The following is a 576716-nucleotide window of genomic DNA, read 5'->3' as shown; positions in this document are numbered from 1 at the left end:
GGGTAAGTGAAAGGGCAGAATGAATGGTAGGGTTAGGGGAGGGGAGGCAGTTGGTGGTTAGCCTTAGGTTATACGTTAGGTGTTAGTGATTATGCTTATGGTTATGGATTAGAGGTTAGGTGAGGTATAAGGGTAATGGTCAGTAGTTAAGAGTTTGGATGGGGGTTAGGGTAAGGGACAGGATTTAGTGTTAGGGTTAGGGTTTAGGCTCTAGGGATTAGGGCAGGAGGTTAGGAGTTGGGGTTAGGGTTATGGTTAGAGTTAGGGTTGGGCTTAGGTTTTCAGTTAGGATTAGGGGTTAGGGTGTAAGTTAGGGTTAGGGTTTAGGGTGAGGGGCTAGGGTTATAGTTAGGGCTAGGTTTAGAATTAGGGCGAGGGTTAGGGTTAGGATAGGGCTTAGGACAAGGGTTAGGGTTATTGTTTGGTTAGGGGTTAGGGTTAGGGATAGGTCAGGGTCAGGGTACGGTTTTCGAAGAGAGTAAGAGATACGTTAAGGGAGTGGGTTAGGGGTTAGTTTTAGGGTATGGGTTAGGGTACAATTTGGGGTATGAGATAGGATTAGTATTAGAGGGTTAGGGTTAGGGTACAGGTTAAGGTCAGGAATAGGGTTTGAGTACATTAAGTTCTATTTAGGTTTAGAGGTTAGGGTTAGGGTTAGAGTTAGATTTAAGGTAGCGGTCAGGGTTAAGGGTTTAGAATAGGTTTAGGAGTTAGGTTGAGGTTTGGCAGGAAGGTTCAGTGAATGTGTTTCGGTCTTGGGGTTTGTGTTTGGTTTTCGATTAGTGATAGGTCTTGTTTAAGGGTTAGGTCAACATTAGGCTTAAGTGTAGGGTTAGGGTTATATCTGTGTATGGTTAGAGTTTGGGTCCTGGCATGTGCCTGCAGTGGGACTCCTAGTATCTTGGGCAGTTTAGTTTTATGCACTCTATTTAGGTTTTGGGTTCAAAGATAGCCTGACTCCACCAAGTCAGTGGCTTCCCCAGAAAATCAAAATCCAGGCTTCTGCTGGGGTCAGAATAGACATGGCAGGCTTCTCCCGAGCTGAGCTAAGGAGGGAATTTGTGACTCTAAAGACTCTTTGTTTGGATTTTCATTTGCCTTTCTCATTTTATTTCTTGTGCGTACGTTTCATCAATACTACCAATTATTCTTTTAAAGTTTTAATTGAATTCCTCTTTGTAAACACAGTATGATATAGTTTCAGGTTTACCACATAGTGATTCAACCCTTGGATACAACGCCTGGTACTGGTCACAGGTGCTCTCCACTATCCCCATCGCCTGGTTCCCCATCCCCCCACCTTCCTCTGGTATTTATTAGTTTATTCTCTGTGGTCAAGGGTGTGTTTTTTTATTTGCTTCTCTCATCCCCCCCTTCGCCCCTTTGCCAGTTTGTTTGGTTTCTTAAAATTCACATGTGAATACAATTGTATGGTATTTGGTATATGTCTTCCTCTGACTGAGTTCATTTAGCATAAGTCCTTTCCACTTCTCCCACGTCATTGTAAATGGCTTCATTTCATCCCTTCTGATGAATGAGTGATGCTGCAGTGTGTATATTAACCACATCGTCTCTGCCCATTCATCTGTCGATGGACATCTGGGCTGTATCCACAGTTTGGCTCTTGTTGATAATGCTGTTACCAACACTGGGCTCGTGTTCCTCTTTGAATCTACTAAACAACTTCTGTATCCTTGGGGTAAATACCTAGCTGTGCAATTTTGGAATCGTAGTGTAGCTCTATTTTTAACTTTTTTTTAAAAATTGTTTTCATGATAGTCACAGAGAGAGGCAGAGACACAGGCAGAGGGAGAAGCAGGCTCCATGCACTGTGAGTCCGACGTGGGATTCGATCCCGGTTCTCCAGGATCGCGACATGGGCCAAAGGCAGGTGCCAAACGGCTGAGCCACCCAGGGATCCCCTATTTTCAACTTCTCGAGGACCCTTCACAATGTTTTCCACAGTGTCTGCACCTGTTCACCTGCCCAACAGGAGTATAAGAGGCCTCGCTCTTCTCCATAGCCTCAACGACACCTGTTGTTTCTTCTGTTCTTTTTTTTTTAAATATTTTTTTTTAAATATTTTATTTATTTATTTAGGATAGTCACAGAGAGAGAGAGAGAGAGAGGCAGAGACATAGGCAGAGGGAGAAGCAGGCTCCATGCACCGGGAGCCTGACGTGGGATTCGATCCTGGGTCTCCAGGATCGCGCCCTGGGCCAAAGGCAGACGCCAAACCGCTGCGCCACCCAGGGATCCCTGTTTCTTCTGTTCTTAACTTTAGCCATTATGATGGCTGTCAGGTGACATCTCATTGTGGTTTTGGTTTGCATTTCCCTGTTGATGGGTGACGCTGAGTGTTTTTCTGTGTGTCTCATGGCCATCTGGATGTCTTGTCAGAGACAAAGTCCATTCGTGTCTTCTGCCCATTGGCAGTTGGATAAGTTGTGTTTAGGAGGCGGAGATTTATATTTCCTTTATGTATTTTGGATACTAAATCTTTATTGGATGTGTTGTTTACAAATATCTCCTCTCATTTTGTATGTTGCCTTTTAGGTTTGGTTGTTTCCTTCACTTTGTGGAAGCTTTTCAATTTGATGAAGTCCCAATAGTATTTTTGCTTTTGTTTCCCTCACCTTAGAGGCATATCTAGAAAGAAGATCCAATGGCAAATGTCAAAGACGTTTGCTATCTTTTCTTCTTTGTATGGTTTCAGGTCTCACATTTAGGTCTTTTATCCATTTTGAATTTATTTTTTATATATATGGTGTAAGAAAGTGGTCCCGTTTCATTCTTCTGCATGTGGCTGCCTGGTTTTCCCAACACCATTTGTTCTTATCCTGGGGTCAGGGTTAGGGTTTGTTGAAGAGACTGTCTTTGTGCTTTGGATATTCTTTCCTGCCTTGTTGTCAATTATTGGGTCATAGAGTTACAGGTTTGTATCTTGTTTCGGCTTTCCATTCTGTTCTATTGATCTAAGCGTCTCCTGTTGGGAGGTCCTTGATTAGTGATTCAATTTCTTAGCTGGTTATCTGTCTGTTCAAGTCTTATTTCTTCCTTTTTCATTTTTACTGTTATATATTTCTAGGAATTGATCTATTTCTTCCAGGTTCTAGGTTGCTGGCATATAATTTTTCATAATGTTCTCTTATAATCGTTTGTATTTCTCTAGTGTTGGTTGTTATATCTCTTTTCTCATTTGTGATTTTATTTGGGTCCTTTCTCATCATTTTATCTTTTTTCATTTTTTAAAGATTTATTTATGGATTCATGAGAGACACAGAGAGGCAGAGGTTTAGACACATGGGAAATTGAAGTTCCATGCGGGGACCCCGATGTGGGACTTCATTCCCCAGGACCCCGGGATCATGACCTGAGCCAAAGCACATGCTCAACCACTGAGGCACCCAGGTGCCCGCTGATTCTATTCCTTTGCTAGTTAAGGGTCTGTTCACATTTTCTATTTCTTCCTATTTCAATTTTGCTCGTTTGCACATTTCTGGGGATTTGTCCATTTCTTCCAGGTCTCCCAGTATGTTAGCGTATAATCTTTCATAGTATTCCCTTATAATTGTCTAATTTTTCTGGTGTTGATTGTGATCTCTCTTCTCTCTTTTGTGATTTTATTTATCTAGGTCTTTTCTGTTTTCTTGTTGTTAAGGCTGGCTAGGGCTTGATCCATTTTCTTGATTATTTTGAAGAACCATCTCTTTGTTTCTTTATTCCATTCTACTGCTTTGTTGTTTCTGTATTGTTTATTGATCCTCTCATCTTTATTTTCCCCCTTTTCTATAGGCATTAGGCTTTGTTTGCCATTCCTTTTACAACTCCTTAAGGTGTAGGGTTAGGCTGTGTATTGGAGACTTCTTCTTTCTTGAGGTAGGCCTGTATTGCTATGTACGTCTCTCTCAGGACTGCCTTTGCTACATCCCAGAGGTTTGGAGAAACATGTTTTCATTTTCATTTGTTTTAAATTTCCTCTTTAATTTCCTGGTTGCTCCATTCATTCTCTAGTAGGATGTTCATAATCTCCACGTATTTTTGGTCTGTCCAAATTTTTTCTTAGTGTCGACTTCGAGTTTCATAACATCGTGGTCCAAAAATGTACAGGGTGTGATATCAACTTTCTTGTACCTGTTGTACCTGTTGAAGCCTGATTTGTGGCCCATGATATGATCTGTTCTGGAGAATGTCCCATGTACCACTGAAAGGAATGTGTATTCTGCTTTGGTTAAAATGTTCAGACTATATCTGTTGAGTCCCTGTGGTCCAGTGTGTCAAGGCTATTTTCCCCTTGTTGATTTTCTGTATAGACCATAGGTTCATTGCCATAAGTAGGTGTTAAAATCCCCTGTCATTGTATTATTATCAGTGACTTTCAATACGTTTGTTGTTAATTGGTTTCTATATTTAGGTACTCCCATGTTGGCAGCATAAATATTTAGTTGTTTGAACTTTAAAAAAAAATAAATTTATTATTTATGGTGTTCAATTTACCAACATACAGAATAACACCCAGTGCTCATACCTGCAAGGAACACCCTCAGTGCCCTTCAAACATTCAACACTAACCCCATCTCTCCTCCCCTTAAAGCATCCCTAGTTCCTTTCTCAGAGTGAGGAGTATTTATGTTCTGTCTCCCTTTCTGATATTTCCCACACATTTCTTCTCCATTCCCTTATATTCCCTTTCACTATTATTTATATTAACCAATTGAATGAGAACATATGTTTGTCCTTCTCCAATTGACTTACTTCACTCAGCATAATACCCTCCAGTTCCATCCATGTTGAAGCAAATGGTGGGTATTTGTCATTTCTACTAACTGAGTAATATTCCATTGTATACATAAACCACATCTTCTTTATCCATTCATCTTTCGATGGAAACCATGGCTCCATCCACAGTTTCGCTATTGTGGGCATTCCTGCTAAAAACTTCGGGGTGCAGGTGTCCAGGCATTTCATTGCATCTGAATATTTTGGGTAAATCCCTAACACTGCAATTGCTGGGTCATAGGGCAGGTCTATTTTTAACTCTTTGAGGAACCTCCACACAGTTTTCCAGATTGGCTGCAACAGTTCACATTACCAGAAACAGTGTAAGAGGGTTCCCTTTTCTCAGCATGCTCTCCAACATTTATGGTTTCCTGCCTTGTTCATTTTCCCCATGCTCACTGGTGTGAGGTGGTATCTCATTGTAGTTTTGATTTGTATTTCCCTGAGACAAGTAATGCAGAGCATTTTCTCATGTGCATGTTGGTCATGTCTATGTCTTCCTCTGTGAGATTTCTGTTCATGTCTTTTGCCCATTTCATGATTGGATTGTTTGTTCCTTTGGTGTTGAGTTTAAGAAGTTTTTTATAGATCTTGGAAACTAGCCCTTTATCTGATACGTCTTTTGCAAATATCTTCTCCCATTCTGTAGGTTGTCTTTTAGTTTTGTTGACTGTATCCTTTGCTGTGCAAAAGCTTCTTATCTTGATGAAGTCCCAATAGTTGATTTTTGCTTTTGTTTCTTTTGCCTTCATGAATGTACCTTGCAAGAATTTACTGTGGCCGAGTTCATAAAGGGTGTTGCCTGTGTTCTCCTCTTGGATTTTGAGGGATTCTTCTCTCACATTTAGATCTTTCATCCATTTTGAGTTTATCTTTGTGTATGGTGAAAGAGAGTGCTCTAGTTTCATTCTTCTGCATGTGGATGTCCAATTTTCCCTCCACCATCTATTGAAGAGACTGTCTTTCTTCCAATGGAGAGTGTTTCCTCCTTTATCGAATATTAGTTGACCATAAAGTTCAAGGTCCACTTCTGGGTTCTCTATTCTGTTCCATTGATCTATGTGTCTGTTTTTGTGCCGGTTTCACACAGTATTGATGACCACAACTTTTAATGCAGCCTGAAATCTGGCATTGTGATGCCCCCAGATATGTTTTTCTTTTTTAAAATTCCCCTGGCTATTCGGAGTCTTTCCTGATTCCATCACTAATCTTAAAATAGTTTGTTGTAACTCTCCGAAGAAAGTCCATAGTATTTTGGTAGGGATTGCATTAAACGTGTACATTGCCCTGGGTAACATTGACATTTTCACAATATTAATTCTGCCAATCCATGAGCATGGAATATTTTTCCATCTCTTTGTGTCTTCCTCAATTTCTTTCAGTAGCGTTCTATAGTGTTTATGGTTGAGATCCTTTACCTCTTTGATTAGGTTTATTCCTAGGTATCTTATGCTTTTGGGTGCAATTGTAAATGAGATTAACTCCTCAATTTCTCTTTCTTCAGTCTCTTTGTTAATGTATAGAAATGCCATTGATTTCTGGGCATTGATTTTGAATCCTACCACGCTACCAAATTGCTGTATGAGTTCTAGCAATCTTGAGGGGGGAGGGGTTTGTGTTTTCTAGGTAGAGTATCATGTCATCGGTGAAGAGGGAGAGTTTGACTTCTTTGCCAATTTGAATGCCTTTAATGTCTTTTTGTTGTCTGATTGCAGAGGCTAGGATTTCCAGTACTATGTTGAATAGCAGTTGTGAGAGTGGACATCCTATCTTGTTCCTGATCTTAGGGGAAAGGCTACCAATGATTCCCCATTGAGATTGACATTTGTTGTGGGCTTTTCCCGGATGGCTTTTAAGATGTCGAGGAATGTTCCCTCTATCCCTACGCTCTGAAGTGTTTTGATCAGCAATGGATGCTCTATCTTGTCAAATGCTTTCTCTGCATCTAATGAGAGGATAATATGGTTCTTGGTTTTTCTCTTGGTGATATGATGAATCACATTGATTATTTTCGAGTGTTGAACCAGCCTTGTGTCACGGGGATAAATCCTACTTGGTCATGGTGAATAATTATCTTAATGTACTGTTGGATCCTATTGGCTAGTATCTTGTTGAGAAGTTTTGCATCCATGTTCATCAGGGATATTGGTCTGTAATCCTCCTTTTTGGTGGGGTCTTTGTCTGGTTTTGGAAATAAGGTGATGCTGGCCTCATGGAACGAATTTGGAAGTACTCCTTCTCTTTCTATCTTTCCAAACAGCTTTAGTAGGATAGGTATGTTTTCTTCTTTAAACGTTTGATAGAAATCCCCTGGGAGGCCATCTGGCCTTGGACTTTTGTGTCTTGGGAGGTTTTTGATCACTGCTTCAATTTCCTCTCTGTTTATTGGCCTCTTCAGGTTTTCTATTTCTTTCTGTTCCAGTTTTTGTAGTTTCTGGCTTTCCAGGAATGCGTCCATATCTCTAGATTGCCTAATTGTTTGGCATATAGCTGTTCATAATATGTTTTTAAAATCGTTTGTATTTCCTTGGTGTTGGTAGTGATCTCTCCTTTCTCATTCATGATTTTATTAATTTGAATCTTCTCTCTCTTCTTTTAATAAGGCTTACTAATGGCTTATGTATGTTATTAATTCTTTCAAAAAACCAACTCCTGGTTTTTTGTTGTTGTTCTGTTCCACAGGTCTTATGGTCTCGATTTCATTGAGTTCTGCTAAAATCTTAAATAACTATCTTCTTCTCTTGGGTGTAGGATCTATCTGCTGTTTTTTCCCTAGCTCCTCTATGTGTAAGGTTAGCTTTTGTATTTGAGTTCTTTACAGTTTTTGAATGGAGGCTTCTATTGCGATGTATTTCCCCCTTAGGACTGCTTGTGCTGCATCCCAAAGATTTTGAACGGTTGTATCTTCATTCTCATTAGTTTCCATGAATCTTTTTTTTAATAAGTTAATTTTTTTATTTGTGTTCAATTTACCAATATACAGAATAACACCCAGTGCTCATCTCGTCAACTGCCCCCCTCAGTGCCCATCACCCAGTCACCCCCAACCCCGCCCACCTCCCCTTCCACCACCCCTAGTTCGATTCCCATAGTTATGAGTCTTTATTTTCTGTCTCCTATTCTGATATTTCCCTCACATTTCGTCTCCATTCCCTTATATTCCCTTTCACTATTATTTATATTCTCCAAATGAATGAGAACATACACTGTTTGTCCTTCTCCAATTGACTTACTTCACTCAGCATAATACCCTCCAGTTTCATCCATGTTGAAGAAAATGGTGGGTATTTGTCATTTCTAATGCCTAAATAATATTCCATTTTATACATAAACCTCATCTTCTTTACACATTCATCTTTCAATGGACACCAAGGCTCCTTCCCCAGTTTGGCTATTGTGGACATTCTGCTATAAACATCGGGGTGCAGGAGTACCGGCGTTTCTCTGCATCTGAGTCTTTGGGGTAAATAACCAAAGGTGCAGTTGCTGGGTCGTCGGGCAAGTCAATTTTTTATCTCTTTGAGGAACCTCCACTCAGTTTACCAGAGTGGCTGCACCAGATCACATTCCCACCAACAGTGTAAGAGTCTTCCCTTTTCTCCGCATCCTCTCCAACATTTGTGGTTTCCTGCCTTGTTAATTTCCCCCATGCTCACTGGTGTGAGGTGGTATCTCATTGTGGTTTTGATTTGTATTTCCCTGTATGCAAGTGATGCAGAGCATGTTTTCATGTGCTTGTTGGCCATGTCATTGTGTTCCTCTGTGAGATTTCTCTTCATGTCTTTTGTCCATTTCATGATTGGATTGTTTGTTTCCTTGGGTTTGAGTTTAAAACGTTCTTTATAGATCTTGGAAACTAGCCCTTTATCTGATACGTCTTTTGCATATATATTCTCCCATTCTTTAGGTTGTGTTTTAGTTCTGTTGACTATATCCTTTGCTGTGCAAAAGCTTCTTATCTGGATGAAGTCCCAATAGTTCATTTTTGCTTTTGTTTCTTTTGCCTTCATGGATTTATCTTGCAAGAATTTACTGTGGCCGAGTTCAAAAAGGGTGTTGCCTGTGCTCTCCTCTAGGATTTTGATGGACTCTTGTCTCACATTGAGATCGTTCATCCATTTTCAGTTTATCTTTGTGTATGGTGAAAGAGAGTGGTCTAGTTTCATTCTTCTGACTGTGGATGTCCATTTTCCCTGAACCATATATTGTAGAGACTGTCTTTCTTCCAATGGATAGTCTTTCCTACTTTATCGAATATCAGTTGACCATGAAGTTCAGGGTCCACTTCTGGGTTCTCTATTCTGTTCCATTGATCTATGAGTCTGTTTTTGTGGCAGTACCACACTGTCTTGGTGACCACAGCTTTGTGGTACACCCTGAAATCTGGCATTGTGATGCCCCCAGATATGGTTTTCTTTTTTAAAATTTCCCTGGCTATTTGGGGTCTTTCCTGATCCCACACAAATTTTAAAATAGTTTGTTCTAACTCTGTGAAGAAAGTCCATGGTATTTTAATTGGGATTGCATTAAACGTGTACATTGCCCTGGGTAACATTGACTTTTTCACAATATTAATTCTGCCAATCAATGAGCATGGAATATTTTTCCATCTCTTTGTGTCTTCCTCAATTTCTTTCAGTAGCACTCTATAGTGTTTATGGTTGAGATCCTTTACCTCCTTGGTTAGGTTTTTTCCTAGGTATCTTATGATTTTGGGTGCAATTGTAGATGAGATTGCCTCCTCAATTTCTCTTTCTTCAGCCTCATTGTTAGTGTATAGAAATGCCATTGATTTCTGGGCATTGATTTTGTAACCTGCCACGCTACGAAATTGTTGTATGAGTTGTAGCAATCTTTTGGGGGACGGTTTTGGGTTTTCTAGGTAGAGTATCATGTCATCGGTGAAGAGGGAGAGTTTGACTTCTTCTTGGCCAATTTGAATGCCTTTATTTCTTTTTGTTGTCTGATTGCTGAGGCTAGGACTTCCATTACTATGTTCAATAGCAGTGGTGCGAGTGGACATCCCTGTCTTGTTCCTGATCTTAGGGGAAATACTCCCAGTGCTTCCACATTGAGAATGATATTTGCTTTGGGCTTTTCGTGGATCGCTTTTAAGATGTCGAGGAATGTTCCCTCTATCCCTATGTTCTGAAGGGTTTTGATCAGGAATGGACGCTCTATTTTGTCATATGTTTTCTCTGCGTCTAATGAGAGGATCATATGGTTCTTGGTTTTTCTCTTGCTGATATGATGAATCACATTGATTGTTTTACGAGTGTTGAACCAGCCTTGTGTCCCGGGGATAAATCCTATTTGGTCATGATGAATAATATTCTTAATGTATTGTTGGATCCTATTGGCTAGTATCTTGTTGAGAATTTTTGCATCGATGTTCATCAGGGATACTGGTCTGTATTCTCCTTTTTGGTGGGGTCCTTGTCTGGTTTTGGAATTAAGGTGATGCTGGCTTCATAGAACGAATTTGGAAGTACTCCGTCTCTTTCTATCTCTCCAAACAGCTTTAATAGGATAGGTATGGTTTCTTCTTTAAAGTTTTTTAGAATTCCCCTGGGAAGCCATCTAGCCCTGGTCTTTTGTGTCTTGGGAATTTTTGGATGAGTGCTTCAATTTCCTCCCTGGTTATTGGTCTGTTCAGCTTTTCTATTTCTTCCTGTTCCAGTTTTGGTAGTTTCTGGCTTTCCAGGGAAGTGTCCATTTCTTCTAGATTGCCTAATTGTTTGGCATATAGCTGTTCATAATATGTTTTTAAAATCCTTTGTATTTCCTTGGTGTTGGTAGTGATCTCTTCTTTCTCATTCATGATTTAATTAATTTGAGTCTTCTCTCTCTTCTTTTTAATAAGGCTGGCTAATGCTTTAGGTATCTTATTAATTCTTTCAAAGAACCAATTCTCGGTTCTGTTGATCTGTTCCACATTTCTTCAGGTATCGATTTCCTTGAGTTCTGCTCGAATTTTAATTAACTCTCTTCTTCTGTTGGGTGTAGGATCTATCTGCTGTGTTTTCTCTAGCTCCTTTATGAGTAAGGTTAGCTTTTGTATTTGAGTTCTTTCAGTTTTTGAATGGATGCTTGTATTGCGATGTATTTCCCTCTTAGGACTGCTTTTGCTGCATTCCAAAGATTTTGAATGGTTGTATCTTCATGCTCATTAGTTTCCATGAATCTTTTTCATTCTTCCTTAATTTCCTATGACCCTTTCATCTTTAGCAGGATGGTCCTTCACCTCCACGTGTTTGAGGTCCTTCCAAACTTCTTGTTATGATTTAGTTCTAATTTCAAGGCATTATGGTCTGAGAATATGCAGGGGACAATCCCAATCTTTTGGTATTGGTTCAGACGTGATTTGTGACCCAGTATGTGGTCTCTTCTAGAGAAAGTTCCATGTGTACTTGAAATTGAAAAGAATGTGTATTCAGTTGAGTTTGGATGTAAAGTTTTGTAGATTTCTGTGAAATCCATCGGGTCCAGTGTATCATTTAAAGCTCTCATTTCTATGGAGATGTTGTGCTTAGAAGACCTATTGAGTATAGAAAAGGCTAGACTGAAGTCACCAAGTATAAGTGTATTATTATCTAAGCATTTCTTTACTTTGGTTATTAATTGATTTAAATGTTTGGGAGCTCCCACATTCGGGGCATATATGTAGAGGATTGTTATGTCCTCTTGTTGGATAGATCCTTTAAGTATGAGGTACTGTCCCTCTTCATCTCTCACTACAGTCTTCGGGGTATATTTTAGTTTATCTGATATAAGGATGGCTACCCCTGCTTTCTTTTGAGGACCATTTGAATGGTAAATGGTTCTCCAACCTTTCATTTTCAGGCTGTAGGTGTCCTTCTGTCCAAAATGAGTCTCTTGTAGACAGCAAATAGATGGGTCCTGCTTTTTTATCCAGTCTGAAACCCTACGCCTTTTGATGGGGTCATTAAGCCTGTTCACATTCAGAGTTACTAATCGACAGATATGAGTGTAGTGTCATCATGATATCTATTCAGTCCTTGTTTTGTGGATTGTTCCACTGAACTTCTTCTTAAAGGGGAATTTTAAGAGTCCCCCTTAAAATTTCTTGCAGAGCTGCTTTGGAGGTCACATATTCTTTCAGTTCCTTCCTGTCTTGGAAGCTCTTTATCTCTCCTTCCATTTTGAATGAGAGCCTTGCTGGATAAAGTATTCTTGGTTGCATGTTCTTCTCATTGAGGACCCTGAATATATCCTGCCAGCCCTTTCTGAACTGCCAGTTCTCTGTGGAGTGGTCTGCTGTTACCCTAATGCTCCTCCCCATAAAGGTCAGGGATTTCTTGTCTCTTGCTGCTTTAAGGATCTTCTCTTTATCTTTGGAATTTGTAAGCTTTACTATTAAATGTCGAGGTGTTGATGATTTTTATTGATTTTAGGGGGGGAGAATCTCTCTATTTCCTAGATCTGAATGCCTGTTTCCCTTCCCAGATTAGGAATGTTTTCAGCTAGGATTTGTTCAAATACATATTCTGGCTCTCTGTCCCTTTCGGCGCCCTCGGGACCCCCAATTACCATAGGTTTTTCTTCCTCAGGCTTCGTTTATTTCCCTTAATCTGTCTTCCTGGTCTCTTAATTGTCTGTCTCTTTCTTCCTCAGTTTCCTTCTTTGCCATCAACTTGGCTTCTATGTCACTCACTTGTTCTTCCACCTCATTAACCCTCGTCATTAGGACTTCTAGTTTGGATTGCATCTCATTCAATTGATTTTTAATTTCTGTCTGATTGGATCTAAATTCTGCAGTCATGAAGTCTCTTGAGTCCATTATGCTTTTTTCTAGAGCCACCAGTAGCTGTATAAGTGCTTCTGAATCGGCTTTCTGACATTGAATTGTAATCCGTATTTTGTAACTCTTAGGAGAGAGGACTGTTTCTTTCTTTTGAGGTGAGGTTTTCCTTCTAGTCATTTTGGTCAGTGCAGAGTGGCCAAAAACAAGTTGTATTGGGAAAAGGAGAAAAAGAGAGAGAAAGAAGGAAAGAAAAGAGAAAAAGAGAAAAGGAAGAAAAAAAAAGGAAAAAGAGAAGAAAAGGAGAAAGGAAAAGAAAGAAAGGAATAAAGGGTGGGGGATGCAAACAAATCAAAAAGAAATAAAAGAAAAGAAAAGAAAAGAAAAGAAAAGAAAAGAAAAAGCCACGGGGAGTATCTTCTGATTCTGTATACTTAATTCCCTTGACTTCCCCTGGAACTTGTCCGTCTAGCTGGTCTTCTGGAAGAGGGGCCTGTTGTGCTGATTTTCAGGTTTTAGCTCTTGGGGGAGCTGCTCTGCCCTCTGCCTGGTGCAGGGCTCATTTTTCCCGTGAGGCCCTAAGAGGAACCATCCCAGTGACGTCGGCAGCTCTCAGCCCTGGATTCAGCTCCCACAGTAACTATGGAGCTCTCCCTCTGCAGGGCCTGGAGGTGCCAAGGCGGGGACGCTGATCTGCTCAGCTCTGGGCCGAAGCATCCTAGCTGTCGTGGGCCTTCCCGGGGTCTGCCTGTCCCAGGGGGAGGCCGGATTCTGGGCTGTGTCCTGGCGCCCTGTGCTCCAGTGCCTGCGCTTTTGATTCCCCCTCCCGGCCACACAGCCGCCTCCGCGGCACCACCGCCCAAGCCCCACTGAGCTGGTCCCAGAGCCCTGCAACCCTCTCTGCAGGGATCCTCTTCCTCTGCCGGTGGCCCCTCCGAGCTGCTCCTGGCCTCGCAGTCCCCTCAATGTGGAGCCGCCACCCGAGCCCCTCCGAGCTGCTCCGGGTCCAGCCGTGGTCCCTGCAGTCTTTTAGGGAGCTCAGCCACGGGGTATGGTGCAGTCTCCTGGGTGTGCAGGTGTCTTGTAGTGTTTCAGGGAGCCCGAGGGCATCCCCACCATCCTGGCATCCTGCTCCAACTCCCTTCAGGAACCTTTCCACCCGGGAAGATTGGTGAAGCTCCTGCTTCTCCGGGACAGAGCTTTCCTGTCCTGGGGGCATTCGCCCTGGCCTTAGCCCAGCACCTCATGGGGCCCCTCCCCTTGGATGCCTTTTGTTTCTTTATTTTTTTCCCCCTCTTCCTACCTTGATAGAAGTGCGAACTCTTCTCACTGTTGCATTCCAGCTGGTCTCTCTTTAAATCTCAGGCCGAATTCATAGATTTTCAGGATGATGAAGATTATCTAGGTAATTTGGTGGTGACAGGTGATTTGGGGACCCTACTCTTCCGCCATCTTGCCCCTCCCTCCACTTTCCTATTTCAAACAATGTCACAGAGACACAGGATAAAGCAGTGTGGTTCTCGGGCCCCAGCTGGCTCCTTTGGTTAAGCATCCGACTCCTGACTTCACCCTTGGTCTTGATCTCCGGGTCATGAATTCCAGCCCTGTGCTGAACTGTGGACAAGGCATGGAGCCTACTTAAACAAACCAAACCCAGAGGGGTGTGGTTCTGGCATAAGCTGAAGGAGCAGAAAGAGAGCCTGGAAGAAAACGCACTCCGATACTGTCAACTGATTTTTTTTGGCTTTTTTATTTTATTTATTTATTTATGATAGTCACAGAGAGAGAGAGAGAGGCAGAGACACAGGCAGAGGGAGAAGCAGGCTCCATACACCGGGAGCCCAACGTGGGATTCGATCCCGGGTCTCCAGGATCACGCCCTGGGCCAAAGGCAGGCGCCAAACCGCTGCGCCACCCAGGGATCCCTGTCAACTGATTTTTTAAACTTAATTTAATTTAAACCCAATTAATTAAGAGTATAGTGTATTATACTTTCAGAGGTAGAATTCAGGGATTCACCAGTTGGAGATAACACCAGGGCTCATGACATCACGTGCCCTCCTTCATGCTCGTCTACCAGTTACCCTGTCTCTCCACTCCCCTCCCCTACAGCGACCCTCAGTTTGTTTCCTGTGATTGAGTCTTTTCTTCCTCCATCTCTGTTTTCATCTTATTTGTTTTTCCTTCCCTTCACAGATGCCCATCTGCTTTGCTTCTTTAATTTCATCTATGAATGCAACCATACGGTAATTTTATTTCCTGACTTATTTCACTTAACATGATCCCTCTAGTTCTATCCACGTCATTGCAAATGGCAATATTTTCTTCTCTTTGATAGCTAAGTACCATTCCTATCATCTAACTATCTATCATCTATGACCATCATCTATCTTCCATCCTCTTTATCCATCATCTGCCTGAGGGCACCGAGGCTCTTCCCACAGTGTGGCTACTGTGGACTCAGCTGCTGTGGACATTGGGGTGCAGGTGTCCCCGAGTCTCATGCATCTGTATTTGGGGTGAGCTAAGGCCGTGCACCTGCTGGTCCCAGGGCGGCTCTATTTGTAACTTCCTGTGGAGCCTCCACACGGTTTCCATGGCGTCTGAACCAGCCTGTGGTCCCGCCCACAGTGGAAGAGGGTTGAGTGAGTTTTACAGGACATGGTAAAAGTCTGGTCCACATTTCATTTCGCGTCCTTTGGGCTCCAATTCCTTCTCCTTAAGAATTTTTGGGGAAGCCGTGTGTTGGGCTTCTTTTCAGTCAGACGTTTCCGAAGCTAACAGGCCACAGCTGGAACCTGGAAGGAGGCAGAGGTCGGCCTGGGGATGGGCATGTGTCTCCTGCACAGCCTCCTGTAGTGCCTGAGGATCCCGCAGGGGGCGCCCGAGCCCAGGCACCGCCCAAGGGGCACGCATGTGCAGTAGTCCTCATCTGCCTGCACTAACAGGAGTCAGCCTGTGCTGGGGAGGCCTGAGGAAGACGTGGGGACATGTCCACGCTGATGAGCCACAGCCTCCTCAGAATCTGTGGGGAGTCTTCAGGGGGATATTGGGCAGCATTCACGCTGACAGGAGCCTTGGTCTCCTCAGGACACACAGTGAGGCTTCCGGAAGATATGGGCCCACATCTACCCTGATAGGAGACCTTGGGCCGCTTCAGAACCTGCAGGGAGGCTTCAGGAAATTGTGGGCCCGCACCCACCCTGACAGGAACCCCTGGGCTGCCTCAGGACCCGCAGGGAGGCTTCAGTAAGATGTGGGCCCCCATCCACGCTGACAGGAGCCCCTGGGCCGCCTCAGAACATGTGGGGAGGCTTCTGAAAGATGGGGCGCTGCTTCCACTCTGGCAGGAGCTAACTGGCCCCTCAGGACATAAGTTGAGACTTCTGGAAGCTGGGGGCTGCATCCACAGTGACAGGAGTCTCGACCACCTCAGAACCGGGGTGATGCTTTGGGAGGACGTGGGGCCACATCCACACAACCGGACGCTGATGTCCTTAGGACCCCCAGTGTAGACTTCGGGAAATATGGGGATGCGTCCATGCGGACAGAAGACCCCAGCCTTGTCAGAGCCTGTGGTGAGGCCCAAGAAAAATGTGGATGCCGATTCCACACTGACAGAGGTCTCCGGCCTCCTCAGGACACACTGTGAACGATTGGGATGCTTGGGGCCACGTCCATTCTGACAAGAGCCCCCAGCCTCCTCAGGTCTTATGGTGAGGCTGAGGAAAATGTGGGGCCACATCAAGACTGAGAGGACCCCCGTCCTCCTCAGGACCTGCACTTTGGCTTCGGGACACATGGGGCTGCATCTAGGCTGACAGCAACCCACAGCCTCCTCAGGACCTGCGGTGAGTTTTCAGGGGACATGAGGCCATGTCCAGGCTGACAGGAGCCCCCGGCCTCCTGAGAACCTGCTGTGAGGCTTCCAGAGGTTGTGAGACATCCAGAAGGATGTTCCTCCTCCTTCCAGAGTAGGCATACTCCACGTTGGCAGGAGACCTGGCATACTCAGGACCCACTGACTATGACTCTGGAACACGTGGGGCCACATCCGCATTCACAGGAGCCCGGCTTCCTCAGGACCCCCTGGAGCACTCTGGAGGCGCCGTTGGGAGCCACGTCCATGTCAGAAGGGACTCCTCAGAACCATAGGGTAAGTGAATGGGTAGAATGAATGGTAGGGTCAGGGGAGGGGAGGTGGTTGGTGGTTAGGCTTAGGTTAGATGTTAGGGGTTAGTGATTATGCTTATGGTTACAGATTAGAGGTTAGGGTGAGGGATAAAGGTAAGGGTCAGTGGTTAGGAGTTAGGATGGGGGTTTTGATTAGGGACAGGAGTTAGAGTTAGGGTTAGGGTTTAGACTTTAGGGATTAGGGTAGGAGGTTAGGAGTTGGGGTTTGGGTTTATGGTTAGAGTTAGGGTTCAGGTAGGTTTGCAGTTAGGGTTTAGGGTGTGAGTTAGGGTTAGAGGTTAGCGTTAGGGGTTAGAGTTAAAGTTAGGGCTAGGTTTAGGGTTAGGGCGAGGGTTAGGTTTAGGATACGGGTTAGGGCTAGGATTAGGGTTAGAGTTTGGTTAGGGGTTAGGGTTAGGGTCAGGTCAGGGTCAGGGTATGGTTTTGGAAAAGGGTAAGAGAGGGTTAGGCAGTGGGTTAGGGATTAGTTTTAGGGTCCGGGTTAGGGATATGAGATAGGTTTAGTATTAGAGGGTTAGGGTTAGGCTACACGTTAAGGTTAGGAATAGGATTTGAGTACATTAAGTTAAGGTTATGGTTAGAGGTTAGGGTTACGGTTAGATTTAAGGTAAGGGTCAGGGTTAAGGGTTTAGAATAGGTTTAGGAGTTAGGGTGAGGGTTGGCAGGAAGGTTCAGTGAATGTGTTTTGGTCTTGGGGTTTGTGTTTGGTTTTTGATTAGTGATAGTTCTTGTTGAGGGTTAGGTTAACATTAGGCTTAAGTGTAGGCTTAGGGTTATGTCTGTGTATGGTTAGAGTTTGTGTCTTGGCATGTGCTTGCACTGGGAATCCTAGCATCTTGGGCAGTTTAGTTTCATGCACTCTATTTAGGTTTCGGTTTCAATGATAGCCTGACTCCACCAAGTCAGCAGCCTCCCCAGAGATCGTTGTAAAATGATCAAAATCCAGGCTTCTCTGGGGTGAGAATAGGCATGGCAGGCTTCTCCTGAGCTGAGCTAAGGAGGGGATTTGTGGCTCTAAAAACTCTTTGTTTGGATTTTCAGTTGCCTTTCTGATTTTATCTCTTGTGCGCCCATGTTTCCTCTATACTACCAATTATTATTTTAAAGTTTTACTTGAATTCCTCTTTGTAAACACAGTGTGATATCGTTTCCAGTTTACCACATAGTGATTCAACCCTTGAATACAACGCCTGGTACTGGTCAGAGGTGACCTCTACTATTCCCATCCCCTGATACCCATCCCCCCCACCTTCCTCTGGTATTTATTAGTTTAATCTCTGTGGTTAAGAGTATGTTTCTTGGTTTGCATCTCTCATCCCCCCCTTCGCCCCTTTGTCAGTTTGTTTGGTTTCTTAAAATTCACATGTGAATGCAATTGTATGGTATTTGGTATCTGTCTTTCTCTGACTGAGTTGATTTAGCATAAGTCCCTCCCACTTCTCCCAGGTCATTGTAAATGGCTTCCTTTCATCCCTTCTGATGACCGAGTGATGTCGCAGTGTGTATATTTACCACATCGTCTCTGCCCATTCATCTGTCGATGGACATCTGGGCTCTATACACAGTTTCGCTGTTGTTGATAACGCTGCTACCAACACTGGGCTGCGTGTTCCTCTTCGAATCTACTAAACTACTTTTGTATCCTCGGGGTAAATACCTAGCTGTGCAATTTTGGAATCGTAGGGTAGTAGGTTTTCCCTACTCAGAAGCCCTGGGGGGCCCGAAGCTTCCTGGCCCAACAGCCTCACCCAACACCTAGCAGTCCTAAAACATGATGTGGCTGCCGAACGTCCTGTTTACGTCCAGGTTTACCTGCGTGATGTCCTAGGAGGAGACCAGGGCCTCCTCCTTCATTTCCTGTGGGAAAACCGGGGAGGGGGAGCAGGCTTTAGGGACACAGACCCCGAACTGTCACGAGCTGCCATGTTGGGCAGGGAGCCCTGTGGTCACCATGGGAGTGTGTCCTGCCGAAACCTCCTTCCTTCCTCTGGGAGGCCAGGGATGGCGGGAGTGCCCACCGTGCCCGTGGGACCTGTGTGACGGTCTGTGCCCAGTTGTTGTGGGCAGGGAGGTGACGGAGTGTCAGCCTGGGTGGGAGGGGATAGGGGTTCAGCCAAGGTGGGAGGGACATGGGGGTATTGTGCCCAAGATTGCAAATCCGAGAAACCACTAAGGAGGTGACACCGATGCAAACACACAAGGGTTGATTTCCAAACTTGAGCTTGTATCCAAGTACACCCAACACAGCGGAACAGGGACTTGGACTCTGAGGTGGGTTTTAGCTTAGTTTTAAGGGCTGGTCTCAGGGACCTCCAGAATGGCTGGAGGAATTCCTCAATTTCTGTTTACATTTTGATATGGGGCCTTCAAGGGCATTGAGCTCTGTTCTCATTCTAATAGGGGCTTCCTGCCCTTGGCCTGGGCTCTGTTTTGATTCTATTGTGGGTCTTTCTAGGACATTAAGCTGTAAACTTTTGTTTTTTTCCTGTAACTGAAGGCATGTAAATTTCAGCTCTTCTTCACAGGGGCCTGGGATTACTGGGCGTGTGCTAATGCTGAATTTAAATTGGAATGGCCTTAATTTTCTCGCCTCCATGCATCCTGTCCCATCCTATCTAGCTCCTTCCCCCTTCCCAAGAGCTCCTAAGAGAGCAATTGCAAATGACCTTAGCGTGGCATCCTGTGTTGGGGTCAGGCCCAGTGATTGGGATCAGGAAGACCTGGAGCCTGGGCGTCCCAGCTGTGCAGCTGGATTCTATGCTGCAGACTCTTATTCCCTAAGGCTATGTTGACAACTGACTTTGTACATAGAAAACCTCTCCTTTGTCTTTAAAAGATGAGGAGCGAGTCAAAGTGTTTTTTCTCTGCCCATCTGATTGCTCAGATTCCAATCTGAGACGTATTTCCTGTTAATAAGGATAATTTACTACTATCTGTAGTACTATGGTTAAAATATTCTGACACAAGAGTTCAGGGGGTGACGGTTTCTCATCTCTTTCTTCCCAGTTCAGTCACTCATCAGGAAATGCATCTTTATGGATTTGGAAAGAACTGAGAGACATTATTACCAATGGTCCGATTATTATGTGAAGGATTTTTTTCCTGAGATTCTTCCCCTGTTTCAACTGACACTGAAACACTGTGAACTCTTTGGAAGACAAATGTCAAGGAAATAAATGTTATCCATTGCAAATTTTAAATACACTTGCAATATGGTGTCTATTATACTAGAAGTATTTTTATCTGATTTTTGCTATTTATTATCCATTCCTGCTTTTCAGGGTGAGGAGGCATTATACGTGTTCAAAAGTGTTTTTCTTTCCTTCTGATCTAAAATTCTTACTTTGTTTCCATCAAAGGAACTCTTTAAGAATAAGGCAAAAGTTAATTCAACTATTCTTAAAATGGCTTCACACTTGGAGCCTGATTCATTTAAGTCAATTTTCAAAATAGATCGTATTAGGAAAAAAACAAAGATTTATAGGGAAATTGAGAAGATAGTACAGTGCATTCACATGCACTTGCACTCAATTTCTTCAATTATTGATATCTTATTTTAGTACGGTACAAATATGAGCTAATGAATCAATATTAAAATAGTCGCATTAACCAAAGACCATACTTTATTTAGATTTCCTTAGTTTTTGCTAAGTTATCATCCCTCATATCACATTCCATTTGTCCTCATGTTTCCTTAGGCTCCTCTGGATTGTGACAGTCTTTCAGCCTTTCCTTGTTGTTGTTGCCCTGGAACACTTTGAGAAGTAGAGTATTTTGTAAAATTTCCCTCAGGTGGGACATGTCTGTCATTTATCTCATGATTGAACAGTTTTTTGGATTATATACAGAGATATACTGCCATTTTCATTATATCATATAAAGGATATACTATCAACATGATTTATCAGTCTTGGTATCGATCTGATCACATTGCTGAGATAGTGTTTGTCAGCTTTCTACGCAGTAAACTGATCCTTTTTTATAATTATTAAACATTATTATTATATTATCAATATATTTTAAGTTTTTCATATTATATTTTGTAGAAGGAAGTTACAATGTGTATTCCTCACATAAGAGTGGGAAGCTATGCTCATGAACTTGACGGTGGAATGTCTGCACAAATTGTTTGAAATTCTTCTACATGGGAGATTTCTCTTCTTCTGGGTTTGTTTCTTTTTCAAAGATTTTTTTATTTACTTGAGAGAGAGAGGAGAGAAAATCCATGAGTGAGGGGGCAGAGGGAGAGGGAGAAGCAGGTTCCCTGCTAACAGGGAGCCTGCCTTGGGACCTGGATCATGATATGAGCCTAAGGCAGAAGCTTAACTAACTGAACCACATAGGTGCCACTCTTTCTTTCTTTCTTTCTTTCTTTCTTTCTTTCTTTCTTTCTTTCTTTCTTTCTTTCTTTTTGTTCTTTCTTTTTTTTATAATAATTTTATTTTTTATTGGTGTTCAATTTGCCAACATACAGAATAACACCCAGTGCTCATCCCGTCAAGTGCCCCCCTCAGTGCCCATCACACATTCACCCCCACTGCCCGCCATTCTCCCCTTCCATCACCCCTAGTTCGTTTCCCAGAGTTAGGAGTCTTTATGTTCTGTCTCCCTTTCGGATATTTCCCACACATTTCTTCTCCCTTCCCTTATATTCCCTTCACTATTATCTATATTCCCCAAATGAATGAGAACATACAATGTTTGTCCTTCTCCGATTGTCTTACTTCACTCAGCATAATACCTTCCAGTTCCATCCACGTTGAAGCAAACGGTGGGTATTTGTCGTATCTAATGGCTGAGCAAGGACCACCTTTTCTCTTTCTTCATCTTCTGAGTCTCCTATGGTATGAATGTTATTGTTTTAATAAGTGGCTGACTTCCCTACGTCTGTCTCTGTGGTCCATAAACTTTCTTCTTTTTAAGGCTTCCACTTGGTACTGTATCTCAGTTATAGCATTTTTAACATTGACCTGATTATATTTAAGTTCTTTTATTTCTACAGTAAAGGTTTCTCTAGTTTTCTTCTGTGCTCTTTTTCCAGCCCAGCTGCTATCTTTATAATCATTGTTTTAAACTGTAGTTAGATATCATATATGTGTATTGATGAACTTCCTGGCTGTGAGTAGACCTCATGTTATTTTATGGATGTGAATTTCTCCATCTCATTATATTTTCCAGAAAAGAAAGAAGGAAGAAAAAGGAAAACCAATAAAAACAATAACAACTGCCCTCTCCCCCCCAAAAAAACAGATTATTTTGGCCTGCTTGTTAAAAGATTCTAAATCCCAAAATAGAAACAATTAAAGTGATCCCTGGGTGGCGCAGGGTTTAGTGCCTGCCTTTGGCCCAGGGCAGGATCCTATAGACTCTGGATCGAATTTCACATTGGTCTCCCAGTGCATGGAGCCTGCTTCTCCCTCTGCCTGTGTCTCTGCCTCTCTCTCTCTCTCTCTCTCTCTCTCTCTCTCTTTCTCTTTCTCTCTGTGACTATCATATATAAATTGAAAAAAAAAATTAAAAAGAATAAACACAATTAAAGTACTATGAAAGTAAAAATAAGAAATATATAAGGTACATACATAAAAATTAAAATAAGGCAATTAATAAAAAAGAATAAAAAAAAATGAAAAAATAATACAAAGTACAAAGGAATCTAAACCCTACTTTCCAGGCAGAGCTAAGGATCTGCAGCCTCTGTGGTCTGACAACTTGGTGACAGCGAATGGTCTGTGTGGGGTCTGCGGATGGGCCGTGGCACTGATTATCAGGTGCACATCTTCCTGGGATATGCACCTGTGGGGGCCAGAGACGGGGTGGGCGTCAGCGCCTCTGGGCTCAGCGGGCGGTGCTGTGATGCTCCTGAGACTCGGCCCTGATAGGCGGGATGCAGGTGTGGTCTCTGGGTCCTCTGGCTCTGGGGCAGAGCATCCCACTCCCCAGTCTGCTGGGGTCTCCACAGAAGAGCTGCCAAGTCCCCGGGTCTCCGCCGTTTCTCTCAGAACCCTGCGTTCACTCTACCTACATCCGAGCTTCTTTTGGTTTTGTTTTTGTATCTCAGACTGTTGTGCCCAAGATTGCGAATCCGAGAAACCACTGAGAAGCCGACAGCAATGCAAACACACGAGGGTTTATTTACAAGCTCGAGTTTGTTTCCAAGTATACCCGACAGAGCGGAGCAGGGTCTTGGACCCAGAGGTGGGTTTTAGCTTAGTTTTAAGGGCTGGTCTCAGGGTACTCCCAAAGGGCTGGAGCAATTCCTCAAGTTCGGTTTACATTTTGATATGGGGCCTTCAAGTGCATTGAGATCTGTTCTAATAGGGGCTTCCTGCCCTTGGCCTGGGCTCAGTTTTTATTCTATTGTGGGGCTTGCTGTGTCCAGACAATGAGCAACCAGGAAGGAAATGACGGACGTGACTTACTTCTCAGGAGCATCACAGAGAATAAAAAATGAGACTGAACCAAAGGAGCACAAGACTTGTGCACTGAGCCATACCAGGTTCTGGGAGGACATCCTGGGCTCATGGTTTGGAGCCTCATCTTGTGAAAATGTCCGCAGTTCCTGAAGCCACCCTCAATTTCAATGTCATTCCTGTCAAGTCGTGGTGGCAGATCCTATAAATAGGGAAAAAAACCCATAACATCCATCCGCCCACACAAATGACCCGGGAGAGCAAATCAGTATTGGAGAAGCAGGACAGAGTGAGATGCAGCACTTTCCTATTTCAAACGATGTCACAGAGACAAAGGATAAAGCAATGTTGTCCTCAGGACCCCACCTGGCTCCGTCTCTTAAGCATCCGACTCGTGACCTCACCTCCAGTCCTGATGTAGGGGTCGTGAGTTCTCGCCCTGGGCTGGTCCATAGACGAGGCCTGACGCCTACTTAAACCAGACCCACGAGGGTTGGTCCCAGCATAAGCCGAAGGAGTAGAACAGAGAGTCCAGAAGGAAACGTGCTCTGATACAACTGATTTTTTAACTTAATTTAATTTAAACCCAATTAATTAACGTATAGTGTATTATACTTTCAGAGGAAGAATTCAGGGATTCACCAGTTGGAGATAACCGCAGTGCTCCTGACATCACGTGCCCTCCATCATGCTGGTCCCGTTATCCCCTCCCCCGTCCCCTCCCCTGCAGCGACATTCAGTTTGTTTCCTATATATAAGAGTCTGTATGCCCTGCATCTGTTTCCATCTTATTTGTTTTTCATTCCCTTCACAGATGTTCATCTGCTTTGCTTCTTTAATTCCACCTATGAATGACACCACACAGTCATTCTCTTTTCCGACTGACCTATTTCACTTAAGATGATCCCTCTAGTTCTTTCCACGTCATTGCAAATGGCAAGATTTCCTTCTCTTTGATAGCTGAGTATCATTCCCCTCTCTATGACCATCATCTAATCATCTATCTCCCATCCTCTTTATCCATCATCTGCCACAGGGCACCGAGGTTCCTCCCACAGTGTGGCTACTGTGGACCCGGCTGCTGTGGACATTGGGTGCAGTTGTCCCATGTCTCACTGCATCTGTATCCTCAGAGTGAGCTCCAGGCCGTACACCTGCTGGTCGCAGGGCGACTCTATTTGTAACTTCCTGGGGAGCCTCCACACTGTTTCCAAGGCGGCTGCACTAGCCCGAACTCCCGTCCACAGTGGAAGAGGGTTGAGTGAGTTTTACAGGACGTGGTTGAAGTCTGGTTCACATTTCATTTCGCGTCCTTTGGGCTACAATTCCTTCTCCTTAAGTATTTTTGAGGAAACCGGGTGTTGGGCTCCTTTTCAGTCAGACGGTTCCGAAGCTAACAGCTGGAGCCTGGAAGGAGGCAGAGGTGGGCCCCAGGAAGGGCATGCTGCCTCCTGCACAGGCTCCTGCAGTGTCTGAGCATCCCACAGGGGGCGCCCGAGCCCAGGCACCGCCCAGGAGGTACGCATGAGCAGTAGGCCTCGTCTGCCTGCACTAACAGGAGCCAGCCTGTGCTGGGGAGGCCTGAGGAAGACGTGGGGTTACATCCACGCTGATGAGCTGCAGCCTCCTCAGAACCTGCGGGGAGTCTTCAGGGGGATATTGGGCAGCGTTCACACTGACAGGAGCCCCGGTCTCCTCAGAACACACGGTGAGGGTTCAGGAAGATGTGGGTCCACATCCACCCTGACAGGAGCCCCTGGGTCACTTCAGGACCTGCAGGGAGGCTTCAGGAAATTGTGGGCCCGCACCCACCCTGACAGGAGCCCATGGGCTGCCTCAGGACACGTGAGGAGGCTTCTGAAAAATGTGGCACGGCATCCACTCTGGCGGGAGCTAAAGTGCCCCTCAGGACATAAGTTGAGTCTTCTGGAAGCTGGGGACCGCAACCACAGAGACAGGAGTCCCGGCCACCTCAGAACCAGTGGTGATGCTTCGGGAGGACGTGGGGCCACGTCCACACAACCGGACGCTGATGTCCTCAGGACACCCAGTGTAGACTTCGGGAAATATGGGGATGCGTCCATGCGGACAGAAGACCCCAGCCTTGTCAGAGCCTGTGGTGAGGCCTAAGAAAGATGTGGATGCCGAATCCACACTGACAGGAGTCTCCGGCCTCCTCAGGATGCACTGTGAAGGATTGGGATAATTTGGGGCCACATCCATGCTGGCAGGAGCCCCCAGCCTCCTCAGGTCTTATGGTGAGGCTGAAGAAAATGTGGGGCCACGTCAAGACTGAGAGGACCTGCGTCCTCCTCAGGACCTGCACTTTGGCATTGGGACACATGGGGCTGCGTCTAGGCTGACAGGAACCCACAGCCTCCTCAGGATGCGCGGTGAGTTTTCTGGGGGACGTGGGGCCATGTCCAGGCTGACAGGAGCCCCCGGCTTCCTGAGAACCTGCTGTGAGGCTTCCAGAGGATGTGAGGCATACCCACGGTGACAGGAGACCCGGCGTGCTCAGGACCCGCTGACTATGACTCTGGAACACGTGGGGCCACGTGCGCACTCACAGGAGCCCGGCTTCCTCAGGAACCCCTGGAGGACTCTGGAGGCACCATTGGGGTCCACGTCCATGTCAGAAGGGACTCCTTAGAACCATAGGGTAAGTGAATGGGTAGAATAAATGGTAGGGACATGGGAGGGGATGCATTTGGTGGTTAGGCTTAGGTTAGATGTTAGGTGTTAGTGATTATGCTTATGGTTACAGATTAGAGGTTAGGGTGAGGGATAAGGGTAAGGGTCAGTGGTTAGGATTTAGGATGGGGGTATGGGTTAGGGACAGGAGTTAGAGTTAGGGTTAGGGTTTAGACTTTAGGGATTATGGCAGGAGGTTAGGAGTTGGGGTTTAGGTTATGGTTAGAGTTAGGGTTGGGCTAGGTTTGCAGTTAGGGTTAGGGGTTAGGGTGTGAGTTAGGGTTAGTGGTTAGGATTAGGGGTTAGAGTAAAAGTTAGGGCTAGGTTTAGGGTTAGGGCGAGGGTTAGGTTTAGGATAGGATTAGGGCTAGGGTTAGGGTTAGTGTTGGGTAGGGGTTAGGGTTAGGGTCAGGTCAGGGTCAGGGTACAGTTTTGGAAAAGGGTAAGAGAGGGTTAGGCAGTGGCTAGGGATTAGTTTTAGGGTACAGGTTAGAGTACACTTTTGGGTATGAGATAGGATTAGTATTAGAGGGTTAGGGTTAGGGTACAGGTTAAGGTTAGGAATAGGATTTGAGTACATTAAGATAAGGTTAGGGTTAGAGGTTAGGGTTAGGGTTAGATTTAAGGTAAGGGTCAGGATTAAGGGTTTAGAATAGGTTTAGGAGTTAGGGTGAGGGTTGGCAGGAAGGTTCAGTGAATGTGTTTTGGTCGTGGGGTTTGTGTTTGGTTTTTGATTAGTGATAGTACTTGTTTAAGGGTTAGGTTAACATTAGGCTTAAGTGGAGGGTTAGGCTTATGTCTGTGTATGGTTAGAGTTTGGGTCTTAGCATATGCTTGCACTGGGACTCCTAGCATCTTGGGCAGTTTAGTTTTCTGCACTCTATTTATGTTTTGGATCAAAGATAGCCTGACTCCACCAAGTCAGCGGCCTCCACAGAGAATCAAAATCCAGGCTTCTGCTGGGGTGAGAATAGGCATGGCAGGCTTCTCCTGAGCTGAGCTAAGGAGGGGATTTGTGGCTCTAAAAACTCTTAGAATTTTCAGTTTCCTTTCTGATTTTATCTCTTGTGTGCCCATGTTTCCTCTATACTACCAATTATTATTTTCAAGTTATACTTGAATTCCTCTTTGTAAACATAGTATGATATAGTTTCAGGTTTACCACATAGTGATTCAACCACTGAATACAACACCTTGTACTGGTCAGAAGTGACCTCTACAATCCCCATCCCCTGATTCCCCATCCCCCCCAACTTCCCCTGTTATTTATTAGTTTATTCTCTGTGGTTAAGAGTGTGTTTTTTTGTTTGCTTCTTTCATCCCCCCCTCTGCCCCTTTACCAGTTTGTTTGGTTTCTTAAAATTCACATGTGAATGCAATTGTATGGTATTTGGTATCTGTCTTTCTCTGACTGACTGAGTTAATTTAGCATAAGTCCCTTCCACTTCTCCCACATTATTGTAAATGGCTTCCTTTCATCCCTTCTGATGACCGAGTGATGTCGCAGTGTGTATATTTACCACATTGTCTCTGCCCATTCATCAGTTGATGGACATCTGGGCTCTATACACAGTTTCGTTGTTTTGATAACGCTGCTACCAACACTGGGCTGCGTGTTCCTCTTCGAATCTACTCAACTACTTTTGTATCCTCGGGGTAAATACCTAGATGTGTAATGTTGGAATTGTAGGGTAGCTCTATTTTTAACTTCTTTTTTTTTAATTTCTTTTTAGAATAGTCACAGAGAGAGAGGCAGAGACACAGGCAGAGGGAGAAGCAGGCTACTTGCACCGGGAGCCCGACGTGGGATTCGATCCCGGGTCTCCAGGATCACGCCCTTGGCCAAAGGCAGGGGCCAAACCACCTCGCCACCCAGGGATCCCCTATTTTTAAATTCTCGAGGACCCTCCAGACTGTTTTCCACAGTGACTGCATCTTTACTTATGTATTCATGAGAGACACAGAGAGGCAGAGTTATAGGCAGAGGGAAAATGAGGCTCTATCCGGGGAGCCTGATGTGGGACATGATTCCCCAGGACCCTGGGATCATGACCTTAGCCAAAGCAGATGCTAAACCACTGAGGCACCCAGGTGCCTTGCTGATTCAATTTCTTTGCCAGTTATGGGTCTGTTCATATTTTCTATTTCTTCCTATTTAATTTCTGCTCGTTTGCACATTTCTGGGTATTCTAGTTCAAAAAGGTTGTTGCCTTGCCTGTGTTCCCCTCTAGGGATTTGTCCATTTCTTCCAGGTCTCCCAGTTTGTTAGCGTATAATCTTTGATAGTATTCCTGAAATTGTGTAATTTTTCTGGTGTTGATTGTGATCTCTCTTCTCTCATTTGTGATTTTATTTATTTAGGTTTTCTCTTTTCTCATTGATAAGGCTGGCTAGGGCTTGATCCATTTTAATTATTTTGAAGAACCAGCTCTTAGTTTCATTATTCCATTCTACTGTTTTCTTTTTTCTCCATTGTTTATTTCTTCTCTCATCTTTATTTTTTTTCCTTCTTCTGTAGGCTTTAGGCTGTGTTTGCTATTCCTTTTCCAGCCTCTTTGGGTGTAGGGTTAGGTTGTGTATTGGAGACTTCTTGTTTCCTGAGATAGGCCTGTATTGTTATGTACTTCCCTCTTAGGACTGCCTTTGCAACATCCCAGAGGTTTGGAGAAACATGTTTTCATTTTCATTCGTTTTAAATTTCCTCTTTAATTTCCTGGTTGCTCCATTCATTCTCTAGTAGGATGTTCATAATCTCCAAGTATTTTTGGTCTGTCCAATTTTTTTTCTTACTGTTGACTTCGAGTTTCATAGTGTCATGGTCCGAAAATGTACAGGGTGTGATATCAACTTTCTTGTACCTGTTGTACCTGTTGGGGGATGATTTGTGGGACATTATATGATCTGTTCTGGAGAATGTCCCATGTGCACTTGAAAGGAATGTGTATTCTGCTTTAGGAAGAAATGTTCAGACTATATCTGTTGAGTCCCTGTGGTCCAGTGTGTCAAGGCTATTGTTCCCCAGTTGATTTTCTGCATAGGCGATCGGTCCATTGCCATAAGTGGGTGTTAAAATCCCCTCTCATTGTATTATTATCAGTGAGTTCCTGTACATTTGTTGTTAATTGGTTTCTATATTTCGGTACTCCCATGTTGGCAGCATAAATATTTAGTTGTTTGAACTTTTTTTTTAAATAAATTTATTTTTTTTTGGTGTTCAATTTACCAACAAACAGAATAACACCCAGTGCTCATCCCGGCAAGGGAGCCCGTCAGTGCCCTTCACCCATTCCCCCACACCCCCTGCCCTCCTTCCCTTAAAGAATCCCTAGTTCCTTTCTCAGAGTTAAGAGTATTTATGTTCTGTCTCCCTTTCTGATATTTCCCACACATTTCTTCTACATTCCCTTATATTCCCTTTCACTATTATTTATATTAACCAATTGAATGAGAACATACGTTTGTCCTTCTCCAATTGACTTACTTCACTCAGCATAATACCCTCCAGTTCCATCGACATTGAAGCAAATGGTGGGTATTTGTCGTTTCTAATGGCTGAGTAATATTCCATTGTATACATAAACCACATCTTCTTTATCCATTCATCTTTCAATGGACACCATGGCTCCATCCACAGTTTCGCTATTGTGGACATTCCTCCTAAAATCATTGGGGTGCAGGTGTTCCGGCGTTTCATTGCATCTGAATATTGTGGGTAAATCCCCAAGAGTGCAATCGCTGGGTCTTAGGGCAAGTCTATTTTTAACTCTTTGAGGAACCTCCACACAGTTTTCCAGAATTTCTGTACCAGTTCAAATTTCCATCAACAGTGTAAGAGGGTTCCCTTTTCTCAGCATCCTCTCCAACATTTGTGCTTTCCTGCCTTGTTCATTTTCCCCATGATCACTGGAGTGAGGTGGTATCTCATTGTAGTTTTGATTTGTATTTCCTTGAGGCAAGTGATGCAGAGCATTTTCTCATGTGCATGTTGGCCATGTCTATGTCTTCGTCTGTGAGATTTCTATTCATGTCTTTTGCACATTTCATTATTGGATTGTTTGTTTCTTTGGTTTTGTGTTTAAGAAGTTCTTCATAGATCTTGGAAACTAGCCCTTTATCTGATACATCTTTTGCAAATGTCTTCTCCCATTCTGTAGGTTGCCTTTTAGTTTTGTTGACTATATTCTTTGCTGTGCAAAAGTTTCTTATCTTGATGAAGTCCCAATAGTTCATTTTTGCTTCTGTTTCTTTTGCCTTCGTGGATGTACCTTGCAAGAAGTTACTCTGGCCGAGTTCAAAAAGGGTGTTGCCTGTGTTCTCCTCTTGGATATTGATGCATTCTTGTCTCACATTTAGATCTTTCATCCCTTTTGAGTTTATCTTTGTGTATGGTGAAAGAGAGTGGTCTAGTTTCATTCTTCTGCATGTGGATGTCCAATTTTCCAACCACCATCTATTGAAGAGACTTTCTTCCAATGGATAGTCTTTCCTCCTTTATCGAATATTAGTTGACCATAAAGTTCAAGGTCCTGTTTGAACCTGTGTCTGTTTTTTTTTTTTTAATTCACGATTCTGGTTCTTTATTTTTTTAATTTATTTTATTTTATTTATGATAGGCACACAGTGAGAGAGAGAGAGGCAGAGACACAGGCAGAGGGAGAAGCAGGCTCCATGCACTGGGAGCCCGACGTGGGACTCGATCCCGGGTCTCCAGGATCGTCCCTGGGCCAAAGGCAGGCGCTAAACCGCTGCGCCACCCAGGGATCCCCTTGTGTCTGTTTTTGTGCCAGTTCCACACAGTATTGATGACCACAACTTTTAATGCAACCTGAAATCTGCCATTCTGATGCCCCCAGATATGGCTTTCTTTTTTAAAATTCCCCTGCCTATTCGGGGTCTTTTCTGATTCCACACAAATCTTAAAATAATTTGTTCTAACTCTCCGAAGAAAGTCCATAATATTTGATAGGGATTGCATTAAATGTGTACATTGCCCTGGGTAACATTGACATTTTCACAATATTAATTCTGTCAATCCATGAGCATGGAATATTTTTCCATCTCTTTGTGTCTTCCTCAATTTCTTTCTGTAGCATTCTATAGTGTTTATGGTTGAGATTCTTTACCTCCTTGGGTAGGATTATTCCTAGGTATCTTATGCTTTTGGGTGCAATTGTAAATGAGATTGCCTCCTTAATTTCTCTTTCTTCAGTGTCATTGTTAGTGTATAGAAATGCCATTGACTTCTGGGCATTGATTTTGAATCCTACCACACTACCAAATTGCTGTATGAGTTCTAGCAATCTTGGGGGGGCTTTTGGGTTTTCTAGGTAGAGTATCATGTCATCGGTGAAGAGGGAGAGTTTGACTTCTTCTTGGCCAATTTGAATGCCTTTAATGTCTTTTTGTTGTCTGACTGCTGAGGCTAGGACTTCCAGTACTATGTTGAATAGCTGTGGTGAGAGTGGACATCCCTGTCTTGTTCCTGATCTTAGGGAAAAAAATCTCAGTGCTTCCCCATTGAGAATGATATTTGTCGTGGGCTTTTTGTAGATGGCTTTTAAGATGTTGAGGATGTTCCCTCTATCCCTACACTCTGAAGTGTTTTGATCAGGAATGGATGCTCTATTTTGTCAAATGCTTTCTCTGCATCTAATGAGAAGATCATATGGTTCTTGGTTTTTCTCCTGTTGATATGATGAATCCCATTGATTGTTTTACGAGTGTTGAACCAGCCTTGTGTCCCGGGGATAAATCCTACTTGGTCATGGTGAATAATTTTCTTAATGTACTGTTGGATCCTATAAGCTAGGATCTTGTTGAGAATTTTTGCATCCCTGTTCATTAGGGATATTGGTCTGTAATCCTCCTTTTTGTGGGGTCTTTGTCTGGTTTTGGAATTAAGGTGATGCTGGCCTCATGGAACGAATTTGGAAGTACTCCTTCTCTTTCTATCTTTCCAAACAGCTTTCGTAGGATAGGTATGGATTCTTCTTTAAACATTTGATGGAATTCTCCTAGGAAGCCATCTGGCCTTGGACTTTTGTGTCTTGGGAGGTTTTTGATCACTGTTTCAATTTCCTCTCTGGTTATTGGCCTTTTCAGGTTTTCTATTTCTTCCTGCTCCAGTTTTTGTAGTTTCTGGCTTTCCAGGAATGCGTCCATATCTCTAGATTGCCTAATTTGTTGGCGTATAGCTGTTCATAATATGTTTTTAAAATCGTTTGTATTTCCTTGGTGTTGGTAGTGACCTCTCCCTTCTCTTTCATGATTTTATTAATTTGAATCTTCTCTCTCTTCTTTTTAATAAGGCTGGCTATTGGTTTATGTATCTTATTAATTCTTTCAAAGAACCAACTCCTGGTTTTGTTGATCTTTTCCACAGTTCTTCTGGTCTCGATTTCATTGAGTTCTGCTATAATTTTAATTAACTATCTTCTTCTCTTGGGTGTAGGATCTATCTGCTGTTTTTTCCCTAGCTCCTTTATGTGTAAGGTTAGCTTTTGTATTTGAGTTCTTTACAGTTGTTTTTGAATGGAGGCTTCTATTGCGATGTATTTCCCCCTTAGGACTGCTTGTGCTGCACCCCAAAGATTTTGAACAGTTGTATCTTCATTCTCATTAGTTTCCATGAATCTTTTTTTTATTAAATTAATTTTTTATTTGTGTTCAATTTACCAATATACAGAATAAAACTCAATGCTCATCCCGTCAAGTGCCCCCCTCAGTGCCCATCAACCAATCACCCCCAAACCCTGCACACCTCCCCTTCCACCACCCGTAGTTCATTTCCCAGTTAGGAGTCTTTATTTTCTGTCTCGTATTCTGATATATCCCTCACATTTCTTCTCCATTCCCTTATATTCCCTTTCACTATTATTTATATTCTCCAAATGAATGAGAACATACACTGTTTGTCCTTCTCCAATTGACTTACTTCACTCAGCATAATACCCTCCAGTTTCATCCACGTTGAAGCAAATGGTGCGTATTTGTCGTTTCTAATGCCTAAATAATATTCCATTTTATACATAAACCACATCTTCTTTACACATTCTTCTTTCAATATACACCAAAGCTCCTTCCACAGTTTGGCTATTGTGGACATTCTGCTATAAACATCAGGGTGCAGGAGTCCCGGCGTTTCCTTGCATCTGAATCTTTGGGGTAAATCTCCAAAGGTGTAATTGCTGGGTCTTAGGGCAAGTCTATTTTTAACTCTTTGAGGAACATCCACTCAGTTTACCAGAGTGGCTTCACCAGATCACATTCCCACCAACAGTGTAAGAGGGTTCCCTTTTCTCCGCATCCTCTCCAACATTTGTGGTTTCCTGCCTTGTTAATTTCCCCCATGCTCACTGGTGTGAGGTGGTATCTCATTGTGGTTTTGATTTGTATTTCCCTGATGGCAAGTGATTCAGAGCATGTTTTCATGTGCATGTTGGCAATGTCAATGTCTTCCTCTGTGAGATTTCTATTCATGTCTTTTGCCCATTTCGTGATTGGATTGTTTGTTTCCTTGGGTTTGAGTTTAAAACGTTCTTTATAGATCTTGGAAACTAGCCCTTTATCTGATACGACTTTTGCATATACCTTCTCCCATTCTTTAGGTTGTCTTTTAGTTATGTTGACTGTATCCTTTGCTGTGAAAAAGCTTCTTATCTGGATGAAGTCCCAATAGTTCATTTTTCCTTTTGTTTCTTTTGCCTTCGTGGATTTATCTTGCAGGAAGTTACTGTGGCCGAGTTCAAAAAGGGTGTTGCCTGTGCTCTCCTCTAGGATTTTGATGGACTCTTGTCTCACATTTAGATCTTTCATCCATTTTGAGTTTATCTTTGTGTATGGTGAAAGAGAGTGGTCTAGTTTCATTCTTCTGACTGTGAATGTCCATTTTCCCTGCACCATATATTGTAGAGACTGTCTTTCTTCCAATGCATAGTCTTTCCTACTTTATCGAATATCAGTTGACCATAAGTTGAGGGTCCACTTCTGGGTTCTCTACTCTGTTCCATTGATCTATGAGTCTGTTTTTGTGCCAGTACCACACTGTCCTGATGACCACAGCTTTGTAGTACAACCTGAAATCTGGCATTGTGATGCCCCCAGATATGGCTTTCTTTTTTAAAATTCCCCTGGCTATTCGGGGTCTTTCCTGATTCCACACAAATATTAAAATAGTTTGTTCTAACTCTCTGAAGAAAGTCCATGGTATTTTGATAGGGATTGCATTAAACGTGTACATTGCCCTGGGTAACATTGACTTTTTCACAATATTAATTCTGCCAATCCATGAGCATGGAATATTTTTCCATCTCTTTGTGTCTTCCTCAATTTCTTTCAGAAGCGTTCTATAGTGTTTATGGTTGAGTTCCTTACCTCCTTGGTTAGGTTTATTCCTAGGTATCTTATGCTTTTGGGTGCAATTGTAAATGAGATTGACTCATCAATTTCTATTTCTTCTGTCTTATTGTTAGTGTATAGAAATGCCATTGATTCCTGGGCATTGATTTTGTATCCTGCCAGGGTACCAAATTGCTGTATGAGTTCTAGCAATCTTGGGGGCAAGGGTTGTGGGTTTTCTAGGTAGAGTATCATGTCATCAGCGAAGAGGGAGAGTTTGACTTCTTCTTTGAAATTTGAATAGCTTTATTTCTTTTTGTTGTCTGATGCTGAGGCTAGGACTTCCAGACTATGTTGAATAGCAGTGGTGAGAGTGGACATCCCTGTCTTGTTCCTGATCTTAAGGGAAAAGCTCCCAGTGATTCCACATTGAGAATGATATTTGCTGTGGGTTTTTCATAGATGGCCTTTATGATGTCGAAGAATGTTCCCTCTATCCTTACGCTCTGAAGTGTTTTGATCAGCAGTGGATGCTGTATTTTGTCAAATGCTTTCTCTGCATCTAATGAGAGGATCATATGGTTCTTGGCTTTTCTCTTGCTGATACGATGAATAACATTGATTGTTTGACGAGTGTTGAACCAGCCTTGTGTCCCGGGGATAAATCCTACTTGGTCATGATGAATAATTTTCTTAATGTACTGTTGGATCCTAGTATCTTGTTGGCTAGTATCTTGTTGAGAATTTTTGCATCCATGTTCATCAGGGATATTGGTCTGTAATCCTCCTTTTTGGTGGGGTCTTTGTCTGGTTTTGGAATTAAGGTGATGCTGGCCTCATAGAACGAATTTGGAAGTACTCCATCTCTTTCTATCTTTCCAAATAGCTTTAGTAGTATAGGTATAGATTCTTCTTTAAACGTTTGATAGAATTCCCATGGGAAGCCATCTGACCCTGGACTTTTGTGTCTTGGGAGGTTTTGATGACTGCTTCAATTTCCTCCTTGGGTATTGGTCTGTTCAGGTTTTCTAATTCTTCCTGTTCCAGTTTTGGTAGTTTCTGGCTTTCTAGGAAAGCGTCCCTTTCTTCTAGATTGCCTAATTTTTTGGCGTATAACTGTTCATAATATGTTTTTAAAATCGTTTGTATTTCCTTGTGTTGGTAGTGATCTCTCCTTTCTCATTCATGATTTAATTAATTTGAGTCTTCTCTCTCTTCTTTTTAATAAGGCTGGCTTATGCTTTAGGTATCTTATTAATTCTTTCAAAGAACCAATTCCCGGTTCTGTTGATCTGTTCCACATTTCTTCAGGTCTCGATTTCCTTGAGTTCTGCTCGAGTTTTAATTAACTCTCTTCTTCTGTTGGGTGTAGGATCTATCTGCTGTGTTTTCTCTAGCTCTTTTATGAGTAAGGTTAGCTTTTGTATTTGAGTTCTTTCCAGTTTTTGAATGGATGTTTGTATTGCGATGTATTTCCCTCTTAGGACTGCTTTTGCTGCATTCCAATGATTTTGAACGGTTGTCTCTTCATGCTGATTAGTTTCCATGAGTCTTTTTAATTTTTCCTTAATTTCCTATGACCCTTTCATCTTTAGCAGGATGGTCCTTCACCTCCACGTGTTTGAGGTCCTTCCAAACTTCTTGTTATGATTTAGTTCTAATTTCAAGGCATTATGGTCTGAGAATATGCAGGGGACAATCCCAATCTTTTGGTATTGGTTCAGACGTGATTTGTGACCCAGTATGTGGTCTCTTCTAGAGAAAGTTCCATGTGTACTTGAAATTAAAAAGAATGTGTATTCAGTTGAGTTTGGATGTAAAGTTTTGTAGATTTCTGTGAAATCCACCGGGTCCAGTGTATCATTTAAAGCTCTCATTTCTATGGAGATGTTGTGCTTAGAAGACCTATTGAGTATAGAAAAGGTTAGACTGAAGTCACCAAGTATATGTGTATTATTATCTAAGTATTTCTTTACTTTGGTTATTAATTGATTTAAATGTTTGGGAGCTCCCACATTCGGGACATATATGTAGAGGATTGTTATGTCCTCTTGTTGGATAGATCCTTTAAGTATGATGTACTGTCCCTCTTCATCTCTCACTACAGTCTTCGGGGTAAATTTTAGTTTATCTGATATAAGGATGGCTACCCCTGCTTTCTTTTGAGGACCATTTGAATGGTAAATGGTTCTCCAACCTTTTATTTTCACGCTGTAGGTGTCCTTCTGTCCAAAATGAGTCTCTTGTAGACAGCAAATAGATGGGTCCTGCTTTTTTATCCAGTCTGAAACCCTACGCCTTTTGATGGGGTCATTAAGCCTGTTCACATTCAGAGTTACTAATCGACAGATATGAGTGTAGTGTCATCATGATATCTATTCAGTCCTTGTTTTGTGGATTGTTCCACTGAACTTCTTCTTAAAGGGGAATTTTAAGAGTCCCCCTTAAAATGTCTTGCAGAGCTGGTTTGGAGGTCACATATTCTTTCAGTTCCTGCCTGTCTTGGAAGCTCTTTATCTCTCCTTCCATTTTGAATGAGAGCCTTGCTGGATAAAGTATTCTTGGTTGCATATTCTTCTCATTGAGGACCCTGAATATATCCTGCCAGCCCTTTCTGAACTGCCAGTTCTCTGTGGAGTGGTCTGCTGTTACCCTAATTCTCCTCCCCATAAAGGTCAGGGATTTCTTGTCTCTTGCTGCTTTAAGGATCTTCTCTTTATCTTTGGAATTTGCAAGCTTCACTATTAAATGTCGAGCTTTGGACGCTTTTTATTGATTTCATGGGGGGATCTCTTTATTTCCTGGATCTGAATGCCTGTTTCCCTTCCCAGATTAGGAATGTTTTCAGCTAGGATTTGTTCAAATACGTATTCTGGCTCTCTGTCCCTTTCGGCGCCCTCGGGACCCCCAATTACACGTAGGTTTTTCTTCCTCAGGCTGTCATTTATTTCCCTTAATCTGTGCTCCTGGTCTTTTAATTGTCTGTCTCTTTTTTCCTCAGTTTCCCTCTTTGCCATCAACTTGTCTTCTATGTCACTCACTTGTTCTTCCACCTCGTTAACTCTCCTCGTTAGGACTTCTAGTTTGGATTGCATCTCATTCAATTGATTTTTAATTTCTGTCTGATTGGATCTAAATTCTGCAGTCATGAAGTCTCTTGAGTCCTTTATGCTTTTTTCTAGAGCCACCAATACCTGTATAAGTGCTTCTGAATCGGCTTTCTGACATTGAATTGTAATATGTATTTTGTAACTCTTAGGAGAGAGGACTGTTTCTTTCTTTTAAGGTGAGGTTTTCCTTGTAGACATTTTGCTTAGTGCAGAGTGGCCAAAAACAAGTTGTATTGGAAAAGGAGAAAAAGAGAGAGAAAGAAGGAAAGAAATGAGGAAAAGAGAAAAAGAGAAAAGGAAGAAAAAAAAGAAAAAAGAGAAGAAAAAGAGAAAGATAAAGAAAGAAAGGAATAAAGGGTGGGTGATGCAAACAAATCAAAAAGAAATCAAAGAAAAGGAAAGAAAAAAAGAAAAGAAAAAAAAACACGCGGAGTATCTTCTGATTCTGTATAATTAAGTCCCTTGACTTTCCCTGGAACTTGTCCGTCTAGCTGGTCTTCTGGGGGAGGGGCCTGTTTTTCTGACTTTCAGGTGTTAGCTCTTGGGGGAGCTGCTCTGCCCTCTGCCTGGTGCAGGGCTCGTTTAACCTGTGAGGCCCCAGGAGGAACCATCCCAGTGACGCCGGCAGCTCTGGAGCCCTGGATTCAGCTCTCGCAGTAACTATGGAGCTCTCCCTCTGCAGGGCCTGGAGGTGCCAAGGTGGGGACGCTGATCTGCTCAGCTCTGGGAAGAAGCGTCCTAGCTGTCGTGGGCCTTCCCAGGCTCTACCTGTCCCAGGGGGAGGCCGGATCCTGGGCTGTGTCCTGGCTCCCTGTGCTCCAGTGCCTGCGCTGTTGGAACCCCCTCCCAGCCACACAGCTGCCTCCACGGCTCCGCTGTCCGAGCCGCTCTGAGCTGGTCCCAGAGCCCCACCGCCCTCTCCGCAGGGATCCTCTTCCTCTGCTGGAGCCTACTCCGAGCTGCTCCTGGCCTCGCAGCCCCCTCCATGTGGAACCACCGCCCAAGCCCCTCAAACCTGCTCTGGGTACAGCTGTGGGCCCTGCAGTCTTTTAGGGAGCTCGGCCGTGGGATATGGTGCAGTCTCCTGGGCGCACAGGTGTCTGTTAGTGTTCCAGGGAGCCCGAGGGCATCCCCACCATCTTGGCGTCCTGCTCCAACTCCCTGCGGGTGCCTTTCCACCCGGGAAGATTGGTGAAGCTCCTGCTTCTCTGGGTCAGAGCTTTCTTATCCTGGAGGCACTCGCCCAGGCCTTAGCCCAGAACCTCGTGGGGCCCCTCCCCCTTGGATGCCTTTTGTTTCTTTTTTTTTTTAATTTTTATTTATTTATGATAGTCACTCAGAGAGAGAGAGAGAGGCAGAGACACAGGCAGATGGAGAAGCAGGCTCCATGCCCCGGGAGCCCAACGTGGGATTCGATCCCAGATCTCCAGGATCGCGCCCTGGGCTGAAGGAAGGCGCTAAACCACTGCGCCACCCAGGGATCCCCTTTTGTTTCTTTATTTCTCTCCCCCCTCTTCCTACCTTGATAGAAGTGTGAACTCTTCTCACTGTAGCATTCCAGCTGGTCTCTCTTAAATCTCAGGCCAAATTCATAGATTTTCAGGATGTTGAAAATTATCTAGGTAATTTGGTGGGGACAGGTGATTTGGGACCCTACTCTTCTGCCATCTTGCCCCTCCCTCCATTTTCCTATTTCAACCAATGTCACAGAGACACAGGATAAAGCAGTGTGGTTCTAGGACCCCAGCTGGCTCCGTTGGTTAAGCATCCGACTCCTGACTTCAACCTTGGTCTTGATCTCGGGTTCATGAATTCGAGCCCTGTGCCGAACTGTGGATGAGGCATGGAGCCTACTTAAACAAACCAAATCCACAGGGGTGTGGTTCTGGCATAAGCTGAAGGAGCAGAATAGAGAGCCTGGAAGAAAATGCACTCCGATACCGTCAACTGATTTTTTAAACTTAATTCAATTTAAACCTAATTAATTAACAGTATAGTGTATTATACTTTCAGAGGTAGAATTCAGGGATTCACCAGTTGGAGATAACACCAGGGCTCATGACATCACGTGCCCTCCTTTATGCCCATCTACCAGTTACCATGTCCCTCCACTCCCCTGCCCTCCAGCGACCCTCAGTTTGTTTCCTGTGATTGAGTCTTTTTTTCCTCCATCTCTGTTTTCATCTTATTTGTTTTTCCTTCCCTTCACAGATGCCCATCTGCTTTGCTTCTTTAATTTCACCTATGAATGCAACCATACGGTAATTTTCTTTCTGACTGACTTATTTCACTTAACATGATCCCTCTAGTTCTATCCACGTCATTGCAAATGGCAATATTTTCTTCTCAATGATAGCTGAGTTTGTAAACACAGTATGATATAGTTTCAGGTTTACCACATACTGATTCAACCCTTGGATGCAATGCCTGGTACTGGTCACAGATGCCCTCCACTATCCCCATAGCCTGATTCCCCATCCCCCCCACCTTCCTCTGGTATCTATTAGTTTATTCTCTGTGGTTAAGAGTGAGTTTTTTGGTTTGCTTCTCTCATCCCACCCCATCAATCCCCTTGCCAGTTTGTTTGGTTTCTTAAAATTCACTTGTGAATGCAATTGTATCGTATTTGATATCTGTCTTTCTCTGACTGAGTTCATTGAGCATAAGTCCTTTCCACTTCTCCCACATCATTGTAAATGGCTTCATTTCATCCCTTGTGATGACCAAGTGATGTCGCAGTGTGTATATTTACCACATCGTCTCTGCCCATTCATCTGTCGATGGACATCTGAGCTGTATCCACAGTTTGGCTATTGTTGATAACGCCGCTACAAACACTAGGCTGCGTGTCCCTCTTTGAATCTAACAGACTACTTTTATATCCTCGGGAAAAATACCTAGCTGTGCAATTTTGGAATCATAGGGTACTTCTACTTTTAACTTCTTGAGGACTCTCCACACTGTTTTCCACAGTAGCTGCACCTGTTCACAGGACCACGAGGAGTGTAAGGGGGCTCCGCCTTCTCCATAGCCTCACTGACACCTGTTGTTTCTTGTGTTGTTAATTTTAGCCATTCTGACGGCTGTCAGGTGACATCTTATCATGGTTTTGGTTTGCATTTCCCTGATGATGGGTCATGCTGGGTGTCTGTCCATGAGTCTGGTGGCCATCTGGATGTCTTGACAAAGACAAAGTCCATTCATGTCTTCTGCCCATCTGCAGTTGGATAATTTGTGTTTAGGATGCTGACATTTATATTTGCTTTACATATTTTGCATACTAACTCTTTATTGGATGTGTTGTTTACAAATATCTCCTCTCATTTTATATGTTGCATTTTAGCGTTGCTTGTTTCCTTCACTTTGCAGAAGCTTTGCAATTTGATGAACTCCCAATAGGTTTTTTGCTTTTGTTTTGCTTGCCTCAGATGCATATCTGGAAAGCAGATCCAATGGCCAATGTCAAAGATGTTGCTGCCTATCTTTTCTTCTTTGTATGATTTCAGGTCCCACATTTAGGTCTTTCATCCATTTTGAATTTATTTTTTATATATATGGTGTAAGAAAGTGGTCCAGTTTCCTTCTTCTGCGTGTGGCTGCCTGGTTTTCCCAACACTATTTGTACATATCCTGGTGTCAGGGTTAGGGTTTGTTGAAGAGACGGTCTTTGTGCTTTGGATATTCCTTCCTTCCTTGTTGTCGTTTAATGGACCATAGTGTTACATGTTTGTATTTTGTTTTGGCTTTCCATTCTATTCTATTGATCTAAGCGTCTCCTGTTGGGAGATTCTTGATTGCTGATTCAATTTCTCTGCCTGTTATCTGTGTGTTCAAGTTTCTTATTTCTTCCTTTTTCATTTTTGCCTTGTTATATATTTCTAGGAATTGATCTATTTCTTCCAGGTTCGGAGTTGCTGACATAAGATTTTTCATAATGTTCTCTTATAAACATTTGTATTTCTAGTGTTGGTGGTTATTTCTCTTTTCTCATTTGTGATTTTATTTGGGTCCTTTCACATCTTTATGTCTTTTTCATTTTTAAAGATTTTATTTATGTATTAATGCAAGACGCAGAGAAGCAGAGGTATAGGCAGAGTGAAAATGGGGCTCCATGTGGGGAGCCTGATGTGGGACTTGATGCCCCAGGAGTCTGGGTTCGTGACCTGAGCCAAAGCAGATGCTCAACCACTGAGGCACCCAGGTGCCTTGCTGATTCAATTCCTTTGCTATATGGGTCTGTTCACATTTTCTATTTCTTCCTATTTCAGTTTTGCTCGTTTGCACATTTCTAGGGACTTGTCCATTTCTTCCTGGTCTCCCAGATGTTAGCGTATAACCTTTCATAGAATTCCCTTATAATTGTCTTATTTTTCTGGTGTTGATTGTGATCTCTCTTCTCTCATTTTTGATTTTATTTATTAGGTCTTTTCTCTTTTCTCATTGATAAGGCTGGCTAGGGCTTTGTCTATTTTATTAATTATTTTGAAGAACCAGCTATTAGTTTCGTTATTCCATTCTACTGTTTTGTTGTTTCTGCATTGTTTATTTCTGCTCTCATCTTTATTTTTTCTCTTCTTCTGTAGGCTTCAGGCTATGTTTGCTATTCCTTTTCCAGCTCCTTTAAGTGTCGGGTTAGGTTGTGTATTGGAGACTTCTTGTTTCTTGAGGTAGGCCTGTATTGCTATGTTCTTCCCTCTTACGACTGCCTTTGCTACATCCCAGATGTTTTGAGAAACATGTTTTCATTTTCATTTGTTTTAAATTTCCTATTTAATTTCTTGGTTACTCCATTCATTCTCTAGTAGGATGTTCATAATCTCCACATATTTTTGGTCTGTCCAATTTTTTTTTCTTACTGTTGACTTCAAGTTTCATAGTGTCTGGTCCAAAACTGTACAGGGTGTGATATCAACCTTCTTGTAACTGTAGTACCTGTTGAGGGCTGATTTGTTGGCCATGATATGATCTGTTCTGTAGAATGTCCCATGTGCAGTTGAAAGGAATGTGTAGGGATCCCTGGGTGGTGCAGCGGTTTAGCACCTGCCTTTGGCTCAGGGCGCCATCCTGGAGACCTGGGATCAAATCCCATGTCGGCCTCCCAGTGAATGGAGCCTGCTTTTCCCTCTGCCAATGTCTCTGCCCCTCTCTCTCTCTCTCTCTCTCTCTCTGTGACTATCGTAAATAATAAAAAAAATGAAGGAAGGTGTTCTGCTTTAGGATGAAATGTTCAGACTATATCTGTTGAGTCCCTGTGGTCCAGTGTGTCAAGGCTATTGTTCCCCTGTTGATTTTCTGTATACATGATTGGTCCATTGCCATAAGTGGGTGTTAAAATCCCCTGTCATTGTAATATTATCAGTGAGTTCCTGTACGTTTGTTGTTAATTGGTTTCTATATTTAGGTACTCCCATGTTGGCAACATAGATATTTAGTTGTTTGATCTTGATAGAGAGTCTTTTTAATTATGAAATAAGGCCCTTCTTCATCTCTTCTTACAGTATTTGTTCTTTCTTTTTTGAAATTTAAATATTTTATTTATTTATTCATGAGAGATACACAAAGAAGCAGAGGCAGAAACATAGGCAGAGGGAAAGGCAGGCTCCACAAATGGAGGCCGATGTGGGACTTGATCCTGGGATCCCAGGATCACACCCTGAACCAAAGGCAGATGCTCAGCCACTGAGCCACCAGGTGTCCCCTAGGGTTTGGTTTCAAATCTCATTTGTCTGATATAAGTATGGGTCCTCCAGCTTTCTTTTGATATCCATTAGCATGATAGATGATTTTCCATCCCCTGACTTTCAATCTCCTGGTGTCTATAAGTCTAATGTGAGCATCTTGTAGGCAGCATACAGATGGATCTTGTTTTTCTAATAACGATTAAAATGAGAGTGAGGGAGAGAGAGAGAGAGAAAGAGAGAGAAAGAGAGGCAGAAAATTAGGCAGTGAGAGAAGTAGGCTCCCCACCAGGAGCAGAATATGGGACTTGATCCCAGACTCCATGATCACACCCTGAGTCAAAGGCAGAGGCTCAACCCCTGAGCCACCCAGGCATACCGGATCCTGTTTTTTAAGCCACTCTGATACCCTATACCTTTGATTGGAGCATTTAGTCTATCAGCATTCAGAGTGATTATTCAAAGATATGAACTTTGTGCCTTTGTGTTTCCGGAAGAGATGGTGTTTCCAGTGACTTTCTCCGGTCCTTTCTAGTCTATGTTGCTTTTGATCTCTTTTTTCCCCCACTAGAAGAGTCCCTCTTAAAATTCCTTACTGGACTGATTAAGTGGTCATGAACTCCTTTATATGTTGCCTGTCTAAGAAAATCTTTATCTCTCCTTCTCTCCTGAATGACACCCATGCTGAAAGAAGAATTCATACAATTGGACTCCGATAAAAAGAAATTTAAAAACCTAAAATAAATTCTTTCTAATATGATTGAGGAAAATGGCATGTAGGAGGAAAACCAGAAGCACAAAGAGAGAAGGAGAGATTTCACCCTCTGTAGCCTTCACAGGGACCTGGTGTCCTTTCCTAGCAGGGGCCCCCCGTCCGTAGGATGCTTCCTTCCCCTCTGTGCCCTTGTTGGAACCCAGCAGGCACATCTCCATGCCTTCAGCACGTCTGCAGTCGTGGTTTATAGCGTCTTCCATGTATCCTATTGGGGATCACAGCGTGGTTTATGTAACCATCCGGCTGCTGTTTGACAACATTGGGGGGATTCTGACTTTTGTTGGTTTTGGGGTGTGTGTGTCTATCACATGCAGCTGTCACGTGCAGCTATCATATCCTCTGGCTGGGTAACCCAAAACCCGGAAATGGTTGGCACATCATTTCTGGTGCTGGCGCTGGGTGGCTAGCTGGGCTCTCCTGTCCACCCCGGGGCTCGCTCATGCAGTGTCTTTCTGCTGAAGAGTCAGCTGAGCTGGAAGGTCCGGCTCGGCCACATTCCCATGTCTGGCAGTGGGTCCTGCCGAGCGCCGGCTGCTTCTCTTCTCCCCAATGCCTCTCCAGCAGGGAGCCAGACATTCAGGACACCCTTGCGGGGAGCTCCTGAGGAACCGGCTGCCCATGGAGGGAGCCATGAGGCTGCCTGTATGTGGGAGTCAGAGTGGGGATGGGGCTGGGGTTCCTTGTTCCCCTGTGCTAACTGGCCTTCAGGCCGAGCCCCATGCTCACCCACCCCCTACTCACTCGGGCAAGGAGGGTGCGCTCCACACGTTGGTGTGAGAGATCCAGCACCAAAAGGTGTTCACGCTGAGTCCACCTGGTGAGGGTGGTCCAGGTGCATGAGCTGCAAGTGTGGGACCCAGGAAATTTAACAAAAATCCCCTACCCCTGGACAAGCAGAGCAGGAGTGATTCCATTTTGTGCTACATCCGCCACCTCCCCTATGACCCCCAAATGACCTGCTTATGGCTTAAGGCGCTGCCCCACCCTAGTCATTCCACTGGGCACACCCTAATCGGAAATCTGCTCATAACAATGTAACAGTGCTTTGTGCCCGCCAAAACCCCGCAGCGATTCTGACCAAAGTAATAGACCAGCTCAAGTGGATACTATAGGGTAAGGTGTAATTCAATCGGCCACCTACATGTGGACCGACATGACTGTGCAGATTTCTGCGTATCCCATGGTCCACTGACCCCTATAAAGCTGCCTCGCCTCTTAGTCTCAGGGTCCAAGTCCCTGCTGCAATGTGTCTGGTGCACTTGGACCAACTTTTGGTTGGTCCCAGTGGGGGCTCCAGCTTGTAAAGAAATCCTCGGGAGTTTGCATCGGTGTCGGCTCCTTGGTGGTTTCTTGGATTCGCAATCTTGGGGACAACACAAGGGCCTGCTGTCCTGATATCACTTCCATGGCCACGCTGACCACCTCGCAGGCCCTCTGTGCCCCAGGCACCCAGGCACAGGGATGTGGGGAGGGAGAAAGTGCCCCAGAATCCGGCCAGCCCCGGCCCCCTGGACAGAGGGAGCAGTGACCTCTCAGGTCACTTTGCACAGACCCTGGTGACCTGAGGCTCCCTGGCTGTCACACTCTCCCGCCCATTCTGGCCCACGGGGCACAGGCTGAGTCCCAGTAAAGTCTGTGAGGCCTGACCCTGGCATCCGGCCGCCCCTGGATGGCACGTGGGGACGTTAGCTGTGTGTGCCTAGCGGCACCCCTGTATGGGCTGGTTGGAGCCTCAGTGGTGCCCCCTCCTCCTCACTGTGGGTCTCTCCACGCCCCATGCTCAGAGTTCTGGGAGACACAGAAATGGGCTGGTTGTGCATTTTTGCACCACAACACTTTATTGACTTTCTACAGCAAACAGGCTCAGAGCAGAGGGTGCGTGCCTTCCCCTGGGGAAGGAGACCCTTCTGTCTTTAGGGGAGAGCAAGAATCACACGGAGTGGGGGGGCGAGTGCTGGAGTCCCCCACCTGGGAGCATGTGTGGACTCTGGTTGGAGGTGTGTGTCCTGAGGTTTCAGCCTGAGTGATGGTTCTGAGGACAGCCGAGCTGACCTGGAACTGCAGCTCATGGGCTCCTGTGCTGGATCCCTGCAGGGCAGCTGGACCCTGGCCTCGGGACCCTTGGGGCCCCAGCACCTGTAGGAGCCTGCCTCCTGGTGTGGGTGTGGGTGGGGTCCACCGGCCTACCCCTCCTCTCCCCACCCTGGGGTGTACCGGGATCCCCCGGTCTGCCCTAGGTCAGCGACCTGGATCTGTGGGTGCACGCCCAGTGCCCAGGAGGCCACATCCAATTGTGAGAAGCCTCACTCAGACCGGGGCCAGAATCCAGGGCTGGCCAGGGCCATGGGGGGCTGAATCCCATTAGTCTTTGTGTTGAGCCTGGTGGGGGCTCAAATCAACCCAACCCCCCAGAGCCTGGCGCCCAGTCAGCTCAGGTTCCTCTAAGTTAGGGGCTGGTGTCCTGTGCAGGGTGTGCCACGCTCCAGGAGGGACAGTGGGCGTGGCAGGGCACAGTGGGTCCTCTGCACCACTCACCTGCACACACCCTGTTGGGGCTCCCTGTCTTCCCTCCTCTCTGCCACCCCTGGGTACTCTATGGGACACCTGGGGTTCTGATGGGAGCAGGGTATCCATAGAACCCTGGGGAGGCTGAGCATGTCCCACAGGGGGCAGCTGCATCGGGTCCTTGCTCAGGGACGATGGTGTGGGGGTGGATGGTGTGGGGGCATGGGTATGATGGTGGTAGAGTGTGGGGGATGGTGTAGGGGGGATTGTGTTGGGGTATAGTGTGGGTGGGGATTGTGTGAGGCTGTGTGTGTGTGAGGGGGATGGTGTAGGGGTTATGCCATGGGGGATGATGATGTTAGGGGATGGTGTGGGTCTGGGAAATGGGATGGGGTGGGGGGGCTGGCAGACACACGGCAAACCCTTTATCTAAGATCCACAGGGGAAATCTACAAAAAAAGGTGACCCCAGTCTGGGGTTTGCTGTGACACTTACCCCTGGGGCCCGGTGTGGTCAGTGCAGGGCCCTGGCTGGACCGGGGGCAATATCTCGGGTCATCATACTATGTATGTTTACAAATTGCAAATTGTCTAAAATTAAATGCATAGAATTTAGAAATATATAAAGCACCGAGAGGGGGTGTCACCCTGACCCGTCCGACCCTCATCAGATCGATGTGTGTCCTCCTCCAGTCACAGCCATGCACCCTGCCCCCTTGTCCCCTTACCCCCACGGCCCTCACCCCTTTGGTTTTCAGCTCACATGGCATCCCCTGGAGGCCCCATCCTAGTGGCCTCCTCATCCCCGAGAGTCCAGGGGAGGGGGCACGGGGGTCATCTCCAGCACCTTACCATGCAGCCGTGTGTTGTTGGCTTCTGTTCTTCCCCCGGCCTCAGAGGCCCCGTGTTCCCTACCCAGAAACCCCTGGTGGTCCCCCGGAGCCTGATCCCCCCTGGCCCCTCAGCCTCACCCTACCCTGTAGTAGTATCAAAACATGATGTGACTGCTGAACGTCCTGTTGACGTCCAAGTCTACCTCCGTGATGTCCTAGGAGGAGACCACTCCTCTTTCATTTACTGTGGGAAAACCATGGAGGAGATGCAGGCATCAGGGACACAGACCCCGACATGTCACAAGCTGCCGTGCTGAGCAGGGAGCCCTGGGGCAACCATGCGAGTGTGTCCTGCAGAACCTCCTTCCTTCCTGTGGGAGGCTGGGGATGGCAGGAGTGCCCACCGTGCCCGTGGGACCTGTGTGAGGACCTGTGCACAGCTGTTGTGGGCTGGGAGGTGACTGAGGGTCAGCCTGGGTGGGATGGCATAGGGGTTCAGCCCAGGTGGGAGGGGACATGGGGGTGTTGTGCCCAAGATTGCGAATCCGAGAAACCACTACAGAGCTGACACTGATGCAAACACACAAGGGTTGATTTCCAAACTCGAGCTTGCGTCCAAGTACACCCAACACAGCGGAGCAGGGACTTGGACCCCGAGGTGGTGTTTTGCTTTTAAGGGCTTGTCTCAGGGACCTCCAGAATGGCTGGAGCAATTCCTCAAGTTCTGTTTACATTTTGATATGGGGCCTTCAAGGGCATTGACCTCTGTTCTCATTCTAATAGACGCCTCCAGCCCTTGGCGTGGGCTCAGTTCTTATTCTAATGTGGGGCTTTCTAGGACATTAAGCTGTAAACTTTTGTTTTTTTCCTGTAACTGTAGGCATGTAAATTTCAGCTCTTCTTCACAGGGGCCTGGGATGGCTTGACATGTTCGAACACTGTACTTAAAGTGGAAAGGCCTTCATTTTCTCGGCCTACTTGAGTCCCATCCCATCCTATCTTGCTCCTTCCCCCTTCCCCAGAGCTCCTGAGAGAGCAATTGCAAATGACCACAGCGTGGCAGCCTGTGTTGGGGGCAGGCCCAGGGATTTGGGATCAGGAAGAGCTGGGGTGTGGTCATCCCAGCTGTGCAGTGGGATTCGATGCTGCAGACTCTTATTCCCTAAGGTTATCTTGACAACTGACTTTGTACATACAAAAGCTGTCCTTTATCTTTAAAAGTTGAAGAGCCAGTCAAAGCCTTTTTTCTCTGCCCATCTGATTGCTCAGTTTCCAATCTGAGATGTATTTCCTGTTAATAAGGATAATTTACTATCCGTGGTACTATGGTGAAAATATTCTGACACAAGTAATTCAGAGGGATGAGGGTTTCTCATCTCTTTCTTCACAGCTCAGTCACTCATCAGGAAATGCATCTTTATGGATTGATTTGGAAAGAACTGAGAGACATTATTACCAATGGTCCTATTATTATGTGAAGGATTCTTCCCTGAGATTCTTCCCCTGTTTCAACTGACACTGAAACACTGTGAACTCTTTGGAAGACAAATGTCAAGGAAATAAATGTTACGCATTACTAATTTTAAATGCCCTTGCAATATGGTGTCTATTATACTAGAAGTATTTTTATCTGATTTTTGCTATTTGTTATCCGTTCCTGCTTTTCAGGTTGAGGAGGAATTATACGTGTTCATAAGTGTTTTTCTTTCATTCTGATATAAACTTCTTACTTTGTTCCCATTGAAGGAAGTCTTTAAGAATAAGGCAAAAGTTAATTCAACTATTCTAAAAATGTCTTTACATTTGGAGCCTGATTCATTTAAGTCAATTTTCAAAATAAATCTTATTTATTAGGAAAAAAACAAAGATTTATAGGGAAATTGAGAAGATAGTACAGAGCATTCGCATGCACTTGCACTCAATTTCTCCAATTATTGATATCTTACATTAGTATGGTACAAATATTAGCTAATGAATCAATATTAAAATAGTCGCATTATCCAAAGACCATACTTTATTCAGATTTCCTTAGTTTTTGCTAAGTTTCCATCCCTCATATCACATTCCATTTGTCCTCCTATTTTCTTAGGCTCCTCTGGATTGTGACATTCTTTCAGCCTTTCCTAGTTGTTGTTGCCCTGGAACACTTTGAGAAGTAGACTATTTTGTAAAATTTCCTTCAGTTGGGACATGTCTGTTGTTTATCTCATGATTGAAGTGTTTTTGCGGATTATATACAGAGATATACTGCCATTTTCATTATATCATATAAAGGATAGATACTATCAACATGATTTATCAGACTTGGTATCGATCTGATCATCTTGCTGAGGTAGTGTTTGTCATCTTTTCCCGTAGTTAAGTGATGATGATGATGATGATGATGATGATGATTCTTCTTCTTCTTTATTATTATTATTATTATTATTATTATTATATTATCATTGTTATTTTAAGTTTTTCATAATATATTCTGTAGGAAGAAGTTACTATGTGTATTCCACACATAAGAATGGGAAGCTATGCTCATCAACTTGAAGGTGGAATGTCTGCACAAATTGTTTGAAATTCTTCTACATGGGAGATTTCTCTTCTTGTGGGTTTTTTTTCTTTTTCAAAGATGTTATTTATTTATTTATTTGAGAGAGAGAGGAGAGAAAAACCATGAGTGACAGGGGCAGAGGGAGAGGGAGAAGCAGGTTCCCTGCTGAACCGCGAGCCTTCCTTGGGACCTGGATCATGATCTGACTTAAGGCAGAAGCTTAACTGACTGAGTCACCCAGGTGCCACTATTTCTTTCTTTCCCTCTTTCTTTCTTTTTTTTTAAATAATATATTTACTTTTTATTGGTGTTCAATTTGACAACATATAGAATAACACTCAGTGCTCATCCCGTCAAGTGCTCCCCCTCAGTGCCCATCACCCATTCACACCGACCCCTGCCCTCCTCCCCTTCCATCACCCCTAGTTCGTTTCCCAGAGTAGGAGTCTTTATGTTCTGTCTCCCTTTCTGATATTTCCCACACATTTCTTCTCCCTTCCCCTATATTCCCTTTCACTATTATTTATATTCCCCAAGTGAATGAGAACATACAATGTTTGTCCTTCTCCGATTGACTTACTTCACTCAGCATAATACCTTCCAGTTACATCCACCTTGAAGCAAATGGTGGGTATCTGTCGTTTCTATTCGATGAGTAAGGCCCACCTTTTCTCTCCCTTGATCTTCTGAGTCTCCTATGATATGAATGTTATTGTTTTAATAAGTGGCTGAGTTCCCTAAATCTGCCTCTGTGGTCCCTAACTTTCCTTGTTTTTAAGGCTTCCACTTGGGATTGCATCTCAGTTATAGCATTTTTAACATTTGTCTGACTAAATTTTAGTTCTTCTATTTCTACTGTAAGGGATTCTCTAGTTTTCTTCTGTGCTTTTTCCAGCCCAGATGCTATCTTTATAATCATTGTTTTAAACTGTAGTTAGACATCATATATTTGTATTGATGGACTTCCTGGCTGTGAGTACTACCTCATGTTATTTTATGGAGGTGAATTTCTCGATCTCATTACTTTTTCCAGAAAAGAAAGAAGGAAGAAAAAGAAAAACCAAGAAAAACAATAACAACTGCCCTCCCCCCAAAAAGCCACTAGATTATTTTGGCCTCCTTGTTAAAAGATTCTAAATTCCAAAATAACAAACAAAATTAAAGTTCCATGAAAGTAAAAATAAGAAATATATAAGGCCTCCAGCGGGTGGCGCTGTGCTGCTCCCTGAGACTTGGCGCTGTTTGGTGTGATGCAGGTAGGGACGCTGGGTCCTCTGGTTCTGGGGCTAAGCATCCCACCCCCCAGTCTGCAGGCCCTCCACAGAAGAGCCCCCAAGCGCATCTCTCAGAACCCTGCTTTCACTTTGCCCACGTCCGAACTGCTTTTGGTTTTGTTTTCTTATCTCAGACTGTTGTGCCCAAGATTGCGAATCCGAGAAAGCACGGAGAAGCCCACAACGATGCAAACACATGAGGGTTTATTTACAAGCTCGAGCTTCTGTCCAAGTATGCCTGACACATAGGAGCAGAGACTTGGACCCCGAAGTGGGTTTTTGCTTAGTTTTAAGGGCTGGTCTCGGGAACCTCCAGAAGGGCTAGAGCAATTCCTCAAGTTCTCTTTACATTTTGATATGGGGCCTTCAAGGGCATTGAGCTCTGTTCTCATTCTAATAGGGGCTTCCTGCCATTGGCCTGGACTCAGTTTTGATTCTATTGTGGGGCTTTCTAGGACATTAAACTGTAAACCGCAAAGGTTCCACACCTGGAAGGGGGACGTCACACTGTCCCCATATGCTGAAGATGCGGTACTGGAAACATGAAACCTTGGAGCCTCCACCAAAACCTGTTAGAACTAAGGAGTGAGTTCAGTAAAGTCACGGGACACAAACTGACCCTACAGAGCAGAGTAGCCTTGCTGTGTCCCGACAATGAGCACTCAGGAAGGAAATGAAGGACGTGACTTCATTCTTCTCAGGAGAATCAAGGAGAATAAATAATGAGACTGAACCAAAGGAGCACAAGACTTGTGCACTGAGCCATACCAGTCTCTGGGAGGCCTTCCTGGGCTCGTGGGGTGGGAGCCTCATCTTGTGAAAATGTCCGCATTTCCTGAAGCCACCTCAGTTTCAATGTCATTCCTATCAAAATCATGGTGGCAGATGTTAGAAATAGGAAAAGAAAAACCCATAAAATCCATCCGCCCTCACAAATGACCCCGGACAGCAAATCAGTACTGGAGGAGCAGGAGAGAGCGGGACGCAGCACTTCCCTATTTCAAACAATGTCACAGAGACACAGGATAAAGCATTGTGGTTCTTGGGCCCCCAACTGGCTCCGTTGGTTAAGCATCTAACTCCTGACCTCACCTCCGGTCCTGATCTCAGGAGTCGTGAGTTCTAGCTCTGGGCTGGGCCATGGATGAGGCGTGGAGCCTACTTAGGCAAACCAGTCCCACGGGGGGTGGTCCCGGCATAAGCTGAAGGAGCAAAACAGAGAGTCCAGAAGGAAATGTGCTCTGATACAACTGATTTTTTTAACTTAATTTAATTTAAACCAAATTAATTATGGCTAGTGTATTATACTTTCAGAGGAAAAATTCAGGGATTCACCAGTTGGAGATAACAGCAGTGCTCATGACATCACGTGCCCTCCTTCATGCCGGTCCCCTGTTAATCCCCCCGCCTCCAACGACCATCAGTTTGTTTCCTATCATTAAGAGTCTGTATTTCCTGCATCGGTTTTCATCTTATTTGTTGTTCCTTCCCTTCACAGTTGTTATATGCTTTGCTTCTTTAATTCCATCTATGAATGACACCACACGGTCATTCTCTTTCCTGACTGACTTATTTCATTTAACATGATCCCTCTAGTTCTATCCACATCATTGCAAATGGCAAGATTTCATTCTCTTTGATAGCTGAGTGCCATTCCTCTGTCTGTGACCATCATCTATCTCCCATCCTTTTTATCCAATATCTGCCACAGGGCACCGAGGCTCCTCCCACAGTGTGGCCACTGTGGACCCAGCTGCTGTGGACATTGGGGTGCAGGTGTCCTGGTCTCACTGCATCTGTACCTTTGAAGTGAGTTCAGGCTGTTCACCTGCTGGTCGCAGGGTGGCTCTATTTGTAACATCCTGAGGAGCCTCCACACTGTTTCCAGGGTGTCTGCACCAGCACGCAGTCTCGCCCACAGTGGAAGAGGGTTGAGTGAGTTTTGCGGGACATGGTAAAAGTCTGGTCCACATTTCATTTCGCGTCCTGTGGGCTCCAATTCCTTGTCCTTAAGTATTTCTGAGGAAGCCGGGTGTAGGGCTCCGTTTCAGTGAGACGTTTCCGAAGCTAACAGGCCACAGCTGGAGCCTGGAAGAAGGCAGGTGCCGTCCCTTGGAGTGCCCGCTGCCTCCTGCACAGCCTCCTGCAGCGCCTGAGCGTCCTGCAGGGGGCACCTGAGCCCAGGCCCAACACAGCGGGCATGAATGTGCAGTAGGCCTCCTCTGCCTGCACTATCAGGAGCCAGCCTGTGCTGGGGAGGCCTGAGGAAGACGTGGGGACGTGTGCACCCTGATGAGCCACAGCCTCAGGAAATTGTGGGCTCGCATCCACACTGAAAGGAGCCCCTAGGCCTCCTCAGGACCCACGGGGAAGCTTCAGTAAGATGTGGGCCTGTATCCACGCTGACAGGAGCCCCTGGGCCACCTCAGGACATAAGTTGAGGCTTCTGGAAGATGGGGGCCGCATTCACGGTGACAGGAGCCCCGGCATCCTCAGAACCCTCGGTGACACTTCGGGAGGACGTTGTGTCACTTTGACACAACAGGATGCTGACTCCTTAGTACCCCCGGTGTTGACTTGGGGAAATATGGGATACGTCCATGCGGACAGAAGACCCCAGCCTTGTCAGGCCTGTGGTGAGGCCTAAGAAAAATGTGGGTGCTGCATCCACACTGACAGGAGTCTCCAGCCTTCTCAGAACCCACTGTGAAGGTTTGGGAAAATTATGGGCCACATCCATGCTGACAGGAACCCCAAGCCTCCTCAGGTCTTATGGTGAGGCTTGAGGAAATTGTGGGGCCACGTCAACCCTGACAGGAACCCCGTCCTCCTCAGGACCAGCACTTTGGCTTCAGGACATATGGGGCTGTGTCTATGCCGACAGGAGCCCACAGCCCCCTCAGGACCCACGGTGAGTTTTCTGGGTGACGTGGGGCCATGTCCATGCTGACAGGAGCCCCCAGCTTCCTAAGGACCTGCTGTGAGGCTTCCAGAAGATGTGAGACATAGTCCACAGTGACAGGAGACCTGGCGTCCTCAGGACCCGCTGACTATGACTCAGGAACACGTTGGGCCATGTCCACACTCAAAGGAGCCCGGCTCGCTTGGACCCCCTGGAGGACTCTGGAGGCGCCGTTGGGGGCCACGTCCACATCAGAAGGGACTCCTCAGAACCACAGGGTAAGTGAATGGGTAGAATGAATGGTAGGGTCAGGGGAGGGGAGGCAGTTGGTGGTTAGGCTTAGGTTAGATGTTAGGTGTTTGTGATTAAGCTTATGGTTACGGATTACAGGTTAGGGTGAGGGATAAGGGTAAGGGTCAGTGGTTAGGAGTTAGGATGGGGGTTAAGGATTAGGGAACGGGGTTAGGGTTAGCAACAGGATTTAGAGTTAGGTTTAGGGTTTGGGCTTTAGGGATTAGGACAGGAGGTTTAGAGATGGGGTTAAGGTTATGCTTACAGTTAGGGTTGGGCTTAGGTTTGCAGTTAGGGTTAGGGGTTAGGGTGTGAGTTAGGGTTAGGGGTAAGTGTTAGGGGTTAGAGTAAAAGTTAGGGCTAGGTTTAGGGATAGAGCGAGGGTTAGGTTTAGGATAGGGGTTAGGGCTAGGGTTAGGGTTAGTGTTAGGGATTAGTGTCAGGTCAGGGTCAGGTTACGGTTTTGGAAAAGGGTAAGAGACAGGTTTAGGGAGTGGTTTAGGAGTTAGTTTTAGGGTACAGGTTAGAGTGCTGTTTGGGGTATGAGGTAGGATTAGTATTAGAGGGTTAGGGTTAGGGTACAGGTTAAGGTTAGGAATAGGATTTGAGTACATTAAGTTAAGGTTAGGGTTAGAGGATAGGGTTAGATTTAAGATAGAGGTCAAGGATAAGGGTTTAGAATAGATTTAGGAGTTAGGGTGAGGGTTGGCAGGAAGGTTCAGTGAATGTGTTTTGGTCTTGGGGTTTGTGTTTGGTTGTCGATTAGTGATGGGTCTTGTTTAAGGTTTAGGTTAACATTAAGATTAAGTGTAGGGTTAGGGTTATGTCTGTGTATGGTTAGAGTTTGGGTCTTGGCATGTGCCTGCACTGGGACTCCTACTATCTTGGGCAGTTTAGTTTTATGTACTCTATTTAGGTTTTGGGTTCAAAGATAGCCTGACTCCACCAAGCCAGTGACCTCCCCATAGAATCAAAATCCAGGCTTCTGCTGAGGTGAGAAAAGACATGGCAGGCTTCTCCCGAGCTGAGCTAAGGAGGGGATTTGTGGCTCTAAAGACTCTTTCTTTGGATTTTTAGTTTCCTTTCGGATTTTATCTCTAGTGCGCACATGTTTTTTTAATTTTTTTATTTATTTATGATAGTCACAGAGAGAGAAAGAGAGAGAGGCAGAGACACAGGCAGAGGGAGAAGCAGGCTCCATGCACCGGCAGCCCGATGTGGGATTCGATACCGGGTCTCCAGGATCACACCCTGGGCCAAAGGCAGGCGCCAAACCGCTGTGCTACCCAGGGATCCCTTTATCTCTAGTGCGCACATGTTTTATCAATACTACCAATTATTATTTTAAAGTTTTACTTCAATTCCTGTTTGTAAACACAGTATGATATATTTTCAGGTTTGCCACTTAGTGATTCAACCCTTGGATACAACACCTGGTACTGGTCACAGGTGCCCTCCACTGTCCCTATCCCCTGATTCCCCATCCCCCCACCTTCCTCTGATATTTATTAGTTTATTCTCTGTGGTTAAGAGTGGGTATCTTGGTTTGCTTCTCTCAGCTCCCTGCGCCCCTTTGCCAGTTTGTTTGGTTTCTTAAAATTCACATGTGAATGCAATTGTATGGTATTTGGTATCTATCTTTCTCTGACTGAGTTCATTTAGCATAAATCCTTTCCACTCCTTCCACGTCATTGTAAATGGCTTCATTTCATCCCTTCTGATGACCGAGTGATGTCACAGTGTGTATATTTACCACATTATCTCTGCCCATTCATCTGCCGATGGACATAGGCCTGTATCCACAGTTTGGCTGTTGTTGATAATGTTGCTACAAACACTGGGCTGCGTGTCCCTCCTCGAATCTTCTAAAGTACTTTTGTATCCTAGGGGTAAATACCCAACTCTGCTATTTTGGAATCGTATGTTAGCTCTATTTTTAACTTCTTTTTTTAAAAATTTTTTTATGAATGTCACAGAGAGAGAGGCAGAGACACAGGTAGAGGGAGAAGCAGGCTCCATGCAACAGGAGCCTGATGTGGGATTCGATCCCAGGTCTCCAGGATCACGCCCTGGGCCAAAGACAGGCACCAAACCACTGCACCACCCAGGGATCCACTTTTTTTTAACTTATCGAGGACCCTCCACACTGTTTTCCACAGTGGCTATCTGTTCGCATGCCCACCAGGAGTGTAAGGGGGCTACCCCTTCTCCATAGCCTCACCAACACCTGTTTTTTCTTGAGTTGTTAATTTTAGCCATTATGACAGCTCTCAGGTGACATATCCCTGTGGGTTTGATTTGCATTTCCCTAATGATGGGTGACACTTATTGTCTTTCCGTGTGTCTGGTGGCCTTCTGGCTGTCTTGTCAGAGACAAAGTCCATTCATTTTTCTGCCCATTTCCAGTTGCATGATTTGTTTTTAGGATCTTAAGATTTATATTTCCTTTATGTGTTTTGCATACTAACTCTTCATTGGAAGTGTTGTTTACCAATGTCTCCTTTCATTTTATATGTTGCCTTTTAGCTTTGGTTGTTTCCTTCACTTTGCGGAAGCTTTTCAATTTGATGAGGTCCCAATAGTATTTTTGCTTTTGTTCCCTCACCTCAGAGGAATATATAGAAATAAAATCCAGTGGCCAATGTCAAAGACGTTGCTGCCTATCTTTTCTTCTTTGATTGGTTTCAGGTCTCACATTTAGGTCTTTCATCCATTTTGAATTTATTTTTTATATATATGGTGTAAGAAAGTGGTCCCGTTTCATTCTTCTGCATGTGGCTGCCTGGTTTTCCCAACACCATTTGTTCTTATCCTGGGGTCAAGGTTAGGGTTTGTTGAAGAGACTGTCTTTGTGCCATTGGATATTCCTTCCTGCCTTGTTGTCGATTAATGGATCAGAGTTACAGGTTTGTATCTTGTTTCGGCTTTCCATTCTATTCTATTGATCTAAGCGTCTCCTGTTGGGAGATTCTTGATTGCTGATTCAATTTCTCTGCCTGTTATCTGTGTGTTCAAGTTTCTTATTTCTTCCTTTATCATTTTTGCTATGTTATATATTTCCAGGAATTGATCTATTTCTTCCAGGTTCTAGGTTGCTGGCATATATTTTTTCTTAATGTTCTCTTATAATCATTTGTATTTCTCTAGTGTTGGATGTTATTTCTCTTTTCTCAGATGTGATTTTTTTGGGTCCTTTCTCATCTTTTCATCTTTTTTCTTGTTTAAAGATTTTATTTATGTATTCATGAGAGACACAGAGAGGCAGAGGTATAGGCAGAGGGAAAAAAAGGCTCCATGTGGGGAGCCTGATATGGGACCTTATCCCCCAGGACCCCGGGATCATGACCTGAGCCAAAGCAGATGCTCAACCATTGAGGCTCCCAGATGCCTTGCTGATTCAATTCCTTTGCTAGTTATGGGTCTGTTCACATTATCTATTTCTTCCTATTTCAGTTCAGCTCGTTTGCACATTTCTAGGGATTTGTCCATTTCTTCCAGGTCTCCCAGTTTGTTAGCGTATAATCTTTTGTAGTATTCCTTTATAATTGTCTTATTTTTCTGGTGTTGATTGTGATCTCTCTTCTCTCATTTGTGATTTTATTTATTTAGGTCTTTTCTCGTTGGTAAGGCTGGCTAGGGCTTGATCCATTTTAGTAATTATTTTAAAGAACCAGCACTTAGTTTTGTTATTCCATTCTACTGTTTTGTTGTTTCTGTATTGTATATTTCTGCTCTCATCTTTATTTTTTCCCTTCTTCTGTAGGCTTTAGACTTTGTTTGCTATTCCTTTTTCAGCTCCTTTAGGTGTAGGGTTAGGATGTATATTGGAGACTACTTTTTTCCTGAGGTAGGCCTGTATTGCTATGTACATCCCTCTTAGGACTGCTTTTGCTACATCCCAGAGGTTTGGAGAAACATGTTTTCATTTTCATTTGTTTTAAATTTCCTCTTTAATTTCCTGGTTGCTCCATTCATTCTCTAGTAGGATGATCTTAAACTCAACATATTTTTGGTCTGTCCAAATTTTTTCTTACTGTCGACTTCCAGTTTCATAGCGCCGTGGTCCGAAAAAGTACATGGTGTGATATCAACTTTCTTGTACCTGTTGTACCTGTTGAGGGCTGATTTGTGGGCCCTGATATGATCTGTTCTGGAGAATGTCCCATGTGCACTTGAAAGGAATGTGTATTCTGCTTTCGGATCTAATTTTGTGACTATATCTGTTGACTCCCTGTGGTCCAGTGTGTCAAGGCTATAGTTCCCTAGTTGATTTTCTGCTAGACAATCGGTACATTGCCATAAGTGGGTGTTGAAATCCCCTGTCAGTGTATTATTATCAGTGAGTCCCTGTAAGTATGTTGTTAATTGGTTTCTATGTTTAGGTACTCCCATGTTGGCAGCATAAATATTTAGTTCTTTGATCTTGATAGAGAGTCTTTTTAATTATGAAATAATGTTCTTCTTCATCTCTTCTTACAGTATTTGTTCTTTCTTTTTGGTTTTTCCTTTTCTTTTTGAGATTTAAATATTTTATTTATTTTTTTCATGAGAGATACACAGAGAAGCAGAGGCAGAAACATAGGCAGAGGGAGAGGCAGGCTCCCCTAAGGAAGGCCGATGTGGGACTCGATCCTGGGATCCTTGGATCACACCCTGAGCCGAAGGGAGATGCTCAACCACTGAGCCACCAGATATCCCCCAGGGTTTGGTTTCAAATCTCGTTTGTCTGATATAAGTATGGGTCCTCCAGCTTTCGTTTGATATCCATTAGTGTGGTAGATGATTTTCCCTCCCCTGATTATCAATCTGCTGGTGTGTATAGGTCTAATGTGAGCATCCTGTAGGCAGTATACAGATGGATCTTGATTTTTAATAATGGTTTTATTTATAAGAGAGAGAGAGAGAGGCAGAAATTTAGGGAGAGATAGAAGCAGACTCCCCACCAGGAGCCCAATATGGGACTCGATCCCAGACTCCAGGATCACACCCTGAGTCAAAGCCAGAGGCTCAACCCCTTGAGCCACCAGGCATCCCGGATCCTGTGTTTTAAGCCACTCTGATACCCTCTATCTTTTGATTGGAGCATTTAGTCTATCAGCATTCAGAGTGATTATTCAAAGATATGAACTTTGTGCCTTTGTGTTACTGGAAGTGTTGGTGTTTCTGGTGACATTTTCTGGGCCTTTCTAGTCTTTGTTGCTTTTGGTCTCTTTTTTTTTTCCCCACTGGAAGAGTCCCTCTTAAAATTCCTTACTGGACTAGTTAAGTGGTCATGAACTCCTTTATATTTTGCCTGTCTGGGAAAATCATGATCTCTCCTTCTCTCCTGAATGACACCCTTGCTGAAGCAAGAATTCATACAAATTGGACTCCAATAAAAAGAAATTTAAAGACATAAAATAAATTTTTGGTCTTATGATTGAGGTAAATGGCATTTAGGAGGAAAAGCAGAAGCTGAAAGAGAGGAGGACAGATTTCACCATCTGTTGCCTTCACCGGGACATGATGCCCTTTCCAAGGAGGGGCCTCTCCTCTGTAGGATGCATCCTGCCCCTCTGTGCTCCTTGTTGGAACCCAGGAGGCACATCTCTGTGCCTCTAGCACCTCTGCAGTCGTGGTTTATTGCATCTTTCATGTATCCTATTGGGGACCACAGCGTCGTGTGTGTAACCCTCCGGCTGCAGTTAGACAACATTGGGGGGATTCCGACTTTTTTTGGTTTTGGGGTGTGTGTGTCTATCACATGTAGCTATCACGTGCAGCTATCGGAACCTCTGGCTGGGTCACCCAAATGCCCAAATGGTTGGCACAACATCATTTCTGGTGCTGGCGCTGGGTAGTTAACAGGGCTCTCCTTGCAGACCCGGGGCTCGCTCTTGCAGTGACTTTCCACTGGAGGGTCAGCTGAGCTGGAAGGTCCGGCTGGCCATATTCCCATGTGCGGCAGTGGGTCCTGCCATGTGCTGGCTGCTTATCTTCTCCCTGATGCCTCTCCAGCAGTGAGCCAGACCTCGAGGCCATCCTGGTGGGAGCTCCTGAGGAGCCAGCTGCCCATGGGGGGGAGCGCTGGAGCTGCCTGTGTTTGGGAGTCTGGTTTGGGACGGGGCTGGGGTTCCTCGGTCCCCTGTGCTGCCTGGCCTTCAGGCCAAGCCCCATGCTCACCCAGCCCCTATTCACTAAGGCGAGGAGGGTGCCCTCCACATGCTGGTGTGAGAGATCTAGCACCACAAGGTGTGCACGCTGAGTACACCTTGTGAGGGTGGCCCACGTGCGTGAGCTGCAGTGTGGGACCCAGTAAATTTTACAAAAATCCCTTACCCCTGGACAAGCAGAGCAGGACTGATTCCATTTTGTGCTCCACCTGCCATCTCCCCTATGACCCCACATGACCTGCTTATGGCTTAAGGCGCTGCCCGACCCGACTCAAGCCGCTGGGCACACCCTAATCTGAAATCAGGTCATAACAATGTAACCCTGCTTTGTGCCCCACAAAGCTGTGCGCCAGTTCTGACCAAAGTAATAGGCCAGTTCAAGTCGATACTATGGGGTAACATGTAATTCAATCGGCCACCTGTGTATGGACGCATCTTTCAGCGTTCCCATGGGCCACTGGCTCCTATAAAGCTGCTATGCCTCTTAGTCTCGGTGTCCAAGTCCCTACTCCTCTGTGTCAGGTGCACTTGGACCCAAGATCCAGCTTGTAAAGAAACCCTCGAGAGTTTGCATCAGTATGGGCACCTTGGTGGTTTTCCTGATTTACAATCTTGGGCACAGCACCAGGGCCTGGTGTCCTGACATCCCTTCCAGGGCCACGCTGACTGCCCCACAGGGCCCATGGGCCCTGAAGCCCCCTGGCTCAGCAGCCTCACCCCACCCTCTAGCAGTCCCAAAACATGATTTGGCTGCCGAACAACTGTTGATGTCCAGGTCTATCTGCGTGATGTCCCTGGAGGAGACGAGGCCTCCTCCTTCATTTCCTGTGGGAAAACCAGGGAGGAGGAGCCGGCGTCAGGGACACAGACACCGGCCTGTCACCAGCTGCCATCCTAGGCAGGGAGCCCTGGGGCCACCATGGGAGTGTGTCCTGCCGAAAACTCCTTTCTTCTCCTGGGAGGCTGGGGATGGCCAGAGTGCCCACCGTGGCCGTGGGACCTCTGTGAGGGGCTGTGGCGAGCTGCTGTGGGCGGGAGGTGACTGAGGGTCAGCCTGAGTTGGATGGGACAGGGGATCAGCCCAGGTGGGGAGGGGACTTGGGGGTGTTGTGCCCAAGATTGCGAATCAGAGAAACAACCTAGGAGCCGACATGGATGCAAACACACGAGGGTTGATTTACAAACTCGAGATTGGGTCCAAGTATACCCCACACAGCGGAGCAGGGACTTGGACCGCGAGGTGGGTTTAGCTTAGTTTTAATGGCTGGTCTCAGGGTCCTCCAGAAGGGCTGGAGCAATTCCTCCAGTTCTGTTTACATTTTGATATGAGGCCTTCAAATGAACTAGGGGTGGTAGAAGGGGAGGAGGGCGGGGGGTGGGAGTGAATGGGAGACAGGCACTGGGGGGTTTTTCTGTATGTTAGTAAATTGAACACCAATAAAAAATAAATTAAAAAAAAGGGCATTGAGCTCTGTTCTCATTCTAATATGGGGCTTTCTGGGACCTTAAGCTGTAAGCTGTTTTTTTCTTTTTTTCCTGTAACTGAAGTAATGTAAATTTTAGCTCTTATTCACAGGGTCCTGGGATGGCAGTACTTGCGCTAACAGTGAAGTTAATGTGGAACGGCCTCAATTTTCTCAGCCTCCCCACAGACAAGTGACTGAATTTTAAAACTCCAAATTTTAGGGGCTGCCCTGGTGGAGACCTGTGCTCTTCCTGTCTGGGAGGGTGTCCTCGCACTCCTGGCCTTTGCTGGCCTGTCCCAGGAACTGGGCCCCATGACTGCACAGGAGTTTGCAGCTTATGGCCACACAGGGCAGACAGCTGGCCCGAGTCCTGCTGCTCTCAGCCGGGTTCCTGCTCCTGTGTCTGGGAACAGTTGGCGCCACCGTCCTTGGGACCCCTGGGATCCTGAACCCACCCTGTTGCTCCAGGGACTGCCCCCCACTTCTCCACCTGAACACCTTAAGGCTGGTGTGTTCCCCATGCTAGGAGACTTCTGAAAGTTCAGATTTTGTGCACTGCTGCTTATAATATTGTGCATAGATTCGTCAGTTGTCTCTCTGCCCTTGTGGGATCTGGGGCTCTGTTTCCCCAAGATCAACTGATTGATTTTTTTTTAAGATTTTATTTTTCTGTAATCTCTACAGCCAACATGGGGCTTGAACTTGCTACCCGAAGAACAAGAGTCCCATGTTCTTACGAACCACACAGAGCCGGTCAGGCTCTCTTTGATTCATTGATACATGTTAATTGAAACAGGGGTCTTGCATGTGTCAGGGCAGAAACTGAGCCCACGCTTTGAGGTGTGGTGGAGTCATTTGGACCTGATCAATGTGAAAGAAATCATAGCTTCCCTGGGAGCCCAGGGAGCAGGGCCCACACACGTGAAAAGTTGACAATTTCCTTTACGGTAGTAGTTATTTTACTATTTATTTAAAGTGCTATTCAATGGTAAATGTCAATCTAGGAATGGGATACAGTGAGAACGTTCTAGGATTCAGAGGTAACTAAAGCTTCCCATCCAGGACTTAATGTTCCAGTTCAATGCAGAGATAGACAAGGAAGCAAAGAGTTATGAAACATGGCATGTGCCTGGCTGGGTTGGTTGGGGGATCTTGATCTCAGGGTTGTGAGTTTGAACTCCATGTTGGGTATAGAGAGGACATGAAATGAAAATATTTAACAAATAATAAATGGATGAACAAATAAAGCATGACATCAAAGGTGTTTGCTTATGTCTCACCTGCGAACTATTCTTGATTGCCCCACTTGCACTACTTGGCCCAGATGCCGTCCACACAAGGGATAGTCTCGCCCGAGTGGAAGTGGGCGCCTTTCATTGTAAGACCTGTGGTTCCCCTCGTTCTGCAGGGAGAGAAGAGCCGTGAAGCCACGAGTTCGGGGGATCAGCATACACTTAGGCAATGACCATTTCTGAACCCGGTAGCAAGAGCTTGGCCTCCTTTTAGGACAGGGTGTCATACCGAAGCCTCTTTGGTCATTGTCTTGGATGCAGGGTGGAGGCTAAACTAGAATTAGGAAGAACAAAAGAGGAGGAAAACCAGAAGCTGAAAGAGAGGAGGACAGATTTCACAATCTGTAGCCTTCACAGGGACCTGGTGTCCTTTCCTAGGAGGGGCACCCCCTCCGTAGGATGCTTCCTGCCTCTCTGTGCTCCTTTTTGAACCCAGCAGGCACATCTCCGTGCCTCCAGTACCTCTGCAGTCATGATTTATAGCGTCTCCCATGTATCCTATTGGGGACCACAGCGTGGTGTATGTAACCATCCGGCTGCTGTTTGACAACATTGGGGGGATTCGGACTTTTGTTGGTTTTGGGTTGTGTGTGTGTCTATCACATGCAGATATCAAGTGCAGCTATCTGATCCTCTGGCTGGGTCACCCAAACGCCGAAATGGTTGGCACAACATCATTTTTGGTGCTGGCGCTGGGCAGATAGCTGGGTTCTCCTTGCCAACTCGGGGCTCGCTCCTGCAGTGACTTTCTGCTAGAGGGTCAGCTGAGCTGGAAGGTCCGACTGGGCCAAATTCCCATGTCCGGCAGGGGGTCCCGCTGAGCGCTGGCTGCTTCTCTTCTCCCCGATGCCTCCAGCAGGGAGCCAGACCTTGGCGTTGCCTGGGGGGATAATGAGGAGCTGCCCATGGTGGAGAGCCCTGTTGCTGCCTGTGTGTGGGAGTCGAGTTGGGGTCAGGGCTGGGGTTCTCGGTCCCCTGTGCTGCCTGGCCTTCTGGCGAGCCCCATGCTCACCCAGCCCCTACTCACTAGGGCGAGGAGGGTGCCTTCCACACGCTGGTTTCAGAGATCCAGCACCACAAAGTGTGCAGACTGAGTCCACCTGGTGAGGGTGGCCCAGGTTCGTGAGCTGCAAGTGTGGGACCCAGGAAATTTAACAAAAATCCCCTACCCCTGGACAAGCAGGGCAGAACTGATTCCATTTTGTGCTACACCCGCCACCTCCCCTATGACCCCTACATGACCTGCTTATTGCTTAAGGCTCTGCCCCACCCTAGTCAGGCCGCTGGGCACACCCTAATTGGAAATCGGCTCATAACAATGTAACCCTGCTTTGTGTCCCCCAAAACTGTGGGACGATTCTGACCAAAGTAATAGGCCAGCTCAAGTGGATACTATAAGGTAAGGTGTAATTTAATTGGCCACCAGCGTGTGGACCGGCATGATCGTGCAACTTTCTGTATATCCCATATGCCACTGGCCCCTATAAAGCTGCTATGCCTCTTAGTCTCAGGATCCATGTCCCTGCTCCGCTGTGTCCGGTGCAATTAGACCCAAGCACCAGCTTGTAAAGAAACCCTCGTGAGTTTCCATCGGTGTGGGCTCCTTGGTGGTTTCCCTGATTTACAATCTTGGACACACACCAGGGCCTGGTGTCCTGACATCCCTTCCAGGGCCACGCTGACCGCCCCACAGGCCCTCTGTGCCCCAGGCACACAGGCACAGGGATGCGGGGAGGGGAGGAAGTGCCCTGTAACTCAGCCATCTGCGGCCCTCTGGACAGAGGGAGCACAGACCTCCCACGTTGCTGTGCACAGACCCTGGTGACCTGAAGCTCCCTGGCTGTCACTCTGTCCCAGCCCCTCCTGCCCTGGGAGGCAGAGCCTGAGTCCCAGTAAAGTCTGTGGGTCCTGACCCTGGCATCTGGCCGCCCCTGGAAGGCAAGTGGGGACGTCAGCTGTGTGTACCTGGCGGCGCCCCTGCAGGATCTGTTTGGGGTCTGGATGGTGCCCCCTCCTCCTCTCTGGGTGTCTCTCCACGCCCCATGCAGAGTTCTGGGAGACACAGAAATGGCCTTGCTGTGCATTTTCGCACCACAACACTTTATTGACTTTCTACAGCAAACAGGCTCAGAGCCTATTGCGCGCCTTCCCCTGGGGAGGGAGACCTTTCTGTCCTTTAGGGGAGGGCAAGAATCACACCCGGTGGGGGGCGGGTGCTAGAGTCCACATCGTGGAAGCACGTGTGGACTCCGGGTGGGGGCGTGTGTCATGAGATTTCAGCCTGAGTGACTATTCTGAGGACAGCAGAGATGACCTGGACCTTCAACTCATGGGCTCCTGCATGGGGACCTGCAGGGCAGTTGGACCCTGGCCTTGCACCCTCTGGGGCCCCAATATCTGGAGGAGCCTACTGTCTGGTGTGGGGTCGGTTGGGGCCAACCAGCCTATCCATCCTCTCCCCACCCTGGGGTGTCCCGGGATCCCCCGGCCTGCCCTAGGTCAGCGACCTGGATCTGTGGGGCACACCCAGGGCCCAGGAGGCCACATCCAGCTGTGAGAGGGCTCACTCAGCCTGGGGCCTGAATCCAGGGCTAGCTAGGACCATGGGTGCCTGGATCCCATTAGTCTTTGTGTTGGGCCTTGGTGGGGCTCAAATCACCTCAGCCCCTACAGAGCACGGGGCCAGGTCAGCCCAGGTCCCTTTGGGTTAGGGGCTGGTGTCCTGTGCAGGGTGTGCTGCCTTCCAGGAGGGACAGTGGGCGGAGGCAGGGCCCAATGTGTCCTCTGCACCACTCAACTGCACCCCCCATTTTGGGTATCCTTGCCTTCCCTCCTCCCTGCAACCCCTGGGTTCTCTATGGGACAATCGGGCTTCTGATGGGAGCAGGGTATCCAGAGAACCCCGGGGAGGCTGAGCATGTCCCACAGGGGGCAGCTGCACGGGGCCCTTGCTGGGGGCCGATGGTGTGGGGGTGGATGGTGTGGGGCAGGGATATGATTGTGGTGGTATATTAGTCCAGTACAAATATTAGCTAATGAATCAATATTAAAATAGTCGCATTAACCAAAGACCATACTTTATTCAGAATTCATTAGTTTATGCTAAGTTACCATCCCTCATATCACATTCCATTTGTACTCATGTTTTCTTAGACTCCTCTGGATTGTGACAGTCTTTCAGCCTTTCCTTGTTGTCGTTGAACTGGAACACTTTGAGAAGTAGAGTATTTTTAAAATTTACCTTAGTTGGGAAATGTCTGTTGTTTATCTCATGATTGAACTGTTTTTGTGGATTATATACAGAGATATACTTCCATTTTTATTATATCATATAAAGGATAGATATTATCAACATGATTTATCAGTCTTGGTATTGATCTGATCGTCTTGCTGAGGTAGTGTTTGCCAGCTTTCTCCGTAGTAAAGTGATTCTTTTATTATTATTATTATTATTATTATTATTATCATTTTTATATTAAGATTTTCATATTATATTTTGTAGAAGGAAGTTACTATGCGTATTACACACATAGAGTGGGAGACTATGCTAATCAACTTGAGGGTGTAATGTCTGCACAACTTCTTTGAAATTCTTCTACATGGGAGATTTCTCGTCCTTCTGGGTTTGTTTGTTTCTTTTTCAGGATGTTATTTATTTATTTGAGAGAGAGAGAGGAGAGAAAAACCATGAGCGAGTGGGGCAGATGGAGAAGGACAAGCAGGTTCCCTGCTGAACAGGGAGCCTGCCTTGGGACCTGGATCATGATCTGAGACTAAGGCTGAAGCTTAACTGACTGAGCCAACCAGATGCCACTTTTTCTTTCTTTCTTTTTTTTAATAATACATTTACTTTTTATTGGTGTTCAATTTGCCCACATACAGAATAACACACAGTGCTCATCCCGTCAAGTGCCCCCCTCAGTACACGTCACCCATTCACCCAGACCCCCACCCTCCTCCCCTTCCATCACCCCTAGTTCATTTCCCAGAGTTAGGAGTCTTTATGTTCTGTCTCCATTTCTGATATTTCCCAAACATTTCTTCTCCGTTCCCTTATATTCCCTTTCACTCTTATTTATATTCACCAAGTGAATGAGAACATATAATGTTTGTCCTTCTCTGATTGACTTACTTCACTCAGCATAATACCTTCCTGTTCCATCCACGTTGAATCAAATGGTGGGTATTTGTCATTTCTAATGGCTGAGCAAGGCCCATCTTTTCTCTCTCTTCATCTTCTGAGTCTCCTATTATATGAATGTTATTGTTTTAATAAGAGGCTGAGTTCCCTATGTCTGCCTCTGTGGTCCATAACCTTTCTTGTTTTGAAGGCTTCCACTTGGGACTGCACCTCAGTTATAGCATTTTTAACATTGGCCTGACTAGATTTTAGCTCTTTTATTTCTACTGTAAGGGATTCTCTAGTTTTCTTCTGTGCTTTTTTCCAGCCCAGCTGCTATCTTTATAATCATTGTTTTAAACTGTATTTAGACATCATATATGTGTATTGATGAACTTCCTGGCTGTGAATACTACCTCATGTTATTTTATGGAGTTGAATTTCTCCATCTCATTATTTTTTCCAGAAAAGAAAGAAGGAAGAAAAAGGAAAACCATGAAAAACAATAACAACTACCCTCCCCCAAGAAACACTAGATTATTTTGGCCTGCTTGTTAAAGATTCTAAATCCCAAAATAAGAAACACAATTAAAGTACCATGATAGTAAAAACAAGAAATATATAAGGTACATACATAAAAATTAAAATAAGGCAATTAATAAAAAAGAATCAAAGAAAATAAATGAAAATAAAGCACAAAGTACAAAGGAAGCTACACCCTACTTTCCAGGCAGAGCTGAAGCTCTGCTGCCTCTGTGGTCTGACAACTTGGTGGCAGTGAGTGGTCTGTGCAGGGTCTCCGGATGGGCCTTGGCGCTGATTCTCAGGTGCACATCTGCCTGGGAGATGCACCTGCGGTGTCAGAGGCTGGGTGGGTGTCAGCGCCTCTGGCCTCCAGTGGGCGGCGCTGTGCTGCACCCTTAGACTCCGTGCTGATGGGCGGGATGCCGGTGGGGACGCTGGGTCCTCTGGCTCTGGGGCTGAGCATCCCGCCCCCCCATCTCCAGGGGCCTCGATAGAAGAGCCGCCAACCCCCCGGGTCTCCGCTGCTTATCTCAGAACCCTGCTTTTACTCTGCGTGAGTCCGAGCTTATTTTGGTTTTCATTTTTTATCTCAGACTGTTTGCCCAAGATTGGGAATCTCAGAAACCACCGAGAAGCCGACACCGATGCAAACACACGAGGGTTTATTTACAAGCTCGAGCTTGTGTCCCAGCACACCCGACATAGCGGAGCAGGGACTTGGAACGTGAGGTGGGTTTTAGCTTAGTTTTAAGTGCTGGTCTCAGGACCTCCAGGAGGGCTGGAGCAATTCCTCAAGTTCTCTTTACATTTTGATATGGGGCCTTCAAGGGCATTGAGCTCTGTTCTCATTCTAATAGGGGCTTCCTGCCCTTTGCCTGGACTCAGTTTTTCTTCTATTGTGGGGCTTTCTAGGACATTAAGCTGTAAACAGCAAAGGTTCCACAACTGGCAGGGGAACTCACACTGTCCCTATATGCTGAAGACGTGGTACTAGAAACACGAAACTCGAGAGCCTCCACCAAGCCTGTTAGAACTAAGGAGTGAGTTCAGTAAAGTCAGGGGACACAAACTGACCCTACATAGCAGAGTAGCCTTGCTGTGTCCCGGAAATGAGCACTCAGGAAGGAAATGAAGGACGTGACTCCCTTCTCAGGAGCATCCCAGAGAACAAATAATGAGACAGAACCAAAGGAGCACAAGACTTGTGCAGTGAGCCATACCAGTCTCTGGGAGGCCTTCCTGGGCTCGTGGGGTGGGAGCCTCATCTTGTGAAAATGTCCACAGTTCTAGAAGCCACCCTCAGTTTCAATGTCATTCATATCAAAATCATGGTGGCAGATCTTAGAAATAGGAAAAGAAAAACCCATAACATCCATCCGCCCCCACAAATGACCCTGGACAATAAATCAGTACTGGAGAAGCAGGACAGAGCGGGACACGGCACTTTCCTATTTCAAACGATGTCACAGAGACACAGGATATAGCAGTGATGTTCTCAGGCCCCGGCTGGCTCTGTCAGATAAGCATTCGACACCTGACCTCACCTCCAGTCCTGATCTCGGGGTTGTGAGTTCTACCCCTGGGCTGGGCAATGGACAAGGCGTGGAGCCTCCTTAAACAAACCAGACTCAAGGGTGGTGGTCCTGACATAAGCTGAAGGAGCAGAACAGAGAGTCCAGAAGGAATTGTGCTCTGATACAACTGATTTTTTTAACTTAATTTAATTTAAACCCAATTAATTAACATATAGTGTATTATACTTTCAGAGGAAGAATTTAGGGATTCACCAGTTGCAGATAACAGCAGTGCAGGTGACATCACGTGCCCTCCTTCATGCTGGTCCCCTGTGATCCCCTCACCTGTCTCCCCTACCCTCCAGCACCCTCAGTTTGTTTCCTATCATTGTCTGTATTTCCTGCATCTGTTTTCATGTTATTTGATTTCCTTCCTTCACAGATGTTCATCTGCTTTGCTTCTTTAATTCCACCTATGAATGACACCACACGGTCATTCTCTTTCCCGACTGACTTATTTCACTTAACTTGATTTCTCTAGTTCTATCCACGTCATTGCAAATGGCAAGATTTCCTTCTCTTTGATAGCTAGGTACCATTCCTCTCTCTATGACCATCATCTATCTCCCATCCTCTTTATCCATCATCTGCCTGAGGGCACCGAAATACTTCACACAGTGTGGCTACTGTGGACCCGGCTGTTGTGGACATTGGGGTTCAGGTGTCCCGAGTCTCACTGCATCTATATCTTCAGAGTCAGCTCCAGGCCATTCACCTACTGGTAACAGGACGGCTCTATTTGTAACTTCCTGAGGAGCCTCCACACTGTTTCCAGGGCGGCTGCACCAGCCCGCGGTCCCGCCTACAGTGGAAGAGGGTTGAGTGAGTTTTTCAGGACTTGCTAAGGTCCAGTCCACATTTCATTTTGCAGTCTGTGGGCTCCAATTCCTTGTCCTTAAGTATTTCTGGGGAAGCAGGGTGTTGGGCTCTGTTTCAATGAGACATTTCCAATGCTAACAGGCCCTAGTGCGCACATGTTTCATCAATACTACCAATTATTATTTTATTTTATTTTTTTCCAATTATTATTTTAAAGATTTACTTGAATTCCTGTTTGTAAACGCAGTATGATATAGTTTCAGGTTTACCACATAGTGATTCAACCCTTGGATACAACGCCTGGTACTGGTCAGAGGTGACCTCTACTATTCCCATCCCCTGATTCCCCATCCCCCCCACCTTCCTCTGGTATTTATTAGTTTATTCTCTGTGGTTAAGAGTGTGTTTTTTTGTTTGCTTCTCTCATCCCCCCATCTGCCCCTTTGCCAGTTTGTTTGGTTTCTTAAAATTCACATGTGAATGCAATTGTATGGTATGTAGTATCTGTCTTTCTCTGACTGACTGAGTTCATTTAGCATAAGTCCTTTCCACTTCTCCCACGTCATTGTAAATGGCTTCATTTCATCTCTTCTGTTGACCCCGTGATGTAGCAGTGGGTATATTTACCACATCGTCTCTGCCCATTCACCGTTGATGGACATGTGGCCTGTATCCACAGTTTGGCTCTTGTTGATAATGCTGCTACAAACACTGGGCTGCGTGTCCCTCATCGAAACTACTAAACGAGTTTTGTATCCTCGGGGTAAATACCTAGCTCTGCAATTTTGGAATCATAGGGTAGCTCTATTTTTAACTTCTTTTTTATTTTTTTTTATGATAGTCACAGAGAGAGAGGCAGAGACACAGGCAGAGGGAGAAGCAGGCTTCATGGACTGAGAGTCCAGCGTGGGATTCGGTCCCGGGTCTCCAGTATCACGACATGGTCCAAAGGCAAGTTCCAAACCACTGCACCACCCAGGGATCCCCTATTTTTAACTTCTCGAGGACCCTCCACAGTGTTTTCCACAGTGGTTGCACCTGTTCGCATGCCCACCAGGAGTGTAAGTGGCTCCCTCTTCTCCAAAGCCTCAACAACACCTGTTGTTTCTTCTGTTGTCAATTTTAGCCATTCTGATGGCTGTCAGGTGACATCTTATTGTGGTTTTCATTTGCATTTCCCTGATGATGGGTGACGCAGAGTGTCTTTCCGTGTGTCTGGTGGCCATTGGATGTCTTGACAGAGACAAAGTCCATTCATGTCTTCTGCCCATCTGCAGTTGGATAATTTGTGTTTAGGATGCTGAGATTTATATTTGCTTTACGTATTTTGCATACTAACTCTTTATTGGTTGTGTTGTTTACAAATATCTCCTTTCATTTTGTATGTTGCCTTTTAGTCTTGGTTGTTTCTATCACTTTGCAGAAGCTTTTGAATTTGATGAAGCCCCAATAGTATTTTTGCTCTTGTTTCCCTCAACTCAGAGGCATATCTAGAAAGAATATCCAATGGCCAATGTCAAAAACTTTGCTGCCTATCTTTTCTTCTTTGTATGGTTTCAGGTCTCACATTTAGGTCTTTCATCCATTTTGAATTCATTTTTTATATATATGGTGTAAGAAAGTGGTCCAGTTTCATTCTTCTGCATTTGGCTGCCTGGTTTCCCAACACCATTTGTTCTTATCCTGGGGTCAGGGTTAGGGTTTGTTGAAGAGACTGTCTTTGTGCCATTGTATATTCCTTCCTGTCTTGTTGTGGATTAATGGATCATAGAGTTACAGGTTTGTATCTTGTTTTGGAATTCCATTCTGTTCTATTGATCTAAGCGTCTCATGTTGGGAGATTCTTGAGGGTTGATTCAATTTCTTTGCTGGTTATCTGTCTGTTCAAGTTTCTTATTTCTTCCTTTTTCATTTTTGCTATGTTATATATTTCCAGGAATTGATCTATTTCTTCCAGGTTCGAGGTTGCTGGGATATAATTTTTCATAATGTTCTCTTATAAACGTTTGTATTTCTATAGTGTTGGTTGTTATTTCTCTTTTCTCATTTGTGATTTTATTTGGGTCCTTTCTCATCTTTTTATCTTTTTTCTTTTTTAAAGATTTTATTTATGGATTCATGTGAGACACAGAGAGGCAGAGGTATAGGCAGGGGAAAACTGAGGCTCCATGCAGGGAGCCTGATGTGGGATGTGCTCCATCAGGACCCCGGGATCATGACCTGAGCCAAAGCAGATGCTCAACCACTGAGGCACCCAGGTGCCTTGCTGATTAAATTCCTTTGCTACTTATGAGTCTGTTCCCATTTTCTTTTTCTTCCTATTTCAGTTTTGCTCGTCTGCGCATTTCTAGGGATTTATCCATTACTTGCAGGTCTTCCAGTTTGTTAACCTATAATATTTCATAGTATTCCCTTATAATTGTCTTATTTTTCTGGTGTTGTGATCTCTTCTCTCATTTGTGATTTTATTTATTTAGTTCTTTTCTCTTTTCTCGTTGATAAGGCTGACTAGGGCTTGATCCATTTTATTAATATTTTGAAGAATCACCTCTTAGTTTCTTTATTCCCTTCTGTTTTGTTGTTTCTGTATTGTTTATTTCTGCTCTCATCTTTATTTTTTCCCTTCTTCTGCAGGCTTTAGGCTTTGTATGCTTTTCCTTTTCCAGCCTCTTTAGTGTAGGGTTAGATTGTGTATTGGAGACATCTTGTTTCTTGAGGTAGGCCTGTATTGTTATGTACTTCCCTCGTAGGACTGCCTTTGCTACATCCTAGAGGTTTGGAGAAACATGTTTTCATTTTCATTTATTTTAAATTTCCTCTTTAATTTCCTGGTTGCTCCATTCATTCTCTAGTAGGATGTTCATAATCTCCATGTATTTTTGGTCTGTCCAATTTTTTTCTTACTGTTGACTTTGCATTTCTTAGCCTCGTGGTCCGAAAATGTACATGGTGTGATTTCAACCTTCTTGTACCTGTTATACCTGTTGAGGGCTGATTTGTGGGCCATGATATGATCTGTTCTGGAGAATGTCCCATGTGCACTTGAAAGGAATGTGTATTCTGCTTTATGAAGAAATTCAGACTATATCTGTTGAGTCCTTGTGGTCCAGTGTGTCAAGGCTATTGTTCCCCTGTTATTTTCTGCATAGATGATCCGTTCATTACCATAAGTGGGTGTTAAAATCCCCTGTCATTGTATTATTATCAGTGAGTTCCTGTACGTTTGTTGTTAATTGGTTTCTATATTTAGGTACTACCATGTTGGCATCATAAATATTTAGTTGTTGGAACTTTTTTTTAAATAAATTTTTTTTATTGGTGTTCAATTGTCCAACATACAGAATAACACCTACTGCTCATCCCGTCAAGTGTCCCCCTCAGTGCCCGTCAAACATTCACCCACACCCCCCGTCCTCCTCCCCTTCCACCACCCCTAGTTCCTTTCCCAGTGTTAGGAGTATTTCTGTTCTGTCTCCCTTTCTGACATTTCCCACACGTTTCTACTCCATTCCCTTATATTCCCTTTCACTATTATTTATATTCCCCAAATGAATTAGACCATATAATGTTTGTCCTTCTCCGATTGACTTACTTCACTCAGCATAATACCCTCCAGTACCATCCACGTTGAAGGAAATGGTGGGTATTTGTCGTTTCTAATGACTGAGTAATATTCCATTGTATACATAAACCACATCTTCTTTATCCATTCATCTTTCAATGGACACCAAGGCTCCTTCCACAGTTTGGCTATTGTGGACATTCCTGCTATAAACATCGGGGTTCAGGTGTCCCAGCGTTTCATTGCATCTGAATCTTTGAGGTAAATCCCCAACAGTACAATTGCTGGGTCGTAGGGCAGGTCTATTTTTATCTCCTTGAGGAACCTCCACACAGTTTTCCAGAGTGGCTTTATCAGTTCACATACCCACCAACAGTGTAAGATGGTTCCCTTTTCTCCGCATCCTCTCCAAAATTTGAGGTTTCCTGCCTTGTTAATTTTCCCCATTCTCACTGGTGTGAGGTGGTATCTCATTGTGGTTTTGATTTGTATTTCCCTGATGGCAAGTGATGCAGAGCATTTTCTGATGTGCATGTTGGCCATGCCTATGTCTTCATCTGTGAGATTTCTCTTCATGTGTTTTGCCCAATCAAACATGATTGGATTCTTTGTTTCTTTGGTGTTGAATTTAAGATGTTCTTTATAGATCTTGGAAACTAGCCCTTTATCTGATACGTCTTTTGCAAATATCTTCTCCCATGCTGTAGGTTGTCGTTTAGTTTTGTTGACTGTATCCTTTGCTGTGCAAAAGCTTCTTATCTTGATGAAGTCACAATAATTCATTTTTCCTTTTGTTTCTTTTCCATTCGTGGATGAATCTTGCAAAAAGTTACTGTGGCTGAGTTCAAATGGGTATTGCCTTTGTTCTCCTCTAGGATTTTGATGGACTCTTGTCTCACATTTAGATCTTTCATCCATTTTAAGTTTATCTTTGTGTATGGTGAAAGTGAGTGGTGTAGTTTCATTATTCTGCATGTGCATGTCCAATTTTCCCTGCACCATCTATTGAAGAGACTGTCTTTCTTCCAATGGATAGTCTTTACTCCTTTATCGAATATTGGTTGACCATAAAGTTAGGGTCCACTTCTGGGTTCTCTATTCTGTTCCATTGATCTATGTGTGTTTTTGTGCCAGTACCACACTGTCTTGATGACCACAGCTTTGTAGTACAACCTGAAATCTGGCATTGTGATGCCCCCAGATATGTTTGTCTTTTTTAAAATTCCCCTGGCATTCGGGGTCTTTTCTGATCCCAAACAAATCTTTCTTTTTAATGATAGTCACATTCAGAGAGAGAGAGAGAGAGAGGCAGAGACACAGGCAGAGGGAGAAGCAGGCTCCATGCACTGGGCGCCTGACATGGGATTCGATCCTGGGTCTCCAGGATTGCGCCCTGGGCCAAAGGCATGCACCAAACTGCTGTGCCACCCAGGGATCACGATTCCACACAAATCTTAAAATAATTTGTTCTAACTCTCTGAAGAAAGTCCATGTTATTTTGGTAGGGTTTGCATTAAAAGTGTACATTGCCTTGGTAAAATTGATATTTTCACAATGTTAATTCTGCCAATCCATGAGCATGGAATATTTTTCCATCTCTTTGTGTCTTCCTCAATTTCTTTCAGAAGTTTTCTATAGTTTTTAGGGTATAGATCCTTTACCACCTTGGTTAGGTTTACTCCTCGATATCTTATGCTTTTGGGTGCAATTGTAAATGAGATTGACTCCTTAATATCTCTTTCTTCAGTATCATTGTTAGTGTATAGAAATGCCATAGATTTCTGGGCATTGATTTTGTATCTGGCAATGCTACCAATTGCTGTATGTGTTCTAGCAATCTTGGGGTGTAGGATTTTGGGTTTTCTAGATAGAGTATCATGTCATCAGGGAAGAGGGAAAGTTTGACTTGTTCTTTGCCAATTTGAATGCCTTTAATGTCTTTTTGTTGTCTGATTGCTGAGGCTAGAACTTCCAGTACTATGTTGAACAGCAGTGGTGAGAGTGGACATCCCTGTCTTGTTCCTGATCTTAGGGGAAAGGCTCCCAGTGCTTCCCCATTGAGAATGATATTTGCTGTGGGCTTTTCCTAGATGGCTTTTAAGATGTCGAGGAATGTTCCCTCTATCCCTATGCTCTGAAGTGTTTTGATTAGGAATGGATGCTCTATTTTGTCAAATGCTTTCTCTGCATCTAATGAGAGGATCATATGGTTCTTGGTATTTCTCTTGCTGATATGATGAATCACATTGATTGTTTTACGAGGGTTGAACCAGCCTTGTGTCCCGGGGATAAATCCTACTTGGTCATGGTGATTAATTTTCTTAATGTATTGTTGGATCCTATTGGCCAGTATCTTGTTGAGAATTTTTGCATCCATGTTCATCAGGGATATTGGTCTGTAATTCTCCTTTTTGGTGGGGTCTTCGTCTGGTTTTGGAATTAAGGTGATGCTGGCCTCATGGAACGAAGTTGGAAGTACTCCATCTCTTTCTATCTTTCCAAACAGCTTTAGTAGGGAGGTATGTTTTCTTCTTTAAACGTTTGATAGAATTCCCCTGCGAAGCCATCTGGCCCTGGACTTTTGTGTCGTGGGAGGTTATGGATGACCGCTCAATTACCTCCCTGTTTATTGGCCTGTTTAGGTTTTCTATTTCTTCCTGTTCCAGTTGGTAGTTTGTGGCTTTCTAGGATTGCGTCCATTTCTTCTAGATTGCCTAATTTATTGGCGTATAGCTGTTCATAATATGTTTTTAAAATCGTTTGTATTTCCTTGGTGTTGGTAGTGATTTCTCCTTTATCATTCATGATTTTATTAATTTGAGTCTTCTCTATCTTCTTTTTAATCTGGTTGGCTAATGGTTTATCTATCTTATTAATTTGTTCAAAGAACCAACTCCTGGTTCTGTTGATCTGTTCCACATTTCTTCTGGTCTCGATTTCCTTGAGTTCTGCTCGAATTTTAATTAAGTCTTTTCTTCTGTTGGGTGTAGGATATATCTGCTGTTTTTTTCTGGCTCCTTTATGTGTAAGCTTAGCTTTTGTATTTGAGTTCTTTCCAGTTTTTGAATGGATGCTTGTATTGCGATGCATTTCACCCTTAGGACTGTTTTTGCTGCATCCCAAATATTTTGAACGGTTGTATGTTCATTCTCATTAGTTTCCATGAATCTTTTTAATTCTTCCTTAATATCCTGGTTGACCCTTTCATCTTTTAGCAGGATGATCCTTCACCTCTACGTGTTTGAGATCCTGCCAAACTCATTGTTGTGATTTAGTTCTATTTTCAAGGCATTATGCTCTGAGAGTATGCAGTGGATGATCCCAGGCTATTGGTATCGGTTCAAACCTGATTTGTGTCCCAGTATGTGGTCGATTCTGGAGAAAGTTCCAGGTGCACTTGAGAAGAATGTGTATTCAGTTGAGTGGATGTAAAGTTCTGTATATATCTGTGAAATCCATCTGGTCAGTGTATCATTTTAACATCTCGTTTCTTTGGAGATGTTATGCTTAGAATAACTATCAAGTATACAATGGGGTAGACTGAAGTCACCAAGTTTATGGTAAGTATTATCTAAATATTTCTTCACTTTGGTTATTAATTGGTTTAAATATTTGGCAGCTCCCAAATTTGGGGCATATATATTGAGGATCATTAAGTCCTCTTTTTGGATAGATCCTTTAAGTATGATGTGTCTCTCTTCATCTCTCATTACAGTCTTCGGGGTAAACTTTAGATTATCTGATATAAGGATGGCTACCCCTGCTTTCTTTTGAGGACCATTTGAATGGTAAATGGTTCTCCAAACTTTTATTATCAGACTGTAGGTGTCCTTCTGTCTAAAATGAGTCTCTTGTAGACAGCAAATAGATGGGTCCTGCTTTTTTATCCAGTCTGAAACCCTGTGCCTTTTGATGGGGTCATTAATCCCGTTCACGTTCAGAGTTACTATGGACAGATATGAGTTTAGTGTCATCATGATATCTATTCAGTCCTTGTTTTTGTGGATTGTTCCATTGAACTTCTTCTTAAAGGGGAATTTTAAGAGTCCCCCTTAAAATGTCTTGCAGAGCTGGTTTGGAGGTCACATATTCTTTCAGTTCCTGCCTGTCTTGGAAGCTCTTTATCTCTCTTTCTATTTTGAATGAGAGCCTTGCTGGATAAAGTATTCTTGGTTGCATGTTCTTCTCATTTAGGACCCTGAATATATCCTGCCAGCCCTTTCTGGCCTGTCAGGTCGCTGTGGAGAGGTCTGCTGTTACCGTAATGCTCCTCCCCATAAAGGTCAGGGATTTCTTGTCTCTTGCTGCTTTAAGGATCTTCTCTTTATCTTTGGAATTTGCAAGCTTCACTATTAAATGTCGAGGTGTTGTACATTTTTTATTGATTTGGGGGGGGGATCTCTCTATTTCCTGGATCTGAATGCCAGTTTCCCTTGCCAGATTAGGAAAGTTTTCAGCTAGGATTTGTTCAAATACCTATTATGGCCCTCTGTCCCTTTCGGCGCCCTCGGGACCCCCAATTACACATAGGTTTTTGTTCCTCAGGCTGCCATTTATTTCCCTTAATCTGTCTTCCTAGTCTTTTAATTGTCTGTCTCTTTTTTCCTCAGTTTCCCTCTTTGCCATCAACTTGTCTTCTATGTCACTCACTCGTTCTTCCACCTCGTTAACCCTCGTCATTAGGACTTCGAGTTTGGATTGCATCTCATTCACTTGAGTTTTAATTTCGGCCTGATTGGATCTAAATTCTGCAGTCATGAAGTCTCTTGAGTCCTTTATGCTTTTTTTCTAGAGCCACCAGTAGCTGTATAATAGTGCTTCTGAATTGGCTTTCTGACACTGAATTGTAATCTAGATTTTGTAACACTGTGGGACAGAGGATTGTTTCTGATTCTTTCTTTTGAGGTGAGGTTTCCTTCTAGTCATTTTGCTCAGGGTAGAGTGGCCAAAAAGAAGTTGAATTGGGAAAAGGAGAAAAAGAGATGAGAGAAAGAATGAAAGAAAGAGAAAAAGAAAAAAGGAAGGAAAAAAGAGAATAAATAGAGAAAGAAATATAAAGAAAGGGGGAAAAAGTCTGGGGGAAGCAATCAGAAATAAAAAAAAAAAGAACATGGGGATCCCTGGGTGGCGCAGCGGTTTGGCGCCTGCCTTTGGCCCAGGGCGCGATCCTGGAGACCCGGGATCGAATCCCACATCGGGCTCCCGGTGCATGGAGCCTGCTTCTCCCTCTGCCTATGTCTCTGCCTCTCTCTCTCTCTCTCTCTCTCTCTCTCTCTCTATCTCTCTGTGACTATCATAAATAAATAAAAAAAATTTAAAAAAATAAAAAAAAAAGAACATGGGTGAGTATATTCTGATTCTGTATACTTTAAGTCCCTTGACTTCCCCTGGAACATGTCCGTCTAGCTGGTCTTCTGGGGGAGGGGCCTGTTGTGCTGATTTTCAGGTGTTAGCACTTGGGGGAGCTGCTCTGCCCCCTGCCTGGTGCAGGGCTCAGTGGGGGTTGTTTACCCCGTGAGGCCCCAGGAGGAACAACCCCCGTGATAGTGGCCAGCTCTGGAAACCTGGATTCAGCCCCTGCTGTAACTCCTGAGCAGATAGTCTGCAGGGTCTGGAGACTCCGGGGCTGCTTTCTGATCTGCTCAGCTCTGGGCAGGAGCGTCTTTCCTGTCCTGGGCCTTCCCGGCCTCTGCCTGTCCCACGGAGGCTGAATCCTGGGCTGTGTCCCGGTGCCCTGTGCTCCAGGGCCTGCACTATTGGATTCGAGCTCCTGGCCATGAGGCCGTCTCTCCCTGGAGCTGCCGCCCAGCCCCTCGGACCTGCTCCCGGCCTCGCAGCCCCCTCAAGGAGCCACCGCCTGAGCACCTCCGAGTTGCTCCCAGAGCCGCACAGCCCCCTCCGCACGGAGCCTCTTCCTCTGCTGGAGGCACTGCTGCCAAGCTACTCCCGGGGCGTGCAGCACCCTCTGTGCAGAGTCGCTGCCCGAGCCCCTCTGAGCTGCTCCCAAGTCAGTGCATGTGCCCTGCAGCTCTTAGGGAGCTTGGTGCACTCTCCTGGGGAGTGCAGGTGTCTCTTAGTGTCCCAGGGTGCCCGAGGACATCCCCACCCTCCTGGGGTCCTGCTCTAACTCCCTGCGGGCACCATTCTGCCCAGAAAGATTGGTGCAGATCCTGCTTTTCCGGGACAGAGCTCTCCTCTCCTGGGGACACTCGCCCCGGCCTTAGCCCGGCTCCTCCCGGGGCCCCTCCCCCTTGGATGACTTTTGTTTCTTTATTTCTTTTTCCCATCTTCCTACCTTGATAGAAGCGTGAACTTTTCTTACTGTAGCATTCCAGCTGGTCTCTCTTTAAATCACAGGCAGAATTCGAAGATTATCAGGATGATTTGAAGGTTATCTAGGTAATTTGGAGGTGACAGGTGACTTGGGGACCCTACTCTTCTGCCATCTTGCCCCTCCCCCTGTATGTTGCCTTTTAGATTGGTTGTTTCCCTCACTTTGCGAAAGCTTTTCAATTTGATGAAGTCCCAATAGTATTTTTACTTTTGTTTCCCTCACCTCAGAGGCATATCTAGAAAGAAGATCCAATGGCCAATGTCAAAGACGTTGCTGCCTATCTTTTCTTCTTTGTATCGTTTCAGGTCTCACATTTAGGTGTTTCATCCATTTTGAATTTATTTTTTATATATATGGTATAAGAAAGTGGTCCAGTTTCATTCTTCTGCATGTGGCTGCCTGGTTTTCCCAACACCATTTGTTCTTATCCTGGGGTCAGGGTTAGGGTTTGTTGAAGAGACTGTCTTTGTGCCTATGGATATTCCTTCCTGCCATGTTGTCGATTAATGGATCATAGAGTTACAGGTTTGTATCTTGTTTCGGCTTTCCATTCTGTTCTATTGATCTTAGGGTCTCCTGTTGGGAGATTCTTGATTGCTGATTCAATTTCTTTGCTGGTTATCTGTCTGTTCAAGTTTCTTATTTCTTCCTTTTTCATTTTGCTATGTTATATATTTCCAGGAATTGATCTATTTCTTCTAGGTTCTAGGTTGCTGGCATATAATTTTTCATAAGGTTCTCTTATAATCATTTGTATTTCTCTAGTGTTGGTTGTTATTTCTCTTTTCTCATTTGTGATTTTATTTGGGTCCTTTCTCATTTTTTATCTTTTTTATTTTTTAAAGATTTTATTTATGGATTCATGTGAGACACAGAGAGGCAGAGGTATAGGCAGAGAGAAAATAAGGCTCCATGTGGGGAGCCTGAAGGGGGACTTGATCCCCCAAGACCCCGGGATCAAGACCTGAGCCAAAGCAGATGCTCAACCACTGAGGCACCCAGGTGCCTTGCTGATTCAATTCCTATGCTAGTTATGGGTCTATTCACATTTTCTATTTCTTCCTCTTTTAGTTTTGCTCATTTGCACATTTCTAGGGATTTTCCAATTCTTCCAGGTTCCCAGTTTGTTAGCGTATAATCTTTCATAGTATTACCTTATAATTGTCTTATTTTCTGGTGTTGTTTGTGATCTCTCTTCTCTCTTTTGTGATTTTATTTATTTAGTTGTTTTCTCTTTTCTCGTTGATAAGGCTGACTAGGGCTTGATCCATTTTCGTAGTTATTTTGAAGAACCAGTTCTTAGTTTCATTATTCCATTCTATTGTTTTGTTGTTTCTGTATTGTTTCTTTCTGCTCTCATCTTTATTTTTTCCCTTCTGTAGGCTTTAGGCTTTGTTTGCTATTCCTTTTCCAGCTCCTTTAGGTGTAGGGTTGTGTTGTGTATTGGAGACTTCTTGTTTCCTGAGGTAGGCCTGTATTGCTATCTACTTCCCTCTAAGGACTGCCTTTGCTACATCCCAGAGGTTTTGAGAAACATGTTTTCATTTTCATTTGTTTTAAATTTCCTCTTTAATTTCCTGGTTGCTCCATTCATTCTCTAGTAGGATGATCATAATCTTCAAGTATTTTTGGTCTGTCCAAATTTTTTCTTACTGTCGACTTCGTGTTTCATAGCCTCGTGGTCTGAAAATGTACATGGTGTGATACCAACCTTCTTGTACCTGTTGTACCTGTTGAGGGCTGATTTGTGGCCCATGATATGATCTATTCTGGAGGATGACCCATGTGCACTTGAAAGGAATGTGTATTCTGATTTAGGAATAAATGTTCAGACTATATCTCTTGTGTCCCTCTGGTCCAGTGTGTCAAGGCTATTGTTCCCATGTTGATTTTCTGCATAGACGATCGGTCCATGACATAAGTGGGTGTTAAAATCCCCTGTCATTGTATTATTATCAGTGAGTTCCTGTATGTTTGTTGTTAATTGGTTTCTATATTAGGTACACCCATGTTGGCAGCATAAATATTTAGTTGTTTGATCTTTTTTTAAAAATATATTTATTTTTATTTTTATTTTTTTATTTTTTTATGATAGGCACACAGTGAGAGAGAGAGAGAGAGAGAGGAAGAGACACAGAGGGAGAGGGAGAAGCCGGCTCCATGCACCAGGAGCCCAACGTGGGACTCGATCCAGTGTATCCAGGACCACGCCCTGGGCCAAAGGCAGGCGCCAAACCGCTGCGCCACCCAGGGATCCCAAATTTATTTTTTATTGGTGTTCAATTGACCAACATACAGAATAACACCCAGTGCTCATCCCGTCAAGTGTCCCCCTCTGTGCCCGTCACACATTCACCCCCACCCCCACCCTCCTCCCCTTCCAGCACCCCTAGTTCATTTCCCAGAGTTAGTAGTCTTTATGATCTGTCTCCCTTTCTGATATTTTCCACACGTTTCTTCTCCATTCCCTTATATTCCCTTTCACTATTATTTATATTCCCCAAAGGAATGAGAACATACACTGTTTGTCCTTCTCTGATTGACTTACTTCACTCAGCATAATACCCTCCAGTTCCATCCACTTTGAAGCAAATGTTGGGTATTTGTCATTTCTAATGGCTGAGTAATATTCCATTGTATACATAAACCACATCTTCTTTATCTATTCATCTTTCGATGGACTCCATGGCTCCGTCTGCAGTTTGGGTATTGTGGACCTTCTGCTATAAACATCGGGGTGCAGGTGTTCCAGCTTTGAATTGCATCTGAATATTTGGGGTAAATCCCCAACACTGCAATTGCTGGGTCATAGGGCAGGTCTATTTATAACTCTTTGAGGAACCTCCACACAGTTTTCCACAGTGGCTGCACCAGTTCACATTCCCACCAACAGTGTAAGAGGGTTCCCTTTTCTCCGCATCCTCTCCAACATTTGTGGTTTCCTGCCTTGTTAATTTTCTCCATTCTCACTGATGTGACGTGGTATCTCATTGTTGTTTTGACTTGTATTTCCCTAATGGCAAGTGATGCAGAGCATTTTTTCATGTGCATGTTGGCCATGTCAATGTCTTCCTCTGTGAGATTTCTCTTCATGTCTTTTGCCCATTTCATCATTGGATTGTTTGTCTCTTTGGTGTTGAATTTAAGAAGTTCTTTATAGATCTTGGAAACTAGCCCTTTATCTGATACGTCTTTTGCATATATCTTTTCCCATGCTGAAGGTTGTTTTTAGTTATGTTGACTGTATCCTTTGCTGTGCAAAATCTTCTTATCTTGATGAAGTCCCAATAGTTCATTTTTGCTTTTGTTTCTTTTGTCTTCATGGATGTACCTTGCAAAAACTTGCTGTGGCCATGTTCAAAACGGGTGTTGCCTGTGTTCTCCTCTAGGATTTTGATGGACTCTTGTTTCACATTTAGATCTTTCATCCATTTTGAGTTTATCTTTGTTTATGGTGAAAGAGAGTGGTCTAGTTTCATTCTTCTGCATGTGGATGTCCAATTTTCCCAGCACCATCTATTAAAGAGACTGTCTTTCTTCCAATGGATAGTCTTTCCTCCTTTATCAAATATTAGTTGACCATAAAGTTCAAGGTCCACTTCTGGGTTCTCTATTCTGTTCCATTGATCTATGTGTGTTTTTGTGCCAGTACCACACTGTCTTGATGACCACAGCTTTGTAGTACAACCTAAAATCTGGCATTGTGATGCTTCTAGATATGGTTTTGTTTTTTAAAATCCCCCTGGCTATTCGGGGTCTTTTCTGATTCCACACAAATCTTAAAATAATTTGTTCTAACTCTCAGAAGAAAGTCCATGGTATTTTGATAGGGATTGCATTAAACGTGTACATTGCCTGGGTAACATTGACATTTTCACAACATTAATTCTGCCACTCCATGAGCATGGAATATTTTTCCATCTCTTTGTGTCTTCCTCAATTTCTTTCAGAAGTTTTCTATAGTTTTTAGGGTATACATCATTTACCTCCTTTGTTAGGTTTATTCCTAGGTATCTTATGCTATGGGTGCAATTGTAAATGAGATTGACTTCTTAATTTCTCTTTCTTCAGTCTCATTGTTAGTGTATAGAAATGCCATTGATTTCTGGGCATTGATTTTGTATCCTGCCATGCTACCAAATTGCTGTATGAGTTCTAGCAATCTTGGGGTGGAGGCTTTTGGGTTTCCTAGGTAGAGTATCATGTCATTGGTGAAGAGGGAGAGTTTGATTTCTTCTTTGCCAATTTGAATGCCTTTAATGTCTTTTTGTTGTCTGATTGCTGAGGCTAGGACTTCCAATACTACATTGAATAGCAGTGGTGAGAGTCGACATCTCTGTCTTGTTGCTGATCTTAGGGGAAAGGCTCCCAGTGCTGCCCCATTGAGAATGATATTTGCTGTGGGCTTTTCCTAGATGGCTTTTAAGCTGTCGAGGAGTGTTCCCTCTGAATCCCTACACTCTGAAGTGTTTTGATCAGGAATGGATGCTCTATTTTGTCAAATACTTTCTCTGCATCTAATGAGAGGATCATATGGTTCTTGGTTTTTCTCTTGTTGATATGATGAATCACATTGATTGTTTTACGAGTGTTGAACCAGCCTTGTGTCCCGGGGATAAATCCTAGTTTTTCATGGTGAAAAATTTTCTTAATGTATTGTTGGATCCTATTGGCCATTATCTTGTTGAGAATTTTTGCAACCATGTTGATCACGGCTATTGGTCTGTAATTCTCCTTTTTGGTGGGGTCTTTGTCTGTTTTTGTAATTAAGGTGATGCTGGCTTCATAGAACTAATTTGGAAGTACTCCATCTCTTTCTTTCTTTCTTTCTTTCTTTCTTTCTTTCTTTCTTTCTTTCTTTCTTTCTTCCTTCCTTCCTTCCTTCCTTCCTTCCTTCCTTCCTTCCTTTCCTTTCCTTTCCTTTCCTTTCCTTTCCTTTCCTTTCCAAACAGCTTTCGTAGGAGAGTTATGGTTTCTTCTTTAAATGTTTGATAGAATTCTCCTGGGAAGCCATCTGGCCCTGGACTTTTCTGGCTTGGGAAGTTTTTGATGACTGCTTCAATTTCCTCCCTGGGTATTGGCCTGTTTAGGTTTTCTATGTCTTCCTGTTCCAGTTTTGGTAGTTTGTGGCTTTCCAGGAATGCATCCATTTCTTCTAGATTGCCTAATTTATTTCCGTATAGCTGTTCATAATGTTTTTAGAATCGATTGTATTTCCTTGGTGTTGGTAGTGATCTCTCCTTTCTCGTTCATGATTTTATTAATTTGAGTCTTCTCTCTATTCTTTTTAATAAGACTGGTTAATGGTTTATGTATGTTATTAATTCTTTCAAAGAACCAACTTCTGGTTTTGTTGATCTGTTCCACATTTCTTCTGGTCTCGATTTCCTTGAGGTCTGCTCGAATTTTAATTAACTCTCTTATACTGTTGGGTGTAGGATCTAGCTGCTTTTTTTTTTCTCTAGCTCCTTTATGAGTAAGGTTAGCTTTTGTATTTGAGTTCTTTCCAGTTTTTGAATGGATGCTTCTATTGTGATGTATTTCCCCCTTAGGACTGCTTTTGCTGCATGCCAAAGATTTTGAACATTTGTGTCTTCATTCTCATTAGGTTCCATGAATCTTTTGAATTCTTCCTCAATTTCCTGGTTGACCCTTTCATCTTTTAGCACGATGGTCCTTAACCTCCACGTGTTTGAATTCCTTCCTAACTTCTTGTTGTGATTTAGTTCTACTTTTAAGGCATTATGGTCTGAGAATATGCAGGGGACGATCTGAATCTTTTGATATCGGTTCAGATGTGATTTGTGACCCAGTATATGGTCTATTCTGGAGAAAGTTCCATGTGCACTTGAGAAGAATGTGTATTCAGTTCAGTTTGGATGTAAAGTTCTGTAGATATCTGTGAAATTTATTTGCTCCAGTGTATCATTTAAAGCTCTCGTTTCTTTGGTGATGTTGTGCTTAGAAGACCTATCGAGGGTAGAAAGACCTAGATTGAAGTCACCAAGTATAAGATAATAATTATCTAAGTATTTCTTCACTTTCATTATTAATTGGTTTAAATATTTGGCAGCTCCCACATTCGGGGCATATATATTGGGGATTGTTAAGTCCTCTTGTTGGATAGATCTTTTAAGTATGATTTAGTGTCCGTCTTCATCTCTCACTACAGTCTTCAGGATAAATTTTAGTTTACCTGATATAAGGATGGCTACCCCTGCTTTCTTTTGAGGACCTTTTAAATGGTAAATGGTTCTCCAACCCATTATTTTCAGATTGTAGGTGTCCTTCTGTCTAAAATGAGTCTCTTGTAGACAGCAAATAGATGGGTCCTGCTTTTTTATCCAGTCTGAAACCCTGCGCCTTTTGATGTGGTCATTAAGCCCGTTCATGTTCAGAGTTACTATGGACAGATATGAGTTTAGTGTCATCATAATATCTATTCAGCCCTTCTTTTTGTGGATTGTTCCACTGAACTTCTTCTTGAAGGGGAATTTTAAGAGTCCCCCTTAAAATTTCTTGCAGAGCTGGTTTGGAGGTCACATATTCTTTCAGTTCCTGCCTGTCTTGGAAGCTCTTTATCTCTCCTTCTATTTTGAATGAGAGCCTTGCTGGATAAAGTATTCTTGGTTGCATGTTCTTCTCATTTAGGACCCTGAATATATCCTGCCACCCCTATCTGGCCTGCCAGGTCGCTGTAGAGACGTCTGCTGTTACCCTAATGCTCCTCCCCATAAAGGTCAGGGATTTCTTGTTTCTTGTTGCTTTAAGGATCTTCTCTTTATCTTTGGAATTTGCAAGCTTCACTATTAAATGTCGAGGTGTTGATGGTTTTTATTGATTTTTGGGGGGGGAATCTCTCTATTTCCTGGATATGAATGCCTGTTTCCCTTCCCAGATTAGGAAAGTTTTCAGCTAGGATTTGTTCAAATACTTATTCTGGTCCTCTGTCCATTTTGGTGCCCTCGGGAACCCTAATTACACGTAGGTTTTTCTTCTTCAGGCTGTCGTTTATTTCCCTTAATCTGTCTTCCTTGTCTTTTAATTGTCTCTCTCTTTTTACCTCAGTTTCTCTCTTTGCCATAAACTTGTCTTCTATATCACTCACTCGTTCTTCCACCTCGTTAACCCTCATCATTAGGACTTCTAGTTTGGATTGCATCTCATTCAATTGATTTTTAATTTCGGCCTGATTGAATCTAAATTCTGCAGCCATGAAGTCTTTTGAGTCCTTTATGCTTTTTTCTAGAGCCACCAGTAGCTGTATAATCGTGCTTCTGAATTGGCTTCCTGACATTGAATTGTAAATCAGATTTTGAAACTCTGTGGGAGAGAGGACTGTTTCTGATTCTTTCTTTTGAGGTGAGGTTTTCCTTCTAGTCATTTTCCTCAGTGCAGAGTGGCCAAAAACAAATTGTATTGGGAAGAGAAGAAAAAGAGAGGAGAGAAAGAAGGAAAGAAAAGAGAAAAAGAAAAAAGAATAAAGGAAGAAAGAAGAAAAAAGGGAATAATAAGAGAAAGAAATAGAAAGAAAGGGGAGAAGAAGGGTGGGGGAAGCAATCAGAAACAAAAAAAACATGGGAGTATATTCTGATTCTGTATACTTAAAGTCCCTTGACTTCCCCTGGAACTTGTCCGTCTATCTGGTCTTCTAGGGGAGGAGCCTGTTGTGCTGATTTTCAGGTGTTAGCACTTGGGGGAGCTGCTCTGTCCCCTGCCTGGTGCAGGGCTCAGTGAGGGTAGTTTACCCTGTGAGGCCCTAGGAGGAACAACCCCAGTGGCAGTGGCCAGCTCTGGAAACCTGTATTCAGCACCCACAGTAACTCCAGAGGAGTCCATCTGCAGGGTCTCGAGGCTCTGGGGTGGGTCCGCTGATCTTCTCAGCTCTGGGCAGGAGCATCCTTGTTGTCCTGGGCCATCCGGGCCTTTGCCTGTCCCAGGGGAGGCCAAATCCAGGGCTGTGTCCTGGCGCCCTGTGCTCTGGGGCCTGTGCTGTTGAATTCGCGCTCCTGGCCGCCCAGCCATCTCTCCCCAGAGCTGCCGCCTAGCCCCTCTGAGCTGCTCCTGGTCATGCAGCCCCCTCAGGGAGCCGCTGCCTGAGCACCTCCGAGATGCTTCCGGAGCCGCGCAGCCCCCTCTGCACGGAGCCCCTTCTTCTGCCAGAGGCACCGCCGCCAAGCTGCTCCCGGGGCATGCAACCCCCTCCACGCAGAGCCCTGCCTGAGCCCCTCTGAGCTGCTCCCAAGTCAGTGCATGTGCCCTGCAGCTCTTAGGAAGCTTGGTGCACTCTCCTGGGAGTGCAGGTGTCTGTTAGTGTCCCAGGGAGCCCGTGGGTATCGCCGCCCTCCTGGGGTCCTGCTCTGAATCCCTGCAAACGCCATTCTACCCAGGAAGATTGGTTCAGATCCTGCTTCTCTGGGACAGAGCTCTCCTGACCAGGGGGCACTTGGCCTGGACTTAGCCTGGCTCCTCGTGGGGCCCCTCTCCCTTCGATGCCTTTTGTTTCTTTATTTCTTTTTCCCATCTTCCTACCTTGATAGAAGTGTGAACTTTTCTCACTGTAGCATTTGATCTGTTCTCTGTTTAAATCCCAGGCCGAATTCCTAGATTTTCAGGATGTTGTGAATGTTATCTAGGTAATTTGGTGGGGACAGGTGACTTGGGGACCCTACTCTTCCGCCATCTTGCCCCTCCTCCTGTATGTTGCCTTTTAGCTTTTGTTTCCTTCACTTTGCAGAAACTTTTCAATTTGATGAAGTCCCAATAGGATGTTTGCTTTTGTTTCCCTCACCTCAGAGGCATATCTAGAAAGAATATCCAATGGCCAATGTCAAAGACGTTGCTGCCTATCTTTTCTTCTTTTTATGCTTTCAGGTCTCACATTTAGGTCTTTCATTCATTTTGAATTTATTTTTTATATATATGGTGTAAGAAAGTGGTCCAGTTTCATTCTTCTGCATTTGGCTGCCTGGTTTTCCCAACACCATTTGTTCTTATCCTGGGGTCAGGGTTAGGGTTTGTTGAAGAGACTGTCTTTGTGCCATTGGATATTCCTTCCTGCCTTGTTGTCCATTATGGGTCATAGATACATGTTTGCATCTTGTTTTGGCTTTCCATTCTGTTCTATTGATCTAAGCGTCTCCTGTTGGGAGAACCCTGATTGCTGATTCAATCTCTTTGCTGGTTAACTGTCTGTTCAAATTTCTTATTTCTTCATTTTTCATTTTTGCTATGTTATATATTTCTAGGAATTTATCTATTTCTTCCAGGTTCTAGGTTGCTGGCATATAATTTTTCATCATATTCTCTTATAATTGTTTGTATTTCTCTAGTGTTGGTTGTTATTTCTCTTTTCTCATTTGTGATTTTATTTGGGTCCTTTCTCATCTTTTTATCTTTTTTCTTTTTTAAAGATTTTATTTATGTATTCATGAGAGACACAGAGATGCATAGCTCTATAGGCACAGGGAAAATGAGGCTCCATGCGGGGAGCCTGATGTGGGACTTGATTCCCGAGGACCCCGGGATCATGACCTGAGCCAAAGCATATGTTCAACCACTGAGGCACCCAGGTGCCTTTCTGATTCAATTCCTTTGCTAGTTATGGGTCTGTTCATATTTTCTATTTTTTCCTATATCAGTTTTGCTTGTTTGCACATTTCTAGGGATTTGTCCATTTCTTCCAGGTCTCCCAATTTGTTAGCATATAATCTTTCATATTATTCCCTTATGATTGTCTTATTTTTCTGCTGTTGATTGTGATCACTCTTCTCTCATTTGTGATTTTATTTATTTAGGTCTTTTCTCTTTTCTCGTCATAAGGCTGGCTGGGGCTTGATCCATTTTATTAATTATTTTGAAGAACCAGCTCTTAGTTTCATTATTCCATTCTACTGGTTTTTTTTTTATTTCTGTATTGTTTATTTCTGCTCTCATCTTTGTTTTTTCCCTTCTTCTGTAGGCTTTAGGCTTTGTTTCCAATTCCTTTTCCTGCTCATTTATGTGTAAGGTTAGGTTGTGTATTAGACACTTCTTGTTTCCTGAGATAGGCCTGTATTGCTATGTACTTCCCTCTTTGGACTGCCTTTGCTACATCCCAGGGGTTTGAAGAAACATGTTTTCATTTTCATTTGTTTTAAATTTCCTCTTTAATTTCCTGGTTGCTCCATTCATTCTCTAGTAGGATGTTCATAATCTCCATGTATTTTTGGTCTGTCCAAATTTTTTCTTACTGTCGACTTCATGTTTCATAGCGTCGTGTTAAAAAATGTACAGGGTGTGATATCAACCTTCTTGTACCTGTTGTACCTGTTGAGGGCTGATTTGTGGCCCATGATATGATCTGTTCTGGAGAATGTCCCATGTGCACTTGAAAGGAATGTGTATTTTGCTTTAGGAAGAAATGTTCAGACTATATCTGTTGAGTCCCTGTAGTCCAGTATGTCAAGGCTATTGTTCCCCTGTTGATTTTCTGCATAGATGATTGGACAATTGCCATAAGTGAGTAGGTGTTAAAATCCCCTATCATTGTATTATTATCAGTGAGTTCCTGTACGTTTATTGGTATTTGGTTTCCATATTTAGGTACTCCCATGTTGGCAGCATAAATATTTAGTTGTTTGATCCTGATAGTCTTTTTAACTATGAAATAATGCCCTTCTTCATCACTTCTTACAGTATTTGTTCTTTCTTTTTTGAGATTGAATATTTTATTTATTTATTCATGAGAGATACACAGAGAAGCAGAGGCAGAAACATAGGCAGAGGCAGAGAGGTTCCCCAAATGGATGCCGATGTGGGACTCAATCCTGGGATCCCAGGAACACACCTTGAGCTGAAGGCAGATGCTCAACCACTGAGCCTCCAGGGGAACCCCAGGGTTTGGTTTCAAATCTAGTTTGTCTAATATAAGTATTGGTCCTCCAGCTTTCTTTTCATAACCATTAGCGTGATAGATGATTTTCCATCCCCTGACTTTCAATCTGCTGTTGTCTTTAGGTCTAAGGTGAGCATCTAGTAGGCAGCATACCGATGGACCTTGTTTTTTTAATAACAATTTTATTTTTGAGAGCATGAGAGAGAGGGGGGGGCAGAAAATTAGGCCAAGAGAGAAGCAGGCTCCCTACCAGCAGGCCAATATGGGACTCGATCCCAGACTCTGGGATCACACACTGAGTCAAAGGCAGAGGCTCAGCCCCTGAGCCACCCAGGCATCGCGGATCCTGTTTTTTAAGGCACTCTGATACCCTATATCTTTTGATTGGAGCATTTAGTATCAGCATTCAGAGAGATTATTCAAAGATATGAACTTTGTGCCTTTGTGTTACCGGTAGAGTTGGTGTTTCTGGTGACGTTCTCTGGGCCTTTCTAGTCTTTGTTGCTTTTGGTCTCTTTTTCTCCCCCACTAGAAGAGTCCCTCTTAAAATTCCTTACTGGACTGGTTTAGCGGTTATGACCTCCTTTATACTTTGCCTTTCTGGGAAAACCTTTCTCTCTATCCTGAATGACACCCTTGCTGAAGAAAGAATTCATACAAATTGGACTCCAATAAAAAGAAATTTAAAAGCATAAAATAAATTTTTGTTATTATGATTGAAGAAAATGGCATTTAGTAGGAAAAGCAGAAGCTGAAAGAGAGGAGGAAAGATTTCACCATCCGTAGCCTTCACAGGGACCTGGTGTCATTTCCTAGGAGGGTCAACCCTCCGTAGGATGCTTCCTGCCCCTCTGTGCTCCTTTTTGGAACACAGCAGGCACATCTCCGTGCCTCCAGCACCTCTGCAGTCATGGTTTATAGCGTCTTCCAGGTATCCTTTTGGGAACTATGGCGTCATGTATGTAACCATCCAGCTGCTGTTTGACAACATTGGGGGGATTCTGACTTTTGTTGGTTGTGGGGTGTGTGTGTGTATCACATGAAGCTATCACGTGCAGCTATCGGATCCTCTGGCTGGGTAACCCAAATGCCGAAATGGTTGGTAAAACATCATTTGTGGTGCTGATGCTGGGTGGCTAGCTGGGCTCTCCTGGCTGACCCGGGGCTCGTTCCTGTAGTGAATTTCAGCCAGAGGGTCAGCTGAGTTGGAAGGTCTGCTCGGCCACATTCCCATGTCTGGCAATGGGTCTTGCCGAGCGCTGGCTGCTTCTCTTCTCCCCGATGCCTCTCCAGAAGGGAGTCAGACCTCGGGGCCGCCCTGGGGGGAGCTCCTGAGGAGCCGGTTGCCCATGGCGGGGGCCCTGAGGCTGCCTGTGTGTGGAGGTCGGGGTGGGGACGGGGCTGGGGTTCCTCAGTCCCCTGTGCTGCCTGGCTTTCAGGCCGAGCCCCATGCTCACCCAGCCCCTACTCACTAGGGCGAGGAGGGTGTCCTCCACACGCTGCTGTGATAGATCCAGCACCCAGGTGTGCGAGCTGCAAGTTGGGACACAGGAAATTTAACAAAACTGCCTACCCCTAGACAAGCAGAGCAGGACTGATTCCATTTTGTGCTACACCCGCCACCTTCCCTTGACCCCCACATGAGCAGCTTATGGCTTAAGGCGCTGCCCCACCCAAGTCAAGCTGCTGGGCACACCCTAATCGGAAATCGGCTCATAACAATGTAACCCTGCTTTGTGTCCCCCAAAACTGCACACCGATTCTGACCAAAGTAATAGGCCAGCTCAAGTGGATACTATAGGGTAAGTTGTAATTCAATCAGCCACCTGCGTGTGGACCGACATGACTGCAAATTTCTGCATATCCCACGGTCCACTGACCCAATAAAGCTGCTATGCCTCTTGGTCTCGGGGTCCAAGTCCCTGCTCCACTGTGTCAGGTGCACTTGTACCCAAGCTCCAGCTTGTAGAGAAACCCTCGGGAGTTTCCACCGGTCTCGGCTCCTTGGTGGTTTCTCAGATTCGCAGTCTTGGGCACAACACAAGGGCCTGCTTTCCTGACATCCCTTCCAGGGCCACGCTGAGTGCCCCACAGGCCCTCTGTGCCCCAGGCACACTGGCATGGGGATGCGGGGAGGGTAGTACGTGCCATAGAACCGGGCCAGCCCCGGCCTCCTGGACAGAGGGAGCACAGACCTCCCAGATCGCTTTGCACAGACCCTGGTGACATGAAGTTCCCTGGCTGTCACTCTGTCCTAGCCCATTCTGGCCCATGGGGCACAGGGTGAGTCCCAGTATAGTCTGTGGGGTCCCGACCCTGTCAACTGGCCACCCCTGGAAAGCACGTGGGGACGTCAGCTGTGTGTGCCTTGCAGTGCCCCTGCAGGGGCTGTTTGGGGCCTGGGTGATGCCCCCTCCTCCTCTCTGTGGGTCTCTTGACGCCCTGTGTACAGAGTTCTGGGAGACACAGAAAAGGGCTGGCTGTGCATTTTTACACCACAACACTTTATTGACTATCTACAGTAAATGGGCTCAGAGCTGTGGGTGCGCGCTTTCACCTGGGGAGGGAGACCTTTCTGTCCTTTACGGGAGGACAAGAATCACATGGGTTGAGGGTCAAGTGCTGGAGTCTCCCAGCTGGGAGCATGTGTGGACTCCATGTGGGGGCGTGTGTCCTGAGTTTTCAGCCTGAGAGGCGGTTCTTAGGACAGCAGAGCTGAACTGGACCTGCAGCTTATGGGCTCCTGTGCTGGGTTCCCACAGGGCAGCTGGACCCCGGTCTCAGGCCCCCTGGGGCCCCAGTATCTGGAGGAGCTTGCCTCCTGGTGTGGGTGCCGGTGGGGCCCACCGGTATACCTCTGCTCTCCCCACCCTGGGGTGTACCAGGATCCTCAGGGCTGCCCTAGGTCAGCGACCTGGAATTGTGGGTCACGCCCAGGGCCCAGGAGGCCACATCCAGCTGTGAGAGGGCTCGCTCAGCGTGGGGCCAGAATCCAGAGCTGCCCAGGGCCATGGGGAGCTGGAACCCATTAGTCTTTGTGTTGGGCCTGGGCGGGGCCCAAATCAACCCAGCCCCCACAGATCCTGGTGCCAGGGCAGCCCAGGTCCCACTGGGTTAGGGGTTGTTGTCCTGTGCAGGGTGTGTCACCCTCCAGGAGGGAGAGTGGGCAGAGGCAGAGCACAGTGGGTCCTTTGCACCACTCACCTGCACCCACTCTGTTGGGTACTCTGTGCCTTCCCTCCTCCCTGCAACCCCTGTGCGCTCTATTGGACACCCGGTCTTCTGATGGAGCAGGGTATCCAGAGAACCCCAGGGAGGCTGAGCATGTCCCACAGGGGGCACCTGCACCGGGTTTGCTGGGGGCCGATGGTGTGGGGTAGATGGTGTGGGGCCAGGGGCATGATGGTGGTGGAGTGTGTGGGATGGTTTAGGGGGGATGGTGTTGGGGTGTAGTGTGGGTTAGGATCGTGTGGGGCTGTGTGGCTGTGAGGGGGGTGGTGTTATGTGGAATGCCATTGGGGATGATGATGTAGGGGGATGATGTGGGGGTGGGGAATGAGCAGGATGGCGTGGGGGCCTGCGGACACAGGGCATCCCCTTCCTCTAAGATGCACAAGGAGACGTCTACAGTTAAAGGCGACCCCAGTCTGGGGTTTGCTGTGACACCTGCCCCTGTGGCGCCATGTGGTAAGTGTAGAGCCCTGGCTGAACCAGGGTCATTATCTGGGGGTCATCATACTATGTGTGTTTTCAAATTGCAAATTGTCTCAAATGAAATGCATAGAATTTAGAAATATATAAAGCACCAAGAGTGGGTGTCACTCTGACCCGTCCGACCCTCATGAGATTGATGTGTTTCCTGCTCCAGCCGCGGCCATGCCGCCTGGCCCCCAGGTCTGGTTCCTGCCCCCCACGTCCCCCACCCCATCCCCTGCTTCTCAGGGCGCCGTCCCTCTCCCCTTTGGGGTTCAGCTCCCATGGAAACCACTGGAGGTCCCATCCAATTGGCCTCCTCATCCCAGAGGCCCCGGGGTTGGGGGCATGTGGGTCATCCCCATCACCCTACCATGGAGCGGTGTGTTATTGCCTGCTGTTGCTCCCCCCGGCTTCAGAAGCCCCGTTTTCCCTATCCAGAAGCCCCCAGGCCTCCCCTGGGGACCCTAAGCCCCCTGGCCCAGCAGTCTCACCTGACCCCCTAGCAGGCCCAAAACATAGTGTGGCTGCCGAACGTCCTGTTGATGTCCAGGTCTATCTGTGTGATGTCCCTGGATGAGACCAGGGCCTCCTCCTTGATTTCCTGTGGGAAAACCGGGGAGCAGGAGCCCGCATCAGGGACACAGACCCCGACCTGTCACGAGCTGCCATGCTGGGCAGGGAGCCCTGGGGCCACCTTGGGAGTGGGTCTGCTGAAACCTCCTGCCTTGCCCTGGGAGGCCGGGGATGGCGGGAGTACCCAACGAGCCCATGGGACCTGTGTGAGGGCCTGTTCCAAGCTGTTGTGGGCGGGGAGGAGACTGAGGGTCAGCCTGGGGGGGAGGGGACAGGTGGTCAGCCCAGGTGGGGAGGGGACATGGAGGTATTGTGCCCAAGATTGCAAATCCGAGAAACCACTGAGGAGCCTACACCGATGCAAACACACGATGGTTGATTTCCAAATTTGAGCTTGCGTCCAAGTACACCTGACACAGCGGAGCATGGACTTGGACCCCGAAGTGGGTTTTAGCTTAGTTTTAAGGGCTGGTCTCGGGGACCTCCAGAAGGGCTGGAGCAATTCCTCAAGTTCTGTTTACATTTTGATATGGGGCCTTCAAGGGCATTGAGTTCTGTTCTCATTCTAATATGGGGCTTTCTGGGACCTTAAGCTGTAAGCTGTTTTTTTTTCTTTTCCTGTAACTGAAGTAATGTAAATTTTAGCTCTTATTCACAGGGGCCTGGGATGGCAGTACTTGTGCTAACAGTGAACTTAAAGTGGAACCGCCTCAATTTTGTCAGCCTCCACACAGACAAGTTACTGAAGTTTAAAACTCCAAATTTTAGGGGCTGCCCTGGTGGAGACCTGTGCTCTTCCTGCCCGGGAGGGTGTCCTCGCACTCCTGGCCTTTGCTGGCCTGTCCCAGGAACGTGGCCCCGTGACTGCACAGCGGTTTGCAGCTTATGGCCACACAGGGCAGAGAGCTGGCCCGAGTCCCACTGCTCCCAGCCGTATTCCCACTCCTGTGCCTGGGAACAGTTGGTGCCACCATCCTTGGGACCTGTGGGATCCTGAGCCCACCCTGTCGCTCCAGTGACTGCCCCTGACTTCTCCACCTGAACACCTTAGGGCTGGTGTGTCCCCCACTCTAGGAGACTTCTGAAAGTTCACATTTTGTGCTCTGCTGCATAATATTGTGCATAGAACCATCAGCTGGATCCCTGCCCTTATATGTCTCCCCAAGATAAACTTATTGATATTTTTAAGATTTTATTTTTCTGTAATCTCTACAGCCAACATTGGGCTTGAACATGCTACCCCAAGAACAAGAGTCCCATGTTCTTAGGAACCACACTGAGCTAGTTAGGCTCCCTTTGATTGATTGATACATGTTAATTGAAGGAGGGGTGTTGTATGTGTCATGGCAGAAACTGAGCCCACGCTTTGAGGTGTGGTGGAGTCATTTGGACCTTGATCAATGTTAAAGAAACCATAGCTTCCCTGGGTGCCCAGGGAGCAGGGACCACATACATGAAAATTTGATAATTTCCTTTTCTGTAGTAGTTATCTTACTGACTATTTATTTAAAGTGCTATTCAATGGTAAATGTCAATCTAGGATTGGGATACAGTGAGAACATTCTAGGATTCGGAGGTTACTAAAGCTCCCCGTCAAGGACTCAATGTTCCAGTTCGATGCAGAGATAGGCAAGGAAGCAAAGAGTTATGAAACATGGCACTGGGGTGCCTGGCTGGCCTGGTTGGGGTATCTTGAACTCAGGGTTATGAGTTTGAACACCGTATTGGGTATAGACAGGACATAAAATTAAAATATTTAACAAATAATAAATGGATGAACAAATAAAGCATGATATCAAAGGTAAGTGCTTTGTTATGTCTCACCTGCGACCTATTCTTGATCACCCCATTTGGACTACTTGGCCCAGATGACGTCCTCCACAAGGGACAGTCCCGCCCGAGTGGAAGTGGGCGTCTTTCATTGTAAGACCTGTGGTTCCCCTTGTTCTGTAGGGAGAGAAGAGCCATGAAGGCACAAGTTTGGGGGATCAGCATACACCTAGAAAATGATCGTTTCTGAACCCTGTAGCCAGAGCTCAGCATCCTTTTAGGACCGGACATCATAAAGAAGCCTCTTTGGTCATTGTTTTGGATGCAGGGTGGAGGGTAAACTAGAATTAGGAAGAACAAAGGAGGAGGAAATCCAGAAGCTGAAGGAGAGGAGGAAAGTTTTCACAATCCGTAGCCTTCACAGGGACATGGTGTCCTTTCCTAAGAGGGGCCCCCCCATTGAAGTATGCTTCCTGCCCCTCTGCTCTCCTTGTTGGAACCCAGCAGGCGCATCTCCGTGCCTCCAGCACCTCTGCAGTCATGATTTATAGCGTCTTCCATGTATCCTACTGGGGACCATAGCGTCGTGTATGTAACATTCGACGGCTGTTTGACAACACTGGGGGATTCCGACTTTTGTTGGTTTCGGGGAGTGTGTGTGTCTATCACATGCAGCTATCACGTGCAGCTGTTGGATCCTCTGGCTGGGTCACCCAAACACCGAAATGGTTGGCAGAACATCATTTCTGGTGCTGGCGCTGGGCAGCTAGCTGGACTCTCCTGGCCGACCCGGGGCTGGCTCGTGCAGTGACTTTCCGCTGGAAGGTCAGCTGAGCTGGAAGGTCTGGCTCGGCCACATTCCTATGTCAGGCAGTGGGTCCCGCTGAGCACCAGCTGCTTCTCTTCTCCCCGATGCCTCTCCAGCAGGGAGAGGGACCTTGGGGCCGCCCTGGGGGGATCTCCAGAGGTGCCAGGTGCCCATCACGGGGAGCCATGGGGCAGCCTGTGTGTGGGAGTAGGGGTGGTGATGGGGCTGGGGTTCCTCAGTCCCCTGTGCTGCCTGGCCTTCATGCCGAGCCCCATGCTCACCCAGCCCCTACTCACTAGGGCGAGGAGGGTGCCCTCTACACGCTGGTGTGAGAGATCCAGCACCACAAGGTGTGCACACTGAGTCCACCTGGTGAGGGTGGCCCAGGTGCATGAGCTGCAAGTGTGGGACCCAGGAAATTTAACAAAAATTCCCTACCCCTGGACAAACAGAGCAGGACTGATTCCATTTTGTGCTACACCCGCCACCTCCCCTATGACCCCCACATAACCTGTTTATGTCTTAAGGCGCTGCCCCAACCCAGTCATGCTGCTGGGCACACCCTAATCAGAAATCGGCTCATAACAATGTAACCCTGCTTTGTGCCCGCCAAAACTGCACGCCGATTCTCACCAAAGAAATAGGCCAGGTCAAGTGGATCCTATAGGGTAAGGTGTAATTCAATCGGCCACCTGCGTGTGGACCGACACGACTGTGCAAGTTTCTGTGTATCCCATGGGCGACTGGCCCCTTTAAAGCTGCTACGCCTCTTAGTCTCAGGGTCCAAATCCCTGCTCCGCTGTGTTGGGTGCACTTGGACTCAAGCTCCAGCTTGTAAAGAAATCCTCGGGAGTTTGCATCAGTAACGGCTCATCGGTGGTTTCTTGGATTTGCAATCTTGGGCACAACACAAGGGCCTGCTGTCCTGACATCCCATCCAGGGTCATGCTGACAGCCCCATAGGCCCGCTGTTCCCCAGGCACACAGGCACAGAGATACGGGGAGGGGAGAAGGTACCCCAGAACCCAGCCATCCCCGGCCCCCTTGACAGAGGGAGCAGAGACCTCCCAGGTCGCTTTACATAGACCCTGGTGACCTGAGGCTCCATGGCCGTCACTCTGTCCTAGGCCCTCCTGGCCTATGGGGCACAGGCTGAGTCACAGTATAGTTTGTGGGGCCCTGACCCTGGCATCTGGCCGCCCCTGGACGGCACGTGGGGACGTCAGCTGTGTGTGCCTTGCGGTGACCCTGCAGGGGCTGTTTGGGGTGGTGGTGCCCCCTCCTCCTCTCTGTGGGTCTGTCCACGCCCCGTGCACAGGGTTCTGCGAGACACAGAAACGGTCCGGCTGTCCATTTTCGCACCACAACACTTTATTGACATTCTACAGCAAACGGGCTCAGAGTGGAGGGTGTGCGCCTTCCCCTGTGGAGGGAATGTCTGTCCTTTAGGGGAGGGCAAGAATCACATGGGTGGGGTGCGAGTGCTGGAGTCCCCCACCTGGGAGCATGTGTGGACCTTGGGTGGGGGCGTGTGTCCTGAGGTTTCAGCCTGAGAGATGGTTCTGAGGACAGCAGAGCTGACCTTGACCTGCAGATCATGGGTTCCTAGCTGGGTCCCCGCAGGGCAGCTGGACCCCAGCCACGGGGCCCCTGGGGCCCCAGCACCTGCAGGAGCCTGCCTCCTAGTGTGGGTGTGGGTGGGTCCCACCGGCCCACCTCTGCCCTCCCCAACCTTGGGTGTCCTGGTATCCCCAGGGCTGCCGTAGGTCAGCAACCTGGATCTGTGGGGCACGCCCAGGGTCCAGGAGGCCACATCCAGCTGTGAGAGGGCTCGCTCAGCGTGGGGCCAGAATCCAGGGTTGGACAGGGCCAAGGGGGGCTGGATCCCATTAGTCTTTTTGTTGAGACTGGGGTGGGGGCTCAAATCACCCCCGCCCTCACAGAGCCCGGGGCCAGGCCAGCCCAAATCCCCCTGGGTTAGGGACTGGTGTCCTATGAAGTGTAAGCCGCCTTCCAGGAGGGACAGTGGGCGGAGACAGGGCACAGTGCGTCCTCTGCACCACTCACCTCCACACACCCTGTCGGGGGCTCCCTGTCTTCCCTCCTCCCTGCAACCCCTGGGTACTCTATGGGACACCCGGGCTTCTGATGGGAGCAGGGCATCCAGAGAGCCCCGGGGAGGCTGAGCATGTCCCACAGGGGGCACCTGTACCGGGTCCTTGCTGGGGGCCAATGTTGTGGGGGTGGAAGGTGTGGGGGCAGGGGTATGATGGTGGTGGAGTGTGGTGGATGCTGTAGGGCGGATGGTTTGGGGTATAGTGTGAGTGGGGATTGTGTGGGGCTGTGTGGTTTTGAGGGGGATGGTGTAGGTGGGATGCCATTGGGGATGATGATGTAGGGGGATGGAGTGGGAGTGGGGAATGAGGGGGATGTCGTGGGGGGCCTGCGGACACAGGGCATCCCCTCCTCGAAGATGCACAAGGAGACGTCTACACTTAAAGGCGACTCCAGTCTGGGGTTTGCTGTGACCCCTGCCCCTGGGGCCGGGTGTGGACATTGCAGGGCCCTGGCTGGACCGGGGGCATTATCTGGGGTTCATCATACTATGTGTGTTTTCAAATTGCAAATTGTCTCAAATCAAATGCATAGAATTTAGAAATATAGAAAGCACTGAGAGTGGGTGTCACTCTGACCCGTCCGACCCTCATGGAATCGATGTGTGTCCTGCTCCAGCCGCGGCCATGCCGCCTGGCCCCCAGGTCCAGTTCATGCCCCTCACATCTCCCACCCATCCCCTGCTTCTCAGGGGACAGTCCCTCTCCCCTTTGGGGTTCAGCTCCCATGGCAAGCCCTGGAGGCCCCATCCTAGTTGCCTCCTCATCCCCGAGGCCCCGGGGGTGTGGGCATAGAGGTCATCCCCAACACCCTAGTGTGTTGTTGGCTGCTGTTTTGCCCCCTGCCTCAGAAGCCACGATTTCCCTACCCAGAATCCCCTGGTCCTCCCCTGGGTCCTGATCCCCCCTGGCCCCTCAACCTCACCCTACCCCGTAGTAGTCCCAAAATATGATGTAACTGCTGAACATCCTGTTGACGTCCAGGTCCACCTGCGTGATGTCCCTGGAGGAGACCAGGGCCTCCTCCATCATTTCCTGCGTGAAAACCGGGGAGGAGGAGCACATTCACCCCCACCCCTGCCCTCCTCCCCTCCTCCCCTTACATCACCTCTAGTTCATTTCCCAGAGTTAGGAGTCTTTATGTTCTGTCTCCCTTTCTGATATTTCCCACACATTTCTTCTCCCTTCCCTTATATTCCATTTCACTATTATCTATATTCCCCAAGTGAATGAGAACATACAATATTTGTCTTTCTCTGATTGACTTACTTCACTCAGCATAATACCTTCCACTTCCATCCACGTTGAAGGAAATGGTAGTTATTTGTCATTTCTAACGGCTGAGCAAGCCCACCTTTCCTCTGCCTTCATCTTGGGAGTCTCCCATGATATGAATGTTATTGTTATAATACGTGGCTGAGTTCCGAAGTCTTCCTTTGTGGTCCATAACCTTCCTTGTTTTTAATGCTTCCACTTAGTACTACATCTCAGTTATAGCATTTTTAACGTTGGCCTGACTAGATTTTAATTCTTTCATTTCTACAGTAAAGGATTCTCTAGTTTTCTTCTGTGCTCTTTTTCCAGCCCAGATGCTATCTTTAAATCATTGTTTTAAACTGTAATTAGACATCATATATTTGTATTTATGGAATTCCTGGCTGTGAGTACTACCTCATATTATTTTATGGAGGTGAATTTCTCCATCTCATTATTTATTCCAGAAAAGAAAGAAGGAAGAAAAAGAAAAACCAAGAAAAACAATAACTGCCCTCCCCAAAAAAACTACCAGATTATTTTTGCCTGGTTGTTAAAAGATTCTAAATCCCAAAATAAGAAACACAATTAAAGTACCATGAATCTAAAAATGAGAAATATATAAGGTACATACATAAAAATTAAATAAGGCAATAAATAAAAAAGAATCAAAGAAAATAAATGAAAATAAAGCACAAAGTACAAATGAAGCTAGACCCTGCTTTCCAAGCAGAGCTGAAGCTCTGCAGCCTCTGTGGTCCGACACCTTGGTGGCAGCGAGTGGTCTGTGCAGGGTCTGGGGATTGGCCATGGCGCTGATTGTCAGATGCACATCTGCCTGGGAGATGCATCTGCGGGGTCAGAGGCGGGGTTGGCGTCAGCGCGTCTGGCCCCCAGCGGGTGGCGCTGTGCTGCTCCCTCAGACCTGGCCCAGATGGGCAGGATACGGGTGGGGTCTCTGGGTCCTCTGGCTCTGGGGCTGAGCATCCTACCCCCAATCTGCAGGGGCCTCCACAGAAGAGCCCCCAAGCCCCCGGGTCTCCGCTGCTTCTCTCAGAACCCTGCGATCACTACCTGCATCCGAGATTCTTTTGGTTTTCTTTTTTTATCTCAGACTGTTGTGCCCAAGAATGCGAATCCGAGAAACCTCCGAGAAGCTGACACTGATGCAAACACACGAGGGTTTATTTACCACCTCGAGCTTGTGTCCAAGTATACCCGACAGAGCGGAGCAGGGACTTGTACCCTGAGGTGGGTTTTAGCTTAGTTTTAAGGGCTGGTCTCAGGGACCTCCAGAAGGGCTGGAGCAATTCCTCAAGTTCTGTTTACATTTTGATATGGGGCCTTCAAGGGCATTGAGCTCTGTTCTCATTCTAATAGGGGCTTCCTGCCCTTGGCCTGGGCTCAGTTTTGATTCAATTGTGGGGCTTTCTAGGACATAAAGCTGTAAAAATTAAAGGTTCCACACCTGGAAGGGGGACGTCACACTGTCCCTATATGCTGAAGATGCGGAAGTAGAAACAGGCAACCCCAGAGCCTCCACCGAAACCTGTTAGAACTAAGGAGTGAGTTCAGTAAAGTCACGGACACAAACTGACCCTACAGAGCAGAGTAGCCTTGCTGTGTCCCGACAATGAGCACTCAGGAAGGAAAGGAAGGATGTGAAGGCCTTCTCAGGAGCATCAAGGAGAATAAATAATGAGACTGAACCAAAGGAGCACAAGACTTGTGCACTGAGCCATACCAGGCTCTGGGAGGCCGTCCTGGGCTCGTGGGGTGGGAGCCTCATCTTGTGAAAATGTCCGCAGTTCCTGAAGCCACCCTCAGTTTCAATGTCATTCCTATCAAAATCATGGTGGCAGACCTTAGAAATAGGAAAAAAAACCCATAACATCCATCCTCCTCAACAAATAACCCCTGAAAGCAAACCAGTATTGGAGAAGCAGGACGGAGTGAGATGCAGCACTTTCCTATTTCCCCTGTTATGCCCCCACCCCTCCAGTGACCCTCAGTTCATTTCCTATCGTTAAGAGTCTGTATTTCCTGCATCTGTTTTGATCTTATTTGTCTTTCCTTCCCTTCACAGTAGTTCATCTGCTTTGCTTCTTGAATTCCACCTATGAATGACACCACACAGTCATTCTCTTTCCCGAGTGACTTACTTCACTTAACATGATCCCTTTAGTTCTATCCACATCATTGCAAATGGCAAGATTTCCTTCTCTTTGATAGCTGAGTTCCATTCCTCTCTCTATGACCATCATCTATCTCCCATCCTCTTTATCCATCATCTGCCTGAGGGCACCGAGGCTCCTCCCACAGTGTGGCTACTGTGGACCCGGCTGCTGTGGACATTGGGTGCAGTTGTCCCACGTCTTACTGCATCTGTATCTTCGGAGTGAGCTCCAGGCCGTTCACCTGCTGGTCACAGGGTGGCTCTATTTTAACTTCCTGAGGGGCCTCCACACTGTTTCCAGGGTGGCTGCACCAACCTGCGGTCCCGCCCACAGTGGAAGAGAGTTGAGTGAGATTTGCAGGACGTGGTAAAAGTCTGGTCCACATTTCATTTCGCGTCCTGTGGGCTCCAATTCCTTGTCCTTAAGTATTTTTGGGGAAGCCGGGTGTTGGGCTCCTTTTCATTGAGATGTTTCCGAAGCTACCAGGCCCCAGGTGGAGCCTGAAAGGCAGGTGGGGCCCATGGAGCACCCGCTGCCTCCTGCACAGTCTCCTGCAGCGCCTGAGTGTTCCGCAGGGGGCGCCCGAGCCCAGACCCCTCCCATGGGGCAGGCATGTGCAGTAGGCCTCCTCTGCCTGCACTAACAGGAGCCAGCCTGTGCTGCGGAGGCCTGAGGGGGATGTGGGGACGCATCTACGAGATGAGCTGAAGCCTCCACAGGACCCTCGGGAAGTCTTCAGGGGGAAATTGGGTCGCGTTCATGCTGACAGGAGCCCCAGTCTCCTCAGGACCCGCGGGGAGTCTTCAGGAAGATGTGGGTCCACATCCACACTGACAGGAGCCCTGAGCCACCTCAGGACCCTCGGGGAGGTTTCAGTAAATTGTGGCCTGCATCCACACTGACAGGAACCCCCGAGCAGCCTCAGGACCTGCGGGGAGGCTTCAGGAAATGTGGTGCCACGTCCACTCTGGCAGGAGCTCCCAGGCCCCTCTGGACATAAGTTGAGGCTTCTGGAAGCTGGGGACCGCATTCATGGTTACAGGAGCCCCGGCCTCCTCAGAACCCTCGGTGATGCTTCGGGAGGACTTGGGGCTACATGGACAGAACAGGACCCTGACTTCCTCAGGACCCCCGGTGTAGACTTGGGGAAATATGGGGATGCGTCCATGCGGACAGAAGACCCCAGCCTTGTCAGGGCCTGTGGTGAGGCCTAAGAAAAATGTGGCTGCTGCATCCACACTGACAGGAGTCTCCAGCCTCCTCAGAACCCACTGTGAAGGTTTGGGAAGATTATGGGCCACATCCATGCTGACAGGAGGCCCCAGCCTCCTCAGGTCTTATGGTGAGGCTTGAAGAAAAGGAGGGGCCACGTCAACCCTGACAGGAACCCCGTCCTCCTCAGGAGCAGCACTTTGGCTTCAGGACATATGGGGCCGCGTCTATGCTGACAGGAGCCCACAGCCCCCTCAGGACCCGCGGTGTGTTTTCTGGGGGATGTGGGGCCATGTCCATGCTGACAGGAGCCCCCGGCCTCCTGAGGACCTGCTGTGAGGCTTCCAGAGGATGTGAGACATAGTCCACAGTGAAAGGAGACCCGGCGTCCTCTCGACCCGCTGACTATGACTCAGGAACACGTTGGGCCATGTCCACACTCACAGGAGCCCGGCTCGCTTGGACCCCCTGGAGGACTCCAGAGGAGCTGTTGGAGGCCACGTCTACATCAGAAGGGACTCCTCAACCACAGGGTAAGTGAAAGGGCAGAATGAATGGTAGGGTTAGGGGAGGGGAGGCAGTTGGTGGTTAGCCTTAGGTTATATGTTAGGTGTTAGTGATTATGCTTATGGTTACGGATTAGAGGTTAGGTGAGGCATAAGGTAATGGTCAGTAGTTAAGAGTTAGGATGGTGGTTAGGGTAAGGGACAGGATTTACTGTTAGGGTTAGGGTTTAGGCTCTAGGGATTAGGGCAAGAGGTTAGGAGTTGGGGTTAGGGTTATGGTTAGAGTTAGGGTTGGGCTTAGGTTTGCAGTTAGGGTTAGGGGTTAGGGTGTGAGTTAGGGTTAGGGTTTAGGGTAAGGGGTTAGGGTTATAGTTAGGGCTAGGTTTAGAATTAGGGCGAGGGTTAGGGTTAGGATAGGGGTTAGGACTAGGTTTAGGGTTATTGTTTGGTTAGGGGTTAGGGTTAGGGACAGGTCAGGGTCAGGGTCAGGGTACGGTTTTGGAAGAGGGTAAGAGATATATTTAGGGAGTGGGTTAGGGGTTAGTTTTAGGGTACGGGTTAGGGTACAGTTTGGGGTATGAGATAGGATTAGTATTAGAGAAAAAAAAAGGATTAGTATTAGAGGGTTAGGGTTAGGGTACAGGTTAAGGTCAGGAATAGGATTTGAGTACATTAAGTTAAGTTTAGGTGTAGAGGTTAGGGTTAGGGTTAGATTTAAGGTAGCGCTCAGGGTTAAGGGTTTAGAATAGGTTTAGGAGTTAGGGTGAGGTTTGGCAGGAAGGTTCAGTGAATGTGTTTCGGTCTTGGGGTTTGTGTTTGGTTTTCGATTAGTGATAGGTCTTGTTTAAGGTTTAGGTTAACATTAGGCTTAAGTGTAGTGTTAGGGTTATATCTGTGTATGGTTAGAGTTTGGGTCTTGGCATGTGCCTGCACTGGGACTCCTAGTATCTTGGGCAGTTTAGTTTTATGCACTCTATTTAGGTTTTCGGTTCAAAGATAGCTTGACTCCACCAAGTCAGTGGCCTCGCGAGAGAATCAAAATCCAGGCTTCTGCTGGGGTCAGAATAGACATGGCAGGCTTCTCCCGAGCTGAGCTAAGGAGGGGATTTGTGACTCTAAAGACTCTTTATTTGGATTTTCAGTTGCCTTTCTGATTTTATCTCTTCTGCGCACATGTTTCATCAATACTATCAATTATTATTTTAAAGTTTTACTTGAATTCCTCTTTGTAAACACAGTATTATATAGTTTCAGGTTTACCACATAGTGATTCAACCCTTGGATACAAAGCCTGGTACTGGTCACAGGTGCTCTCCACTATCCCAATCGCCTGATTCCCCATCCCCCCCACTTTCCTCTGGTTTTATTAGTTTATTCTCTGGGGTTAATAGTGTGTTTTTTTATTTGCTTCTCTCATCCCCCCCTCCGCCCCTTTGCCAGTTTGTTTGGTTTCTTAAAATTCACATGTGAATGCAATTGTATGGTATTTGGTATATGTCTTCCTCTGACTGAGTTCATTTAGCATAAGTCCTTCCACTTCTCCCACGTCATTGTAAATGGCTTCATTTCATCCCTTCTGATGACCGAGTGATGTCGCAGTGTGTATATTTACCACATCGTCTCTGCCCATTCATCTGTCGATGGACATCTGGGCTGTATCCACAGTTTGGCTCTTGTTGATAATGCTGCTACAAACACTGGGCTGCGTGTCCCTCTTCGAATCTACTAAACAAATTCTGTATCCTTGGGGTAAATACCTAGCTGTGCAATTTTGGAATCGTAGTGTAGCTCTATTTTAACCTCTTTAAAAAAATTTTTTTTTTATGATAGTCACAGAGAGAGAGAGCAGAGACACAGGCAGAGGGAGAAGCAGGCTCCATGCACTGTGAGTCCGACGTGTGATTCGATCCCGGTATCCAGGATCGCAACATGGGCCAAAGGCAGGTGCCAAACCACTGAGCCACCCAGGGATCTCCTATTTTCAACTTCTCGAGGACCCTCCACAGTGTTTTCCACAGTGGCTGCACCTGTTCACCTGCCCACCAGGAGTGTAAGGGACCTCCCTCTTCTCCATAGCCTCGATGACAACTGTTGTTTCTTCTGTTCTTAATTTTAGCCATTATGATGGCTGTCAGGTGACATCTCATTGTGGTTTTGGTTTGCATTTCCCTGCTGATGGGTGACGCTTAGTGTCTTTCCGTGTGTCTCATGGCCATCTGAATGTCTTGTCAGAGACAAAGTCCATTCATGTCTTCTTCCCATCTGCAGTTGGATAATTTGTGTTTAGGATGCTGAGATTTATATTTCCTTTATGTATTTTGGATGCTAAATCTTTATTGGATATTTTGTTTACAAATATCTCCTCTCATTTTGTATGTTACCTTTTAGGTTTGGTTGTTTCCTTCACTTTGCAGAAGCTTTTAAATTTGATGAAGTCCCAATAGTATTTTTGCTTTTGTTTCCCTCACATCAGAGGCATATCTAGAAAGAAGATCCCGTGGGAAATGTCAAAGACGTTGCTACCTATCTTTTCTTCTTTGTATGGTTTCAGGTCTCACATTTAGGTCTTTCATCCATTTTGAATTTGAATTTATTTTATATATATATGGTGTAAGAAAGTGGTCCAGTTTCATTCTTCTGCATTTGGCTGCCTGGTTTTCCCAACAACATTTGTTCTTATCCTGGGGTCAGGGTTAGGGTTTGTTGAAGAGACTGTCTTTGTGCTTTGGATATTCCTTCCTGCCTCGTTGTCGATTAATGGATCATAGAGTTACATGTTTGTATCTTGTTTCGGCTTTCCATTCTGTTCTATTGATCTAAGCGTCTCCTGTTGGGAGGTCCTTGATTACTGATTCAATTTCTTTGCTGGTTATCTGTCCAAGTTTCTTATTTCTTCCTTTTTCATTTTTACTGTTATATATTTCTAGGAATTGATCTATTTCTTCCAGGTTCTAGGTTGCTGGCATATAATTTTTCATAATGTTCTCTTATAATCGTTTGTATTTCTCTAGTGTTGGTTGTTATATTTCTTTTCTCATTTGTGATTTTATTTTGGTCCTTTCTCATCATTTTATCTTTTTTCATTTTTTAAAGATTTATTTATGGATTCATGAGAGACACAGAGAGGCAGAGGTATAGACACAGGGAAGTTGAGGCTCCATGTGGGGAGCCTGATGTGGGACTTGATTCCCCAGGACCCTGGGATCATGACCTGACCAAAGCACATGCTCAACCACTGAGGCACCCAGGTGCCTTGCTGATTCAATTCCTTTGCTAGTTATGGGTCTGTTCACATTTTCTATTTCTTCATATTTCAGTTTTGCTCATTTGCACATTTCTGGGGATTTGTCCATTTCTTCCAGGTCTCCCAGTATGTTTAGCGTATAATCTTTCATAGTATTCCCTTATAATTGTCTAATTTTTCTGGTGTTGATTGTTATCTCTCTTCTCTCATTTGTGATTTTATTTATTTAGGTCTTTTCTCTTTTCTCGTTGATAAGGCTGGCTAGGGCTTGATGCATTTTCTTAATTATTTTGAAGAACCATCTCTTTGTTTCGTTATTCCATTCTACTGCTTTGTTGTTTCTGTATTGTTTATTTCTCCTCTCATCTTTATTTTCCCCCTCTTCTATAGGCTTTAGGCTTTGTTTGTTATTCCTTTTCCAACTCCTTAAGGTGTAGGGTTAGGCTGTGTATTGGAGACTTCTTGTTTCTTGAGGTAGGCCTGTATTGCTATGTACTTCCCTTGTACGACTGCCATTACTACATCCCAGAGGTTTGGAGAAACATGTTTTCATTTTCATTTGTTTTAAATTTCCTCTTTAATTTTCTGGTTGCTCCATTCATTCTCTAGTAGGATGATCATAAACTCCAAGTACTTCTGGTCTGTCCAATTTTTTTCTTACTGTCGACTTCCAGTTTCATAGCGTCTTGGTCCGAATATGTACATGGTGTGATATCAAACTTCTTGTACCTGTTGTACCTGTTGAGGGCTGATTTGTGGGCCATGATATGATCTGTTCTGGAGAATGTCCCATGTGCACTTGAAAGGAATGTGTATTCTGCTTTAGGTTAAAATGTTCAGACTATATCTCTTGAGTCCCTGTGGTCCAGTGTGTCAAGGCTATTTTTCCCTTGTTGATTTTCTGCATAGGCGATCGGTCCATTGCCATAAGTTTGTTTTAAAATCCCCTGTCATTGTATTATTATCAGTGACTTTCAATACGTTTGTTGTTAATTGGTTTCTATATTTAGGTACTCCCATGTTGGCAGCATAAATATTTAGTTGTTTGAACTTTTTTTAAAATAAATTTATTTTTTATGGTGTTCAATTTACCAAGAAACAGAATAACACCCAGTGCTCATCCCAGCAAGGGCCCCCCTCAGTGCCGTTCACCCATTCACCCGCACTCCCCACCCTCCTCCCCTTAAAGTATCCCTAGTTCCTTTCTCAGAGTTAGGAGTATTTATTTTCTGTCTCCCTTTCTATTTCCCACACGTTTCTTCTCCATTCCCTTATATTCCCTTTCACTGTTATTTATATTCTCCAAATGAATGAGAACATACACTGTTTGTCCTTCTCTGATTGACTTACTTTACTCAGCATAATGCCCTCCAGTTTCATCCACATTGAAGCAAATGGTGGGTATTTGTCGTTTCTAATGCCTAAATAAAATTCCATTTTATACATAAACCTCATCTTCTTTACACATTCATCTTTTAATGGACACCAAGGCTCCTTCCACAGTTTAGCTATTGTGGACATTCTGCTATAAACATCAGGATGCCGGAGTCCTGTCGTTTCCTTGCTTCTGAGTCTTTGGGGTAAATACCCAAAGGTGCAATTGCTGGGTCGTCAGGCAAGTCAATTTTTATCTCTTTGAGGAACCTCCACTCAGTTTTCCAGAGTGACTGCACCAGATCACATTCCCACCAACAGTGTAAGAGTCTTCCCTTTTCTTCGCATCCTCTCCAACATTTGTGGTTTCCTGCCTTGTTAATTTTTCCCATGCTCACTGGTGTGAGGTGGTATCTCATTGTGGTTTTGATTTGTATTTCCCTGATGGCATGTGATGCAGAGCGTTTTTTCATGTGCATGTTGGCCATGTCAATGTCTTTGTCTGTGAGTTTTCTATTCATGTCTTTTGCCCATTTCATGATTGGATTGTTTGTTTCCTTGGTTTTGAATTTAAAACGTTCTTATAGATCTTGTAAAGTAGCCCTTTATCTGATACCTCTTTTGCATATATCTTCTCCATTCTTTAGGTTGTCTTTTAGTTCTGTTGACTGTATCCTTTGCTGTGCAAAAGCTTCTTATCTTGATGAAGTCCCAATAGTTCATTTTTGCTTTTGTTTCTTTTGCCTTTGTGGATTTATCTTGCAAGAAGTTACTGTGGCTGAGTTTAAAAAGGGTGTTGCCTGTGTTCTCCTCTAGGATTTTGATGGAATCTTGTCTCACATTTAGATCTTTCATCCATTTTGAGTTTATCTTTGTGTCTGGTGAAAGAGAGTGGTCTAGTTTCATTCTTCTGACTGTGGATGTCCATTTTCCCTGCATCATATATTGTAGAGACTGTCTTTCTTCCAATGGATAGTCTTTCCTACTTTATCGAATATCAGTTGACCATGAAGTTCAGGGTCCACTTCTGGGTTCTCTATTCTGTTCCATTGATCTATGAGTCTGTTTTTGTGCCAGGACCACACTGTCTTGATGACCACAGTTTGTAGTACAACCTGAAATCTGGCATTGTGATGCCCCCAGATATGGTTTTCTTTTTAAAAATTCCCCTGGCTATTTGGGGTCTTTCCTGATTCCACACAAATATTAAAATAGTTTGTTCTAACTTTCTGAATAAAGTCCATGGTATTTTGATAGGGATTGCATTAAACGTGTACATTGCCCTGGGTAACATTGACTTTTTCACAATATTAATTCTTCCAATCCATGAGCATGGAATATTTTTCCATCTCTTTGTGTCTTCCTCAATTAGTTTCAGAAGCGTTCTATAGTGTTTATGGTTGAGATCCTTTACCTCCTTGGTTAGGTTTATTCCTAACCTACTCTACCTAGAAAACCCAAAACCCTCCCCCAGAAGATTGCTACAACTCATACAGCAATTTGGTAGCGTGCAGGGTACAAAATCAATGCCCAGAAATCAATGGCATTTCTATACACTAAAAATGAGGCTGAAGAAAGAGAAATTGAGCAGGCAATCTCATTTACAATTGCACCCAAAAGCATAAGATACCTAGGAATAATACAGTCTTCGGGGTAAATTTTAGTTTATCTGATATAAGGATGGCTACCCCTGCTTTCTTTTGAGGACCATTTGAATGGTAAATGGTTCTCCAACCTTTTATTTTCAGGCTGTAGGTGTCCTTCTGTCTAAAATGAGTCTCTTGTAGACAGCAAATAGATGGGTCCTGCTTTTTTATCCAGTCTGAAACCCTTCGCCTTTTGATGGGTTCATTAAGCCCATTCACATTCAGAGTTACTAATCGACAAATATGAGTTTAGTGTCATCATGATATCTATTCAGTCCTTGTTTTGTGGATTGTTCCACTGAACTTCTTCTTGAAGGGGAATTTTAAGAGTCCCCCTTAAAATTCCTGCAGAGCTGGTTTGGAGGTCACATATTCTTTCAGTTCCTTCCTGTCTTGGAATCTCTTTATCTCTCCTTCCATTTTGAATGAGAGCCTTGCTGGGCAAAGTATTCTTGGTTGCATGTTCTTCTCATTGAGGACCCTGAATATATCCTGCCAGCCCTTTTTGGACTGCCAGTTCTCTGTGGAGTGGTCTGCTGTTACCCTAATGCTCCTCCCCATAAAGGTCAGGGATTTCTTGTCTCTTGCTGCTTTAAGGATCTTCTCTTTATCTTTGGAATTTGCAAATTTTACTATTAAATGTCGAGGTTTTGGATGGTTTTTGTTGATTTTAGGGGGGGGAATCTCTCTATTTCCTGGATCTGAATGCCTGTTTCCCTTCCCAGATTAGGAATGTTTTCAGCTAGGATTTGTTCAAATACATATTCTGGCCCTCTGGCCCTTTCGGTGCCCTTGGGAACCCCAATTACACGTAGGTTTTTCTTCCTCAGGGTGTCGTTTATTTCCCTTAATCTGTCTTTCTGGTCTTTTAATTGTCTGTCTCTTTTTTCCTCAGTTTCCCTCTTTGCCATCAACTTGTCTTCTATGTCACTCACTCGTTCTTCCACCTCCTTAACCCTCGTCATTAGGACTTCTAGTTTGGATTGCATCTCATTCAATTGATTTTTAATATCTGCCTTATTGGATCTAAATTCTGCAGTCATGAAGTCTCTTGAGTCCTTTATGCTTTTTTCTAGAGCCACCAGTAGCTGTATAAGTGCTTCTGAATTGGCTTTCTGACATTGAATTGTAATCCAGATTTTGTAACTCTTAGGAGAGAGGACTGTTTCTTTCTTTTGAGGTGAGGTTTTCCTTCTATTCATTTTGCTCAGTGCAGAGTGGCCAAAAAAAAATTGTATTGGGGAAAGGAGAAAAAGAGAGAAAGAAGGAAAGAAAAGAGAAAAAGAGAAAAGGAATAAAAAAAAAGAAAAAAGAGAAGAAAAAGAGAAAGAGAAAGAAAGAAAGGAATAAAGGGTGGGGGATGCAAACAAATGAAAAAGAAAGAAGAAAAGAAAAGAAAGAAGATAAGAGAAAAGAAAAGAAAAAAAAGAAAAAAAGAAAGAAAAGAAAAGAAAAGAAAAAGAAAAGAAAAGAAAAGAAAGAAAAAAGAAAAGAAAAGAAAAGAAAAAAGAAAAGAAAAGAAAAGAAAAGAAAAGAAAAGAAAAGAAAAGAAAAGAAAAGAAAAAACCACGGGGGAGTATCTTCTGAATCTGTGTACTTTACGTCTGTTGACTTCCCCTGGAACTTGTCCGTCTAGCTCGTCTTCTGGGGGAGAGGCCTGTTGTGCTGATATTCAGGTGTTAGCTCTTGGGGGAGCTGCTCTGCCCTCTGCCTGGTGCAGGGCTCGGTGAGGGTTGTTTAACCCGTGAGGCCCCAGGAGGAACCATCCCAGTGATGCCGGCAGATCTGGAGCCCTGGATTCAGCTCCCACAGTAACTATGGAGCTCTCCCTCTGCAGGGCCTGGAGGTGCCAAGGCGGGGACGCTGATCTGCTCAGCTCTGGGCAGAATCGTCCTAGCTGTCTTGGGCCTTCCCGGGCTCTGCCTGTCCCAGGGGGAGGCTGGATCCTGGGCTGTGTCCTGGAGCCCTGTGCTCCAGTGCCTGTGCTGTTGGATTCCTCCTCCTGGCCACACAGCCGCCTCCGCGGCATCACCGCCCGAGCCCCTCTGAGCTGGTCCCGGAGCCCCGCAGCCCTCTCCACAGGGATCCTCTTCCTCTGCCGGAGCCCCCTCCGAGCTGCTCCTGGCCTCGGAGCCCCCTCCATGCGGAGCCGCCGCCCAAGCCCCTCCAAGCTCCTCCGGGTCCAGCCGTGGGCCCTGCAGTCTTTTAGGGAGCTCGGCCGCGGGGTATGGTGCAGTCTCCTGGGTGCGCAGGTGTCTTGTAGTGTTCCAGGGAGCCCAAGGGCATCCCCACCATCCTGGCGTCCTGCTCCAACTCCCTGCGAGTGCCTTTCCACCCAGGAAGATTGGTGAAGCTCCTGCTTCTCCGGGACAGAGCTTTCCTGTCCTGGGGGCACTCGCCCCGGCCTTAGCTTGGCACCTCGTGGGGCCCCTCCTCCTTGGATGCCTTTTGTTTCTTTATTTCTTTTCCCCCCTCTTCCTACCTTGATAGAAGTGCGAACTCTTCTCACTGTAGCATTCCAGCTGGTCTCTCTTTAAATCTCAGGCCAAATTCATAGATTTTCAGGATGATGAAGATTATCTAGGTAATTTGGTGGGGACAGGTGATTTGGGGACCCTACTCTTCCGCCATCTTGCCCCTCCCTCCACTTTCCTATTTCAACCAATGTCACAGAGACACAGGATAAAGCAGTGTGGTTCTCGGGCTCTGGCTGGCTCCGTTGGTTAAGCATCCGACTCCTGACTTCACCCTTGGTCTTGATCTCGGGGTCATGAATTCTAGCCCTGTGCTGAACTGTGGACGAGGCATGGAGCCTACTTAAACAAACCAAACCCAGAGGGGTGTGGTTCTGGCATAAGCTGAAGGAGCAGAATAGAGAGCCTGGAAGAAAATGCACTCCGATACCGTCAACTGATTTTTTAAACTTAATTTAATTTAAACCCAATTAATTAACAGTATAGTGTATTATACTTTCAGAGGTAGAATTCATGGATTCACCAGTTGGAGATAACACCAGGGCTCATGACATCACGTGCCCTCCTTCATGCCCGTCTACCAGTTACCCTGTCCCACCACTCCACTCCCCTACCCTCCAGCGACCCTCAGTTTGTTTCCTGTGATTGAGTCTTTTTTTCCTCCATCTCTGTTTTCATCTTATTTGTTTTTCCTTCCCTTCACAGATGCCCATCTGCTTTGCTTCTTTAATTTCACCTATGAATGCAACCATACGGTAATTTTCTTTCCTGACTGACTTATTTCACTTAACATGATCCCTCTAGTTCTATCCACGTCATTGCAAATGGCAATATTTTCTTCTCAATGATAGCTGAGTACCATTCCTATCATCTAACTATCTATCATCTATGACCATCATCTATCTTCCATCCTCTTTATCCATCATCTGCCTGAGGGCACCGAGGCTCCTCCCACAGTGTGGCTACTGTGGACCCGGCTGCTGTGGACATTGGGGTGCAGGTGTCCCCGAGTCTCATGCATCTGTATTCGGGGTGAGCTAAGGCCGTGCACCTGCTGGTCCCAGGGCGGCTCTATTTGTAACTTCCTGAGGAGCCTCCACACTGTTTCCAGGGTGGCTGCGCCAGCCTGCGGTCCCGCCCACAGAGGAAGAGTGTTGAGTGAGTTTTGCAGGACGTGGTTGAAGTCTGGTTCACATTTCTTTTTGTGTCCTGTGGGCTCTAATCATTGTCCTTAAGTATTTCTGAGGAAGCCGGGTATTGGGCTCCCTTTCAGTGAGTCATTTCCGAAGCTCATAGGCCTCAGCTGTAGCCTGGAAGGAGGCAGGTGTGGCCCCGTGTACAGGGACGCTGCCTCTTGCATGGCCTCCTGCAGTCCCTGAGCGTCCTGCAGGAGGCGCCCGAGCCCAGGCCCTGCTCAAGGGCCGGGAAGGCTCAGTAGGCCTCGTCCACCTGCACTAACAGGAGCCCACCTGTGCTGGGGAGGCCTGAGGAGGACATGGGGACGCATCCACCCTGATGAGCCCCGGTCTCCTCAGGAACCGTGGTGAGGCTTCAGGAAGATGTGGGCCCGCATCCACCCTGACAGGAACACCTGGGCCGCTTCAGGACCTGCAGGGTGGCTTCAGGAAGCTGTGGTGCCACGTCCACTCTGGCAGGAGCTCCCGGGCTGCTCAGGACATAAGTTGAGGCTTCTGGAAGGTGGGGGCCGCATTCACCATGTTAGGAGCCCTGGCCTCCTCAGAACCCGCAGTGACGTTATGGGAGGACATGGGGCCATGCCCACACCACAACGCTGACGTCTTCAGAACCCCCGGTGTAGACTTCGGGAAATATGGGGATGCTTCCATGCGGACAGAAGACCCCAGCCTTGTCAGGGCCTGTGGGTGCCGAATCCACACTGACAGGAGTCTCTGGCCTCCTCAGGACCTGCCCTTTGGCTTCAGGATATATGGGGCTGTGTTTATGCTGACAGGAGCCCACAGCCCCCTCAGGACCCGCGGTGAGTTTTCTGGGGGCCATGGGGCCATGTCCAGGCTTACAGGAGCCCTCGGCCTCCTGAGGACCTGCTGTGAGGCTTCCAGAGGATGTGAGGCATAGTCTACAGTGACAGGAGACCCGGCGTCCTCAGGACCCACTGACTATGACTCAGGAACACGTGGGGCCACGTCTACACTCACAGTATCCTGGCTTCCGCAGGTCCCCCTGGAGGACTCTGGAGGCGCCATTGGGGGCCACGTCCACATCAGAAGGGACTCCTCAGAACCACAGGGTAAGTGAATGGGTAGAATGAGTGGTAGGGTCAGGGGAGGGGAGGCAGTTGGTGGTTAAGTTAGGTTAGATGTTAGGGTTTAGTGATTATGCTTATGGTTATGGATTAGAGGATAGCGTGAGGGATAAGGGTAAGGGTGAGTGGTTAGGAGTTGGATGGGGGTTAGGGATTAATGAAAGGGGTTAGGGTTAGTGTTAGGGACAGGATTTAGAGTTAGGGTTAGGGTTTAGGCTTAGGGATTAGGGCAGGATGTTAGGAGTTGGGGTTAGGGTTATGGTTAGTGTTAGGGTTGTGATTAGGTTTGCAGTTAGGGTTAGGTGTTAGGACGTGAGTTAGGGTTAGTTGTTAGGGTTAGGGTTTAGGGATAAAGTTAGGGCTAGGTTTAGACTTAGGGTGAGCGGGAGGGTTAGGATAGGTGTTAGGATTAGGGTTAGTGTTTCATTAGGGGTAATGGTCAGGTCAGGGTCAGGGTAGGGTAGTGTACGGTTTTGGAAAAGGGGAAGAGATAGGGTTAGGCAGTGTTAGGGGTTAGTTTTAGGGTAGGGGTTAGGGTACAGTTTGGGGTATGAGATAGGGTTAGTATTAGAGGGTTACGGTTAGGGTACAGGATAAGGTTAAGAATAGGATTTGAATACATTAAGTTAAGGTTAGGGTTAGAGTTTAGGGTTAGGGTTAGATTTAAGGTAGGGGTCAGGGTTAAGGAAACCTAAGAATAGGTTTAGGAGTTAAGGTGAGGCTTGGCAGGATGGTTCAGTGAATGTGTTTCGGTCTTGGGGTTTGTGTTTGGTTTTTGATTAGTGGTAGGTCTTGTTTAAGGTTTAGGTTAACATTAGGCTTAAGTGTAGGGTTAGGGATATGTCTGTGTATGGTTAGAGTTTGGGTCTTGGCCTGTGCGTGCACTGGGACTCCTAGTATCTTGGGCAGTTTAGTTTTATGCACTCTATTTAGGTTTTGGGTTCAAAGATAGCTTGACTCCAACAAGTCAGTGGCCTCCCCAGAGAATCAAAATCCAGGCTTCTGCTGGGGTCAGAAAAGACATGGCAGGCTTCTCCCGAGCTGAGCTAAGGAGGGGATTTGTGGCTCTAAATACTCTTTATTTGGATTTTCAGTTGCCTTTCTGATTTTATCTCTTGTGCGCACATGTTTCTTCGATACTAACAATTATTATTTTAAACTTTTATTGAATTCCTGTTTGTAAACACAGTATGATATATTTTCAGGTTTGCTACATACTGATTCAACCCTTGGATGCAACGCCTGGTAGTGGTCACAGGTGCCCTCCACTATCCCCATCGCCTGATTCCCCATCCCCCCCCCACCTTCCTCTGGTATCTATTAGTTTATTCTCTGTGGTTAAGAGTGAGTTTCTTGGTTTGCTTCTCTCATCCCTCCCCATCAATCCCCTTGCCAGTTTGTTTGGTTTCTTAAAATTGACATGTGAATGCAATTGTATGGTATTTGGCATCTGTCTTTCTCTGACTGACTGAGTTCATTGAGCATAAGTCCTTTACAATTCTCCCACGTCATTGTAAATGGCTTCATTTCATCCCTTGTAATGACCGAGTGATGTCGCAATGTGTATATTTACCACATAGTCTCTGCCCATTCATCTGTCGATGGACATCTGGGCTATATCCACAGTTTGGCTATTGTTGATAATGCCGCTACAAACTCTAGGCTGCGTGTCCCTCTTTGAATCTAAGAGACTACTTTTATATCCTCGGGAAAAATACCTAGCTGTGCAATTTTGGAATCATAGGGTACTTGTACTTTTAACTTCTTGAGGACCCTCCACACTGTTTTCCACAGTAGCTGCACCTGTTCACAGGACCACGAGGAGTGTAAGGGGGCTCCCCCTTCTCCATAGCCTCACCAACACCTGTTGTTTCTTGTGTTGTTAATTTTAGCCATTCTGTCGGCTGTCAGGTGACATCTCATTGTGGTTTTGGTTTGCATTTCCCTGATGATGGGTGACGCTGAGTGTCTGTCCGTGTGTCTGGTGGCCATCTGGATGTCTTGACAGAGACAAAGTCCATTCATGTCTTCTGCCCATCTGCAGTTGGATAATTTGTATTTAGGATGCTGAGATTTATATTTGCTTTACATATTTTGCATACTAACTCTTTATTGCATGTGTTGCTTACAAATATCTCCTCTCATTTTGTATGTTGCATTTTAGCGTTGCTTGTTTCCTTCACTTTGCAGAAGCTTTTCAATTTGATGAACTCCCAATAGGATTTTTGCTTTTGTTTCGCTTGCCTCAGACGCATATCTGGAAAGCAGATCCAATGGCCAATGGCAAAGATGTTGCTGCCTATCTTTTCTTCTTTGTATGGTTTCAGGTCACACATTTAAATCTTTCATCCATTTTGAATTTATTTTTTATATATATGGTGTAAGAAAGTGGTCCAGTTTCCTTCTTCTGCATTTGGCTGCCTGGTTTTCCCAACACCATTTGTTCTTATCCTGGGGTCAGGGTTAGGGTTTGTTGAAGAGACTGTCTTTGTGCTTTGGATATTCCTTCCTGCCTTGTTGTCGATTAATGGATCATAGAGTTACAGGTTTGTATCTTGTTTCGGCTTTCCATTCTATTCTATTGATATAAGCGTCTCCTGTTGGGAGATTCTTGATTGCTGATTCAATTTCTCTGCTGGTTATCTGTGTGTTCAAGTTTCTTATTTCTTCCTTTTTCATTTTTGCTATGTTATATATTTCTAGGAATTGATCTATTTCTTCCAGGTTCGGGGTTGCTGGCATATAATTTTTCATAATGTTCTCTTATAAACTTTTGTATTTCTAGTGTTGGTTGTTATTTCTCTTTTCTCATTTGTGATTTTATTTGGGTCCTTTCTCATCTTTATATCTTTTTCTTTTTTAAAGATTTTATTTATGTATTCATGGGAGATGCAGAGAGGCAGAGGTATAGGCAGAGGGAAAATGGGGCTCCATGTGGGCAGCCTGATGTGGGACTTGATGCCCCAGGATCCTGGGATTGTGACCTGAGCCAAAGCAGATGCTCAACCACTGAGGCACCCAGGTGCCTTGCTGATTCAATCCCTTGGATAGTTATGGGTCTGTTCACATTTCTATTTCTTCCTATTTCTGTTTTGATTGTTTGCACATTTCTAGGGATCTCTCCAATTCTTCCTGGTCTCCCAGTTTGTTAACGTATAATCTTTCATAGTATTCCCTTATAATTGTCTTATTTTTCTGGTGTTGATTGTGATCTCTCTTCTCTCATTTGTGACTTTATTTATATAGGTCTTTTCTCTTTTCTCGTTGATAAGGCTGGCTAGGGCTTTGTCTATTTTATTAATTATTTTGAAGAACCAGCTCTTAGTTTTGTTATTCCATTCTATTGTTTTGTTGTTTCTGCATTGTTTATTTCTTCTCTCATCTTTATTTTTTCCCTTCTTCTGTAGGCTTCAGGCTATGTTTGCTATTCCTTTTCCAGCTCCTTTAGGTGTCGGGTTAGGTTGTGTATTGGAGACTTCTTGTTTCTTGTGGTAGGCCTGTATTGCTATGTACTTCCCTCTTAGGACTGCCTTTGCTACATCCCAGAGGTTTTGAGAAACATGTTTTCATTTTCATTTGTTTTAAATTTCCTATTTAATTTCTTGGTTGCTCCATTCATTCTCTAGTAGGATGTTCATAATCTCCACGTATTTTTGGTCTGTCCAATTTTTTTTTTCTTACTGTTGACTTCAAGTTTCATAGCGTCGTGGTCCAAAACTGTACAGGGTGTGATATCAACCTTCTTGTACCTGTTGTACCTGTTGAGGGCTGATTTGTGGGCCATGATATGATCTGTTCTGTAGAATGTCCCATGTGCAGTTGAAAGGAATGTGTAGGGATCCCTGGGTGGCGCAGCAGTTTAGCGCCTGCCTTTGGCCCATGTTGCGATCCTGGAGACCCGGGATCCAATCCCCCGTTGGCCTCCCAGTGAATGGAGCCTGCTTCTCCTTCTGCCAATGTCTCTGCCCCTCTCTCACTCTCTCTCTCTCTGTGACTATCATAAATAATAAAAAAAGGAAGGAATGTGTATTCTGCTTTAGGATGAAATGTTCTGACTATATCTGTTGAGTCCCTGTGGTCCAGTGTGTCAAGGCTATTGTTCCCCTGTTGATTTTCTGTATAGACGATCGGTCCATTGCCATAAGTGGGTGTTAAAATCCCCTGTCACTGTATTATTATCAGTGAGTTCCTGTACGTTTGCTGTTAATTGGTTTCTATATTTAGGTACTCCCATGTTGGCAGCATAAATATTTAGTTGTTTGATCTTGATAGAGAGTCTTTTGAATTATGAAATAATGCCCTTCTTCATCTCTTCTTATACTATTTGTTCTTTCTTTTTTGAAATTTAAATATTTTATTTATTTATTCATGAAAGATACACAGAGAAGCAGAGGCAGAAACATAGGCAGAGGGAAAGGCAGCCTCCACAAAGGGAGGCCGATGTGGGACTTGATCCTGGGATCCCAGGATCACTCCTGAGCCGAAGGCAGATGCTCAACCACTGAGCCAACAGGTGTCCCCCAGGGTTAGGTTTCAAATCTCATTTGTCTGATATAAGTATGGGTCCTCCAGCTTTCTTTTGATATCCATTAGCGTGATAGATGACTTTCCATCCCCTGACTTTCAATCTCCTGGTGTCTATAAGACTAATGTGAGCATCTTGTAGGCAGCATACAGATGGATCTTGTTTTTTTAATAATGATTTTATTTATGAGAGAGAAAGAGACAGAGACAGAGAGAGAGAGAGGCAGGCAGAAAATTAGGCAGAGAGAGAAGCAGGCTCCCCACCAGGAGCAGAATATGCGACTCGATCCCAGACTCCAGGATCACACCCTGAGTCAAAGGTAGAGGCTCAACCCCTGAGCCACCGAGACATTCCGGACCCTGTTTTTTAAGCCACTCTGATACCCTATATCGTTTGATTGGAGCATTTAGTCTATCAGCATTCAGAGTGATTATTCAAAGATATGAACTTTGTGCCTTTGTGTTTCCGGAAGAGTTGGTGTTTCTGGTGACGTTCTCTGGTTCTTTCTAGTCTTTGTTTCTTTTGGTCTCTTTTTTCCCCCACTAGAAGAGTCCCTCTTAAAATTCCTTACTGGACTGGTTAAGTGGTCATGAACTCCTTTTTATGTTGCCTGTCTAGGAAAATCTTTATCTCTCCTTCTCTCCTGAATGACACCCTTGCTGAAGAAAGAATTCATACAAATTGGACTCCAATAAAAAGAAATTTAAAAACATAAAATAACTTCTTTCTAATATGATTGAGGAAAATGGCATGTAGGAGGAAAACCAGAAGCACAAAGAGAAGAGGAGAGATTTCACCCTCTGTAGCCTTCACAGGGACCTGGTGTCCTTTCCGAGGAGGTGCCCCCTGTCCGTAGGATGCTTCCTTCCCCTCTGTGCTCCTTGTTGGAACCCAGCAGGCACATCTCTGTGCCTCTAGCACATCTGCAGTCATGGTTTATAGCGTCTTCCATGTATCCTATTGGGGATCACAGCGACTTGTATGTAACCATCTGGCTGCTGTTTGACAACATTGGGGGCATTCCGACTTTTGTTGGTTTTGGGGTGAGTGTGTCTCTATCACATGCAGCTATCACGTGCAGCTATTGGATCCTATGGCTGGGTAACCCAAAACCCCGAAATGGTTGGCAAAACCTCATTTCTGTTGCTGGTGCTGGGTGGCTAGCTGGGCTCTCCTGTCCACCCCGGGGCTCGCTCATGCAGTGTCTTTCCGCTGGAGGGTCAGCTGAGCTGGAAGGTCCGGCTCGGCCACATTCCCATGTCTGGCAGTGGGTCCTGCCAAGCGCTTGCTGCTTCTCTTCTCCCCAATGCCTCTCCAGCAGGGAGCGAGACATTCGGGCCACCCTTGGGGGGAGCTCGTGAGGAGCCGGCTGCCCATGGTGGGGAGCCACGTGGCTGCCTGTATGTGGGAGTCAGGGTAGGGATGGGGCTGGGGTTGTCGGTCCCCTGTCCTGACTGGCCTTCAGGCCGAGCCCCATGCTCACCCACCCCCTACTCACTCGGGCAAGGAGGGTGCCCTCCACACATTGGTATGAGAGATCCAGCACCACAAGGTGCGCATGCTGGGTCCACCTGGTGAGGGTGGCCCAAGTGCATGAGCTGTAAGTGTGGGACCCAGGAAATTTAACAAAAATCCCTTACCCCTGGACAAACAGAGCAGGGCTCGTTCCATTTTGTGCTACCCCCGCCACCTCCCCTATGACCCCCAAATGGCCTACTTATGGCTTAAGGTGCTGCCCCACCGTAGTCAGGCCTCTGGGCACACCGTAATTGGAAATCGGCTCATAACAATGTAACCCTGCTTTGTCCCCGCCAAAATCATGCACCAATTATGACCAAAGTAATAGACCAGCTCAAGTGGATACTATAGGGTAAGGTGTAATTCAGTCGGCCAACCACATGTGGACCGACATGACTGTGCAACTTTCTGCGTATCCCCTGGTCCACTGGTCCATGAGCTGCCTCGCCTCTTAGTCTCAGGGTCCAAGTCCCTGCTCCAATGTGTCTGGTGCACTTGGACCCAAGCTCCAGCTTGTAAAGAGACCCTCAGGAGTTTGCATCGGTGTCGGCTCCTTGGTGGTTTCTCGGATTCGCAATCTTGGGCACAGCACAAGGGCCTGCTGTCCTGATATCACTTCCATGGCCACGCTGACCGCCCCGCAGGCCCTCTGTGCCCAAGGCACCTAGGCATGGAGATGCGGGGAGGGGAGTAAGTGCCCCGGAACACAGCCAGGCCCGGCTCCCTGGACAGAGGGAGCAGTGACCTCTCAGGTCACTTTGCACAGACCCTGGTGACCTGAGGCTCCCTGGCTATCACTCTGTCCCACCCATTCTGGCGCACAGGGCACAGGCTGAGTCCCAGTAAAGTCTGTGAGGCCTGACCCTGGCGTCCAGCCACCCCTGGATGGCACGTGGGACGTCAGCTGTGTGTGCCTAGTGACGCCCCTGCATGGGCTGGTTGGGGCCTCGGTGGTGCCCCCTCCTCCTCTCTGGGGGTCTTTCCACGCCCTATACTGAGTTCTGGGAAACACAGAAACAGGCTGGATGTGCATTTTCACACCACAACACTTTATTGAATTTGTACAGCAAATGGGCTCAGAGCAGAGGGTGCGTGTCTTCCCCTGGGGAAGGAGACCTTTTTGTCTTTAGGGGAGGGCAAGAATCACACGGGGTGGGGGGGTGAGTGCTAGAGTCCCCCACCTGGAAGCATGTGTGGACTCTGGTTGGGGGCGTGTGTCCTGAGGCTTCAGCCTGAGTGACAGTTCTGAGGACAGCAGAGCTGACCTGGAACTGCAGCTCATGGGCTCCTCTGCTGGGTCCCTGCAGGGCAGCTGGACCCCGGCCTTGGAACCCTTGGGGCCCCAACACCTGTAGGAGCCTGCCTCCTGGTGTGGGTATGGGGGAGGCCCACCGGCCTACCCCTTCTCTCCCCACCCTGGGGTGTCCCGGGATCCCCCGGTCTGCCCAGGTCAGCGACCTGGATCTGTGGGGCTCACCCAGTGCCCAGGAGGCCACATTCAACTGTGAGAAGGCTTGCTCAGCCCGGGGCCAGAATCCAGGGCTGGCGACGGCCATGGGGGGCTGGATCCCATTAGTCTTTGTGTTGGGCCTCGTGGGGGCTCAAATCAACCCAGCTCCCCAGAGCCTGGTGCCCAGTCAGCCCAGGTCCCTCTAGGTTAGGGGCTGGTGTCCTGTGCAGGGTGTGCCACGCTCCAGGAGGGACAGTGGGCGGAGGCAGGGCACAGTGGGTCCTCTGCACCACTCACCTGCACACACCGTGTCAGGGGCTCCCTGTCTTCCCTCCTCCCTGCAACCCCTGGGTACTTTATGGGACACCCAGGCTTCTGATGGGAGCAGGGTATCCAAAGAACCCCGGGGAGGCTGAGCATGTCCCACAGGGGGCAGCTGCACCGGGTCCTTGCTCAGGGCCGATGGTGTGGAGGTGGATGGTGTGGGGGCATGGGTGGATGCCATGGGTGGATGGTGTGTGTGCGTATGATGGTGGTGGAGTTGGGGGCTGGTGTAGGGGGGATAGTGTTGAGATATAGTGTGGGTGGGGATTGTGTGGGGCTTTGTGTGTGTGAGGGTGATGGTGTAGGGGCAAGGCCATGGGGGATGATGATGTAGGGGGATGATGTGTTTCTGGGAAATGGGGGGATGGGTGGGGCTGGCAGACACACGGCAAACCCTTTCTCTAAGATGCATGGGGAGACGTCTACAGATAAAGGCGACCCCAGTCTGGGGTTTGCTGTGACACCTGCTCCTGGGTCCCCGTGTGGTCAGTGCAGGGCCCTGGCTGGACCGGGGGCAATATCTCAGGTCATCATACTATGTATGTTTACAAATTGCAAATTGTCTCAAATTAAATGCATAAAGTTTAGAAATATATAAAGCACCGAGAGGGGGTATCACCCTGACCCGTCCGACCCTCATCGGATCGATGTGTGTCCTCCTCCGTCCTCCTCCAGTCACAGCCATACACCCAGCCCCCAGGTCCCCTTACTGTCCCCCAGGCCCACAACCCTGCCCCCTGCTTTTCAGAGGGCCGTCCCTCACACCTGTGGGGTTCAGCTCACATGGCAACCCCTGGAGGCCCCATCCTAGTGGTCTCCTCATCTCTGAGAACCCGGGGGAGAGGGCACGGGGTACATCCACAGCACCTTACCATGCAGCTGTGTGTTGCTGGTGCTGTTCTTCTCCCGGCCTCGGAAGCCCTGTGTTCCCGACCCAGAAGCCCCTGGTCCTCCCCCGGAGCCCGATCCCCCCTGGCCCCTCAGCCTCACCCTACCCTGTAGTAGTACCAAAACATGATTTGACTGCTGAATGTCCTGTTGACGTCCAGGTCTACCTGCGTGATGTCCTAGGAGGAGACGAGGGCCTCCTCCTTCATTTCCTGTGGGAAAACCGGGGAGGAGGAGCAGGCATCAGTGATACAGACCCTGACCTGTCACGAGCTGCTTTGCTGGTCAGGGAGCCCTGGGGCAACCACGGGAGTGTGTCCTGCAGAAACCTCCTTCCTTCCTCTGGGAGGCTGGGGATGGCAGGAGTGCCCACCGTGCCCATGGAACTGCGTGAGGGCCTGTGCCCAGCTGTAGTGGGCGGGGTGGTGACTGAGGGACAGCCTGGGTTAGAGGGCATAGGGGTTCAGCTCAGGTGGGAGGGGACATGGGATGTTGTGCCCAAGATTGCGAATCTGAGAAACCACTACGGAGTTGACACCAATGCAAACAAATGAGGGTTGATTTCCAAACTCGAGCTTGTGTTCAAGTACGCCCGAACCCAACACAGTGGAGCAGGGACCTGGACCCCGAGTTGGGTTTTAGCTTAGTTTTAAGGGCTTGTCTCATGGACCTCCAGAAGGGCTGGAAGATTTCCTCAAGTTCTGTTTACATTTTGATATGGGGCCTTCAAGGGCATTGAGCTCTGTTCTCATTCTAATAGGTGCTTCCAGCCCTTGGCATGGGCTCAGTTCTTATTCTGTTGTGGGGCTTTCCAGGACAATAAGCTGTAAACTTTTGTTTTTTTCCTGCAACTGAAGTAATGTAAATTTCAGCTCTTCTTCACAGGCTCTTGGGATGGCTTGACGTTTTCGAACGCTGAACTTAAATTGGAAAGGCCTTCATTTTCTTGGCCTCCTTGCATCCATTCCCATCCTAGCTAGCTCCTACCCCCTTCCCAGGAGCTCCTAAGAGAGCAATTGCAAATGACCTCAGCCTGGCAGCGTGTGTTGGGGGACAGGCCCTGGGATTTGGAATCAGGAAGACCTGGCTCCTGGGCGTCCCAGTTCTGCAGCGGGATTTGATGCTGCAGACTCTTACTCCCTGAGGCTATCTTAACAACTGACTTTGTACATAGAAAAGCTGTCCTTTGTCTTTATAAGATGAAGAGCGAGTCAAAGTGTTTTTTCTCTGCACTTCTGATTGCTCAGATTCCAATCTAAGATGTATTTCCTGTTAATAAGGATAATTTACTATCCGTAGTACTATGCTTAAAATATTCTGACACAAGTAAATCAGAGGGATGAGGGAATGTCTTCTCTTTCTTCACAGCTCAGTCACTCATCAGGAAATGCATCTTTATGGATTTGGAAAGAACTGAGAGACATTATTACCAATGGTCCTATTATTATGTGAAGGATTCTTCCCTGAGATTCTTCCCCTGTTTCAACTGACACTGAAACACTGTGAACTCTCTGGAAGACAAATGTCAGGGAAATAAATGTTATACATTGCTAATTTTATTTTTTTTTAAATTTTTATTTATTTATGATAGTCATAAAGAGAGAGAGAGGCAGAGACACAGGCAGAAGGAGAGGGAGAAGCAGGCTCCATGCACCAGGAGCCCGACGTGGGATTCGATCCCAGGTCTCCAGGATCGCACCCTGGGCCAAAGGCAGGCGCTAAACCACTGTGCTACCCAGGGTTCCCTACATTGCTAATTTTAAATGCACTTGCAATATGGTGTCTATTATACTAGAATTATTTTTATCTGATTTTTGCTATTTATTATCCTTTCCTGCTTTTCAGATTGAGGAGGCATTATACGTGTTCCTAAGTGTTTTTCTTTCCTTCTGATCTAAAATTCTTACTTTGTTCCCATGGAAGGAACTCTTTAAGAATAAGGCAAAATTAATTCAACGATTCTTAAAATGTCTTCACACTTGGAGCCTGATTCATTTTAGTCAATTTTCAAAATAAATCTTATTTATTAGGAAAAAAACAAAGATTTATAGGAAAATTGAGAAGATAGTAGAGAGCATTCGCATGTACTTGCACTCAATTTCTCCAATTATTGATATCTTATATTAGTATGGTACAAATATTAGCTAATGAATCAATATTAAAATAGTCACATTAACCAAAGACCATACTTTATTCAGATTTCCTTAGTTTTTGCTAAGTTACCACCCCTCATATGACATTCCATTTGTCCTCCTGTTTTTTAGGCTCCTCTGGATTGTGACAGTCTTTCAGCCTTTCCTTGATTTGTTGAACTGGAACACTTTGAGAAGTAGATTATTTTGTAAAATTTCCCTCAGTTGGGACATGTCTGTTGTTTATATCATGATTGAAATATTTCTGTAGATTATATACAGAGATATACTGTCATTTTCATTATATCATACAAAGAATAGATACTATCTACATGATTTATCAGTCTTGGCATCGTTCTAGTCATCTTGCTGAAGTAGGGTTTGTCAGCTTTCTCCGTAGTAAACTAGTTATTTATTATTATTATTATTATTATTATTATTATTATCATCATTATTATTTTAAGTTTTTCATAATATATTTTGTAGAAGGAAGTTACTATGTGTATTGCACACATAAGAGTGGGAAGCTATGCTCATGAACTTGACGGTGGAATGTCTGCACAAATTGTTTGAAATTCTTCTACATGGGAGATTTCTCTTCCCTCTAGGTTTGTTTGATTGTTTTTTTCAAAGATGTTATTTATTTATTTGAGAGAGTGAGGAGAGAAAAAGCATGAGCAAGCGGGACAGATGGAGAGAGGGAAGCAGGTTCCCAGCTGAACAGGGAGCCTACCTTGGGACCTGGATCATGATCCAAGCCTAAGACAGAAGCTTAACTGACTGAGCAATCCAGGTGCCACTCTTTGTTTCTTTCCTTTTTTTAATAATAAATTGACTTTTTATTAGTGTTCTATTTGCCAGCATACAGAATAACACCCAGTGCTCATCCCGTCAAGTGCCCCCCCAGTGTCCGTCACCCATTCACCCCCACCCACTGCCCACTTCCCCTTCAATCACCCCTAGTTCTTTTCCCAGAGTTAGGAGTCTTTATGTTCTGTCTCCCTTTCTGATATTTCCCACTCATTTCTTCTCCCTTCCCTTATATTCCCTTTCACTATTATCTATATTCCCCAAATGAATGAGAACATACAATGTTTGTCCTTCTCCGATTGACTTATGTCACTCAATATAATACCTTCCAGTTCCATCCACGTTGAAGCAAACGGTGGGTATTTGTCGTTTCTAATGGCTGAGCAAGGCCCACCTTTTCTCTCTCTTCATCTTCTGAGTCTCCTATTATATGAATGTTATTGTTTTAATAAGTGGCTGAGTTCCCCAAATCTGCCTCTATGGTCCATAACGTTTCTTGTTTTTAAGGCTTCCCCTTGGGACTGCATCTCAGTTATAGGATTTTTAACGTTGGCCTGACTAGATTTTAGTTCTTTTATTTCTACAGTAAGGGATTCTCTAGTTTTCTTCTGTGCTCTTTTTCCAGCCCAGCTGCTATCTTTATAATCATTGTTTTAAACTGTAGTTAGATATCATATATGTGTATTGATGAACTTCCTGCCTGTGAGTACTACCTCATGTTATTTTATGGAGTTGAATTTCTCCATCTCATTATTTATTCCAGAAAAGAAAGAAGGAAGAAAAAGAAAAACCAAGACAAACAATAACAACTGCCCTCCCCCCCAAAAAAAAACCCAGATTATTTTGGCCTGCTCATTAAAAGATTCTAAATCCCAAAATAAGAAACACAATTAAAGTACCATGAAAGTAAAAATAAGAAATATATAAGGTACATACATAAAAGTTAAAATAAGGCAATTAATAAAATAGAATCAAAGAAAATAAATGAAAAAAGAGCACAAACTACAAAGGAATCTAGACTCTACTTTCGAGGCAGAGCTGAAGCTCTGCAGCCTCTCTGGTCTGACAACTTGGTGGCATCAAATGGTCTGTGTGGGGTCTGGGCATGGGCCTTGGCGCTGATTGTCAGGTGCACATCTGCCTGGGAGTTGCACCTGTGGGGGTCAGAGGCGGGGTGGGCGTCAGCGCCTCTGGGCTCCAGCAGGTGGTGCTGTGCTGCTCCCTGAGACCAGGCCCTGATGGGCGGGATGCGGGTGGGGTCTCTAGGTCCTCTGGCTCTGGGGCTGAGCATCCTGCCCCCCAGTCTACTGGGGCCTCCACAGAAGAGCTCCCAAGCCCCCGGGTCTCCGCCGCTTCTCTCAGAACCCTACGTTCACTCTACCTGCGTCCGAGCTTCTTTTGGTTTTGTTTTTGTATCTCAGACTGTTGTGCCCAAGATTGCGAATCCGAGAAACCACCGAGAAGCTGACACTGATGCAAACACACGAGGGTTTATTTACAAGCTCGAGCTTGTGTCCATGTATACCCGACACAGTGGAGCAGGGACTTGGACCCCGAGGTGGGTTTTAGCTTAGTTTTAAGGGCTGGTCTCGGGGAACTCCAGAAGGGCTGGAGCAATTCCTCAAGTTCTGTTTACATTTTGATATGGGGCCTTCAAGGGCATTGAGATCTGTTCTAATAGGGGTTTCCTGCCCTTGGCCTGGGCTCAGTTTTTATTCTATTGTGGGGCTTGCTGTGTCCTGACAATGAGCACTCAAGAAGGAAATGACGGATGTGACTCCTTTCTCAGGAGCATCACAGGGAATAAATAATGAGACTGAACCAAAGGAGCAGAAGACTTGTGCACTGAGCCATACCAGGCTCTGGGAGGCCATCTTGGGCTCGTGGTTTGGGAGCCTCATCTTGTGAAAATGTCCGCAGTTCCTGAAGCCACCCTCTATTTCAATGTCATTCCTGTGAAATCATGGTGGCAGATCCTATAAATAGGAAAAAAAAAAAAACCCATAACATCCATCCGCCCCCACAAATGACCCCGGAGAGCAAATCAGTATTGGAGAAGCAGGACAGAGTGGGACGCAGCACTTTCCTATTTCAAACGATGTCACAGAGACACAGGATAAAGCAGTGTTGTCCTTGGGACCCCGCCTGGCTCCCTCGGTTAAGCATCCGACTCCTGACCTCACCTCTGGTCCTGATCTCGGGGTCGTTATTTCTAGCCCTGGGCTGGTCCATGGACGAGGTCTGACGCCTACTTAAACAAACCAGACCCACGAGGGTTGGTCCCAGCATAAGCTGAAGGAGCAGAACAGAGATTCCAGAAGGAAACGTGCTCTGATACAACTGATTTTTTAACTTAATTTAATTTAAACCCAATTAATTAACGTATAGTGTATTATACTTTCAGAGGAAGAATTCAGAGATTCACCAGTTGGAGAAAACTGCAGTGCTCGTGACACCACGTGCCCTCCTTCATGCCAGTCCCCTGTTATCCTCTCCCCTGTCCCCTCTCCTGCAGCAACACTTTGTTTGTTTCCTATAATTAAGAGTCTGTATTTCCTGCATCTGTTTTCATCTTATTTGTTTTTCCTTCCCTTCACAGATGTTCATCTGCTTTGCTTCTTTAATTCCACCTATGAATGACACCACACGGTCATTCTCTTTTCCGACTGACCTATTTCACTTAAGATGATCCCTCTACTTCTATCCACGTCATTGCAAATGGCAAGATTTCCTGCTCTTTGATAGGTGAGTACCATTCCGCTCTCTATGGCCATCATCTATCTCCCATCCTCTTTATCCATCATCTGCCAGAGGGCACCGAGGGTCCTCCCACAGTGTGGCTACTAGGCAAGCTCTCTTGTGAGAGGTGAGCTCAGGGCAGGACCCTCCCGCATCCTGCCTGCCCAGCCTCATAGTTGCTAACATCCTTACGTGAAGTGCTGGAAGAGATTGGAGAAATGCGAGTGGAAGTGTCAGGACTGTACTCACGTGTATCTCAGTTCAATACAGCGATTGCCAACGTCCTTGTTCAATTAGGGTGTAGCTCGGGTATACCTCGCCTCGATAAGTGTCTAGCAGACATCGGCCTGCAAAGCATAGACACTTCGGAGAGTTGAGCTTATGGCCTGTCCTCCCCCATCCTGACTGCCTGTACGTTCTGCTTCCACAGCATTTCGTTGTATGCGGGAGAGTAGCGGAGTGAGAACCAAGTGTCTGCCTTGTCAATTTCACGCCTAGCCAACAGTTGCCTCCAAGGCATGCACACTCCTTTGGATTGAGCTTAGGATTTGAACCTCCCACATGCTGACCGCCTGTATGCTACGCTTCCAAAGGATATCGTACGATATGGGACGGAAGTTTTGCGAGAGGCAAATGTGTCTTAGTTCAATCCAGCAACTTCTGAGGAATTCCTCCCTCAGATGGGAGCTACATACTAACTTCCAAAACTGAGTACCTAGCTGAAAGCTCTCTCTCTGGGGAACTTCCCCCTAAGAGATGAGCTGAAACGTGGTCCTTCCCAGTTCCACACTGCCTGCAGATACAGTTATGAACATCCTCACTAGACATGTTTTTCAGAAGCTCATGAAATGCAAGGGGCAAACTGCAGGCTTCAAGGTTGTGTGTCCGGGTGCAGTAAAGCGGTATTCATGGAACATCCTGAATTACAATGCTGCCACGTTCTCATGGCCATCAGAACGCAGTTAGTAGAAACCTGGCTTCGAGGCATGCTTCCATTTGAAAGCTGAGCTCAGGGCAGGATCCTCCTGCATCCTGCCTGTCCGTAGTCGTAGATGCTAACATCCTTATGTTAGGTGCTGGGAGAGGTTGGAGAAATGCAAGTGGAAGTGTCAGGACTGTACTCACGTGTAGCTGAGTTCAATACAGCGATTGCCAACGTCCTTGTTCAATTAGAGTGTAGCTCGGGTATACCTAGTGTCTAGTAGACATCGGCCTGCAAAGCATGCACACTTCTGAGAGGTGAGCTTGTGGCCTGTACCTCCGCCATCCTGACTGCCTGTACGTTACTGTTCCACACCATTTCATTGTATGCGGGACAGTACCGGAGTGAAAACCAAGTGTCTGCCTTGTCAATTTCGAGCCTGGCGGACAGCTGCCTCCAAGGCATGCACACTCCTTTGGATTGAACTTATGTCTTGTACCTCCCACACGCTGACCGCCTGTACACTTCACTTCCAAAGGATTTCGTTCGATACAGGACGCAAGTTTTGCAAGAGGCAAGTGTCTCTTAGTTCTATCCAGTGACTTCCTAGAATTCCTCCCTCAGATGGGAGCTACATACTAACTTCCAAACCTGAGTACCTAGCTGAAGGCTCTCTCTCTGGGGAATTTCCTTCTGCGAGATGAGCTGACACGCGGTCCTTCCCAGTTCCACACTGCCTGCAGATGCAGTTACAAACATCCTCACTAGACATGTTTGTCAGAAGCTCATGGGACGCAAGGGCCAGCTGCAGGCTTTAATGGTTGTGTCTCCAGGTGCAGTAGAGCGGTATTCATGGAACGTCCCGCCTTACAATGCTGCTACGTTCTCACGGCCATCAGAAGGAGCTAGTAGAATGCTGGCTTCTAGGCCTCCTTCCTTGTGAGAGCTGAGCTCAGGGCAGGACCCTCCAGCATCCTGCCTGCCCGTAGACGTAACTGCTAATATCCTTATGTTAGGTGCTGGGAGAGGGCGGTGAAATACATGTGGAAGTGTCAGGCCTATACTCCCGCTTATGTGAGTTGAATACAGCAATTTCAAACGGCCTTCCTCAAAGAGTGTATCTAGTTTCTAATTCCAATGTAGGAGTGGGTATCAGACATCTGCCTCCCCCGCGTACACACTTTTGAGAGTTGAGCTTATGGCCTGTACTTCCCACATCCTGCCTGCAGGTACACTTCGCTGCTAAGAGGCGTAGGCTTGATGCGTGACTGAAGTGTTGTGAGAGGTAAGTGGAATGTCCCGGCACACAAGACTAGTGCCTCCAAGCTTAATCCAGCGATTTCCTAGTAATTCCTGTCTTAGACAGGTGCTACATACTAAGTTCCATACGTGAGAAGGTAGCTGAACCCCAAGTCCAACAGCATCTCTCTTCCGAGAGTTGAGCTCACACCCAGTCCCTCACAGTTCCCACTGTCTGTAGAATGAGTTTTGAACATCTTCACCAGAGATGTTTGTCAGAAGCTTGTGAGACGCAAGTGGAATACTGCAGGCCTGGAAGGTGTCTCCAGGTGCAGTAGAGTGGTATTCTTCAAACCTCCTGAGTTAGAAGACTGCTATGGTCTCACAGCCATTAGAACACAGCTAGTTGAAAGCTGACTTCTAGGCATGCTCTCTTGTGAGAGGTGAGCTCAGGGCAGGACCCTCTCACATCCTGCCTACTCATAGTCATAGCTGCTAACATCCTTATGTGAGGTGCTGAGAGTGGTTGTAGAAATGCGAGTGGAAGTGTCAGGACTGTACTCACGTGTATCTGAGTTCAATAGAGCGATTGCCATCATCCTTGTTCAATTAGAGTTTAGCTCGGGTATACCTCGCCTCGATAAGTGTCTAGCAGACATCGGCCTGCAAAGCATACACATTTCTGAGAGTTGAGCTTATGACCTGTACCTCCCCCAAACTAACTGCCTGTATGTTCTGCTTCCACAGCATTTCGTTGTATGCGGGAGAGTAGCGGAGTGAGAACCATGTGTCTACCTTGTCAATTTCACGCCTAGCGGACAGCTGCCTCCAAGGCATGCACACTCCTTTGGTTGAGCTTATGGCTTGTAAAGCCCACATGCTGACCGCCTGTACGCTTCACTTACAAAGGACTTCGTTCGATACGGGATGCAAGTTTTGCGAGAGGCAAATGTGTCTTAGTTTAATCCAGCAACTTCTGAGGAATTCCTCCCTCAGATGGGAGCTACATACTAACTTCCAAAACTGAGTACCTAGCTGAAAGCTCTCTCTCTGGGGAACTTCCCCCTAAGAGATGAGCTGAAACGTGGTCCTTCCCAGTTCCACACTGCCTGCAGATACAGTTACGAACATCCTCACTAGACATGTTTGTCAGAAGCTCATGGGACGCAAAGGGCAAGCTTCAGACTTCAAGGTTGTGTCTCCAGGTGCAGTAAAGCGGTATTCATGGAACATCCTGAATTACAATGCTGCCACATTCTCATGGCCATCAGAACGCAGTTAAGAGAAAGCTGGCTTCAAGGCATGCTCCTTTTGAAAGCTGAGCTCAGGGCAGGACCCTCCCGCATCCTGCCTGCTCGTAGTCATAGCTGCTAACATCCTTATTTTAGGTGTTGGGAGAGGTTGGAGAAATGCAAGTGGAAGTGTCAGGACAGTACTTATGTGAATCTGAGTTCAATACAGCGATTGCCAACGTCCTTGTTTAATTAGAGTGTAGCTCGGGTATACCTCCCCTCGATGTCTTGCAGACATCGGCCTGCAAAGCATACACACTTCTGAGACTTGAATTTATGCCTTGTACCTCGCACATGCTGACTGCAGATACACTTCGCTCCTATCAGGCTTAGGCTCGATACGTGACAGAAGTTTTGTCAGAGGTTAGTGGAAGGTGCCGGCCCACATGACTAGTGTCTCCATGCCCAATCCAGAGATATGTGAGGAACTGCTCTCTTAGATTGGTGCTACATACTAAGTTCCATACATGAGAAGCTAGTTGAACACAGTGTCCAAAGGGTACTTGCCTCTGAGACTTGAGCTCACCTCCCTCCCTCACAGTTCCACTCAGCCTTCAGATGGAATTTCGAACATCCTCACTAGATATGTTTGTCAGAAGCTCATAGGACACAAGGAGCTAGCTGCTGGCTTCAATGCTTGTCTCTCCAGGTGCAGTAGCACGGTATACATGGAACGTCCTGACTTACAGTGGTGCTACGTTCTCAAGGCCATAACAACGCAGCTAGTAGAAAGCTGGCTTCGAGGCATGCTTCCTTTTGAGAGCTGTCTCAGGGCAGGACCCTCCCGCATCCTGCCTGACTGTAGACGTAGCTGCTAACATCCTTGTGTTAGGTGCTAGGAGAGGTTGTGAGAAAAGCATGTGGAAGCGTTGGGCTTGAACTCACATGTATCTGAGTTGAATACAGCGATATCCAACGGACTTCTTCAATCAGAGTGTAGCTATGTTCTAACTTCCATGTACGAGCGGTTAGCAGAAATCTGCCTCCCAGGCATACACACTACTGAGAGTTGAGCTTATGATCTCTACCTCAACATCCTGCCTTCAGTTACACTTCGCTTCTAAAAGGCCTAGACTCGATGCGTGACGGAAGTGTGGTGAGAGGTAAGTGGAATGTCCCGTCACACAAGACTAGTGCCTCCAAGTTCAATCCAGCGATTTCCTAGTAATTCCTGTTTTAGACTGGTGCTACATACTAAGTTCCATAGGTGAGAAGCTAGCTGAACGCCTTGTCCAAAAGCAACTTAGTTTTGAGAGTTGAGCTCGCACTCAGTCCCTCACGGTCTGATACAGCCTGCAGAATAAATATCAAACATATTCACCATAGACTTTTGTCAGAAGGTTATGAGACGCAAGTGGAACAATGCAGACCTGGAAGGTATCTCCAGGTGCAGTAGAGTGGTAGTCTTGGAACCTCCTGAATTAGAATACTGCTACATTCTCACTGCCATAAGAACGCAGCTAGTTGAAAGCTGACTTCTAGGCATGCTTCCTTGTAAGAGCTGAGGTCAGGGCAGGACCGTCCCGCATCCTGACTGCCTGTAGACTTAGGTCCTAGCATCCTTATGTTAGGTGCTGGAAGAGGTTGTGTGTCAAGCATGTGGAAGTGACAGGCCTGTACTCACGTGTATCTGAGTTCAATACAGCGATTGCCAATGTCCTTGTTCAATTAGAGTATACCTCGGTTCTAGCTCCCATCAATAACTGTCTAGCAGACATCTGCCCGTAAAGCATACACACTTCTGAGAGTTGAACTTATTCCCTGTACCTCCCACATGCTGACTGCAGGTACAGACTTTGCTCCTATCAGGCCTAGGCTTGAATCGTGACTGAAGGGTTGTGAGAGGCAGTGGAAGGCGCCGGCCCACACGACTAGTGTCTCCAAGCCCAATCCAGAGATATGTGAGGAACTGCTCTCTAGGATTGGTGCTACACACTAAGTTCCATACATGGGAAGCTAGTGGAACGCAGTGTCCAAAGGGTACTTTCTTCTGAGACTTGAGCTCACCCCCAGTCCCTCACAGTTCCACACGGCCTTCAGATGAAATTTCGAACATCCTCACTAGACGTGTTGGTCAGAAGCTCATAGGACAAAAGGAGCTAGCTGCAGGCTTCAATACTTGTGTCTCTAGGTGCAGTAGAGTGGTATACATTGAACCTCCTGACTTACAATGTAGCTACATTCTCACGGCCATAAGAACGCAGCTAATGGAAAGGTGCATTTGAGGCATGCTGCTGAGGATCAGAGTCACCCGTTCCAATTGAGGCCCAGTGGGGAATAGAGGAACCATGTCCTGATGATGCCCAGGTAGGGACCAGAGTCACCAGGTCCAGGTGAGGCCCAGTTGAGGACCAGAGTCACCAGGTCTGGTTGAGGCCTAGAGGGGTACCAGAATCACCTGGTCCAGGTGACATCCAGATGGGGACGAGAGTCACCAGGTCAGTGTGAGGCCCAGAGGGATTCCAGAGTCATCATGTCCAGGTGAGGCTCAGGTGTGGAACAGAGTAACCGGGTACCAATGATGCCGAGGTGAGGACCAGAGTCACCAGATCTGGGTGAGGCCCAGATAGGATCAGAGGCCAAGAAGGAGGCCACAGAATCAGGTCCAGGTGGGGAACAAAGTCACCAGGACAGGTTGAGGCCCAGTTGGGGACCACATTCACCAGGTCCAGGTGAGGCCCAGGTGGTGACCAGAGTCACCAGGTCCGGGTGAGGACCAGGTAAGGACCAGATTCAGCAGGTCCAAGAGGCCCACGTGGGGACCTGACTCACCAGGTATGGGTGAGGCCCAGGTGGCAACCCCACTCACCAGGTCCAGGTGAGGCCAACCTGCAGGCCAGAGTCACCAGATCCAGGTGAGGCCCTGGTGGGGACTGGAGTCACCAGGTAAATGTGAGGCTAGAAGGACACCACAGTCACCAAGTCCAGGTGTGGCTCATGTGGGAACGAGAGTCACCAGGTCCAGGTGAGCCCCAGGTGGGGACCACAGTCACCAGGTCCAGATTGAGGACGAAGTGGGGGGCCCAGAGTCATCAGTGCTAGGTGAGGCCAAAGTGTGGAGCAAAGTTATTGGGTCCAGGTGAATCCCTGGTGGGGAACAGAGTAACCATGTCCCATTGATGCCCAGGTGGGACCAGAGTCACAAGCTCCAGACGAGGCCTGAGTGAGGAGTAGATTCACCAGGTCCTGTTGAGGCCCAGTTGAGGATCAGAGTCCCCAGCTCTGGGTGAGGCCCAGAGGAGGACCAGAGTCACCCGGTCCAGGTGATATCCAGGTGGGGACCAGAGTACCACATCAGGGTGAGGCCAAGAGGGGGACGAGAGTCCCTAGGTCCAGATGAGGCCCCGATGTGGAACTGAGTAACCAGTTCCCATGATGCCCATGTGAGCAGCAGATTCACCAGGTCCAGGTGAGTTCCCTGTGGGAACCAGTCACCTCTTCCAGGTGAGGCCCAGGTGGGACCACAGTCACCAGGTCAGGGTGAGGTCCAGAGGGTGACCAGAGACACCAGGTCCAGGGGAGGCCCAGGTATAGAAGAGAGTAACCAGGTCCCAATGATGCCCAGGTAAGGACCAGAGTCACCAGGTCCAGGTGAGGCCCAAATATGGATCAGGGTCGTGTTGTTCCAGGTGAGGCCAAAGGAGACCACAGGAACGAGGTCCAGGAGAGCCCCATATGTGAACCAGAACCACCAGATCTAGGTGAGATCCAGGTGGGGACCACAGTCAAAAGGTCCAGGTGATGCCCAGGTGGCAATAAGACTCACCAAGTCCAGGTGAGACCCAGGTGGTGACCAGAGTCACCAGGTCCAGGTGAGGTCCAGGTAAGGACCAGATTCACCAGGTACAAGCGAAGCCCAGGGGGAGACCAGAGTCACCAAGAAAAGGTGAGGCCCAGAGGGGGAACCCAAGTAACCAGTTAAGTTTGAGGCCCAGAGTTGGACCAGAGGTCCCCAGTCAAAGTGAGGCCCAGGTATGGAATAGAGTATCCAGGTCCCAATAATGCCTAGGTGAGGACCAGAGTCATTAGGCCCATGCAGGGCCCAGATGGAGATCAGAATCACCAGGTCCTGGTGATGCATAGAAGAAGACCACAGTCACCAGTATCAGGTGGGCCCCATGTGGGAACCAGAGCCACTCTATCCAGCTGAGTCCCAGGTCCATGTGAGTCCCACGTGAGGACCAGATTCATCAGGTAGAATTGAGGCATAGCTGGGGACAAGGGTCACCAGGTCTGGGTGAGGCGTAGGTGGGGACAAGATTCACCAGGTCTGAGTTAGGTCACAGTGGGGACGAGAGTCACCAGGTCAGGTGAGGCCAAACTGAGGACCTGAGTCACCAGATCCAGGTGAGGTCCATGTTGGAAAGAGAATCACCAGGTCCAGGAGAGGTCCAGGTGGGGACCAGAGTCACCAGTTCCAGATGAGGCCCAGGTGAGTACCAGAGTTACCAGGTACACGTGAGGCCCAGGTGGGGATCAGAGGCAACAGGTCCATGTGAGACCGGCTGTGGAACATGGTCAACAGGTCTACGTGAGGCCCAGGTGTGGAACACAGTAACCAGGTCCAGGTGAGTCCCAGTTGGTGACAACAGTCACCACGTCCAGGTGAGGCCCAGGTGGGGACCAGGATCACCAGGTACAGGGGAGGCTCTTGAAAGAACCAGAGTCAACAGTTCAAGGTGAGGTGCAGGTGGCAACCAGAGTCAGCAGGTCCAAGTCAGGCCAAAGCGGAGTTCACAGTCACCAGGACAGGGTGAGACCCAGAGGGAGACCAGAGTCACCTGGCCCAGGTGAGGTCCAGTTGTGGAACACAGTAACCGGGTCTCAATTATGCCCAGTTGAGAACCATGGTCAATAGGGCCAAGTGTGTCCCAGATGGGGATCAGAGTCACCAGGTTCAAGTGATGCCCAGGGGTGACCAGGATCACCAGGTACAGGGGAGGCACTTGAAAGAACTAGAGTCAACTGTTCAAGGTGAGTCACAGGTGGCAACCAGAGTCAGCAGGTCCAAGTCAGGACAAAGTGGGGTTCACAGTCAACAGGTCAGGGTGAGACCCAGAGGGGGACCAGAGTCACCTGGTCCAGGTGAGGTCCAGTTGTGGAACACAGTAACCGGGTCCCAATTATGCCCAGTTGAGGACCATGGTCAACAGGGCCAGGTGAGTCCCAGATGGGGATCAGAGTCACCAGGTCCAAGTGAGGCCCAGGTGGGGACCACAGTCACCAGATCCAGGGTAGTCTCAGGTGCAGACCAGAATCACCAGGTCCAGGTGAGTTGCAGGTGGCAACCACACTCACCAGGTCCCGGTGAGGCCCTGGAGGAGACAAGAGTTACCAGGTACATGAAAAGCTAGAAACACTGCAGCCACCAGGTCCACATGAGGTCCATGTGGGAACAAGGGTCAACAGTTACAGGTGAGGCTCAGGTGGGGATCAGTCTCACCAGGTACATGTGAGACCCAGGTGGGAACCAGTGTCACCATCCAGCTGTGGCCCAGGTGAAGACAAGAGGTAACAGGTCGAGGTGGGTCCCTGTTAAGGAACAGTGTAACCCTGTCCTGATGCTACTCAGGTGGGTACCAGAGAAACCAGGTTCAGGTGAGGCCCAGGTGAGGACCAGAGACATGAGGTCCAGTTGAGGTCCCGGTGGGAACCACAGTCACCAGGTCAGGTGAGGCCATGCTGAGGATCAGAGTCACCAGTTCCAGGTGAGGCCCAAATGGGGCCAGAGTCACCTGGTACAGAAGAGGCCAAAGTGAGGACCAGAGTTACCGGTTCCAGGTGAGTCCCAGTGGGGAATAGAGTAACCATGTCCTGATGATGCTCAGGTAGGGACCAGAGTCACCAGGTCCAAATGAGGCCCAGGTGGGGAGCATATTTACTAAGTCCAGGTGAGGCGCAGTTGAGGACCAGAGTCACCAGGTCTGGTTGAGACCTAGAGGGGTACCAGAATCACCTGGTCCAGGTGACATCCAAATAGGGACCAGAGTCACCAGGTCAGGGTGAGGCCCAGAGGGGTTCCAGAGTCATCATGTCCAGGTGAGGCTCAGGTGTGGAACAGAGTAACGAGGTCCCAATGATGCCCAGGTGAGGACCAGAGTCACCAGATCTGGGTGAGGCGCAGATACGATCAGAGTCACCTGTTCCAGGTGAGGCCAGGAAGGAGTCTGCAGCAATCAGGTCCAGGTGGGGAACAAAGTCACAGGACTGGGTGAGGTCGAGATGGGGACCAGATTCACCAGGTCCAGGTGAGGCCCAGGTGGTGACCAGAGTCACCAGGTGTGGGCGAGGACCAGGAAAGGACCAGAATTACCAGGTCCAAGTGAGTCCCATGTGGGGACCTGAGTCACCAGGTATGGGTGAGGCCCAGGTGGCAACCCCACTCACCAGGTCCAGGTGCGGCCAACATGCAGGCCATAGTCACCAGATCCAGGTGAGGCCCTGGTGGGGACCTGAGTCACCAGGTAAATGTGAGCCTAGAAGGACACCACAGTCACCAGGTCCAGGTGTGGTTCATGTGGGAACGAGAGTCACCAGGTCCAAGTGAGCCCCAGGTGGGGACCACAGTCACCAGGTCCAGATTGAGGCCTAGGTGGGTGGCCCAGAGTCATCAGGGCCAGGTGCGGCCAAAGTGTGGAGCAAAGTTATCAGGTCCAGGTGAGTCCCAGGTGGGAACAGAGTAACTATATCCCATTGTTTCTGAGTTGGGACCAGAGTCACAAGGTCCAGATGAGGCCTAAGTGAGGAGTAGATTCACCAGATCCTGTTGAGGCCCAGTTGAGGATCAGAGTCCCCAGCTCTGGGTGAGGCCCAGAGGGGGACCAGAGTCACCCAGTCCAGGTGATATCCAGGTGGGGACCAGAGTCACCACGTCAGGGTGAGGCCCAGAGGGGGACGAGAATCACTAGGTCCAGGTGAGGCCCCAATGTGGAACTGAGTAACCAGGTCCCATGATGCCCATGTGAGGACCAGATTCACCAGGTCCAGGTGAGGTTTCTGTGGGAACCAGTCACCTCATCCAGGTGACGCCCATGTGGGACCACAGTCACCAGGTCAGGATGAGGTCCAGAGGGTGACCAGAGTCACCAGGTCCAGGGGAGGCCCTGGTATAGAAGAGAGTAACCAGGTCCCAGTGATGCCCATGTAAGGACCAGAGTCACCAGGTAGAGGCGAGGCCCAAATATGGATCAGAGTCGTGTTGTTCCAGGTGAGGCCAGAAGGAGACCACAGGAACCAGGTCCAGGAGAGCCCCATATGGGAACCAGAGCCACCAGATCCAGGTGAGGTCCAGGTGGGGACCACAGTCAAAAGGTCCAGGTGAGGCCCAGGTGGCAACAAGATTCACCAAGTCCAGTTGAGACCCAGGGGGTGAGCAGAGTCACCAGGTACAGGTGAGGACCTGGTAATGACCAGATTCACCAGGTCCAAGTGAAGCCCAGGGGGGGACCAGAGTCACCAGGTAAGGGTGAGTCCTAGAAAGGGAACCAGAGTAACCAGTTTAGTTTGAGACCCAGAGTGGGACCAGAGGTCCCCGATCAAAGTGAGGCCCAGGTGTCAAATAGAGTATCCAGGTCCCAATGATGCCTAGGTGAGGACCAGAGTCACTAGGGCCATGCAATTCCCAGATGAGGATCAGAATCACCAGGTCCTGGTGAGGCATAGAAGGAGACCACAGTCACCAGTATCAGGTGAGCCCCATGTCGGAACCAGAGCCACTCTATCCAGCTGAGTCCCAGGTCCATGTGAGGCCCACGTGAGGACAAGATACATCAGGTCGAATTGAGGCACAACTGGGGATAAGAGTCACCAGGTCTGGGTGAGGCCTAGGTGGGGACAAGATTCACCAGGTCTGAGTTAGGTCAAAGTGGGGACGAGAGTCACCAAGTCCAGGTGAGGCCAAACTGAGGACCACAGTCACCAGATCCAGGTGAGGTCCATGTTGGAAAGAGAGTCACCAGGTCCAGGAGAGGTCCAGGTGGGGACCAGAGTCACCAGATCCAGGTGAAGCCCAGGTGGGGACGAGAGTCACCAGGAACAGATGAGGCCCAGGTGAGTACCAGAGTTACCAGGTACACGTGAGGCCCAGGTGGGGACCAGAGGCAAAGGTCCATGTGAGGCCGGCTGGGGACCATGGACAATGGTCTACGTGAGGCCCAGGTGTGGAACACAGTAACCAGGTCCAGGTGAGTCCCAGGTTGGGACCAGGATCACCAGGTACAGGGGAGGCCCTTGAAAGAACCAGAGTTAACTGTTCAAGGTGAGGCGCAGGTGGCAACCAGAGTCAGCAGGTCCAAGTCAGGCCAAAGTGGAATTCACAGTCACCAGGTCAGAGTGAGACCCCAAGGGGGACCAGAGTCACCTGGTCCAGGTGAGGTCCAGTTGTGGAACACAGTAACCGGGTCCCAATTATGCCCAGTTGAGGATCATGGTCAACAGGGCTAGGTGAGGCCCAGATGGGGATCAGAGTCACCAGGTCCAAGTGAGGCCCATGTGGGGACCACAGTCACCATATCCAGGGTAGTCTCAGGTACAGACCAGATTCACCAGGTCCAGATGAGGTGCAGGTGGCAACCACACTCATCATGTCTCTGTGAGGCCCTAGTGGGGACCAGAGTCACCAGGTACATTAGAAGCTAGAAACACTGTAGCCACCTGGTCCACATGAGGTCCGTGTGGTAATGAGAGTCACCAGTTACAGGTGTGGTCGAGGTGGGGATCAGACTCACCTGGTCCAGTTGAGACCCAGGTGGGAACCATTGTCACCATCCAGGTGTGGCCCAGCTGAAGACCAGAGGTAACAGGTCCAGGTGGGTCCCTGTTAGGGAACAGTGTAACCATGTCCTGATGCTACCCAGGTGGGTAAGAGAGACACCAGGTCCAGGTGAGGCCCAGGTGGGCACCAGAGACATGAGGTCCAGTTGAGGTCCCGGTGGGAACCACAGTCACCAGGTCAGGTGACGCCATGCTGAGGATCAGAGTCAACAGTTCCAGGTGAGGCCCAGGTGGGGCCAGAGTCACCTGATACAGAAGAGGTCAAAGTGAGGACTGAGTTACCAGATCCAGGTGAGTCCCTGTGGGGAATATAGTAACCATGTCCCGATGATGCCCAGGTAGGGACCAGAGTCACCAGGTCCAGATGAGGCCCACGTGGGGAGCATATTCACTAGGTGCAGGTGAGCCCCAGTTGAGGACCAGTCATCAGGTCTGGTTGAGGCCTAGAGCGGTACTGGAATCTCCTGGTCCAGGTGACATCCAGATGGGGACCAGAGTCACCAGGTCAGGGTGAGGCCCAGAGGGGTTGCAGAGTCATCATGTCCAGGTGAGGCACAGGTGTGGAACAGAGTAACCAGGTCCCAATGATTCCCAGGTGAGGACCAGAGTCACCAGATCTGGGTGTGGCCCAGATAAGATAAGAGTCACCAGTTCCAGGTGAGGCCAAGAAGGAGGCCACAGCAATCAGGTCCAGGTGGGGAACAAAGTCACCAGGACTGGATGAGGCCCAGATGGGGACCAGATTCACCAGGTCCAGGTGAGGCCCAGGTGGTGACCTGAGTCACCAGGTGTGGGCAAGGACCAGGTAAGGACCAGATTCACCAGGTCCAAGTGAGGCCCACGTGGGGACCTGAGTCACCAGGTATGGGTGAGGCCCAGGTGGCAACCCCAGTCACCAGCTCCAGGTGAGGCCAACCTGCAGGCCAGAGTCACCAGATCCATGTGAGGCCCTGGTGAGGACCGGAGTCACCAGGTAAATGTGAGCCTAGAAGGACACCACAGTCACCAGGTCCAGGTGTGGTTCATGTGGGAACGAGAGTCACCAGGTCCAGGTGAGACCCAGGTGGGGACCACAGTCACCAGGTCCAGATTGAGGCCTCAGTGGGGCCCAGAGTCATCAGGGCCAGGTGAGGCCAAAGTGTGTAGCAAAGTTATCAGGTCCAGGGGAGTCCTACGTGGGAACCAGTCACCTCGTCCAGGTGAGGTCCACAAGAGTAGTGCCTCCAAGCTCAATCCTGCGATTTCCTAGTAATTCCTGTCTTAGACTGGTGCTACATACTAAGTTCCATACTAGCTAATTGAACCCTGCATCCAACGGCAGCTTACATCCGAGAGTTGGGCTCACACGCAGTCCCTCACAGTTCCACACTGCCTGCAGAATGTCTTTCCAACGTCTTCACCAGAGACGCTTGTCAGAAGCTTGTGAGACGCAAGTGGAATAATGCAGGCCTGGAAGCTGTCTCCAGGTGGAGTAGAGTGGTCTTCTTGGAACCTCCTGAGTTAGAATACAGCTGCGTTCTCAGGGCCAGAAGAATGCAGCTAGTTGAAAGGTGGCTTCTAGGCCTGCTTCCTTGTGAGAGCTGAGGTCAGGGCACGACCCACGCATCCTGACTGCCTGTAGACATAATTCGTAGCATCGTTATGTTAGGTGCTGGAAGAGGTTGTGTGACAAGCCTGTGGAAGTGACAGGCCTGTACTCTCATGCATCTGAGTTCAATACAGTGATTTCCAACAGCCTTGTTCAATTAAAGTGTAGCTGGGTTCTAACTCCCATAAAAGAGTGGCTAGCAGACATCTGCCTGCAAAGCATACACGCTTCTCAGAGTTCAGCTTATGGCCTGTACCTCCCACAATCTGACGGCCTGTACAGATCGCTTCCACAGCATTCCGTTCTATGCGGGACAGTAGCGGAGTGAGAACCAAGAGTCTGCATTGTCAATTGCGCGACTACCGGACACCTGCCTCCAAGTGATGCACACTCCTTTGGATGAGCTTATGGCTTGTTCCTCCCACATGCTGACCGCCTGTACCTTTCACTTCGAAAGGACGTCGTTCGATACGGGACACAAGTTTTGTGAGAAGCAAGTGTCTCCTAGCCCAATCCAATGACTTCTGAGTAATTCCTCCCTCAGAAGGGAGCTACATACTAACTTCCAAACCTGAGTACCTAGTTGAAAGCTGTCTCTCTGGGGAACTTCCTTCTGCGAGATGAGCTGACACGCGGTCCTTCCCAGTTCCACGCTGCCTGCAGATGCAGTTACAAACATCCTCACTAGACATGTTTGTCAGAAGCTCATGGGACGCAAGGGCCAGCTGCAGGCTTCAACGGTTGTGTCTCCAGGTGCAGTAGAGCTTTATTCATGGAACGACCTGACTTCCAATGCTGTAAAGTTTGGGTTAGGTTACGGGTTAGGGTTAGGGTTAGGGTCCTGTTTAAGCTTAGGGTTAGGGTTAGGGTTAGGGTTAGGGTTCAGGTTAGGGTTAGGGGTAGTTTCAGCGTTAGGGGTAGGCTACGGTTTAGGATTAGGGTTAGGGTTAGGTTACGGTTTAGGTTATGGGTTAAGGTACGGGTTAGGTTACAGTTTAGGGTACGGGTTAGTGTTAGGGTTAGGGTACGGGTTAGGGTTAAAGTTAGGGTACTGTTTAGGGTTAGGGTTAGGGTTAGGTTACGGGTTACGGTTAGGGATAGGGTAAGGGTTAAGGTTAGGATTAGGTTAGGGTTAGGTTTATGGTTAGGATTAGGGATTGGGTTTCGTTAGGTTTAGGGTTGGGGTAAGGTTAGGGTTAGGGTATGGGTTAGAGTTTGGGTTAGGGTACGGGTGAGGGTTAGGGTAAGCGTTAGGGTACGGGTTAGGATTAGGGTACGGGTTAAGGTTAGGTTTAGAGTTAGGTTTAGGGTTAGGTTTAGGGTTAGGGTATGGGATAGGTTTAGGTTTAGGGTACTGTTTAGCCTTAGGGTTAGGGTTAGGGTTAGGGTTAGGGTTAGGTTACAGGTTAGCATTACGGTTAGGGTTAGAGTACGGGTTAGGGTTAGAGTTAGAGTTCGGGTTATGTTTAGCGTTCGGGTTAGGGTTAGGCTACGGGTTAGGGTTAGTGTTAAAGTTATGATTAGGGTTCGGTTTAGGCTTAGGTTTAGGGTACAGATTAGGGTTAGGGTACGGGTTAGGGTTAGGGTTAAGGTATGGTTTAGAGATATGGTATGGATTACGGTACGGGTTAAGGTATGTGTTAGGGTACTGGTAACGGTTAGGGTTTGGGTTAGGTTTAGGGTACGGGTTAGGGTTAGATTTAGGGTTTGGGTTAGGGTACAGGATAGGGTTAGGTTTAGGGTTAGTGTTAGGGTTCGGGTTAGGGAACGGGATATGATTAGGGTTTGGGTACGGGTTAGGGTACAGGTTAGGTTATGGTTTAGGGTTAGGGTATGGGTTAGAGTTAGTGTTCAGGTTAGGGTTGGGGTTAGGGTTAGGTTTAGGGTACGGTTTAGGTTTAGGGTTACGGTATGGCTTAGGGTACGGATTAGGGTTAGGGTTAGGGTATGGGTTAGGGTTAGGGTACAGGAGAGTTAGAGTTAGGGTATGGGTTTGGGTTAGGGTTAGGGTTAGGGTTAGGGTATGGCTTAGGGTTAGGTTTAGGGTTAGTGTTAGGGTTAAGGTACTCATTAGGGTTAGGGTTAGGGTACTATTTAGGGATAGGGTTAGGGTTAGGTTTAGTTTACGGGTTAAGGTTAGGGTTAGAGTTAGTTTACGTGTTAGGGATAGGGTTAGGGTGAGGTTTAGGGTTAGGTTAGGGTTAGGGTTAGGGTTAGGTTTAGAGATAGGGTTAGGGTTGTGATTAGTGTTAGGGTTAGGTTAGGGGTAGTTTTAGTGTGAGGGTACTGGTTATGGTTAGGGTTAGGGTAGGGTACGGTTTTGGGTTAGGGTACGGGTTAGGGGTAGTGTTAGGGTTAGGATTTAGGGTTAGGGTTTGGGTTAGGGTTAGGGTTAGGGTTAGGTTTAAGGGTTAGGGTTGAGGATTAATGTTAGGGTTCGGGGTTAGGGGTTCGGGTTTGGGTTAGGGTTAGGGGTTAGTGTTAGGGTTAGGGGTTAGGGTTAGGGTACGCTTAGGGTTAGGTTTAGGGTTAGGGTTAGGGTTAAGATACACGTTAGGGTTAGGGTACTGTTTAGGGTTAGGGTTAGGGTTAGGTTTAGTTTATGGGCTAGGGTAGGGTATGGTTAGTTTACGTGTTAGGGATATGGTTAGGGTGAGGGTTTGCTTAGGGTTAGGGTTAGGGTTAGGTTTAGAGATAGGGTTATGGTTATGATTAGAGTTAGGGTTAGGTTTAGGGGTAGTTTTAGTGTTAGGGTACGGGTTATGGTTAGGGTTAGTGTAGGGTATGGTATAGGGTTAGGGTACGGGTTCGGGTTAGTTTTAGGGTTAGTATTAGGGTACAGGTTAGGGTTAGTGTTAGGGTACCATTTAAGGTTAGTGTACGGGTTAGCGTTAGAGTTGGGGTTAGCATAAGGTTTAGGGCACGGGTTAGGATTATCGTTACGGTATTGTTTGGGTTAGGGTCAGGGTTAGATTTAGGTTATGTGTTAGGGTTCGGGTACGGTTTAGGGTTAGGGTACGGGTTAGGGTACGGGTTAGTGTTAGGGTACATGTTAGGGTACGGGTTAGGGTTAGTGTTAGGGTTAGTGTTAGGGTTAGGGTACGGGTTAGGTTTAGGGTACAGGATAGGTTTAGGGTTAGGGTACAGGTATGGGTTAGGTTAGGGTTAGGGTACGGGTATGGGTTAGGGTTAGGGTACGGGTTAGGGTTAGGGTTTGGTTTAAGGTTAGGGTACGGGTTAGGGTATGGGTATGGGTTAGGGTTAGGGTACGGGTTAGGGTTAGTGTAAGGGTTAGGGTTAGGTTACTGTACAGGATAGGGTTAGGGTTAGGGTACGGGTTAGGGTACGGTTTAGGGTTAGGGTTAGGGTTAGGGTACGGGTTAGAGTTAGGGTACATGTTAGGGTTAGGTTTAGGTTACAGGTGAGTGTTAGGGTTAGGGTATGGGTTAGTGTATGGGTTAGGTTTCAGGTTAGGTTTAGGGTTAGGTTTAGAGTTAGTGGTTAGGGTTAGTGTTAGGGTGAGGGGTTAGGGTTAGGGGTTAGGGTTAGGGTTATGGTTAGGTACGTGTTAGGGTTAGGGTTAGGGGTTAGGGTTAGGGTTATGGTTAGGTACGTGTTAGGGTTAGGTTTAGGGTACGGGTTAGGGTATGGGTTAGTGTTAGAGTACTGGTTAGTGTTAGGTTTAGGGGACATGTTAGTGTACGGGTTAGGGTACGGGCTTAGGGTTAGGGTACGGGTTAGGGTACGGGTTAGGGTTGGGGTACAGGTTAGTGTTAGGGTACCTGTTAGGGTTAGGGTATGGGTTAAGTTTAGGCTTAGTGTTCGGGTTAGTGTTAGGGTTTCGGTTAGGGTTAGGGTTAGGGTTAAGGGTTAGGGTTAGGATAGGTTTAGTGTTAGGGTTTAGGGGTTAGGGGTTAGGGTTAGGGATTTGATTCGATTTGATTCTTTTCGATTCGATTCGATTCATTTCTTTTCGATTCAAATCGATTCGATTCAATTCTTTCAATTCGTTTCTTATCGGTTCGATTCTTTTCGATTCGATAGATTCTTTTCTATTCGATTAAATTTGATTCGATTCGATTCTTTTCGATTCAATTTGATTCGAGTCTTTTTGATTCGATTCGTTTCGATTTGATTTTTTTCAATTCGATTTGATTCAAATCTTTTCAATGCGATTCAATTTGATTCTTTACAATTCGATTCGATTCTTTTCAATTTGACTCCATTTTTTTCGATTCGATTCGATTCTTTTCCATTCGATTTGATTCAATTCTTTTCGATACGATTCGATTCTATTCTCTTCAATTCGATTCCCTTTGATTCAATTCGATTCTATTCTTTTCGATTCGATTCGATTTTTTCGATTCGAGTCGATTGTTTTCGATTCATTTTGATTCGATTATTTTCTATTTGATTCGATTTGATGCGAATCGATTATTTTCGATTCGATTCAATTATTTTCTATTCGATTCGATTATTTTCGATTCAGTTTGATTCAATTATTTTCGGTTCGATTCGATTAGATGTGAATCGATTATTTTTGATTCGATTCGATTCGATTTGATTATTTTCGATTCGAATCGATTCGATTCTTTTCAATTGGATTATTTTCGATTCGATTGGATTATTTTAGATTCGATTGGATTATTTTCGATTCAATTCGATTGGATTATTTTCGATTCGATTCGATGTGAATCAATTTCGATTCAATTCAATTCGATGCGATTATTTTCGACTCGATTTGATTATTTTCAATTCGATTCGATTTGATTCGATTCGATTAATTTTGATTCTATTCGATTATTTTCTATTCAATTCAATTCAATTTGATTATTTTCGATTCGATTTGATTGGATTCAATTCGATTATTTTTGATTCGATCCGATTATTTTTGATTTGATCGATTCTTTTCGATTCGATTCAATTATTTTCGATTTGATTCTATTCGATTATTTTTGATTCAATTTGATTCGATTCGATTCGATTATTTTCAATTCAATTCGATCAATTCAGTTCAATTATTTTCGATTTGATTCGATTCGATTATTTTGGATTCGATATGATCACTTTCAATTCGATTATTTTCGATTCGATTTCATTATTTTCAATTCAATTCAATTCGATTATTTTCAATTCGATTCAATGCGAATCGATTATTTTCGATTAGATTCGATTCAATTATTTTACATTTGATTTGATTCGATTATTTTCAATTCGATTCAATTTGATTATTTTCATTTCGATTCGGTTCGATTTGATTCTATTATTTTCGATTCGATTCGTTTCGTATCGATTTGAATCGTTTTGATTCAATTCGATTATTTTCGATTTGAATCAATTCTTTTCGATTCGATTTTCGATTCGGTTTGATATTTTCGATTCGAATCGACTTGATTCTTTTTGATTCGAGTATATAAAATTCGATTCGATTCTTTTCGATTCAATTCAATTCGATTCAATACGATTGTTTTCGATTGTATTCGAATCGATTCTTTTCGGTTCTATTCGATTCGATTCTTTTCGATTCAATTCGATATGATTCGATTCTTTTCGATTCCATTCGATACGATTCGATTCTTTTTGATTCTTTTCATTTTGACTCAATTCGTTTCGATGCTATTCAATTCGATTCTTTTCGATTCGATTCGATTCGTTTCGATGCTATTCGATTAGATTCTTTTTGATTCGATTCGATTCTTTTCGATTCGATTTGATTCGATACTTTTCGATTTGATTCGATTCTTTTCGATTCGTTTCGATTCTTTTCAATGTATTCGATTCGATTCTTTTCGATTCGATTCAGTACGATTTGATTTGATTCTTTTCAGTTCTATTAGATTTGATTCTTTTCAATTCAATTCGATATGATTCGATTCTTTTCGATTCAATGATACCATTCAATTCTTTTTGATTCGATTCCTTTTCGTTTTGATTTGATTCTTTTCGATTCAATTCTTTTCAATTCAATTGGATTATGTTCGATTGGATTCTTTTCGATTCAATTCGATTCGATTCTTTTCGATTCCATTCAATTAGTTTTGATTTGATTCGATTCTTTTCGATTCAATTAGATTCCATTCTTTTCGATTCAATTAAATACGATTCTATTCTTTTCAATTCGATTCGATTTGATTCTTTTTGTTCAATTTGATTCGATTCTTTTCTATTTGATTCGATTCAATTCGATTCCTTTCAATTCGATCTTTTCGATCGATTCAATTTGATTCTTGTTTCGATTCGATTCTTTTCGATTCAATTTGATTCTTTACATTTCTATTCGAATTGATTCTTTTCGATTCGATTCTTTTTGGTTCGATTTGATTCTACTCGATTCATTTCGAATCAATTCGATTCTTTTTGATTCGATCTATTCGATTCTTTTCGATTCAGTTCGATTTGATTCGATTCTTTTTGATTTGATTCACTTCTTTTCCACTTGATCTGATTCGATTCGTTTTGATTTTTTTCGATTCATTTCAATTCGAATCTATTCGATTCTTTTTCGATTCAAGTCGATTCGATTTGATTCTTTTTGATTCAATTCGATTCAATCCCATTCGATTCGATTCTTTTCGATTCAATACAATTCGATTCGATTCTTTTCGATGCGAATCTATTCGATTCGATTCTTTTTGATTTGATTCGATTCGATTCTTTTAGATTTGATTCGATGCAATTCTTTTCAATTCGATTCGATTCAATTCGTTTTGATTCATTTCGATTCTCTTTGATTTTTTTGATTCGATCTTTTCAATCGATTTGATTCGATTCGATTCTTTTCGATTCAATTCTTTTCGATTCGATTTGATTCTTTTCTATTCGATTCTTTTCTATTCGATTTGATTCTTTTCGATTCGATTCGATTCTTTTCGTTTAGATTTGATTCTTTTTGATTCAATTCAATTCGAATCTTTTCATTTCGATTATATTCTCTACAATTCGATTCTTTGGATTCGACTCTTTTCGATTTGATTCGATTTGATTCTTTTCAATTCGAATCGATTCAATACAATTCGATTCGATTACTTTTGGTTCGATGCAATTTTTTTAAAGATTTTATTTATTCATGAGAGACAGAGAGTCAGAGAAATAGGCAGAGAAGCAGGGAAAAGCAGGCTCCATGCAGGGAGCCCGATGTGGGACTCAATCCTGGGTCTCCAGGACCATGCCCTGGGCCGAAGGCAGGTGCTAGACCGCTGAGCCACTCAGGGATCCCCGGTTCCATGCAATTTGATTAGATTTTTTTCAAATTGATTTGATTCGATTCGATTATTTTCGATTCGACTCAATTTGATTCGATTTGATTATCGATTCCATTCAATTCCAATTATTCTCGATTCGATTCGATTCGATTATTTTTATTCAATTCGATTCAATTATTTTCGATTCGATGTGATTTGATTCGATTCTTTTCGATTCAATCAATTCGATTTGATTCTTTTCAAATCGATTCGATTAGATTCTTTTCGATATGATTGCATTCGATTCTATTCTTTTCGATTCTTTTCGATTCGATTTGATTCTTTTCAATACAATTCTATTCTTTTCTATTCTATTCGATTTGATTCCTTTCAATTCGATACGATTCGATTCTTTTTGATTCGATTTGATTCAATTCGATTCTTTTCAATTCGATCTTTTTGATTCGATTCGATTCTTTTCAATTCGATTCGATTCGTTTCGTTTCGATTTGATTCTTTTCTATTTTATTTGATTCGATTCATTTCAATTAGATTCGATACTGTTTGATTCGATTCTTTTCGATTCAATTCAATTGGAATCGATTCGATTCTTTTTGATTCAATTCCATTAGATTCAATACGATTCTTTTCGATTCGATTCTTTTCGGTTCTGTTCGATTCGATTCTTTTCGATTCAGTTCGATTCAATTCTTTTTGATTCGATTCGATTCTTTTCGATTCAATATGATTCGATTCGTTTTGATTTTTTTCGATTCGTTTCTATTTGAATCTATTAGATTCTTTTCGATTGAATTCGATTCCATTGATTCTTTTCGATTCAATTCGATTCGATTCTTTTCAATTCGATTCGATTCTTTTCGATTTATATGATTCGATTCGATTCTTTTCGATTCGACTCGATTTGATTTGATTCCATTCGATTATCAATTCAATTCTAATTATTTTCGATTCGATTCAATTATTTTTTATTCAATTCATTTCAATTATTTTTGATTCGATGCAATTCGATTCGATTCTTCTCGTTTCAATTCAATTCGATTTTTTCGAATTCGATTCGATTCGATTCTTTTCGTTTCGAATCGATTCTTTTCGATTTGATTCAATTCTTTTCAATTCGATTTGATAATGTTCGATTCAATTCTTTTCAATTCAATTCGATTTGATTCTTTTCAATTCAATTCGATTCCATTCGATTCCATTCTTTTTGATTCGATTCGATTCTTTTTGATTCAATACGATTCAATTGATTCTTTTGATGTGAATCAACTCAATTCCATTCTTTTTGATTCGATTCGATTCAATTCTTTTAGATTTGATTTGATACGATTTTTTTCCATTCGATTCGATTCGTTTCGATTCGTTTCGATTCTCTTTGATGTTTTTTGATTCGATCTTTTCAATCGATTTGAATCGATTCGATTCATTTCGATTCGATTCAATTCAAATTTTTCAATTCTATTCTTTTCAATTCGATTCTTTTTGATTCGATTTTATTCTTTTCGTTTCGATTAGATTCACTTCGATTCGATTCTTTTCGATTCAATTCTTTTTGATTCGATTCGATTTGATTCTTCTCCATTCGATTCGATTCGATTCACTTCGAATCGATTCGATAAGATTCTTTTCGTTCGATTCAATTCTGTTCGATTCTATTCTATTCGATTCGATTCTTTTCAATTCGATTCTATTCGATTCTTTCGTTTCGATTCGATTCTTTTCAATTTGATTCGATTCGATCATTTGGATTCGATTTGTTACATTTCGATTCGATTCTTTTCGATTCTGTTCGATTCGATTCTTTTCGATTCAGTTCAGTTCGATTCTTTTCGATTTGATTCGATTCTTTTCCATTCGATATGATTCGATTCGTTTCGATTTTTTTCGATTCGTTTCGATTCGAATCTATTCGATTCTTTTCGATTCAATTCGATTCGATTGATTCTTTTTGATTCAATTCGATTCGATTCGATTCTTTTCGATTCAATTTGATTTTTTTCGATTCGATACGATTCGATTCGATTCTTTTCTATTCGATTCAACTCAACTCGATTCTTTTCGATTCGATTTTTCGATTCGATTCTTTTCAATTCAGTTCAATTCTTTTCGATTTGATTCTTTTCGTTTCAATTCGATTCAATTCTTTTTAATTCGATTCGATTCTTTTCGTTTCAATTAGATTCTTTTCGATTTTATTTGATTCAATTCTTTTCAATTCGATTTGGTACTGTTCGATTCGATTCTTTTTTATTCAATTCGATTGGAATCAAGTCTTTTCGATTCAATTCTACTCGATTCGATACAATTCTTTTCTATTGTATTCGATTCGATTCTTTTCGGTTCTATTCGATTTGATTCTTTTCGATTCAACTCGATATGATTCAATTCTTTTTGATTCCATTTGATACGATTTGATTCTTTTCGATTCGATTCGATTCTTTTCATTTTGATTCGATTCGTTTCAATGCTATTCAATTCTATTCTTTTTGATTCGATTCGATTCGTTTCCATGCTATTCAATTCGATTCTTTTCGATTCGATTCGATTCTTTTCGATTCAATTCGATACTTTTCGATTTGATTCGATTCGATTCTTTTCGATTCGTTTTGATTCTTTTCGATGTATTCGATTCGATTCTTTTCGATTCGATTTGATACAATTCGATTCTTTTCGATTCGATTTGATTCGATTCTTTTCAGTTCAGTTCGATATGATTCGATTCTTTTCGATTCAATGATACCATTCGATTCTTATTGATTCGATTCCTTTTCGTTTCGATTTGATTCTTTTCTGTTCGATTCTTTTCAATTCAATTCGATTATGTTCGATTGGATTCTTTTCGATTCAATTCGATTCGATACGATTCTTTTTGATTCGATTTGATTCGTTTTGATTCGATTCGATTCTTTTCGATTCAATTCAATTCGATTCTTTTCGATTCAATTAAATACGATTCTATTCTTTTCAATTCGATTTTATTCTTTTTGATTCAATACGATTCAATTCGATTCTTTTCGATTTGATTCGATTCAACTCGATTCTTTTCAATTCGATCTTTTCGATCGATTCGATTCGATTCTTTTCGTTTAGATTCGATTCTTTTCGATTTGATTAGATTTTTTTCAATTCAATTCGATTCTACTCGATTCATTTCAAATCAATTCGATTCTTTTTGATTCGATCTATTCGATTCTTTTCGATTCAGTTCGATTCGATTTGATGCTTTTCGATTTGATTCAATTCTTTTCCACTCGATCTGATTCGATTCGTTTTGATTTTTTCGATTCGTTTCAATTAGAATCTATTCGATTCTTTTTGATTCGATTCGATTCTTTTTGATTCAATTCGATTCGATTCAATTCCATTTGATTTGATTCTTATCGCTTCAATTCGATTCTTTTCAATTCGATACGATTCAATTCGATTCTTTTCGATGTGAATCAATTCGATTCGATTCTTTTTGATTTGAATCGATTTCATTCTTTTAGATTTGATTCAATACGATTCTTTTCAATTCGATTCGATTCGATTCATTTTGATTCGTTTCGATTCTCTGAATTTTTTGATTCGATCTTTTCAATTGATTTGATTCGATTAGATTCCTTTCGATTCAATTCTTTTCGATTCGATTTGATTCTTTTTTTTTGTTTTTTTTTTTGATTTGATTCTTTTCTATTCGATTCTTTTCAATTCGATTCGATTCTTTTTGTTTAGATTCGATTCTTTTCTATTCGATTCAATTCGATTCGAATCTTTTCGTTTCGATTAGATTCTCTACAATTCGATTCTTTGGATTCGATTCTTTTTGATTCGATTCGATTTGATTATTTTCGATTCGATTCAATTCGATTCTTTTCAATTCGAATCGATTCAATACGATTCGATTTGATTACTTTGATTCGATGCAATTTGATTCGATTTTTTCGAATCGATTTGATTTGATTCGATTATTTTCGATTTGACTCGATTTGATTCAATTCGATTATCGATTCCATTCAATTCCAATTATTCTCGATTCAATTCGATTCGTTTTGATTATTTTTTATTCAATTCAATTCAATTATTTTCGATTCGATGCGATTCGATTCAATTCTTTTCGATTCAATCAACACGATTTGATTCTTTTCTATTCGATTCGATTCTTTTCGATTTTATTGCATTTGATTCAATTCTTTTCTATTCAATTTGATTCTTTTTGATTCGATTCGATTCTTTTCAATACAATTCAATTCTTTTCTATTCAATTCGATTTGATTCTTCGATTCGATACGATTCGATTCTTTTCGATTCTATTCGATTCAATTCGATTCTTTTCAATTTGATCTTTTCGATTTGATTCGATTCGTTGCTTTTCGATTCGATTCAATTCGATTCTTTTCAATTCAATTCAATTCGATTCCTTTCGTTTCGATTTGATTCTTTTCTATTTTATTTGATTCGATTCATTTCAATTAGATTCGATACTGTTTGATTCGATTCTTTACGATTCAATTCGATTGGAATCGATTCAATTCTTTTTGATCCAATTCGATTCTATTCGATACGATTCTTTTCGATTCGATTCTTTTCGGTTCTGTTCGATTCGATTCTTTTCGATTCAGTTAGATTCAATTCTTTTTGATTCGATTAGATTCTTTTCGATTCGATATGATTCGATTCGTTTTGATTTTTTTCGATTCATTTCTATTCGAATCCATTCGATTCTTTTCGATTCAATTCGATTCGATTCTTTTAGATTCGATTTGATTCTTTCTGATTCGATTCGATTCTTTTAGATTTGATTTGATGCAATTCTTTTCAATTTGATTCAATTCGACTCGTTTTGATTTGTTTCGATTCTCTGATTTTTTTGATTCGATCTTTTCAATCGATTTGATTCAATTCGATTCTTTTCGGTTCAATTCTTCTCGATTCGATTTGATTCTTTTCTTTTTTTTCGATTTGATTCTTTTCAATTCGATTCTTTTCGATTCAATTTGATTCTTTTCGATTCGATTCAATTTGATTCTTTTTGATTCGATTCGATTCGAATCGATTCAATATGATTCGATTCGATTACTTTTGATTTGATGCAATTTGATTTGATTTTTTCGAATCGATTTGATTCGATTCGATTATTTTTGATTCGACTCGATTTGATTCGATTCGATTATCGATTCAGTTCAATTCCAATTATTCTCGATTCGATTTAATTCGATTCGATTATTTTTTATTCAATTCAATTCAATTATTTTCGATTTGATGTGATTCGATTCCATTCGATTCTTTTCAATTCAATCAATTCGATTTGATTCTTTTCAATTCGATTCGATTCTTTTTGATTTGATTGCATTCAATTCAGTGCTTTTCGATTCAATTCGATTCTTTTCGATTCGATTCGATTCTTTTCATTACAATTCAATTCGATTCGATTCTTTTCGACTCGATTTGATTCTTTTCGATTCGATTTGATTCGATTCTTTTCTATTCTTTTCAATTCGATTCGATTTGATTATATTCGATTAGATTCGATTCAATTCGATTCATTTTTTTCTAATCGATTCGATTCTTTTCGATTCCACTCCTTTCGACTCGATTTATTTGGATTCGATTCTTTTCGATTCGATTAGATTCTATTCTTTTTGATTCAATTCAATTCGATTCTTTTTGATTCGTTTCTTTTCGATTCTATTCAAATCTTTTCGATTCGATTTGATTCTTTTCAATTCAATTCGAATCGATTCGAAACTCTTAGATTCAATTCTTTTTGATTCGATTAGATTCTATTTGATTTTTTTCGATTCGATTCGATTCTTTTTGATTCGAGTCTCTTCGATTCGAGTTTCTTTTCGAATCGATTTGATTCAATTCTTTTTGATTTGATTTGATTCGATTCGATTCTTTTCAATTCCATTCGATTTGATTCTTTTCATTTTGATTAGATTCTCTTCGATTCAATTCTTTTCGATTCTTTTGATTCTTTTCAATTCGATTCGATTTGATTCTTTTTGATTCGAGTCTCTTCGATTCAAATTTCTTTCTTTTTGAATCGATTTGATTCGATTCTTTTCGATTTGATTCGATTCAATTTGATTCTTTTTGAGTCAATTCGATTCTTTTTAGTCGATTCGATTCGAATCAATTTGGTTTTTTTCAAATCGATTCGATTCTTTTCGATTCGACTCTTCGATTCGATTCTTTTCAATTCGATTCAATTCTTTTCGATTCGATCCTTTTCAATTCGATTCGATTCTTTTCGATTCAATTCGACTCGATTCTTTTCGATTCGATTTGATTCTTTTCGTTTCGATTCGATTCGATTCTTTTCGATTCGATTCGATTCTTTTCTATTCTTTTCAATTCGATTCGATTATTTTCGATTCGATTCGATTCAATTCGATTCGATTTTTTCGATTCGATTCTTTTCAATTCGATTCGATTCTTTTCAATTTGATTCTTCTCGATTTGATTCGATTCGACTCTTGTCTTTTCGATTCTTTTTTATTTGATTTGATTCGATTCTTTTTGTTTCAATTAGATTCTCTTCGATTCGATTCTTTCCGATTCGATTCTTTTCGATTCGATTCTATTCGATTCGAGTCTTTATGATTTGGCTCGATTCGATTCTTTTGGATTCGATTCGATAATGTTCCATTAGATTCTTTGCTATTCATTTCGATTCGATCCAATTCTTTTGGATTCAGTTGGATTATTTCTGATAATTTTTTATTCGATTCGATTCCTGTCGAGTCGATTCGATTCGATTCTTTTCGATTCGATGCTTTTTGATTCGATTCAATTCGCTTCTTTTCAATTCAATTCGATTCGTTTCTTTTCGTTTTGATTCTTTTCAATCCGATTCGATTTGTTTCTTTTCGTTTCGATTAGATTCTCTTCGATTCAATTCTTTTCGATTCGATTTGATTCTTTTCGATTCAATTCGATTCTTTTCTACTCGATTCGATAAGATTATTTTCTTTTGATTCTTTTCTGTTCGATTCGATTCTATTCGATTCGACTCGATTGTTTTCAATTCGATTCTATTTGATTCTTTTTGTTTCGATTCAATTCTTTTCGATTTGATTCGATTCAATCATTTGGATTCGATTTGTTACATTTCAATTCGATTCTTTTCGATTCGATTCGATTAAATTCTTTTGGATTCTATTGGATTCGTTTAGATAATTTTTGATTCGATTCGATTCTTTTCACCTAGCTTCAATTTGATTCTACTCAATTCGATTCATTTCAATTCTTTTTGATTCGATTCTATTCGATTCTTTTTGATTCGGTTCGATTCTTTTCAATTCGATTCTTTTCGATTCGATATGATTTGATTCGATTATTTTTAATTCGATTCGATTTGATTCGATTGTTTCTGAATCTATTTGATTCGATTCGATTATTTTCGATTCGACTCGACTTGATTTGATTTGATTATCGATTCAATTCCAATGATTTTCAATTCGATTCAATTCGATTCGATTATTTTTTATTCAATTCGATTCAATTATTTTCGATTCGATGCAATTCGACTCAATTCTTTTCGTTTCAATTCAATTCGATTTGATTCTTTTCAATTCGAATCGATTCAAATCTTTTCAATTCGATTTCATTCTATTCGATTCTTTTTGAATCGATTCGTTTCGATTCTTTTCGATTCGATTCGATTCGATTCTTTTTGATTCGATTCGATTCTTTTTGATTCAATTCAAAAGGATTCGGTTCTTTTCAATTAGATTCTATACAATTCTATTCTTTTCGATTCGATTCTATTCTTTTCGATTTGATTTGATTAGATTCGATTCTTTTCGATTCGATTCAATTTGATTCTTTTTGATTCGATTCGATCCTTCCGATTCGATTTGATTCTTTTCGCTTCGATTCTATACTTTTTGATTCGATTCGATTCTTTCCAATTCGATTCGATTCGATTCTTTTTGTTTCGATTCTTTTCGATATTATTTGATTCGATTCATTTCAATTAGATTTGATACTGTTCGATTCGATTCTTTTTGATTCAATTCGATTGGAATCGATTCGATTCTTTTTGATTCAATTCGATTCGATTCAATATGATTCTTTTCGATTCAGTTCGATTCGATTCATTTCAGTTCGATTTGATTTTTTCCATTCGATATGATTCGATTCGTTTCGATTTTTTCGATTCGTTTCGATTCGAATCTATTCGATTCTTTTCGATTCAATTGGATTCAATTGATTCTTTTGATTCAATTCGATTTGATTCGATTCCATTCGATTCAATTCTTTTCGATTCGATTTGATTCTTTTCGATTCTATACGATTCGATTCGATTCTTTTTGATTCGATTAAATTCAATTCGATTATTTTCAATTCGATTAGATTCTTTTCAATTTGATTCTTTTCGATTCGATTCGATTCGAATCTTGTTTCGATTCAATTCTTTTTGATTCGATTCTTTTCGTTTCGATTAGATTCTCTTCGATTCGATTCTTTTCGATTCGATTCTTTTCGAATCGATTCGATAAGATTCTTTTCATTCGATTCGATTCTTTTTGATTTGATTCTATTCAATTCAAGTCTTTATGATTTGACTCGATTCCATTCTTTTGGATTCGATTCGATAATGTACCATTCGATTCTTTTCGATTCAATTTGATTCGATTCAATTCTTTTGGATTCAATTGGATTCTTTTCGATAATTTTTGATTCGATTCGATTCCTTTCGAGTCGATTCGATTTGACTCTTTTCGATTCGATTCGATTCAATTCGATTCTTTTCGATTCGATTCAATTCGATCTTTTCGATTCAATTCGATTCTTTTCATTTCTATTCGATTCTTTTCGATTCGATTCTTTTCTATTTTATTCGATTCTTTTCACTTCGATTCGATTCGATTCTTTTCAATTCGAATCGATTCAATACGATTCGATTCGATTATTTTTGATTCGATGTAATTTGATTCGATTTTTTTGAATCGATTTGACTCGATTCGATTATTTTCTATTCGACTTGATTTGATTCGATTCGATTATTGATTTAATTCAATTCCAACTATTTTTTATTCGATTCAATTCGATTATTTTTTATTCAATTCAATTCAATTATTTTCGATTCGATGCGATTCGATTCGATTCGATTCTTTTCGATTCAATAAATTCGATTTGATTCTTTTCAATTTGATTCGATTCTTTTTGATTTGATTGCATTCGATTCAATTCGATTCTTTTCAATTCGATTCGATTCTTTTCAATACAATTCTATTCTTTTCTTTTTTCTTTTTTTAAAATTTTTATTTATTTATGATAGTCACAGAGAGAGAGAGAGAGAGACATAGGCAGAGGGAGAAGCAGGCTCCATGCACCGGGAGCCCTACGTGGGATTCGATCCCGGGTCTCCAGGATCGCACCCTGGGCCAAAGGCAGGTGCCAAACCACTGCGCCACCTAGGGATCCCAATTCTATTCTTTTCGATTCGATTTGATTCTTTTCGATTCGATATGATTCGAGTCGATTGTTTTCGATTCGATTCGATTCAATTCGATTCTTTTCAATTCGATCTTTTCGATTCGATTCGATTCTTTTCGATTTGATTGGATTTGATTCTTTTCGTTTCGATTAGATTCTCTTTGATTCGATTCTTTTCGATTCGATTCGATTTGATTCTTTTCGATTCGATTCGATAAGATTCTTTTCGATTCGATTCGATAAGATTCTTTTCGTTCGAATCATTTCTGTTTGATTCTATTCTATTCAATTCGATTCAATTCTTTTCAATTCGATTCAGTTCGATTCTTTTGGATTCAATTGGATTCGTTTAGATAATTTTTGATTCGATTCGATTCTTTTCGCCTACCTTCGATTCGATTCTACTCGATTCGATTCTTTTTGATTCTTTTTGATTCGATTCTATTTGATTCTTTTCGATTCGGTTGGATTCTTTTCGTTTCAATTCAATTCGATTTGAATCTTTTCAATTCGAATCGATTCAATTCTTTTCGATTCAATTTCATTCAATTCGATTCCTTTCGAATTGATTCATTTCGATTCTTTTTGATTCGATTCAATTCGATTCTTTTTTATTCGATTCGATTCTTTTCGATTCTTTTCGATTCGATTTGATTTGATTCCTTTCGTTTCAACGCAATTCTTTTCGATTCCATTCTTTAGGATTTGATTCGTTTCGATTCTTTTCGTTTCAATTCGATTCGATTTTTTTCGATTCAATTCGATTCGATTCTTTTTGATTCAATTCAATACGATTCGGTTCTTTTCAATTAGATTCTATACTATTCTATTCTTTTCGATTCGATTCTTTTCAATTCGATTTGATTAGATTCGATTCTTTTCTATTCGATTCAATTCTTTTTTATTCGATTCGATTCAATCTTTCCGATTTGATTTGATTCTTTTTGTTTCGATTCGATACTTTTCAATTCGATTCTTTTTGATTCGATTCAATTCTTTTCGATTTTATTTGATTCGATTCTTTTCAATTATTTGATTCGATTCTTTTTGTTTCGATTTTATTCTTTTCTATTTTATTTGATTCGATTCATTTCAATTAGATTCGATACTATTCGATTCGATTCTTCTCGATTCAATTCAATTGGAATCGATTCGATTCTTTCTGATTCAATTCGATTCGATTCGATATGATTTTTTTCTATTCAATTCGATTCGATTCTTTTCGGATCTGTTCGATTCAATTCTTTTCGATTCAGTTCGATTCGATTCTTTTCCATTCGATACGATTCGATTCGTTTCGATTTTTTCAATTCGTTTTGATTCGAATCTATTTGATTCTTTTCGATTCAATTCGATTTGATTGATTCTTTTTGATTCCTTTCTATTCTATTCCATTCGATTCGATTCTTTTCTATTCGATTTGATTCTTTTCTATTCGATACGATTCTACTCGATTCTTTTCAATTCGATTCAACTCAACTCTATTCTTTTTGATTTGATTTTTTCGATTCAATTCTTTTCTATTCGATTCTATTCTCTTCGATTTGATTCTTTTCGTTTCGATTCGATTCAATTCTTTTCAATTAGATTCCATTCGATTCGATTCTTTTCGTTTCAATTAGATTCTTTTCGATTTTATTTTATTCGATTCTTTTCAATTCGATTAAAATCTTTTCGCTTCGTTCGATTAGATTCCACTCTATTCATTTCAAATCGATCGATTCTTTTTGATTCGATCTATTCGATTATTTTTGATTCGGTTCGATTTGATTCAATTCTTTTCGATTCGATTCGATTCTTTTCCATTTGATCTGATTAGATTCGTTTTGAATTTTTCAATTTGATTCGATTAGAATCTATTCGATTCTTTTCGATTCAATTCGATTCAATACTTTTCGATTCGGTTCGATTTGATTCTTTTCGATTCGATTCGATTCTTTTCGATGCTATTCGATTCGATTCGATACGATTCGATTCTTTTCAGTTCTATTCTATTTGAATCTTTTCAATTCAATTAGATATGATTCGATTCTTTTTGATTCAATTCGATACCATTCAATTCTTTTCGATTCGATTCAATTTGATTCTTTTTGATTCAATTCTATTTGATTGTTTACGATTTGATTCAATACAATTGGATTCTTTTCGTTTCGATTCGATTCTTTTCGATTCGATTCTTTTCAATTTGATTTGATTCTTTTCTATTCGATACGATTCAATTGATCCTTTTCGATTTGATTTGATTCTTTTCGATTTGATTCGATTCAATATTTTTCGTTTTGATTTGATAGTTTTTGATTCGTTTCTTTTTGATTCGATTCGATTCGAATCTTACGATTCGAGTCTTTTCGATTTGAATTCCTTTCTTTTCCAAACGATTCGATTCGATTCTTTTCGATTTGATTCGATTCAATTCTTTTCAATTCAATTCGATTGGATTTTTTTTTTCGATTGGATATTTTTCAATGCGATTCGATTCGATTCAATTTTTTTTATTTGATTCGATAGTTTTCAATCTGTTTCTTTTCAATTTGATTCGATTTGAATCTTTCGATTCGATTCGATTGAATTCTTTTCGATTCGATTCTTTTCGATTCTTTACACTTCCATTCGATTTGATTCTTTTATTCCGTGCGATTCGATTAGATTTTTTTTGAATCGCGTCGATTCGATTCTTTTCGATTCGAGTCTTTTCAATTCGAATTCCTTTCTTTTCGAATGGATTTGATTCGATTTGATTTGATTCTTTTCTATTCGATTCCATACGATCTTTTCAATTTGTTTCGATTCGATTCGATTCTTTTAGATTAGATTTGATTCGTTTTTTTCAATTCAATTCGATACTTTTTGATTCTATTCGATTCGATTCTTTTCTATTCAATTCAATTCTTTTCGATTCGATTCGATTTGAATCTATTCGATTAGATTCCTTTCAATTCGATTCTTTTCGATTTGATTCGATTCGGTTCTTTTCGATTCGATTCTTTTCTTTTCAGTTCAATTCGATTTTTGTGATTTGATTGGATTCTTTTTCATTTTATTTGTTTCGATACTTTTGATTGGATTTGATTCAATTCTTTTCGATTTGATTCCTTTTGATTCTTTTTGATTCGAATCGATTCAATTCAATTCTTTTCAATTCGATTCGATTCTTTTTGATTTGATTCGATTCGAATCTATTAGATTCGATACTTTTCGATTCGATTCGATTTGATTTCGATTCGATTCGATTCTTTTCGATTTGATTCGATTCATCCTTTTCGATTCAATTCAATTATTACGATTCGATTCAATTCAATTTGAATCTATTCGATTCGATTCTTTTCAATTCGATTCTTTTCGATTTGATGCGATTCAGTTCTTTTCGATTCAATTCGATTCGATTCTTTTCTATCAATTTGATTTGATTCGATTCTTTTCAAATCGATTCTCTTCTATTCGATACTTTTCAATTCCATTCGATTTGATTCTTTTGATTTGGTGTTATTTGATTCGATTTTTTTCGATTCAATTCGATTCTTTTCGATTCGAGTTTGTTCGATTCGAATTGCTTTCTGTTTGAATCGATTTGATTCGATTCTATTGTTTTTGATTCCATTCGAATCGATTTTTTTCTATTCAATTTTTTTGGTTCGATTCAATTCAATTCTTTTCGATTCGAGTCTTTTCTATTCAAATGTCTTTCTTTTCAAATTGATTTGAATCGATTCTTTTCGATTCGATTCTTTTTTATTCGATTCGATTCTTTTTGTTTCGATTCTTTTCGAGTTTCTTCGATTTGGTTTTTTTGAATCGATTTGATTTTATTTGATTCGACTCTTCGATTCGATTATTTTGGATTTGATTCTTTTCGATTCGATTCGATTCTTTTCAATTCGATTCGATTCTTTTCGATTTAATTCGATTCGATTCTTTATGATTCGATATGATTCTTTTCGATTTGATTCGGTTCTTTCCTATTCTTTTCAATTCGATTCGATTCTTTTCTATTCGATTCGATTCAATTCGATTCGTTTTTTTCTAAACGATTCGATTCTTTTCAATTCCACTCCTTTCGACTCGATTCATTTGGATTCGATTCTTTTCGAATCGAATAGATTCCATTCTATTTGATTTGATTTGATTTGATTCTTTTTAATTCGTTTCCTTTTTATTTCATTCGAATCTTTTCGGTTCGATTAGATTCTTTTTTATTCAATTCGATTCGATTCTAAACTTTTCGATTCAATTCTTTTCGATTCGATTCCTTTCGATTCGATTAGATTCTATTCGATATGATTCGATTCATTTTTTTATTCGATTTTTTTCTATTCGATTCTTTTTTATTTGATTTGTTTCAATTTATTTCAATTCGATTCGATTCGATTCTTCTCAATTCGATGCGATTCGAAACTTTTCGATTCGATTGGATTCGATTCAATTTTTTTCATTTCGATACGATAGTTTCCGATTTGTTCTCTTCGATTCTATTCGATGGGATTCTTTTTCTTTCGATTCGATTTGCATGTGGAAGTGTCAGGCCAGTACTCACGATTATCTGAGTTGAATATACCGATTTCAAATGGCCTTCTTCAAAGAGTGTAGCTAGTTTCTAACTCCCATGTACTAGTGGGTAGCAGACATCCACCTCCCAGGCATACACACCCTTGAAAGTTGAGCTTATGGCCTGTACTTCCCACATCCTCCTCCAGGTACACTTCGCTGCTAACAGGCCTAGGCTCGAGGCGTGACTGAAGTGTTGTGAGAGGTAAGTGGAAAGTCCCAGCACGCAAGACTAGTTCCTCCAAGCTCAATCCAGCGATTTCCTAGTAATTCCTGTCTTAGGTGCTACATACTAAGTTCCATACGTGAGAGCTAGCTGAACACCGAGTCCAAAAGCATCACTCTTCTGAGAGTTGAACTCACACCCAATTTCTCACGTTTCCACATTGCCTGCAGAATGAGTTTTGAACATCTTCACCAGAGACGTTTGTCAGAAGCTTGTGAGATGCAAGTGGAATAATGCAGGCCTGGAAGGTGCCTCCCAGTGCAGTGCAGTGGTATTCTTCGAACCTCCTGAGTTAGAAGACTGCTATGGTCTCATGGCCATTAGAACGCAACTAGTTGAAAGCTGGCTTCTAGGAATGGTCTCTTGTGAGAGCTGAGCTCAGGGCAGGACCCTCCAGCATCCTGCCTGTCCATAGTCATAGCTGCTAACATCCTTACGTGAGGTGCTGGGAGAGGATGGAGAAATGCAAGTGGAAGTGTTAGGACTATACTCACGTGTATCTGAGTTCAATACAGCGATTGCCAACGTCCTTGTTTAATTATAGTGTAGCTCGGGTATACCTCACCTCGATAAGTGTCTAGCAGACATCGGCCTGCAAAGCATACATTCTTCTGAGAGGTGAGCTTATGGCCTGAACCTCCCCCATCCTGACTCCCTGTATGTTCCACTTCCACAGCATTTCAGTGTATATGTGAGAGTAGCGGAGTGAGAACCAAGTGTCTGCCTTGTCAATTTCGCGCCTACCGGACAGCTGCCTCCAAGACATGCACACTCCTTTGGATTGAGTGTAGGACTTGAACCTCCCACAAGCTTACTGCCTGTACACTTTGCTTCTAAAGGATTTCGTTCGATATGGGATGCAAGTTTTTTGAGAGGCAAATGTGTCTTAGTTCAATCCAGCAACTTCTGAGGAATTCCTCCCTCAGATGCGAGCTACATACTAACTTCCAAACCTGAGTACCTAGCTGAAAGCTCTCTCTCTGGGGAACTTCCCTCTCAGAGATGAGCTGAAACGTGGTCCTTCCCAGTTCCACACTGCCTGCAGATAAGGTTACAAATATCCTCTCTAGACATGTTTGTCAGAAGCTCATGGGACACAAGGGGGCAAACTGCAGGCTTCAAGGTTGTGTGTCCGGGTGCATTAAAGCAGTATTCATGGAACATCCTGAATAACAATGCTGCCACGTTCTCATGGCCATCAGAACGCAGTTAAGAGAAAACTGGCTTCGAGGCATGCCTCCTTTTGAAAGCTGAGCTCAGGGCAGGACCCTCCCGCATCCTGCGTGGCCCAAGTCATAGCTGCTAACATCCTTATGTTAGGTGCTGGGAGAGGTTGGGAAATGCGAGTGGAAGGGTCAGGACTGTACTCACGTGTATCTGAGTTCAATACAGCGATTGCCAACGTCCTTATTCAATTAGAGTGTAGCTCGGGTATACCTCGCCTCGATAAGTGTCTAGCAGACATCGGCCTGCAAAGCATAGACACTTCGGAGAGTTGAGCTTATGGCCTGTACCTCCCCCATCCTGACTGCCTGTACGTTCCACTTCCATAGCATTTCTTTGTATGCAGGTCAGTAGCGGAGTGTAAACCAATGTCTCCCTTGTCACTATCGTGCCTAGCGGACATCTGCCTACAAAGCATGCACACTCCTTTTCTTGAGCTTATGGTTGTACCTCCTACATGCTGACCGCCTGTACGTTTCACTTCCAAAGGATTTCATACGATACAGGACACAATTTTTGCGAGAGGGAAGTGTCTCTTACTTCAAGCCAGCGACTTCCGAGGAATTCCTCCCTCAGATGAAAGCTACATACTAACTTCCAAAACTGAGTACCTAGCTGAAAGTTCTCTCTCTGGGGAATTTCCTTCTGCGAGATGAGCTGACACGCGGTCCCTCCCAGTTCACACTGCCCGCAGATGTAGTTACGAACATCCTCACTAGGCATGTTTGTCAGAAGCTCATGGGATGCAAGGACCAGCTGCAGGCTTCAATGGTTGTGTCTCCAGGTGCAGTAGAGCGGTATTCATGGAACGTCCTGCCTCCAATGCTGCTACGTTCTCACAGCCATCAGAAGGAGCTGGTAGAAAGCTGGCTTCTAGGCATGCTTCCTTCTGAGAGCTGAGCTCAGGGCAGGACCCTCCCGCATCCTGCCTGCCCGTCGACGTAACTGCTAATATCCTTATGTTAGGTGCTGGGAGAGGTTGGAGAAATGCAGGGGGAAGTGTCAGGACTGTACTCACGTGTATCTGAGTTCAATACAGCGATTACCAATGTCCTTGTTCAATTAGAGTGTAGCTCGGGTATACCTAGTGTCTAGTAGACATCGGCCTGCAAAGCATGCACACTTCTGAGAGGTGAGCTTGTGGGTTGTACCTCCCCCACCTTGACTGCCTGTACGTTCCTCTTCCACATCATTTCGTTGTATGCGGGAAAGTAGCGGAGTGAAAACCAAGTGTCTGCCTTGTCAATTTCGCGCCTAGCCAACAGCTGCCTCCAAGGCATGCACACTCCTTTGGATTGACCTTAGGACTTGAACCTCCCACATGCTGACCACCTGTAAGCTTCGCTTCAAAAGGATTTCTTTTGATACGGGACGCAAGTTTTGCGAGAGGCAAAAGTGTCTTAGTTCAATCCAGCAACTTCTGAGGAATTCCTCCCTCAGATGGGAGCTACCTACTAACTTCCAAACCTGAGTAGCTAGCTGAAAGGTCTCTCTCTGTGGAACATCCCTCTCGGAGATGAGCTGAAACGTGGTCCTTCCCAGTTCCACACTGCCTGCAGATGCAGTTATGAACATCCTCACTAGACATGTCTGTCAGAAGCTCATGGGATGCCAGGGGCAAGCTGCAGGCTTCAAGGTTGTGTCCAGGTGCAATAAAGCGGTATTCATGGAACATCCTGAATTACAAAGCTGCCACGTTCTCATGGCCATCAGAACGCAGTTAGTAGAAAGGTGGCTTCGAGGCATGCCTTCTTTTAAAAGCTGAGCTCAGGGCAGGACCCTCCCGCATCCTGCCTGCTCGTAGTCATAGCTGCTAACATCCTTATGTTAGGTGCTGGGAGAGGTTGGAGAAATGCAGGTGGAAGTGTCAGGACTGTACTCACGTGTAGCTGAGTTCAATACAGCGATTGCCAACGCCCTTGTTCCATTAGAGTGTAGCTCGGGTATACCTCGCCTCGATAAGTGTCTAGCAGACATCGGCCTGCAAAGCATAGACACTTCGGAGAGTTGAGCTTATGGCCTGTACCTCCCCCATCCTGACTGCCTGTACGTTCCTCTTCCACAGAATTTCGTTGTATGCGGGACAGTAGCCGAGTGAAAACCAAGTGTCTGCCTTCTCAATTTCGTGCCTAGTGGACACCTGAATGCAAGGCATGCACACGCCTTTGTCTTGAGCTAATGGCTTGAACCTCCCTCTTGCTGACCGCCTGTATGCTTCACTTTGAAAGGATTTCGTTCGATACGGGACGCAAGTTTTGCGAGAGGCAAGTGTCCCTTAGTTCAATCCAGCGACTTCCGAGGAATTCCTCCCTCAGATGGGATCTACATAAAACTTCCCAATCTGAGTACCTAGCTGAAAGCTCTCTCTCTGGGGAATTTCCTTCTGCGAGATGAGCTGACACGCGGTCCTTCCCAGTTCCACACTGCCTGCAGATGCAGTTACGAACATCTTCACTAGGCATGTTTGTCAGAAGCTCATGGGACGCAAGGGCCAGCTGCAGGCTTCAACGGTTGTGTCTCCAGGTGCAGTAGAGCGGTATTCATGGAACGTCCCGCCTTACAATGCTGCTACGTTCTCACGGCCATCAGAAGGAGCTAGTAGAAAGCTGGCTTCTAGGCATGCTTTTTTCTGAGAGCTGAGCTCAGGGCAGGACCCTCCCACATCCTGCCTGCCCATAGACGTAACTGCTAATATCCTTATGTTAGGTGCTGGGAGAGGGAGGTGAAATGCATGTGGAAGTGTCAGGCCTGTACTCCCGATTATCTGAGTTGAATACAGCGATTTCAAACGGCCTTCTTCAAAGAGTGTAGCTAGTTTCTAACTCCCATGTCCCAGTGGGCAGCAGACATCTGCCTCCCAGGCGTACACACTTTTGAGAGTTGAGCTTACGGCCTGTACTTCCCACATCCTGCCTGCAGGTGCACTTCGCTGCTAACAGGCCTAGGCTCGATGCGTGGCAGAAGTACTGTGAGAGGTAAGTGGAAAGTCCCGGCACGCAAGACTAGTGCCTCCAAGCTCAAACCAGCGATTTCCTAGTAATTCCTGTCTTAGACAGGTGCTACATACTAAGTTCCATACGTGAGAAGCTACCTGAACCCCGAGTCCAAAGGCAATTTACTTCTGAGAGTTGAGCTCACACTCAGTCCGTCACAGTTCCACACTGCCTGCAGAATGAGTTTCCAACATCTTCACCATAGACGTTTGTTAGAGGCTTCTGAGATGCAAGTGGAACAATGCAGACCTGGAAGGTATGTCCAGGTGCAGGAGAGGGGTCATCTTGGAACCTCCTGACTCAAATACTGCTGCGTTCTCACTGCCAGGAGAATGCAGCTGGTTGAAAGCTGGCTTCTAGGCATGCTTCCTTGTGAGAGCTGAGGTCAGGGCAGAACCGTCCCGCATCCTGACTGCCTGTAGACATAGGTCCTAGCATCTTTATGTTAGGTGCTGGAAGTGGTTGTGGGACAAGCCTGTGGAAGTGACAGGCCTGTCCTCTCGTGCATCTGAGTTCAATACAGCGATTGCCAACGTCCTTGTTCAATTCGAGTGTAGCTCGGTTCTAGCTCCCCTCTATAAGTGTCTAGCCAACATCGGCCTGCAAAGCATACACACTCCTGAGACTTGAGCTTATGGCCCGCACCTCCCCCATCCTGACTGCCTGTATGGTCTGCTTCCACAGCATTTCGTTGTATGCGGGACAGTAGCGAAGTGAGAACCAAGTGTCTGCCTTGTCACTTTTGCGCCTAGCAGACGGCTGCCTCCAAAGCATGCACACTCCTTTGGATTGAGCTTGTGGCTTGTACCTCCCACATGCTGATCGCATGTACGCTCCACTTCCAAAGGATTTCGTTCGATATGTGACGCAAGTTTTGTGAGCGGCAAGTGTCTCTTACTCCATCCAGCGACTTCTGAGGATTTCCTCCCACAGAAGAGAGCTGCATACTAACTTCCAAACCTGAGTACCTAGTTGAATGCTGTCTCTCTGGGGAACTTCCTTCTGTGGGGTGAGGTGACCCGCCGTCCTTCCCAGTTCCACACTGCCTGCCCATGGAGTTACGAACATCCTCACTGAACATGTTTGTCAGAAGCTCATGGGACACAAGGAGCTAGCTGCAGGCTGCAATGCTTGTGTCTCCAGGTACAGGAGCGCGGTAGACATAGAACCTCCTGACTTACAATGTAGCTTCGTTCTCACGGCCAGGAGAAGGCAGCTAGTGGAACGGTGCCTTCGAGGCATGCTTCCTTTTGAGAGGTGAGCTCAAGACAGGACTCTCCGGCATCCTGACTGCCTGTAGGCATAGCTGCTAACATCCTTCTGTGAGGTGCTGGGAGAGTTTGGGGGAAATGCATGTGGAAACGTGAGGCCTGTACCCACGTGGATCTGAGTTGAAAACAACGATATCCAACTGCCTCTTCAATTAGAGTGTAGCTAGGTCCAAACTCCCATAGACAGTGGGTACCAGACATCTGCCTCCCAGGCATAGACACTTCTGAGAGTTGAGCTAATGGCCTGTACCTCCCACATCCTGCTTGCAGGTACTCGTCGCTCCTTACCAGCCTAGGCTCGATGCGTGACTGAAGTGTTGTGAGTTGTTCGGGGAAACCCCTGGCACACAAGAGTACTGCCTGTACGCTCAATCCAGCGATTTCCTAGTAATTCCCGTGTTATACTGCTGGTACATACTAAGTTCAATACGTGAGAGTGTAGCTGAACGCCTTGTCCAAAAGCATCTTCCTTCTGAGAGTTGAGCTCAGCCCCAGTCCCTCACAGTTCCACACAGCCTGCAGCGTGAGTTTCCAACGTCTTCACCAGAGACGTTTGCCAGAGGCTACTGAGACGCAAGTGGAACAGTGCAGACCTGGAAGGTATGTCCAGGTGTAGTAGAGTGGTAATCTTGGACCTCCTGACTCAGAATACTGCTACGTTCTCAATGCCAGGAGAATGCAGCTAGTTGAAAGGTGGCTTCTAGGCCTGCTTCCTTGTGAGAGCTGAGGTCAGGGCACGACCCACGCATCCTGACTGCCTGTAGACATAATTCGTAGCATCGTTATGTTAGGTGCTGGAAGAGGTTGTGTGACAAGCCTGTGGAAGTGACAGGCCTGTACTCTCATGCATCTGAGTTCAATACAGCGATTGCCAACGTCCTTGTTCAATTCGAGTGTAGCTCGGTTCTAGCTCCCCTCTATAAGTGTCTAGCCAACATCGGCCTGCAAAGCATACACACTCCTAAGACTTGAGCTTATGGCCCGCACCTCCCCCATCCTGACTGCCTGTATGGTCTGCTTCCACAGCATTTCATTGTATGCAGGACAGTAGCGAAGTGAGAACCAAGTGTCTGCCTTGTCACTTTCGTGCCTAGCAGACGGCTGCCTCCAAAGCATGCACACTCCTTTGGATTGAGCTTGTGGCTGGTACCTCCCACATGCTGATCGCATGTACGCTCCGCTTCCAAAGGATTTCGTTCGATACAGGACGCAAGGTTTGTGAGCGGCAGGTGTCTGTTAGCTCCATCCAGCGACTTCTGAGGAATTCCTCCCTCAGAAGGGAGCTGCATACTAACTTCCAAACCTGAGTACCTAGTTGAATGCTGTCTCTCTGGGGAACTTCCTTCTGTGGGGTGAGGTGACCCGCCGTCCTTCCCAGTTCCACACTGCCTGCCCATGGAGTTACGAACATCCTCACTGAACATGTTTGTCAGAAGCTCATGGGACACAAGGAGCTAACTGCAGGCTGCAATGCTTGTGTCTCCAGGTACAGGAGCGCGGTAGACATAGAACCTCCTGACTTACAATGTAGCTTCGTTCTCACGGCCAGGAGAAGGCAGCTAGTGGAAAGGTGCCTTCGAGGCATGCTTCCTTTTGAGAGGTGAGCTCAAGACAGGACCCTCCGGCATCTTGACTGCCTGTAGGCGTAGCAGCTAACATCCTTCTGTGAGGTGCTGGGAGAGTTTGGGGGAAATGCATGTGGAAGCGTGAGGCCTGTACCCATGTGGATCCGAATTGAATACAACGATATCCAACTGCCTCTTCAATTAGAGTGTAGCTAGGTCCTAACTCCCATGGACAAGTGGGTACCAGACATCTGCCTCCCAGGCATACACACTTCTGAGTGTTGAGATAATGGACTGTACCTCCCACATCCTGCCTGAAGGTACTCATCACTCCTGACCGGCCTACGCTGGATGCGTGACTGAAGTGTTGTGAGTCGTACGGGGAAACCCCTGGCACACAAGAGTAGTGCCTGTATGCTCAATCCAGCGATTTCCTAGTAATTCCCGTGTTAGACTGCTGGTACATACTAAGTTCAATATGTGAGAGTGTAGCTGAACGCCTTGTCCAAAAGCATCTTCCTTCTGAGAGTTGAGCTCAGCCCCAGGCCCTCACAGTTCCACACTGTTTGCAGCATGAGTTTCCAACGTCTTCACCAGAGACGTTTGCCAGAGGCTACTGAGACGCAAGTGGAACAGTGCAGACCTGGACGGTATCTCCAGGTGCAGTAGAGTGGTAATCTTGGAACCTCCTGACTCAGAATACTGCTACATTCTCACTACCAGGAGAACGCAGCTAGTTGAAAGCTGGCTTCAAGTCCTGCTTCCTTTTGAGAGCTGAGGTCAGGGCAGGACTCTCCAGCATCCTGACTGCCTGTAGACATAGGTCCTAGCATCGTTATGTTAGGTGCTGGAAGAGGTTGTGTGACAAGCCTGTGGAAGTGACAGGCCTGTACTCTCATGCATCTGAGTTCAATACAGCGATTGCCAACGACCTTGTTCAATTCATGTGTAGCTCGGTTCTAGCTCCCCTGGATAAGTGCCTTGCCGACATCGGCCTGCAAAGCATACACACTCCTGAGACTTGAGCTTATGGCCCACACCTCCCCCATCCTCACTGCCTGTACAGTCTCCTTCCACAGCATTTCGTTGTATGCGGGACAGTAGCGAAATGAGAACCAATGTCTGCCTTGTCACTTTCGCGCCTAGCAGACGGCTGCCTCCAAGGCATGCACACTCCTTTGGATTGAGCTTGTGGCTTCTAACTCCCACACGCTGACTGCCTGTACGCTTCGCTTCCAAAGTATTTCGTTTGATGCGGGACGCAATCTTTGTGAGCGGCAAGTGTCTCTTAGCTCAATCCAGCGACTTCTGAGGAATTCCTCCCTCAGAAGGGAGCTACATACTGACTTCCAAACCTGAGTACCTCGTTGAAAGCTGTCTCTGGGGAACTTCCTTCTGCGAGGTGGTCTGACACGCGCGGTCCTTCCCAGTTCCACACTGCCTGCACATGGATTTACGAACATCCTCACTAGACATGTTTGTCAGAATCTCATGGGTCGCAAGGGGCAATCTGCAAGCTTCAATGGTTGCGTCTCCAGGTGCGGTAGAGCTGTATTGACGGAACTCCTGACTTCCAATGCTGCTACCTTCTCACGGCCATATCAACTCAGCTAGTGGAAATCTGGCCTGCAGGCATGCTTCCATTTGAGAGCAGAGCTCAGGGCAGGACCCTCCCGCATCCTGCCTGACTGTAGACGTAGCTGTTAACATCCTTATGTTAGGTGCTGGGGAGTTTGTGAGAAAAGCATGTGGAAGCGTTGGGCCTGAACTCACGTGTATCTGAGTTGAATACAGCAATTGCCAACGTCCTTGTTCTATTAGAGTGTAGCTCGGTTCTAGCTCCCAACATAAGTGTCTAGCAGACATCTGCCTGCAATGCATACACACTTCTGAGAGTTGACCTTATGCCTTGTACCTCCCACATGCTGACTGCAGGTACACTTGGCTCCTATCAGGCCTAGGCTCGATGCATGACAGAAGGGTTGTGAGAGATTAGTGGAAGGTGCCGGCCCACACTACTAGTGTCTCTAAGCCCAATCCAGAGATATGCTAGGAACTGCTCTCTTAGATTGGTGCTACATACTACGTTCCCGAACATGAGAAGCTATTTGAACGCAGTGTCCAAAGGGTACTTGCTTCTGAGACTTGAGCTCACCCCCAGTCCCTCACAGTTCCACACGGCCTCCAGATGGAATTTCGAACATCTTCACTAGACATGTTTGTCAGACGCTCATTGGACACAAGGGCCTAGCTGCAGGCTTCAATGCTGTGTCTCCAGGTACAGTAGAGCAGTGTACATAGAACCTCCTGACTTACATTGTAGCAACATTCTCACGGCTATAAGAACGCTGCTAGTGGAAAGGTGCCTTCGAGGCATGCTTCCTTTTGAGAGTGAGCTCAAGACAGGACCCGCCGGCATCCTGACTGCCTGTAGAGGTAGCCGCTAACATCCTTTTGTTAGGTGATGGGAGAAGTTGTGAGAAAAGCATGCGGAAACGTCGGGCCTGCACTCACGTTATCAGAGTTGAATACAGCAATTTCCAACAGCCTTCTTCAATCAGTGTCGCTGGGTTCTAACTCCCATGTACGAGTGGGTAGCAGACATCTGCCTCCCGAGACTGATAAATCATGTTGATAGTATCTATCCTTTATATGATATAATAAAAATGGCAGTATATCTCTGTATATGATCCACAATCACAGTTCAATCATGATATAAACAACAGACATGTCCCACCTGAGGGAAATTTTACAAACTACTCTGCTTCTCAAAGTGTTCCAGTTCCACAACTAAAAGAAAAGGCTGAAAAACTGTCAAAATCCAGAGGAGCCTAAGAAAACATGATGTCAAGTGTAATGTGATATGAGGGATGGAAACTTAGCAAAAACTAAGGAAATCTGAATAAAGTATGGTCTTTGGTTAATGCGAATATTTTAATATTGATTCGTTAGGTAATATTTGTACCGTACTAACATAAGATATCGATAATTGGAGAAATTGACTGCGAGTGCATGAGAATTCTCTGTACTATCTTCTCAATTTCCCTATAAATCTTTGTTTTTTTTCTAATCAATAAGATTTATTTTGAAAATTGACATAAATGAATCCGGCTCCAAGTGTGGAGATATTTTAAGAATAGATTAATTAATTTTTGCCTTATTCTTAAAGAGTTCCTTTGATGCGAACAAAGTAAATATTTTATATCAGAAGGAAAGAAAAACACTTATGAGCACGTATAATGCCTCCTCAACCTTAAAGCAGGAAAGGATGATAAATAGCAAAAATCAGATAAAAATACTTCTATTATAATAGACACCATATTGCAAGTGCATTTAAAATTAGCAATGCATATAACATTTCTTTCCTGGACATTTGTCTTCCAAAGAGTTCACAGTGTTTCAGTGTCAGTTAAAACAGGGGAAGAATCTCAGGGAAGAATCCTTCACATAATAATAGGGCCATTGGTGATAATGTGTCTCAGTTCTTTCCAAATCCATAAAGATGCATTTCTTGATGAGTGACTGAGCTGTGAAGAAAGAGATGAGAAACCCTCATCCCTCTGAATTACTTGTGTCAGAATATTTTAACCAAAGTACTACGGATAGTAAATTATCCTTATTAACAGGAAATATGTCTCACATTGGAATCTGAGCAATCAGATGGACAGAGAAAAAATGCTTTGACTCGCTCTTCATCTTTTTTTTTATTTTTTTTTTATTTTTATTTATTTGTGATAGTCACAGAGAGAGAGAGAGAATGAGGCAGAGACACAGGCAGAGGGAGAAGCAGGCTCCATGCACCGGGAGCCCGACGTGGGATTCTATCCCGGGTCTCCAGGATCGCGCCCTGGGCCAAAGGCAGGCGCCAAACCGCTGCGCCACCCAGGGATCCTGCTCTTCATCTTTTAAACACAAAGCAGAGCTTTTCTATGTACAAAGTCAGTTGTCACGATAGCCTTAGGGAATAAGAGTCTGCAGCATCGAATCCCACTGCACACCTAGCCAGGACGCCCGCGCTCCAGGTCTTCTTGATCCCAAATCCCTGGGCCTGTCCCCCAACACAGGCTACCACCAGAGGTCATTTGCAATTGCTCTCTTAGGACCTCAGGGGAAGGGGGAAGGAGCTAGATAGGATGAGACATGTGGAGGCCAAGAAAATTAAGGCCATTCCACTTTAAGTTCAGCGTTAGCACACGTCCAGCCATCCCAGGCCCCTGTGAATAAGAGCTGAAATTTACATTACTTCAGTTACAGGAAAAAAAAACAAAAGTTTACAGCTTAATGTCCTAGAAAGCCCCACATTAGAATAAAAACTGAGCCCAAGCCAAGAGCAGAAAGCCCCTATTAGAATAAGAACAGAGCTCAATGCCCTTGAAGGCCTCATATCAAAATGTAAACAGAACTTGAGGAATTGCTCCAGCCCATCTGGAGGTCCCTGAGACCAGCCCTTAAAACTAAAAAAAAAAAAAAAAAAAAAAAACTAAGCTAAAACCCACCTCAGGGTCTAAGTCCCTGCTCCTCTGTGTCAGGTATACTTGGATGCAAGCTCGAGGTTGTAAATCAACCCTCGTGTGTTTGCATCGGTGTCGGCTCCTTAGTGGTTTCTCGGATTCCCAATCTTGAGCACAACACCCCCATGTCCCCTCCCCACCTGGGCTGACCCCCTGTCCCCTCCCACCCAGGCTGATCCTCAGTCACTTCCCCGCCCACAACAGCTGGGCACAGGCCCTCACACAGGTCCCAGGGGCATGGTGGGCACTGCCGCCGTCCCCGGCCTCCCAGGGAAGGCAGGAGGTTTTGGCAGGACACACTCCCATGGTGGCCCCAGGGCTCCCTGCCCAGGATGGCAGCTGGTGACAGGTCGGGGTCTGTGTCCCTGATGCCGGCTCCTCCTCCCCGGTTTTCCCGCAGGAAATGAAGGAGGAGGCCCTGGTCTCCTCCAGGGACATCACGCACATAGGCCTGGACGTCAACAGCACGTTCGGCAGCCACACCATGTTTTGGGACTGCTACGGGGTCGGGTGAGGCTGCTGGGCCAGGGGGTTCAGGGCCCCAGGGGAGGCCCGGGGGCTTCTGGGTAGGAAACACAGGGCTTCTGAGGCCGGGGGAAGCAACAGCAGCCAACAACACAGTGCTGCATGGTAGGGTGCTGGGGATGACCCCTGTGCCCCCACCCCCGAGGTTCGGGGATGAGGAGGCCACTAGGATGGGGCCTCCAGGGGTTGCCATGTGAGCTGAACCCCAAAGGGGTGAGGGATGTCCCTCTGAAAAGCAGGGGGCTGGGGTGGGGGCCGTGGGGGGCAGTAAGGGGACCTGGGGGCCAGGCAGCATGGCTGTGGCTGGAGCAGGACACACATCGATCCGATGAGGGCCAGACGGCTCAGGGTGACACCCACCCTCGATGCTTTATATATTTCTAAAGTCTATGCATTTTATTTGAGACAATTTGCAATTTGTAAACATACATAGTATGATGACCCCCAGATAATGCCCCCGGTCCAGCCAGGGCCCTGCACTGACCACGCGGGGCCCGAGGGGCAGGTGTCACAGCAAACCCCAGACTGGGGTCGCCTTTATCTGTACACGTCTCCGTGTGCATCTTAGAGAAAGGGGATGCCCTGTGTCTGCAGGCCCCCACGCCATCCCCCTCATTCCCCACCTCCACACTATCCCCCTACATCATCATCTCCCATGGAATCGCCCCCATACCATCCCCCCACACCATCCCCCTCACACCCCCACACAATCCCCACCCACACTATACCCCCACACCATCCCCCCTACACCATCCCCCACACTCCACCACCATCATACCTCTGCCCCCACACCATCGGCTCCCAGCAAGGACCTGGTGCAGCTGCCCCCTGTGGGACATGCTCAGCCTCCCCGGGGTTCTCTGGACAGCCTGCTCCCATCAGAAGCCCTGGTGTCCCATAGGGTACCCAGGGGTTGCAAGGAGGAGGGAATGCCCAGAGCCCCCGACAGGATGGGTGCAGGTGGGTGGAGCACAGGATGCACTGTGCCCTGCCTCCTCCCACTGTCCCTCCTGGAGGGCGGCACACCCTGCACAGGACACCAGCCCCTAACCCAGAGGGACCTGGGCTGGCCTGGCCCCGGGCTCTGTGGGGGCTGGGGTGATTTGATCCCATTAGGGATCCAGCCCCCCATGGCCCTGGCCAGGCCTGGATTCTGGCCCTGGGCTGAGCGAGCCCTCTCACAGCTGGATGTGGCCTCCTGGGCCCTGGGTGTGCCTCACAGATCCAGGTCGCTGACCTAGGGCAGCCCTGGGGATCCCGGGACACCCCAGAGTGGGGAGAGTAGGGGTAGGCCGGTGGGCCCCACCAACACCCACAGCAGAATGCAGGCTCCTCCAGGTGCTGGGGCCCCAGGGGGCCCGAGGCCGGGGTCCAGCTGCCCTGTGGGGACCCAGCGCAGGAGCCCATGAGCTGCAGGTCCAGGTCAGGTCTGGTGTCCTCAGAACTGTCTCTCAGGCTGAAACCTCAGGACACACGCCCCCACACGGAGTCCACACATGCTCCCAGGTGGGGGACTCCAGCCCCACTCCCACACCCCTTGTGATTCTTACCCTCCCCTAAAGGACAGAAAGGTCTCCCTCCCCAGGGGAAGGCGCACACTCGGCTCTAGCCCGTTTGCTGTAGAAGGTCAATAAAGTGTTGTGGTGTGAAAATGCACAGCCAGCCCATTTCTGTGTCTCCAGGAACTTTGTGCACGGGGTGTGGAGAGACCCCCAGAGAGGAGGAGGGGGCACCACCCAGGCCCCAACCAGCCCCTGCAGGGGCGCCGCCAGCACACACACAGCTGATGTCCCCACGTGCCTTCCAGGGGCGGCCAGACACCAGGGTCAGGACCCCACGGACTTTACTGGGACTCAGCCTGTGCCCCACGGGCCAGGAGGGGCTGGGACAGAGTGACAGTCAGGGAGCCTCAGGTCACCAGGGTCTGTGCAAAGCAACCTAGGAGGTCTGTGCTCCCTCTGTCCTGGGGGCCTGGGCTGGCCGGCTTCCGGGGCACTTCCTCCCCTCCCCGCATCCCCGTGCCTGTGTGCTTCAGGCACAGAGGGCCTGTGGGGCAGTCAGTGTGGCCCTGGAAGGGAGGTCAGGGCAGCAGGCCCTGGTCTTGTGCCCAAGCTTGCAAATCCGAGAAACCACCAAGGAGCCGACACTGATGCAAACGCATGAGGGTGTATTTACAAGCTCGAGCTTGGGTCCAAATATACCCGACACTGCGGAGCAGGGACTTGGACCCCGAGACCAAGAGGCAGTGTAGCAGCTTTATAGAGGCCAGTGGCCCATGGGATACACAGAAAGGTGCACAGTCATGTCGGTCCACACGCAGGTGGCCGATTGAATTTCATTTTACCCTGTAGTATCCATTTGAGCTGGCCTATTACTTTGGTCAGAATTGGCGCGCAGTTTTGGGGGGCACAAAGCAGGGTTACATTGTTACCAGCCGATTTCCGATTAGGGTGTGCCCAGCGGCTCGACTAGGGTGGGGCAACGCCTTAAGCAATAAGCAGGTTATGTGGGGGTCAAACAGGAGGTGGCAGGTGTAGCACAAAATGGAATCAGTCCTGCTCTGCTTGTCCAGGGGTAGGGGATTTTTGATAAATTGCTGGGTCCCACATTCCCCTCTTTTTCAGAGGATCCTATGCAGAATCCAATCAAGGGTCCAGGTTGCTCTTAGAGTGAGCCAGGTGGAATGATTAAACCAGGATTTTAATCCACCTTGTTGCTGTTCTCGCTCCCATTTATATTCCAGCTAAGAAGCAGCATTCTACGTTTAAGGCAGCACATAACCCCCCCCACACACACACACACACCCTTTGTTGTAAGAAGACTAAGTCTAATCCCTTTCTATTTTGAAGGACAACCTCAGACTAGGGAGACTTGGAGGTGTGAAATTAGTGAGAACGGCGCAGTCTTAGCTTTAGGGGATTTTCCTTGTCCGGTTGGCTTTTCCATTCTGGAACAAAGTTCTTGAGAACGGTGTTTGGGTCAGCTGGCTGGACGTGGGTGTAGTGGACCCAGGGAGTAATCCCGTCGACCTTGAGAGTGGTGGGAGTGGTCAGGATCATGGTGTAAGGTCCCTTCCAGTGAGGTTGAAGTGTCCGGTGTTGGTATCTCCACACGTACACACGTAGACCCAGTCACCTGGCCGATATCGATGGGGATCCGGGGGTGGCCCAGTCTCATAGAGGGCCCTCAGCTTAGGCCACACCTGCTTATGGATTCAAGACATTTGGAGGGAGAAAAGAAGTTGGTGATCATCAAATTCAGCAAGCACCTCAAGTTTTAAAATGGGGAGAACAGGTGGAGGAAGACCGAACATGATCTCGTAGGGAGTCAGTCCCATCTTATATGGGGAGTTCCTCACCCTATATAGGACAAAGGGGAGGAGAGTCACCCAGTCCCCGCCAGTCTCCAGGGCTAAATAAGTTAAGGTCTCCTTTAATGTTCTGTTCATCCTCTCTACCTGTCCTGAGCTCTGGGGCCTATATACACAGTGCAATTTCCAATTACTTCTGACAGTTGAGCTCTCACTCAGTCCCTCACAGTTCCACACTGCCTGCAGAGTGAGTTTCCAACGTCTTCACCAGAAACGTTTGCCAGAGGCTACTGAGACGCAAGTGGAACAGTGCAGACCTGGACGGTATCTCCAGGTGCATAGGCTCGATGCGTGACTGAAGTGTTGTGAGTGGTATGTGGATACTCCTGGCACAGAAGACTAGTGCCTCCAAGCTCAATCCAGCGATTTCCTAGTAATTCCTGTCTCAGACTGGTGCTACATACTAAGTGCCATAGGTGAGAAGTAGAAAATGCAATGTCCAAAAGCATCGTACTTCTGAGAGTTGAGCTCACACTCAGTCCCTCACAGTTCCACACTGCCTGCAGAATGAGTTTTCCACATCTTCAGCATAGACGTTTGTCAGAGGCTTCTAAGACGCAAGTGGAACAATGCAGACCTGGAAGGTATGTCCAGGTGCAAGAGAGTGGTAATCTTGGAACCTCCTGACTCAGAATACTGCTGCGTTCACACTGCCATAAGAACGCAGCTGGTTGAAAGCTGGCTTCTAAGCATGCTTCCTTGTGAGAGCTGAGGTCAGGGCAGAACCCTCCCGCATCCTGACTGCCTGTAGACATAGGTCCTAGCATCCTTATGTTAGGTGCTGGAAGGGGTTGTGTGAAAAGCTTGTGGAAGTGACAGGCCTGCACTCTCGTGTATCTGAGTTCAGTACAGCGATTGCCAACGTCCTTGTTCAATTCGAGTTTAGCTCGGTTCTAGCTCCCCTGAATAAGTGTCTAGCAGACAACGGCCTGCAAAGCATACACACTTCTGAGAGTTGAGCTCATGGCCTTGACCTCGGCCATCCTGACTGCCGGTACGGTCTGCTTCCACAGCATTTTGTTCTATGCGGGACAGTAGCAAAGTGAGAACCAAGTGTCTGCCTTGTCAGTGTCGCGCCTAGCAGACGGCTGCCTCCAAGGCATGCACACTCCTTTGGATTGAGCTTATGGTTTGTACCTCCCACTCGCTGACCGCCTGTACGCTTCGCTTCCAAGGGATTTCGTTCGATACGGGACACAAGCTTTGTGAGCGGCAAGTGTCTCTTAGCTCAATCCAGTGACTTCTGAGCAATTCCTCCCTCAGAAGGGAGCTGCATACTAACTTCCAAACCCAAGTACCTCGTTGAAAGCTGTCTCTCTAGGGAACTTCCTTCTGCGGGGTGAGCTGACACGCGGTCCTTCCCAGTTCCACGCTGCCTGCACATAGAGTTACGAACATCCTCACTAGACATGTTTGTCAGAAGCTCGTGGGACGCAAGGGGCAAGCTGCAGGCTGCAACGCTTGTGACTCCAGATGCGGTAGAGCGGTATTGACGGAACTTCCTGACTTACAATGCTGCTACGTTCTCATGGCCATAGCAACTCAGCTAGTGGAAAGCTGGCTTGCAGGCATGCTTCCTTTGAGAGCAGAGCTCAGGGCAGGACCCTCCCGCATCCTGCCTGACTGTAGTCGTAGCTGCTAACATCCTTATGTTAGGTGCTGGAGGGGGTTTTGAGAAAAGCATGTGGAAGCGTTGGGCCTGAACTCACGCGTATCTGAGTTGAATACAGCGATTTCCAACGGCCTTCTTCAATCAGAGTGTAGCTAGTTTCCAACTCCCATGTACGATTGGATAGCAGACATCTGCCTCCCAGGTGTACACACTTTTGAGAGCTGAGCTTATAGCCTGTACTTCCCACATCCTGCCTGCATGTACACTTCGCTGCAAACAGGCCTAGGCTCGATGTGTGACTGAAGAGTTGTGAGAGGTAAGCGGAATGTCCCGGCACACAAGACTAGTGCCTCCAAGCTCAATCCAGTGATTTCCTAGTAAATCCTGTCTCAGACTGGTGATACATTCTATGTTCCATAGGTGAGAAGCTAGCTGAACGCCTTGTCCAAAAGCATCTTACTTCTGAGAGTTGAGCTCACACTCAGTCCCTCCCAGTTCCACACTGCCTGCAGAATAGGTTTTCCACATCTTCAGCATAGACGTTTGTCAGAGGCTTCTGAGACGCAAGGGGAACAATGCAGACCTGGAAGGTATGTCCAGGTGCAGGAGAGGGGTCATCTTGGAACCTCCTGACACAGAATACTGCTGCGTTCTCACTGCCATAAGAATGCAGCTGGTTGAAAGCTGGCTTCTAGGCATGCTTCCTTGTGAGAGCTGAGGTCAGGGCAGAACCCTCCCGCATCCTGACTGCCTGTAGACATAGGTCCTAGCATCCTTATGTTAGGTGCTTGAAGAGGTTGTGTGAAAAGCTTGTGGAAGTGACATGCCTGCACCCCCGTGTATCTGAGTTCAATACAGCGATTTCCAATGGCCTTCTTCAATCAGAGTGTAGCTAGTTTCCAACTCCCATGTATGAGTGGATAGCAGACATCTGCCTCCCAGGCGTACACACTTTCGAGAGTTCAGCTTATGGCCTGTACTTCCCACATCCTGCCTGCAGGTACACTTCGCTCCAAACAGGCCTAGGCTCGATGCGTGACTGAAGTGTTGTGAGAGGTAAGCGGAATGTCCCGGCATACCAGACTAGTGTCTCCAAACTCAATCCAGCGATTTCCTAGCAATACCTGTCTCAGACTGGTGCTACATTCTAAGTTCCATATGTGAGAAGGTAGCTGAACGCCTTGTTCAAAAGCATCTTACCTCTGAGAGTTGAGCTCACACTAGGTCCCTCCCAGTTCCACACTGCCTGCAGAATGAGTTTCCAACATCTTCATTATAGACGTTTGTCAGAGGTTTCTGAGACGCAAGTGGAACAATGCAGACCTGGAAGGTATGTCCAGGTGCAGGAGAGTGGTAAACTTGGAACCTCCTGACTCAGAATACTGCTGCGTTCACACTGCCATAAGAACGCAGCTGGTTGAAAGCTGGCTTCTAGGCATACTTCCTTGTGAGAGCTGAGGTCCCACATCCTGACTGCCTGTAGACGTAGGTCCTAGCATCCTTATGTTAGGTGCTGGAAGAGGTTGTGTGAAAAGCTTGTGGAAGTGACAGGCCTGCACTCTCGTGTATCTGAGTTCAATACAGCGATTGCCAACGTCCTTGTTCAATTCGAGTGTAGCTCGGTTCTAGCTCCCCTGAATGAGTGTCTAGCAGACATCGGCCTGCAAAGCATACACACTTCTGAGAGTTGAGCTCAAGGCCTTTACCTCGGCCATCCTGACTGCCTGTACGGTCTGCTTCCACAGCATTTCATTGTATGTGGAACAGTAGCGAAGTGAGAACCAAGTGTCTGCCTTGTCAGTTTCGGGCCTAGCAGACGGCTGCCTCCAAGGCATGCACACTCCTCTGCATTGAGCTTGTGGCTTGTACCTCCCACATGCTGATCGCATGTACACTCCGCTTCCAAAGGATTTCGTTCGATACAGGACACAAGCTTTGTGAGCGGCAAGTGTCTCTTAGCTCCATCCAGCGACTTCGGAAGATTTACTCCCTCAGAAAGGAGCTACATACTAACATCCAAACCTGAGTACCTCTTTGAAAGCTGACGCTCTGGGGAAGTTCCTTCTGCGAGGTGAGCTGACACGCGGTCCTTCCCAGCTCCACACTGCCTGCACATGGAGTTACGAACATCCTCACTAGACATGTTTGTCAGAAGCTCACGGGACGCAAGGGGCAAGCTGCAGGCTTCAATGGTTGCGTCTCCAGGTGCGGAAGAGCCGTATTGACGGAACGTCCTGACTTACAATGCTGCTACGTTCTCACGGCCATAACAACTCAGCTAGTGGAAAGCTGGCTTGCAGGCATGCTTCCTTTTGAGAGCAGAGCTAAGGGCAGGACCCTCCCGCATCCTGCCTGACTGTAGACGTAGCTGCTAACATCCTTATGTTAGGTGCTGGGAGAGGTTGTGAGAAAAGCATGTGGAAGCGTTGGGCCTGAACTCACGTGTATCTGAGTTGAATACAGCGGTTTCCAACGGCCTCCTTCAATCAGGGTGTAGCTAGTTTCTAACTCCCATGTACCAGTGACTAGCAGACATCTGCCACCCAGGTGTACACACTTTTGAGAGTTCAGCTTATGGCCTGTACTTCCCACATCCTGCCTGCAGGTCCACTTCGCTGCTAACAGGCCTAGGCTCGATGCGTGACTGAAGTGTTGTGAGAGGTAAGCGGAATGTCCCGGCACACAAGACTAGTGCCTCCAAGCTCAATCCAGCGATTTCCTAGTAATTCCTATCTCAGACTAGTGCTACATACTAAGTTCCATAGGTGAGAAGCTAGCTGAACGCCTTGTCCAAAAGCAACTTACTTCTGAGAGTTGAGCACACACTCAGCCCTTCACTGTTCCACACTGCCTGCAGAGTGAGTTTCCAACATCTTCACCATATGCTAAGTGAAAAAAGCCAGTCACAGGACAAATGCTATCTAAGATAGTCTCACAGAAACAGAAAATAGACTGGTTGTTTCCAGGGCTAGCGGGAGGAGGAAATGGGGAATTGTTTTTCAATGGGTACAGTGTCTGCTATGCAAGATGAATACGTTCTAGAAATTTGTTATACAACAAAGTGCATATGAGTTAACAGTCTGGTATTGTACTCTTTGAAATGCATTGAGAGGACAGGTCTCATGTTAAGTGTTCTTAGCAAAAAAATTAAAATGAAAATGAAAAAAAAAAAACAACACTAGAGAAATGTCTTGGAAGTGATGCATATTTCTAGTGCCTTGGTGACTTGGTTGTGGCTATGCTATCACAGGTGCCTGCCTCTGTCCAGACTAATCAAGATACTTAAATTAAATGTGTGCATGATTTATCAGTTATATCTCAATGGAGCTAAAAGAAATTAAGAGGAAGCTCTAAGACAGAGAAATGGAAAGAGGTCAGGAAGGAATCAGGAAGGTGGGGGATCCAGAATCCATCAGGAAAAGTTTGTTCTGAAAAGAGGAAGAATATTTCTCTCTCTCTTCTTTTTTAAAAGATTTTATTTATTTATTCATGAGAGACACACAGAGAGAGAGGCAGAGACATAGGCAGAGGGAGAAGCAGGCTCCATGCAGGGAGCACGATGTGGGACTCAATCTTGGGACCCTGGGATCAAGACCTGAGCCAAAGGCAGAGGCTCAACCACTGAGCCACCCAGGTGCTGCAGAATATTTCTCAATAAAGGTCCACTGGGAGAAGACAGAGAAACTCTGAGGAAAGAGGGAGAGAAGGTGAGATCGTCGTTATTGGATGAAATTCTCAATAAATTATGAAGTGCATTCATCTGGTATGCGTTCAGGAAATGGGGGCGAGTCTGTGGACTTGGGGATAGGAGGAAGATTGCGAACAGCTGCTGGGGGAAATCTGGTGGAACACCAGCAAGGGATGGAGAACTAGATTGTGGAGCAGCCTGGAGGGGTGGGTGGAGGTTAGCAAGGACTGGCTGGTTGAGGAGCCAAGGCACACAGCTACACAGCTTCCCTTCTCTGCTGCAAGGGCATGCGGGGGAGAGAGGGAGGCCGGGTGGTGGCTTATCACCATGCTAGTGCCTGGTTGGAATGGAAAAAGGTAAGAGGGGCAGGGATTTAGAACTGGGAGCCACCCAGGTGTCCCTGAACATAGGTGCTCTTAGATTGAATTCTGCTGCATTCCTCCCAAGTAATGTACGTGAGTTAATGTGTCAATGTGTCCCTCTATGGCAATATATTTAAATGAGAACGGGAGCCTCTGGGAAAGTCAGTGTTTCTCGTAATATGCTCCAGAGAACACAAGCTTGCCAGGACCAACAGGCATGATGCACAAGTAAGTGTGACTCTGGGTTAAGCAGAGGCACAGTTTTGCTGAACTGCGTGACACTTCTCACTGCTTTAGATATGAAGGAGCCTTTAATAAAAGCAATCCTCCCAAGGGGAGGAAAGGGGAGTTTGCAACTTTTATTTTTCCTCAACTTACTTGGCTTTTTCTCTCAGGTTCCTGGGACTGGTGGTTTTGCAAAACACCACTTTAGTCTAAGAGAAATGCTCTCAAGAGGCAGTGGGGCAGTGTGCTTGCACGCAGGTGGGTCCTGTGGCAGGTCACATCAGCTGGACTGTCACCTATTTCACTGGTGTGCAATCATCCCCATGCTCCAGTTAAAGTGAACTTTGTCAAGAAAAGCTAATATGTCCCATCGGCTCCTTCTCTTTGGTCACCCGCAGGGGCAGAAGCTAAGCCAGCTCGTTGCACTTACCTTGGTTCCAGTCAAGTAAATTAGCTTGTGTTTTCCTGACTGTACCACACGGCTTGTGGCCTTTGCACCTGTTCACACACCACTTATTTCAGCTGAAAATCATATACAACTGTATCTCCTAGTACATATAAAACCTCACATGTATAACCCTAGATATACATATAAACATAAACCATATATCCATGGGTTTGAAATGCATTTATATTAGGTTATATATGTGTATGGATATATTCCTAAGAGGGAGAAGGAGCCAAAGTGGACAAGGTGAATACAACAGGTCACATGGATTTGATCCATTTTTCAACATCTCACATGTCTTAACTGTCAAACCTACCGTGTTTTTCCTCGCAGCTTGCTTTCCTGCCTCCAAAATGACCACTTCTAATTTTTGTCCTGAAATCTCCTGTTGCCTGCAACTCCTAGCCTTAGGCAATGACCCTGCGCCACTTGCGGGGAAATTCTGCTGGGCCTCCTTCCGTCCCTTGGGCCTGCTCTGTGCCCAGGCTGCCTGAAGGTGGTGCTGCCTCTCCTATTGGGTGCCTGCTTGCTCTCTGCAAAGGAGCCCTCACCCATCCTGAAGCCCAACCCAGACCGCAGAGCCAGCCACCACACCTGCCCTGAACCCCGCAGCACAGGCAGGTTCCTCTGCCCTGGGTCATGACGACACCATCCCTTTCGTGCTTCTCCTGTCTTCAATAGTCCCCGTGAGATTTTGCAAACATGTACATTTTAATCTTCCAGAAGAGTTTAGAAGCTCCACGTGAACAGCATTATATCTACTTCTGGTTATAAGGTTGTCCCTGACCCTTAGGAAATGTTCAACGGTCATTTGGTAAGTACCGTTGGACAGAAAGGCAAAAAGAGAGTAAGTGAATGGATAAATGAATGTCTGAGTGAAAGGAAAATTTATAATACCAATATTGAAGAATCTTGATCTGGTGAGAAGTTGTGGCTTGCAAAGACCTTCGCTGAGCAGACTTCATTGTACTGGGCCCAGTTTATTGAGACTCTCCCCATCCCAACTCTTGGCATTTAATCAATCTCTCTCAGTAATTTTCCATCCACTGACCTCTCATGACTTCTTACTCTGCTCTGTGGTGATAGAAAAAAAATCTATATAGCCTTCTGTGTTCTATTTGGAGGTGGGTTCGGGTCTGCAATGAAATCTCTCTTCCCTACTACAGATATTCGAATACAATCTGCCTTGTTTGTTGTTGTTGTTTTGCTTTTTAAATATTTTATTTATTTAAGACAGAGAGAGAGAGCACGAGTAGGGGAGAGAGGCAGAGCGAGAAGCAGATTCCCCATCAAGCAAGGAGCATGACATGGGGCTTGATTCCAGGACCCTGAAATCATGACCTGAGAAAGCAAATACTTAACGGACTGAGTCCAAGCATCCCAGATCTGTGTTGTTTTTAACAAAAGTCCAGTGAAATTTCTCTTAGACCCCAGCCGGGGTTTCACTTAGCTGCCTCAGGCATGTTTTAATCAAGCATTCCAGGTCATCATCTTGGGCATGTTGACCACTCGGGATATCCAAGGAAGGGACTTTGTTAAAGAGTCAGAAGGTGATTATCATAATGTTCTGTGTGCACATCAAGTCCACCTGGATTGGAGTGGTTTTATTTGCACTTCTGTCTGAAGAGCCAACACTGTGTTGTTCATCATGCCAGCAACAAAGTGTTATTGATCCATATTTATCTTCTTGGCACCCAGGCCACCAGAATCAAAGATGGCACCTCTAGAATCAGATGGGCAAGGGAACTGGCAAGCAGAGTAGGGGCATGAACACTGGTCTGCTATGTGCCTGGCACTATGTTAAGCTCTCTATCCATGCGAACTCACCCCATCTTGACATCATCCTCTTTAACTAAATGTTTTCACTGGGTTTGCCAGCTCTGGGTGCTCATCTGTGTGGCTCCTCTCTACACATGGCCTGTTAGTAACTAGTCTAACCTGAGCTTCTTTATAGCATGGCACAGACCTCCCCCGAAGCAGCAGAAGCCACCAGTCTTCTTAAGTACCAGACTCAGAACTAGCTTAAAATGATCACTTTTTCTGCATCTTGTTGGTCAAGGTAAGTGAAAGATCTGACCCCAAGTAAAAGCACCAGGGATCAATACTACTCTGATAACAGAGCGCTTGATAGGGAGTGGAGGATTGAAAGTGACTGTCTTTGGAGACTACTTACTGTCAGTTTTCTCACATTAAGGCTAGGGAGCAGGTATCATCTTGTCCATGTCTCATGGGGTCATGGACAAGATGTGAATTAGAAATACCTGGCCCAGATGCCAAGGCTGACAGACTCAAAAAGGAATGAGAAGAGTCAGTGCTGAATTATAAGACAAATTGACACTTGGTCACTCTAAGCCCATATGCCACAAATCCAAGATGGTCCCTGGAGAGGGAACCATGGCCTTTTCTAACGCGGGTCTGATGAGGTCCAGCTATCCCTGGGCCACAGCCACCGGGTCACCAGTCCAGAATAGGCTCGAGGACCTGAGGAAATGGCCATGCTCAGTGCTTAGTGGTGCTTGCTGGTGCTTGCTGGTGTGGCTGGTCTGATATGGTAGAGACATATCAGACTCCTCACCTCACCTTCCAAGCTTTTCCAGAACACAGCCTCAGAGATGAAAATGCTTCCCTGTTCTCATTCCCTGAATGGCTGTGTTTTATGATGCGTTAAGTTTTTGGGGAAAAAAGAAAATTCTTCCAGGTGTAGAGTTATCCTAGCTGAAGGCACTGGCGGATGGTGATTTATAATCTGCTGAGTGCCAGCAGTGTGCTCGGCTCCACTAGGGGGCCTGGGGTGGGACACCCTCCCAGGCCTTAATTTTCTTGGCCCACAGGCACTGCACCACCAACTGTAGGCTCATCTCTATCAAGACCCTCTAGGTTCAGGGGCCTCCCTTGTGGGTTCAGGACTCCTGAACTGCTGGAACTTTCTCTAAGCCCTCTGAGCTATTGGCCTGTTGTTGCAGTCTCAGTGAGAGGTTAATGATCCATTAGGGTAGCTCAGAGTAGTAGCCTTGGTTACTGGAGATTCTTTGGCTTGAGTGATGCCCTCCTAAGCTGGTGTGGAGGCCAAGAAAATTAAGGCCATTCCACCTTAAGTTCAACGTTAGCACAAGTACAGCCATCTCAGGCCCCTGTGAATAAGAGCTGAACTTTACCTTACTTCAGTTAAGCCTCATATTAGAATGAGAACAGAGCTCAACACCTGTGGCAGAAAGTCCCATATCAGAATGAGAACAGAGCTTAATGCCCTTGAAAGCCCCTTATCAGAATGTAAACAGAACTTGAGAAATTCCTCCACCCTTTCTGGAGGTCCCCTAGACCAGCCCATAAAACTAAGCTGGAGCCCACCTCGGGGTCCAAGTCCCTGCTCCGCTGTGTCGGGTATACTTGAACCCAAGCTCGAGTTTGTAAATAAACCCTTGTGTGTTTGCATCAGTGTTGGCTCCTCAGTGGTTTCTCAGATATGTAATCTTGGGCACAACACTGGAAGACCTGTGGGCAGCTGTTCCTGGCCTGAGATTCTGCAGGCCTCACCCCGACTCAGTGCCTGGGCCCAGGGAGAGCAGGTCCTGCCTGTCCTGGAGGCCAACCCAGTGCCCTCCAAGGAGACTTTGTTTGCCAGGTCCCCTCCCTCCTAAACCTAGATGTGAGGGCTGCCCTCCACTCGTTTCCTTCCTCAGGAGGTAGAAGACTGGGCCAGTGGAGAAGACTTCTCAGCTTACTGGTTTTGGCTTACTGGTTACCTAGTGGGGAGCCAGGCCTAACTTGTGAGCCAAATAATCTTATTAGAGGACAGGCTCTCCAGGAGGTGCAGGCAAAACGACTGTTGTATGTGGACATGTGGGAAGATATGCTGGGGCATGACAGAAGTAGGACAGGGCTTAGTGGCAGGAAGACCATTTAGAAGCAGTTATAAAGGATCTCACAAGGCCTGACTCCATGGCCTCCCTCCTTTCCTCTTTGATAGTGGGTAGTCATAGTCTGCTCTCTCAGAGTTCCCCTGCAGGCTCCCCTTTCCTTGGCAGCTGCCTGTAGCAATGGGTCAGTGCTGACTACAGATAGGGGTGTGAGGCCTGCAGGGTGAGGACTGGAGTTTCCAGTTTCCCTGCTGTGTCACGGCTGTAGAAGCCCCCTGAACCAAAGGACAGGTGCTGGGCTCTGGGCTATCTGGGCTAGTGTTACTGGCAGGTAAAGACCAGTGTGTGGAAAGTGTTAGAGGCCAGTGTTTCTGCTCAATGCGAGGCTCACTTTCAGCTCCAAAGCCAAGCAGGAAATAGCCCCAGTAAGAGAATTTTAATTCTCATATACACATACCCATGTTGCCTTCACCCTCTCTCACCCCCATCCACAGGGGAGCCCTCAGCCCCACCAGAGGAGCCAGCGCTGAGCACCAGGTGGAGGAAAGGAGCAGCCAGCTGAGCATGAGTCCTTGCCTCCAAACAAGAATCAATGAACCTCCCTGTCTGTCTCCCTCTATCTTTCTCACTCCTTCTCTATCCTCCTCCTCTGTCTCTCTCTCCCCCCTCCTCTCCATCTGTCTCTCCCTCTCTATGTCTTTCTGTCTCTGTAACTCTCGTTCCCCCTCCTCTCTGTCTCTGTCTCTCCTCCTCTCACTCTCTCTGTCTCTCTCAGGGGTCACTGTGAGCTGAGCCTCAGACACGGTGTGGGGTGCAATGTCTGCTGCTGCGATCTTGCTCTGCAGGGAAGCACTGACTAGCCTTCTGCCCAAGGAGTGTGGCACCACCCTCCGGAAGGGTCACACAAAGAATTAGCGTTCAACTAACACTTAGCATTGGGAGGAACTCACTCCACCACCCATTGTTCTAACATTGATTTACTTTGTGTGTTCATTTCACTAATGTTTCTGGGAGGCAGAAAATAGACCAAGCACTGACAATACCAAATGAATATGGCAAAATTAGAAATGCATTAGACCAAGGTTAATTTAGAGCTCAGTAGTGAAATTATCACCCCAACCATAAATTTTCAAAACCGAGGTCTGATTTTCTTTTTCTTTCTTCAGAGGGAGGGTAGATTTGGGGAAGGTGAAATTCACCTGGATAATCAGGAAGGTGTGGGGGTCCCACGCGCAGCCCAGGGCTGGGCTCCCCACCTGAAGAAGTGTGGGTGAGAAGGAAGTTAGCACCACCCACAGAAATACATGACAGCTGAGCTCAACACAGGTCCTCCACAGCCTGGGGCTCACAGCTTCCTTCTCAGCAGCCTGAACACAAAGGTGGCTGGGTTCTCCGTGGATCCAAATGCTTCTGTCTGGTGGCAAGTTATTACCCTGAAGGGACCTCCAACTCTTATTGTCAGTGAGAGGATGAGCAGCCTCCGCTATATAAGGGACCATGGTGATCCCACCTCCTCCCACACACCAACTCTACCCACGAAAGAGGGCTCCTGTACAAGGCCAGGGCAAGGCCAAAGTACCTAAAAGCCAAGCCACCTGTGGAAAGTGTGCCACCCCTACAGCAGTCTCTTGCCAAGGGGGCCAGCTTGTGCTGGTGAGCTCCTACTGTGACTCCAGGACTCTCACTTTCTCTCTGTTCTCCCTTGTCCCTTTGGTTTGTCTTCAGATTATGTTCTCAGTGAGTGGGTTGTCACGGGTCAGGTTCTGGGATGAACAGGGCTCTGAATCATATGCCCGCCTTTTCTCACGGGCCAGAGACATGCACGACAAGGAAGTGTAAATATTTGTGCAGCTCTGCACGCAGCGGCAAGATCCTGGTGTGTACAACCACCATGGCTTACTTTTAACCAGTAATCTTGGTTTATCTGTCATCAGCAGAAGCTCCTAAGCAAAATCGCAATGCCAACATTCAGGATTCGCTTAACAGAGATTTCCCCACATGCCTTATACAAACAACAGGAGTCCAAATGGTGACTGTATTTTCATTATTACTGGCTTGCCTCTCTGGAGAAATGGCCTGGGAGGGAACGAGGCTGGAGGTGCCATTTGGTGTGTCAGATGTTATCTACTCGGCAACTCCAGTGGACACTGCAAGACACTCCAATGTGTTGCTTTCATTACCCAAAAAAGGAGGAGTCCTGAAGGCTCTGTGATAAGACTTAAACTGTTTATTCCTGGTTCTGCAGTGGCACTTGGTTTCTCTAAAAGCAAAAGGGCATTTGTGGCAGCCTGCCTCACCAAAATGGAAGGAAAATGCAATGTGAAAATAAGGTATCTGCATTCATTCATGCATGCAAAACTGCCAACAGCTTGGAGCTGAGCAGCCAGGACACACGCAGAGCACAGCGCTGCTCAGAACACATTTTAGAGGTTTTAGAGAGGACAGAGCAAAGTCCCAGCTGCCAGAGGACCCAGCCCTCAGCCTTGACTCAACACCAGCACCATCGTTAGCTGGTCCGGAAAAGGGCTCCTTTTCCAAGGGGGGAGGAATGACCAGCTGTTCAAAGACTAGAAGGCCAGAAACCAAGAGCATGAAGCTAATGCTCACTAGATGACAATTATTGCGCCCAAAGCAGGACCTGAAGGAGAGAGAGGCACTCAACAGAAGGGTAATGGCACAAGAAAAGTTTAAAAGTGAGTTGGCCATGCTAGGGGAGAAGATTCTAGTACTGATCTTCCCGCTGGTTCGGCCATTAATGAGTTCAGTGAAGCAATGTGATGTGCTCAGTCCTTGTATAGGAATTACTTTTTCAACACAATACATTCCTCCATAACAAAATCCTTTGATAAGTAAGGGAAGCAGTGTCTACGAAACCCTCTGAGTGAGAGAAGAGTGGCACATGGATTTCATACAAAATGTCATGCATGCTTAAAAACATTTTCAAATATGCCAGAAATCCTGGAACTCATGAGCACATCTTGAAAAAACTATTGGAGGATGAACTCTAATTACTCTAATGGAATTTCTGCAGATCCATTAAAGAGACAAAACCAGGTTTAGTATTGCATTTGAATATTTAATTCACTCATCCTTTGTCCTCCAGCCATAATCTCACACCAGAGGCTGAGAGAGAGATGACATGTTTGCATCTTTACTCCCCTCCAGATCCATCAGATGCGAGCACGCTAATGTGCTCTATGGAATCAGGAGGAGCCTGTGGAATGCAGTGTTTCCCAAACTTCTTTTATTATTTTTTTAAAGTTTTATTTATCTGAGAGAGAATAAGAGAGGGAGAGAGTGCAAGGGAGGAAAAGTGCAGACGGAGAGGGAGAAGCAGACAGACTCCCCACTGAGCAGGGAGCCTGACATGGGGCTTGATCCCAGGACCACAAGATCATGACCTGAGCCAACTGAGCTACCCAGGTGCCCTTCCCAAACTTTTTTGATCAAAGAACCTTTCTCTTAATGACTCTTTTGGGAGGTTTCTGTGGAACAGCCTTAGCATTTCAGGCCCAGATTCTCATATCATAAACCAATATTTATGGTGTGAACTCCAAAATACTGACATCATTACATATGAGTAAGTAATCACAACTTCCCTGCTCACTCATTCTCCATTCATCTCCCTTTTACTGAGGATCTACTCTATTTAGGCATCATGCTAGGTAATTGTGTCCCAAAACAGAATAAAGCACAAGAGATCTTGGAAAAGCTGGGAAAGCCCTCAGGCAGTAATTGCATAATGTGACATTAGTTGCATAAACTCTCACCGTGAGCATCTGGGGCCTAGGTGACAAAGCATGTAATGACACTGCACACATCTACATCTTTATCTTGTAACTGTAACTGTCCTCACATTTGGCAGGAGAAGGCTGTGACTGAATAGGACGCCATTACTTCCTGCCCTGCTGAGTCCGGTTTGAAGCAGGGAAAGTGCAGAAGAGCCAGGAGATGCACATCTGCATGATTATCCCAGTATCTGGGTGTGGGCACCCAGGGAACATGTGAGTAGAGAGAAAAGAGAGCACTGGAAATCTGCTTTTATGCAGTACTAGGAGAAGAGTCCTATGCAAAAGCAGCCTCCCCAGCCAGGATCCTTCTGCTTACAGAGTGTTTTAGTGTGTCCCGACCTGCCTCTCTGCAGCATCCAGGTGTTCTGGAGTTTCTCTTTGGCTGTCTCCTACCCCACCTTACCCCAGCCCTGCCCTGCCCAGGGCCCTGGCTCCCCACACCCTGGTTTCTAGGCAGGATACCCAGCTGGCTACAGGTCCTCATCATTATAGTGAACCTCAACAATAGTGTAGTTCCAGACTGTTCTTACTCTCAATTTTCTTTTTTTTAATAAATTTATTTTATATTGGTGTTCAATTTGCCAACATACAGAATAACACCCAGTGCTCATCCTGTCAAATGCCCACCTCAGTGCCCGCCATCCAGTCACCCCCATCCCCCACCCACATCCCCTTCCCCCACCCCTAGTATAGAGTGCACCATTCTGCCACCTGCTCTCAACTTGATGTACTGTCCCTGAATGTCTAGAGCCACAGGGAAGAGTAGCCCCCTCCCCTGCTCAGAACCAGACCTCCCTAACAAATCCCTTTTCATGGTCCTTGGCTCTGTAAAGAGCCTTGGCAGTGTCTTTACCTCCTGGACAGAACCTGATCTGAGAAGTTAGGGCTTGGCCATTGTGCCCAAATCCCTGGCTTTGCTCTAGAGGCAGCAGTCAGTGCCAGCAGGCACAAACATAATCTCCCCCAAAAGGTCATCGGAACACTCATAAAAATGATCGGCTCCCACCACTGTGGCAGCCCAGGCATCCAAGGCAGTCCCACCATGCCCATTCTCACTGGCAATCCAGCTTGGGCAGTCACTAAGAGAGCCACACACCATTTTGTTTTGTAGGGCTGGGAACACTCAGACTCTGGAATGCTGTGCCTCTTGGATTTGGCCCTTTGTTGCAAGTGACTTTCCTGTTCCACTTTGAATTCCGTTTCATGCAGACAGAATTCCACGTGAATAAGCACTTTCACATGAGAATACGATACTCCTCAGAAGATGTATTTTCCTGGAGAATAAAATAGTCCTCGCATAGGCACTTCTTTTTGGCCTGTGAAGTACCTTTTATATGCTGGGTTTTTAAGAGGATTGGTTCTGGGTTGCTGACCCCTTAGTGGTGATCCTGAGCAGAAAGGGCACTGGCAAAGATTCTAAAGGTGTGCCATGGGGTATAATTAACCAAATTCACTCTTTCCATATCTGAGAAAGAACTTAAGAATCATCACCAGTGAGGAAGGCATGATCTTTTGCATAAGAAGACACCGTCATTTCCTTGGGGTTACAATCCCAAGCCTGGTTGTGTGGTGGAATCAGTTTCCCCAGTTCTACTGCCTGCTCCCTATACTTTTCAGATGAGTCCAAAACAATACTTGATTTATGGGAGAGGAATAGTATTTACTATTAAATGAATGTCCACTCTAAGTTTGCTGTAGCCCATTGCTCCCAGAAAAGGGAGATTCTTCTATATTCCTAATTTGCTAAGATTTTCTTTCTCAAAATCAAGAATAGATGTTGGAATTACTTGTGCATCTACTGAGCTATCCATAGGATTGTCTTTGATCTATTAGTGTGATGAATGATATTCATTGGTTTTACAATGTTAAATCAACATGGCATTCCTAGAATAAGACCAACTTGATTATGATATATTGCCCTTTTTTATTGCATGGCAAAATTGCGGAAAGCCCTGAAATGAATCAATGGGATTACTTGATGTTCTTAAAGTAAAACTGGAGATTTCCCAATTTTAACTTTTCTGATTTTATGGGAACTATACTTTTTATAGACTTTGAGTTGTGAAAACAACTCTGTAAAATATATATAACTAACAGCAATGCAAGTGGTTCTTACTTATAGACATCAAAGTTAATTCTGTCCAGTGGAGGTTCAATTTTTTTCACTCTTGTATATTTTTTATTGGGGTTCGATTTGCCAACATATTGCATAACACCCAGTGCTAATCCTGTCAAGTGCCCCCCTCAGTGTCCATCACTGTCACCGTGTTCCCCCCACCCACCTCCCTCTCCACCACCCCTTGCTCCTTACCCAGAGTTAGGAGTCTTTCATGTTCTGTCACCCTCACTGATATTTCCCACTCATTTTCTCTCCTTTCCCCTCTATTCCCTTTCACTATTTTTTATATTCCCCAAATGAATGAGAACATATAATGTTTATCCTTCTCTGACTGACTTACTTCACTCAGCATAATACCCTCCAGTTCCATCCACATCGAAGCAAATGGTGGGTATTTGTTATTTCTAATGGCTGAGTAATATTCCATTGTATACATAGAACACAGCTTCTTTATCCATTCATCATTCGATGGACACCGAGGCTCCTTTCACAGTCTGGCTATTGTGGACATTCCTGCTGTGAACATCGGGGTGCAGGTGTCCCGGCGTTTCATTGCATCTGTACCTTTGGGGTAAATCCCCAGCAGTGCAATTGCTGGGTCATAGGGCAGATCTATTTTTAACTCTTTGAGGAACCTCCACGCAGTTTTCCAGAGTGGCTGCACCAGTTCACATTCCCACCAACAGTGCAAGAGGGTTCCCCTTTCTCCACATCCTCTCCAACATTTGTTGTTTCCTGTCTTGTTAATTTTCCCCATTCTCACTGGTGTGAGGTGGTATCTCATTGTGGTTTTGATTTGTATTTCCCTGGTTGCCAGTGATGTGGAGCATTTTCTCATGTGCTTGTTGGCCATGTTTATGTCTTCCTCTGTGGAATATCTGTTCATGTCTTTTGCCCATTTCATGATCGGATTGTTTGTTTCTTTGCTGTTGAGTTTCATAAGTTCTTTATAGATCTTGGAAACTAGCCCTTTATCTGAAACGTCATTTGCAAATATCTTCTCCCATTCTGTAGGTTGTCTTTTAGTTTCGTTGACTGTTTCTTTTGCTGTGCAGAAGCTTTTGTCATGATGAAGTCCCAATAATTCATTTTTGCTTTTGTTTCCCTTGCCTTCATGGATGTATCTTGCAAGAAGTTGCTGTGGCCAAGTTCAAAAAGGGTGTTGCCTGTGTTTTCCTCTAGGATTTTGATGGACTCTTGTCTCACATTTATATCTTTCATCCATTTTGAGTTTATCTTTGTGTATGGTGTAAGAGAATGGTCTAGTTTCATTCTTCTGCATGTAGATGTCCAATTTTCCCAGCACCATGTATTGCAGAGACAGCCCTTTTTCCAGTGGATAGTCTTTCCTGCATTGTTGAATATTCATTGATGATATAGTTGAGTGCCCATTTCTGAGCCATTGATCTATGTGTCTGTTTTTGTGCCAGTACCATACTGTCTTGATGATCACAGCTTTGTAGTAAGACTTGAAATCGAGCACTGTAATGCCCAGCTCTAGTTTTCTTATTCAATATTCCCATAGCTATTCAAGGTCTTTTCTGATTCCACACAAATCTTGAGATGATTTGTTCCAACTCTCTGAAGAAAGTACGTAATATTTTAATAGGGGTTGCATTGAATGTGTAAATTGCCCTGGGTAGCATTGACATTTTCTCAATATTAATTCTTTCAATTCATGAGCATGGAATATTTTTCCATCTCTTTGTGTCCTCCTCAATTTCCTTCCAAAGCATTCTATAGTTTTTAGGGTATAGATCCTTTACCTCTTTGGTTATGTTTATTCCTACGTATCTTATGCTTTTGGATGCAATTGTAAATGGGATTGACTCCTTAATTTCTCTTTCTTCAGTCTCATTGTTAGTGGATAGAAATGCCACTGATTTCTGGGCATTGATTTTGTATCCTGCGACACTGCTGAATTGCTGTATGAGTTCTAGCAATCTTGGGGTGGCATCTTTTGGGTTTTCTATGTACACTATCATGTCATCGGTGAAGAGGGAGAGTTTGACTTCTTCTTTGCCAATTTGAATGCCTTTTATGTATTTTTTTTGTGTGGCCTGATTGCTGAGGCTCAGATTTCTAGTACTATCCTGAATAGCAGTGGTGAGATGGATCCCTGTCATGTTCCTGATCTTAGGGGAAAGGCTCCCAGTGTTTCCCCATTGAGAATGATATTTGCTCTGGGCTTTTCATAGATGGCTTTTAGGATACTGAGGAGTATTCCCTCTATCTCTACACTCTGATGCATTTTGATCAGGAATGGATGCTGTATTCTGTCAAATGCTTTCTCTGCATCTATTGAGAGTATCATATGGTCCTTGTTTTTTTTCTGTTGATATGATCTATCACATTGATTGCTTACGAGTGTTGAACCAGCCTTGCATCCTGGGGATAAATCCCACTTGGTCATGGCGAATATTCTTCTTAATGTACTGTTGGATCTTATTGGCTAGTATCTTCTTGAGAATTTTTGCATCTGTGTTCCTCAGGGATATTAGTCTATAATTCTCCTTTTTTGGTGGGGTTGTTGTCTGATTTTGGAATTAAGGTGATGCTGGCCTCATAAAAATAAGTTTGGAAGAATTCTGTCCCTTTCTATCTTTTGAAACAGGTTTAGTAGAAAAGGTATTGTTTCTTCTTTAAATGTTTGATAGGATTCCCCTGGGAAGCCATCTGGCCCTGGGCTTTTGTGTCTTGGGAGGTTTTTGATGACTCCTTCAATTCCCTCCCTGGTTATTGGCCTGTTCAGCTTTTCTATTTCTTCCTGTTCTAGTTTTGGCAGTTCGTGATTTTCCAGGAATGTGTCTATTTCTTCTAGATTGCCTAATTTATTGATGTATAGCTGCTCATAATATGTTTTTAAAATCGTTTGTATTTCTTTGGTATTGGTTGTGATCTCTTTTTTTTCATTCATGATTTATTAAATTGAGTCTTTTCTCTTTGTTATTAATAATGCTGGCTAATGATTTATCTATCTTATTAATTCTTTCAAAAAACCAACTCCTGGTTTTGTTGATCTGTCCTACAGTTCTTCTGGTCTCTAGTTCATTGAGTTCTGCTCGAATCTTTACTAACTCTCTTCTTCTGCTTGGGATAGGTTTTATTTGCTGTTCTTTCTCAGTTCCTTTAGGTGTGAGGTTAGCTTGTGTATTTGAGTTTTTTCCAATGTTTGGAGGGATGCTTGTGTTACTATGTATTTCCCTCTTAGGACTGCTTTTGTTGTGTCCCAAAGATTTTGAATGGTTCTAGCTTCATTTCATTAGTTTCCATGAATCTTTTGAATTCTCTAATTCCCTGGTTGACCCTTTCAACTTTTAGCAGGATGGTCTTTAACCTCCATGTGTTTGAATTTCTTCCAAAATTCTTCTTGTGATTGTATTCAAGTTTCAAAGCATTATGGTCTGAAAATATGCAGGGGACAATCCCAATCTTTTGGTCCCAATTGAGACGTGATTTTTGACCCAGTATGTGGTCTATTCTGGATAGAGTTCCATGTGCAGTTGAGAAGAATGTGTATTCAGTTGTGTTCAGATGTAAAGTTCTGTGTATGTCTGTGAAATCCATCTGGTCCAGTGTATCTTTTAAAGCTCTTGTTTCTTTGGAGATGTTGTGCTTAGAACATCTGTCATTTGATGAAAGTGCCATATTGAAGTCTCCTACTATTAGTGTATTATGTTAAGTATGTCTTACTTTGGTTATTAATTGATTGATGTACTTGGCATCTCCCACATTAGGGGTATAAATATTCATGATTGTTAGGTCCTCTTGTTGGATAGATCCTTTAAGTATGATATAGTGTCCCTCTTCATCTCTTACTACAGACTTTGGGATAAACTTCAATTTATCTGATATGAGGATTGCTATCCCTGCTTTCTTTTGGGGATCATTTGAATGGTAAATTGTTCTCCATCCTCTTATTTTCAGGTTGTAGGTGTTCCTAGATCTAAGATGAGTCTCTTGTAGACAGCAAATAGATGGATCTTGCTCTTTTATCCAGTCTGAAACCCTGTGTCTTTTGATGGAGTCATTTAGCCCATTCACGTTCAGTTACTATTGAAAGATATGAATTTAGTGTCATCATAATACCTATTCAGTCTCTGTTCTTCTGTGTTGTTTCTTTGGGCTTCCTCTTTCTTTTACAGAGTCCCCCTTAATATTTCTTGCAGAGCTGGTTTGGTGGTCACATATTCTTTCAGTGTCTTAGGTAGACACTTGGAAGCTCTTTATCTCTCCTTCTATTCTGAATGGGAGCCTTTTGGATAAAGTATTCTTGGCTGCATGGTCTTCTCATTTAGGACCCTGAATATATCCTGCCAGCCTTTTCTGGCCTGCCAAGTCTCTTTAGAGAGGTTTGCTGTTAATCTACTATTTCTTCCCGTATAAGTTAGGGATCTCTTGTCTCTTGCTGCTTTAAGGATTTTTTCTTTATCTTTGGAATCTGCAAGTTTCACTCTTAAATGTTGAGGTGTTGAACAGTTTTTATTGATTTTAGGGTGGACCTCTCTATCTCCTGTATATGAATGCCTGTTTCCCTCCCTAAATTAGGGATGTTCTCAGCTATAATTCGTTCTAATTTGCTTTCTGGTCCTCTGTCCCTCTCAGCACCCTCTGGAACCCCCATTATACATAGATTTTTCATTCTGAGGCTGTCATTTATTTCCCTTAACCTTTCCTTCTTAAACTTCCTTCTTAACCTTTCCTAACCTTCCATTAACCTTTCCCTTAACCTTTCTTTTTATTGTTTTTCTCTTTTTTTCCTCAGCTCCCTTCCATTCCATTAACTTGTCTTCTATGTCACTCCCTCTTTCTTTTACCTCATTAACCCTCATTTTTAGGACCTCCAGTTTGATTGCATCTCATTTAAATGATTTTTAATTTCGGCCTGATTAGATCTAAATTCTGCAGTCGTGAAGAGTCTTGGATCCTTTATGCTTTTTTTCCAGCGCCATCAGTAGCTTTATAATCATGCTTCTGAATTGGCTTTCTGACATTGAAATGTAATCCAAATTCTGTGTCTCTGTGGCAGAGAGTACTGTTTCTGATTCTTTCCTTTGTGGTGAGTTCTTCTTTCTAGTCATTTTGCTCAGTGCAGAGTGGCTAAAATCGAGTTGTACTTGAAAAAGGAAGAAAAAAAGAAAAAAAATGAGGGGTATCCTCTGGTTTGTAAATCTCTCAACTTTCCCTGGAGCTTTCCAGTGCTGCTCATTCAAGAACTTGCTCTTCCCCATTTGGTCTTCTGCGGGGAGGTGCCTGCTGTACTGATTCTTAGGTATGTGCACCTGGGGGAGCTGCTCTGCCCCCTGCCAGGTGCATGGCTCAGTGGGAGCTGTTTATCCTGTGTGGCCCCTGTTCCCTGGTGGCCCTGCTCCGTCCCAGGCACATGGTGACACAAGGAGGAACAACCATACTGGTAGCGGCCAGCTCTCCAGCCCTGGAGTCAGCTCCCACAGTAACTACTACAGTCTCCCAGTCCACACTGGCCTGGATGATCCCGGGGCAGGGGTGCTGATCTGCACAGTTTGGGGGTGTCCAGCAGCAGGGGTATCCTCACTCTCCTGTGCCCCCCTCACCTCTGCCTGTCCCAGGGGGAAGCGCAGGATCCTGGGCTGTGTTCCCCTGGTGCCCTGGGATCAAGGGCCTGCGCTGCTGGAATTGTGCTCCCAGAGTGCGGCTCCCAAAGCAGCAGGATGCAGCCCCCTCCATTCGGAGCCACCATCTGAGCTGCTTCCGAGGCCCTGCCAATGGCGCTCTAGCCCTTTACCGAGCTGGACCCCACGCTGTGTGGCGTGCTCTCCCCCGGTGCACCCCTCCTCTGTTAGTGACCCCGGGAGACTGGAGGCTCCACTGCCCCTCCTGCAGTTCTGCCTGAGTTCCTTGCAAAGTGCCTTTCTGTCTGGGAAGAATCCGGTTGCAATTTGTAAAGTTCCTGCTTCTCCTGGGCTGGGCTTTCCTGTCCTGGAGGCTTTTGCCCCTCCCCCACTGAATTCTTTTTTTTTTTTTTTTCACCTTCCTACCATGTTAGAAGCGCAAACTCTTCTCTCTATAGGGTTCCAGCTGTTCTCTCTTTAAATCTCAGGTCGAATTCATATGTTTTCAGGATGCTTTTGAAAGTTATCTAGGTAAGTTTGTGGGGACAGGCGTCTTGGGGACCCTACTCCTCCACCATGTTGCCCCGCCTCCCAGTGGAGGTTCAATTGATCCTTCTTCCTACCCCCCCGCCGCCCTCCCAAAAAAAGCCAGTTTATCATTTATTTGTAAATTTCAGCATTGATGTGTAGTTCTTTGACTTTTCCTGTGATACAGCAATGGGTTCCTCATTAATTGATGAGTTAAAATCTTTGGCTTGTTTATATTTAATACTGCGAGGGTAGTAATTACACTTTCTTTAAAAATTATCTTGTAACAGTTTGTTTCTGGATTCAATTTGCTGCTGTTTGAAGATGCATGCAGAGATACTCATAAGTGAAATTAATCTGTCATATTCTCACAGTTCCCTTTTGGGATTTTGGAATGGATGCTATGCCAATCTAATTCTTTTTCTCTCCTGCTTGCTTCGGCAGCACATATACTAATTCTTTTTCTCTCATATAATTTTTTTTTTGCGATGCAACTGAGATAAACCCTTTTATTTATTTATGCTTCTCCATTTTGTTTAAAACAACAACAACAACCACCTTAATATAACTGACAGCCCTTCCTCCTCACCTTTCCTAGGTGAGGTCTAGGGGGTGGTTAGTGGGGAAATGGCCCCCAGGGGTGGGCGGATCATAAGAGCCCCGCAGGGAGGTAATGGAGCCCAAATCCCCTGCCCAGGGGATGGAGCATCTGTAGTGTATGAACTAGAGAGTTAAAGGGCTCTTGAACCTCTTTTTGTACCAACGTATATGTTCTTGGCCATCAAAGGTCAGGAAGCACGTGGGGGAGGGTTTCCTACTGCTTCTCTACCTCCCGGCCCAGCCACAATTTCATGCACTAGGGGCTGGGGAGCAACAAGACCCTCGGTGTCCATCGAAAGATGAATGGATAAAGAAGACGTGGTTTATGTATATAATGGAATACTCTCAGCCATCAGAAACGACAAATACCCACCATTTGCTTCAACGTGGATGGAACTGGAGGGTATTATGCTGAGTGAAGTAAGTCAATCGGAGAAGGACAAACATTATATGGTCTAATTCATTTGGGGAATATAAACAACAGTGAAAGGGAATAAAGGGAAAGGAGAGAAAATGAGAGGAAATATCAGTGAGGGAGACAGAACATGAGAGACTCGTAACTCTGGGAAATGAACTAGAGGTGGTGGAAGGGGCGGAGGGCAGGGTTTGGGGGTGACTGGGTGACAGGCACTGAAGGGGGCACTTGACGGGATGAGCACTGGGTGTTATTCTGTATGTTGGCAAATTGAACACCAATAAAAAATAAATTTATATTAAAAAAAAGAAGAGTGGAGAAAGAGCGGGGTAGGGTGTCTCACACGAAGGAGTACTGATATTAATGGCAATGGGATGGCTCCCGTCTCCATCGCCCCCTAGTGGTAACTACTGGAGCTGCACCATTGGGGTGACTCACTGGGTCCCACCAGATCCAGTGCCTCCCTGGGCCTACGGGTCAGGTGCGACCACCTCTTGCAATTCAACCACGGGGACCAGTATAAGACTGAAATAATTTCCATTTCATTACGTCAGAGAAGTTGCCAGTAAAGCCACCTAGGCTTGAAGTTTTTATTTTGAAATGTTTTTAATTATGAATTTGTTTCCCTGAAATATTGCACCTATTACAAGTTTTCTATTTTTTAAATAAATTTATTTTTTATTGGTGTTCAATTTGTCAACATACAGAATAATACCCAGTGCTCATCCTGTCAAGTGCCCACCTCAGTGCCCATCACCCAGTCACCCCCACCCCCTGCCCACCCCCCTTTCCACCACCCCTAGGTCGTTTCCCAGAGTTAGGAGTCTTTATGTTCTGTCTCCCTTTCTGATATTTCCCACTCATTTTTTCTCCTTTCCCCTTTTTTCCCTTTCACTATTTTTTATATTCCCCAAATGTGGCTTTTTAATTCTTTGAGGAATCTCCATGCTGTACTTTATGACGCCTGCCTGGTCTACATACCAGCAACAGTGTACAAGGGCTCCAATTCCTCTATCGCCTTGCAAACACTTATTTTTTGTGTGTGTGTCTTTTCTTTTGTTTCTTTTATAACAGCCATCCTAACAGTGGATAGTCTTTCCTCCTTTATTGAATATTAGTTGACCATAAAGTTGAGAGTCCACTTCTGGATTCTCTATTCTGTTCCACTGATCTGTAGGTCAGTTTTTGTGCCAGTACCACACTGTCTTGATGACCACAGCTGTGTAGTACAACCTGAAATCTGGCATTGTGATGCCCCCAGATATGGTTTTCTTTTTTAAAATTCCCCTGGCTATTCGGGGTCTTTTCTGATTCCACACAAATCTTAAAATAATTTGTTCTAACTCTCTGAAGAAAGTCCATGGTATTTTGATAGGGATTGCATTAAACATGTACATTGCCCTGGGTAGCATTGACATTTCACAATATTAATTCTGCCAATACATGAGCATGGAATATTTTTCCATCTCTTTGTGTCTTCCTCAATTTCTTTCAGAAGAGTTCTGCACATTTTAGGGTATAGATCCTTTACCTCTTTGGTTATGTTTATTCCTAGGTATCTTATGCTTTTGGGTGCAATTGTAAATGGGATTGACTCCTTAATTTCTCTTTCTTCAGTCTCATTGTTAGTGTATAGAAATGCCACTGACTTCTGGGCATTGATTTTGTATCCTGCCATGCTGCCAAATTGCTGTATGAGTTCTAGCAATCTTGGGGTGGAGGCTTTCGGGTTTTCAATGTACAGTATCTATGTCATCTGCAAAGAGGGAGAGTTTGACTTCTTCTTTGCCAATTTGAATGCCTTTTATTTCTTTTTGTTGTCTGATTGCTGAGTCTAGGACTTCCAGTACTATGTTGAATAACAATGGTGAGAGTGGACATCCCTGTCTTGCTCCTGATCTTAGGGGAAAGGCTCCCAGTGCTTCCCCATTGAGAATGATATTTGCTGTGGGCTTTTCGTAGATGGCTTTGAAGATGCTGAGGAATGTTCCCTCTATCCCTACACTCTGAAGAGTTTTGATGAGGAATGGGTGCTGTATTTTGTGAAATGCTTTCTCTGCATCTATTGAAAGGATCATATGGTTCTTGGTTTTTCTCTTGCTGATATGATGAATCACATTGATTGTTTTACGAGTGTTGAACAAGCCTTGCATCCTGGGGATAAATCCTACTTGGTCATGGTGAATAATTTTCTTAATGTACTGTTGGATCCTATTGGCTAGTATCTTGTTGAGAATTTTTGCATCCATGTTCATCAGGGATATTGGTCTGTAATTCTCCTTTTTGGTGGGGTCTTTGTCTGGTTCTGGAATTAAGGTGATGCTGGCCTCATAGAATGAATTTGGAAGTACTCCATCTCTTTCTATCTTTCCAAACAGCTTTAGTAGGATAGGTATGGTTTTTTTCTTTAAACGTTTGGTAGAATTCCCCAGGGAAGCCATCTGGCCCTGGACTTTTGTGTCTTGGGAGGTTTTTGATGACTCCTTCAATTTCCTCCCTGGTTATTGGCTTGTTCAGGTTTTCTATTTCTTCCAGTTCCAGTTTTGGTAGTTTGTGGTTTTCCTGAAATGTGTCCATTTCTTCTAGATTGCCTAATTTATTGGCATATAGCTGTTCATAATATGTTTATAAAATCATTTGTATTTCCTTGGTGTTGGTAGTGATCTCTCCTTTCTCATTCATGATCTTATTAGAGTCTTCTTTCTCTTTTTTTAAATAAGGTTGGCTAATGGTTTATCTAAATATTTTTTTTTATTTATTTATGTTAGACATAGAGAGAGAGAGAGAGAGAGAGAGAGAGAGAGGCAGAGACACAGGCAGAGGGAGAAGCAGGCTCCATGCCAGGAGCCCACCGCGGGACTCAATCCCGGGACCCCAGGATCACGCCCTGGGCCAAAGGCAGGCATAAAACCACTGAGCCACCCAGGGATCCCCTGGTTTATCTATCTTATTAATTCTTTCAAGGAACCAACTCCTGATTTTGTTGATCTGTTCCACAGTTCTTCTGATCTCGATTTCATTGAGTTCTGCTCGAATCTTTATTAACTCTTTTCTTCTGCTGGGTGTAGGATCTGTTTGCTGTTTTTTCTCTAGCTCCTTTAGGTGTAAGGTTAGCTTTTGTATTTGAGTTCTTTCCAGTTTTTGGATGGATGCTTGTATTGCCCTGTATTTCCCCCTCAGGACTGCTTTTGCTGTATCCCAAAGATTTTGAATGGTTGTATCTTCATTCTCATTAGTTTCCATGAATCTTTTTAATTCTTCCTTAATTTCCTGGTTGACCCTTTCATCTTTTAGCAGGATGGTCCTTCACCTCCACGTGTTTGAGGTCCTTCCAAACTTCTTGTTGTGATTTAGTTCTAATTTCAAGGCATTATGGTCTGAGAATATGCTGGGGATGATCCCAGTCTTTTGGTATCGGTTCAGACCTGATTTGTGACCCAGTATGTGGTCTATTCTGGAGAAAGTTCCATGTGCACTTGAGAAGAATGTGTATTCAGTTGTGTTTGGACGTAAAGTTCTGTAGATATCTGTGAAATCCATCTGGTCCAGTGTAACATTTAAAGCTCTCATTTCTTTGGAGATGTTGTGCTTAGAAGACCTATCGAGTGTAGAAAGCACTAGATTGAAGTCACCAAGTATAAGTGTATTATTATCTAAGTATGTCTTAACTTTGGTTATTAACTGATTGATATATTTGGCAGCTCCCACATTCGGGGCATATATATTGAGGATTGTTAAGTCCTCTTGTTGGATAGATCCTTTAAGTATGATATAGTGTCCCTCTTCATCTCTCACTACAGTCTTCAGGATAAATTTTAGTTTATCTGTTATAAGGATGGCTACCCCTGCTTTCTTTTGAGGACCATATGAATGGTAAATGGTTCTCCAACCTTTCATTTTCAGATTGTAGGTGTCCTTCTGTCTAAAATGAGTCTCTTGTAGACAGCAAATAGATGGGTCCTGCTTTTTTTATCCAGCCTGAAACCCTGTGCCTTTTGATGGGGTCATTAAGCCCATTCACATTCAGAGTTACTATTGAAAGATATGTGTTTAGTGTCATCATGATACCTATTCAGTCCTTGTTTTTGTGGATTGTTCCACTGAACTTCTTCTTAAAAGGGAATTTTAAGAGTCCTCTTTAAAATTTCTTGCAGAGCTGGTTTGGAGGTCACATATTTTTTCAGTTCCTGCCTGTCTTGGAAGCTCTCCTTCTATTCTGAATGAGAGCCTTGCTGGATAAAGTATTCTTGGCTGCATGTTTTTCTCATTTAGGACCCTGAATATATCCTGCCAGCCCTTTCTGGCCTGCCAGGTCTCTGTGGAGAGGTCTGCTGTTAATCTGATATTTCACCCCATATAAGTTAGGGATCTCTTATCTCTTGCTGCTTTAAGGATCTTCTCTTTATGTTTGGGATTTGCAAGCTTCACTATTAAATGTCGAAGTGTTGAAAGTTTTTTATTGATTTTAGGGGGGGATCTCTCTATTTCCTGGATCCAAATGCCTGTTTCCCTTCCCAGATTAGGAAAGTTTTCAGCTAGGATTTGTTCAAATACATGTTCTGGCCCTCTGTCCCTTTGGGCGCCCTCGGGAACCCCAATTAAAAGTAGCTTTTTCTTCCTCAGGCTGTCACTTATTTCCCTTAATCTATCCTCATGGCCTTTTAATTGTTTGTCTCTTTTTCCCTCAGTTTCCATCTTTGCCATCAACTTGTCTTCTATGTCACTCGTTCTTCTACCTCGTTAACCCTCATCGTTAGGACCTCTAGTTTGGATTTCATCTCATTTAATTGATTTTTAATTTCTGCCTGATTAGATCTAAATTCTGCAGTCATGAAGTCTCTTGAGTACTTTATGCTTTTTTCTAGAGCCACCAGTAGCTTTATAATTGTTGTGCCCTAGATTGCGAATCTGAGAAACCACCAAGGAGCTGACACTGATGCAAACACAGGAGGGTTTATTCAGAAGCTTGAGCTTGGGTCCAAGTATACCCGACACAGTGGAGCAGGGACTTGGACTCCGAGACTAAGAGGCGTAGCAGCTTTATAGGGTCCAGTGGCCAATGGGATATGCAGATAGTTGCACAGTCATATCGGTCCACAGGCAGGTGGCCGATTGAATTACATTTTACCCTAAAGTATCCATTTGAACTGGCCTATCTCTGAGCCGATTTCTGATTAGGGTGTGTCCTGGGCTTGACTAGGGTGGGGCAGTGCCCTAAGCAATAAGCAGGTCAGCACAAGGCAGGTGCAGCACGAAATGAAGTCAGTCCTGCTCTGCTTGTCCAGGGGTAGGGGAATTTTGTTAAATTTCCTGGGTCCCACATTCCCCCCTTTTTCAGAGGATCCTATGAAGGACCCAATCATGGGTCCAGGTTGCTCTCAGAGTGAGCCAGGGGGAATAATTAAGCCAGGATTCTCACCAACCGTGTTGCTGTTCTCGCTCTTATTTACATTTAAGGCAGCAAATACCCCCCCCCCACCCTTTGTTGTAAGAAGACTAAGTCTAGGGAACCCTGGGTGGCGCAGCAGTTTAGCGCCTGCTTTTGGCCCAGGTTGCGATCCTGGAGACCCAGGATCAAATCCCACATCAGGCTCCTGGTGCTTCTCCCTCTGCCTATGTCTCTGCCTCTCTCTCTCTCTCTCTGTGACTATCATAAATAAATAAAAAAAATTAAAAAAAAAGAAGACTAAGTCTAATCCCCTTCTGTTTTAAAGGACAACCTCAGACTAGGGAGTCTTGGATGTGGGAAATAAGTGCGAATGGCACAGTCTTAGCTTTAGGGGATTGTCCTTGTCCGGTTGGCTTTTCCATTCTGGAACAAAGTCCTTGAGAACAGTGTGTGGGTCAGCTGGCTGGACGTGGGTGTAGTGGACCCAGGGAGTAATCCCGTCAACCTTGAGAGCAGTGGGAGTGGTCAGGATCACGATGTAGGGTCCCTTCCAGTGAGGTTGAAGTGTCTGGTGTTGGTATCTCCGCACATAAACCCAGTCACCTGGCCGATATCGATGGGGGTCTGGGGGTGGCCCAGTCTCATAGAGGGCCCTCAGCTTAGGCCACACCTGCTCATGGGTTATGGAGAGTCTGTTCTTAAATCTTAGGGTTTCTTCAATGTTGGTAACTAAAAATCCCCTGGTCCAAATTTACCATGTCTCTGAAGGCCTTAACTGAAGAAATGAAATGCACACTCGAAAAAATTGGGCCTTTGTTGTGACTAAATAGTTTCAGCTCAACAATATCAATGGAGTTAGTTTTTCAAACAGAAGAAAACAAAGGACTCTGGAGCACCAAAGCCAAGGAGACCATGCGAGCTTTCCCAATACCTTGGTTTTATCGGCCTCAGCGAACCTGGGGATAAGAAGACATGCCCTGAACGTAGGTACACTCATCTTCTTACATTATCCTTGGTGGGATGGCTGGTCAGCAGGACCCACGGGAATCCGCAGGGGCACTAGAATGGATCACAGATCAGGCTGGGGCCAGGAAAAAGCCTGAGTACAAGGAGGGCAGGGAGTGGGCTCATGAGAGAGATTTCAACAATATCAATGGAATTAGGATTCCACACACAGGAAAGCCAAAGAGTCTGAAGCGCCAAATCTAAGGACAGCATGCAAGCTTTCCTAGATGTCTGTTTTCATCGGCCAAAGTGAACTCGGGGACGGGGCAAATTGCCCTGACTGTACCAACAAGTTTATTTTCACATCAACCTCGGGAGAACAAGTGACTCCATGGGACTCCCCTGGAAGCACAGCCATGTCCACAGGTCCGGTCAGGAGCAAGGAATCCACCCTCGGGATGCTGTGACCAAAGAAGAGCACCCTCTTTGGCCATGCAAATGCACGAGCCTCTGGAGTGGCCAAGAAGGTGCAGGAAGGACAAAGCCCCACAGCTCTGAGTTCCTACGGCTTTCTCCGGAAGGGGGATGGGGTGCTGGTGGTGGTAGTGGTGAGCGCCTCGTCATCGTCAGAGAAGGCGTCAATAACAGATCCTCTCTGCAGTGCCTTCCTGGCAGCAGGCGTCTGAACACAACCATCTTGGGACACCAGGCTGGCCTTCCCAGAGAGCCTCTCCTCTTGCAGAGGTTTGAAGACCACTCACGCACTGTGTCTGCAATGAGTTTACTGCTGGGCTGGCCCTGAGGGCCGGCAGAGGCCCTGAAGCTCCTGGCAAGCGGCCCAAGGCAAAGGGAAACGTTGTCTGTCCCCTTGACTCCTGAGCTTGGCGAAAACCCCTGGGAGGCCGGCAACGGCTGGCACAGGCTCTCTGCCCCATCTTGCTGCGCCTCAGCCCGTTGACATCGCCTCGTAGAGTGAAGGGCCAATGGCTGCAGTACCGCTTGTGGCCAGAACCTCTGGCAAGAAGTGAAGACACTCCACTTCACAGGAGGGGAGTGTGCAAGTCCCCAACTTCTGCTTTCGGCCATGGCAATCTCAGGCCAGATGCCAACGTGGAGGAGCTGCCGCTTTCAACATCCACTCGTATGCAGGCTTCTGGGCATACGACGGACCCATGAGACCTTCACTCACGAGGCCTCTACCTGCATGCACGCCCCAAGGCCATCACATCCTTTCTGAGAGGAGACCACAAAGCAGTGCACTGCTGTGGCCTCAGGGTGACCTCGGACAAGACACTGCTCCACCCAGGAGGACATGGACCAGGCAGCATCTCTGCGTGCCGGGAAACCTCCACTCTATCCCACCCAGGAGCACGGGTTCTGGGTCCCGGCTCTCCAGGTCCCACTTGGACGTCTGACACTTCTTTGTTCTGTGGCCTACACAAAGTCCTTTCAGACCCTCAGTTGCCAGCACTGCGGCATGGGGACTAGTTGTATACCTGGCCCCTGAAGAGAAATGTGCCACGGGCAATCCACTGGGCCTTCGGCCATCCTGTAGTTGGAGGCACCACAGTAGGCGACGTGAGTCTTTCCATCATTTTAGGAGACCTCGGGGAGCATGACGTATCTCTGCCGAGCCCTGCCCAGCCCTGCTGCCAACTGGCGGTGTGGCTTGAAGAAAATCAGGTGTTTGCGATCCTCGGTTCCCTTCTTGCAAGATGGTCACACGCTCATACCTTGCCCAGGCTCTGAAGCTAATCAGAAGCATGGAGGGATGGCTGGAGGCAACATGGTTCTGCGAGAAGCCCTCCCAGGAGGCCTCGAGAGCCAAAGTTGGAGAAAACTACTCTCTGCATTGCTTCCTATTGGGAATCTCAACATTCAAACCGCATGAGATTCGGCTTTCCACTTTTTGAAGAAGGGCATCAGAAATGCCTTGATCAGGCCAGCACAAAGGGAGCAGGCTGCTAAAGAGGCCACGACACCAAATTCAGAAGAGGCATGTCATGTACATGAATGGAATGGGGATACCAGATACATGAAAGAAGGGTCATTTGCATCAGTAAAGCCAGCAAGCGCAACTGCTCTTCCTGAAGCCTGTGGGTTCTGCTGCCACAGGGAACATGGGGATGGGGCAAAGGGACTGCCAAGTGCGCACGTGCTCACATATGCCCAGTGGACACACCGCGTGAGGCAGGACCCACGGGACTGCCCCAGGAGCCCTGCACTCTACAGATCAGTCTGCAGGGGGCAATCAGCCTGCGGAAAGGGGGCTAGGCCATAGCTCTCATAGCTTCACGTCAGATAGTTCAACAATATGGATGGGCATAGGATTCCAAGTATGGGAAACAAGGGATTACGGCATAGCAAAGCCAAGGAGAAAGGCATGGTTTCCAAACAATTTGCTTTCATTGGACACTGTTGCCTCTCAGACATTTGTATGGAATAGCAAAACAGATAAACTCCTAACCAGACAAAATACACTTACATGTGTTTATGTTCACTTGCTTAGAGCTGTACCATTGGTAAGCATCACCCCACAAAATGAAAATGTTTGAAATCCAACTGTTCAAACATTTCTATAGTGTTTGCTGGACAATGGTCTGGAATTTGATAAAAGCAGCTGACAACAAAGAAGCATTTTGGTCATCTTAGTAAAAGAATCATAGTTCTTAACTCTTCTGGGTCACAGCCCCCTTTGAAAACTTGCTGGCGATGGATCTTCATTCCCCAAAAATGCACACTCTCACTATTTCTGCATACAATTTCAAGGAGTTTAGGGGGATCTCCAACTTCAATCCAAGGTTCCCAGGTTCAAAATCCAAGAACTGGGCAATTGCTAACTTTTCTTACAACAACAACAACAACAACAACAACAAAAAACCCGTTTACAAACAATAATCATTCCTTATGTACATACCGACGCTTTATACTTCACAAAGTGCTTTCAACTCCACAAACATTGATAGGCAGAGAAGGAAACTGAGGTGCCGACAAATTACAGAGTGATTTGCTTAAGGTCACTCGGCCAGCTGGTGGCTAGGCCCGGAAGCAAACCCAGCTCTTCCGACTCCGGGGCTTGTCTCCTCACCCTGGAGCTGCCGCCAGAGCTCCCGCCCCTCACTAAGGGGGCATAAGGAGAAAAAGGCAAAGTAGAAAGCCTACCACCAACCATCCCCCCGCCCTCTTGCCACCCCCAAATGGGTCTGGGCTCCAGTGGCCAGGAGTGCATTGAGGTACTGCAGCCACGTGACCTTGATGAGCTGCAGGTTGGAGAGGGTCCTCACAGTGTAGTCAGGACAGTATGCAGACAAGCGAGCGCCATTGGCTGGCTCTGGCTGCAGGTCGTGGTGGACGGACTGGAGCGAGGACACTGGGGACTGGTGAACCGAGGATGGCGCTGTCAGGGCAGACACTCCGTAGTAAGAAGGCTCCATTCTCGAACTTAGGCCCTCTATCCCAATCTCCACCTCAACCCCGCCCTGCAGGATGAGAATGAAATAATCCACTGGCTGGCTGCACTGGTACAGGTAATGGTGTGCAGCCAGACGGTTGCTCTCGTCAAACCTCACTTCCTGGTTGACGCTGGGATGCTTCAGCAGGTGCAGCAGGACCTTCTCGGAGATTTGCAGGGGGCTGAATACATCCACCTTTCCAGAGGGGAAGCGCTGGGTGGCCAAGAGCAGCTGAGGCGAGATTTTCACTTTATATTCATTGTCAGACACCTTGAACAAGGAGAATTCCTCTTTTTGCCAGAGAGGGGTACTCAGAGGAGCAGGCTTCTTCCTGACGGTGGCATCTCGGTAGTCCTCAGACTCATCCAGGATCTCAGACTTGATGATCTCCTCAATGACGTTCTCCAGGGTGACGAGGACCAGCACCTCGTAGAAGGGGTCACCTTCACCCTCGTTGTTCACCTTTTGCACGATGGCCAGGTGAGACTTCCCTCATTTGAACTCCTCCAGGACGGCGTCCAGCTTGGTGTCGTTGAAGACAAAGTGGAGCGGATGGTTGTAAAAGCGGGTGATGGTGCTGAGAGGCGTGCAGTCTTCGGGATCCACGAAGGCCAAGTCCTTGAGGTACAGCATGTCCACAATGTTGGAGCGCTCCTCCTCGTACAGCAGGATGCGCGTGTGGCCGCCTGTCCTGTGGCCAGGACGCCGAAGTCCAGCATGAAGCAGTCCTCGAGCGGCGTGAGCACATCCTCCACGGTCCGACAGCGCAGCACGCCTTGCTGAGGTCGCTGTAGGAGTCGCCGCCGCCCCGGGCCAGCTCCAGTATGCGCTCGCGCAGCCGCCCAGGCCGCGCCGCCAGCTCCAGCAGCTGGCCCACGGGCAGCGCCACCCGCAGGTCAGCGGCACCGCCAGGCGGCTGAGCAGCAGCGCGCGCGGCCCTAGCGCCAGCGCCCGCTCACGGCGGCCGGCACCACCTCGCCCACGAGGAACACCAGCCCCGCGCTGCCCAGCACGGCGGGCAGGGCGCGCTGGTCGGCCGCGCGGTACAGCAGCACCGCCAGCGCCGCCTGCGCCAGGCTGGTCAGCAGCAACAGAGCGCCCAGGGCCCGCGCGGGCTCCAGGCGCTGCGCCGCCGCCCGCTCGGCCTCCGTGCCGCTCTCGCGCAGCACCTGCACCTGGGGGGCGCCAGCGCCAGTGTGCTCAGCTGCAGGCCCCGCGCCGGCGCTGCCAGCGCCAGCAGCCCCGCCGCCCCCTGGCCCAGCGCCCGGGGCGAGCCGCCTCCTCCGCGGCCGCGCCGCCCGGCTCCACGCGCACGGCCAGCAGCGCCGAATGCGGGCGCACAGCCTCGGCGGGAAGGCGCAGCAGCGCGCGCCACTTGCCAGCGGGGGCCGCCGCCGCCGCCGCCGCAAGCAGCCCTCCCCGGCATCGCGGCCGGCCCGCCCTCGGGGCAGCCCGCCCCCTCGGGGGCCACCCAGGCCCAGGAGCTGTTGGCCAAGCCCAAGCCGAAGAGGCGCAGGTGGAAGGCGGCCTCCGGGGCGGCCCGCGCCTCTCCTCCACACGCCCACCCCGCGTCCGCGTCTCCCTCTTCCTCCAGACAGACGCCAGCGCTCGCGGCCCGACGCGGCCTCCCCAGCGGCGATGCCCAGGCACAGCGGGCGAGCAACCAGCCTAGATGAGCCGCCGCCATCGCCCGCTGCCCCCTCTCCTTATGTAGACAGTTATGACAGTTAAAGACACAGTAATACAGACAAGCGCACAAAACAGCTAACAAGAACACAGTAACACCGACAAACATTCCAGGGCGGCCACGGAGACGAAACACAAGGTAACCCGAAGAGCTGGCAGCCCGCCCTCCTTACAGACAGGACCTCCACCCTCCTTACAGATGACGACCCTGCCCTCTAGGCAGGGGCAAGGGACGTCTCCTCAAGACCCCGGGTTCACCGCCCGCCAGCGCGGCCGCTTAAGCCAATGCCGACCCAGTACAGATTGGAATTCCTACAGGTAAAGTATAGTTTAGAGCTCTCAGAGAATATGCACGCAAAAGGTGGAAAAGTTGAGAGCATTCACCACGCGTGAAACCCTCCGGATGGGGTCCTGGAGGTCTCTCGGATCCCGGACGAACCCTCAAATGTTGTGCCCAAGATTTCGAAACCGAGAAACCACCGAGGAGCCGACACGGATGCAAACACGCAAGGGTTTATTTACAAGCTCGAGCCTGGGTCCAAGTCCCTGCTCCGCTGTGTCGGATATACTTGGACCCAGGCTCGAGTTGTTAATAAACCCTCGTGTGTTTCCATCGGTGTCGGTTCCTCGGTGGTTTTTCAGATTCGCAATCTTGGGCACAACAATAGTGCTTCTGAATTGGCTTTCTGACATTGAATTGTAATCCAAATTTTGTAACTCTGTGGGAGAGAGGACTGTTTCTATTCTTTCTTTTGAGGTGAGGTTTTCCTTCTAGTAACTTACTCAGTGCAGAGTGGCCAAAAACAAGTTGTATTGGGAAAAGGAGAAAAAGACAGAAGAAAAAGAAGGAAAGAAAAAGAAAATCAGAAAAAAAGAGGAAAAAAAGAAAGAAAGAGAAGAAAAGAAAAAAGAAAAAAAAAGGGAGGGAAGCAAAGAAATCAAAAGAAGAAATCAAAAACCGAAAAAACAAGGGGGAGTATCCTCTGATTCTGTATACTGTAAGACCCTTGACTTCCCCTGGAACTTTCCAGTGCTGCTTGGTCAATAATTTGTTTTTCCCCTGTCCATCTAGCTGGTCTTCTGGGGGAGGGGCCTGTTGTGCTGGTTTTCAGGTGTTAGCACTTGGGGGAGCTGCTCAGCCCCCTGCCTGGTGCAGGGGTCAGTGAAAGATGTTTAAGCTGTTTATCCTGTGAGGCCACTGTGAGGCTCAGTGGGGGTTGTTTACCCTGTGATGCCCCAGGAGGAACAATCACAGTGGCTGCGGCCAGCTCTGGAGGCCTGGAGTCAGCTCCCGCAGTAACTACAGAGCTCTCAGTCTCCAGGGGCATGGAGGCTTTGGGGGAGGGGCTGCTGATCTGCTCAGCTTGAGGCAGGACTGTCCCTGCTGTCCTGTGCCCTCTTGGCTGCTGCCTGTCCCGGGGGCAGCACTGGATCTTGGGCTGTGTCCCCGGCATTCTGTGGTCCTGGGCCTGCGCTGTTGGGATTCGCGCTCCCGGCTGCGCAGGCCCTCTCCGTGCTGAGCCTCCAGCTGAGCCCCTCTGAGCTGCTCCTGGGTCCAGCCGGCGCATGCTGCAGCCCTTTAGGGAGCTCGGCGCGGGGTGTGGTGCTCTCCCCGGAGCACAGGTGCTCTGTTAGTGTCCCAGGGAGCCTGAGGGCATCCCGGCCCCTCCTGGGGTCCCGCTCCAACTCCCTGCAAACACCTTTCTGTCCGGGAAGATTGGTGCAGCTCCTGCTTCTCCGGGAGGGGGCTTTCCTGTCCTGGGGATGCTCGCCCCAGCCTTAGCCCAGCTCCTCGCAGGGGCCCTCCCCCTTGGATCCCTTTTGTTTCCTTATTTCTTTTTCCCCCGTCTTCCTACCTTGATAGAAGCGTGAACTCTTCTCATAGTAGCATTCCAGCTGTTCTCTCTTTTAATCTCAGGCCGAATTCATAGATTTTCAGGATTATTTGAAGGTTGTCTAGGTAATTTGGTGGGGACAGGTGACGGGGACCCTACTCTTCTGCCATCTTGCCCCTCCCTCCACATCTTCTTTATTTATTCATCTTTTGATGGACACCGAGGCTCCTTCCACAGCTTGGCTATTGTGACCATTGCTGCTATAAACATCAGGGTGCAGGTGTCCCGGCGTTTCATTGCATCTGCATCTTTGGGGTAAATCCCCAACAGTGCAATTGCTGTGTTGTAGGGCAGGTCTATTTTTAACTCTGAGGAACCTCCACACTGTTTTCCAGAGTAAAAAACTACAAAAAGAAAATGAAAGAATACTATAAGTCTATGCCAATAAATTTGAAATGGACATATTCCTGGAATAGTACTAAAATTAACACAATCAAAATGGAAAACTTGGGGGGCAGGGCAAGATGGCGGAAGAGTAGGGTCCCCAAGTCACCTGTCCCCACCAAATTACCTAGATAACCTTCAAATCAACCTGAAAATCTACGAATTTGGCCTGAGATTTAAAGAGAGAACAGCTGGAATGCTACTATGAGAAGAGTTCACGCTTCTATCAAGGTAGGAAGACGGGGGGGGGGGGGGGGGGAATAAGGAAACAAAAGGGATCCAAGGGGGAGGGCCCCTGCGAGGAGCTGGGCTAAGGCCGGGGCGAGTGTCCCCAGGACAGGAAAGCCCTGACCCGGAGAAGCAGGAGCTACACCAATCTTCCCGGACAGAAAGGTGCTTGCAGGGAGTTGGAGCGGGACCCCAGGAGGGGCGGGGATGCCCTCAGGCTCCCTGGGACACTAACAGACACCTGTGCTGGGGATCCCTGGGTGGCGCAGCGGTTTGGCGCCTGCCTTTGGCCCAGGGCGCGATCCTGGAGACCCGGAGCCTGCTTCTCCCTCTGCCTGTGTCTCTGCCTCTCTCTATCTTTCTCTCTCTGTGACTATCATAAGTAAATAAAAATTTAAAAAAAACCTTTAAGAAAATTATTCACCATGACCAAGTAGGATTTATCCCCAGGATGCAAGGCTGGTTCAACACTTGTAAAACAATCAATGTGATTCATCATATCGGCAAGAGAAAAACCAAGAAGCATATGATCCTCTCATTAGATGCAGAGAAAGCATTTGACAGAATACAGCATCCATTCCTGATCAAAACTCTTCAGAGTGTAGGGATAGAGGGAACATTCCTCAACATCTTAAAAGCCATCTATGAAAAGCCCACAGCAAATATCATTCTCAATGGGGAAGCACTGGGAGCCTTTCCCCTAAGATCAGGAGCAAGACAGGGATGTTCACTCTCACCACTGCTATTCAACATAGTACTGGAAATCCTAGGCTCAGCAATCAGACAACAAAAAGAAATAAAAGGCATTCAAATTGGTAAAGAAGAAGTCAAACTCTCCCTCTTTGCCGATGACATGATACTCTACATAGAAAACCCAAAAGCCTCCACCCCAAGATTGCTAGAACTCATACAGCAATTTGGCAGCATGGAAGGATACAAAATCAATGCCCAGGAGTCAGTGGCATTTTATACACTAACAGTGAGACTGAAGAAAGAGAAATTAAGGAGTCAATCCCATTTACCCGAAAGCATAAGATACCTAGGAATAAACCTCACCAAAGAGGTAAAGGATCTATACCCTAAAAACTATAGAACACTTCTGAAAGAAATTGAGGAGGACACAAAGAGATGGAAAAATATTCCATGCTCATGGATTGAAAGAATTAATATTGTGAAAATGTCAATGCTACCCAGGGCAATTTACACATTTAATGCAATCCCTATCAAAATACCATGGACTTTCTTCAGAGAGTTAGAACACATCATTTTAAGATTTGTGTGGAATCAGAAAAGACCCCGAATAGCCAGGGGAATTTTAAAAAATAAAACCATGGCTGGGGGCATCACAATGACAGATTTCAGGTTGTACTACAAAGCTGTGGTCATCAAGACAGGGTGGTACTGGCACAAAAACAGACACATAGATCAATGGAACAGAATAGAGAACCCAGAAGTGGACCCTCAATTTTATGGTCAACTAATATTCGACAAAGGAGGAAACACTGTCTACTGGAAGAAAGACAGTCTCTTCAATAAATGGTGCTGGGAAAATTGGACATCCACATGCAGAAGAATGAAACTAGACCACTCTCTTGCACCATACACAAAGATAAACTCAAAATGGAAGAAAGATCTAAATGTGAGACAAGATTCCATCAATATCCTAGAGGAGAACACAGGCAACACCCTTTTTGAACTCGGCCACAGTAACTTCTTGCAAGATACATCCACGAAGGCAAAAGAAACAAAAGCAAAAATGAACTATTGGGAATTCATCAAGATAAGAAGCTTTTGCACAGCAAAGGATACAGTCAACAAAACTAAAAGACAACCTGCAGAATGGGAGAAGATATTTGCAAATGACATATCAGATAAAGGGCTAGTATCCAAGATCTATAAAGAACTTCTTAAACTCAATGGCAATGAAACAAACAATCCAATCATGAAATGGGCAAAAGACATGAACAGAAATCTCACAGAGGAAGACAGAGACATGGCCAACACACACATGAGAAAATGGCCATCAGGGAAATGCACATCAAAACCACAATGAGATACCACCTCACACCAGTGAGAATGGGGAAAACTAACAAGGCAGGAAACAACAAATGTTGGAGAGGATGTGGAGAAAAGGGAACCCTCTTACACTGTTGGTGGGAATGTGAACTGGTGCAGCCACTCTGGAAAACTGTGTGGAGGTTCCTCAAATAGTTAAAAATAGATCTGCCCTACGACCCAGCAATTGCAGTGCTGGGGATTTACCCCAAAGATTCAGATGCAATGAAACGCCGGGACACCTGCACCCCGATGTTTCTAGCAGCAATGTCCACAATAGCCAAACTGTGGAAGGAGCCTCAGTGTCCATTGAAAGATGAATGGATAAAGAAGATGTGGTTTATGTATACAATGGAATATTACTCAGCCATTAGAAATGACAAATACCCACCATTTGCTTCGACGTGGATGGAACTGGAGGGTATTATGCTGAGTGAAGTAAGTCAATTGGAGAAGGACAAACATTATATGGTTTCATTCATTTAGGGAATATAAAAAATAGTGAAAGGGAATAAAGGGGAAAGGAGAAAAAATGAGTGGGAGACATCAGAAAGGAAGACAGAACATGAAAGACTCCTAACTCTGGGAAATGAACTAGGGGTGGTGGAAGGGGAGGTGGGCGGGGGGTGGGGGTGACAGGGTGACAGGCACTGAGGGGGGCACTTCATAGGATGAGCACCGGGTGTTATTCTTTACGTTGGCAAATTGAACACCAATAAAAAATAAATTTATAAAAATTTGAGATATATGTGACATAAAACAGCATAATAGTTTCAGATATACATAATGATTCAGTATTTGTATATCCTGCAGAACAATCCTCACAGTAAGTTCCATTAAGGTCCATCACCACACATAGTTAAATTTTTTTTTCTTGGATTAGGACTTTTAAGATCTACTCTTTTAATGATTTTCAAATGTGGAACACAGTATTATTAACTCCAGTCACTCTGCTGTACATTAAATCGCCTAGACTTCTTTTATAATGGAAAGTTTGTACCTTATTTGATCCCCTTTACCTATATTGCCTACCTCTAACCCTCCCTAGAACAGCCACCAATCTGTTTTCTATGAGTTTGGTTTTGTTTAAATTCCACGTATAGATGAGTCCATGTCGTATTAATCTTTCTGACTTATTCCACTTAGCATAATGCCCTGAAGGTCCATCCATGTTGTCACAAATAGGAAAATTTCATTTTTTGTGTCTGTATTGTATTCGTGTGTGTGTGTGTGTGTGTGTGTGTGTATCACATCTTTATTCATTCATCTATTGATAATCACTTGGGTTGTTTTCATATCTTGGATATTACAAATAATGGGGTCTTTTCTATATATGTATTTAAGATTCTAAATTCTCTTCTAAATACTGCTTTAGCTGTCTCATAAGTTTCTCAATGTAATATTTTCATTACTAGTTTAAGAGTGATTTGATTATGATTATTCTTTTGTTCTATTATTTGAAAATACATTTCTTAAATTTCAATTATATGTTATCAGTACTAATGTCGAGCATAATTGCATTTCGTTTAGAAAATGCCTATGATTTCAATATGAGTTTTGGAATAAATTGGAACTTACATTATGTTCCAAGGTATGGTCATTTTTGTGGGAGCATACTATATGGGTCACAAGGGTTTGAAAACATTTACATTCTGCAGTAGTTGTGTGCAGCTACTATATATGTTCTTTGGTTGGCTAAAGGTCCAAGAACAACGTGCTGGTAAAATTGATTTCTTCTGAGGCTTCTCTCTGGTGTGTAGAGGTCTATCTTCTCTCTGTAGTTTCAATATATTTTTTAAAGATTTTATTTATTTATTCATGAGAGACATAGAGAGGCATAGGTAGAGGGAAAATCAGGCTCCCAATAAGGAGCAGGATATTGAACTAGATCTCTGTACCCCAGGATCACACCCTGAGCCAAAGGCAGATGCTCAACCAGTGAGCCACCCCAGGCATCCCTGTAGTTTCAATAATTTTTGTTCACTTGTTCTATTATCTACTAAGAGAGACTGGTGAAAATCTCCAACCATTATTTGTACTTGTCTATCTCTTTAGAATTTTCTAGTTTTAGAGAGAGGAGTTAAGATGGGAGACACACACACACACATGCACACACACATGCACACACACAGACCCTATGCTTGTCTCATACCTCCAACACAGCTAGTTATCAAATAATTCTGAAGCCCCCAAGAAATCAGAGATATGAAAGAACAAAAACTGTAAGTCTACATGTAGAATTTTCTTTTTTAAAATTTTATTTATTTATGAGAGAGAGAGAGAGAGATAGGCAGAGAGAGAAGCAGGCTCTATGTAGGAGCCCGAGGTGAGACTTGATCCCGGACCCTGGGATCACACCCTGAGTCAAAAGCAGATGTTCAACCACTGAGCCACCCTGACATCCTTACCTGTGGAATTTTGTATATATGCTTTATGTATTTTAAGGTCCTGTTATTAGGCATATGCAAATTTCGAATGGTCATATACTTCCAGTGAACTTCTCTAATAATGCCTTTTGCCTGAATTCCATGCTGTCTAAAAGTAGCATACTACACCAACTTTCTTTTGGCTGGTGTTTGCATCATTTTTTTTTTACTTTTATTTTCAGTCTTTTCATGTCTTTGTGTTTTAGATTTGTTTCTTGATGTTTTTCATAATTTACCTTAAGCACTTGACCCACATATCACTTATTGTAATAACTGATGTCTTTGGGCTTCAAGCTATTCTCTTACATGCTTTTTATTTGCACCACCCTCTACGTTTCTTTTCTTTTTTTTTTCTGTCCTGCCCATTGTTACTCTTCTTAGTTTGTAGATTACATGCTCTTTTTCTATTCTTTTAGCAGCTATAATAGATATCATAAAAAGCTTTTTAAAGTTATCAAAATATAACACTAACTGGTAAATTTACCCTTCTCTTGAATAATGCAAGGACCTTAGAATGTTTTATTTTTATTTATTTTTCTTTTTTTAATTTATTGTTAATAATAAATTTATTTTTTATTGGTGTTCAATTTGCCAACATATAGAATAACATCCAGTGCTCATCCTGTCAAGTGCGCCCCTCAGTGCCCGTCACCCAGTCACCCCCACCCCCCGCCCACCTCCCCTTCCACCACCCCTAGTTCGTTTCCCAGAGTTAGGAGTCTTTCATGTTCTGTCTCCCTTCCTGATATCTCCCACTCATTTTTTCTCCTTTGCCCTTTATTCCCTTTCACTATTTTTTTATATTCCCCAAATGAATGAGACCATATAATGTTTGTCCTTCTCTGATTGACTTATTTCACTCAGCATAATACCCTCCAGTTCCATCCACGTCGAAGCAAATGGTGGGTATTTGTCGTTTCTAATGGCTGAGGAATATTCCATTGTATACATAGACCACATCTTCTTTATCCATTCATCTTTCGATGGACACTGAGGCTCCTTCCACAGTTTGGCTATTGTGGACATTGTTGCTAGAAACATCGGGGTGCAGGTGTCCTGGTATTTCATTGCATCTGTATCTTTGGGGTAAATCCCCAGCAGTGCAATTGCTGGGTCGTAGGGAAGGTCTATTTTTAACTCTTTGAGGAACCTCCACACAGTTTTCCAGAGTGGCTGCACCAGTTCACATTCCCACCAACAGTGTAAGAGGGTTCCCTTTTCTCCACATCCTCTCCAACATTTGTCATTCCTTGCCTTGTTAATTTCCCCCATTCTCACTGGTGTCAGGTGGTATCTCATTGTGGTTTTGATTTGTATTTCCCTGATGGCAAGTGATGCGGAGCATTTTCTCATGTGCCTGTTGGCCATGTCTCTGTCTTCCTCTGTGAGATTTCTGTTCATGTCTTTTGCCCATTTCATGATTGGATTGTTTGTTTCTTTTGTGTTGAGTTTAAGAAGTTCTTTATAGATCTTGGATACTAGCCCTTTATCTGATATGTCATTTGCAAATATCTTCTCCCATTCTGCAGGTTGTCTTTTAGTTTTGTTGACTGTATCCTTTGCTGTGCAAAAGCTTCTTATCTTGATGAGGTCCCAATAGTTCATGTTTGCTTTTGTTTTTTTTTTTTGCCTTCGTGGATGTATCTTGCAAGAAGTTACTATGGCTGAGTTCAAAAAGGGTATTGCCTGTGTTCTCTTCTAGGATTTTGATGGAATCTTGTCTCACATTTAGATCTTTCATCCATTTTGAGTTTATCTTTGTGTATGGTGCAAGAGAGTGGTCCAGTTTAATTCCTCTGCATGTGGATGTCCAATTTTCCCCACACCATTTATTGAAGAGGCTTTTTTCCAGTGGATAGTCTTTCCTCCTTTGTCGAATATTAGTTGACCATAAAGTTGAGAGTCCACTTCTGGATTGTTTTTTAAAAGATTTTATTTATTCATTCATGAGAGACACACAGAGAGAGGATACACAGGCAGAGGGAGAAGCTCCCCTGAGGGGAGCCTGACGCAGGACTGGATTCCAGGACCTGGGGATCTCCACCTGAGCCAAAGGCAGATGCTCAACCAGTGAGCCAGGCAGAAGCCCCTATGTTATAATTTTAATCTGCTTTTTGGTCATGTCTTTCTGGTGTACCTTCATTACCTATAGGGATGCTATTTTAGTAATTTGTATGGAATTTAATCATGATACTTTTCTAGTGCTATTTTTATGTGAATTTAATTCTCCTAAAATTTTAGGTGGTTTGTCCGTATAGCTCTGGTAACTTCATTGAGCTTAACTTCTGAGGTTTTTTGCCTCTGTTCCCCTTGTTCACTTTTATATGGACCTTCTCTTCATTTCACCAATATTACCCCTGTTTTGCTCAATCTTGATTCCAGTTTCTCCTCAGTGTGGGACTTGGTTATGGAAGGGAGTATTAGCTGATGAGCTTTTAGAATAGATAAAAGCTAGATTATCTCAATCCCTGTAGGCGTTATCAAGTGCTCCTTACACTTACTCACTTTTGAAATAGACAACCATCTAGCTTCAGCTGCTATCCTCAAATTAGCCCACCACATTTCCCAGTAAATATCTGATGGGTATATTGGCTGTTGGGGGTCCATCTGTTTGTAAATAAAGTGAGTTCTTTACGACAGAGTTTGAGAAACACTGATGAAGGAATCAGAGGAAGGGGAGATGAGTATTAGGAGGCTTCATGGAAGAGGTGGCTTTTAGGCTGGGCCATGAAGGGCAGTTAAGGAATGAATGTTGACATGCTCCAGGACTCTGCCCTTGGTCTCCATCTCACTTGCTTCGGGGAGCTCATCTATTCCCATACTTTCAAGTATTGCCTTCAAGGCAAACATTCTTCAGGATCTAGGTCTTCAGGCCAGTCTTGTAGAGCCATTTGGAGGTCCCCCCATATGCATAACAAATTCAGCATGGCCTAAGTTAAGCAAATGACTCTCTCCAAAATAAATGAAAATATGTCACTGCACTTCACATGTTCTGTTTTTATTTTCATTTATTTCAAAATATTTTCTAACTTCTCTTGTGATTTTTTTTCCTTGACTCATAAGTTATTTAGCAGTATACTGTCTAACTTCCAAATATTTTGGAATTTTTGAAATATCTTTATGTTATTGATTTCTAGTTAAGTCCATAAGCATACTTCTATAGTTCTTTTCCTGTGAATTATATTGAGGTTTATTTTATGACCCAAATATATAATCACTCTTGGTGAATGTCCCACGTGCGCTTGAAAAAATGTGTATTCTGCTGTACTTTGGTGCAGTGCTCTAGAAATGTCAATTAGTTCAAACTGGTTTAGAGTGTTATTCAAATCTTTTATATATTTACTGAGGCTTTTGTTTATTTAGTCTATCAATTACTAAGAAAGGAATGGTGAAATCTCCAAATACAATTGTGGTCTTGTCTATCTTTCTAGTTTTATCAGTTCTATCAGTTTTTGCTTCATAAATTTTGAAGCTCTGGATTTGAAATGCTACCTTTAACATACAGTAGATTCACAAATATATATGAGTCTGTTGAGTCTCCTTCTTGACTATTTCATTCCATTGATCCATTTGTATATCCCTGAGCCAGAATCACATGGTTTGAATTAACTGTGCCTTTAGATAATACTTTGATTATTGCTCTCTCCCACAATTACCTTCGCTTTTTCTTTTCTTAAAAAAAATTAAAATTTAAATTCAATCTAGTTAACCTCTTCTTTTTTTTTTTTTTTTTGGTTAACCTCTTCTTTTTCAAAAATATCTTATATCTTTTCATGGATTTCCTATTCATTTAGAATGCGAGCACCAAGGGGTCAAGTTCTTGGAAAGTTAAGTCTTAAATCTTAAGTATTTTATATATTTTACATCTTCCTGTTGCTCAGAGGCATTTTCCCTATTGAAGATATAGAACAGAGGGTGGCTGACTTTTCCTTTAAAGGGCCAGATGGTAAAGAGTTCTGGGCTTTATGGGCCATATGATCTCTGCCACTGTTAACTGGCCATTGCCACTATAGCACAAAAGCAGCCATAGACAATATATAAACAAATGGGCATAAAACTTTATTTACAAAACAGACAAAAAGTCATTGTCAGATTTTACATGTAAGCCATAATCTGATGACTCCTGATATAGAAAAAGATTAATTTTTACAGTCATCTTGTCTCCAGACATCAGAATGATATTTCCAATACCACATTTTAGTTGAGTCTATTATTTCTATGTGGGCAAATATACAAACAAAAGATCATTCTGTTCTAACTTTCCAATATTTATACCAGTTATTACTTTTTGTAGTTCTTCTGCAGTGGCTATCCAACTCTAGAGCAATCCTATAGTGCTAACAGGTGTTACTGTTTTGCTAATGAGAAGGCTCTATTTTTTTCACCTCCCAATATGATGTTGCTATTAGTTTATGAAAAAAATGTTCTTTATCACTTTCAAGTTTCAGATACAGTAGTTACATTAGGTATGTTTTAAGATCCCTTGTAATTCAAATTGTTTCATGATGAGGTTACTCACTGCTTTTTGATTATTATAGTTGTAGACAAAGGGGGTACTCCACTGAGTGCCACTGACCTGTTTCTACTTAATGAATACTTTCCGAATTTTCTGGTTCCATTACTTAATCCTCAAGACAACATATAAGAAAAGTAATTCTTCCCAGGGATTATGAAAAAATAAGTCAGAAATGAAACCGTTATGTTTTAGAGTTACTTGAGGCATTTTCATTTAAGATTTTTCAGTAAGAATAAATCACTAAAATGACCTTTGAGTAGTAAATGTAAAGTTAATTGAAAATTCAATAATATTCTAGATAGATTAGGGGTGAAAAGCCCAGGTAAAAATAAATTACCAAGACTTATATGAGAATAAAACCTACAATGTTTATTTCTGAAAAGCTTTGGCCCAACATGTAAGTCCATCAAGCATATGCAACTTTAAAGATATATATTTAAAGCTGAAAGTTAATAAATGCATATATGCTTTTATTTAAATAGTTTAAAAGTTCATCTAAATAAGCTTTCATATACTCACAAAGGTGTCAGTGAGAGTTTCATATTCATATCCTAGGCTAACATTGATTTATTATTGGTAGGAAACTTAGTATTTCAATTAGTCAAAAGTTTTCAATTTGGAGTTCACTTTCCAAAAATTAAATAAAACAAGTGCAATCAGTATTTCCACATTATCTTATTTAATTTCCCTGAAAAGCTAAAAATTAGCCCAGCTATAAAAATATGAGGCACACACATTAAAGAAGAAACATGTTTACCATCAAAATTGTGGCATTTTTCTTTATAAGAACATTTCAAGACCTAGATAATAAAAATACTTCAGGCAATACATAGTAAGTCTTTTCATTTAAATAACAGCATAGAACCTTCTCAGGAATGTTGCTGTACATTATAACTATTATTTTACAGTAACAGAGAGAAAATAAAATTTTGTATACAAATATTAAGGGCCAATAATCAAAATGAAACTAATGTTTAGCATAGACTATTATTTAAATGAACAACATAAATAGGTAGAATTATCAATTTGATTTAATATAAAATACATTTCTGAGATATATTTCTAAAACGAAAATTATCAAGTTTAATTCCACAAATTCAAATATCCATTCAGCCAAGTGAATAAAATAAGCCTCTTAAAAATTCAAGATTTACATTAATATTAGAAATTTTCTCAATATAATACAGAATATTCTGATCTCCACTGAATTACATTGTACAAAGACATGTAGCAAATGTTTTATAGCTTATAATCAGGTATAACTGATCACTAAAATTCCTTGACCAAAATATCACTGTAATTATATGAGGCAAAGTTCTATAATAATATGGATGTAATAATGGCCACATATTTTCAATAAGAGAATATGGAAGTTTTCATTTTCACAACTATGACTTTGGTTTTCCAAAACCTGCCTCCCAAAGCCAACTTCTAAATGTTACAGCAGAGGTGGGGCAGTAATGGAAAGGAATGACTTCATGGAAATCTGAAAAAAAAAACTATTATAGATCTTAGTTTGAGAAATATATCTGGTGTAAGAGATACACAGAATTATGTAATAATGCTTATATCAAAGTTTATTGGTTAGATAAAGGGCAAAGAGTAAGAAGCAAGTAAAATGTAATATGTGCTTTTAACAAAGCAGACTGAGTAATATGTCAAGTGTTAGGGTGGGATAGGAAAGAACTCAAGCTGGGCAAAAATCTCCTCTTGGACTTTTCTATATAAACATCTATTTTAGTTTTGGAATGTTCATCAGTGAGCTCATGTGATGGAGCAGAGGAACTCTGCCCACCCATGAAATACTTCCCAGACCAACAGGTCCTTGTGCAGCTGCTCTAGCAAGGCAGCTTGTCCTCTGAGGTCCCTGGAACCCCCGCTCCCCGCCCCGCCCCACCCCAAGAGCATGAAACTATAGGAAAATGGAATTCAATGTGTGTAGAAAGTCAATCCATCCTAATTATGGAACTGAGTTATTCAAATACCAGCTAAAAGCAGAGACTCTAGCTAAAAAACATGGAGAAGTATCCATCTTGAAAAGGCCTGTAAGACCTCATGATGTGATCCTGCATTTATTGGCCCTGTATTTCCCCAGATTACGGGCTTTATAAGGTCCTGGAAACTCTCAGCTCCCTTTAGCTGCCTGTCCAAATAACATATTAATGAATATAGTTTAAGTCCTTTATTGGGTTCCATAATCCCTGCAGCCAAATAGGCTGCAGTTGTTTTATGCAACTTTTGTTTCACTGGAAAATGTGGGAGGGTATTTTGATATTATCTAAGTAAGATTAATGGATAAACACTGTTCACCCCAAACCAAATGATGCTGCCTTCAGGAAGTTGTCAGAAAGAAAGTCAAATGATACACCAAGAAAGCACATTGTGTGCATCAGCAAAGCCCTTCAGCACAGCTGGAACATTTATGAGGCAGCTCCAAGCCCAGTGGTGATTTCAAGAGTGAGGCAACAGAAGTCTTTCTTAATCGAAAGTCAGAAGCTTCTGAAGAACTTCAAGCACAACTTTATAACAAAAGAAATACTGCTCCTAAATACATATATATGAAAAACAACAGAATGTTAAGTAGTTGAATACTAATATCCATTTTCAGAAGACATAGCTATAATTTTCAACCATAAAGGAAAGCTCCTAAAAAGAGCAAATGTTTAACCAAGAGCTTATTCATGAAAAAATATATTTTACATGTGTTTATTTAAATTCAATTTGCCAACATATAGTATAACACCCAGTGCTCATCCCATTAAGTGCCATCTTCAGTGCCCATCACCCAGTTACCCCATCCCTCCACCCACCTCCCCTTCCACAACCCCCTGTTGTTTGTTTCCTCGAGTTAGGAGTCTCTCATGGTTTGTCTCCTTCTCTAATTTTTCCCACTCAGTTCCCCTCCTTTCCCTTATAATCCCTTTCACTATTTCATATACTCCCCATATGAGTGAAACCATACGATTGTCCTCCAATTGACTTATTTCACTCAGCATAATACCCTCCAGTTCCATTATGAAAAAAAATTTTTTTTCTAAATATCAGGAAGAAACTGATTATAATATAGTGCTTGGTCAATGAGTTAACTCAAGGCTTAACTGAACAGAGGGGAAACACCCTCAATCTCAACCTCCTTATATTTCCCTGGATAAATTACATTTAAACCTTTTTTTTTTTTTTTTAGGTGTAGCCTCAGGTCTCTCAGGTGACCCAAGTTCAAATAAAATATCATTTTATTTTAGCAAATATCATTTAACATTGGCCTAAAAAGAGGTCAACCTAAAGATTTAGGAGTTCTTGTTTGTTTTCATTATCCATACTCTCTTGATTCCCCCTCCCAATGATTAATTAATAACTAATCTGTAACATAAATGCTATCTTTTTTATGACATGCCTATGACTTCTATAATTTAGAGGCTATCAGAAACCTATGAATAGGGATCCCTGGGTGGCGCAGCGGTTTAGCGCCTGCCTTTGGCCCAGGGCGCGATCCTGGAGACCCAGGATCGAATCCCACGTCGGGCTCCCGCTGCATGGAGCCTGCTTCTCCCTCTGCCTGTGTCTCTGCCTCTCTCTCTCTCTGTGACTATCATAAGTAAATAAAAAAAAAAAAAGAAACCTATGAATAACTTTAGATATATTACTTAAATAACATGGCATTATGGACAAAGCATTTGGGCATCAGGAAACCTGTTTCCCTCCTGACTCCTCTACATGCTATATGAATAATCCCTCAGAACAGGCTTAATTATTCAGAACATGAAGGTAATATTAGAAAAAATTAATGTCTACCCCAAACAGTGAGAATTCAATGACATCCTGTAGGTAAAAGAGATTTACAAATTGTAACATGCTATACATGTTAATCTTTATATTCATTATTCTTTTTATTAGAATTTATGTAGTGAGAGCTTACCTTTGTTTGAATCATGCCATAACGCTGTTCTCTCATTTGGGCCACTATATTCCTGATGTTGAACTGCAACAGGATGACAGTGATTTTGTATTATTCACATAGGTGGAAAACACAAACCCACAGACTGCCAAATGAGTACTCCATTAATTCTTTCCAGTAAAAGAGATGTCAAGATTTAACCAGAAAGCTCTCATTTTCAGCTATAAGAAAATGTACTATTTTTAACCTCATCTAATGGATAAGGAAGATTTTAGTTTAAAATGGTTCCCAGGAAAAAGCAGGAAGCAATAATTTATGATGAGAAATGCTCTCCAAAAGAAATAACAACAAATTTGCCTGTGTCTACTTTTCTGTTCTCCAAAGGGAAAACCTAAAGCAGCACTATAATTCTGGAAAAGGGGCAGCCTGGGTGGCTCAGTGGTTTAGCACCACCTTTGGCCCAGGGCATGATCCTGGAGACCCAGGATCGAGTCCCAAGTCAGGCTCCCTGCATGGAGTCTGCTTCTTCCTCTGCCTGTGTCTCTGCCTCTCTCTGCCTCTCTCTCTCTCTCTCTCTCTCTTTCTCTCCCCTCTCTTTCTCTGTGTGTGTCTCTTATGAATAAATAGATTTTTAAAAATCTTTAAAAAAAATCTCGAAAAGTCTGAAGCATAGAATACTTTTTTTCTGGCCACAATAGTAATACAGCTATTTCTCATTTGAAGAGCCCTCTCAACTCGAGAGAGACTCCGAGCACTGTTACCCTAATACCAGACTCTGCAGCTGTGCATGGAGACCAGCTTACCCAGTGAGGTTGCTAAACTGGTGCAGGTGTGCACCAGTTACTATTCCACAGTAATATGAGTCCAGAAACTGGTAGTAAGTGTTTAGAAACTCTCTGGTAATGTGACAGTGGTGCAGCATCAAGGAGCATCACCAGTGGAACAGGATAATAGACCAGCTCAGGTGTTGCTGAACTTGCCTGGAGAGTCACAAGTGGTGCAAGCTGAGGACCAGTCATGTTCAGCAAGACCACATCTCTCTTTCCCTGTGCCCCTACCCCTACCTTGCACTTGTGCACTCTTTCTCTCTAAAAAAAGAAAAGAAATCATAAAAATATTTTCTAGAATGAGTACATACCATTTTATATTCCCATAAGCAACAAATGATTAATTCAGTTTCTTCATCTCTTACTCAGTGTTTGGTGGTATCATTATTTTTTATATTAGTCTTTCTGACAGATGTCTAGTGATATTTCATCATAGTTTTACATAGTTTTAATTTCATTTTCCCAAAAGCTAATGAAGCTGAACATCTTTTCATATGGCAATTTGTCATCTTTTAATCCTCTTTGATGAAATGTCTGTTCGTATCTTTTACCCATTTTCTTCTTCTTTTTTTTTTAAGGTGATAGCTGGTCTGGAGTAGAGAGAAGCAAAGGCCTTTAACAATACTTTTTGGGTACCACTGTAGGCAGAATTTTCCTGGGCTGCCTTGGGTCACTCTACATGTGGCAAATGAGGAAAATGCATCCTTGCTAATACTCATTTATGGCATGTATGTTCCCACCCATCCCTCTGGTGACTACAGATGAGGGGGAATAGGATGTTGCAGCTTCCATATAAGGCATTTGGGAGGAAAATACTGCAGGTGATTTTTTTTTCTTTTACCCATTTTCTAACTGGGCTGCCTTTTTGTTTTTTGTTCTTTACTACAGAGTTTTGAGGATGCTTTCTATTTCTAAATGTAAGACCTTTGTTGGATATGTGATTTTGCAGTTTCTCCAAATCTGCAGTTTGTCTTTTCATTCTCTTCAAAGGTCTTTCACAAAATGAATTATTTTAATTTGCTTTCCCCCTAATATTAGTGATGGCAAGAATGTTTGCTTTCACCACCTGTATTTAAACTAATACTTAAAGTTCTAGGTAGCTTAATAAGGCCAGAAAAAGAAATAAGAGGCATACATGTTGGAAAGGAAGAGATAAATCTGTCCCTATTTGTAACTAGATTATCTACATAGAAAATAGCAAGGAATCTAGAAACAGAACAAAATAGAAACACCCTCCCCCCAAAAAATCCTCTTAGAACTAGTGAGTTCAATAAAATCACAGCATACAAGATTAACACATTTCTATATATAGTTTATATATATTATATATAAATATATAATATAATATATTATATAATATAATAATAATTATATAATAATATAATATATATTTCTATATATATTTCTATATATACTATATATATATATATAGTAATATTTCTATATACTAACAATGAATATGTGGAAGCTGATAGTAAAAACACAATACCATTTACAATTGCTCCAAGAAAATGAAATATGATAAATATAACAAAACACATATAGAATCTATATGCTAAAAATGACAAAATGCTGATGAAAGAAATCAAAGAAGATGTAAATAAATTGAGAGACATACCATGTCCATGGATTGGAAGATTCAACATAGCAAAATGTCAATTCTCCCCAAACTGATCTAAAGATTTGAAGCAATTCCTATCAAAATCCCTGTAAGCTTTTTTGTAGCTGTAGACAAGCTAATTCTAAAATTTTTATGGGAAAACACAGAAACTATAAGAGTTAAAACAATTTTGAAAAACAAGAATAAAGGAATTACTCTACCTGATGTTAAGACTGTATACAGGAATCTATGGAGTGGTATTGGCAGGAAACCAAGATCAATGGAACAAAATACAGAACCAGAAAATGGCCCATACAAACATACCCAGTGATTTTTGACAAAGTGCAAAAGCAATTTGGTGGAGGAAGAACAGCTTTTTCAACAAATGGTGCTAGAAAATTAGACATCTGTAGGCAAAAAATAAAGTAAACCTTGACTTAAACTTCACATCTTATACAAAAATTAACTCAAAATGGATTATGGACTTGAATGTAAAACATAAAACACAGAAAAAAATACAGTTAAAACACCATTTTTTCTCCCACACTGTGCTCACAGCCCACTGGTGGAGAGGCTGGGCAATGGTTCAGGGCTGCATGCTCCACTGGCCTGGATAAACTGGGAGAGGCCACAGAAAGTATCATTTCCTAATGATATGGCAGCTTGACAAATTCAGGGACTGGCTAATGATACTAGCTTATGAAGCAAATAAAAGTATCGAAGTATTTACCACTGCAACTTAATGAATACAGAGATATTGCCAACATTGATTCTTTCTGTATATGTGTTATTTGAACATGATTACTGACTAACTAGCTCCTAACTGTGTAGAAATGCAAAGTATTACATTATTAACAAATGTGATTTGGAGCTTGTGTTTTGTGTAGGGATTATGTTCTGGTAGCAGAGCTGCAGTGACAAGAAAGCAGTCTGAGGTATTACACAGATCAAGGAATTTTTGCCAGAAGATAAATCATATGGCTTCATCAAGAGAATCTTGCTACAAAAAAAACAAAAACTAACAAAACACAAAACCTGCCAGGTAAATTTGGTAGTGTGCATAGTGGCGTAGTAAGAATTTTTAATTATATAAAGGCTAATGTGCTAAATTTTGGAATATTCACTTCATTATATGGTAATATGGTAACTGATAATGAACAACTCTTCATGCATGCTAGACTATTAGAGGGGAAAAGTTGATCGAGAATGTTTCAAATACAGAGCAATCTCAGTGTTTCTGCAAGATAATAGCCAGTTTGTTTCCAATATTTTAAGAATTTTTAAGTGGACATGATTAAAAATGAAAATGGCAGATGTGGGCAGCCTGGGTGGCTCAGCGGTTTAGCGCCGCCTTCAGCCCAGGGCCTGATCCTGGAGACCTGGGATCGAGTCCCACATCGGGCTCCCTGCATGGAGCCTGCTTCTCCCTCTGCCTCTCTCTCTCTCTCTCTCTCTCTCTGTCTATGAATAAATAAATAAAATCTTAAAAAAAAAGAAAATGGCAGATGTGGTTTATGTATACAATGAAATATTACTCAGCCATTAGAAATGACAAATACCCACCATTTGCTTCAACGTGGATGGAACTGGAGGGTATTATGCTGAGTGAAGTAAGTCAACTGGAGAAGGACAAACATTATATGGTCTCATTCATTTGGGGAATATAAATAATAGTGAAAGGGAATAGAAGGGAAGGGAGAAGAAATGGGTAGGAAATACCAGAAAGGGAGGCAGAACATGAAGACTCCTAACTCTGGGAAACGAACTAGGGGTGGTGGAAGGGGAGGAGGGTGGAGGGTGGGGTGAATGGTGATGGGCACTGAGGGGGGCACTTGATGGGATGAGCACTGGGTGTTATTCTGTATGTTGGCAAATTGAACACCAATAAAAAATAAATTTATTATTTAAAAAATAAAAATAAATAAAATAACATGTAGAAAAAGAAAAAATGAAAATGGCTATAAAAATAACAATTAGACAAGAAATAAATGGTTATATATTTTTAGCTTTTCATATCCTTTAGAGTTGTAATATTGCAATGCTGCAGGTCACAACTGTCTGCCTAACATAGCTGGTATGCAGTTTGCTGCAATATACACCTCCTCATGTGAGTTCCACAACACACAAACTGGTCTACACCCTATTTGCTAAGACCAATCCACTGGTCATGCTCTTGGATATCATAGCAATACAGCAAGCTGCTTTGGAAGTTTCTAAATGCTTACTCTCAAATTCTAGGAACTTATCTTACTGTAGAAAACAAACATCCACAGATTGGTGCTGGTCCAAGACTACACTCTTGAGTAGCTCTGGTGGACAAAATTTCTGAAATGAATAGAAAGGGGCATCAGTAAGGACATTTAACAGTTCAAATGTCTATGGAAAGCCAGTTAGGAAAACAATGGATATATATTCTATTTTTTAATTACTCTGTCAAATCTAAGCATCCTTAATTACCACATGCATCATTTTCTGCACCACTAAGAAAAGCATTGTCAGTTAAACTGACAGATGACTTATTATAAAACACATTATAAAACTACAAGGCAATGTTTCTAGCAGCAATGTCCACGATAGCCAGACTGTGGAAGGAGCCTTGGTGTCCATCGAAAGATGAATGGATAAAGAAGATGTGGTTTCGTTTCCCAGAGTAACGAACTAGGGGTGGTAGAAGGGGAGGAGGGCGGGTGGTCGGAGTGAATGGGTGACAGGCACTGGGGGTTATTCTGTATGTTAGTAAATTGAACACCAATAAAAAATAAATTAAAAAAAATAAAAATCTTAAAAAAAAAAAAGAAGATGTGGTTTATGTATACAATGGAATATTACTCAGCCATTAGAAACGACAAATACCCACCATTTGCTTCAATGTGGATGGAACTGGAGGGTATTATGCTGAGTGAAATAAGTCAATCGGACAAAGACAAACATTATATGGTCTCACTCATTTGGGGAATATAAAAAATAGTGAAAGGGAATAAAGGGGAAAGGAGAGAAAATGAGTGGGAAATATCAGTGAGGGTGACAGAACATGAGAGACTCCAAACTCTGGGAAATGAACAGGGGTGGTGGAAGGGGAGGCGGGTGGGGGTTTGGGGTGATGGGCACTGAGGGGGGCACTTGGCAGGATAAGCACTGGGTGTTATGCTATATGTTGGCAAATTGAACTCCAATAAAAAATATATACAAAAAACAACAAAAAAAATAAAACAACAAGGTATAATGAAAAAGAAAACAGTGTTCCTTAGGATCGTGAAATATAATATTTAGAGTTTTTACAAGAAAATAAGGAGAAACATAAACCAATTATTTAAGAAATTATGTTGGGGAATATATAAAAGAAAATTATACTAACACATTTTCTGCTAAAAGGATCAAACAATGTTATATATGGGAATGGATAGTATCAGACTTATACTACTTAAATTTTCAGCACACTGGTCTTTTTGTGGGGGTAGGGGGGCTCTCTAGTTTACATTCATTCTCTGAGTTTGCTTTGGAAAACCATTCCTCTCTCACTCTCAGCCTTATGCCTGGGGAGTAGTCCTGACTGGCTTAAATAGACCAGCGTCTCCCACAGTGATTAGTTCAGGGGAAGGGGCTGCAACTCAGAAGCAGTGAAATGCTGGGAGGTATTGAATGCTCAAGCTTCTGACAAAAAGAAATTCCCTCTGTCCTCCAAGGAGTTACTGGGAGAGGCCCTCTTCCCACCTGCCCACATAATATGGCCTGAGGATGGTAAGTTCTAGAACCATTCTGCTGCCATAGGAGAGCCCCTGCCACTGTTAGGGTTTAATTATGGAAGACCCGAGAGAGCAGACATTTAACTGCTGTGACAATAAAGTAACTACGGATTTTGCCTGGCAGGGCAAATGCCTGGTAGCCCATTTTCTCAGGCACCTGCTAATAAACAGATTTCTTCCCCTTTGCACTTCCACAGCACAGGAAAAACAGTTCAGTGAGTCAGCTGTTCTGGCCACAAATCTCAGCTTACATTCCCTAAGCAGTTTAATAAACAGTAAAGGTAATAGTATAATCAATATCTAATGCTTGGGTCTATCTCTCCAAAATTGGGTCCAAATTTAGGAGGAAAGCAAAGAATTGTTAATGATGGATGCAAACTGTCATAACAATGTTATTATACTTATTTTACAAATGAGAAAATTGGGTTTCAAAGATGGTGAGCAGTGTGCACAAAGTCACCAAAATTATGAGGCAAAACTGGCAGGCAAAGCTAGGGACCTCTCATTAAAACTCTAAGGCCTACATTTTTTTTGACAAGCTCATGTGCATGCATTTGTATTCATTAAAAACAGGCACACTTCATCAACATTCTTTAACAAGACTTAAAAATATATCTCTGTGGGTAGAAGGAAGGAAAGGGAAATGAACTCCCATTCACTGTGCCTCTACAGTGTTCCCAACACTGTTCCATGCCATTCATTTGCATTCTGTAATCATAACAGCCACCTCCAGGAACCTGCAGCACTGAATTTAGAAACAGGTCCCCAAAGTTCACAGGCTTTCTCTTTACTGAGTTCTCCTGAAGGTCAAGTCATGGTCTCCAGGTATTAGAAGGCTGTTACAAGTAGAGTGTTTAACAGCATCGGTTATCTGTTTAATTCACACACTTACAGGAAAGTTCTTCTCAATGGCACAGAACACAACATCCACACATAGGAACACTCCCGTCCGGCCCACGCCAGCACTGCAGTGAACAAGGATGGGTCCTGTAAGGTGGCTCTTGCGCACGAAACGCACGTACTTTATGAAGCCATCTACAGAGGCAGGAGTGCCATGGTCTGGCCAGTTGGTGAACTGCACATGTTTTACAAAGTGACTAGTTCCTGTCTGTTGAGAGAGAAGGGGAGGGAGAGAAGGGGAGAGAGAAAGAGAGAGAGGGAGGGAAGAGGAGGGAGGGGGAAGATATTTATCAATTTCTTATATTAAAGATCTCAATTCAATTTCTAATATACTACTCATATACATATATAAAAATAATAATAATAATAATAATAATAATAATGGTTCTATGGTCATACAACAATGAAAATTACAATAGTAACAGGTAGCATGAATTAAGTGCTCACGGTGTGCCAGTTACCGTGTAGAGACATTACATGCATTCTTTCATTTAATCCTCACATCAACTCTGGGAAGTAGGTATTGTTTTATTCCCATTTTACAGATGATTAAGGATTACACGATGAGTAAGGATTAGGGTGATTGGGAGATGTATGCCAGGTCAGAAGGCTCACATGTTTAGAGCTGGGACCATAATGTGGGCCTCCTAAAGGCAAATCTACCATTTTTTTTTGGACCACGGTACTGCAGAAAAACCAAGAGCCCAAAAACTCAGAGTGAAAGATGGCGTAACATGTCAAGAAAAACATTCTCCTAGCTTAAATATTATTATATAAAATTTAATTAGAATAAGTCGGTACTGCCAAGTTGCTTGACCAGCGGGACCGCAACCTCTTCTGGTGATGAGGACAGGGTAGGTAGGTGATGACCAAGTGAGTGAACTGTGACCCTACTCTCGTGCTAAGCCCCCTGAGAGTACAGTCATGAGACTCTCCTCAGTGTTGACAGATAAAGCACTTTGAGTTTACCCATCACACCTTCCAAAGGGACCATGCTTTCCCAATGTGGAGTGCTCATTTTACTTCACTGGGGAGCCTTGTTGGAAAACTCAGGCCGGGTTTCTGACTCCTACCCTGCTTCTCCCTAATGCACCCCTTTTTCCTGAGTTCCAAACAGAAATGAAGTTATCCTAAGTCCCAAATAGAAAACTCAAGTTTGAATCATTGGTACATGAAATTGAGTAATACAAACAATCCTTGCAATTGCAAACCTTGTGAAGGCCCCAGGTTGAGGGCAGCTGTAACCCTACCAAATATTTCAGGGGTTAAATCTCTCCTGCCACTGGTAACCACTAAGAATCTGCACAAATGTGGACCTCACCACTTTTCTGACCTAATACCATTTGGACAGAAATGCTGATGCAGATTCTTCAAACGTGAAGCTTGTGGGCCTCAGCCCAAAGGCCACCAACCCCTTGCCAAGGCTCCACAGCAAACAGATCCTTTGAGTCCTTGCAAACAGATCATTCCTCTGTGCCTCACACTTGCCTATTCTCTCCAAGCAGGCTGTCTTTCTTCTGCCATAACATGTGCCTCATGTGTCAGCTGGAACTTCCTTTCCCACTAGACCCTAAGTACTCTAAGACTTGAGACTGTGTCTGTGTTTTGTCTCCAGCACCCTGCACAATACCTGGTTAATATAGGAGGGAATCAACAAGTTTTAGGGGAGTGAGGGCTGAGGCGAGTCTCCAGATGCACGGCCAAGTGCAATGCCTAGCACACAGCCAGCAAGCCATCAGTGTCAGCCATCGTTCTTGGCCTCCCTGGTCACCATCTATGTGCCAATCCTCATCCTTTTCAATTCCATCTTTACCTCCCACCCTATTCCTTTATCTCATCAACTTCTCCCTTTGCACTCAGGTGCCACATCCCCCAGTGAACTCTTCGAAACTCTCATTATTTCCCTAAAGACTTCTTCCACTTCCTTCCTTGCCTCCCAATAGCACCTCACTCTTTAGAGCCTCCTTACGGAGGCCATCTATTCTCCCATTCTCCAGGTCTCACGGAGCAGAGAGATTAGGTTGCACACTCCTTGCTGCCCACTCCTTTTCCCAATCCATCATTTCTTCTGTGTAAAAACTCCCTCTTCCTACAGAGTTTCATATCTTTTAGCTTCAACTTTTCATTGCTATCACCCAGTGGCTTTAGCTTCCTGTGCATCTGCCACATTCACTGAAGGGCCTGACATTCTCTCTCCCACAGACTCTGACATCATCCAGGGCAAATCTGGGGTCTCAATAACCCAATGGATGCTCTAACCTCATAGCATTTGTATTTCTCTCTTGCAGGGGATACTAGTCCTCACAGTGATGGTCATTCCTTGAACTTACCACTACCTATAATGTCTAGTATCAAAAATCTCTTAGTTCTTAAATTCCAACATCACTTTCTGACCAGAAGCTCATGTTCTACCACCCCATCTGTGCTTCACTTCCACTCTAGCAACAATGTGACCAAATGGAGCTCCTCTGTCCTTTATGCCATCCACTTATTCCTACTTTACTGGCTCCTGGTTCCATCTGTCCTCCTAAAGTTAGACTTCATGGCTGATTATGGGAATAATTCTCCTACCAAATTGTTAACTCTTTTCATCCTTTGAATTTTAGCACATGTAGTGGACAACACCCCACCCTGGGTCAGTCCATGAGCCTGTGGTCAGGAGCCCCATAGTTAGGCTGCTGGGAAGAAAATCATCATGTAGGTACATATTTATTTTATTGCTATAGAAAATTAATGGGTTCCAACTTCAGCATTTCCAGCAATTCTTTTCCCAGTTACTGTTTGGACTCCAATCAACTTCTTTGGTGATGACTCATCAGTCAGGCTTCCTGTTTAACTCCCATTCCTTTTATTCCTGTTGAACACATGTATCACCTGCCTACTAATCAAATCCACTTAGAGTAATGTCACTCATCACCTTCTCCTGTAAGCCATTTCTTTTCTATTTTTTGAATCTATTAAAGCTATGAGGGCAGCCCTGGTGGTGCAGCGGTTTAGTGCCGCCTGCAGCCCGGGGTGTGATCCTGGGGACCCAGGATCAGGTCCATGCATGGGGCCTGCTTCTCCCTCTGCCTGCTTCTCCCTCTGCCTGTGTCTCTGCCTCTCTCTCACTCTCTGTGTCTATCATGAATAAATAAAATAAAATCTTTTTAAAAAAAAGCTATGAGTTATTCTAGATCAACACTTCCCAAGAGAACTTTCTACAATGATGCAAATGTTCTACATCGGTGCTGCCCAATGTGATAGCCACTAGTGACATGTAACTAAACACTAGAAATGTGGCTACTGCAAGTAAGACACTGAATTTGTTGTTTCATTTAAGTTTAAATAATTTAAATTTAAGCTTAAATAGCCACATGTGGCTATTGTATTGGATAGCTTAATTTTGACCACTCCTTCTGGTCACTTATAAGTCACAAGTCATAAAAAAAAGTCACAAGTCACACAAATGTCTGTCAACTTTATATAAAAAGATACTAAAGTCTCTGCTTTCCATCTCAATGTCACTGCCCTGGTTGATCATGGCACCTGCTTATGGAAATTCTTCAATGTCTCCCAATTATCTTCATGATAAAGTTTGTGCTCCTTAACAGAAATCCAAGATATTTTACGTTTTGATTAGTCTCTGCTTACTTTCTATAGCCTCATATCCCCTCTCATTGTTCCCTGGCATTAAATTTTTACATTCCTGAAACACTTAACTGCCTATAATTTTCTATCCATATCCCATGGTATTTTGAATTTTGATTATTTACTTTTTCTTTCCATCTTTCTCATTTGGGTAGTTCTCCACCAAGATGTTCCGTCCTCCAACAAACCTTCCCCCAAACCCTAAGTGAAGCTAAGTACTTCTATTCCAGGCCCTAAAAGCATCCCACATTACCATGGAGCACAGTAACTGGATGTATCAGTAAGCATACCCAAATCTCCACTAGTTGGTAAGGTAGTGAGTGCCTGGCACAGTGGTTAGAACTATACCTTAAAGACTCAATACATATCTCTCACACTCAGCAGAAGCAGCCAAAGGACATCCCAGGATTAGGAAACTTCTAGTACTGATGCTTCCCACCCCAACTCTTCTATTTAGGTTTTTCATTTCTCCAGTCAGAGTTTGGTAAAGCAGAAACAGACACAGTGGTGTCTTAGCTTCTGGTACCAGGGAGAAACAAAAACAAGTTACTCAAAAAGTACCCCCAGTCTATAACACATCCTAATCCTAACTTCTCATCCTGACGTGTGGCTTATCTAATGAAATATATATCTCATACTGATTTTTTGAAACTTACAGACTTCCTCACAACTTGAAGTATTCGGATGATGAAATATTGGAGTATCTGGTAGTTCTCCAGGAAGACACGATAGTTTTTCAATTCCAAAGGCTTCTTCATAGAAATGGGCCAGTAATGGTGGCATTTGATAACTCCACCTTCTATCTCTCTGGTTATCATGACAATAACATTAGAGTTATTCTCTAAAACCATTTGCCAAAAGTCATCTATGGTACTTGGCAGTGGTCCTTGAGAAGCAATATAAAAATATTCTTCTCCAGAATTGACTATTCTAATATAGCTAGCATTGATGTAGTCCTTGTTTTCTCCAAGAGGAACGCGTGTTGAATCATCTATCATAAAAACAGAAATATCTGGTTGATAAAGGAAAAGTAGGAGATACAATACACCCTGGATTCATGAACATATTCCATACTGGTAAATCCATTTCTCTCTTTGACCAGTTGAGAAGATGGCATAGGAGGAGTTATATGAGTCCATGAATTTAAATTCTTCCCTCTTCCAAACCTATTGGCATGACCTACAAAATATACAATGAGGAGTATTATTTGTTTCCATCTTTTTCTACTGATCAGAGAAGAATGCCATCAGTGTCCAGACACTTTGGGAGATTTCTGTTAGGTATGGCACAGGTAGGATTAGGCCAAGGGAGTTACCTACTAGTCTGCAACTGAACACAGCAAAGGAGGAGTCATCTGAGGGAGCAAGTGAATGCTATTCTCCTACAAATGCAGAGAACCTGCAAGCCCAGAGCAGTAGAGCCCAGAATAAGAAAAAATCAACCGTGATAGTTGATCAGACACAAACTCTAGGATTAATGGAATTCTACCAATGCCCAAAATACATGGCAGCCAACTTTTATGTCCATCCTCAGCATTCACTGAGTGAAGCAGCATGCTAATCAAAGCAAAGTTGGCAAAATGTTGAGATAATAAATGCCCTCAGCAAAGGATAGAGCTTTCCTGCCATGCAGCAGTCTCACTAATAGCCCCTCCCTACTACTCAAGAGGACCACTTATCTGGCCAATAGGGTAAAACAAAGATAACTGAACAGGACCTTATACAATTTCTGACAGAACCCTTCTCAGATCCCAACATAGTAAACATAAACTTCCCCTTGTAAATATGAATAAATTGGAAAAACAATCACTAAATATATAAAGATAGCCAGTAATTCATAAAAAAGGAGACAATTTTTAAAAATCATAGCAAATATTCTTTCTATGAGGGAAGAATATTTTTTAAAAACTTCTATTTTTATTTAAAATGAAATATGGGCAGTGCCTGGGTGGCTCACTCAGTTAAGCATCTGCCTTTGGCTTAAGTATGATCCCAGGGTCCTGGGACTGAGCCCTGTGTCAGGTTCCCTGCTCAGTGGGGAGCCTACTTCTCCCTCTTCCTCTCCCTCTACTTGTGCTCTCTTGCTGGCTTGCTCTCTCTCTCTCTCTCTCTCTGTCAAATAAATGAATAAAATATTTAAAAAATGAAATATGAGAACATTATTTTATTATAAAAGAATAACATATCTACAGTTATTTATACATTATATTTTTAAATTATACAGGAGATAACAAAAACATTATAGTGCGATCTTCCATCATATATACAAATCATACATATATGTCATATATAAACATATAATAATAATAATAATAATAATAATAATAAAACCTGGCAAGTATTCACCAAAATGTTAATAGTTAATAGTGACTATTATCTAAATTTTTGTAGTGAATATATACTACTTTATAGCAGAACAGCATTTTTATATGTAAACGGAGATGAAATGTATGAAAATTAAACAATATAGAATAATAAAAGCTTGCTTTCAATTTTATAATTGAGAAATAATTTCATTGTTCAGTTGCATTCCACTTATTAGTGACTTTTCCCAAATCTATTTATTGATTTTTGGAACTATTGTGTGCCATACAAAGCACCACAAATTAGGTGGCTTAAAACTTTAGAAATGAATTTCTCCTATTCATATACAGTTCCAAAGTTTGTAGGGCCTTCCATACGATGTTCTATCTGGAACCTGCAAAGAAATCCTTGCTTCTCCGTGACTGTGAGAAATTTGAGGACAAAATTTGGGGTTCCCATTTGGTGGTTTATAGAGGCAGGCCATCATCGTGGGAGGTGGGTGCCTCCACCCTCCCACGAAGCCCTCCTTGTCTCCATCTGACTATCTTATTACAAGCACACCAGTCAGTTGAATTAGGAGCTACCCACCCCATCATCATCTCATCTTTACTAATTACATCTGTAGTGCCCCATTCCTAAATAAGGTCACTTTCTTAAGTCCTAAGGTCTACAACTTCAAGGTATGTTCTTTTGGACGATACAATTTAATCTAGGATATAGGGGAAGAAGAATCCTTTCTGAGATGCTTATAATTGTTAACATTTTTAAATATGCAACATAGTTGCTTTGCAGTGAAATGAATCCTAATAAAGTAAACATTAAGGCAATAAAAAAAAGCTTGCTTTCAAATAAAATCCACAATGACTCAATTAAAACGTCTAAAATGAGAAGTGTATGGGAAAAAAATCAGTGATTTAGAAAACTGACTTAGGAATTTTCCCAGAACTCAGAAAAAAAAAAAGATGAAAAACATGATGATAATGATTAGAATGTTAAAGGGTACAGAACATGTAAAGAAAATACAAAAAAAAAAAATTTTTCAGAAGCAAGCTACGGAATACACAGCAGAAAAGAAATAACTCAAGTGATCATAGGAGAAAGGTTCCCCAAGAGAAGACACAACTGTAGAATTCAGTGCAAATATGCATGCCAGGTCCAAGCAGTATTTATGCACTCTGTATATATATCACCTCATCTGAACTTCAAAACAATCCTTTGAATGAATTACATTATTCTTTCTTTTCAGATGCGAAACCTTTACTCAAAATGGCTAAGTAGTATGCTCCATATTATACAGCAATTCTTCTAGACTCCACAGTCTACAACTAAGTCCATCAACTGATGCCCCTCAAGGAAGACTCAAGTTTGAAGATGGAAAGACCACATCAAATACCAGACAACATTATTGAAGACAGCCACTAAGACCTCAAGACTAGCAAAGCATAAGGTCACAGACACAGGAAGCGAAACTTTGCTACTATATCACTAGCTTAATGAGTTGCACCACTCCCATTTCCAGTTCTCGATTCCTGAATCCTGGCTATGGCAGAAATAGCAATATATACTGGATGCTAATTTGGAGCATATACAACCTCCGAGAGAACACTGCCCCAGCCCTTTGAGATACTGCCACCTAGCTGGCACTGTAACTGAGTCTTTGAAGAAGACTGCTAACTCTGGGAAACGAACTAGGGGTGGTAGAAGGGGAGGAGGGCGGGGGGTGGGAGTGATTGGGTGACGGGCACTGGGGGTTATTTTGTATGTTGGTAAATTGAACACCAATTAAAAAAATAAAAAATAAAAAAATAAAAAGCATCCTAAGACAAGCAATCATCAATAAAGGATTTTTAAAGTAATTTTTTTAAAAAAAGAAGCCATTTCATGGCCAGCTGCTTCAGGAGGATGAGGAATATGTTAAGACCAGTGAATTCCACGAGCATGAGCCCACTGTCACAAATCATTTGCCTCAAGGTGAGCTCCTTGGACACAAGCAATGCTGTGTGGACTAATGATGTTACATAAAGCATTCTTTGGGTCCATGGATGGTAGATTTGGTAGAAGTACTGCATGCAGGGATGCAAATCCACATTGTGTCCATTCTGAAAAAAAAAAAGTACTGAAAAAAGCACTGTTGCTTCTATTATAGAAGTAGTTCAATGTAATCAACCTGCTGTCAGGTATTGGCTGAACCCCCAGGGAAGTAGTGCCATGCTGGGGCCTCAGCGTTGAGGTCTGCAGCTGGCAAACTGGGCACCCAGCAGTGACCATAGCAAAGTCAATCTGGGGGACTAGAAGTTCATGTTGCTGAGCCTATTTATTCATAACTTCTATTCCCAGTAGCACATCCACTTTGGTCATTAATCCATTGGGTAATGACAGGATTGGCTGGGAAAGAGACTGACTGGTATGCACAGAATGGATCATTCTATCCACCTGATTATTAAAATCCTCTCCTTAAGTCACCTTTCAGTGAGCATGGCCATATGGCACAAATATGTTCATGTTTTTTGCTAATTCAGAGAGGTCTATCCACACACCTCTTCTTCAGACCTCCTTGTAACCAACTTTCCAATCATGTTCCTTCCAAGTCCCTGACCACCCAGCTAAGCCATTGGCCACAGCCCCTGAATTAGCACAGATTTGCACCTCTGGCAAATCTGCTCCTTCTAAGCAATTTGCTCCTTCTAAGCAAAATGGACAATCAAGTATACTGCTCAAAGTTCTACCAACTAGGAAGATTTCCCTTCATCACTGTCTTTGGGGGATGTCCCCTCCAAAAGGCTGTAGTGTTCCTGCTGTCTGCTTCTGAGTGGTGCCTGCATACAGTGCAAAACCATCTGTAAACCACATCATAGTTTTCTCTTTCTTGGTCAATTAATAATAGGGAACTCCTCTTGAGGCCACAGATTCAGGCTGGAAGAGAGAAGGTAATGCAGCAGGAAAGGGGACCATGCACATTTTGGCTCCTTCATCTAACTTACTCATCATCTCAAATTCTGTTCAAACCCAACATTGTATATACCACTTGCATTTAATGCTGCTGTCCACAGTTTACTTTCTGGTTTTATGGCCTATGGTTAAATGTCCAGTCTCTAATAATACCTCATAGCAGGGCAAAAACTGTTCCTTAAAATGAGAGTAGTAATACAGAGATTGGCAGGGGTTTGTTCTAAAAGCCCATGGCATGAGCTATGATTCATTCACTTGTAGGGGCCTGCCACAGGTTCCAAACGGTATCCCTAGCTACCACTGACATTGTATCTACTGGATCATATGGTCCAAGTGGCAGAGCAACTTGCACAGCACCATGGACTTGCTGTAAAGCTTTTTTTTTTTTTGTTCTGGGCCTCACTCAAACTAGCCTTAGTAAAATGAGCCAGGGTAGCACACTGAAATGAGGAATATGTTGTCCCCAAAGTCCAAAGAGGTCATTAGGCATTGTACGTCTTTGGGCTATAGGAGGAGTCAGATGCAACATCTTATCCTTCTCCTTAGAAGGGATTATTCTGGCATTCCCCACACCATTGAACCTCTAGAAATTTCAATGAGGTAGAATTTTTGTTGGGCTAATTTTCCCCTGTGACTCACAAATGTCTTATTGGTAAGTCTGGATAAGTTAATTGCTACTTCTTATTCCCTAGATTCAATCAGCATAATGCCATCAATAAAATGGACCAGTGTGATGTCTTAAGTAAGAGAAAGGTAATACAGATCCCTGGGAAATATATGATATATAGGGCTAGAGAATGGATCTATTCCTGAGATAGGGCAGTGGAGGTACACCACTGGCCTGGCCTGCTGAAAACAAGCTGCTTCTGGTGGTCTTTACATGGAGAAAAAGCACTTTCCAGATAATATACACTAGGTACTAGGGGATGTACTGATTTTCTAAAGCAATGAAATCACATCTGGTACAACAGCTGAGGTTATAGTCACCACCTGCTTAAGTTTATAATAATCTACTGTCATCCTCCAAGATCCATTTGTTTTCTCCACAGGTGAAATAACTGAGACGAATGGGAATGTTGTGGTACTCACCAGCCTTGCACCTTTCCAATTCTTGATGGGGACACTAATCTCTGCATTCTCTCAGGAATGCAGTATTGTGTCTGCTTTACTATTATCCCAGATAGAAGCAGATCTACAGGCTTCTACTTGGACCTCACCACCGTAACTGGCCATCCTCCACAGGTCAGACACCTGTGTGGGGATTCTGCCAGTTGCTGAATATGTCTATTCCAGAACTGTATAAATAACCACAGTGGGTCAAAATCCACTGGACCTGTGAAATGGACCCAAGCTAAAACTCCATTGCTTATCTGACTACTATAAGCATTACCCTTACTGGTGGATCAGGGTGACACTTTTGGTCTCCTGGAACTACTGTCAGATTAGTGTCAGTGTCAGTAAGAAATGGCAAAGAAGACCTTCAGTGTTCAGGGGTTTGATGTGCCCCTCTCCATCAGGATCTTCCCATATGTTTCCATTCTAATTTTCAGAAACCCAGTCCTTCTCAATCAATGCCCTCCCTTTAACAGCAAACACCTTGCAAGGTGGGGAATTTGACTTACATAGTAAGGCAGGCATTTACAGGATGAGACTGTGGGTTTGATTTTCAACAGTCTCAACTCCATGGCTATAGGAGATAAAGGTTTCTTTCAAGGAAAACATGAAAACTTTTAGGTCATTTATGTGGTGCTTGGGCTGGAAATTCAAATCCCTGAGATCATTCTTTACTTTCCTACTTTGACTAGCACAATTAGAACTAACCAGCCAATCTCATTATACTTTTTAGTTTGACAAAAATGTTCTAAGGTATGGAATATAGAGTAATCCAAACCTTGCTTCTTATAAGTATTTGAGAAGGAATACCTGGTAGTGAGATTCTGTGTATTTGTATTGCCATTATCACACCATGGATTACCATTGCTCTACTATTGGAAATAGAGTCATTAATGCCCTTAAGTTTTATCAGAGTAGGAAACCAATTCATAAAACTCATCCTTAAGATTCTGTTCCTGTAGAATCACTCTTGGTACCAAAATTTGTATCAGTCAGTGTTCTCAGAGAAGCAGAATCAATAGGCTACACACACACACACACACACACACACACACACACACACATATACAGTGAGAGAGATTTATTTTAAGGAGTTGGTTCCCATGACTGTGGGGACTAGCCAGTCTGAAATTTGCAGGGTAGGCTATTAGGCTGGAGAATTCAGCCAAGAATTGATGTTACAGTCCTGAGTCCAAAGACAATCTGGAGACAAAATGGCTTCTTTCTTGGAAGACCTTAATCTTTTTCTCTTAAGGCCTTCAATTGATTGGATGAAGTTCATCCATATTGTAGAGGGTAACCTGAACTACTCAAAGTCCATGGATTTGAATGTTAAATATATCTACAAATACCTTTACAGCAACATCTAGACCAGTTTTCAAATATCTGGGTAGTGTAGCTTAGCCAAGTTGACATGTAAGAGTAAGCATCACACAAGCTAAAAATTTTAGTAGATGATTTGAAGAAGGAAGATCTTTCTTGAAACTTAATTTAGTTCCCTAGAAGACCAAGTGAAAAAAAAAACAATAAAAAACTAGATGGCGGGGGGGGAGGTATGTGCAAAACTACAAAGAGGCAAAAGTAAAGAAATAATTAGAGAAAAGATGAAAGCCTTAGAAGACAGATCCAAGAGGCTAGCCCTATAAATCATAGGAGCTCCAGAAGAAGAAAAATGGAGCAGGGAAAGGAAGAACAATTACTAAATAACTGAACAAGCTTTCCTATAGCTAATGGAAGACTGAGTCTTCAGATTAAAAGGCTCTATGGATTCTAGGTAAGACCAATGAAATGAAATATACATAGTAAGGTTCCTAAGCTTCAGGAAAAAATTAAAATGTTATCAGGTTTCAGAATGAAAGAATATGTTTCTTATAGAATAAGATGACATTATCATTATATTTCTCACCTAAAACACTAGAAGCTGGAGGACAATGAATTAACACTCAGAAAAACTTAGAGAAAAGGACTGGAATCCCACAATTATAAAATAAACAAAGATATTCACTTGTCAGGGAAAAAAGGGAGAGAATGCATGCACATGTGAGAGAGAGGGTGAAAGAGAGAGAGATGCAGATTGAATTTGAGGCAACTATATCAACTATATAGCCTATCTTTAACCAAACAACTAATGAATCAGGACAGAGACCTCAAATTAAGGGAAAAGGGAAAGAAATAAAAAGCGTACAGAGTAACAAGCTTTGCAAAACATAGTTTTATGTCTATATAAAGAATGACTGAGAATCTATCATTTAAGTGCTAAAAATGGTTCTTGAAATAGAAAATAACATACAGCACAATAAAAATCTTTTTGTAATCTAGAAAAATATAGAGAAGCACTATTTCATAGTGGTTAAACCTAAGTTTGAATGCCAGACCTCTCTTATTTGCAGTGTGACTGTGGGGAAGGTAATTTATTTTAGACTTTTTGTAAAACAAAGATACTGTTAGTATGAACATCATAGCATTGTGGTGAGAATTAAATGAGTTACTGTGAAGGACTTAGATCAGCCCTGAGAACATACAAACATATTACTACTACTACTACTGGTGGTAGTGATGTTGGTAGTAATAGTAACAAACATAGAGGGGTGCCTGGTGGCTCATTCAGTTGGGTGTCTGACTTAATTTTGGCTCAGGTCATGATCTCAGGGTCATGAGACTGAGTCCCACTTTGGGCTCCATGCTCACTGGAGAGTCTTCTGGAGGTTCCCTCTCTCCTTCTGCCTCTGTCCCTCCTCTCCCCCACTCTCTCTCTCAAATAAATGTTAAAAAAAACCAAAAACATGCAGTGAGCTCACTAATGTATGGCATATGGATACTTGTTAAATCTCTCCCTTAGATAGCCGGTATTTTTCCAGCTATGTATATAATGGTAAACTGTACAAAATATTAAAAGTGTAATACATCTTTTGCACTCACTATCTTTTTAAAGTGTATTGAGGTATAATTGTCATATATGCACACCCATGAAACCAATACTATTAGAGATAACCAAACATCTCTATAACTGCTACAATGTTCTCATGCCCTTTAGTAATCTATCCTACTTGCTCTACTCCTGCTCTCAAAGCAACAAATGATGAACTATGAATTACTATGAATTTTCTAGAATTTTATGTAAATGGTGTGATACAGTGTATCAGTCTGATGGATACCACAGGCTGGGTAGCTTAAATAACAGACATTTATTTTCACAGTTCTGGAGGCTAGATGTCCAAGATCCAGGCGTCAGCAGAATTGGTTTCTTATATGGCCTCCCCTTGGCTTAACCAGTCCTGCCTTTTGTAGTGTCCTCATGTGGGCTCACATTGTTCTGTCCTCATACATTCCTGGTGTCTTTGGAGTGTCCTAACTCCTCTTCAGTCAAGATTGGATTAGGGAACACCCAAAGAGCCTCATTTTGTTTTAATTACCTCTTTAAAGGCCCTATCTCAATCTGACTCCTGGGGGTGGGGCAAGACGGCAGATGAGTAGGGTCCTCAACTCATCCAGCCTCACCAACTAACTTTCAAAACATCCTGAACACCTAGGAATTCAACCAGAGACTTATAGAAATAACAGCTGGAACACTACAGAGAGAAGGATTTCCACTGCTAACAAGGTAGGAGGCAGAAAAAAATAAAAAAGAATCAAGTGGAGCCCTGCAAGGAGCCAGGCTAAAGCCGGTTGTTGAGACCCTCCGGGACAGGAAAGCCTGGCCCCGGAGAAGGGGGAACTTTAAAAATCTGCACCAGATTCTTCCCAGATGGAAAAGTGCTCAGTAGGAAAACTAGGCAGAACCGCAGGAGGGGCAGGGAAGCCTCCAGATTCCCAGGGTCACTAATAGAGGAAGTGCGCCCCAGGGTAAAGTGCACCTCACACCACGGGCCCATCTCGGTAAAGGGCTAAAGCGTGCAGCCAGTGGGGCCTCAGGGAGAAGCCAGTAGGTCAGGCGGGGGCTCCGGGTGGAGGGGTCTGCGCCCTGCTGCCTTTGGGAGTCATGGACCCGGGAGCAGATTCCAGCAGTAGAGGCCCCGGATCCCAGGATGCCAGGAAGACACAGCCCAGGATCCTGTGCTCTCCGCAGGATAGGTGGAGGCACGGAGGGCACAGGACAGCGAGGACTCTCTTGCCACCAGGCGCCCCCAGCTGTGCAGGTCAGTACATCTGCCCCAGGAGCATCTAGGCCAGACTGTGGTAGTTATTGCAGGGAGCTGACTCCAGGGCTGGAGAGCTGGCTGCCACCAGTGTTGTTCCTCCTTGTGTCACCTTGTGCCTGGTAGGCAGGCAGGCAGGGGGAGGGAGGCAGTGCCATGGAACAGAGGCCTCATGGGGATAAATAGCTCCCACTGAGCCCAGCACCTGGTGGGGGGCGGGGTATCTCCCCAGGTACACACCTGAGAATCAGCACAGCTGGCCCCTCCCCCAGAAGACCAGCTGGAAGGACAGGGGAAGAGCAAGTTCTTGACCAAGCAGCGCTGGAAACCTCCAGGTCTGAGGGAAAATAGTATACAGACTAAAGGGTCCCTTTTTTTCTTTCTTTTTCCATTACAACTCGTTTTTATATCAGACTAAAAATATCCAATATTTTTTCTTTTTCCCACCTTAACAACAATATATTACCTCTTCATTTTTAAATCTTTTCCTTTTTGACTTTCATATTTCTACAATTACATGTCTTAGATATATTTTCCACTTCTGGATTCCCTTCAATGTATTCAATTTAATTTTTATAGATATACAAGATATGGACTTTTTTTGTTTTTTTCTGCCTCATTTTGTTTTACAATAATGGAAGTTAGTACTTTCTAATGCACGACCAACATACAACCAGAACCAAGTGGAACACCTTGTTGGTTCATTCTGTGAGATTATATTCTCTCTTCCTTCTCATTCTGCCCCCCTCTCTTATCTAGTTTATGTTTTGGTGGTCAGTGTTGGGGCTTTATCTAAGTTGCTGGTTTATATAAATTTGGGACTGAATATCTTCTAACATAGAGAACAAAATACACTCAGAACCAAGAGGATCACCCTCTAGGCCCCTCAGGTAGACTACATTCTCCCTCCACTACAACTTTGTCACCACCACCATCCGCCCCCCCCTTTCTATTTTTCCTCTTTTCTTTACGTTTTTTTCTTTTCCTTTTTTCTTCTTTGTTTTTGGTTTTTGGGTTTTTATTTTTACTACTTTGTTTTAAAGTTTGTTTTTCACTTTAGTGGTCCTTTTGTTTTATTTTGTTCTGTTCTTTTTCTTTTATTTTCTGGCCTCTGACCTCTTCAGAATCATCTGGGGTGTATTTTACTTAGGTCATGGTTGATATTTTTGACTCAGCCCACTCATACAGCCACACTGCACTGCACAAAATGACTAGAAGTAAGAACTCACCACAAAAGAAAGAACCGGAAACAATACTCTCTGCCACAGAGTTACAGAATATGGATTTTAATATGATATCAGAAATTCAATTAGAAGTAGAATTATAAAGCTACTGTTGGCTCTGGGAAAAAGCGTAAAGGAGTCTAGAGACTGTTACTGCAGAATTGAAATCTAATCAGGCTGAAATTAAAGGCCCTATCTCCAAGAACAGTCACATTCATAGGTACTATGGGTTAAGATTTTAATACATGAATTTTGAGGGAAAACAATTCAGTATACAATGTACAGTATACATCCTTTTGATTGGCTTTTTTTACTCCACATAATTATTTTGAGATTCATCATTAGTTTACTATTTTTTAGAGCTGAGTAGTACCTGCTGAGTGGACATATCAAATTTGTTTATTCACTCTCCTGTTGATGGATACTAGGTTGTTTTCAGGTTTTTCCTTTTGCAAATAAAACTGATATGAGTATTATTCCTATGGATGTCTATATGTAGATACATGCTTCAATTTCTCTCAGGTAAATACAGAGGAGTAGAAATGTTGAATCATATGCTTAACACTATAAGTTAAACTCTTCTGTAGCTGGTGTGAAATGTATCTTATTAAAGTTTTAATGTGTGCTTTCCTAATGATTAAGAATATTGAGCATATTTTCACATATTTGTCACCCATATATCTTCTTTGAAGTAGCCACTCAAATCTGCTCACTTATTGTTGGGTTTTTTTGTCCTCTTATTGAGGTGTAGAAATTCTTTAGATATACTAAATACAAATCCTTTGTCGGATAAATGTTTTGAATGTGTTTTTCTCCCAGTCTGTTGCTTGCCTTTTCATTTTCCTAAGAATGTACTTTGAAGAGCAATTTTTTATTTAAATCAAAGTGTAATGTGTTTTTTTCTTTTACAGTTTAGGGTTTTTGTGTCCTATTCAGAAAAATTCTGCCAAATCCAAGGATTTTTCTCAAGTATTTCTCAATACTTTTTTCAAGTATTCTTCAAAAGTTTTATGGTTTTAACTAAAATTGGGCCTATCATCTATTTTGAGTTAATTTTTATATAAGGTATGAGATAAGAGTACAGTTCATTTTTAACATATGAATAAGCAATTGCCCGGAACCATTTGTTGAAATTATCCTTTCCTCATCACTTGCATCCTTAAATTCAGATATTATCATCTGCACTGCCTTCCTTGCATGACTCTAGACAGCACTCAATATGTTTAAACATGCTCTGTAAAGTGGAGAACTACTAGAAATTTAAGTTACTATCATTCTTAGTTTGTTCTGAGTAGATCCTGACCAGAGACAAGTAACAGAAAAAGTATTAGGCCACAAATCAGAGAATATGACTTGTGGTATGGCCCCACTCATTTATTCGCCTTCAAAACACCTTTTAACTCAGAGCTTATTCGCTCTTCTGTGAAATAGGAATTATGGAATCCAATAGTCTACTTCAGAGATATTTTATGAAGAATATATATAATTATGCATTTTAAAATGCTTTGCAAATTGTAAAGCACTACAGAAATATAAGATGTTGTCTTTATATCTAAAAACCTCCAGACTACATAATGAGGTACATTCTTGCCTTGCATAGTAGCATAGGGCCATAAATATGACCATGCAAGCTGAAGCCATACAAAAGATTTTAATAATCAATTAGACAAACTATGATTGTTCAGCAACCTTTTCCAGGGCAAGCTATTTTTTTCTATAATGCTATTCACATTCCATTAGGATTTCACTCCCAGTATTACTACTTTTATTTTCTTTTTTAAATAATAAATTTATCTTTTATTGGTGTTCAATTTGCCAACATTTAGCATAACACCCAGTGCTCATCCTGCCAAGTGCCCCCCTCAGTGCCCATCACCCAATCACCCCTCCCCCCACCCTCCTCCCCTTCCACCACCCCTAGTTCGTTCCCAGAGTTAGGAGTCTTTCATGTTCTGTCTCCCTTTCTGATATTTCCTACCCATTTCTTCTCCCTTCCCTTCTATTCCCTTTCACTATTATTTATATTCCCCAAATGAATGAGACCATATAATGTTTGTCCTTCTCCGATTGACTTATTTCACTTTTACTTTCTTTGCTTCAATTTTATCTTTGTTGATGAATCAACTTTTGATAATCCATTTTTGTAAAATGTGATATAGACTTATCACTGAAAAATAAGGAGGTGACACAACTACATGCTTTGGTATCTGCATGAGCTGAATAACAGGTACATAGTACCAACTGCAGACATATTTTAAAAGAAGTAAAAAAAGAAAAAAAGTGACATGATTAGTCAGTGATCGTGATGAGCATCTGTTATTAACATAGTAATTTGCAGACCAAGAATTAGACGTGAAGTTTGTACTTTATGCAATTACTCACAGTTAATATATTGTGATTACTGAAATCTGAATTGTGTTAATACCTCCAGAACCCTCCCCATCTCTCAGTTCCCACTGCTGCTAACTTAGATCAAGCCTGTTTCATCTCTCAGCTGGTCTGTCTGTGTCACTGCCTCCATGCCCATCTACTCACAGCAGCAACTGAAATGATTTTCCTAAAGTACAAATCCCTTCAAAGTTTTTCTTTGGCTCTCTGCTATTATCATGGTAAAGCATGACTTTATAATTATAAAAGTAATGAGTATCTTCCCAGATAACTAAAATAATTTATTCTGCTATCTTCTGTGGGGACAAGAACCTTGATGAATATTTCTGAAATCACAGTAATGAACCACTATTATAGACATTTTAAGAGATTATGCCAACAATTTGGTGCTACTCTGAGAGATCAAAGGTCCCAATTATATAATTCCTGTCTCTACCTGTGCAATTGGAGGTATTAAGGAAGTAGACTCAAAAGGACTTTATGACCACTTTTAAATATTGCAGGTGACTCAAAGTTTTTTGGCTTGGACAATGGGGTGGCTATATTAAATAAGTGAGAGAATAAAGGAGGAAGGTCAAGATGGAGGAGGAAGGGTAAAGTACTTAGAAAATTTTTTACTTTGAAAGGAATGTGAGGCATAGAATGAGATTTCCTAAGATTAAAAATGTGCTGTATTTTGTTTCTGCTCTTTGGATGGCCTGAGATAGAGAAATCCTGTGAGTAACTGGGTAGGGAGGTGAGAGGCACTAGCTTCACCAAGCACAGGGCCCTTAGAGACAAACAAAGAGCAGCCTTCTGTTGGAGGGCAGACTGGCAGCTTTATTGTCCAGGACAAAGGATATAAATAGTTCCATTGTATTTGAGTGTCTAGACAAAACAAATCAAGGCTTGGATTACCAATAGTGACAGATGTCTCAGACTATTAGGCTTATATTTTAGATGGTTCCTGGCCTAGGAGTAGAATGTGCATAAGGATGAGTCTGAAGGACTTCTATAAATAAACCTATGATAGTTGCTGGAAGAAGTACCTGAAATGGAATACTTGAAATTCATCATGTATTCTAGGATGTTCAAGAATATGCCTAGGCTACCCATTACTAGCTACCAGAGCTCTTCATCATGGTCACAAGTCACAAGGCTGGTACTGAAAGCCATACAATCCACTTTTTATCTTTTCCAAATGTAAACAGGAAAATAATCATTTTGTAGCTTACATGGAAGAATATCCCGATATCTGTTTTTATCTCTGTTGCGTAGTTCATTTCCAGAGTTGAATGCACCAGGTAGGCTCTTAAAATCTAAAGTCTTTAAAAGGTAAGAAATATAAGTCATGTATTTACTATAACAAAAAGAAAGAAAAAAATCTGCCCTGTTTAGTGTTCATGATTCTTAAACCTCTATATGGCATGACCCGATGTTAAATGTATTGTATGATAAGTGAAGTCAGAATCCCATTAAAAAGTACTATATAAAATATCTCATATTTGAGATGTCATTCAACAAGCTGCTTGATAAGAAAATGTTAATCTCTCTGGAGGTACTTTTTCCCTTGAACTTCAATGTTTTTCCTTTTCATAAAAAAAAACCCAATATAGTACATTCACTTCTTAGGACCTATTCATTAATCTACCATTTTGTAAACAAAAATAATAAAATAACATCCAGAAAAATATATAAACATATAAACAAACAAATAAACAAAAACCAGTCTCACAATTTATTCCCTGCCCCATGAAAGAATTACAGCTAGGATACCAATTAAAGAATTCTTCCTTTCAAAAAAATTTCATTACCAAATGTGAATTCAGTAAACATTTACTGAACATTTAGTACATACTAAGTATTTTTCTAGATTGGAATAAAAAGATGAATCTGAAAATGGCCCCATCCTTAAGGAGTTATCAAAGCAGTCAGAGGTGTGATCAATGTACAGAGATGCGAGTATAATGGTAGTGCTTATGACCACTAGTCATCATATGAAGTTAGTCATATGAAAGTCTGTGTGTGTGGAAGAAAAGGAGAGCAGAGGTGAGCAGGCATCACTCCAGGGGGAAAGGACAGGAATAAAGGGATGGGGGCATACATCTCCCCTTGGGGAAACAGTGAATATGGTAACAACAGCACAGAGAACATGACCTAGTCCAGAGCGAAACTAAAACTACCTAGGAAGGCCTTGTTTCATATATAAAAGAAGTGGAGACATATCCAGTTCTACACTATTAGGATATTTGTGGATAAAGCCTGAGAGTCTGTACTTTTCAAAAGTTTTTCAGTAATTCTTGGGTAGCCAACTTGGCACCACCAGTCTTTAACTAAGTGTTGGCAACTATTGGCATGGCAAATGAGAAGCCAGTGAAAGTTTTAAGCCATAGGATAATATGATAAGATTTTTACCTTTGTTACGCAAGCCAATTATAAAATTAACTTGGAGGGGGGAGGAGCAAGATGGCGGAAGAGTAGGGTCCCCAAATCACCTGTCTCCACCAAACTACCTAGAAAACCTTCAAATTATCCTGAAAATCTATGAATTCGGCCTGAGATTTAAAGAGAGACCAGCTGGAATGCTACAGTGAGAAGAGTTCGCGCATCTATCAAGGTAGGAAGACGGGGGGGGGGGGGGGGGGGGGGGGGGGGAGAAATAAAGGAACAAAGGCCTCCAAGGGGGAGGAGCCCCGCGAGGAGCCGGGCTGAGGCCGGGGCGAGTGTCCCCAGGACAGGAGAGCCCCGTCCCGGAGGAGCAGGAGCTGCACGACCTTCCCGGGCGGAAAGGGGCTCGCAGGGAGTTGGAGCAGGACCCAGAAGGAAGGGGATGCCCTCGGGCTCCCGGGGACAGTAACAGCAACTGCGCGCCCAGGAGAGTGCGCCGAGCTCCCTAAGGGCTGCAGCGCCCACGGTGGGACCCGGAGCAGCTCGGAGGGGCTCGGGAGGAGGAAGAGGCTCCGTGCGGAGGGGGCTGCGCGGTTCCAGGAGCAGCTCGGAGGGGCTCGGGCGGCAGCTCCGCGGAGGGGGCTGCGGGGCGGGAGCGCGAATCCACCAGCGCAGGCTCCGGAGCACAGGGCGCCGGGACACAGCCCAGGATCCGGCCTCCCCCGGGACAGGCAGAGGCCGGGAGGGCCCAGGACAGCGAGGACGCTCCTGCCCCAGCTGAGCACATCAGCGGCCCCGCCCTGGAGCCTCCAGGCCCTGCAGACGGAGAGCTCCGGAGTTCCTGCAGGAGCTGAATCCAGGTTTCCAGAGCTGCCCCGCCACTGGGGCTGTTCCTCCTGCGGCCTCACGGGGTAAACAACCCCCACTGAGCCCTGCACCAGGCAGGGGCACAGCAGCTCCCCCAACTGCTAACACCTGAAAATCAGCACAACAGGCCCCTCCCCCAGAAGACCAGCTAGACTGACAACTTCCAGGAGAAGCCAAGGGACTTAAAGTACACAGAATCAGAAGATACTCCCCGGTGGTTCTTTTTTTGTTTGTTTGTTTTTGTTTTTGTTTTTGTTTTGTTTTGCTTTTTGATTTGTTTCCTTCCCCCACCCCCTTTTTTTCTCCTTTCTTTTTCTTTCTCTTTTTCTTCTTTTTTTTTTTTCGTTTTTTTTTTCTTTTTCTTCCCTTTTTTTTTTCTCTTTCTCTTTTCTTTCCTTCTTTCTCTCCTCTTTTTCTCTTTTTCCCAATACAACTTGCTTTTGGCCACTCTGCACTGAGCAAAATGACTAGAAGGAAAACCTCACCTCAAAAGAAAGAATCAGAAACAGTCCTCTCTCCCACAGAGTTACAAAATCTGGATTACAATTCAATGTCAGAAAGCCAATTCAGAAGCACTATTATACACCTACTGGTGGCTCTAGAAAAAAGTATAAAGGACTCAAGAGACTTCATGACTGCAGAATTTAGAGCTAATCAGGCAGAAATTAAAAATCAATTGAATGAGATGCAATCCAAACTAGAAGTCCTAACGACGAGGGTTAACGAGGTGGAAGAACGAGTGAGTGACCTAGAAGACAAGTTGATAGCAAAGAGGGAAACTGAGGAAAAAAGAGACAAACAATTAAAAGACCATGAAGATAGATTAAGGGAAATAAACGACAGCCTGAGGAAGAAAAACCTACGTTTAATTGGGGTTCCCGAGGGCGCCGAAAGGGACAGAGGGCCAGAATATGTATTTGAACAAATTCTAGCTGAAAACTTTCCTAATCTGGGAAGGGAAACAGGCATTCAGATCCAGGAAATAGAGAGATCCCCCCCTAAAATCAATAAAAACCGTTCAACACCTCGACATTTAATTGTGAAGCTTGCAAATTCCAAAGATAAAGAGAAGATCCTTAAAGCAGCAAGAGACAAGAAATCCCTGACTTTTATGGGGAGGAGTATTAGGGTAACAGCAGACCTCTCCACAGAGACCTGGAAGGCCAGAAAGGGCTGGCAGGATATATTCAGGGTCCTAAATGAGAAGAACATGCAACCAAGAATACTTTATCCAGCAAGGCTCTCATTCAAAATGGAAGGAGAGATAAAGAGCTTCCAAGACAGGCAGCAACTGAAAGAATATGTGACCTCCAAACCAGCTCTGCAAGAAATTTTAAGGGGGCCTCTTAAAATTCCCCTTTAAGAAGAAGTTCAGTGGAACAGTCCACAAAAACAAAGACTGAATAGATATCATGATGACACTAAACTCATATCTCTCAATAGTAACTCTGACTGTGAACGGGCTTAATGACCCCATCAAAAGGCGCAGGGTTTCAGACTGGATAAAAAAGCAGGACCCATCTATTTGCTGTCTACAAGAGACTCATTTTAGACAGAAGGACACCTACAGCCTGAAAATAAAAGGTTGGAGAACCATTTACCATTCGAATGGTCCTCAAAAGAAAGCAGGGGTAGCCATCCTTATATCAGATAAACTAAAATTTACCCCAAAGACTGTAGTGAGAGATGAAGAGGGACACTATATCATACTTAAAGGATCTATTCAACAAGAGGACTTAACAATCCTCAATATATATGCTCCGAATGTGGGAGCTGCCAAATATATAAATCAATTATTAACCAAAGTGAAGAAATACTTAGATAATAATACACTTATACTTGGTGACTTCAATCTAGCTCTTTCTATACTCGATAGGTCTTCTAAGCAAAACATCTCCAAAGAAACGAGAGCTTTAAATGATACACTGGACCAGATGGATTTCACAGATATCTACAGAACTTTACATCCAAACTCAACTGAATACACATTCTTCTCAAGCGCACATGGAACTTTCTCCAGAATAGACCACATATTGGGTCACAAATCGGGTCTGAACCGATACCAAAAGATTGGGATTGTCCCCTGCATATTCTCGGACCATAATGCCTTGAAATTAGAACTAGATCACAACAAGAAGTTTGGAAGGACCTCAAACACATGGAGGTTAAGGACCATCCTGCTAAAAGATAAAAGGGTCAACCAGGAAATTAAGGAAGAATTAAAAAGATTCATGGAAACTAATGAGAATGAAGATACAACCGTTCAAAATCTTTGGGATGCAGCAAAAGCAGTCCTAAGGGGGAAATACATCGCAATACAAGCATCCATTCAAAAACTGGAAAGAACTCAAATACAAAAGCTAACCTTACACATAAAGGAGCTAGAGAAAAAACAGCAAATAGATCCTACACCCAAGAGAAGAAGGGAGCTAATAAAGATTCGAGCAGAACTCAACGAAATCGAGACCAGAAGAACTGTGGAACAGATCAACAGAACCAGGAGTTGGTTCTTTGAAAGAATTAATAAGATAGATAAACCATTAGCCAGCCTTATTAAAAAGAAGAGAGAGAAGACTCAAATTAATAAAATCATGAATGAGAAAGGAGAGATCACTACCAACACCAAGGAAATACAAACGATTTTAAAAACATATTATGAACAGCTATACGCCAATAAATTAGGCAATCTAGAAGAAATGGACGCATTCCTGGAAAGCCACAAACTACCAAAACTGGAACAGGAAGAAATAGAAAACCTGAACAGGCCAATAACCAGGGAGGAAATTGAAGCAGTCATCAAAAACCTCCCAAGACACAAGAGTCCAGGGCCAGATGGCTTCCCAGGGGAATTTTATCAAACGTTTAAAGAAGAAATCATACCTATTCTCCTAAAGCTGTTTGGAAAGATAGAAAGAGATGGAGTACTTCCAAATTCGTTCTATGAAGCCAGCATCACCTTAATTCCAAAGCCAGACAAAGACCCCGCCAAAAAGGAGAATTACAGACCAATATCCCTGATGAACATGGATGCAAAAATTCTCAACAAGATACTGGCCAATAGGATCCAACAGTACATTAAGAAAATTATTCACCATGACCAAGTAGGATTTATCCCTGGGACACAAGGCTGGTTCAACACCCGTAAAACAATCAATGTGATTCATCATATCAGCAAGAGAAAAACCAAGAACCATATGATCCTCTCATTGGATGCAGAGAAAGCATTTGACAAAATACAGCATCCATTCCTGATCAAAACTCTTCAGAGTGTAGGGATAGAGGGAACATTCCTCGACATCTTAAAAGCCATCTATGAAAAGCCCACAGCAAATATCATTCTCAATGGGGAAGCACTGGGAGCCTTTCCCCTAAGATCAGGAACAAGACAGGGATGTCCACTCTCACCACTGCTATTCAACATAGTACTGGAAGTCCTAGCCTCAGCAATCAGACAACAAAAAGACATTAAAGGCATTCAAATTGGCAAAGAAGAAGTCAAACTCTCCCTCTTCGCCGATGACATGATACTCTACATAGAAAACCCAAAAGTCTCCACCCCAAGATTGCTAGAACTCATACAGCAATTCGGTAGCGTGGCAGGATACAAAATCAATGCCCAGAAGTCAGTGGCATTTCTATACACTAACAATGAGACTGAAGAAAGAGAAATTAAGGAGTCAATCCCATTTACAATTGCACCCAAAAGCATAAGATACCTAGGAATAAACCTCACCAAAGATGTAAAGGATCTATGCCCTCAAAACTATAGAACACTTCTGAAAGAAATTGAGGAAGACACAAAGAGATGGAAAAATATCCCATGCTCATGGATTGGCAGAATTAATATTGTGAAAATGTTAATGTTACCCAGGGCAATTTACACGTTTAATGCAATCCCTATCAAAATACCATGGACTTTCTTCAGAGAGTTAGAACAAATTATTTTACGATTTGTGTGGAATCAGAAAAGACCCCGAATAGCCAGGGGAATTTTAAAAAAGAAAACCATATCTGGGGGCATCACAATGCCAGATTTCAGGTTGTACTACAAAGCTGTGGTCATCAAGACAGTGTGGTACTGGCACAAAAACAGACACATAGATCAGTGGAACAGAATAGAGAATCCAGAAGTGGACCCTGAACTTTATGGGCAACTAATATTCGATAAAGGAGGAAAGACTATCCATTGGAAGAAAGACAGTCTCTTCAATAAATGGTGCTGGGAAAATTGGACATCCACATGCAGAAGAATGAAACTAGACCACTCTCTTTCACCATACACAAAGATAAACTCATAATGGATGAAAGATCTAAATGTGAGACAAGATTCCATCAAAATCCTAGAGAAGAACACAGGCAACACCCTTTTTGAACTCGGCCATAGTAACTTCTTGCAAGATACATCCACGAAGGCAAAAGAAACAAAAGCAAAAATGAACTATTGGGACTTCATCAAGATAAGAAGCTTTTGCACACAAAGGATACAGTCAACGAAACTCAAAGACAACCTACAGAATGGGAGAAGATATTTGCAAATGACATATCAGATAAAGGGCTAGTTTCCAAGATCTATAAAGAACTTATTAAACTCAACACCAAAGAAACAAACAATCCAATCATGAAATGGGCAAAAGACATGAACAGAAATCTCACAGAGGAAGACATAGACATGGCCAACATGCATATGAGAAAATGCTCTGCATCACTTGCCATCAGGGAAATACAAATCAAAACTACAATGAGATACCACCTCACACCAGTGAGAATGGGGAAAATTAACAAGGCAGGAAACAACAAATGTTGGAGAGGATGCGGAGAAAAGGGAACCCTCTTACACTGTTGGTGGGAATGTGAACTGGTGCAGCCACTCTGGAAAACTGTGTGGAGGTTCCTCAAACAGTTAAAAATATACCTGCCCTACGACCCAGCAATTGCACTGTTGGGGATTTACCCCAAAGATACAAATGCAATGAAACGCCGGGACACCTGCACCCCGATGTTTCTAGCAGCAATGGCCACTATAGCCAAACTGTGGAAGGAGCTTCGGTGTCCAACGAAAGATGAATGGATAAAGAAGATGTGGTTTATGTATACAATGGAATATTACTCAGCTATTAGAAATGACAAATACCCACCATTTGCTTCAACGTGGATGGAACTGGAGGGTATTATGCTGAGTGAAGTAAGTCAGTCGGAGAAGGACAAACATTATATGTTCTCATTCATTTGGGGAATATAAATAATACTGAAAGGGAAAATAAGGGAAGGGAGAAGAAATGTGTGGGAAATATCAGAAAGGGAGACAGAACGTAAAGACTGCTAACTCTGGGAAACGAACTAGGGGTGGTAGAAGGGGAGGAGGGCGGGGGGTGGGAGTGAATGGGTGACGGGCACTGGGTGTTATTCTGTATGTTAGTAAATTGAACACCAATAAAAAAAATAATAAATAAAAAAAAATAAAAATAAAATTAACTTGGAAAAATATCTATTGGAAAAACTAGAACAATTCTGTAAAAGAAGACTAATGAGAGAAGACTAGTCTTCACAATCAGAAAAGAGAACATAAAGTTATGCTAATTTAAAAAGTTTGGTACCAGTACATGAATAAAAAAAATCAATTGAAGAAGTTCAAGAATAAGTTAAAATTTATCTAAAACTTCAGTATGTAATAAAAATGGCCTTTTACATCACTGAAGAGCATTTCAAGAGGATCTTGAGACAACAGGATAGCTATATAATGCCAGGCCCCTACCAGATACGTTTTAACAAATTAAATTCTAGCTGGATCAAAGATTTGCACATTTTTTTAAAAAAATCACAAAATATTAGAAAAAGACATGAAGTAATTATTATGATCCTAGAGTAAAAAGGGCATGTAACGGATATGGAAAATCCTGGAGTCCCAAAAGACTGTCATATCTGACCATGAAAAATTAGCTATTTCTTCTTACTAAATGTGTATTGTGTGCCTGCACATGTGTGTGTGGCACAAACAAGGGGGGAAATTTCCATATACAGCACATACAAAAAAGACAATTTCTTCACTATATAAAATTATTAATGGACAAGAAAAAGAATAAACAGAAAATTGGGCAAAGAATCAGAACTAACAGTTTACCAAAAATAAATATAAAAAAGGCTTTAAAACATATATTCCTTTGTTTTCAAATCAATGTCAGTATACATCAAAAAGGAATCATCTGTCATATAAGAGATAAGCAAAGACCCAGACAGGATGAAATGCTAGTTGTCTTTCTAGTAACTTGTTCTAAAGAATACTCCTACATATGCATAGGCATATGAAGAGGTGTAACTGCTGTTCATAAATAACAAAGACTAGAACAATCTATACAGGGAACTACTACTACTTAAAGAAAAGAAGGTCTTCATCTATATAATTAATTATACTATGTAACACTTAAAAATAATGAGATAAAAAATGAAATAGAGCTATGTGTACTGATAATGATTTGGAAAATTATTTCCTATGTGAAATATTTTTCTCTAAAAAAAGGAAAGAAAGGGTAAAATAGTAAAGTACATGCTAACACTTTTCTGGACCTTATACAACAAACTTCATAGTGGCAGTGGTCTAGGAACTCAAGAGGAAAAAAAGAGACTTTATTTTTTTATGATCTTTTTATAAAAGAGATTTTTAAATCTCTTTTTATAAAATGAGACTTTATAATCTTTTATACTATTTGACTTTTTTTTTACTATATATAACTATTCCTTTAAAAATAAACAATATTTAAAAAGAAAAACTAAGTACTCAATCTAAAAGAAAAGAAAAAAAAAGGAAAAGAAAAAACCCCTCTATTAGTAATGTGGAAAATCACATATAGACTTTTGTTAAGACCAAAATATTTACCATAAATTCCTGGAGGATTTCATATTCTGCTACTTTTTTCTCAAGCATTTTAAAAGAATCCTTGATGATTGATTGCTCACGAAAACTGAATTCTAATGGTCGAACCTGAGCCAACTGAGCTAGCTCCCTTTCAGAAACAATTTGTATACCTAAGAAAAAGAAAAATTCACATTTGTAAGTTACTCATACGTATGTGAAGGGAGATTTTATTTTTGTTGTGTTTTCTCTTAAGTAAAGGCACAACCACTTAAGATTACTAGAAACTTATTTTTCCAGAGTGAAGAGTCTATTACTTTGAAAGGAAGTATCCTTATTTTAGAAAAATCATGATTATGTACCTTAAAATTACACAAAGCCCACTATTCTTAGAAAATATTGTTAAGTGCTATAAATATAAAAGATGCTATAGACTGAAAAGTGTTCTGCTTTATAGTGTGAATTAAGTATATGTACTGATAATTGTGCCAAGACAAGCATATACAAACAAGGCTTGGATGGGAAAAAGTAAGAACTTTTGCCCTCCCTTAGACCAAGTACTTGAAGTCCCTGGAATCTGAGAGGGGAGGATGTGGAGAGTCTAACACATCTCTTACTCTAAAACAGATCAAGCACACATATGCACACACAGACACAAACATAACACACATACACACACCCCAAGGATAGGGAGGTAGATATGATATAATTCATAAGACTAAAAAATACATATAATATGCAATATAATTATATATAATTATATATTATATATAATTATATAAAATATGCAATATAATTATATAAATATTTTGATATATATTATATAGTTATTCATGCATAATCAATAATAGAAGTGAGTGCATGCTATTTAATAGTACACATGGAGATTTTTTATTTTAATGATGATTTTTTAGACCATGTTGACAGTCTAGATTCCAAATATCTGAAATTTTACAGGTCATGTCCACGCACCAAAATGCAATAAATTAATATTACAAGAATATTTTTTTTAATTTCAGAATTTTGGGGTAAAATGCTCAAGTGAAGCAGTTCTCAAAATCTCTTCCAAAGCCAACTAATATGAACAAAAATCAGTTAATACTAGCAAAAAATATACAAGAAGCAATTCTACAAAAGAATGGACAAGATTCCATCAAAATCCTAGAGGAAAACACAGGCAACACCCTTTTTGAACTCGGCCACAGTAACTTCTTGTAAGATACATCCACGAAGGCAAAAGAAACAAAAGCAAAAATGAACTATTGGGACCTCATCAAGATAAGAAGCTTTTGCACAGCAAAGGATACAGTCAACAAAACTAAAAGACAACCTACAGAATGGGAGACGATATTTGCAAATGATGTATCAGATAAAGGGCTAGTTTCCAAGATCTATAAAGAACTTCATAAACTCAACACAAAAGAAACAAACAATCCAATCATGAAATGGGCAAAAGACATGAACAGAAATCTCACAGAGGAAGACATAGACATGGCCAACAGGCACATGAGAAAATGCTCCGCATCACTTGCCATCAGGGAAATACAAATCAAAACCACAATGAGATACCACCTCACACCAGTGAGAATGGGGAAAATTAACAAGGCAGGGAATGACAAATGTTGGAAAGGATGTGGAGAAAAGGGAACCCTCTTACACTGTTGGTGGGAATGTGAACTGGTGCAGCCACTCTGGAAAACTGTGTGGAGGTTCCTCAAAGAGTTAATATTAGACCTGCCCTACAACCCAGCAATTGCACTTCTGGGGATTTACCCCAAAGATACAGATGCAATGAAACCCTGGGACACCTGCACCCCGATGTTTCTAGCAGCAATGTCCACAATAACCAAACTGAGGAAGGAGCCTCAGTGTCCATCAAAAGATGAATGTATAAAGAAGCTGTGGTTTATGTATACAATGGAATATTACTCAGCCATTAGAAATGACAAATACCCACTATTTGCTTCAACGTGGTTGGAACTGGAGGGTATTATGCTGAGTGAAGTAAGTCAATTGGAGAAGGACAAACATTATATGGCCTCATTCATTTGGGGAATATAAATAATAGTGAAAGGGAATAGAAGGGAAGGGAGAAGAAATGGGTAGGAAATACCAGAAAGGGAGACAGAACATGAAGACTCCTAACTCTGGGAAACGAACTAGGGGTGGTGGAAGGGGAGGAGGGTGGGGGGTGGGGTGATTGGGTGATGGGCACTGAGGGAGGGCACTTGGCAGGATGAGCACTGGGTGTTATGCTAAATGTTGGCAAATTGAACGCCAATAAAAAATAAGTTTATTATTAAAAAAAAGAATGGTCATAAAAAAGACAGGTTTTTCTAAAAATATGCACAGCCTTGTGAAATTCTTCTTGTCTTGGAACCCTACTTAACTGAAAACTCTTTATAAGGGTGGGAGAAAGGGACTGTTGGTTTGGAAAGACAGTTACAGAAATCCTAAAATTTCTCACAAATATCTCTAACCTTAGTATGGGAGGAGGTCTAGGAAGCCCAGAGGGGGAGATAAAATTCCACAAGAGTAGAAGCCATTTTGATCATCTCTTATCTCCAACAGAAAAGTCCTTAGAGCTTCCCATGTGTTCCAGCCTTGCTAGAACAGAAGCTGAGAGCAGGGAAGGAAGAGAGGAATGAAAAGGTAGAATGATTGTAATGGACACTGTCATTTTCTTCTCAACACTGATTCTAACCTGATGGTTAGAGCCATAGAGGATCATTCCACAATAATTCCCTTGCCAGTGAATAATTCAGCAATAGATAGGTGATTTGAGCCAATGGAATGTAAGGAGACGTTTATTCAGGGCTTATGGGCAAGAGAAGTAAGCCTCTCTCCCATCTCCATCCACTGGCCAGACACAAGTTAAGACATATAAGGCCCGATTATTACAAGCAGCTCCACTGTGACATAAAAGGAATGAACTAAATATTGTAAACATGAAAAGAAAAACATAAAGAATCTATGGTGTTAATGACATCACTGAGCAATTGATCAGATTGAACTTGGAATACTACCTACCTCTGTACTTCCATTATGGAAGAAAATGTATTTCTTTATTGTTAACATCATTTTGAATTTGGATTCTTTTTATTGCAGCCTGATCCAACAATTCCAATCAAGGTGAACATGTCAGGCTTTAGCTACAGATCAGGGCAATCTTCACAGAAAGGGATTTTTGTAGAAAGGCAGTTTACAGAAAGGGATTTTATCTAGCTATCTGGTGCTGACATCATTGGACAGGTTAGAGGAGCAGATGCTTCCCCCTATCATGGTCTAAAAATAACACCGCAGGCCCAAGTCCCTGCTCTGCTGTGTCGGGTATACTTGGACCCAAGCTTGAGCTTGTAAATAAACCCTCGTGTGTTTGCATTGGTGTGGGCTCCTCGGTGGTTTCTCGGATTCACAATCTTGGGCACAACATTTGGGACCCCATCCGGAGGGTTTCACGCGTGGTGAGTGCACTCAACTTTTTCCACCATTTGTGTGCATATTTTCTGAGAGCTCTAAACTGTACTTTTACCTGTAGGAATTCCAATCTGTATTGGGTTGACATTGGCTTAGGTGGACGCGCTGGCGACCGTCGACCAGGGGTCTTGAGGAGACGTCCCTTGCTCCCGCCTGGAGGACAAGGTCCTCATCTGTAAGGAGGACGGAGGTCTTCATCTGTAAGGAGGACAGAGGTCCTCATCTGTAGGAGGACAGGAGTCCTCGTCTGTAAGGAGGACCAGGGTCCTCATCTGTAAGGAGGGCCAGCTGCCAGCCCTTTGGGTTGCTTTCTGTTTTGTCTCCGTGGCCGCACTGGAACACTTGTCTGTTACGATGTTCTTGTTACCTGTTTTGCACACTGGTCTGTGTTACTATGTCCTTGTTAACTGTTTGTGCATTTGTCTGTGTTACTGTGTCTTGGTTAACTGTCATAACTGTTTGCATAAGGAGATGGAGATTTCAAATTTATTGCATATCAGAATGGCCAACCTTTGACGTGGGATGGCCCCGAGAAGGAACTTTCCACCTACCTACTATCTTACAGGTTAAGGCCGTGACCTGCAGGGCAAACCAGATGACCACCCTGACCAGGTGCCCAACATCCTGGCCTGGCAGGACATGACCGAAAATTCCCCTCCTTGGCTAAAACCCTTTTTACCCCCCAAAATGCACAACTCGGCTGAAGGTAAGGAGAGACCCCGGGTCCACCGCCGGACTCTAGGGGCAGGTCTCCAGGCTGCCGCGTGCAAGCCTACCAATCTGGCCAAGGTGTATGATGTGAGACAGGGTAAGGATGAGAGTCCAGCAACCTTCTTAGAGAGAATCATAGAGGCTTTTAGGCATTATACCCCTATAAACCCAGAAGCCCTGGAAACAAAGGCCGCAATTATCATGGTTTTTGTTAACCAGGCCGCTCCGGACATTAAAAAGAAATTGCAAAGGGTAGAGAGACTGGGAGAGAAGAGCTTGCAGGACTTAGTGATAGTAGCAGAACGAGTCTATAATAATAGAGAAAGTCTGGAAGAACAACAAACCAAACTAAGTGACCAGCAGACCCGAAACCTAGCCAAGATCCTGCTGGCCACAACCATGGATGACCCACAGGAAAGACGGAGGCACCTCAAGAAGCTGGCTTCAGGGACAGGTAAGGAGGATGGCCCTGGTCCCCCTCAGGAGCGCCCTAAGCTGAACTAAACCAATGTGCTTATTGCAAAGAAGAGGGCCACTGGGTAAAAAGCTGCCCTAACAAAAGATCTAAGGCCCCTGCCAAGATCTTGAAAATGGAGGACCTGGACAATTAGGGGAGTCGGGGTTTGGAACCCCTCCCCAAGCCCAGGGTAACTCTTAAAGTTGAGGGGCAATCTGTTGAATTCCTAGTGGACACTGGGGCACAACATTTAGTTGTAATACAACCCCAAGGGAAATTGGCAAATAAGACTTCTTGGGTGCAAGGGGCCACGGGCACCAAACAGTACTCATGGGCTACCCGAAGAACTGTGGATCTCGGCATGGACCAGGTATCCCACTCCTTCATGGTCATCCCTGAGTGTCCCTACCCATTGTTAGGTCAGGATTTGTTCACCAAGATGGGGGCACAAATTCACTTCCACCCTGAAGGGGCAAAAATCCTAAACAAAGAAGGGCACCCGATTCAGGTGCTTGTCCTGAGTTCAGAAGACAAATATTGTCTCCACCAAACACCCTCAGCCCTAATAACTGACACTGACTGTTGGCTGCAGGAATTTCCCCAAGCGTGGGCAGAACCTGGGGAAATTAGGCTGGCCCGGCACCAACCGGTCATAACTAAAGCCGGGGCCAACCATGTCAGGGTCCGCCAATACCCCATGCCTCTCGTCTCCCTAACCCAGACTGGGACCCCCCCTCCCCCTCTGCATGACTGTCAAGACATTTTGGCACAGGTGCATGGAATCAGAGCTGATCTCCAGGACCAGCCACTGCAGAATGCAGACGCCACCTGGTACACAGACGGCAGCAGTTTCATCTGAGAAGGAATCGGATGTGGTGGCAGCTATAATCATGGAAATGGAGACCCGATCTGGGGGCACCGACCCTGCCTGACACCCCCAACTATACTGATGCTGATTTACACTGGATCAAATGCTTGCCCATGACTCAGTGCTTGCGTGGCTGGTGGAGGGCCACAGACTCCAGCATCATCTTGCCAGAGGAACCAGGATGGCGAGTCCTATCCAAAATACATCGGAGTACTCATATGGGAACAAGGAAGATGGAAGACCTCATACGACATGCAAAGATCACTATTAAGGACTCTCGAGCAAAGATCGAGCAGATTGTGGAGAGCTGCCACTCATGCCAGTTAACTAATGCCACCACCCATGGATCTAACCCAGGCACATGGCTCCAGGGGGACCGCCCAGGAGCCTACTGGGAAGTGGACTTCACTGAGGTAAAACCTGGAAAATACGGATACGGTATTTATTAGTGTTTGTAGATACTTTTTCAGGATGGACAGAGGCATTTCCCACCAAACATGAAACAGCACAGACCGTGACCGAGAAACTGCTGGAAGACATCTTACCAAGGTATGGTTTTCCTGTTAAGATTGGGTCAGACAATGGCCCAGGATTCATCTCTAAGGTAACACGGGGAGTGGCACTAGTACTTGGGGCAGATTGGAAATTATATTGTGCATATAGGCCCCAGAGCTCAGGACAGGTAGAGAGGATGAACAGAACATTAAAGGAGACCTTAACTAAATTAGCCCTGGAGACTGGCGGAGACTGGGTGACTCTCCTCCCCTTCGCCCTATATAGGGTGAGGAACTCCCCATATAAGATGGGACTGACTCCCTAAGAGATCATGTTTGGTCTTCCTCCACCTATTATCCCCAATTTAAAACCTGAGGTGCTTGCTGAGTTTGATGATCACCAACTTCTTTTCTCCCTCCAAATGTTACAATGAACTCATGAGCAGGTGTGGCCTAAGTTGAGGGCCCTCTATGAGACTGGGCCACCCCCGGACCCCGATCGATATCCGCCGGGTGACTGGGTGTACCTGCGGAGATACCAACACCGGACACTTCAACCTTGCTGGAAGAGACCTTACACCATGATCCTGACCACTCCCACCACTCTCAAGGTCGACGGGATTACTCCCTGGGTCCACTACACCCACGTCCAGCCAGCTGACCCACACGCCGTTCTCAAGGACTTTGTTCCAGAATGGAAAAGCCAACCAGACAAGGACAATCCCCTAAAGCTAAGAATGCCATTCTCACTTATTTCCCACCTCCAAGACACCCCAGTCTGAGGTTGTCCTTCAAAATAGAAGGGGATTAGACTTAGTCTTCTTACAACAAAGGGTATGGGGGGGGGGTTATGTGCTGCCTTAACATTGCTTCTTTGCTGGAATGTAAATGGGAGCGAGAACAGCAACAAGGTTGGTTAGAATCCTGGTTTAATCATTCCCCCTGGCTCACTCTGAAAGCAACCTGGACCCATGATTGGGTCCTTCCTTAGGTTCCTCTGAGAGGGAGAAATGTGGAGGCTGAGAAAATTAAGGCCATTCCACTTTAAGTTCAGCGTTAGCACAAGTACAGCCATCCCAGGCCCCTGTGAATAAGAGCTGAACTTTACCTTACTTCAGTTACAGGAAGAAAACAGTTTACAGCTTAATGTCCTAGAAAGCCCCATATTAGAATAAAAACAGAGCCCAAGCCAGTGGCAGGAAGCCCCTATTAGAATAAAAACAGAGCTCAATGCCCTTGAAGGCCCCATTTCAAAATGTAAACAGAACTTGAGGAATTGCTCCACCCCTTCTGGAGATCCCCTAGACCAGCCCTTAAAACTAAGATGAAACCCACCTCAGGGTCCAAGTCCCTGCTCCGCTGTGTCGGGTATACTTGGACCCAAGCTCGAGCTTGTAAATAAACCCTAGTGTGTTTGCAAAAAAATAAAAAATAAAAATAAATAACACCGCAGAATGGTCTGCCACAAAGAGTGCTAGCTTTGCCATAATGAGGAACCTGAGGGAGCTGGACACCACTGCTAAAATCACTAGCTCCTGGATAACACAACTTTAGCAACCATGGAAGAATTAGAAAGTCACCACTACAACTGCTGGCTCAAGTAATGTACCACCTAAGATACTAGGAACGCCATGCCTGTTACGGTATGGACCAGCGACATGGGTGCTTCTCTACACATTTAAGCTTTGGCTAAGTGCAATATGATTTGTCAAACACACACTTACTACTAGAATTCCTGAGCGATGTAATTTTCAGTTTTCTTGCTTAGACCATACAGAAAGACACACTAGGATGAGAATGTGATTGATGCTGAGTAAACTAGTCTATAATATCTGCAACACAACAACTCATTGACACTCTTTGAGTTTTCTGCTCTTTTCCCCCAACCCTTCTGCACACTTGTTATCTTCTCAGGCAAAATCCAGCCCTCAAAGTATAGTTTATAATGGAAGATATCAAATCAAATAAAATAGAATGGAAGTCAACAAGAATTTATTCATGCTCAAACAGCAAAATCAAAGAGATGTAGGACTATACATATTAGTGAACAAGATGGAAATAAAACACAAGATGAAGGAAAAAATTAGTAATACACAATATGGTATGAAAAAAATTTTAATCCATTCCAAATAGAACATAACCTAAATTGCAGATCCATCATCTGTAGGAAGAAGTAATAAGAATATAAATTATTTTATTATACTGTTGTATGTTCCACAACCAGCATGGAGCCCAATGCAGGGCTTGAACTCAGGACTCTGCAATCAAGACCTGAGCTGAGGTCAAGACTCAGATATTTAACTGATTGAGCCACCTAGGCACCTTCAGAATATAATTTTTTTAAATGAGTTTAAAAGTAAGATTAAAAAACAGAATGGGGATGCTTGGGTGGCTCAGTGGTTGAACATCTGCCTTCAGCTCAGAATGTGACCCAAGGATCCCAGGATTGAGTCCAACATTAGGCTCCTCATAGGGAGCCTGCTTGTCCCTCTGCCTATGTCTCTGCCTCTCTCTGTGTCTCTCATGAATAAATAAATAAAATATAAAATTAAAAAATAAAAATTAAAAAAAACAGAAGGACTTCTTATGTGAGGTTCCTAGAGTAGACAAATTCGTAAACAGAGAAAGTAGAATAGTGGTTGTCAGTGGATAGAGGGAGGCAGAATGAGGAATTAGTATTTGATGGGTACAAAACTTCAGTTGAAGAAGAGGAAAAAGTTCTGGAGATGGATGGTGGTGTTGGTTGTACAACAGTAAAAATGTACTTAATACCACTGAACACTGTACATTGAAAAATGGTGAAGATGGTAAATTTTATGTTCTGTATATTTTGCCACAATTTTTAAAAATGTCACTAACAACCCAGATTCTTTGCACCACTATACTCTGTTATCCAGGGATCAGCTGCTATTATAAGGGGCGATTCTCCTCAAGCCCATGAGAAAATTGTCAACAGCAATCGGAGCTACATATTTTCTTGCTTATAATCTCTTAATAAAGCAAGGACGAAGTTTCCCAAAAGATTCTAACAAACCTTAACTTGAATTTCAAGCAAGTTGAGTGTCTGAACCATAACTGGCAAAAGGTATAGGTTTATTCTCAGTCCAATCAAGTTCACACCTCAGGTTGAAAGTGGTTTCTCAACTTACCTTGCTGCAACTCAATGGAAAAAGAGATGTCAGGAGTGCTGAAGAATCAGCCACAGTGACCACTACTGCCACTATACAATGCTTGCAGCAACCTCAAGTCAAGTGCATAGACTAGGGTGAAAAATCTTGTGCAAAATTCAAGCCATCCTTCCAGTTCCTCCCCAGTTGGCCACTCTCAGTGCCAGCAACACACTCCTACTACATCTCAGTTCTGGTGCCTCCTCCTGTCTTACACTTCAGTAGTACTGGAGGTCACATTTTTGGGGTACAAGGGAATAGATGGAGAAGGCATCAGAAAAAAGGCCACATTTACATATGTAGCAATATGGGCCTTGAAAACAGGGATTCCTAGGTCCAAACCAAGAAATGCTGAATCAGAACCTTAAATAAAAATTAAATTTAAAAAACCAGAATGAACCACCTCTTCTTTATCCATTCATCTTTCGATGTATAAAGATGTGGCTTATGTATACAATGGACTATTACTCAGCCATTAGAAACGACAAATACCCACCATTTGCTTCGATGTGGATGGAACTGGAGGGTATTATGCTGAGTGAAATAAGTCAATCAGAGAAGGACAAACATTATATGGTCTCATTCATTTGGGGAATATAAAAAATAGTGAAAGGGAATAAAGGGGAAAGGAGAAAAAATAAGTGGGAAATATCAGAAAGAGAGACAGAACATGAAAGACTCCTAACTCTGGGAAATGAACTAGGGGTGGTGGAAGGGGAGGTGGGTGGGGGGTGGGGGTGACTGGGTGGCAGGCACTGAGGTGGGCACTTGATAGGATGAGCATTGGGTGCTATTCTGTATGTTGACAAATTGAACACCAATAAAAAATAAATTTATTAAAACAAAAAACAAAAAAACAAAATAATAATATAGATACAATAAAAAATAAAAAATAAAAAATAAACAGAATGAGAAAAAAAACAGAATGAGGTGAAAAATAAGCTTATAGACCTAAGAAAATAAAGGTCAAAAGTACATGATTATAGAAATAATTAAATAAAAAACTACAAGAAACAAAGTAGACAGCTGAAAATGAACTTACTCATAGGACAAAGATGTGTACATAAATTAATGAAGAGAAGAAAAGACAAAAAACAGATAGTGCATGCAAGATATAGGGGCCTCATCAGAGGTTCAGAAGAAGAACTTAAGACAGGTTGGGGGACTCAAGAAATCTTCCCCTCATGGTATAAGCTTGGAGAGAGAAGCAGCAGCTTCTGTAGGAAAGGTATGAAGCCTCATTCAGTTCCCTTTATTCTATCTCCCCTAAGGATCAAAAGCATAAGCAGTTGGGAAAATGGCAGCAAACCCTATTATCTACAAAGCACAGGTTAAGACACAATAACACTGGGAACTGGGAAGGGGGGAAAGTATCCTCATTAAGGCCGTAACATATCCTCTACACCTAAAGAAAAGACAGGTAACTAAAAAGGCACCATCCCTAAGAAACAGGGACACTTCACCTGCCTACAACTGATGCTGAACAAGGACAAGAGAGAATGCACTCCCACCCCCAATTAGGTTAACAAGTAACACTATTACAAAAAAGATCACTCAATATTTACAGCAATAAGATTATTCTGTTTGACACTATAATGGTGGATATATGTCATTACACATTTGTCCCAATCCATAGAATTTACACACCAACAGTGAACTCTAATATAAATTATGGATTTGGGGTGAAGATAAGTCAATGCAGATTCACTGATTGTCACAAATATACCACTCTGGTGGGGAATACTGATAGTGGGGGAGGCTACACATATAGGAAGGCAGTAAGGATATGGGAAATCTCTGCACCTTCTTCTCAATTTTGCTGCAAACTTAAAACTGTTCTAAAAATTAAACCTATTTTTTAAAAAGATAATTACTAATGATAAAGGGGTCAAATCACAGAGAAGACATAACAATGCTAAGTGTGTATGTACCTAACAGAATTTCAAAATACATGAAGAACTGATAGTGCTAAAAGAAAGAAGAATAATCACAATTATAACTGAAGTCTTCAATACTCTTCATTCATGAATCAATGAAACAAGTACACAGAAATTTAGTAAGGACAGAAAAGAAATGAACAGCTTGATCTAACTGACCTTAATAAAACACTCTGTCCAAAAACATTATAAAAATTCTTCTCAACTGCACATGGAACCTTTCCCAGATATACCATACTCTAGGTCAAAAATTAAACCTTAACAAATTAAAAAGAATTAATATAAATTATATCCTTGGACCATAATGAGATTAAACTAAAAATCAACAACATATCTGGAAAACCTTCAAATATTAATAAAGTTCAAAGCATATTTCTAAATAACCCATGGACCAAAGAAGTCACAAGAGAAATTAAAGAACACACAAACACAAGAGAAACCGCCCCCCCCAAAATCCAAAAAAACAAACAAAAAAACACACGAAAACCGACTTTAGAGTAGATTTGCGTTTGCAAAAAAAAAAAAAAAAGTAGAAGTACAGAGAGTTCCCATATATCTCCTGCTATAGTTTCCCCTATTTCCCCTATTATTAACATTTTATATTAGGATAATACATTTGTTAGAATTAATGAACCAATAATAATACATTATTGTTAACTGAGTCCATAGTTCATTCAGATTTCCTTAGTTTTTCCTTAATATCCTTTTATTGTTCCAGAATTCCATCTAGGAGTCCTTATTACCTTTAGTTCTTATGTCTCCTTAGGCTCCTCTTGGCTGTGATGCTTTCTCAGACTTTCCCTGTGTTTGATGACGTTGGCAGTTTGAGGAGTAATGATCAGATATATTTCTAGGATGCCCCTCTATTGGAATTTTTCTGATGTTTTTCTCATGATTATACTAGGGTTATCAGTTTTGGGGAAGATCACAGAGGTAAAGTGCCATATCCATCACAACATATCAAGGGTACCTACTATCAACATGATTGATGATTATTGATGTTGACCTTAATCACCTGCTGCAGCTGTGTATCACGTTTCTCTACTATAAAGTTACTCTTTTCATTCGCCTTTCCGAACTGTACTCTTTAGAAGAAAATCACTATGCACAACCTACACTTAAGGGGTGGGGAGTTATGCTCCATCTACTTTAGTGTGGAATATCAACACAACTTATGTGGAATTCTTCTGCATGGGAGGTTTGTTTCTTCTTCCCATTTACTTATATATTCAATTATTTCTTTATGTTAGTAAGGACTCACAGATATATTTATTTTATATTTTGAGTTATAATCCAACACTACATTGTATTGGTGCTCAAGTTGTTCCAGCTGTGGCCAATGGGAATGTGAAAGCATTCTTAAGTGAATGTAAATTAAAAGCACATTAAAATTTTGGGGGTATTGCTAAAGCAGTATTCACAGAGAGATCTGTTGTATTAAATGCTTATATTAGATCAGAAGAAAGAACTTATATCAAGGAAGAAATCAATCAAATCAATAGGAAAAATACTAAAAGTACTAGTGAACTTAAAAGCTAGTTCATGGAAAAGATCAATAAAAAGACATATACCATATGGTTTCACTCACATGTGGAATTTAAGAATAAAAGAAAAAAAAGGGACAAAATAACAAACTCTTGAATAGAAAGCACAAACTGATGTTTGCCAGAGGGTGGACGGTTAAATAGATAAAGGGGCTTAAGAGGGACAAACTTCCAGTTATGAAATAAGTAACTTACGGAGATAAAAAGTAAGCATAATGTAGCCCAATAAGATGGTAATAACATTGTGTGGAGACACACAGTGACTATACTTAGTGCGGTGAGCACTAAGCAATATATAGAATTGTTGAATCTCTATATTGCACACCTAAAACTAATATAACATTGTATGTTAAGTATACTTCAAATGAAAATAATAAAGAGAAATAAAATCGCATTGAATTTCAAAAATTAATAAATCTCTAACCAAACTTACCAAAAAATAAAAGAGACAAAGCACACTTTACCAAACCAAGAATAAAAGAGAGGGCATCAATTCAGATATTACAGACATTGCAAGGTTAATAAGGAAACATTATGAGCAATTCTAATTCCATAAACTAGACAACTTATATGAATGAGACAAAATGCCAAAGCTCATTAAAGGAAAGAGATTGATAGTCCTTTATCAATTAAAAACATTGAATATTGCAATAGGCTGAATTGTATCCCCGCCAGAGTTTTATGTTAAAGTCTTACATATTTGGATATAGGATCTTTAAAGAGATAACTAAATTAATGAAAATTCTAATCCATTATATAAAAAAAGAGAATAGGACCCAGATACTACACAGGGAAAGATGGCCATCTGCAAGACAAGAAGAGAGGTCTCAGAAGAAATAAAAACTGCCAACACCTTGATCTCGGACTCTAGCCTCCAGAATTGTGAGAAAATAAACTTCTGTTTTATAAGCCAGTCAGTCGCTAGTTTGACTAGCCAATCAGTCACTTTTTTAATGAAAGCCCTAGAAAATGAATACAAATATGTATTTTAAAACTTTACAAACACAGTTCAAGGACTAAATGGTTTCACTGAATTCTATGAAACATTTAAGAGAGCAGTAAGAGCAATTTTGTACAAACTCTTCCGGAATATAAAATAGGAGGGATCACTTCCAGACTACTTTTATGAGGGCAACTTTACCCTGATACTCAAACCAGAAAAAGACATCACAAAAAATAAAATCACAAATCAGTATCTATCATGAATATAAATGCAAAAATCCTCAACAAAATACTAGCAAATCAAATTAAGCAACATATAAAAAAGATAATACACAAAGTTAGGCTTATCCCAGGAATACAAAGTAGGTTCAACATTTGAAAATCAATCATATCAACAAAGAAGAAAAACTATGTGATCATCTCAGTAGATACAGAAAAAGCATTTTAAATATTCAACATGCATTCATAATGAAATTCTTGGGAAACTAAAATTAGAAAGAATTTCCCTAATATGATAAAAGACATCCACAAAAATCCTACAACTAACATTATACTAAATGATGAAAAACAGAATGTACTCCCCTAAAATGGAGTACACTCTTTTTTCTTATTCAGCATTGTACCAAAGGTCGCAGCTAGTGTAGTAAGTTAAGGTGGGGTGGGGGGTGGTGGTGGTGGAGAAAGTATACACATTAGAAATGTTGAAAAATAAAACCAAGTCTATTCACAGATAACATGAGTGTCTACATAGGCAAATTCCAAAAAAAAAAAAAAGAATATACAAAAACATTTCTAAAATTAAGAGAGAATTTAATAAGGTAAAAGGATATAAGGACAAATCAATCATATTTCTTTTTTGTATATTTTTATTGGAGTTCAATTTGCCAACATATAGCATAACACCCAGGGCTCATCCTGTCAAGTGCCTCCTCAGTGCCCATCACCCAGTCACCCCGTCCCCCACCCACCTCCCCTTCCACTACCCCTTGCTCATTTCCCAGAGTTAGGAGTCTCTCATGTTCTGTCACCCTCATTGATATTTCCCTCTCATTTTCTCTCCTTTCCCTTTTAATCCCTTTCACTATTTTTTTATATTCCCCGAATGAATGAAACCATATAATGTTTGTCCTTCTCTGACTGACTTACTTCACTCAGCAGAATATCCTCCAGTTCTATCCACATTGAAGCAAATGGTGGGTATTTGTCATTTCTAATGGATGAGTAATATTGCATTGTATATACAGACCACAACCACATCTTCTTTATCCATTCATCTTTCGATGGACACCAAGGCTCCTTCCACAGTTTGGCTACTGTGGACACTGCTGCTATAAACATTGGGGTGCAGGTGTTTTGGCGTTTCACTGCATCTGTATCTTTGGGGTAAATCCCCAGCAGTGCAGTTGCTGGGTCATAGGGCAGATCTATTTTTAACTCTTTGAGGAACCTCCACACAGTTTTCCAGAGTGGATGTACCCGTTCACATTCCCAAAAACAGTGCAAGAGGGTTCTCCTTTCTCCACATCTTCTCCAACAATCATATTTCTACATACCAGCATGAACAATGGAAGTTAAAATATTTTTAAGTTCCATTTATAATAGCACCAAAACGTAGAAGATACTTAGATAAAAATCTAACAAAACATGTACAAGATCTGTATGTTTAAAACTATGAAACCCTAATTACTGATGAAATAAATCAAAGCAGACCTAAACAGAGTGAGGGAGAAATGCTTCCATCAGGGAACACAATGATCCCATTGAGTTAGAACTTGAGAATGCCACCAGGGCATACTAGGTTCCTCATGCTTACTTGAACTGACAGGCAAAGAGGAGTTACCATAATGCTTGGTACAATTAACTCTAATTTTCAAGGGGAAATTGAGTTTCTATTAAATAGTAGGGACAATAAGGAGTATGTCTAGAATGCAGGTGATCTTTAAGAGTGACTTTACAGTAATGAAAGTCAATAGGAAACTTTAACAATTAAATTTAGAATGACTGCTACTAGGTTAGCCCAGACAGGGAAGCACCCACTGAGGTGCTTGCTGAGGTCAAAGAGAATATGGAATGGGTAGAAGAAGACAGTTCTACCAGATACAACTTTGTGACCAGTTGCACAAATGTGGATGTAATAGTTTTGAGTAAATATTCCTTTTTCAATATAAATATGATTATATCTATATCATTATATAAATATATTTATATCATATATATTTAAATTTATAAATCAGCCAAATACTTTTGTTTTTATTTAAGGATATTAAAGGGGAGTGTTAATCAGCTGAAGAAGAAAGACATCACTCAAAGACCCAAAAGATTTTTATATCCTCTTTTGAGGACAAGGTGAGACTGTGTTTTCAGTTGCCCACAGGTTAACTGTACGATCATAGATGGAACCAAAATGTTTGTATTTGGAGATTAGGTATGGCTTAAAAAGATGTGTATGGGTGGCCAAGTTAACAAAAGATTGACTGAGGTCACTTTGCAATGTCAACATGGCAAGGCTAAACTACTATTTCTCTGAGAATTCTCTTTCCCAAATATTTCCAGTTAAGATGGCTGACAAGAGAGATTCTCATGTGAGATTTTGGAAGGTCAATGTGAAGCAACTGCCTTTTTATAGTTTACATAGCTGATCTCCTGACACACCTTATTCTTTACATAGAGAGGAAACTTAATATCATTGTCAATCTTTCCCAAATGAATATGTCAGGCCACTCTAATATGAATTTCAAAAGGGTTAACATGGGTATACATGTACCCCAATGTTTATAGCAGCATTATCAGCAACAGCCAAATTATAGAAAGAGCCCAAATGTACATTGACTGATGAATGGATATAGAAGATGTGATATATATATATATCACAAAAAAAAACAAAGAAAAAGGTTTATGTGGGAATGAACAAAGTAATTGAAAATACCATATGTAGCAATAACCCAAATAGCCCGTAAAGTTTTTTGATTCAAGTACAATTGACCTATAATCTCCTATTAGTTTCAGGTGTACAGTGATTTGATGTCTTTATACATTATGAGATAATCCCCACAACATGTCTAGTTACCGTCTGTCACCAAAGTTACAATATTATTGTACAATATTATTGCCTATCTTCCCTATGCTTTACATTACATGACTTGTTTATTTTATTACTGAAAGTATGTACCTCTTAATCCCCTTTACATTTAGTTTTTTTAAGTTAAGGGAAATATTTGCATTTCTAGATATCACTTAGAACTACTATAATCAAAACAGCATAATATGCCCACAGGAACAAACAAGACAATCAGTGGAAAAGTCTGGATAACAGAAAAAGATCCAAACATTTTTGGGAACTTAATATGTGATACATGTATATGTAAATTTAAATGGGAAAAGTGGCTTAGTGAATGGTACTAGTATAGCTGTCTAGTACATTTTCTACAGGTCTACCATACTTAGCAATTAGCAGCAGATAGATTAGTGATCTATATAAAAACGAATGAATGAATGAATGAATGAATGAATTAATCCATGGAAATTCTGGGGGAAATTTAAAAGCATACTTGTACATACTTCCAGTAAAGTACTTTCTAAACATTTTAGGAACTCAGAATAGTTATGAAGGTGTCCCTTCTTAGGTATGGAGCAAGGGAAGAATTCTTATTTGTCTGACAGACAAGATGTCAGCATTTCTAAAATATAAAGAGTTCCTACAAAATAGTAAGAAAAAAATGGCAGAGGATACAAATATGCAAATGAAAAAGCTAATAAGCATACAATAAGGTACTCATTCTCATTAGCCATGAGAATAATGTGAATTATAGTAACAAGGGACCGCTATTTTTCATTCATCAGATTGGCAAAAGTTAGGAAAACAGCTATCTAGTGATTATAAAAATATGGAAATTGGACCCTTCAAAACAGCTAGAGCAAGAATAAATTGCTCGAACTTTGGAAAGGAGTCTGATATTATCTATTAAAATAAAAATTAATATATACTTTGACCTACTAAGGAAATCTAACAAAAAAAAACAGTAGTACATAGGAAATATGTACACGTTATAGGTTAGTAGTGGGAAAAAAGTCAACAGGAGAATGGGTTATAGTATTTCCATAAGATGGAATATTAGGCAGCTATTAATATATGATAAACTATACACACAATATGGTTTAGGTCTAAAATATAAAGTTACAGAGTAACTTACAGCACTTTTTTTAATCTAAACTTTAAACAGAAAATCTATGTTTTTATGTCCTTTTGTGTTCATAGAGAAATTGTTACCACTGGTCACATCTGAGTAACAATTTCAGATGATGGGAAGAAATTAACTTTTTCTCTATCTCTTTGTTTTGATTTTTATTAATATACACATAAGTTGTTTGAAATTAAAATTTCTTGAACTTTATACTTTTAAAATATTTTATTAAGTATTTAGTAGATATAAAACAATAGTTAAGGAGTGCCTGGGTGGCTAAGTCGGTTAATATCCAACTCTTGCTTTTGGCTCAAGTCCTGGGGTAGAGACCCTGTGTGGGGCTCTGTGCCCTCAATGTGGAGTTGGCTAGAGATTCTCTTTTTCTTCTCCCTCTGCCTCTCCCTGCCCTCCCCCCACATACTCTCCCTCTCTAAATAAATAAAATCTTAAAAAAAAACAAACACAAAACCAAACAATAAATAAAATACCGTTAAGGTATTTATACCTTTAAGGTATAAAAATAGTAACAGTATACTACCCAATGAAAAGGAGAACATTATCGTCACCTCTGATGTCCCCATGTGTCCTTCCCCTGCTCCCTCAAGAGTGACTATTGTTCTGGATTGAGCTATCCCTCCTTCAACTTCATTTGTTTTGTCTACCACATAAGCTCTTTTGCATATTCTGCAGATTTATATAGATGGAATCATATTTTCTTTTAAATCTTGACTTTTATCCTTACACTATATTTAAATGAGTGTTCATTTTCAGTTTACACAAATATACTACACTAATTCATCTATTCTAGTGTTGAAGGATATCTGAGTTATTTCAGTTTAAGGCTATTACAAATAAGGACAGTAAGAATATACTTGTATGTGTCTTCTGGTGCAAAAGGAGGTTTCTCCAAGCTAAGTAACTAAGGGCAACTGCTAGGGCATTGGGTATGTACATATTTAAATATGCTAAATTGTTTTCCGTTGTGCACCATACTCACCAATATTGATTACTGTCATACTTTTTAATTTTTAACAATTTAGTCAGTGTAAGTTGTTATTTCACTGTGGTTTGATTTTCACTTCCTTGATTAAAAATTAGGTTGAACACCTTTTTGTATTTCCTTTTCCGTGAAGTGCCTACTGATGTCTGTCTGGTCAGTTTGTGCTGCTACAACTTATAGACTGTGGGGCTTAAAAAACAAATATCTATTTCTCATAGTCTTGGAGGCTGGAAGTGTGAGACCAGGGTGCCAGCATGGTCCAGTTCTCCCTGAATGCCCTCTCCCAAGTTTGCAGATGGCTCCTTTCTTCCTGCATCCCCATACAATGGAAAGAGAGCTCTCGTTCCATTGTTCCCTTATACAGGCACCAATCTAATCCCATTATGGGGCTTTGCCCTCATGACCTCATTTTTAACTCAATTAACTCCCCAAGGCCCCATCCTGAAATGCTATCACATTGGAGATTCAATATATTAATTTGGGGGTTGAGGGTAGAAAAGTAGTCCATAGTATTGCTCAGTTTTCTCCTGTTTTTACTTATTAATTTGTAGCTCTTTATGTTTTCTGGTATTAATTCTTTATTAGCACAGACCTCAGTAACAGGCCCCAGGAGGAACCTAACCCTGAAGTAAAAATGAAGAGGAGGGGACTGGGAAAAACAAAGAGGCTATGGTCTGCTTTCCTGGGGGAACTGGCCTTACTTCCAGAGCTGGGCTAAGCCATTCTCTTTTCTTACAGAAACCAATGCCATTTGGTATTGACATTAGTTGTCACTGGGAGACTGGAATAAAGTGAAACAAAATCATCTAATCATCATATCTGAACACAGATAGGACTCAAAGGAATAACCCTCCATATATACCAATGGCAAGTTTCTTGTTCTTCCTGCTGTTGCTGCAGCAGTTTGAATAAAGCTTCTTTATTTTTTTCACTTCAATCTATGAATATTCCCAAAGATTCAGTTCCACAGATGTTTACCATATTACTTTATATTATAATGATACTTATAAAAGAACTACCCTAAATGATAGACAAGAAGAGATGGACTATAAAGGTTATCGTGCACTCATATGGAACAGATATGGAATTTTAGCTTCTAAAAACTGTAGTGTCAATATGTATTTGTTAAAAAGACATGTTTACAAAGGAATATGTTCATTTTTATTTTAAAAATATATTTGTATTCAAAATTCCACTTCTGGGATCCTTGGGTGGCTCAGCGGTTGAGCGTCTGCCTTCGGCCCAAGACATGATCCTCGGGTCCCGGGATCGAGTCCCACATTGGGCTCCCTGTGAGGAGCCTGCTTCTCCCTCTGCCTGTGTCTCTGCCTCTCTCTCTCTCTGCGTCTCTCATGAATAAATAAATAAAATCTTTAAAAACTTCCACTTCTGCCTAAAATGTAGAAAGCTAGTGTGAGCATCACTAACAATATAAACATCTTGAAAAACACAAAATAAAAACAGGAGAGCTGTGATTGCAGAACAACCAAGTAGTCTGAAATCAAAGGAAAAGAAAGACTCCTCCAAGGAGAGACAGGTCACCAACACTGGCTCACTTATAGCGATCAATGGAAGAAAGAGATGCCATATACAATACAAGTGGAAAAGAAGAATTGAGATTAAAAAAACAATATATTGTTGAAGGCTGAATGTGGCCTAGTGTAAGAGCACAGAATTCCAGGAAGCCACAGACACTAGAGAGTTTGCAGCACCTGCACAGACTCAACAGGCCTCTAATAGTTGCTCATGAGAAAGAACTGGACACAGAGTAGGAAATGGAAGAAATCCTTTCCTTGGTGGCACAGGGTTAGAGAATAGTTTATACACTGCCACTGTGGATCTACCTCTCTGCATAGAACAAAAGTCTTCAACTGAAGGAGGAAGTACAGCAAATGCTGTTGTTCACAGGTGAAGAACCAATGCAGTTGAAAAAGGCTAAAGAAAAATCCTTTACTCCTGGAGGAAAGGCAGGAAACGGTCCTGAGCTCAAGATCTTACACCGGTACTATCACAGTCTCCCACCTGCTAAGCAAGGACCAGGAAACCTTCTCCCATAGTAAACTTGCCAAAAATACAAAGCAGAATTTGCACGCCATAAGGAGGGGAGCATCACTGATCAAGCCTTTGCCCCCACCCCCATGACAACCAGGAACCGAGAACCTGCTAAGGCTGAGATTGGACTATGACCACAAAGAACAACTCTGCCCTGCTATCCAAGCCAGCCAGCACCCGGCCACCACCAGAGCAGGAGCATGAGTATAGGGAAAGCCCTTCTGAAGCATTGGTATGCAGGGTAGGCTTAAAGCTGAGGACAGAACAGGAATGTGAAAAGAAACTCTCTAGCATTGCAGTTGCCTCCTCAAGTACAATTCAAATCTTGAGAAGTTTTAAATCAATAGTCCACTGTAGGTAATGACAACAACACAAAACCAAAATCCAGCTTATGTCCCAAATACACTAAATTAAGAACCTACACTAATGGCCTAGCAGAGGAATAGGCATGACTATTTCCAGGCATAAATTCTATTTAGCTCAATCTCTACTTTTCTAGCCCCAACATCAACACTATCAAAATTTACAAGACATACAAGAAGCAGCAGCAGCAATGACAAAAATCACTGTCCAAAAAACAAGGCAATCTCAAAACAACAACAACTTAGAAATGACTCATGTTAAAATCATGAGAGAAGAAGTTCTAAATAACTGTGATTAATATGTTTAAGCTCTTATGAAAAAGGTAGATAAAATGCATGAACAGATAGGGAACTTGAACAGAGAAGGAAACTAGAAGATAAAGTCAAATGGAAGTTTTCTCAATAAAAAGCTTTGTAAGAGGGGTGCCTGGGTGGCTCAGTCAGTAAAGCATCTGCCTTCAGCTCAGGTAATGATCCCAGGGTCTTTAGATGGAGCCTCACCAGCATAGGGCTCCCTGCTCAGCAGGGAGTCTACTTCTCCCTGTCCTTCTCCCCTCCTCCTGCTCATGCTGCTTGCACCCACCCACACACGTGCTCTCTCTCAAATAAGTAAATAAATTAAAACTTTGTAAGAGAGCTAAAGAATGTTTTCACATGGGCTCATCAGTAGACTAAGAGCAGAGGACAGAGTCAATAAACTTGCAGATGAATTGGTAAAAATTACCTTAGACTGAAACACGAAGAGAAAAGAGTAGAAGGAAAAAAGAGAAAAAGCATATAGGCACAGCCCCTTTGGGAAACAGTTTGTGACTTGTGACTCAGAAATCCCACTCCTAGATATATTTACCTTAAAGAAATGGGAACATCGATTTACACAAAAACTGGTATGTGAATGTTTGTAGTGCTTTTGTCCATAATTGTCAAAATGTGGGAACACCCAAATGTCCCTCAACTGCCAAATAGATAAACAAACTAGTATAGTCATACAGTGGAATATACTCTTCAGAAAAAAAATTAAATACCAATAAAAGCAATGATGGAGACAAATACAAACAGGGTTACTCTAAGTGAAAGAAGTGGCACTCAAAAGGTAGGATATTTATGATTCTATTTATACCACACTTTGGAAAAGACAAAGCTCACAAGAATGAAAACAGATTACTGGTTGTCAGGTGCTGGTGGTGGGGTGAGGGGATGACTGACTACAAAAGAACAGAAGAGAAATATGAAGAGTGAAGGAAATGCCCAGTATCTTGATGGTGGTGGTAGACCTCTGTCTAATCTCACAGAACTGTATGCTAAAAGGATGAATTTTACCATATGTAAATTAAACTTTAGTATTTAAAAAGTATTTTCTTATAGTTTTGTGTCAAATCTGTATTTTAATAATTACACAGTGTGAGATTGCCTGAATTAGATTTGACTTTTTCCAAATTTAAAAAAGTCAATGGAGATGATTCCAGCACTTGAACTAAGGTTGAAATGAGTGATCTCTATAATCCTCTCTAACTCCAAGGTTTTTTGAAGTATGGGATTCCTCAATCTCACACTTACAGATTTTACATATATATCAATTTATAAGTTCTATATTTATAATTTTTATAACTTATATACATATAAATATATGTTCATGTTTACATTTATGTTTCTGTTATATACAAATGTAAATACATATACACAATTTTGAATATTGAATATTGCGATTTATTTTTTAAACATATTTGTATTTTCTTTTTTCCTTACAGCATGATTGTGTGTAATCAAAAAAAAGTTACTATTTTACTTATAAAATATATGCTGTGGAACAAATTAAGAAGATGAGGTCATATGTAAGTCTATATAAATCTGTCATGCCTAGTATAAGAAAATATAAATAGCTCATTTTATTAAATTGACATGTTTGATATATTAAGATATTTAAATAAGAGAGAAATTTGCCTTTACAAAGGTGGAGTGTGGAGCATTTTCTTCATTCTCAAAAAAAATCCTAAGAAATCATGCATTCCCCACCTAAAAACGTTTCTCCTAGCTCTTTCCTGCATTTATATCAGAAAATTCTTTGTTCATACCTTTGAAATAAAGACTCTTCAAAAAAACTCTTCAAGAATGTGGTAATAAAAATAGGATCAAGTCATACCAGAAAGCTGAGGAGGGACAGTCTGCGATGGCCCTGCAAGCTCTTCATCCTCACTGCTCGACTTGTCTCTTAGAAAGGAGCCACTGGTGGCCCATATGCTCTCACTATCGCCAGAAAAGAAATTTATATATTTGTTCATGGTTTAAAAGAATATATACATTTATGAAAAAATCTCTGATCATCTATATGAATTACTCAGTTGACATTCATCTCCATTTTGGTTCAGCCATGTACTTCTGTTGTCAGCACATGGAACTGGCCCACTTCCACAAAGATCACTCCCAAGTCCCAACATCTGATCACAAACTCCACCTCTTCCCACATTTACCTGGCTTGCAAACTAGCCATCTTGGGCCAATCAATCCATCTATTCCCCTTCTTTCCTCCTTTACCTAAGCTGTGGGAGAAAAGACTTGCAGTCACTGGGGTTTCCAATATCAACAGAAAGCCACCTGGAAAACACTGGTATGTCTCTGTTGAGTTTCCTCTACTTTCTTTCACCACAGCTAATTCTGAACCACCGTCTTCATGTAAACCCTATCTTAATTCTCTGCCTTAGTAACAATATAGGCCCTTCTAGAAAAGCCAGAAAGCAAGAACACATTCAACTTACTGTCTTAAAATGTGTACTTACATACATCAACATTTCTAATTATTCCTTACTTTCTCCCTGATCAGAATTAATCCTTCTACATTCAATTCCATGCCTTCTGTCTCCTAAGACTTTTTTTCTAAAATTATCTTTTCTTATATATATAATCAATCTCCCCCACGTACAAATAAATTCTTCCATAACATGAGAATACTTGACTCTCCCTGATCTTAAAAATAGAAACCCTTTTCAACCTTTTGTACCTTAACATTTTTCAAATACTAGCCACACTCTCTTTCTGTTCCTTTCCAGCTCCTCATCACTCCATTTACTTGTTGCACTTTGATTTGCAACCCCACTTAACAGAAGTCTCTTAATGTGATTTCTGGTTCTAATCTCTGATGTCTAGATAAAACTCTCCCTAAATTCAAATTTAGTTTTACCCACCCACCAACTTAAGATAAACTCAAGCCCCTCACAGAAGTCTAAATACTGGCAATCTGGCCCCTTCCTATTTTTTCATCATCATCTCTACTAATCTCCAACATGCATCTTATGCTTTAACCTTAACAAAATAAATGCCTTTTTCTTTTGCTTCTGTGAGTCATTTCAACTTTCTTATTCTTTCTCCTTCTTATCTTTTTTTAGATTACTATAAATATCTCACTGTTCTCCATTTCTTGCCAGATATCATCCACTTTGCTACCAGCCATCCTCTTCCTAGAGGTAGACAGACAGACATATGCATGAATTCACAAAGAACAATTCCATCTGTACTTTCTTTTCATTGTAACAAACTGACTAACGTACATACTCCTTGGTTTCACGTATATCAAGTTCCTTTGCACTCTGGCCCATATTATATTATTGGCTCTACTTATTATCTTCTCAAGCTTCTTGGCATTCCAATTCACAGGTACCCTACAGCTCTTGACACTAACATCTCTCGCCATTAATAAGATATTTTCACAACTTACCTTTGTTCAAACTTCTTCCCCCAGCTAGAAATTTTTCCCCTCCTCTTCCTCCTGCTAGACTGCTACTTATTTAAGATCCTAAATTCAAATTAAATATCTTCTATTGAAAGAAGCTGGTGAGAAACTGCCCCCATGCATATTTCTCTGTCTTCTGTATTCACAATTCTTGTACTTTGGCTTTATAATACTACAATACTATATTGTATTTAAATTTATCTTTTACATATGTTTCCCTAATTAAACTATAATTAGGATTAAACTATAAACTAAACTATAAACTAATTAAATTAAACTATAAACTAATTAAACTATAAACTAAAGGGCAAGAACTGTGCAATATTTTGCTTTTGTATACACTGCTTACTATATACTTAGTCTAATAATTGATATATACTATTAACATATAACAGGATCTCAAAACATCTTTTTAATTATTTGCTCACTTAATGCACTTTGGGAAGTTGTATATACAAGTTCTATGCCATACACACTATTATGCAGTACTATTCCAATGACTGTAACTAATATTACTTATAGGGATCCCTGGGTGGCGCAGCGGTTTGGCGCCTGCCTTTGGCCCAGGGCGTGATCCTGGAGACCTGGGATCGAATCCCACATCAGGATCCCGGTGCATGGAGCCTGCTTCTCTCTCTGCCTATGTCCCTGCCTCTCTCTCTCTCTCTCTCTCTCTGTGTGACTATCATAAATCAATTAAAAAAATATTACTCGTAAATCTCTATGGAAATATGCTCATTAAAATGTTCTCTTATTTGATATGATTTTGCATGTAACACCTAAATTTGCCCTCTCCACTGCTCCTAACACATTTACAAAGACTCTGGAACTGTATAATTGTTGGAGATGACAGAGAAATTAAATTTTTTAGGAGTATCTTTTTCTTGTGTTGATATCATCTTTATAAAATCATAAATACATCCTATTTCTAGCCGAATTGGGTTGTACTTACTACAAAGAGTTATCTCTTGAAAAACTAATCAAACATTTGAGGGCCATTATTCAGTCTCCACTAAGAGGGCTACCTATGAGCATGAATAAACAGAAAGCTCACTAAATGAGGCTGTACCTTTCTGTAGCATCTTTGAAAAGATCTTCATAATTACTGGGTTGGAAGTTCTGAACAGAGAGTTTTACCTTCTCTGAGCTATCTGCATTTTCTAAATCCTAAGAAATAAGAAAGAAAACAAAATTATGGCTGTGATTTTAGGAATGTATAGTTTAAAAGAAATATGATTTATATAGCTTAAAAAGCTATATAAGCTTCTTAAGAGAAGACCAATAAAGTCTTCAGTAATATAATTAAAACCACAATCACAGTCAGTGTATTTTTCCTCTTAGAAAATCACTTGAAATGTATTACTCCCTATATTATATATTTTACAATCTGTCAAAACAGAGTATAAAGTACTATGCATACACAAGTGAGTTTTTACTGAATCATTCAAGTTATTTTCTAAAAGTTGATAAAAATATAAGCTTCATTCTCAATAAAGAAATCACTGTAGCCCAGGGAAAACTCATGAGTGCTTATCACATTTGATTTACTGTAAATACAAAGTTCTTAGCATTGTATTTATATTTTAGTGCTTATATAATCTAAACCAGTAATTCTGTCTCTACCATGAGATTCTGTATTGTCCTATAAACTTTAGTTCATTCTGTTGCATTCAGAATCCTTATAGAAAAAAAAGTTAGATGAAAATATCACATTAAATAAAGATTCAGTAATCAATATTTTAGCCTTCAATTCTGCTTCAGTTAATCCATTAATTTGACAAATTATTTTCTGAAGACCTGGTATATGCAGATACTCTCCTTAGTGCTATAGATAAAACCATGAACAAGAGAGGTGTGTGTTCTGCCCTTGTGGAACATATATATTCTCACGAGGAGAAAGAAAATACACGAGCAAACGTACAAATTACAGCTGGTGGTGTTAATGCAGTAGCAGAGTATGGTGACCCATAACTGCCATTTACCTAAAAGATGAAAGGAAGAGCAAAGAGAAAGGGAAGCATCCTGAGTAAAAGAAACAGCAGATCTGAAGTCCAGGCAGCCTTCCATGGTCTAGCCTCTGCTTAACTCACCACCCTCATTCATGCCTATTTCTCATGCAGCATCTCAAGCCATAGCCTATACCATGTCTTTTCATCTTTTCTGAGGTTATCTTTCAATGGCCCCAATTGTATAGAACTTCTTCATCTTCCCCTCTTGCTAATACGTTTATGTGTATATGTGTGTGTGTTTTACTTATTCCATGAAATTTCTTAGACCTGGAATACCTCTTGTGGGCATACGTACAGACATCATTTCAGAACATAGACCCAAACACAATCAGTTTTAGAAACAAGCATGTTAATGGAAAGATGTAAACAAATGCCTAGCACTCTTATCAAGCATATTAATTTTGCTGAACAAATCAAAATATAACTTACTAATATGGATAAGGATTGCTTGAGATATAAAGTTAACTTATATTTTAGCAGTTGTTTGGTAAATACATTAAATTCTAGAGGATTAGCTAATTGCTATTTTGAATAACATATAAAACATAAAAAGTCCTTCCTTGTGGTAAGCATAGCAAAAGGTACAGAGTTGTTGCATTACTATGCTGGACACCAGAAACTAATGTAACATTGTGCATCAACTACACTCAAATAAAAATAAGTAGAAAAAGAAAAATTAAAAAAAATAATTAAAAAGCCTTCCCTATGTAAGTAAGAAAAATAAAAACCCTCAAATATTTTTATGAAATTTCTTAACATTTGCTTTTAATATTTTGAGATTAAATTCACCTAGAATCAATTTCAGTGTAAAGTGTACCTTTCTCACTCTGCTCAACCACCAACAGTGATCTTGCACTCAACTGGACATTCACAAGATCCAATAGGCCACACCTGGTACCAGATGAGCTTTGCAAAAAGATATAGGTGAAGAGCCACATGTCAACAGAACAGCCTTAGGCTTGTCCTCATCAGAAGTCCTAACAGCATTCTAGTGTAAGCTCAGGTGGGTGGGTACCTAAGTCTCCCGGCTTAGAAATATCAAGCTACACAGGAACCAGTATCTCTTACAATAATTCATGAATGCACATTCACCCCCATTTGTACTCTTCATAAGACATTATCATCCTAGTCATAATCTTTCCAGTCCAGGGGTCATTTTTACCATAACCAATGCCACCTGGTAACACAGCTGGTAGTCTATCTTTATCAAGTTTTCAGAGAAACGGGATGCTGAAAGGCTAACAGAACATCATTTCTTCAGTGTGAATAACAAAAAGTTCTGCTCATATTTATTCACAGGTAGTATTTAACTTTTCCTATTGGAATAAGGAATTGTACCACACCACTAATTGAGCAGACCACTATAGAAATCTACAATGTCACCTGTCACATAAAAAGTTCCCATTTGTATATGGGTCTTTTTCTGGAACTTCTATGCAGTTTCATTGGTCTTATTTGCTACTTCCTCTACTACTACCATATTTCTTTAATTTCTGTAGCATTATAATAAGCCTTGACAACCTGCAGTGCCAGTGCCACATATATACTTTTGCTTCCTTTCCTAATACTGTCTTGCCTATTCTTGACCTCCTGTTTTCCCAAAAGTATTTTAATCAGCTGATCAAATCGCACATACACACACACAAAAAAAAACTTTGAAATTTTTATTGAAAATAAGTTAAACTCATTTTGTAGTTTAAAATAACTGAGGTGTCTGGGTGGCTCATTTGGTTGGGCCTCTGACTCTTGATTTTGACTCAAGTCATGATCTCAGAGTCATGAGATTGAGCCCCAGGTCAGGCTCCACATTCAGCAGGGAGTCGGCAGGAGATTCTCTTTCTCCCTCTCCCTCTGCCCCTCTTCCTGCTCTCTCTCTCTCTAAACTAAAAAAATCTTCAAAAATATAAATAAATTAGAGATAACTGCTTTCTTCATTAGGTCTTATTATACAATAATAAAATATAGCTATATACCAAAATATTTTAAATATTCTCAAGAAAAGTAATTCATACCTTTTCTTAGATTGGCTCCTACATACTTTATAGTCAGTACCACTGTAAATGTAATGGTATAATCTATCACGGTAGATAATTTGATATTTGGTATACATGTGCTAACAACCAATAATGAGCAAACCACAATATATTGCAATTCTATATTTATTCTATTATAAATATTTTAAATTTCCACTACGATTTCTTCTTTGACCCATGAGTTTTAAGTATGTCCTTGATTTTCAAATGTGTGTTTTCTCTATTTGTGGTTGACTTCTAACTGCATTTCTTTATGTCTGAGGCCACAGTCAATACTATGAAGATTATTTGAAATTAAGATATATTTTGATTTGGTTCATGATAAATATTTTTAAAGATTTATTTTTATTTACTTATGATAGACATAGAGAGAGAGAGAGGCAGAGACACAGGCAGAGGGAGAAGCAGGCTCCATGCCGGGAGCCTGATGCGGGACTCAATCCTGGGACTCCAGGATCATGCCCTGGGCCAAAGGCAGGTGCGAAACTGCTGAGCCACCCAGGGATCCCCGGTTCATGGTAAATTTTTATAAATGGTCCATGTATGCTTGAAAAGAACATATGTTCTCTAACTTTTGGGTTTTTAAAATATTTTATTTATTTATTTATTTACAAGAAACACACACAGAGAGAGGCAGAGACACAGGCAAAGAGAGAAGCAGGTCCCATTCAGGGAGCCCGACAGGGACTCAATCCCGGGTCTCCAAGATAAGGCCCTGGGTGGAAGGCAGGCGCCAAACCGCTAAGCCACCCAGGGATCTCCCGTATTCTCTAACTTTTGGATGAAATTTCTATAGATAATTTCATTCTATCTTCCTAACTTTTTTATAACTTCTATACTCTTAAATATTGTCTATTCTTTTAATAAAAGAGATGTTTTTAAATGGTCCATATCATAGTGAATTTAACAATTCCTCCTTATAATTCTGTTCAATACTGATTTATATATTCTGGTGCTTATAAATTTAGAATTTTATATCTTCCTTGTGAACTAAACCTTTTAGTATTATATAGTGACCTCTCAAGCCTAATACTTTCTGCTTTTAAGTCTATTTGTCTGATATTACTATACCTTCATTGGTTCTCTTTTGTTAGTGTTGCTCTGTGTATTTTAATTTTTTTACTTTAAACATCAAGGGAAAATGTTCCCCAAAGATTTCTTCTCATTAAACTACACAAATGACCAACAAATTAAATGAGTTCTACAGAGCTGGCCAACTCCTGAAACTAGGTTATCAACACTAGTTGGTAAAACAACTTCCTAACATTAATTTCAGGAAAATTAAAAAGTAATGTGAGGATTGGAATTAAGGTGATGCTGGCCTCATACAACAAGTTTGGAAGTATTCCATCTCTTTCTATCTTTCAGAACAGCTTTAGTAGAATAGGTACGGTTTCTTCTTTAAACTTTTGATAGAATTCCCCAGGGAAGCCATCTGGCCCTGGACTTTATTCCAAAACCAGACAAAGACCCCACCAAAAAGGAGAATTATAGACCAATTTTTGCATGGATGCAAAAATTCTCAACAAGATACTAGCCAATAGGATACAACAATACATTAAGAAGATTATTCACCATGACCAAGTAGGATTTATCCCCTGGATGCAAGGATGGTTCAACACTCGTAAAACAATCAAAGTGATTCATCATATCAGCAAGAGAAGAAACAAGGACCATATGATCCTCTCAATAGATGCAGAGAAAGCATTTGATAAAATACAGCATCCATTCCTGATCAAAACTCTTCAGAGTGTAGGGATAGAGGGAACATTCCTCAACATTTTAAAAGCCCTCTACGAAAACCCACAGCAAACATCATTCTCAATGGGGAAACACTGGGAGCCTTTCCCCTAAGATCAGGAACAAGACAGGAATGTCCACTCTCACCACTGCTATTCAACATAGTATTGGAAGTCCTAGCCTCAGCAATCAGACAACAAAAAGACATTAAAGGCATTCAAATTGGCAAAGAAGAAGTCAAACTCTCCCTCTTTGCAGATGACATACTGTACATTGAAAACCCAAAAGACTTCACCCCAAGATTTCTAGAACTCATACAGCAATTTGGCAGTGTGGCAGGATACAAAATCAATGCCCAGAAGTCAGTGGCATTTCTATACACTTAACAATGAGACTGAAGAAAGAGAAATTAAGGAGTCAATCCCATTTACAATTGCACCCAAAAGCATAAGATACCTAGGAATAAACCTAACCAAAGAGGTAAAGGATCTATACCCTAAAGACTACAGAACACTTCTGAAAGAAATTGGGGAAGACACAAGGAGATGGAAAAATATTCCATGCTGATGGATTGGAAGAATTAATATTGTGAAAATGTCAATGTTACCCAGGGCAATTTACACATTTAATGCAATCCCTATCAAAATACCATGGACTTTCTTCAGACAGTTGGAACAAATCATCTCAAGATTTGTGTGGAATCAGAAAAGACCCCGAATAGCCAGGGGAACATGAAAAAGAAAACCATATCTGGGGGCATCACAATGCCAGATTTCAGGTTGTACTACAAAGCTGTGGTCATCAAGACAGTGTGGTACTGGCACAAAAACTGACACATAGATCAGTGGAACAGAATAGAGAATCCAGCAGTGGACCTTCAACTTTATGGTCAACTAATATTCGACAAAGGAGGAAAGACTATCCACTGGAAAAAAAAGACAGTCTCTTCAATAAATGGTGCGGGGAAAATTGGACATCCACATGCAGAAGAATGAAACTAGACCACTCTCTTGCACCAGACACAAATATAAACTCAAAATGGATGAAAGATCTAAATGTGAGACAATATTCCATCAAAATCTTAGAGGAGAACACAGACAACACCCTTTTTGAACTCGGCCACAGTAACTTCTTGCAAGATACATCCACAAAAAACAAAAGAAACAAAAGAAAAAATGAACTATTGTGACTTCATCCAGATAAGAAGCTTTTGCACAGCAAAGGATACTCAACAAAACTAAAAGACAACCTACAGAATGGGAGAAGATATTTGCAAATGACGTATCAGATAAAGGGCTAGTATCCAAGATCTATAAAGAACTTCTTAAACTCAACAGCAAAGAAACAAACAATCCAATCACGAAATGGGCAAAAGACATGAACAGAAATCTCACAGAGGAAGACAGAGACATGGCCAACAAGCACATGAGAAAATGCTCCGCATCACTTGCCACCAGGGAAATACAAATCAAAACCATAATGAGATAGCACCTCACCCTAGTGAGAATGAGGAAAATTAACAAGGGAGGAAACAACAAATGTTGGAGAGGATGTGGAGAAAGGGGAACCCTCTTGCACTGTTGGTGGGAATGTGAACTGGTGCAGCCACTCTGGAAAACTGTGTGGAGGTTCCTCAAAGAGTTAAAAATAGATCTGCCCTAGGACCCAGCAATTGCACTGCTGGGGATTTACCCCAAAGATATAGATGCAATGAAACACTGGGACACCTGCACCCCGATGTTTCTAGCAGTAATGTCCACAATAGCCAAACTGTGGAAGGAGCCTCAGTGTCCATCGAAAGATGAATGGATAAAGAAGATGTGATCTATATATACAATGGAATATTCCTCAGCCATTAGAAACGACAAATACCCACCATTTGCTTCGACGTGGATGGAACTGGAGGGTATTATGCTGAGTGAAATAAGTCAATCAGAGAAGGACAAATATTATATGGTCTCATTCATTTGGGAAATATAAAAATTACTGAAAGGGAATAGAGGGAAAGGAGAGAAAATGAGTGAAAATATCAGTGAGGGTGACAAAAACATGAGAGACACCTAACCGTGGGAAATGAACAAGGGGTAGTGGAAGGGGAGGTGGGTAGGGGTTGGGGTGATTGGGTGATGGGCACTGAGCGGGGGCACTTGGCAGGATGAGCACTGGGTGTTATGCTAAATGTTGGCAAATTGAACTCCAAAAAAAAAAAAATTAAACAAAGTTACTCTTCTAAAACAAAACTTTAAAGCATATCAAAATTCATCCTGGATAGATCAAGCCATAAAGTGTAGGAGAGAAAAGCAAACAATAAAATGCTTTTAGTTCTAGAAGGGAGTCAAGTATGGTTTTAAAAAGGATCTACTCAAGACAGTCTATGAAGGTGTTCACTTTGACATGAATTGTCCTTCAAGTACAAAATCATTCTGATCAGAGAAAAGTATCAACAGTGGGACTGAGACCTGAGCAGTACTCTAAGAATCAGAGACTGCCAGCCAGAAATGTGATGGTAGTTGGTTTCAATGCAGCCAACTTACATGTCACAGAGGAATGCATAGATTCCTAACCACAGTATTGTTTTTCAAAGCAAGCAACATGACTGTTAGCCTTGGGTGGAGACAGTAGCCATACTGAAAAGCAGGGCAAGCATTGTCTGTTCTTGGTACTTACTTTAGTAATGCTGAAACTTAGAGAATGTGAATCTGAGGACAGCAACACTATAGCAGCCCCAAAGCTCCAGTAGATAAGGGAAAAAATGGAAGCCACCCACATGATGAAAAGGCATTTCTCTTTTTGTGCTCTAATGCTAGCAGTTATCTCCCAAGGAAGGAGACACATGTCAAGGTGGGAATGTTTGCCCCATATTTTTCCCAACCCTCTACCTTTCTAGAGTTTGGAGAATTGCACCATGCTGTCCCTATCAACTAAAAATTCCATCAATCACTATATCTAAAGGTGCTTCAAATTTTATATGAAATTTATTTTGTATCTCTATTAGCAGCACAAAATGAAATAGATTCCAAAATAAGTAAAATTTCCAGAATAGTACCAAACATGTTTTCTTTAGAGTTGTAAAGAGTAACATTCTTTCAAACCACTATTTTGGAGGTCTTCATCATCAGAGTGACAGAGAAAATTACTGTGCTGAGAAGAAAAAATAGACACCTGTGCCTTAGAGCTTACTCCATGATTACATAATAGCCACAATCAATTAGCAGAAATCCCTCTTCTAGTTTTACCTTATGAGTCACTGATCTAGGTGTCTTTTTCTGACTTGATGAAGGCAAAGTCTCCCTGGAAATCACATCTTTCGATTTATAGTCATCTCCCTCATCTTCTCCTGAACAAAGAGAAGGGAAGAATTGATCAAATGCAAAGGGCTACACAGAGAAAGGTTGTGCCTTAATGAGAAAACCCAAGCTACACAAGAGGAATGTTCATCTACTTTTCCCATTGTACAGTCATCTCATCCTTATCTCCTAAATTAACCACTTTTCTCCCTGATTTAAAAAAAATAACATAGCAAACATGATCCTACTTCTAGGACCATCCTCAGAAAGTTAATTTTTGAGCAGTCTCTTTGTTCCTACTTCTGTATTACTCTTCAGGTAAATCCTAAATATACACATCTTCCAGAACCCTTGAATTGGGTGTCACAGAAGATAATTCTTCTGTATTTCAGGGTCTACTTCTTGGATAAAGAACAGTGTGTTACACAGTCTCACTTTAACCTCTTGAATTATTAATAATAAATAAATTAGCAGTATGTTAATGTATACAAAGAGTCATTTCAGGCTTTATTGAAGAATATAATATGAATTCTCCCTAGGAAAGTCATTGTTGGTTTTATTATACAATCTTGCTAATAGCCCTGTTACTTTCACTGCACAGAATATATTTTTTTAGGATTTTATTTATTTATTCATGAGAGACACAGAGACAGAGAGAGAGAGGCAGAGACACAGGCAGACCGAGAAGCAGGCTCCATGGAGGGACCCTGATGTGGGACTCAATCCCGGGTCTCCAAGATCATGCCCTGGGTTGATGGCAGGTGCTAAACCACTGAACCACCCAGGGATCCCTGCACAGAATATTTCAGATAGAAGTTAAAGGAGATATTTTTCTCTTATCTTAGAATTGAGCATTCAGAGTACTATTTCCTATATCATGGTAGCCCTAAATATTATGAATTAGAAATTCTGTGACATGGCATATTACAAAATCAACAATATAAAATATAGTAAAAAATATAGTAAGTAAATACTTTGGAAACAAAAAAGTTTATTCATGAATGTGTTTAAAAGGAAATCAAACAGAAATTGTGAACTATTATAACATGAATTAATTTTATATGTGGGATCCCTGGGTGGTGCAGCGGTTTGGCGCCTGCCTTTGGCCCAGGGCACGATCCTGGAGACCCGGGATCGAATCCCATGTCGGGCTCCCGGTGCATGGAGCCTGCTTCTCCCTCTGCCTATGTCTCTGCCTCTCTCTCTCTGTGACTATCATAAAAAAAAATTTATATGTACTTATGAAATATCAATGAAAAAGCAACATATCAAAACTAACATGAAAGCTAAAGCAGTGTCTTAAGTGGGAATGTATAGTTTTAACTACATTTGTAGCAAAAGCAGGAAAAAAGGACAAAAGTGAGTTTTATATTCAATCATAAAGGCTAAGTAAAATTGAGAAAACCCCCAGTAGAGAGTAAAACATCATAAAGAAACATAGTAAATAGAAAATAATTTAAAACAATAAATCAACAAAATCAAAGACTAGTTCTTTGAAAAAGGACTTAAAAATATGCAAACCTCTTTTACTACTCAATTTAATTAACATTAAGAAAGAAAAAGAGCACAGCCACAGATCCAACTATCATTTTTAGATGTAAGTACCTTTAGACAAATTTGATGTAATGGAAACTTTTACAGAGAATTATAAATCATCAAAATCTACCCAAGAATATGTAGAAAGCATAAATAGTATAATAAGCATTTAAAAAGTTAAACCAGGGATGCCTGGGTGGCTCGCAGTGAAGCATCTGTCTTCAGCTCGGGGTGTGAGTCCCTGGGATTGAGTCCCACATCAGGCTCCCCGCATGGAGCCTGCTTCTCCCTCTGCCTATGTCTGTGTCTCTCTCTATGTGTCTCTCATGAATAAATAAAATCTTTTTTAAAAATAAAAATTAATTTAAATATCAGAAAGGGAGACAGAACATGAAAGACTCCTAACTCTGGGAAATGAACTAGGGGTGCTGAAAGGGGAGGTGGGTGGGGGATGGAGGGACTGGGTGGTGGGCACTGAAAGGGCACTTGATGGGATGAGCACTGGGTGTTATTCTGTATGTTGACAAATTGAACACCAGTAAAAAATAAATTTATTTTAAAAATAAATTTTAAAAAATAAAAATAAAAAGTTAAACCAATAATTAAAAATCTCATTCCCAAGGGGTAGTAGACATCTGGGCCCAAAGAGCCTTCCAGATGAGATTTTATCAAACTTTTAATCAACAAAATCTCTTTCTTATACAAACTACTTTAGAGAATTTTTTAAATGTAAAGTTATCTCATTTATACTAAAAGTTTAGCAAAATCATTACATAAAAACAAAACATGTATGATACAAGAAAAATTATAAGCCAAACAAAAATGTACTTCGATGTAAAAATCCTAAGTACAATATTACTAAATGGTGCAATGAAAGAAATGTGTAGACTAGTTTAGATTTATCAAAAGAATTCAACTTATGCTCAGTATTATAAAACTTTATCAGTGTAAATTGTTATATAATAAATGTCAACTAAAGGTCAGAAATCATATTTTCATCTGAACATGTAAGAAAAACCATTTGAAAAATTCAATATCCTTTCAAGGCAGAAATAAAAGAGAACTTCTTTAACTTATAGAAAAGGTCATCTTTTCAAAATATTAAGCCAACATTAAACTTAATGGTAAAACTTTAAACACATCCTCATTTATTAAGAAAAACATAAAAATGCCTGCTACTCTATCCTTATTTAACGTTGTATAATACACAGGGCCCAAGGAATAAAACAAAAGAAGAAAGAAAAAAAACCTTAAGGACTGGAAACAAAGCAAGTAAATCATATTTGCAAATACTCTAATTGTCTTACACAGAAAATTAAAGAGACTCTATGTCAAACTACTAGAAATTATAAGAAAGTTTCACAGGATAGCTGACACAATAAATGAGAAACATTCCATCAACCAACAATAACCAGCTAGACATTGCAATAAAAGAAAATACATCATTTACAATAGAAATAAAATATAAGGTATCTAAAAATAAACCAAATATATATAGTTAAAATTGCAAATTCTTTTTTTATTTAAATTTATTTTTTACTGGTGTTCAATTTGCCAACATATAGAATAACACCCAGTGCTCATCCCATCAAGTGCCCACCTCAGTGCCCATCATCCAGTCACCCCCACCCCCCGCCCACCTCTCCTTCCATCCCCCTAGTTCATTTCTCAGAGTTAGGAGTCTTTCATGTTCTGTCTCCCTTTCTGATATCTCCCACTGATTTTTTCTCCTTTCCTCTTTATTCCCTTTCACTATTTTTTATATTCCCCAAATGAACAAGACCATATAATGTTTGTCCTTCTCCGATTGACTTATTTCACTCAGCATAATATCCTCCAGTTCCATCCATGTCAAAGCAAATGATGAGTGTCGTTTTTAATGGCTGAGTAATATTCCATTGTATACATAGACCACATCTTCTTTATCCATTCATCTTTTGATGGACACCAAAAATCTTACTGAAGTTTACAAAAAATAGAATAACTAAAGAACCCATATTTATATAGGAGAGAACTAAGTATCATAATAATGGTAAATAGCCACTTATTAATCTATAGATTCAATGCAAATCCAATCAAAATTCAAATAGGATGTGTGTGTGTGTGTGTATGTATGTGTGTGTGCATGTAGACAAACTAGAGAATACAAGTCCAAGAACAGCAAGGACAGCCTGGACAAGGAAACCAGATCAGGGCATTTGTCCTATCAGATATCAATATTCATTATAAGCTAAAGTAATCAATAGTGTGAATTGGTATAGGAATAGAAAAATAGTTGGAGAAAGGAGAACAGGGATTCAAAAACAAGCTTAAGCACATATGAGTATTTACTATTAGATAGTGGTGCCATTGCAGGTCAGTAGGGAAAACACTAAAATAAAGGGGGTTGGGATAACTGGCTTCCCTACCAGGAAAAAAAAAAGATTATGTCAGAGCATGATAAGATCAAAGATCAAAGTATACAAAATAAATAAATAAATAAAAGATGCTATTTTTATTCTCTCCGGGTAGGAATGTATTTTTTAATTATATAAGCACAACTTATAGAAGAAAATTTTGATAAATTTGAATATTCAATTAAAAGATACTGTCAATAGGGGTGCCTGGCTGGTTCATTTGGAAAAGCATGAGACTTGATCTCAGGATTGTCCTTTTGAGCCCCAGGTTGATTACAGAGATTAGAGTTTAAAGCATTCACCAGGAAGAAGTGATAAGCATCTAGGATACATAGAGAATTTTTGAAATTCAGTAAGACAAGCCAATAGAAAAAAAATGAGTCAAGTATATTAAACGAGCTGATATTCTTAGTTGGAAATAAGAACAACCAATTACTGCTGATTTGAGATTAAATAAAATTTATTGCATATTCTCTGGGAAATTCCTCTAACCACCAAAGGAGCTGAGCAAAAAGACATGGGTCTCCTGAATGCTGAGGGTGCACATCAAACACTCCTGATACTGAATGCTAAAGCTATACCATACCCTCCCGTAATCCTTGACATTAAATATTACTGCCACTATTGCTTCACACCAAGATTCAAAGAACAGGGAATTCTACAAACTTAAAAGGGAGCTTCATATGCTAGGGAAGCAAATTAAAAGAAAAAATATCTGTAAGAATTATAAACAAGCAACTCACAAAGAGGAAAACTTAACAGGCCAATAAATGTATTAAAAAAAATCCAGTCTCACCTAATAAACAAATTAAAATTAAAATAACCCACCATCGACTTTCACTTCTGCCTCTGAGGAATTTATCATTGCAGGACTTAATCACAACCAGAAAATAGGACAAAAGACATTGAAATAGCAATTTTCAGACATTGCCCAACAAACTATGATCTCAGAGAATAAAGAAACAAGTGAGGTGAGCCTTACTTAGTTAAGTTGGTATTTGCCAGAGGTGTTAAAACTTCAAGGAGTTTCCATGTCACAGCTCAGGGAGAAAATTGAAAAAGTCCAGTGACCTCACTGAGTTGAAGAGAAAGAGATCAAAGTTCAGAGATGCTGAGTTAAGTAGAATTTGCAGCACAGAATATCAAGAGAGGAAGTAGCTGTACAGAACAAGAGAATCTGATTATCTGCAAAGAAATCCTCTCTTATCCTTTATTGGGAGTCTGCTTATATGGAGGACAATTCCTGACATGTTGGAAAATCATTGGAAAGTAGCAGAGATTAGTAAAGGCTAGAAAAGTTTGTGTTCTTACAAGCCAGAATGAGGAAATCTCAAAATACATGGGGCACTGGGGAGAGTTCACAGAAGAGACACTTCTTCAGTAGCAAAACTAAATTATCCCCAGGATAAAGGCTACCCTGTATCACCTTTAAAAAGCTTAATAGCAAGCCTTAAAAAGAATCAAGTTCAATTTGAACTTTAAGTAATATAACTGCAAGGCAGAAAATACCAAACACTTTCTTAAAGGAATTAAAAAAAATCCGGCACCCCAAAATAATTTAATTCGCAATATCCAACATCTAGTAAACAATTAACAGGCATGCACAGAAGCAAGAAAATATGTCCTATGACCAGAAAAGTCAGTCAATAGAAATAATAAGCTCCATGCAGGGAGCCCGACATGGGACTCGATCCCGGGTCTCCAGGATTGCGCCCTGGGCTGAAGGCGGTGATAAACCGCTGAGCCACTCAGGCTGCCCCATGTGATTACTTTTCAATCTGTTAAAAAGAACTATCCAGGGGCCAGAAATAATGATACTACAGTAGAAACAAACAGGTCCAGTGTCCAGATCTTGGTTCCTAAATATCATTTTCCAAGAAAAGAAAACAAATCTCTTTCAAGAAATGGCTGAATCTAGAGCCAGACCAGGGGAAAATGCAAGGTAAGCCTGCAATATCTTGTAATGCAATGAAGTAGTGAAGTGCTCAAAAAACTGAAGGATGGGATATGTGAAAGGATGGGATATATGACACAGGAGTCAACCTGAAAGACCTTCCAAGGGCCAGAGCCAGAACAATTTGAACAACAAAATAAATAACAACTATATTATAATGAAGTATAAAAAATATAAACAAGTCCATACTCATAAAAATGATCAAATAAATAAGTGGGGGAGAAGAGAATAATACAGAATAATCCCCCAGAATGTACATATACTCCCTTCTCTAACAGGTAGAGCTTAATTCTTGCTCCCTTTCCCACCTAGGAGGGCAGGCTACATGTAGTGATTCATTTTTAAAGAGTGAGACAAGGGAAGTACAGTAACTTTACAGCAGAGACAACACCTCTGGCAAATACCACCTTAACTAAATGACTAGCCTAAACGACTAGCCTAAACAGTATCAGTTGTTTCACGTGGATGTCATGTGCCTCCTGATATGATGCGACAAGAAGGGCACTTCACTTTTGTGGTAGTCCTCCCCCAAACCCATAACTCCAGTGTAATCATTAAAAAAAAATCAGGCAACTGTAAGTTGGGGGACATTCTACAGGATACCTGATCATGACTTAGCCTGTCAAGGTCACAAAAAACAAAGACAAAGAAATCATCACAGACCAGAAAAAAACTGGGGAGACATACCAACTAAATGCAATGTGATATCCTGCATTGGATCCTGAAACAGAAGAGAACACGAATGGCGATAAAATGCTGAAATTCAAATAAAGCCTGGGATTTAGTTAGTATTCATATACCAAGGCTAGTTTAAGGCCAGATATTGACAAATGTACCCTGGTAATATAAGATTCTAACAAGAGGGGAAACTAGGCGAGGGGTACTGCAGATGTTCTATAATATCTTCACAATTTATCTATAAATCAAAAATTATTCTAAAATAGTTTTTATGCCACCAAACTTAACAATTTAGGGAAATAAATTTCTTCAAAGACACAAATTATTTTTAAAACTTTGGACACGTGCATTTTAATAGAACATAGTCCCTCTCTTCCACTGTTCTTGTCTTTAATAGTATGCTCCTTATTTCAGTTTGCTCTCAGGTCTCTTCATAATTAAATTCAGATTATTCATTCTCAACTGAGATACTGAGAAAGTATTTCACATCTGAAAGCTTACACTGCCCATTTTTCCCTCATTTGTGACATTAATTTTGACTGATTAAAGTCCAATTTTTATCCTATAAACGTTTTTATTTTATCCTAATTTGCAATTAATGCACAATCTATACGGAGACACTTTGTGACCACACACATCCAGCTCTTTATTGAAATTTTCACCTAGATTTAGCATACATTGTCACTTTCAGCCTGACTCAGTCTTTGGGATAGGTACAAAATGATAATTTTCCAATCTTAGCACTCCCTCCACTTTTTTTTTATTGTGGCAGAAAACACATACAATTTACGATAATAACCATTTTTAAGTATACAGTTCAGTGGTGTTAATTACATGCATATTATTGTGAAACAGATTTCCAGAACTTTTCCATCTTGCAAATCTAAAACTTAATACCCATTAAACAACTACTTCATTTTTCCTGCTCCCCCCAGCACCTGGTAACCACCATTCATTCTACTTTCTGTTCTATGAATTTGAACATTTTAAATACCTCACATAAATGGAATCATACAGTATCCGTCTTTTTGTGACTGGCTTATTTTATTTAGCAATAATATCCTCAAGGCCTATCCATGTTGCAGCATGTGACAGGATTTTTTCTTTTTCATGGTCGAGTAATAAAACATGTGAAAATACCACATATTGTTTATCTCTTAAGCTACTGCTCAATTCCCAGTTTTACTCTGGTAAAATTGTTTTTCAAAGATTTTATTTATTTAATCACTTTTTTGTATATTTTTATTTTTTAAACTTTTTTGTATATTTTTATTGGAGTTTGATTTGCCAAAATACTATAACACCCACTACTCATCCTGTCAAGTGCCCCCGTCAGTGCCCATCACCCAGTCACCCCATCTCCCCACCTGCCTCTCTTTCCACTACGCCTTGTTCATTTCCCAGAGTTAAAACTCTCACATGTTATGTCACCCTCTCTGATTTTTCCCACTCATTTTCTCTCCTTTCCCCTTTAAAACTTTTCACTATATTTTATATTCCCCGAATAAATGAAACCATATATTGTTTGTCCTTCTCTGATTGACTTACTTCACTCAGCATAATACCCTCCAGTTCTATCCATGTGGAGGCAAATGGTGGGTATTTGTCGTTTCTAATGGCTGAGTAATATTCCATTGTATATAAAAACCACATCTTCTTTATCCATTCGTCTTTCGATGGACATCAAGGCTCCTTCCACAGTTTGGCTATTGTGGACATTGCTGCTATAAACATTGGGGCGCAAGTGTCTGTTTTTACTGCATCTGTATCTTTGGGGTGAATCCTCAGCGGTACAATTGATGCAGAGCATTTTTTATGTGTTTGTTGGCCATGTCTATGTCTTCTTTGGTGAAATGTCTGTTCATATCTTTTGCCATTTCATGATTGGATTGTTTGTTTCTTTGCTGTGGAGTTTCATATGATCTTTATAGATCTTGGATACTGGCCCTTTATCTGATATGTCATTTGCAAATAACTTCTCCCATTCTGTAGGTTGTCTTTTAGTTTTGTTGACTGTTTCTTCCACTGTGCAGAAGATTTTTATCTTGATTAAGTCCCAGCAGTTTCATTTTTGCTTTTGTTTCCCTTGACTTCATAGCTGTATCTTGCAAGAAGTTGCTGTGGCCAAGTTGAAAGAGGGTGTTGCCTGTGTTCTCCTCTAGGATTTTCTTAACTAAATTTATTTTTTATTGGTGTTCAAATTGTCAACATAAAGAATAACACCCAGTGCTCATCTCGTCAACTGCCCACCTTAGTGCCCACCACCCAGTCACCCCCACCCCCCGCCCACCTCCCGTTCCACCGCCCTAGTTCGTTTCCCAGAGTTAGGAGTCTCTCATGTTCTGCCCCCCCTTTATGATATTTCCCACTTTTTTCTCCTTTCCCCTTTATTCCCTTTCACTATTTTTTATATTCCCCAAATGAATGAGACCATATAATGTTTGTCCTTCTCTGATTGACTTATTTCACTCAGCATAATATCCTCCAGTTCCATCCATGTCAAAGCAAATGGTGAGTATTTGTTGTTTCTAATGGCTGAGTAATATTCCATTGTATACATAAACCACATCTTCTTTATCCATTCATCTCTCGATGGACACTGAGGCTCCTTCCATAGTTTGGCTATTGTGGACATTGTTGCTAGAAACATTGGAGTGCAGGTGTCCCAGAGTTTCACTGCATCTGTTTCTTTGGGGTAAATCCCCAGCAGTGCCATTGCTGGGTCGTAGGGAAGATCTATTTTTAACTCTTTGAGGAACCTCCACACAGTTTTCCAGAGTGGCTGCACCAGTTCACATTCCCACCAACAGTGTAAGAGGGTTCCCTTTTCTCCACATCCCCTCCAACATCTGTGGTTTCCTGCCTTGTTAATTTTCCCCATTCTCACTGATGTGACATGGTATCTCACTGTGGTTTTGATTTGTATTTCCCTGGTGGCAAGTGATGCGGAGCATTTTCTCATGTGCTTGTTGGCCATGTCTATGTCTTCCTCTGTGAGATTTCTGTTCATGTCTTTTGCCCATTTCATGATTGGATTGTTTGTTTCTTTGCTGTTGAGTTTAAGAAGTTCTTTATAGATCTTGGAAACTAGCCCTTTATCTGATATGTCATTTGCAAATATCTTCTCCCATTCTGTAGGTTGTCTTTTAGTTTTGTTGACAGTATCCTTTGCTGTGCAAAAGCTTCTTATCTTGATGAAGTCCCAATAGTTCATTTTTGCTTTTGTTTCTTTTGCCTTCGTGGATGTATCTTGCAAGAAGTTACTGTGGCCGAGTTCAAAAAGGGTGTTGTCTGTGTTCTCCTCTAGGATTTTGGTGGAATCTTGTCTCACATTTAGATCTTTCATCCATTTTGAGTTTATATTTGTGTCTGGTGCAAGAGAGTGGTCTAGTTTCATTCTTCTGCATGTGGATGTCCAATTTTCCCAGCTCCATTTATTGAAGACACTTTCCTTTTTCCAATGGATAGTCTTTCCTGCTTTGTCAAAAATTACTTGACCATAGAGTTGAGGGGCCATTTCTGGATTCTCTATTCTGTTCCATTGATCTATGTGTCTGTTTTTGTGCCAGTACCATACTGTCTTGATGATTACAGCCTTGTAGTACAACCTGAAATCTGGCATTGTGATGCCCCCAGCTCTGTTATTCTTTTTCAATATTCCCTTGGTTATTCGGGGTCTTTTCTGATTCCACACAAATCTTGAGATGATTTGTTCCAACTCTGAAGAAACTCCATGGCATTTTGATAGGTATTGCGTTAAATGTGTAAATTACCCTGGGTAACATTGACATTTTCATAATATTAATTTTTCCAATCCATAAGCATGGAATATTTTTTTCATATCTTTGTGTCTTCCCCATTTCTTTCAGAAGTGTTCTGTAATTTTTAGGGTATAGATCCTTTACCTCTTGGTTAGGTTTATTCCTGGGTATCTTATGCTTTCGGGTGCAATTGTAAGTGGGAATGACTCCTTAATTTCTCTTTCTTCAGTCTCAATGTTAGTGTATAGAAATGCTACTAATTTCTGGGCATTGATTTTGTATCCTGCCACACTGCCGAATTGCTGTATGAGTTCTTGCAATCTTGAGGTGTTTATCCCAAAGACTGTAGTAAGAGATGAAGAGGGACACTATATCATACTTAAAGGGTCTATCCAACAGGATGACCTAACAGTCATGAATATTTATGCCCCTAATGTGGGAGCTACCAAATATATCAATCAACTAATAACCAAAGTTAAGACATACTTAAATAATAATACACTTATACTTGGTGACTTGAACACAGCGCTTTCTATAATCGACAGATCTTCTAAGCACAACATTTCCAAAGAAACAAGAGCTTTAAATGATACACTGGACCAGATGGATTTCACAGATATTTACAGAACTTTACATCCAACTCAACTGGATACACGTTCTTCTCAGGTGCACATGGAACTTTCTCCAGAATAGACCACACACTGGGTCACAAATCAGGTCTTAATTGATACCAAATGATTGGGATTGTCCCCTGCATATTTTCAGACCATAATGCTTTGAAACTAGAACTCAATCACAAGAGGAAATTTAGAAAAATTCAAACACATGGAGGTTAAAGACCATCCTGCTAAAAGATGAAAGAGTCAATCAGGAAATTAGAGAAGAATTAAAAAGATTCATGGAAACTAATGAGAATGAAGATACAAATGTTCAAAACTTTGGGATACAGCAAAAGCAGTCCTGAGAGGGAAATAAATTGCAATACAAGCATCCCTGAAAGAACTGGAAAAAATCAATTACAAAAGCTAACCTTGCACCTAAAGGTACCGGAGAAAGAATGGCAAATAAAACCTACACCAAGCAGAAAAAGAGAGTTAATAAAGATTCGAGCAGAACTCAATGAAATGGAGACCAGAAGAACTGTGAAACAGATCAACAAAAGCAGGAGTTGGTTCTTTGACAGAATTAAGATAGATAAACCATTATCAGCCTTGTTAAAAAGAAGAGAGAAAAGACTCTAAAAAATTCATGAATGAGACAGGAGAGATCACCACCAATACCAAGGAAATACAAACGATTTTAAAAACTTATTATGAGCAGCTATATGCCAATAAATTAGGCAATCTAGAAGAAATGGATGCATTTCCAGAAAACCACAAACTACCAAAACTGGAACAGGAAGAAATAGAAAACCTGAACAGGACGATAACCAGGGAGGAACTTGAAGCAGTCATCAAAAACCTCCCAAGAGGGGAGGAGGAGCAAGATGGCGGAGGAGTGGGGTCCCCAAGTCACCTGTCCCCACCAAATTACCTAGATAATCTTCAAATCATCCTGAAAATCTATGAAATCGGCCTGAGATTTAAAGAGAGAACAGCTGGAATGCTACAGTGAGAAGAGTTAGCGCTTCTATCAAGGTAGGAAGACGGGGAAAAAGAACTGAAGAAACAAAAGGCCTCCAAGGGGGAGGGGCCCCGTGAGGAGCCGGGCTGAGGCCGGGGCGAGTGTCCCCAGGACAGGAGAGCCCCGTCCCGGAGGAGCAGGAGCTGCACCAACCTTCCCGGGCGGAAAGGGCTCGCAGGGAGTTGGAGCAGGACCCAGGAGGGTGGGGATGCCCTCGGGCTCCCGGGGACACTAACAGACACCTGCGCCCCGGGAGAGTGCGCCGAGCTCCCTAAGGGCTGCAGCGCGCACGGCGGGACCCGGAGCAGCTCGGGGGGGGGGGGGGGCTCGGGGGCGGCTCCGCGGAGGGGCCTGCGGGGCGGGAGCGCGAATCCAACAGCGCAGGCCCCGGAGCACAGGGCGCCGGGACACAGCCCAGGATCCGGCCTCCCCCGGGACAGGCAGAGGCGGGGAGGGCCCAGGACAGCGAGGACGGTCCTGCCCCGAGCTGAGCAGATCAGCGGCCCCGCCCTGGAGCCTCCAGGCCCTGCAGACCGAGAGCCCCGGAGTTACTGCGGGGGCTGACTCCAGGGCTCCAGAGCTGGCCCTGCCACTGCGGTTGTTCCTCCTGGGGCCTCACGGGGTAAACAACCCCCACTGAGCCTCACAGTGGCCTCACAGGATAAACAGCTTAAATATCTTTCGCTGAGCAACTCCCCCAATTGCTAATACCTGAAAATCAGCACAGCAGGCCCCTCCCCCAGAAGACCAGCTAGACGGACAAGTTCCAGCGGAAGACAAGGGACTTAAAGTATCCAGAATCAGAAGATACTCCCCCGTGGTTTTTTTTTTTTTTCTATTTGATTTCTGATTGCTTCCCCCACCTTTTTTTCCCTTTATTTCTTTTTCTTTCTCTTTTTCTTCTCTTTTTTTCCTTTTTTCTTCCTTTTTCCCTTTTTCTTTTTCTCTTTTCTTTCCTTCTTTCTCTCCTCTCTTTCTCCTTTTCCCAATACAACTTGTTTTTGGCCTCTCTGCCCTGAGCAAAATGACTAGAAGGAAAACCTCACCTCAAAAGAAAGAATCAGAAACAGTCCTCTCTCCCACAGAGTTACAAAATCTAGATTACAATTCAATGTCAGAAAGCCAATTCAGAAGCACTATTATACAGCTACTGGTGGCTCTAGAAAAAAGCATAAAGGACTCAAGAGACTTCAAGACTGCAGAATTTAGATCCAATCAGGCAGAAATTAAAATTCAACTGAATGAGATGCAATCCAAACTAGAAGTCCTAACGATGAGAGTTAACGAGGTGGAAGAACGAGTGAGTGACATAGAAGACAAGTTGATGGCAAAGAGGGAAACTGAGGAAAAAAGACACAGACAATTAAAAGACCATGAAGACACATTAAGGGAAATAAACAACAGCCTGAGGAAGAAAAACCTACGTCTAATTGGAGTTCCCGAGGGCGCCGAAAGGGACAGAGGGCCAGAATATGTATTTGAACAAATCCTAGCTGAAAACTTTCCTAATCTGGGAAGGGAAACAGGCATTCAGATCCAGGAAATAGATCCTCCCCTAAAATCAATAAAAACCGTTCAACACCTCGACATTTAATAGTGAAGCTTGCAAATTCCAAAGATAAAGAGAAGATCCTTAAAGCAGCAAGAGACAAATCCCTGACCTTTATGGGGAGAAGTATTAGGGTAACAGCAGACCTCTCCACAGAGACCTGGCAGGCCAGAAAGGGCTGGCAGGATATATTCAGGGTCCTCCATGAGAAGAACATGCAACCAAGAATACTTTATCCAGCAAGGATCTCATTCAAAATGGAAGGAGAGAAAAAGAGCTTCCAAGACAGACAGGAACTGAAAGAATATGTGACCGCCAACCAGCTCTGCAAGAAATTTTAAGGGGGACTCTTAAAATTCCCCTTTAAGAAGAAGTTCAGTGGAACAATCCACAAAAACAAGGACTGAATAGATATCATGATGACACTAAACTCATATCTGTCGATAGTAACTCTGAACGTGAACGGTCTTAATGACCCCATCAAAAGGCGCAGGGTTTCAGAAGGATAAAAAAGCAGGACCCATCTATTTGCTGTCTACAAGAGACTCATTTTAGACAGAAGGACACCTACAACCTGAAAATAAAAGGTTGGAGGACCATTTACCATTCAAATGATCCTCAAAAGAAAGCAGGGGTAGCCATCCTTATATCAGATAAACTAAAATTTACCCCGAAGACTGTAGTGAGAGATGAAGAGGGACACTATATCATACTTAAAGGATCTATCCAACAAGAGGACTTAACAATCCTGAATATATATGCCCCGAATGTGGGAGCAGCCAAATATTTAAACCAATTAATACCCAAAATGAAGAAATACTTAGATAATAATACAGTTATACTTGGTGACTTCAATCTAGTTCTTTCTACCCTCGATAGGTCTTCTAAGCACAACATCTCCAAAGAAACGAGAGCTTTAAATGATACACTGGACCAGATGGATTTCACAGATATCTACAGAACTTTACATCCAAACTCAACTGAATACACATTCTTCTCAAGTGCACATGGAACTTTCTCCAGAATCGACCACATACTGGGTCACAAATCAGGTCTGAACCGATACCAAAAGATTGGGATCGTCCCCTGCGTATTCTCAGACCATAATGCCTTGAAATTAGAACTAAATCACAACAAGAAGTTTGGAAGGACCTCAAACACGTGGAGGTTAAGGACCATCCTGCTAAAAGATGAAAGGGTTAACCAGGAAATTAAGGAAGAATTAAAAAGATTCATGGAAACTAATGAGAATGAAGATACAACCATTCAAAATCTTTGGGGTGCAGCAAAAGCAGTCCTAAGGGGGAAATACATCGCAATACAAGCATCCATTCAAAAACTGGAAAGAACTCAAATACAAAAGCTAACCTTACACATAAAGGAGCTAGAGAAAAAATGGCATATGGACCCTACACACAGCAGAAGAAGACAGTTAATTAAGATTCGAGCAGAACTCAACGTAATCGAGATCAGAAGAACTGTGGAAGAGATCAACAAAACCAGGAGTTGGTTCTTTGAAAGAATTAATAAGATAGATAAACCTTTAGCCAGTCTTATTAAAAAGAAGAGAGAGAAGACTCAAATTAGTAAAATCATGAATGAGAAAGGAGAGATCACTACCAACACCAAGGAAATACAAACGATTTTAAAAACATATTATGAACAGCTAAACGCCAATAAATTAGGCAATCTAGAAGAAATCTACGCATTCCTTGAAAGCCACAAACTACCAAAACTGGAACTGAAAGAAATAGAAAACCTGAACAGGCCAATAACCAGGGAGGAAACTGAAGCAGTCATCAAAAACCTCCCAAGACACAAGAGTCCAGGGCCAGATGGCTTCCCTGGGGAATTCTATCAAACGTTTAAAGAAGAAATCATACCTATTCTACTAAAGCTGTTTGGAAAGATAGAAAGAGATGGAGTATTCCAAATTCGTTCTATGAGGCCAGCATCACCTTTTTTTTTTTTTTTTTTTTTTTTCTTCCAGCATCACCTTAATTCCAAAACCAGACAAAGACCCCACCAAAAAGGAGAATTACAGACCAATATCCCTGATGAACATGGATGAAAAAATTCTCAACAAGATACTAGCCAATAGGATCCAACAGTACATTAAGATAATTATTCACCATGACCAAGTAGGATTTATCCCTGGGACACAAGGCTGGTTCAACACTCATAAAACAATCAGTGTGATTCATCATATCAGCAAGAGAAAAACCAAGAAGCATATGATCCTCTCATTAGATGCAAAGAGAGGATTTGGCAAAATACAGCATCCATTCCTGATCAAAATTCTTCAGAGTGTAGGGATAGAGGGAACTTTCCTTGACATCTTAAAAGCCATCTACAAAAGGCCCACAGCAAATATCGTTCTCAATGGGGAAGCACTGGGAGCCTTTCCCCTAAGATCAGGAACAAGACAGGGATGTCCACTCTCACCACTGCTATTCAACATAGTACTGGAAGTCCTAGCCTCAGGAATCAGACAACAAAAAGACATTAAAGGCATTCAAATTGGCAAAGAAGAAATCAAACTCTCCCTCTTCACCAATGACATGATACTCTACCTAGGAAACCCAAAAGCCTCCACCCCAAGATTGCTAGAACTCATACAGCAATTTGGTAGCATGGCAGGATACAAAATCAATGCCCAGAAATCAGTGGCATTTCTATACACTAACAATGAGACTGAAGAAAGAGAAATTAAGGAGTCAATCCCATTTACAATTGCACCCAAAAGCATAAGATACCTAGGAATAAACCTCACCAAAGAGGTAAAGGATCTATACCCTAAAAACTATAGAACACTTCTGAAAGAAATTGAGGAAGACGCCAAGAGATGCAAAAATATTCCATGCTCATGGATTGGCAGAATTAATATTGTGAAAATGTCAATGTTACCCAGGGCAATTTACACTTTTAATGCAATCCCTATCAAAATACCATGGACTTTCTTCGGAGAGTTAGAACAAATTATTTTACGATTTGTGTGGAATCAGAAAAGACCCCGAATAGCCAGGGGAATTTTAAAAAAGAAAACCATATCTGGGGGCATCACAATGCCAGATTTCAGGTTGTACTACAAAGCTGTGGTCATCAAGACAGTGTGGTACTGGCACAGAAATAGACACATAGATCAATGGAACAGAATAGAGAACCCAGAAGTAGACCCTGAACTTTATGGTCAACTAATATTCGATAAAGGAGGAAAGACTATCCACTGGAAGAAAGACAGTGTCTTCAATAAATGATGCTGGGAAAATTGGACATCCACGTGCAGAAGAATGAAACTAGACCACTCTCTTGCACCAGACACTAATATAAACTCAAAATGGATGAAAGGTCTAAATGTGAGACAAGATTCCATCAAAATCCTAGAGGAGAACACAGACAACACCCTTTTTGAACTCGGCCACAGTAACTTCTTGCAAGATACATCCACGAAGGCAAAAGAAACAAAAGCAAAAATGAACTATTGGGACCTCATCCAGATAAGAAGCTTTTGCACAGCAAAGGATACAGTCAACAAAACTAAAAGACAACCTACAGAATGGGAGAAGATATTTGCAAATGACATATCAGATAAAGGGCTAGTTTCCAAGATCTATAAAGAACTTCTTAAACTCAACAGCAAAGAAACAAACAATCCAATCATGAAATGGGCAAAAGACATGAACAGAAACCTCTCAGAGGAAAACATAGACATGGCCAACAAGCACATGAGAAAATGCTCCGCATCACTTGCCATCAGGGAAATACAAATCAAAACCACAATGAGATACCATGTCACACCATTGAGAATGGGGAAAATTAACAAGGCAGGAAACCACAGATGTTGGAGAGGCTGTGGATTAAAGGGAACCCTCTTACACTGTTGGTGGGAATGTGAACTGGTGCAGCCACTCTGGAAAACTGTGTGGAGGTTCCTCAAAGAGTTAAAAATAGACCTGCCCTATGACCCAGCAATTGCACTGTTGGGGATTTACCCCAAAGATACAGATGCAATGAAACACCGGGACACCTGCACCCCAATGTTTCTAGCAGCAATGTTCACAATAGCCAAACTGTGGAAGGAGCCTCGGTGTCCATCGAAAGATGAATGGATAAAGAAGATGTGGTTTATGTATACAATGGAATATTCCTCAGCCATCAGAAACGACAAATACCCACCATTTTCTTCAACATGGATGGAAATGGAAGGTATTATGCTGAGTGAAGTAAGTCAATCAGAGAAGGACAAACATTATATGTTCTCATTCATTTGGGCAATATAAATAATAGGGAAAGGGAATATAAGGGAAGGGAGAAGAAATGTGTGGGAAATATCAGAAATGGAGACAGAATATAAAGACTCCTAACTCTGGGAAACGAACTAGGAGTGGTGGAAGGGAAGGAGGGCAGGGGGTGAGGGTGAATGGGTGACGGGCACTGAGGGGGGCACTTCACGGGATGAGCACTGGGTGTTATTCTGTATGTTGGTAAATTGAACACCAATAAAAAATAAATTTATTAAAAAAAAAAGAAAAGAAACCTCCCAAGACAGAAAAGTCAGGGCCAGATCACTTCCCAGGGGAATTCTATTAAATATTTAAAGAAGAAACAATACCTCTTCTACTAAAGCTTTTCGGAAAGATAGAAAGAGTTGGGGTAGTTCCAAACTCGTTCTCTAAGGCAAGCATCACCTTACTTCCAAAACCAAAGATTCTACCAAAAAGGAGAATTATAGACCAATATCCCTGATGAACATGCATGCAAAAATTCTCAACGAGATACTAGCCAATAGGATCCAACAGTACATTAAGAATATTCACCATGACCAAGTGGGATTTATCCCTGTGATGCAAGGCTGGTTCAACACTCGTAAAGCATCATTGTGAGAGATCATATCAACAAGAGAAAAAAACAAGGACCATATGATCCTCTCAATAGATGCAGAGAAAGCATTTGACAAAATATAGCATTCCTGATCAAAACTCTCAGAGTGTAGGGATAGAGGTAACATTCCTCAGCATCTTAAAAGCCATCTACGAAAAGCCCACAGCAACTATCATTTCAATTGGGAAACACTGAGAGCCTTTCCCCTAAGATCAGGAACCAGACAGGGATGTCCACTCTCACCACTGCTATTCAACATAGTGCTAGAAGTCCTAGCCTCAGCAATCAGACAACAAAAATAAATAAAAGGCATTCAAATTGACAAAGAAGAAGTCAAACTCTACCTCTTCGCAGATGACATGATACTGTACATTGAACTCACTCTTAAATCTAGAAACTCGTGTCCTTCAGTCTGAGAATTGTTCTTCAGTAAGTAGCTACTCAATCACTTTTTTTTTTCTTTCCAGAATTCCTATTAGTTACATGCAGGCTTTTGTCGAGTCATCTTCTAATTTTATCTTTTTTTCTATCTCTTTATCCAACTTTCTTTTTAAAAATTATTTATTTATTCATGAGAGACAGAGAGAGAGAGGGGGAGGGAGGGAGAGAGATAGGCAGAGACACAGGCAGAGGGACAAGCAGGCTCCATGCAGGGAGCCTCAGTGGGACTTGATCCCAGGTCTCCAGTATTACACCCCAGGCTGGATGTGGTGCTAAACCGCTGAGCCACCAGGGCTGCCCTTTATCCCAGTTTCTGAAAAGTCTAACTTTATATTCAATTCTGATACTTATTTCTGCTAACAGTTGCTAAATTCCTCAGAGGTCTTTTTGCTTACTGAAGGGTCCTTGTTTTGACCACCCTGTTTACATTTCTTGGTGCAGTATTGTCTCTCACTTCTCTAAGAAAATTACAGTATTTACTTATTTGTTACCTGCACTCTCTCTGAATTCACTTTTTTCTCATTTATTTATTTTACTCAGCGGCTTTCCTTAGATATCTGGTGACCTTTGACTATTCATTTATGCATAACACTGCGACATTAAGAAGGCAATTAGAAGCTGTGTGTGTGGCTCTGTGGCTCTTTGACTACTAGTAAGTAGTCCTTGTTGTATGAAAATTCAGAGAGAGAGGGAGACACATACACATTGTCCTTTGAGAACTTCCCAAAGTCTGTAGCTCTTTTCTCGGGTGGTCAATTTCCCCCAGGGAGAAATCCCCTGGTTTCCTGCCTGGGGAATAGAAACCTAACTGCCAGCCTTGCTGAGAGCTTAATGGAAGGAAAAAGGGCAGTTGAGGGGAAGGAGGGAGGAAGAGCCTTAACCTGTGTCAAGTACAGCCTTTTAACTACTTTACCATTTTCAGTCTAGCTGCCCCACTCCCACTCCCAGCTCAGCCAGCCTCCCATCCAAAACAGCTCCTCCATCTTCACCTCCATAGAGTAAGCCTCCTGTGTGGTCTGTTGAGGGGAGAAGAGAACAGTATCTTGCTGCTCAGCCTAAGAGAAGAAACCTAGAGTGTCTAAAAAGTTCTAAGATAGGCCAAATAATTATCCTGTTTCACTCAGCACCTCCAATGCCTGAGCATTTCAGAGTTCTATGCAGAAATCTGACAGTTTCTAATTGGCAGTTTCTCCCACCCCACTTCTTCCTGGTAGTTGGGTTTCTTCTCTGCTCTGCTAAAAGCATTGCCCACCTCCTTTCCATTTTCCAAAATGCTTAGCCTTTTTCATCAGCTAATGTCTTCTCTTTTGTCAAGACGTTTTTGTAGGTTTACATCTTTTCTGTCCTTCATTACCTCTTCAATAGGATTTCTAGAGAGAGCATACACTGAAGCATGTGCTCAGTACTTTGCCTTCTTCAGTTCCTTTTCCAAATCTGCTGCAATTGCTATAGTACCTTTCTGATATCACTATTATAGGATTAGCATTTGTATTATAATTTACCTGCATACAAATTTCCACAGTATATTGTAATCTCCTTGGAGAGACCATGCTTTCTTTACTTCCCTACTTCTAACCCAGAATACAGTGCCCAGGCCAGAACATGTACTAGATAAATGTCCACAGAACAATGAATTTTGTTATCAATTGTCATTGTGTGATCCATTTTATCACATGTTTCTCTAGCAATAAGAGTACTTTTCCCAGGTTTGGACAAATACAAGGTGTTGGGCAATGTGGAAAGCTTTTCTGTTGGGATGGTGGGGGAATGCCCTTTCATCATGGATTCTTGATTACTTCAAAACTATGAAAATCCCTTGGCCAGAAGAAGAGTCCAAATCAGAATCAAAGAAGAAAAACAATAGGTCAGAACTGGAAAAGGTGTTTTAGGCATCAGTTCAAGGAATGAAATACGAAATAGAAAGCAGGAGTAAGTCATACAAGGCATATAAGGCCATAAATTAATGAGGCCCATGAAAAATGAAAAGACATCAGAGACCCATTTTTATGGGTTTTCATGTGTGGCTTAGGCACAGATGTGAATGTTTAAAAGAACCAGGATGGACAGAACATCCACTGTCCCAACCTACTCATTCCTAGATTCCCTAGCCTTGGGATAAAGCAAGGTGTCCCCTTTTTTGCCCAGTCTGAAATTCCGTCCCTAACAAAGTCTAAGCTTCAAGTTCCTATGCATTCCTTCGGTGCTCAGCCTTTTTCCTTGGCTCAGGCCCTGGAGCAGGCCTAGAGGAGGCTGTTTGTAGAGCATGTCCTGAAAGTGCTGGTGCATGGCAATATCCATGGGCACATGGGGATGGTCAGGAAAAATAAAAGACAGGGAGAATGTGAACAAATGAACTTATAGTAGTAGAGAGGTGGTAACCTTTATTACTTCAGTGATTCAGGAAGAATCCAGAATGTGGTTTCTTGAAGGGTAACATGATAGAGATTTCATGGGAGTTGAGCAAGTCTAGGTTGCTTGTGGGATTTTCCCAATGGTGACCATTGCTTATCAGCTGAGGCCTAGGATCAGCTCCTGGTGTATTTATATCCTATACATCCTTCTTGTGGATGGAGACTCCTCAACCAATGGCCAGGGTCAGGATGGTTCTAGATAGAGAACTAGGAGTGACAGACATAATTACTATAAAAGATACATAGACTGATTTCATAGTCTGCTGTACATTGATTCAGCATTTGGGGGCTATGCAGTCTGTCACTGTACTTACACGAGGCACAAAACCAAAAGTACTTTCCAGTGACTCCTCTAAATACCCTATCTGGCTTATTGATAGGTGGACATGAACTCAGAGGCCTTAAAAAGTACAAAGTACAGATGTTGTTCTTTCTCAGACACATGTGTAGGAAGGTGAGAAAGAAACACCTAGGGAAAGCAGGTATATAGTTCTTGACTACAAGAACTAAAGAAGAACTAGCACAAAAAATCCAGTGTTCTGTTTTGGCATGGACATTTACTCTAATGAGATCTGCGTTCTCTTCTAGGATACATAGGAACTAACAGAGAGTAACATAAACCCTGGATGAGCTATCTCAGGTCCCACATCATTCTGTATAATGCACATTCTAGTGGGCCTGATGCAACAAGATGACCAGAAATTTCAGGTCACTGTGGTTGGGTTTTAAGGAGCCTAAAACAGGAAGAAGGCTGAGGATCGTCAAATAGACTTTGCCAATGGGACATGTAAATGGCTAGTAAGCTAGTCAAACCAGTAAATGAATCTCCCAAGTACTCTACCACTTGCAGAGTCATAGAAGGATGGCTTCTGACATCAGCAAGCATTGCTAAGTTCAAGTGCCTATTCTGCTTTGCAATGGGATTCCACGGGAGGTTCTATGGCCACCAGGTGCTCCAAGGAAAGAATTTCCTAGGATTTGGCAGTTTGGGTCATCCTAATCTTAGAGTCGCCAGGAAGAAGAGCATTTACCCTATTGGGATGAGGAAAGCTTCTTCTTGATCCAGGGCTGCTCTAGACTGCTCTAGTTAGAAGCTGGTTTAACCTGTCTTCTTAGTGAAACTCAGTTCTTAAAGATCATCTCATCCTTTCCTAAGGGCTCACAAACTGTTTGGTAATAGAAATCTGCCACAAATCAAATCTGCTAATCTGTCATTTCTTAAAGGACAACATATTATAGAAACTACAGATCAGTAGTACCTCTTCTATTTTCTGCTTTCTTCCACCACTAAAAGCAACTCTGTAATAATGTTTACCAACATTTATTAAACATATACAATATACAAAGCACTGAGTGTGCTTAAGCAGAAAGAAAAGATTCGATTTGGGGGGGTTAACAATCACTTTTTATTTTTTATTTTTTTACAAATTTATTTTTTATTGGTGTTCAATTTGCCAACATATAGAATAACACCCAGTGCTCATCCCGTCAAGTACCCACCTCAGTGCCCATCACCCAGTCACCCCCACCCCCACCCACCTCCCCTTCCACCACCCCTAGTTCGTTTCCCAGAGAAAGACTCGATTTTTATCCTCCAGAAGTCTCTCCTTCAATAGGGAAGTATAGAAATAACTATAATGTGAGAGAATAAAACAAGCACTCTGATAAGGATATAAATAAAGGCTTAAGGAAGCCCAGAAAAGAGAATAAAAATTCCAGCTGGAATTCCATGAAAACTATAAATGCTTTTAATAAGTGATTTTGGAACTATGTCTGTGGCTAAAGATTTTAATTCATTTAAAGTAACTGGTTCTTGCTCTGTGTCTCTTATTGTGGACTTTAAATCCGTCAATAAAGGGGCACCTGGGTGGCTCAATCAGTTAAGCATCTGCCTTTGGCTCAGGTCATGATCTCGGGGTCCTGGGATTGAGTACCACGGTGGGCTCCCAGCTTGGCAGGGAGTCTGCTTCTCCCTCTCCTCTGCCTTTCCTACTGCTTGTGCTCTCTAGCCCTCTCAAATGAATAAATAAAAAATCTTTTTAAAAAATCCACCAACGTGTGTAACTTTTCAGTTTTGCGAAGCATACTCTTTCCTTGAGAAAAGAGACCATTCACTAGGTGGCAATAAAGAACAAAGCTATAAATTACCATATATATTTAGAATCTAAAAAGTTCTGCCAAAAAAATATGACAATTGCTACTTTCATTATAATTTCTTTTAAGGAAACCCACCCAGTTTGGTCACTTGCATAATAATTGCAAAGGTCTTAAGTAAATCAGTGCCTCAACTATCTTTTTGTGTACTGTTTTGGCCCTTTTCACAAAATCTAAAATAAAGGAATGGAGTGTTTGGGACATAAAATAGGAAAAAAACAGATTTAAAATTCTATTTAAAAAGACTCCAGTAAAGACTTATAATTTGATCAGATTCTTTTTTATCAGATTCTTAAGTAGAAGGTCAGAAGACAGACAATTGATGGAACCATTAGTTCAGAGTTATCTCAAAAAGGAAAAAGCAGCAAGCAGATTTTTTAAAAATCAAGTTACACAAAATGAAATAAATGGTCCTAAGCAGTAATCATATAAATGGAAGAGAAAAGGAGGCTCAAGATAGCATTTCATAGCAACTAAATTATCTTCTTGCTATAACAACACCAAAGGGGGGTTACAGTTCAACTGGTATACTACTGGTAATAAGATTAACATTTTCTGGAAAATAATGTGGCAATAGAGAGCAAAAGCATTGTAAAATTCAGACCCATTAGCTCAAGGATCCCAATCCTGAAAATTTATCATAAAGACATACTTCAACCCAAGAATAGAACCTGTCAATGTTAACATATTATCAATAGTAATGTCTATGATAGAAGAAAAAAACTGGAAACAACATATGTGCTGAGATAAGTAGTATCACAATGAGAAATCAAGCTGCTTCTAGGTCCTTCAGGATGTAGACAGGACCAGAAGGACTCCTGGAGTCAGAGCTGCAAGACCAGAGAAATAGCCCAGCAAGGACTGCCCTATGTAGAGCTCTGGCTTAGCCCTCTGAGGGAGGGAGCAACACTGAGGACAAGGAGGGCAGGAGAGAAGAGGGAGCAGCTGCTGAGCTGAACATGGAAAGAATGAGGAAAGGTCTAAGAGAAACTTTGAAAAATCATGGCAAGCTGCTAATGTCGGAGACAAGACAATGACAGTATGGGTCACCTGGAGACAGTGGCATCTCATTAAAACACTGTGTTAGTATTATATACCAAAAGCCTTCCTCCTTGTGTGTTTGTGCTTGTTTGTATTTTCCAGACTATCTGCAATAAATGTTATATTTATTACTATATATACAATTACATTACATGCTGTATATATAACATATTATTTACATAATTGGAAAAATGTTATTCTTTGGAAAGAATAAAATACAACACAAGAATCTCATCCTCACTATTCTGTGACAGCTTATTAGATGTGCACAATCCTACATTTCTGCACATACCCAGTGAATCAGAATCTGCAGGTTAACAAGTCACAGGTGGTTCCCACATGTATTTATAGTCTGAGAAGCACTGCATTGCTTCCTCCTGCTTCTCACACCCCCCAAAGTGTACGAGCATGAGAACTTACCAGACTCTGCTGTAGCCTTCCTGGGTGCAGACATGTTGTCCCCATGCCCAGATGAGATGGGTAAAAGGCTTCTGCAGGTACTGAGCTTTGTGCCCCAAGAGTTAGGCAGAAGGTCTGATTAGAGCCTGGGGCCTGCATACAACTGTTGTTCACCTGGTTGAACACACAATGCAAATTTCTATTAGACAACTCGAGTTTTCACAGCTTTAACAGATTATTACTGATATTTAATCAGTCACTGTCACTCAGTGATTTAACTCTTTTAATGCCACACTTATGCTAAACTAGGTGTTGGGGATTCAACATTGAATGGATAAGAACTTACTACAGACCCTGTCTTCAAGTAGTTCATGTTCAAGCTATCAAAAATCCTCAGATAGAATAGCATTTTTTTCTCTTCTAATCTTTGTCATAATAGGCCTATAAAATCATGTTATGTTGTTTCCACTGGTTAAAAACCTAGAATATTTTTTGTCCACAACCTCTCCATTAGCTACCTGCAAATGATACTGGATTACTGTAGTTGAAATCTAAAAGTTAATGTTTTGAAACATATTTTTTAAAACTTTGAGATATAGGATCTTAATAAAGATTATTTGAAACATGTATGTAAGGCAAATAGGTAGTATGTCATCTTAACACGATATGATGATCGTTAACAGGCTCTGCCAAGGATTATTCAGTTATGTAGAGAATTGTACCTTCAACTAATTGTTTAAATCCTAGACTTAGTAAAATTACATGTTTCTGCTAATTAGGTGCCAAAATAAACAATCTTCTGTTTGTTTCATTCATGACATAAATTGCTTTGGCACATTACTTCAAACCTCCTCAACATCGGGTCCATCTGCTTGTTCATCTGGCTGTTCTTGCTTTTTATCTTACCTTTTACCTTCCTCTCTCTTTTTAGGAAATATGTCTGTAATTACAAAAGAGTGCCTATTTCAAAATATATAGTTCCTGTACCCTTTAATCAATAGACCTTGGCACTGGAGGGTATTATGCTGAGTGAAATAAGTCAATCGGAGAAGAACAAACATTATATGGTCTCATTCATTTGGGGAATATAAAAGTGAAAGGGAATAAAGGGGAAAGGAGAAAAAATAAGTGGGAAATATCAGAAAGGGAGACAGAACATGAAAGACTCCTAACTCTGGAAAACGAACTAGGGGTGGTGGAAGGGGAGGTGGGCGGGGGGTGGGGGTGACTGGGTGATGGGCACTGAGGTGGGCACTTGACGAGATGAGCACTGGGTGTTATTCTATATGTTGACAAATTGAACACCAATAAAAAATAAATTTATAAAAAAATAGACCTTGAGCAATATAACCCAAGAAACTATTTCTTTAAAGGGTGCAGTCATGAACATACACACATTATATATGTGTACAGAGAAGAGTTGATGTAGCAGGCCTGAGGCTGCTACATTTAGAAAAACCTACTTACAAGGGTGGCCCTTGGCTGTCATCTGGGAAATTGCTTGGGAAAACTTTCCCTGAGAAGAGTTGGCTCATTGTGCCTACACAGAACAAATGATGTGGTGTACGCTGAACACCTGATTTCTTTATGGGTATGTGGAATTTTAATGACCACCATCAGTTACACAAATACTGTGTGCTTCCATGACTGACTCCCATGAAAGACCCTCAATTCCTAGCCTCAGGTGAGCTTCCTTGGTAGAAAACAAGACAACTTGTTGCTGGGGGAATTAAGTACATTCTGTATGACCTCACTGAGAGAAGACTCTGGAAAGGTTGCACCTGGTTTCTACCTACAAAGGACTGAATTTTTGTGTCCCTCCAAAATTTATACATTTAAACTTTAATTCCAATGTGATGGTATTTGGAAGTGGGGTCTTTAGGAAGTAATTAGGTCATGAGAGTGGAACTCTTGTTAACAAGATTGCTGCCCTTATAAGAAGACCAGAGAGCCAAGTACAGCTCTCTTTCCAACATGTGAGGATACAACAAAAAGATGGCAGTCTGCAACCTGGAAGAGTCCTCACCAAAACGTGACCGTGCTGATACCCTAATCTTGGATTTGTAGCACCCAAAACTATGAGAAATAAATGTTTGCTGTTTAAGCTACTCGGTTTCTGGTATTTTGTTGTAACAGCCTCAAGTCACCAAGAGGAAAATTGGTACTGAGAAGTAGGGGTGCTGCTACATTGGTAATGCGTGGAGGCTGAAAGAGTCTGAGGTACACACCAGGAAAGGTCTAGACTGCCATGAAAGGATACTTAAAGGCAATTCTGGTAAGAGCTCAGGAAGATAAGGAGAGCACTATAGACAAAGCTTCCACTTTCTTAGAGAACACCTAAGTCTCCATGAATAGAATTTTGGTAGAAATGTGGATGGTAAAGGTGATTTTGATGAAGTCTCAGACTAATTGAAATGAGGAATAGGTCACTGCACAATGTTAAAGAATCAGTGGGAAAAGGTAGGTAGATAACATACATGAGCAGGTGGAAAATTTTAGGAGGGGGGCAGAATCTACTTTAAAAAATCAAATGGAAATACTAGAAATAAAAACAGTATCAGAGATAAAGGATTTCTTAAATTGAGCTATTCAGAAGACTGAACACAGCTGAAGAAAAAAACTAAGCTTCAAGATAGGTAAATATAAATTATCCAAAATGAAACAAGCAGATGAGTGAAAATCAGATCATTCAAAAGTCATAGAACATTATCAAATGGCCTAATTTCTGTATAATTGAAGCCACCAAAAGAGAATAATTGAGAAATTTCCATAATTAATATGATACAAAATCACAATTCAAATAAATGCTCAGAACCCCAAGTAGCGGGAAGGGATATGGACTACACATATCACAGTCCAAGTGCTGAAAAACAAAGATATTAAGAAAAAAATCTTAGAGGTATCTAGATAAAAAGGAAAATTGCAAGATACTTCTTAGCAAAAATGATTCAAGCCAGAAGACAATAGAATGACTTCTTTAAAATGCTGATGGATAACTGTCATCCCAGAATTTCATTTCTGCCACAAGCATCTTTCAATTTTGAGGTCAAAATAAAGAAAAAAAAAAGAAAGAAAGTACAGAAAATTAAAGAAAAAATACAGAAATATAAAGATAAATATACAAAAAGAAAAAACAAACAGAATTCTGTGTCATCATCTTAGCACTAAAAGAAATGTTAAAGGGAGCTCTTCAAGAAGAAAAGGTGTGAGGGACGCCTGGGTTGAGTGTCTGCCTTTGGCTCAGGGCATGATCCTGGGGTCCTGGGATTGAGTCCCACATCGGGCTCCCTGCAAGTAGGATAAATAATAAATAAATAAAATATTTTAAAAAAAGAAGGAGTGTGACACACATGTAAATTTGAAGCTAAATATACATTAAACATGTGAAAAATACTAGAAATGGTAAAAATTAAAAAGAATGTATGTCTTTAAAAGATCATAGCTAGGAAATCATCACTCCCATCCTCAGAAGAAAAAGGCTGAAGAATGTAAAAACCAATGATTTTTCTTAGATCCACCAGAGAATTGAGGTGGCAAAGCAAATTATCACCCCAAATCTGGAGAGAGAGGCAAATACAGGGAAGCAAAGCTGAGATCAGCTTACTTACAACAGAAGGTACCAGAGCCAGTAAGGGGTAGGAAGAATTAAACAGTAAGTTTTACAAAGTGTTAGAGGCTGAGTGTGGACTACTTTGGAAGTGAAAAACCCCTGAGGTGAAGGTTGTCAAAAGATACTGACTTGCAATTATAAAATACATAAGCCCTGGAGATATAATGTACAGCAGGTAACCAGAGTCAATAATTCTATACTGCATATTTGAAAGTTGCTCAGAGAGTAGTTCTGAAAAGTTCTTACCACAAGAAAAAATATTAGAACTGTGTGGTGATGGATATCATTTAATCTTACTAAATGGTGGTGATTTCTCAACATATACAAATATTGAATCATTATGTTGTTCATCTGAAATTAATATAATGTTATAGGCCAATTATATAAATTCTTTAAAAATGGGCAAAATATAGACATTCGCCCAAAACAGGTAAAGAAATTGCCAGTAAACATGTGAAAAGTTGCAACATGAATAAGTAACAGGAAAATGCAAAATAAAACTGCAATAAGATACCACTACTTCCCACACAAGAAAGCCCAAAACTAAAAAGGCTACAAATTGGAAATGTTGACAATGATTTGGAAAAGTTATGTATTCTCATGTATAGTTGGAGAATGTAAAATGATACAAATGCTTTTAAATCAAGTGTGGCAGTTTCTTTTTATATTAAGCATATACTTACCACAGAAGTAGCACATTCACTCTTAGATATTTACAAAGGAAAATTTATTAAGTGAAAGGAAAACCTAGATACCCACAGAAACTTCCTCATCAATGTTCATAGCAGAGCTTTTCATAATAATTACAACCTTAAAACAGTCCAGATGCTCCTCATTGGATGAATGTATAATCATATAATGGAATGAAATATAGTTCCAAAATAAAAAAGGAGTGGGGGAAAGAACTCAATAACTAAGGGTCCCTACTTACAGGGGCCCCAATACTTGTATGGATTTTAGCTCCAGGAACTCCACCAGGTTCTCATGAGGAAAAATATTTTTAAATATATATATAACCTGTGCTTTAGATGAGAGAGAGGAGAACAGAGCAACCATTTTGCATTGTTCCTAAACTCTCCAAGATAATGGCCTGCAGTCCTAGGAAAAGTACTTGACTAGAGCCTTATCTGACCTCGAGGAAGAGCAATGGGCAACTCTAGGCTCCTCTAGCCACGTGCCTTATGTAAAAAGGAAAAAAAGAGAGACTAAAAACATTTCAGAAAGTTGCAACCCAAGGACTTCACACCCACAAAGAAATGAGATCTAATCATAAGATTAAACAATGCTTTTCCTCCTCAAAACCCTACCATCTCAATTAGGCTTCAGTATGTTAGCAGGGGATTATAACTGAAAAAGTTGCAAGTCACAAACTCTATTTAAGGAGGAATTCTTAGGAAGACCTAAAGTCAAAAAAAGGTAGGGAAAGATTAAAAAAAAAAGATATTAGAAGAAACTGCAATCCCTGGCACTTACAGCTTTGGAAACATTACACAGAGTCCAGCTCCTAGCCAGAATGACAAAAACCTCATTCTAAGTACCTACCTCAGTTCCTACTATGCTAATACTATGTCTTGCTTTCAACAAAACTTACAAAACATTCTAAACAAGCAAAAGTAAAATCCCACTATCTGAGGAGACAAAGCAAATATCAGAACTACATTCATACATGACACATATATTGATTGAAATTATCAGGTAGGGATTTAATATAACAAGAGCTCTGACCAAAAAAAAAAGTAAATAATGTACAAGAACAGATGAGTAATGTATACAAAGAGATGGAAATTCTAAAAAGAATAAAAGGAAATGCTCAAAGCTGAAATCATTACAACATAAATGAAGAATGCTTTTGATGAACTCAGCACAAACTGGACATGGCTGTGAAATGAGCCAAGTGAGCTTGAAGATATGTCAACATAAACTTCCCAAACTGAAAAGAAAGAAAAAAGAAAGGGTGGGTAAGGAACAGAACAAAATATATAACAACTACTGGACAATTCAAAAAGTATAATGTATGTATGATGGGAATGCCACAAGGAGAATAAAGGAAGGAAAAAAGCAGGAAAGGAGGGAGAAAGGGAGGGAGGGAAGAAGGAAGGCACAGAAATACTTGAAGCAAAATTAATCAAGAATTCCCCCAAAATTAGTAACAGACATCAGACCAAAGACCCAAGAGGCTCAGAGAACACCAAGGAGGATAAATACCCAAAGCATATAATATTCAAATTGCAGAAAACCAAAGACAAAGAGGAAAATCTTGAAAGAAGTGAGAAGAGGGTAAAAATACCTATAGGGGAACAAGAGTAAGAATTACATCAGATTTCTCATCAGAAACCACACAATCAAGACTATAGAGTGAAGTACTTTAAATGTTGAAAGGAAAAAATCCAAATTTAGAATTCTGTATCCAGTGAAATTATCCTTCCAATGTGAAGGAGAAACAGACTTTCTCAAACAAACAAAAACTGGGAGACTTTGCCACTAGCAGATCGTCTTTGCAGGAAATTGTAAAGTTCTTCAAAGAAAAAGAAAAGGAAAAGGAAAGGTCAAAAACCAAGAGGCACAGTAACAAAGGACATCACAGAAGGAATAAATGAAGGTGAAATAGAATTGTTTCTTTTTCTTATTCCTAATTGATCTAATAACTTTCAAAGTAATAAACCCAGCAATGTACTGGGTGATTATAGCATATGGATAAATGAAATGACAACAATATTATAAGGGATAAGAGGGAAAAACTGAGGCTAGTATGTAATAAGATTATTGGAATGCCCATGAAACAGCATAATCTTATTTGAATGTGGACTTATATTTATTATAAACGTTTACTACAAACACTAGGGTAATAACTAAAAAATTATTTTTTTAATTAAGAGAAGAAAAAATGATTTACCATAAATTACTGACCATGAAATGATCAATTAAAATCAGAGAAGGCAAAAAAAAAGTGGGAGAAGATAAAGAAACCAAGAACAAGTATAACAAATAGAAAACAATTATAAATATGATAGACATTAACTCCACTACATTATTATCACTTTATATGTGAATAGTCTAGTAAATACATTCACATGTCAGAGTAGATTTTTAAAAGACCCAAATACAAGTTGTCTAGAAGAATCCCACTTTAGGGGTGCTCGGGTGGCTCAGCCACTTAGGCATCCGACCCTTGATTTTGGCTCATGTCATTATTTCGGGGTCATGGGATCAAGCTCTGCATCAGGTTGTGCTGGGTATAGAGCCTGCTGGAGATTCTCTCTCTCTCTATCTCTCTATCTCTCTCTCTCTCCCCTTCTGCCCCTCCCCTTCACCCTCAAAAAAATAAAAAGAGCCCCACTTTAAATATGAAGGCAAAGATAAATTTTTTAGAAAGGAAAAGAAATAGATGTAGGATGTTAACACTACTCAAAAGAAAGCTAGAGAGTATCTATAGCAATCTCATGCAAAGACTCCAGAACAAGGAAAATTATCAAGGACAAGGAGTGTTACTACATAGTGATAAATCATCCATTCTCCAAGAGGATATAACAATCCTTAACTTGTATGTGGCCTAACAAAAGTATCAAAATATGTGAGGCAAAAAGTAATAAAACTACAAAGAGAAATGAACAAATCCACTATTTTAGTTATAGACTTCAGCACCCTTCTATCAGTAGTTGAAAGATAAGTAAGCAGAAAATCAGTAAGGACACAGTTGAACCAATAAACACCAGCAATCAACTATATCTAATTGACATTTATTTATTGCATACTTCTTTCACAACAGCAGAATAAAAACTCTTCTCAAGCTTACATGGAACATTCACAAAGATAGGTCATATCTCAAGCCATAAAACATGCTAAAATTTAAGAGTACAAAATATGCTCTAAGCCCATTGTGAAATTAAACTAGAAATAAATAATAGAAGGACAGCTGGGGATTAAACAATATGTGATTAGATAACACAGAAGTAAAAGAATTCTCAAGAGAAATTTAAAAATATTTTGAACTAAATAAAAATGGAAATACAACTTATCAAAATTTGTGAGACACAGCAAAAGCAGTGCTTAGAAAGAAATGTAAAGGACTAAATACGTATATTAGAAAGATAAAATCAACCACTAAGCTTCTACCTCAGAAAATAAGAGAAAAGGGAGGAATGTAAACCCAAAATACACAAGAAAAGACAATAAAAATCAGAGCAGAAATAGATGAAATTGATACCACAAAATCAATAGAGAAAATCAATTAAGTAAAAAACTTGTTTTGCAAAGATTAATATAATCAATAAACCAGGATAACAAAATAAGTGAGATGATAGCAATTACTAATATCAGAAATAAAAAGGGGTCATTACTACTGATTCTATGAACATTAAATGAAGGATAATAGAGGAAATTTGATAACTTAAAGAGATCAATTCTTTATAAAATATAAACTATCAGTGTTCACAAAAGAAAAAGTGGATCATCTGAATTGGCCTATGTCTATTAAAATAAATTAAATAGCTCTTCCCCCAAGCGGCCTGAGATGACCTTCAGAGATGGTTCGCTACTCACTGGACCCAGAATACCCTACAAAATCATGCAAGTCGAGAGGTTCAAATCTTCTGGTTCACTTTAAGAACACACATGAAACTGCTCAGGCCATCAAGGGTATCCATATCTGAAAATCCACCAAGTATCTGAAAGATGTCACTTTGCAGAAGCAGTGTGTGCCATCCCCTTGCTACAATGGTGGAGTTGGCCAAACAGTGGGGCTGGACACAGGGTCGGTGGCCCAAGTAGAGTGCTGAATTTTTACTGCACATGCTTAAAAATGCGGAGAGTAATGCTGAACTTAAGGGTTTAAATTTTTTTTATTTATTTATGACAGTCACACACACACACACACACAGAGGCAGAGAGAGGCAGAGACATAGGCAGAGGGAGAAGCAGGCTCCATGCACCGGGAGCCCGACGTGGGATTTGATCCCGGGTCTCCAGGATCGCGCCCTGGGCCAAAGGCAGGCGCCAAACCGCTGCGCCACCCAGGGATCCCCTGAACTTAAGGGTTTAGATGTAGATTCTCTGGTCATTGAGCACATCCAAGTGAACAAAGCCCCTGAGATGCGACACAGAACCTACAGGGCTCATGGCCGGATTAACCCGTACATGAGCTCTCCCTGCCACATCAAGATGATTCTTACTGATAAAGAGAAGATTGTTCCTAAACCAGAAGAGGAAGTTGCACAGAAGAAAAAGATATCCCAGAAGAAACTGAAGAAACAAAAACTTATAGCCCGGGAGTAAATTCTGCATAGAATAAATGCAAATTTAAAAAATTAATTAATTAAATCAATAAAAACCATACCAATTCTCTCCAATCTCTTCCACAAAACAGAATAGTAGAGAACTCATTCTAAAAAGCTAACATTGCCCTAACATCAAAACCAGGTAAAAACACTAAAAGAAAAGAAAGAAAAAACCCTATAAGCCAAAATCACTCATGAACACAGATACAAAAATCCTCAACAAAAATATTAGTAATTGAATCCAGTAATATATACATATAATTAGACACTCTGACCATTAAAAATTATTCCAGGTATGCAAGGCTGGTTCAACATTTGAAGACCAATTGATGTAATGCAACAAAACAAGCTAAAGAAGAAAAATTATACTAACATATCAATATACACAGAAAAAATATTTAACAAAATCCAAATACATTCACAATAAAAACTCTCAGAAAACTAGGATTGGAGGAGGGGAACTTCCTCAACTTGATAAATAACATCTACAAAAAGTTCTACAGGTAATTTAATGATGATAAACTGGATGCTTTCTTCTAAGATGGGGAACAAGGCAAGGTTGTCCTCTCCCACCACTCCTATTCAAGACCAAATTATACAAGTCCTACCTAACGCATATGACAAGAAAAGGAAATAAAAGACATACAGATTGGAAAGGAAAAAAATAAAACTGTCTTTCGTCTCAGATCACATGATAGTCTATGAAGAAAACCCCCAAGAATCAACAACAAAAGAACTCCTGGAACAAATAAGCAATTACAGCAAGACTGAAGGGTACAAAGTTAACACACAAATATCAATTCCTTTCCTATATATCAGCAATGAAGAAATGGAATCAGAAATAAAAAAATAAATCATTACAATAGCTTCACCTAAAATGAAATACATAGGTATAAATCTAATAAAATAAGTACTGGATATATATGAGGAACTCTACAAAACTGATGAAAGAAAGGAAACATCAACAGTGTCAAAGGGTTCCCTTTCTCCACATCCTCTCCAACATTTGTGGTTTCCTGCCTTGTTAATGTTCCCCATTCTCACTGGTGTGAGGTGGTATCTCATTGTGGTTTTGATTTGTATTTCCCTGATGGCAAGTGATGCGGAGCATTTTCTCATGTGCCTGTTGGCCATGTCTATGTCTTCCTCTGTGAGATTTCTGTTCATGTCTTTTGCCCATTTCATGATTGGATTGGTTGTTTCTTTGCTGTTGAGTTTAATAAGTTCTTTATAGATCTTGGAAACTAGCCCTTTATCTGATGTCATTTGCAAATATCTTCTCCCATTCTGCAGGTTGTCTTTTAGTTTTCTTGACTATATCCTTTGCTGTGCAAAAGCTTCTTATCTTGATGAAGTCCCAATAGTTCATTTTTGCTTTTGTTTCTCTTGCCTTCGTGGATGTATCTTGCAAGAAGTTACTGTGGCCGAGTTCAAGAAGGGTGTTGCCTGTGTTCTCCTCTAGGATTTTGATGGAATCTTGTCTCACATTTAGATCCTTCATCCATTTTGAGTTTATCTTTGTGTATGGTGCAAGGGAGTTGTCTAGTTTCATTCTTCTGCATGTGGATGTCCAGTTTTCCCAGCACCATTTATTGAAGAGACTGTCTTTTTTCCCAGTGGATAGTCTTTCCTCCTTTGTCGAATATTAGTTGATCATAAAGTTGAGGGTCCACTTCTGGATTCTCTATTCTGCTCCATTGATCTATGTGTCTGTTTTTGTGCCAGTACCATACTGTATTGATGATCAGCTTTGTAGTACAACCTGAAACCTGGCATTGTGATGCCTCCAGCTATGGTTTTATTTTTTAACGTTCCCCTGGCTATTTGGCTATTTTTAACATTCCCCTGGCTATCCACACAAATCTTGAGATGATTTGTTCCAACTCTGAAGAAATCCATGGTATTTTGATAGGGATTGCATTAAAAGTGTAAATTGCCCTGGGTAACATTGACATTTTCACAATATTAATTCTTCCAATCCATAAGCATGGAATATTTTTCCATCTCTTTGTGTCTTCCTCGATTTCTTTCAGAAGTGTTCTGTAGTTTTTAGGGTATAGATCCTTTACCTCTTTGGTGAGGTTTATTCCTAGGTATCTTATGCTTTTGGGTGCAATTGTAAATGGGATTGACTCCTTAATTTCTCTTTCTTCAGTCTCATTGTTAGTGTATAGAAATGCCACTGACTTCTGGGCATTGATTTTGTATCCTGCCACACTGCCGAATTGCTGTATGAGTTCTAGCAATCTTGGGGTGGAGGCTTTTGGGATTTATATGTACAGTATCATGTCATTGGTGAAGAGGGAGAGTTTGACTTCTTCTTTGCCAATTTGAATGCCTTTAATGTCTTTTTGTTGTCTAATTACTGAGGCTAGGACTTCCAGCACTATGTTGAATAGCAGTGGTGAGAGTGGACATCCCTGTCTTGTTCCTGATCTTAGGGGAAAGGCTCCCAGGGTTTCCCCATTGAGAATGATATTTGCTATGGGCTTTTTGTAGATGGCTTATAAGATGAAGATGATCATGATGGCATGTTCCCTCTATCCCTACACTCTGAAGTGTTGATCCGGAATAGATGCAGCATTTTGTCAAATGCTTTCTCTGCATCTATTGAGAGGATCATATGATTCTTGTTTTTTGTCTTGCTGGTATGATGAATCACATTGATTGTTTTATGAGTGTTGAACCAGCCTTGCATCCCAGGGACAAATCCTACTTGATCATGGTGAATATTCTTCTTAATGTACTGTTGGATCCTATTAGCTAGTATCTTGTTGAGAATTTTTCTGTGTTTATCAGGGATATTGGTCTATAATTCTTTTTGGTCAGGTCTTTGGTTTTGGAATTAAGGTGATGCTGGCCTCATAGAATGAGTTTGCAAGTATTCCATCTCTTTCTATCTTTCAGCTTTAGTAGAAGATGTACGGTTTCTTCTTTAAACATTTGATAGAATTCCCCTGGGAAGCCATCTGGCCCTGGACTTTTGTCTTGGGAGGTTTGTGATTACTACTTCAATTTCCTCCCTGGCTATCGGCCTGTTCAGGTTTTCTTTCTTCCTATTCCAGTTTTGGTAGTTTCTGGTTTTCCAGAAATGCGTCCATTTCTTCTAGATTGCCTAATTTATTTTCATATAGCTGCTCATAATAAGTTTTTAAAATCGTTTGTATTTCCTTGGTATTGGTGGTGATCTCTCCTTTTTCATGTGTGATTTTATTGAGTCTTTTCTCTTTGTTTTTAATAAGGCTGGCTAATGGTTTATCTATCTTATGAATTCTGTCGAAGAACTAACTCCTGGTTTTGTTGCTCTGTTCCATAGTTCTCCTGGTCTCTATTTCTCGAGTTGTGCTTGAATCTTTATTAATTCTCTTCTTCTGCTGGGTGTAGGATCTATTTGCTGTTTTTTCTCCAGCTCCTTTAGGTGAAAGATTAGCTTTTGTATTTGAGTTCTTTCCAGTTTTTGGATGGATGCTTGTATTGGCAATGTATTTCCTTCTCAGGGCTGCTTTTGTTGTTTCCCAAAGATTTTGAACATTTGTATCTTCATTCTCATTAGTTTCCATGAATCTTGTTAATTCTTCTCTAATTTCCTGGTTGACCCTTTCATCTTTTAGCAGGATGGTCTTTAACCTCCACGTGTTTGAAATCCTTCCAAACTTCTTCTTGTGATTTAGTTCTAGTTTCAAAGCATCATGGTCTGAAAATATGCAGGGGACGATCCCAATATTTTGGTATCAGTTAAGACCTGATTTGTGACCCAGTATGTGCTCTAATCTGGAGAAAGTTCCGTGTGCAAGAATGTGTATTCAGTTGCATTTGGATGTAAAGTTCTGTAGATATCTGTGAAATCCATCTGGTCCAGTGTATCATTTAAAGCTCTCGTTTCTTTGGAGATTTTGTGCTTAGAAGATCTGTCGATTATAGAAAGCGCTGTGTTCAAGTCACCAAGTATAAGTGTATTATTACTTAAGTATCTTAACTTTGGTTATCAGTTGATTGATATACTTGGCAGCTCCCACATTAGGGGCATAAATATTCATGATTGTTAGGTCCTCTTGTTGGATAGTTCCTTTAAGTATGATATAGTGTCCCTCTTCATCTCTTACTACAGTCTTTGGGATAAACTTTAATTTATCTGATATAAGGATGGCTACCCCTGCTTTCTTTTGAGGACCATTTGAATGGTAAATGGTTCTCCAACCTTTTATTTTCAGGTCCTTAGGTCTAAAATGAGTCTCTTGTAAACAGCAAATAGATGGGTCTTGCTCTTTTATCCAGTCTGAATCTCTGTGTCTTTTGATGGGGTCATTAAGCCCATTCACATTCAGAGATACTATTGAAAGATATGAATTTAGTGTCATCATGATACCTACTCAGTCCCTGTTTTTGTGGATTGTTTCTTTGGACTTCCTCTTTCTTTTAGAGAGTCCCCCTTAATATTTCTTGCAGAGCTGGTTTGGTGGTCACATATTCTTTCAGTTGCTGCCTATATTGGTAGCTCTTATCTCTCCTTCTATTCTGAATGTGAGCCTTGCTGGATAGAGTATTCTTGGTTGCATGTTCTTCTCATTTAGGACCCTGGATATATCTTGCCAGCCCTTTCTGGCCTGCCAGGTCTCTGTGGAGAGGTCTGCTCTTATCCTAATACTTCTCCCCATAAAGGTTAGGGATTTCTTGTCTCTTGCTGCTTTCAGGATCTTCTCTTTATCTTTGGAATTTGCAAGTTTCACTATTAAATGTCGAGGTGTTGAGCAGTTTTTATTGATTTTAGGGGGGGATTTCTCTATCTCCTGGATCTGAATGCCTGTGTCCCTTCCCAATTTTGGGAAGTTCTCAGCTATTATTTATTCAAATACACTTTCTGGACCGCTGTCCCTTTCAGCGCCCTCTGGAACCCCAATGAAACGTAGATTTTTCCTTCTGAGGCTGTCATTCATTTCCCCTAACCTATCCTCATGATCTTTTAATTGCTTTTCTCTTTTTTCCTCAGGTTCTTTCCTTGTCATCAACTTGTCTTCTATGTCACTCACTCGTTCTTCTACCTCATTAACCCTCATTGTTAGGACCTCCCGTTTGAACTGCATCTCATTTAACTGATTTTTCATTTCTGCCTGATTAGATCTAACTTCTTCAGTCATGAAGTCTCTTGAATCCTTTATGCTTTTTTCTAGAGCCACCAGTAGCTTTATAATTGTGCTTCTGAATTGGCTTTCTGACATTGAATTGTAATCCAAATTTTGTAACTCTGTGGAAGAGAGTACTATTTCTGATTCTTTCTTTTGTGGTGAGTTTTCCTTCTAGTCATTTTGCTCAGTGCAGAGTGGCCAAAACCAAATTGTACTTGATAGAAACGCAAACTCTTCTCACTGTAGCATTCCAGCGTTCTCTCTTTAAATCTCAGACCGCATTTGTAGGTTTTCAGGATGATTTGAAAGTTATCTAGGTAAGCTGGTGGGGACAGGTGACTTGTGGACCCTACTCTTCCACCATCTTGCCCTGCCTCCTACCCAAGTTTCTTTAAATGAGCAAAATATCTGAACAAAGAAAGAAAAACTATGGATGGCAAACAAACATATGAAGAAATGTTCAACACCATTCATCAACAGAAAAATGCAAAAGAAAACAATAATTAGATGCCACTATACACTCATTAAAATGGCTAAAATGAAACACACATGCACACAAACAATACAAAGTGGTTCTGGCAAAAATGCAGAGCAACTAGAATTGTCATGCACGGATATCAGGATCACTTTACTCATTATCTTGTTTTACTTTTCTTAAAAGCACTTTCTGGTGAGCCCTGGTGGCCCAGCGGTTTAGCGCCACCTTCAGCCCAGGGCGTGATCCTGGAGACCCCAGCTGCCCACGTCAGGCTCCCTGCATGGAGCCTGCTTCTCCCTCTGCCTGTGTCTCTGCCTCTCTCTCTCTCTCTCTCTGTCTCTCTCTCTCTCTCGAATAAGTAAATAAAAAATCTTAAAAAGAAGCACTTTCCATTACTCTAAAGCTTACTTATGTAAGCCCTTATGCATCTGTTCACATGTGTAATGTCTCTCTCCCTCAATATAAGTACCATGATGACTTGGTGTCTTGTCACCACTGTGTCACCTCAGCACCAAGACAATGGCAAAAAGTGGGAACTCAATACATACATATTAAAAGGAGCAGAAAGAAATGATACAAAGGTAAGTAAATTTGAGAAGGCAAAGAACCTACTCTCAGCAGTCCACAGATGGGCAACCTGCTGATGTAAAAGGAAATAAATTTAGACCACCAGGGTTGCGCACATTCAAATTATCTGGAAAGCACTGCAAAATATTGATTCTAGGCCATACCAAACCAATGAAATCAGAATCTAAGAATGGGATTCAAGTTTTAATCATTAAAGTTCTCCAAGGTGCAGTGTGTGGTCAAGATTGAAAACTACTGAGGAAATGGAACCTAGGCTGTGGAGCTGTATACACTTGGGTAGAGATCTTGGGTAAGTTACTTAACCTCCCTCAGTCCCAAAAATCTAATCTACAAAATGGGAGTAATACACACCTCCCAACGATTGAGATTACATGCAAAGCTCTTAGTAAATGTTGATTTGCCTTTCCAGGTCAAACTTCATTGTTTAGCATGATAGATGATAATTAAATCATCAATTCATACCTTCCACTGTTACCTGATTATTGAATTGAACATTTGCATTGGAGAGTTCAGAAATGCTAACTTTTTTCACCATCCTGATGATATAATGTTGCCTGAAGCTATATCTATTTTAAATCTATGAGTAACTTAACTTTGAAGAAAAATACAGCTGATTATACCAGTGATTCTCAAACCTGGATGCAGATTAGAATCAACCTAAGCTTTGCAAATGTCCAGACTTTGCGCAAGCCAAACCAGAATCCCTGGGGTAGGTCCAGAGCATCGGTATTCTTTTTTTTTTTTTTTCATCAGTATTCTTTAAAGAGTGAACTGATCTGTGATTCTAAAACACAGTCAGGGCTGGAAAACACTGATTTGTACTAATGGCATCCCATACTAACTGCACATCTGAGTCATTCGCAGAGCTCTCAAAAAATAGATTGATTCCAGAATGCTGCCATAAACTTTGTGATTCAGAATCTGTGGACACGGAGCCTGTCATTTTGCAAAGCATCATAAGACTTCCCCTGGTGATTCTGACAGAAGCCCACAGGGAACCACTACTTTGTATCATACATTTACTCTCCCTTTGTGTACCAACAAAGATCATCTAGAACCTTCACTGGCTTTCCAATGCCAAGCCTGCCCCATTGCTTTTAATCAGTAACTGATGCAACACATCACAGTAAGTCTACATTTTACAGATCTTTGCAGAACATTTTAATGTGCAGACAACTGACCCACATAATTTACCATACACTGTGCCCAGTACCAGCTATGCAGTCTGCTGGCCTTTCTAACTAAATGGCAATTTGAGAATGGCAAAATGGAAGACCCAGGCCTTATTTCCCTTTAAGTGGCATGTAATACCAGGACTAATGAAATTAACCTCATTGGTCAGATGAGTCTGAATGAAATCCAAATTGTTGTCTGCACCTAGAGGCAAATTGTTATATGTGCTTCCCTCAGAGAGATAACAAAATCTAAGGAAAGGTGATTCCCGAATTAGGAGCATTAAGAGAGTGCCCTGCAATTTTCATACTCCACTAAACACAGTAGCATAGCAGGGTCCTTAGAGAATGATTTTAGGGAAGTCATTCAATCAGTACAAATATATCACCCTGGTTGCACTACCAGGCAGAGATGATAACAGCATTTAAACAACCAGACATTATTTTAAGCTTATTAAATACATTAACCCATGTGATCCTCACAATAACCCTATCAAGCAAGTACCATTATTATTTGCATTTCATAGATTAAAAAAACAAACAAACAAAAACAAATGCACACAGAAGTTAAATGATTTGCCCTAAGACACAGAGCTAGTAAGCAGCAGTTTTTAAACCCGGGCAATTTGCTTCAGTCCATTACCTTAACCACTACAGTGTAGATGAGTGATGGCCAAGCAGTCTTTAAAAAAAATTTTTTTTAAGTTAGTCTTCAGCAGAAACTGGAGATCAGACTGTGTGTACTGTGGGTAAGTTACTTAACCTCTGCAACATTTTTGTATTTGAAAAACAAAGATAATGACAGCCCGGACTCACTGAGTTGCGGTGAGGATTAAACAAAACAATGCATGTGATATACTTAAGACAGTACTGGGCATTTTAAAGAGCTGTCAGTTTCAGCCAAAGTGGTCAGGGAGAAATGACAACCTATTAAACCAAAAACCTCTTCTGGTGATATATAAATTCCCAATATACCAGATCCAATATGAAACACAAAATAGATTTTCACAAGAACTTTATAACTGCCACTGTAACAGAGCCCTAACCTATCCGGTCCAAGAGGGAATCAGTCTGCAATGAGAGCCTCATTTGCTACAGTTGGGCCTTTTTCACCAACATCCCCAAACATGAAGCTGCATAAATGTAACCACACCATGAACCACACTTCTAAAGAGCCACAGAGGACTCAGGGTTGATTGGAGAAGACCCTGTCAAGTGGTAAAGGTCAGCCCCCCTGAGTTACATTTGCATAAACAAGGGACAAACAAAATGAGAATGCAAACAAAAATAGGTAACATTCATCATATGCTTACCACTCATTAAATGATTTCCGTGTATTACCTCATTTAATCCTCAAAATACACTTTCAGGGTCTAACATTCCCAAAGACAACCACACAAACTCACTGGTTGATTTCACTTTAAATTCATGACTACACACCTCAAACAGGTATTTAACATTGCCTGACAGTTGAATCTCTAGTTTATTTTGCCAGTCTCCAGGAGGACGATGGCACATGTGCCTCCTCTGAGTTCTAGCACCTCTTCTCCTCTCCTCTATGCCCTTTCAATGACAGACACACAGTGCCACTACCACCTGTTGGTATCTGCAGCTGTTGTCTCCACTTCCCCTCTAGTTGTAATGGAGTATGTGTTCCTGTCAATTCAAAGCCAACTACCCATGTGTTCTGGGGTCTCCTCCCCTTTCAGATATCCAAGGACTTCCCTCCACAATGTTCCCCTCTCTCATCTGCATCATTCCTTCCTTTCTAGGACTTTGATCGCACTGCCATAAAAATATATTATAGTTTCTTCTATCTCGGAAAAAAAAAAAAAAGTCCACTTCACCTTAAGGCCCCTCTACTCCACTAGTCATTCTTTTTAAAATGATTAAAATCCTAATTCCACATCCATCTTACACATTAGCGTTCACCACTGTTAACCACCACCTCCTCCTTTTATTTGGCTTCCCTGCCTTCTCCTCTTTGTGTACACTCTCAACCTAGGTGTTCAACCAATCCTTCGGTTTAAATACCACTTTTATGGTAGTGATTCCAAAGCCCTTACATCACCCAGAACTTCAGACTCAAATTTTCAATGGCCAACCTGACTCCTCAACTTAAAAACTTGTTAGATTTATGTTATTTGTATTTTACCACAATAAAAAAAATAGGTGTTACCTTGTAGATTTATGGCGAGATAAACCAATATACAGGAAAAAAACAAAAACAAAAAACAAAACAAGGGTGGCTAGATGTTAATGGTAGGACCCAGGTGACGGATATACAGAGTTCACTGGAAAATTCTTTCCAACTTTGTTGTTTGTATGTTGCACGTTGGGGAAAAACCTTGTAGGCATCTCAAACCTAACACACACTCAAAAGCTAATTCTTCCAAAATGAAACCTACCCCCACCACCACCTACAGTTTTCCTCATCTCATTCAACAGCAAGTGTTGCAGGCAAGGCAAAAACCGAGGACTCAGGACTCAGGCTTGACTGGCTATCTCCCACCTGGAATATAACTCCATCAAGGCAGGGCTCAGATATGCCTATCTTGTTCAGATATATTCTCAATTTCCAGAACAGTGCATGAACACACAGGAGGTGTTGAGAAATAGCTGCTGAATTAGCTGAATTCATGCTCCGTTTCTTGCTGGGGCCCTCGACCCTCACTGGTGCTTGACTGAGAATGGAGGTCTTGGCCTCTAAGCCTCCCCAGCCCGGGCCAGCGAAGACCACGTCCTAGTACCTGCTTATGGCTTCTTACCAACCATATCAGCTCCATTATCCTCAAAGAGATTCCAAGGCCTTTCTTTATCACAGAGCCAGTGTTTCCTGCCCCAAACCTGTCACACACAAGAACCACAACTCATGCCACGGTACAGCCGGTACAGCCGGGCATCACACAGCCCGGGGCAGGGGCCCCCAGGCAGCGGCGGACGCGGGCCCCACCCCGCCCAAGGCCGGCGGGAAGCCAGCGGGCAGGCCGCGGGGGCCTGGGGCCACAGCCCGCCCCCTGGGGCCCTGGCCGTCCGCGCGTCTCCCTCCGGGCCCCCGGGATCCAAGTCCGCCCTCCCACGCTGCTGCGCCACGGCCTCCCCCACCCTCCTCGGGTCCCAGCGGCCCCGCCACCTTTCCTCACCTGCCCCGCCCCGCCCCGCCCCGCCGGGCCCAACCGCCCCCGGGCCGGGCCGCCCCCCCCCCCCCCCCCCCCCCCCGGGCCGCCCCCGGCCGGGCCGGTTGGGTTCTCGCAGGACCCCGCTGGGCCTTGCAGCCTCGGTGCCATCCAATCCCGGCGGGGCCCGCGAGCCTGCGCACTGGGGCGCCCTGCGCCACGCCCTGCGCCACCGCCCTGCGCGGGCCTGGCTGGAGCCGGCTGTGCCCCTCTGCTGGCCGCCGGGGCGCTGCAGCGCTGCCTGCAGGCAGGACCCAGCGGCGGCGTCCCTGGGGTCGCTGGTCCACGGCCCTGTTGTACAGACCCTTTTCCTAAGCTAGGCTCCTGACGCCCCCAGCATCCTGAGCCGTGCCCTAATCTTGAACCATGACGACTGTGGTCCCTAGGAGTGGTCACTTGGTTCATACCTACCCTTGACCGTCTCCCCTACACACTTAGTTGCAGAGGGGCTAGGGTGAGGGCGGCTTTGCAGTGTCAGAGCAGAACAGATGGAGGGTGTAGGCGCTTTGGGCAGAACTGCTGCAGAAGTCACTAACCTGTGCACATGGTGAGGTCAGTTGGCTACAGGTCAGTTGACAGTTTCTGTTAGGGTGGTCAGTGTAGAGGGGATTCAGGATGCCAACATTGCCTCATTGCATGAAGCCAGAATCGTTTTAACTTGGTGAGTACATCCCTCTCCATTTGGTCCTGACCACAGCCACTCTGGTAGATCCGGATCGTTTGAGGTCATGACAAAACCTGCCTCTCTTACCCAACAGCCTTCAATGTTGGCCTGAGACAGTCACCTCCTCGGGCTGAAGGGAGCCTGAGCAAAAACGGCCACCCTCTGTCCGGGCACCGAAGGTTCTGCTTCCTGCTCTGTGAGTCGCTGTCAATAGCGGGATGCCTTCTCTCCATCAGAGGCCTGGTTTTTCCTCCACAGCCATGGAACCCTCCAGGCAAGCTATACCAGTGCCAGGGTGAGATTTCTCTTAAAGATGGACCCCACGTCTGATGTCTCCTTTGTTTTTCCCATCCCATCCTCCTTCAATATCCTCAAAAAGGCACGAGAAAATGCAGAATCAGAACTCTGCACATGGTCACTATTTCACAAATAAGAGCAGCATGGATGAATTGAAATGTTATGGATATAGTTAGGTCACTAAATAGATTGCTGTCTTAGGAACACACAGAAGAAAGAATTCCTACCCACAGCATCAGAAAATCCCTGAATGGAGAGTAAATGGAGACTTGGTTGAAATAACTCTGAGGCTCCATCCCCCAACTTTATGCAAAACCACACAACAATCTCAGAGGCCACTGGCCCAAAAGGTTTTTCTTGGCAGCTTCTGTGAACAATTCAAAGAACTATATACTGTGTTATCAAACCTTCTACCATTCTTTGGAAACCCTTTCACACCCTTGTGTCTAACCAGTTGTCAGTAGTGCATGGAGTCTCCCAGGCCTGGACTTCAGCCCCTGCTTTGCTACTGAATAGCTGGTGACATTGAGCAAGTCACTTCCCAACTTCTATTTCAGTTTCTTTAAAAAAAAAAAAAAGGCCATAGGGTTGTAAGTGCTTAATGATACAAAGTACAAAAGCATCCAGCACTGTGGCAATAAATGTTGCTTCCCTTTCCCTGGGGAATGGAGTCACACATTTCGCTAGGGCTGTGGTCTTCAAGAGTTTCTGTGCTCACTGTTTCTATCTCTTAAATGTCTGTTTCTAAGCAAAGGATTCACTGCAGCTGTGGCTTCTGTCCTGTTGTAGTTAAGACTGGATACTCTTCACAAATTAGACCAGACATATTCATCCAGCAGTCATTCAAAACACAGGTCTAGAAGACCAGGTTCCCTAATACTCCCTTTCCTCTGGGTCCCAGAACTCAACCTCACAGGACTCTCCGCTATACAACCCCAGGCCCTTGCTCCTTATTACACGCCTGGTCCTTGCTATGGTCTTCAAGCCCAGGCCTCAGTTCTTCCTCTCCTAGTCCATCCCTCCAGGTCCCCTTTCTAGCCTAGCTGAGGAGTCTCGGTTATCCCTTCCTTGCTGCCCTACAGACACCACCTTCTAATGTCCTCCTTCACCCTGGGCTCACTAGTGCATCTCTAGGGACCCTCATACAGGGGAGCAGCAGTGACCAGAACAGAGAGATAATGCTAATTCTGCAATCTCTGTCTGCCTCCCCACCCCTGGTCTGGGTATCCAGGCTCCCTCTTGGATGAACCTGAGGGCCAGGCAAATTCCTGCTCTCTGCTGTGGTAGGGCCCATCTGCTTCCTTCAAGTGTAATAATTTACTGCCAAAATGGCCCCTCATCTCAAGCCATGTGTCTCCAGACACAGAGAGGAGCCATAAGGGCCTTCCAGACCCTAGTGAACAGCTCACACACAGGACCTCAGAACCCAAAGTCATTTTTTCACAGTTCACAAGGTCCATGGGCGAGTTCAGTTTTCTAAACCTAGCTTGAACCAGGGAAGAACACATAATGAAGAGTAAGAAAAAAAGATTCATTTCAGCAACACTAACCTTTCCTAGGATCTATCATGATACAGGCCTCTGCTTTGCAGCCTGATTTATTTTTAGATGGCGTCCTTCCCACTCAGCACCACCAAGCGTCAGTCGATGACGATCGTGAGCTTAGAAGAAGCCGTGGGGCATTTCTGTGTGTTTCTTTCTCTCTGCTTAGCTTTGAGACACTTCACATAAAAGGCTCTATAAAAATAAATCGTGGAAAGTACAACACTGGTAAAAATCCCAGTGGAAGCTGAAAACTATTTTATTTAAAGAGCAGAAAGATGTGTACTTACCTCGTTGTGAATTCCCAGCTGCCTAGTCCCCAAGCCTGGCACATGGTAGATGCCCAATAAATATTAATTGATTGATCCATTAGTTGGCTGCTCATCTGTCTGCAGCCTTCAACCAGTCCATCAATCTGCATGCACACCCCACAAGGAGAGAGAGGATCCTTAGGCTTTGACAGAAGAGGTGCTAAGCTGACAGGCAAGCCTGCCACAAACTCTTGTATATAAATGCCCTGCCTTCCACTTCCAACTCTACTTATTCACAATAAAATAATGATATGGCAGAAAGTGAACTGCAAACACTGCCAAATTCTAACAGAGGAGCTAGACATGTGCCTTTCAAACCTCACGTATTACCCCTTGGTCTGTGCTATGCCCTGAGCTTTCCAGCAAGAATACAGATGTCATTGTATTGTATCTTATCAATTAGGCCGAATAAGGTGCACACAGAAGGCAACTTCTTTGTTTCTCTTCAATGCCATCAAGTTCAATGTCCAGATGCATTTTTTTCCTGGGCCCTTGCATATAAAATCCTGGGCAGGTCCATAACTTTGAACACCCAGGACAGTCCCATTTCAGTGTAAGATTCCCTTTACCCTCCTGTCTGTTAGACTGTCTCTGACCTTGAAGCTGGTACTGCTATGGGCCTCAAACAGGCACGAGAAAATGGTGCATCCATTTGTCCTTCCTCAAGAGGCTGCCCACCCACATCCTTCTCTCCAGACTCAGGTTCTGATACCTCTGCAACTGGAATCCAGCACTAGGCCCTCTGGGCTCCACAGGTATTTTGAGCAGCCTGTTTGTCCTGCAAGAGAATCTTGTTGTTCCCTATGAATTCTCCTGCAGGGTGTCTCCAAGTGCAACTCCACTGCCTGGGTGATGTTGTCTCTGGCCAGCTATCTACAGTGCCCTTCCTCTGTTCCTACCTGCTCCAGAGTACCAATGAGTTTATGTAGTCTGTGCTGTGAGTAAAGATGCCAGAAAAATGGGTAAATGGAGGTCAAATGCCGACTTGGTTTTGTGCCCCAATAAAGGACTTCTCAAAGGGATAAAAAGGCCACTTTTGTATAATTTATCCACAGCAGGATGGCTTTTTATAATTCTCACTAATAGATCTTCTGTGTGAGCTGAGGTTCTGACTCTCTGGTTGGGCCCATGTGATGCCTACTTATTTTACAAAGGCTTTGGGCTGTGCCCCTCCTATATGGCCATGTGGCTATAAGAAAGGCTTCTGCATCCTTACCCTTCCAAGAGTATGACAATTTATTCCTGAGAAGTCTTTTTTCTCTTTGCTCTCCCACCAGGCTTGTTGTTTCTGCTATCACTTCTCACCTTTAGATTCCTCAGGCATGGATTAGATACCAACCCCTTTGTATGGTACATGCTGGATAGCTAGTTTGTGTGAGCACACCCTGAATGTCCCTGTTAATCACTATCTTGAGAATGTAGAGATCCCATCCTCCTTCAATATTCCCATCAAGCAGAATATGGAGAAGAACATGTTTTTCACCCTTCAAGATCAGGGGCTCTGGGGGTAGCCAACCTGGAGCATATGTCCCTTATAATGAAGAATGTTCAGACAGGAGCCTTTCATCTCCTTGGAATGCTGGCCACACAAGTAGGGAGAGGCCACAGATAGTTACTAGACTAGATGCTACATTTTAAAGGCTTACTACTTGTAGATCCCAGCAGCAGTTGCTTTGCCCAGTCAACCACCTCTGGACTCCCTGTACATACGTTGTCCCAGTAACCCTATGTCTCAAGCTCTGAATCTGGATCTTTTCTTTGTCCTCACCAGACCATTACCCACACTTGGCTTAGAGTCTGCTAGGATACAGCTACACACCCGTGTCCCCATCAACAACAACAACTGCAGGAAAGCCTATTAAGCCTTATAATTTATTCTCTTATGCCAGGTGAAGCTCCGTCCTCCCTCCCAGGTATGGAAGTGGAAATGCCATAGCATTCCAACACCTGTTTTCAGAAGAATTTTCCATTCTTGTCCTCTTGCCTCTTGCCTTATAGGCTATGGGTGGGTGAAGCCAGTGCTGCTGGCTTGCCAGTCAGGGTGACTCTTGAGTAATTAATTGAATGAAGAAGGGAGCATGTGCTACATAAGGATGTCCTTCCTTCTGCTACTCCCATTATATTAGAGCTTCATAGTGTGGTTATCTTTACAGTCTGTTCTACAGAATCTCTTGTAGATAAAACCATGTCATAGCATTGCCGTGAGCCCTCAGTAATGGTACCTCTTGTAATGTACTTCATGATGATCCCATCTTAATGAAACTATCCCTCTAAGGTTCCCCCTATCCACAGATATCTCAAATTCAGAATGAATAAAACCAAACTTATCACTAAATATGATATTCCTTGATCATCCCCCATCTCAGTTGATGAGACCACCATTCCTTCTGCTCCAGAATCAGCAGTGGTGTCCAAAATGATCTGATTACCTTTTGTCTTTCCCATACCAATCCTTCCTCCACCCCACAAACCAGACTAGTTTTTCTGATTAGAGTCCTGATTATAATAAACTGCTGAAAACCCAACCTTAGTTTCATAATCTGTCCACACCCGATCTCCTGGCTCCTCTCCTACCTCTTAGTACCCTTGTTCACTCTGCTGTGTGCTGCATCCCCATGCCTTTCAAGGCCTATACCTCTCCTCTTAGAGGAACATTGTGCTACCCCATCCCAGACACTCCCTTCAGGCAGGACTGATACTCCCTTTTGGGAAAAATCCCTTTTCTCTATACATCTTTTACTATGCTTTTTTACAACATTTTTTACTATGCTCAGTCTAGCATTATTCCCAGTGGTTATAGTGATGTGTTTGTATTTTATCTCCTTCACAAGACACAAGCTTCCACGGAGTAATCACCATCCAGTCACCTCTATCACCTCAGCCTTGCCCAGAGCATGCTATATATAGTAGGTACTCAGTGAATGTGTGTCAAGCTGAAGATGGGGCAGAAGAGTTGTTAGAGTTGTTCCAATATTCTTCCCATTCATTTTTCTCTAGGATTGCTTGACTCTGAAGCTGAGTTCCTTATTCTGCAGCAGAGATTTGTGTTGCTGAAGGATGGAACTGTCATTTATGGGGGAAAAAATACACTGCAAGTACCATGATGATAGCACTACATAGAGGTGCTGTTGGAGGGTTGTGAGCACTTCCCAACACAGCTAGCAACAGAGGCTGAGAGCTCTCACTCTTGGTTAATGGATCTGTACCTTTCTGTGGAACCTGCCCTGCCAGTATGGGAGCAGCCCTGACATGGTTGAAACCTCATTGGGAAGACCATTTTTTTAATTAAACTTTTTTACTTTGAGATAATTATAGATTCACATGTAGTTATAAAATATAATATAGATGATCCCCTGTGCCCTTTACTCAGTTTGCCCTAAGGATAACATGTTATGAAACTAGTATAATATCACAACCAGGATATTGACATTCATCCATCTCTCTTATTTAGATTTCTTTTGTCTTACTTGTACTGTTTGTGTTAAGTTCTATACAATTTTATCATGTGGGTAGGTTCATGTATCCAACACCACAGTCAAGATAGAGAACAGTTCCATTACTATCAGAGTCCCTCCTGGTGCCCTTTTATGATCACCCTCATATTCCTGCCCCCTCTTTAACCTAAGGTAACCACGGATCTGTTCTCCATTTCTAGAACTTTGTCACCTCAAGACTGTTGTATAAATGGAATCATACTGCATGCTGTTTTGTGACTGGCTTCTTCTTGGCATAATTCTCCAGAGATCCATACAAATGTGCATAGTTCATCCTTTTGGGTATAGATGTATCATGATTTGTTTAATCCTTCACATGGTTGAACAATCCAGATGGATTATTTCCAGTTTGGAGCTATTACAAAGAAAGCTGCTATGAACATTTGTGTACAGGTTTTTGCGTGAGTATGTTTCCTTTCTCTGAGATAAGTGCCTAAAATGCAACTGCTGAGTCTTATGGTAATTGCATTTTTACTTATTTACAGAAACTACCACACTGTTTTCCATAGTGACTACAGCATTTTACGGTCCCACTGGCAATGTGTGAGTTACTCAGTCTATCCGCATCTTTGCCAGCATTTGGTATTGTCATTTTTTCTTATTTATCATTCTGATATGTATAGAAGTATCTTTTTGTGGTTTGATTTTCGCATTTCCCCAATAGCTAATCAGATTGAACACCTTTATATGTGCTTACTTGTCATCTGGATATAATCCTTGGGGAAATATCTGTTCATGTCTTTTCCCTATTTCCTAATTGTATTTTTGGCTTTTTACTGCTGAGTTTTGAGAGTTCTTTATATATTCTACATACTAGTCTTTGTTGGATGTATGATTTTTAAACATTTCCCCCCACTTTACAGTTTGTCTTTTTATCCTCTTAACAGAATCTTACACTGGGCAAAAGACCAATTTATCCATTTTCCTTTTATGTGTCATGCTTTTGATGTAAAGTCTGAAAACGCTTTGCCTAGCCCTGGTTCCCAGTGCTTTCCTGGGTTGTTGGGGTTTTTTCCCCTAAAAGTCCCAAAATTTTACATTTTCATTTAAATCTGTGATCCATTTTGAGTTCATTTTTGTATGAGGTATTTAGGTCAGTTCTCTCTCTCTCTCTCTCTCTCTCTCTGTCTCTCTCTCTTTCTTGATCTATAGATGGCCAATTGTTTCAGTACCATTTATTGAATGGCTATCATTTCTCTATTAAATGTCTTCTGCCCCTTTGTCAAAAATCAGTTGGAAATATTTGTGTGGGTTTATTCCTGAGTTCTTTATTCCATTGATCTGTGTCTACTGGTCTGCCATACCACACTGTCTCAATTCTGGTAGCTATATAATAAGCTTTAATGTTTGACACAGCTATTCCTTCCATTTTATTTTGCTTTTTCAAGATTATTTTAGTTATTCTAGGGCCTGAGCCTTTCCAGTATATATTTTTTATCTATATAATATGAATCATACTTAAAATATAAAATAAAATTTATGAAGTTTAGAATAAGCATGTTATATCTACAACATACCTTGGTGGGAATTTGATAGGAATTACATTATACCTCTAAATGAAATTTTGTTGGGGAGAATTCACATCTTTTACCATATTGAGTTGGGAAGTCCACTCTAGCTCTACTAGAACTTAGGGGTAAACATGTATATGTTAGAGCTTATGTTCGACCTTATACAAATGGTGTGCTGGCACAAAATAGAAGCTTAACAAATATTTAGTGAAGAGTTTGCATCAGTGATTCCCAAATCTGGCCATACATACAATTCTCTGCTGAGCTTGATAAAAGAACAGATTCTGGGTTTTACCCCGCCTTGCTGATTCAGAGTCTGTCTCCATGGTGGATGAGAACAGTAAAGCTATATTTTTTAAACACCCTCTACAGGTGATTCCTTTTTTTTTTAATAAATTTATTTTTTAATGATGTTCAATTTGCCAACATACAGAATAACACCCAGTGCTCACCCCCGTCAAGTGCCCCACCTCAGTGCCCCTTACCCATTCACCCCCACCCCCCGCCCTTCTCCCCTTCCACCACCCCTAGTTCGTTTCCCAGAGTTAGGAGTCTTCGTGTTCTGTCTCCCTTTCTGGTATTTCCTACCCATTTCTTCTCCCTTCCCTTCTATTCCCTTTCACTATTATTTATATTCCCCAAATGAATGAGACCATATAATGTTTGTCCTTCTCCGATTGACTTATTTCATTCAGCATAATACCCTCCACTTCCATCCACGTTGAAACAAATGGTGGGTATTTGTCATTTCTAATGGATGAGTAATATTCCATTGTATACATAGACCACATCTTCTTTATCCCTTCATCTTTCGATGGACACCGAGGCTCCTTCCACAGTTTGGCTATTGTGGACATTGCTGCTAGAAACATCGGGGTGCAGGTGTCCCTCTAAAATTTAATTTATGAACTCTTCTTTATGTACTTTTATTTTTTCTTTCTTATTCTCTTTATGAGAGAAGTCTTATAGGTCATTTAGCATGTTTTGCTATTAATGAAAAAGAAATTTCCAGGCATTTGAAGAGGCTTGTTTCAAAGGCACTCAGGGCTAGAGCCCGCTATGTGCACTATTACACAGTTTCATAGGCCTCAAGTTTAGGGAATTAATCAAGTGTGCAATTAAGTGAGTGAATAAGAGTATTTACAGTTTTGAAACTTCTTGCACTCTGCTGAACCCTGGTTGCTTATTTCCTCTTTGGAAAAGAAATGGAGGCCTACAGGTTCAAAAAGAATCTGGTCCTCTTGCCTGTAGGATCTTCTCCATTCCCCCAGGCCTGTTTACTCATTTGGAGCCATATCTCAGGAAGAACACATTAATTTGTCTTAGGTGGCCTTGATTGTAGCTGCTACTTGCTTTGTTTCAGAGCAAACATCAGAAAGGGCAGTGCAGTCCCTAAGGGATTCAGCCCATTTCTGCAAACTGCTTCCAAGTCTGGCTTCTGCAGTGTACATCCTCACACCTGGCTGTACCTAGGTGCAGCCACTCTGGAAAACTGTGTGGAAGTTCCCCAAAGAGTTAAAAATAGACCTGCCCTACGACCCAGCAATTACACTGCTGGGGATTTACCCCAAAGATACAGATGCAGTGAAACGCCGGGATACCTGCAAATTGAACACCAATAAAAAATAAATTTATTATTAAAAAAATAAAAATAATAAATAATAAAAAATAAAAATTTTGTCCTTATTTCTTCTTTTGTCTCTTTTATTTTCTGTTTCAGTTTCTTGTTTTCAACTTAAAATTTATTGTACAAGTAATAAATATAGAAAAGTAAAGGGATTGGGGCACCTGGGTGGCTCAGTGGTTGAGCATCTGCCTTTGGCTGATCCCAGGCCCAGGGATTAATTTTGGCATTTTTCTGTACAGAAGTGTTAACATTTTCTCATATCGTCAACTTTGTAGTTCCTCTTTTTTATGCTTTATTATTGCTGTAAGCCAGAAGAACTGTATTATTCCTCTGTAGATCTGATAAAACCAGAGTCTGTTTTCTACATCTTTTCTCAAACAGAAACAAACAGTTTTTTCTAATCAACTCATCAGTAGTTTTAACAAATGAAGTAGACTTTGAATTTAAATCCACTTTTCCTGCTACCCCAGTTTGGTCTATGAAGGTGGCTTCCTTCCCCCATGTTGAAATGCTGACTGCCATGTATCCCCTGTTACATCATGTCAAGTGCGTTCCTTGCCTCACACAGTGGTCCACCAGCTCTATTTATTTCCTTTTTGGTGTATTTGTTAACCCCATCTAGTTTTAGTTTCTTGTTATGGTGAAGGGTATATACATATCATAACCTCTGGTAATGCTGGATCTACCACTTCTCTCTTTCTTTTTCATTAGATGTTCCCATCTTACTTTTCCTTCATATCATCTTTAGGATCAGGTTGCTGAGTTCAAAAGGAAAGTGCTTTTATTTTTTAAAAGATTTTATTTATTTATGATAGAAAGAGAGAGAGAGAGAGAGAGAGAGAGGCAGAGACACAGGCAAAGGGAAAAGCAGGCTCCAGGCAGGAGCCCGACTTGGGACTTGATCCCAGGACTCCAGGATCGCGCCCTGGGCTGAAGGCAGGCACCAAACCGCTGAGCCACCCAGGGATCCCCAGGAAAGTGCTTTTAAAAGAACGTCTAACCATCTGGAGTTGCATAGGAAGAACAAGATGTCAACACATGGTACTCCTGGGGCCTTGAGCCAAGGCTCTCGGGAGATTCCCTCAACGGAACTAACAGAACTTTGAAAACTGTGAGGACTCCTTCAACCAATGGAGAACTAAAAAGTGCAAACTGGAACATTGCATCTGTCCCAGGAACTGTGTATTGGTGTGGCCGCCGTGAGACCTCACCCTGGGCTGGCTTCTCTTCATGTAGGTGGTTGGTTCTCAGATCCTTTCACAAGGGGGAAGCCCACCATAAGCACACATATGAACACACACATGCATGCACACACATGCACACACACACACACACAGCTTTATTCAACATAAACCCCAGAATGGAAGAGAGGTCACAACTGCTATTCAAAATGAGTCTCAGGGGCAGCCCTGGTGGCTCAGCGGTTTAGTGCCGCCTGCAGCCCAGGATGTGATCCTGGAGACCCTGGATGGAGTCCCACGTCGGGCTTCCAGAATGGAGCCTGCTTCTCTCTCTGCCTGTGTCTCTGCCTCTCTCTCTCTCCTCTCTGTGTATTCTCATGAATAAATAAATAAAATCTTTAAAAAAAAATGAGTCTCAGAAGTGACAGGTGTGATCTTTTTGAAGTTAATTCTTAACTGGGCCAGACCCTCCATTCCATGTTGCCTTCTCAGGGACCCACAGGCTTCTTTCCTGGCTGTAGAGCTCAGACGTACATTCTCTGGACCAAGAACATCTAAGGGCTCTTCCATGTGATCATTGTCAAAAGGATGTCCATGCAGAAACCTTGGAGGTTTTCAGACTTTCTCTGTGCACCTAAAACTACAAGCAGCTTTCACTGGCTTGCCTCGCCCTGAGGCTGGCTGCCTTCACTAAAGAGAGCAGTTCAATTGCCTTCTCAATCCCACCAGACAGCAGGGATTGTTTTAGCCTCCTAAGAGAGAAATATTTCGTGAGAGAAATAGTCGGACTCATGACACGTGATGTAAAGGCATGTGTGACACACAAGTCCACATGGAAAACACATTCTAGGGAAAAATGCAAAAATGCACCAAAAGTTGAAACAGACTGATGCAGTGTGAATCTGACCCTCCTAACTGTATGATCTTGGACAAATTAAATAAACCTTTTAAGTCCCATTTTTAAAAGAAGAATAAGAATACCATTCAAAGTTGATATGAGGACCAAATGAAATTATTTGTGGAAACTGCCTATGTACCAATATTATCTCATTGTCTAAAAGGACCAAGAAAATAATTTATTATATAGTTTTAAAGGATGTATGATTCCATCCATAAATAAAGTCCTCCTTATACTCTTCAAGTTCTCCTCACTTCCAGAATGAAATAGATAATCAATAACTATCCTTAATCTTTTGAGGATTGTGGGTCACTTAGAGAACTTAAGGGATACTAGGAGTTGCTTTTTCAAAAAAAAAGGGAGGGGGTTTCTTTTTCCAAAAGAAGCAAGGAAGTCAGTATTCTAACTCTAGAGGTGCTTGGGTGCCTTGAAGCCTATCTATGGGCTGTTCCACAGAGCCCAGGCTATGAACTCACACCTTGAGCACTAACTTGCAGGCCTGCCTTCTCAGCACAGTAGAGTAAGTGACTATGGCAGGCCTAGGCCTAATTACATTCCAAGCCATTGTCCATAGCTGAGAGCTCTTCAGTACATCCAGATTCAGATACCCTTGCCATGAACTAGTATTTCTCCCCACCTCTCCTCACCCCTCACATTAGAGCACAAGTCTGAAAAGGTTACCTGGCTCCTTTGTCTACATGGGAAAAACCAAACAGGACTGAATGCATTCATAAAGGCTGCATCATCTCATTGATATAATGCCCTCCTTTATGACTTAGGACTAAAGTGAATTAAGACTTTGTGAGTCCTTACTACTCACCAAGCAGTGTGCTAAACCCTTAACATGCATTGTCATCTCTTATAATGACAGTATGAGGTGGCTTTCACTATCCCCATTTGGTAGTCAGCTGAATCTTGGATGGTTTCAAAGTCACTGGGTGATCTGCAGCAAATGGCAGAGGAAGGCTTGGATCCCCAGGGGGACTGCAGATCTCCTGGGACATTTCATAAGTACTGAAATTTGGGGGCTCTTGGCTGCTTGGGTCCTCAAAGCATTGCTCACCCCATCTTCTTTTAGCTCCCAGCCCTGAGAACCCCACTCTAGAAGGACTGCCCTCCACATATAAGGCACCCTCTGCTGGCTCCACACTCCTGTGAATCCATTGTTCATCATCCCCAAAGCTGTCAGTGTCCAACTTCCATATGGATGGCAGGCATGGTCTTCAAAGCCTCCAGGTCCTCCCCTCTGTTAATGTGTTGCTTCCTATTTCAGATCAGAACCAGTCCTTCTGTCACATCTGAATTTCCAATATCCACCCACGTCATCAGCTTGCCTGCCATGGGCATCTAAGAATCTAGGTCAATCATTGCAGGAAAAATGTAGCTAGGGCACAATTGTATGAAAGTGAACAAGACTGCTTCGATCACACCCAAATCTTCATGAGCCAATGCCTTGGTAAGTTTCTTTGTGCCTTGAAAATATGTTTATATGGAAGTTTCTTGAGCATTCAGCATTTTAAACTGACTGGAAAAAAAATAAATAAACTGACTGGAACAACATATGCTATAGATACTTTAACAGGATTTTGGGTGGTTTGCCAAGCTGTCAAGAGTTTAACCCACTCTGCTCCCAGTCTGACAGTTTATTTTTTTTTAAGATTTTATTTACTCATTCATGAGAGACACATGGAGGCAGAGACACAGGCAGAGGGAGAAGCAGGTTCCCCGGGGGGAGCCCGATGTGGGACTGGATCCCAGGATCCCAGGATCATGCCCTGAGCCGAAGGCAGATGCTCAACCACTGAGCCACCCAGGTGTCCCCTAGTCTGACAGTTTCTATGATACTTATTCTTCGCTTGTCTTCAGTACCATCCGACTCCAGCTCTCTGACCCAGAGTCAACTTATGGTGGCGTCTTCTGTTGACAGATTGACTTTCTTGATCAAGAAAAAGCTCACTGTGTTGAGGCATAGCAGCTGTTGAGAAGGGCCACATTACATGGCCCTTCTCTGAGGCTCTTCTCTGAAATATATTTAGCCAGAGGGCAGGCAGGAGCACACAAAAGAGGAATCAGCACTTCACAAGCAGCCCACCAAAAGAGAGAAGGTCCACCCAGCCACATGCTGGTGGCAGCAGAGGAGAGCACTGAACATGCAGTCTGAGGAGGGGGAGAGCCAGGGATGTGTGTGACCCTAGAAAAGTCACTGTGTGACCCTGAAAAAGCCCCGAATGTGTCATCTATGAAATGGGAATGACAATAACCTGATCTTTTTAGCGTTGTTGTCATGGAACATGGGCTATTGTAAGTGCCATGATGAGGTGTGACCTCCTGAGGGGGCATAAGGGACACGAATGATGCCCATGGACCATCACCCAGCCAAGGTGAACTCTGAGCCCCACTAGAAGAATTCAGCACAGCCTCAGTCTACCCAGAGTAGGAGGCAGCCACCTGAGGGTACCATTATCCAAGTCCACAGCCTCCTCTAGGTCTTCCCATTCACTCTCACTATCACAGACTTCTTCTGCAGGCAAAGACTCTGAGAGGAAACTCCAAGAACAGAACTGTGGCAAGGGAATGGTCTCTGAATCTGCCTCCAAACATTTTTCACAGGGTAGCTGGCCTTCCCATGTAGAGTTGATGGTAAGATATGCTTCATTTTCCACAGTGGAAGAAGAGGCTTTACGTAGATGACCCGTGTCTCTCTCCTCATCATCTGTGTCCAATTCAGGACTAGAAAACAGAAACCCATGTGTCTTCCAGCATTGATAAGAAATTCCTCTCCCCACTTTCCTTGCTTTCAGGATGTTCATCATGACACAGCATAGGAGAGCCAGACAGTGTCCAAACAGCTCCTGCCAGAGACTGCTCTGAAAAGTAAACAAGGCATGGCCCTGTCTTTGAGGATCCCCTGATTTAGTGGGAAGAGTGAGCAGTGAACAAATGTTAGAATCCAGGGAGAGAGTGCTATGGTAGAGGCAGCATAGAGCATTATGGGAGCAGGGGGGCTCCTGACTGAGCCCAGGAGACCACGGAGGACTTGCCAGAGGACATGGCATCGAAAACAGAGCTATGACTCTGTTCTAGGACTGATTCTTCATATGGGGGGTTAGGGAGACCTCAGGTAAGTTTATTAACTTCTCTGGGACCTCAGTTTGCTCATCTGAAAAATGGGAAGGTCAAGAAATTTATAGAATTGCTTAGATCACATAATTCTGGTACATACGTTCATGGCTCCTGGTACGGGAGGAGTCCTCAGTAAATGGGAGAGGCTATCATCATAATGATGACGATTGTCATTTCGACAGAAGGGTCAGGGGAAAGAGCCCAAGCAGGAGGCTGGGATCAACACAAGCAGGTGACCTTCAAAGCACTTCGTGCAAATATCAAGTCCTTTTTGTAGTGCTGAGAAAGGGCCTATTTGGAGAGGCAGCCAGCTGGAGTGACATTTAGTCCCCGTGTGACACAGGAAGTGGATGAGCGATGAGAAAGGCACATTGTCTGACTGTGAAGATTCAGGCACAACAGTGGAAGAACACACATTCCAGGGACTGCCCAAAGGTCACTCCACATGCTCTCTGATTAGAAAAAGCAGTCCAGACAGATGGCAGAGCACTTTGTACAGCTCTTCAAACATGCAGAGAATGTGGTCAGAAAATATCTGTTGAAAGCCCGGTTAGAGAGGATGAGGAGGAAAATCTATAAGAAATGCAAGCAGATTTAGCTTTTCATCAAACATACGAATTCTCATTTATCAGCCTCCTTCCCCACATCCAAAGCAATGTGTTGCTTTATTACATACCCTCTGCTCTCCCCTCCCTCCCCCTTCCCCGAGATGTCCCTTTCTTGTAAACTCAGCTTTGATGCCTCTCAATAGCTACAAGCCCCCAAATGCACAGAGGGTCAGTCCTCCCCAGTATAACTGGAGTTTCACCAACCTGAGTTTCACCATCAAAAAGATGTTATTTCTGCGCATGAGACCTACAGGATATATGTAAATGTGTATTTCATGTAAATAGATGCACACTCATGTGCATAAAAAGGAGACTGTATGCTACCTGGACTCTAAGAGGAATACTCACTTTAGGAAAGCAATATTTTAAAATCACTAAGCACTTTGGAAGAAAATTGGTTTAAAATCTTAAAGCATTTGACCAAACTGTGTAGAAAATGCATCTCCTTATAAGTATGGAAAGGAACACTGTGGAAGTTTTGTCATGGAAAGAGAAATCAGGGACGCCTGGGTGGCTCAGTGGTTGAGCTTCTGCCTTTGGCTCAGATCGTGATCCTGGGTCCTGCATTGGGCTCCCAGTGGGGAGCCTGCTTCTCCCTCTGCCTATGTCTCTGTCTCTCTCTTTCTCTGTGTCTCTCATGAATAAGTAAATAAAATCTTAAAAAAAAAAAAAGAACAGGAAATCCAGCCTCTTGCCCAGGCACTCTCCCCACACCCCCCACACCCCTGCCTCCACAAGCAGCCCACTACCTCTCACACTCCCTCCCTCCCTCCCTCTGGCTGGAGGAGAAGCAGGTGACAACACATGCCTTGGGCCACTACAATGTCTGACAGTGCCTGACCTCCCACCACCAACCTCCTCCAACCTTTCTGATAAGCTCTTGCAAGAGGTTGAGGTGTCAGAGTGTCTGGAGGGGCCTTGCTGGTCCCAAGGGTGACCTTGCAGTGTCTCTAAGACATCAAGGAGATAAGTCCAGTGGACTGCTGAGTTTGACGCTTGCATGACAATCCTGAGCTGAAGCCCAGTATTTAGGAGTTATTGGAGTAGTGTGCCTGACCATGTGTGGTTGGCAGGGAGTGAGCAGAGGGCTTAGGGGCATCTCCTGGGAACCTGTAAGTGTGCAGAGAGAAGCCAGCTGCAGTCAACACCAGGCCCCAGTCTGCCCCAGCTCTGCTTTTGGACTACTGCCATTCTTGACCAGGCACAGGCCTCACTCTCTTCCCTCAGGCATGCTTCTGACCTCACAGAGGTTCCCTGTGCCTTCCTATTTAACCAAGAGGCCACTCACCTGGCAGCTTCATGCCTCGGCCAGCTACGCTTATGTCACCGCAGGTATGGCAGCTGCTATTGAGTTTGACCTATAGCCTCCTACTCATTCTTTGCTATTCCAGAAACAGCACCCTTTCCGGAAAGTGTACTGTAACTTTAGGTTCATTTCAAGGACACTGGCTTCATTTTGCATACTTAACAACCATGAAGACTTACAACATCACTTTCACTAAATGATACTTGCATTTTAATTACATGAATTTAACTATATGTGCTAGGAGGGAGAGAGAGAGAGAAATAACCTTATACATCCTGCAATGACCAGCTCTCCAATCTATGAGCATAAGCCCTGGAATGAACACAAGTGAAAGCCTCAAATCTGCTATCCCCATTCATTCCTATGAGTCCAGCACATAAAGATAAGTATTTGGCAGACAGCAAGGCCCTTCACTTGAGGCTCAAAGAAAAAGCAATCTCCTCCCACACCAGAGGAGCAAAGAACATCACACCTTCCAAAGTGATGTTCACTTCATGTGATTTTTGCTCAATGCCCTAACTTTAGAAACAAACCTTGCTTAAGATGCGACTCTGGCCAAGTGCCAAGTCCTCCCTCCGGCAGCAGGCAATTCTAACTCTCCTCCATGAAAATGTACTGTACTGCTTTATTAGCATGCTTTATAAGCACCTACTGTGACATGATGGAGTCTCTAGTTGTACAGTTGTAAAAGAAAAGAACAAGGAAGGAAAAGTAAAATCTCATCTCCTCCATGAACACTCTGGATTTGCTGGCAGCCACCTGGCTCTAGGAAGGAGCCACCTGGCAGATGGTAAATTCTGGCAATTTACTGGGAATTTCAGTTGATGGGATTCATTCTTTAGCTAGAAACAATTCAAGAAAGGGAAAGAAATTGACTTTTGTTAAGTTCCTGTGGCATGCCAGGTGCCTTGAGAGGACTCAGCAGGTGTTCTTTGTTTTTTTGTTTGTTCTCTTCTCTGAAACTCAAACTATTTATTTAAATAATTTTTAATAATAAATTTATTTTTTATTGGTGTTCAATTTGCCAACATACAGAATAACACCCAGTGCTCATCCCATCAAGTGCCCCCCTCAGTGCCCGTCACCCAGTCACCCCCACCCCCTGCCCACCTCCCCTTCCACCACCCCTACTTCGTTTCCCAGAGTTAGGAGTTCTTTCTTTTGACCTGCAGAATGTCCTGTGGCACCATCCTGGTCTTTGTTTATATTTAAGAAGCTATAGTGTTGGCCATGTCTATGTCTTCCTCTGTGAGATTTCTGTTCCTGTCTTTTGCCCATTTCATGATTGGATTGTTTGTTTCTTTGCTGTTGAGTTTAATAAGTTCTTTATAGATCTTGGAAACTAGCCCTTTATCTGATACATCATTTGCAAATACCTTCTCCCATTCTGTAGGTTGTCTTTGGGTTTTGTTGACTGTTTCTTTTGCTGTGCAAAAGCTTCTTATTTTGATGAAGTCCCAATAGTTCATTTTTGCTTTTGTTTCTTTTGCCTTCGTGTATGTATCTTGCAAGAAGTTACTGTGGCCAAGTTCAAAAAGGGTGTTGCCTGTGTTCTCCTCTAGGATTTTGATGGAATCTTGTCTCACATTTAGATCTTTCATCCATTTTGAGTTTATCTTTGTGTATGGTGCAAGGGAGTGGTCTAGTTTCATTCTTATGCTCTGCATCACTTGCCATCAGGGAAATACAAATCAAAACCACAATGAGATACCACCTCACACCAGTGAGAATGGGGAAAATTAACAAGGCAGGAAACCAAAAATTGTGGGAACCAGGAAATTTAACAAAAATCCCCTACCCCTGGACAAGCAGAGCAGGACTGATTACATTTTGTGCTACACCCGCCACCTCCTGTAGAACCCCCACAAGACCTGCTTATTGCTTAAGGCGCTGCCCCACCCTAGTCAACCGCTGGGCACACCCTAATCGGAAATCGGCTCATAACAATGTAACCCTGCTTTGTGCCCGCCAAAACCCCGCAGCGATTCTGACCAAAATAATAGGCCAGCTCAAGTGGATACTATAGGGTAAGGTGTAATTCAATCGGCCACCTGCGTGTGGACCGACATGACTGTGCAACTTTCTGCGTATTCCAAGGGCCACTGGCCCCTATAAAGCTGCTACGCCTCTTAGTCTAGGGGTCCAAGTCTCTGCTCCGCTGTGTCGGGTGCACTTGGACCCAAGCTCGAGCTTGTAAATAAACCCTCGTGTGTTTGCATCGGTGTCGGCTCCTTGGTGGTTTCTCGGATTCTCAATCTTGGGCACAACAAAATGTTGGAGAGGATGCAGAGAAAAGGGAATGTGAACTGGTGCAGCCACTCTGGAAAACTGTGTGGAGGTTCCTCAAAGAGTTAATATTAGACCTGCCCTACGACCCAGCAATTGCACTGCTGGGGATTTACCCCAAAGATACAGATGCAGTGAAACGCCAGGACACCTGCACCCCGATGTTTCTGGCAGGAATGTCCACAATAGCCAAACTGTGGAAGGAGCCTCCGTGTCCATCGAAAGATGAATGGATAAAGAAGATGTGGTTTATGTATACAATGGGATATTACTCAGCCATTAGAAACACAAATACCCACCATTTGCTTTGATGTGGATGGAACTGGAGGGTATTATGCTGAGTGAAGTAAGTCAATTGGAGAAGGACAAACATTATACGTTCTCATTCATTTGGGGAATATAAATAATAGTGAAAGGGAATTGAAGGGAAGGGAGAAGAAATGGGTAGGAAATATCAGAAAGGGAGACAGAACATGAAGACTCCTAACTCTGGGAAACGAACTAGGGGTGGTGGAAGGGGAGGAGGGCGGGGGGGGGGCGGTGGGTGTGAATGGGTGGCGGGCACTGAGGGGGCACTTGACAGGATGACCACTGGGTGTTATTCTGTATGTTGGCAAATTGAACACCAATAAAAAATAAATTTATTATTTTATAAAAAAGAAGCTATAGTGAAAGAGAATAAAGGGGAAAGGAGAAAAAATGAGTGGGAAATACCAGAAAGGGAGACAGAACATGAAAGACTCCTAACTCTGGGAAACGAACTAGGGGTGGTGGAAGGGGAGGTGGGCGGGGGGTGGGGGTGACTGGGTGACGGGCACTGAGGTGGGCACTTGACAGGATGAGCACTGGGTGTTATTCTGTATGTTGGCAAAATTGAACACCAATAAAAAATAAATTTATTATTTTATAAAAAAGAAGCTATAGTGAAAGAGAATAAAGGGGAAAGGAGAAAAAATGAGTGGGAAATACCAGAAAGGGAGACAGAACATGAAAGACTCCTAACTCTGGGAAACGAACTAGGGGTGGTGGAAGGGGAGGAGGGTGGGGGGTGGGGGTGACTGGGTGACGGGCACTGAGGTGGGCACTTGACAGGATGAGCACTGGGTGTTATTCTATATGTTGGCAAAATTGAACACCAATAAAAAATAAATAAATAATAAAAAAGAAGCCTCAGGCTCAGAGGAGTCAACACTCCCCGCATACTTAGTACATCTTAGTACATGTTAAAGCTGAAACCAGCTATATGCTCATGAAGTCTGTGCTCTTTTGGTTCCAAACTGCAGAAAGACAACTTGACTCACAGGTGCCAGAAAGGAAGAGGTATTTGCCTGGAACAGCCACCTCAGAACTGAGGTGCATACACTTGTAAGAGGAGTCTGCAAAGAGCCACAATCCTACCAGGAACTGGGGGACTATGTTCAGGGACTGTGGGGCATGTGACATGCTTTCTTCTTGTAGGGGATGGTCACTATGTATGCATCTAGAGCAAGTTAATAATGTCCTGTTAGAGAAGAAGCTAACATGGTTTCAGTCCTTCCTTTGGAAGGAAAGAAAAGTTCCTGAGCAGGGGAAAAAAACATGGTAAAAATGCAGCCAGGAATTGTGAGGAGGCAGAGTGGCTGTCATTACCAGGAGCACCACAGGGAGGTCAAGTACAAGGGGGAGGTTTTGGCCATGGAGGGAGCCAGGACAGAGAAACAGTAAGGCTGCCTCTTTATGGCTCCATGGACCACCATTGGCCTTGGTAACAAGCATGACTAACTGAATATCAGAAGCTCCACCAGAATGCTCTGGAAAAGCCCTCAAGATTCTTGTATAACTCCAGGAGAGGAGAACTTCCTCCGAAGATGGTATGTTTTGGACATCAGGTATACCGTTTCAAGTAGGAACACTAAAGCCAAATTTAATTTGATCAAAAAAAATAATATGATATTTCTTGCAAAAATAATGACAAAAGATAGGAGAAAATAGGCATACACTTATAAGTAGAAGATAGAAAAAAGGCAGATTTCACCCTAATATAAGCACTTTCTAGTCAACAAATACATGATGATAAAATGAGCCACTTTTATAGGTAGCAAGTTCTGCATCCCTGGAGGTATTCAATCAAAAGCAGGTCCCCTGCTTCAGGGATAGTTTTCAGCAGGGAGTATGAAGTCTGATCAGATCATTTTTGTATTGATTCTGTGACTTCATGAATGAAACAGCAACAAAACTAAAATTAGTAAAAAAAAAAAAAACATTAATAACTGCTAACTATATTAGTTTAAAAGTACATGGCAAGTCAAACTCCAGGCTTGTAGCTAAACCCAGAGTAACTCTAAAATCCAATAATCCAATGCTCAGGGTTTCTGTCCATCATCCTGTACTCTCTGGCAGTTAAACCTTTAAAATTCCAAGAGAGTAGCCTCATTCCTATAAGGAAATCGAGTAGGAAAACATAAATGTTTCCTATAAGATCACACTAATAGTTGTCCTCGGGTAAACCTCTGGAGGTTCTTTCCTTTATCGTGTGACCAAGTACATCAATTCCTGCTTAGAATACAATTGTAAGAAATGATAAATACATGTGTATTTATGCATTTTCAGACAATGAAAATGAATACCACTGATGAATGTGCTTGCCCACTCTGTTTTACTTTGCAGACTAGTTAGTTTTTGTTTGGTTGGTATGGCATTCTTATAAAAATTGTACCTGAATGCTTTTATTTATTCATTTATTTTGAAGGGGTGAGAGGTCAGAGGGAGAGAGAGAACCTTAAGCAGACTACCCTGAGTGGGGGGCCGAATGTGGGGCTGGATCTTACCCTCAAGATCATGACCTGAGCCGAAATCAAGAGTCGAACACTCAACCGACTGAGCCACGCAGGAGCCCCCTGAACATTTTTGGAGAACATGTGCCTGGCTCCTATTAGTCACAGATCTCACCTTGCCTGATTGCATGAAATGGGCTGCTTCATTCTTCATGTCACCTACCAGGCCCTATAGATCTGCCCTAGTCAGCCTTCTAGGATGACCAACAAAAAAGAGCCATTTCATAGCAGTGGGCATATCCAGTGTCAAACACAAGCCACCCTTCCTTATCATTTGCCTGCTTTGTGCCCATGCATCCAGCTAGCACGTGCCTTGAGGCAGTATCTCACCCCTTTCTAGGTATTTGAAACCTCTCTCTGTTCCTAACAGGTTCCTGTGCACCTTAGTATATGTGATAAATACTGTCAAACTGAATCACCCAGAATATTTTCCATCAGAACAGGATGGAAGACTGCAAATACTTGGGGGTGAGGCACAAAATGAAGGCTAAGTTAAAAATGTCTATTAAAATGAATGTTTCAGTCCGGTCTTTAAAGATAAAGACAGATTTTTTTTTTTTTTAAAACTGGTGTCAAGGAATCCCTGGGTGGCGCAGCGGTTTGGCGCCTGCCTTTGGCCCAGGGTGCGATCCTGGAGACCCGGGATCGAGTCCCACGTCAGGCTCCCGGTGCATGGAGCCTGCTGCTCCCTCTGCCTGTGTCTCTGCCTCTCTCTCTCTCTCTCTCTCTCTCTGTGACTATCATAAAAAAAAAAAAAAACTGGTGTCAATTATCAAGTATTATATTAGCAATAAAGAGGGTGATGTATACAAGGGAACTTCTTTCTTATCACAATGCTTTAAAAGGCCATGCAGGAGGTGGGGTGGGGGGCCTAGGTGGCTGGGTCAATTAATTCCAACCTTGATTTCGGCTCAGGCCCTGATCTCAGAGTCATGGGACCGAGCTCAGGAGGGAGTCTGCTTGAAGATTTTCTCTCTCCCTCTTCCTCTACCCCTCCTTCCTCTGCACTCTCTCACTTGCTGTCTAAAATAAATAAACCAATCTTTAAAAAACTAAAAATAAGGGCATGCAGGATGTAGCACAAAGGTTTGTATGCTGGGAGAAACACCTAACACCTGCTATCTGTAGGTTCCAAGGGTACAGGAGGACCACCGAGTGAGGTTAGTTTTCCAAAAGCTCACTGTGGTTGCAACAGCTCCAGACCTATGCTTCTCTTTTTTCTGCCCCACCCCTCCCACCTCTGCCAAATGCCTAGAATAGTGCTGGACCCAGTAAGCATCTGAACACCATTATTAACTGCTTGATTATAATTTCTAGCAATGAAATGCTATTTACAAAGTATCTGCAAAAGTGGTGATTCTTACCTTTCAAGTCTCCTGATATCACAAACTGAATAACAGTTTTCCCTTATATCCTTTTCCAAAGAGGTGGCCAAATTTGATGCATCCATTTCTTGCTGCAGTCTGCATAAGTGAGGGTGGGAATCCTGAGGATGCATCGAGGAAGTGGCCCAGAATCTCTCTAGGTCTTGGTCCCATTGTACCTCCCCAGTGGCTCTTTGGAAAGACTCTGGCCCAGGAGCCGGGCTTTCCCCTGCATCTAGGGAGGCATTCTCCCTTTGGCTATATTCTTGATCCAAACTGGGGCTCTGCTCTGAGTCAGTGCAAGTTGCCCTGGTGAATTCTTTGTCTGATGAGAGCACAGGTGTCTATTAAAAGAAATGCTAAGGGTTATTGGATCCATGGTGCATATTAAGCAAAATCTAAAACTTACTTCTTTAAAACATAATCATGGGGGATCCCTGGGTGGCGCAGCGGTTTGGCGCCTGCCTTTGGCCCAGGGCGCGATCCTGGAGACCGGGGATCGAATCCCACGTCGGGCTCCCGGTGCATGGAGCCTGCTTCTCCCTCTGCCTCTCTCTCTCTCTCTCTCTCTCTCTCTCTCTCTCTGTGTGACTATCATAAATAAATAAAAAAAATTAAAAAAAAAAACATAATCATGGTTTTTCTTCCATGTGATTGTGGGGCAAAGCAGTTCAGAGATGGGCTCTGGGTCAGTTTCCCTCTGTCAGGACCCCAGCTCCCACTGGGCCCTAAGTGACACAAGTAACCATCTCTAAACCACTTAGTTTGGAGCATTGGAAAAATAATGTAAGTGTTATTTTTTTAATATTTTAAAATTTTTAAAAATCAAACTCAACACCCAAAAAACAAATAACCCAGTTAAGAATTTGGCAGAAGACATGACTAGACACTTTACAAAAAGACATCCAGATGGGTAGCAGACATGTGAAAAGATGCCCAACATCACTCATTATTAGGAAAATGCAAATCAAAACCATGATGAGATACCATCTCGCCCTATTGCCACCTCCTACAGCTATCTGCAATTCGTTTCTCAGCTCCTCAGATGCATGCTTATACTCACTCTTTCTGTATGTGCCTCGCTGTTTGTCCCTGCACCTACTCCACCCACGCATCTATCTCTCCATCATTCATCAGAAACAGTTCTGATCAGGGTCTCTAGGGACCTGCATTTTCCTAAAGCCAAAGGACAAATTCCTGTCCTCACCTCATTCTACTTCTCAGCAGCATGCAACATAAGTGTTTTCTTCCTCCTTCTTAAGAACGTCCTTTACACACTTAACACTACTTGAATATGTTTGCTCTGAACTCTACCCTTCCCTGGGTTTCCCCCCACCTCCCAGGCCCCTACTACCATCTCATTTCTTTGAACTGGACCTTTCAATGTTGGGGGTGTCCCAAGGCTTACTTCTCTGCACTCTTTCCCAGGGTGATCTCATCCATTTCATGGCTTTAAATAATGTTATTTGCTGACAGTTCCCAAATCTACATTTTTCCAGCCCTGATAGCATGCCAATTCTCCACAAATACCTGCCTAATTGACATCTCCACTGGCTGTCCCATAGACATTTTAGTTCTATGTACTACCAAGAACTATCGCTTCTCTTCTACCTACATTAAATTGCACTCTCTACACACTCCCTAGCTTGGCAAGTGGTATTATCATTCAACCTGTTGTTCAAGCCAAACTTTGCTCTCTTCCCATGTGACCACATCTAAGCCAAAAGTAATCCTTTGGGCTCTACCTCCTATATCTGACTGCTTCTTACCAACTATTTGGCTACAGCCTGAGTCCAAGCCACGATATCTTATTTGAATGACGGCTGGCTCCAGTCCATCTCCAGTTCAGTGGTATTCCTGAAGTATAGGCCAGATGAGGGTATGCTTCTGCCTAACCCTTCACCCTCCCACTACTTCCAGCTAAATGGCTTCCCACTGAAGCCAAAATGGAATCAGCACATTGCCAAGACCTACAAGGCCTTAAGTGAGGTGGCCTCTGACTCATTCTATAGCTTTTTCCCTTCCACACCTGTTATCTTTTTGTCCCTCCAACATCCAGGTTCATTCCCATCTCAGAGCCTCACACTTGCTATCACTTCTGCCTGGAATGACTTACTCCAGATGTGTGTATGGCTGCCTCCTTTCTATGACTACTGTATTCTAATTAGGAACTAAATGCCCCCTTCCTTGGTCTTCTATCTGACCTCTGAAGCCACATGAATGACTGAAAATTCCTCTTCCTCTTGTCCTTCAAGTAGGAGGGGGGAGAAAGCATGCCCACCATACCTCACTCCAAGCCTTCCCACTAGACTCTTCAGGGCCCTTATAAGTGGAAATATTCTCCAGATCAGAAGGACCATTTTTTCTTGGCATTTCCTAGATATCTCAACAAAAACATAGGCACAAAGCCCTTGGCCTGATCTTTGTGCATGTGAGGCTTGATCTTCTCATTCCCTGGTCAGTTGCTCAATACAACTGCCATGTCTACCTTCTTTTCCAAACTGACAGCTTTCTGATTTCCTTTCCCTGGCAATTTTCTCACTGAAGTCTGTATCAAATGACATCCTGAGTCCAGAGAATCAAAGGATTGGGTCACAAAATCCTCTGTGATGTCTCTAGTGATTGGCACCCTCAGTGATGAGTAATCGATTTTATTCACGTTTTATAAATAAGGAATCATGAGGCTTGGGGAAGTTGGGAAATTGCCCAAGGTCCAGGTAGTCAGCAAGTGGAAGAGCAGGCAGTCAGCAAGAGGAAGAGCAGGTGCAGGTGATTGCAGGGTACTCACACAAATGCCTTCACAGGACGAAGGCCCTCATCCCCCAGCTGCCGGGAATGCTGGTTACTGACAGCTCACAGCTAGCCCCTCCCCAGGAATCGTGCTCCACTCAAGGGAGCTGTCTCAACAAAGTCAGATTCCCCTCCCTTGGGGCAGCCCACACCCCATTGCTGGTTTATACAAAGTACAAAGCCACAGGCTCTCTTGCCCCAGACCAGGACATCTCTGAGGGGGCCATCCCAGCTCAAAAGCTCCCTGTAACATAAGCAGAGGAGGCCCCTGTTGCAGCTGCAGCATGTTAACTTCTCCTTCCACACAACTCTGCCTTCACAGGGGTATTTCCAGGAGCAGGCCCCATAAACGTCCTGCACTCAAATCTCTGCTGCAGCTTCTGTGTCCCAAGGAGCCAACGGGTGGCATTATGATGACTAATTTTATCTGTCGACTTGGCTAGGCCGCAGTACCAAGATGTGTGCTCAAACACTAGTCTAGATATTTCTGCAAAGCCATTTTTTAGATGAAATTTACATTTAAATCAGCAGACTTTGAGTAAAGCAAATGATCCTCCATGATGTGGGTGGGCCACATTCGATCAGTTGAGGGATTAGGATAGAAAGACTGAGATCTCCAAAAAAAGGAGGAATTCTGCTTCCAGCCTGCCTTGGGACACATGCTGCAACATGGACCCCTCCCTAGGTTTCCAGCCTACCAACCTACCCTGCAGAATTTAGACTGGCCAGCCCCCACAATCATGTGAGCCCATTCTTTAACCACTCCCATACCTCTGCACACACACACCTTATTGATTCTATTTCTCTGGAGAATCTAATACGGGTGTCAAAGCAAAAATTCTGAATTTTTCTGATTTCAATGCTTCTTCTTTGCCTTGACCATGCATATCTAATTCATGCTTTAAAGCTGGACCTACATCCTGTTCTCCATTTCATCCCTCCAAATGGAAATTTGTACCTTTCCTCAGTCTGGTTTTGTATTGCTCCTGATTTCTCCCCTCTGATGCTGTGTCCACCAGAAAGCCTGGCTCTAGAAGTTTCACAGACAAAAATCTGGATATATGACTATCTACAGGAAGACACAAACATTGGAGAGGCAGAGTGGGGGAGGGGGCAAGGAGAAGATGGGCATAGGTTCTCATTAACTTCTCACAGATTAACTGAGGTTTGGAGGCTAGATATTTTCCTGCCCCAGTGGAAGAAGATGGCATTGAATCCTGCCTAAAAAAAAGTTGGGTTTCTCAGGACCCACCAGACAAGAAAAGAGGTGCTTGAAGGCACTAGAGGGCATCGCATCTTATCTGCCATCCCTGGTCTATCTCAGGCAGTGCACCTGGAGAGGGTCGGTAAAGTAGGAGCGTGACTTCCTGTGAGGCCCCTCGAAGTAAGTGGAGCACCTCCTACAAGAAACCAGAATCTGTGGTTGGATATGGTGGTATATCTCTCTGGCACTGTCCCCTTAATTTGCTTCTCGGCTCCAGAGAACTCTAGAGAATAATGTTATGGGCCTGATTTCCTAAGGTGAGAGAATCCAAAGCCATGACCTGAGGTTCCCATGAAGGTAACACACACACCCATGCTGGGCTAGAAGTGACCAGGGTCTGCCCAGGGCCTTTTCATGGCAGCACCTGTCAGTACTGATGCCTTTTCTTTACTGAGAGAGTGACTCAAACAAATAGCTATTCATCACCTCAAACTTCCTCTCCTCTCAGCAGCCCCCTCATCTCAGGAGCCATCAGCATGTACGCTCCACCACCCCAATCTCTAAAGCTTCATCCTTGGCCCTGAGCTGTCCTCCACAGCTCAGTTCAGACACTCAGAACTTCTCACCTATGAAATTGCAATGCCCTCCTCTCTGCTCCTTGCCTCCTCCAGTGTCACTCGCCCCCCCCCCCTCCACAGTGTTCAAGAGAGCTCTTTCCAAAATGCAGACATAACCAGGTCCCTCTCCCACTGAACCCCCTCTCTGTCTCATGTCACATTCAACAGGCTCTGCAACACAGCACACAGGACCTGTTCTTACCTGCTGCTGCCTCTCACCCCACTCTCTCTCTCCCACCTGCTCCCGCTGCTCCCACATCCTAAGCTCCAGCTACGCTGAGCCTCTTCCTCCAACCCACTTTCTCAGAGCCCAGGGCTTCAAGTTGCCTTGGTAGTTCCTATTTCCTATCTACACCAGGATTTCTCAAACTCTCAGTACTGACATTTTAGGCTGGATAACTCCCTGTTGTGGGGGCTGGCTGCCTTGTTCACTGAAGAATGTCAAGTAACATCTCTGGTCTTTGCTCACTTGATGTCCCTGACACCTGCCATTGTGACAACCACAAATATATCTGAACTTTGCCAAATGTTCCTTGAAAGGCAATATGATTCCAACTTGAGAATCACTGATCTGGACACCACCTAATACCCTCTTACTGGCAATGGACTTCCACAGAATGTGCTTCCCTGCACTGTTCCCTGGGGCAAGCATTTTTGTTTCTCATGACACTTGTTTTACACAGTCATTTCTGTTTTCTTGTTTGTCCCACCCCACTACAGGCTCTGAGAATATATGAACTCGTGCCTCTGTGTCTTTAGCTCCTCACAGAGCTGCTGACCCAGGTTTGGTTCTCAGGAAATAGTTCTTGGCTCACAAAATAAAGAGATAAAAGTATTGCCACCCAACATATGCCATCCTGGGGATTTTCCATCCCTCACCATGCAGCCCAAAGCCATTCTCCACCTTGCTCTGTGTTCTGGAGGTGGGTCTGTGCAGACTGCAGAGAAGCTTCCTATTGGGCTCAGCCAATAGAAGCATGGGTGGGATCAGAGATAGGAGGAGAGGGAGGGGCTTCCTCTTGGCTCAGCCAATGGAAGCATGGGTAGGAATCAGAGCTAGGAAGAAAAGGATGTGGGTACGTATTTTCCCACCTTCCTCCACATGGGATTGTTACAGAATGGCTAGGTCCCTCAGTAAATGTCATAGCTTATGTCATCAGATCCACTTCACCAGCTTTCTCAGTTTCCCTGGTTGAATAATTGCTCCTTCCTATATGCTTTTGGACTTGGGAGGGGTAGAGAGATAATTGCACCCACTGTTCCTAGCTCCAGGGCTCTACACTCTCCCTTGAGCTTCCCAACAACCAGATCACAGCCTTATTCAATTCTCCTCATATGACTCACTTTCAATCCAGGACCCTGACTGATATGCACAATATTCCATTGAGATACTGTGCTATAAACATTGAGAAGTGTCTACTTTTATTTTAAGTGGGATCCATGCAGGGCTTCAACTCACAACCCTGGTATCAAGACCTGAGTTGAGATCAAGAGTCAGATGCTTAACTGACTGAGCTACCCAGGTGCCCAGAGAAGTGTCCACTTTTTACTCTTTTTTAAATTACATTTTTTTTATCATATGTAAAAACTGGGACAACCGTTGTATGCAGGACAACCGATGTAACACTACACATCAAAATATAAATTTAATAGAAAAATGAGAAGAAGGGCAGAAAGGGACCCACTGTAGTCTCTTCAGCCCACACACCCACCTCCTAGAATGTTTGGAGGGCTTTAGTCAGCATACAGCTAGGGTTTGTCTTCAGTTTCATTATAAACCTAATTAGAAGCAAGGCTTACTCAAGGTTAGCTATTCAAGAACTGAGACAGAAAATTAAATGTGAGAATGTTCTACCAATTGCTTTCTTTGTATGATCCAGGTTCCAGGTATGCTTTCAAGAGGCCAAAGTACTCCTTATGGTGGGAGAACCTGAAAGAGGCATGGTTGGTGTCAGTGTGCATACATATGGGCTGCATGGTCTCCTACCTGGAAAACGAGGCCTTCTATAGGCCTTCCATTCACAGCCAGGATAATGTCACCAGCGGCAATGGTCCCATTCTCCTCAGCTGGCTGCCCCAGGAAGAGTCTCTTATTAATCCTCACAAGATCATTCTTGAGATGACTGTAGCTCTCTCTCTTCATCTGCACGAAGCTGAATCCCAAACCACTGGCATTTTTTTTCAGAGTGACTTCAAACTTTGGACCTGTGTTGTGGGAGGTGGACAAGATAAATTCCTTAGTAGATTCCCAATGAAATTAACTAGCCTTAAAATGTAAATGGTCAAATAGATGAATTATTTCTGTTTTACATAAAAAGATTTCATCTTGCTCATTTTTATGATAGAGTCCATTCCGATGCTAAGGGAAATAAAAGGCAAGCTGCAAATGTGAATCACATGTGTAATTTCAGTTCTCAAATAGCTACATTTTAAAAAGTATGAGGGAATAGGTAAAATAAACTTAACCATATAGTATATGTAACCAATATATCTATAATATGGCCATTTTAACAAGTAATCAATATGAAAAAGTATTGAGATATTTTGCATCCTTATGAACTAAGTCTTCAAAAATCAAATATATATTTTATCAATTTGGATTGGCTATATTCAAGTACTCAATAGCCATACATAGCAAGTAGCTGCCCTATTGGACAAAGCAATTATAGATAATCAGTAAGGTTTATGTGTAAATATATAGTTTATAGACATATACAATATGCCTATATCATTTAGTAAAACCTATATATATTCCTATTACTCCTTTATTTTTTTAAAAGATTTTATTTATTTGTTCATGAGAGACAGAGAGAGAGGGAGAGAAAAAGGCAGAGACACAGGCAGAGGGAGAAGCAGGCTCCATGCAGGGACCCCGATGTGGGACTTGATCCCGGGACCCCAGGATCATGTCCCTGGGCTGAAGGCAGGCACCAAACCACTGAGCCACCCAGGGATCCCGCCATTACTCCTTTAGAACCTCAATTGTCTTTAGTATATTTGAAACAAAATTTTGCATAATTAGACTGTGGAGAAAATTCTGGTCAACTCTGTCAAAATGTTTTAGCTGCTATTTTGTTTAGCCACGTGGACAGACCATAAAACAAAACAGCTGCCTCCAGGCAGCAAAGACGGACACTGCCCAGGAACCTCACTAGTCCAAGAAGAGGCCTCTGGGTCTCTCCTAGTCTGCCTTCCATTTGGCAATGAATCAATAGGACAGAGCACTGTCTCATAAACTTTAATTTGGGGTGAGAATGAAAGCATCTGAAGCTTTTAGTTCCAGGTATAACATATGACCAATTTCACCATCACTGCCATGAGACACTCCCCCCACCTCATTTGATAGTGAGTTTTTCGGAGGGCCTCTCTGGAGTGAGCACAGGAGCCACGAAAGAGGAAACAGACTTGTCTTATGCACGCGTGCCCCACTCCACCCAACCCTATCACTCATATGGCTACTGTGCATCCAACCTGACTCACATCTTCAGGAAAATCCCTAACAGGAGATTGAAAAATGATTAAGGTCCAAATCATGAAATACTAAGGGAGTACATGTTTTCCTAGCAAGAAACAATCACAGGGCAGTGCAGAGAGGCAACCCATCAGAAGATATGCCATGATGTCCCTGCAAATTGATGGAGAGTTACTGTTTTACATGATGATAAAAATAAGCTCTGAGCACCTTCCCCTCTCAGCCTGCCTGCCTCATCACATCCCAGATCTTTTGTGATGGATATCTTAGCTAAAATGTGGAGATTTGGTCAGAAAATGCCCGACCCTTTTGTTCCAATTTTATTCCTAAATATTTATACACTAGCATTCAGACAGCTGATTGAGAGACCTCAGAAGGCATGGAGGAGAATCATGCCTGGCAATCATTTTGGAAAAATGCATTTTTTCCCCGAAACTTATTCCATTAGATTGGTTTCCACCGCCAATCTGAATGCCAGCCGCATCATGCTCACTATCTTTTGAGAACCCAGAGGAAGCCTTCCTACCTTCCCTTTAGAGTTGAGAATTCAAAAGCCGCAGAGGATGACAAAACAATAGTAACACTCAATTCTCTCTCCTCTCACCATCTGTCACTGAGACACAGCCCGCGGGCCTGCCAGGCAAGGCTGTTGCCAAGGAAACCGCCATGCATTCATCTCCCATCCTGTCTTTAGCAAAAGGACACTGTTGGGCGGTCCTGAGGCCTCTTCTCTCTAAGACGAGTCTTGCAACCTGGAAGATGGGTGAACAAACTCCATTTGCACATGATATGGCAACCAGGAGGCTCTCCCTTTACCCTGCAAGTGCTTCTTAAATTTCTGATACTTCCAATAGCAGCTTCATTTGAATCTCAAATTAAAATCTCCAATCTAACCCACTTGTTGGGATCCATAGCCATATTTTCAACTATCTGTTGGACAAACGTTCCTGGAGGTAACACATGTAGCTCCATTTCAATGCATTCAAGGCCAAATTCATCTTCCCCTCTCTCACCCTCACTATCCACTCTTTGTTCTGCCTAAAACATTCCTCCCCTTGTATCTGCTTTCTCAGAACATGGAACCACCTCTCAACTAACCTCCCAGTGGCCACACCTGCCAGGATACAGCTCGCCCCCTTCTCCAGCCCGCCCTACAGCTCTCCAAATGCCTAGTTCCTAAGACTTGCCTGTTCACCATCAGAAACGTCTTCCCCAGGACTCCCCCTCCTCCATTCCCTCTCCTACTGTCAGTGCCCAGCAGGACTGTGACAAGCTCTAGTTAACCTGGCTTCCTGGGCCATAGCTCCTCCTCCTCAGGCCATTCCCCCCATTGTTACACATGGTTTGATCTAAGACACAAACTGAACATGCAACACTCTTGATCAAAAGTCTCTAATGTTTCCCATCACCTAGAATCCAACTCCTGGCAGGTATCCCAGACCTATGCCAATCTGACCTCCCACTTTCTTTTGGTTTGATTTCCCACCCTTCTTCCCCACACACTCTTGTTACACAAAGCTTACTTCAGGAACCAGTGGCTAGATATCACCTGGACGCTTTTTAGAAATATTAAGCTTCCATTCAGGGGACTTGGGCCTGCTAACGTCCTTCTGTTGCCATTGTCATTCAGCACCAAGCCCATGATCCCAGAGCAACAATTCCTACCTGTCATCACTGCCAGCAAGTTTCTGGCAGCAAGCAAGAAGAATCTTCTCTAATCAGGTTCATTAGCAAAAGTCTAAGGAACAGCAAGTACTAATAAATTATGACTCTGTTCTCAAGATAGGTCAACCAAGGTGGCCAGTATGAGTCAATTTCACTGCGAACCAGAAGACTGCTTTGGGAAAGGAAGCAAACAGGGGCCCTCCTGCTCCCTCATTTTGCCAGAAGGGCCCACAGGAGTCCTTTCCATCTCTGCCAATTCCCCAGTTACCTAGAGGGCAATGCCAGCTCTGTGGTTTAGGACACTGAAGCATGAAAAGGCTCCAACCCTCAAGCCAGAGAACTGAACGCAGCATGGTAACATCCAGATGTTGCTTGGGCATCACGTAGAATAAGGAGTCTATAAGGGGTCAATGCCTTCAGTTCTGAGTTTTACTTCACTGCGATAAGAATACCGGGACAATATGACCTGAATTTCCCAGGGAGATGGGACTAGCATGAACTGGAGAGATGGTGTCAGCAAGTACAAAGGCCAGCTGGTGACAGGGCCTGAGAGCAGATGGAAGCATTGGTCAGTTTGGGCTGGAGCAGAGAGTGTTAAGGGGCAGCCAGAGCCAGGTGGGAGATGTCGCTCCACCATATCATCTCTGTTCAGCTGTCTGATTTCAGAACCTAGGCAAGTGGAAAGCTAGCTTTTCAAGGCTCTTTGCAGGGGACAAGGTATTCTTCTTGGAGAATCTGTCTACTTCCTCCTGGCTTTCACATCACCATAGAAAAGTGAAGAAGTAAAAGAGAAAATAAGACAAAGAAGAAAGTCTTGTTTTGTTACCTCCCCATCTGCCTCCCACCCAGAGGCAACCACAGCTTCTGATGTTGTCCCGGAAAGCTCTGGAAGGAAGGACAGCTCCCACTAATGCGGCACTCACCTGCCCAGAATCCTTGAGGCACTGCACAGCCTGCTTGTGGGTGAGGCCACACAGACCCACTTCATGCACCTGCAAGAGCCGGTCACCTGGAAGGGGGACAGAAGTCATTTCTCCAAGCTCTGGAGGCTGTAAAAATGACTGTTCCTGAAAGTCCCTGCCCAGCACTCTTCCATGCAGCCTCAAAGGGGAACAGGAAGCAGAGTTGTGAGGATCCCCAACGGGGCCTGGCTGCCAGCCACCTCTCTGAACACCTTTATAGATCAATGACACAGAAATTTCTATTATTGGTTCACAGAGGGGTTGAGCCAACTCTGTATAACTAAATCCTTTCTCCTATTTTCCTGTGAAACCATTTTTGAAAGCACTTTCAAGTCACTTAGGGGTAATATTTATATCTCCAGGATTTTTTTTACATTTCAAAACAGGCCAGAAAGACCTGGTTGATGCTAGGAACAAGAGAATTCTTGAGAAAATAGAGATAACTAAGATCCTGGGTGCCCTTTCTAGCTCAACTTGCCATTTTGGAGAGCAATAAAAATCACCCCCTTGCTTCAGAGCAGAGGACATGAGGAAAGGCAGAGAGGAGACTTGTCATTGTCCTCTATGGATACTAAAGTGGGGATCATCAATGCACACTCTGCCCTCCACAGGAAGCACTACTTTCTCCCTTGAAGGCCAAACAGCAACAAGCTTATTTAAAATCACATATTTTAGAATCACCTTATGCTCCCCAGTGTGCCACTACAAATATTTCATCCCCTTGTTAACTTATCATGGAGGTAGGCCAGGTTGAGTCAGCCCCTTTCCCAGGTGAGGAAACCAAGACTTGGAGAGGCAATCATTTGCACAAATTCTAGGGTGGGAGTGAGGTAAGCCCTGGAGGCTGTAGCTCCCAGGCCAGGGCTCATCACACCACAGAATGCAGTTCCCAACATGACTCCATCCCTCATCCCACTGGATCTGTCCTTCCTTGGCAGCTGGCCCTCCAGGAACAATGGATTTCATGTAAATACCTCCATAGGGCACACTTGTGTTAATGCCACCCTGGAAAACACAATGAAAGTGTCACCACCTGTCTGCTCCCTCCTGACAGAGCCTCCCTAATCTCCCAAAGAAATCCCCCATCTGGCTACCCAGATCTATCCCATTACCTCATCTCCATGTGACACCTCATATATTCACTTGTTTGTTCAGACTACATTGTCTGCTGTGCAACAAGGTTAGATGTCCATAAGGAGTATAACAACACAGCTGGCATGAGGGAGCTGTGCTGCTTCCAGCCTAGCAGCAGCCTGTAGCAGGTGCTCAGAAATCCAAGTCACATCAATGCACCATATGGTCTCTCCCTAAGCAGCAAGCAGCATAGGTATAGATACAGTCACAGGCCCAGAGGCTGGCCTGGCAGGTCCTATACGCTTGAGTCTTGGTTTGTAGATACAATCCTAGAATGAACTACAATTTTATTATTCCTGTACAGTTTTTTCCCTTTCTCCTCCAAGGTCTGCAGATAAGCTCAGAAACCAATGCAAAGTGGCCATCTTGAACTCTGGTCTGACCAATTTGACTATTCTGCCCTTGGAAGCAGGAATATTAGGCTACACTGTGACCCTTCTCTGAATGACCATGGATCACCTCACTCACCTTTGTCTTATGTCCCTGCAGTCTCACTCTGCTGCCCTTTCTTTGTTGTGCAGTATAACCACAGAACCAAGACCCATCACCCAATCCCACCCACACTGCTTGGAGTGCCCAAGTCTGTCCTGCACCTCCCAGTTTGCCTCTGTCCCCCACAGAGGCCCCATTGACTTTCTTGGCTCCCTACTCCCCATGTGCTGCTTGAGCACATTACCAGAGGTTGCCATATGAATGGGATGCCCACAAAGGCTCCAGATGAACATTTTTACAACTGTGTACTTCCCAATCTTGCCTAATAATTCTTACAGTCACACTGAATCCAAGTGTCCCATCTTCTTTAACAAGTTTCACAAAGTAGATTTCATTGGCATTGATTTCTGAAGGTGGTGGAGGACAAGAAGAGCCAGCACCCTGCCCCTGAAAAACAAATGAAAATAAAGAAGGCATGAAGATACTTGCCCTCCATAAGCAGATAGCAACTCTTCATTCTTGTCAGCATTGCATTACAGAAAGAAGCATGAGTTTCAGGGCTCAACAGGGATCATTCCCAGCTTTATCAGCTCCTCCCTATATGATCTTGGACCAGTCCCTTGGTCTCTCCACCCTTGGTTTCCCAATCCACAGAAAATGCCCTTCTCAATGTGACTGTGAATCATACCCAACACAGAGCAGGGCGCAATAAATGTAGTTACCCTCCTGTTTCCACTCAGGATGTAAATATCACTTGGAGAACTAAAGCAATCTAGGCACTTCTTGGTAGCTTCACACATGACACCAGCTAAGTGATGTTCGATACCAAATACACAGCAGCTTCTTGAGCAGAAGACAACCTCAGGAGGAACTCCAGTCATCCCTAGCAAGAGTAGCTGCACTGGGGCTCTACTTAACAGTGGTTGAATACCTGACAGAAGGACAGAAGACAAGAATTATCTACCACATGGCAGGAATTTAGCTCAGTGTTATAACAATAACCATGGGTGATTTGTTTATTCATTCATCCAATCATGCAACAACATTAATTGAGCACTGGTTATATGTCAGGCATTGTGCAAGTTGAGGGAACAGCATTGGTAAGACAGACCTGCCCCTACTGAACTACTGTTTAGTGGGGGAGAAACTATTAACGAACTGTGGCCAGAAGATGGAGCTGTGAGTACTCCCAGCCTTCTGTCTTATCCCCCCCAACTCCCCCCCTCCCCCACCCCCGCCCCGTCTGCTTAGTGCTTCCTGGTTCACCATATTGGAAAATACCATTAATACAATAGGAAGTGCTCGCTTCGGCAGCACATATACTAATACAATAGGAAAATAAACAGACTGAAGTAAACTAGAAAATTATCAACCCAACAGAAGAGGTTCCAAAGAGATTTGTATAGAACCAATGAAACTCCAACTGTTCCAGAGACACTCCACACTGCACAGTCTTGCAAGGTGTTTTGCCCAAACTTTAAAATTCAAAGAGTAAAGCAACCACTGAGGTTGAAGTCCAAAGTGGGAGTGTAAACTCACCTATCCCACAGAAAGTTACTTGCACACAAAGCTGATCCCGTGGCCCAAAAGAGCCTGGCTTAAAAAAAAAAAAAAAAAAAAAAAAAAAAGAGCCTGGCTTGTATAGGTTCTACAGCCTGTGCCACGGTCAGCTGTGGCTTTGGAACACCACTGCTCCCTTCAACTGCTCACCAAAAATCAGCTCATGGGTTCATACAACCTCAGAGGCCCCAACTTGAATCCCTCTTGGCCCTGCTTCCTGTCAAGGGGGGGAGCGCCTTCTGAAGTACAGCCCCCCGGGTGAAGGCTTCTGTTCTGGAGTCCAACTTGTTGGATTCAAATCCCAGCCCTGCCTCTTACTCCTTGAGAGACTTTGGGTTTGTTCCTTTCCTCTCTGTGCCTCAGGCACCCCACCTGCCAAAAGAGTTGATGATGATAATAATGATTGTATAGGCTTGTAATGAAGCTTGTGTGACAGAACACATGTAGGTTACTCAGGATGCTGCCTGACACATGGTTACTCTCCCAATAAATGTCCATTGTTAGGAGTATTCTCTTGCTGACCCGTCATCCTGCTCTTCAAGGGGTACACATCCAGCTGAGCCCATGGCCAATTAGGAAGGAGCTAACATTCCTGGAGCACTGCTGCGAGGCCCTTCTATCTCCACAGCTCTGTGGACCGACACTATCTCTACTCACAAAGGATAAAAATGAGGTGGAGAGAGGTGGGATAACTCGCCTGTTTCAGTCCCAGCAAGAAAGCAAAAGTGTACACGCTCAACCTGGGCCACGGAGGAGAGTTTATATGAGGAGGCCTGCTTTCAGAGATGTTGGCATTTAAAGAAACCTATAAGAACAGCCAGGCACCCTGGGGCTAGAAACAGTAGGTGCTATTCCCTTCTCTGAGCCTGAGAAGTGAGAGGAGGAAGTGGCTGATGAAATCTAGAGAGTAGTTCTAAGGCAAAGAGCACATGATAGGAGCTGTGCTTTCAGGAGAGGGACATAACCTATCTGAGCACAGGTAGAGAGTGACAATATTGTCCTCACTCACCCCCAAATGCTGGCTGCCACCATGGTATGAAATAATAGCAAATATATATATTGGCCTCTCTTCACTTCCTGGCATAGAACTCTCTTTACCCTTGTAATTTCCTAAGTCTTAAGAGACTAGGAGCATCTCTTGCTCTAATATCTGGTCTTTGACTCTAGTTCCTGACACAGAGCTCTCAAATCCCTTGGAATTTCTTGGATTATGGTCTTTTCTTCTAAAGAGGTAGCTCTTGGTGGGTTTCTGGATAGCTTCAGTATGGGGGCTAGTTACGAGAAAGACCAAGTCATGATTCAAAGCTTGGAACTTTCCACTTCACCCCACTCCCCATCCACAGAGGAGAAGAGAGGCGAGGGAGATTAAATTATTAATTTAATAATTATCCATCATGCCCATGTGATAAAGTTTCCATAAAAATACCAAAAGCATGGGGTCCAGAGAGCTTCTGGGTTGGTGAACATATATATGTGCTGGGAGAATGGCATACCTCAACTCCACAGGGACAGAAGTCCTGAACTCAGGACCATTCTAGACCTTGCCCCTATGCATCTCTTCATTGACTGTTCATTTGTACCCCTTAAAACATCCTTTATAATAAATGGGAAGTAACAAGAAACGGTTTTTCCTGGATTCTATGAGCTGCTTTAGGAAATTATCAAACCCACGGAGGGGACATGGGAACCTTCAATTTGTAGCTAACTTCAGACAAGGTAACCTGGGGACCTACTACTTATCATTGGCATCTCATACAGAGGCATTCTTGTGGGGACTGAGTGTAGTGTCACAAAACCTGTGAGATCTGGTGCTAATTCCACTCAGTTGCCGACAAAATTCCTTCTGGGGTGAAAATTGCAATGGTGTCAGAGGTGTGGTGAGTGGGGTCCACCCTCTATCCCAAAGCTGGCCTTGTCTTCTTCTTCACTGCTGTTATCAAGAGCAAAGCCCTTGAGTTGCAGCTCAAGGACCAACTACAGACCAAGAATATGTGGGATGTCTGTCCATTCATTGCCCTTGGTGGCAACCAATGTTATTACCAGTAACAATTATAATCAGTGGCTGAGGACACTGGAGGTTCAAACACTGAGTCCTACGACCCAAGCACTGCACTAAGAGCTTTGCCTTTTCCCCTTAATTTTCTTCTCAAAAACTACGCAATGCAGGCATTTATTTCTATTTGCATATGAGAAAGCTGAGCATCAGATGGATTAAATACATTCTGTCTAGCTGGCATGGCAAAGAGAGAGCAAAGAGGTACCTTGGAGCCAGGACTGTTGGGCTCTGCACCCTGTTCTCTTTCCTCCAAATTCTAGAGAATGAACCAAAGAGATGACTACCTTTAATGGCAGAGGAGGAAGCTGAAGCCTCTCCCTGGGCAGTAAGCTCTGAGTCTGAACCACTTCAAGCTCTTCAGAATTTTTCCCCCGGTCTTGTGTGTGTGACAAGGAACTTCCCTGGTGCCCATTGCTCAGGCTGTCTGTAGAGAAGACTCCAGAATTGGCCATGTTATTCTTTTCCTTCCCTGGAGTATTTCCACAGATACCTATAAAAACAAGCTAATAAGTCAACAGCTTGGCAAGGCTGGTATCTCAGTGTACATGGGATTTTCCTCCAATGACAGAGAGACCTTTTATGGCTGCTGGGAATGATGTGAGTTTAGCACCTCAGGAAGGATAATGCATGTAGAATAGAGAAAAGGAAGATTCTGGGTGTGATTTAGAAACCTAAGTAGAGGTTTGTGACCTAACTATGAAAACATAGGAGCAGCTGGAGAGTTAATAATGCCAGCTCTATCTTATTAATTTCTTGTCAGGTGATGGCAATATACACACACATGCACATGTACATGCACAAGCACACACATTTTATATGTATATATCTTCCCGTCTTTTCAACACATCCATCAGGAATGTGTTATTACACTTCAAATATGAGAAAGCAGAGTCAAAAGGATTAAGTAGCTTGCCCGGGATCTCACAGCCAGCATGTGGTAGTGAGCCCTTACATTCAGCCTCTTCCAGAAATCCCAATGAGCACAGCAGTAATCAACATGTGATCCAAAGACCAACATGTTAGGTCCTTTGGGGAGGACTTGGTAATAACAAGATGGTGGACTCCTTGTGGGCAAAGGCTGAGCCACTGATTCCTATTTACCCCATGTCTGACCCCTGACCTGGCACAGAACAAGGGAAAGAACATGAGGTTGTGAATCAATAGGTAAAACCTGGGGCAAGGTACCTAACATTTCTGGACCTCAGTTTCCTTTGAATGAAAGTAGAGATTATATCAGCTACCTCTTGGGGTGTGTAAGGCTTAGAAATTACATATGAGAAAGAGAGAGATTTTACATGCAGAGAGAGAGAGAGAGATAAAGAGAAATTAGCTTAGTACATAGTAGAGCTCCAATAAAGGTATTTACTATTAATATGCTAACATTAGCTGTCTAACAAATGTACATGGGAGGAAGGCTGAATAGTCTGATTTTCTTTAGATACATATATAGAACATACAAGTAAGTTTACTTGTGATACTAACTCATTAGCACCCACTCACACATTGAATGAACTGTAATTTAATGAATTAGATTAGAAGTTATCCAAGCCTAAAAGTATTCAAGAGGGAATGGTGGGGCCACCGTTCCATAATGCCTTATTCCTAGAGACCTCATTCACAGATTCTACCATCATTGCCCTTCTGACAATGTTGGAAGCATCTGTTCATTTTCTTCCATACCCTCCATGAGAGATGAGGATGGAACTTATGATTGAATTAAAAAGTCAAGCTGTACGTGAGCCTGCCTCATGGAAGTACAAACTAGGAGACCTTCTCTGGGGAATGAAAACTCAATCTGTCACAGAGAGTGATGGCTGCCTATGATGCGAATGTTATCTGTCCTATCTCTGACCTCCAGTCTAGAGCACCTGCCCAAACAGCAAGCTAACCAGATAGAAATTCACAGTAGTGAAGCCTTTGCAGCTGTGCAAGGAACCCCAGCTGCGGTAAGGCAGACTTACCAACAGGTAACTGGGGCCCTGGGTGGAAAGACATGTATTCACAGGCATTATGAGATGCTCATTGTCCAGAATTCTAGTGTGAAACTTGTTTGAGCCTTGCAGACTCTGGGTGCCAGTTTTTGACACCTTCCAACACCACGGCCAGCCTTAAAGGACTCTGAATCAATCCCAACTCTGCTGCATTATTTCCTGACAACAAAAGTTGGTTTCATTCCTCCTCTCTGTCCTATTTCTGTGTAAAATATGGAGGGAATTAAAAAAAAAAAAGGGATCCCTGGGTGGCGCAGCGGTTTAGCGCCTGCCTTTGGCCCAGGGCGCGATACTGGAGACCCGGGATCGAATCCCACATCGGGCTCCCGGTGCATGGAGCCTGTTTCTCCCTCTGCTTATGTCTCTGCCTCTCTCTCTCTCTGTGTGACTATCATAAATAAATAAAAATTAAAAAAATAATAAAAAAATAAAATATGGAGGGAAATGCAAGAAAGGCTAAAATATTATGGGAAGAACAGTGACAGTGTTGGGAAATCCAACAGAGACCATGAACTGGGACTGGTGTTTTTCAAGAGCTAGGGCCAAACCGCTGAGTCAGCTCCAACCACAGGATGGAAGTCACATGACCAAGGCTCCAGCTTTGCCACCTCCCATCCCCTGTGGCTTCTGTCCAGGGACAGCCGTGACACCAGGGGAAAACATCTGGCCATGGTGTAAAACATGTGCAAGAGTAAGAGATTGTGCATGGTTTTCAGAGGACAAGGCAAATGGGGTGCCTACATTTAAGACCTACAAAATGTTGGCTGGTGTGATGTGAAGCATTTCTGTACATAAGGGGAAATTGTTCAGACAACCCAGAATGTGAGAAAGAAATCCAGAAGCTTGGATTTACAGGCAGTCTGTGGTTCAATCACAGGATCATTCAACCAAAACTCAGTGGTGATTCCAGGTAACTGGGAAGGAACAGAATGTTAACATCCCCCATTACTCCCTTTATTTTTTCTTTTAAGATTTTTTTTTTTTTTGAGATGGGGGTCACAGAGAGAGACAGACAGACAGAATCCCAAGCGGACTCCACCCTGAGTGTGGAGCCTGACAGGGACCCAATCTCACCACCCTGAGATCATGACCTGAGCGGAAACAAAGAGTTGGATGCTCAACCAACTGCACCATCCAGGTGCCCCACATCCCCCATTACTTCTACCCTCATCCCTGAACCTGCTTCAAATAAACATAACCGTATTATTTTTTATATGGGCAACTGTTGAGCTCTCCTATTTACCTAAAGGATAAATAAAAACATCTTTTAAAAACACTTTATTCTTTTGGATGATCTCCAACAGGCCAAGTCTTAACCAGGTAAGACCAAGAACTGCTCTCCAGTCTCCTCCCCAGCTGATTGCTACATCCAAGCCCCAACTCTGTAAAACCCTGGAGCAGCCACTTTCCATAAGGACTTGGGTGACAAAAACAATGTCCTCCATGTCATGCAAGAAAAGTGGACAGAAAAACACACAATGGCCGTACTGGTCATATCTGATAATGAATTGGAGTAGGCTGCTCCAATCAGGCAGAGCAAGCAGCAGTAGGGTCCATTCTGCCTGTAAAACTGCAGAGCTTATTGTTTTGTGTTACAGCAGTGCTTCTTTGCAAGCCACCACCATGAAAAAAGCAACATCAAACCTACATAAACTTAAAGATCTAGTACCTCCCGGTAATGACAAACTTCTGAAAGTAGAGGAGGTTCTCCAGCTTCTGAACACAGGTGAGGACATACCTTTTGACTGAGAAATGATTAATTCTATGCTGTCAGGAGAATTCTGAATCATTCTAACAGCCATGTCGAACGTGAAACCCTCCAGACTGATGTGATTCAAGGCTAGTATCTGCCCTCCTAGAACAATAAAACATCTTAATAATGCCATCAAGGAAAGAAAGAGCAGCTCCTCAAGGCAATGTCTTTGGCAATTTAAAAGACATACCTGGTTTGAGCTTTTTAGCTTTTGCAGCTGGTCCTCCAGGTATAATAGAGGATACAAAGATGCCAGGGTCAACTTTGCCAACCTCTTCTCCCTCGTTAATGACAAAGCCTGTAATCCAATGATATTTAATAAGATAATACTTGGTGAATTTTGTAGCCCAGAGAGGTTAGGTTATTTGCTTGAGATCACACAGCTACCAAGTGGCACTGCTGATGTTTGTAGCTAAGCCCTCTGATTCTCAAACAGCTCTCTCCACTCTGTGAGACACATAGAGAAAAGAAAGCTGATTGCCCTCACCCCTCCAACTAGTAAGCACGGCTAAACTAGGAACACAGCCCGTCAATGTGTACTGGGTTTTGCCCCAGTAGATAATCAGAATAGGAAAGAGACTTTTCTTTTTGAGTCTAGCTAACACACAATGTTATATTAGTTTCAGGAGCAGAGCACAGTGATCAACAAGTTCACACATTATGCTGTGCTCGCCATGTGTGTAGCTGCCATCTGTCTCCATACATCACTCTTACAATGTCGTTAACTGTATTCCTTGTGTTGTGCCTCTCATTCCCCTGACGGTTCATGCCATAACTGGAAACCTGTATCTCCCACTCTTCGTCACCCATTTTGCCCAATCCCCTACCTCCCTCCCCTCTAGAACCATCAATTTGCTCTCCATATTTATGGGTCTGATGTTGCTTTTTGTTTATTCATTTCTTTTATATTCCACATATAAATGAAATCATATGATATTTGTGTTTCTCGGTCTGACTTCTTTCACTTAGCATAAGACCCTCTAGGTCCCTCCACACTTTTCCAAATGGCTTGATCTTATCCAGAAAGAGATTATTTTTAATAGAGTATCTTGTCTCATTGTTTTGTTTCTTGTGTGGTTTTTCAGGGCCTTAAAATGTAATAAACAATAAAGATCTGAAAAAGATTGACTGCTCCCTCCCATAACTAAGAATCTAAGTATATAGAGAAAGGTTGTTGCATGGTATTAGGATAAAAAGTCTCTTTCTTTTTTGAGAGAGAGAGAAAGAAGGGGAGGGGTAGACAGAGAGAAAGAAAGAATCTTAAGTAGACTCCACGCCTAGTGTGGAACCTGACATGGGGCTTGATCTCATGACCCCAAGATCATGATCTGAGCTGAAATCAAGAGTTGGATGTTTAACTGACTGAGACATCCAGGCACCCCTAACAAGTTTTTTTCTGTCTTGTACTTAGATTATCAAGCTATAAATCCCCAAATCTTACCAGGCTTTAAAGGAAAACTTTGCCCTCAAAATCCCACTATTTCATAGGGACACTTAAAGGAAACTAAAGAAGTGATCCCTGAAAAAGACAGGTGGGGGAGAGTCAGGAGAGGGCAGTAAAAAAGCCAAAAAGAGGACCAGGACATGCCTCCCTTCTGCCTGGATTGAGAGACTGTGTCTCATCTGCCAGAAACCGTCTTACCAAAACCATGATGTGGGTCCTGGTTCAGTGTCACATGCACGATTTCTCATTCTGGTTCAGCTCTAAAGCCCTTTCTCCTGTTATTTTGTGGCCCTAGAGGTGAAACAAAGCCCCAAGTTGTGCTTTCCCCCCAAATTATCTGAGACCTAATACAAAAGGGGTAAACAGTATTTTACATATGCATGTGCTTATGCACACACAATACTGGGAATGAACATACACTTCTGATCCCCATCACTGGGTCAGCATGCTTGCTTTGGCAGCAGATACACCCTCACTGGGTCAGTGTTGGCTCATCAAGAACAGAGATGAGAGTGGGGGCAAGGAGACATGGTGCTCGTTTTCTATACAACTTACCATAGCTAATTTTTTCTGCATTGGTCTTAGGTCAAGACCAAATTTGAGCAGAGATGTACTTGTGGGCAGTGAAAAGTAAAACTAAGGTGAAAGTACAGAGTTAGGATAGCAAAGCCTTCCTCTCTTGAGTCTCTAATACTCAGAGGCAACATGGCCCCGTATATCAGCAAAAGGCACCTGCAGGATTTCCCCCAGAGCTGAAGTCTTGAATCAGAGCTTAAGTCAGAGCATTCCAGGCTCTCCACATCTCTGCTCCCCCAAGGACCACAGCAGACCCTGGTACAGTTCATGGTACAGAGCACCCTGGTGGTGTTCCAGAGCCAATCCCCAGGCCTAAGGCTTATAAATATTTTATCTAGTTCTGGAATCTTTCTATCTTTCCTTTCCCTATGGTCTTCCCCAGGGGATGTATGACAGAGGAGAGTACTGCCTTCCCTGTATCTGGTGGATAGTGAGAGGTGATATTCTGGGTCCATGAAGATTGTAACTGAAGTGAATGGCACATTTCTGGCCACATCACTCCATAGCAGGCACTCCTCATGCTGGACCAGAGCTCTGAGGATCTTCACCTGTAATATACTATAGATCCACATGCCCAGCCCAAGCCAAAGGTGGACCACAAGGGCTCTTCCTGACCATAAATCATTTTGAAATTAATTTAAAAATCAAGAAGATTGTGATTATTACTGGGAAGGCAGAATGAAGTAGTGGCAAAAGTTTTCAAGTAAGCATCAAAGGTAAGGTTTCCTTTTTTCCAAACCTGGCCCATGCCCTGGCCCATACCCCTGTGCACGCTCTCAGCAGGTGATCCAGAGACGGGGTCACAAGTCGGTGGCTTCTGGGTCAAACAGACAGTCTCCAACTGCTCCTGATCTGCACAAGGGCTGCAGGAAAAGGCCACAAGATGAGAAAAGGTGACTCTAAGGAGCAACTTTCTGGCATTTCTGAGTCTGGATGGCAGCTTGGGAAGGCATCCTCGGGAAGGCAGCCTCATGCCCTGTCAGCCAGCAGACCCATCAACAGACTCCACCATAGGCTGACTCGGTTGTCAGGAGTGTACTGGGAAGAATACCTTTGGGGTCTTTCTGTCTCAGAAGGGACCCTAGAGTCCCCTGAGCTTCCTGGAAACTTCCCACTGTCCTCTCCTTAGAGTTGGACATGCACCCTTCTAAACCTCCTTTGCCTTAACCAGAAGATAGGAATAATATTCTTATTTCCCACACTTGTGAAATGATGATAAACACTTGGCTCCAAAACAAGGTAGTAAGGATGACGCACCAATGCTTTCGATTTTTATTGTCTGCTTCTGTTTTTAATCGGGCTGGGCATGCTCCAGCACCCCCAGGATGATGGACCCTGTGGCCTCCACAGAGTGACTCACCTGCTTGATCCCTGTGGGCATTTGAGTTGGCCATCCCCTAATCATACCAAGCTTAGAACAAGAACCTTTCATGCAGGCATGCAGATGGCCTTTGCTGAGCCAGTATTCTAGTGAACAAAGAATACTCTATGCCCTAGGAGAAAAATGAATTCAGTGTGGCACTGCCCCAGCCCCCAGGATCAGCTGTGCCCAAGAGAAGCTACCCTGCAGGATGAACAAAATGGAGAGTGAGAAGGAAGCATAGATGCACAGCCACCTGGGTTCAGAGACCTGGAAAAAGCCAGCATTGGGCCTTATCTGAAGGAAGGAAGGCCAGGAAAGCCAACCATCTGAACAGATGTGGCCCTCTATCACCCAGACTGGCCCTAAGCTCAGTGAATTCATGCCCGTCCCACTGCTTCAGGTGGCCAGACGAAGGTGAGGATGTGAGTACGGGCAGCTTCCCACAGAGTATCGCCCTGTTCCCTTGGATAGATGTTGCCAAGTGCTCTCGGTACGGAACCTGGCACTGTTCAGAGGGGACAGAGCTGAAAAGGAAAGAACAAAAGTGAAGGGGGAGAGAAAGTGAGTGCAGAGGTGAAGGGCAAGCACAGAGCCATTCTTCAGAGTTTGGAAATGAGGCCTCAATCTGACTTGGCTCCTTCTTATACCCTGCATTTGAGCAAATGCAACCCTAGGTGCACCTAGCAGGTGTCAGGCCCTGGTCTGGTAAGGCACTGACAGAAAAGGTGGGTCAGATGTGGGCTCTGCCTTCTGGGATCTTCCTGGCCTGCTACAGGATGGGGGGTTGGAGCCTTTTATGCCAGGGACAAGTGCCCAGGTGACCAGAGTGCCCAGGCACAGGAGAATGCCCCTAGGTCTAGAGCAGGGTGACAGTAGTCCTGAGGGGCCAAGAGAGGATATGAGGACAATGTGGCATTTGGGAGGGCCTTTGGAGAAAGAGAGGCCTTTCATTCCCCAGGTTCCTGTGGCCTACCTGATCTGGCCACACACGCCATTCCTGCTTGAAAAGGATTAGGAGTGGCATTTACCACCAGTAACAAAAGGACAAATTCTGTATGATTCCACCCAATTGAGGCAGTTAGAGGAGTTGAATTCATAGTAACAGAAGGTGGAATAGTGGTCCTAGGGTCTCAGGGAAGAGGGTGGGAGTTATTTAATACACAGAGTTTCAGTTTTGCAAGACGAAAAGAGTTCTGGAGATAGCACAACAATGTGAATGTACTTCTGAACCATGTACTTAAAAATGGTTGGGCTGGGGAATTTTATGTGATGTGCATGTTACTGCAAACCTAAAGAAAAAAAACAGCCATTTCCTAGAAGCCTCCACATGCTCCCTTCAAAGCTGAAGAAAAATCAGGCAAGCTACTGTTCTCTGGAAGTTGACTGATTAACAAGCAGATGGGTAAACACCTGTGGATGTCGAGGAGAAGGGCACGGGTGGCATGTCTAAATGGAGCCAGTAATAGCAAGGAGCCACCTCTTTGCAGGGAAGTCGGGAAAGTTCTCACATGAGAGGCAACGTGGAATGGGGGTGAGGCAGGGGTTGTACGGCAGGGTTGGCACCCCACTGACATCCATGTTCTAAGGGGTGCTGAGTAATTAACTCAGGAATGGTGCTGGGGATGGAGTCCTTACCCATCAGTGTTAAGGCCTGCATGCAGTCCTTCCTGTCCTGGCTCCGGCCACCAAGCCACATGATCCAGGCTCCAAGCCAACAGCACAACCTGTTCCTGCCCAGACAGGCTCCTTATCACCACTGTGAGTCCCATGAGGCAGAGACTGTGTCCGTCCTGCTCACCACTGCATCCTCAGCCTGTAGCCCAGGGCTGGCACAGAGCAACCAACTTTTCTAGCAACACTAACTGGACCTTTACTCACAGCATTCTCCCCTCCTTCTCACTGGGCCCCAACCTCCTAGCAGTCCTGACCTGGCATCACAGGCCCCTTTCCCAAGCCCCTAACTAGGAAATAACCTTACTCTCAAGGGAACAATAACTTGTATCTGTGCCTGCTTTAAAGGTTTAACCCACTCTATCGCAGACCCTACAGACTTCACAGACCCCCAGAGGGTCTGTGTTCCTTCCATGTCCCCAAAAATGAGGGGAAGAGGACCAACATCAGGACACTGACCACAGACCCAGCCCATGTTCAGTGTTTCCTAACACTGTTTAATTCCCACAGCTGTCCAGGGGCTGTCATCACCACTGACAAGTGAGGAAACTGAGGCACATGTCAGCTCACTTGGTCAAGTTCGCACAGCAGTTGCTGGTTTAGCAGGTATCAGCAGTGCACTTCAACCAGACAGTGAGCTGGCTCCAATACCTCCAGTACCCTGTCTGAAGGGGATCTTCAGCTGAGTCATCTTTGTACCAGACACAGCAGACATGCTAAACATCTCATCTGTGCCACAGAGCCGGACAGAGCCAGATGAACATCAGCCTGTGGCCCAGCTCAGGCTCTGGCCACAACAATGGTGAGCAGGTCTACGTGAGCTCAGGCTCAGCCCATACTGACAACGTCCAGTATGGTCCTCTTTCTGGACTAGAGGCTCTTGTACATCTTGGGTGCCCTCCTCCCCGACTATCCCCACCTTGCTTAAAAGTGCAGGAGAATTTGGGCCTCCCACAGATAACATTCCAGCAGAGAGGGGCTAGGACTCAGTACTTATGTGTCCACTTGCCTGTCCTTCAGACAGACAATTCTGGGAGGCCTTCTGTACACTTCTCATTGGAATACAGCCCCGGTTACCCACACCAACTACTTCAATGGCACTGCCCTCAGCGTCAGAGAGGGAGGGCAAGGTGTAAGATGGCTCCTGGCTAAGTGCAGAGACTGACGTGGGGCTCAGTCCCATGACCATGAGCTCATGACCTGCCCTGAAACCAAGAGTCAGATGCCGAACAGACTGAGCCACAGTCTGCCCTCCTTTTTAAAATTTTCCCTCCCTGTCTCTCTCCCTGCTCCCTCCTGCTTCCTGGCACCACCTCCACAGAACCACCTGCACCCAGTCATTGTCTCAAGCTGTGCTTCTGGGGACCTTCCAGACAGTCAAGGACTCAATTTCCCTTTCCATGCAAGGGTTATTAGTAACCTCTGAAGTGATATATCAAGGGTTCTGAAAATTTGGCATTTGTAAACTAAAATTAGAGTAGTAGCAGGATTTACTGAAGACTCTAATTCAGCTTTCTATAGAGAAGGCCAGCTGCCCTGCAATGCTGTTAAGCCCCCACTGTGTGAGCCCATTGGCAAATCACTGGAAGCCCATCACCTCAAGAAAGATCCTTTGCAGTCAGCACGTTCTCGAGGTGGCCTTGAGCCAGGCACAGCTTCTTCAGGCTTATAAAGTGTTGTAAAGTACTGTTAATCTGAGCGACAGATTTAAAATGGCCACAAATTGGGGCACCTGGCAGCTCAGCCAGTTAAGCATCTGCCTTTGGCTCAGGTCATGATTTCAGGGTCCTGAGATTCAGGGTTCAGAGCCCCACATCAGGCCCCATGCTCTGCTCTCCCTCTGCCTGCTGGTCCCCCTGCTTGTGTTCTCTCTCTCTCAAATAAATAAAATCTTTTAAAATAAATATTATGTAATTAATTAATTAAAATGGCCACAAATTCTTTGACACTCCTACATCAAGAGATGGAGTCTATTTCTGCTACCCTTGAATCTGTGCTGACCTGTGAGAAATTTGACCAAAAGAATATGGCCAAAGTGTCATTGTGTCAGCTCCAGGCCCAGCCTTTAAGAAAATTGACAGCCTCACCTTAAGCCCTCAGAGCCCTGAGCCACCAGGTTGAAGCCTGACTACCTGGCTGGGAGCACCATGTGGTCCCAGAGGCCACACAGAGTGAAAGGTGCTCAGCAGAACTCAACGTCCCAGCTTATCCCTACCAAGGGGCCACACGTATAAGAAAAGCCATCTTGGGGCCTCCAGACCAGTTCTGCTGAACACCATGGAGTGACCCCAGACAATGACACATGCAGTAGAAGAATCACCCAGCTAAGGTCTGCCTGAATTTCTATCCCAGAAAACTGTGAAAGAGAATAACAAAATGGTTGATGTTTTAATGAAGCCACTGTGCTTTAGAGTCATTTGTTACACAATGATATGACACCAACAGTCTTGCTCCACCATTGCTGATGTCGTTTGCAGTGCATGGTGAGGCATATTTGCATCAACAGAATTTGGGGCAATAATCTTCTAAGGATTACTTTGAGATGCATAATATTTATACATATAAGAGAATTATAGGTAAGCTACAGACAGACAGACATCACAGCTCAGATGAATTACCCATACACCCTCTTGCTGAAGCAAAAGTATAATTCATTCCAAAAAACAGCTCCTCCAGTAACCTTCATTGGTCACATGCTGCCTGTGAATCTGTGCTATTTATATAACTTGCAATGTAAGTGTAATCCAATTTCTAGGCTATTTTTAAGTTTGTGAATCCATGTGTTATAATGTAAAGTTGTGTTTAGAAGCTCATTATTTTCACTTACAAATCAAATTCCAAGCACTCCATCAGTAGAGAAAGCAGCATAATGTAGAGATTAGGAGTGTGGACTCCAGGGCCAGCTGCATGTGCTCAAATCCCAAACTCTCCATTTCTTTCCTGGTACAGCTGGGAGATGATAGAAACCACTTCGCAGGGTGGCAAGAGTAAAATCAATTGATGTGTGTAAGTGCTGGGAACAGTTCCTGGCTCATGATAAGACTTACTAGGCTTATTACGACTTCTTTGTTTTGTCCTCTTCGGTTTCGTACCATCACCTAGTTCTTTCTCCACCATTGGGGGATGGGATGTCTGCCCTGCAGACTTCAGCATAGACTTTGCCCATAGACCGCCTCCAGGAAATCTCTATGGAATTAGTTGTTAGTGAATGAATGTATCCTTCCCTTAGACATCTGACATCCTTTAAACAATTTCTTCAGGTATGGAATGCTCCAGAGCGCCAAGTACAAGATGGTTTGGGCTCAGAGAATGGATGTGTCAAACCCACCTGCCTCGGATTCCCTGTGCCATAGCCTCCTTGGTGGTTTCCACAGCGAAGTTATCCAGCAACGTGGGCAGTGGGCCCCCTGCGGTCACCGCAGCCTGGGTGTGGGTGCGAACGGCGTATTTTCTGAGCTCGACAGTTTCTGAATCCAAGTGAGAGGCTTGGATTGCACACATTTATCATGGCCTGAAATTTGGGAGAAAAACATGAGCAACATAAATACATACAAGTATGATGCTGGATCTATCACTCTTGAAACAACAAGGCATCACAGACTCCAGGTTCTATTGCTGCTCTTCTTTCTCCACAATTTGTCCTCAGGCTGACTGAGGGGATGCTTGCAATTAGTCCTGAGGATGCCAAACCTTCCTAATTAGCACACAGTAATGAAAGCAACCTCAGAAACACAAAAAGGGAAAGGAAATGCTCTCCTTCCCCCTGTAGTTGAGGGTCCTCAGCCACGATTTTGATGGGTATTAACATTCACTGCAATGTCACAATAAAACTTATAGAAAGAGTCTTGTAGAAAATTCACTGCTGCCACCCATCCTGCTCACTGCCTTTTCAAAACCATCCTCATAAGCATTGTAACAAATGAATCTTCAAATTACCTGGGCTCCAAGATTAAGCTCTGGCCTATAGAATATAATCTTTAACCTCTATACAGTTTAATTTCCCTGGTAATAATTATTTAAGATCCACATTCTGAAGTATGAATACATATCAGATGTATTGAGTCTCCTAGCCCCTAGAAGGGGAAGAACTTCCCCTTCTCCTTCATGCAGAAAGATATAATAAATGGCTCTAATGACGTCCCTAACTCGAGATCATGCATGTAAGTGATTCCCACCACTTCACTATTCATGTCATTCATAAGAAATTGAGATTTGATTGACAGAGTCCTTAAATTAACTAGGCTTTATAAAGCCTAGTTTGTATTGTGAAAAAGGAAAATGATGACTAAATTCTGGCCATCTGCTCTCTGCTAAAACTGAGAAGGAAAAAAAAAGTGTTCTGGCACGTGGTGCTTCTATGGTTCTGGCTTTGTCTGTGTGTATGTGTATGTAAAGCATGGTGAAGTCCTTCCACTTCCAGGGTGTCCATGAGCATTTATATGCTCAAGTAGAAACCCCTTCTTTACAACAGTGTCTGGTCCATTGCCAGGTTTGTTCCCACTAAAAAAGGTAGCCTTTCAAAAATACTTTTTGAGAACTTTTTGTGTCTATGAAGCATTTTTGGTACTATCACTCATACACAGTGGGCAAAAAAAGACAACTTAAGCAATTTGAATATGACCTACAGCTTTTTATATGAGTTGTATAGTATCTTACACCAGAGCTTGGACCCTTTAGACACAAAGCAACAACAACAGTAACATTAACACCAACAACTCATATATGCTGAATGTGTATTATGTGCTAGGCACAGAGGTAAGTGTGTTATCTATATGGTCTCCTTTAAACCTCACAATGACCCTGTTGGGATAGATACTATTATACCTATGTTATAGAGGAGGAACTTGAGGCTAAGAGAGCTAGTAATTTTCTCAAGGTCCTATGGCTTGTAGGTGGTAAAGCAGAACCTGTTCTCAAGTCAGCTGACAACACAGTCTGTACTAGAAATGAAGGTGCCCAGGACACAAAGACAAAGACAGCAGTATGGGAGATTCATCCAAGACATGCCCAGCCTTCTGATCACCAGGGCCCAAAGGGACAGTGATCTCAGGCTTAATTACGGACCTGAGACATCTTTGAGATATTTTTCTCAGCCTGAAAGAAAGCATGCAGTATAGCTGGAAAGCAAAGTGGAAGACTCAAGGCAAGACATATGTCAAGGTTCAGGCCAAACTGGGGAGAGTCTGACATGCCATCCTAGAAGTCCTCACTTGTCCCTGCAGATGGCAGAAAGCCCCCTGCAAATTTTCAGTGGAAGAACACGATCATATTGGTGCTTTTAAAAGGTTAATTTGAAGGCTGAGCACAAGACAATTATGGGGACATGACTGCCAATGGCAAGCCCATTTGAGAGCCCTTAGTAAGAGGCAGAATGTGACAGGAGGAGGCAGGTTCAGACCCCCCACCCCTCCACTCAGTTTCTTGCAGAGTGGTTGAGTGGTCTCAGTTGAACAAGACAAAGATCATGGTGGAGAAGTTTGTATGGAAGCATGAGATCAACTGTAGACATGCTGAGTCTGAGGACCGTATGGGGCCATGAGATGGACATGGCCAGTTCTTAGGTGGTGCAATCACTGAAAATAGTGTCTGCAGAAAGAGTTTCTAATATGAAGAAATTTTTTTAAAGGCAAAGAAAAATTATCTAATTTTTCCAAAGAAGATATGCAAGTGACCAACAGGCAAATGAAAATATCAATATCACTAATCAGAGAAATGCAAATGAAAACCACAATTAGATGCCACACCTGTCCAAATGGCTACTATCAAAAAGACAAGACACCACGAGCATCAGCGAGGATATGGGGAAAAGGGAATGCTTGTGCATTGTTAGTGGGAATGTCAATTGGTGCAATCACTATGGAAAACAGTATAGAGGTTCCTCAAAAAATTGAAAAAGAACTACCATATGATCCAGAAATTCCACTCCTGTGACCTACCTGAAGGAAATCAAAACACTACATTGAAGAGATCTCTGCACCTTCAATAGGCAAGACATGGAAACAACCCAAGTGTCCATCAACATGTGAGTGGAAAAGGAAATGCACATGTGTATATAACACATGTATTATACTTTTTAGCCATAAAAAAGAAGGAAATCTTGCCATTTGAGACAACATGGATGGACTCTAAGGGTATTATTCTAAGTGAAGTAAATCAGACAAACCGATATTGTATATTTTCATCATATGCCAAATCTAAAAAGCTGAACTCATAAAAGCAGAGAAGAGAATGGTAGTTGCCATAGCCAGGGGCAGGGTGGGAAAATGGAGGGATGTTGGTTAAAGAGTACAAACGCCAAGCTGTAAGATGAATAAGTTCTGGAGATCTGATATACAGCATGGTGAGTATAGTTAATAATATTGTATTACATCCTTGAAAGTTGTTAAGGGAGTGGATTTTAAATGTCATCACCACAAAAACAATTATAATTATGGCAGGGACTGGAGGTGTTAACTATCTTATTGTGGTAATCATTTTGCAGTGTATATAGGTGTATCAAACCATCATACTGCACACCTTACTTATATACATATGTCACTAATAATTCAATAAAGCTAGAAAAAATAAAGGAAAATAGCATCACATTAACCCAGCCCAAAAAAGAAAAACTGTGAAATAATCCTTTTAATATCAATGTTATATTCCTGAAAACTCTTATGAAGGTAGAATTTGGAGTATGAGAAAACAGTAATATGAGCAAAGCTGGCTTAGAAGGACTAGTTTCACAAGTGAGCCTGCAGACCTTTATAAATATTTTACATTCACTTGTATCAGGCAATAAAAGTAATATTGATGATGTTTCACATTGTATCTTAGCAATAGCAGGTAAAATACAGTTAATTTACATTCATTATCTCCAGCTCCCTGCAAACACCCTAAAACTGCCACTATGTGATTTCAATGAAATATTTATAATTTATTTGGGTATGCTGCAAATCATATGTCCCCTTTTTCTGTGTTTGGTTCTGCATCCAAATGCTCAGCAATTTTGTTTCCTGACTGATCCTCGTCCCAGGCTCCCAGAACCCAGTGTTCACTGTCCCCTCTTCCCCCATGAACCAGCTAGCACTGAACAAAACCCCCACAAGCAGAAGCTGCTGTTACTACTACACAGACTTAGTGAACATGGGACACAGAGCTAGAAACATCTCATGTACTGTTCCTCTAAAGCCACCAGACACCAGTGTGCTCACCTAAGAACACCGAGGTTCAGGGAAAGGAAGTGAGTTGCCCCAAGTCATGCAGCTAGTAAACTCTACTGCTCTGAGTCTACTGGGCTCCAGGGCCACATTCCAAGCAAGGGGGTCTCAAACTTTTCTGTGCATCAAAATCACTTGGGTTCCTTTTCAAATGCAGATGTATTCAGTAGGTCTGTATGGTGCCTGAGGTTTCGTATCTCTAGCAAGCTCTGGAGTGATGCACATGCAGAGACCACTGTTTGAATATGAACGCTGAAACCACTCTATTAAATTGTTCTCTTTTCTAACTAAAGAAAAAATAATGCTTAGAGATCAACGGCAACTATGATCAATCCAATGCTCAGTGCCAAACCTCTCTAGTCCTAGAGTCCCTGTTCTGGTAGGATAAAGGCTGTACTGCAGAGTGAAGTTCTTAGGCACCAGCCTCAGGGGGAGACAGGTTCAAACCTCAGCCCCAGCACCTCCCAGCTAGCCTGTTACTTAACCTCCTCAGTAATGCTGGTGCCTGCCTCGTTGGGCTGCCTGACAAGCGCAGTTTAAGGAAACAACGTATTATGAGCATAAATGAGATAATTCATAGAAGGGCTTAGAGTACCTCCTGGTACTAATAAGAGTAATAAATAGTTCCTTAGTGCTTCTTAAAAACTCAAGAAGTATTAACTAGTGTTCTGTGATGTGTAGCTTCATCCGACCTAGTAGTCTCTTTCCTAATTAAAGCAATATTACATGTACATTGTTGAATGTTTGGTAAATCCTGAAAACGACACAAAGGAGAAAACAATCATGCCTGTGTGCCTGTGTGCCTGTGTGCCTGACCCACAAAGGTAACAATAAACCTATGAAGGTACTCTGGGGAGGTTCATTTCCATATTCTTCCTTTTCTGTTTCATAACATGTTAAAACCAACCAAGTTACTATCCTGGCGCTTAGGTTGGTGCTTTCCAGCGCAGGAGATACATGGGGCCATTTACATTTAAATATGTTAGTTAAAATTAATGAAATAAAAAATGTAGTTCCTCAGTTCTATTTGCCACCTTTCAAGTGCTCAGTAGGTACATACTGGTAGTGACACCCATACACACTGGCAGTGACCCTGAAACAAACAGTATGCATATTTTCATTGCAGAAAGTTTTATCAGTGGGAAATAAGACTTCATATTTCATTTTTCCTCACTTAGAGCCACATTATGTGCATTTCACATGTCATCATTCCCCAGAAACTGACTTTAATGTCTAAATTATAAAGATGTATCTTAAGGCTTTGGAGATTTAGGTTGCTTCCAAATGGACACTGTTATAAATAACGTTCTAGTGAACACCTATGAGCATCAACTTCCATGTAACTTCTGTATTTATCACCTTTGGATAAATATTTGTCTATAAGTGAAATTGCAGGGCTAACAGACATGGGCTTTTTAAAGGCTTTTGATATATATTACCAAGTGTATTTCAAACAGATTGTACCCATTTACCCCACTGACCCCCCCCCCCGCCTCCCGCCATCGTACCTATTTTAGCATTTACCAGTCGAAGAAAATAAATACATTTCACCTTAATGGTATTTCTTGAGTTATTAGAGAGATATAAAACTTTTTAGAGGTTTCTGGGTCAACTATAGATACTGATACAAATTGTTTTATGAAATAACCTTCCAAACGCGAGGTTAAGAATATAGCGTCTAAGAACATGAGAGACTCCTAACTCTGGGAAACAAACAAGGGGTGGTAGAAAGGGAGGTGGGTGGGGGATGGGGGTGACTGGGTGACAGGCACTGAGGGGGGCACTTGATGGGATGAGCACTGGGTGCTATTCTATATGTTGGCAAATTGAACACCAATAAAAAATAAATTAAAAAAAAAGAGAATATAGCGTCTACTCACCAGCTGCAACTGGAAGAGAGCTCATCTGAGCATTAAACCCATGCTGAGCAGAGCAGAGTCCCAGTAAATATTTACAGGTCTTTGTTGAATTGGTGACAAATGTATGCTTTTTCCCAGAGATGCTGCTTGTGATGGTGAACTTCTTTCGCTGAAGGAAGCAAACACAGACTTTCATATGTTGATTATGCTGACCATCCATTTAAGCACAATTGTCCAAAGAGCTATCAAATGCTGGAGCCTCCAGTTTGGTCTCAAGGTACTAGGCATCTAGAAGTATATGACAGATGTTCTCTGACCATGGCCTATTATTTTTTCTTATATTAAAAAAAAAACCCTCTTCTTATTTTTTTCTTCATTCACAAAGCCAGTGTTTGTTTATCAGGCAATTGCCAACTGCTGAGAAGGGAGCTAGGTGAAACGCATATGAAATGAGTCAGGTACACACTTGGCCCTCAGCAAGGAGTGAACATAATCCTCCGTGTGCACTTTGAAAGGCCATAAAATATATCTATAGTTTTCATTGCACAAACTCCCAGAAGGTGCAGACAAAATTTCAGCTAGTGGGGTTATAGAAAAGATAAAATAAGATAAGAATAAGATAAGAAAAGATAATATGCATTCTCATATTTCTTGCACTTATGGGCAAGGCTCTGTTCTAAGTGCTTTCTGGGTATTAATTCATCTCATCTACAAAATGAGGTAGGTCATACAATTGTCCCTATCCTACAGATGAGGAAACACACCAAGAGTCCTTAGGATGCAGCAGAATTCAGGTCACATCACCAAGAAATGCTTCCCCATATTTATACTTTCAGGGCCCACATACAAAGTAATAATATGGTACAGCTAAGTGGGATAAACTGGAGATAAATAAATAAATAAAATAAAAAAATAAAAAAATATAATAACTATTCACTAACAAATCTGAGAAAAGAGAATCATTTACACACACACACACACACACACACACACATACACCAATCTTTCTTTCAACTCATAAACTCTTGGCAAAACTCTCCTTTTAGATACTAATGCTTTAAGATACTAAGCAGCACAAAGAGTGGACTTTCTAGGCATAAAGCTGAAAACGGTCTCAACTGTAGTAGTTTGGATTTCTTTTTTTTTTTTAATTTTTTTAATTTATTTATGATAGTCACAGAGAGAGAGAGAGGCAGAGACACAGGCAGAGGGAGAAGCAGGCTCCATGCACCAGGAGCCCGACGTGGGATTCGATCCCGGGTCTCCAGGATCGCACCCTGGGCCAAAGGCAGGCGCCAAACCGCTGCGCCACCCAGGGATCCCTAGTTTGGATTTCTTCTCCATTTCGGTAACATCATTTAATGAGAAATGCATATCTATAAGCAAACTTTCACAGAGGTGAGCTGCTCTCTGAACAAGATGATGTAAAACTAGAATCTCAGAGTTTTCAGCACAAACAAAAAAAATGTATTTACACCTCTGTTGCCGCAGTACACACTTGGTGCTTCCATAATCACCTTTGTTTCAAAGCATTGTTTTACCATTTTGAGTATGTTATCACCTGTAGTTCTATTATTGCTGCTGTGAGTTCGCCCGCTAGTTTGTGTATCTTGTTTGATATCTCTTTGTGGAGCAATGATGTTCTTCGACGGAGGCAGATTTGCCATGAAGCTGAGGGTCCTGGGAGGGGCTCCAGCCAAGTCTTCACAGGGTCTTGTAAAGTGTGGAAAGCAAGCCTTGAAATGTTCAGAGCTAGAGGCCAGTCTGACAGAAATCTCTTTCAAGTTGTCAGAAATAAAAGACTGTGACTTAATTCTCAAAAACATCCCAATTGAGTGGCAGTTCTGTCCTATCAGGGGTATACTTTATAACTGTATATACTGCATTCTCAATATAATGCACAATATTTTTCTTTTTTTAATGGAGAATCACATGAAATAGAATTTATTCGATTCCCTGCACTTGCAGCACAGAAACCTATACCAGCATTACAAAGAGCAAGTGTGTCTGTGTCTCTCTGCAAAGCTGCATGCTTTGTGCATCTTATCAACAATAAAAACAACTTGCAGTCAGCATGGAAAGTCTAAATTGTAATTCTATTGCCTCTAGAGAAAATGTTACAAAGTGCTATAATATGGAAACATAAACAGAATGTATACCACCAACATTCTTCAGGAGCGTTTTAACTACTGCTAATAACCCAGGATGGTTACAAACACGATAGGTTCCTTGTTCCACAATGAACACTTTCTCAGTTGGATAATCTTCTGAACCAATGTTGTCTCTGTCACAGACAGGCTGCCAACATGCCTACAAATCACAGTCTTAATCAATCATGCCTACAACCATAGTCAAATCAATGTCTTAATGGCATTTCTCTCTAACTCTATTGCTACCTCTCTGCTGGCTGGTGAGATGAATGGCCTGCAATTGTCTGAAACATCTTGGCGTCTGTTATTAATTAGGCAAATTTCAAACCAACTTCCTGAGCTCATTCTTGCATTATTTGTAGAGTTCCACATTTTGTGCTCGCAGAAGCATGAAGAGTGACAGTCATTTTCTGTACAAGATGCCTGATTTGTGGCAAGCAATTGGTGACATAATTTCATGGGATGACTTTTCCATAAAAAAGACATTGGTGCTGAGGAAGAGGATGGTCATCAAGGCATGGAAATCCTAATTAGTGGCAAAGTCGTTTTGGGGTTTTTTAAGCTATAAGTTTGTCTTGTGAACCTGATGATTTTCCAGCTTTAATCAAGAAATTTTCCCTGGTCACAGGAAAATAGATGTCTATAAACATTCAATCAACTTAAAAATAAAGCACTTACTTAAGGGGATTGTTAAATTTTATAACTTCTAAAATTCTATTTTCAAAATTACATTTTAGGTTATCTGCAGTTTTACAAATGTCCTAAAACAAATTACATTGAAAAATTTAAACAGGGGACGCCTGGGTAGCTCAGTGGTTGAGCGTCTACCTTTGGCTTAAGGCATGATCCCAAGGTCCTAGGATCGAGTCCCACATTGGGCTCCCTGCATGGAGCCTGCTTCTCCCTCTGCCTGTGTCTCTGCCTCTGTGTCTCTCATGAATAAATAAATAAAATCTTAAAAAAGAAAAGAAAAATTTAAACAGTTAACCATGACGTAAAGAAAATAGGAAGCAGTGCAATAGTATTGATTCAGTAATTAAAACTCCTCAAATAATCTTTCATTTGAATTAAAGTAAGTCGAATCATTAAAATTATTAAAAACTTACAAATACATGTTTTACTTTCAGATATAGTCAAAAATATTTGGGAAAAAGTTTCTTGATAGAATATAAGTTTTTTGTTTTTGTTTTTGTGTGTGTGTGTGGTTTTTTTTTTTTAGTATTAGAAGTATTATAAGAACTCAGTTTAATTCTGTTATTTACTTTTAGATATAAGCTTTTTTTTCCAAAGACAAACAATAATTTATCATGAAACACTATCAAGGGGACACCTGGGTGGCTCAGTTGGCTAAGCGTCTGCCTTTGGCTCAGGTCATGAGCTCCGGGTCCTGGGATTGAGCCCCCATTGGGCTCTGCCCTGAGCAGTCTGCTTCTCCCTCTCTCTCTGCCCCTCCCCCACCTTCTGCTCTTGCTATCTCCCTCAAATAAGTAAATAAAACCTTAAAAAAAAAGCAACATTATCAAGAATCATGCTTGAACAATATGTCAACTTCAACAGACAAGATGGAAGAAACAAAGGAAACATTAAGCAAATGAATTAAACCAATTACCTTCTACTTAGGAAACTCTAACATCAGATAATGATAGTAAAAACAGCAATCTAACCAGGAGGAAAATCCTTAAAACCCTAACAGAAAATTAAATAGAAAGAAAAAACTGATTATTTCATGGGCCAAAAGATGAAGACCTTCATGTTTGATAAGGAAATCATACCTAAAGGAAATGGTAGAAGGGGAGGTGGGCAGGGGGATGGGGTGATGGGGTGATGGGCACTGAGGGGGGCACTTGACGTGATGAGCACTGGGTGTTATACTACATATTGGCAAATCGAACTCCAATAAAAAAAAAAAAAAAAAAAAAAGAAAAAGGAAAGAGTAGCATTCTCACGGTATCAGTTTTGTAAGCATTTTGTGTCTATTGTACTGATTAAATGAGTTGCTCTGTTTTAGTAAAAAAAAAAAAAAAAGGAAATGGCAAACTGACTGGGGTGACCTACTATGGGATAAGCAGGAAGATTAGGTACCAGAGTAATCTGCTGTGGGGACAGACATAATGCTTTTGGTGGCAAATTTATTGTAACTACATTCAGGAAGTATATAAATACTCATGCAAATGGCATTGAAATACAATTTCAAACGTGATACATTTAATAGAGATTTTTTGTTTCAAAAAAAGACTTTAAAATTTTCAAAGGCACCAAAGGTCTGCAGTCCCCAGCATCCTGTAGCACACCTGTAGTCTGTGGGAGACAGGCTGAATGTCTCAGGACACTGTGTGCACAGGGAAATTTTAAAACATACAGGAAAAAATTTGAAAATTTGGCAGATTTCACACCACCTATGGGGGCTCTCCTCTCCCATCTTCCAACGCCAACCTTGCTATCAGCATCAGTGGATTCCCCACTTTAGGAGAACTCCACCCAGAGAGAAGGTATAGCGTTTTCAGCTGATGGCTACCCATGGGGGTGCACAGGGACCTGGCAAGAAATGGTGGGGAGGAAACGGCCTCCTGGGGACTCCTCTGGTAGACTTCTTTCAAATACGCCACAATGTATCCCAGTACTGGTTGTGAGCTTATCTGGTCAGGGGAAGATCATATGACTCCGCTGCTCCTTTATGGGGGCAACAGACCAAAGGGAAATGAAGCAGTTATCCACTGAGCTACACTCACACAAATAGAAATCTTCCTGATCTCTCCACTGAAACTGCAAAGTTGCAATTCTGCTGTTGTTTTTCACTTCGTAGAATATGACATCCTTGGCACAGATCCCCAAGGCCATCTCCCCTGCTCCCTTTATCTTCTCTGGGAGAACATGGTGAACTAGCACACCATATTCTGGGAGCTGCTGAGTGACCTGGAGCAAGAAAAAAAGCCAATTGAGAAGAGACAGTCCCACTAACCTAAAATAATAGGCTTCAGACCAATTCATGAAAAGCATTTTCACAGATGTTCCAAAAACTAAGAGTAGGATTGCCCAAATACGCTTAGGAAAACACTGAGCTAACCAGATCGCCTTACTACAGAATTTCTCCTCACCTCTACTATGATAGCATTTCCTATTTTATTAACCCTAGGATTCCTTTTTCATGGAGTACCTAAGCAACACCTGGAACAGTTACCATAAAAATGATACAACAGAATATTAATATTCTGAACAAGGTTTTAGAATTCAGACTCTTCTGGGTCACCTCCAGGGAAGGGATTCCTTTTCCCAATTGTGTCTATTAAGGTCTATTGAAATGTTATCTGCTACAACCCCTTCATTTTACAAATGGAAAAACTGAGATCCAGGCAGGGAAAGGCCCCTTCCAGATGGTCAGCACCACTGTGAGAGCAAGATAAGTCGTGAACATCCTGCAGAGTAAATGAGCAATCACTGGCAATGACATCTTTCACCATGTCACAGTGCATTGCTGGGGTCCCTCCAGTCCAAGGTCTGTCCTCAGTTCACTAGCTCAGAATAATGAATTTTGTCAGAGTCCTGAGGGTCAATCAGAGATGAAGACTGCATCAGGCCCATCAGATTCTTAAGAGATTGGAGTATAAACTTGATGCAGATGTTTTTATGTTTGAATGGTAATCACATCTCTATCCTGGTATCTAGCCTCTGCATCTTCACCTGCAGACTTCAGGCCTCATCAGAAGACTGATGCACCTGGACTTACAGCAGGGACTTCTTGCTCCCTCTCAGAAGGGTTTCATTGGTGAGATCTGGTATCCTATCCCTACCCCTGCCCCCAACAGAGAGCACTCTGCCAAGGCCAATTTCTCCCACCCCCCAGACAGGGTAATAACAATAGGGACAAATTATGACTTTGAGAGCTCCTTTCTCAGGATATTTGCTGTGCTTTTTTTCTTCTGTTAATAATCTCTGCCGACAGGTTATACTGCCCGCAGAGCCTACAGCTCTTCATATGATGTTGATTCAGTTTCTGGGCCTTGAGCCTGCTTGTTTTAACTTTGGAGGCACTGTTCATCACCATTGTTGTCATCAGCAGTAGCATCCAAAACACTATTGAGCACTTCATGCTGAAATATCCAATGGCCAGACTAGGCATGTGCTTAGGTATTAAATTAGGGTGATCCCAAAGCAATAAAGTAAATTCTTTTAAATAATTTGATGTGATATTTCCAAAAAAAATTTAAAGCCTTAGACTTCACTAGGATAAAGATGCCTTTGCTAGACTCCCTTACATGTTTTAATTGTTTAGTATTTAATTTTAGTTTTTTTTAATTTTAGTTTTTATTTTATTTTTTAAGTATATAGAGAAGGATGTGATCCTGAAGTACTTGGAGTGACAAAATGTTTAAATGGCAAAGCACCAGTGTGCCCTGGGTGGCTCAGTTGGTTAAGCACCCAACTCTTGATTTTGGCTCAGGTCATGATCTGAGGGTCATGAAACAGCCCTGTACTGGGCTCCAAGCTGGGTGTGGAGCCTGCTTAAGATTCTCTTACCCTCTTCCTTGGCCCCTCCCCCCGCCTCTCTCTTTAAAAAATTAAAAATTAAAAATAAAATGGCAAAGCGCCATGAAAACATTTCCCATGTACCATGCTGTTTAATCTTTACAGCAATCACAACAGCAATCTTTTCTCTTTTCAAATGAGAAAGTAGATTTACTTAGGAGCCAGAAATGGAAGTATAAGTCTGTCTATTTCTGAGTCTTCACTCTTAGCAACTAACATACAGAGTTCCCATCACATTTGGAAACATGGGTGAGTATACATAAGATCCTCAGGGGCATTTTCAATTGGTAAAAAAATAAATATTATCTATGTCTCCATTCTCTACTAGGAAATCCTCTGGAGCACCTCTCCTGGGCATTCCATGTTGTGATTGCTAATTGTCCTCTCAGAGGTTCCTTTATCTTCATGTGCTTAGAGGCATCTCACTATCTTCTCCTTCTCCCTACAGTGGCAGCCAGGTTTACACTGGACTCAGGCTCTCCTGGCTCCCAGCATATGCAGCATCCTTGCTGTATTGTAAACTGTTGGAACAAGCAGACTGTTTCATCAAGAGAGTCATAACTACTCATATCCTTTGACCCTATGATTCCATTCCTGGCAATCTGTCCTAAGAAAATGTACTGCGTAATCAAGACCAACACTTCTCTAGTGATGGTTGGTGCAGACTAGCAGGGTTGGGTTGGGTGACTGGCTCCCAGAGATAAAGATCTCCTAAAGGCAGTACTGTCTTTTTTTTTTTTTTTTTTTAATTTTTTTTTTTTTTTATTTATGATAGTCACAGAGAGAGAGAGAGGCAGAGACACAGGCAGAGGGAGAAGCAGGCTCCATGCACCGGGAGCCTGATGTGGGATTCGATCCTGGGTCTCCAGGATCGCGCCCTGGGCCAAAGGCAGGCGCCAAACCGCTGCGCCACCCAGGGATCCCGGCAGTACTGTCTTGAAAGGGATCATCAGGCAATCTTCAGAAAGCACATTTACAAAACATTTGTGATTATTTGGGGCATGCATATGTTATAATGCTAAATGAAGTAAAACACAGGATATAAGCACTATGATTTCAACAGCTAAAAAGAACAAAGAAAAGGAAATGTTTTAATAGTATATCAAAACCCCTCATTATTGTGAAAAAAAAAAAAAAATGGTTCCCTGGTTGAAGAGGTTTGGAAAACATGGAGTTAACCTCAAACAGGTTAGGTTGTTCTGGCATTAGTATGCTAATGTAGTCGTGAAACTTCCTGACAGAGCATGTCATTCAGCATCACCCACATAGGATTTCTGCCAAGTCTACCAGTGTGAGATGGTGAGATGATGAACTAGCAGAATTAGCCATTGGTGAACTGGAAGCCAAGAGGCATCTGATAATGGAAGAGAGGAGCCACAAGGAGCTGTAATTAAATAATCCAGTGGCTGTTTATGGAGTTACTGAGCCTGTGAGGGGCCCTGAAGATTCGGGACCTTGACATTTACAACCTAGTAGGGAGGACAAGAAATGTGTAGAAAGGCCTGCAATCCGAGTGTCTTGGCAATATTTATCAGCAATGTTCAAATGGTTATAACCTGAGACGCTGGCATTCCACTCATGAGCTTCTATCCCTAAGGAATTATGCACAAAGGCAGCTAAAGACTTGGGTAGCAAAAGTGCTAATCTCAGTATTGTTTAAAATAGTCCCCTATTTAAAATAATTTATGTGCCAAACAATGGAGTATTGAGAAAAAACTTAGGGTACACCATGTGTTGATTTAAAATAAAGTTTCAAAATGTTGGTGAGATGGGATTATAAAAATACACAAAACTGCATATATAATATAAACCTAATTTTAAATGTGTATACACATGTGAAGGCACAGAACAAAGGAGAATGAATATAAGAAGATAGAATTGTGCTGTCTCCAGAGGGCAGAATCATGAGCAAATTGTTACTTTTATAATTATGGATGGGGCGTTAGATTTTGCTTAACTAACATTCACCCAAACGAGAAGGGTCCCAATGTGCCATGGGGATCACAAAGCCCTTTCGTGTCTCATGCAGCAGGGGTGACACACAGCCCTCGCAGGCCCAACCAGCCAGCACAGGGAACTCAAAACCCAGCGTTCCTTGAAACTGATAAGATGGCATGCAAATTAAGTCAAATCTATTCGACAAAACAAAATCTCACTGTATTTCTATTATGAGATGGTGGCTTCCTTCACAACCAATTTTCATCATTCAACCAGGAGAAGGAGGGACACAGAGAGCCTGGGGAGGGGTGAGCAGGTGGGCATCTTTGGGCCCAGAGAGGTCTCCATTGGCTCAAGTCCTTGGCCTCCCCACAGATTCTGTGGTTCTGCCTCCACCTTCCATCAGACGTGTGCTCATGGCTTTGAGGAGTCCACTCGCCCCTCATCAAAGGAAGGCTGCATCCTCTAGACAAAGAACATGGGCGAAGACTGGAATATAGAAAGCAGTGAGCACCTTTCCACCAGGGCTTCTCAAATGAAGTGTTTGTAAGTTTACATGGGTGAGGTATTACCATCTGCCAAGTGGCAGACCAAAAAGAAAGGCCAGATCTCCTCTGGACAGTTCTGCTTCCAAATGTCCATCTCTATTAAAGGCCAAAAACACGGATACATTTCCTATCCATCTTGGGAAACTTTTGTACAGAGAAATGTACAAATCTGGAGCTTGTTTTGAAATTCCTCCTCAGCTCTAAAGGCCAGCCAGGTATCCTACCCTGGGGAACTGAGGGCCCCTAGCTCCATCTACACAGGCGGAGTGGCAGTCCCTCCTATCCTGACATATTGTTATTGTTCTCATCACACAGCATACTCTGCACGACTCTGGTACCTGTCTGTCCTCTCCAGGAGACAAGATACTCTGGGGGCAAGGAGCATGTCCTTTCTGTCTCCATTCCATGAAGCACCTGGCCCAGAGCAGGTAAGTTGTGAGGTGTGCAAAGCTCTTCATCCTAGGCTATGTGTGTGCCCACCAATATGGGGGACTGAAATGCCACTGCTTACACTTGAGGGCTGAGCAGAGTGTGGACCAGAGCTATACCTAGCTGCATGGACCATACCATCTGTGCTGTGCTGAGAACAGTTGCCTGGAAGGCTGGAAACTTAAGGTCTTCCAATGGTTTTGCTTTTGTCTCATACCCCAGTTTGGGGTAGCTGTCCCATATGTCTCTCTGAGAAATGTGATCTCCTCACTTAGAGGAAAGTGACTGTGAATTCTATGGCTAAAGAAAGGCTCAGCGATACCCACTCAGCCCACTAAATCCTACCCATTTGGGGGGATCATTTCCAATGCCACCTGCTTCCAGAAGCCTCTCCTTGGTCTCAAATCCCTTGATCATACCTCCATGTGGGTCAGAGCATATCTGGCCCCCCAGAGAAAGCTCCAGAGGGAAGGGCTGGCTGTGTGCCCTTAAACAACAACACTCCCCCCACCAGGAGACCAGAAGTCTTACCCTCAAGAACTCCAACTCAGCATCCTCTCCCCAGAGCACAGGACTGAGACAGTGCATCTCTGAGACTTCAACTTGGACCTGGAGAGCAGTCATCCTCTTGATCAAACTTGCAGGGATGTAATCCTCAACCCGAAAATAGGCTTTATTCTCTTTCTGCTGGGAAGATGCAGAAGAAAAATGGCATAACCAAGAAGCCTTCTATAGGACTCTGAGCACAAGAGAAGCTTGTCTGCATTCCAAACCCCAGGTAGGGCCCCAGGGCAAGGATGTCCCCTTGAAGTACCCACCTCGGATAGTATTTTCTACTGTATTAGAAGTTGGCCTAAACCATATGATATGAGTAGAAGGGAGATAAGAGGAGCCACCTGTCTTTGAGACCCTTCTGTATGCCAGGCGGTCCTCAGAACACATTAGCTCCTTCAATCCCACAGTAATCCTATGAGGATGATATTATTAGTACCATTTGCAAGATGAACAAAATGAACGAGGAAGGAAGTCATTCAACAGGGCCAAGATCACACCACTTAGTGACAGAAACAAGATTCAGTCACCCAGGGGATCCCTGGGTGGCTCAGCAGTTTAGCGCCTGCCTTCGGCCCAGGGTGTGATCCTGGAGTCCCAGGATCAAGTCCCATGTTGGGCTCCCTGCATGGAGCCTGCTTCTCCCTCTGCCTGTGTCTCTGCCTCTCTCTCTTTCTGTGTCTCTCATGAATGAATAAATAAATAAAATCTTTAAAAAAAAAAAGATTCAGTCACTCAAAGTCCTCACACATCCCATGATGCCACACCAGTTCTTGAAAGGCACAGCAAAACCCTGGCCCCAACACTTTGGTTCTTTTTATTTATTTAGCATTTCTGTCTGCTTGTGCTCCTATTATACCGTCCCCTCTTACAAAGGAAGTCTTGGCTGTGCCACCATCTCTCCACATGAAGGGGATTAAGCAGTTGTCCTGTGAACAAGAAAGATCTGTCAACCCCACCTCACCTCAAGCCTGAACCTCCAACCAGCCTGCTCTTTCGGGAACCTGAGGCTGCCACCCCAGCACAAGCAGCTAGGTCAGTGCCACTCACCACCCAGTGCACAGTTCCCTGATATAGACCATGAAGCAGAAAGGTATGCAGAGGGCAGCCCAGGTGGCTCAGCGGGTTAGCGCCGCCTTCAGCCTGGAGTCGCAGGATGGAGTCCCACGTCGGGCTCCCCGCATGGAGCCTGCTTCTCCCTCTGCCTGTGTCTCTGCCTCTCTCTCTCCCTCTGTGTGTCTCTCATGAATAAATAAATAATAAAAATCTTTAAAAAAAGAAAGGTATGCAGAAGCTTTGGGGGGGGGGGCTGGTCTTGGGGACCACTGTAGGAATGAGGAAGGCAGAACTTGTCAGAGAAAGCTGACCCTGTCCTTGTATTCCTGATTCCTAATTCCTGGTCACTGGCAGCCCCTCCCAGCTTAAACTTAGGCAAGACATTACCCCATAGCTGAGGGCAACTACCTGTGAGGAAGGCAGCTGGGAGCTGTAAGGATCTTGCCTTCTCAGGGCTGGGGATGGACAGGTCGGCCTGTTGGGGAGATCTGAAGAGAAGAGCACATCACCCACTTCATCCCCATCTCCTGGTGTGGCACAGACCTGTCCCCATGTAGCCATGGACTAAGAATCCTCAGCTGAGAGTTAGCCCATGCCAGTTCTGGGCTCGACTCAGACACAAGCAGAAAGAAATTGCCCAGCAATCTTCTGCCTAAAAAAGCCTTCAGAATGCCATTAACATGGCCCCAATCCAAAACACTGGCAACACCAAGTGCTGGTGTGGATGTGGAGCAACAGGAACTCTCACCTACTACCAGTGGGAATGCAAAATGGTGCAGCTACTTTAGAAGATAATTGGTCTTCCAAACATAGTCTTACCATAGGATCCAGCCATCATGCTTCTTGGTATTGAACCAAAGGAGCTGAAATCATGCCCACACAGAAGCCTGCACGTAGATGCTTATAGCAACTTCATTCATAATTGCTAAAACTTGAAAGCAAAAGATTCCTCCAGTAGGTAAGTGGATAAAGAAACTGTAGTACATCCAGACAACAAAGTATTATTCAGCACTAAAAGGAAACGAGCTACCAAACCACGAAAGACAAAAGACATGGGGGAGACTTAAGTGCATATTAAGTGAAAGACGTCAATCTGAAAAGACCACACACTTTCTGATGGAAAAAACAGTGATGGACAGTGATGCGTTGATGCGGGTTCATCAGCTGGAATGCATGTACCATTTTGGTGGGAGGTGCTAGGACTATGTCCAAGAGAAGACGTCAATATGGAACTAAAAAGCCCTAACACAAACATGTATTTCCATGTCACTCATAAAAAGAGGAAGATCAGAGGCAATGGGAACAATAGTAACAATATTACCATTTACACGGCACTTCCAGGTGATGCCCAACAGTGAGAGGATGGAAAGGTGAGCAAAGGTCCACCCAGGTAAGGCGCACCGTGTAACCATCCTGAATTATTATTAGGAAGGCCACAGGAAGACATCTGCCATAAAGTGGGAAAGCAGAATGCAACTCAAATGTGGCACTGTTTGCACCTGCATAAAATCCCCACAGGCAATCAGAGGCTAGAAGGGAGCTCACCATGAGGAAAGCTGTTCCGCCACAAGATGTGATTAAGGAGATTTATTTTTATACCAAAATGTCTTTGTCTCCCTCTTTAAAATGCAAATGTAATCATGTCACTTCCCTGCTTAGAATTCTTCAATGGGTCCCAGTCTTTCACTACAGTGGTTTCCAAATTAATTTTTTTCTCCTAGCACCAGAACCATTTATCAAACAAAATACAAGCCCCTTGGGGGGGCACATAAGGTTTGTTCCAGATCTGGCTTGCAGTGCTGTCCAGCCTCCAGGCCACTTCAGCTAGGGCTGCAGTGACAATGCTGGAGCCCTCCTCTCCTGCCCGCTCAACGACACAGACACAGGGACAGGTCTTCCTGTCTGGGTCTCCCAAAACGCTCTGATGAGCCCACCACAGTGCCTGGCACACAACGAAGCCAGGCCCTGCAAAGTGAGTCCTGGCTGGGCTCTCAGTACCTTACCCAACTTCACAGAGCTGCAATTTTTCTCAGCCTCAGGTGGAAATAACACCAGCTTTGCAGGGTTGACATAGGGCTTAGATGATACCAAACATGGAACGGGCTCTCCATAAATGAGGATTGAGGGAGTAAGGGCCCAAATGAGTGGGTTTGTGTAATCTGTTGCCTTTACACCTACAAAGGAAAAGGAGTAGATCTGCCTTTGGGGGCCATGTGGGGACAGCAGAGAGTGTCCTGGAACCACTCTCGTCCATGGCAGTGAGAGAGGTTGAGGCTCCACAGGATCTGGAGAAGGAGCTGGAGGTGGAAGATGGCCGGTAAATAAACATGTATACCATGCCAGGCAGTGGTAAATGCTATGAAGAAAAATGCAGCAAAGTGAAGGCATAAGGAGGGCCTTGGAAGACTCTGGGCATAGCAACACCTTCTGAAGATGGACTGGGAGGAAAGCAAAATGGTTCTGGCATAGTCAAAAAAGTGTTTTTTCAAATTGCGGCTTGTAGCACATTAGTGAGCTAATGATTCATAGGTAGCATTTTTAAAGTTAACTACAATAGAATAGGAAATACCAGTGTGTATCACATATATAAAGGGTGCATCTTATTGCCTAAGTTTTTGCCTCAATTCTGTTCTAGCTACATATGTGTGTGGATTGTGTTATCATCTCTCTCTCTTTCTCTCTCTCTCTCATGGGCATGGCACAGAACATTGGAAAGCCACTGTTCTCAAGCAGCTTTTGATATTGTCCTTGCTCTTAAACCCGGTTACTGAGACGAAGCAGGCAAGCTGTGACAAAGGTCACACACCTTGCCCTCTCCGCCCCACACTGTGTGAGGATGAAGAACATTGATCAGAGTCTCTTCGAGGCATCTACACTTGGCAGTGGCTACAGCTTCTCCTTCCCAGATTCCAGGTATATCTGCATGTCTAGGCCATGTTCTCTGCAGGTTCACATTCAGTGGCTTCTGGACTCTACCCTCTAGGTTGCAGCCTTACACCAAAGAGAGAAGGGCTTTCTCTCTCTCTCTCTCTCTCTCTCTCTCTCTCTCAGTAATGCCATGGAAATCCTGTAGTTCTGTCTCATTGGTTCTGATAAAGTCATATGTCTACTCAAGCCAATCACTGTACAGGGAGCTGCCATGCTCTGATTAGTTAGATTTGAGTTATATGGCCTCCCATATTTGCTGGGGCTGCCATAACACATACCACAAGCTGTCATTTAAGACAATGACAGAAACTTATCCTCTCATAGTTCCAGAGGCTAGAAATCCAAGATCAAGTGTGGGCAGGGTTGGTTTCTTCTGAGGCCCCTCCCCTTGGCTTGCAGACTGCCTTCTTCTCCCTGAGTCCTCACACCGTCTCTCTCTCCTGTGCTCCTGGTGTCTTTCTGTGGGTCCCAATCTCTTTGTACAGGGACTCCGATCAGACTGGATTAAGATAAAACCAGAAAGCCTCATTTTGACATAACTGCCTCTTTAAGACCCCATCTCCAAATACAGCCACATTCTGAGTACTAGGGGTTAGAACTTCAACATATAAATCATAAAGGAGCATACTTCATCCATAACACAAAGCCAGACCCAAATGACCCCAGCCAACTCAGAACTTCAGCCAAACACAGCTCCTTTGTTCGCCAAGGATGTAGCATCATGGACCACTAAGTGCTCCCTGGTGGTAGACATATATTTTTAGCTATGCACAACCATTCCCTCTCTTTCTGGAAGCAGAAGGCATCCTTTCTCCCTCTCAGTCTCCTCGCATCTTCATAGTGTGAACTCTACCCTGGTTCTCAGGGTGGCCATATAACTCAAATCTAACTAATCAGAGCATGGTAGCTCCCTGTACAGTGATTGGCTTGAGTAGACATATGACTTTATCAGAACCAATGAGACAGAACTACAGGATTTCCATGGCATTACTGAGAGAGAGAGAGAGAGAGAGAGAGAGAGAGAGAGAGATCCCTTCTCTCTTTGGTGTAAGGCTGCAACCTAGAGGATAGAGTCCAGAAGCCACTGAATGCGAATCTGCAGAGAACATGGCCTAGAGATGCAGGAAGCCCAAGTCCTGCTGATGTCATTTGAGTACCCTACACCCAGCAAGCCCTAGACATGGTTAGGACCCCAGTCCTGGTGGCTAAAAGTAGACAAGAAGAAGCTACTGAGTAAGCAAGTAAAAGGACTAGAAGGGTAGAGAGGACCTGAATACTTCAGAATTGCAAGACAGTGAGTTACATGTTTTATTCAAGCCAATCTAAGCTGAATTTTCTGTCACTTGTTATCAAGACAGCACTGAATCATCACTTCTCCTGGCCAAGGGGTGTAAAGGAGATGTCAAAAAACACCAGAAGGTGGAAGGAGGGTCCCTTCTACTTGTAAAGAGGCCAGGAAATTTGTGTGGCTGGGGTTGGCCTTGGAGGGTGGGTAAGGTGACAATGGATGTGCAAACACTGCTGGGAAAGCATGCAAAGGCTCAGGGGCATAGGGATTAAACCTTTCACTTTCCTTCACGTAGTCCTCAGGTCCTCTCTTGAGTATATCTTCTGGGAGTTAAGCACTTCCTAGAGGCACCCAGCTTTTGTCATATGGCAATGGCAAAATCCGTCAAGATAAAGCCCAGTGGGCTGGTGGGGAGCCCAACCTTCCTCAGTCTTCCCTCCCACTTCTACTGATGCAGACTCCACATTTGGACAGTATGTCACACTTCTGAGTCTCATGACTTGGGCTCAGTTGAGGTCTACTGCCAAGCCCCTTTCCACTCATCTGGAACATGGGTGGAGGCTTTGTGAACTCAGAACAAAGTTGCCCTACTCTCTGTAACAGCTCACCTGGCTGGTCCCTCTTTCCTGCCTGGTGTACCTATTTTGAATCTTAAGTAAGTGAAGATATTAATAACATCCAGTGAAATAAGTCAATCGGAGAAGGACAAACATTATATGTTCTCATTCATTTGGGGAATATAAATGATAGTGAAAGGGAATAGAAGGGAAGGGAGAAGAAATGGGTAGGAAATATCAGAAAGGGAGACAGAACATAAAGACTCCTAACTCTGGGAAATGAAGTAGGGGTGGTGGAAGGGGAGGAGGGCGGGGGGTGGGGGTGAATGGGTGATGGGCACTGAGGGGGGCACTTGACGGGATGAGCACTGGGTGTTATTCTGTATGCTGGCAAACTGAACACCAATAAAAAATAAATTTATTATTTAAAAAAAAATCCCTCCCAACTTTGATGTATCTGCAAATTAAACAACCAGTAAAGAAAAATAAATAAATAAATAATAACCAGTAGACTCTATAAGTCCCTGAGGACTGTAACACAGAACCATCACAGGGAAATTTAATCAAAGAAACGTATGTGTGATTCTGCTGCATGGCAGGGCTTGGCCAAAAAGATTAGAGATTTTGAGAGGCAGCGTGCCCAGCAGAATAAGCACTGGCCTAGGAGTCAGATACATCTAGGCTCAAATTTAGACTTTACCATTCTCTAGCCACATGAGTCTCAGATTGTTCTTCCACAAAATGTGAGTAATGGCAGTGCTGTGAGGATTGAGTGGAAAATATCTAGGTCAATGCTAAGTACAGAGTGATCTCTTAATAAAGGTTGTCTATTACTGTTGGTAAGGATGATGATGATGGGAAGTCAATAATTGAGTAAATTATTGTTTTTAGGAGAAACCTTAGTTTGAATTACATTACAATGTATATATTTAACTTGTTCATCTTTGTCTTCTCCACAGCCTAGTAAAAACAGTCAATGAAAGCTTGTTGGATTAGATGGCTGGCTGGGTGGATGGGCGAGTGGGTGGATGGGTGGATGGGTGGATGGATGGATACCATTTACCTCAATCTTAGTGGTAGATGCTGAAAACGCTTCTCAAAGTCTGTCTCCCTATGTCTAATAGTTCTCCCTTTTCCTATAACTGCTTCTCCAATGACCCCACCACAGGCCGCAGGTGTCCACCCCTACCTCCTCGGGGTAATTGCCAAATTCAGCCTGCAAGGCAAGGACCGCCAGCTGCAGCAGTGTCTCATCATTGCAGTACAGCTTCTCCTCCAGAATGTCTTTCCGAAGCTGCAGATAAAATTGATGCCTTGTCTGGCTGTGCCTGGGAAAGAAATGCAGGAATAAGGGCCGCTGGAATGCTGTGGAGGTGGGAGGTGGGGAGAAGAATACTAAAACCAGAGGGTTTTCTCAGTCTGGGAAGCAGGGAAGGGACAAAAGATGGGATACAAGCCAACAGAACCCAGAATGCAATGTCAGTAAGAGGAGTATGGTTTCCTTTATACACATCATGCCACCTGCCATGAGTTGAAGGGTACTCTGTGCCAGGCACTTGACACAACACCCACAGAGATGTTTGCTGCTGCAGTTCAAGTGAGAAAACTATGTTCAGATGATGTTTTTAGTATGCAAAAGAATAAAGAGGCCATGACCCAACTCCATAGTCACACATAACGCTTTCCTCAATCCTGATCACTGGGTTGCTGAGGAAGGCTCATACTGGGGCCAGGGGAGAACTTTGACTTTGAGTGTGCCGTGTTTGAAACAAAAGGGCAAGTTCTCATTTTTGTCAGGGCCCAAACTCTGATTTGCCCCTTTTCTGTCATGTTGAAATCTAATCAACAAGCTCAACCATGATGACACTTGTTATTTATACGTAATTTACAATTCACCCAGCACTTGCTACCCATTATTTATAACTCTAATGTCAGCCAGCACATACACAGGTCCCTTAAGGAAAAAATGAAGAATTCTGGAGCACTCACTGGAGCTGTGCACAGCAACTGATAAAGAACTTTATCCTCAGAAAGAGTGTGAAGGTATTCAAGGAGGTCTTCTTCTGGGGCTGTTCACTCCAACCTTCAGGGGCTATTTTGCACAACCTGGTTTCATTGTCCAAGAAAAAGAACTCTTTCCCTGAAATAAAAGTAGAGAGGGAAAAGCAGTCAGAGAGGCACCACCCCTTTAGATCCACAGCCCTGAACTCTGCCCAGAATGTCAAACAAGAGACATCTGAGGGCAGGAGAGAGCAGGAAGTAAGTCCTCTGGACACCTGGCACCACAGGACCTTTTCTGGGTCTGTGAGGGGCCAGAAGTCAAAGACAAAGAGGAGAGAGTCAAAGAAGAGAAACTCAGCATCAAGAGGAGGAATGTGATTATTAATCTCAGAGAAGATGTCACTTAAGAGCTGCTTTTCAGCTACCGCCATATGCAGATAAAGTGAAAAACAGATGAATGAGTATTCATTCCGTTCCTGCTGTGTGCCAAGCCATTAGCCTCAACTGGACCATCCCCAAATCTTCCCCAGGCATTGGCATAATATGGATTGAATGTTTGCACCTCCCCAAAGTTCTTACCCCCAAAATAGTGGGGGTAAGGTGCAGCCTCTGGGAGGTAATTAGATTTATTGTGGGGCTCCCATGATGGGATTAGTGTGGTAAGAGGAAGAGACCAGGGCTCACTCTCTCTGTCATGTAAGGACACCATGAGAAGGTGGCCACTTGCAAGCCAGGACCAGAACCCCAAATCTAACCACGCTCCAACCCTGATCTCAGACTTCCCAGTCTTCAGAACTGTGAGAAATAAAGATCTGTTGTTTAAGCCACTTAGTCCATGATATTTTGTTTTAGCAGCCCCAGCAAATGAAGACAGGGCATGAGTGGAGTCACCTTTGCCTTCTGACCTGAATGTGGCCATCTTGGAGGCTCCAATCCAAGCTCAGGACATCAGCACCTCTATGAGGAAGGATGAACCAGCCCCTGCCACTGCAGGCACTGCCTCTGCCCCTCTGCCCTCTTCAAGGTGAAGCCGGACCCCCTCCCACTCCCTGCCCCAACCCTGCTCTGCCCCATCCATACCCTTCTCCAGGCTTCACCCTCTCAGCCCAGAGTCACACAACAGGAGGTTGCCTGGGCACAGGAGTTGTGCCAAGTTATAGTTAGCAGACCTGTTAAGTGATAACCAGCCTTTTCTCTCAAAAGCTAGCATGCTAGGGAGACAGAAGGAGCTTCCCAGAGAAGTTCAAATAGTCTTCACCATGCAGCACCCAGACCTCTGCCCCTCTGCCTTCAGCTCTTGTTGCTGAATCTGATTCCCCACAACAACTAAATCTTCCCTTAGGACCACTTCTCCCCAAGATGTAGGCAGGTCTCCATTACAGTTTGGCTAGCAAAACCTCCCAGGTGGGTTATTTCCAAACCCCAGACTGGTGACTTCTGAATGATTTACCCAGGACACCCCAGGTAAGTAGTTCTACTATGTCCACATGGAAGGGTCCAGGATGAACACCTGACTGGGAGAAAGCAGCCTCAGATAAGGGCAAGTTGGACTCAGCACAAGTACACTGGCTTTCTGTAGGATGCATGTTACAGATCAATAAAAATGAGCACTGGGTGTTATTCTATATGTTGGCAAATTGAACACCAATAAAAAATAAATTTATGTAAAAAATATGATGTTTCCTAAAGATTCTACTATTCACATTTTACAAAAGATGTGGCAAAGGTCAGTCCATCATATCAAAGCATAGAGAGATTGTTCTTTTTTATTTAGGAGAGGGCTCTTTTGCTAGCCAATAGGATCCAACAGTAAGTTAAGAAGATTATTCACCACGACCAAGTGGGATTTATCCCCGGAAGCAAGGCTGGTTCAACACTCGTAAAGCAATCTATGTGATTGATCAGATCAGCAAGAGAAAAAACAAGAACCATATGATCCTCTCATTAGATGCAGAGAAAGCATTTGACAAAGTACAGCATCCATTCCTGATCAAAACTCTTCAGAGTATAGGGATAGAGGGAACATTCCTCAACATCTTAAAAGCCATCTACAAAAAGCCCACAGCAAATATCATTTTCAATGGGGAAGCACTGGGAGCCTTTTCCCTAAGATCAGGAACAAGACAGGGATGTCCACTCTCACCACTGCTATTCAACATAGTACTGGAAGTCCTAGCCTCAGCAATCAGACAACAAAAAGACATTAAAGGTATTCAAATTGGCAAAGAATAAGTCAAACTCTCCCTCTTTGCCGATGACATGATGGTCTACATAGAAAACCCAAAAGCCTCCACCCCAAGATTGCTAGAACTCATACAGCAATTTGGTAGCGTGGCAGGATACAAAATCAATGCCCAGAAGTCAGTGGCATTTCTATACACTAACAATGAGACTGAAGAAAGAGAAATTAAGGAGTCAATCCCATTTACAATTGCACCCAAAAGCATTAAGATATCTAGGAATAAACCTAACCAAAGAGGTAAAGGATCTATACCCTAACAACTACAGAACACTTCTGAAAGAAACTGAGGAAGACACAAAGAGATGGAAAAATATTCCATGCTCATGGATTGGCAGAATTAATATTGTGAAAATGTCAATGTTACCCAGGGCAATTTACACATTTAATGCAATCCCTATCAAAATACCATGGACTTTCTTCAGAGAGTTAGAACAAATCATTTTAAGATTTGTGTGGAATCAGAAAAGACCCCGAATAGCCAGGGGAATTTTAAAAAAGAAAACCATGGCTGGGGGCATCACAATGCCAGATTTCAGGTTGTACTACAAAGCTGTGGTCATCAAGACAGTGTGGTACTGGCACAGAAACAGACACATAGATCAATGGAACAGAATAGAGAACCCAGAAGTGGACCCTCAATTTTATGGTCAACTAATATTCGACAAAGCAGGAAAGACTATCCCCTGGAAGAAAGACAGTCTCTTCAATAAATGGTGCTGGGAAAATTGGACATCCACATGCAGAAGAGTGAAACTAGACCACTCTCTTGCACCAGACACAAAGATAAACTCAAAATGGATGAAAGATCTAAATGTGAGACAGGATTCCATCAAAATCCTATAGTAGAACACAGACAACACCCTTTTTATAACTTGGCCACAGCAACTTCTTGCAAGATACAACTATGAAGGCAAGAGAAACAAAAGCAAAAATGAACTATTGGGACTTCATCCAGATAAGAAGCTTTTGCACAGCAAAGGATACAGTCAACAAAACTAAAAGACAACCTACAGAATGGGAGAAGATATTTGCAAATGACGTATCAGATAAAGGGCTAGTTTCCAAGATCTATAAAGAACTTCTTAAACTCAACACCAAAGAAACAAACAATCCAATCATGAAATGGGTAAAAGACATGAACAGAAATCTCACAGAGGAAGACATAGACATGGCCAACACGCACATGAGAAAATGCTCTGCATCACTTGCCATCAGGGAAATACAAATCAAAACCACAATGAGGTACCACCTCACACCAGTGAGAATGGGGAAAATTAACAAGGCAGGAAACCACAAATGTTGGAGGGGATGTGGAGAAAAGGGAACCCTCTTACACTGTTGGTGGGAATGTGAACTGGTGCAGCCACTCTGGAAAACTGTGTGGAGGTTCCTCAAAGAGTTAAAAATAGACCTGCCCTACGACCCAGCAATTGCACTGTTGGGGATTTACCCCAAAGATACAGATGCAATGAAACGCCAGGACACCTGCACCCCGATGTTTCTAGCAGCAATGGCCACAATAGCCAAACTGTGGAAGGAGCCTCGTGTCCATCAAAAGATGAATGGATAAAGAAGATGTGGTCTATGTATACAATGGAATATTCCTCAGCCATTAGAAATGACAAATACCCATCATTTGCTTCAACGTGGATGGAACTGGAGGGTATTATGCTGAGTGAAGTAAGTCAATTGGAGGAGGACAAACATTATATGGTCTAATTCATTTGGGGAATATAAAAATTAGTGAAAGGGAATAAAGGGGAAACAAATAATGAGTGGGAAATATCAGTGAGGGTGACAAAACATGAGAGACACCTAACTCTGCGAAATGAACAAGGGATGGTGGAAAGGGAGTTGGGCAGGGGGTTGGGGGGACTGGGTGATGGGCACTGAGGGGGGCACTTGGCAGGATGAGCCCTGGGTGTTATGCTATATGTTGGCGAATTGAACTCCAATAATTTTTTTTTTAAAAAAGGAGAGGGCTCTTTTGGAGTTCTGTGGAGAGCCTTGGGGAGAGGATACCCCCACCCTACCCCCAGCTTACCCCCACCCATGGCACACTGAATAACCCCCAGGCTCCTCCCATTGGGGATTAGAGAGTAGAACACCGAGATTAGGACTCCTAAGCAAGATCAGCTGGCAGAGCCCGGGGTGAACCTGAAAGCCCATATGATCCCAACTCTGCCTCCTTGCCATTATCCCACACAGAAGTTAAAGGGCTTCAGCAACAGCAAGGCATATTTGTGGAGATGGAAATAGGAGTCTCTTAATGGAAGGGCAGAGATGGGGGGAAAAGGAAGAAGGCTTTCCTTCAGCATCTTTATAATGAATTCTTAACTTAGGCTCCAGGGTGAGGTGCTGATTTTCCATCAGTCCTGTATGATTAGATGGAATTTTTTTCAAATTTTTTATTGTGGTCAAATATACATAATAACATATTTATCATCTTGACCATAGTTAAATGTACAGCTCAGTACTATTAAGTATATTAACACTGCTGTTGCCATCCAGCCCCAGAATTCTTCATCTTGTAGAATGGCAATTCTAAACCTATTGAACCATACCTCCCCAGGCCCCTCCACCCAGCCCCTGGCAACCACCATCCTACTTTATGTCCCTATGATTTTGACTATTCAAGGTACCTCACACAGGTGGAGTCATACAATATTTGTCTTTTTGCAACTGTTTTGTTTCACTTGGCACAACATCCTCCAGGTTCATCCATATTGTAGCATATGCCAGAATGTCCTTCCTTTTTTTTAAAAAAAAGATTTTATTTATTTATTCATGAAAGACACACAGAGAGAGACAGGCAGAGACATAGGTAGAGGGAGAACCAGGCTACCTGTGAGGAGCCTGATGTGGGACTCGATCCCAGGACTCCAAGATCACGCCCTGAGCCGAAGGCAGACGCTTAACCGCTGAGCCACCCAGCCTTCCCAATTTCCTTCCTTTTTTAATGTGGAATAACATTCCATTATGTATATAGACCACGTTTTGCATACACATTCATCTGTCAATGGACACGTCTGTTGCTTACACATTTCAGCTATTCTGAACAATGTTCTTACAAACATAGGTATAAAAATCTCTCTTGAAGAACCTGCTATTGGGATCCCTGGGTGGCGCAGCGGTTTAGCGCCTGCCTTTGGCCCAGGGCCGATCCTGGAGACCCGGGATCAAATCCCACGTCGGGCTCCCGGTGCATGGAGCCTGCTTCTCCCTCTGCCTGTGTCTCTGCCTCTCTCTCTCTCTCTGTGTGTGACTATCATAAATTTTAAAAAAAAGACCCTGCTATTGATTATGTGGGGCGTGCGCACAAAAGTGGAATTGCCAGATCATGTAGTAAATCTGTGTTTAACTTTTTGAGGAACCACCATACTGTTTTCCACGTGGCTGCCCCATTTCATATTCCCACCTACATGGAAATGCTTTCAACATTCACTTATCTGACATCAATGCTTTGAGATTGATCAACCAGACCCAGCACATTGCAGAAACCCACACCATCTTACACACACGATTCCAATATAATCTTCTGCACTTCCTTGACACTCTGCAATGAGCACTTGAAGCATTTTCCATGCTAGCTGATGGTCTAAATGTGCAAGATGAAGCATCCCTACCTCAAGCAATTTTTTTCGAAGGAATAGTGTCCAGATACCCAGATATTTGGGTTATATGAAGCACCAGGCCAGCTATGGGCTACCCAGGAGCCACTTACCTTTCATGTAAGCCAAGCCAAAGTAGGTGAGCTCTCCAAGGTTGATGAAGGACATGACAGCACTGAAGATTGCTCCTGCTGTTGACATAATGTCACATTTCACCTCCAGACACTGACTACTCAACAGCACTACACAGAGCTCCCTGAGAGCCAAATAGGATTTCCCTTTTTTGGTCTGAAAACAATAAATAGTATCAATTGTAAAAATAACTACAAGATATGATGGAGTCTTTGCTGTGGGCTCTCTACTGTGCTAAACACTTTATATGTATTGTATCACTTAATGGCAAACAACCTAAGAGATATGTACATTAGCATTCCTATACAACAGTGGAGAGATGTGTTTCAGAGACAGTGAGGGGACCTGTTAGTAGTAAGGGGTGGCAAGGATTGCAAGGGACAGGTGCCAAAGTTAGTAAGAAGCAGAACTAGACTCAAATCCACACTCTCTGCCAGGCTCCACAGGGACCGTGAAGGCTGGGAGGCAGGTCTAGATGCCTCTCCTTTGATGAAATCCCAGCTGCTCCTCAGGCTCCACCTTCTGGGAGGGCTCAAGCTGGTCAGGGTCCTCAATCATGGATCCAGGTGTTATCTCTCTGAATCTATCCCTCCAGGGACAACACAGAAGAAGGAATAGAGGTAGGTACAGATCCAGTGAAGAGACAGGCTAAGGGGATTGCTCTGAATCAGACATTGGTCAGCAGAGTCACGTGCAAAGATGAGCGGCGGTCTGCCTTCTCGCTTCACCCTCCTTAGATTAATTTCAGATCTATCTGTCTCCACAGCCCCACCCTGACCACAGCTGCCACCGCTCAGCCACCCAGAATGGCCCATTCAAGGAGAAGAGAAAGAGCTGGAGGACCAGGAGCTGGGGTGCAGCTTGGCAGAGGGCTGCAGCAGCAGTCTGGAGGAGAGAGCGAGAACCCCCCCGGGGCCCTCCCAGCCTGAGGCCCTAGTCAGTAGTCAAGAGGCCTCCAGGCCTGCCCAGCAGGATGGTTGGCTCAGCACCCTCCACCTCTGCCCAGTTAACCCAGCACTTACCACAATCGAACCAGCCAGATGCAAAATCACCGGGGCCTCTCCAGCCAGCAAGACGAACTCCGGCATAGAGAACTGGCAAAAACCCAGAGTCACTCGTGGTACAGGAGAGAAGTCACATTCCAGGGGGTCTGGTCACCCCCAGCTCTGGGACTAGGCTTCCCCTCCCCTCCTCCCCTACCCATTCTCCCTTCCCCAGAGTCTGCAGGAAACAGGCTTCAGGGAAAAGGGGTTTAACTGGGCTGAAGCCCCAGCTTAAGCTGGGCATCTCAAAGCAGATGTCTTAACAGCAGGTACAGGATTCTTGGTGATGTCCTAGCTATTAAGTTGGGGGTCCCCTTCATTATATGTGTCATAATTCTCACATCATTACCTAATCTTTGGTATGTATGAAAATTATAAAACACATTATATGATACAAATATATGTTATATGCCAGAGACCTTTTAAAGTAAAAATAGCTTTAGATTTAGATTAGATGAGACATTTTTCTAGCTCTGTATGTTGAATCAATAACATGCATGGGCAGCTATTCCCAATTTCACATTTTTCGTACCATACTTGTGATGGGGAAGTACTTTCATACCTGTCATTAGTTAGACCCAGCCATCATCCTATGGGGTGCATATTCTCAACCCATTTGGCAGGACATTGAGGCCCAAGAGGTTGGGAAACTCTCCCAAATCTAACACCAGAGAGTGTTAGGACTGGGTGGGCCCTACTAATGTGCCCCTCAAGGGAACCAAACAACCAGACTCCTGTTTCAAAAGGCCAGCCAGTGCATAACTTGTGTCCTGAAAGAATCTCCAGTGGCAGCATCCTAAGTGAGTGATCATGAAGAAAAACCAAAGAAGGCAAAAAAAAAATCCTACTCCCTGACCCTGTGTATATGCCCTGCAAGCTCACGAGAACCTGAGAGGGGCCTCAGAGGGCAGTGGGGGACACTGGGAAGTGTGGAAGCCCAGAGCCACAACGCGGAGGACGTCCTGAGGCTACTGTAGGCTCAACTCATCTCCAATTGGTTAAGGAGCTTTAAGCAAATATCTCTGTGACAGACAGACAAAGACTTTCTGGGGGCATCTAGGTCTGATGTTCCCAAAGGAAAACAGAGGCACAGGCCGAACACCTGGCAAGGACAGCCTCCTGGGTTAACAGCCTGCCCTGCAGGCGCTCATCCCTGCCCCAGGGGACCCTAATCCCCTCGCGGTCACTGAGGGCTTGTATGGTCACTAAAACAGTTTTTCAGCTAATGTCAGTGTTGTTCAAGGAAGGATGTCTTCTAAACATTGGAAGTGGCTCTGCTGGCTGATGGCAGAGCTGCTTCTGGCAGCAGGTGCACCCTGAGACCTTCCCTGATCTCACCCTCTAGCATGCGCTTAGCAGGGTAGACCCTCAGTAGAGACCAACCTGCTCACAAGGAGACAGGGTCCCCAGAAGCATGAGCACACTGCAGGGGCCACCGGACATCTGTCCCTCCTGTCAGCCTGGACATCACAGCCAGTGCAGGATGCCTAAGTACTCCACAGCCTCTACTCCACACACTCACCCCAACCCTATTACCCTCTGTACCAAGTGCAACGGGGAATCTCTCTTCCTCTGCCCCACCCATACCTTTGCTCCCGCCTTTTGCCTGCCCAGAAGGCACCTTCCAAGTACATTGGGCCCTCTTATCACATACCTTGTTTTGCCACCACCCCACATTGATAGTTATGAACATCCTGAGTGGTGGGACCTGACATCTTCAACCTTCTATCCTATACAGTGTCTGCTACCACAAGCCCACTTGATAAACTCCTATTGCCCCAGATTGCAAATTTCAAGTTGGTTTTAGTTTAATTCTGTAAATTTCAGCCCAAGGAGCCTACCCACCCCCCAGAAGACCCTGCCCATTTTCAACTACTGTGTCAGCCACACATAGCTCCCCTCTCAAACCTCTTTGGAGAATGTCCTTTGGTCTTCTTTTGCTCACCTTTCCTTTTCTTTGCAAAAAAGCCCTTTGAGTAGGAGTTGCTGGCTGTGGGGTTTCTGCTGCCACAGAGAGAGTGGAACCGGAGCTTAACCACTGTCTATCCTGAAGCTCTTGGGGAACGTCAATTGGAAGAGCACTAGCCAGTGGTCAAGAAAGGGAGAGATGATGAACAATGGAAACAGCCCACCACACGCAGGTGCTCAGCTGGACAAGGTGTGTCCACTACTTTACCTTTGCCCCAAGCCTATGCGGAGAATTACTGTATCCACTTTTCCAATGAGGCCACTAAATCTGCAGAGCCACAGGAGTGGGGTGGGGTTTGAGGTGGAAGGCCACAGTCCATTTCCTCCCTGCCCCACAACACTGCTTCACAATGAGCACAGCATCACTGTGCTCAGGACACAGAGGTCCTATGACTTCAGCTCCTGAACACCTTGATAGGGTCACTGGAGGTTCTGTCTTTCCTGCTTGGAATTTTAGATATTGTTCAAAACGTTTTCTCGGTTTAAAAAAAAAAAGTACATTATTTATGGAAACAGAAAGAAAACTATTTTCATGGAGAAAAAAGAGAATAGAGTTTTAAATAGCAGGAAAAATCACTATGAGATGAACCCTACAGCATCTTGTCAAGGCCTCAGGTGTGTATGTGACATCAAGTATCACCACAGCCCTTGGCTGAACCAGAGAAGGACAAAATATCAATATGCAAAGAAATAAATACACAAGATTCAAAATTCCTAATGTTCCAGATGTGGGAAGATATAGTCTCATGTGGATTTTTAGCAGATCTAAGCATCTATGTTTGACTGATTCTAAAACCAACCACTTCTTTTCCCTGATCCAAGCACTCTGCATCTCTCTCCCTCTGTTCCTTCCTTTCTCTCTCTCTCTCTCTCTCAACTCTGCCATCATCTTGAGAATAATCCCAGGCTAGCCTGCTGGTGATGAGCCAGTGCTCCCCCAGATAATAGCCCGCCACCCCCAGAGGTGAAGCTACAGCTGATCACAGATGCATGAGGGCATCCAGCAAAGTCCAGAAGAACCTCCCAGCTGAGCACAACCTTTTTTTAATTTCCAAACTTACACAATCAAGAGTTAAATAAACCATTTTTTAAATTTATTTTTTATTGGTGTTCAATTTACCAACATACAGAATAACCCCCAGTGCCCGTCACCCATTCACTCCCACCCCCCACCCTCCTCCCCTTCCATCATCCCTAGTTCGTTTCCCAGAGTTAGCAGTCTTTACGTTCTCCCTTTCTGATATTTCCCACACATTTCTTCTCCCTTCCCTTATATTCCCTTTCACTATTATTTATATTCCCCAAATGAATGAGAACATATAATGTTTGTCCTTCTCCGACTGACTTACTTCACTCAGCATAATACCCTCCAGTTCCATCCACGTTGAAGCAAATGGTGGGTATTTGTCATTTCTAGTGGCTGAGTAATATCCCATTGTATACATAAACCACATCTTCTTTATCCATTCATCTTTCGATGGACACCGAGGCTCCTTCCACAGTTCAGCTATTGTGGACATTGCTGCTAGAAACATCGGGGTGCAGGTGTCCCGGCGTTTCATTGCATCTGTATCTTTGGGGTAAATCCCCAACAGTGCAATTGCTGGGTCGTAGGGCAGGTCTATTTTTAACTCTTTGAGGAACCTCCACACAGTTTTCCAGAGTGGCTGCACCAGTTCACATTCCCACCAACAGTGCAAGAGGGTTCCCCTTTCTCCACATCCTCTCCAACATTTGTTGTTTCCTGCCTTGTTAATTTGCCCCATTCTCACTGGTGTGAGGTGGTATCTATTGTATGTATTTATTTATTTGACAGACAGAGATAGAGAGAAAGAGCACGAACTGGGGGTGGGGGGAGGAAGGGCAGAGGCAGAGGGAGAGAAGCAGGCGCCCCTGTGAGTTGGGAGCCCGACTCAGGGCTCCATCCCAGGATCATGACATCAGCCAGAGGCAGTCGCTTAACCGACGAGCCACCCAAGTGCCCCTAAACCATTATTTTTAGGCACTATATTTTGTGGTCATTATGCTGCCTTGTGAGGCAACAGGTAATCACAACAATGTGGAAACATGTTGTTTTACATAACTAAGCCTGAACTCAATTCCCAGAGGAGACAGAATGGCCCGACAGCACAGCTGCCATACAGCCCCCATCACCCGTTGGCTGTGTATCAGCTTAAATGTGTTGTTTTTTCACCTTCCAATGGAAAAGGATCAGCTTTTTCTGGAGAAGCAAAAGGTTTCACATCAGTAATCAGTAAAGAAGCAAGATACAGCAGTCCCCACACGAATGGTCCACACACCGTACAGCTTGCTGCTTACCTGCTGACAGCGAGGCTGTGATGACTGTGTGCTGGGGTGCTCAGCCCAGGCACCAGGGAGCTCTGCGTCTCTGTGCTTCTTTCTGAAACTAACCAAACAGCACAGTGGAGGGCACGGAAGAGGCGAAAAGCATGGCTTTCTTGAATCAAGCAGACTGAAGTGTGGATATCAGCTGTGTAACTTTGGCAAACTTACCCTCTCTGAGTCTGTTTGCTCATGGGAGAAATGGAAATGACAGTTATAGTCAAGGGAGCTTTTTTATTTTTATTTTTTTTGGAGGAGGATGAAGAAAGATAAAACCTAGTGGCAGAGTGCCTTGCTTCAGAGACAGCAAACAATAACATTGTTTTTAATTCCTTATTTAAATTCAAGCTGGCTAACATATACTGTATTATTAGTTTCAGAGGTAAAGTTTAGCGATTCATCAGTTGCATATAACAGCCAGTGCTTATTACATCACGTGCCCTCCTTAATGCTCAGATTCAGTTGAAGAGTAGAGAACAGTGGAAGATTTGAAGAGTATTCTAAAATCCATTCCTTTAACACAACTGGAGCAAGAACAAAAACAGTCTCTTAAAGATTGCTTTTCTTCTGCTCCACCTAGACACTAATTTTAAAAACCTCTTTTTCTTATGCTGTGTGTTGAAATTTGTTTTATCAACTCGGACACTTAAAACTCAATAAAAAAGGAGTTTATGTTTGATATAAATAATATCTTCAGATGAAGCTTTCCTCAGGACACAGCCCTTTCTCTCTGGGGGCTCCGTGGAAGAGGGAAGCTTGCATGGGTTTTCTCGGCTGCCACAGCATGGAATCGTCCAGTCCACTCAGGACAGGAAACAATGGGAATGCCTGGGATGCTGTACCCACCTCTGCAAGGGTGCAGACGCTCCAGGGCCCATGCTGCTGGGTTCTCGCAGCTCTCCTGTTGCAGCCTATTCCTGAGCAGGTAGCTTCTGTCCTGCTGCATAGGGGAGCTTTCTTTCACAACTCTGCTCTCCACCTGAAGGTCAAGTGCATCCCAAAAGTCGAGAGGGGACGTTTATATAGACACAGACTGGCTGTCAGATTAAGTCAGTTCGGAAGTGTCTGTCCTACACAGTGAGAGCCTAACAAGGTGCTCTGGCACCAGACGTGCTCCAGACTCCACCCCGCACGTGCACCCTAGATGTAATTCACTCCCCTCCCCCAGAACAAGTGTACTCCTACACAGTTGTGCCTTTGTTCCTGTGCTCCCCCTACCGCCTAGGACCCCCCCACCCCCCCCCGCTGAGCTCCTCTGAGCCTCTAAGATGCAAAGCTATGTTCTCTCCACTTCCAAACCTCTCCATGTCTGCCCTCAAGGCAGAGGGCAGTGTCCCTTCTGTCACCTTCCCTCATCACCTTACTGGCATCTCTCTGATACAACACTATATCACATTCTCTTGTTTCTCCCCGACCTCACCGTGTGATTTGTGCTTCATTGTAGCTCCTCTGGCTCAATGAATAGGAGCAACATGTTCAGATGCCAAGACAGAAGGGATCCAAGGGGAACAGGATGTGAGAAGCATTTTCTGACTGGCTAGAGGCAGCATCCACCCCCAACTGTCCCCTCCTCCATCCACATGGCCCTGCATTAGGCTTGGTCTCAGTTCTCCAGCCTGCACCTTGGGCAAGTGCACGGCCACCCAGCCAGTCTCCAGCCCTGCCTACCTCTGGTTCCTCTCAAATCCAGACCTCCATGTGTTTATATCCCACACACCTCACTGGCCTCTCCCCAGTCCCAGCATTGCCCCAGCCTCAAGGGGCCCAACCCCGACACAATTCCTGCCCCAGAACTCCCACCCCACCCTCCATGGGGCCAGGCTGAGGCTGTCTCCACCTCGTGGCTGGGCTTGTCAACCACCCTGTCCTCCTTTCATCATTCCCCCTCTCCTAGGGGCACTTCCCCAATAAATAACATGCATAAGGGCACCTGTGTGGTGCCATAGGTTAAGCATTCGGCTCTTCGTTTTTGTTCTTATCGTGATCTCAGGGTCATGATATCAATCCCCCATCAGGTTCCGCACTCAATGTGGGGTTTGCTTAAGATTCTCTCTTCCTTTCCCTCTGCCCATCTCACTCATGCACTCACTCGCTCGCTCTCTCTCCTTTTCTAAAAGAAATAAATCTTTAATAATAATAATAATAATAATAATAATAATATGTATAAGCTTCGCCATTTCTGGCTTTGCTTCAAGGGAATCCGACCTAAGCCAAATGCCTACTATGTGCCAGCCTCCTCCTAGGCAGTGGGGAGCACACAGGGCAGCAAGCAACACGGTGTAACAGGTGCAACAAGGGGACTCTCTGCAGATACAAGACATCAGAGGAAGGGAGGAGCCGGGGGCTGTAGGCACAGACAGGGAAGGCTCCTTACACAAGGCTTAGTCAAATTTTGATAGATGAGCTACTCGTGGGTTATAAACACAATTGTTTTTATATAAAGAGTCATTTTGAAAGATCCCAAGAGTCTCAGCCACATTAGAAATCTGGGCCCCCCAAAGGTCTTCACCAGCACTGCCCAACAGAACTGCAATGATGAGATTGTTCTGTATCTACCCTGTCCAGAATGGTCATCACTAGCTACATGTGGCTACCGAGCACTTGAAATGTGGTGGGTGTGACAGGGGAATTGAATATTTTATTTTATTTCATTTCAATTGACTACAATTTAGCTAATTTAAATGTCAACAACTACCTGTAGCTGGTGGCTGCTGGGTTGGGAAGCACAGGTAGACACTGACCTCGGAGATGATGCTCAGTACTAAGGTGGCCAGCTGTCGAACGTGGACATTGGCAGAGGCTGGGTAGACAGCCATTTCTTCCCGATGAACCCGACAAGCTTCCAGAACCGACTGCAAGGGCAGCCGCCTGCTAGGCTGGTTCTCGCACATGGTCAGCAGAATGGAGTGCAGGGGCTCACGGAGCCGCAGAGGCTGGAGAGAAGAAGGGCCAGTGAGTCCAAGAGCTTGCCGGGGGTGCAGTGGGGACTAATGGACAGATGTTCTCATTACCACCTGACAGACACCTGCCCCTTCGGGAGAATTTAGGGACCATCACAAGATATGTCACTGGGGCCACAAAATGCAGAGCAATTATCTCTATGCCAGTTGTGGGAAGTCTGCTGTTTTCTGGTCTGGAATGTTTTTCAGTACACAGAGAGCACAGACATGTGCTTGGAATACTTATGAAAAATAAGTGTTTGGGCAGCCCCTGGTGGTGCAGCGGTGTGGCGCGACCTGCCACCCGAGGTGTGATCCTGGAGACCTGGGATCAAGTCCTGAGTCGGACTCTCTGCATGGAGCCTGCTTCTCCCTCTGCCTGTGTCTCTGCCTCGCTCCCTCTCTCTCTCTGAATGAATAAATAAATAAATAAATCTTAAAGAAAAAGAAGTGCCTGACAATATGGATTTCCACCCATGATCTGTGCTCAGATCAAACCAGGGATCAGCCTTCAATTCACACCCATCTGGGCAACCTGTCAAAATCTTTCTCGAGTACTTCTCAAATGCAATTACTTCTCAAATTACTTCCTCAATTACTTTCTGCCAAATTACTTCCCAGATTATTTAGATGGGCCTCACCGGGCCTTTCCCCCTAGAATGTGAGCTCCAGGAATATAACGATTGTGCCCTTTATTGCTCAGAATCTACAGTGGTCACCACAAGGTCACTGATCTTTGGCTGACCTTTAATGTCAGATGTACCCATCAGGCAAAGGAAAAAAATACTTTTTTTTAAAAGATTTTATTTATTTATTCATGAGAGAGAGAGAGAGAGAGAGAGGCAAAGACACAGGCAGAGGGAGAAGCAGGCTCCATGCAGGGAGCCCGATGTGGGACTCGATCCCAGGTCTCCAGGATCACGCCCTGGGCCGAAGGCAGGTGCTAAACTGCTGAGCCACCTAGGGATCCCCTGGAAAAAAATATTTTATTAAGCACTTCCCTCATGCATCTAAATGGCCATTGTTTATAGGGAGAAGTCCTCAAATTGATTCCAAATCAGGCTTTTTCTCACCCTCACACATACTGTGGGTCATTTTTGAGATAAAGGTTACACTACCATTTCATACCGTGGAGGACCAGCTGTGAATTCCCATCCCCGTGTGTGAGGGGGATGCTGTGTCCTGGGCTCACACAGCCAATCCGAGTGCCTCTGATGTGCCCGGGATCCCATAGCTACTTGAGCTACATGGTGGCAGACCATCCCTGCTTTCAAGGACTTCACACTCTGATGAGAAAGATGGTCAACTAAAGGGACAAGGATTTTGGTCTTGGGAAGCACAGACAGAGGAAAAGATCGAACCCAGCTTGGGGAGGGCATGGGGGTGCTGGAGGAAAGAACTGGAACTAAATCTCAGAAAGCACACTGGGGTTGACCAATTGACCAGGAGAAAAGTGAGGGAGTGAACCACAGATGGAGGCAGCAGTATGTGCTAAGGGTGGCGTGTTTTTTTTTTCTTACATTCAGATTTTAATAAACTGACAATCTTTAAAACAAGCATGCTAGCCTATAATGAATATAGCATATACAGTAATTTAAACATTTAGAACTATATATTATACTGCAAAAGCAAACAGCACAACACTCATCATACTCATCATTACCTGCGGTGTACACTATCTCTAAAAACGAAAATACAAAACAGTAAAATGCACCTATGGTTCATGTGTGTGTGTGTGTGTGTGTGTGTGTGTGTGTGTGTTTTCTTTTCTTTTTTTTTTTTTTTTTGCAGTTATGAGTAATCATAACTCTGGGTTGAATGGAGGGAAAATTATTGGAGGAGTTGAAGTGACTGAGAGACCTGGGTGTTGGAAGGATCATCTGTGTGGATATGGCAATTACCAATAGTTGAGATGACATTGGGAAGAGTGATGGTAAAGCAGGATCTAGAATAATCGAAATATGATCCCTGGGAGTCCGGAGAAGACAACAGTGTTCAGATAATCCAATGACATGAAATCCTATGCAAGACACCTATCTCACCTGCATGCCACCTGTCTCACCTCCAGGCCTGTGAGAGAATGAGGGCTGTGAGAGAAAAATCAGGCCTTGCTTAGGAAGCCTGCCAGGTCTCAGGGAACTCAGGGGGAGAGCCAGGTGTCCTGTAGGGAAAGAAGTAACAAGAATGGCCATACAATCGGTTGAGGACAAGGGAGATTTTGCTAATCATGGATTATGAACTCTAGAGGTCATGAGGGAAGAGTTTCAGAAATTAGGGAGGATAGAAGGCCACAGAATAAGGGGAAAACAAGGCCTCATAGGGAATCAAAGGCCTGGAGACAAGGTGACTTGGGAGCTAGGGAGATTGTAGAATTGATGCAATCAGGGACAAAGACACAGTGAGATGGGGCAGGACAGTGACCAGGGGGAAAATGATGAAGCAGGGCCCCTTGTTCAAAATTTTTAAGAATCTCAAAATGGTGACATCAGAGCATTAAATGAAGCATGGGTCCTTTTAAGTACAATTACATGGGCCACACACCCATGAAGCTGGCCCTGATGATGGTAGAACTCTAGAGAGGAATCAGAACCATGGCTAAGAACCCAATTTGGGGCTCTAGGTATGCCCTGCTAAGAAGTGGCACCTAACCCCATGGGGAGTAGGAAGCTAAGAAAGATCTCACATAAAGACAGGTAAGAACAAAAAGCACCAGACAACATTGGGATGTTGAATTAGAGAGGGCAAAGGTGAGAGGGAGGAAGGAAGGAAGAAAGGTAGGAAGGTAGGAAAGGGATGAGGGAGGGAGGAAGGGCAGGGTTCTCCAGCTTTTGTTACACTGGTTTCTAAGGAATCCTTAGTGTAAGATGAAAATTTATACACATACACACAAACACATACATTCTGTAGTCAAAAAGTTTATACAATGTTGTGATAAAGTTGAATATTTTTTTTTGCTTTATGCTTTCTCAGAGCCTTTAATAAACTGCTGTGCCAAATCTTTGAGAGGAAGATATTGTAGCAAGCATTTTCCCAAATTGATTGAGCACAGCACTGTTTTCCAGGGAAGCATTTCACTTCAGGAAGGGTTGCTTTAAAGCCTATTTTATACATCTGTATCTTCGCTCCTCCTCTAGTTTGCTACTTCCTCTGAGCAGATAAGTCTTCTGCTTGCCAATCCTAGATTGTGGCTGGCTGCATTGCCATACTGAGCAGCATTCTGAGGTGCTTTCTGAACTCAGCAGGAGCACTTCTGTAGTGGGTTGGCAGTGCCTTCCCAGAACCTAGGAAGACAGAGTGGTGGCACACAGCTCAAGAGACATGATCCCTGTTGGGAAGAAAACCTGAGAATGAAATCCAAAAACATGACCTGGAGAGACTTTGCATATCTCATGTACAGACCTGATTTTGTGGGACATGGAAGCCTGCTGACCAGTAGAGAGTCATTCCCAAAGCATACACGTGCATCTGCCCAAGACAAAAAGCACCAGGTTAAATTGCAGTCACCTCTGTTATTTCATAGTCCTGCAAAAAAAACACCACCCAAGTTCTACCCGTGGCAGATCCGGTTGGCTGGCTAGCCCAACAACCATCTACGACTCTCATAAACTTTCCCTTCTCCCTTCCACTCTGGCAGATTAAAGCCACAGGGACCATGACACCTCGCTTTGGCAAAAGACACAGAAGTCTGTTAAGGTGTTTTTAAGGAAACTTTTATTTTTCTGACAATAAGAACACAGGTAGCTAGCTGTTCCCACTCTTTCCTCCTTTTGCCTTGTCTATTGATAGGATCACAGCTGCCATCTTGAGACCATGAGGCAACAGGCACGAGAGCAAAAAGCCAGCATCTAAGAAGGGTGGACTGGAAATACATAGCCCAGATCTTGATGACGTTTACTGAGTGGCTAACCAACCCCGAGATCTCTTGTGAAGCAAATAATGACTGAATCTGTGGTTCTAGCCTCTGTATTTTAGGCTTTCTGGTCCATGTAGCCAAAGCCACCTGTATGTGACACACTGGGGCGGCCTGATTTAAAAGTATTGCGTGCTGTCAGAAAGCAACATGGTGAAATGGAAGAGCATTATCTGATGCCTCCAAGCCTCACTTTCTTCACCTTTAAAGTGAGTTTTCTGCCTGAATACTCATGAGCATTGAGTAAAAAGCATCTGGCAATGGTAATGATAATTATTGTTATGATTATCCAATGCAGAGCATTCTCACAGCAAACCGGGCTCTAAGTCTTTTACTTATATCGACTCATTTAGCCCTCAACCCAGTCCTGGGAGGTCAGCGTTTTAATTGTCTCCATCCCTTAGAGGAAGCAAAGCAAAGGCAACTTAGGGGACTTTCCTGAAGAAGATCTAAAGCCTAAACTTGAACTAGAGCCCCTGCCCTGGGCCTTGGCTATGTTGCCTCTGGGTCATGCTAAGTTCTCAATAAAAGTCAATTTATTAGCTTCTGCTGCAATTGACAAGCTACAGTTAAAGTTAGGATCTATCTTTGAGGGAAATGATTTTTGGAACTTTAGAAGGGAGGCAGTGAGTTAAAAAAACATGGTGTGTAAAACAGCATGGTTACTTTAGCAAACCACTCAGTTAAATACAAGTGAGTTTGGTTTTGGTTTTTTGTTTTGTTTTGTTTTGTTTTGTTTACATCTCTAGGTCAAGGGCATATGTCCGGGATCACATGTGCCAATTTTCTCTCCGAAACTGTACCCCTAACCTAGTCAACCAGACATCTGATGAATGTGACTAGACACCTGCAGAAAAGTCCACAAATTGCATCCTCATCTCTGGAGAAATGCTCCTGAGAGTAGATGCTAGAGCAGTGTCCTGAGCACTGCCAGAGGCACCATCCATACTCTGTAACTGACTTGGATTCCAAGGGTTCTGTCTAAATATTCTAGGGTGAGGCCTAAGGCCAAAATGACAATAGCCTTCATCCCAAATCCCAAATCCGGCCCATTAGTAGATGCTGCCTGGAGAAGGATGGTGACAATTTTGAAGGCAACTCCTGGCTCAGTGGGAAAGAACACCGTGATCAATTGATGATGCCTGCCATGAGCACAGGGTGGGATGATAGAGGCATGAGTGACCTGGAGTTAGAGACCTGCCCACACCTTCCACCTGCTGTGGCACTAATACTCCGAGTAGTGGGGTGAGTGTGTCTGAGTGCTGGGGAAAGGTGGATGTTGGCCTAAGGAGAGGAGTCAGGGTATCATCCAAAGCTCAGAATGGAGCCCAGAGTTGGGGAGGATTGTGAGCACAGCTTTTGCTGAGACCACTTTCCTGATTGCTCACCTCACCTGCCACAGCACCCAAGACAAGTTGGATGCAGAGGAGCCTCTGGCAGATGGTAGAGAAGAGTGATCAATAGAACTGAGTAGTAGGGATGCTGTAAGAGAGACACTGGCCAGGTGACCCTGTCTCTTGGCCTACTAAATACCAGTTTGCCATTGGCTGGGGTTCACTGCCCCAGGAAGCTAAGACCTCTGGACTTTTGGGGTACATCAGCATGAAGCCCTCTAGTAGTTGTTCAGAAAGTCAGATCCCACGGCTCCAGCTGTGGCATCTCAGCTGGTGAAGGAGGCACCACAAAGAGACCCAAACAGAGGGACTGAGAGACACCCACATCTGCATCTAACACGGGAATCCAGGGATTCATTCCTGGGATTCTGTTAGTGTGGGCAAGAGTGTAGGAGCCTCAGTGCTGGGTGACTCCCTGTGGGGTGACAGAGTCAGGGTCACTGCAACCCACTGTTGGGGTCTGACTTGGAGACATGTGGGTGCAGACAAACCAACCCCAGAGGCTACCGATGCCTCCTGAGAAAGGCAGGACTTCTAAGCTGCACTCTTCTCAAGAAAGGACAGGGAGGAAGAAGCAGAACTTGCTGATGAAGTGCCCGCTATGCCCTGAGTGTGGTATGTCTGCTTTACACTGCTCTCTCCTTAGAATTTTTTCTTTTTAAAATGAAAAATAATATTTACTAAACTTTTTGCTATTCAGAAGTGAAACATGTCCATGGAAAACCTAAAATCACCACTGATGTTGCCATCCAGAATAACCACTGCAGACACCTTGGTATATATATTTTTAGAACACACACACTCTCTCATCTCTGACTGTCTCCGTATGTGTATGTTTGTGTGTGTGTTTATTCAACTAGGGTCACATTGTAAATGTATATATTTAAGTTCTTTACAAGCCATTCCATAAGCCCTTACAGTTTCACTTTAATGCTGTCTTATTTACTGGACATATAGTTTTTTTCCAATTTGTCAGTAATGTCAACAATACAACAATAAACATAGTGCAGCTAACTCAATCTTTACTCATGCCTTAGGATACATTCCTATTTGAGGACTTTTGAGGGTTTTGCTACACGCTGCCATGGGTACCAATGTCCCAGACTGTTTATCCACAACTTTTCCTTTTTTTTTACCCACAACTTTCCCAATGCTTCTTTTTAGAGATTTATAATAAGCTGATGGATTCAGTCAAATCAACCTCATTTTACTGATGTAGAAATTGGAGCTCAGAGAAGTTGACCTATCCTCATCTAAGAGCTAAAAAAAAAAAAAAAAAAGAAAAGAAAAGAAAAGAAAGAAAGCCTGGGAATAACATTTTTTAAACCCGTTCTGCATCAGTATTTCTTGGGGGTAAGCTGGGTGGGAGTTGGGGATGCCACCTCCAGGACAGGTCCAAGGTCCTAGGACCAGGTCTTTCCCTGGGACAGGCCCAGAGGTGCTGCAGAGCTGCCACACACCTTACCTGAGATGCATCAGGCTGTTCATCACCACTCTGTCCCTGGAGCAGTTCAGGGGCCTTGAAAGGAGCCGCCTCTATGTGAGAAACATGGTCCTGGAAAGAAAGACTTCCAGCTGCGGATAGCAGGGCTGACCAGGGGCAGATCACATAGTCCAAGGAATCTGAAACCAAGGCCAGGATGGGAGTTTAGAGATGGGACCACTGTCTGGAGGGCCAGTTGTGGATCTGTAACCAACAGGTGCCCCTGGGACAGACTAAGAATAAGACCCAGGGGATCCCTGGGTGGCGCAGCGGTTTGGCGCCTGCCTTTGGCCCAGGGCGCGATCCTGGAGACCTGGGATTGAATCCCACGTCGGGCTCCCAGTGCATGGAGCCTGCTTCTCCCTCTGCCTGTGTCTCTGCCTCTCTCTCTCTGTGTGTGTGTGACTATCATAAATAAATAAAAATTAAAAAAAAAAAGAATAAGACCCAGGAAAACATCAAGTGTAATAAATTCAGCCTTGATACATGCATGCACAGGGGCACGAGCTACCAAGTGTGGCTGCAGTCCACCAGGAAACTAGAACCTGCATCCAAATCCCTCAGTGCTCTGAGTCTCAAGGTAAGAGGTAAAGAGAGGTGAGGTCCACTTGGAAATAAGCCCAGGTAGGAGTTCTTTGGCGCCAAGCCTAAGACCAAGGCGGCTGGTCCTCTGGGTGTACTGTAGCTAGCTATGCATCAGCTCCCGCCCCAGGGCAGGAAAGAGGGAGGGAAAAACCTCAGGGAAGATGAAACCGAGGGTGCAGATGCTCAGCGTCCTTTGCCTCGGCACACTGGGCCCCGGCCCTCTGCTCACGTGGCCCCTCGTGCGGGAGCCTCCAGGCGGGCCTGCGGCCCCAGGCACAGTGACTTCAGAGCTGACCTCTGAGGGGGCACCCGCTTTGTTCCAGTTACCAACGAAATGTCTCGCAGGTCCAAATTCACCTGACCGTGTCCCTTACAGTGATGCGACGGCAGCTTTCTCAGTAGAGGGCGCTGGAAGGACACTGTGGGAGGCGGGTGGGTTGGGGGGGCTGTTCCCGAGTCGCGAGTCGCGGGCCGACACACCACGCGCCCGACCAATGTTTCCTCCGTCTACACAGACGCCGTGGGCTCCAGGTCTCCTGCCCGCACTGGCTCCCGGGGCTGTGGCTGCCGGGTGCCCATCTCCACCCAGGGGGTCCCCCTCGCCCCTGTTGGCAGTTCCTGTGCCTCGCTTGTCCGGGGACTGCTGGCCACTTCTGGCTGGGCACAGCCGCGGAGGTCGCTGTCCTGGTGGGCTCCAGGCACAGCAACCCCAGATCTGAACCCCAAGCTGGGAAGGGGCTTCCCTTCATAATTAGCCATTAGGTAAATCACCAAGAGAGAGCCCTGGGGGCCATGTGGAATTGTCTTGTATCTTACAACTACTCTACTGTTGGAATTTAATCATTGTTTGTATTAACCTCCCTCTCCTCTTTAGACTACCTAGTTGTAGGTTCTGTCCCCTGATGGGACACAAGGTGATGTGCCACCTGGCAGGGGACAGTCTGGGGCTGTCAGCTGTCCAGGTAGCTGCCCCCTGCCTCCTGTCTCCTTATGCTCAGACTGTCCAGGGGCAGGGAGAGGCTCAGAGAGCTGTGACCACTGTCTCCCTAGAAGCAAGGCCTTTCTTTCAACGCTGCTGCATGCAGTGAGTCCAAGAGACAGGCCTGACTTCCTTGTGTGGTTCCACGGGTAGATGTCATTTGCCCACTTGATCTGATGGTTTGGACTGATCACAGATCTGAGAAGCAGCAGCCAGTAGCATGTCTGGGAAGCTTTGCACTCAACTCCCTGTGATTCAACTGCCCCAAACACACTCTCGTACCTTCACGAAGGTCTTCCAGGAGCCGCTCAACAGCTAGGGACAAGAGGGACCAGATTTCCTCCTCCAACAGAGCTTCACCTCTGACCTGAAGGGCACTGGCCAGGACCACAGAGGCCAGGCTCATGCCTGCAAAGACATGTACATGGCACAGTCCTCACAACGTCCACAAGCAAACCTCGGCCTGCACTCACCACTGCAACCCGGCACAGTGCAGGCCCTTTGAAGCACACAGCACCATATTTGCATCTCCTGCATCCCTGGGGCAGAGTACACAAGAGAAGCTACAGAAATGCTTACTAGGGGGCTGGCTAGGCTGGCCAGCTGATTCAGTGAATTAGCAAATAAACTCCCAAATGAAGGCTTAAGTGAATAAATGAGCAAAGAAATGAACCAGCAAGATGGTACCTCCCTCAGTGGAGCAAGGGCTGTAAAAGAGAAACCCATGCCCAGGAGCATCTTTAGCCTGCTCTCCTCTCTGTCTGGGAAAGTAGGTTAACAGCACTTTTTTTTAATCTCCGATGCATGATTCATGTCTTTTCTTCTGCCACATGCAGAGTTGAATTTGGTGCCAGCAGCAGCCCTGTCTCTAACGATCCCCAACACCTGCATGAAGACTGAAAATCACTAGCTGGGATAGCGAGCCCTGTGTTTTGAAAAGGTACAGGTCACAAGAAAGCACGGGACTGAGTTTGCCAGAGAAGGGATAAAGAAAGCTGGTCCTCTCCGTCTTTTCTTAGATGGGCTCCTTTAAGTCAAAGCTGACATTTAAATGTCTGTTCCCCTGACAAAGCTGCCACCCACTAATCTCCAGCCCCAGGTGGGATGGCAGCAGGAAGAGGCCAGGCAGGCTTTTCCTAATCCATTTACGTTGTTGTTTATCTCTTCTATAGCCTCAGGGAGGGCGGGAGTGCTGTGTGGGGAGCAGGGTGGAGAGCACATTAGGGGACCCTCATCCCTCCATCCAACACAGCTAATCCAAGCACTCCACTCACCAGCTGCTCAGCTCCCTGTGTATGCCTGGAAGTTCAACCTCCTCTGGCCTCAGGAAGTCACTTTATGACTAGGAAAAGATTGCATTGAAAGTATTTTAGAAAAAAAAAAAAAAAAAGTATTTTTGGCAGGTGTGCTGTGGCTAGTCAAGACCATCATTTCAACATAATAACTCAATGAAGGAAGGGACAGCCTTTTCAACAAATAGTGCTGGATCTATCATGGAAAAAAAAACCCTCATATCTTTTTTTAAAAATTAACTCAAAATGAATCATAGCTGTAATGTAGAACACAAAACTTTACTTTTTTTTTTTTTAAACAACACATGAGAGAAAATATTCAAGATTTAGGACTAGGCAAAGAGTTCTTAGATTTGACACCAACATCATACCTTACCTTACATGTGCTCAGAGCACTTAGATTAGCCTATAGTTGGGCAAAATCATCTAACAAAAACCAACTTTATAATAATATGTTGATTATCTCATGTAATTTATTGAATAGTGTTCTAAAAGTGATAAACATAATGGTTATAAGTGGATCAGTTATTTACTCTTGTGACCATGTGCCTGACTGGGAGCTGAGGCTCATTGCAACTGCCCAGTGTCATGAGAGGATCATAGTGCATATCACTACCTCAGAAAAAGATCAAAATTCAAAATCTGAAGTATGGTTTTTACTGAACATGTGTGGCTTTTGCTTCATCATAAAGTCAAAAAGCTATAATTGAGGGCACCTGAGTGGCTCAGACAGTTAAGCATCTGCCTTCAGCTCAGATGGTGATCCAAGGGTCTTAGAATTGAGCCCCTCGTTGGGCTCTCTGCTCAGGGGGGAGCCTGCTTCTCCCTCTCCATCTGCCTGCTGCTCTGCTTACTTGTGCTCTCTCTCTCTCTCTCTCTGTCAAATAAATAAATAAAAACTTAAAAAAAACCCTATAACTCAAAGCATTACAAGTCAGGGATCACCTCTATATAAAGAACTCCCACAATCAGTGTATAAAGACAACCCAGTTTTAAAATGGCCAGAAATGTCAACTCTAATTCAATAATAAATAAGTTTAAAGTACAGTAAAAAATAATTACAATAGGCAAAACTGAGAGTGTCACAGGTAAACTGTAATGTATGGTCAACCTTTTTTTTTAATGGGCAAAGACTATGAATTGATATTTTCCCAAAGATGTACAAATAACCAATAAGCACGTGAAAAGCACATGAGCACATGAAAAGATGCTCAACATAATTAGCCATTAGGTAAATGCAAACCAAAACCACAATGTGATACCATTTCAGATGTATAAGGAAGGCTATAACCAAAAAGATGAATAAGTGTTGACAAACATGCAGAGAAGTCGGAGTCCTCATATATTGCTGGTGGGAATGTAAAATAATAAACTCTTCTTAAAAGAATCAATTACAGCTACCATAGGACTCAGCAATTCCACTCCTAGGTATATACCCAAGACAAATGAAAACATGTCTCACCAAAACTTGTGCACAAATATTCATAGCTGCATCCATGGTAATATTCAAAAAGTGGAAACAACACAAACATTTAACTAATGAATGAATACACAAAATGGTATACACATATGATGGAATATTATTTTGCCTAAAAGGAACAAAGTACTGCTACATGCTGCAAGATGGGTGAATCTTTTCTCTTAAACCCTTTTATCAAGGCATAATTGACATACAAAAAGCGGTACATATCTAATGTATACAACTTGATGAATCTGGAGTTAAGTATATATCCATGAAACCATCACTGCTTGAAAACAATATGCTAAGTAAAGGAAGCCAGTCACTAAAGGTCATATATCATATGATTTTCTTCACATGAAATATCCAGAACGGGCAAATCAATAGAAACAGAAAGGAGATTAGTGGTTGGCAGGGAATTGGGGAAGGAGGGTATAGATTTCTTAAGGGCACGATGATAATATTCTGGAATTAGTTGTGTTGGTTACATGACTTTGTGAATATACCAAAAACTTCTGAATGATACACATTAAAAAGGTATGTGAATTATATATCAATAATTTTTAAGAGAAAAAAGAGATGAAGAGGAACCTACAATTAAAGGACATACCAAATCGATTTAAAATATGTAAAACTAAACATAGTATAGTAGGAATAATAGGAATGCACATATGAGGGATAAAAATATAAAGAAACAAAAGGACATTCTGACTATAAAAGTCTGGATAATGGTTACCTTTAGGAGAATAAGGGGACTGTGATTGAGATGGAGAATTTTGAGGGGTTTCTCGAATGGGTGACAAAGTTTTATTTCTTAGCCTCAGCGATGGTTACAAAGGTGTTCGTCTAAGAATGATCCATTAGGGGATCCCTGGGTGGCGCAGCGGTTTAGCGTCTGCCTTTGGCCCAGGGCGCGATCCTGGAGACCCGGGATCGAGTCCCACGTCGGGCTCCCGGTGCATGGAGTCTGCTTCTCCCTCTGCCTGTGTCTCTGCCTCTCTCTCTCTCTCTCTCTCTGTGACTATCATAAAAAAAAAAAAAAAAAAAAGAATGATCCATTAGACTACAGATTTGTTGTAATGGCTCTCTGTGTCTGTTCTTTTACAATAAAAGTTTAAAACAATTTTGAGCATTGCCCTGATGAAAATATTTTTAGGCAAATCCCCAAAAAAGCACTCCATTTCCACCTCTTTTCTCAAAATATAAATCCAAAAATTTTCATCAGTGATGTTACATTTGTCTGGAGAGAATTATCCTGAAATCCTGTCAACAAATGCTAACCAGCTGAAAGGCTCAATCATTCTTTCCATGTAAGGGAACATCCAACATCTAGGAGAGCACATAACTGATCAGGTTGGCCAAACACCACTCTTGGTTAGGGTTAAGAGTTCCTTGAGGCTTAAGTTGCCATTCTCATTGCTGGAAGTGTCAGGATTACAGCTTCCACATCAAAGGCAACCCCAAACACAGGAGATAATACTAGAAAACTGGTCATCATCCTCTCCATTAAAACAAAACAAAACAGAGGTGGGTGGCTCAGTTGGTCAAGCATCTGCCTTGGGCTCAGGTCATGACCCCAGGGTCCTGGGATCAAGCTCACATTGGGCTCCCTGCTCAGCAGAGTGCGCTTCTTCCTCTCCCTGCTGCTCCCCCTGCTTGTGCACTCTCTCTCTGTCAAATAAATACATAAATTCTTAAAAAAAAAAAAACTGTCCCCGTCCCACTTATTCCAAATGTACACGCATGATCCCACTGTAGAAAGAAATATCTACATTCCACTTCTCTATACGAACTCTGTCTGACCCCAGTGTCACAGGTGAATATTCCATTCTGTCCACAGGGGTAAGGTGATGCCTGGAGGGAGTGCCAACACTTGGGAACCATTAGTGGCTCTGGATTTCCTTGGCAACCCTGACCATACTCCCTCACTCTGATAGGGAGTAACTTCAGTGCCTCCATTCCAGTCTACCAGCCCTCAATGAGCAGCCCAAACTTGTGTTAACATCCCAATCTCTGTAATATTGCCAATTCCATTTCAGAGCCAATTGATACTGACAATAAAAGGAGCCACTCCATTGCACTTGCTGTCTGCCGGGTACTGTTCCCAGTACTTCGTGTATATCAGTCCAAGCCTATGAGGCTGTCGCCAGCAGCATGCTGCGGTGCCTCTGGGCTTGCTTTCAAGTGTTTTTACACAGTCTGCTGTACCATGAACTAAAGGAAAACCATTAACTATCTAAAGAACAGAGAGATCCCATCACACAGATAAACCCTGGCTTCCTGCCAGTAAGGAAGCTCAGGCAAAGTGTCAGCCACGGGTATTCTTTTGGGGGGCAGCTCTGTTGTTAGACCTTCACGTCTCATTCACTTCCAGGCTCCCCTCTGTGGGCCAAGTCCTTCATATTGACTATATTCACTGAAGGCTCCTGTGGTCATCTGCTAACTCCAGTCTCCTCCATCTGAGGCCTCTTGCCTCTCAGGAGTGTCTTCAGACCCCCTTCCATAAGTTCCCATGCTATGGTGCATCCTGTCTCCCGGGACTCTCCTCTAGTGGCCTCTGGCTTCCAGCAGCCCGTCCTGTCTGCTCTGCCCATGCCCTCGACATCCATGCCTCCGCCATCCCTTTATTTAACAAATACCTACCAAGCAGTTAGTATATTTTAAGCTACAAATAGAAAGGTGAAAATATAACATCCTCCCCTTGCAGGTCTTACATTCTAGTGGGGACAGGCAGAGGGGGACAGATACTGAGCAGGAAAATAGATAAACAAAATAAAACCACAGAGAGAGAGACTATGAAGAACAAGTAGACAAGGGGATTCACTTGAGCTGGAGCGGTCAGGGAACGTTCCCTAAAGCTGAGGCCTGAAAGGCTGAGAAGGTGCCAGCTGCAGAAAAATCTTTCCGGGCAGAGAGAACAACAGGCACGGAATATCAGGGCTCGACAGATTCCAAGAACAGAGAGAGAAGCAAGCTGGGCAGGAGCATGATGAGGAAGGGGAGCAAGTGGGCACAGAGGTGTGAAGGGGGAGTTGCAGAGCCGGCCAGATGCCCCTCCACCTCACCTTTCAGGCTAAGGAAACGAATTTGCACATTTGCTTAGACACATAGGAAACTCGGCCTGCCAACTAGCCTACAGTAGTGCAAGGCTCAGCAGGACCCTTTCGGACGCAGTTATGCTGCTATTGACTAGAGCAGAGACAGAAGTAACAGAGCCTGAGGGCCAGCCACCTAACTCATTGTCTCATTTAACACCTCACCAGTGCTGTTAGTAGGGAGGGTTTTGATCAAGGGCAAGCCTCACATCTCCGTCCTGCCCACCTCAGGAAGAACTGTGTCCAGGTCATCTGGGCTGCTACTGAGTGATGGTCACCAAGTACCAGCTGGTGGATCAAGCCCCCCTATCTGAGGGCAAGCCATGTGCCCTTGTTGCCATGATACTTGATAGCATTTGTAAAGTGCTGAAGAACTGCACATTCCTGCTAATCCTTACCTACTTGCTGGCTATGTAATGGATTTGAAGGACCTCAAAGGCCCCTCTCAGCTTAGGAGTTCAAGGTACCACTGCCCAGGAATAGGAGGCATAAGCAAGGAAGCGGGGGAAGTTCAGGGGACAAGGCACACTGCCTCTGGTCTCGTGAGGACAGGCCAGTGGGCGACCACTCTTTCCTTGGAACCACTCCTGTTGCTTCACATTCATTTCCCCTGACTGTTCAGGATTCTTCTTCCTCTCATCGTCCCTGGAATACTGTCCCTCGGGATTCTAGCTCGGGCCCTGTGTTAGTCTCCTATGGCTGCTTGAACAAATTACCACAAGCTTGGTGGCTTGAAGCAAGAGAAATTTGTTATCTCAGAGACATCAGTTTTACAGGGCTAAAATCGGGCTGCAGGCAGGGCCACACTCCTAGAAGCTCTAAGGGAGGATCTGCTCCTTGTCTCTTTCAGTTTCTGGTGGCTGCCAGCATTTCTTGGCTTGTGGCCATATCATCCCAATGTCTGCATCCATGGTCTCATCATCTTCTCCCCTTCTATTTTAAATCTCCCTCTATCTGCCTCTTACAAGGATACTTGCGATGGCATCTAGAGCCTACCTAGATAATCCAGGACAATCTCCCCATCTCAAGACCCCTTAACTTAACCATATCTGCAGTCTTGCCATTTAAGATAGTATTCATGGATTCCACAGATCAGAATCTTTTGAGGGGCTTGGCAGGGAAGCATTGTTCAACCTACCACCTGCCATTTTTCATTCAATACTCTACCTGTTGGCCAAAAAAGGTATCAGCCCTGGGAGGTTGAATCTCCAGCTCCTCAACTCCCTGGCTGTGTGAGCTTGGGCACAAGTATATATATTCTTAATGTCTCTATGCCTTAGTCTTGTCATCTGGGAAACAGGGTTAATCATAGCAGCTACCTCATGTAACTGTTAGCAGATTATGTTAAAGGGCTAGGTATGTAAAAAGTGATGAATGCATCTTATTTCCCTTCTCTTTCTATCTCTGTTATAATCACTCAGAGGGATTTTAAGCATCAGAGCTGCTGAGAAGTTTCCAAGTATGAGATTCTTAAGATATGGTGTTAATTGTTTCCATCTGTCTGCCAAGATTGAGGTGCTTTAAACAACCCATTTTAAACCTTAGCAAGATGCCTAAAATATCTCAATCTCCCCAAAATAGACACCCTACACAACCAGGAAAGGATGGGGCTCCCAAGGAATCAAACCTCTCAGAACGATCCGTTTTCCCTCCTCCTTTTGGTCCTTATGTCTCCCTTCATTCCTTCTCCCTTTGGACATTGATTAAAAACCTTCTGCCTGCACTCAGACCAAAATATGAGCAAAACTTTCCAGAAGGCAAATGACATCCCCCCCTAGGAAAAAAAGACAGCTTTTGCCTCATCTGGGTTCTGTTTAAAGGGCTAAAGGTATCAAGGCTTAACTTCCAGAACTCTCCTACAGTGACTTCCTTGAAACTTGATCTCAAGCCAGTAATGGATGATATTGTGTCACTACTATATTCTTCACAGAGACCCTACTCTCCAATATAAACACTGGCTGTACCAACATGGTATGACCTTGAGCAAGTAACTTCCCAAAATCTCTTCCCCTCCCCCGCCCCACTATGAAACAGAATGATGCTTCCTACTTTACAAGGTGGTTGTGAGAAACAGAACAAGCCAATGAAAAAACGACGACCAGCAGATATCCTACCTTTCTTCAGTCTCCCAAGATAGAACGTTGCATTTCTAGATAGGAGAATGGATATTGAAGTGGAGAAAAACATTCAGAGTATTTTAGAGGAGTGTTTCTCCTACCATCCATCTTTTACATAATATTTCCCCAGTATTTGTTATATTACCTATGCTCATACGGCAACTTTTTTTATTTAAGTGCATTTATTTTAAAAGGAAATTGTTGTTTTAAGAAATGGAAAAATTAGGAGGAGGGGCAAGATGGCGGAAGAGTAGGGTCCCCAAGTCACCTGTCCCCACCAAATTACCTAGATAACCTTCAACTCATCCTGAAAATCTATGAATTCGGCCTGAGATTTAAAGAGGCAACAGCGGGAATGCTACAGGGAGAAGAGTTCGCGCTTCATTCAAGGTAGGAAGACGGGGAAAAAGAAATAAAGAAACAAAAGGCCTCCAAGGGGGAGGGGCCCCGCGAGGAGCCGGGCTGAGGCCGGGACGAGTGTCCCCAGGACAGGAGAGCCCCGTCCCGGAGACGCAGGAGCTGCACCGACCTTCCCGGGCAGAAAGGGGCTCGCAGGGAGGTGGAGCAGGACCCAGGAGGGCGAGGATGCCCTTGGGCTCCCGGGGACACTAACAGACACCTGCGCCCCGGGAGAGTGCGCCGAGCTCCCTAAGGGCTGCAGCGCGCACGGCGGGACCCGGAGCAGCTCGGAGGGGCTCGGGCAGCGGCTCCGCGGAGGGGGCTGCGGGGCGGGAGCGCGAATCCAACAGCGCAGGCCCCGGAGCACAGGGCGCCGGGACACAGCCCAGGATCCGACCTCCCCCGGGACAGGCAGAGGCGGGGAGGGCCCAGGACAGCGAGGACGCTCCTGCCCCGAGCTGAGCAGCTCAGCGGCCCCGCCCCGGAGCCTCCAGGCCCTGCACATGAGCGCTCCGGAGTTACTGCAGGGGCTGACTCCAGGTTTCCAGAGCTGGCCGCTGCCACTGGGGCTGTTCCTCCTGCGGTCTCACGGGGTAAACAACCCCCACTGAGCCCTGCACCAGGCAGGGGCAGAGCAGCTCCCCCAAGTGCTAACACCTGAAAATCAGCACAACAGGCCCCTCCCCCAGAAGACCAGCTAGACGGACAAGTTCCAGGGGAAGTCAAGGACTTAAAGTATACAGAATCAGAAGATACTCCCCTGTGTTTCTTTTTTTTTTTTTTCTTTCTTTCTTTCTTTCTTTCTTTCTTTCTTTCTTTCTTTCTTTCTTTCTTTCTTTCTTTCTTTCTTTCCTTTCTTTCTTTCTTTCTTTCTTTCTTTATTTCTTTTTGCTTTTTGATTTCTGATTGCTTCCCCCACCCTTTTTTCCCCTTTCTTTCTTTTTATTTCTTTTTCTTCTCTTTTTTTCTTCCTTTTTTCTTTTTTCTTCTTCTCTTTTCTTTCCTTCTTTCTCTCCTCTCTTTTTCTCCTTTTCCCAATACAACTTGTTTTTGGCCACTCTGCACTGAGAAAAATGACTAGAAGGAAAACCTCACCTCAAAAGAAAGAATCAGAAACAGTCCTCTCTCCCACAGAGTTACAAAATCTGGATTACAATTCAATATCAGAAAGCCAATTCAGAAGCACTATTATACAGCTACTGGTGGCTCTAAAAAAAGGGATAAAGGACTCAAGAAACTTCATGACTGCACAATTTAGATCTAATCAGGCAGAAATTAAAATCAATTGAATAAATAATAGTGAAAGGGAAAATAAGGGAAGGGAGAAGAAATGTGTGGGAAATATCAGAAAGGGAGACAGAACGTAAAGACTGCTAACTCTGGGAAACGAACTAGGGGTGGTAGAAGGGGAGGAGGGCGGGGGGTGGGAGTGAATGGGTGACGGGCACTGGGTGTTATTCTGTATGTTAGTAAATTGAACACCAATAAAAAAAAAAAAAAATAAATAAACATCAATTGAATGAGATGCAATCCAAACTAGAAGTCCTAATGACGAGGGTTAACGAGGTGGAAGAACGAGTGAGTGACATACAAGACAAGTTGATGGCAAAGAGGGAAACTGAGGAAAAAAGAGACAGACAATTAAAAGACCATGAAGACAGATTAAGGGAAATAAGTGACAGCCTGAGGAAGAAAAACCTACGTTTAATTGGGGTTCCCGAGGACGCCGAAAGGGACAGAGGGCAAGAATATGTATTTGAACAAATCATAGCTGAAAACTCTCCTAATCTGGGAAGGGAAACAGGCATTCAGATCTAGGAAATAGAGAGATCCCCCCCTAAAATCAATAAAAACCGTTCAACACCTCGACATTTAATTGTGAAGCTTGCAAATTCCAAAGATAAACAGAAGATCCTTAAAGCAGCAAGAGACAAGAAATCCCTGACCTTTATGGGGGGGAGCATTAGGGTAACAGCAGACCTCTCCACAGTGACCTGGCAGCCCAGAAAGGGCTAGCTGGATATATTCAGGGTCCTCAATGAGAAGAACACGCAACCAAGAATACTTTATCCAGCAAGGCTCTCATTCAAAATGGAAGGAGAGATAAAGAGCTTCCAAGACAGGCAGCAACTGAAAGAATATGTGACCTCCAAACCAGCTCTGCAAGAAATTTTAACGGGGACTCTTAAAATTCCCCTTTAAGAAGAAGTCAGTGGAATAATCCACAAAAACAAGGACTGAATAGATATCATGATGACACTAAACTCATATCTGTCAATAGTAACTCTGAACGTGAACGGGCTTAATGACCCCATCAAAAGGCGCAGGGTTTCAGACTGGATAAAAAAGCAGGACCCATCTATTTGCTGTCTACAAGAGACTCTTTTTAGACAGAAGGACACCTACAACCTGAAAATAAAAGGTTGGAGAACCATTTACCATTCAAATGGTCCACAAAAGAAAGCAGGGGTAGCCATCCTTATATCAGATAAACTAAAATTTACCCTGAAGACTGTAGTGAGAGATGAAGAGGGACACTATATCATACTTAAAGGATCTATCCAACAAGAGGACTTAACAATCCTCAATATATATGCCCCGAATATGGGAGCTGCCAAATATATCAATCAATTGATAACCAAAGTGAAGAAATACTTAGATAATAATACACTTATACTTGGTGACTTCAATCTAGCACTTTCTACACTCGATAGGTCTTCTAAGCACAACATCTCCAAAGAAACGACAGCTTTAAATGATACACTGGACCAGATGGATTTCACAGATATCTACAGAACTTTACATCCAAACTCAACTGAATACACATTCTTCTCAAGTGCACATGGAACTTTCTCCAGAATAGACCACATACTGGGTCACAAATTGGGTCTGAACCGATACCAAAAGATTGGGATCGTTCCCTCCATATTCTCAGACCATAATGCCTTGAAATTAGAACTAAATCACAACAAGAAGTTTGGAAGGACCTCAAACACGTGGAGGTTAAGGACCATCCTGCTAAAAGATGAAAGGGCCAACCAGGAATTTAAGGAAGAATTTTAAAAATTCATGGAAACTAATGAGAATGAAGATACAACTGTTCAAAATCTTTGGGATGCAGCAAAAGCAGTCCTGAGGGGGAAATACATCGCAATACAAGCATCCATTCAAAAACTGGAAAGAACTCAAATACAAAAGCTAACCTTACGCATAAAGTAGCTAGGGAAAAAACATCAGATGGACCCTACGCCCAGCAGAAGAAGAGAGTTAATAAAGATTCGAGCAGAACTCAACAAATTCAAGACCAGAAGAACTGTGGAACAGATCAACAAAACCAGGAGTTGGTTCTTTGAAAGAATTAATAAGATAGATAAACCATTAGCCAGCCTTATTAAAAAGAAGAGAGAGAAGACTCAAATTAATAAAATCATGAATGAGAAAGGAGAGATCACTACCAACACCAAGGAAATACAAACGATTTTAAAAACATATTATGAACAGCTATACGCCAATAAATTAGGCAATCTAGAAGAAATGGACGCATTCCTGGAAAGCCAAAAACTACCAAAACTGGAACAGGAAGAAATAGAAAACCTGAACAGGCCAATAACCAGGGAGGAAATTGAATCAGTCTTCAAAAACCTCCCAAGACACAAAAGTCCAGGGCCAGATGGCTTCCCAGGGGAATTCTATCAAATGTTTAAAGAAGAAACCATACCTATTCTCCTAAAGCTGTTTGGAAAGATCGAAAGATATGGAGTACTTCCAAACTCATTCTATGAGGCCAGCATCACCTTAATTCCAAAACCAGACAAAGACCCCACCAAAAAGTAGAATTACAGACCAATATCGCTGATGAACATGGATGCAAAAATTCTCAACAAGATACTAGCCAAGAGGATCCAACAGGACGTTAAGAAGTTATTCACCATGACCAAGTGGGATTTATCCCCGGGACAGAAAGCTTGTTCAACACTCGTAAAACAATCAATGTGATTCATCATATCAGCAAGAGAAAAACCAAGAACCATATGATCCTCTCATTAGATGCAGAGAAAGCATTTGACAAAATACAGCATCCATTCCTGATCAAAACTCTTCAGAGTGTAGGGATAGAGGGAACATTCCTCAACATCTTAAAAGCCATCTACAAAAAGCCCACAGCAAATGTCATTCTCAATGGGGAAGCACTGGGAGCCTTTCCCCTATGATCAGGAACAAGACAGGGATGTCCACTCTCACCACTGCTATTCAACATAGTACTGGAAGTCCTAGCCTCGGCAATCAGACAACAAAAAGACATTAAAGGCATTCAAATTGGCAAAGAAGAAGTCAAACTCTCCCTGTTCACCAATGACATGATACTCTACATAGAAAACTCAAAAGCCTCCACTCCAAGATTGCTAGAACTCATACAGCAATTTGGCAGCGTGGCAGGATACAAAATCAATGCCCAGAAGTCAGTGGCATTTCTATACACTAACAATGAGACTGAAAAAAGAGAAATTAAGGAGTCAATCCCATTTACCCGAAAGCATAAGATACCTAGGAATAAACCTCACCAAAGAGGTAAAGGATCTATACCCTAAAAACTACAGAACACTTCTGAAAGAAATTGAGGAAGACACAAAGAGATGGAAAAATATTCCATGCTCATGGATTGGAAGAATTAATATTGTGAAAATGTCAATGTTACCAAGGGCAATTTACATATTTAATGCAATCCCTATCAAAATACCATGGACTTTCTTCAGAGGGTTAGAACAAATTATTTTAAGATTTGTGTGGAATCAGAAAAGACCCCGAATAGCCAGGGGAATTTTAAAAAAAGAAAACCATAGCTGGGGGCATCACAATGCCAGATTTCAAGTTGTCCTACAAAGCTGTGGTCATCAAGACAGTGTGGTACTGGCACAAAAACAGACACATAGATCAATGGAACAGAATAGAGAACCCAGAAGTGGACCCTGAACTTTATAAAGGAGGAAAGACTATCCACTAGAAGAAAGACAGTCTCTTCAATAAATGGTGCTGGGAAAATTGGACATCCACATGCAGAAGAGTGAAACTAGACCACTCTCTTGCACCAGACACAAAGATAGACTCAAAATGGATGAAAGATCTAAATGTGAGAGAAGAATCCATCAAAATCCAAGAGGAGAACACAGGCAACACCCTTTTTGAACTCGGCCACAGTAACTTCTTGCAAGATACATCCACGAAGGCAAAAGAAACAAAAGCAAAAATGAACTATTGGGACCTTATCCAGATAAGAAGCTTTTGCACAGCAAAGGATACAGTCGGCAAAACTAAAAGGCAACCTACAGAATGGGAGAAGATATTTGCAAATGACGTATCAGATAAAGGGCTAGTTTCCAAGATCTGTAAAGAACTTCTTAAACTCAACACCAAAGAAACAAACAATCCAATCATGAAATGGGCAAAAGACATGAACAGAAATCTCACAGAGGAAGACAGAGACATGGCCAACACGCACATGAGAAAATGCTCCGCATCACTTGCCATCAGGGAAATACAAATCAAAACCACAATGAGACACCACCTGACACCAGTGAGAATGGGGAAAATTAACAAGACAGGAAACAACAAATATGGGAGAGGATGTGGAGAAAGGGGAACCCTCCTGCACTGTTGGTGGGAATGTGAACTGGTGCAGCCACTCTGGAAAACTGTGTGGAGGTTCCTCAAAGAGTTAAAAATAGACCTGCCCTACGACCCAGCAATTGCACTGTTGGGGATTTACCCCAAAGATACAGATGCAATGAAACGCCGGGACACCTGCACCCCGATGTTTCTAGCAGCAATGTCCACAATAGCCAAACTGTGGAAGGAGCCTCGGTGTCCATCGAAAGATGAATGGATAAAGAAGATGTGGTCTATGTATACAATGGAATATTCCTCAGCCATCAGAAACGACAAATACCCACCATTTGCTTCGATGTGGATGGAACTGGAAGGTATTATGCTGAGTGAAGTAAGTCAATCGGAGAAGGACAAACATTATATGTTCTCATTCATTTGGGGAATATAAATAATAGTGAAAGGGAATATAAGGGAAGGGAGAAGAAATGAGTAGGAAATATCAGAAAGGGAGACAGAACATAAAGACTCCTAACTCTGGGAAACGAACTAGGGGTCGTGGAAGGGGAGGAGGGCGGGGGGTGGAGGTGAGTGGGTGATGGGCACTGAGGGGGACACTTGACGGGGTGAGCACTCGGTGTTATTCTGTATGTTGGCAAATTGAACACCAATAAAAAATAAATTTATTATTAAAAAAAGAAATGGAAAAATTAGTATTATTGGACATAAATAGAAGATAATGGTAACTTTTTTTTTTTAATCATTGAAATCTTACCACAGCCCAAAGCTGGGTCTTTCATTGTGAAAGGAGCAATGTCAAAAATATAATTCAATGTTATTAATGCAATTCATGTTCCATGGTCCTGCCTTTCCTTTGGGAAGCCTTATGTCATCCTTTTTTAAGGTCTCAGGGCTGGTTTTAGTGTAATCTGTACTCAGGATGGATTGATTGAGTCCTCACCAATTATACTTTAAGGTAATGCCTTCTAAGGAGAATGGCACTTTGCAGCTCATAGAGTTTGCAGAAATTCTTCTGATTCCCACAAAAATCCTTCAGAGGAGGGACACCTGGGTGGCTGAGTGGTTGTCTGCCTTCAGCTCAGGGCGTGAACCCAGGATGGGGTGGTGGGGTCGAGTCCTGCATCCGGCTGCCTGCAGGGAGCCTGCTTCTCCCTCTATGTCTTTGCCTCTCTCTCTCTATCTGTGTCTCTCATGAATAAATAAATAAATCTTTTAAAAAAATCCTTCAAAGGATTCCTTCAAAGGCAAGGCAAAATGATCCCCATAAGCAGATGAAGAAACTGAGAAGGCAACTGACTTAAGATTCTAAAAGTCTGGCTCATAAGTGCAATTTAAGTTTCTAAAATAAAGCACGGGAGGGTGGGTTGTAAACTAACAAGACTAATTAAAGCTACATATGTTTAAATTATGACTCAATGGAATTATGGGGAAAAGGAGATAGAGCAGCAGAAGTAAGGCAAGAAAAAAAAGGGGGGGCAATTAGAAGTAGAGCTGCCAGTGACCAAGAATAAAATGAAAACCAAGTCTGGCGAAGGAGAGTTAACCAGACAGTCTCATGTGAGAGGTAAGGGAGGGAAAACAGCTAAAAACACTGACCTCAGGGCCAATACGGAGAGGAAGATGGAAATATCAAAGCATAGTGGCTGAGAGGGCAGGTCTTGAATCTGAGTTGGACTGACTCCTATCTACCTCAGGAAACTTAGTTTTTTCCTCTTTACCCATCTATAACACGACTTATTGCATCTGACACACAGTAGCTTCTCAATAAGCACTAGCTATTCATATTGATCAACATTGACTATAAAGTGAGGGCAGAGGATAGGGTGGGGACAAACCCACAAAACGAGGGCTTTTGAGAGTAGAAATGGCATCACCCATAGAGCTGCGCCATTAGGGCATCACCTGGGAACTTGTTAGAAATGCAGACTCAGGCCCTCCCTGGGCTCTCTTAGAATCTCTATTTTGTTTGTTTGCTTGTTTTTTAAAAGATTTCTTATTTATTTACTTATGAGACATACAGAGAGAGAGGTAGATACATAGGCAAAGGGAGAAGTAGGCTCCTTGTGCGGAGCCTGATGTGGGGCTCCATCCCAGGACCCTGGGATCATGACCTGAGCTGAAAGCAGATGTTCAACCACTGAACCACCCAGGTGCCCCCAGAATCTTTGACAAGATCACTGGATGGTTCATCCGCCTATTATAAGTTACAGATAGTACTGCCCTAGGTCCCATTGATTATTTGGAAGAACCAGTTACGATGGCTGGTGGGCGATGGCTGTAGCCAGCTAAAATTTGGAGGTAGAATTACTGTGTTAGGTAACCAGGAAGATCGTACCTAGGGCTTGCTCCAGGGTACTTGAGTAACTACTCTCTCAGATGAAAGGGGAGGAATTCGGTGGAGGATTTATGGACTGAGGCCATAAACCTGGGCCAGCTGCACAGTGTCAGGTGGGGTTATTTGGCCTACACACAGAAACTGTGCGTGAAGGGGACCTATAAAAGAGGATAATATGTGAGGGAAGGGTGACAAACAGGGCCAGAGACAAGGGAGATTGAGAAGGAGAGAGATGGATGGTCAGCAGAACTGTTTATATGGGCTCTCTTACAGGCTGTGTGCCCACCCACACTTCCCTGCCCCCACCAAGAGCACCCCTATGGTCCAGCTAGGTCCTTCCTCTATAACCTTCTTCCTCTATAACCTCAAGTCCATTGAGCATGACTGATGGAGAGGCAGCATGGGCAAGGGGCGGCACCCAAGAAGTTTTGCATCACTTTCCAGATATTCCTAAAGGCTTACAACACAGTTTGAAGAGAGTAGCATTACATTCACTTTCTAGAAAGGCGAAGTAAACACTACCTTAAAAATAAAAGGATTCGGGACACCTGGGTGGCTCAGTGGTTGGGCGCCTGCCTTCCGCTCAGGTCATGATCCTGGAATCCAGGATTGAGTCCCACATCGGGCTCCTTGCGTGGAGCCTACTTCTCCCTCTCTCTGGGTCTGCTTCTCTCATGAATAAATAAATAAATCTTTTTTTTTTTTTTTAAAGCCAAGTTTTTTAACCAAATAAATAAAAGGATTCACGCAGACCAACTCAACCAAAATAGGTTCCATGGAGCACTGTTATGCCAGACCTGGGGATTGAGATGCTGGGAATTCAAAATATCAGACTCATTCCTCCCCAAGAGGGGCTAACTGGCAGGGGAATGAGCACAGATTCTATAGGCATCTGAAAGAATCTGTGACTTCTCAAGACTGCAAATAGTGGGGTGCCTGGGTGGCTCAATCCATTGAGCATCTGCTTTTGGCTCAGGTCATGATCTTGGGGTCCTGGGATAGAGCTCCTCATAGGGCTCTCTCCCCAGTGGGGAGTCTGCTTCTCCCTCTCCCTCTGCCCCTCCGCCCCCAAACCCCCTCCACTCATGCTATCTTTCTCTTTCTCAAATAAATGAATAAAATCTTAAAAAAAAAAAAAAAGATAGGGCACCCAGGTGGCTTAGTGGTTGGGCATCTGCCTTTGGCTCAGGTCGAGATCCCAGAATCCTGGGATGAGGTCTTGTATCAGGTTCCCTGCCGGGAGCCTGCTTCTCCCTCTGCCTCTCTCTCTCTCTCTGTCTCTCTGTCTCTCTGTCTCTCTTTCTCTCTCTGTGTCTCATGAAAAAATAAATAAAAAATATTTTTAAAAAAAGAGACTGGAAATAGCCCTCAACTTTCTCCACTCTGTATTTAAATCTATGATTATCCTTCTATTTTGGCCTTTTCAAAGACTCCAACATTGCTTTGAACCCCCGGAATCCACTCTTATATTTCTTATTTTGAGGAGTGGTATATTTGTCCATAGAGAGAAGAACATCTTCTTAATTCCTTTCTTGGTCCCTGCTTCTCCCATCCCTGATAATCATATTCCCATCCCCATGGATTCTGCCTCTTTAAACCCTCTTGGATCCTGTGCTGTGCTGAGGAAAGCTACTACTGACCAGTGAGAGTCAATAATTAAATCTCTAGAAATTTCACAAGCTGGTTGTTAAACATAATCATTGTAAAAATAAATAAATAATAAGTTGCATGAACTTCCAATTAAATAAATTATATTCATAATATATTCAAAATCCACCATTAATTATTTTAGTACATTTGATTATTGCCTATCTCTTCAGCTCCTTTAAATCAATTGCATTTGTGTGGCGGAGATACTATATAATGATATGTTAGTACATATCTCTTCAAACTTTGTGTTCAGTAATTGCACCTTGAAAGCTTGGAATTGACCACAGAGGGAATATTTACACCACAGAAATTGGCAAAATGTACACATCAGGGCTTGATTTGTTGTTTTGTTGATGATCTAGACTTAAGAAAGTGATGGAGAAAATGTTAATCATTCAGATTAAACCTAAAAGTGGGTCACGTCTCTAGCTGTGCTATTGTGAATAGCACAAAAATTGAGGAACTGTTCTTCCAGAATTCAAAAACTATTATCCAATTCAGCAGTCACTCATGTCAGTGACAAATGAGTGAAGTTAAAACATTCACCTTCATTGCTTAACTTCTTACTTGCCAGTATAAACCAAAAAGCAGCCAGCATTCATGTTGGGACTATACTCATTGGTTAATTGCAAACATAGGCTGACTAAGAGTTCAGCAAAATCGATGTATGCAGTCTGTGTGAATCAACTGGCTGTATGAAATTTGCAATGAAGAGTCATATATTGGGATCCCTGGGTGGCGCAGCGGTTTGGCGCCTGCCTTTGGCCCAGGGCGCGATCCTGGAGACCCGGGATTGAATCCCACGTCGGGCTCTCAGTGCATAGAGCCTGCTTCTCCCTCTGCCTGTGTCTCTGCCTCTCTCTCTCTCTCTCTCTCTGTGACTATCATAAATAAATTTTTTAAAAAATTAAAAAAAAAGAGTCATATATTTTACTACTCATCAATTGTGCAATACGCATATCCTTCATGTAAATAAAATTTATTATAAACATATATATGTGTATAGTACGCACGTTTGTTTATTTTTCTTTTCACTGTGCTGGAAGCTCCTGATTGGAGGGTCTGGAACATTCCCGCTCATGTTTCCCTAGGTCAGTATGTCTGTTGGCATCCCAGCCTTGATCCCCTCCAACCCCACATGGATATTACTACCAGAAGAATCTTTCTGATATTTAAATGCAATCATGGCATCCCCTTATTAAAATTATTAGTGGTTTTCCAGAACTTTCTAAATGGGATGCAAGCCATAGAAGGCTTTTCTTGCTCTGCTCTGTTCACCTCTGTAGCCTCCTCTTCTATCAGATGCTCACATTCACACTTCACTACAGTTATGCCAAACTGCCTGCTATTCCCAGAATATCCTTTACTTATTCATATCACTGGACTTTTATGCATGTTTTCCTCTGCCTGCGATAGCTTGCCCTAACTCCTCTCCTCCTACCTCCTGCTAGTTCACACCCAGCATTCAAACCTGTTCAAACACCATCTCTTCCAGGAGCCTCACCACTTCAGCACTTTCTACTGCCACATGTTGTCATGCAGGCTCACCTCTTTGGCTCCTGCATTCACCTGGAAGATTCTCCAGGCAGAGACAGGTGTCCCCAGAACCTAGCACTTGGCTTGGCAGCCAGGAGATACCTAGTAAGTGCTTGCTGAATTGATTAATTCATTGATTTCGGCTATAACCTATAGCAAATAACAGGATGTAGCCAGGAGAAATAAACACACTTCACCTCTGAATTCAGTTGTCACTTAAAAAACAAAAGTCATTGACACTTTATTTCCCATTGTTTTCTGGAAGTCAACTAAATAAAGCCCAAAATTCTACTCTAAAGCACTGACCTGCTTTAAGCATAATCAAAATATCCATTTCTCAAAGATAGTGACAGTTGTCATTTATTGGACTACTCCTCTGCTTCAAGCATGTGCTAAGTGCCTGAAATACATCACCTCATGTATCCTCAATAACTCTCTAATGTAGGTACTATTATCCCTATTCTACAGATGAGGAAAGTGAGTCTCAGGAAAATTAAAACATTACCTTTGAATTTGAATTTGCTAACAGATGCTGAATAGCAAAGTGATGATTCAAACAAGGGTTGGTCTGACTCTAAAACCCAAGTTTTCTCTGCTAAGCCCATTCTTCGCCGCTTTAAAGCAAATCCACATTTGAACCAGGCAGGCTCCTATAGTAGCCTTGAATAAATAATACTCCAAATAATACTGCAGAATTCCTAACATGGGGCTTAGTCCAGTTGTGTTATCCTTATTCCTGATACCCAAAGCTAAGGAATGGATTTGCCCTTCCCCTGACCCAGATTTATGGAAGAAAAGTGAACATCACCAAGAAGTACCTGTGTCCTGAGTCAGAGGCTGCATCCGAAAGTCTCTGCAATCATGATCAGGTCTAGGCCTTCACCAGGGACAATTTTTCAACAACAAGCAGGGGTCTCTTGCTCACCTCTGTTGAGCTACTGAGGCCCCTGGCACTGCTGCCACTGTTTACTGTTTGTTACTAAGCACTTGGCTGCCCAGGGAGTGAGTCAACAAAGGGCCTTCCCTTTCCTGACTCTTGTTTTCTTGCCCTGAGCCCCGTGCAGTCTCTGGCCTATTCACAAGCAGAGCCACCCCACTATAACTGCGTCCCCAAGGCCCGTGACCTGTAAGAGAGCTTGTAAGAGCTCTAGTGGATTAGGTGCCACTGAAGACAATAGGATTGTGGCTCAGAGTGAGCTTTTACACGGATGTCACTTTATTTCCTGGTCCAATCAAAAGAAAGGGCCTTGCAAGGAATAAGGGGGCCAGCCAAGAGCCGAGTCTTAGTTTCATTTATTCAACAGCCCTCCATGCTGTTCAACAGGGTTAGACTTTGGACCTGCAGTCGGCAGGGCAGAGTAACAAGCAAGATCATGATGAGGAACAAAGACCTGGAACTGCTAGGGCGAAGGCAAGAGGAATGTGGTTGTGATTGTTATATACACACAAAATTAATCATCATGATAATAAAAATAACTAAATAAACAAAGAAGGTAGGAGGAAACTTTTGGAGGTGACAAATAGGTTTATGGCATAGATCATAGTGATGCTTTTGCAGGTGGATGCTTATCTCCAAATTCATCACGTTAAATAAATACATTAAATATACACAGCTCTTTCTACATCAATCATACCTCAATAAAATGCTTTGTTTTGTTTTTAAAAGAGGAATGTGGTCAGAGAAAGAGGAAGAGGAATTGTCACACTCTCTGGTACTTGGATTCAGAAAAGAACCAGCAGAGGAGAAGAACAGCAAGAATTAGATTCTAGCTCTGCAGAAGTAGGGGTGGAAGAACAGGTCTTTGGAGCCCCCTAAATAAACAGCAATTTCAAAACTGACTTTCAAACAAAAATATGCATTTTACCTCATATATTGACCAAAAAATAAAATGACACTTGATGAAACTCAGTGCTTGAGAGCATGGTGGACAAGCAGTCCCTTGCCAGTAGTGGGAATGTAGATCGGTGCCTGCTTTCAATAGGGCATTTGGTAATATTCATTAATACTGTAAATGTAACAAAAAAACTGTAAATGTACAAAGCATTTGGAAACCTATTTGTGAGGAACTGCCCCATGAGCATTCTTGCAAATGTTCACTCAAGCACATATAAAAGGACACTTACTGCAGTATTTTCTTTTTGTTATGGTGAAAAGCTGGAAGCCACCAAAATGTCCATCAGTAGTGGACAGGTAAGTAGACTGTTGTTCACACACATTGAAAATCGAACTACACGGGATCCCTGGGTGGCGCAGCGGTTTGGCACCTGCCTTTGGCCCAGGGCACGATCCTGGAGACCCGGGATCGAATCCCACATCGGGCTCCCGGTGCATGGAGCCTGCTTCTCCCTCTGCCTATGTCTCTGCCTCTCTCTCTCTCTGTGACTATCATAAATAAAAAATAAATAAAATAAAATAAAAAATAAAAAATAAGAAAATCGAACTACACAGCTATGCAGAGGGAGGCAGATCTGCATGTGCTGGCACTCAACGCTTACCCAGAAAGCCTTTTAAAAAGCCAGAAGTGTGGATTCGACCTGTATGATTCCCCTTTGTGAATAGCTATATAAATATTATATAATACATTCTTTATATATATATCTATATTATATATTAAATTATACATATTAAATATTCATGTATATTCTTTATCTAGAAGGAATCATTGGGAACTTAACAGTGATTGTTTTGTGGAGCGAGTTTTAAATGTTATTAATTAATCATGAGTTATTATTTAATCAGGAAAATTATTGTCCATTTTTGGGCTTTTCCCCTGCACCCTTGTGTTATACTATGGGTTTTTTTTAAAGCAGTAAACATTATACAATATCTTACAAAATTTATTTTTTCTTCCTTAAAGCTACTTGCTCTCCACACTAGGTAGTAAAGGATTTTACAATAATCACAACCATCTTGTGCTGTTTCTCCCAAATCTGTCCCTTCATCAGATTCAGAATGGACCTTGGTAAATTCTCAGCAACATCCCACACCTGCTGAACCTGACTCTCTGGGAGGGAACAGAGGGATCCGCATTTTTTTTTTTTAAGATTTTATTTATTTATTCATGAGAGAGACAGAGAGAGGCAGAGACACAGGCAGAGGGAGAAGCAGGCTCCATGCAGGGAGCCTGATGTGGGGCTCCATCCCGGTCTCCAGGATCACGCCCTAGGCTGAAGGTGGTGCTAAACTGCTGAGCCACCCAGGCTGCCCGGGATCTGCATTTTAACAAGTGGCTGGTAGTTTTCATTTAGTAACTTGTTCAGGCCAACCATGTGCAATTGAAGAAACTGAGTCCCAGAGGGAGAAAGTGAACACTTCCAGTCATGAGGCTGGCTCCTAGGAGAACAGAGAGTAACATCTAAGTCATTGACACCCAGGGACATGCCGGTTTGCTTAAAGTCATTGCTGCCTTCACCTCTTTTGTTACAAATATTAGCACTCAGTAACAATTGCCTTCTGTACTTATCTCTGCTAAGATTTCATTCATTCAAATTAAAGCAAGGAAAAATCCTAATTCAGTACTGAGATTTAGGGATTTGCATATTTTTAGAAAATCCGATTGCTTCACTTTCAAGAATCATGTTTATTCATATTTAAATACAGTTCCTTAAAGTAGGAGATAAAATCAAGTAGAATTTAATACTAAAACCAATTCCCAGTTATGCCCCTTATTTTATTCTTGCTACCAAGGATATGTCCAATGTCTATACTGACTTATACTGCAAATTAGTTACATCTAAAATAATAAAGTTTTATTATTCTAAACAAAATCCAAGACCTCTCACACTTTGCTGGTGAGAATACAAAAAATGCACGGCTATCGTGGAAAATAGTTTGGCAGACTCTTAAAAAAACTAAACATGCTTTTGTCAGTAATTGAACCTCTGGCATTTTTCCCGAAGAAATGAAAGCTTCTGTCCACCCAAAAATTTGTACATGATTGTTTGTCAGCTTTATTTACAACAGTCAAAAACTGTTCACAACCAAAATGTCCTACGGTAGGTGAACGGTTAAACAAACCAGGGAACATTCAAACCACGGAATCCTACTCAGCAATAAAAATGAATGAACCATTGGTACATGAAACACTTATATGAATCTCAAGGGCATTAAGTTGAGTGGAAAAGCCAATTTCAAATTGTCACATACAGTATTTAAAGAGTATATATACTCTATTTATATCCTCGCAATGACAAAATTCTAGAGATGGAGAGAATACTTTAGTGGTTGCATGAGGTTAGAGATGATGGAAGGAGGGGTGATTATAAAGGGCTGGCACAGGGCAACCTTTCTGGTGACTGGAGAGTTCTGCATCTTGCTTGAGATGGTGGCGATGCAGAGGGTATGTAGCTCTGTCCACCCCTGGACTGAGCCTGCTTTCAAGGCTTGTGCAGGTCTCTCTCAGTGTAGGTGTGGCTGTAGCTTGGATATGAAGACCAAAGGCACCTCACCATGTGTGTGGCAGAGCCTGAAGAGCAGCAGCCCAGTCTGAGACTACAAGTCCAAGGCAGCTGTTCTCATAAAACCCAGAGGCTCAGAACTTTCATTTCAAATGTAGTCTTGCAGGAAGTTATAAAAGTACATTTGTCAGGGTAACGGGACAGACATATTTAAAGTCTGGTGGCCTCCATTTACACCCTGGCCCTGGGCCCTGCAACAGTTAGGAAGGGGCAGCCCCTATTCACTGATGGTGTCTGCCCTAGGCTTTCCATTTGTCTCCCCACCATCTTCTGTAGGACCTCAACAAGTCCTTGACCATGTCACTTCACCTTCCTCACCCCACATCTGCCATCCACTCCTGTATTCACACATAGCCTTTGTCATTACGAGTCATTGCATCACCTCCAAAATTTACATTTCAAATATCCTAAGTTCAGACACTTATTTTTCTAGCTTGTTGACTTGAAGTTATGTCCACTCTGACAAATTTTTGTGCCCATGAAGACCTGAAAGCCCTGGGTCCTACCACTTTTTCACTGAGCATCACTTAACCCCTGTACTTTCTTCCCTCATTATCCAGCTTTGAGTCCATGGTCCATGTGGGCAGAAATTCCTGCTAGCCATCCATCAAAATCTGTTCTCCCCTTCTTCCTGGGCATACATCCAGACTACACTTCCCAGCCTTCTTTGTGGCTAGGTGGAGCCATAAGGCAGAGTTCCAGCCAGTGGACAGGTTGTTCATCCACCCCTCCACAGCAGGGGGTGCTAGAAAGGTAGTGAAGATGATCTCAGGGACCTCGGAAGTCACAGATTATAGATGGCAGAGTCCCCTTCAGCCTGGGATCCCAATTTCCACCCATCTAGAATATTTTCCTTGGAGTGTTAAGAAAGAAAAGAAATATGTTGTCTAAGCCATCAGATTTTGTCACATCAGGACAGCGTGTCACTAAAATCATTCACCTGTAGGTCACTGGGAGCATGAGCTACAACACATCATAATGACTAAGAGGAGGATTGTTAAGCTAAGACCACCTAGATTCATATCCCAGCTCTGCCACTTACTGTCTTGGCTACCTAAGCAATATCCTGACTCTGGCTGTGCTGTGTCTCCTCATCTGTGAAATGGAGGAGGGAGACAAGTTAACACTTGTCAAGAGCATAGAGCAATTAGACCAGTGCCGGCACAATAAGCACCAAGTGTCTACTGCTACTGCATATGCCCCTCTGCTTCTCTGCTTCCACCTACCGCACCCTCATGTCCATGCAGCTGAGCCAGGCTGAAGAACAGCACGAGCCTGCGCTAAACGGTCTCACTGTGCACCCATGGCCACACAGCTCAACCACATCACCCAATAATCTCACCACATTTCCCTAGCCTGGTTGCCGTCAACTCTCCCAGGGCACAGTCATGCTGTCTCCTCTCCCCCACCCCTCCATGCTCAGCAGATAGTTTCAAGCTGTACTGAAGAGGGAGGATCTGTACAGGAAGAGCCCCTTCATGGTCTCAGCATCAAGTCTATACCTCTTGCTCTCCCCGGTCTCTTCCCTCACCTCTCCTCTCCTCAATCTTCCCAAATCAGGCTCTCCCTCACAGGAGCCCCGGGAAGGGCTATTTTTCAGGCTGCTGAGTTCCAGGATCAGGTCTCAATGCTCATAATAGTTGATCTGCTGCAGCACTGGATTAGTCTTCCTTCCTTAAAATGCTTTATTCTCCTGGATTTCAGAATGAATTCCTCTGACTTGCCTCCTGCCTTGCCAGACACTTCTTCAATCCTTGTGCTTTCTTCCCTCCTCCTGCTGACCTCTAAGTGCTAGAATACCTGGGGATTTCTTCTGCGGCCTCCTTCTCTCCTCTTTCAACACTCACTTGCCACATAAGATCTCAACTCCCATGGCTTTACCTATAGGCTGATGAATCCCTAATTCATTTACAAACAGCCCTTACCTCTCAAATAAACTGGATTCTTTTCTACAACTGTCCACATATCTTCATTTTGACGTCAAATAAGAAACTCAAATTGAAGTTTATCTGCGAGAGGCTTGGTGATTTCAATCACCTGAATAAACCCTTTCTCCTTCCTCAGTCTAATTATCTCAATTAATGGCACCACCCTCCACCCATTTGCCCAGGTCAAAAAAACTGATAGTCACTTTTGAGTGTCTTCAGTCTCTCAAACCTCATGTCTGACCAATTGGCAGGCTGTTTAAAACATATACTGGACCTGACGGCTCCTTCTCAGCACCACCCCTTATCTTCTGCCAGAACCACCATCCTCTCTAACCTGAAACTGCACAGTAGCTTCATTGCTGGTCCTGCGTTAACAATTGGCCCTTCCCAGAATATTCTCCACTCAGCCATCACAACTGTCTTTCTAAAATCAAAGGCAGATCATGTCCTCACCTCGTCAACATCTTCCCATGGATGTCCATCACACCAGTGACGTAAAAGCTGAAAGTCTTGCCAGGGCTCACGAAGGACAATCTAACCCGGCTACCACACTCTCCTCTTGACTTCCTGCACTCCAGTCACGGTGGTATTTTTGCCCCTTCAAACAGGCCCAGATTGTTCCTGATCCAAGGATTTTCTTTTTTCTTTTTTTAAAGATGTTATTTATTTATGATACACACATGTAGAGAAAGAGAGGCAGAGACAGGCAGAGACAGGCAGAGGGAGGACAGACTCCATGCAGGGAGCCTGACTAGGGACTCCATCCCAGGTCTCCAGGATCACACCCTCACCCTCGGCTGAAGGCGGCGCTAAACCGGCGCTACACCGCTGAGCCACCCTGCTGCCCTGATCCAAGGATTTCACATGTTGTTTCCCCCCACCTGGAATGTTCTTCGCTCAGATCTTCATCTACTTACTTCATCACTTCATTCAGGTCTCTGTTCAAGTGTAGCATTCCTAGAAAGGCTAACCCTTAGGTAACACGCCTTCATCATCCTGGATCCCCTTGCTTCCTTCACCTCTCTTTGTACTAATTATTGTTTTTATCTTAATAGCATGTGTTTATTGGTTGGCTTGTTTATTCTCTATTCTACCACTGACAGATAAAGCTATATGAAGGCTGGGACTTTACCCATCTTACTTATTGCTTTTGGTATGTTTTCAGCTGTGTGTGGCAAGTGAAACAATGGAAAGTGACTCAGGCAATCAAGGACATCTGTGTTCTCACATATATGTGTCTTCAACCATTCAACAGCCTCAGAACCCTGGGTTGACATTTCTTTTCTCCTCACACTGAAGAATGGCTATTGCAGCTCCAGCCTTATGTCCTGACCCAGCCATGTTAGAAGAGAGAGAAAGAACTTCATTTCCTTACATTTCATTAGAATCTTTTTCAGAATCCTAGCAAACTTCCTCTTTTATATTGTTGTCCATAGGAGGTCATGGGCAAATCCCTAAACCAAAGTGGAATAGGATGACAGTGATTGGCTCAAGTCAATCATGGCTTCCCGCTGGAAAGGAGGACCAACCCATCTTTCTGGAGCACCTGTTCCCTGATGTCTGCACATCAGGGGATCTGACACCAAGGATGATGGAGGTGTGATTACTAGATGAGAAACCAAGAATATCTGCCATTCCAATACACCTAGAACAGTGTAGTCAGAACAGATAGTCAATAAATACATGCTGACTGATTGATGTAATGTTTGTGCCTTGATAGACTAAAAGTGACCCAGACTTTCATCATGCACCCATGATGAAATGCAGAGATGAACTTTCTTTGGTCCAGTCTTGTTCATCTTCCATAGCAAACCTGTGAAGTCAATGTCTATTTACTACTTTTCAAAGAAGAAGATTAGAGCTTAAAGAGGTTGACTGAATTTGTTAAGGGCATCCAGCCAGGAAATGGGTATAGTGCTCAAATCCAGGGAGAAGCTTCAAAAATGGCAGAAATTGCACTCAAGAACAGCGGGATGATGGGCAGTGAGTGGTCTTACAAGAGCAGGACCAAGAATTACTTTCTTTAATGAGACTGTACTGTCTATCAAGGCTTTTTATATATAGCCTATGATTCCATATGCACACATACTAGAAATTAGGTAGTATTGTCTCCACTTAAACAGATTAGGAAATTGAGACTCATAGAAGTCAAATAATTTGCCCAAGGATACATAGCTGTAGCAGATGGCAAAGTTAGGATTTGGACTCCAAAGAGTCACACTTCAAACCCTATATTCCTTCCACTAGAAGAACCAGTGCAAAGGAAAGCCTTGAAGAGGTGAAGAAGTAGCTTTCTTTGAGGTGAAAGAAGGAAAAAGCTGAGTGAAAGGACACAGAAATTTTAAGGCTGATGGGGGAGAATTTGAGAAATTTCATGTCATATGGCCTGAATCTTTTTAGGAAAGTAGCTCACAAAGTCAGTTGAAGTTCAGACTTAAAAATCGAAACAATTTTGGTTTGTGGTGGGCCCTGAGAAGACTGAGATAGTGATCAGTTTGAGGGGAATAGCAAAGATGATAAGCAGCAGGTGGGCCATGGGAGCTATGTGGAGGGTCAGAGAATCAGGAAGCCCAGAGGGAGGCCCAGTGAGGAGAGATGACTGGGACAAGGCACAGACAAGTGCCAAAGATGGGCTCAGTGCCTGACATTGCATGTCCTCTCAGTGGATGAGGGCAGGGATTTTTAAAGACCAGACATCAAAGACCATCCAAATCTGGAGCGGATGGCACCTGGGCAGTTTTTGAGGAAGACTGGCAGAATGGGAGCTTTAGACATAGAGGAAGGAGGATCCTGGTAAATATCATGGAAGGGCCCGGTAGTGCTGAGCAGGACAGGTCTAGGCTCCGTGGGATCTATATGTGATCAGAAAGGACAGGGAAAGTAGAGAGACAGGGGAGGGGGACAGAGCCAACTGTGACTGGCAGGCTAGCCAGAAATGTCAGGGCAGGGCCTGAGACCTGCCGCTTTTACTTACCTGCTTCAGGGCTAAACTTTTAACTTCTGCTAAGCTTACGTAGTCAGGTGCAAGGGCATCTGACAAATGTGTGTGATTTGGAATGACTGACAGTGTTGCTGCTACTCACTGAGAAAAAATTTGGGCACTGTTTTCCTAGGAACCGTAATTGAAAGGAAGGCATATACCTTAATAAGACTCTCATGGCAAGGTTCTGTGGTCCAACTCTGTAAGTCACAAGGAGGGTCCTCACAGCCTGAGCAGAACGATCTACCTCACTCACAGTCAGATACTGTGCAGGCAGACACCTTTTCCCTGTTCGTTTAACCTTATGTGGTTGGCTCTCCTTTCAGGAGCAATGATTTCAATGGAATGTTCTGGTCCAGGTAGAAAAGAGGGCAGGTCTGGAACTCAAAAACACAGCAGCAGTACACTAGGGCCAGAATCCACTAAAGCCAGCTCTACAGACAGAGGAGGATCAAAGTCCTTTGGGATACAGATGGAGATAAATACAGGTCAAGGCCACCAAACTGAAGGTTGAAGACGCCAAACTCCTATGTCCTTTCTTCTCATGGCAAGTGCTAGGTTGCTGGCAAGGTGCTAGGAACAAACAGATAACCTCTTGAGTGCCCAACTGACAAAGGAAGCACAAAATTCAGGAAAGGGGCCCATTCTTTGTTGGTTTCTCTACCACTGAGAAGGTGAGCTTGGCCATAGCGGACTCTTTGTGATTGCTCCTTCCACATTACACACAGCAGTAGACATCTCAGATTTGCCAGTAATAAAAGGGCCGGGCACACTACCCTCCCACCACTTCTTGTCCAAATGTTACCCTTGTTGAATGAGACAGCTTTCATTCATAAACGGCCCACAGTGGCTCTGTGGGGAGGGCTGCTATTGGGCCCTGAGGTGGGAAAGTGGTGCTTGACTTTGCCCTGCTGCCTCTGCTCTTAGTGGCAGCCATAGCTATGCACTCCCAGCACCACCACCACAGTTCCTTCTGACACTCCTTTCCCCGCCCTCAACAGCCTGCCCATCTGGGGATGAGAAGTCTGCCTCTCCAGGTCTTGCCCTAGCTCCTGCTGTGACCTCCTGCATCTGCTTGAGTTTTCCATTCACAGGCAGGGGCCTGGCCTAGAAAAGTATGAGAACAATGAAGCTTCCCCATCCTCCCATGGCTCACTCATTCATCAATTCCACCACTCAACAGCCATGGGAATTTGTATGAATTACTTTACTTTTCTGTTAAAACGGAATGATTGTGAGAATTAAGTGAGTACAGACACAGATACAAGTTAATTATCATCATCTACTGAAATCAACCCTGTGGCAGGCACACTTCACAATGCAAAGGAGAGTGGTAAATGAGGTCTGTGTATAAATGGCTTAGTACTGGGGAGGCTTGCAATACTGCGCCTCCATCTATAGTCCATTATCTGTGGAAAAACATATTCTTGAATAAAGCATTTCTTTTAGAAATTTAGATTCTTAGAAATCTAGGAATTCTTTATATTCTCTTGGGTTGTGAGCTCAATGTCAATATGGTTTCTTACCGTGAACTGAAGCATTCATCCAAACCTGAGCAAGAGTTCATAAAGAAAGGAGTGGTATGCATTGTCCAGGATGTTTTTCTTTGCGCTTGTCAAGTTGCTGAAGAGAAAGCCTTTCTAAGAACAATGACAGGGCAGTCCCTTGTCCAACTATGCAGACTCAGCACACTGCATCTGGCCAGTGACCGTGACACCTGCTGGCCACCCCTGGAACCACAGCCAACTGCCTGGATGGGAAAAGCCACTGTTCTTTGTCAGAATGACCTTGAAGATCACTAGATGAGCAACACTGCCCAATTAAGGCAACCATCTATTAGAAATCAAAGAGAAAACAATACATTCCTTGGGAAGCAGCTGTGGCAGTGACTAGAGCCAGCCCTAAGCTGTAACTCCAGATGCCGCTGGTGAGGACCTTGGTGAACTTAGGCAAATGACCTATCCTCTCTAAACCCATTTCCTCATCTGAACAAGACTCTTAATATTACTTCTCATAGAATCATATGAGAACAATATGAAATTCTGGACTTCAATTCACCTCCAAGGGGAACTTTGGCCTCATGCCAGATCATTTTCTCCAGGCACAATATCAAAATCAAAGGTGCAGTGTAAGTGGCTCCAAGACAATTAGGATACACATCATTGATACCAACATGCCCAAACCAGAGGCAAAAACTTTTCTTGTATCTGGACAGAGATTGTATATTTCCACAGGCCTGCTAACTTTATTCCAATGTTCTCTTTCTGATCTATGGTCTTAAGATCTGAAGGGGCCCCCAGCCAAGGAAGATGGGAAAGCAGTATGTCCTAGACACATTGGACAGGAATGGAAAACCAACTGTGTCTAAGCTGCTAAAGACCGGTTCATTCCACCAGAGGGAAAATGGAAGTGACTGGCTGGGTCAATCACCCAAATTCTCTAACTTTGCTTTCCTGGGATGCCTTTCTCACTTTTTTTTTTTTTTAAAGTATTTTTTTAAATTTTTTTTATTTATTCATGATAGACATAGAGAGAGAGAAAGGCAGAGACACAGGCAGAGGGAGAAGCAGGCTCCATGCCGGGAGCCTGACACGGGACTCGATCCCAGGACTCCAGGATCGCGCCGTGGGCCTAAGGCAGGCGCTAAACTGCTGAGCCACCCAGGGATCCCCAGCCTTTCTCACTCTTTATCCATCTCTTGACACTGTGCCAAGCCTGGAGAAGACAGAGGTGAGCTAACTCCAAAGATGAGTACTTAGCATGAAAGTCCTCTACCCAGAACCATGACATCAGAAGCCAGAGTATTGGGTAATTTCTGTCCTTGAGTTCAGGCCAAAGAGTTCATATTTGTGAAGATGCCCCAGAGAATGTCTCTGGAGATGAATAGGATCATGCCTCCTGCTGAAGTCCCAGCACTGCCCTCATGCAGCTCCCCTCCCCTCTCCTGGGCCATGGCCACCACTGCTGGCTTCTGCTACTCCCACTGCTGATGAATGTATCCATCAAACCTGGATACTTTGAAAGCCTGGGAAGCAACAGATAGAAAGTGGGCCCACCTTAGACAAGTTGAGACATCTAGTCACACTACCTACCTAACACAAAAGGCTCACAGTTTTTTCAATTACTCACTTTGAGAGATCTCTACTTCTGCTTTAGACCAACCATTCACAGTTACAAACATACCTAGAGGCTGCTGCATGCTGGAAACTTAAACTGCAGTATCTCATCCAATGCCTATCTGTCGCTGCTGTTAAACTCCTTTTTGTGCATTGACAACCATTCTCAATCCTAAAGAACAGAAGGCACTCCCTCCATGTCTTAATTTTGCCCCAGTCTATGTGTCCTCTACTAGCCTCACTGTTCCTTCTGCTCAGGCTGGCTCCTGGGGTCCTTATTTCAATCTCCTTGCCCTTCATCTTTCCATTCAACAAACCCAGGAAACCACCCCCACCCCCCTAGCTTCTGGATACAACTCTTTTTTTTTTTTTTTTTTTTTTCAGGCTGACTGGAAGCCACACCCTCAGGGAGCAGCATTTATTTATTTATTTATTTATTTATTTATTTATTTATTATTTTTTATTGGTGTTCAATTTACCAACATACAGAATAACCCCTGGTGCCCATCACCCAATCACTCCCACCCCCCGCCCTCCTCCGCTTCCACCACCCCTAGTTCGTTTCCCAGAGTTAGCAGTCTTTATGTTCTGTCTCCCTTTCTGATATTTCCCACACATTTCTTCTCCCTTCCCTTATATTCCCTTTCACTATTATTTATATTCCCTGCATGAATGAGAACATATAATGTTTGTCCTTCTACGACTGACTTACTTCACTCAGCATAATACCCTCCAGTTCCATCCACGTTGAAGCAAATGGTGGGTATTTGTCATTTCTAATGGCTGAGGAATATTCCATTGTATACATAGACCACATCTTCTTTATCCATTCATCTTTCGATGGACACCGAGGCTCCTTCCACAGTTTGGCTATTGTGGACATTGCTGCTAGAAACATGGGGGTGCAGGTGTCCCGGCGTTTCGTTGCATCTGTATCTTTGGGGTAAATCCCCAACAGTGCAATTGCTGGGTCGTAGGGCAGATCTATTTTTAACTCTTTGAGGAACCTCCACACAGTTTTCCAGAGTGGCTGCACCAGTTCACATTCCTACCAACAGTGAAGGAGGGTTCCCTTTTCTCCACATCCTCTCCAACATTTGTGGTTTCCTGCCTTGTTAATTTTCCCCATGCTCACTGGTGTGAGGTGGTATCTCATTGTGGTTTTGATTTATATTTCCCTGATGGCAAGTGATGCGGAGCATTTTCTCATGTGCGTGTTGGCCATGTCTCTGTCTTCCTCTGTGAGATTTCTGTTCGTGTCTTTTGCCCATTTCATGATTGGATTGTTTGTTTCTTTGGTGTTGAGTTTAATAAGTTCTTTATAGATCTTGGAAACTAGCCCTTTATCTGATATGTCATTTGCAAATATCTTCTCCCATTCTGTAGGTTGTCTTTTAGTTTTGTTGACTGTGGATACAACTCTTTAAGTGCTGTCTCTGCTTCTCTACCTGGGTTGACAAGGATTCTGGAGAAATATCTACAGTTATGTCACTTTGAATCCATGGCTTTCAATCCCTACCAAGTACCACTCAAAACTCCTTGACTTCACGGTTTACTCAGCACTCTCAAGCATCTTCTCTCTGATCTATAATCTGTAAGCCTTTTTGGAGTAAGAGGAAATCTAGTGCACCTGCTAGCCTCTTTAGGGGGATCTTATTTTTGTGTGTCTTCATAGTTTTGTTTTGTTTTTTATGATCACTATCTCTGCCCCTTGAGGCCAGCTCTCTGTATTTGGTTTTCTCTTTGGCTTGCCTCCTCCAGCCCTGTTCAGTCTGCCTCTCAGGGCTGTTGACCTCTAAAACAGTGAGGAAATTACGCCTTCTGATGTCCCAACCTGCTGTGAGAGCAGAGTGAGTCAAGTATTTGAATCTGATGTCCTTTCGTGTGGTTCTACCTTCTCTAAGTACACGGGTATGTGCCCTCACAAGATAATCCAAACAGCATGGTCCCTGTCTCTATACAGACACTCCTTCACTTGGTAGACCTTGCTTGATTGCTTGGTGGTAGAGAGAACCACATGCCATGGCGAGACCTTTAAGAAGAAGGTGTTAGTGACATCCCTATATTTCCTGCTGATTCCAAGGGAAGTCCTGCTCTCTGCTTGGCATAGGCTGACAGTTAACAACCACACCCTGACTCTACAAGGAAATAGAATACTGTGGGGTGGGGGTCGGGGGAGTAAGCTGGAGTCTGGGCTTGAGACCAGTCATCATGGAATATGATGCCCCTCTATTTACCCTGGATTACTTCTCCCTCAAGCATCAGTTGGCATGTAGATTGCCTTAGGTTCAGAAGGAATGTTCTCTTTCTCCCCTATGTAGTTGTCCTTCATTTCAGATGTCGTACTTTAAGGGTTATGGCCCCAGCCCCTGCCTTTTTCCTAGTATAGAACTTCTCCTCTCCTCTGCCTTCTTAGTTCCATGACAAGCTCAGAGCTGACCAGCCTGTTGCAGCTACGTCAACTCACAACTGAGAATTGATCCTGTTGGTTTTGACATGAAGGGCACTGGAATCTACTCTTAGAAGCAATGCTGTCTTGTATGGAAATCTGCTTCAGGAACAGGATAAAGGGGTGTTGAAATTCCTGTATCAGATTTTCTTTTAATCTCTGCTTTCTAGAAGCAAGAACACCTTCTCAGGTGGGCCTCAGGTCACCTCTAGAGTCAGAGAAATGAGATAAATCCTGTCCTATCAGAGGGTCCCAGCAAGGCAGTAGGAAGGAAACATCTCTCCTAGCATCACTTTTGCTTTCTGAGGGGTTCAAAATTCTGCCACTTGCAGGCAATGACTCTTAACCTTCCAGGGATGCCAGAATCTATCTTGTTACCCAATACCACCACAGAGAGCCTTTGGAATTTTAACTGATAACAAGTGAGAAATCCCAGGGTCTTTCTGACAAAGGGTCATTTGTGGAATGCCATTCTAGTATGAGTTCCAGTTTTACATCTGAACAGTGAAGGAAGTACCATGGACATGGAGATGTGTTCTCTCTGAAGATGCTGAGGGTGAGAGCCAGTAATGAGGTGCTGACTCCTCTCTACCATGGGGCCTGAACAAATTGCCTGCAGTATAGGAGTTACAAATGGCAAAATTCCACCAACCTAGAAGAAATTCTAGGCTAAATAAGTATAAATGAGGCAGAGACTCTGTTGAGAGGTCAGAGTTGGAAAGCTTTTCTGTTGGAAAGCTTTCTTTCTAAGTAGATATTTATTTAAAATAACAAAAAGTATTTTGTTAGGTACATGACTTCAACACCATATTCTTTCCCTCCCATTCATTTCCCTTTCTCTTCTTCTCCAGGGAATAAATATTGAATATCTTCAATATCTGGATGTGGATGGAAGGAGGAAAGTTTAGCTGAGGTACATCTAAGTTGTGGGAGGTGGAGGCAGAACATTAGAAAAAAGAGCCAACAATGAAAGTAAGGATACAGAGAGAAATTGAAATGTAAAAGCTATTGGAGGGTGGGTTGTCCTGTCAGATTTGCTCTGAGATTTTAAAATACAGAAAATATGTTGAATTAAGGCATTGGCTCTCAATCTTGGCTGTACATCAAAATTACCTGAGGGGTTTCAGAAAACTGCAAAACCCTGGTAGAGCTTTGAAAAATGATCTGGAGAAGTAGAGTCTAGGTTTGGTTAGTTTTAAAAGTTCCCAAGGTGATTTGACTGAGCTGGCTAACTTGAGAGCTAGTGTCCTAGAGCTGTGGTTCTCAAACTTGAATGGGCACCAGAAATACTTGGAATGCTCATTAAAACGCAGATGGCTGGGGGCCTCCCTTATGGCTTCTCATTCAGCTTGTCTTGAGTGAGTCTGAGAATCTACATTTCCAATAAGCCTCTGGGTGATGCTGATGATGCTGGCTGGGGACAACAATTTTAGAAGCAGCTTCTTAGAGGAGTAAATGCTCCCCATTTTTTCTATGAGAAATTGTGTATACTCAATCTATAGGTTTGAAGAGCTGGTTTGTCTCATGTGTGCTCTTGGAAACCATGTGCACATATGGGGGTGAAGGGAAAAAAGAAGCCCCAGCGAGGAATATAAAAAATAGTGAAAGGGAATAAAGGGGAAAGGAGAGAAAATGAGTGAAAATATCAGTGATGGTGACAGAACATGAGAGACTCCTAACTCTGGGAAACGAACAAGGGGTAGTGGAAAGGGAGGTGGGCAGGGGGTTGGGGTGACTGGGTGACGGGCACTGAGGAGGGCACTTGACAGGATGAGCACTGGGGGATATGCTATATGTTGGCAAATTGAACTCCAATAAAACAAATGTTTAAAAAAGGACTATATATATATATATTCTTTTTTTTTTTTAAAAAGAAGAAGCCCCAGTGAGGAGGGGGATACTTTTGTAAGTTCAAATCAGAGAACTGATCATTTCTACCCCCACTTTGTTTTGTTCAAGTTGTAACTGAGGAACTCCATTCATTTTTGGTCCTGTCTTACCCCTAAGGAAACAAGCCACAGTTCGTGAAGTTGGAGAGATCACTTTGCAAGGTGAACACTCATCTTTCCTTTCCTCACACAACCAGGGCCTGCACTGCTCCCTCTGGAGCCAGCAGCCGCTACCTTGAAAGAGTCTGAAAGAGCATCCCAGAGCCAGGGGGCTAAACCCCTTCTTCTTGCAGAGGGACTAGATGTGACCAGGGGCATGATTAGAAAACCACACTGGGTGGGGCGCCTGGGTGGCTCAATGGTTGAGCGTCCAACTCTTGATTTCGGCCCAGGTCACGGCCTTCAGATTCTGAGATGGAACCCTGCGTTGGGCTCCACGCTCAGCAGCATGGAACTTACTTAAGGATTCTCTCCCTGTCCCTCTGTGCCTCCCTCAGCTCACTCTCTCTCTCTCCAATAAATAAATAAATAAATAAATAAATAAATAAATTAATTAATTAATTAATTAATTAATTTTGTAAAGCATTAGACCCTATTTTAAAAAGAGAAGAGAAGGGAAGAGAAGGGAAGGGAAGGGAAGGGAAGGGAAGGGAAGGGAAGGGAAGGGAAGGGGAAAGGAGAGGAGGGAAGTGGAAGGAAGCCAAGCCAGACTGGGAAGCTTAAAAGTGAGGCAAAGGAAGGACAGGAGTGGAGGTGAGGTCAGGAGAGAAGGTGCATCCTTGGAGGTGTCCTTCATCGGACCTTAGTCAGTAAATCCCCTCTCTCTGGCTCCCCACTCTTGAATTGAAACCAGGGAACTAGGAAGTGAGGTAAAATTTCAACTTTGGTTACTGTACCTTTGAACAGCTTAGTGAGATCCACCTGACACATTAGTCAAAGGCCCAAATCCAACACAGTCTAGTATATGTGTGTGGTCTCAGGAGAATGACAAGGAAAGAGGTGCTCTGGACAGGGTGCAACCTCTTTCTGACTATCCCTCAGGGCTCCAGCAGAGACTGGGTTTAAGGGACCTATAGCCTCCCCTCCTTTTTTTCTCCCATCGCAGCCTCAGAGAGAGCCAAGAACTGGGTGTCCCCAAGACAAGTCTCCTGGGACAAAAGTCAAAAAACCTGAATTCCTTAGCTCTTCCTCCTTTTCTGAGTTAGGCCCCTATAGGTTAACCAGAGAGCATGATAGGTTAACAAAGAACAATGCCACGAGAAGGAAAGAGGCCCAGAGCCACATATGGGTAGAGAAAGCATTTTGAATTTGCAGAATATCAGAGATTATTGCAGTCAGTCACAAGCAGTGAAATGCTTTCTGAAATCACACAGATGCACATATACTTATATAAACATGTGGGATGTCCTTTCTAGATGTAGATAATTAGATGCTGACATGGTAGGTTGATGCTAACTTAGGAGCACTCCCTGTTGAATGAAACAGGGGCTGTTAATAGCATTACAGAAATGGACATGAAACTCACAGGAACTCTGTCCTGGCAACACCTCTCACTTCATAACCTCTCTGATTATATTGTCTTTTGTTACTTGGAGGTCTACTGCAGAGTAGGAGGTACCTGCCAATACTTCCATCTGTGTGTCTGGTCCTACTCCTGCTCTCCCAGAAAACTTACACTCATGCTTATTTCTTCAATTCTCTCTCTCAACAAAGTCTTCCCATCAGATGTAAAATACATTTGTCTTTCTTCACTGCCTGACTCACTTCTATGATCACTGCCTTACTTTTCTATCTCCCATTCATCCCTCAGTGCTTCCTAATCCACTCCTGGTTCTAAGTACTCTGGGATTTCAAGTTTCGTCTTATATTGATATTATTAAACACTCTTTTCTTCTTGAATTCTTCTTTCCTTCTACCTCCCTGGCAGCTCCTTTGCAGATTCGTCATCTTCATGGTCACTGAATGCTGAAGTTCTTTAAGGTCTGGCTCCCAGTCTTCTTCTCTTTTTGCTTCCTACCCGCTGTCCCATGGGCCTGGGCTAACTCCTCCATACCTGAGGTTTCAAGTTATCACTCTGTCAATGATTATTCTCTTCTTCCCCCTGGGTTTATTGAGAAATAATTGATATACATTACCATATAAGTTTCAGGCATACAGTACAATGGTTTGATTTACACATATTGTAAAATGATTACCACAACAGGTTCAGCTAATATCCATTTTGTCATATAGATACAATTAAAAGAAAAGAAGAAATTTTTTTTTCCTTGTGATGAGAATTCTTGAGATTTACTCTCAAGAGCTTTCCCATATATCCTACATCAATGTTAGCTCTAGACATCATGTTGTACATGGTACGCTTAATACTTATTTATCTTACAACTGGAAATTTATACCTTTTGACCTTCACCAATTCCCCCTTCTCCAATTCTGCCTCTGGCAACCACAAATCTAATCTCTTTTTCTATGAGTTTGGTTTTGTTTTCATTGTAGTTTTTAGATTCCATATATAAGTGAATATATATATATGTATGTATATAATTTTTTCAATGTGACACTTAAAACTACAAGCAACAAAATAAAAATAAACAACTGGAACTATATAAAACTATATCTATATATAGTTATATATAATATAGATGTGGTCTAGGTGGAAGATGATACATAATGGGTATATATATATATATATATGAATGTATCCCACATATTTGTCTTTCTCCGTTTCACTGATTTCACTTAGAATTTGCCTTCAAGATCCATCCATGTTGTTGCAAATAATAGGATTACTCCTTTTTATGGCTGAATAATATTCTATTGTACATGCGTGTATCATAATTTCTTTAACCATTCATCCACTGATGGACACTTAGGTTGTTTCCATGTCTTGGCTATTATAAATAGCAGAGTGCAGATATCTTTTCAAGTTAGTGTTTTCATTCTCTTTGAATGTCTCTCCAGAAGTGGAATTGCTGGATCATATAGTGGGCCTATTTTTAATTTGGGGGTGATTCTCCATACTGTTTTTCATAGTGGCTTTGCCAATTCACAATCCCACTAACCATGCACAATGATTCCCTTTTCTCCACATCTATGCAGGCATTTGTTCTCTCTTGTCTTTGTGATGATAGTCATTCTAACAGATGTGAGAGAATTTTGTGGTTTAAATTTGCATTTCCCAAATGACTAGTGATGTTGAGCATTTTTCCTGAACCTATTGGCCTTTCGGGTATCTTCTTTGGAGAAATGTCTATTGAGGTCCCTTTCCCATTTTTTAATTGGGTTGTTTTTTTTTTTGTTTGTTTGTTTTTTTTGCTATTGAGTTATATGACTTCATATATTTTAAATATTAACCCCTTACATGGTTTGGAAATATTTTTTCCCATTGTTTTCACTTTGTTGTTTCTTTTGCTATGCAGAAGCTTTTTATTTTTTATTTTTTAAAAGATTTTACTTATTTATTCATGAGAGACACAGAGAGCGAGAGAGAGGCAGAGACACAGGCAGAAGGAGAAGCAGGCTCCATGCAGGGAGCCCAATGTGGGACTTGATCCCGGGACTCCAGGATCATGCCCTGGGCCAAAGGCAGGCGCTAAACCACAGAGCCACCCTGGGATCCCCTATGCAGAAACTTTTTAGTTTGATGTAGTCCCACTTATTTTTTATTTTGTTGCTTGTACTTTTAAGTGTCACACCCAAAAAATCATGACTAAGACCCATGCCAAGGAGCTTTATTCCTATATTTTCTTCTAAGCATTTCACGGTTTTCATGTCTTTCATTTAAGTCTTCAATCCAGTTTGAGTTAGTTTTTGTGAGTGGGATGGGCCCAGTTTTATTATTTTACATGTAAATATCCAATTATCCTAGCATCTTTTATTGAAAAGCCTGTCTTTTCTCCATTGAATATTCTTGGCTCCCTTGTCAAATACTAGTCGACTATATATGCCTGGGTTTATTCCTGGGCTCTCAATTCTGTTCTACTGGTCGATTTATCCATTTTTTATGCCAGTACTATACTATTTTGATGACAATAGCTTTATGGTATAGCTTCTGAAAAAAATGCCACTGCAATCTTGATAAGGATTACATTGACTCTATAAGTGGCTTTTGGTAGTATTGACTTTTTAACAATATTAATTCTCCTAATTTGTGAACATAGGATACCTTTCCATTTATTCGTGTCTTATTCAATTTCTTTCATCAATGTCTTGTGGTTTTCGGAGTAGAGGTCTTTTGCTTCCTTAAATTTATTTGTAAATATCTTATTACTTTTGATGCTATTATCAATGAGATGAATTTTTTTCTTTTTCAGAAAATTAATTGTTAGTGTCTGGAAATACTACTGTTAATTTTGTATGCTACAACTTTACTGAATTCATTGATTAAAACTAAAGAGTTTTTTTTTTTTTTTCTGAATCTTTGGGATTTTCCGTGTATAAAATCATGTCATTTGTAAATATAGACAATTTTGTTTTTTCCTTTCTTTGTTTTTTTTTTTTTCCCTTTCTACTTTGGATACCTTTAATTTCTTTCCTTGCCTGATGGCTCTAGTAGGACTTCTAGTACTGTGCTAAATAGGAGTAGTGAGAGTGGACATCCTTGTCTTGTTCCTGATCCTAGAGCAAAAGCTTTCAGTATTTCACCATTGAGTATGATGTTACTTGTGAGCTTGTCCTGTATGCACTGTATTGTGTTGAGATACGTTCTTTCTATGCTTAATTTTTAAAGAGTTTTTATCATGAATGTATGTTGAATGTTCAATATTTATCTCTTATCTGCCTGAGCCCAGCTCTGTATATCCACCTGTCAATGTGGCATCTCTTTTGGGCAGATCAAAAGCCTTCAAACTACCTGCTCTCACAGTCTTTCCACTTAAGCTTCATCCTCTGCCAAGATGGCCACCCCAGTGAACTAGTACCAATAGCCACCATTGGCTACAAACCAGAAACTTATGAGCTTTTCTTGATGACTCCCCTTCCCTTCACTACCTGCTTAATCTGTCACCAAGTTCTGTGCATTGGATCTCCTAAATGGTCTTCAGATTCTTCTTCTTACTGTTTCCATAACCATCACTCTAGAGCATCACCCTAGACCCTTCTACCATCTGGCCCACTCCACTTCTTTGCTGAAGCATGTCAGGACTTCCAATTGCACTTAGGATAAAGACATCGGTAGTATGACTGCACTAGGTCCTGTCTCTTTCCTACCTTCCCAACTTCATTTCATAGCTCCTTCTTGTCCTTCCAGCAGCACTTGGCTTTCTTCAGTTTCTCCAACTCACCCTGCTCCCTCTCATCACAGGACCCTTACACACCAAGTTATCTTCATCTGAAATACCTTCTGCCTAGTTAAATCTATTCTAACTTTAGAATAGAAGAGGCGGTTCCTCAAGGAAGACTTTCCTAGCCTTATTAATTCTACCCATCAGTTTTTTTTAGATTTATTTATTTATTCATGAGAGACACAGACTGAGAGAGAGAGGCAGAGACACAGGCAGAGGGAGAAGCAGGCTCCTTGCAGGGAGCCGGATGTGGGACTCGATCCCGGATCCCAGGATCAGGACCTGAGCTGAAGGCGCCTCTGCTGAGCCACCCAGGTGTCCCAATCAGTTTCATAATACTTTGCAGCCATATCAATTTGCAGTGATCATTTTGCATTTGTTTACCATTATTAATTCCATATTATGTTGATTACATATGTAAGTTCCATTGTATTGCCAGTGCTAGCACAGTGCCAGGTACAGAATGGGCATGTGATAATTGTTTATTGTAGAAATAAAGGAAGAAAGGAAAAAAGGCTGAGAGAGCAAGGAAACGGGGAGAGAATGTACAAATGATTGTTCACATTTATATTTCATTTCAGAATCACTGGAAACAGGCCAACTCAACAGGACAAGGGAAGATAGTATTCCTGGATTCAGTCATTTACTCAACAATATTCATGTGTTCATTATTAAAGTAATGTAATTTTCTTTTTTTTTAAATTTTTATTTATTTATGATAGTCACAGAGAGAGAGAGGGAGGCAGAGACACAGGCAGAGGGAGAAGCAGGCTCCATGCACCGGGAGCCCGACGTGGGATTCGATCCCCGGTCTCCAGGATCGCGCCCTGGGCCAAAGGCAGGCGCCAAACCGCTGCGCCACCCAGGGATCCCCTAATCTGGCAAATTTCTTTTCAGGTTTTTTCCATGTATGCATAATACATAGGTAGGATCATTATATAGAGACCTGCTTCTTTGTCTTCATGATACATCGTGAACATTTTCCTGTATTGTTAAGAATTCCTTGAACACCTGGCATTTAAATTGCTAAGCTATATTCTGTTGGATGGATGGATGTAATTTAGACGCCCTTCCACCCATTGTTGGATATTTAACGGCTTGCCAATTCGTCACTCCTGCAACTAACGAATACACGCTTTGCGGGAGCTCAGAGATAAATAAGGTGATGAATTAAATCTAGCACGAGCTGGATTTGGGGAAAACAGGAGGCAGCTTCTTCCAGGTGGCTGAAAGGAACAATCACTCGCCGTAGGTGACGAGGCCCTGAAAGGAACGTGCTGTCGGTCAAGGTAAGCCCCGTTCTGTGTCTCGGGTGTGTGCCCGGCCCAGGGCCTGCTCCCGGGCGCCCGGCCTCAGGGCAGGCACCTGGCCTCCGGCTCCCACTAGGGGACGCCCCGGGCCGGGAGCCGCACGTGCCGCGCGCAGGGCCCCGCCCCCACCGGCCCCGGACACGCCCCTCGCGCCCGGTCCCGGCGCGCCCCCCGCAGCTCCGCCTCCAGGCGACCTCCGCGCGGCCTCCCGCTCCCGGAGGGGCCCCGCCCCCGCCCCGCCCCCGCATCCGGGCCCCGGGGCCGCCCCGCCCCGCCCCGCCCCGCCCCGCCCCGCGGGCCGCCTGCGAGGCGCGGGGGCGGGCCCGGCGCGATGACGTGGGCGGGCGTGCGCGGTGACGGCCCGCGTTCCTGTTACTCAGCGGAGCGGCCGGGGCCGGACGACGGGGCCGGGTGCGCGGGGCCGGGTGCGCGGAGCCGCCCTGGGTAACGGCCGTGGCGACCGCCCGGACGGCGCCAGTCCCGCGGGCGGGCTTCCCAGTCGCCGTGCGCTGCGTTGCGGGGTGAGTGCGGCGGCTGCCGCGGGGCCCGGGCGCCGGCGGCCCCGCCGTGTTTATGTTATTGTGCCGCCGCCGCCGCCGCCGCCGCCGCCTTCTCCGCGGCCGGGACCCCCTCCCGGGAGTGGGGGCGGGAGCGCGGCGGCTCGGGGCGCGCGGCGGGCGGGCGGGGGCGGGGCGGGGCGGGGGCGGCGCGGGAACAATGGCGGGCGCGGAGGCGGGGCGGCCGGGGGCGTGGGGCTGCCGGACCCCGGCCCGCGCGCCCGCCCCGCCCCACAGCCCCGCGCGCTGCCCTCGCGGATGCCGCGTCCGCGTCGGGAGGGAACGTGGGGCGGGCGCTGGGCGGCGGGTCCTGAGGCGATTCGGGGAAGGTCGGGCGGAGGCGCCTGACTCGCTCCCGCGGCCGCCGAGTCCCGACGCCCGCCCTCGCGCACGGGCTCTCTTTGTGCCGAGGCTGCGGGCGGAGGCGCCGTCAGCCCTGGGCTGCGGGGTCCGCGGGGCCGGGCCGGGGTCGGCGTGCGCGAGCGCGGCCTCCCCTCGGGGGTCGCCGGTGCGGACCTTCCGGCCCTCCCCGCCCCCTCCCCTTTGTCTTGCACTCGTGTTCCCAAGGCTCAGACGGTGGAGCCGAGTCGGTCGTAGAGGATCGCGACGAACGCCTGCCGCGCGGGTGTCTGAGGGTGCGTAGCCGCGGGCCGACTACGGGCATCGGGGTTGCGGGGTCACTGTTTCTACCTCTGAGATTCAGGAGCCGCCTCGGTAGGATTCCGGCCTGTCAGGCCGTTGTGCTTTGGGATGAGCATCCGGCAGGTATCTGGGCCGGTGGAACATCTGTTTATTTCATTCATTCATTGAGCAGCTGTTCAGCACTGTACTCAGAGTTTGAAGCGAAGAGAAATACTTTTTTGATGGAGGAGGATGCTTTGAAATGTAATGGATGTCTTTTTAAATGAGTTATGTAAGCAGTGTGCGTTAAAGGTGTCGTTATACTCTGGGTCATTTATTTTTTTGGTTTTGGGTTTTTTTTCTTTCTTCTTTTAGTACAGTTAGGAGGTTGATCTAAACGTACAATGGCTTTCTTTATTTACAAATTTAACTTTTCAGTTTTAACAGCCTTACAGTCTTAAAAGTCATTTGTAATGTTTATCTCAGATTTCCCTGCTGTGGGTTAAACCTAGGAGATCACATGCTGTAAGGGAACATGCTCAGTGCTGTGCCTGACAAAAGCAAGCAATCAAAATGGGATTTCCTTGAGGACAGGCCTGTCTTTCATCTGTGTCTCCAGCCCTAGCCTGGAATATAGTAAGTGTTCAATAAGAGCTTGATGAAAAACTCTTCACGGTTAATACTATTTAAAATCCAGTCTTTACAGTTCTTTACAGTTCTCTGCAAACTCACTTTCAGTGGGCTAAGTGATTCGTTCATTTGTACTATCTGTCACCGCATCAGGGGCTTTTGAATATTTTAGTTTTTTTTTTCCTAGCACTTCTAATTCATTATCCTAAAATAAAATATTGTCTAAAATGCTTTTGTTGTTTTTGTCTTTTTTTTTTCTTAGTATGTGTATCACACACAGACATAGTGATATTACAGCAGGGGTCTAAAATGATTGAATTTGTCCTTTTTTGAACATTGCTTGAAAAGTTTCTGATGACGCCTGTAAGGGGAAAAGCTAGAGTATGGGAAATAAGCTACATGAAAGTTTTATTTGAAATGTTTAATTTCTAATTGCATTTGTAGAAATGTTTAATTTAAAATTCTACCTTGGTGAAGCATTTGGGCCTAACTGAATTTAAGATTTTACTATCGGAGAAGCATATGGGCCTGAAACTCCAAATAATACTGATTTATTCAAGTTACATCGTTTTTCCACTCACAGTTTAATAAATTTTAGCATGTTTTGGATATGAGAGAATTTGAAATGAGCTTATAGTATTGCCTGATGCAGAGAACAAATTAAAAGGAAATACTTCATTAAGATAAGGAATGAAAATCATGAGATACCAAACTTTTATTGATTTGTCTAGTTACAGTATGTCAGATTTCAGAAAGTGTTACTGATACAATCCTTTGGTGGTAGCTCACTGTAAGGCTACATGTCAATCCAGTTTTTTGTGTTTTTGAAATTCTTTTGGTTTTTAAAAATAACAATTTTATTGAGATACAAATGACATACCATAAAATTCACCCGTTTAGAGTGTGCATCAGTATGGGTTTTAAATATATTCAGAGTTCTGCGTTGATTGCTACTATGCAATTCCAGTACATTTTCATCACCCCAAGAAAAACTACGTACCCATTAGCAGTTACTCCCCTTTCCACTCTAAATTATGTTTATTTTATTTTATTTTTTAAAGATTTTATTTATTTATTCATGAGAGACACAGAGAGAGGGGCAGAGACACAGGCAGAGGGAGGAGAAGCAGGCTCCATGCAGGGAGCCCGATGTGGGACTTGGTCCCCGGACTCCGGGATCAGGCCCTGAGCTGAAGGCAGACGCTCAACTGCTGAGCCACACAGGCGTCCCCTAAGTTATGTTTAAAAAGAGATATCACTGATTCTTTTGGTGAGTATATTCCATTAATGAATTTGAAATGGGCTGTCTTTAAGTGTCCTGACAGAGTAGGAAACTATATTCTTATTATACTCCTTTAGATCCTGAGAGAACGGCCACTTGGAAAGGAAATTTAAGAATAAACTCCATCCAAATTAATGAGGTTAGAATCTTAACTCAATGCCTAATACTATGGAAATGACCTTCACCAAGTGAAGGTACTTGGTGCTCAGGGAAACAACTTGAAGTAATTTAAGTGACCAGTCCTTAGCTATTCTAGAGGCAGTCAAGGAAGTTGTATATTAGAAGTCTGATTCATATTAGTGTGTTTTGCCTATGAATTGATTTGGACACATTCAGATCATCTAGATAGTTCAGATGTTGTGTTGCACATGTAGAAGTATAAAGTAATGTCTGACATTAAGATGCCAGTTCTCTAGAGGTCTCTGGTCAAGTCAGTGGTATGGGTAGTAGCCTTTCTGATTTATGTAGTGCAAGGAAGTAATTATAGCCACATAGTTCTAGATATGAATCATTTGCTTAGTTCAGGGAGCTGTGATGCTTATTGTCTTAGTCATGAGCTCTTTACACGAACATTTAAAAACATTGGTCTTCTTACTCTAATACAGATTAACTTGAACTTTGATTTCAGAAATGAGTTCTGAGTCAACAGACTTTACTACCTAAAAGGAGACAGGAGTATTGAAATAAGAGCTGTTCTATCATTCAGGGCGATAGGTGAAACTAGATTTATCCAGGAGTCAGACCTAGGTTAACTTCTCAGTTCTGTCTTCTAGACTTTGTCATCAACAAGTTCTAGAGCTATAGAAAAGTTGCTTAACTTTTTTTTTTAAAGCTGTAAACAGGCTGTTGGATTTTTTTTTTTAAGATTCATTTATTCATGAGAGACACAGAGAGAGATCAGGGATGGGAATAAAAGCACATCTAGCAGTGAATTTATGTTCTCTTAAAAGATTTATAAGAGGGCTTCCCCCAAACAAACAAAAGCCTGCCCCAGATACCTGGATTTCATTGAAATCCATTTTTTTAAATTATATGTGAGTATGTATGTGTATAAGATCTTTTAGAAAATTTATTAGCTGCCATTCTTTTTCAGGGTGGTGGGTTATGTCACGAATATAGCTAATAAAGTGTAAATGTATGTCTCCTTTTACATTTGGTAGTACATTAGGTTTGGTTAAAATGTGTCTGTTCTTTAGAAAGCTAAGGAGCCCAAATTTAATAGTGGTTGTTAATATGGACTTTAAGGTCAGCTCTGAGTTCAAATTCATGCTCCAAATCTAACTAATTATATGGTTAGTTAGTTCAGGTTATATAACATCTTTGGGCCTGTTTTATTGTCAAGTGAGAATAATAATAGCACATAATCTCATAGGCCTATAAGGTTTAAGTGAGGCATTGCACGTAAAGTGCTTGGCACTAATACAGTACCTGGAACACTAGATATAAGTATTCAGGAAATTTTAGCTATTATTATAGCTTATTATTTTTAACTTGGAACAAATGCAAAATGCCAAGTGAATTGAAAACTAATTTCATGTATACATTTGGATTTGCCAGGAAATGCCAGTTGTTTCCCCCTGCATCTCGGGTTTATTTAAAATTGGATTTTCTCACCTAATCTGAATTGACTGAAATGATTTAACATTTGGACCAGTAATCCTCTCTGATTTAAAATTTGGAAATGTTCCAAAAGCAAGTATTAAAAGAAAATTATTTGCCACATTCTCTGATACAAAGTTATTTTGCCATGTTTTCTTTTCCTACTGTAGAGAATTGCCTAAGTTTTTCTAGGTTGATTTTTGAGAGATTTCTAAAAGAATGGTAATCCAGGAGCTGGGAATAGCTATATCACGTTACCTATGTTTGAAGAAAATGGAATACTGTTGTGTCTTTAATCTTACTGGAATTTTTGACTCCGAAGAGTGCATATTTATGAGAGACTGGATAACCACCAGTTCATTGAGCATTTTCTAGAGGTCTCTAGAAAAACAAGAGAGGTTAGAAGTAGCATCTGGAAATATTTTTCCTGTATTTTTCTAAGTTTTCTGTGTAGTGTTTCTGTGGTTATATTGGTACACCAAATTTCTTGCTCCTCCTTGAGGACAGTAACTATGAAATGACACTGGTTTTATATAGGCAGTATTCATTGAGAAGCCATTAAGTTCAGGTATTAAGTGATGTGGGGGCTGAAGGAAGTAGAAATTAGGCTCTTCTTTCCGTGAGTATAACCTGATGGGAAGCAAGGGCAAACCATGCATTTATGTCCTAACGCAAGGAAACAGATATTGTTAGACATTTCATTGGGAATTTCTTTAATCTTGAAACCTGAGTGCTGGATGTTGGGGCATTTGGGGATTTCCAAACCATACATCTCTCAGGTCGCTTCTTAAAATATATTCACTAGATAAAACCACAAAAAGTAAAATGTCGTCTTTCCTAATTTCTGGTTAAAGTTGAGAGTGTGGTACAGAGAACTCAAAATCTTAATCATAAGAAAAGATAAACCTTATAGTCACCTTAAATCCATTTTGGAACACAATAGAGCAATAAAAGAAGTAAATGAAAAGCAAACAAAAGATGCTCAAATACTAATCAGAGTCCTTAAACTTCTGTATTGAAGCTTTGAAGACTTACACTTAGATTTTATGCTAGGAGCATTTCTTAAATTTTTCTAATGTTGAGAAGTATGGGCTTCACTGCTTGCTGTTGCTGAGGGGCCAAAGCCCTGACTTACTTTTGGAGTCATTAGGAAAGAAAAAGCTTTATTTGGCACTAGGCATCAAAATATCAGCTAAAAGCTGTTAATAGGGATGGATACTCACCCTTCCCTAACTTGCTCCTTAGCCGGTGACTGTCTGACTCAGCTGTCATATGGATCAACCAAAAGTTGACCAATAAAGGAAAATAAAGGAAAGCCATCACTATATATAGATTTCTCTGTGACTTAAGAAAGGGTTAATTTTTAGTCAGAACAAGCAAAAACCAAAGCATCTGGCTGAAAATTAAAAAGGTTTAGTAATTTTATCTTACTTACATTTTAACTGAGTAATGTATTCACTTTGATTCAGAATTCCAAAGATTTTAAAAGATGTACAGTAAAAAGTCTTCCCATTTTGTGCAGCCACCCATTTCCTCCACATGGAAACAGTGTTAAGTTTCCTGTGAATCTCTCCAAAGACAGTTTATGTATGTGCAAGTAAATAGAGGTGTATAATTCCTTGTCCAAAACCCTTGATCCAGATGTAGTTCAGAATTAAGGTGTTTTGTTTTTGAAGTGGGTTGCTGTGGAAAAGTAATATAGTGTCTCTAGTCTATTATTCAAAATCTGTAGTTGGAAGGGAGTGTGTAGCATCCTGTAAATACATTAATATCTCTATATCAAAAACACAAATAGTATATAATAAAGGTAAAGATTATGAAATCTGACAAAAGAAATTATTGTCGGATTCTGACACCAAATAGGTTTGTACTAAAGTTAAAAAAAAGTTTTTTTCTGAGCTTTACAGATTTAGGATTGCCACAGATGGATTGTATGTCTTACATATATAGTGTATGTTCTCTGTCTTCACCTCCATTTTCATTTAAGTTGTTGCATACTATGCACAGTATCCTTTACCTTTTATTTTAACTTAATACAGCTTGGGATGATTTCCTATTAGTCATATCAGTACATAAATGTGATGCTTATTCCTTTTTTTTTTTTTTCCCCAGCACCTTCACAGTGTATCATTTGTCTTAGCTTGGGTTGCTATAGCAAAATTCTGTAGACTTGGTGGCTTAAACCATTAGACACTCCTTAAACCATTAGACACTCCATTTCTAGAGTCTAAGAAGTGCAAGGTCAAGGTGTTCAGAGATTTGGTTTTTGTGAGGACTCTTCCTGGCTTGCAGATGTCACCTCACTGTCCTCACATGAAGAGAGGGAGTGTCTGTTCTCCCTCCCTCTTTTTATGAACTAATTCCATCATGGGGTCCCAATCTTCATGAGTTCTTGTAGTGGTAATTACCTCCCGAAGTCCCAAAGGGAACACAAAATTTCAGCACATTATACAGGTATAGCATTAATATAAGTAACCCCTTTTTTTATATACATTTAAGTGGTTTTCAATATTCCGCTATTAAAAGCCATGGTACGATGGATTCCTTTTAACACTTGTACAGAAATGCATGGGACACATATCCAGAAGTAGAATTGCTAGATCAGAATGTATGTGCTTTCTAAATTTGATAGATATTGCCAAAATAACATTTGTAGAAATGTTCTCTTAGTTCATTCTACCAGTTCAGCTATTTATATATAAGTGACATCTTTTATCTTTTAAGGGCTATTTATTTATATTTTCTTTACTGTGAACTGTCCATATTCTTGCCTGTTTTTATGTCACTTTGTTACTCATCTTCTTAGATTTGTAGAATTTATTTTTATATTAGGGGAAAATAGCTCCATGCTATTTTTTGGAAATATTTTTCCAAGTTTGTTCTTTACTTTTTAGTTTGTTTATGGTGATTTTATCATGCTGAATTTCCCCCCAGTAGTTAAAATTCTTACCAGTCTTTACTGACTTCTAAATTGTATGTCATGGTTACAAAGTCTTTCTCTAACTCAGGATTTTACAAGAATTCTCAAATGTTACATTTTTAGTACTTTCATGTTTTTGTTTTGTTTTGTTTTCATTTCTCTCTTTTTATACTTTTAATTTTTCTTATTTGGAATTCATTCTGGTGTAAGGTATGATGTGTTCAACCTTATTTTTGTCATCACATGACCATTCAGTTGTCCCAGTATCATTTATTAAATAATCTATTTTTGTCTTACAGATTTGAAATTCTACCTTTATAATTTACTGGATTTCTTTGTGTATTTGGGACCACTTCTGGTCTGCTGATCTATCTGCCTATTTGGGAACCAAACCATCTTGTTTTAATTATTGTATTTTATATTGTTTTCTGTTAGGGCTAATTCATTTCTTTTTCAAAATCTTTTCTAGCTTCCATCTTGTTTATCTTACTTTTTATTTATTTATTTTTTTGAAGATTTTATTTGAGAGAGAGATCAAACATGCACATGAGCAGGGAGGAAGGGCGGAGGAAGAAGCCGACTCCCTGCTGAGCAGGGAGCCCTATATTGGACTTGATCCCAGGACCCTGAGATCATGACCTGAGCCAGAGGCAGATACTTAACCAACTGAGCCACCCAGGTGCCTTGCATCTTGTTTATTTTATGTGAAATTTTACAATTAGTAAAGTTTAGTCTATTTGCCATTACTTTTGGGATGACTTAAATTTTTTTATTCTATGGAGGTAAAATTTGCATATAGTAAAGATGCACAATCCTTAAATTTACAGCCCAGTGAATTTTGTCTATATATTACTTATGCAGTACCTAGATCAAGTTATAGAACATTACCATCAATGCAGACAGTTTTCTCATGTCCTTTTCAAGTTAATACTCCTTTCCAAGGAGAGAAAATGAGTGAAAATATCAGTGAGGATGACAGAACATGAGAGACTCCTCTAACTCTGGGAAACGAACAAGGAGTAGTGGAAAGGGAGGTGGGCAGGGGGTTGGGATGACTGGATGACGGGCACTGAGGGGGGCACTTGACGGGATGAGCACTGATGATATATGTTGGCAAATTGAACTCCCAATTTAAAAAAAAATTCATTTCCACCACCCTTCTCACCTTGATTAATTTCTCTGACATAGGTTCAGTTAGTGTTTAGGATTTTCTTTGTGTTTTTTGGCAGCTTTATGGTGTTCTTTTTATCCAAGAATATGGAAAAACTTCATCTTTTCATTTCTCTAAGTCCCTTTTTGGCTTCCGAATAGCATTTTTAGTTTTTTTTGCTATTAATTTTTTTATTCTTTTGCCGTGAGAAATGGCATCTTCCGTCTCATTTTCTACTTGGTTGTATATGAGAAAGCTGTTTTTGTTGATTTGTTTTCTTTATTCTTCTGTTTTCAGTTTTATTGATTTCTGCTTTAATTTTTTTTTTTCGCTTGCTTTAGGTGTCATTATTCTTTTTGATGCTTACCTTGTTCCAGATTTGAAGTGACATCACTGTCATTTTGATCTGACCTTGGTTGGTCATTGGGTGCTTCCTGCCAGAACAAGATGTCTATGTTTCAACTTCTTACTTACCCTGCCTCAGCCTGGAATACTCCCATTACTTTAGGAAATTAGTTTTGGTCTGAATTTTACTTGATTATTCATTTCTTTCATTAAACTTTGAACAGATTTGCCACAAAGGATCAATCAGCCTTTTTGCTTTTCTTTGGCAGTCTACAGAGCAACTGAGGTATCCTGTCCATGCTTGTATTTTTTGGATCCTTCTGTCCTTCAGACCAGAACGTTTTCTTATTCACTATGTGTGGGCATAAAGATACTTCATATATAGCCAGACTCTTCTATGAAGTCCCCGAAAGTGACTTGAACTTTAGCAGTTTGGGCTCTTGCTATGTGAAGAGGTAATAGCACACCACACTGCGTACCTTTTTAAAAAGTTAGAAAATTAAGTATTCAGTGTTCTGAATTATTTCATTTGGCTTTTCTATGTCTCTAGAATTATTTCATTGTTTATTATTAAAGCATTTGAACTGTAACTTCAGTGGTTTTGTTTCTTTTTCTTTTTTTTTTTCAACAAATACTATCTGCTAGCACTTAACAATTAGCACGTTATCTTTCTAACAACCTTTATTATTCTATCCTCTTCTCCATTTTTTTTTTAAATTTTTATTTATTTATGATAGTCACACACACACACACACACACACACACACACAGAGAGAGGCAGAGACATAGTCAGAGGGAGAAGCCGGCTCCATGCACCGGGAGCCCGACGTGGGATTCAATCCCGGGTCTCCAGGATCGCGCCCTGGGCCAAAGGCAGGCGCCAAACCGCTGCGCCACCCAGGGATCCCCCTCTTCTCCATTTTATAGATGGGAAAACTGAGGCACGTGAAGTTAAGTGCCCAGATAATCTGCTCCAGAGTCTGAGTTTTAATCACTGCTGTGTGTGGCCTGTCCTGTGATGGCTAAGTGGAAGAGATGTTTGTGATTTTGCATCAAGTTGTTGCCTTCTCTTCATGTTAATTATGGTGCCGTGGTTGATACTCATATTACTGTAATGCCTTGGTATAGCATTTTGGGCATTAGTTATTTAAGCAATAGAATTTTGAGATCCCTAATTGGAAGAATTCAGAGCCTTGTATTTCATTGCTTTGTTCTATTGGCTCTTTGCTGCAGTTCTTTGGTCAAGAGACCAACGATTTCTTGAATAGTGAAAATCTCCAAGATGAATGCATTCTCCTTAAAAAAAAAAAAAATCAATAAATCCATTTAGAGTATGGATTTTGAAGTGCTCTACTCTGCGATGATATAAGATCAAAGGAGAGTAAGTGAAAAGACTTCATATAAGGTACAAAGAGCTGAATATTTGTAACAGATTTATTGTTGTACATAGTTCTGGCACTGTATAAGAAGGATCATTATTTTAAGAGAACATTTTATTGAAAATCCAAGATTCTTAGAATTCTTAGAATTCTAAGTTTTAGTTATTTGATATGGTAACATGAGGTCCACTGCATCCTGTTTCCTGGTGTAATTTTCTCTTCCTTCTCTGCCTCCCTGTAGTTACTAAGGCCTATGGGTTCCCTAAGGTTAGGGCACACTTTTTTTGAAAAGAGTGTTATCCAGTGCTAATGAGAGGGGGAGAGTAGGGAGAAGCATCTTTCTGTTTATTTTTTAAAAATTCAATACAAATAGATATGGAATATTGAGGAAACATAAAAATTAAAAGATCAAAACTGCTCATAATCTTGCTAATAATATTTTGGTGTTTTCTTTTGATATAGTTTGTGCATATGTGAGAGAGATCATATATATTTATAATCACAGACTCACACGTAACATGTATATGTTTATAATGGATCCAAGTAGTGTTAGCATGCATCAGTTGAGGACTAGAGTAGGTGGTAAGTGCTTTGGTCTGGTTAGGGAAAAAGCCTGGAAAAATAGATTTTACTTTAAGAGAAATATGTCCTTAACAGAGTAAGAATTTTTGTAAAATAAGAGACAATTTACAATGTTGGTCTTCGTATCTTTGTCTGCTAAGGTTTGTTAACATCTCTGAACTTTAACAATAGAAAATATAGGAAAGGGTTTCAAGGGTTCCATGAAGTCAGACTTTTTGTAGAACAGTACTAATTTGTTAGCGTTTTTCTTGCTTACAGACGAAGCAAGGCCATGTGACCTGACCTGAGGCCATGTGACCTGACCTGTGATGTGGCAACAGAGTGCAGAAGCACATAAGAGAATCCAGCTGTCTGAAATTAAGCCAACAGGAAAAGGAATTTGTAAAGATGTAGAACAGTGGTACTTTTCTCAATAGTGTCTAAAGAAAAGTATTTTCCCCAAAAATGCTAGTTATAGTAACATGTAGTAGGTTTGTTATTATATTTAACTAAGTTTTAAAGTTTTTAAATGTTAAGTTTTAAATGCTTATTGATAGATATAATTCAGTATAAATTATATAGAAAAGTTCTTTGGGATCCTCAGTAATTTTAAAGAGTATATGGAATGCCGATCCAAAAAATTTAAGAGCAGCTGCATTATATAGGGTATAGGGTATCAAGAAGTCATTTGTTCTTATCACTACTTATCTTATCAGAAATAACTTGGGAAGCTGCCAGATTCACAGTGGCAAGTTTAAATTTTCCAAAATTTTAATTTTCACTTGAAAGTTTGATTTTTATCATTGACAGTAAATACTGCCATTTGTTTTCCTTGAAGTAATAGGTTTGCTTTGTTCATTTTCAAGAAAATGTCTTCTCAGATACCCTGCTCCAAATTAATAGTTTATCTGTCAGTCATTTTTTCAACTAAAAATGGTATTCCATGGAAAAGTAGTTGAGAACTCAAATAGTTGTTCAGGTGCCTTACCTTGAGACAACCATTAGTTTTCCATTATACAGCAAAAGCGCTAATGTGAGAGCTTCCCATTTCATTACACAGATTATTTGAATATTTCTCTTTTATACAGCATCAAAATTTGACAGTTTAACACCTGTGAAATCTGAAACCACATAAATAATTTTTTCATATTCTATTATACTAAAATCATTGGTCAAGGGTGCCTGGGTGGCTCAGTCAGTTAAATAAATATCTGCCTTTGGCTCAGGTCATAATCCCAGGGTCCTAGGATCGAGTTCTCTGTCGGGCTCCCTGCTATGCTAAAGAGGGAGCCTGCTTCTCCCTCTGCCTGCATCTTCCCCTGCTTGTGCACACGATCTTTCTCTGTGTAGAGTAAATGAATAAAATCTTTAAAAATAAGTAAATAAATAAAATCCATTGGTCTGTCTTGCATTTTAATGAATCTTTTGCCGGTGCATTGATGATTTGGAAAATACTGTTTGAGTGAGGTCTGCAGATCTTCTAAATGTCAAAATATTTCATTATACATTATTGTTATAGTGTTTTATGAGGTCTCATAGGCTATCACCAAAAACTCCCATTTGTGTCAAGTACTTTTAGGGCAAGATTTATATAGTTAATAATTTGGGGGAAAAATTGGCAAGATTTATATAGTTAATAATTTTTGGGAAAAAAAATGCCAAAATTGGCAATATACTAACCAGCCAGACTGGTTAGTGTAAAAAGAGAGAAGCCCCAAATTACCAATATCTAGAATAAAAGAGGGACATGACAATATATCCTGCAGACTAAGGGAGTATTATAAACAAGTGTGTACTAATTATTAAACAACTTAGATGGGACAGAAAAATTCTTTTTAAAGATACACATTAATTAGCCAGATTGACACTGCAAGAAAGCTGTGTATTTATTAGAAAAATTGATTTTATAATGAAAAGGTTTTGCATAGGCTCTTTACCATCACAAGGGAATGAACACTAATTTGATGGGGCCACTAATTCCCAAAGCTATAATTCCCCATTTTTTAAGTCTTGAAATGACTTAAAATAAATTGAGGATTTATTAAAAATAATTGAGGATTTCAAAGAGATTTTCTTTATATGGGCTGTAGCTATCAAAGTTTTACCTTATTAGAAACTAAAATTAAGAATTTTAAGAAATATTATCAGTTTATTTAAGAAATAATAAACGAATTACAAATTAACATGGCAAATTTTTTTTTTTTTACATAAACAACTTTTTTTTTCTTTTCTTTTTTTTTTTTTTTTTTTTTTTTTGGTGAAAAATGGCTATTTTCCAAAAGAAAAAATACCTGTTGTGAAATCTCAGGTCTCTTAGCCTCTGGAAAATTCTTTTACACTTGTGAATGAGAAGGAAAAGGAGAAATGATATGTATTTCTGGATTGATATTTTTATTTTCCAGCAGTTTAAAGTTGTAGTTTCCTTGTATCGGACTTGTATGGTTTCAGAGAAGTCTGGTAATTTTTATCTTTGTTTTTGAATGAAATCTGGAAATTGTTCATCTTAATAACTCCCTGGCAGTGGTCCTGTCCCTCAGTCTAGGGGAGTTTTCCTTTACTTAGGTGTAGATTAGTATTCAGCCAGAGATACAAGAGGACCCCATGCTGATTTCTGGAATTCTTTCTCCTCTGAGTAGCTCTCTTGTCTGTACTCTGGTCTCAAGATTCTAGACACCCTTGCCTTCGATGTGTCTTCTCAACTCATTGAAGCTGCCATGCTGTTAAGTGTAGTCCATTTTGCACAGTGGTCTGGAAGGGGCCCCCGGGCAGATTGGCAGGGCAGTTATAGGGTTTACCTACTTTGTTTTTCTCTTTTTAGAGGTAGCAGACCTAATCTCTCTGTTGTCCAGTGTCTGATCATGGTGTTGTATTTTTTTCGACTTTCTGGTTACTGAAAGAGGGTAAATCTGATCCTTGTCTTCCAACATGCAAGACACAAATCTGCTTTATTAATTTGTATTTTTAGAGATGTTTCAAGCACTATTCTTTTAAAGGAACTGAACCATATTTAATATATAATGGATAATACAGACAATGAAATTTTTTCTTAGGAAAATCTAAATATCTGGAGAGGGATTAAAACACATCATAGGTTTTACATCCCCACCTGAAAGTAGAGCATTCCTTTATGTTACCTTTTGTGTTTTAAAATGGCATAAAGCAAAGAAGCAATCAGCATTAATGTATTTGAACAATTTTTTGAGCATTCCCAGACCCCAAAATAGCCTTCTCAGGCTTTTCTGGTACCTTAGGACACAGCTTGCTAACAAATCCACAAAATAAATTGAGATAATGCACTGATGTTCACAAAGTTCAAAGCTATGGTGATTTGATGCTGAGATGCTGTGTAGTTCTGGGGAAGGAGCTTGGTGGTACATTCTTGTTGCTTGGGGTGTGTGCTGCCTTTATAATGGCTCACTGCAAAACAAATGCTGATTGCTATTTTTGTTTTTTGCCCTTTTTTGTAAAAATGGAAATTCTTTTTGGATTTCTTTTGGTTTGCAAAAACAGGTAATAATATAGGCCTTTCCTTAAAGTGACTTGGCATAATGTAAACTTTTAAAAAGCAGCATATACCTGTAAGAGTCCCAGTAATAATTATTATTATTATTTAAGATTTTATTTATTCATGAGAGAGACACAGAGAGAGAGAGAGAGGCAGAGGGAGAAGCAGACTCCATCCGGGTCTCCAGGATCACTCTCTGGGCTGAAGGTGGTGCTAAACCGCTGAGCCACCTGGGCTGCCTGAGTCCCGGTAATTAAATACAAAGAGTGTCAGTGACTTCCAGGATACTTATATTTGAAGTAATAGATTTCAATTTTCATTTGTTTGTTTATCAAATATTATTTGGCATTTCCTGTATGCCAGGTACTACGCTTAGGCTTCAAGGATATAGAGTGAAGAAAGCAAGCATTCACTGCCATCTTGGCGCTTATACTCTAGTGGAGAAGAGAAATAATCACAAAAATAAGTGAGCAGTTAGAACTCTGATCAATAAATGGTGCTGGAAAAATTGGACAGCCATGTGCAGAAGAATGAAACTAGGCCATTCTCTTACACCATACACAAAGATACACTCAAAATGGATGAAAGATCTAAATGTGAGACAAGAATCCATCAAAATCCTAGAGGAGAACACAGGCAACACCCTTTTTGAACTTGGCCACAGCAACTTCTTGCAAGATACATCTAGGAAGGCAAGGGAAACAAAAGCAAAAATGAATTATTGGGACTTCATCAAGATCAAAAGCTTCTGCACAGCAAAAGAAAGTCAACAAAACTAAAAGACAACCTACAGAATGGGAGAAGATATTAGCAAATGACCTATCAGATAAAGGGCCAGTATCCAAGATCTATAAAGAACTTATTAAACTCAATAGCAAAGAAACAATCCAATCATGAAGTGGGCAAAAGACATGAACAGAAATCTCACAGAGGAAGACATAGACATGGCCAACAAGCACATGAGAAAATGCTTCGTATCCCTTGCCATCAGGGAAATACAGATCAAAACCGCAATGAAAAACCACCTCACACCAGTGAGAATGGTGAAAATTAGCAAGACAGGAAACAACAAGTGTTGGAGAGGATGTGGAGAAAGGGGAACCCTCTTGCACTATTAGTGGAAATGTGAACTGGTACAGCCACTCTGGAAAAGTGTGTGGAGGTTCCTCAAAGAGTTAAAAATAGAACTGTCCTATGACCCAGCAATGGCACTGCTGGGGATTTACCCCAAAGGTACAGATGCAGTGAAATGGCAGGACACCTGCACCTCGATGTTTCTAGCAGCAATGTCCATAATAGCCAACCTGTGGAAGGAGCCTTGGTGTCCATCGAAAGATGAAGGGATAAAGAAGATGTGGTCTATGTATACAATGGAATATTACTCAGCCATTAGAAATGACATATACCCACCATTTGCTTTGATGTGGAGGAGGGTATTATGCTGAGTAAAATAAGTCAATTGGAGAAGGACAAACATTTTATGGTCTCATTCATTTGGGGAATATAAAAAATAGTGAAAGGGAATAAAGGGGAAAGGAGAGAAAATGAGTGGGAAATATCAATGAAGGTAACAACATGAGAGACACCTAACTCTGGGAAATGAACAAGGGGTGGTGGAAAGGGAGGTGGGCGGGGGGTTGGGGTGACTGGTGATGGGCACTGAGGTGGGCACTTGACGGGATGAGCACTGGGTGTTATGCTGAATGTTGGCTAATTGAACTCCCCCCCCCCCAAAAAAATATATATATATACACACACAAAAATAATAAAAAATAAAAACTCTGATAAATGATATGAAGAACTTGGTATCATGAAAGTGTATAAAGGCACACAGTTGAGTTTGGAGAGTGAGGGAAAACTCTCCTGAGAAGTTGGCAATGGAGATTTGGAGGGTGAGCCAGAGCTCCTCAATACTAAGGAGAGGAAGTAGATTTGAGTAGAACTTGGAAGAGTTATCTAGGCTGAGAGAATACATATGCAGAAGCTATCAGGAGAGAATCTTACATATTCCAAGGAAAGAGGGAAGGTTAAATGTGATTATTGGAGGGCAGAATACCATTTGCTAAGACAAGGAACACTGGAAGAAGAACTGGGTCTGGTTTCTAAAGTTGTTGAATTAGAGGTGCTTTGGAAACATCTAAATGGAAATATGTAGGCAATTGGGTTTCAAATCAGAGGAGAGATCAGAGTTAAAAGTAGACTTTTGGATTTGTTGTATCAAGGTGGTAATTGCTATGGATGTGGATGAAATTAATCAGAGCAAAGGAATAGAAGTAGTCTTTGAAGAATTCCTTTTTTTTTATTGTCTAGGTAAAGAATGATTAATTATTAAAAGTCCAAGAAAAGAACTGATATCAGCATACCAGGACAGTGAATTATTAAAGAAGCTCCAGTGTTTTAGTTTTCTCTGGCTGCTTTGACAAATTACCACAAATTTAGTGACTTGAACCAACAGAAATTTATCTTCTCATACTTCTGGAGGTAACAAATCTGAAGTCAGTATTACTGGGTCAAAATCAAGGTGTTGGCAGGGCCAGCTCCTACTTGAGACTCTCAGCCTCTGGTGGCAGCCAATATTCCTTGAGTTGTGGCTGCACCACTCTAGTCACTCACTGCCTCTGTGGTCACATGGACTTCCCCTTTTCTGTCTATTTAATCACTCTCTGTCTTGTGAGGATATTTATGATGGCATTTAGGTACCATCTTAAGCTCCTTAATGTAATCACATCTGCCAAAGCTTTACCCTGAGCTATTTTTACCTACACAATACTTCTGACACCAAATGTGTGGATTTTTTCCTCAGAGCAATCCACTCTCCAATTCCCTGGACACTAAATGGGTGTTCTGTAATTCAAGACTGACACTAACTGACACCCCACAGGTTAAAGGCCCAGTACTGTAAGATTACCCCCACTTTAGATGTTAGTTGTAAGTCTGTGTCACCCATACTTCTGACTTAAATGGCTGTAAAGTCAAGGTGGGGAGGTTCCCACAACCCCTCACCTCAGATTTGATAATTTGAAAGAAATGGCTCACAGAGGTCAGAGAAGTACTTTATTACTGGTTTATTGTAAAAGGTGCAGCTCAGGATTTGCCAGATGGAAGAAATCCATAGGACAAAGCATGGAGGAGGGGGGGGTTTGAAGAGTTTCCATGCCCTTTCTAAGCATGCTATCCTCCTAGCACCTTGATGTGTACCAACCTGGAAGCTCTCCAAACCCCACCATTTAGTAGAAGTTTTTATGGAGTTTTACTGTGTAGGCACAATTGAATGAATCACTGGACATTGGTGATTTACTCAATCTCCAGCCACTCTCCCCTCTCTGCAGGTCAGTTCCAACCCTCTAATCATGCTTTGGTATTTCTTGAAACTGGCACATATCCTGAAGCTACCTATGGCCTCTAACCACCCGCCATCTGATTAGCATACAAAAGACACCGACTGCTGCTGCAGAGATTGCAAGGATTTTATTTTAGAAACTGTGTGTCAGAAACTGGGACTAAATCAAATAAACATTTCTTAGGACCTGGTATCTTTGGAAAAGCCTTTTTCAATCTACCACACAGGGAAGAGAATGCTTCAGAGATTCAGTTGATCAGCTATGTCAGGTACTTCTGAAACATCAAGTTAAATGTGGATTGACAAAGCCTTACATTGGTAGTATTGGAGACCTCTGATGGAAGCAGATTAGAGGATGTTAAGAGTGTATATAGGTTACTTAGTAGGGAGAAGTTGCAAGACTTCTTATTTGATAGCTTCTCTTCTGTGAAGAGAAGAAAATGATGGGAATTAGGAGTTTGAAGAGATGGGAGAAAATTTGAAATAAATTTTGTGGAGAATGGAAAGTAATTTTAACAGAGAAAAGACATTATGCCCTCATTGAGGTTGATACTTGTATCTGTCCTTTTATGTTACTTTTTCTCCTTGAGCTTGGGTATGAGTATGGAAAAAGCAGATACTTGGTTTCATTTGGACTTGAGATTTTGCAAAACAGGAATTTAAGAAGTTTAAGATATTTCCTAAGAGTTATTTTTAACAAGATGGAACATGGAATAAGTTGGCAAAACAAAACAAAAAAGATGTAGTAAGAAGAAGGTAGGTGGGGAGAAAGTAGAAAGTTAAGGTACTAAGATAAGACCATCTAGGTTCAAAGAGGGTATTATGAGGGTAGTTTATAAGAAGGCTACCAAGAGAAGAGAAGAGATTGGTTAGAATGGCATACCTGAGCTATGTTTTCTTTAAGTGGGTCAATTTCAGACGATGACTCAATCCCAGATAGTGAGCACAGGAAGGGGGGAGGGGAAGGTAGGGCAAGGTGGAGAGGTAGATTATTGTAGATGAGGATGTCAAAGAACTGAAAGACTATAGTTTTGGACAGTTTGATCTCAGGGATGTCAGTAATCTCTGAGGATGATAGCAGTGTTTAGAGTAAAAGGGAAGACTTTAGGCAGGAAAGCCCTTAGTGATTGAGGGAGGTAACAGGGAGGTTGGTAGATGATAGCAGCAAAGGGATGAGTGTTATAGCTGAGTCACATGAGCTTTAAGGGAGCAGTTTTTGTGTATGTGTCTCATTAGAGAGTTTGGGAATAATAGTAGTAGTGGAAAATAAGCAAAATACCTATACTACCATTTGAGAAAGCAGCATAAGTGGTGTTTTGAGACAAAACAAGGTTTCATTCAAAGCACAGAAGCAAAGCAAATTTTGGAAAAAGGATTTAGAATATAGGGGAATTGGGAGCTGCAGATTTAGTGGCTCTATGGAAAGATTTGGGAAGGTTGAGGAACAGTGGAGACCTTGGTCACAGGTCAAAGAGGTATATAGAATTCCAGGGGGATGATGATGGGCATTTGGTTGAGGATTAAAAATAATTAGTTTTGGTGAAACGAGCGCCATTATGAATTTTATCTCCCCTCTCTTTGAGATGGTGGACAGTAGGCCCACTTCTCAAAATAATTGACTCAGTTGACGTTAAATGAGTGCATCAGTTGATTGCAGTCTTAACTTGCTTCACAAGGCAAGTGCCACAGCATTTGTAGATTTTGACTTTTACTGTTTTTAAGAGAAGGAAGAAGAGGTCACGGAGCCAGAAGTGAAGGAGACAAAGAAAAGAAGGTGGTGACATATATAAAAAAGTATATGGAAATATGTGCAATAAATTTATCAGTTGCAAACCTGGACTGTTTGATATGTGGGTTTGTATAATTCTGGACAGATTACCCATTGAACATAGCACATATGTATATTCTGGTATACCTCCAGTCTCTGTCATTTAGCCAGGATACTTTAAGCACTGCAAGTTAAGTAGTTGGTAAAATAGAACAATATCAGAGTAAACAAAGATGGGATGATATTTTGACTCTTATTATGAGTTTCCCCAGTGACCACAGATATTTAAAGGCAACTATAATTCATCACCTTTGAAGATTATTATAAGGAAATATGGTCCAGATGAATTTTAGCAAGTTTAGGGTAACAGATTTGCTTCTCTATATTCATTTTTTAAACTACACAGATTTCATGAACTACTTTTGATTTTACAGATTTCTGGTGCTATTTATAACGTCCTCTTGTCTTCATCTTCATTTCTAAAGAGCTACCCTCATTTAAGATTGTTGCCAGATTGGCCATCTGCTGTTGTTTCCCACTAGTCATTAGTTTTTCATCATGTACTTAACCATAGGATTTCTTCTGTTCATTCCTGCTTTGGGGAGTTTCACATCAGCCCCTGTATAGAAGGTGACTGAGTATTTTGTTGGTGGCCATTTTCAGCATATATTTCTATATTGGCAGACTGTTTGCTTATTAGATCACATGGTTGAGGGCAGCCTGGGTGGCTCAGTGGTTTAGCGCCACCTTCAGCCCAGGGTGTGATCCTGGAGACCCGGACTGAGTCCCATGTCCGGCTCCCTGCATGGAACCTGCTTCTCCCTCTCCCTCTTGTGTCTCTGCCTCTCTCTCTCTCTCTCTCTCTGTCTCTCATGAATAAATAAATTTAAAAATCTTAAAAAAAAAAAGATCACATGGTTGATATATCTTTTAGCCTCATAATGCTGTAAGAGTAATCTTCCTGTTTAATATAAATTCAAAATATATATGTTAAATATCTTCTCTAGGGGCAGCTGGGTGGCTCAGTCAGTTAAGTGTCTGCCTTTGGCTCGGGTCATGATCCCAGGGTCCTGGAAGCGAGCCCAGTGTCAGGCACCCTACTTAGTAGGGAGCCTGCTTCTCCCTCTCCTCCCTGCTTATGCTATCTCGGTTGTTCTCTTTGTCTTTCTCAAATGAATAAATAAAATCTTCAAAAAAATATCTTCTATAAACAAGGCAATGTATTAAATAGTTTGGGAAACTTTTTTAAAAGTATAAAACAGGGGGATCCCTGGGTGGCGCAGCGGTTTGGCACCTGCCTTTGGCCCAGGGTGCGATCCTGGAGACCCAGGATCGAATCCCACGTCAGGCTCCTGGTGCATGGAGCCTGCTTCTCCCTCTGCCTATGTCTCTGCCCCCCCCCCCCCGTGTGTGTGTGACTATCATAAATAAATAAAAATTTTTAAAAAATTAAAAAAAATTATAAAACATTTTCTATCTCCAAATGCCCAAGGTCCATGGAGAGATAGCATGTATGTATGTATGTACAAATCACGTAATTGCAATTGCTATGAGACAAAGTTAAAATGCTGTAGGAGTTCAGGAATTCTAGGTGATTATGCTATAATTGTGCATCTCATTCTTTTTTCCTCTCTGCCCACGGAAATCCAGAAAAGTCAGAAAACAAAGATAGATGCTTTCAAAAAACAATCCTTTAAAACAAAGTGATGCAGGAAGATTAAAGGCTAAAAATAGTTTCATGAACTTAAAGATTATTAAATTGTAAGAGAAACGAAGAATAATAATATTAATATCAGATGTGTTGGAATTCAGGGATCAAACATTAACAGAACAGAAAGGGTCTTTTTTTATTGATAAATCATAGTGGGAGATTTTTTTTTCCATAGTGGGAGATTTTAACATACTCATCTCTTAGAGTAAAGTATGCAGAAAATAAATAAGACCATAGGAAATATTAGAGATTTAGATAAACTTGTCAGGAATTCCCAGTTTCCTGGTTTGATCCAATATTTCTGTGAATTTCCCACTTTATTTCCTTATGGTTAGCTTAATCCCATAACTACTGGATGCCTTCTCAATTTGGTTTGTGAGTCACCAAGTACACAAGCCTTCGGTTTTTTGTTAGTTTCCGCTAGAAAGCCGATCCTAAATATTTTGTGAAATAAGTAAAATTAACAGATACTTGCAGTGTCATGGGGAGGCATATGAATGAAATAGGACCATCTCTTTGAATCTAAGATCTTATTTTTTTTAACACACACATACACCCCACACTCCAGCATACACACACACACACACACACACACACACACACACAACCTACCCCTCTTTACCAAGCTTAACCTTGAAGAAAATATAAAAGTAAACTTAAGGGCAGTCTGGGTGGCTCAGCGGTTTAGCGGTGCCTTCACCCCAGGGCCTGATCCTGGGGTCCCGGGATTGAGTCCCACGTCAGGCTCCCTACATAGAGCCTGCTTCTCCCTCTGCCTGTGCCTCTGCCTCTCTCTCTCTCTCTCTCTCTGTCTCTCATGATCTTTAAAAATAAAAAATAAAAAAAATACAAAAGTAAACTTAAAAGTGATGCAGTATAGACTTTTGCTTCCAGAAAGATGGAATAGATATACTTTCTCCTGTTTCTGCTCTTAAGTACAGCTAAAAATCCTGGACATTATGGGTAAAATAAATAAGAGTCTGAAAAGTGGAGAAAAAGTAGGTTGGCTTGGGACCTCAGGACCCAAATAACATGATGGTAAAAATCCTAGGTTTTCTTGTTGCCTCATATATTCTAGAATGAGTGTGGAGAAGTTGGCAACCCTGAAATGTTGGATGCAGACAAAATTCTGAGAAAAGTCTGTCTTCTTTTTAGCCAAGAACCAGGAAAGGAATAGCCTAGTGGGAGAGAAAAGTTTTAGACAGTAACTACTCTTCTCCAGCTACATAGAAAGGAAAAATCACCTTGATTAGCAAAAGCCAAGAAGGGACCTAGACTTCCACTCTCCTAAGACATAACAAGACAACTCCTCCCAATCTGGTGTCAGCGGAGGTGATGTAGGGAGCACTAACTATGCACTTTTCCCAGCCAGGGCAGTATTAATGAGGATCCTGAAATCCACCTTCTTACCAAGGATTCCAAGTCAGAGTTCCAAGTCCCTCCCTGCCCACTTGTAAAAAAAAAACTGGTAAAAAATCTATACTACCACCCATGTCAGATAGTAATGAGGCTGTGTCCTTTCCTCACCAGAGCAGTGTTAAGAGGAAGCCTGCTATAACAGAATATTTAAATAAGATCCCGAATCTCATAACATAATATTTCAAATATCCAGGTTTCAAATGAAAATATAACAAGAATCAGAAGTGTCTCAACTCAAATTAGAAAGGAAAATTAACATGCCAACATCAAGAGAACATAGATGTCACAGTTAACTGACAGGATTTTAAACCAGTATCAAGAAAATGTTTCAACAAGTAATTGCAAACACACTTAAATGAAAAAATAGAAATTCTTAACAAAGAGTAAGTCTCAGCTGCTTTGATGAACTGAACCAATTGCTCAGAAAGCCTCACTTAGCTTTTTACATTGAAATAGCAGAACACCATAGACAAAGCAAAAGTCTTAAAATTACCTCAAGAGGGAAGAGAGGTTTGCTTTTAATTGTGTCATGCCCGGAAGACACTGGAACATAATTTTAAGTAAAAAGAAAAAACAGTACAAAATTCAGTACCATGGAAAAAAGAAAAAGTAAGAGGAAATTCAGACACTTCATATAGACAAAAACCTGAGCGTTTGCGTTTAGGAAGTCTTCACTAAAGGAAATTGTGAAGGAGGTATTCTAGATGGGAGGAAAGTGATTCTTAGATTAAAGGCCTGAAATATAAGAAAGAATTAAAAGCAAAGAAAGGGAAGAGCTTAGTAATTCTAAACAGTGGTTTGCATTAAACAGTAATCATGTCTCATGGGCTTTTAAAAATAGATGTATAACTCAGTAATAGCATATAAGTCAAAGAGGGGTGAATGGGGTTAGTAACAGGGTATTTGTTGGTGAGGAGAGTAAAGATACGTAACTTTGTTCAGAGTATAAATTAATTAGCATGTATGTTATAAAAAATAGCAACTAAAAGAAATAAATAGAAGGAATAACTGAAATAGAGTGTTAGAGGGGGCACCTGAGTGGATCAATTGGTTAAATGTCCCTCTCTTGAATAAAGGGGAAAGGAGAAAAAATGAGTGGGAAATATCAGAAAGGGAGACAGAACATGAGAGACTCTTAACTCTGGGAAACGAACAAGGGGTGGTAGAAAGGGAGGTGTGCAGGGGGTGGGGGTGACTGGGTGACGGGCACTGAGGGGGGCACTTGATGGGATGAGCACTGGGTGTTATTCTATATGTTGGCAAATTGAACACCATTAAAAACAAATTTATAAAAAAAAATGTCCCTCTCTTGATTTAGGCTCAGGTCATGATCTCAGGATCCTGAGATCAAGCCCTGCATGGGGCTCCTCACTCTGCTGGGAGTCTGCTTCCCTCTCTCTCTCTCTCTCTCTCTCTCTCTCTCTCTCCCCCCCTGTCCCCCCCCTTGGCCCTTCCCCCACACCCCACCCCAGTTCATACACATGTTCTCTCTCTTTTGCTCTCTCTCTCAAATAAAGAAATCTTAAAAAAAAAAAAAAAAAAAAAAAAAGTACCAGGTAACAGGCAAACTGAAGCTGCCAGTGCAGGCTATAATGTATTACCATTCCAAAACATAACGTAGGGAATGTAATAAGGTAAAGTATGAAATCCAAAGACAGAAGCAGGCAAAACATAATTCATAGAATAACAAAACATAAAATGATGGACGTAAATCCGACTATATTAGTGTAAACCACATTAAATATAAAATGGACAAAGTCCCAATTAAGACTGGATTTTTAAAATTTTACTATTCAGTTTACAAAATAAAGTTGCAAGTAAAAGGATAAGAAAGATACATCATGCAAATACTAGCATATATTTTTAAGTCAAAGAGCTTTACTAGAAGGAAATTGGGTTATACACTCATAAAAGATACAATTTAATAGGAAAATTAATTCTGCGACGCCTGGTTGGCTCAGTAGTTGAGCGTCTGCCTTTGGCTTGGGTTGAGTGTCTGTCTTTGGCTCAGGGCGTGATCCCAGAGTCCAGGGATTGAGTCCACCTCGGGCTCCTCGCAGGGAGCCCATTTCTCCCTCTGCCTGTGTATATGCTTCTCTTTGTGTGTGTCTCTTATGAATACATAAATATTTTTAAAATAGGGAAATTAATTGTAAATGTTACATACTAAATAGTGTGACCCAAAAAGACATAAAGCAAAAAAAAAAAAGAGGAAAAAAGGCATTCATCAAGCATAGTTTGAGAGTTTTCAGCTTCTCTCCTTGACTGATAAAACAAGCAGACAAAAGACATAAAACTTGTTTGTAGTATCCTTTTATCTGTTTCATGTGTGTAGCATTTGTAGTCATACCCCTTTTTTCAGTACTCCTACTGGGGGGTTTGTGCCTTTCTTTTGCTTCTGCTTAGTCTTGTCAGAAGCTCATCAATTTTATTTGTCTTTTTATTTTCATTTTCATTTTTCCGTTTTTAAAATACATATAAAATTTACCAGTAGTCACGTTTATTGTATTTACATGTTGCACAACTGTCACCATAATATAGTTCCCAAACACTTCCTCACTCTAAAAGGAGACCAAGTGCACATTAAGTAGTCTCTTCTTCCCCCACTCCAGCCCCTGGCAACTACTTAATCTACTTTTGTCTCTATGGATGTACCTATTCTCAGTATTTTTCTTAAACAGAATCATATCACATGTGACCTTTTGTGTATGACTTTCTTCACTTACCCGTGTGTTTTCAGTTCAAGGTTGTTCATGTTGTAGCATATATCATTATTCCTTCCTTCTTATATCAGAATAATTTTCCATTATATATATATATATATATATATATATATATATATATACCACATCTGGTTTGATTATCAGTTGATAGGCATTTGGGTTATTTCTACCTTTGGCTCTTGTGTCTAGTGTTGTCTTGAACATTTGGTTACAAGTTTCATATATATATATATTTATATTTTCATATATATCAAATATATTTTCATATATATATATTTTTTCTTTTTGCATTTATGCCCAGGACTAGAATTGCTGGGTCACATGTTAATAATTCTATGATTAATTTATTGAGACACCCACCAAACTATTTTCCACAGCATTTGTATATTTTATATTCCTGCTAGCCATATACAGGGGTTAATTTCCTCACATCTTGCCAGTGCTTGTTATTGTCTGTCTTTTTGATATAAACATCCTAGTGGATACAAGGTGGTATCTCATAGTTTTGATTTGGATTTGCCTGATGGCTAATCATGTTAAGGATCTTTTCGTGTACTATTTATAGATCATCTTTGGAGAAATTTTTTTGTCCATTTTTTAATTAGGTTGTCCTTTTGTTATTGAATTGTAGGAGTTCTTTATATTTTCTGAAATTTGGACCTTTGTCAGATATATGAGTTGCAAATATTTTCTCCTATTCTGTGGATTGTCTGTCACTTTCTTGAAAGTGTCCTTTGACATATGAAGTTTCTAATTTGGTGAAGTCTGACTCATCTGTTTTTTTTTTTTTTTTCCTATTGTTTAGTGTGGTTTTGGTATCATATCTAAAAAATCATTGTTAAATCCAAGGTTAAGATTTATTCCTGTCGGGACACCTGGGTGGTTCAGCAGTTGAACGTCTGCCTTCGGCTCAGGCCGTGATCCTAGGGTCCTGGGATCGAGTCCCACAGTGGGCGCCTGCGTGCAGCCTGCTTCTCCCTCTGCTTGTGTCTCTGCCTCTCTCTCTGTGTCTCTCATGAATAAGTAAATAAAATCTTAAAAAAAAAAAAAAGATTTATTCCTGTCTCTTAAGAGTTTTGGATTTTATATTTACGTCTTTGATACATTCATTTTGAGCTAATTTTTAAATATGATATAGGTAAGAGCTTAATTCTTTTTCATGTTATCTAGCTGTCTAGCACTATTTGTTGAACAGAGACTGTTCTTCCATTGAAAGATATCCATTGAAATATCTTGGCATTTTGTTGAAAATCAGTTGACCATTGGTATATCATTTTATTTCTGGACTTTATGATCTATTTGTCTGTCCTTACTCTAGTACCTACTGTTTTGATTACTGCAATTTTGTAGTAAATTTTAGAATCAGAAAGTATGAATCTTCCTACTTGATTGTTATAAAAAATTCAACTTTTGGCTTTGCTGACCCCTGTATTGTTTGTTATGTTTTCATTAATTTGAGCTCTCACCTCATCTTCATTGTTTCCTTCCTTTTACTGTATTTCTTGGATTTACTTTGATATTCTTTTTCTTTCTTGGGTTGACATTTGGCTTGTTAATTTTTTAAGTATGAATTTCCATCATATACTCCATAACTTTATTTCTCAAGTTTTAATGTTTTTTTTTTTTTTTTTCCTTTAATTTAGTTCCGGCTATCACTCTCAGTAGTTTTCTGTTTATACTTTACTGTCTTCTGGAGATATTCTTAGTTTTATCATTTAAAAAAAAAAAAAACCCAAAAAACAAAAACCCAATACACAGGTTTTAATAAATCAACTAGAAAAAGACATCAAAAAGTGGAAAATTGAAAGTTAAGTAAACATGAAGATTCCTACTCTCATTAGTATCTAAAGAAGTGTAAATTAAAAATACATGAGATACTGTTAGTTTGCATTACAAATTCTGTCATTCCAAGGATTGATGTTACCACTTTTGAAGATAATTTGATATTTGTTATCACTAATAAAGCTGAACATGTGTTTATCCTGTGAGCCAGCAGTTCAGTTCCTAGGTAAACACCCTAGAAAAGCATAAGCAAATACATATAGGTGATACCTGCATAGCAGTGCTTTTCATCACAATTCAAAACTGGAAACAGGGATCCCTGGGTGGCGCAGCGGTTTGGCGCCTGCCTTTGGCCCAGGGCGCGATCCTGGAGACCCAGGATCGAATCCCACGTCGGGCTCCCAGTGCATGGAGCCTGCTTCTCCCTCTGCCTGTGTCTCTGCCTCTCTCTCTCTCTGTGTGTGACTATCATAAAAAACAAACAAACAAACAAAAAAACAAAACTGGAAACAACCTAAATCTCCATCAATAGTAAATTGGATAAATCATGGTGTATTCATGTAGTGGAATACCATTTCACAGGGACAATTAATGAACTATGACCTACACACTCCCTCTCTATTTTATACACATCACAGTTATAAAAGCAAATGAAGGAAAAAAAAAAACACAGAATAAATGCAACTGCAATTTCTTTTACATGAAGTTCAGTAAGAAGCAAAGCTGAAAAATATGACTGGGATAAAAATACCTAGATTGTGAAGCTATAAAGAAAAGCAAGGGAATGATTCCACAAACTTACGAATAAATGGTTACTTCTTGTGGCTGGTAGAATTTCAAGGGGCTAGCAATAGGTGAGGATTACACTGACACTGAGTTCATTCTTTATGTGTGTGTATACACACACACACACACAATACACTTTTGATATATAAGAAATGTTTCACAAGATGATTTTTTTCTATATTTATGTACCAGTAAACCTATAATATTGATGAAGTGGTTGATTTTTTTTTTAAAGAACATAAAAATAACCAAAATGGGATCAAAAGAAGTAAAAGCCTTGAATTCATCAATATTATGAAAATGATTTTGGGCCAGCTGCTTTTATGTGTGAAGTGGGAACATGACCCACTTTTAGAGCTCTGCTTTTGTATTTCCATAACAGTCTTAGACACCACCACCTGATCACATTACTGAGATCAAAATTGTCATTTCTAAAACCAGTTTCTCATCTTTCTGCTTTTCTAGTGTTTCCAGTCTCTTTATTTATTCTGATTGACTCCCCTGTTTGACTTCTTATCACCACTGCACTTACTTTATAATGGTTTCATTTTCTTCATGTTCCCAAACTCTCCCCTTCTACTCCCAATCTCTTATTGCTCCCTAGGACCTTGGGTTGTTTTCACTGCCAAAACAGAAGTTTACCTTTCCTAGGCTGACATGTTTCCTTATTGCATATAGAATAATGCTTGCCCTTTTCAAAAAGGAAATGTACTGGGGATCCCTGGGTGGCTCAGTGGTTTGGCGCCTCCCTTAGGCCATGATCCTGGAGTCCCACATCAGGCTCTCTGCATGGAACCTTGCTTCTCCCTCTGCCTGTGTCTCTGCCTGTCTGTCTGTGTGTGTGTGTGTGTGTGTGTGTGTGTGTGTGTGTCTCATGAATAAATAAGTAAACTCTTAATAAAAAAAAAGGAAATGTACTGTAGGTATCAATTAACGCTTTCTCTTTTATCTCCTTTATAGTTTTCAAGCCACTCCACACTACTGACATTGCACTCTCTCATAATAAACTTCTCTACGTTTTCCTTCTTACTCTTGATTGCTGTTGTCATTTCTTCCTTACTCCTTCCCTCTTTCCTGTTCTCTTTTAGTTTGTTCCTTAACTTTCTCTTCAAAAAAACCCCAAAAAACTTAAATGCAGATCTTTCTTAAGGTGTGTACTCCTTAGCTTTTATCTTTCAGCTTATCGTTTCATATGTAAATCGATAATTTACATGACATAATTGTGTTTTATTATTAACCCATACTTGGAGTTAATAATAAATACCTCTACATTTAATAATAAATACCCCTACATTTCCTGGCACACATCTCAGATTGTCTTCATAATTTTATGTTTATGGTTAGTTGTTTTGAGTTTTTAAGTGTAAAGGAAAGGGAACTAAAATTGTTGGAATGCTTAATCATGCGCCAGGTTCTTAAGTAATGTACAGTACAGTTCTCCCAGTAGCCTAGAAGATAAATACAAATATCTCCATTTTGCAAATGTAGAAACCAAGGAATCAGTTGGGTGAAGTAAATTGCCCAGAATCAAACAACTAGTAAGTGGAGAGGCAAAATTTGGATCCATATCAGACCTCCTTCATGGTTCTTACTCTTTCTAGGCATCAGATCATTCTCTGGGAGAATGATCCTTATGCCTCCAAAAAGGGAACCTGTTCATCTTCATTATCAAGGGTTGCTTTTATTGTTTTGACCAAGAGAAAAGGATTATTTCCTGAAGTGTCAACCATTTTAAATGTTCATTTTAACTGGTTGAATGCTTCTGTATTTTGGCAGAAAAGGCAAATACTCCAAACAGTGAATTGATTGCCTCTGACAATTGATCTTTTAAACACCTTTGATATTATAAAGGAGTGTTATCAGGAAACTAGAGCAGTCAGTTATACTATCTTTGACATAACCTTAGAATGATAGTAAACTTTGTGTAAAAATTAGACCTAAATGATAGTAAACTTTGTGTAAAAATTAGACCTAACCTTATTTTTTCAGGTATTATAGTGATAACTATGAATTACTTCCATCAGTTTGACTATATATTATGTGATTTAAAGTAAAATGGCAAGTTATTGATATAAACATACACAAAATATTAACAGTATTGTAACTAGATAACAACAGTTTCTTTCTCTTCATAAAACTCCCTTGTATTATCTATTGTTGAAGGGTCATGTAGCTAAACTGTAAAACAGGATATATAGTTGTTAACTGAGTAAAGTAAAACAAGCAGTAAAAAAAAACATTACATAAAACAAGTATTTAATTTCTCAGTGGCTGTGGTATAATTTTTCTTGGCTCTGTAGTCCTTGTCCTTTTCCATTGTATTAGTAAACAGTCGCTAGGTACATAGCCTTCAATGCTTGCAAAGTTGATATTGTACCTTCACAACTATGAAAACAAAAATAATCAGTACTGCTGGCTTGAACACATTGATGTCATTTTATGTCATCAAATTTCAGTTAAACAATATCATCGTTCCATGACCATGAGTAATTTATACCTCTCCTGTCACCTTGTAAATTATCCTACATACTGCCTAGATATACTGAGATTTTTACTCCTTTTTATGTGTTATCAGACGTTGACAGTATTACTACCGTATTCATAAATTGTTGCATTGTATGGAAATTCCAAAGCTTTGCTAACTGTAGATAACACGATAATGACAAAGTAGGGAGATACTTATTGCATCTTTTGAGGGAAATGTAAAATTATCTGTCTATAAAGAAACTTTGGCAAATAGGTTTTAAAAAGTATGTGAGGGGTTCTTGGTTGGCTCAGTTGGTTGAGTGTTTGACTCTTGGTTTCTCAGCTCTGGTCTTAATCTCAGGGTTGAGTTCGGGCCCCACCCTGGGATCCACACTGGACATGGAGCCTACTTTAAAAAGGGGGGTGGGGTATGTGGAATTCCTAGCCATTTTGTTATTGATAGCTTTGTGTCTGAATGATTTTTTAGACACGGGGAAAGAAGTCTAAGTTGTCAAGAAATGACCATGTTCAGTGAGTTATAATGGTGGGTATGGCAATTGGATACCAATTGTATCTTGCCCAATCAACTTAACCTAAAGCTTAATTACATATTTCATTGTTTAGTCACTTCCTGATTCAAGGAGAAGTCACAATAGGTAGTCATTTAATAGTTAGCATGTTCTGCTTCATAACTCTTGTAGACTGTTTTTGGCAAGTAAAGTCCACAAGAAATGAGAATTCTTAGAGAATGCAATTTATCTAATCTGTTTTCTGTAATTTGAAGTGGCTAGGAATGAATCTTCTATATAATAAGAAAACCCTAACTATATAGTTAACCTACTATAACTTACTATTAGTTGGAAATGAAGTTTTTTAAAGAAATGAATATTTTTAATATATATTTTATGTTCCTAATATTTATTTATTAGAGACCGTGCATGGCAGCAGGGGTTGGGAGAGTGGCAGAGGGAAAGAATCTCAAGCAGACTCTGCTCTGAGTACAGAGCCAGAGGTGGGGCTTTATCTTACAACCTGAAATCATGACCTGAGCCAAAACCAAGAGTCAGATGTTTAAGCTGACTGAACTACCCAGGCACCCCATTTTGACTTTTTTGATTATGGTCCACAACAAATATCTGTTCCATAAAAACATCACAAAAATACTCTTCTGAAGTATACACTGTGTGTGTGTTGCGGGGGGGGGGGGATAGTAAAAGTTTCACAAATACCTATTAACATGTGAACTGCTCTCTCTGATATTCTTTATTCTCTTCTGTTTCATTAAAAAAAAGTTCTAACCCACTAAATTGATTTCATGATCCAGCCATGGGTTGGTTTAAAAACACTGCCATATAGGATTCAAAAGTAAATTGTTTTGCCCGAAGTATTGGCAGCAAACTATTCTGAAGCAATTAGGATATTTGGAAAGCTTTATTACTGGCTTCAAAAAAAAAAAAAATCCTGCTTTCTTGAGTCCTCTCTGCTGCATCATCACAAATGTTATTTCACTTTGTTTTCCAGACTTGAATATTTAACTGAATGATTAGAAGGTGTTAAACCGAGAACCATCTGAGATACAAAGCCCACAAAGGAAAATTTAATATTGATTGAGATACCTTGGTTATTTGTGCACCTTTACAGTTAAGACATTTTACAAATACAAAGTTAAGTTTCAACTGTTTAAAGGAATGTCATTAACTAGGACAAAGCAGCAACCCTTGGTAATAATAAAAACATTCTAACTATGAAAAGTCTATGTTGTAGGCAAATGCAATTTTATTATTTATAAGTAACCATGATTATCACCATGTTTGGGAACATTAATAACTTAGTCACATCATTTATGTTAAACTGCATTATGTGTTTTATCTTTGCATAACAAACCTGACATTTTTTGGTTGACATAAAATTTTACAGTTAGATATATAGGTAACTTTTAGTACAGTATAAAAAGTACTAAGTTGTCAAGAACAGTATAAATAAAATTCAGAAAAAGGTACCATTTTCTGGCCTTATATGATCCCTTATAGTTGAACACTTGGAAATGATGGAGAAAGGACATTTCACAGAAAAGAACAGAGACATAAAGTCAGAAAAGTTTGACATGTTCAAGAAATAAAAGTACTTCCTTGGATGGACTTTGTTCTAGAAGTAGTTTTTAAGTAGAGGAGAGAATTAACATCTCTTTTTAATACCTATTTGTTATAGGATATAAGATGGATTTGAATAGGGTGAACTTAGGCAAAGAGGTTAGTTAAAACTTCATTGAAGTAGCTTAGAGAAGAAGAAATGAGATTGAATAGAATAGTATCTATGGAAATAAAACATTTTATCAGGATATAGTAAAATCAACATGATTTGGCAACTGATTAGGTTAATTCATACATAAATATTTGGGTATTTGCTGTGCAATTCTATGAATACAACTGTGAACCAAAACAATGCTGTTTGCCCTTAACAGAGTTTTTATAAGTCCAGTTACTGTATTTATTGAAAAAAAATTCATGTACGAATGGACCTACACAGTTCAAACCTGTGTTGTTCCTTGGCCAACTGTATTGTAGAAATTAGAGAAGATAGCTGACTAGGATTTTCTGTCTGGCTTAGACTCTGCGCCTTGAATTGAAAAGCAGTACCATTGAATTGAAAAGCAGTATGCACCATTGTGTTTTGGTCAGTAGCTTCTGTACAGGCTTAGGAGGAGACAGCCAGTTTGGTTCACACCGTGGTATTTCAGGTTGGTGGTATCAAGGAAAGAGCAGAGATGTTGGCTTAGTGTCTAACTAATATACTGTTGAATGTAAGATGAGGAAGGCAAAAAGTAAAAGCATGAGAGGACTAATGGGAAAGTAGAGTTGTTAAAAGTTTGGGAGTCCTTTTGTGCAAAGAATAAATGAGAGTTAACTCTAAGAGACTGATCCTAAGGTGAAGGTGACACTAAAGGAAAATGAACCATTAGTTTCTTTGGAGATTTCCAGCTAGAAGAATGGTACTGCTGACAAAGGGAATAGATACAGAAAAAGAATAAGTTTTAGAAAAAAGAAAAGTTTGATTTTTAACTAACTGTTTAGAGTTTGAATACCTGTGGAACATATTCACATGACCAAGAGATAGTTGAATATATAGGAAAGAGGTCTGGGCTGGAAACAAAACTGGGAGATCATAATTGAAGCCATGAATTTACCAAGGAAGGGAAATATATATAGAGAGAAGTAAGATCTTTTTACTTTTTAGGTATAGTATGCATTTAAGTAGAAGTAGAGGAAAGTTGCTTGCAGGGTTTAAGCAATTTGCAAAGTGGTTCAAGAGGAGCTGACTGAGCAGGCCCTGGATTTGGGAACTCGTAAGTGTCTCTTCAAAGGGTTGGAGAGATAGTGGAGAGTTAAGGGTGATTGTAAGGATTTGAGGAGTAAGGGTGACTTTTTGCAATATGCTTATTGCCAGTTTATGATGTGTATCATATGTGATTTTTGTCACCCTGATACACTAACATTTAAAAAAGTAACTTTGGGGATCGCTGGGTGACTCAGCAGTTTAGCGCCTGCCTTTGGTCCAGGGTGTGATCCTGGAGTCCCAGGATCCCTGCATGGAGCCTGCTTCTCCCTCTGCTTGTGTCTCTACTTCTCTCTCTCTGGGTGTCTCTCATGAATAAATAAATAAAATCTTTAAAAAAATAAATAAAATAAAAAAGTAACTTTGATTAGCAGCTTCTTTATAAAAATTTGTTAGCCAGGTTCTGGCTTTCTGAAATGGAGTACACTGGTCATTTAATTTCTTAATGCCTCAGGGATATCATTAATTATTATTACTCAGGATTGCAGTACTGCTGGGGCCTTTGAGTCTTCTTAGCATCATTTGTTCTGGTATTGAATGGGTTTAGCAAACTTTGTTTTTCTAGGCCTTCTTCCTCTGTGCCGTTTGTTTTATCAAATCATTTGATACTATTATTTAAGGATCTTTTTTCCTTCAAAGTACTTCATCATTGTATAGTTTTAAATTGTTGGAGTCCCCTTTAGGAACAAATAAATATGTATAAGTGAGTTAGCCCTTTTGTGAATCAAAAAATCCAAACCAGGGAAAAGCCATTTTATTACTTCTCCCATCTAGCGTGTGGGACGCCCATATTATGTTTAAATTGCCTCCTAAGTGATTTCATGAGCTTTTTCCATATGTAGGCTATTGAATTAACTCCAGCAATTCATAAATCTTTGGGGGAAATGTGAGGGGAAGAGGATTAGAGGAGAAATACTTAGTATCTGTTATAAATTTATATAGGAAAAAAATCTGTTTTTAGTCTCTAGCCTTTGTTGCTGTTAATGTGTTGGTAGTGAAAAAAGAGATTTTTGGTAAGTTCGAACTTAAAATTGAAGGCTTTTTTTGAGTGATTAATTATAGGTTTGTAACTGGACATTTAAACCACTTTATTAATCTTGCAAATCTTCAGCTTAGATTTGTTATATCTGGTTATCACAATCAGATGGAAATGCTGTTTTTCTCCCTCATCTCGCTGAGCTTTCAGATTTTGAAACATGGTGTAATTTACTCTGAAATTCAGTGGTTATTTTTTTCTCCTGGGAGCAGGCATATTTAATTACAGAAAGCTATTTGTAATGGAATCACTTTCTGCTAATACCTACCTAGGACTTTTTCAAAATTCTGATCATAATTACACTGCTGGCAAGATAAACTGGTGGTAATTATATGTGGAATTAACTAATATGAATAAAATTCCCTGCAAAATGCATCTTGGACACTTTTCATTTGCTATTCCTAATTTGTAGTTTTAGGAAGTGTCTCTGTTGGTGGTTGAATGTGACCAACATTTTCTTTTCTTTTTTTTTTTTTTAAAGATTTTATTTATTTATTCATGATAGAGAGAGGCAGAGACACAGGCTGAGGGAGAAGCAGGCTCCATGCAGGGAGCCCGATGCGGGATTCAATCCCGGGACTCCAGGATCACGCCCTGGGCCAAAGGCAGGCACTAAACCACTGAGCCACCCAGGGATTCCAACATTTTCTTTCTTATGAGCCTGAGAACCTTATTACTAGAAGAGTTGGCAAAAGTTATGATTAGAAAATGTCAGGCATTTGAGTCTTTCTCAAGTAATGAGTTCTTTCGTATGATCAGCTTTTTCATAGAAGAGTTAACCCAAGGTACCACAGTGTGCAAAGATGCTCTTCAAGCTGTAGGTATTCTTTCTTGCCTAAGAACTAAAAAAAATGTTATAGGAACTTACAAGTGTACATTTTTCTTAGCTTTAAAATGAAAATATCTTAATGAGTACCTTGAGAAATAGTGTATTCTTACAAATTAGGTTACTTGTTTTTATTGAGTTGAATGTCACTGAGAAAATTATTGTTGCATTTTAGCCACTAACATTAACAATCTAAATATAGTTGAGCAACCCAGAAACAGCTTTCTAATATTTTTAGATTTTTGCCATTTTGAGTATGATTCTTGGATACCAACTAACAAAAATATGAATGGTAAAAGGGTACACATATTGAGGTGTTACTGTTTAGAAAGCAATCAAAACCATACTACTTTATTGCTGAGGACACTGCTATAAAGTCATGAGGTCTTTAATAAATAACCTGAATATCTGAGGTCTTAGAAACTAATTCTGAAGCTTAGTGATTTCATGTGGCTGCTGCTATTTTAGTCAAAGGCATCCCCCTCAAATACAGAAATTGTGAAGGTACACTGGGATGTTAGCATTATTTTGTGATTGTAATGTAATTAACCTATTCTAGTAAGCTCAATTAAGTGATAAATCTATTTTATAAATAGGTGTTACAAAAACCAATTGCTGAAGTACAAACTGGGCCTACTTTCTCCACTCTCTTTGTGGTGGAGGACTAGATTCTCCTAGAAAAGAGGGCATACTAGGTATGATTGGTAAATAGTAGAAAGAGTCGGTAGTGGCCCAGGCATCAAGGTTATTTTTTGGCTGGAATACTTACTTTCTGAACTCAATGGATAACTAAAGAAACATACTAATTATACTAATACTTAAAGGATTTGCCCTCTACTTTTTTTACAGAGGATCTGTGGGAGTAGATCCTAACCTTCTCTTTATAAGTGAGTAGTAAAGGAAAGGAAGAATAAGGAAGAGTCTCAGATTTAGAGGGGCATTATTTCAGCCCTCATCTAGGTTCATTTAGCTTCTCTTACTTTCATAAAGTCTGGATCAGGTGAATTAATTCTTATAAGATTCTAACCTCTTCCTAGAAGCTTCATTATTTTAATGCCCATGGTAGTGACATTTCGTCTTAGAGGAGTTTAACTTTTAATTTCTCAGCTATGCATGTCTTACAGATGGATAAAATGGAAAGAAGTGACAGGAATTGGTTTGTCTCTTGGAGACAGGAATCTGCTGTTCTATTTTAGTAAGTTCCTATGATTCCCATAGGGTGAACATCTCACATTTTGTAGCCCTAATAGTTATTATACTTAATGTTGTATATGATGATTTAACTAATTTTTAGGGGTGATTTTGATTGTGCAAGTTTTATGGATTATTTAGAATGGACTCTTGGTGTTTACTGCAGTTAGAATCTGAAGTCAGTGTATAAAGGCAAAGAATCACTCTTAAAAGTTCTCTAGCTCATAAAAGACAATATAAAATCTTTTATGTACACACACACACACGCTCACTCCTGAACATTAATTCGTATGCACATTTAAATTGGAGAGTCACTAAGCTAAAGTAAAGTCTTCTCTAAGAAAAAAGTATACAGGTGTATGTATGTTCACCTCATTCAGCTTTAAAAATGGTGGATAGGTGGAGAGTTCTGTTTCTTCTCTGTTAGTTTTACTTCATTCTGTTTTAATATAAGCTACTTAAGTCTTAATACTAATTTTAGTTTATTGTGAGGATTATAGGAACTTACTGAGTTTCATTTTTCTTTAGGGTAAGTTCTGAAGTTAGTTGGTTAAATTCTAAGCTTAGCCATTAAAAAGATTTGTGATGCAACCTGCTGAGTTATTTTCTATTGTCTGTGAGGCCTTTTTGTGTGGCTGCATTGAAATCCTTCTTTTTTTCATAAATACTTTTAATATAACTATTTAGTTTAACTTGTTTGTCTCCACATTCAAGTTTGCCAGACCAGCCATTTTATAGGTGGGCCAACCTGATGGCAGTAGTCTTGTTCCTTGTGTAGACATCATAGAAGTAAACCTTGAGTCATAAAAACCTAATTCAATCTTATCTTTCCCTGCTAACAAAGAAAAACACTGATGAAGATAAATAGAACAATTTATTAAGTAATTTGTAACTTTAAAAAGATTCATATTCTTGGTTAACTTCTTTCTTTTTTTTTTTTTTTTTTTTTGTTAACTTCTTTAAGCAGTTAGTATTAAATATAACATACAGAGAGTGGATGTGCTAGGAACCTGAAGATGTAGGAAACATAGTCCTTACCTTCAAAAAGATCACAGTCTGGAGGCACCTGGGTGGCTCAGTCAGTTAAGTGTCTGACTCTTGGTTTCAGCTCAGGTCACGATCTCAGGGTTATAAGATTGAGCTCTGAGTCAAACCCCTGTAACAGACTCTGCACTCAGCGCTGAGGCTGCTTGAGATTCTCTCCCTCTCCCTCTCCTTGCATGTTCTCTCTCTCTCTCTCTCTCAAATAAGTAAAATCAAAATCTTAAAAAAAAAAATCACAGTCTGGAAGTAAAATCTGCCTATTTTTACAAAGCAATTTAGATGAGAAATTAGGTTCAAGATGGTTTGAGTAGAAAAAGCTTCATGAACATCATACTTTGATAGATACAGTTGAGCTAGGAAAAAATTGGTGAAAATATTTCACAAGAAGGAAAGGGAAATGAGTAAATTTCAGGTGCATGAGAGCCATGTTGACATTGAGTTTAGTGTTCTTGCTAGAAGAACAATAAGAGGTGAAATTTGAAGGCTAGAGCTGAACCTCAACATTTCTACAACATTTCATTGCATGTTAGCCTTTTTGAGCCTGAGTTTACTCATCTATTGAATGGCATAATAATAATGCCTATCTTTTCTCTTAACTCCTCTGAACCCCATAGCCAGTCATATCTAAATTCTACAACTATAGTTCCTTTGTTTTTAATCCAAGCAGAGGCCTTCCTAAGTAGGGGCATGAGTCATCAGAGAACCAGTACCATATTCTCCTTACACTCTCGCTGTTCCAGCATCATCATGGAGAGAACAGGAGAACAAATGCATCCTCCGTAATGTCACCAATATCCTTCATGCCCTTGTCTTGGAAATTGACCCTTCCATCTCAGTCTTGATGATATTTTCTGATTGGCAGAGCTACACCAGTGTCTCCATCTGTATGGCCACACATATGTTCTGGATCCCATTCCTTTCAATCTTTTCAGAAATACGGTGCCATCTACTGCTATTCAGCATAGTACTAAAAGTCCTAGCCTCAGCAATCAGCCAACAAAAAGAAATAAAAGGCATTCACATTGGCAAAGAAGAAGTCAAAACTCTCCCTCTTCGCAGATGACATGATACTCTACATAGAAAACCCAAAAGACTCCACCCCAAGATTGCTAGAACTCATACAGCAATTTGGCAGCATGGCAGGATACAAAATCAATGCCCAGAAGTCAGTGGCATTTCTATACAATAACAGTGAGACTGAAGAAAGAGAAATTAAGGCGTCAATCCCATTTACAATTGCACCCAAAAGCATAAGATACCTAGGAATAAACCTCACCAAAGAGGTAAAGGATCTATACCCTAAAAACTGCAGAACGCTTCTGAAAGAAATTGAGGAAGACACAAAGAGATGGAAAAATATTCCATGCTCATGGATTGGCAGAATTAATATTGTGAAAATGTCAATGTTACCCAGGGCAATTTACATGTTTAATGCAATCCCTATCAAAATACCATGGACTTTCTTCAGAGAGTTGGAACAAATTATTTTAAGATTTGTGTGGAATCAGAAAAAACCCCGAATAGCCAGGGGAATATTTAAAAAGAAAACCATATCTGGGGGCATCACAATGCCAGATTTCAGGTTGTACTACAAAGCTGTGGTCATCAAGACAGTGTGGTACTGGCACAAAAACAGACACACAGATCAATGGAACAGAATAGAGAATCCAGAAGTGGACCCTCAACTTTATGATCAACTAATATTCGACAAAGCAGGAAAGACTATCCACTGGAAGAAAAAACAGTCTCTTCAATAAATGGTGCTGGGAAAATTGGACATCCACATGCAGAAGAATGAAACTAGGCCACTCTCTTACATCACACAAATATAAACTCAAAATGGATGAAAGATCTTAATGTGAGACAAGATTCCATCAAAATCCTAGAGGAGAACACAGGCAACACCCTTTTTTAACTTGGCTACAGCAACTTCTTGCAAGATACATCCATGAAGGCAAGAGAAACAAAAGCAAAAATGAACTTTTGGGACTTCATCAAGATAAGAAGCTTTTGCACAGCAAAAGAAACAGTCAACCAAACTAAAAGACAACCTACAGAATGAGAGAAGATATTAGCAAATGACATATCAAATAAAGGGCCAGTATCCAAGATCTATAAAGAACTTATGAAACTCAACAGCAAAGAAACAATCCAATCATGAAATGGGCAAAAGCCATGAAGAGAAATCTCACAGAGGAAGACATAGACATGGCCAACAAGCACGTGAGAAAATGCTCCTCATCACTTGCCATCAGTGAAATACAAATCAAAACCACAATGAGATACCACCTCAGACCAGTGAGAATGGGGAAAATTAACAAGGCAGGAAACAACAAATGTTGGAGAGGATGTGGAGAAAGGGGAACCCTCCTGCACTGTTGGTGGGAATGTGACCTGGTGCAGCCACTCTGGAAAACTGTGTGGAGGTTCCTCAAAGAATTAAAAATAGACCTGCCCTATGACCCAGCAATGGCACTGCTGGGGATTTACCCCAAAGATACAGATGCAGTGAAACACCGGGACAGCTGCACCCCGATGTATATAGCAGCAATGTCCACAGTAGCCAAACTGTGGAAGGAGCCTCGGTGTCCAACGAAAGATGAATGGATAAAGAAGATGTGGTCTATGTATACAATGGAATATTACTCAGCCATCAGAAACAACAAATACCCACCATTTGCTTCGATGTGGATAGAACTGGAGGGTATTATGCTGAGTGAAATAAGTGAATCGGAGAAGGACAAACATTTTATGGTCTCATTCATTTGGGGAATATAAAAAATAGTGAAAGGGAGTAAAGGGGAAAGGAGAAAAAAATGAGTGGGAAATACCAGAAAGGGAGACAGAACATGAGAGACTCCTAACTCTGGGAAACGAGCTAGGGGTGGTGGAAAGGGAGGTGGGCGGGGGATGGGGATGACTGGGTGACAGACTCTGACGGGGGCACTTGATGGGATGAGCACTGGGTGTTATTCTGTATGTTGGCAAATTGAACATCAATAAAAAAAAATATGGTGCCATCTGAAACTTCATTTTTCTTTTTCATTCCCCTGTTCTCCCCCTTCTTCTTTATATTGTATCCTTTCTGTTAGTAGGTCAATAGGTTCATGGGATGCCTGGGTGGCTCAGCAGTTGAGTGTCTGCTTTCAGCTCAGGGCCGCATGATCCTGGCGTCCTGGGATCAAGTTCCGCATTGGACTTCCCTGCAGGGAGCCTGTTTCTCCCTCTGCCTGTGTCTCTGCCTCTGTGTGTGTGTCTCTCATGAATAAATAAATAATATCTTTAAAAAATGTTCATGTTGTTTTTGTGTTATATATACTATACCATGTTATATGTTATATATAATCTATCCTGCCTTTACCATTTTTCTCTATCAATTTCCTCCCTTCTTTGCTAAATTTCTCTTAAGAAGTACTGACATCTACTTAACCTATTTCTAAAATCATATCCTACTTACACCTCAGCTCATTCCAATCTAGCTTCTACCCCCCATTACTACTTGAGTGGTTTCTTTGATATTTCTGAAGCATTCACTCACCAGTTTTTTAAAAACCCTTTGGCTTCTTCAGTGTGTTCTCTTCATTTTCTATCTGTGTCTGGCTATTTCTTCTCTGAATGGCTTCCCCTTAGATCAGGGACCAAGGGAATGATATTTACTCTTACCACTTCTATTCAGGATTGTATGGAACTTGTAGTGAATAGGGGCAAGAAAAGGAATTCAGAGGCATTCAAATTGGAAACGAAGAAATGAAACTGATTGTATACGTGGAAAATCTCAAAGAATCCACAAAAAAGGCTCCTAAGACTAATAAATGAGCTTAGTACAAAACTATTATATAAAAAATTTAATTGTATTTCTATATTTTAGCAATGAACAACTGAAAATTTAAAAATAACGTTTTAACAGCACCCAGAATATTAATACCTAAGAAAAAGTTGAACAAAATTTTGCAAGGCTTGTATATTGGAAACTATAAAAGATTACGCATTATGTGATATCACTTACATAACATTTTACTTACATGAAAAAAATTTATAGTGGTGGAAACATAGCTGTCAGGGGTAAGGTTGGCAAGAGAGTGTGATTATATAAACGGATAGCATGAAGGATTTTCTTTGGTGAGATGAAACACTTCTGATTGTGCTAGAGTTTACACTAATAGATGTATGTGATAAATTCACAGAGAACTATACACAAAGTACATTTAAAACTGGTAATATCTGAATAATGTCTATAGTTTGTTTAATCGTATTGTACCAATGTCAGTTTCCTTGTTTGTTAACAGTAGTGTATGTACCAATGTCAACTTTCTCATTTTGATAATTGTGCTGTGGTTATGTCAGATGCTCTCATTTGAGTGAAGCTGGGTAAAGGATAGCCAGGATCTCCGTATTATTTTTGTAACTTCTGTGTGATTCTAAAATTATTTCAAAGTAAAACATTTAAAAAAAAAAAGACACTTAAGAAAATGGAAATGGAAAAGCAAGCCACAGACTTGAAAAAATACTTGCTTAACAGCTGATAAAGAATGTTAAGATATGCTAGTAGACAAATACAATATATTTGTATTGTACAAATATATTTGTACAAATACAGAATATATAAATAAGTACTTAAAAATCATATTTTTAAATGGGCACAAGTGTTAATTAGCTACTTCATCAAAAAATGTAGCATATAAGTCCATGAAAAAATGCTCAGCATCATTAATTATTAGGAAACGCAGATGTAAACCACTAGTATACATAAAATTAAATGGCAGTCACAAGAATGTGGAGCAAGTAGTACTCTCTTACTTCGCTGCCAGGAATAAAAAAGGTATGGCCACTTTGGAAAACAGTTTGGCTGTTTCTTACAAAAGTAAGCATAGGACTCAGCATCCCCTCCTAAGTATTTACCAAAGATGTATGGGGGGGGGTGTGTGAATATTTATACTAGTGTCATTTATAATACACTTCCAGACTAACAACAATCCAAATGTCCAAATGGTACATCCACACGATAGAATACCATTTGGTAGTAAAAAGGGGATGCAGCACAGATGAATCTTAAATGCATTAAGGCAGTGGCACCTGGCTGGCTCATTCTGTGGAACAGATAACTCCTGATCTTGGGGTTGTGAGTCTGAGCCCCACATTGTAGAATATTATTTTAAAACTTAAAATCTTAAAAATAAAAAAAAAAAAAGCAGCATTAGGGCAAATGAAAGAAGCCAGACATACAAATTACATAATGCTGTGATTTCATTTATATGAAGATCTAGGAAAGATACAGCTAAGCACTTCATTGGTTGCTAGGGGTGGGTGGGAAGTAGAGGGCAGGGTTTGACCCATACACAAACATTTTGTGGTAATGGAATAATCTACACCATGGTTTGGGTCCTGGTTATAGGATTGTGTACTTTCATCAAACTGATCAAATTGGACAGTTAAAGTTGGTGAATTTACTTTGCATGTAATATTTGTTCTGCCTAGAAAGCTCCCTTCTCTTCATGCCTGATTAACTCATATGCAGTGTTCAGATCTTGCTCAAACATCACAACATCAAGGGAATTTTTTCCTGAGCCCAGACTAGCATAGTCTTGTCTCTTTTAGCATCCTGCCCTATCTCTTCACTGCTCTTATGACAGCCATATTGATACACAGGCAGATACTAAGCAACATAAGGTCTCTTTATCTGTCTTAACTACAAGCTTTCTTAAGGGGCAGATAGATGCTGATAACTTGTGTTTATTGTACCCAGCATAGAGTTTGATTCAGGTATGTCAATATTGTCAGCTGAGAGTGAGTAGAGTTTTCTATTTCCTGTTTGTGGGAGTGGCAGCTGTGGCTTTTGTGGAGGGTATCACTGTCTGGGCCTACCTACTTAACTCTGGTACTTTACCTGCCATACCTGCTCTGTTCCTGGGGAGTTGTATTAGCTATCATCACTCAGCTGCTGCCACAACTTAATGGAGACTTCTGTGTGTGTACCTTGGGCACTCCTGATCCCGGGCCATTCTGTTCTGGGAACAGAGAGAAGCCTTTCCTTACTATTTGGAGGCTCTGTGCTACCCCTCTGACCATATGTGCACATTACCAGAGACCATTATTACAGTCTCCGGGCCCTAGACAGACCCTGTTTCCAGGATAAGTCTGTAGAATATTTGATGAGGGACCTGGCACCCAACACCACTTCTCTTCCTCCTTTCACTTCTCTTTCTCCTTTTTTTCCTCCTCTGGTAGACAAGAGGGAATTCAGGTTACGTTAGGAAATTGGTCTGGGTAACCAGTACTTGTATTTGTCTACTAGCATATCTTAAGTGTTTAAATCGTTACCAGACTTTTTTCTTTAAGCCTCTGGTCTGTCTGCTTAGGTGGAATTAATGACATTTGTCATTTCAGACACTTCTTTTTGGAGTAATACACAACTGGTTTAGTTACTGATTTTGGAAATGTTTCTCTGGTCCTGCTTTACTGTATCCAAATTATCTGACTTCTCAGTTGCTTTCAATTTACTGATCTAGTTTTATAAAGATTATAGTATTTGGACTTTTTTGTTTAGTTTCTATTTATTTTTAATACGATCGTATCTAAGAATTCATTATTTTTTATTTTGTCTCTTATCTGGATTAGTACAGTAGCTTACTAGTGTTCTAATTCTTATTCCCCCTCCTCTTGTAATGTAGTCTCTCCAAGTAGCATCCAGGGAACTGGTCAGGGACTTCTTGCTTTCCACTTTCCAGTGCCTTCCATCCTACTCTAAGAATTCAACTGTTAGAATCCAGTTCATGAACTTCTACATAATCTGGCCCTAGGGCCCAACATAGTGCCTGAAACAGGTTAGGCACTTAGTATTTGTTAAATTGATTTCTTTGCATTCTAAGGGTTATCAGAATTTTGTTTTTGTTTCTGTTAGCATTGTCTTAAAACCTATACATGCATGCACATGGACAGTAATTCTTAGACCTCACTGGTTTCTTGGTTCATTGTGGGATGTGGGGAGTGGTTTGGAGCTGTCTTGTTTGCATTTTGGAATAGACCACTTTTGTCTAGTAAGAATGGGTAATAGGTTTGTCGATAAATACAACTCCAATAGGTGGAAAAAGACTTCCTTGGCTTGTAATCAGCATGTGGTAAAGAGCTGTGGCCAGAACTTAGATTGTGCTTTTGAGGCCCCACACAATTCAGAACAGTATTGTTTTATTTCACATCCTAATATACTAAATGCTTTTTTCTATATATTTTCTTATTTTTAACTTTATTTTATATCTTACTTTATCTTATATTTTCTACCCTGCTTCTCATCCTTTCAACCTCAACATCTACATTATACCTGGATGTTGCTGGTGGGGGTCAGGAGCTCTGTTACGGTGACAGCATAACAGAGATCTGCTCTGTGTTTGTTAGGTAGGGGTGACACATGCTAACTAGGCTTACTAGCTTGCCAGTTGATTTCTTCCATGCCATGCTAAATGAGATTGTGAATTAGTTTTGAATAAAAGTTTATCAATTTCTCACAAAAATTAAGGTTTCAGTATTTTATAATAAATACATAAAAAGGACTGGTTTTAAATTTTAAACTATGGAAGTGACCTTAAAGGCATGTTTAGTTATAATTATTTGCTTTTTTTTGTTTGCTTTATAATTTTCCAGTAAGTTAAGACACTAGTGACTTGTAACGGAGAAACTTAGCCTTTGTAAAAATTTTGTTCTGTTTTTAACTCTCAATCATCTCCTTAAGTATAGCAGATGCTAACCAACCTCCAGTATTCTTTTCTTTCTAATTGTGTTTTAATGAAGCAGCTCCTTTAACATGGTATAGCAATCTGTGTTACTATTAGTGAACAGAGTAAGGACTTGAATTTTAAGCTTAAATTCATTTTGTTAACATCACATTTTGTTCCATTTTGCAGCTTCTTGGTGAATATTTGGATGAAGCCATTAAATTAATTGTTTGCCATCATGAGCAGAAGCAAGCGTGACAGCAATTTTTATAGTGTAGAGATTGGAGATTCCACATTTACAGTCTTGAAACGATATCAGAATTTAAAACCTATAGGCTCAGGAGCTCAAGGAATAGTATGGTAAGTTTTTACTTCCAAAAATTAGGCAAAGAATCATTAACTGCCATCTTTTCTCCTCTTATATTTATCTGAGTAAATATTTAACTTGCCTCAAAAAAATTAAGATAAAACTTAATAAAGTTTAAATTAAAGCTATAACATAGTAAATTGTTTTGTTCTGGGGTTGATGGTCTTTATTATTCATTAAACACAACTTTATAAATCAGCACTGCCATCTTTAAGTATAAATTATGATTAAATACTTGGTCATAAGCCATGTAAAGACAGATATCTATATCAGGAAAGGATAAGTGGCATGCTTGTTAATTCCATGTATACATCTATTCCCATAGCTAGTTGTTTAATAAGAAGCTTCTCTTAATCATAACTTTCACATTATAATGAAACTCTGGAATTTCAGAAATCTTATTTTGTACTGGGGGATGAAGTGAGCTCATACCTCATGTATGTGTTTCAGAATTCATATGTGTCTTTGAAATTGATTTACTGGCTAATTTCTACAAAACGCCCAGGCTTTATATATAGAGCAACATAATTTTTTTTTTAGACTTATTTATTTGAGAAAGAGAGAGCACACGTGCAGGGGAAGGGGCAGAGGGAGAGAATCTCAAGCAGACTCCCTGCTGAGTGTGGAGCTTAATGCACCCTAAGATCATGACCCGAGCTGAAGCCAAGAGTTGGATGCTCGACTGACTGAGCCACCCAAGTGCCCCAACATAATTCTTTATAAAATATAAGGGTAGAACACTTTTTGGACAGTTCTGCTAATGATTTTTAGATCACTGAATAAGCATAATAAGCTAGTGTTTTGAGGAATTCTAAGCCTCACTCAAACATAATTATATCTTTATTACCTCTTCTTGAACCAAATTTATTTCAGAATTCTTTCTAAAAAATCATAAGTATTTATGACCCTGCAGGTCTCTCAGGTTTAGAATAACTCTTGCACATGTACATAGAGACAAACATAGGAGTATTCTTTGCAATACCATTTATAGTAGTAAAAATTGGTAATACCAGCAAGTCTGTCCATGAGAATAAAACAATGTGATATATTTATGTAGTGAAGTACTATACAACATTTATTTATTTATTTATTTATTTATTTAAATTTTTGATAGTCACACACAGAGAGAGAGAGGCGCAGAGACATAGGCAGAGGGAGAAGCAGGCTCCATGCACCGGGAGCCCGACGTGGGATTCGATCCCGGGTCTCCAGGATCGCGCCCTGGGCCAAAGGCAGGCACCAAACCGCTGCGCCACCCAGGGATCCCACTATACAACATTTAGAATGAACTGGAGCGATGTTTCAACAAGAACAATCTTAGAAATACAGTATTGAGTTTAAAAGGAAGATACAAAATATATATACATTATTATACCATTTATATAGAGATTAAAATATGCAAAATAAGACCATATGCTTATGCATGCATACATATGTAGGAAAGTATAAAAACCATTAATAAACAGCAAACTCAGAATAATGCTTACCTCTGAAAATAGAGATAGGGAGGAGACTTTACCTGTGATAATATATTAATTTTTTAAAAATTCAGCATTTGGGGTACCTGAGTGACTCAGTCAGTTAAGCGTCCAACTCTTGATCTCAGTTCAGGTCTTGAGCTCAGGATCCTGAGTTTTGAGTCCTGTGTTGGACTCCACACTGGGTATGTAGCCTACTTTAAAAAAAATTACCAATTATGGTAAAATACTAAAATCTAACAGATTTCTGTAATGGAAACAGTAGCATTTAGTCTCTTTCTGTTCTCTTGAAGTAACTTATAATACCAGAAATTATAGAATTTGGGTAATTTTATAAAGTATTAGCTGGCTGGTTGTCATTTTAACTAAGCACATTTAACCAACCACAAATTAAATTTAAAGAAAATAATGTGGTACAGTCAATACAGGAAGGATTCTGAAAGTCAGCTCATGGTTCAGATTCTAGTTTCATAATGTATTAACTTTGTGACTCATGGCAAGTTAATACTTCTAAGCCAGTTTTCTCACCTAATTTACATGGTTGTTGTAAGAAATATAGTACTTATAAACTTCTTAATAGTGTTTAAAAATGTTATTTGTGGGGCGCCTGAGTGTCTCCAGTGGTTAAGTGTCTGCTTCAGCTTAGATCATGCTCTCAGAGTCCTGGGATTGATCCCTGCTCAGTGAGGAGTCTGCTTCTCTCTCTCCCTCTGCCCCCACCCCACCCCCCCGTCTGTGTGTGTGTGCACGCATACACTCTTTCATGCTCTCTCTCTCTCAAATAATTAAAAAAAATAAATTAATTAAAAAAAAATGTTTTTTTTTTTTTTTTCTGGGAGTGCCTGGGGTGGCACAATTGGTTAAACCTCTGACTCTTGGTTTCAGCTCAGGTCATGATCTCCAGGTCGTGAGATTGACCCCTGTATCAGGCTCCACCCTCAGCGTGGAGTTGGCTTTAAGTTTCTCTCTCCCTTTGTCCCTTTCCCGTGCATGTTTGCACACTCTCTTTGTCTTTCTCTAAAATAAATAATTAAAAAAATAAATAAAAAACCTACTCTGTGTTACTTACCATCAGAATCAACTAAATAACTTAATTGTTTTTTAAATGCATTAATTTGGACCCCAGTGATAGTAAGATTCATAGAGGTCTGGATTGGGGTCTCTAATTTGTGCACATTCAAGTATCAACATTAGAAATCTAACTTCCTTGGATACAAAGTGCAGCCTTCTCAGATACTGTTGAACCTTTAGAGTTTGCAATACTACTTTGGTTTAACAGATAAAATGAATTTAATGCTTAAAAATAAAACATACTTGATCTGAAACAGTCAAAACTTCTATTTTTTATGACTCCTAAAGTTTTTTTTTTAATTGAGGAGAACATATCTGTAAATATGACATTTTCTAACTCAGAGTTATATTTATGTCTTTTTTACTATCTCTATGTATGTGTGTGTATACATATATACGTACACACACACACATATATAGGAAATAGTTATGGCATATATATTATGCATAGATGTGTTCCTTTATGGCAGAGTACCAATTTCTTAATACATACTTCTTCACTACATTTGAAATAGTGAGATAGCTAGAGAACAAACTCAAGTTTTCAGTTAGAGAATAGTTTTAATCAACAATGTATCAAACTTTCCAAATATATAAACAGAAGTCTTATAGTATGTTAGGTAGTCCAGTATGAGAAGCGATAACCTCACGTCAGTCTTTTGGTCACAGCTTTGTTTTTAACTTTCTGACTCACTTTAGGCAAATCAATCAGGCAATTAATTTAGGCAGTTAATTAGTGACTTCAATGATTTGTAGTCTCTTTCAGTCATAATATTCTACAATTTTAAGATACTTTATTTGTGCTTTACTTTCTCTGATCTTTCATTTACAAAACATGGTGTTTTGTCAGTGGGATATGGTAGAAAATATGAAGAGTAATGATGTTGGATGAAGAGGAGGATGAGGATGATGTTATATGTCACAGAATTATAGATGTTATAACATCTATAATTAACATTAACAGCAATGAAGCAGCTTGTAATGTCCTGAAATCTAGCATTTATATTTGTAAACTTGATTTTTTAATTCCTCCCAAAACAAAGTTTAAATACTTTTATATTGTAAAATAATCTTTTGCATACCTTTATATATGCATATATGTATTCTTATATATGTATTCTTTTCTCTCTCTGTATTCATTTTGTTGTGTCCAAGGAAGATGGAAATGATCTGCTTATGTAGAATTCTTCAGAAAGTATCTTGGGTAGAATTTATGACTACATGTATTCTTTAGGATTCTTTAGGATAGGCTTAAAGCTATCTATTAGACCTGAATACTCATTAAACATTTGTGCATTGAGTGCTAACTGTATGCTAGGTGGAATTTGGAGGACACCCAACAAACAAGCAGTCTCTGTCTTCACAATCCATTGTTCCTTTGAATATAATAGCATTTTAAGAAACAGTTAATGCTATACATGTTAGAATATTCTATACAGTGTTAGAATATGCTATAATAGGTGTTCAAGAAACATGTTGAATATCAAAGACTGGAAATTGACACAGTTGGATTCTATCTTTGGAGAAAGTTAAGGAATCTGCATGAATGTTTCATAAATTCAGTTTTGCAGATTTAAAATTTTTGTTTGTTTTTGAATTTCTTGTTACAGTGCAGCTTATGATGCCATTCTTGAAAGAAATGTTGCAATCAAGAAACTAAGCCGGCCATTTCAGAATCAGACTCATGCTAAACGGGCTTACAGAGAGCTAGTTCTTATGAAATGTGTTAATCACAAAAATGTAAGTGAATGTTTTAGAAAATGTCTTAGGTATAGATTATATCAGGATTTGTTCAGGAATATATAACAAATACTTTAAAAATATTGAGATGCTATAAATTATTCTAGATTGGAACATTATTGGGATATATAGCATAGGGTAAATTTTTTCTCAACTTTATTGAGTTACATCAAAAGAAAAACAGCTTCTGAAATTTAGATTGTATACAAATTTTCTGATATTTAATTTGCAAAAGGAGTTTTAAAAGAGGTAGGTGTTTTCGAAGAACTTTATTTAGGCTTGATCTCATCTTCTGCTTTTTGTTTTCTGTCAGGCTGACATTTTAGAAAACTGTAGCCTTAGCACAGAGATGAAATTGTTTTCGTTTACTTTAACACTGGAATTTTATTTAATAATATTTGATATAAAATTCAAATCATTTCTCCCTACTCCACTCCCACTTTTTTAAGTGATGCTTATACTCAACTGGTCAATTTAGGTTGAAGATAGTGATTTTATAAAGCAGTTTAGCAAAAACTTCAAAAAATATTTAAATGAAATTAGGAAAACATTCCTAATTCTTTTTCCTGATGATTATAACAACTTAAACATATAACTTTCACTCATTTTGAGGAGAAATAAACTTTTTAAAACTTATTTTAAGCATATTTTTGTGATTATTTTAATGGAATGATTTCTCTCAGCTGAGAGGAAAAAACTAGAAGTGAATTGAAAAGGGGACGGTTTTATGAAGTACTAAACTGAAAGCATCTGACTGGAGATGTCTTGTGTTTGTCCAAAGGAACTTATAAAATACAAGCTCAGAGCTTTCTAATTGCAGATAACACAGTTTACCACATTTTGAGAGCTAACTATGCAAGCCTGTGTGTGCTAGAGTTACTAGATGAGTCACTGAGGGGAAAAATTCATGGAAGTTAATTGTGAGGCTCCTTATTTGGGGGAACATACATGTTATTTTTAAGATAAATACATAGTGAAATATTAAATATGACAAAGCAGTAGAAGTTTGATTGTCAACTTGTGGTGTATAAAAAATAAGTCCTCAGATTTCAGGAGAGAAAGGATTGCATGAGCTTTCATAAAATGGGAGGGCTTTTAGGAAAAGGTGGCTGTAGACTATAATTCTTAAAAATGGGGTAAAAATTGAATTGTTGAAGGAAAAGGGCCTCCCAGAGAGAAAGAACAGCATTTAAGAAGAGATACAGATTAAAGTCTGTGACAGGGAAGTTGTGTCAACCATTCTTGTTCTAGATGGGGACCAGCCATGTTGCTTGTCAGGGTTTTGCTGGTGGCCTTCTGCCCTCAGATGGAGCTGCTCATCCCTCCTTGTAGCCCATTTCATGGTGATGATAGTGGTGATATTGCCTTAGTTTTGTGGTGGGGGCATAGCTAGTGACTCCTACTTCCTGAACCTGAGTGACTGCAAAAAAAAAAAGGTTCCATCGACTAAATGGAAGGCATGGGAAGCTTGTTTAACATAGTTAACCCTCTGGTAGAGATGGCAAGATCCATGCAGGCAGTACCCTTGGCACCTATAAGAGTATTGATATTAGAGTAGATGCTGAAAACATATTTGTTCAGACAATGAATGTAAAACTAAACACAGTTGACCCTTAAACTATGTGAGAGTTAGGGATGTTCACTGCCTGTGTAGTTGAAATATGCATATAACTTTTGACAACCTCAAATTTAATGACTGATAGCCTCCTGTTGACCAGAAGCCTTACTGATAACATAGTCGATTAATACATATTCTGTAAGTTACATGTATTATATTCTTACAGTACAGTAAGCTAGAGAAAACAAAATGTTACTAAAATCATAAGGAAAATTCTTACCATGTACTGTATTTATAAAAAAAAAATCCATATATAAATAAACCCACACAATTTGAACCTGTGGTGTTCAAGGGTCAACGGTATAGGGAAACCAGGAATGATAAAGCAAATTTACACTCCAATGGATGGATGTTTTTGTTATGTCTTGCCTTTTCAGCAGTTTCATGTTCTTCACAGATCATCTCTTCATTGGTCTAAACATCTCTGTTTTTTCCTACTTTTTTCTTTTTTATTGTGGTAAAATACACATAAAACTCACTCTCTTAGCCATACACTTCAGTGATACTAGATAAATTCATATTGTTGTGCACTTCCTACTATTTTCATAAATGCTTTTGAGTTTGTTTTTTAACTTGGTCACGTATCTCTGAATGTACTTTGATGTGTCACCTAGGACACAGTACTTCATATTTGACTCCTCCAAGAGGAACTGAAGCATGTCATCTCCTCTTAACTATGGGCATTATTATAATCCTGTTTAGAAATCAGATAACCATTTGATTCACATTGTCTTATACCAAGTTATTCTTTGTCACAGGCCTGCTAATAGATCACATCTTTCCCGTCTTTCACTTTTTAAAAAGATTTTGTTTTTAAGTAATCTCTATACCCAGCCTGGGGCTCAGATTTACAACCTCCAAATCAAGAGTCACAGTCTGCACTGACTGAGCCAGCTAGGTGCCTTCTATCTTTTACTTTCTTTTTAATCTTTTGATTTTGGAGGTAAAGTATAGTACTTTCTATTTCTCCCCAGAATTTCAGATGTGAAATCTGGTTCCTTTTCCCAGACTATTGGGGATTGCTTTTTCCTTTGTTCTGACTTTTCACTTGCTGGCTTCACTTCCCAGTTTTGCTCAGGATACCTTCATAATAGCTGGATTAGTTCATTAGTGACCCTTGAGTATACTGTAAAAATGATCTCTGCCCATCTCTCCTGAATTCATCTTATTCACATGGATATTATGACTTGAGACATTTTCAAAAATGCCTTTTTGAAATCTTCATATACTTATCTGGTCACATTTCTGATCTACTGCTGCTATTCTTTGTTGTTGTTTTATTCACAGAAGGAAGTACAGTTTCTCAGTGAATTTTTACCTGCTCCTAGTAAGTGTTATTTCTTTCAGAGTTCTTACTACATACCACCCACTTAATCAGTTCTTGACTTTTGTTTCGCTGTCCAGTCTATGATTGATATAATTTCCTTTATTTTCCTTTTTGAAAGATAAGACAGCTGTCTTAATCTTTTATTTTATAACTGCTTTATTGAGATATGATTCAGATATTTTACAGTTTATTCATTCAGTGTGTGACAGTTCAGTGGCTTTTAATGTACTCACTGGTGTATGTGACTAGAACATTTTCTAGAACATTTTCATCACCTCAGAATCTCTGTATTGTTTAGTTCTCATTTTCCTATTTCCCATCCCTCCCCCCCTTGGCTCTAAGCAACTACTAATCTCTTGTCTTTATATGCTTTTCATCTTTAGCACTTACCTTCTGTAGGGTTTCTCAGATAAGAAGAGTTTTAAGTATTTCTCCAAGTCTCTAGATGTGATGTTCATCTAGTTGGGAACCAGGAATTAGTCATTTAGAGCAACTAGATGCATTCTTATGATCACTTTCCTTATCTTAAATTTGTTTGACCTTTTCTGATCTGGATATTATTTTTCTCAGTTTATTCACTGAACACATATTTGAATACCTTCTATAAGCAAAGCTTTATGCTTTTTTTTTTAAAGCTTTATGCTTTATTATGAATGACCTAGATTCTGCTCTCATGAAGTTTGTCTAGAAAAACTTTCCCATTCCTAAATATAATTGTCAACAAATGTTTTAAAAATGTGTGTCAAGTATCTCCCTATGGTGCCAGGGCTGAAAAAGGGAATTCTTTCTGACAGGATTCCTGGTGTTACTGGCGTGAGGCTTTTGTGAAAATGAGACTATGCAACAGTATGTTAAATGCATAGTAACAAATAAAATATCATGGGGATGAAGTAAAGATAATATTCAGCAACCTGTCAAGGCCTAGAGGTTATCAGACTCTACAAAAGACATCAATTTTGAAAGTTAACTGAATTCAGTAGGTAAATATGACAAGTACAAGGAAGAATATATTTTAAAATATTGAGAATTTTTAAAAATAACATTGTTTAAACTTATTTAGTATGGCTAAAATATCAAGTTTAATAGAGAGCTTAGCAGGAGATGAAGTGGGTTGATGTTCTGTCCTTTGAAGGCTTTGAATGTATTGCAAGGGAGTTTTGGAATTTTTTTGCTGGCATTAAGTTTTTGAAGAGGTTGGTAATATGATCAAGTCTTTACCATATTTTAGACAGTAAAGTGGTAGCTAGATTTTTAGAAAACCATTGTTAGGGAACTTTAATGTTAGAAATAATTATAACATGAACAGTATAGATGAGATGTTAGAATCCTCTATCTAGTAGCACAGGGAATGAGAGGAAGTTGAAGTTCAACTGGCAGTAGAATAGAATAGTTTTTCTTTTCAACATTTATTTATGGTGCTAATACTGAAAAAGGAGTCAAAAATCACTGAGCTTTCTATTGTAAAAGGTAAGGCACTCTGGAAAAGTAAAGGGTTTGGGTAGGAATGATAATGAGTTCAATTTTATATTATTTGTGAGACTTTAATGTGAACTGGCAATATATATTTGAGACTTATAAACTAAGCAAGGACTTTTAATGTATATTTGGAAATTATCCACATGGAGATGTTTAGAGGAAAAAAAAAACATGTATTGTCTAGGGAAAGAGTACAGGCAGAGAAAAGAAAAGGATTAAAGACAAAATGGTGACAAAGAGGGCATGCCTCTGGATGAACCAATGAATAGACTGGAAATGTGGAAAATTGGGAAAGTTCAGTATTATGAAAAACAGGATGTGGCACGGAGGGCTGGGATTATGTACAGGTATTAAGTTAGATAAGAGCTGGTGTAAGGTATTTAAAAATTGCTTACAAGTTATGTAGAGGATTGTATAATATAGGTCCTTGATGTTGAGTATTTATAAACGGAATGGATATGTGGAACTCTTCTCTTGATCGTTTTTTTAAGGCTTTTTAAAGCGCATTTTTAGGTTCACAGCAAAAATGAGGAAGACACAGAGATCTTCCATATACCCTCTGTCCCCATACATGCATAGCCTCCCTCATTATTAGTATCCCCCACTGACTGATACATTTACTATAATCAGTTGACACATCCTTATTGCTCAAAGGCCATAGTTTACATTAGGGTTCACTCTTGGTGTTGTACATTCTTTGGATTTGGACAAATGTGTAATGACATAATACCTTCCATTATAGTATCATTCAGAGTATTTTCACACACACACACACACACACACACACACACACACACACACACATGATCCTGTGTACTTTGGTTCCCTCCCTAATCCTAATCTCTGGCCGAATCCCTGGCCATAGGGTTTTAATATGTAAAATAAAAGGGATTACTTGGGTTTAAGAACATAAGATTTTAAAATTCTTATACTGATGGCAGAATTTTTTTAACCCATGTATTTGCAGTTCTTAAATGAAAGTATTAGCAGCAGCGGTGTCTAATTTTTCTTTCTCTTTGCTTTTGCCACAGATAATTGGCCTTTTGAATGTTTTCACACCACAGAAATCCCTAGAAGAATTTCAAGATGTGTAAGTGTGATAATTAAAATTTTATGTTCATACATTATTCTTATATTATTGCTGTACACTTTAGCTGTCATCTTTTTTCATCCATGAAGTTACATAGTCATGGAGCTCATGGACGCAAATCTTTGCCAAGTGATTCAGATGGAACTAGATCATGAAAGAATGTCCTACCTGCTCTATCAGATGCTGTGTGGAATCAAGCACCTTCACTCTGCTGGAATTATTCATCGGGTTAGTAGAAAAAAACTATCATCATATTCTTTTTTTAATGATTGAGATGAATTCACCTAACATAAAATTAACCATCTTTTAAAGGGTTCAATTCAATTGACATTTGTACATTCACAACATTGTACAACCACCACCGATATAAAATTTCAAAATATTTTCATTGCCCCCAAAAAACTTTATACACATTAAGCAGTCAGTCCCCATCTCTCTTTGTCCCCAGCCCCTGGCCATACCAGTCTGCTTTCCGTGTCTATGGATTTATCTCTTCTGGATATTTCATATAAATGGAATCCTATAAATGTACCCTTGTGTGTTTAGTTTTTTTAACTTAGCATTGTGTTGTCAATCGCGTTCAAGTTGCATGTATCAATAGTTCATTCCTAATTTTTAGTGTTTGCAAATAGTGCTGCTGTGAACAGTCATGTACAAGTATTTGTCTGAGTTTCTATTTTCAGTTCTTTTGGGTATCTTCCTAGGATTGGGTCCTATGGTAATCGTATATTTAACTTTTAGAAGAACTACCAAACTCTTAACAGTGGCCTATATCATTTTACATTCCTAGCAGCAATGTGTGAAGGTTCTAATTTTGTCACATCTTTGTTAATACTTTTATTTTAACGATCCTAGTGAGTACAAAGTGGTATCTCCGTGTGATTTGCATATCCCTAATGACTAAAGATCTTGAATGTTTTCATATGCTTGTTGGTCATTTGTATATCTTCTTGAGAGAAGTGTCCGTTCTAGCCCTTTGCCCATTGTTCTAATGGGGTTGTTTGTCTTTTCATTGTTGAGTTATAAGTTCTTTCTCTTGATACCAGTTACTAGACCCTTATCAGATAAGTGATTTGTAAATATTTTCTCCCACTTTATATATTTTCACTTTCTTGATATCTTTTGATGTACAAAAGTTTTTGATTTTCATGAAATCGAAGGATCAGAATTATGTGGAACTACTGTAAGAACAGAGGCATAGACCAATGGAATAGAACTAAGAGTCCAGAAATAAAATCACATTATCTATGGCCAACTGATTTTCAGCAAGGGTGCTAAAGATCATTCAAATGGGAAAAAATAAGTGTTTTAAAAAATGGGGCTGGGTTTCCACAATCAGAAGATTGAATTTGGACTCTTCCTTCACATCGTACATGAAAATTAACTCAAAATGGGTCAATGACCTAAACATAAGAGTTAAAACTATAAAACTCTTAAAATATAAGGGTAAATACAAGGATTTGTATTAATGATTTGACAAGGAATTCTTACAGGGGGTACCAAAAAGCACAATCAACCAAAGAAAAATAGATAATACTGTAGCTTTGTAGTAAGTTTTGGAAAATGGGAGAATGTGAGCCCTCTAACTTTATTCTTCTTTTTAAATATTGTTTTGACTATTCAGGTCCCTGAGACTCCATGTGGATTTGAGTATCAGCTTTTCCATTTCTGCAGAAAGGCCATTGGAATTTTAATAAAGATCTCACTCATTGAATCTGTAGATTGCTTGGTTTTGTCTTCTTAACTATATTTAGTATTCCAATTCACAGACACCGGATGAATGTCTTTCCATTTGCTTAGGTTGTCTTAGCCTCCTTGGGCCAGCATAACAAAATAACACACTCAGCAGTTTAACCACAGCTGTGAAATTGCCCTGAGTTCTGCTTTTTCTGTATTCCCTAAATTTTTGTATGTTGTGATTTCATTTTCACTCATCTCAAAGTATCTTTTCATTTTCCTTGTGAATTGTTCTTTGCCCCATTGGTTGTTTGATAGTATGCTGTTTAATTTCCACAAATTTGTGGATTTTCCATTTTTCTTTTTTCTTTGTAGCTTCTTTGTAGATTTGTAGCTTCCTTCCATTGTGATCAGAGAAGATATATTGTATGATTTCTGTCTTTTAAAATTTATTGAGACTTGTTCTCTCACCTAACATGTCTATTTTGAAGAATATTCCATATGCACTTGAGAAAAATATGTATTCTCCTGTTTTTGGAGGGAGTATTCTGTATCTGTCTGTTACATCTAGTTGGTTTATAGTGTTGTCCACATTCCTTATTTCCTTACTGATGTTCTGTTTAGTTGCTTTGTCCATTAATGAAAGTGAGGTATAGATGTCTTTAACTATTATTGTATAATGGTTCTCCCTTTGGTTTTGTCTGTTTGTGCTTCTTGTATTTTGGGGCTTTGTTGTTTATAGTTGCTATATCTTCTTTTTTTTTTTTTAAGATTTTATTTATTTACTAATTTGAGAGAGGGAGGGAGAAAATGAGCGGGGAAGAGGATCAGAGGGAGAAGTAGACTCTGCTGAATAGGGAGCCTGACGTGGGACTTGATCATGACATGAGCTGCCGGCATACACTTAGCTGACTGAACCACCCAGGTGCCCCAGTTGCTAGATCTTCTTGATGGATTGATCTTCTTATTAATATTTATTGTTCTCCTTTGCCCCAATTTTTTTTAAGTTTTAAGTAATCTCTACACACAGTGTGGGACTTGAACTCACGACCCGGGGATGAAGAGTCACAAGCTCTTCTCCCTGAGCCAGCCAGATGGTTCCCCTTGTAGCAGTTTTTGACCAATACTCTTATTTTGTCTAATATTAGGTTTTCTATCCCACCTCTCTTTTGGTTTCTATTGGCTTGAAATATCTTTTTCCGTTCTTTCAATTTGTCCCTTTGAATCTAAAGTGAGTTTTGTAGAGTTTCTAATAGGATCATGTTTGTTTTATCCCTTCTACTATTCTCTAGCTATCTACATTCAAAGCAGTTATTGATAAGGAAGAATTTACTTCTGCCATCACGCTATTTGTTTTCTGATATATCTGTGTTCCTCAGTCCCTCCATTGCTTTTTTGAATGTGTTTAATTGCTTCTTGTGCAGTGTGCCATTTGATTCTTTCCACATTTCTTTTTCTGTATATTTTTCACCCATTTTCTTGAAGGTAACCATTGGGATTGCAATTAATCTCTTCGGTTTACAACAGAATCTATTTTGAATTATTACCACTTTATCTTCAATAGTACACAAAAACTCTATGACTCTATACAATCTATTCTTCCCCCATTATGTTATAGTTGTCACAAATTACATATTTATGCACTGTGTGCACAATAAGATAGATAATATAATTATTTAATACATTTGTCTTTTAAATTGTATTGAGAAAAAAAATAGAAATTAGGAGCCCAAAACACAGTAATACTGACCCTTGTGTTTACCCACGCAATTATTACCTTTACTAGTGTTATTTCTTCCTACAGCTTCAGTTTACTGTTTAGTGTCTTTTTATTTCTACCTGAAGGACTACTTTATAGGGCAGTTATAACCACCAATAAATTCCCATAGCTTTTATTTGTCTCAAAGTGTCTTAAATATCACCTTCACTTTTGAAGGGTAATTTGCTAGATGTAGAGTTTTTGTTTGGAATTTTTTTTTCTTTCAGCAGTTTAAATGTATCTTTATACTGCCTTTTGGCCTGTATGATTTCTTTTGAGATACCAATTGTTAATGTCATTAAGGATCTCTTATAAATGACAGGTTGCTTCTCTAGATTCTTAAGATTCTCTTTTTGTCTTTGGTTTTCAACAGTTTGATTATAATATGTCTCAGTGCAGATCTCTGCTTTTATCCTTGAAATTCATTGAGCAGCTTGAATGTGTCTTTCATTAAATTTGGAAGTTTACAGTCATTATTTTTTCTGCCCCTTTTCTTTTTCCCCTTATTTGGGACTTCCATTATGCATATGTTGTATACTTGGTGGTGTGCTGCGTCTTGTTTTCAACATTAATATTTTGTCACAAGCAGAATGGCAGAATTCATTTGCTTTGCAGTGTGTTTGAGAAATGCCCCCTGTCTAGCCCAAGACCAGAGTCCCACAGTGAGAATGCAGGCTGCTTTCTGCAAGACCCTCCCACCCAGCCAGGAAGATGAGAGACAAGGGCTAGTAAAAACACCACATAACTTTCCTGTTGTTTTAAGTTGCTTTTTTCTTGATTCTGTATTTACTTGGTTGTTGTGAACATTTGATTATTTTCCAGATTTCTGAAAAAGTTTATTCTGATCCATTTTGTTCTGCTTTTTGGTGTTTCTGTGAAGCTATCTACTCTTCTATTTTGCTAACATCACTGCCTTTAATCATATTTATAAATCACTGATTTATATGGAGTAGTATGAGCTTAGTTTTGCTCTGAAATGAAGTGGTATATAAAATATCCTATCATTACCAATTATATAAAATTGAATATTCAGGGGTGCCTGGGTGGCTCAGTAGGTTGGGCATCTGTCCTCCACTGGGGTCATGATCCCAAGGTCCTGGGATTGAGCCCCACATTGGGCTCCCTGCTCAGCAGGGAGCCTGCTTCTCCCTCACCCTCTGCATGCCACTCCCTCTGCTTGTGCTCACTCTCTCTCGTTCTGTCAAATAAGTAAATAAAATATTTTAAAAAATAAAATTGGGTGCTCATCAGAGTTAAGTTTCTCATATTCAGAAATAGTTTATATTTCTGTATTCTGTGTTTTAACTGTTTTAGTGACATATAATTCACATACCATACAGTTTATAAAGTGTATAATTATATTCAAAGGTTGTACAGTCGTCACCACCAAATATTTTTAGAACATTTTCACCCTTCTTAAAGAAATCATGTACTTGTTAGCCTTCAATTCCTGTTATTCCCCCAGCCCTACACAACTACTAACCTACTTTCTATCTCCATATACTTGCCTGTTCTGAATATTTCATATAAGTGGAGCTATATGTATAATGTGATCTCTTGTGTCTATAATTTCTTTTCCCTAACATAATGTTCTCAAAGTTCATCTGTTTACCATGTATCAGTACTTTGTTTCTTTTTTTCTCTTCTTTTTTTTTTTGCCAAATAATAGTTCACACTATGGTTGTATACTACATTTTGTTTATCCATTCATCACTTGAGGGACATTTGGGTTAACCATTAACCATTTTTTGGATATCATGAGCAATGATAAACATTAACGTGTGTGCAAGTTTTTGTGTGAACATGTGTTTTTGCCTTTTAGTTGTAATTCTAGCTTGTTCTTTGAAAAGTGTAGCATCTAATTTGAGAGAAATTTCTTGAAAAGTTTTCAATTCAGTGAAATTATATCTTTGAACTACCTTGTGTCAAATAACCTAACTCAAATTGAATATATAGATTTGTGTTCAAATTAACTATTTTAAGACAATTATGTCTGTGGGATATTTAGGCTTATTCTTAGTTCTATCATTCTAACTGAATTGCTTTGTATATTGCATATGCAGCTGCTATAATGTTATATCTAATGCCATCTTTAGGTAACATAAGAGAAATCATTTAACATGGGAGAGTATATTATCTTCCTCATCCCATATTCATATATTGTGTGAGGCAAATGAGTTAAACTTGTAGGTTTTGTTTTTGTTTTTTTCTTTTGCCCTGTGGACCAGGACAGTAATCTGCCACCATGGAAGTTAATTCTTCCATATAGAAAGTCCTCAGATTAATGGGTAAAACAGAAATCATAAACTACATGATGGAAGATAAGAAACAAAAGAAATAGCAAGAAACATAAAAGAGCAACGTTATAGAAGACCAATATAACAGAATGAGTAAAGGGATTAACCTCTTAATGAACAAAGGTCAGATTTTGACACACAGAGCCACTGACAACTACTATGTATTTCACTAATACAAACAATTGTAGCTAGCTTCCAAAGGATGAAAGCAAAAGTATTGGCAAAGATGTAGTGGGAAAACAAAACATGAGAACAAGAATAACTCTGTTTAATCAGATGAATGGAATATGGTGGGGCCAGGGAGAAAATATCTCAATAATTTTGTGAGGAAAAAGGGTGTAATCCACCTATTTGGATAGGTAACTGTCAAGAACTTTGTACATGCCGTGTATAAATTACAATACACAAAACTTAAACTGTGGAAAATAAAAGAATTCTACAAACACAATAGTAATGGGATATTTTAACATACTCCCTTAGTTGGCTAGATAAAGTTGTAAAAATACAGTAGAGTTATAGAAAACTTACATAATTAATTTGAGCTAAAAATTAGCTCAAATAATCTGTTTCCTGTGGAGAAGAATATGCCTTTATCTTAGGTCAGGCTCTCCGGGAAACAGTGGGGATATACATGTAAGAAGTTTGTTGGGGAGTCTTCTCAGGATCAACATCTTTAAGGGAGTAAAGGAAGTAAAACTGGACAGAGGGAGGAATTGAAATGGATGCAATCACTCCAGGGGATTCACCTGGTGACAACTGGATTTGTGCTTTGGGGAGCAGCATGACCTTGGAAAAGGTGGCTTTCTGTGGCTGAAGGCAATTCCTGGAGAGAGATTTGCTGAAAACTCAGCACCAACACTGCTAGCAGCTGGAAGGGATCCTGAACCAGGGACCCACTATAGGACCTCTGGTGCCACTTGTTCTCACTTCCTTCATCAAGTAAGTTCTGGAAACTCTTCCTCCAGGATTTTATTTGATGTTTACTCCTTGAGTAACAAGGAACTTAAAAGGAGTCTAATGGGATAAACTACAGCACCTACTCCTGTAGCTGGTCTTGAGGCCACAAATGATACTCATCTCTCTGCTCTACTACTAGTTAATTTCTAAACCCTTCACCCCAGCCTAATACCTCTGCTGGTGTAAAATCGTTTTATTGGTAAAATAACCTGAACTTCATCCCTTAGGGTTTCAGTACAAGTCAGGGTAGGGAATGGGGTTCCAGATAGTCACTCAGAGACCCAAGCTGAATGTGGTTCCACCATTTGCATAGTTGCGGGTCAAGAGAAGAGAAAACCTGGTGGTGTGTCCTGGCTCTTCTATGTTTTGGCCTGGAAGTGACACACGTCACTAATGCTCTGGAGCCTGTTGGCAGAACAGGTCTTAATGTTCTTCAAGTCCTATTATAACGGACAGGGAAAAGTAGAGAGGCAGACTTCAGAATGGTGGTGAACGTTAGTCTCTGCCACAGTCTACCCTTCTGGTTATCAAACATTTCTTTGCTCCCTTTGTTCCACACCTAGTACACTCACCCCCTGCTTAGGGTAGATAACCTAAAGTCCTAGTCTGTCAAGGCATTTATTTCCCAACTGATACATGGTAATCTCTATGTCAGATCCTGTAAACAGCCCTATTTGGGAAATTGAAAAGTTTAGTTATTGGTTATTTGTAATTTGAAATTCTCTTGAGCCAGGATAGCTGGATGGTGCAGTCAGTTAAATATCTGACTCTGGTTTCAGCTCAGGTCATGATCTCAGCATCATGAGATTAGTCCCTATGTTGTGCTTCATGCTGGGCATGGAGTCTGCTTAAGACTATACCCCACCCCACGCTTGCTTGCTTGCTCTTTCTTCCTTTCTCTCTCTCAAACAAATCTTTAAAATTATTGAGAAAGAAAGAAATTAATTCTGTTGGCAGATGCTGTGAGTGTAGCCTCCCTTGGGGCTGGGGAATATTCCTTGTTTAGCCCCTGAATCTCATTTCTGCAAGGAATGGTCTGTTCACTGTTTTTAGTGGTTTTCTGTGAAGAATCTTTAATTCTACTATTTTTTATTCTACTATCCTTTTGAATATATTTGAAGTGGTTATTGGAAAATGTGTTCTTCTTGGGGGCTACTCAGCTTTCTCAGCTTCCTATCAAAGATTGGGGGGACCAACTGTCAATTTTAAGGCAGTCCTTCTCAACCTGGACACTGTTGATGTTTTGGATGAAGAATTCTTTGTTTTGAGGATCTGTTCTGTACATTGTAGAATGTTTAGCACATTCCTGGCCTCTACCCACTAGATGCCACCAGTATTCCCTAATTGTGACAACCAAAAATATCTCCAAATACTGCCAACTATCCCCTGGGGCCAAAATTGCCCCGAATTGAGAATCACTGTTTTTAGGCTAGAAAAGTCACAACTAATGGAGTTTCTTGGTAGTATAGCTCTCTCAGAAACTTTGGAGACTTCTTTTTAATTACAGTTCTTTTTCAGAGCACATTTGTTAGTCACTGGCTTTATATTCTTCGGCTTAATGTCTACTTTTAAACTCTCAGGCTTCTGTTGGCAAGTCTAAGGCATTTTCATCAACCAAAAGAATTTACATCTCTTTCCTTCAAGGGTTTTCAGAAGTATTATGTGGGAATGATGCATGAAAAAAATAATCCAAGGTATTGGTGGCTTAATCTGCATTTATTGCTTGCTCAGGCATCTACAGGTTGGTTGTGTGGCACTGCTCCAGATCATGGGGTCAGATTCAGAATATGTTCAGGTTCAGGTTTCAGCATCCAGGCTGAAGGAATGCCTCCCAGGGGCACATCCTTTTCTTTTGGCAAAAGAGAGGAGCAAGAGCCAAACTAAATCAAGCATATTTAAAACTTTTCAGATTTGTAGAACATCATATTCCCTCACATTTCATTGCCTAAACAAGTCATCTGTCAAGGTTCATTAATAAGATACAGGAGTACAGATGGTCCCCTACTTAAAGTTCAACTGAACTTTTCAACTTTACAACGGTGTGAGAAGTGATATACATTCATTAGAAACGATACTTTGATTTTGATCTTTTCCTGGGTTAGCAGTATGTGGTAAGACAACTCTCTTGTGATGGCTGGACAGCAGCACTGAGCTGCAGCTCCCCCTTAGCCATGCAGTCACAGAGGTAAACAACTGCTACACTTACAAGTATCCTATAGCCATACAGTCATTCTGATTTTCACTTTGAGTATGCTACTCAGTAAATTACATGAGATATCACAATACTTTATTATAAAATAGGCAAAATCAGATGATTTTTGCCCAATCATAAGCTCAGGTAGGTGTTCTGAGCTTAGGCTAGCCTAAGCAATGATGTTTGGTAGGTTAGATGTATGAAAGCATTTTCAACTTACGAGAGTTTATTGGGACATAACCCCATCATGAAGTCAAGGAAGATGGATACACTGGGTTGGAAGAGGGAGAGATTTACTGGACAATCTTGTCTTTTTTTTTTTTTTTTAGGGCTTAAAGTAAAGTTTAGCTTTTCTAGAGAGACAGGTCCTGAAATTCTAGATTCTGGTTCTCTTTCATTTCTGTTTTTAAAGTGACCAATTCTTTCAAATGCATCCAGTAGCTACCAACACACACTACTTGAGTTTTGCTTTCCAATCTCTTGTAGAGCAGGGGTTAGCAAACTTTTTCTATAAAGGCTTAGTAATATTTTAGGCTTTAGAGGTGACAGAGTCTGTCTTATAGCTATTTAACTGCCACTATAACACAGAAGCAGCTTCATACAGTAGGTAATTGAATGGGCAGGACTAATAAAACTTTCTTTGTAAAAACAGGTCTTAATTTGTCAACCTTGAGCTTCAGATTCATTGTGCAAGTGCAGTGCCTTCCAAGTTATTGCTAGTGGCAGTATCATGAGATAAATGTATTGCTGTTGTATAACCTGGATCACCTTTCCAACCTCTGATATTCTCTGCTACCCACTGCTCAAACTGATAAGCTGTGATCCTGTGTTTAAAATTATAACACCTCACTTCTGGCACTAATTTCAGTGTTAGGATAGACTAATATAAAGGAAAAACATTTCTGTGTGTCTCCTTTACTCTTACATTATTATATCTGATACCAAATATGTGGTAGTTTTTCCCACACCAAACAAGTCTCAGATTATCTGGACACCAGCTGGGTATCTTGTAATTTAACTAAATCTTGATATTATCAGATCCAACAGGTTAAAGGGATCAGTCCTACAAGTGCTTGGCTGTTTAAATGCCAGTCACAAATTCAGGTTACCTGTGGTTCTGACTTCCTGGCTATAATTCAGAGGTCCCTCCCTCCTCAGGCTCAATTAATTTGCTATAGTGGCTCACAGAACTCAAGAGGTTTTACTTAACTGGGTTGACAGTTTATTACAAAAGACATAGCTCAGAAATAGCCAGATGGATAGATGTACTGGGCAAGGTATATGGGAAGAGTAACAGTTTCCATGCCCTTTCTGGATGTGCCATTCTCCCAGCAATTCCACATGTTCACAAATTCTCCTTGCCAGTCCTTTTGTTTTTTTATGGAGACTTCATTACATGCCAGGTTTGATTAAATCATTGGCCTTTGATGATTGAACTCCACCTTTAGTCCTCTTCCCTCCCTGGAAGTTTGGGGTGGGAAATGCTGAAAGTCCCAACCCTCTAATTACTTTATTGTTTCCCCTGACAACCAGCTCCCATCCTCTGGAACTTTCCAAAGTCACCTCATTAACATAAACTTAGGTATGATTGAAAGGCACTTTTTTTTTTTTTTTTTTAAGAAAAAGCATGAGTGGAAGGGAGGGGAACAGAGGGAGAGAGAGAATCTTAAACATGCTTAAGCATGCTGGGCATGGAGCCAGACACCTGGAGCTTAGTCTCATGACCCCTGAGATCATGACCTAAGCCAAAATCATGAGTCCATGCTCAACTGACTGAGCCATACAGATGCCCCCAAAATGCACTGCTTATGAAAAACAAAAGGCTCTCCTTTCTCCTTATTGCTCTTATCTCTTAGGTAATTCTAAGAATTTTAAGAACTCTGTGCCAGTAATTAGGCTAAAGACCAAATATGTATTTCTTATTATAAATCACAGTGTTACAACTAGGCTTTGCCAAGGTAACAGATAAACCCTGAATTCTTAGCTTAACACAACCAACGTTTATTTTCCATAATACATGTCCAGGACAGGTCATGGTGGGGTAAGGACTTTGTCTTACTCAGCAACCTCAGTAGTCTGACAGAGGGTCTACTATCTGGGATGATAACTAATCAACAAAGCAGGGGAAGAGACAACAGGTTGTTGTGCAGTGGCCCTTCTCTTCTTTGTTCCCACTCCCATCCTGTTGACTAGAACTAATCATGGTTAGGTCTTGCCTGTAAGGAGGCTGAAAAAATTGGGGGGCAAAGTTGGAATATTAGGTTACTTCACTTCTGCCATAAATTTATACAAATTCACTTATTCTTCTCATACATAGTTTGAAACAGTGTTACATCTAGAAAGGTATAGATTCATATACAAGGTTGAATTTCAGGTAATATTCTTTGAAGCATTTTTTTAACTTTTTTCTTGATAAAAAATATTTCTTAAATTGTATTTTGCTCTTAATCTTTCCAAAATAAAGTGTTTTAAGGTTGGAATCTTATTGCTAAGCTAGAATGCAGTAGTATAAAGAGCCATTAATCTTTAACCATCATAGTAAACACTGAAGTAGTATCAAAGCTTACAATATGTAATTCTTGAACTAGCTCTGTTACTTTGCTGGGATAATGTATTTTGTAAATAGTATACCATTATGTTTACAGAATAGCAATAATGAAAATTTTCATCTTCTATTTCACTAAGCCTGTTGATCTCTATTTTTAATTTGATAAAACCCTTAGATTATATATCTTCTAAACCCATTCATGATCACCTATCAAAATAGGCTAAAGACAACATATGTGATTTTCTGGATATAGACATTACAAAAGTGTGAACACTGTCTTTCAGGCTGCTTTTTTTCTTGTGTATTAATCACTGGTATTTAACGTTATATACTGCTTGTCAGTACCAGTAATGGAATATTTTTGTGGTGTGGATATACTGTGCTTGCTTTCTTTGGTTTCTTGGTTCATAATAAGATTCATCAGGGCTAACAGGCAAAGTGTGTTGGACTTGAAGTCATGAGTGTTTATGCTGCTGCCTTCCTTTTAATTATCATAGCACATAATTCCTAAAGGGTAGGATTAGGTAGAAAATTCTCACAAGGACATCATTTAGTAGCATCAACAGCAAGTAATTTTATGGATTAGTGGCACCAAGACAATGGTATCCTACTTCCATGGGCAGACAAAAATTTTATGAACAAATTTGTGTGATTTAAAGTGGGAATCTAGTGATAGAAAAGACTGATAATCATTTCAGTCCTTTAGAACTAAAAATCTGCCAGTTTGAAAGATAAAGGACATTTGCTTGGATTGACATGGAATAGCCCATTATTGACTTGTAATATCTATATAAAGCTTGTTGTGAATTTAAAATGAGATTTTTAAATTTTATTTTAGAGAGAGAGTGTGAGCTTCTGTGCTAGCAGGGAGAGGGAGAATCTCAAGCACTTCTGGCTGAGTGTGGAGCCCAATGCAGGGCTTGATCCCAAGAAACTGAGATCATGACCTGGGTTGAAATCTAGAGTTGGACACTCAACCAACTGAGCCACTGGGGCATCCCTAGAATGAGACTTCTTAAAATTTGGTCATTTATAAAGGCTAACTTATGATTCTCTTTCTTTTACTATAATAACTTTGAAATACCTTTCCAATTGTTTTTATTGCACTTGATTGAAAATTTCTAGCTAATTGTAATTTCTAGAAACTGAAAGATAAATTTCTCTAATATGTATGTATTCATAAGTGAAAAATGCCATCAGGCTAAATTCTCAAAATTGCCTGTTACGGTGAATTTGGGCAGTGATATTGATTATAATCAGAGACATTATAACAGTTATCATGAATTGTTTTTCAAGTGATCTAATGGACACATGGGTGGCTCAGTCGGTTAAGCATTGACTCTTGATTTTGTCTCTGGTCATGATCTCAGGGTTGTGGGATGGAGCCTCATGTCGAGCTCTCCACAGAGCAGGGAGTCTGTTTCTAACCCTGTCTCCCTCTCCTGCCCTACCCCCTGCTCACTCATAACTCCCTCTATCTCAAATAAATAAAATCTTTTTTAAAAAATTATTCTGATTAGCTTGTGAACTATAAAATATTTGTATATACCATAGCAGTCATTTTTTGTTTTTATATTTTTAAGGACTTAAAGCCCAGTAATATAGTGGTAAAATCAGACTGCACTTTGAAGATTCTTGACTTTGGACTGGCCAGGACTGCAGGAACTAGTTTTATGATGACACCTTATGTAGTGACTCGCTACTACAGAGCACCTGAGGTCATCCTAGGGATGGGCTACAAAGAAAACGGTCAGCAAACACTATTTACTTGAAATACTGTTATTCGCTTTTGTTTATCAGATTGCTTATGTAAATATTTAAACTTAAGTGGATAGAGTTAAATGTATCACTGAAATGTTTATCACAAATTTGAAAGTAACTATAAATTTTGTCATAAATGTTTAGAAAAACTTGGGGCCCCTGTTTATTTAAATATAAGTACATAACCATCAATACTACAGCTAGACAAAGGATTTGTTGCTTTGGCTTCTGAAACAGAATATATGCCATTTGCTTGCCTGTAACTTGAAAATGAGTATTTCTAACAGGGGCTGAAGTATATGGTGGACTGACAGTTCTTTAGTAATAATCCTACTTTGCATAAGCGATATTTGAACATACTTCCAACCTTTTGAAACTAAAGTTATAGCACCTAGTGTAGACTTCAAGAGCTATAGTGAGGCCATTTTGCAAAGCTGATGGATGATTAAAGTGATCTTTTAGAAGCAGTGCTTCATCAAAGCCTTGTGTCCACCCTAAAGAAATGTCATTATTTATATGTGCGTATATTCAATTATAGATTTCAGCATTAGAATCAAGTTTGAAGGGACGCTTGGGTGGCTCAGCGGTTAAGCGTCTGCCTTCAGCCCAGGGCGTGATCCTGGAGTCCCAGTATCGAGTCCCACATCGGGCTCGCTGCATGGAGCCTGCTTCTCCCTCTGCCTATGTCTCTGCCTCTCTGTCTCGGTCTCTCATGAATAAATAAATAAATCTTTAAAAAAGCAAAAAAGAATCAAGGTTAAAGAAAATTAACAGGCATGTAGTTCATATACCTTTTAAAATGTTACATACAAATATGTGTATAAATACACATATGTGTAATTTAAGAAGTTTTGTTGAAACTCAGATTTTTAAGCTATAAATAAATCTATACTGGATGATTATGAGCTTAAACTATAACTTTTAAAATGTGGCAATTTCATCCAAAATACTCCCTAGGATAAGACCTAGGGTACCTAAGGTGTGTTTTTTTGTTTTTGTTTTTGTTTTTAAGCAAGGAATCTGGAACAGAAGTTCACTTTGAATCAAGAAACTGTATTAATTCAGTCTTTAAGATTAATTTTTATAAAAGATGACACTAAACTGAAGATTTTAGCTTAATTTCCTTTGCTTTTCTGAATTAATTAAAAACAAATACTTTGACATTTATGATTATTCTTTTCTTTAACATGCTGTTCTGTTTCCATACTGTCTAAAATTGTTTTATATGTTAGACTTCACAGATTTAAATTTCGTATTAGACTCTTTTCTTTTGAGAAATGAGATTTCCAGTAACCAGCATGAAAATTGCTTTTGCATTTGTTGTAAAGCTGTCAATTGTCACAGATACTGTGTCACCCAATGTCCTATAAATGTGATCTTGGAGATAGTTTCCTACCAGAAATTAGCACCAATAGAAACTATCATATAAAGAATTGACATGCTTTCCTGTCTTAGGAATTTTGCAGATCACTTTATTGCCCTTTTTTGGCCTTAGGAAACGAAATCAAATGTAATGCTTGATCATGATAACATTAGTAATAAGGTTAGAACAAGAACTTCCTTCTTTTAGTGACACCCCACCCCCACTAGTTCTAACAACTTTGTTTTGTCTTTTATTGCAAGCTACCATAAGGCTTTTTACAAACTGTGACATGATAACTATATTTAAACTGCCTAATAGATTAAGCAGTTAAACCGTTTAAAGCTAGTTTTGTTTGAATCAGGCATGTTCTATTTTGAGAAGTCTTCCCTAACCCAGGCAATATCTACTCTTGTGCTTGCAGCTTTTGAAATTTGTTTAAAAACATGTTTTTCTTAAGGCTACCTACATAAATTGTGTCCTGGATATTTAACTGAAGTTTATCATTCTTTAAAACCTATAGGGAAATTTTATTGTAGTAGTTTGTTTCCAAAAATAAAAACCCCAGAAAAAATGGTTTTCTGAACTGATTTATGAGTATTAACTTTCCTCTAAAATTGTATTCTTGAAAGGTGAATCATGAAGATTCACATGAATTCTAATAAATTTTAGAGAAACTTTAACTCAACAGGATTTCCAAAATTTATTCCCACCTTTGTTCCTAAGATTCCATAAGGAGCTGGTAGTCTCTTTATGAGTATATTGGAAAGTACAGGCTTCTCATTTCACAAGTCCACCTATCTCTAACACTTATTTCTTTCCTCTTTCTTTTTTTTGCCTGAAAAAGGACCTTGAAACTTCAAAAACAAATGCAAGTTTCTAAGGCTTTCTTTTTAAATTGCTCATTCTTCCCCTCTTCTATTAAACTGCAACCATCTACTCTCTCTTATTTTAATTGAAGGATATAGTAGGCATGCAATATTATATTAGTTTCAAGTGTACATTGTAGTGATTCAGTGTTTATACACATACACACATATATGTATATATATTTATATATAGTGAAGCAGTCATCACCATAATGAATCTAACTACCTCCTCTTTTTCTTTTTTTTTTACCAAATTTTCAAACCAAAGACATAAAATATCAGGAAGTATTAGTGAAACAAGTGGAGATCCCCAAATTGCCCTTTTCTTTGTTTAGCTGATTCTTTTCAGCATCAATTGGATTTCCCATTAAAAGTTGATGGGAGTCAGGAAGTTAATAGAGAGACTCTTTGTAGATAATAAATCTGTGGGAACTTTCATATTATACCCAACTAAAACTAACTTCTTAAACCAAAGCAGTTTGGTTTTATGGGTTTAAAAAACTTTAGATGGAAAACATAAAATATGCTTCTTTTACTAAGGTTTTTTTCATTGATTATTTGTTCATTCTCTATGCATTTGTTCCGTTTGGAATAGTAGGGTAAATGTAGTATGATGTCAAGAAAACAAATGACTTTCATTTCAGAATAAACATAGGACTTCTCAAATAAATTTACCCAGTTTGAAATCCAGTTTGAAAATTTCTGAAGAGCTTTTGATTAACTTTTTAACTGTAATTATTCATAGAAACGCATTCTTTCTGTTAAATATTTTAATATACTGGATTATTTCCGCTCATGCTTTTTCTTTTATTTGACTTAAAGAGAGAGTATAATGCACAGTTAAACCTCAAAATAGTATCAAGATTTTATTTAAATTTTGCCGCCTCATGTTCATTTTCAGCCTTATTTGCAAAGATGTGTTTGATTCTGTTTCATATTTTATAAACAAATTTATAGAGACAAATGTATAGGTTTTTCAGTTATGTGATTTCTGTGCATAGCTCTCACTTTAAAATTAGATATGTAGTTAAAAGGCTACACTTCACATTTGCTTTTGTGAATCAAAGCCTTTTGAAAAATATTTTGTGTTTTAAATTATTCCATTAGCTAAAATTAAAATCACTTTTTTCTTTTTGTGATGTTTTGCAGTTTTTATATAATGCAGTCATTTATGCTTCTTTGATTTTAATGACCTTTTGCTTTGCTTTTCCTTCTTTTGTGCTGCAAACATATAGTGGATTTATGGTCTGTGGGGTGCATTATGGGAGAAATGGTTTGCCACAAAATCCTCTTTCCAGGAAGGGACTGTATCCTTGTGCTGCTGCAGCAGTTAAATTAGTTAGGTGATGAACTTCCTTCTGTTATCTAATGAAAATAAATATGGCATATTCATATATATGGGTTTCTTTAAACAGATGTAAAGTTTGTGGCTGTTATAGTTCAAAAATTGTTGAGACAAGAAGCTGAAATATTTGTAGGCTGCATTTGGCAGTAGGACATACAGTCTCTGCTGGTAGTTAGAGCACATTCACCGTCACTCATTTTTATTTTATACTGCTTTCTATAATTTTAAAGTATACATGGTGTATGTGATTTTTTTTAATGTTTAAATTTTTTTTTAACCAAAATCTTTATGTTAATGTCATTGCATTTTGTTTTCAGTTGACATTTGGTCAGTTGGGTGCATCATGGGAGAAATGATCAAAGGTGGTGTTTTGTTCCCAGGTACAGATCGTATCCTTATCTTTGGCCTAAAATGTAGTTTCTAAAGGTCAAAATGTATGATAGCACTTTAACTTGGTCAGGTATAATGTATTTTGTCTCTCCCTAATAGTAAAATATTGTTAAACTACTCTTTCAAAATACCACCTGCTATTTGACATAGACTTTCCTTTCCCTCATTTATTAGTTTATATATAAGTTAATTCTTACAACTGCTAAGTGAATTACCCATAATTACTTGCTGGCTTTGAGTTGATTTATTTAACCTAAATCAAAAATCATGGCTTGCATTAAAATTTCTAATAATTATATACTCGAGTGAGCCTAGAAGTACTTAGGACTTAATACAAATTTTGGAATTGTCTGTTGCTTCTGTTCATCCTTTTGTTTTGTTCCCCCAACCACCTCCTCTTTTGTTACTGTTCTGTATGTTTTGCATCTTTTTGGTTGTTGTCTCATTTTTCAACATAACATACTGATTTTTTTCATCTGAGAATTTTAGCATAATAGTTTTATATGGTGGTGAGTAGATTTGGGTTCATTCTTTTTGTTCATCTGACTGATTTTAGTTTTATATTAATGGTGGGTGATCTGTTACTTGTTTATCAACTAGTAACACTGAGAATTGTAGGAGGGAGAATGGGAAAAGCTATACTCCCTGGGCTAAGAAAGACTGAATTAGCTGCAGAGAGGACTTGGAGTATGAAGACTAGGATGAAAAAGACCAGGGAATCATAACCTTAACAACTTATCAAAACACAGACTCATTTCTTAAGTTTCAGAGTTTTAAAAATATTTTAATTAAACATAAGCTAAACAGAAAATGACAAAAGAAAATGGCACTTTTGTTAAAGCCATTATTTTTATTGTTACTGGTTATTTTCTGTTAGTACAGAAAACGAAAGGACAGATTATAAGAAGTATTTCTTAACCTCCCAGAAATGCATTCACATTTTCTAAGTTGAAAGAAAAGACAGATTTTATATTCTAGAAATGTGTACAGTTTAAATTTAGAGTCCCTGTGGGTAGTAATTGTCGTTATTCCTTGAGTCACTTATCCTTTGTATTTAGAATTTGTGGGTTTAAGCTTCTCTTTCTATGGTAAAATCAGTATTAGTAGACATACACACACACACACACACACACACACACACACACACACAAAATAAGGTTAACAAAGCTTATCTATTGATCCTTTCTATCTACAGTCATTGCCTTTTACAAGGTGGCTATAAGACAAAATTTATAACTGCCACATTCTTTCTTAGAATTTTTTAAATTGCCAGTTTATTGTTATTTTAACATAGATATGGCTAATGTATTGAACATTAGTTACAGAGTATTTTTCTTAGCTACTTGATATTAGATATTGATCAGTGGAATAAAGTTATTGAACAGCTTGGAACACCATGCCCTGAATTCATGAAGAAACTACAGCCAACAGTAAGGACTTATGTTGAAAACAGACCTAAATATGCTGGATATAGCTTTGAGAAACTCTTCCCCGATGTACTTTTCCCAGCTGACTCAGAACACAACAAACTTAAAGGTACTTTTTATAAATATGTATTATTTATTCAGTTTTGGGATGTGTGTGTATGTATGTTCTTAAGGGATAAAACCCAGCGTTATCTCTGAGTGGTGGAACAAAGTGAAAGGTTTGAGTTAATTTTTTTGTTATTTTATTTTTTAATCCTGTATATAACCTGATTTTATAGTAAAATCTTTTTTTTAAACATACATTTTCAATAAATGAAAGTTACAATAATGAAAGTTATAATAATTTAAAAACTTTTGTTAGATACATATACATTAACATCATTATTTTTACAGCCAGTCAGGCAAGGGATTTGTTATCCAAAATGTTGGTAATTGATGCATCTAAAAGGATCTCTGTAGATGAAGCTCTCCAGCACCCATATATCAATGTCTGGTATGATCCTTCTGAAGCAGAAGCTGTAAGTTCTTTTCTTAATGTTTGAAGACTATACTGAATTAAAGTTAGGTTTGGAGGAGACTAATTTTAAATAAAAATAACATATATTTTCTGTTTTTTGCATGACTAGTATCTTAAATTAATGATCATATCCAAGCACCCCACACACAAAGTTACATCCCACTATTTCTTTCCTTTTAGCCTTGGTATGTGATGCTAGGATGTTGAACACTTTGGGAAAACATTCTAACTAGTTACAAGACAAACTATTCTGTCCAGAGCATAGCACAGTTGTGTGATGTAAATAAAATAGGACAGTTTCAAAAACTAGAAGAAAAGAAAAAGATGGTTAAACATCTTTTTTCCTGTCGTGAAAGTGTCATCCAAAACTAGTCTCTCTACATAAGAAGGTTGTTTATGATTGATCAGTGTTTGTCTAATGATGTATTTTTGAGAATCTCTGTTTGGCTAATAATTCAGATAATTTATAAGGAATTTATATACTCTCAATAAACTGAATTGTTGCATTGTGTTTTTCAGCCACCACCAAAGATACCTGACAAGCAGTTAGATGAAAGGGAACATACAATAGAAGAGTGGAAAGGTAACATTCACCAGATTCTTAGAGATGAAGCCGGAAGAGCTTCTGGATCTTTATGTTGATTTATTCATGTTAAGGAAATTAAAGATACTTTTATTATTCATAACTGATATTTGGTAAAAAGATTATTAGTATTTTTACAGAAGTAGAAAGTAAGTTTTCTGTCCCTGACTTAATCTGAATCTCTCAGGTTCCCACCCCGACATATTGATGCTTTCTGGAATTTTTATGCTTTTTCATAGTGTATAGATGTACAAACTTGTGTTTGATGTCTCCCTCTTTTCCTCTCCCACCCTGTTTTAATCACAAATGGTTGTATACTGTGCACACTTGCTTTGTTGATATAATCATTTATCTTTGAGATGTCTTACTCCACATATCTAGCTCATTTGGTTTAATAGCTGGTTAGTGTTCTGTTGTATGGCTGCGTCACAACTTCTGTATCTAACTCCTTCTTGAAGAGCTTTAAGTTGTGTCCAGTCTGTTGTTGTTACAGACAACTCCACAGTCTTCTTGTATACATGTGAGAACATCCCTGTAAGAAAAATCCTACAAGGAGATTTGCTGGGCCAAAGGATATTTTTCAAGTATTTCCAAAATTACTCTCCAAAGAAATTATAGCAGTTTATACTTCTGTCAGCACGGTTTAGGAATGTCTATTTTACCCCCACCTTCACTAACAGAGTGAGTTAATTTTTATTTTTTTATTTTTATTTTTATTTTTATTTTTTTTTAAGTTTTAATCTGCAAATCTAATATAGTAGTTTTACTTTGTGAATGTGGGTAAACATTAATAATGCACTGATTATCTTAGAAATGTTAAAATATTTCTTTTTTAAAAAGATTCACTGGATCATTGGGGCTGGACAATTTTTAGATTCTGTTTACTTCCATTTGTGTTGTTGTCATTTAGTAATTTGACCACTTTTGTAGCTATGTGACTTTGGGCAACTCACTTGGTCCCTTCTTTACCTGGTCTTAAAATGGAGACAGAAGACCTATTATTAAGAGATTATATATATAAATAGTTGGAAAGGCTAAAGGTAGTGAGTGGGGAGATATAAACCTGAATAGGTGATCCATCTGTAAATTTGGGGTGCACCTGGGTGGTTCAGTCAGAAGCATCTGTTGGCTTAGGTCATGATCCTCAGGGTCCTGAGATCAAGCCCCGAGTCGGGCTCCTTGCCTGGAGAGGAGTCTGCTTCTTCTTCTCCCTCTGACCCTCCCCTTGCTTGTTCTCTGTCTCTCAAATAAATCTTAAAAAAAAAAAATCTGTTCAGGAAGAATGAATTTGATTCTTCCTAGGACTAACCAAGATTAGTTTTCTCTGAGTTAACTTTTGGGAAACATAGTTAGAGCCCCCCAGAATGATAGAATTAAGTAGAACCTAGTGTATCTGTATATGTAATAAGTAATGTACAAGAATATAATTGTGGACCAAAGTATGTGGTCCTGGATATTTTACATATCTTATTTGATATTTTTATATATCATTATATTTACAATAGACATTTATGTATTTCTTATAATTTTAATAGGCCACCAATTGTAAAACATATAATTATATACCACTAAGAGAAAACACTGCCAGTTGCACTACACCATTGATTATAAGATGCAACTCTATTTCATACATGTTAAACTGAAAGTGCATCTTAAAATCAATGAAACATAGTACAGTTGACTCAACACCCAGGGACTGAGGTGCTGACTCACACACAGTTGAAAATTCGCATATAACTTTTGACTCCCCAAAAGCAACTGCTAATAACCTGCTGTTTTTTAGATGCTTTACTAATAACATAGTTAACACATATTTTGTATAATACATATACTGTATACTATATTCTTACAATAAAGTAAGCTGGAGAAAAATGTTATTAAGGTCATAAGAGAAAATAAATTTACGGTACTATACGTATATTTGTTGGAAAAAAGCCATGTATAAGTGGACCCATGCATTTCAAACCTATGTTGTTCAAGAATCAACTATATTTTCTTTATTTAAATTTAATTTGCCAGCATATAGTATAATACCCAGTGCTCATCAGGTGCCCTCCTTAATGCCCATCACTCAGTTACCCCATCATCCCCACCCACCTGTCCTTCAGCAACCCTCTGTTTGTTTCCCAGAGTCCACAGTTTCTCATAGTTTGTCTTCCTCTCTGATTTTTCTCCATTCAGGAGTCAACTGTATTTTTGTTTGTGTGTAAAGATGTATCTGTGATTTTTGATTACTGTAAACATGTTTACCTTTATTCTATCTTTTTCTCCTAGTCCAAGTGTAGCTCAGTTACCCACAAACTGCTTTTTTTAAAGATCTGCTTGACAGTTTCAGCATTATAGCAGAAAAATCCATTCCAGAGCCATTAACTTACAGGTTACTTTGTCTGCTAGTTAGTACTCCTAATTAGCTTTGGTTCCTCTGCCCTAATATCTTTTCACAAATGGGTGTTTTCTCTTTATATATAAAAAAAAAAATCCTCCTATTTAGAATACTTATCATTGCTTTTTTGTTTCTTTCAAGAAAAGAATCTTCCATTCTTTCCTCTATTCAGACTTCGTATTTTTCTCTTTCCAAGACCAAAAAAGATTACCATAGCAAGCAAACTTTGGTGTCTCTAGCTCTTGTTCCTTGTGACATTCCCACTTATTTTACCTTCTAATTAGAGATTCTTTCTCAGTTTAATTTAAGTAATTAGATTCCTTGAAATTCTGTGAACATTTTCTGCTTGTACATTTTTCTTAGAAGAGGGTTCGTTGTTCTTATGCATTTTTCAAAGGATTCCATGATCAAAGATGAATAATGGTGGCACTGGAAGGTTCTTCTGAAGTAGACATTCAGACTCACAAGGTGCATCACACTTGACATAGAAGAACACAGGGCAGGAGGGATATAATAACATCCTCAGAGCAGCATCTGGTATCTCTTCAGTTGGAGCACTGCTTATAGCAGTCCATCCACTATACAGAAGTCTAGTAAAAAAGATCCCCATGGAGAAATCTGTGATAGCATGTCATACTTCAAATCATAAGGAGTTGAAGGGTAGCTACCTGCTTTTTAAAAAAATAAAAACATATTTATATTCCATTCTTATTAAAGAAGCTTCCATACACACTTGCATTTAAATCTTATAACAGATATCTAGATAAGCACCTACAATGTACCAGTACTATGCCACAGCTCAGGAATTAGATGTGAATAGGACAAATGTGAGACAGAATTGAGCATTTGTCATACTATGTGTAGAATTACATGGTACAGTACAAAGAACTGGTGGAGTGAAAAATGATGAGGCTTCCAATCCTAGCTCTATCCTTAACCGAACTTTAGGAACATTAGTTATAGCAGAGATTTTGTTTCTTTCAGTATAGTTCATGGTTCAGGATCAGGGAATTGTGGTTAACACTTTTGAATCTTCGACTGACAATTAAGGGAGTTTTTGCCATTGAGAGGACACTATCAGAAATAGTTAATGTGTGTAAAAATGTTTTACTTAAAACATAGATAACTGTGAGATTGGCTCTTAGACTTTGAAAAGTTTATTTTTGTTCACCTTTTTTTCAGAGTTGATATACAAAGAAGTTATGGACTTGGAGGAGAGAACCAAGAATGGAGTTATACGGGGGCAGCCCTCTCCTTTAGGTTGGTTACAATATAAGCTTGGTTAAGGTTATACAGTTTGCTTCTTCTGTTGTAATCTTCAGTTGCACGAATCCTGTAGTTTTCCCCATATTTACTACTGTTATTATTGAAAGTTTTAAAAGTATAGGGAGTATAATTTGGTTAGTTAAATTTGAAAGCACTGATACACTATTGTATCAATACATCATGCTAATATATCCATAACTGACTTTATAAAATATACATCTTTTTCTATAGTACTGACATCCCAATGAAGAAGGGAAATTTAAGACCTTTTTCTATTGACATTGTTCTCTTTTTTTTTTTTTTTTTTTTTAATTTTTATTTATTTATGATAGTCACAGAGAGAGAGAGAGAGGCAGAGACACAGGCAGAGGGAGAAGCAGGCTCCATGCACTGGGAGCCCGACGTGGGATTCGATCCCGGGTCTCCAGGATCACGCCCTGGGCCAAAGGCAGGCGCTAAACCACTGCGCCACCCAGGGATCCCGACATTGTTCTCTTTAAAGAAGAATTTTTTCACAATTAAGTATACTTATCAGAATTTTAACACTTTACTCTGGATAAACTAAGGCTTTATTGCAAAATTTGGTACATGTGATAACTAAGTTACCATCTTCTCATTTTGGTGTTTTTGATTTGTTGAACTAAGGCAGTAACATTAAAACTGCCATTAGAAATTGTTCCATCTCTAACAAGAAAAGCGGTTTGCAGGAGTTAGACATTTATCATAAGCTATCTTACACTTAATTTTAGTACTTGTAAAAGCATAAAGCATTGAGGGGGAAAAGTTAAATGACAGGTAACTTGTATGAAATACATACTACATGACAGGCACCTTGTGGTTTATGTACTTTTATTTCTTTCAAACCTTACCTAAGACCTCATGAAAGGGATTATTATGCACATTTTACATGTGAGGAAACTGAAGTTCAAAATTATTAAATGAATATAAGATTACAAATATATTATGTAAAAAAGTCACTAACCTGAAGCCATGTTTACCAGTAGCTTCAGATAACCCGGTTTTTCCAGTATCCAATATGGCCTTTGGCTGGCAGCAGAGACTTTTAGCTACAGAGGTTAGGGCAGCTTTAGGAAAGAGATGAAATTTGAATTGAACCTTGAAGGCCAAGTAGTATTTCAACAGATAAGTCTTGAATTTGAGTAAAACGATGCCATTTTAATCATCCCTTTAAAACTCTTCTCCGTTTTAAGAAAAAAAATATATATATCCTGTGGGTAAGATTTTTAATTATAGTTTCAAATGCCCATTTTGTTGTACTATAAACATATATTTAAATAATTTCTGTGGCTCTCTATAACATTTTTGGTTATATTTGTGCATCTTTAAAATTTTTTATTTTTTAAATCCTTGATCAGGAGTGCAGTCTTCTAAATTATAATATCGATACTATTGAAAACATAAATTAATTTTGACCTTATACTTAAAATTTAGTTGTAACAAAAGCTGTGTTATAAATACTTTAATAGCTGAGTTGATTGGCTTTGTATTGATGTACGGTAGTAGCATAACTAAATTGTTCTTGTTGGAGATCCAAGTGGGATTTGAAAAGTCCATTATTTGGAAAACTTTTATACTTCAGAATACTATCCTAAAAATTTTTTTTTTTTCAGATAAAAATAAAAAAGAATACTATCCTAGTGAGTGGCACATTCTAAGAGTTGAATGTTTGAGTGAACTTAATTTCATGAGATGGAGCAGTTGTATCTCTTCTTAATTTAAAGAAATGGCATCTTGGGCAGCCTGGGTGGCGCAGCGGTTTAGCGCCACCTTCAGCCCAGGGCGTGATCCTGGAGACCTGGGATGGAGTCCCACGTCGGGCTTCCTACATGGAGCCTGCTTCTCCCTCTGCCTATGTCTCTCATGAATAAATAAATAAAACCTTAAAACAAAAAAAAAAGAAATGGCATTTTAAAGAACACTTGACTATAGTTATAAAATAGTGGCAAGGACAGGAATGCAGGTTTCTAGACATTTTCTGGATTCTCAGTTATTAGCTTGCAGAGGAGAGTGTTATTTTAGTAAATCAACCTGTTACAAAAATATTCAGTTCTTAATTATGTGCAAAAACAGAAGAAAAATCTTTGACAAATTAGAATATGAGATAATCACAATACCATTTCAACTTGATTTTTTAAAATGAAATACATTATTTTCCCCACTTTCCTATCTTTATTTCAGTTTGGCTAATATACAGTGAGTTTGCATGCCTTTGAGTGTATAGAGACTCACCTGAGAGGGAAATGACCCAGCTACCAGAAATGAATGATTTTCCTTATTATTGCCATTCAGATAATTCAGAATTTACTAGATTGCTTTAAAGTTCAGGGGAAACAGGTACCTTTTTTTCCATAGGTATTTGATTTTCAAATGAAAAAGTTACCTATATAATGCATTTAAAAGTTAGTTTTTGGGGCACCAGGGCTGGCTCAGTTGGGTAGAGCATGTGACTTTGGATCTCAAGGTTGTAAGTTTAAGCCCTACTTTGGGTATAGAGATTACTTTAAAAATAATTTTAAAATTAAAAAAATAAAAGTTAATTTTTATCAGATTAAGAAGTTTGGATAAAAGGAAATTTTAATTAAAAAATAGAGGCATGAGGGGATTCCCCAGGTGGCTCAGCAGTTTAGCACCTACCTTCAGCCCAGGGCATGATCCTGGAGTCCTGGGATTGAGTCCCACATCAGGCTCCCTGCATGGAGCCTGCTTCTCCCTCTGCCCCCCTCTCTCTCTCTCTCTCTCTCTCTCTCTCTCATGAATAAATAAATAAAATCTAAAAATAAAAAATAAAAAAGAGAGGCATGAAAATGTATGTTTGGTAGAATCCTTTTATCGTCTGAATATTTCAGTACAAGTCTTCAAAGCTAGCCAGGTACTGTGTACTCTTCAGTCAACAGACACATTTTGTAGAGTCTTGTGGATTGAATTTGAAGTAGAGTGTCAGGCCTGAAGTCTATTCAGTCTGCTCCTTTTATTCATTTTACCTTGTGTTACCTGTTCTGTCTCTAGTAGTTCCATTCTTTTCTGTCTCCCAGCTCCCTCCCCAGTAACCTAAAGATTTGCCTATTCTATGTCCCTGGTTATTTCCTTGTTGCTCTCAAAGGACCTTTTCTGTTCTAGAGAGTTTTATTGTTCATCATTAGACAGAATAATGGGATAATTTAAAACACTGAGATGCTAGGTACTAGAGCAGTGGTTTTCAGCCTGCTTTGTTTTTAGCTTTGTTTTTATCCTTGAGTGCTTGAAACTCAGCCCTAGAAATGCTTACTGCTCAATATGAAAACCATTGCTTTTATTCCATAAATGTATTCTTAAGAACTTCTGTATAATTTGTATTATTTAATAAGCTCAAATTTGGAATGACTCTTATTTGATCACATAGCTCAGAAGAATTTAAAAAAAAAATACATACTTACCTAGAACATGAATCATCTTTAACATATTTCCCATCCCTCAGTGACATTCCCTCCTATGTCCTAACCCAACTCCCTTCAAAGGATTTCTCTATTGGTTATTTATTCCTGCTACTTTCTAAAAAAAATCCAGATGGGATGCCTGGGTGACTCAGCAGTTGAGCGTCTGCCTTTGGCTCAGGGCGTGATCCCAGGTCCAGGGATCAAGTCCCACTTTGGGCTCCCTGCAAGGAGCCTGCTTCTCTACCTATGTCTCTGCCTCTCTCTCTCTCTCTCTCTCTCTCTCTCTCTGTCTCCCTCTCATGAATAAATAAATAAATCATAAATAAATAGGTAAGTATATGTATGTATGTATATATATTATATCGATACATATCCAGGAAATGCTTGTTAGCTATAGCTAACTTACTTCCAGTAAAGGAAATAATCTTCTTGTACTTTTATGTTTTATGTTTTAAAATCTTTTTTAAAAAAGATGTGCCAGGATATTGTTTGGAGTTTACAGTGAAAAGATAAGTAATTTTTATTAGGGCAGTAGTCTTTTAACCTTTTGGGCCATATATCCCTTTGAGATCCTCTCTCCAACAAAATGCAGTACAGACAGTTTTGCATGTTTTATCAGTATTATTCATACACAATCTAATGAGCCTTTTCAAAGCCAAGAGAAAAAAATTATTGATCACTAGAGGTAGCCAATACAGTATAGGCAGCTCGGCATGCAACTCTGTCTGCAACTGATTTGCTGTTTTGTTTCTCATAGCACAGGTGCAGCAGTGATCAATGGCTCTCAGCATCCATCGTCGTCATCATCTGTCAATGATGTGTCTTCAATGTCAACAGATCCAACTTTGGCCTCAGATACAGACAGCAGTTTAGAAGCATCAGCTGGACCTCTGGGCTGCTGTAGATGACTACTTGGGCCTTTGGGGGGTGGGGGGATGGGGAGTCATTTAGTCATTGATAGAACTACTTTGAAAACAATTCAGTGGTCTTATTTTTGAGTGATTTTTCAAAAATGTAGAATTCATTTTGTAGTAAAGTAGTTTATTTTTTTTAATTTCAAGTGATGTAATTTAAAACTTAAGTTGTGTTTTAAAACAGCAACAAAACTGTATTGTATTTTTGCTGTAATTAACTGTATAATGTAAACCTAATTATTTTATCATGGTTTAAAATTTTTGCATATTTGCTTTATCTTATGCTGCTGATTTTTTTTTTTTTACTGAATTTCTAAGATTTTGTTTAAGCAACTATTATGTGGTGACTTGCCTATATCATGAATTATTTAAGATTTTATAGTTTTTTTAATTAGAATTTTATTTTAAATGTTTTGTTCATGATGCTATCCTTCAGGGTTATGTGCTTATCAATGAAATAACCCCAGAGGAGTGAGGGAAAATAACCTGTAGCCAGTTGTATTCAGGAATAACTACTGTAAATGATGAACGTGTTAAAAAACCTCCAATATTTGCTACTTGCCAATCCTAATTTAATTATAACAGTTGGTAGGCATCCTACAATTGTTCTTTGGCGAAAGTCCCATCATCTAAATGGCAGAATAACTTAGAGCATGTCTTTGAAGATGATGGGCGTCTACCCCCACCCTCCTATTCCCCAACCCCACACAACAAAAGTAAAGTAAAAAGAATATGGTATTTTTACAAATTTGTGGCATGCTCAAAGCTTATGATTACATAAAGTCAAGAGGATACTTCATGAATAATACATTTCAATGCAAATAAACAGATGGTTCACTTCTACTAGCTATGAGCCTGTTTTTGTACACAGAGTTAATCTACTCAGGCTGTAGGTCCCAGCAGTGGTCTAGAGTCTGGTCTTTCCCTTTCCTGCAGCCTCAGGCCCTTGGACCTTTCTGGTTTCCTATCACAGTGTCAGTCAGGGGAGCACCAGTTCTCAAGGTGTTTCTGGCCATTTGATTCTAACTGTAGCATAATCATATTTATACTAGCTGTTGGGAGGTTCCAAAGCCTACTTCAATTTCTGTAGGTGATGTATCAAATGAGCAATATACCGTTCATCTGAAAATAGTAGCACACAGCCATATATAGGATATCATTTTCTAAGGACTGTTTCTTCACATTGAGCAGAGCAGGCATAAGTAGTGGTTATTTAGTCTGAGTCTTTGTTTTTTTATACCTAATTTTCAATAAAACATGCAATGTGGATGTTGAGTAGTGTAAGAATGGTGCTGCTCCTATCAAGTGTATGTTAACTGTTTACATTTTATACCTGCAGAATTCTTTCTCCACAACAAATTTTTCTTAAGTAAATGCCATTGAGGTCTCTATCTCTGAAATACATTCTCTGTATTGCCCCCAGACATTTTTTGTTATTTTTGGAACAAGAAGGATTTCATGTAATGAACTGGGAAATGCATATGTAAGTAAGTGACAAGATTCTAGGCAGAAAGTCCATGGGAATTAATGACCAACAGGAGCAAGAACTGGTACATCTCAATATGCAGTGTCTGAGAGTTCGCTTGGCATGTTCTTCATATATTTAGTGCAAAATGCCTTTTGAGTTAGGTATTTTAGGTTATTGTTAATGTGCAATATTTAGGATTAAAATACATTAGCCTTTTTGTATGCTTTGAAATAGCAAGTTTGTTTTTGATGGTTTCCAGTTGTGAGTTCTAGCCTCTTGAAGTTATCAACCTTTTTATCAATCCCTCTTCTACTCATACAACATGGTGTGTTAATTTTATTAATAAGCAAATTAGAGTTTTGAGAATGTTACACCTCGAGTTATAGAAACAATTGGATTTGCAATTTTAGTGGAAATTTGAGCATGAGTGTGTTCTTAGTTTATATTAGTTCGGCAGTTAATCAGCTTTATTTTCCCTAGGATAGATTATTTCACTGTTGCACTTTAACAACTGACATGCTTTCAGAAGTTTCTCATATTTTATGTTTGATTGCCAGTAAGCCATCTCTATTGATACAGATTAAGCAAGGAAAACCAGGTGTTCTTACTGTATCACTTGTTGTAAATGCCAGCTCCCCCTTGCCAGCCAGCATGTTTCAGTTGATCCAGAGAAAAGGAATTCTTATTAGTCAATGCAGACTAAAATTCTTAACAAATTCTATCCTGAAAACAGTCTGTTAAATGTTAGGTGCCCTAGGTTTTTAAAATACAATATCTAAATACAACTTTCCCTCATTACATAAATCTATTAAGCTAAAGATGTACTGGTTCTTTTTATTTTATAAACCTTTTGAACCTTTAAAACATCTTAAACATTGGTGTGGGGTTTTTTTTTTTTTTTAAGAAATTGCAAATAAGATTTCTATTAAGCAGTACTTATGTAAAGCCACCTTCTCATAACTTTGGTTTTTCAACTTTATATATTTAATATACTCATCATCTTACTGTCAGAAAATCATTTTGATTAAGATTTATTATTAACTGTATTATTTTATTATTCAGCTTTATAGGAAAGAGACAGTAATTCTTTCTACATAGTTCTTCCTGGTTACTACTCTGTTACTTTCTAATCATTTGTAAAATGATTGTGGTGTTGGGATTGCTTAATTATATATATAAATAGAGCATCTCAACTCTTTCATACTGTTTGCTGAACAGTTCTCGTTTTGTCACACACCCTTGGCTGCTGATTATTCCTGGTGTGTACTCTTCCAGGTTGGCACAGTGCTTCACACCAGACTAAGAGAAATGCCAGCCTCTTAAATGAGGAGGCTCCCATATAGCCCCCTTTGTAGTATAGAGAAACTTGATGGTATGCAAAGCAGCAAACTTTCCCATAAGCCCTTGCGTTATTCTGTTCCATGTTAATCCTGTTTTGTCTAAAAAGATGAAGGTGAAGAGGACATCAGCTCATAGTGAGATCAGAGGTGGGCAAGTGAAACTGTTTCGGGGTTATAAACAAGACTTGGTTTACACTATCGGCCAGTATGTGCTACACATATGAAGATGTAACTACTCAGTGTTGCCTAGGCACAAGCCTGTACAACATTTTGAGATAAAGACATAGTCTGTTTTCAAAAATACTGTTGTAGTTTGTTTGTGGGTGTTGTTCATTAGTCACACATTAGCTGTAGAGTGAATGCATGAAGCCCCATGACCCCAGTAAACTTCTCTTATCAGTAGAAAAACCAAACACCACTGTTCCATGATTAGCAGCCCTCTTAAATGTTGCCTCCGTGTCTTTACATGTTAGTGTACCTGTGTTTCTATGATCTCTCTTAGGTTTTTCCTGAATCAGAGGAAACTGATTTTTCCTTAATAATAAGAATGATGAAGATGTAAAGGGCATTGAAGCAGAAATGTATAGTTTGGGGTACGATTAGAGAAATCACAAGGAAAACAAAAGTCCTAATTAATTTCAAACTAACTGCTCTCTTAGTTAAGTGCTCTTAAGGAGAGTCTAGTAAGAGTAACAACTTACGGCCATTTCTAGTTTAGATTCTCTTCGTTCCTGAAACTTCCGAGAAATGTTACCTGTGGATTAATTTTGCACAATGTTCTATTCTCACAATAATTTACAAATTAAACTAGATTTTTATTGAACTACCTCACACTAATTTTCTATGCTTTCCCAAGTAAGCTATTGCCCTTATTGTAAGCTCTTTACTGAGTGTGAATTATAAATGTGTGTTAAATACTTTATAGCCAATGTTGACACAGTACCAATAAGTGTGTAAAATATATACCTTGCATCAGTAAGAGAGACTCATGTGGAAAATCTTTCATTGTATATCTTGGAAAATTGTGTTAGATGTGTTCGTTGAACATTATTAATGTCTGTTTTTATAAGTAGAAACCTGCTCGTGATACCAGTCCATTCTTTACATTTTACAAAAGGAATAAATCTTAGTAAATTTTACAAAGAAATAAATTACTTTTGTAGGCCCGATATTTGGTATATTTTTGAGAAGCTCTTAATCTTTTAGCTGAATGATGAAGTTGAACTAGCTGTCTACCTGGACTGTGACATCTATTTTCTCATTACAGTTAATCCTGTTCAACGGGTTTTAAAACCTGGAAACCTGCATACGATAATTGACATTTGCTTTTCTCCCTCTATGATGCCATTCCTTCTTCATTCCTGTTCCTTCCCTGTGTTCCATTCCCTCTCCTCTCTAGAAAAAAACAAAATGGGGCACTTTGTAGGGAATGCTGAGATAATTATTGTGGTTTTTAAATCATTCATGCCCTGGTCATTAAACATGCACCACTGGAATGTACACATTGTTACCTAGTATGTTAATTGGTTATAATATTTTAAATAAAAAAGAAAAAAGTGGTATGAAAATTATGAAATTAAGAGTTTTTTCATTGAAAATAAAATGTAGATTTGTGGCAAAAAGTTTTTCCGGCAATTTTAAGATATCCTGTGGATTGGGATTAAAAGGGTAGTGGTGTTAGCACAGGTTTCTTAGATTTGGATTTAAACAGATTGTGAAGAGCTTAAAATACCATGCTGGTTTTCTGGTTTACCTAGTCTTGCTTTTCTTGAGGTCTTGAGGTCTCTGGAGAAAGTTTATCTAAAAGGAATTTTCTTTAGTGCCCTTAAGCTAGTTCTTGGTAACTATGTGAGAGAGCAGCTATCATGGCCACTTGGCAAAAATTAATTTAAAAGGATCTATTTCAGAATAAATTGAGGATTTCAGCCCTGAGTATGTTCTCACCTTTGTCATGCATATTTTCTCTTTGCCTGTGCTGGCCAGGCTGCTCTGTGAGTATCAGGGTCACTCACTATATACATCCAGGATGCCTCTGTATGACAACACTCCTCTATCTTTACTCAACTCTTGCTCCAGAAAACCATCTTAGCCATGCTATCCCCAACCCTGGCCTGCACTCAAACCTCCTGCTCTGAGGACAGGACTGGAAGGAGGTCTTTAACCTGATCACTGCTGCTCCATCAGCTGATGGGGTTGCCAAGTTGGTGCATGCAATCTGTTTTATCACAGTCACTGGAGAGGCCTCCGGGAAGACAGTGGGTGGCAGAAGAAGACATTAAAGCGTTGAGTCAGTATCCACCACCAGTTGGTATCCAGTATCCAGTTCTGATACCCCAGTGATGTAATACCCCAGTGACACTAAATAAAAGGGGAATAGTTCGTCCTTGTTAATCTAAGTACTCCATTTATTTTAGTATTGTACCTTAAAAGGTGCATTGACTTCATGTAAGTAAAAATTGATTTGTACTGATTTTGTGGTTTAAACTTGTTTTAGCTTTACAGCTAATGAATTAACTTTACAGCTAATGAATCTGTGGACTTCATTTGAAACTAAAATACTTAAAATATGCCTTGTTAATGCTGGACTTCCAACATTTAATTTTGTCAACTGGTGAATCCATTTATGTCTAAGATCCTAAGTTGGAAGCTGGGGTAAGGAAAGATACAAAAATGGATGACAGTCTGGTCAGCCTGATTGAAATACTCTTGTGAAGAGGAACAAGAACCATGCTGAAGGAACACAGGGATTGATCAGATGAAATGAGAATTTTGCAGAGGAGGCATTTTTTGAGCCTTGGTATAAGGAAGGGTAATCCCAGGTTAAGGGAAAGGCAAGGAGGTTTAAAAGTGTGTGCATGGGCAAGGAATGTGGAATGGCCTGGCATGAATGTGGTCTAGGAGGAGAATATGACAGATAAGTCTGAAAGACTTGAAACATTTGGAGGAATTGTCTTCATTTTAAAGGCAGTAGGAATTTGTAGTTTGTGGGGAAGAGTAATGTGACCAGACCTTTGTTTTAGGAGGTACATGGATAGTGGGAGTAAGCTGGTTAGACTGGCGGTGGAGACTGGTGACTGGGCAGCCAAAGATAGCTGAGAGAGCTGAGATCCTTTTTGAACAATAAAGGAAGGAGAGGACTCAGGTTGCCATTAGCTGGGCAAAATGGCCAAGAGTAGCATTTGGGGATGAGCCCTAAGGATTTGGCAGCACACAAGTGGTTGTGCAGGGAAAGCATATCCAGTCTATTTTCCAGTTTGTTCATCATAGTTTGAAGAGACCATGATGGAACATACATCAGGTATGGCATCAGCTTGCCACTTTGTTTCAGGATGGGAGGGAAAGGAGTAATTTCTCCTTTACTGCCTGTACACCTCTCCAGTCTCTTCCATCGTGAGGTCTGCATCATCTGCCTGTATGACTCATAAACCCATTTCCATTAGTATCATTTTGTGGACAGAAGAAAAGGGATTCCTGTTGGGTAATATATGTAAGACTTAGTTACCTGGATAGGTGGGGGCATAGTTCTGTTTGCTAAGGATCCAGTGAGTGGTGAAACAGTAACGAGGACTTTAGAAGTTGGCAGGAAATACAGAGAATCACGACATGTCTTGAGGAAAAAGACTGAAAGGTCAGACAACTGAAAAAAGAGGAACTAAAAAGCACGTGTGTTGACAAGACAAGGTTCCAGAGAGGGTGGGACCTATTGAATCCTGTGAATCCAGGTTAGCCTGAGCTCAAGATGGCGAATTTGGGCAATCTTGGATAAGTCTCAATTTTGGTGAGCCTGGCGCTTCTTTGTCACATAAGGATGGGAGATGGTCTCACAGGGCTACTATAATGATGACTTCATATACTTTTATAAAAGTAATCAGTGTAAGCAAATGGAATTGCTGACTTTAACTTTGGAAAGGAATAGAAATGGTTTAATGTAGAGAAGTATCCAGGAGCAAAGGAGCAATTGTGTATTGACTCCCACCTGAGAACTTCTGTATGCTCTGACCTTCAAGTAATTTTTTATATCCCAAGTAGTCCCACCCTTTGGTTGGTAATAATTCATCATTTGAGAGAAATGCCCCAAAAACCAATACTGATATTTTAAAAATATTTTATTTATCCATGAGAGACACCCAAAGAGAGGTAGAGATATAGGCAGAGGGAGAAGCAGGCTCCATGCAGGGAGCCCAACATGGGACTCGATCCCACGACTCTAGGATCATGCCCTGAGCCACCCTGGCATCCCCCCACCTTTTTTTTTTTTTTTTTTTTTTTTTTTTTTTTAAGAATTAGAACAGATAAACATTTTGTTTTGGTTCTAGTTCATGTAACATTCCCACTGTTCACCTCATTCCAGCTGAACCTCCACCATGGCATCTCTGTGTACAATGCCTCGGTTGCTTACTCCTGCATTTGCCTATTTTAACTCCTCATTGCCTAAGACCTAGCTCAGATAATTCTCTGATGAGCTTTCCCTGCGGTGACTTTTTCTTTCACATAGCCAGTGCTTGCTTGCTAACTCATTTTATTCATTTGTTCACTTCCCACTTTTTTCCACAGGATATAATGTCTTATAAGACAGGCATGTTGTCTGCCTTTTAATATTGTTCTGTGGGGTACCCTGTGTTCTCTTTTAGATGCTTCATTCTGGAAGCCCTTGGATGGAAGAACCTGTCCTAACTCCTAGGTAATGCCTGGGAGGTAGGCATTCAATAAATGTTGGGCTGGGTAAATTAATGGCTAGGGCCTACATCTATGCTGTTTCTGTCCTCTGGAATGCAATATTCATGATCCTCAAAATGTGTCCTAAGGAAACCACATATAGCACTCTGAAATTACTGTAGTAGTGTGAGCTTGGGCTCCGATACCTAAAGTGGAACCCTGGCTTCACACTAGTTGCCTCACCTACAGCAAGTTGCCTAAACTCTCTGAGGCTCCTGTTTTCCCAGAAGAGGTGAGAGGGAAAAGGTGATTCTCAAATAGAATTAGAACCATGAGGGAGATGGTTTTCTTACAAGCTTTCTGAGATGACTCTTATATGTCCCCCCTCCATCCATTATCAGCTGCCTTAGAGACCTAAACAAATACCCAACTCTCCACAAGAGCAGTGACAGATGGGATGCAGGGCACATCAAGAATGAGGCCGGCCAAGCCCCAGGTGGTTACTATGAGAGAAGGGAACCAGGATGACCCCAGGAGACCTCTAAAGGAAGACAGAGATGAGGAAGTAGAGGGGCAGATGGTGCAGCCCAAGTAATGATCCTGCCTCTGCCCTTCCTACAACCCTTCAGTGACTCAGTAACTAGTACCAATTCTAGCTGGCTCTCTGTTGAATTAGTAGCAAGATTCATTGAGTGCTTACCCCATGCCAGGCATTCGGTGCTTTGTATGAGCTCACAGAGTTTTTGCCACTTTGGTAAGAACTGTTCTCCCCTCAAACTGAGGCACAGCGACCCTAAGTAATGTGCTCAGGGCTCCTTGACTGACCTGTGGTGGGGCGGGGGTCTGAATCTGGGCAGTCTGACTCCGTGTTTACTTTGTAACCACTCTGCTCTCCAGTGGTTACAGAGGGAAGACTGAGAAGTTCTATGCCAATAAAGGTTTTCCTGTTCAAGTAAGTTACGGGGCTGCTACTTAAAGGCGAGCATGTTCATTTTTCAGGACTCTTGAAAGACTTTAGTGTGTGTTTAGTCTGTGGCCTCTGGCCTCCCACTTCTTGTCTCGGAGGCCAACACTTCCACCTTCTTGCATCTTTTTTCAGACTTCTCATTATCACCTTCATTTCTTCATCATTATCTTTCCCTCTCTACTGAATTATTCTTAGCAGCAAACATGCTCTAGTAATTCCCGTCCTTAAAAGGCACTCTCACCCCCTTTCGCTTT

The 576716-nt window shown here is 42.3% G+C and overlaps 3 protein-coding genes and 1 pseudogene across 30 annotated transcripts; 1 reads left to right on the top strand and 3 right to left on the bottom strand.

Moving 5' to 3' along the window:
• Nucleotides 1-210533: 210533 nt before the first annotated feature.
• On the bottom strand, nt 210534-215700 carry LOC140620642 (metal transporter CNNM3 pseudogene; annotated as a pseudogene).
• An 11025-nt stretch (nt 215701-226725) lies between these two features.
• On the bottom strand, nt 226726-344245 carry PTPN20 (protein tyrosine phosphatase non-receptor type 20). Of its 15 annotated transcripts, none has more exons than XM_072806399.1 (12): nt 344185-344245; nt 324819-324971; nt 299923-300023; nt 291974-292071; nt 289649-289717; nt 289321-289424; nt 266016-266164; nt 257125-257215; nt 242455-242789; nt 238161-238376; nt 231120-231182; nt 226726-229747 (listed from the first exon to the last, which is right to left on the bottom strand). In XM_072806399.1, the coding sequence occupies exons 2-12, from the start codon at nt 324850-324852 to the stop codon at nt 229682-229684; spliced, it is 1326 nt and encodes a 441-aa protein (XP_072662500.1). In that variant the 5' UTR covers nt 324853-324971; nt 344185-344245; the 3' UTR covers nt 226726-229681. The 15 variants fall into 15 exon arrangements, with proteins under 15 accessions (XP_072662500.1, XP_072662498.1, XP_072662493.1 ...); XM_072806397.1 differs by lacking the exon at nt 344185-344245 and adding an exon at nt 343792-343933; XM_072806392.1 differs by lacking the exons at nt 299923-300023; nt 344185-344245 and adding exons at nt 341685-341723; nt 343792-343842.
• Nucleotides 344246-359388: 15143 nt separating this feature from the next.
• FRMPD2 (FERM and PDZ domain containing 2) lies at nt 359389-462035 on the bottom strand. The gene is given in 31 exon segments (XM_072806408.1): nt 359389-359437; nt 367242-367585; nt 371321-371431; nt 373840-374057; nt 375929-376076; nt 377913-378006; nt 378871-378956; nt 379854-379958; nt 383418-383623; nt 386863-386979; nt 387068-387175; nt 388520-388612; nt 389660-389760; nt 395260-395347; nt 395350-395442; nt 401011-401158; nt 403431-403432; nt 405869-406052; nt 411110-411265; nt 418149-418287; nt 418949-419099; nt 424927-425101; nt 425968-426039; nt 427934-428069; nt 430276-430363; nt 431146-431278; nt 433041-433232; nt 436638-436703; nt 440008-440165; nt 441872-441997; nt 461913-462035. Coding segments are annotated over 31 exon segments (3912 nt in total). The 5' UTR covers nt 461938-462035.
• Nucleotides 462036-484861: 22826 nt separating this feature from the next.
• Nucleotides 484862-572407, top strand: MAPK8 (mitogen-activated protein kinase 8). Of its 14 annotated transcripts, none has more exons than XM_072806382.1 (14): nt 484920-485024; nt 485628-485695; nt 486194-486317; nt 530373-530543; nt 534710-534839; nt 540292-540350; nt 540440-540578; nt 553366-553531; nt 557435-557506; nt 558861-559043; nt 559328-559452; nt 559971-560034; nt 563600-563677; nt 564016-564263. In XM_072806382.1, exons 4-14 carry the CDS (start codon nt 530422-530424, stop codon nt 564246-564248), a joined length of 1371 nt encoding a protein of 456 aa, XP_072662483.1. In that variant the 5' UTR covers nt 484920-485024; nt 485628-485695; nt 486194-486317; nt 530373-530421; the 3' UTR covers nt 564249-564263. The 14 variants fall into 14 exon arrangements, 13 of the variants coding, with proteins under 13 accessions (XP_072662486.1, XP_072662488.1, XP_072662478.1 ...); XM_072806379.1 differs by having other exon boundaries at nt 484938-485024; nt 486168-486317; XM_072806380.1 differs by lacking the exon at nt 485628-485695 and having other exon boundaries at nt 484878-485024; nt 486168-486317.
• The last annotated feature ends 4309 nt before the right edge of the window (nt 572408-576716 follow it).

The sequence above is a fragment of the Canis lupus genome, chromosome 29, assembly GCF_048164855.1.
Source record: "Canis lupus baileyi chromosome 29, mCanLup2.hap1, whole genome shotgun sequence".
In the NCBI taxonomy this organism is placed as follows: domain Eukaryota; kingdom Metazoa; phylum Chordata; class Mammalia; order Carnivora; family Canidae; genus Canis; species Canis lupus.
Note: the sequence above shows the minus strand (reverse complement) of the source record. Positions and strands in the feature narration are given on the sequence as shown.

Bases quoted from the DNA above. Each gene is read 5' to 3' on its own strand.
- PTPN20 (XM_072806392.1), bottom strand. From the start codon at position 343,827: ATGGAGCTGATATGGTTGGTAAGAAGCCATAAGCAG. The intron at 324,972-341,684 runs GTAATGGACTGA...GTGTTCAACCAG, and splicing joins TCTACACTGTAGTGGTTAAG to GTGAACAACAGTTGTATGCA. The intron at 238,377-242,454 runs GTAAGTTTCAAA...CTCTCTCAACAG, and splicing joins TTCAAGTTGTGAGGAAGTCT to ACAGGAACTAGTCACTTTGT.
- MAPK8 (XM_072806377.1), top strand. From the start codon at position 530,422: ATGAGCAGAAGCAAGCGTGACAGCAATTTTTATAGTGTAGAGATTGGA. The intron at 530,544-534,709 runs GTAAGTTTTTAC...TTCTTGTTACAG, and splicing joins GGAGCTCAAGGAATAGTATG to TGCAGCTTATGATGCCATTC. The intron at 560,035-563,599 runs GTAACATTCACC...CCTTTTTTTCAG, and splicing joins TACAATAGAAGAGTGGAAAG to AGTTGATATACAAAGAAGTT.